The sequence below is a fragment of the Callospermophilus lateralis genome, chromosome 17 (assembly GCF_048772815.1).
Source record: "Callospermophilus lateralis isolate mCalLat2 chromosome 17, mCalLat2.hap1, whole genome shotgun sequence".
Classification (NCBI taxonomy): domain Eukaryota; kingdom Metazoa; phylum Chordata; class Mammalia; order Rodentia; family Sciuridae; genus Callospermophilus; species Callospermophilus lateralis.
The window spans coordinates 71,630,164-72,197,562 of NC_135321.1; the positions used below are offsets into that span (position 1 = coordinate 71,630,164).

General features: G+C 40.3%; 11 protein-coding genes, 2 non-coding genes and 1 pseudogene across 19 annotated transcripts; 2 read left to right on the forward strand and 12 right to left on the reverse strand.

Moving 5' to 3' along the window:
- Nucleotides 1-233: 233 nt before the first annotated feature.
- On the forward strand, nucleotides 234-15,221 carry LOC143382713 (uncharacterized). Its single transcript, XM_076836921.2, has 5 exons — nucleotides 234-333; nucleotides 536-621; nucleotides 5,766-5,892; nucleotides 6,139-6,330; nucleotides 13,715-15,221. Exons 1-5 carry the CDS (start codon nucleotides 234-236, stop codon nucleotides 14,818-14,820), a joined length of 1,611 nt encoding a protein of 536 aa, XP_076693036.2. The 3' UTR covers nucleotides 14,821-15,221.
- A 16,867-nt stretch (nucleotides 15,222-32,088) lies between these two features.
- On the reverse strand, nucleotides 32,089-47,753 carry Znf484 (zinc finger protein 484). Its single transcript, XM_076837360.2, has 5 exons — nucleotides 47,686-47,753; nucleotides 47,287-47,331; nucleotides 40,007-40,133; nucleotides 39,645-39,737; nucleotides 32,089-35,965 (listed from the first exon to the last, which is right to left on the reverse strand). Exons 2-5 carry the CDS (start codon nucleotides 47,299-47,301, stop codon nucleotides 33,648-33,650), a joined length of 2,553 nt encoding a protein of 850 aa, XP_076693475.2. The 5' UTR covers nucleotides 47,302-47,331; nucleotides 47,686-47,753; the 3' UTR covers nucleotides 32,089-33,647.
- Nucleotides 47,754-77,549: 29,796 nt separating this feature from the next.
- Iars1 (isoleucyl-tRNA synthetase 1) lies at nucleotides 77,550-136,790 on the reverse strand. Its single transcript, XM_076837346.2, has 35 exons — nucleotides 136,692-136,790; nucleotides 132,484-132,604; nucleotides 131,102-131,227; nucleotides 130,105-130,261; nucleotides 129,733-129,852; nucleotides 126,881-126,963; nucleotides 124,074-124,191; nucleotides 121,064-121,211; nucleotides 118,767-118,854; nucleotides 118,464-118,524; nucleotides 117,333-117,428; nucleotides 114,329-114,451; nucleotides 113,397-113,488; nucleotides 111,948-112,046; nucleotides 110,072-110,198; nucleotides 108,711-108,784; nucleotides 107,273-107,467; nucleotides 105,547-105,633; nucleotides 104,143-104,226; nucleotides 103,059-103,203; nucleotides 101,743-101,863; nucleotides 99,783-99,874; nucleotides 98,625-98,702; nucleotides 97,614-97,735; nucleotides 97,083-97,185; nucleotides 96,645-96,728; nucleotides 96,233-96,407; nucleotides 93,927-94,039; nucleotides 91,675-91,770; nucleotides 90,609-90,785; nucleotides 90,045-90,150; nucleotides 84,701-84,826; nucleotides 84,168-84,311; nucleotides 82,740-82,892; nucleotides 77,550-78,234 (listed from the first exon to the last, which is right to left on the reverse strand). The coding sequence occupies exons 3-35, from the start codon at nucleotides 131,218-131,220 to the stop codon at nucleotides 78,152-78,154; spliced, it is 3,789 nt and encodes a 1,262-aa protein (XP_076693461.2). The 5' UTR covers nucleotides 131,221-131,227; nucleotides 132,484-132,604; nucleotides 136,692-136,790; the 3' UTR covers nucleotides 77,550-78,151.
- LOC143383026 (small nucleolar RNA SNORA84) lies at nucleotides 133,966-134,098 on the reverse strand. Its single transcript, XR_013089077.1, has one exon. It is a non-coding gene; the product is annotated as a small nucleolar RNA SNORA84 (small nucleolar RNA).
- Nucleotides 136,791-138,540: 1,750 nt separating the features above from the next.
- Nol8 (nucleolar protein 8) lies at nucleotides 138,541-166,451 on the reverse strand. 3 transcript variants are annotated; one of them, XM_076837347.2, is made up of 17 exons: nucleotides 166,301-166,451; nucleotides 165,095-165,260; nucleotides 164,533-164,595; nucleotides 163,101-163,179; nucleotides 160,366-160,501; nucleotides 159,594-159,664; nucleotides 156,959-158,765; nucleotides 155,541-155,654; nucleotides 154,932-155,054; nucleotides 154,577-154,667; nucleotides 151,611-151,749; nucleotides 150,879-150,956; nucleotides 148,440-148,711; nucleotides 147,283-147,412; nucleotides 146,427-146,497; nucleotides 140,695-140,774; nucleotides 138,541-139,769 (listed from the first exon to the last, which is right to left on the reverse strand). In XM_076837347.2, the coding sequence occupies exons 2-17, from the start codon at nucleotides 165,231-165,233 to the stop codon at nucleotides 139,719-139,721; spliced, it is 3,444 nt and encodes a 1,147-aa protein (XP_076693462.2). In that variant the 5' UTR covers nucleotides 165,234-165,260; nucleotides 166,301-166,451; the 3' UTR covers nucleotides 138,541-139,718. The 3 variants fall into 3 exon arrangements, with proteins under 3 accessions (XP_076693462.2, XP_076693463.2, XP_076693464.2); XM_076837349.2 differs by lacking the exons at nucleotides 138,541-139,769; nucleotides 140,695-140,774; nucleotides 146,427-146,497; nucleotides 147,283-147,412; nucleotides 148,440-148,711 and adding an exon at nucleotides 148,947-149,043; XM_076837348.2 differs by lacking the exons at nucleotides 160,366-160,501; nucleotides 163,101-163,179; nucleotides 164,533-164,595; nucleotides 165,095-165,260; nucleotides 166,301-166,451 and having other exon boundaries at nucleotides 156,959-158,816; nucleotides 159,601-159,662.
- Nucleotides 166,452-166,960: 509 nt separating this feature from the next.
- On the forward strand, nucleotides 166,961-394,082 carry Cenpp (centromere protein P). The gene is made up of 8 exons (XM_076837371.1): nucleotides 166,961-167,067; nucleotides 171,751-171,932; nucleotides 174,119-174,207; nucleotides 180,858-180,946; nucleotides 214,306-214,402; nucleotides 392,423-392,502; nucleotides 393,389-393,480; nucleotides 393,801-394,082. The coding sequence occupies exons 1-8, from the start codon at nucleotides 166,961-166,963 to the stop codon at nucleotides 393,926-393,928; spliced, it is 864 nt and encodes a 287-aa protein (XP_076693486.1). The 3' UTR covers nucleotides 393,929-394,082.
- Nucleotides 211,218-211,493, reverse strand: LOC143383010 (large ribosomal subunit protein eL43 pseudogene; annotated as a pseudogene).
- Nucleotides 221,815-236,209, reverse strand: Ogn (osteoglycin). 2 transcript variants are annotated; one of them, XM_076837370.2, is made up of 7 exons: nucleotides 236,080-236,209; nucleotides 234,857-235,050; nucleotides 232,806-232,893; nucleotides 227,591-227,749; nucleotides 224,810-225,012; nucleotides 223,087-223,182; nucleotides 221,815-222,313 (listed from the first exon to the last, which is right to left on the reverse strand). In XM_076837370.2, the coding sequence occupies exons 2-7, from the start codon at nucleotides 235,028-235,030 to the stop codon at nucleotides 222,143-222,145; spliced, it is 891 nt and encodes a 296-aa protein (XP_076693485.1). In that variant the 5' UTR covers nucleotides 235,031-235,050; nucleotides 236,080-236,209; the 3' UTR covers nucleotides 221,815-222,142. The 2 variants fall into 2 exon arrangements, with proteins under 2 accessions (XP_076693485.1, XP_076693483.1); XM_076837368.1 differs by having other exon boundaries at nucleotides 234,857-235,109; nucleotides 236,080-236,208.
- On the reverse strand, nucleotides 245,417-248,002 carry Omd (osteomodulin). The gene is made up of 2 exons (XM_076837366.2): nucleotides 247,048-248,002; nucleotides 245,417-246,544 (listed from the first exon to the last, which is right to left on the reverse strand). The coding sequence occupies exons 1-2, from the start codon at nucleotides 247,985-247,987 to the stop codon at nucleotides 246,210-246,212; spliced, it is 1,275 nt and encodes a 424-aa protein (XP_076693481.2). The 5' UTR covers nucleotides 247,988-248,002; the 3' UTR covers nucleotides 245,417-246,209.
- On the reverse strand, nucleotides 273,840-298,469 carry Aspn (asporin). The gene is made up of 8 exons (XM_076837367.2): nucleotides 298,211-298,469; nucleotides 291,017-291,295; nucleotides 287,959-288,071; nucleotides 283,984-284,197; nucleotides 282,624-282,734; nucleotides 278,510-278,603; nucleotides 277,488-277,626; nucleotides 273,840-275,086 (listed from the first exon to the last, which is right to left on the reverse strand). The coding sequence occupies exons 2-8, from the start codon at nucleotides 291,264-291,266 to the stop codon at nucleotides 274,889-274,891; spliced, it is 1,119 nt and encodes a 372-aa protein (XP_076693482.1). The 5' UTR covers nucleotides 291,267-291,295; nucleotides 298,211-298,469; the 3' UTR covers nucleotides 273,840-274,888.
- Nucleotides 294,137-294,240, reverse strand: LOC143383030 (U6 spliceosomal RNA). Its single transcript, XR_013089081.1, has one exon. It is a non-coding gene; the product is annotated as a U6 spliceosomal RNA (small nuclear RNA).
- Ecm2 (extracellular matrix protein 2) lies at nucleotides 312,153-345,083 on the reverse strand. Of its 3 annotated transcripts, none has more exons than XM_076837359.1 (11): nucleotides 344,966-345,083; nucleotides 344,326-344,375; nucleotides 334,281-334,592; nucleotides 329,804-329,992; nucleotides 327,125-327,607; nucleotides 324,798-324,913; nucleotides 322,925-323,060; nucleotides 318,693-318,850; nucleotides 315,817-315,956; nucleotides 314,236-314,562; nucleotides 312,153-312,418 (listed from the first exon to the last, which is right to left on the reverse strand). In XM_076837359.1, exons 3-11 carry the CDS (start codon nucleotides 334,567-334,569, stop codon nucleotides 312,250-312,252), a joined length of 2,007 nt encoding a protein of 668 aa, XP_076693474.1. In that variant the 5' UTR covers nucleotides 334,570-334,592; nucleotides 344,326-344,375; nucleotides 344,966-345,083; the 3' UTR covers nucleotides 312,153-312,249. The 3 variants fall into 3 exon arrangements, with proteins under 3 accessions (XP_076693474.1, XP_076693472.1, XP_076693473.1); XM_076837357.1 differs by having other exon boundaries at nucleotides 327,125-327,673; XM_076837358.1 differs by lacking the exon at nucleotides 344,966-345,083 and having other exon boundaries at nucleotides 327,125-327,673; nucleotides 344,326-344,412.
- Nucleotides 394,083-395,301: 1,219 nt separating the features above from the next.
- On the reverse strand, nucleotides 395,302-449,970 carry Ippk (inositol-pentakisphosphate 2-kinase). The gene is made up of 13 exons (XM_076837364.1): nucleotides 449,751-449,970; nucleotides 438,432-438,479; nucleotides 436,937-437,032; nucleotides 433,677-433,743; nucleotides 432,200-432,321; nucleotides 430,988-431,077; nucleotides 422,214-422,272; nucleotides 419,983-420,055; nucleotides 416,669-416,942; nucleotides 414,368-414,518; nucleotides 413,549-413,651; nucleotides 401,008-401,087; nucleotides 395,302-396,749 (listed from the first exon to the last, which is right to left on the reverse strand). Exons 1-13 carry the CDS (start codon nucleotides 449,829-449,831, stop codon nucleotides 396,524-396,526), a joined length of 1,470 nt encoding a protein of 489 aa, XP_076693479.1. The 5' UTR covers nucleotides 449,832-449,970; the 3' UTR covers nucleotides 395,302-396,523.
- A 33,918-nt stretch (nucleotides 449,971-483,888) lies between these two features.
- Bicd2 (BICD cargo adaptor 2) lies at nucleotides 483,889-531,498 on the reverse strand. 2 transcript variants are annotated; one of them, XM_076837351.1, is made up of 8 exons: nucleotides 531,148-531,498; nucleotides 499,946-500,158; nucleotides 494,689-494,841; nucleotides 492,422-492,880; nucleotides 490,664-491,704; nucleotides 489,954-490,105; nucleotides 487,765-487,975; nucleotides 483,889-485,986 (listed from the first exon to the last, which is right to left on the reverse strand). In XM_076837351.1, the coding sequence occupies exons 1-8, from the start codon at nucleotides 531,385-531,387 to the stop codon at nucleotides 485,981-485,983; spliced, it is 2,475 nt and encodes an 824-aa protein (XP_076693466.1). In that variant the 5' UTR covers nucleotides 531,388-531,498; the 3' UTR covers nucleotides 483,889-485,980. The 2 variants fall into 2 exon arrangements, with proteins under 2 accessions (XP_076693466.1, XP_076693465.1); XM_076837350.1 differs by lacking the exon at nucleotides 483,889-485,986 and having other exon boundaries at nucleotides 485,996-487,975.
- Nucleotides 531,499-567,399: the final 35,901 nt, after the last annotated feature.

Sequence of the window (567,399 nt, forward strand, 5' to 3'; positions counted from 1 at the left end):
GGGCGGCGTGGGTTAGGAGCCCGGGCCCCGCCCTGCACTGTTTCCCTCCAGGTGCCGGGCGCTGACCAGACCTGGCAGAGCTGAAAGCAGGGCCCAGGGTTCCCCTCAGCGAGACTGGCGCTGGGGGTCTGCACTGCTAACTGACGGGGCCGGGCCAGTGCAGGGAGCGCTAGCTCTGCGAGGGGCGGGGCGGGGCGGGGCGGGGCGAAGCGAAGGCGAGCACGTGGGCGTGCATGGGGCGGGGCTTAGACGGGGACGCGGGTGTGCAGAGCCGCAGTAGCCGTGAGGTGGGGCGTGGAGTGGGCGTGCAGTGGGGCGGGGCTGCGCGGCGTGGTGGGTGTGCGTGGAGGCGGGGCGGGGCCTGGAGCGGGGGCCTGGAGCGGGGCCTGCCCTCGCCGTGACTTCTGGACTCCCGTGGCGTGCGACGCTGGCGTTGGCGGGCAGGTCGCACCGTGCGACCCTGTGGGAGCCTTGGGCGTCGGGGTGGGTGCTGGAGCTGAGGTGATTTCCGATCTGGTGGGTTTGGACTCCCAAGAAAAACCTGACGTCTCAGGGATTCTTTCTCCGTTCGGGTTCCGCTCCGCGCGGCGCCGAGGAGGAATAATGGCTGCCACCTACCAGGTAGCTTGGCCTTTTCTGGCTTTCTTTATTAGTAGCTGTCGATTTTTCTGTTTTGGTTTGCTTGCTTGCTTAAAAGTCTTGCCCGATTTACCCTGGAGTTAAGTGGGAGCGAGTGACCCGATCTCTAGTGTTTACTGTTAAGAACGATGTTCGGGAGGGTGAAGGCCCAGGCCATCCCACCCGACCCCAGCGTTCCACCACAATTTGACCAGTGTTTGGGATTTAGCCTCTCGTCTTTTCAATGTATTGTTTTTTATTATAAAATTATATTGTCTTTTTCGAGAATTTGGAAAATACACAACATAACAAAGAAGAATGTTAAAATTCCAGTCTCCAAATGATCACTATTAATATTTTGATGTAGTTTTATTTCATTCTAGTGTGTATACTATTTTTACGATTTTATAATCAACAGTATTGTTTAAATTTACATTGTAACTTTGTCTTTAAATACTTAATGACATTAACATTTTCATAGTCACATAATATTTCTTTGTGCAATGATTTTTTTTTTTTTTTTTTTTTTTTGCTTTCATTATAAAACATATGGAGAATTTACTAAGAAATACAGAGTAGGGCTGGGACTGTAGCTCAGTGGTAGAGCACCTCTTGCACTCCTGAGCCCCTGGGTTCGATCCTCAGCACCACATAAAAATCAAAAAATAAATAAATAAATAAAATAAAAAATAAAAAAAAAATACAGAGCACACTCTGGTAACCATTGGCCCTGGCAATGCAGAAGACTGCAAACACTTCAGTAACAACCCCAATCAAAACCCTTCTTCCCTCTGACACGTTTTATGATAATCAGTTTTTTCATTATAGTTTTACCTACCAAGTTTGCATCAATAAATGATAACATGCATTTTTACTTTCTGTTAACTTTATGATTTGCCTCAGTAAATGATACCATTTATTCTTTTTTGTTAACTTTATGTAACTGTTTATCCTTTCATATTATGCTATTTTAAACACTATAATTAAATCTGGTTTTTTTTTTTTTCATTTTGTTGAATAGCATACCCTTACATGAAATCAGTTAATTTATATGACCTTTACATTGTTGATGATTACTTGCCCCCCCCTCCTAATTTTGGTCTATTCCATATAATGCTGCTAGAACATTTTTTGCACATAACTAACAATGAACAGGAATTCACATTTCTCTAGGATTATACATTTGGGATGGAATTGCTGGGTAATAGAATATGCCTGCCTATTTCAGCTTTTTTTTTTTAATTGCCAAGTACTTCAAATAGTTGTGCCACTTTGCAGCTTTCCCAGCAGTAAAGAGTTTCCTTGACTCTTAATTCCTTGTTTCTACATCAGTATTTATTATTATTCCTTCATCTTGGTTTCCTTTAAGTTTTTATTGAATACTAACAAAAGGAGAAAAAAAGTGCAAATATATAAATGTGTGGTGAATTTTCACTAACCTGATTCCTGGTAACATCACTCAGATCAAGAAAGAGAAAATTACTGCATGGTGCAATGAGACAGATATTATTACCCTCTTTACATGTATGATTATACTACAGATGTGACTGCATCACAGCCAGAGGAATGAAAAGTCGTGCTCCGTTTGTGTACAGTTTGTTAAAATAATTCAGCTGTCATGTATTACTAATTGGAACAAATTTTAAAATTAAAAAAAAAAAGGGAAAATTACCAAATTTCATTTCTACTTCTACTTTCCCACCACTTTTCCCTGCCCCCCCCCCAAGGGTAACTTGTTCTGACTTCTACCATTAAATTGGTTTCTGAACTTCATATAAATAGAATCAAGTAGTGTATGCCCTTTTGTGTCTGGTTCCTTTATCTCTATATTTTGTTTCAGCATCATTCGTGTTGCTGTATTTATTTGAAATCCACATATCTTCCTTGCTGTGTGCTATTATTTGAAAATATCATGCTCTGTTCATTTTGTTTGTTTGTTTTTTGTTTGCAGCGCTAGAGATTGAACCCAGGGCCTCACCATGCTAGGTGAGGGTTCAGCAGGTATGGGCTGTCCAGTTCTGATGTTGGCAGTCATTTGGATTTCCATTCTTTGGTTATTGTAAGCATCTTTTTAGAGATTGGAAAATATACAAACTAACAAAGGTTGTTAAAATCCCAGTCTGTAAGCAACTACTGTTAATATTTTGAACAATGTTTCATTTGATCAATCTTATACATTTTAGAATCAGTGTGTCAATTTCTATTTAAAAATCCTGCAGCCAGGCACAGTAGCAAGGCCTGCAATCTCAGCAACTGGGGAGGCTAAGGCAGGAGAATCACAAATCAAAGACAGCCTGGGCAACTTGGTGAGATCCTATCTAAAAAAATTAAGAAAAGGGCTGAGATATAGCTCAGTGGTAGAGCATCCCTCCCCAAAAAAAACCTTCCAGGGATTCTGTTTGGGTTATGGGGGAAACCTTACTCATGGTACTGTGGCACAGCCAAGTGGTTAATTCAACCACTGTCACAGAGGTTGAATTAACACATTATCACAGCTTCTGATTTGAGATTATGGAAGAAGAAATTAATGAAGCAATCAGAGTAAAGCCCCTCTCCCCTAGAATATATGTCCAGTAGCCAAAGGGGAGGGGACAATAATTTTTTTTAAATGATAGATGTATGAACTAAACCTGGATATGGGGAGAGAAAGTAGAGAACTAAAACAGAAGTTCACAAACAGAAGCCCAGTGGAAACTAAGCACACTAAAAGAATTTATACAACAAAAAAGATGAAAATATGTAGCTTTTGCACTTTCACAACAAAGTTAACTTTTAATATTTATCACAATGCACAGAGAAAATTGGCAAATCTGTGTGACTGAAAATCAATATTGGAGCTCAAACTATAGTCATACTTGGAATTGCTTCAAAATTAAACAAGGTACTCCCTATAATTGTAAGGGAGTCACTAAATACAAAATAGAAAACAAACAGGCATGCCTCACTTAACCATAGATGTATTTATTTTATAAATTCCTCACAGTCTTAGCACCCATTGCCCCAAAACATACCATAACAGGCATGAGTGCTCCAACCCAGTAAGCTGTAAATTAAAATCAAGTCTGGCATTTACATTATTAGTCTTAGCAAAATGGCATCCTGTGGACCTTTACCTCCAGGTAAAATAGTTAATGTGGTTATATTTGTTTCTGATTATTTCTGTAATTACTACAAACATTGGCTTAAAAGACAAAGTTTTTTATCTTCTACTTGTGGAGATCAGAATTCCCATGTGACTTTCAGTGTATCCACAGTCATGCCCTCTGGAGGCTGTATGGGAGGGTCTGTCTCCTTGCCTTTACCATCTTCTAGAGGCCGCTCCTATTCCTTGGCTTACTGCCTCATCCTCCGTCCTCCTGGCCAGCAGCATAGCATCTTGAAGTCTTCCCCTGACTCTGACCATTCTTTCTTTCTCTTGACTAAAAGGCCTAACAATCACATTGTGCCCACCCATATAACCCACATAATCTCCATCCCAACAGCCTTAATTTTATCACGTCTGGAAAAGTCCCTTTACTAAGTAACATTTTCATAGTTTCCAGGGACTAGGGAATGGATGTCTTTAAGGGGCCATTATTCTCTGCCTATCACAGTGACCTGATATAAATTAAAATAGGGCTTTTAAAGATTGAGGCCTAATATCTAAGACCTATTTGGAGGAGAGGTGTTTACCTCCAGTACTCTGCCCTTTAACTGTATAATTTGACTTCTTATTAATCTTGTAAAGTAGAAATGGTGCCTCATGGTGGATCCTACAAACCTAATGCTGTGGTCCCATCCATTTAAGCCCCCAGACCCAATATTATAAAAATTACTTACTCCATTCAGGCAGTGACTGGTAAATATTTCAGTATCACAGATTTGTCCAATAAATTCTGATTGGTGCCTATTTCAGCAGCCACTAAGTCACAGTTTATCTTTACCTCAGAAAGGACATGACACATCTTATCACAGTACCTGGAGTTTATTGCCATGTTTTTAAAAGAAACCCATCATGTGTGTCAGTTTTTCTAGTAATACATCAATACTGTCATATGCCTATTAATGACATTTTCCTCATGGACACATACATTAATTCTTTTGCTTTTCTTCTAAAACGTGCCTTTTAAAGCCTTTTGGGATGACCCAAAGTGGTTTGACTAACTGACATTTGGCTATTTCAGGATTTTAATCTGAGATTCACTTTTACATATTATACTAGGTCTTTGATTCAGTAACCCCAGTGACACTTCCTCTTTGGGGAATGGAAGATCCTTTGTCTTCTCGTTCTTGGTTCACCTCTTTGTGATGATGGAACTAGTATTCCAACAGCTCTCCAAGAAGGGGGTACATATCATTTAGTCTGTACATATATAGAAATGTCTTTATTCAACATGCTCACAAGGTTGATGGTTTGGGCATGGGATATTAGAAGAGTTGCTCCTCTGTCTGCCTTTCTATAGGAGTCTCTTAGGAAGCCCCTTGCCATGCCACCTCTGCATCTATTATTGAACCTGTTTTTCTCCCTGGGGGTTTTAGGTTTTTGTTTTTATACCAGGTATTATTTTTTTAATATTTATTTATTTATTTAGATGTAGTTGCACATGATACCTTTATTTATATGTGGTGCTGAGGATCGAACCCAGGGCCTTGCACTTGCTAGGCGAGTGCTTTACCACCGAGCCACAACCCCAGCCCCTGTACCAGGTATTATAAAAACTTTATTTTTGATGTAATTTTGTAAAGAATCTCAGAATTTGTCCTTTCTAAGGCATCGAGAGAGAAGGGAAAATAAATACTTATTAGGACTTATTTTGCCCCTTTCTAAGGCATCGAGAGAGAAGGGAAAATAAATACTTATTAGGACTTATTTTGCCATGAATTGTGTTGGGTTGCCTGCACATATGCTACTTTTTTTTGTTATATGAGATTCCATAGTTTGATTTTGCACATACTGAGACATGTCTGGATTGTGAAAATACCCATTTGTAAAAAATTGCTTGGAGAAATGGAACATTTGAGGACCTGAAAACCTGCTTCAGTCACTCATTTCCTTAGATTTCCCCATCTCCAGATTTTTGTCACATAATAGTTCCCCATTTCATTCTGCTTGTCTTACTTCTCTGTGCACACCGTTGCCTTCTGCCTCTTCATGTTTGCCGTTTCAGGGGGTGGTGGTGTTCAGTGATGTGACTGTAGACTTCTCCCGTGAGGAGTGGGAATACCTGAACTCTGTGCAAAGAGTTTTATACAGAGATGTGATGCTGGAGAACTACAGCAACCTGGTGTCAGTGGGTAAGGCTATCTGCCCCACAGATTTCAAGATCTGTTAGGAATGTCTGCTTTCTACATTGTGAATTATTTAGCTGCCTTTGAAATAACTCTGAATTTGTGCTTTCCACTCAGAGTTTGAACTTTGTGGAGTGGAAATTTTTCTGGTTTTCTGTGTCCCTTCCTATAATTTCACTTATTTCTTTAACAAATGACTAGAAATGAATTCTGGGACATCCCAGCATAACTGATTTTTTTTCCTGTAAACAGGACTTTCTATTTCTAAACCAGCTGTGATCACCTTATTGGAGCAAGGGCATGAGCCCTGGACAGGTGGTCCAGTGCCAACTAAAGAAAGCCAGTCCTTACATAAGTGGCAGAAATCAAGAAGAGTGTTGAAGAAGAGCAGTACAGGTGGTAATCCAGCTATCTATGAGGAGGGAACACCTTTGAGTCTGGAAGGTGAGCCTTGTAGACCTTGATCTATGGATCACTCTTACTTTTTTAACCAACCAGTCTTCTTTTACTCCCTTGAAAATTATTGCATCTACATTTGTATTTAAGTATTTTCTTAGCTACTGGAGGAATACAAAAAGGTACTCCTCCAAGTCACCAGTAGATAGCGCCTTTTCTCCTAGGACCAAATTTAGAATCACCTCAAGTGCTTCTTAGCTCTTGATTGCTATGGGGCAGATTCCAGAAGAAAGGCCTCAGACATAGTAAGATAGTTCTACATTGATTGGTGCCAGTAGCCCTGGAAGTTCATGCCTGGAACTCTCCTGGACCCTTCTGTGTGTGTGTGTGTGTGTTGAGTTTAATCTGTATAATTTCTCTGTAATAAACTGAATCCATGAATGTAACTGTTGTGAGTCCTGAGTCATTCTAGTGAATCACTTATCTTAAGGTCTTGCAGACCTCCTGAATGTACAGCCCTATTCCTTTTGTGCAAAAAGGAAAAAGTTAACTCATTCTGTGATTACATAATAAGAAATGTAAAATATCTAGCGTATAAATAAATAGCCCTTCTATGGTTGCTGTTATGATGGAAGAATTTCTTACCTCAAGTAGGTTGAATGAGCAAAAGGTGTGGGTAAAGACTTTAACATGGATTCTGAGGTGTGCCTAATCCCAGCTACATGGAAGGCTGAGACAGGGGACCACAGGTTTGAAGCCAATCTGAGCAACATAGCTAAACTCTATCTCAAAAAAAGAATGTTTTAAATGATTAAAAAATAAAATGGACTACGAGAAAACCAGAGAAAAAATACTCTAAGAACTCCAGAAGTCCATATAGTGATTCCTATGAAACTGTTGCTGAGAACTAAAGCAAACATACATAGAATTAAGCCACATCAAGGCCAGCCAAAGAATGGCAGCAAACTGTAATCTGAACAGTTCCAGAAGATAGCATAGAAATGAGACAGTCTGAATTTTGACTAGCCAATGTAGAGGGCTCCCTGAATACCCGAGACTCAATAAAGATGCCAAAATGTTCACTCCCTAGTATAGAATTAAAGTATTCTGTAGAAAAATCTATCCTAACCCTACCCTAATAGAGCTTAATAAAATCCATGAAAGGATCAAACATCCTTAAATCACCTGTCTACTAGAACAGAATACAAAGTCTTTAATAAAAATTAGCAAAATTGGGCTGGCGTTGTAGCTCAGTGAGTGGTACAGTGCTTGCCTCGCATGTGTGAGGCACTAGCATGTGTGAGGCACTAGGTTCGCTCCTCAACACCACATAAAAATAAATAAGATACTGTGTCCATCTACAACTAAAAAAAATTAGCAAAGTTAAACATTTGACAATATAACATTCTCGATTTCTAGCATTCAAATATAAAACACTAGATGTTGGAAAATAGCATAAATAGTCAACAGAAGTGACAGATGGAATTAGCAGACAGAAGGTTAGAACAACTCTTCTACATATGTGTAATAAGTTAATAGATTTAGGGGAAGCCCTCCATATAATGGCAAGAGACTGGAGAGACTACCTGCCAACAGAGCAATAAGAACTTGTTTTATTCTCTTGCATCTCAAAATTTTAAAGTACATGCAACAGTAGTTTTTCAGGAACATGTCTGGATTCCAAGCAATAAAGACAGTGATTCTCGACAGACAGGAAACCAATAAGGCCCTGTGATTGCCCCATCTTGCTTTGTTGAGAGAGTGAGTCTTAGGATGCAGCTCAGAGAAGTCGGAAGAGCCCAACAAATTCCATGAGTAGAGAAGACGGAGCTGAGTCCAGGGTGATCAAGGCAGCACATGTTCAGAGGAGCACAAAAGGATGAGCTGCAGAGTGAGGGAAGACTAAAGATCTGCAGAAGGGCTCCTTTGAGAGTTCAACAGATTACTGGTAAGCAGATGGGGAATTACCTGAGGCTTCCAGAACCATTTGGAACGACTAGAAGGACCTATGCCCAGCACTCACACAGCCAGGAAAATACCTGCTCCCACTATCCAGACAGACTGAAAAGCCTTACAACTCTTCATGCACATTGATGAGACTGCTCCACAGTGTCTTACCTCAACTGTCAGGCCATGGAACTACTCTGGATCTTCCTAACAGTTCCTAAAAGAAAGATCTAAAAGGATCAGATGACAACTTTCAAGTAATTTAATGATCTCAAAGCTTATTTAAAGGAATACAAAATCTAGTACTCAACAAGACAATTCACAATGCCTCATGTTCAATACAAGATTATTGTGCATGCCAAGATAGAAAAAGGATCCATAATGAGGACAATTTTTGTTAAAACCAACCAAGAAATGGTAAATATTAGAAGACATTTTTAAAGTTATAACTATATTCCAAGTGTTAAAAAGTTGAGCCAGACGTAGAACATCCTTTTAAGCACCCATATTGTTTCTAGAGTAGAAAACTAAAAAGCCTGCATTGGGTTGTACAGTGGATTCAATATTTCATGTTCAGAAAAGGTTAGTGAACTGGAAAGCAGCAACTGAAATGCAAAAGAGGAATGAGTGGATGTGACTTTTGGAATAACTTAGGCAACCTAATATACAAGTGTTTGGAGTATACTCCAAAGAGAACTGGCAGCAGAGAAAATATAAGAATGACCAAAAATTTGACAAAACGGATACACAAGCTTCAAAGAACTTCAAATATAAGAAGCACACATATTTAAAGACTGTAAGACATAATCAAATTGCTCAAAGACTGTGTGAGCATCTCAGGTTTCATGATTTTTATGATCTTTAATCACATGGGCAGTTTCAATTATGGAAGCTAGTGTTTCTCAGTTGGTATATACTGTACTACAAGATATGGAAATCTCATCTAAAATCCAATTAGTTGCTGCAAGGTGGTATTCATTGGCTTTTATAATAGGCCCATCTATGTTCCACACAGAGGGGTTAGAGAACTTCCCAGCTTCTAACAAAGTCATTAAACTGGTAATCACTTTTTGTCACAAAGTATTCTATCCTGTCAAATCAACCTGTATGAACTTGGACAGTTCTATTGGTTCCCATTTATCATATGCAATCCGTAGTGTTTAAATATTGAATTTATAGTTTCACAATACTAGGTAGTGCATTCCCAGTCAGATATAATGTCTAGTCATTTAATATATTTAGGTAAAGAAAATGTAAAGTCTGTTCATTCCAATTCTTATCCATGTTTCAGCAGTTCCACCAGTGGCTCCCATATCCTTACACTCTAACTCTGTCCCCCAATAGGGCTTCTCTAGTGGAAGTTTGAATCATTCTGTTTTGTGTTTCCATGTCAAGGAGTCCCAGAAAGTTTCTTCCTCACCTCTTGGTTAATTTGTGTTTGTGCATTATGAGTACATAAAGCCTTTGTATTCCTAGCTGGGGGTTGGGCTGAGGGACCCTGACTCTTTCATCAATCTTTACCCTGTTGAGTCTGATCACACCATAATTTGATATATGTATGCATCACACAATGATTGTGCCTTGCAGCATTTTAAGTTCTTCTTGAATAATAAATAGCTCAAGTTTTGTTTACCACCCATCAGTGTTGAAGGACGAACACAGACTCCTACTGATCCACCTTCCTTCCTGTAGTATTGTACTGAGACATTTGTTTGCTTTTATCAATGTCCACCTTATTCATCCCATTTCTTAAACTATTTAAAGATGAGTGTGGGTGTAACTCAGTGGTAGAGCACTTGCTTAACATGCATAAGGCCCTGGGTTCCATCCCTATGCGCGCGCACATACACATACACATACACACACACACACACACACACACACACAACAACAAAAACAACAACAAAAAAAAACCTTCAAAGATTTCTACCCTGTTTAATGAGTCTCTTGAATCTCCCCTTTATATTTCTGTCTTTCTCCATTCTCTTGCAGCTTACTCTAATTTCCATAACTGTTTCAGCATAATTTTTTCCTTTGGTAGCATCCCTGTGGCTGTAGCTCAGAATAGATGAAATGCAAGCTCAGCCCAGATTCCAGATCACAATAACAGAGGCATTTATTTTGTAGTTCACTTATTTCATTTTAATTTGCTTTTCTTAATGTATCTAGGGAGCCATCTAAGAACACAATATCATTTAAAATATTGTGATTAAATTACACAGCCTTTGGCTGTTAGGGCTGTGAACTACATTTGCAGGCAAGAGAAAAGAGAAGTCTGGTTGCATGTCCTACTGCTTAAAAAGCAGTCCACTTAGGTCAGCAAGTATGTGAAGGCCTTGGCTGCTCTGCCTGTGACCCCAGCCCAGAGTGCAAGACAATTGTCTCTACTATTCAGGTGTATGTTAGAACTGCCAAATGTATTGTTTAAAGGCATGTAGAAAATCTCATCTATGCCATAAAGGTTCTGGTTATAGAATAAAGAGTAAATGTCATGTCATCAAAATTAAGAGAAGCTCAGGTGCCTTTTATAAAAAGCAACATTTTGAAATTTAAAAGCTTAAGTAGACTTGCTTGGTTGACAGAGAAGTTATAAGACAGCTCAAGAGCTTTCAGGTCTAAGACAAAGCTATGTTGCTTAGATGTTAAAATTTTGTAGTGGATTGTGCAATTGCTGGGTTGCCACCTAAAATATTTTAATGTAATCTATTGAAAACGATTTTACCAAAGTGTAAGTATTAAAAAGTATATGGGCAAAAAAAAAAAAAGTAGTGAACCAATTCATCAGGAAGTGGGTCTGTTATTTCTGAAGTTCACTGATAACTTTTTACTTCTAATAACCAGCTGAGCATGAGTAACTAGGATTCCAGTTTTGGATTAACTAGTTACTGAGAATCCAAATTTTGTCAACTGCTCTTTCAACCTTTCTTGTCCCACGCCATGATTTCACCATGTGTCAGTGAGCCAGGATCATTTTAGCAACCCCACCTTTTGATACCAGCTGTAGTTTTTAAGATTACCAAGCCCACTCTTAGATTCAGGAGTTTACTAGATGTATTATCAGATTGCTTGAAGCTGTTTTAACCACATTCATGGTTTATTACACTGGAAGAATAGAGATTCAGATCAGCAAAGAAGGGGAACATAGGAGAGGGTCCAGGAATAATGTGGTATGAGCTATCATTTGTCCTTCTTCAGGGGAATCACATGGATAGCACTTTTTACTTTTTCTGAAACAATATGTGGCAATACACATGGAATACTGTCAACCAAAGCTTTTGTGTCCAAGGTTTTCATTAGATGTTAACAGACTATTTTATGTAACTTAAGCTCTGAGTTATTCCATGCTGCACAGAATAGAAGTTTTCAGGCTGTGCCTAAGCCTTTGTTACTCCATTTTGTAAAGCAATGGTTTGCTATAAGCTGCTCTGTTTTGTGTTTAAGGGCTGAGGCGTAATGATTCCACACCTTGTTTGTACAAATAGATAACCACTATCTACCTGCCATAACCATAGGCATAAGCTGATAAATAAATTGTGCTAGTAAGGATAACCACCTGTACTTGGGTGCAGTGGCACATGCTTATAATCCCAGCAGCTCAGGAGGATGAGGCAGGAGGATCACAAGTTCAAAGCCAGCTTCAGCAAAAGTGAGTGCTAAGCAACTCATTGAGACCTTGTCTCTAAATGAAATACAAAATAGGGCTGGGGATGTAGCTCAATGGTCAATCCCCAGTAACCCCTGCCCCCCAAAAAATGACCACCTCTGAACTTATAAAATTAATCAGAAGCACATGGATACATGTGCATATTAAACTCACATCAGACAAAACATGAGCTTATCAAACACGCCAGACCACCAAATGATGCTACCCACTCACTCAAGACCCATAAAAGAAGGAGCATCCCAAGACAGGACAGAGTGGCTTCCTGACCCCATTCAGCCATAAATAAAATGAAATTATGTCATTTGCAGGAAAATGGGTGGAAATAGAAACCATCATGTTGAGCAAAATAAGTCAAACTCAAAAGGTCAAGGATCATATGTTTTCTCTCATATGCAGAAGCTAAAGAGGAAAAAGGAAAAGAAGGTGGTATAGATCTCCTAAAAATCAAAGGGAGTTCAGTAGAGGAAAGGGACTAGGGGGTTAGAGGGAGGGCAGGAGCGGGAAAATGCCGGGAGTGATACTGGCCAAATCATATTGTTATATTGGGTGCATGTACAAATATGTAACAACAAATTCCAACATTATGTACTTCTGTAATGTACCAGTAAAAAATGTGGAAAACAAGACATAACACCTCCACCTATTAAACTAAGAAAAATAATAAAAGAAAAACCTATAAATCTAAAAAAAGAAAAAGAAATTAAGATTGGAACAAATGAAATTGTGATTGCCCTGTTTATGACTATCAGGTGATCCACAATTTTCAGTGAACTGCCACTGATAAAAGTGGTGTACCTGAGAATTTATTATTCTTCAGTAAAATCTGAAAACATGGAAAGAAACAAACGTGTTTGGTCTGTATTAATGACATACCATGCTCATGACACTAGGTAAATATAATATTGTCAGGGAGGACATATTCAAGCCTTAGAGTTTCTCTACCAAGTGGCAGGCAAGAGTCAAACTTTATTCAGGCTAGGTTAATCCTTTACTGCAGAGGATCTCAGAGTGACTCAGTGATTTGTCTCCAAATTTAAGCTTGTATTTTAGTGCTGGGATATAAAACAACCCAATTTTAATATTCTTACTATACCACATCACCCATTTTATTTTGTCCCACTTATCTGAACTTACAGATTTCTCCCACTATCTGTCACAAACGTAGCCATTGCTCCACAAATAATGTTTCATGGAATTCTTAAAGAAAAAAAGCATTTTCAAGAAATTCATATATTTTTAAGTCCAACCATGGCAGTCTTCCCTAAGTCCATCCATTCCTGCATGACTCATTTGATGGTTTCCCTTAGATTATAATCAGTCTGGATTTCTACCTTTTATCAGCCTAACTTCAGATCATTTCCAATACATTATTTATTAGCATGCTTTCTGTTCTTTCACCTCAGAAATATCCTCTGGTTTTACTTGTTTAATTCATGTCATAGGTATGATATTCCTCTCCTTTTTACAATACACATGTATGGTAATGTATTATAAAAATATATAACCAAGCAAGCCTTTCCTTCAATTTGGATGATCATGTAGGACAATATATATTTTATCAATCCTCCCAAATAATTCAGTCATACAAATGTTTGAGAATCATTGACAATCTCTTATTCATTTCTTTCATCTTCCTATATGGATTTATTCATTCTTTTTTTTTGTTCATTTGTTGAAAGGCACAGCTCTAGTCAGTAGTGCCTTACTATTTACTATTAGTTTATTTGAAAACATTTTTTTGTTTTTATCTTTCCAACCATAGAAGTTTTATTTCTCCCAAGTTAAGAGAGGAGCAAATGTTTTATTTTTATTTCATTTCAGATCAACCATTGAAGTCTGCATCCAAGAATCAACCTTTAAAGGGAAAAATTAGTAATGTAAAATCATTCTCATTAGAGTTCACGGAAGGAATTATAAGGCCGTGCTCAAGTGTCCAAGATATTTGGGAATGTAAAGACCAATTTGAGGGACCATATTCTTATCAAGAAGCACATTTCAGCAAAGTAATAATCACCAGTGAAGATGTACCTGCTTTTGATCAGCAGGTATCTCTTACTCTATACCACAGATCTGGAAATGAAGAGAAACCATATTACTGTAAGGAATGTGGGAAGGCTTTTAGTCGTGGATCACAACTTACTCAACACCAGAGAACTCACAGTGGTGAGAAACCCTATGACTGTAGGGACTGTGGGAAGGCCTTCAGTTGTAGTTCAGCACTTTCAAGACATCAGAAAACTCACACTGGTGAGAAACCCTATGAATGTAAGGAATGTGGTCAGTCCTTTAGTTGTGGCCCATATCTTCTGCGGCATCAGAGGATTCACACTGGTGAGAAACCTTATGAATGTAGACAATGTGGGAAGGCTTTTAGTTGGATGTCATATTTTTCTCAACATCAAAGAATACATACTGGTGAAAAACCCTATGAATGTAAGCAGTGTGGAAAAGCATTTTGTTGGAAGTCCTATCTTACAAAACATCAGAGAATCCATACTGCTGAGAAATTTTATGAGTGTAAGGAATGTGGGAAGGCCTTTAATAAGACCTCAAAACTTGTTCAACATCAGAGAATTCACATTGGAGAGAAGCCCTATGAGTGCAAAGAATGTGGAAAAGCCTTTATTAGGAGCTCAAGCCTCATTCAGCATCAGAGAATTCACACTGGTGAAAAACCCTATGAATGCAAGGAATGTGGAAAGACCTTTAGTTGTAACTCATACCTTTCTCAACATCAGAGATTTCACACTGGTAAGAGACCCTATGAATGTAAAGAATGTGGAAAGACCTTTAGTTACCACTCAAACTTCACCATACATAAGAAAATGCATACAGGTGAGAAACCCTATGAATGTAAGAACTGTGGCAAGGCCTTTACTAGGAGTTGGAACTTTATTCGACACCAGAGAATTCATAATGATGATTAACTCTATGACTGGAAAAAAATACATACAGGATTTTTTGATGGTTCAGATTTTTTAAAACCTGAGAATTAAAATAGTAGACTATCCTATAATGTAATTGTTAGGAAAAGCTACCAATGGCCTACAAAATTTACTAAGCCTCCCAAATCCCACACTTACAACCTTATTGTAAATATCAGAAAAGTTCTTATTTGAAAGTAACTATGTGAATTTATCTCCTTAAATAGACCATAGTTTATTCAGAATCAACTTTGCAACCATTTCAGATTTTACTATAAAAGTATGGATGTGTCTAAATCAATAATTTAACCACAAATTCTTATTAATTTCTTTATTCCACATGTTTGCACTGCCTCCTGTTATTGACACGTTATATTAATATTGACCTGTGTTTCAGGACCTTATTTGCCCTTACAAATACTCAAAGTATTTAAATATATAAATTTGATATTTTATATAACAGATTTATATATGTTTGTTTTAAAAAGATGGACTTACTTTCCCTTTTATGAAAATATCATTTTATGTTATATAAAGAAGCACAAGGGAAAAATCTTTTATTTCTATCAAAAAATCCACTGTCAGTGGGATCCAATGAAATGTGTTTATGAAATATTTACATGCTATAATAACATTTTTTACCTACCATTTCTGTGCCAAAGAAATTTTCCTGTCAGTATATAGATCTCCTATAACTGTTAATGGCTTCACTGGGTTCCCTATGATGCTGTATTTATCAAATACCTTTGATTGTTTGCCTCCAAGTTGGGAAGGTCATGAGCAATGTCCTTTAAAAAATAAAAATTTTTCTAGACATATCTTTATACATTTATCTGTTTTTAGGAAAGTTTTTATTGCAAATAATACATAAATACAATTCTTGTGAAAAAAGATTTAAACATCAGAAATTCCTAAGTTCTTGTTTCATGCCTATCCTGAATCCCTGTACACTTTCCAAATGTAAGCACTGTTATTAATCTTTATGAATCAAAATCTTTTATCTATGTTTTAAAAACTATTAATGTTTTATGATAGTATATTTATGCATTGTGAAATACAGGTGGAATTCTACCTCATTGTGTGAGAATCAGTAAGTTTGTAAACCTAAAGTGCTTATTTGTTTTATAATAAATATTAGGCAAATGTTGGTCATCGAGATAATTATTTGTGGAATAGAATTTGTTGTATACCAGTTTACAGATTTCTATGATGATTGCTGTACTATCGGTGTTATAAAAATTGGGGAGACTTTCACCAGCAACTTTTCTTTATTGAATAAAGTTTACCCTGAAGAAATCAAAAGCACAAACTGACCCTAATATATATGAAGCATTTTACTCAGACCATAAGCTGCATAGATATTATGCAAGCCTGAAACGCTACATGGTGTAGCTGAGCACGACTTTCCAAAGAGCAGAAAGAAGATTTAGAAATGTGTCTCTATAATCAGTTCTGGAAAAAAAGAATGGATGTCTAAGCATGCTTTTTGACAAAATTATAACAAAAATCTTGATAACAGTATAGCATGAAACATCCAGAGATCCATTTATGGTCCATCTAAATAACCACTGGTTTGAAACAAATCAAGACTGAAATTACATAATCTTTGGGAATAAAAATGAATGACAAAAGGCCTACTGTGTAGAAAATCCTGGAAGTACAGTAAATGCTACATGTCCTATTAAATAGCTACGCCTAAGTGCCACGCCCACAACATCACCATCCAATCCCGGCGGGGCGCGCCAGCTCACGAGGTCCGCGACCACCGGCCGGCCCCGCCCATAGGACCGAGAGCCTCTGCGCAGAACGGCGCGGTAGCAGCCAATCCGCAGCCGGAAGGCCCGGTCCGGGCAGAAGCGGCCTGGGCGCTAGGGCCGCCGGGAAGAGTAGTCCTGGAGTCGTAGCGCGGTCAGAGCCCGCGCCCGCGGGACGGGTAAGGTAGGTGGATCCAGCTAAATTGACTGCAGCTTGCGGGGCAGTTACGCTTCGCAGGGGTGGATCGTGTGAGTCTGGGGCCGGCGCTAGAGGCTCCGGAGGCTCTTCGGAAACCAAGCCTGGAGCGAGAAAGCGGTAGACGCGCCCCTGGCGGCGGCGGCACTGGGCCGCCTGGAGGCAGCCCAACAGAGCACGGCCTCCGCAGGGGAAGCTGTCCTCGGTCCAGCACGAGTCCCTCGCGGCGGCCCTACCCATCGATTTGGGAAACTTCATTCAACGAATTTTTGTTTGAGTTTCTAGAGAAATATATGCTCATTGAGAAAGTGCATTTAAAGGAAAAAAACAGCATCTCACTGACTTGTAGTGTTTAACTGTTAAAGGAGGCTTAACTTTGGAAATGTGTTTTATATCTTTTTTGTTGTTGTTGTTGACTGTTGATGGACCATTTATTTTATTTATATGTGAGAATCCAGCCCAGTGCCTCACATGTGCTAAACAAGCGCTCTACCACTGAGCTAGGGCCCCAGCCCCATATCATATATTTTTTAGTTTCATGCATTCCTACCCAGATATTTTAGTATTTCCATTCCTCTCTATTATTTGCAGTGCACTGATCCTGTCACTATTTCATAGTTACCTACTGTGCTCCCTTCCTTCTTCACACACACACATACACACACACACGTGTACACTCACTTGCCTGAACCCTTAACTTGCTTGCAGTTCTCTGGCTCTGATTAAATACAGTTCTGATTAAAGTAAAATCCCTGACTACTTGCATCTGTACCCATTCAGTTTAACTGAATTTAGCTGGGAGGGGGGAAAAAAAAAAACATTTGGGGCTGGGGATGTGGCTCAAGCGGTAGCGCTCGCCTGGCATGCGTGCAGCCCGGGTTCGATCCTCAGCACCACATACAAACAAAGATGTTGTGTCCGCCAAGAACTAAAAAATAAATATAATAATAATAATAAAAAAAACACCAAACACACCGACAGTTCTGACTTTAAAGTTTTAATCTTCTTCCTGATAATTTCTTTGTGTGTCACAATAACATTGGCATTTTGGATTTGACCAATAATGTTTCCTTGTGGTTAAATTTACATTATTTTTAGCAGGAATACAAAAATGATGCTGAATTCTTTTTAGTGTATCAGGAGTTAGTTACTGTGGGTTATTCCCATCTGGCTCTCCTCAGCGTTAGCCACTTGGTTAAGGTAGTACCTTTTGTGTATCCACTGTGAAATTGTTGTCCTGTCCTTTGCATTTACATAACTGTCTTTTGGGGAGATGCTTTGAGATGATATACTCTGTTACTTTTCAAATTTCTATGCACAGACTTTAAATTAAATATTGGTTCTTCGAATCTGTTATGGTGCTTGTCAAATGTTGATTTTTCTAATTCCATCATTCTGGAATAATTCCATCATTCCTTTATTTGTTAATCAGAATTCTACAGAAATGAAGAGTTTTCCCCTCTGTTACTCTATACTTATTAGTTTACTTCCTTATGTCTCTGTGAACTCTTGGACACTTTATTAAATATATTATAATCCTGTAATGATTTGGGAGGAGTAATCTACTTATTCCAGGGGATCCCTTCAAGTTCTTCTGTCCTTTAGCCCATTTCCCTATCATTTTTTGAGAACTTCCTCACTTTTTGACATCAAGAAGTTCTAGGCTTATTTGATATTTTCCTCATTTCAACCATATAATAAGTTGCTTCTCTGAGGAGTCTTGGTTCCATTATTGGCCTGTTGTGTTCAAAAGCCATGATTTAAAGTAACTTAATGATCTTGGGAATATCATTGGTTGTTGATTGTCTTCTGGATGGAGTTAGGAAGTAGATGTACATGTGTGCATCCATATACATGCATGTGCACATTCAGCATCTGTACCCATTCCTATATCTAGTTATCTGTGTATTAAAGCCCACATGTGTATTAAAGTTTCCATTGACACTTCCAATTTCAACCCAATATCATATGTCTTATTCTACCATTTGCTTTCCCTTTCCCATATTTACAACTTTTTCTCTGACATATTCCTGGCTTCTATAATATACACTATATTATTTCATCAATCTTAGAATGCACAGAAAATAGTTTCAAAATTGCCATTCTATGCAAAGGAAGAATGTACTGATATTGTTTAACATCGAATTTATTTATTTATTTATACATATTATGGATTGAACCCAGAGACACTTTACCACTAAGCTACGTCCCCAGCCCTTTTTATTTTATTCAACTCCATCCCCAGTCCTATTTATTTATTTATTGAAACAGGGTCTCACCACGTTGCTCAGGGCCTTGCTAAGTTGCTGAGGCTGGTCTTGACTTGCAATCCTCCAGCCTCAGCCTCCTGAGTCATTGGGATTACAGATGTGCACCACTGTGCTCAGCTTTATACTGCTTTTAATCACATTAATAAAAGTGTTTCCATGTTGACAGTTACAAGTAGAAGTACATTGATTGTAATTTTGTGCTATCATATGTCATTTTGACACACATCTCATTTTGACCCTACCAGCAAATTATGGTGGAAAACCTGAAGCCTGTGCCCACACATCCGATTTAAAACCATTACTGAGCATTGGAATAGAACCAGACACAGTGGAATGACATTAACAAGTTGGCAGACTAGGACTCTCTGGGCCCTTGGCTCCATAGAGACATAAAAAATAAAGCAAAACATAATGGGGGACTGGCTAAAATAACTATACAGGAGCTCTGAGATACAGTTAAAAGGCTCATAGCAATCAAGTGAATGCTTTCAATCAAGAAAAAGCCACATTCAATGAATGTAATTCATCACATCAGTAGAATCCCATGATTCTCTCAATAGATGCAGAAAAAGCATTTGACAAAATACAGCATCCATTTATGCTCAAAACACTAGAAAAACTAGGGAACGTAGGAACATACCTCAACATTGTAAAAGCTATCTATGTCAAACCCAAGGCCTACATTATATATATAAGGAGAAAAACTGAAAGCATTCCCTCTAAAAAAACTGGAACAAGACAGGGATGCCCTCTTTCACCACTTCTGTTCATCATAGTCCTTGAAACTGTAGCTGGAGCAATTTTTAAAAAGAGGATACAAAGAGGAAAAAAAGAACTCAAAGTCTCCCTGTTTATCAATGACATGATTCTATATTTAGAAGTAAAAACAAACAAACAAAAAACAACAACAAAAAAAAAACTCCACTAGAAAACTTTTAGAACTCATAAACCAATTCAGAAAGTAGCAGGATATAAAATTAACACCTAAATTAATTGTATTCATATACATAAGGGTCGAATCAATGGAAAGAGAAATTAGGAAAACTGTCCCATTCACAGTAGTCTCAAAAAATAAAAATAAAATATTTGGGAATTGATCTAACAAGAGGTGAAAGACCTCAACAGTGAAAACTACAGAACTCTAAAGAAAGAAATTGAAGAAGACCTGAGAACGGAACAAGCTCCCATGTTCTTGGATGGGCAGAATTAATATTGTCAAAATGGCCATACTCCCAAAAGTGTACACAGATTTAATGCAATTCCTATTAAGCTTCCTGTGACCTTCTTCATAGAAATAGAAAAATCAGCCATAAAATTCATTTGGAAAAATAAGAAGCTAAAGCAATCCTGAGCAAGAAAAGTGAAGCATGAGGCATCACAATACCAGACCTTAAATTACACTACAGGGTTATACTAACAAAAACAGCATGGTATTGGCATCAAAACAGAAATGTAGGCCAATGGTACAGAATAGAAGTAACAGAGAAAAACCCATATAAATATAGTTACCTCATACTAGACAAAGGTGCCATAAACATACATTGGAGAAAAGGGGCTTTTCCACAAATAGTGCTGGGAGAACTGGAAATCTATATGTAGCAAAGTGAAACTAGATCCCTGTCTTTCACTCTGGACAAAACAACTCAAAGTTGGGCTGAGGTTGTGGCTCAGTGGTAGCGTACTCATCTGGCATGTGTGAAGGAGTGGGTTCAATCCTCAGCACCACATAAAAATAAATAAATAAAATAAAGGTATTGTGTTCACCTACAATTAAAAAAATATTAAAAAATAAAAACAACTCAAAAGTGGATCAAGGACCTAAGCATTAGACCAGAGACCCTCATCCAACCAGAAGAAAAAGTAGGTCCAACTCTATCATATCAGCTTAGGAACCAATTTCCTCAACAAGTGCAAGAAGTAAAATCGAGAATTAATAAACGGGATGGTTTCAAGCTAAAAACTTCTTCATAGCAAAGGAAACAATAAATAATTTGAAGAGAGAGCCTACGGAATAGGAGAAAATCTTTGCCTGTACCTCAGAGCATTAATCTCCAGGATATATAAAGAACTCAAAATACGTAATACCAAAAAAACCAATAACCCAATCAATAAATGGGCAAAGGAACTGAACATTTCCCAGAATATGATCAGTCAACAAATACATGAAAAAATGTTCAATATCACTAGCAAGAGCAATGCAAATTAAAACTACACTGAGATTTCATCTCACTCCAGTTAGATGGCAATTATCAAGAATACAAGTAACAATGTTGGCAAGGATGTTGGGGGAAAGGCACACTCACACATTGCTAGTGGGACTGCAAATTGGTGCAACCAATCTGGAAAGCAGTATGGAGATTCCTTAGTAAACTTGGAATGGACTCACCATTTGACCCAGCTATCCCACTCCTTGGTTTATACCCAAAGGAGTTAAAAACTTAAAATCAGCATACCACAGTGGTGGCAGCCACATCAATGTTTATAGAAGCTCAGTTCACAATAGCTAAGCTAGGTGCCCTTCAACAGATAAATGGATTTTTAAAAATGTGTTACATATACACCACAGAATATTACTCGGCATAAAGAAGAATGAGATTGTAGCATTTGCGGGTAAATGGATGTAACTGGAGACAATCATGCTAAGTGAAATAAGTCAAACCCAAAAAAACCAAAGGCCATATTTTCTGAGATGCACATACTGACTCACAATTGGCAGGGGAAGGGGATTAGGGGAGGTTCACTGGATTGAACAGGGTGGGTGGGGGGAAGGTAGGGATAGGAATAAGAAAGACAGTAGAATGAACATAACTTTGGACATCACTTTCCTATGTTCATATATAATGTAACTCCACATCATGTACAATCACAAGAATGGGAAAGTATACTCTATGTATGTATGATATGTCAAAATACATTCTAGAGTCATGTATAACTAAAAATTACAAATAATAATTCTTTTTAAAAAAACTTGAACCAATAAAAAAAAAAAAAAGAAAAAGCCACATTCAAAATGGCAGGAAGCCTTGAGGTGTTTTTACTCTCCCTTAACCCAACACCTCCCTGGTAGGACGAGGTTCACAGTCTGAAGGAAGCAGCAGCCCAGTGCTCAATTTCCTTGATTAAAATGTAAGGAGGAGAAATTACTATATTTTGCAACATTTGAACCTGTCTGGTCACCATTTGACCCAGCTATCCCACTCCTCGGTTTATACCCAAAGGAGTTAAAAACTTAAAATCAGCATACTACAGTGATGGCAGCCACATCAATGTTTATAGCAAAGGACTGGTTTAGGGACTGGTTTCTGTTTTGACTTGAAATTTAGATGGGGAAATGCAGCATAGCTTGCATCTCATCCTGGAGAAAATTTGGAAGCAGCAGACACCTTGTGAAAGCTGCAGGGGAATTATACACCTGCAGATGCTTTGGGTAAGAGATACAGGTGAGAGCATATACTAGAGTTCTGCAGCCTTGGAGAGGAGTTAGAACAATGCTCTTTAGGAAATTAAGATATTTCAAAGTAGACATATATACTCAGGAATAAAGATAAAACATACAAAGGGCTAGGTAAGATGCATGCTCAGAAAAAGATCTGAAAAGATCTTAACCCTTTACCTAAGATTTCCCTAAGTTTGCAAAATAACATAGTCCAAGAAGCTCAAAGAACAAATTCCAAGTAGGATAAAATCAGAGAAATCTACACAGATACATTATAATCAAACTGTCAAAAGGAAAAAAGACAGTCTTAAAAACAGGAAGAAAATGTGGCTTGTCATGGATTAAGGGATTTCTAGTAAGATTATCAATAGATTTCTTAGAAAAACCTAACAGGCCAGAAGGCAGTAAGATGATGTAGTTAAAATGCTGAAAGGAAAAAGAAGATGTCTCTGTTGAGAATCACATATGGAAACGTTGTCATTCACAAAGAAGGGAGAAATTCAGACATTCACAAGTTTAAAAAAAGAAAAAAAGTTGCTGGGCATGGTGGCACACGCCTGCAATCTCAGTGGCTCAGGAGGCTGAGACAGGAGGATCATGAGTTCAAAGCCAGCCCCAGCAAATGTGAGGCACTAAGCAACTCAGTGAGACTCTGTCTCAAAACAAAAAGGACTGGGGATGTGGCTCATGGTTAAACTCCCCTGGTTTCAACCCCCGTACCAAAAAATAAAATAGACTGTTATCAATTCAGGATGTTGTGCTGGGGCTGTAGCTCAGTGGTAGAGCACTTGTCCAGCATATGTGAGGCACTCAGCACCACATTAAATAAATAAAATAAAAGTCCATCAACAATTAAAAAATACATTAAAAATAAATAAATAGGGGCTGTGTTTTTGGCTCAGCAGTAGAGCACTTGCCTAGCGCATGCAAGGCCTTGGGTTTGATCCTCAGCGCCACATAAAAGTAAATAAATAAAATAGAATGAAGGTATTGTGTCCAGCTACAACTAAAAAATAAATATAAAAAATAATAAATTAAAAATAAATAAATGAATGTAGGATGTTTACAATATATTTTCCATGGTGACAACAAAGAAAATATCTAGAATATTCAAAGGGAAAGGAAGTCAACTAGATACAAAAGAAGGCAATGATGGAGGAATGTCAGACCAAAAAGCTATGACACAGAAAATGAATAAATGGCAAAAGTAAGTCTTTCCTCTTAGTAACTACTTAAATGTAAGTGAAACAAACTACCTAATCCAAAGGCACAGATTGCCAGATGGATGAAAAAAACCAGGATTATCTACTGTGTTAGTTACCTTTCATCACTGTGACCAAAATACCTAACAAGAATATCTTAGAGAAGGAAAGATTTATTTTGGCTCATGGTTTCAGAAGATTTTGTCCACGATTGACTGACTGACCTACTTCATTGCTGTGGGCCTGAGTTATGCTGGAGAAAAGATTTTTAAAAAAAATTCTTTAGAACATGCTTCCTGTGAACTATTTCCCCCAACTAGGCCCCACCACCCAATGGTCCATTTAAGCATCAACAGATCAATCCATTAACCAGTGGCTAGAGGCCCCCTCTCTGTACACATTAACTTTGGAGGACATTCCAGATCAAAACCATAATAGTTGTCTACAAGGAAATAACTACAGGGTGTAGCTCAGTGGTAGAGCCCTTGCCTCACACATGTTCAGCACTGGGTTCAATCCTCAGCACCACATAAAACTAAATAAATAAAATTAAGATCTTGTGTCCATCTAAAACTTAAAATATTTTTTAAAAGAAAATAACTACACACATAGATTGAAAGTAAAAAGATGAAGAAATGAAAAAAGATTCCATGCAAATAATAAAGGAGAGCAGAGGGGGCAATACTAAAAATAGGAGAATTAGACTTTACACTGGAACTATTTCAAGAGACAAAGAGTCATTGCATATTGATAAGAAGAGTCAATACATCAGAATATGTAACAACCATGAACATATATACCCCCAAATCAGAGCTCCAAACATATGAAGAAAACACTGACAGAACTGAAGTGAATAAACAGATCTACAGCAATAGTAAGAGGCTTCAATCATGTTTTCAATAACGGATAAAACAACCAGCAAATGATTTAAAAGGAAATAATAGAATTGAACAACACTGCAGACCAATTACATGGAATATTCTACCCAATAACAAATAGAATGTAATTTTTTCTTACCTATACAAATATCCTGGATAAATGTTGATACAAAGATCAACAAAATACTAGCAAAACAAATTTAAAGTGTATTTAAAGGATTATACACTATGGCCAATGAAAATTATTCTCAGAAGGAAAGGATGATACAATGTATGAAAATCAATCAGTGTAATACTCATCATTAACAATAAAGGGGAAAGAACATGTGTTCATTTCAATTGATGTAGAAAAAACCTTTTACAAAATCCAAAACCCTTTAATTAAAAAGACAATTAGTAAACTAGACACAAAGGAACTACTTCAATATAATAAAAACCACATATCAAAACAGACAAGAGCACATTCAGTGGTGGAAGTGTTTCCTCTGTGATTAAAAATGAGACCTGGAAGACGTGGTGGACAAACCTGTAATCCCAGTAGCCCAGGAGACTGAGGACAGAGGATTTCAAGTCCAAAGGCAGCTTCAGTAACCTAGCGAGGCCCTAAGCAATGTAGCAAGACCTTGTCTCCAAAAAATAAAAAGGGCTGGGGATGTGGCTCAGTGGTTCAGCACCCCTGGGTTCACTCCTCAATACCAGGGGGGGGGGAGAGAGAGAGAGAGAGAGAGAGAGAGAGAGAGAGAGAGAGAGGGAGGGAGGGAGGGAGGAAGGGAGGGAGGGAGGAAGAGAAACAAGATATGGATGCCCACTTTTACCTTTCTTCTATTCAACATAGTACTGGAAGTTCAAGCCAGAGAAATCAGACATGAAGAAGAAATAAAAGCATCCAAATTGGAAAGAAGTGGGATTATCTCTGTTCATAGATTTCACAGTCTTGATTGTAGAAAACCCTAAGCATCACACAAACATACATGCATGTGCATGCACACACACACACACACACACACACACACACACATACAGACACTAATACATGGATTCGATAAAATTGTAGGGTACAAAACCAACCCACAAAATTCTGATGTTTCCATATATATTATAAATGAACTATACCAAAATGAAATTAAGATATAAATTACATTTTGAATGTTACATTTTGAAACATACTAAAAAATGTTTAGAAGTAAATTCAACCAAGAGGTAAAAGTCTTATACAATGAAAACTACATAACAGAACTGAAAGAATTTTAAAATGACAAATTAAATGGAAAAACTCCATGTTCTTGCATTGGAAAACTTAATATTGTTAAGATGACAATTCTATCTGAAGTGAACTTCAGACTCATTGCAATTCCTATAAAAATCTCAATGACTTTCCCAATAGAAAAATTCATCCTGAATTTCATATGGAATCTCAAGGGTCTCTAAACAGTCAAAAAATATCTAAAAGGAGAACAAATTTGGCATCTTGTGTACCAATTTCACAATTTACTACGAGGCTGTGGTAGTCAAACAGGGCAGTATTGTTAAGAAGACAGACATATAGACTAATGGATTAGAAAGGAGACTTCGGAAATAAACTCTCATATGTATGGTCAAATGATTTTCAACAAGGACATCAAGACCATTCAGATGAGAAAGGATAGTCTTTTCAAAAATGGTGTCTGGAAAACTGGATGTCCACATGAAAAGAATGAAGTTGGACCCTCATTTTATACTAAAATGAATGCAAAATAGGTTAAAAAAACTAAAGGTAAAGGCAAAAATTCAGAAGGAAACCTATGGGAAAAGTTTCCAACACTAATTTTGATAATGATTTATTGGATATGACATCAAAGAGCAGTTGCCAAAAGAAAGAAATTGAACTTCATCAACATGAAAAACATTTGTGCATCAAGGACACTATCAAAATAGTGGGATGTTAACTGACAGAATGGGAGAAAGAGAATAGACACATGGTTGCCAAGCAGGAATGAGCACATTGTTTGACTCAAACTTTTCACCAGTGTATGCCCAGAAAAATGCCTTAAGCATTGATTTTGGGATTACAAATTTTAGTGAATTTATGAGTGTTCAAATGTGGAACTATTCTGTCATTCTTAAAATTAAAAATAAAATCATAACTAATTTTTATTTTTTAAAATATTTTTTAGTTGTGGATGGACACAATACTTTGTTTTTACATGATGCTAAGGATCAAACCCAGTGCCTCACATGTGCTAGGCAAGTGCTCTTCCACTGAGCTACAACCCCAGCCCTAATTTTTATTTATATACTGAAAAATTCTACTTGCTAAAATTTTATTTAGGATTTCTGCATCTGTGATCACAAGCAATGAGTCAGTAATTCCTTATTTTTGCACAGTGGTTCCTGTGACATCTTAAGAACAATGGCACGTTGTAAAGCTGCAATGAAGCAATTAGGGGAGACAACGAAACACACTGGAGAAAAAAAAGTCTCTCTCCTTAAATTGAAACGATGTGAAGTCAACAGTTACCTTTAAACATGATCAGTTCAGATGTGGGTCCATCTTTTCATGTTCAGTTTTAAGAATCAACTTTATTGGGATATAATTTACATTCAGTCCACTTAATGTTCAACTCATTGCATTCTGACATTTGTGTACTCACAACCACCAAAAAACACTCCACATTTTTATCATCCCAAGAAGAGTCCCTCCTTTCCTGAGTCCCAGGCAACTACCAATCTTTTTTATTATTTTGCATTTCTAGAATTTCATGTAAATGCAATCATACAATACTCTTGTGTCTGTTTTTCCTTAATCAAAATAACTTTGTAATCCATCCACATTGTTACATTTATCAGTAATCTGTTCCTTTTTATTGCCTTGTAGTATAGTTTTATATTTATGAATATACCACACTTTTCCCTTGATGGACACGTAAATCATTTCCACTTTTAGTCTATCATGAATAGTTATCAACATTCATGTTCAAGTATTGGATGGACATAAGTTTTTATTTCTATTGTGTTACATTCCAAAGTAGAATCTCTGGGTTTTGTGGTAGCTTCACATCTGAAAATTTTAAGAATATGACAAACTATTTTCAAGTATTTCTGCCATTTACGACTGCCATGTTCTCAACACTTTCCAGTGTCGGGCAGTGCCAATCATTTTAAAGGGTGTGGAAAGGTGTTTCACCATGGTAATAATTTGTGTTTCTCCTCTGGCTGATGTTGAAATTCTTTCTTGGCCATTTTATAACTTATTTTGCAAATTATTTCTGTTCGGGTATATTGCTATTTTTATTGGGCTGCTGTATAATGGGTTTAATTTTTTATTATTTGCAGGAGACAAATCTCTTGTCAGATACCTATTGCAAATATTTCTTCCCATTCTGTGCTTCTCCTTTTCATTTTCCTAATGGTGTTTAAAAGGGCAAGAGCTTTTATATTTGAAAAGTTCAACTTATTCTTTTATAATTCATTCCTTTTGTGTCCTAAGAAATCTCTTCCTATATACCTGGTACAGATTAAATGGTAGTTCTGAAATATTCTGAAGTTATTTTATTGATTTTTTTCAGTTTTTCATTTCTTCAACTTTAATAAATTATGTCTTGCTAGAAAACTTCATTTATTCTAGGTAGTATTCTCTTCTGATCCTGTTTTTCCAAGATCTGATTCCTTTTACTCATTAAGGTCATCAATAATTTTGCAGTTTATCTTATTCAAGATTATGTGGAGAATCTAGTTTAAATAAACAATTTTTAAAAATATTTTATAATATATAGGAGAAAATGAACTATTTTATATATTTGATGTCTGAAAAAATTTAGGTATACTTTGAGTGTAAGATAAACCTAAAATACAATGGTTTATGTAAAATATATTATTTATTTTTTAAAGAGAGATGGGGGAGGGAGGGAGGGGGAGAGAGAGAATATTTTTTAATATTTATTTTTCAGTTTTCGGTGGACACAACATCTTTTATTTTATGTGGTGCTGAGGATCGAACCCAGCACCCTGCGCATGCCAGGCAAGCACGTTATCATTTAAGCCACATCCCTAGCCCAAAATATATTTATTTTTATAACATAATTAAAGTCTGGACTGGCAGTCAGTTGCTGCTAGTGTTGAACAGATAATACATGACCCAGTGTTGCTGTGATTCTTTTGGTCTTTACCAGTGGTTGAAAGAAGGTAGTCCATACAGCAGGAACCATGTAACTAACCATCAGGAAGAACAGTAGAACTGATGGCAGCAGTTACATTTGTCCCTTTTCTTGGGAAAGCAAAGGTTTTCCCAGGACACACCCACTAGTGTTTTGCTTCTCTTGGTTTGAGGCAAGTCACTCAGCTGCTCCCAGCCTCAAAAGATGATAAAGAAGTCAGTAGAGATAGGAGCACTAAAATTGCATGTTGGCTTAGCAAACAGTGTCTGACACTGTGAAAGTGTCCATTCATGTCCAAGAAAACAATCATTTTTTTCAAAAGACATAAAAGGTACACAAATTATACAGAACACTTCATAATCTGACTTAAATTAGTAAACATGAATTCTATTTCTCGTGTTTTTTGCTTCTACAGGAAGACTTTGCTTCTGTAGGAACTCGTTGACTTTCCCCTGGAGGATTTCCCATTGTTGTCTATTCCCCAAGCTGCTCTCCAGCATGACTACTCTGATATGTAAGGAAGGGGGACTTGTGAATGCAACCCAATTCATAGTCAGTACAGACAGACAGCCACTCTCCCCTATGAACTATCCAATTTATAATTAAGTGCTGGTTGGAGTGCACATCTCCTATACTTACTGAATTTACAGTATGAGGTTCCTCTCTGAAACATTAAAATGCACGTTTATTAAAAACTATAAATTGTAAAACTTTTTAAAATAGTTTTGCTGTCACCATAGACGAGCTCCAATGCATGCTGGTGTGAAGAGGCCTGGTCACCACAGGACCTCCAGGGGAGGCCAGCCCTGTGTGCTTGCGGTCTGCACTCACCTCAGTTCTACTTCAGAGCCAGCTGTCCTGTCCACTCACGGGTTTCCATCATTCCCTCCACAGGGATGCAAGGAGCCCCACAAAATAAAGCCTTCCTTTTTTCTGGAGACTAATACTGTGTTGACAAAAGGCAAAGTAGCTTTTTTTTTTTTTTTTTTGTCCTGCCCAATCCCCAAGTTGGGGGTGTAGAATTTTATATTTTGAACTATGCCTGAGCATAAAAAAGGTTGAGAATCGCAATCTCAGTAATCCTATTAAATTAATTCTTGAAATTCTTATTTTAAAATCCCAGGTCTCTAGGGCCAGTCTTCATTAACCTCATTTTCAAATAATGATGCAAAGGAAAATTATAGTATTAAAGAAGACATCTGAGGGTTGAAGCAGTGGCTCAGCGGTAGAGCGCTCCCCTAGCACTTGAGAGGTGCTGGGTTCCATCCTCAGCACCACAGAAAAATAAAAACAAATAAAAATAAAGGTATTGTGTCCAACTACAACTAAAAATATTTTAAAAAGAAGACATCTGAGAAGTTTCAGTTAATCTCCTACTGTTGAAGTTTGGAAGCTATTATAATAAAACTGATAACCACCACAGGTAATATTCTCTTCTATGTCACAACTTTAAAAAGTCCTTAACAAGAAAAAAGGAACATTGTAAACTAGAATATTTTCATTTTTAAGTAAGTAATTTTAGTAATTTAAAAATATATTTAGCCAGGCATGATAGCTAAGAGACCCTGTCTCAAGAAATTAAAAAAAGGGTCCAGATGTAACTCAGTGGAAAAGTGGTCCTGGTTTCAATCCCTTTTAGAAAAAGGATTGATTATCTATCTATCTATCTATTTATTTATTTATTTATTTATTTATTTATTTATTTATTTATTTCTTGACTCCAAACTCCTTACATAGAAGTAGCCAACTGAAATTTCCTGCCAATGGCAGAGTAAGTGGTACATACCACTGTTCCCCCCACCCTACCCCCTTTTTTTTTTTTGGTACCAGGAATTGAGCTCAGGGGCACTTGACCACTGAGCCACATCCCCAGCCCTATTTTGTATTTTATTTAGAAACAGGGTCTCACTGAATTGCTTAGCGCTCCACCATTGCTGAGGCTGGCTTTGAACTCATGATCCTCCTGCTTAACTCCTTATGGGTGTGTGCCGTAGAGCCCAGCTCACTACTCCCTTTTGAGAACTAAAAATACATGGAAGAAAATATTAAACATATTTAATTTCTGAAGGCATAGTAGAGCACAAAAAGTGAGAAATTGCAAAAATAAAATTAGAGGTAAGACTACTATCTGGAATTTGGGATTGTTTATTATGGAAAGGTTTTAGCCAATTATTTTAGTAAATACTGGGCAAGAGAGGCTGGAGAGACTTTTGACAAATTCATGGAAACAAAGACAAATACTTGAATTCAGATCCTTCCAAGGAAGAAGGTCCTAATAAACTTCCCACAGTTTTAAGTCCTAAAAAGTATATCCTAGAAATAAGAAAGAAAACAAAACACAAACTGTTAGAGAGACTAAGGCCAGTTTTAAATTATCTCAACACATGATTGGATGAAGGTAGATAGCAATTGCTAATATCCCTAGTTCAGTTACCCTGCTAGAAGCAAAAGACAGATTTCTTCTGGAAGAAGATATCACCCAGACCATCTTATCTCTATAATTTTAGTATACAGAGTCTGACAACTGATTTTAAAAAATCCCCAGATAGCCAGGCTTGATGGCACACAAATGTAATCCCAGTGACTCAGGAGGCTGAGGCAGGAGGATCACAAGTTTGAGGTCAGGGTCAGCAACTTAGTGAGGCCCTAATCAACTTAATGAGACCCTGTCTCAAAATAAAAAGAGCTGGGGATGTGGCTTAGTGGTTAAGTTCCCCTGGGAGTTCAATTCCCAGAACCCAAAAAATAAAAAATAAAAATAAACTCACCAGCTATATGTAGAAGACAAGACATCACCAAAACCCAAGAAAAATAACAAAAATAGGTCAATAGGGGATTTAGATAATGGGGCTACCCCTAGAAGAAGCAAAGAAATGAAGCAGATGCATAATTTGAACAGATAACAGCTAGGAATTCCCAAAGTGCACATACGTATGCACGTACATACTCACATGCACACATGAGCATGCGCACACACACACCCCATTTACCCACATATTTTAAAAATCACTGCAAAAACCAAGCAGGATAAATATATAGGAGATCACATCTAGAGATAATGTACAACTATTAAAAATAAAAGATAAAATTTAAAGGAAACAGAGAAAAAAGCAGACCAGGTACTTCAAAAGTGATTAAATTGACCACTTACTTTTCAATGGAAGACAGAACATAATTAAGTATTCCAAAATATGAATAGACAGCAAGTGCCAACTTAGAAGTCCATACCCTCTAAAAGTCCTTCAGAAATAAAGGCAAGGGTTGGGCATACGGCCCAGTGCTTAGCATCCACAAGACCCTAGGTTCAATCCTCAGCACCAAAGCAATTTTTTAAAAAAGCCAAAATAATGATATTTGCAACAAATAAAAACAGAATTTGTTATTTGCAAATTCACACTAAAAGAAACACTAAAGAGTGTTCAGAAACAAGAAAAAAACTGACTCCGGGGGAGAATAAAAGAATAAAAAGAAAAAAGTAATGAAAAGGGTAAGCATGTGGGTTAACTTAAATGCATATGGGTTCTGAAACAAGAATGGCTGACTACGGCAACTACACACAGATCTCAGATACACCACATGGGGACGTGTAGGTGAAGAAGGGAACACCTGGAGGTCATGTTCTAACTCCTCCCCTTAAGGAGTGGTAGTGGCACTCATTTACTCTGGCCTTTAATACAGGAGTTACTACATTGTATTAATATCTGGCATAGGACATTTTAAATCAAAAAGCATCATTAGAGATAAAAAGGGACATTACTTAATGTTAAAGTTTCAATTAACTAAGAAAACCATAACAATTCTAAATTTCAATGCATGTAAAACACTTCAAAATATAAAGTAAAAATCAGTAGCTCTAAAAGAGAGACAAATTCATAATTATTCTGGAAGATCATGATGCACTTCTTTCATTGTCTGATAAAATAAGATTAATTTGTAGAGAATGGGAAAGAATAGGAGTACTTTTCCAAATGTTTAACTATATTTTATCTAGTACATAATGAATATGTAGAGAATACACTATCAAAATCAGAGAGAAAGTATTCTAGGTTTTGAAACAGATTTTTTCCTTAATTTGTCTCTTTTTCAAACAGGAATCAGTAAGAAAGTGCAGTTTTCTATGAACAAAGTTGAGTCTCCAAAGTGCTGTTATCTAAGTCTGGGTCCCTGTGCTGCTCCAGGACCCTGGCCCCAGCTGTGAAACAGTCATAGGACTGCTGCTTGCATCACTGACTGCTTCAGAGATACAGACTGGGAGCCTGTTCTAGGCCTCCTGGAAGCTACTAACAAGGCACACGCAATAACTGCTATAAACGACAACTTGTAGTGATTTCCAAAAGGGAGGTGAGAGTTGAGTCCTTTCTTTGTATCTTTAGAATCAATTTTCACAAAAGCTTCTAATTTCCATTGCAGACCTGAATTGGTTAATTTCCATCCTGATTTTGGTGTCCTTTGGGGACTAAGACAATGAAAATTTTCTCACCATTCTACTCCTTATGAAATATTTTTTGAACAATATTAAAGTTTTGCTTCTCAGGGCATGAGAAATTCAACAGCTCTAAGTTTAGACAGCTATTTATCAAAAAAAGTGAAATGAGAAAGATTGTAAGCCACCTTTTCTTTTTTTTTTTTTCCTTTGTTTTTGCGGACACAGGGTCTTGCTATGTTGCCCAGGCTGGACCCAAACTCCTGGGCTCAAGCGATCTTCCCACCTGATCCTCCTTCTTCAGCCTCCCTAGCTGGGATTAGAGGCATGCACCATGCCTCTGGCTTCATCTTCACTGTGATTTGCAGGGGCCTGACAATCTGTCCAGTAACCAAGCCTGGTCACTGTACATTGTGTAAACACTTCTTCCAAAGTATCTTCCTGGACGTGTCGTGGACATCCATTATGTGAAGCAGATATCCATAATTCTGACTAGACAGAGGCAGTGGGTGGGTCTTGGTCACCTCCTGCTTCTTGGTCAAGCTGTGGTCTCTTGTTCATTCGTACCCTCACACCATGATTGTGGCACTGGGCACTCCACCTCCCCAGCGTCAGACTTCTGAGGTACACCGTGTTGACTTGTGAGCTGCACCTTCCAGTGAAAGGCCTTCCCAAAGTCACTGCGTTTATAGGGCTTCTGTTTACTATGAATTTTCTGGTGTTTAAGAAGATTTGATCTGATGGTGAAGGCCTTTCCACATTCAGCACATACATACGGTTTTTCTCCTGTATGGGTTCGATGATGCTCATGGAGTTGTGACTTCTTAATGAAAGACTTCCCACAGTCACTGCACCCATAGGGCTTCTCTCCTGTGTGAATTCTCCTGTGTCTATTTAAGTGTGATTTCTGGATGAAGGACTTCCCACATTCAGTACAAACATAGGGTTTCTCTCCGGTGTGAATTCTCTGGTGCATAATTAGTGTTGACTTTCTGGCAAAGGCTTTCCCACATTCGCTGCACTCGTAATGTCTTTCTCCAGTGTGGGACTGCTGATGTATGTGGAGGCCTGACTTTCGAGTGAAGGCTTTTCCACAGTCACTACATTTATAGGGTTTCTCTCCAGTGTGAATCTTCTGGTGTGTGAAGAGATTGGACCTGTCAGTGAAGGCCTTTCCGCATTCAGCACACCTGTAGGGCTTCTCTCCTGTGTGAATCTGCTGATGCACGTGGAGCTGTGATTTCTTGGTGAAGGATTTCCCACAATCGCTGCATTCATAGGGTTTCTCTCCAGTGTGGATTCTTTCATGTGTGATAAAATGGGATTTGTGGAAGAAGGCCTTCCCACACTCGTTGCACACATAGGGCTTTTCTCCTCTGTGAATCCTCTGGTGCATACTTAGTGTGGACTTCTGAATGAAGGCTTTCCCACACTCACGACACTGGTAATGTCTCTCGCCAGTATGGCATTTCTGATGGATTCTGAGCCGTGACTTCCAGGTGAATGATTTTCCACAGTCATTGCATTTATAAGGTTTTTCTCCAGTGTGAATTTTTTGGTGTTTAATGAGATTGGACCTGTCAGTAAAGGCTTTCCCACATTCAGTACATATGTAGGGTCTCTCCCCAGTATGAATTTTCTGGTGTATAATGAGATTTGTCTTGTGAGTGAAGACCTTTCCACACTGTGAACATATAAAAGGATTTTCTCCTGTGTGAGTTCGCTGATGCACATGGAGCTGTGATTTTTTTATAAAGGATTTCCCACAGTCACTGCATTCATAGGGCTTCTCTCCAGTATGAATTCTTTCATGTGTGATAAAATGGGATTTCCGGATAAAGGCTTTCCCACACTCAGCACATACATAGGGTTTTTCTCCTGTGTGAATTTTCTGATGCATACTTAGTGTGGATTTCCTTGTGAAGGCTTTTCCACAGTCAGTACATTCAAAGTGTTTCCCTCCAGTATGATTCTTTTTAATTATGCTGAGGTTTGAATTCTGTGAGAAGCTTTTCACACATTCACTGAATTCATAGGGTTTTTCTCCAGGAATGTCTTTCTGGCATCTGAACTGATCAGACTTCTGGATAAAGGCTCTTCTGTATTCACTGAATTTATAGTAACTTTCCTCATTACGAGTTTTCTGGTGACTTGACTTCCCAAATTCCATACACCCATAGGGCTCCTCTCCTGCAGAAACTCTGCAAGGAGCAGCAAGCGGGGGCTTCTGGGTGAAGACTGTCTCACATTTACTACACTCGTGCTGTTTTTCTTCAGCATAAATCCTCTGATGTGCAAAGAGGTGGGAATTGTCAGTGAAAACTTTTACATAGTCAGAAAACAAAGGGAGATTTTCCATAGCATGACTTTTCGGATGTGGAGTGAGAGCTTGCTTATGACTCCCACGTTCCCGACAATGCTTACCTCCACAAGCACTCCCTTCCGTATGAGAATCCATGTGAGTAACAGCATCCTCACGGCTGATGACCTCATCATGATTTTCTGTTGCATTGTTTCTATTATGATTATAGAAGCTTGCAACGAGCTTCAGACTCTTTCCAAAGGCAACACCACGATGGAATCCTTTTCGTGAAGGAATCAGATGTGTGTTTATGTGCCCAATTTTCTCAGCGTCCTGGTATCCACAGCTCCTCGAATCAGCTAGTGCTGCCCTGTCCCTGAAGACAACGTGACGTAAAGGTGTGGCCTGGTTTCCTTCACATCTCCCCCTTTGCTTCCACAATTCTTCTAAAAGGGAATAGGGGTTATCTCCTGTGAAGAGATCAACTCTCTCACACTGGAAAGAAAATTCCTCAGACAGTCTCTGTTGTGAAGTCTCAAAACCAATATCGCCATCTGAAGAGAAAGAGAAAATTAAACTGACACAGAGAACAACTGATACCTTGAGTTAATTCAGGATGAACACAGAGAAATGGGACATGCGCTCTATAAACATAATAAATACACATAATATGTAAAGATACATAAATATATAGGTACAATACTCTCTATGTAATATAAATACAATAACATACAGTAATAAAATTAAGACATTACATTTACCTTGATAAGCAAAAGCATTTGGAGGTGCTGTTCTAAGTTCTATATAAACTTTATTACAACCCTTTGGTTTTATTACAATACCTTTGGCATTGTTATCCCCATTTTATAGACAAGGAAAGTGAGCCACAGAAAAGCTTAATAACTGCCCAAATCAAATGATTCATAATTGGGAAGGAAGAGATTCAAATCAGGGCTGGGGATGTGGCTCAACTGGTAGCGCGCTTGCCTCGCATGCGTGCGGCTCGGGTTCGATCCTCAGCACCACATACCAACAAAGATGTTGTGTCCGCCGAGAACTAAAAAATAAATATTAAAAAAATTCAAAAAAAAAAAAAAAAGAGATTAAAATCAAGCAAAGGTAGAAGCGAGGAAGGCGCCAGACGAACAAAATGTAAACCTTGTGGCTTAAAAGAAGTTTCTTGGTTTTGTTTTCTTTTTGATGCTGGGTATAAAACTAGGACCGTATACATGCTAAGACCATGAAGGGTCCTCTGCTCTAAGAGCTAATCTCTAACCTCCCCACAACTCTGGGGAGGCTCTGTTTTCAGTTAACTTAAAAGTAAACAAATGAATATTCTCGGTCACTCATATTTATACTTAAATTTACTTAGATGTGCAGATTAACATATGAATACTGCACCAAAGCTGACACTTTATAAAGATTCCACCCATTATCTTCTCTTTCTAATTACTATCTCTGGCCCTATGCATTGATTCTAGAAGAAAAAATTTAAAATTCTTTTGAAATAGAGCAAAACAACCTTTTCTGCCTAGAGATTAAATTCAATTTTACTAAGTATTTTCTATATAAACAATTTTTTTTAGAAGTATAGTGGCAAAAGGCTTGGTTATCATATCATTTAATGTAGCTTTTCTCTGAATTTCTGTGGACTGGAGAATTAGAGGAGGGAGAAAGCAGGTAGGTATGTTGTATGAGATCTGATTCAAGGAGCAAGAGAAATCTGCACAAAAAATATGAGTGTGTGCATAATTTGAAAAGGCAGAGAAATAAGAAAACAATGCAGGGGAACATTAAAGAAAATGTTAAAATGGAACAGACATGGTTTTAGAAACTACACAGAGACAAATGTGCATTACGAAATGAGGCCATGTTATTTCTTTCACTTACAAACCCATTAAGAAAAGAATGTGTCATAATTTAGATAATAATGAGTGACTTCAGTTTTGCTCCATATAACTAGGAAAAGATAAATAAAATGTATAGTGACTTAAATAATAAATCTGTCAGTCACATCTAAAGTGAAGTAGGAAAAAAAATGAAATCAACATATTCAAATAAGGTTAGAATAATCCAGGCATGAGAAAACATAAGTATGGCTTTAGGTGATACCAGTAGGAAGTAAGAAGAGGGCATCTAAATGATCTTTTCTAAGAGGAAAATTAGCAGAAAAGCAGAAGGAATTGTTTGAGAAGACAGATCAGAGGAAAAAACAAAAACCCACGTAGAATAGGGGAAGATTTTGAGGTCAGCCACTTGCTTTTAGTCTGCTGCACCAGGACTTGTCTGCCTTTCTTCAGGCAGCCAAGGAGGGACCCACCCTCGTACACAAAAGTCATCTGTATTCCTGGGCACTGCATAAATGGGGCCAAGGCCTGGCTAAGACACACAGTGGTCACAGAGTAACAGTCATTCCTGTGAGCAGAGCATCAGTCCCAGCTGGAACCCGGACACACGATTCAATGTAAAACACACAAATAGTTCAAGCCGAGACACATGACCAAGGGCAGATTTAAGGAAGGGCCTAACTCTTTACACCTGTTCCTAAATAACAGCTGCAACCTCCACCTCAGGTTGGTTATGTACACGGCAGAGGCAAAGTGCAGACAGTGGAGCCGTTGGGAAGAGGAGAAAGGCCCTTGGTGGTGGTCACTGTCTGAACTGCCTGCTTACTGCCTCAGTGTTAAGGCACCTGCAGCGGGGAACTGGCCCAGCCCAGGTCTGGTTCAGATGTCAAGAGTGATGGTGGGACACAAAAGCTAAGTGGGTAGGAAAAGGCTTGTTCATGCAAAGAGGCTCTGGGGAGAGCTCCAAGCAGGTCCAATGTGGCCTGGGGCTTTCTGCTGGTTGGGAGTAGGGCTGGCTGCCTGGCCCTATATGTTCCCAAAGAAAGGAAAACCTGAACTTGCTTATCAGTTTGTCCAGATGTGGGGCAGATGGGGAAGAGATAGAGGGAAGACTTGGAAGATGTCAGTAGTCAAGCATCAAAAACAGAGTCTATGACAAGATACAGCTGAATGTTCCACACATTCTGTTATTAAAGAAACACAAAACAATAATTAGAAGTTGAAATCCAAATTACTGGAGATGCATGTAATACTAAATATAGGCAGAGATATGGGGAAACTAATTGTAGGAGTCAATCCAGAAAAAAGTGCAATTACACTAAGTCATATTAAATATTAGTATAGTCAATGTCAAAGCAATCCTACCACTCCTGAGAAATTCTCATTTCCAATATGAATAGTGCTTGAAGAAATTTATTACAATACTGTTTGCAGTAGTGAGGAGCCTGGACAAGTAAAATGTGGTATATTTATCTGTACTAAGCGTGCTATGCAGCAGTTGGAAGCAATTAACCTGGAAAACATCGAAACATGCCAATTTAAAGAAACAGAGACAGAAGGAAAGGGGGCGGGGAAAGAAACTGACCATTTCTATAAACTAAAAATACCAACAATTTAGATTTTACAAAACCCCCACAAATTCTAGGACAGATAGCACACATATTAAAGCTGTTGCCCCTGGGAAGGAACAATGAGTATGGAGAATGGGGATTAAAAGGAATAAGTAAGAGCCTTGAAACACATTGATGAGGACACTGACCACAAACTAAGGTTATAATTAACTCAATCTCCTGAACATGAGGTACAAAAGCTTCTGGTAAAATATCCAAATCAGAAAGATCAAGTCAGTGTTGTGTTGCACTAGCCAGGTAGGAAGAAAGTGGCCAGGATGCCCTCGAGGTCAGCAGTGAAGAAGAGCACAGGTCATCAAATAAGCCATCCAGGTGACAATGCTGGGACACAAAGGAAAAGACACCGGAGAACAGGAGTGTGACCCATGGTGACTTTTTAAAAGAAGGCAGATCTATGGGAGTTTAAATGCCTAAGAAAAGGAACTAAGCCCTGGCTGGAAGTAGAAGGAGCAGAAGTTCTCTATGGAGCGAGAACAAAGGGCAAGAGGGCATGATCCTAGATGACGCGGGTGAGATCCCACCCAAGGCACTGCCAACCAGCACAGGCCCTCCTTAGAGGTCGGGGCACTGGTGTGAGAAGAGGCCGTGAGGGGGACAGCATTTCCATTTCCAAGGGGATGACGTCAGCTCCATCAAGCCGTTCTGAAAACTCAAAAGGTAAGCAGAAAAGTCACACTAATGGCACGTCACAGAAGCTCTCCCAGCACGACTGCAGGTGGGCTGAACCATGGTCCATGCTCCTGGCTCCCACTCACCTGCACAGTGCTGACCGGAGGCCTCCTCATCCCACACGCGTGGTTCTGCTTGCTCCAGGTTGAAGATGACTTCTGGTTTGGGAACTGGACAGCCTGTCAACAGGAAATGATACAGAATGTGTTTCAGAGGCCACATGATAAAGTACACCATGTGATTTCCAAAAATGTCCACTGGGAACAGAGGTATATTCACAGTACCCAAAAGAGATTCTTAAGAACGTGGGACAAAACAAAGACAGAACCATTACATATTTCAGATGCCCTGCAGTCTTTGGGAGTTGCAGAGACTTCAGAAATTCCTCTAGGAAAGAAAAAGAGTACCCTGGGTGCAGCCTGCTCTGCACGCGCAGGGCTGTGCTCACCCACTGACATCAGGTTGAAATAGTTCTCCAGCATCACATCCCTGTACAGGCTTCTCTGGGCAAGGTCCAGGTGCTGCCACTCCTCCCCGCTGAACTCCACGGTTACATCCTTGAAAGACACTGGTCCCTGTAAGAACCAATTCCTATTCAATGTGAAGGGTCAAGACTGCATCATGGGAACAAGATATTTAGGACCTTATTTTTAATTTTATTTATTAGGTTATAATATATAAGTTCCCACTAAACACCTATATTTTATTTTGTTGTTTTGACTAAAAAAAGAAATCTTTTAAAAAGTATCCTGCTGGTTCTTTTGCAGTATTGATAATAATAATCATTTTTTTTTTTTTTAGTTGTAGATAGACACAATACCTTTACCTTATTTATTTATTTTTATGTGGTGTTGAGGATTGAACCAGTGCCTCATGCATGCTACACAAGCACTCTATTACTGAGCCACAACCCCAGCCCAATAATCTTTTTTAAAAAACCTGTATGCTGGTTACATAGAAATAAGCTATGAAAATTCATCAATCTTCAAACTTCTCTATGTATGCCATATTCCAATAATAGTTCACTTAAAGAAGAAAAGATACTTTGCCACACACTTTGCATTCAATGATCCACTAAGCCAGTTTTTTCTTTAAAAAAGAGAATTAAAATAAGGCTCTTCTTTCAAAATAGCGTGGTACTGGCATCGGGATAAACATATAGACCACTAGAATACAACTCAGAGTCCATAAGTAAACCCTTAAAATTATTGTTAATTACTATTGCTAAGAGTGTCAAAACAAATTGCTTTTGAGACATGGACTTGCTTTGTTGCCTAGGCTGGTCTCAAACCCATAGCCTCAAGCAAGCCTCGTGCCTCAGCCTCCCACATAGCTGGGACTAAGAAGCACACACCACGGTGCCTGGCCAAGGGTCAATTTATAAAGAAAAGAACAGACTCTTCAACAAATGGTACTGGGACCAGTGGAGATCCATGTTATAAAGTTGAACCCTCCTTCACACCACAGTAAAATGTTACCTCAAAATGGATCGAAAGCCTAAATGTTTTTACATTTAGAAAAAAAGCTTACATTTTAGCTAAAGGGGGTAAATCTTTATGACATTGAATGTGGCAATGGTTTCTTAATATGAGACCCAAAGCACAAGCACCCAAAGGAAAAAACAGATAAAATTAAAACTTGTGTGTCAAGTGACACAGTCAAGTGAACAAAAGACTCACAGACTGGGGAAATTTTTTTTCAAATCATATATTATTTGATAGAGATTTGTATCTAAAATATACAAAGAATATTTGTAACCTAATAAAAGACAACCCAATTAAAAAATGAGCAAATGATCCAGTGATACATTTTTCCAGTGAAGACATACAAACAGCCAATGAGCACATGAAAAAGGTCCTTGGCATTATCAGTCATCAAGGAAACAGAATCAAAATTACAGAGACATCTCTGTGAAATCACTAAGATAACTGTAATGAAAATAGTTCAATATCACTAGTTATTAGAAGTGCAGTCACTAGAGTGTGTATAATAAAAAAGATAATGACAAGTGTTGGTAAGGAAAAGAAGCTAGCTCCCTCCTGCAGTGCAGGTGGGAGTAAAAACTGGTGTGGTCACTTTGTAACACAGTCTGACAATTCCTCAAAATATTAAACAGAGTTACAATACAACCCAGAAATTCTACTTGTAAATATGTACCCAACAGAAACAAGGACATTTATCTATACAAAGCTTGCATATGAATGTTCACAGTAGCATTGGTCCTGATAGCCAAAAGTGGAAACAACACAAATGTCTTCCAAACAATAAACAGATAACAAAATCGTGGTCTATCCATATAATATAAAAACATTCAGTCATGGGCTGAGTTTGTGGCTCAGTGGCAGAGTGCTTGCCTAACGTGTGAGGCACTGGGTTCAATTCTCAGTACCACAGATAAATAAATGAATAAAATAAAGGTTCAATCTAAAAAAATTTTTTTTAAATTCAGTCATAAAACATACTAAAGAATTGACACATATTACAATGTGGATGAATCGTGAAAATATTATGTTAAATAGAAGAAGCCAGTCACAAAAAATGATATGTTATATGATTTCATTTATATGAAATTCTGGAATAGACAAAAATAATCTATTGAGATAGTGAGTAGACTAGTGGTTGACTTCAGCTAGGGGAAATGGAGGAATATGAGGGTAACAGCTAAAAACTGTGAGATTTTGGGGGTGAGTAAAGAAAATGTTCTAAAGTTGATTCTAAAGAAGGTTATACAACTCAGTATGTGCAGCCCATGTATGAAACAAATTAGAATAATAGAAGTCATGAGCTAAACTAGGGTGTGAGATACTGCCCAGATCTCAAGTTGGCCTCTGAATAGCACAAAAGACAGACTGACCAGATATGAACAAGGACTTTGAAAACAAAATTGGCATCAGAACTATAGCCCATGGAAATAGACTAGGACATACCCTTTGAACCTAAACAAGCTGACTATCTAGCTAAAACAGAAAATTTAAAGACAAAGCCATGTCTCATAAATAATAATCAGAATGTCCTGAATAAATTCAAAATTATTCATATATCAAAACCAAAACATCTCAGATCAAATGAGAAATGACTACCAACAGATTCTAACACTTAGATGAATGAGATGTTGGGATTACTTAGCTAAGGATTTAAAGTACTCCAACCAACAGTTGCAAATACTCTTAAAACAAATGGAAATATAGAAACTCTCAGCAAAGAAATGGAAGATACTAAAAAGAACCAGAGGCTGAGAAGTGTAGCTCAGTGACACAGTGCTTAGATAGCACATGTGAGGCCCTGGGTTGACTGATCCCTAGCAACACACACACACACACACACACACACACACACACACACACAGAAAGAAAAGAAAATTTTAAAACTGATATTTAAGACTTCAATTATTTCAACAGCAGAATGAACATACAAAGGAAAGAATCAACTGTCCTGAAGATAGATCAATAGAAGTTAACTAGTCTGAACAAAAGAAATAAAATATATGGAAAAATCAAACATATCTTAAGGGACCCATACAATAATACAGCAGATCTAATGTTCATTTCATCAGAGTCCTAGAAGGAAGGAAAAAGAATGGGATGATGAAGTGAAAAAATATTTGAAGAAATAATAGTTGAAAACTTTCCAGATTAAAAAAAAAAAAGGTATAAATCTACAGATTCCAGTAGCTGAGCAAGTCTCAAACAGGAAGGGATCAAATAAATCCATGCCTAGACACATTACAATGAAATGTATGAAAATCATATTCAAGAAATGAATCTGAAAGCAGCCAGAGGGTAATTTATGTTATCTGTAGGGAAATAGCAGTTTGAATGAAAGAGGGTTTTTCATAGACTACAGAATCAAAAGGAAGTGGCATAATAGTTTCCAGATGCTAAAGGGAAGAATTGTTGATGTAGAACTCAATATCCAGTGAAAATAAAATAGGCACTGTTTATGTTCTCTAGAGGGAAGAATGTCACAAAGAGAGAGGAAAGGTGGCCATGTGACAATAGAAGCAGTAGGAGAACACAAAGAAAACAAGGATTTCCAGCAACCACTGGAAGAAAAAGAGAGAGCATAGCCCTACGGATACCTTGACTTTGGACTTCCAGCCTTCAAAATTATAAAAGAATAAATCCCTGCTGTTTTAAGCCACCTTGTTTATGAAGTTTGTTATGATGGCCCTAGGGCACTAATACAAATATATAACATACAAATATTAAATGAAAGCAGAAATGGCTATATCCATATTAAATAAAATAGACTTCGGAGGAAAGAAAATTATCAGGGACGTTATATAATACCTTAGCTCAGGCTGCTATAACAAAATACTACAGACTGGAAGGATTAAATAACAAATATTTATCTCTCATAGTTCTAGAAGCTAGAAGTCCAAGATTAAGGTGCTCAAAGATTCTGTGACTGGGGAGAACCCACTTCCTGGTTTGCAGATGGCCTCCTTCTTATTGTATATTCTCATGGCAAAGGGAAAATGAGCTCTGGTCTCTTTCTCTTCTTTCAAGGGTACTGATTCCACATAGGGTTCTACTCTTATAAGCTTATCTAAATCTAATTACCTCCCAAGGCTGTACATCCTGAGACTATTATATTGGGGGTTAGGGTTCCAACCTATGAGTGCTTGCAGGACACAAACATTCAGACCATACCACAGTGATAAATAGGTCAATTCAGTAAGAAGACAAAACAATCTTAAATATGTATGCACAAACAATAAAGCTGCAAAACTCAGGGAGCAACAACTGGTGGTACTGTGGTACTAAAAGGAGAAAGAGGCTAACCCATAGTTGCAGTTGTAGACTCACCCCTTTCTCAATATTTGTCGGAAAAACTAAACAAATCTTAATGAATTTACAGAAACTGCAGTCATACAGAGTATATTCTCCATACACAGTGAATTCAAACTAGAAATCAGTAGCAGAAATAACACAGGAAAATCTCCAAACATTTGGAAACTAAATAACACATATCTAAATAATGCATGAGTCAAAGAGGAAGTCTTGGGCAAATACAAAAATTACACCAAAGTGAATAAAAATTTAAAGTATTCAAATTTGTGGGATACAAGTAAAGCATTGGTGAGAAGAAAATCCATAGTGACAAGGCTTACACGAGAAACTTCTCAAATCAATACTGAGATGCCACCTAAAGAAACTAGAGAAAAAAATCAAAACCCAAAGCAAATCGGGGTTGAGGGGTGGCGGATAATACAGATAAAAGCAGGAATCAATAAGATTGAAAAGATAAAAATATAATGAAAATCAATAAAATTTTTAAAGATTCTATGAAAAGATCATTTATTGGTATTTATAAAGGAAATATTACTGCTATGGACTGAGCTGTATCCTCCAAAGTTTCATGTTGACAGCCTAAGCTAGCATGACTGGGCTTTTTTTTTAATATTTATTTTTTAGGTGTAGATGGACACAACACAATGCCTTTATTTTTAGGTGGTGCTGAGGATTGAACCCAGGTCCTGCCCGTGCTAAGCGAGTGCTCTGCCGCTGAGCCACAATCCCAGCCCCATGACTGGGCTTTTAAGAGGTAATTAAGATTAGATGAGGTCACACAGGTGGGGTGGGATCCTGCCCTGGGAAGACAGGTGGTATTAGGCAAAGAGCCCTGAACTTATCTCCCACAGATGTCACCAGGAGAGCCCAGCAAGACTCTGCCAGGAGTCTTCCTCCCACTGAACTTCAGCCTCCTAGTTTTAACTCAGATATAAACTGGAGTCTTGGGACACATAACCACCATCAGATCCACCCCCAAACCCAACAAAAGTGGGGCCCCAGCTCTCAGCAACATGGATGTGGCAGTTTCCTTTTCTTCTTGGCCAACACTCTTATCTACCTCTTCGACCCCAGCTGAGATGACAGTGCCACCTCTAGCTCTATGCCCCCTGACACAACTGTCACCATGCCAGGATGGGCTGATGCTAGAGATCCAAGTGGTGAAAATTCTGGCAGTGGCAAAGATGAAGAGATACTGATGCGAAGGGCAAGCTGGGCTCAGTAAGGTTATTCTTGTCTATGAAAAAAAAAAAAGTAAAATCCAACAACCAAACAAAAAAAGTAAAAACCAACCTGATGGCTTTAAAGAAGAGTTCTCTTTCTCTCTACAGGCAGGCATGCACTGAGGAAGGCCATGTGTACACAGTCAGAAGCCAACCATCTTCAAGTTAAGAAGAACACCCTCCCCAGAACTTGACCTTGCTGACACCTGAACTCCCACTTCCAACCTCCAAAACTGTGAGAAAACAAAAGTTCTGGTTTTTGATCCACCCAGTCTGTGGTATAATATTAAGGCAGCCAGAGTAGACTAACACAACTACAAACAACTTTACACACACAAATGTGACAACTTAGATGAAAGGAATCAATGACTAAAAAAATACAAACCTCAATAATAAACAAATAATAATGAAACTGAGTTTGCAATTTTAAAATTTCCATAAAAGAAATCTGTAGGCCTAGATGATTTCTCTGGAGACTTCTACCAAATACTTAGAGAATGAACATCAATTCCACACAATGTGTTGCAGAAAACAGAAGAGAAGGGAATTATTTACCGATTAATTCTAGGAGGTAATGCCTAATATAAAAACTGGACACACAGTAGAGAAAAGGTACACACAAATTATACACAATCTCTGGCAGAACAATCAATATAGAGGAACACATTCCAATTCATTTCAGAGGCCAATATTACTCTAATATCAAAACTGGTAGAGGGAGTGGGGAAGAGAAAGGCAGAGAGAAGTAAAAGCAATCTCATACAGATGATGCAAAGAGCTTTAACAAAATATTGATTAAATGCAACATATAAAAAGAAATATATATCATGACAAAATAGGATTTATTCCAAAAATGATAGGTTGGTTCAAAATTACAAAACTGATCAATGTAGTCTACCATATCAACAGTTTAAAGAAGTAAAATTACATGATTGTGTCAACTGATGTAGAAAAAGCATTTTGCATAATTCAACACCTATTCATGATAAAAACTTAAGTCTGCTTCAGAGGGTGGTCCTTGGGCAAGCAGCCCTGACATTCTTTGGGACTGTGAGTAATGCAAACTGTTGTATTCCATCTCAGAACCAGAATCTGAACTGATGTGCAAGTCAAGCATGGGAAGCACTGCTCAACCAGACAACAGGGAAAACCTGCCAGGGCACTGTGAACAGGGTCACCACTGGAGACACTGCTCAGCCACCATTCACCTGAAAATCCATCAAAAACTTTCACAAACATCAAGTGATTTATCACTGATAAATCACCTGTTAAGGGCTGGGGTTGTGGTTCAGTGGTAGAGCGCTCGCCTCGCATGTGCAGGACCCTGGGTTCAATCCTCAGCACCACATAAAAATAAGTAAGTGAAATAAAGGTATTGTGTCCAACTACAACTAAAAAATAAATATTTAAAATAAATAAATAAATAAATCACCTGTTAATAATGCAAACCATGCATCCATTTCCATTATCTTTATGTCTGTCAGGACGATCAGAAACAATTTTATAGTTCAAGTTCAAAACTGTGTGAGAACACTTAAAGCAATATTCCAAACTTGACTTAGAACTGGTAGTCTACTCTTCATTTTCTCTTGGCTTGGGTTCTATCTATCCATACCTGTCCATCTTCCACACAGTGTGTTAGATGACTTTTAAAATTCACTAGGAGAATTTTTTAAAGAAACAAATAAGTAGATGAACAGACAAGAACTCACCAGGGACTTGCTCATCTTGGGCTCTTCTAGAGAAGGGGCAGAGATCTGAGAAAACAGATGGGCAGAGGTATAGATGAGAGCAGGAAGCATGCCAATGTCACACATGGACACATGTGTCATTTAGCATTTATGCCTCTACAACCCAAAATTTACTTCTAGGATTACATGATTAAAAAAAAAAAAACACCCAGTATTGCACAAAGGCTTAAAGGTGGGAATTTCACCACAACATGGCCAATAACAAAGAAAAGCTACAAAACCCTAACAATAACTGTAGATTAATTAAACACTTTATAGGACATAATGTTACATAAAATTGAAATACAATAGAATAGTATGTTAAAATGCTGAGTAAATATAAAAAGATGTACCAAATAGGCTGGGCATGGTGGCACACACCTGTAATCCCAGCAGCTCAGGAGGCTGAGGCAGGAGGATTGCGAGTTCAAAGCCAGCCTCAGCAAAGGTGAAGCAACTCAGGAAGAACCTGTCTCTAAATAAAGTACAAAACAGGGCTGGGGATGTGGCTCAGTGATCAAGTGCCTGAGTTCAATCCCCAGTACCTCCCCCACTAAAAAAGACATACCAAATAGTACGATTCCACTTTCATTGTACTATGATATGTTTACTCAAGTGTATGTACACATTCATACATATATGCATGCACAAATGTATTTATGTACATAGGCTATTATATGGAAACAAATATACTAACATGTTAACATATAATATCTGGGTGATGGTAAATGTATAGGTGATTTTAACTTTTTATTGTCAGTAAACAACAAAATAGCTGTTTTAAAGAATAAATATTTTATAGTTCAAGTTCAAAACTGTGTGAGAATATATAAAGCGATATTCCAAACTTAACTTAGAACTGGTAGTCTACTCTTCATTTTCTCTTGGCTTAGATTCTATCTATCCATACCTGTCCATCTTCCATACAGTGTGTTAGATGACTCCTAAATTTGATAATTTTACTCTGAGCTTTTGTTAATTACCCCAAGAAGTGAGAATATCCACAAGAAATACCAGAAAGGGAGCTTCTTAACTTTTTTACTGCTTTCCCTTACATATAGTTCTTCAAAGAGAGCTTTCAGTAGAAACTTTGTTTTGGCTACAGCACAGTAAGGGGATCAAGTTCTAGTTAATAATGAGCCATAAGACCTGAGCCAAGTCACCAACTGACTGTGGCCATTGTTCCCCAACTGTTTTTATGAGTTTTCCAACATAAAGAAAAGTTGAATGATTAGATTACAAGGATATACCCTCCACCTTGTTTCAATAATTAGCAGTTTGCCAAATTTATTTCATCTTTCCATACATACACATATTCATATACACATATATGTATATTTAAATACACGTGTGAAGGATGGCAGAGTAAGAATTCCAAAACATGCTATTTTGATATAAAGATTGTTGTGAGCTAAGAACACCTGAAAATTTGCAGACGCAAGAAGAGCACTCAAGTTCGCCACTTCTCTTCTTTAAAACAGAAGATGAACGCCCATGTGGAAGATGCCCACACTGAAACAGAGAGGAGAAGCGCTGTTGATGGGAAGCCGTGGCCAAGGGAATTCTGTACAGACCTTGTTACAATCACTCTTCCTTTAGCCTCCCCATAGCATTCAGTCCCTTTTCCCCCACTGCCTCTCTATCCACCTAACATAAAAGCATGAGGTTTTGTCCCTTCATTGGGTCTTCATTTCTTTACGAGGTTCCCAGGTCACATGTGATTTATACGAAATTGGTATGCTTTTCTATTAATCTGTTTAAGTTCGATTTAATTTTCAGGCCCAACCTCTACCCTCCCCCCACCAAAAAAAAAAAAAAAAAAAAAAAAAGCCCTAAGAGAGAAGAGGTAAAATTGTGCTTTATTTCTATACTTTGCTTTTGTTGAACAATTTGAAAGTTGCAAATGTGACATTTCAGGTCTAAACACATCACATAAATCTTAAAAATCATTATCATGCCCTCAGAAAAGTAATAGTAATTCTGTAATATCATGCTAATATGGGCTCATATTCAAAATTTCCCGTGCTGGGTTGTGGCTCAGCTGTAGTGCACTCGCCTAGCATGTGTGAGGCACTGGGTTCGATCCTCAGCACCACATAAAGTAAAATAAAGACATTGTGTCCACCTGTAACTAAAAATAAATAAATACTTTTTAAGATTTCCCAATTATCCCCTAACACATGCTTTTATCCATTCTTTGGGAGCAGGCTCCAAAGAGTGGGGCTGGGGATGTGGCTCAGTGGTAGATCTCTTATAGCATGTATGGGGCCCTGGGCTCTATCCCCACTATCACCAAAAAAAAAAAAAAAAAAAGCCATCCATTGGCTACTGTATCCCCTTTACCCTAGTTCCATTCTTTCAATATTTTCCCCTGACTTTGCTAATTTTTACATAAATATTAGGTATATAGCTTGATGCATTTTCTATATTTCCCACACCTGTGCATCTACCACTCAGATCAAGATATAGAACATTTCTGGAACCTTTGGAAAACGTTGGGTATCAAATTATTATTTTTGAAATCTATAAATAGAGGAAGAAAAAGACATTTCTGCTGCCTTTCCTAAACAGCTTAAATTTTGGGTAACTCCACACTGATGAAGGAATTCCTCTCTATATATTTATGCCAGTTAAGAACTAAAAGCAATGTCAGAAATGGAATCTGTCCATTTTGCACCCCTGATGCAATAGCGGATCTAGGAAATGATCATCAATGGCTGCTCACATCATAAAAAGTGATGAGCAGACACGTCTCACGATGGAGACACACAATACTAACTGGAAGCCACCTTGCCAAAAAGGTAACAAAAAGGGAACCTAATCCAATCAAACCTCTAAATCTACTATTAAATAAACTTAAATTTGGCCTGAAGCTGCCCCCCTGAAGCTGGCCTGAAGGAAGTTAGGTCGTAGTTTCTACACAGAAGACTACGACCTAACTTAGTGTGCAAACAAACCAAAGCCTAACTTTAAGAGTGTAAGAGACAGGCAGGGGGCGCACCTGTAATCCCAGCGACTGGGAAGGCAGAGGCTGGAGGATCACAGGTTCAAGGCCAGCCTGGGCAACTTAACAAAACTGTCTCAAAATAAAAAATAAAAAGGACTGGGGACAGGGGCTGGGGATATACAGCACTCAGTTGGTAGAGTGCTTACCTCGCAAGCACAAGGCCCTGGGTTCTATCCCCAGCACCACAAAAAGAAAAGAAAAACTGGGACTGGGAATGTAACCCAGTGATAGAGCGCCCTGGATTCAACCCCCAGTACTGGGAGGGGTAAAAAAAAAAAAGAGTATACCTGCCAAGTTTCAATCACAAGCAGCCAACATATCACATCATACCAAATAAGACAGACATCTAGCTGTAACCAGTCAGGTGATGGCTCAACTTTGGTTCCGTGTCCTACCAGCCAATAAAAGCTCAGATCTCCCACTGCTGGGCAGAGCTTTCTGAATTCCTTCTGGTTCTGAGTGCTGCCTGATTCATGAATCATTCCTTGCCCAAATAAGCTCTGCTAAATTTAATTTGTCTATAACTTTTCTTTAACACTACCTACCAACACAAATAAAACGATACTTTAAAACACACTGTGATTTTTTTAAAAAAATGTTATAACAGTACTATTTTTTAAAGCAGTTATCTTTAGATTTACACACCAAAATATGTGTAGATGAGAGGACACAATGCTGAGATTTGATTCAAAATAATCCCGCACAGAAAGAAAAACATGAGGGAAGGGAGGGTACAGATGACATGGTCAGGTATGAGCTGGTGATCGTGGAAGCTGGTTGAAGGGTACAGATGGGTTTACTCTACAACTCACTTCACTTTTGTATCTTTGAAATTCTCATGATAAAAAGTTTAAAAAGTCACTTTTTAGATGATAAGGGGAATTTGACTATGGATGATTGTGGGAGACCAACCTTACACGTGACTGGTTACATTCCCTGGCTGGGTGCTGAGGCGCTCAATTGCAGAAATGTGGCAGAGCTCTCCCCACCCTTCTTGGGTCTGAGGCTCGGTGTCTCGTGCATGGGTGTGTCTTGCTACAGCCCCGTGGGTAAAGCTATGCTCACCTGTTCCTTTGTAATATAACCCCTTGCCCTGTTTAGGATAGAATCTTCCATGGAAGTGCCTTGTGTGTGTGTCCCCTTCTCTTACTGTGCCCTTGGGTGTGGCCTACCCAGGTGTCAGTCAACCTGCTGACAGTGGACATCATGAAGATAGACTCAGCCCCCTGAAACCTGACTCCTTGCCTCATCTGAATAGCTTCTCCTCAATAAAAGGGGTCACCGCATGCTCTTGATCTCTGTCTTCCTGCGGACCCTTAAGGTCAGAGGAGCCGTCACAGTGACCCCAGAGAAAAAGGGATTTGTGTCTCTTGTGTGGTTATCTTGCACAGCCCAGTTAGCCCAGTTTATCTGGAGTGACCCCTGAGCCTTTTAGTCACAAGAACTGAAGCCCGGCAATTGTGTCCACCCAAAACTAAAAAATAAATACAATTTTTTAAAAAATTAAAAGTTGATCCTTTTTATCAGGATCTGGTTCTGTAGGAGTGACAACTGCTGTTGTTGGGGAGGGGAATAGAGAAGCCCAGAAGAAGGAATTTTCTTAGAGCTTGGTTTATTAAAATAAGGCAAGATCCATTTGCTAATATGAACAGTGCATACCTTGAGGTTGTTCCTTGCTATGAGAATACTTATATGAAATAAGTATTAAAACCCATCTAAGAGTTTTATGCTTAGTTCATAATACCTGAAACATACCCAGCCAATGTGTGCCACATAAACACCCATTAACATTAGCTAATGCTATTATTATGAATTCAGTAATTTACACAAAATGCAGTCAGACATCATCTGACCTCACAGGCCCTTCAGATTATCACCATCCTTGGCACTTAACTCCTCACCCCCCTCATTGATCTGCACCAATTGTCAATTGCTGCACAGTGACCCTCAGAAGTCACACAGGCCTTAGAACTAGAATCCCTTACCCTACTCCCTCCCCACAGGCTCAAAATCATTCATTCTGTAGTCCCTGGTCACAGAGCCTCCAATACCTCTACCCTGATGGTCTTGTCCTGGCTCTCTATCAATCAACCCCATGTCCCCATTTCTGGCCTCCATGCCTATATGACTTTCTACCCACCATGCAACTTCTGAGCCATTCCAAGAGTCCCAATCCCAGCCACATCTGTACCTGCAATGGGTCCTCACAGTATAATAGACACACACCTCCTGCCATTAACACAACTAGGCTTGTACCATTAGTCTTTGGGGGTGGCAGGGGGACCCAGGGATGGCGCCAACCGCACTTCTCCTCCGGTACTAACTTCCCCATCCCCCAAGATAGCGGCAGGAAGAGCCACCTGCGGGGGGTTTCTGTTCTCAGGACTAAAAGGCTCAGGGGTCACTCCAGTTAAACTGGGCTAACTGGGCTGCACACAAGAGACACAAATACTTTTTTCTTTGGGGCCACTGTGACGGCTCCTCTTAAGGGTCCTCAGGAAGAGAGAGATCAAGAGCATGTGCTGACCCCTTTTATTGAGGAGAAGCTATTCAGATGAGGCAAGGGGTCAGGTTTCAGGGGGCTGAGTCTATCTTCATGATGTCCACTGTCAGCAGGTTGACTGACACCTGGGTAGGCCACACCCAAGGGCACAGTAAGAGAAGGGGACACACACACAAGGCACTTCCATGGAAGATTCTATCCTAAACAGGGCAAGGGGTTATATTACAAAGGAACAGGTGAGCATAGCTTCACCCATGGGGCTGTAGCAAGACACACCCATGCACGAGACACCGAGCCTCGGACCCAAGAAGGGTGGGAAGAGCTCTGCCACATTTCTGCAATTGAGCGCCTCAGCACCCAGCCAGGGAGTGTACTCAGTCACGTGTAAGGTTGGTCTCCCACAGCCGCCCAATGGTGAGCCCTGCTGACTCTCATGATCCTTACCCACCAATCAGAAAGCGCCCCGTGCCAACTGTTAAACCGCCCCCTCCCTCTATAAATATGCAAAGCTATTCCTCAATAAAAGGGTACTTCTCCTATGACAAGTCTTGTCTGGTTGTTCTTTCATAAACCCTCTGAGCCACATCCCCAGCACCTACCCCTGCTTTTTTTCCTGTATTTTTCATTTTGAAACAGAGTCTTGCTAAATTGCTTAGGGCATCACTAAGTTGCTGAGGCTGGCTTTGAACTTGCAATCCTCCTACCTCAGACTCGCAAGCCGCTGTGATTACAGGGGGGCACCACCACTCCTGGTCCATTAGTCAGTCTTTCCCACACATTTACATACACACACACACACACACACACACACACAGAGGAACCAAATAAATGAACAAATCTGGGAAAACTCCTAAATGCTAAAGATACATCACATATGAAAGAACAGATTATTTAAACAGAAAGAATAAAGAAAATCAAAAGACTCTTAATCTTCAGTAATGAGTGCTAAATGATTTGGGAAATAGTACATAAAAATCCACTCTTCTGCTAAGGCCAGAGAGGTACATTTTCAGAAATGAAAACATTGGCTGAATATCTCCATCTTTATCTGGAGGAAAATACTGAAGGGAATATTACAAATAAAAGTAAAACAAATCAGGAGGGAGAAATCTCAAACAGGAAAATATAATTCAGCAACAATTTTTACACAAGATATATAATTATAAAAAAGGACAATGCAATGATGTGATAAGGAGGCAACCAAAGAGAAAATTAATAATATCCTACAACAAAACATTCCTAATTACCTGAGGAAGAAATAGAAGTTACATGGGGTGTAAGTGGAAACAATGAAATTTCATCAATCCAACAAGATTATTAAGATGAAAAGAAAAAGCACAAAATAAGAATAGAATTAAAATAGCCAGGTGTGGTGGTGCACATCTGTAATCCCAGCAGCTTGGGAGGTTGAGACAGGAGGATCTTGAGTTCAAAGTCAGCCTCAGCAATAGCAAGGTACTTAGCAACTCAGTGAGACCCTGTCTCTAAATAAAAAAAAAAAAAACACGGCTGGGGATGTGGCTCAATGGTCCAGTGCCCTTGAGTTCAATCCCCAGTGCCAAAAAAAGAAGTAGTAGTTAAAATAAAGAGTAACCCTGAAAAAAGAGTAACCATAAGTTGGAAAGCATAAAATCAAGTAAATCATTACTACACTAAACTGAAGAGGCAAAATTATCTGCCAAGACACAGAGACTAAAGGCTAGATTTTAAAAAAATAAAATCTATTATTTACAAGCAGATCACCTAAAACTAATAGGCAAATGTAAGTATAAAACAAAGCTCTAAACAAAGATATACCTTCTGAATGCAATGAAAGTGAAAGCAGTGGCTACAATGTAAATATCAAAATAGAATTCAAGGTTAAGTGCTTTTCTGTTTTGAAAAAAATAACTCTATATTAATAGCATCCAATAAATGAAAAATGATAGTTAATGCATTAACCATTAGGTTTATGTATATATGCCCCTCCCCCAGATGCAACACAAATAAAATTAGGGAAAAAGCACACAGTACTACAAAATGATCTATCAAAGTAAGAGGTTTTTATTGTATTTTTATTCCCTCCTGAATATTCTGAATCAAGTAGACCAAAATCAGGAAGATTTGAACAATTCAACAAGACAAATTTAATAAACATAAAAGAATTTTGCCCAATACACAGAAAATTTTAATAAATTTTAAGAAGTTGAAATTTGACAGTATACAGTTCCTGAAAATACAATAAAATAAAAATAAGCAATAAAAACATCGTAATAGCTTAAGGATGAAGAAACTCTCCTAAATAGCTCAGGATAAAAGTGGAATATCAAATTGAATTTATACATTTCACAGAAATGTAGTTGCCGGGTGCAGAGGAGCATGCCTGTAATTCCAGCGGCTTGGGAGGCTGAGGCAGGAGGATCCCAAGTGCAAAGCCAGCACCTAAGCAAATCAGTGAGACCCTGTCTCTAAATAAAATACAAAACAGGGCTGAGATGTGGCTCAGTGGTTGAGAGCCCCTGAGTTCAATCCCCGATACCAAAAAAAAATTTAAAAATAAAAAATAAGCCCTTGTGATGCCTGATTTTTGAAAAGAGAAGATGATATATAAACGTATTCACGGGAATGACAGGAAACGAAAGGGCACAAAACAAGGTAACTGCAAACTTACACGCAATCCCGTGGCAATGCAGTTTTCGAATCCCTAGCAAAATAAAGACGATATGATAAGGAGACGCCCAGGTAAACACGCCGGTGTCGACAGAGATCAGTCGGGGCCGCCGTCACCGACCCCCAGACCCGCGCGCCAGCGCCCGGCTGTCCTCCTTCGGGTCCGCCCCCACGGCCCCCGCAGCCCGCTCCCCTCGTTCACACCCACCATCCGACACTACCCGACCCGTTATCCAATCCGCTCCCCATCCCCATCGCTGACCGACCCCTCATCGCGGATGCCAGAGACCCTTCTTCACCCGGACCACGGACGCTCCATACCTGCACTCACCTGTCGCTCACCCGCACTCTCTTTAGCCTTGGGCGGCGACTACAGTCGCAGGAATTAAAACGCAACCCACTCCCTTTCATTCCCCCCGCCCTGCCCTTGCAGGACTCCAGGGGCGTGGCCTGCGTGTGCGCATGCTCAGCAGAGGCTTCACGGACCGAGGTTGCCCTTAACCAACATGGCATTCTGCTAAACTAGTTCCCATTCCGGTGTGATGAAGGAGGGGCTTAACGCCAATATGGCGGCGCCCATGCTTACACTAGGGCCTGTGGGCGGCCATGTTGGCGCGATGTAGTGACCATGGGGCTGAACTGCCTTCAGAAAAAAATTGAGGTACACCCTCCTCTTCAGTTAGAGCACAATCAGAACTGTCGCAAGTCACTCAATGTATGCAAAAAGTCAAGAAAGAAGTATCTGAAGAAGCAAAATTTAAAAGCATCAGAACCTGACTCAGATATGGCAGAAATGTTAAGATTTCTCAGATCAACAATAAATAACAATAAACAATATGCTTAGGATTCTAGTGGGAGAACTGTACAACATGCAAGAACAAATGGATAAAGTAAGCAGAGGGATGGAAATTCTAAGAATCAAAATGAAATACTAGAAATAAACACAGTAATAGAAATAAAAAATCTCTATCAGGGGTTTATCAATAGACTGGACTCAACTGAGGAAAAAAACCAGTGACTCAAAATATACCACCAGAAAGTTCTGAAAACTAAAATCAAAAATTTAAAACAATCAGAATTTCCAAGAACTGTGAAACAATTACAAAATATGTAAAGGAGCATAATGGGAATACCAGAAGGAGAAGAGAGAGAGAAGGGAACAGAAGAAATATTATCTAGTGAATCACCCTCCCAAATATTTTTTTAATCTCATAAAATAGAAAAAGCATTACTGAAGGGATAAATGAAGATGAAATAAAATATTTTGCTTTTTCTCATGCTTATTTGATGTGACATAAAACTTTTCTTTTAAGATCAGGGGTCACACGGGATGCTCACTCTTACCACTTCTATTCAGCATTGTACTGGGAAGTCCTACCAAGTCAAACAGACAAGAAAAAGAAATACAAAGCATCCAAGTGTAAAAGAAGAAGTGAAATTTTCACTTCTTCCTGACAATATGATCGTATTTATACAAAAACCTAAACACTGAGACTGGGGCTGTAGCTCAATGGTAAAGTGCTTGCCTCACATGTGTGAGGCATTGGGTTCCATCCTCAGAACCACATAAAAATAAATAAGTATACTGTGTGTTCATCTACAACTAAATAAATATTTTTTAAAAAAAGACACTTTCCCAAAAGTCCAAGATAAGATATTGTCAACTTTGATTCCTTTTAAAGTCTCTTTCCTTGGCTTGCAGATAGCTGTCTTCTTGCTTTGTCCTTCTGTGGTTTTCCTTTTATGTGTGAAAATCCCTGGTGTCTCACTTGTGTCTAAATTTCTTCTCATAAGGGCACCAGATTGGATTTTTAACTTGTTCATTTTTTGGAGGGCCCTATCTCCAAATACAATCACATTCTGAAGCACTGGATTTGGGATTTCAACTTGTGAAGTTCGGGAGAATGTAACTGAGTTCATAACACTCTGTCCTCTGGACCCCAATATTTGTGTTCTTCTTACGCACGTTCACCCACATATCAACAACCCAAAAATCTTAACCCATTGTAGCATCGCCTCTAAGTTTAATATCTAATTTAAATATCATCTAAATGAAATGTGAATAAAACTTGAGGTATGATTCATCCTGAGACAAAATTCCTCTCCAGCTGCTAAACCATGAAACCAGGAAAATTATCTAGTTCCCAAATACAGTGGTGGAAAAAGCACACAATAGACATTCTTATTGCAAAAAAAAAAAAAAAAAAAAAAGGGATCTGAAGAAAGACTGAAAGCTAGCAGGATAAATTTCATTAGATTTTCAGGCACTAGAATAATCCTCTTTGGTTCAACAATCTCCTGGAGACACAAGAGAGGTCAGGTGGGCATCCTGACTTTCAGGGACTAATGGGGCAGCAGTATTACCCTCACTGCCCTAGACAGGAGTCCCACCTCCTTAGCTCTGAGTAGCAGAGTCCCCTCTGCAGCCTTGGGCAGTAGCCCTGCCCCTGTGGCACTGAATGGCAACCTGTTGTGCTGAAGCCTGGAAGATAAACCAACCCCATAAAACCATTAAGGTGAAAGCCTCATCTTTGGGATCTTTATTCTCCTTTCTCCAAGGATTACACATGTTCACAGTTTGACCATTCTATTGGCCCATCCTGTGGAAGCCTAGAGGTCCAAAAGCTTTCTTTCATTTTAACCCATCTCTGTTCCATTTTCCATTCAGGTATAATCCCATCTCTATTCCCATCTTCTCCTGAGATGGCATCATAGATGGATAAGTCACACCCATAATCTCTTTGTGGAGTCATTATCCACCAATTGGTATTTTCTCCAAAGTTATTCTTGCCAGGCATGTTGGTCACAGCAACAAAAAGCTGACTAACACAAAGATAGACATAAATTCTCAGCACAGTATTAGTAAACCGTAAACCGTATTTGGCAATATATAAATAGAATTGTATACTGCAATCAAGGAATGCCATATTGATTTCACCTCCAAATCAACTAATATAATGCACTATATCAGTACAATAAAAAACAACCACATGATCATCTCTTAATGAATTAAAAGCATTTGAGAAAATCCAATACCCTTAAGTGATGAAAACATCAATAAGTTAGGAATAGAAAGGAAATTCTTTTTTAAATTTTTATTTGTTTTAATTAGTTATACATGACAGTAGAATGCACAAAAATACTTTGATATATCATACATAGATGGGATATAATTTTTCATTTTTCTGATTATACATATTATAGAATCACATTGGTCATATAGTCCTATACATACATAAAGTAATAATCTCTGTTTCATTCTATTATCTTAGAAAGAAAATTCTTCAACCTGAGAAAGGGTGTCCTTGGAAGAGTTCACAGTTAATATCATACTTAAAGGTGAAAGACTGATGCTTTCAATGTAAGATAAGGAATACGATGAGAGGGTCCACTCCCTCCAGCTCTAATCTGCCTCACACTGGGAGTTCTAGCTAGGAAAGTTGGTCAAAGACAAGAAGCAACAGGCATCCAAATTAGAGAAAGAAGCAAAACTATTTCTATTTGTAGATGAATGAATGATCTATGTAAAATCAATGTTAAGAAATCTGCTAACCCTAACCCTGTACACTTGGGAAAATGAGAAAATTACCCCATTTGATTCAAATGTATGATATATCAAGATCATTGTATTGTCATGAGCAACTAATAAAAAAAAAGAAAAAGAAATCTGCTAAGTGGGCTGAGGTTGCAGCTCAGTGGTAAAGTACTTGCCTAGCACATGTGAGGCCCTGGGTTCAATCCTCAGCACCACATATAAATAAATAAATAAATGTAAAAAAAAGAAATCTGCTAAAAACTTACAAAATAAAGGAGTTTTAAAAAATCACAGTATACAAGATCAATAGTCTAAAAATCAAATATGTAAAATGTTTTCATACATTTTACTCTATTTTGGCCAGTATGTGGGGAAATAGCTAGCGTAAGTTCACAGGCCTGTCATAAACATTTACACAATATAATTTAGACTATAAAACTGCAGACTTTCTGACTCAGCATCTCCAGCTCTTGGATTTTTTTTTCCTAAGGAAATAATTAAAACACTATGTAAAGATATAGACACAAGGATAGTCATCTAACTTTTTTTTCAATGAACTATAAACGTGTCACAGGATGCAAGAAAAACACCTTCAAAACAACCCCAGATTTCAGGTAGAAGGGGCCATGGAGAGAACTTGAGACCTGGACCTGCTGCCAGGAGGACTAGGCAAGTTATCTATAAAAGGAAAACAAGAGTCTCACTGCAGTTGGAGCAGCCTTGGCCACTAGTACAGGCTACTCACGTGAGCCTCTGGCAGCCTCCGCAAAACCTTGGCAGCATCCCTCTGTAAAGGTGTCCCTATCACAGGTGAGCTGGCAAGGACTTCACGGTCAGGCCTCTGGATGGGAGACATTTGGAGGTTTGCTCTGTACTGCCTGCCAGAGGCTGTATGTCCTGAACCGACTTTGTCTCAATTCTGAACTGAGAAAAGGAAGAACAGACTGGTGACCAGTGAGGCCCAGACTCAGCACTAGGGGGATCATGGATGCCCCACTGCCAAGATCAGCAGGTCCTCCTGTCTTAAATCTGAGCCCATTCTTGCCTAGGACTCTTTTATGCTTCAGAATTTATCCTATTATACATACACATATCCTCCTTTGGTCTGAATGTTTGTGTCCCCCACATTTATATGTTGAAACCTGATCATCAATATGATGGTGTTGGGTGGTGATGAAGTTATGAAGGCAGAGCCCTCATCAGTGGATTCTCTCCTTAGAAATGAGGCCCCAGACTTCCTCACCCTTTCTACCATGTGGGGACATAGCAAGGAGGCATCATGGATGAACAGATGACACGGACCCTCACTAGACACCCAAGTCTGTTAGCACCTTGATCTTGGACTTCAGCATCCAGAACTGTGAGAAATAAGTTTTAATTGTTTATAAGTTACTTAGTTTAAAACATTCTTTTTATAGCATCTGAAATGGTGTGTGTGTGTGTGTCTCGTGTGTGCGTGCGCGCAAACACACACACACATTTTAACTAAAATTTAAACACATTGAATTCCTTAAGCAGATAGAAATGGGGTGGAAGGCAATGCCATGCCATGTTTTGTATGCTATTTTATAATTTTCTACAAGGTCACTTAATGAAGTTGGAATAATATTAAATGAGAAATAGCTTCTAAAATACTAAGTTTCAAATTTCATGTAAAAATATATAGTTAAAAATATATTATAGTTATATATTTTTACACTACTGCATCTATATATTAATGCATAGATTAAGTAAATTGAAGTTTTGTAACATACATGCTCATTACATGTGAAGTAATCAGATACTATTAATCCTTTTCTATTTCATTTTATTTATTTTCTTTTTTATTCCTTTATTTATTTTGTTTTATTTCTAATCAACCCTCCAAGTTGGCTTTGAAACCAATAGAGAGCTGAAGTTTGAAAGCACTGTTCCAGAGAGTATAAAGAGACTGGGGATTTTTAGTTGTTTGTGATTTGTTTTTCATAGCAAATATGTGATGCAAACATGTCCTTTCTTCTTTTTACAATGTTACTCCCAATTGTTTTGTTCAATTATATTTAAATGATGAACCTGGAGTAGAAGTCCACCAGACCTTTCTCACATTTTGCCACATCTGATGAACCCACCCACGCACCCAGGCCTGCATGGGGGCTGCCAGGAGAGGTGCTGCCTGGTCAGGTCTCACTGCTTCCTGCAACTCCAGCACCTGCCTGTGGCCAGGTCCCTCCCACAGTTCCACACTGCTGTTCAAAAGAACGTAATGTTTCCATGTCTAGGAAGATGGAGTAGATGCCTATTATTCTCTGTGTCTCCCACCAAGCACTGGACATTAATCTGTAAAACAAATACAAAGATTTAAAGGTGAAGAGAAGAAGGCAGAACATCAAACGACCTTGCAGTCCGAGGAGTGACATGGCAGTGATTTTCTTGGGATTTCCCCCGACCCCATATAATTCTAGACTTGGGGCTAGAGAAACCAGCATCTCAGGAATGTCAACTAGCACAGACAAAAACAAACACCTTCTTAAAGAGGCTGCTCTTGCCAAAGGCCCCTTGGGAGAGGGACAGCTTAGCAAGATAGAGAGCTGTTGAATAATGACTCATCTGCTCTAGCCAAATACCACAGAAGAAGAAACCAACTCCACTCCACCCCTCAGCAAGGCAGGGGAGGAGCTGAGACTTCTGACCTCACATGGTGCTGTAATGTGGTGCCCAAACACCCCTCCCCAGCCACCAGTCTACTGTTAGAGCAGAAAGCTGGGACCTTAAATCCAGCTGGCCTCCCATTGGATGACCATGTGGGAGACCATGTGGGGAGCCTGGACCCCACCTGGCACAACCTGTGGTGTAGATCCTTCTCCTGCTGGAGCAGTGTTGGGTAAAAACAGCTAAAATAGAATTTTAAAATAAGATCCAAGTGTCATAATGTTGCAGAGCCAGGGCCTTCCTGAAGCTGAGGCAGTAGGAAGACCCCTACCTACTTCAAACCTGGACTCTTGAGATCAAGTCAGGAAGATTTCAGACATGTCACTCAGAGTAACAGGCATGAGTTTATTGAAGGGATAGGAAAAGAGAGAGTGGGTCCTCTTAGAAAAGAGAGGGACAGTGTGCTTCTTCTGCACCTTGGTTTTATTGGAGATCCCAGAGAAGTTTCCAGAGAGTCCCAGTCAGATCCACCTCTTGACTTTTGACTGAGAGCAGGATGACATCAACCATGACAACTTCTAGGTCACTCTGGCCCATGCTGACCAGTTCTAATTGAAATCTTAACGATGAATTCTTACAGATTTTATGGTCAGGAGACATTATCCTTATTTCCCTGAGTTCCAGAATCTGGTCTGTGAAAAGGGTCACAAAAGTTTCCCCTTCAGAGTAACTTGGGTTTCTCTTATCCACATTATTTTGAGCCTGCATTTCTCCTACAGACAACAGATAGTTTGCTGAGGAATGTGACATAATTTGTCAACATAAGACAGGCAGGGCTACAGGTAAAGTGCTTCTTGGAAAAGAAAGCATGTGGGGGCCAGCATAGTGGGTTCATTTTATAGAATTTATTCCCTTCACCTCATGTTCTCAACACTCACATCCACCTGTCCCATATCAATAACATACTACAAAAATGTAGGTTTTTACAAAAACAACACTCATCAGACAAAGAACCAGGAAAATATCAAACTGAAAGAAAACAAAAGCAAACAAACTATTATGCCAACACAGATAACAGAGATGTTAAAATTATTTAACAAAGAATGAAAAGTCGCCATGATCTAAAATTCAAGATGTAGCCAGCCACAGTTAAAGTGACTGTGTGGTACTGGAACAAGATAGAAATATAGTCAACATAACAGAATGCACAGTTCAAAAACAGGCCTACACAGATTCACACTAACTTTTGATGAAGGCACAAAAGCAACTCAATGAAGAAAGAGACCTTTTCATCAAATGATGCCAGCATGATATTATGCACTAAAAGATTAACTCAGCAGCTCTGGGGAGTTTAAACTCTGTGTCTTCCATAGAAATTACTACCCCTCGACTGGCTCTTGAAAGACACCATTAAGCCCTTGGCTTATCATGCTTATTAAGAGTATCTGCTAACAATGTGATTTACCATGGGACCTTGGGCACATGCATCAATTTGACCTCTGGAGGGGCTGGAAACTGACCACCCAAGATAAGCCACACAATGACCGATTCCTCCTCCATAAAAATCCTGGACACAAACCTTGGGTGAGCACCTCTGTTTCACAGCATTTTGTCCAAGTTGTCACACACTCTTACTGGCAGAATGAGGTACTCTCTGACAACCCAGTGGGAGAAGAAAATTGGGCTCTGTTGTCATCCTTTACCTTTGCTGATTTTTAGCTATAGCCTTTAATGGTAATAAACTGTAATAAATCACTCTGTCAAGTTCTTTTGAGTTCTCCCAGTGAAATAATAAAATTGAAGGTGGTCTTAAAAAAATCGGATATAATTGGCCTCAGATGTGGAATTTGCTAGAAGGGCCATGGCTTAGTGAAACATGCAAGAGCACAGTTTGGGGGAAAGGATGAAAGGGTGACAGTTGATACGTCTTTGATTCCTGGGTAGCTACCGGGTTTCCTTTGGAGGGAAGAGGGGACTGTGTTACAACTAGTTAATACAGGTAAAAGTAACCAATTCCTGAAGAGATGGCTTATTAGTTACACAGTGAAATGTAAAATAACAAGAAACTTCTAAACGTACAATCTCTTGTTTATTGTCTGAAATAGCTAAAATGAAATAAAAGAGTATATCAGAGAAAATCCTGAGGTCTGTCAAGCTCAGGTTTCAGCCCATCTGATGTATAGCCATTAGCATCAGGGCCAAAGCCAAAGGGAAAAAAACCATAAGGCTGAAATAACAGAAAATTAGAATGTCTCATAAGAGCTGGGAAAAAAACAAAGAATTCAGAAATTTGTCCCATGGTTGATAAGAAATGATATGAATAAAACTCATATTGATTGGAGACAAAACAAAGATCTGAATGCAGCACTGTGGAGGGTGGGAAGAGTAACAGTGGTCCAGCGAACCAATCAGGATAACAATTAATGAAAGGATGAGGTTCCTTGGCCCAACCACCACACAGGAACCCAAGGCCTGCTGGGAGCCACAGCCAATTAATATGATGCATGGCATTTTTGATTGAAAGGTGATGCCAGCTAGCCATTGAGATGATATGATTATGTTAAAAATTACATTCATATGGATACCGGACTCCTGCTGCGGGACTCCTGGAGAGTTCCCATTGGTTGGGAAAGTGCAGTAGGAGGGAATTCCGGGGGAGGCGCTTGCGCTGGAGTTCCGGGAAGGAACCGGCAGAACGCGGCGTGGGTGGATCGGGAAGCTTCCCGGGCAAGGACGTGGTGTTGGCGGTTTTTTCAAATAAAGTTTGTTCCTGTTTGAGTGGCTCGTGATCTTGTGCCCAGCCAGACAGCGGCAAAGGCCACTAGCACGTGCATGAGAAAATGGCCAGGGAACAAAGAAGCTGAGCACTTCTTGACATGGGACCTTGTGGTGATGACCTAACAAGGGTTAGATTGACAGGATAAGGATAAAAGTTATTTAAGAAGTGAAAGGTTAGAACAGGCCTTGTGCAGAGTGGCTGTCTCGTTTACTTCAACGTTTTAATGGTGTGATATTGTGATATGATGAGAGTTTGGTTTTCAACCCAGGTTCCTGACCCAGAACTCCTAAATCTCATGGAATTTCCTGGGTGATAGAGGAACATCTTTTTGTTCTAATGAGGTCACCCTTGATAGGTTTCTGTACAGCTTCAGGATGGGGGATGGTCATCAGAAAGACCAAGTCATGATTAAAATTTTGGGACTTTGACCCCCACCTCTCATCCTCCAGGAAGGGGAATGGGGCAAGAAATGGAGGTAGTGATTGACATGCCTACATCTTGATGCCTCCATAAAAATCCCCGAAAGACGGGAGTTCAGCTGCCAGGACCAGGGGCACACTTCAACTTCACCGGAACAGAAACTTCTGTACTCAGGACCCTTTCAGACTTTGAACTGCATTCCTCTTTATCTGGCTGTTCATCTGTATTCTTTATATTAAATAAACCAGCAAATATAAGTGCTCCTGAGTTCTGTGAACTGCCATAGCAAATGACTGAACCTGTAGAGGGAGTTCTGTGAGGCTCCAATTAGCCAAGAACAGAAGTGTGAGTACCCAGGTGATCCAGGAGGGGGCACAGTCTGGTGGCTCTGAGCCCTTACTTTACCTAGGTAGTAATGCACTTCCACCTACAGGTAGTTAGTGTCATAAATGAACTGTAGGACACCTGGTAGGATTACAGTGACAATGTTTCTGATACTAGTGATAAGGACAACCCAAATGCTGGTACCAACAAATTCTTTTGTACAACAGCACTGTGTGACCCACGAAAGACAGATGGCTCATGGAGCACTTACAGGGGTTTATGGAGAAAGCTCATGAGTGCCACCTAGTGGCCACTTCTGGGATTTTTGAAACAGAAAAATTCTCCAGAAGCTTTGGTAGAATACATGACCCTTGGGAGATCATTAACAGCTTGCTGTTTAGTATTAATTAAGATGGCCCCTAAAACTGAAGGACATAAAATATTCTTGAAATCTGAACTAGTCATGATGTTTTGAAGAAAAACAGTTATCAGAGAAAAACTCTAGTAAGGAAAACAGTGCTCAGAAGTTCCATAGTAAAATGGAAATGTTCATATAGGAACATTATACTGGGGGAAGGCAAGGAGTTGCCATTATTTCACCTTTTGTCCTCTCAGGCCAGCTTGGGAACAACTACTTGGTAGTCCAAAACCAGGGCACCGGGGTGACTCCCCACTTGTGTGAGCCCAGATGCATGAATAGTGTAGGCAAGATGAACAGACTCTATCTCTAATACATTAGAATGTGGGGCACTTCCTGAAATACAGGAGAACTAAGTCAATACTTCACAGCCCAATAAAGGAGGGAAGATTCGGGTAATAGATTCTCTCAATACGTTATCCAAGAAACTGCATTTATTTAGGGAGTTAATTGAGCATTTGGGGGCTAACAGTAGGTCAGTTTGGGGTTGGATAATCTGTCCCTCCTCTCCCTTCCTCCTCTCCCTGTTCTCTTTCTCCTCTTTTCCCTCCTTCTTCCACAGGAGCTGTGATTCCAAAGTGGCTGTCTAACCCAATTTGCATCTTTTTGTTTCTGCCATGTATTGACACCCTCACCTCTTGTCTACACTACAAATTTGAGAATGATAAAATTTCTCTACTTCCAACTTCACTCCTGTCACCTTCTACTATGTGCTTTCCATAGTCCTCCAAAAACTACTTGATGCATACCCTTGGTAATGTGGAGAAGTTATTAGCAACCACATTTGGGATTTGGAGATGAGCATTTGAAATTAAACTCGTGAGTTCTACCAGCAGATTGGCATTTTGCCGTCTAGATATTTCATCCTTCAGAATTTTCTTTATGCCATGTCAGCAACTGGAAATTGCTGCTGATGCCTGCTACCTGGACTTAGGATGTTTAATGTTTTTCATTTCTCGACTTGGCAGATAATTTTAATGGCATATTCTTTTTATTCTTTTAGGTCCTGCCACTTGGCAGATTGGTAGACCTATTTAAACATAGCTCACTGGTGAAATGCTTGCATTGCATACAGGAGGTCCTGGGTTTAATCCTCAGCACCAAAAGCCAAAAACAAAAAACACTGTTTTTTGTTTTTTGTTTTTTGTTTTGGTACCAGGGGCACTCAATCACTGAGCCACATCCCAGACCTATTTTTGTATTTTATTTAGAGACAGGGTCTCATTGAGTTGCTTAAAGTGCCGCAATTTTACTGAGACTGGTTTTGAACTCCCAATCCTCCTGCCTCAGCCTCTGGAGCCACTGGGATTATAGATGAGCCTGGACATTCTTCCTGTTTGAAAACTGGGCAGTTGGCATGTGTAAATTGCCTAACATGAGTATACTCTTCTTGGTACTCTTTCTTTTTGAGCTTACAGAATTCCATTTCCAGGTTCTTGGCATGCATTTTCTTTGAAGCAATTACAAATAGCATTCAGATTTAGTGTTGATTTCCATGTGTATGCTGTTAGTATATAGATATGAAATTGACTTTTTCTGAGGTGATCTTGTATTCTAAGAACATGTTGTGCTTGGTTATTAGTTCTAGGATTTTTTTAGTTGTAGATGGACACAATATCTTTGTTTTATTTATTTATTTATTTAATGTGGTGCTTCACACATGTGAGGCAAGTGCTCAGCCATTGAACTACAACCCCAGCCTAGTTCTAGGTATTTTGGTAGATTCCTCAGAACTTAGAAATATGCAGTCATATCATCTGGAAATAGGGATAATTTTCTTTCTTTTTATCTTTCTTTCTTATGTATATGCTTTTTTTCCCTTTTCTTCTTATTTCACAGGCTTGAATTTCCAGTTATACATGGTATTGATGTAAAAATAGACATCATTTTGTATTTTTTAGTTCTATAATTTAAATTTGGCTCCTTTTTCATAACTTTGATTTCTTTGCTTAATTTTTTTGTCTCGTTTTCTCAAGATAAGCAAAGCCACATGTTTCTTAAGCACTACTGATTTTTGGAGAATTCATTGTGCCCAGAAATTCTAAAAAGTTAATATTTTCAAAACTATTCAAATTTTAAATTCATTGAACATCTGAAAACTCATACTAGTAGTGAACATTGAACAGATTTTTTTTCCAAAATGTATGCCTTATATAACAACAAAATATTTATAATAAACACCTTGACAAATGTGAAAAAAAATTTGAATTATTTGTTGAAGCAACTTTTCAATATCTGCCTTAGAATTTTTACCAGATAATTCCAACACCTTAGTCAATTCGGTGTCAGTTGATTTACTTTTCTCATGTAAGTTGTTCTTTTCTTGGCTTGAACAGTGATTTTCCATCGTTAGGCGACTCTGGGTCTATTCAGGCCTTTCAGCAGACAAGCACCCTGTTCGTTTAGCCTGCGGGTCCTGGCCTACTTTTGTGGCCAGCAGTTCACTAACAATTTTATTTTCAGAGCCTTTGTGGTTTCATTTTGGTCTGTTTAATTGGTGTCACTGGGGCTTCCATTGATTCCTGAAAAGACAAAACGACTCTTCCCACGGAAGGACACTGGGGAAAGGGTTTTTCTTGGTCTTTGAGGACAAAGGCTTTGTGTCCCTGCTTGTGCTAGGATCCCTTCTATCTGTGGAGACAGAGATCAGCACAATTGTTTGTTATGGTGAAACCCACCCCCTGCCACCCAGCCACCCCTGGTGAGAGGAGGGATGTCCTGGCAATAAAGACAAAAAGACTGCCCTGACTGGGTGCCCCTGAGAGGATGAGCCTATCAGTGAGTGACCTTGTAATGCCAGGTCTCTGGTCAGGAGAGGGGACTCTCAGGCCCAGTGGGAAAGGAACACTTCCCCTTGCTGCCTGCAGCTGGCTGGGCTCCCCTGTCTGGCTATGGCTGGTGATTGTTCTGTGCGGGGCGTGAGCCTACATGTGTTGGATGGGGCAGGCAATTTGGGATCTAAGCCATCTTCTGTTGGATGGGAAGATTAAGGACACCTTACTACTATGCTGTTATTCTAGTCTTGGCTCCTGAACCAGTTCACCTTGCTTTGACTGCCTCCCAGAATCCTCCTCTGGTTGCCTTTGGTTATTTTCATGGTTTATAGTTGTTGCTTTTATTGTCATTTCTCCTTCTAATTTGGTCCTGAGGTCTCTCTCTGGAGAGTGGCTATAAGCTCTAGTCTTGCTCTGAAGTGACTCGAGTGGAGGTGGTCATGGATGTAGATGGTGCGCCCTTCACCGGACACTTTTTATCTTGGCTGATGGCTGCAGCCTGAGCGTCAGAACTTGACCAGGTGGCCCTTTGCCAGAAACTTGTATATATGGCAGACACCATTGTGGCTCTTGTCTGGCCTGGGTCCAATTTATTTCACCAAGATAGTCCCTCTCGAGGAGGACAGTTAGGGTTGAGTGTTAGAGGAGACACAGAGAGGCAGCACAACATGACACTGGAACAACAGAAGTGTCTAATGATTCAGATCTATGAGAGAGGAGAGCAGGGGGCTTTGTAGGGTCTACAGGAAGCAGGGAGCCATCTGAAAACACACCTTCCACCAGTGGGTGGGGAGCAAGAGAGAAGGAGGCCTTTGAGCCAAAGCCTTTACTGGGGTCCAGATCGAGACCCAAGCTGGTTTCCCATGGAAAGTTTTAATTGCTGGGTTTAAAGCAAACAGGAATGAAATCATGCTGTGATTGAGATGTGGTCACTGGGGCAGATCTGGGCAGTCGATGTGCAGTTAGGGGGTCAGTGGGGCCAGTCAAGTAGGTGGAATCTAGCTGTCCCATAGGAAGGGGTCACCAGGAGGGGATATGAGGCTGGTATCTGGATTGACCACGGTGAAGAACTGGGCAAAGATGGAGGACTGAAAGCTGCCCTATGAGTTAACTAAGCTCTGTTTCTGCTACAAGAGCTAAACTTATATTCAAAATGGATGCTGAACCACTTACAGCCAGAGGAGTTGGAAGTTATGCTCCATTTGTGTACAATGTGTCAAACTGCATTCTCCTGTCATATATAACTAGTTAAAACAAATAAAAAATATTGGCAAGTATAAAAAACAATGGATGCTGAGGCAACATAATATTACTGCAAGAAAACAAGGTCTAGGCCATCTTGTCTTGACTAGAAGCCTGTATTTACCTGTTGAAGAAACTGCCAAGCTGTTTTTTAAATGAATGGGACCATTTCACATTCCCAACAGCACTGTGAGAGAGGCCCATTTGTTCTCATGTTCTTACCAAAACATGATATGGTCAGACATGAACTTTTTAACCATTTTAGTGGCTGTGTAATCTCACTGTAACCTTATTTAATTTCCGTTCCTCAGTGACTCATGATGCTGATCACTGTTCACATGCTTATTACCACTTGTACCTTTGGTAAAATGTTCAAATAATTAGCAAAATTAAAAAAAATTGGGGTGTTCTTAGCACTGAGTTGTAAGAGCTCTATATATTCTTTCTCAGATTCATTATTGGTATATAAGAAAGCTACTGATTTCTGTATTTGATTTTGTAAACTGCTACTTTGCAAAATTTGATTATTAGTTCTAGCAGTCTTTTGTTAGAGCTTTTTGGATCTTCTAGATAAAGGATCATAGCACCTGCAAAACAGTGATAATTTGACTTCTTCTTTTCCCCTTTTCTTGCCTAACTACTCTGGCTAGAATTTTTAAAAATATTTTTAAAATTATACTTGGGCACAATGTCTTTATTTTACTTATTTTTATGTGGTGCTGAGGATCGAACCCAGGGTCTCACACATGCAAGGCAGGTGCTCTACCACTGAGCCATAACCCCAGCTCTCTGGCTAGAATTTTTAGCATTATATTAAATAGGAATGGTAAGATTGGACATTCTTGTCTTGTCCCAGATATTAAAGGAAATGCTTTCAATTTCCCCCCATTTACCATGAGGTTGGTTTTGGGGTTTCCATATATAGTTTTTATGATGTTGAAGTAGGTTCCTTATATGCTTAGTTCTTTCAGTGTTCTTATAAAGAATGGGTACTAAATTTTGACAAAGACCTTTTCTGAATCTATTGAGTTAACTAAGTGATTTCTGTCTGTGATTCTACTTATGTTACCTGTTTTTTCCCCATATTTGTTGTACTCCTGTATTGGGTTTTATGTATCTCTTGGGAGGGAAATTTCTTGGGCTCTTATGTGTGGGCCTTTTTGGGTACAGTCTTACATTTTCAAAAAGTGAACAGAGAATGCAGAAGAGATGTAGCAGGTGCTGGTTCCAGAAAGGAAGACACAGGAGAAACAAAGGAATGGGAGAGAGGAAGACAGAGCATCAAATTTGGCTATTAGTATAAGAAATGAGAAAAAGAGAAATAAGAGAAACAAAATGAAAACACTATAAAACAAACCCCAAACATACAAATCAAAAAATGCAAACCCTCAAAAAGACAAGGCAAGGAAAATTAACTACATTAAAAATGCTGAAGGGACTGGGGTTGTGGCTCAGTGGTAGAGTGCTTGCCTCCCATGTGTGAGGCCCTGGGATCAATCCTCAGCACCACATAAAAATAAATAAATAAAGATATCGTGTCCATCTACAACTAAAAAAATATTTTAAAAAAGGAAAAAAATACTGAAAATGAAGGAAAAAAGAAACAAATATGCACATGTATATATGCTCCTGAACCAATCAGCACAGCAAGTACAGCAGCTGCTATGATAAACAGCATAGTTGTTCCTCAAAACACTAAAAATGGAATCACCTTATGATCCAGATAGCTCAGTTCGGGTATATATCCAAAAGATGAAAAGCAGGATCTTGAAGGGATGTTTGCACATCCATGCTCACTGCAATGTTACTCACAATAGCCCCAGAGGTGTAAGTACCCAAATATCCATTATCAAATGGATGAAGAAAATGTGGTATATACTATGGTATATAATTCAGCCTTTATTAAAAAGGATGGAAATCCAGTCGTGTGCTACATCATGAATGAACCATGAGGACATTATGCTAATAAGCCAGTCAAGAGAAGACAAATACTGTATGATTCCACTTATGTGAAATATCTATAGTATTCAACTCATGGAAACAGAAAGTAGAATGGTACCTATTAAGGGCTGCAAGGAGAGGAAACAGGTAGTTGTTGTTCAGTGAAAAGAGAGATTCATTTTGAAATATTTCAATAGATGTAGTACCACAATGATTACCATAGCTTTGTAAGGTGTATTGAAATCAGAAAGTGTGAGTCCTCCAGCTTTATTATTTTTTTTCATGACTATTGTGACTAGGCAGAGTTCCTTGAAATTCCATAAGAATTTTAGGATTATTTTATTCTGTAAAAAATTTTTGATAGGGATTGCATTTAATCTGTAAATCACATGGCAAAGTATGGATAAAATATCCATGAAATTTGCAAACAATGCATGCATGAACAAAATAAAAATACTATCCACAAACATGAGGTACCTTTTCATTTATTTTTCTAATTTACGAACTTTCAGCAATTCTTTGTAGTTTTTACTGTAGAAAGTCTTCTGTTTTCTTGATTGTTATTCCTAACTACTTTATTTTTTCAATGCTATTGTAAATAGAATTATATTCTTTCTTTAAAAATTCTTTTAAAAAATATATCTTTGTTTATTTTTATGTGGTACTGAGGATCGAACTCAGGGCCTCACATGTGCTAGGTGAGTGCTCTTCCACTGAGCTATAACCTCAGTTCCTAGATTTATGTTCTTAATTATTTTTTGGGTTTTTCATTGTATAGAAATGCAAATAATTTTTTAATGTTGATTTTTTTAAATGTTGATTTTGAATCCTTCAACTTTTCTGAATTTATTAGTTTTAACAGGTTTTTTTGAGGAGGGGCATTGTTTCTTTGGGGGTTTCTATGTACAAGATTATATCAAAAACAGCTGCAAGTGGACATGCTGATGTACACCTGTAATTCCAGGTACTCAGGAGACTGAGGCAAGAGGATCACAAGTTCAAGGACAGTCTGGGCAACTCAATTGAGACACTCTCTCAAAATAAAAATAAAAAGGGATGGGGATGCAGTTCAGTGGCAGAACAGGTGCCTCGCCATGTGTGAGGCCCTGGGTTCTACCCCCACCAAAAAATAAAAATACAAAGATAACTTTATTTCTTCCTTTCCTATCTGGATATCTTGTTTCTTCTTGTATAATTGCTCTGGCTAGAACTTTTTCCTTTTGTGAATGGGGAAAAGTGACAAAGTTTGCTTTTTGTTGTTCCTATTTTAGAGGAAAAAATTTCAGTTTTCACTGTTGATTTCAGCTGTGGGCTTTTTATATATGGCCTTTATCATGTCCAGGGATTTTCCTTGTGTTCCCAATTTATTGTTTGCATCATGAAAGGCTGGATTTTGTGAAATGTTTTCTGCAGCTATTGAGATGGTTATGTGGTTCCCCCACTTCCTGTTCAGGTAGCGTGGTGTATCATAGGATTGATTTTCATGTGCTGAAACATTTTTGCTTTCCAGAAGTAAATCCCACTTAGTCATGGTATATACCATGGGTGCTAGTCTGTTTTCTATATTGTCTTTTGAGTATCAGGTTAAAGTTACTTAAGCTCTGTCCCCTCTACTACCCCTCCTTCACTCCTCTCATTCAATAATTTCAAATGACATGTCTTCAGTTTACTGTGTCTTCTCCTTGACCAAGTCTATTGCTGAACTCTTGTTGCTTTTCAATTCTGTTACTGTATTCTTCATTTCTAAAACATTTGGTTCCTTTTTATAGTTTCTCTTTGCTGATACATTCATTTTGTTCATGCATGCATTGTTTGCAAATTTCATTTATTTGTGTACTTTAGCTCATTAAGCATCTTTAACATGGTTATTTTGAAATCCTTGTCAGATAATACACAGATGTCCATTTCTTTAGGGTTGGCTTCTGGAGATTTATTTTGCTCCTTGGTTGAGCCATGTTTTTCTATTTCATGTATGCCTTGTGCTCTTTTGCGGAGATCTGGGCTTGTGAAAAAACTGCCACCCACTTAATAAACGCTGTTATGAATGGGGGGGGGGGGCGGGGGGGAAACAACAAGCCTGCCACTTCTCCCAGTCTTTACAGATTGGCTTAGTATAGGGTGATATCTTCACAGCTAGTCCAGCTAGATTTTTAGGGCCTCTCAAACATTTCTAGAACTGTATCTGTAAGAGTCATGACTGTGGGAATATATAGGATAGAGTTTCTCTGGTGACCAAACTCCTGGAGAATAGACATCTTGTTTCTCACAGCTGGAACATTTTGCAGTGTTCCCCAGGAACTCTTAAGATAACCAATGCATTCTTGGCAGGAGCACATAACGTAAGTAAAAACATCTTACATTATGACCTAATGTAACCTAATGGTATAAATAAAGCTGACAGTTAAGATGAGCAGCCATTTTTGCCTCTGCACCTTGCTTTTGTCTCCTTTTGATTTGTCTACTGTACCCTCTAGACTTGAGTGTATAAATTTCCAGATTTGCCATTTTAAGTCACATCTTGCTCCCCCTCGTGTCTGTCGTGGTCCTGCAGTCTCTCTGGTGCTGCAACATGACTGCAGAGGATATCCCAGGCAGCCAAAATAGCACAGTGTTCCTGTCAGCGCTGCCAAGCCACCCTGTCCAAAATCAGTCCTTTGGGCAGACTCACTATAAACCAGAACATTGTTCATAATGCTACTTTACCCTTTCCCTCCTGAAAGGGAAAACCTCTTGACCAATTTCTAGAATTCTCAAAGGCAATTTGGTCCGTCTATCTTGAAGTCAGTATCTCCATGGGAGAATCAGTCTGGAGCTTCCTATTCTGCCCTCTTGCTGACGTCACTCTTTACACACATTGATTTTTGAGTATTCTTATTTCTGCATTATAAGATGCTCCAGGCTCATCTTGTATATATCCCAACTCCAGCTTCAGGATTAACTAAGTACTCTGTTTCCTTTAATAGAGAATGGTATTAGCAATAGCTTTCTGAAAGTACATGGGAGATAATAACCTACAGAGACCTAACCCATGTCTGAAAGGCATTATTCTACCTTTATACTCATTTGCTATTGTGGTGAGGTAGACTTTTATCTGACAAACTTTCCCTAAGAATTTGATGGTTCTCTTTTTTCTATGTTGCTGTTAAGAATACCAAATCGTTACTGAGTATTCTTTTAAATATATCCTGTTTTTTTCTTTCCTTCTTTATGTTCCAAGATTTCAGTTGTAAGCCTTGGAATATATTTTTATGCACAGTGTGCTAAGCACTTGAAGATATCACTCGGTTGCCTTTTACGTCTAGTGAAATTTACATTTACGAGTTCCTGTCTTTTCTTTGTTCTTTCTGGAGTTCCTGTCAATTGGGTCTTGGACCTCCTGGACTGAATAATTTGTTTCTCTTCTCTCCCACCTTCCATCTTCAATCATTCCAGCATTAGGAAAATTTTCTTAATATCACTTTCCAATGATTCTGCTAGTTTTAAAATTTCTGCTATTATGTTTTAAGTCAACAGGAGTGTTTTCTCCTCTGAGATTTCCATGATTTGTATTGTTTTTTTTTTTTAATTTTATATATGTGAACTCTTAACTTTCATATCTAAAAGTTGGCAGGCGGTAGTTCTCATTGCTTTCCATTTGACCTTTCTTCCATGTTAGAGGCTTTCATTATAAAATCTGGTAATTTTGGAGGGAGTCTCATAAATAAATAAGAATTAGGGCTTCTATTGTTTGGATCTTAATGGCATCCAAAGAGCCGCCATGTGTTAAAGGCTTAGCTCCCAGCTTGGCACTATTGGGAGGTGGTGGAATGTTAAGAGGTGAGGCCTGGTGGGCAGTCTTCTTGTCATTGGGGGTGGGCCCTTGGAGGGGGACTGTGGGACCCCCAACCTCTTCCTTTTTTGTCTTCCAGGCATGAGGTGACAAAAAAAAAAAAAAAAAAAAAAAAGGAAAAGGATTTGCTCCACCATGCATTTCCTGCCATGATGTGCTGCTTTGCCACAGGCCCAAAAGCAACCGGGCCAATCAAGAAGGGATGGAAACTGACAAAGTTGTGAGCCTTTTCTCCTTATAAGTTGATTAGTCAAGTATGTGTTATAATAACAGAAAGCTAACACAGCATCTACAACACTGAAGTAAGACAGTAACTATCAATTCTGAACTTAATTATAGGCTGGTCAGTGACCCATTAGCTAATCCCTGGTGTTAGAATTTTTACAATTTTCTCCTTTTAGTGGGCAGTATATATATAAAGCCACATAAATCTTGTTTCCATTGCAGTAGTGTATAAAAAGCAAAGTGGCCTTATGTTATGTTAGGAAGGCATGTCTTTGCCCCGGGATTTGGGTCATAATGGATAGTCCTGGGTTAGGGTACAGGGCAGGGGTATGATCACATCAGAAAACTATCAAGGCAGAGGCAGTATCAACTGACCTAGAGACTGAGACTAATAGTAAGGATAGTCAATTGTGTAGTTGATTAAAAAAAGCCCATAACAACTCTGGATTCTAAAGCTTGGGTGAACTTATTTGGTTGACATTCCCCTGTGTAGAGTCACACACTGATACCATTCTGGCCCTGGGGATAGGACATACTTGGTTCTTTTCCTAAATTCTGCCCTGAGCATCTCTTTGGTTAATTTTAACTTGGCTCTTTTGCAAGATGTTTCTGTGTTAGAGCCAGTTGACATGGTCCCAAAAGCTCTGAAACAGTGAGCCAAAATAAATTCTCCCCCTTCAGTTATTTGTCGGGTAATTGTCATAACCACGAATATAACTGCTTTCAGTAAGGTCTGAATCCTTCTAGGGAATTATCTAACCTAGAACTGGTTTGGGGAATCTTCTCAACTTGTAAATGCCCTTGTTTTCAACTCACTAATTTCCACCATCCAGGTTCACTTTCTGTTGGGGTTTGGCCCTGGAATGTCTCCTAAGGTCTCAAGACACCAGTGCAGCAATGTTCAGAGGGGGCTTTTGGGAAGTGACTGAACCATGAGGGCTCTTCTGATCTGTCAGTGGACTAATCCATTGATAGGTGAATGGATTACATGGGGGGCACTGTTGGAGGAATTAGGTCACTGGGGGCATGTCTAGAAGGGTGCTTCTTATCTCTGGCCCTTCTTCTCTTTCTCCTTTCCAGCTGCTATGAGCAGAGTAGCTTTCCTCCGCTCTGGAACACCCTTCTGTCATGTTCCTGCCACACTGAAACCTCTGAAAATGAGCCATAATAAACTTCCTCCTTTAGGTTATGTCAGGTATTTTGGTCAAAGTGATGAAGAGCTAATATACTCTATTACCCTCTCATGCCAACTGTGGGGTGTAGAGAGTTGTCTAGCCACTCTTCCCTATTTTCATGCCTTGCCTTTATCCTTAGTCCTAGAGGAAATTGGTACTGAGGATTCTGAGCTGTAAATACATTTCTTAGTCCCTCTGTGGCCTATTTAAAACTGGGTTTTGTTGGGTCTACAAGTTAGTTAATGCCCGTCTATCTGCTTTCCAGATCCCCAAATTCTGGCAGTTGTTTCCTTTGATTTCTCCAACTTTGTGGGTGTGTGTGAGTGCATTTGTTGTGGCAATCATCAGGATGTGTCATTCAGGCTGTCCTTCAAAAGAATCTGATGTGGAAGTGAGCTGGCTGGCAGCTTCTGGCTGCTGTACTTTGAGATCCATCAAGGCATTTGTGCCAAGGCAACGATCCCTGTGGGCTACTCCTAGATACTAACTCAGCAAGGCATGGGGCACAAAGGCAGGCCATTTCCACCAAACTCCAAACTCTGATGACAGGAATACTTACCTGGAGACTCTCCACCGGCCTGACTACATTGTCTCAGAGCTGGACTGCTTTTTTTGTACTCGTCCTCCCTTTTCTCTTTTTACAAGAATCAGACCTATGCTGTAGTACGAAGGTCTCTATACCCATGCTTGCTCTCGTTTCCTGTCATCCTTTATTTATATTTCTTCTAATACACGTTTGTGCATCTAATTTTATCTTGGTATCTGCTTCTTTAAGGACTCAAACTGTCAACCAAGGTTTTGGGAAGAGGTGATATTAGGTTTATAATTCACTGTCTTAATACAGAAATCACAATTAGGTTTTTATATGTTTAAAAGATTACAAGTCCAGTTTCATTGAATCATAGAATCACTTCTAACAAACATATCTGAGAGGTTTTGATTTACTGTTTTAATTTACTGAAACTTAAAATATGTCAACAAATTACCTAGGAAAATCCAGGTAGCAGAAATATATAACATGTTCATTTCTTTAAGAGGTCTCAAATTAGTTTTAAAAGGCCAAAATGATATACATATAAGTATATATACTGTGCCATTTAAATCACTTCTACTTTCTATAACTGAAGAACTCAAGTAGAGAAATAAACTATAAACTTTGTGGTGCTGAGGTAATATCATAACCTTTCCCCAACGTGACTGCATAGGTGTTTAAGGTTAAGTGTGAATATTATGTGAGGTCTCAATTTAATTAATTAATCCTATTTGAATTTTAGGCCCAAAGTGGCCTATAAGACATGCACCTGAAGGAAGTATCTTCAACAGGTCCATGTGTTCACAGGTGTAGGCGATGGGTGTAAGTCAGGGAAAGGCTTACTGAACTACACTGATAACTCAACATTAGAAGTCTGCAGTTGTTGGCAACACAGAAACATACACAGTCTTCATATTCAAATTCTTCATGGGGATGTCTTCTGTAATTTCTAGAATGGAAAGAAAAAATTTAAAAAACCAATATTCTATCTAGTGTGAGTAAGTAACATTTTTTAAAAAATGTTAACTGGCTATGTAGTAAGAAATCTGGCCTCATCCTAAGTAAGATCTGACCTTTGTCCCTGCTTCTAAAGTGATCCTCTAAATCCTTGGAATTTCCTGGTAGGAATGTCTTTTCACTCATGGTGGGCACGTGATCACACACAATAGTTGGTGACCACACACACAATAGTTGATGCTAATGAGATGACTCATGGTAGAGTTGGCACACTAGAAAGACCTACTGAATGATTCAGGGTGGGGACTGAGTCACACAGTATCAGTTGATATAGAAACCAGTCAGCCATGGGAGCAATGAATTAAATCATGCCTATATAATGAAACCTCAATAAAAACTTTCTGACACCAAGGCTCTTGTGAGCTACCCTGGTTGGTAATACTCTGTACTGTCACATTTGAAGGAGGTAACATTGATGCTATTCTGGCCCTGGGGATAGGACAATGGAAATACTTGGTTCTTTTCCTAAATTCTGCCCTGAGCATCTCTTTGGTTAATTTTAACTTGGCTCTTCTGCAAGATGTTTCTGTGTTAGAGCCAGTTGACATGGTCCCAAAAGCTCCCCTCTGCATGAGGAAAAGAGGACCCGGAGCCTCTCATTTGAAACCCTGTAAGATTCTATCCATTAATCTCTTTCCTTAGCTGGTTATAATTTGTATCCTTCAACTATAATAGACAATCCATGGGTGTAATACCTTTCTCTGAGTCCTTTTAGCAAATTATTGAACCTGAGGGTGATTTGGGATGATCCCTGCCCCTGGAAGTTGTAGTTGGTACCAGAAGTGATGGTGGTCTTACGTAGATTCTTTACTTTGAGTTCACAGTTGAACCTTATCTCCTTGCAGTTGGAATGAGAAGTTTTGGGCAGACTACTGGAAACATCCAAAGGACCATTTCCTCACTTTACAATGTGACTTACTCTGGGTACTGCCCAAGATGCTTTTCCCCCTCATAAGCATATATTTTACCAATAGAAAAAGTCTAGAAGCAGTGTCAACCCACTAGTCCAGAAATGCTTTCTAAAATAAAACTCTCTATAACTGGAAGAATATCTATTCCAGGTATGGGTGAGCAGGGGTACACAACAGGCCTAAGACATGTTGCTATTATAAAGAAAGAAGTCACCAAAGGCTGAAGCACTCATGTCAAAGAACACACAGGATTCAGTATGGCCAATGATGAAACCTTTACACATCTAAAAGTATAATAAAGATGCAGTGTATTAAAACATACTAACTATAGGGGGAAAAGAAAGGAAAAAGAAATTTATAAGTTATTTGCCCACTGTGGGACATTTTGTCTCTGAGACAAAATGAGATCTGAATTTAAAAAGGAAAAGAACCAGCTTTCTCAAAAATAGCTGATGTCCTAGCAGACAATTCTGGATGTGAAAAAACCCTCTAAGCTATCTCCTAATGGTAATGACAGGATCTGGAGATGTTTAGAGTCTAGGGTTAAACACAAAAAAATGCTGAAGAGTTTCTAAATTATAAGCATTTTGTGGTCTAATTTACTAGGTTATTAATACTTTATGAAAAAAATTTTAAAAGGCAAATTATAATGAAAATGAGACTACAGATACTGAACTGAAAAAGGTACTGCACTGTAAGAAGTCCCAGCTTTGTGATAAGCTTGGGTAAGTCACCCTTATGCTCTTAGCTACTTAACTTTTGCCTAGCTAACCTCAGAGAAAAGGAATGGAGTAAGACAGTATAGGTAAGATCGCTGGTTGTATGAATCACAGTGTATTATAAATATTTAATTCAGAGACATTTTTCTATCCTTGACCAATTCCAATCATTTAGATTCTTCTACTTTCTATACTTAAGAACTCAAGTACAGAAATAAACTTTGTGGGGCTGAGAAGCATGTGGTGACCAATGGATTCAAGGGCTAAGGAAAAGGAAGAAAGAATGTGCTTATCATGATAGGAAGTTACATGTCCTACAGATGATTCTTACCACCACACCACAGTGAAAGAACCATGTATGTAGGAAGGAAAGTAAAAACAGCCTCCTGATAGAGGGAAAGACTCAAAGACATAACTGGAAACTCAGAAAAGGCCCAGAACATGAAGGATCTTGTGTGCCAAGCTGAAGTTCTTGGAGTATTAAGCAATGGGGACCTTGGGGACTCTGAGTGGGGACAGCACCATGGCAGGAATGTTCATGAAGACAATTTTGATGGAAGAATAGACTGTAGACAGGTGATTTCAATGGATGATAACACCCTAAACAAAATGAGAGGATGAAAAACAAGGGAAAGTCACTGAAAGTAAATCTAAGGTAGAGTTGGCTGCTTTTCATTAAAGGGAGGGAGAGAGGAACTCAAGAGAAAATAAGGATTTGTACTTAATTTAAGATTTTTTGGTGGTTTCTAATGGCTTAATGCTTTTTGTACTAAAGTCTGTGAAAGAGAAATTAGAAAAATCTCTTAGTCTACACAAACTAGGAAGTCTAAAACAGCCCTCCTCAAGAAACTGGGACTTCAAAAAGGAACAGATAGCAAAGGGATAAATATGAATAAGATCTTTCACCAAAGGTGGGAGGGGAGAATGCACTGTTTAATAATAGCCTCCCCCTACTTATCCACATTCTAACTTCCCAGAAGCTGTGAATGTAACCTTATTTGTAAAAAGAGGAAATAGAATGTGATCAGGAAGCGATGGGGCTGCAAGGAAATGATTCTTTCCTAAGCTTTAGGAGAGTGTAGCTTCACTGATATCTTGATTTCAGGCTTCAGAACCGTGAAGAATAAATTTCTGTTGTCTTAAGCCACCCAGTGAGTGACAATTCACTGTGATGGCCCCAGGAAACCAGAACAGAAAGCAGGAGTCATTCAGCCCTACAGGGACATGCAGACTCTCTCCAGGAATTTCTAGCCTTGGGCATGATGGACTCAACTTTCTAAATATTCTTTGTGGCCCAAACAACTGAGCTGAAAGACAGTGTGGGTGAACAGTGTCCCCAAGGAACTAGAGAAGTGTTCCTTAATTTTAAATGATCCTTAAAATTGGGCTTCAATACAAACAGTATAGAATAAGCAAAACAAATAAGTGACATAAACAGAAAGACGGAAATTAATAAAGAATGTTTAAAAAGGAAATGCTAGAAATCAAATCAGCACTATAACAGAAACAATAACTTCTATCAAAAAATCTAAACACTTAGGCATATCTTAGTAGAACTGCAGAAAATCAAAGACAATGGTAAAGGGGCTGGGGATGTGGCTCAAGCAGTAGCGCCCTCGCCTGGCATGCGTGCGGCCCAGGTTCGATCCTCAGCACCACATACAAACAAAGATGTTGTGCCCGCTGATAACTGAAAAAAAATAAACATTAAAACAAAAACAAAAACAAACAAACAAACAAAAAACACACACACACACAAAACAAAGACAATGGTAAAAATCTTGAACGAATCCACAAGAAAAAAACACCTTATTATGGAGAAGCAAGAATAAATCAGCCAAAATAAACTGGACTACGGGATACAAGGATGAAGAGAGGGAAAATACAAACACATAGGAGAGAGGCAGGGTGGTGTGTCTTGAAAATGTCTCATCAAAGTTCCAGGAAGAGACGATATTAGAGAACGGATAAGAGGTTACTTTGGAACACACAATGCCTGGCAACTTTGCACAAGTGCTAAAAAGACATAAATCCTGATTGAAAAGCCCCTCAGTCCTGCCTTATGCTTTGTAAGCAAAAGGATGGAAGGGCAGGAGATTTTGAGTTGGGATGGTGAGAAGGATGGCCATGAACAGAAAAAACAGATCCCAGGAAGGGAAGTTGTTTGGGAAATGACTCCAGAGGCACCAAAAGTGAAGTGCTGGGTGAATAAGCAGGATTCCAAGACAAAACTCCAGGGAAGGCTATGATGTCAACAGAGAAGTTGACAAAAGTGCCACCAAAACTGAAATCACAAAAGAGGTGATATGAAGGGGGAAAATGAGGGGAGAAAACATGTTGCTGTTAGACATCAGCTTGTGGAAGTCGATGTCCTGATTTTGTTTTCTGAATTAATGGATGTCACCTACATATAACATGTCTTCATGTTATATGGCCCAGTAACAAAATGGGAGTAAGCTTCATAAGTTGAAAAGAGAGGTAACCAACAGTAATGTCAGTTATAAGTTTCCTTTAGGCTAGTATCTTACAATGTGATAATTTTGATTCTTGAGGAAAAGAACAAATTTTAGGTCAGCAAATATGCTCATTTACCAAGAAGCCCTATATTTGTAAATTATTTTCAAAGCAAAAAGTAATTACCCTTTCAATTATTATTTCTAAAAAATTATACTGTAGTTAATTTCTAAAGAAATAGTGCAAAAAAATAAAAAAGGTACCATCTCTTATACCCATAATCTATAAATGGTTCATGGCATTAATAGCAACTTTCAATGAAGAAAAAAATTCATGGTCCATAATCCCCTTACCTTGTGTTTGAGTCTCATTCAGAAACAACTTTAGCTTCCTGCTTCGAAGGCCAAACACCTTGGCTGCCTCATATAGGAGACCTTGGTGGGTGAGTCCATTCTGCCCAAGTGGGTTTTCAAGCAGGAGGGTGCCCACTGTTCCCATTAAACACTCTGCAGAAGGAAAACAACCTGGATTAATGCCTGAGAGCTCACCTTCTAACACAGGCAGTGACTATGGACAGCTCTAATGGGTGGCACTGATGGCTCCCAGGGCATCTAATAGCTAGACATACGGTCTGTAGAAACAGTCCTAGACAGTCTCCAAAGGTAAAGAAAAATGGACTTATATAAAAGCCAGCAGCTTGGGGAAGGACAGTCAGTAATACATAGTCAAGTGAAAAACTAAGATTTCCATAAAAATGCATATAGTGACTGGGGCCGGGGCTGTGGCTCAGTGGTAGAGAATTTGCTTGGCAAAAGTCAGACATCACATATTAAAAAAAAAAAAAAAAAAGAAAGAAAGAAAGAAAGAAAGAAAGAAAGAAAGAAAGAAAGAAAAAGGTATTGTGTCCACCTACAACTAAAACAACAACAACAAAAAAATGCTTATAACGAGGATCCTAGCATACCAGTACTGTGGGCCAGACTCCACGTGTCTTGGCCAAACAGACTCCATTTTCTGTAAGAAGAGCACCCTCCCACACCCCGCAAAGCCCACACCCATGTCTCCCATATTCTTCTTCTCATGCTTAGTACATCCTGTTTGGCAGCATATAATGTAAAAGAAAAAGGAAAAAAATGTTTCTCAAGATACTATCTTTCATTCCTGTGCAATGTACCCTGACTTGGGTTATTCTGACCTACTCTGCTTGTGGTTTGGGGCTATAAATGACATGTGTTAACCCTGGTGGGGGGGTCAAAGTGTGCAGAAGCAAATTAATCACCACCATTTGGTCACCAGCAAATGAAGTTCCTCGTCCTGTTTCAGGACTAATCCGGTGATTTATTTAAAATATGCCACGATACTAAGCTAAAATAGGTATCAATCTATAGATTCTTGATTAAGGCATTGTGGCATACAAGTTTTCAGAACATTTACTAAGGGAAAAAAGGGTAAAATAAAAATGAACAACAACAATGACAATGAAAATGATAAAAGAAAAAATTTTAAAATGAAACATTCTGGGATTTAAACAATTGTTTCATTATTTGTCATTTTTACCTAACCTATTTATGTTGCTTCCTGACCACACTAGATAGATAAAGGCTTTCTCCATAAACACACTTTGAAAAGAAAAAAAACCTGTGGTGCTCTCCAAATAGCTAGGGAGTCTACACTTTAAAATCACTGTTATGTGTTGACAAATACATGAGTCATAGATTTGAGCCCTAAGGGAATCTTAATACCTAACACCCCACAGCCTGCTTACCCCAGGAGACATGTACCTTGTGGCTCTGCGTTCAGTAGCTGCAGGTTGATATATTCACAGAGAAGAGTACTAGGGCTGTTGACAGGAGAGGGAACTGATCCCGTAGTCACACAAAGTGTTTTTCCACTAAGACTCATCAAGTCAGTTTGGTTTTGTATTTCTAAAAATATAAAAAACCCTGAAGTCATTCACCTTTTCCTACTTCACTATGAAAAGCTTACATTTGAAAAATGATAATTATAATCGGCAAAAAAGTTGTAATTTTTAAAAACTGTATCATAGCACATAGAATTAGTAAGACTCGGATACCATGCTTAATAAGTTACAACTCCCCAGGGGGCATCTCTGAATCCTGAAATCTGTCACATGGGGAGCTGGGTAGGATTAGGACCTTGGCCTCCTGATAGGCCCAGGGTTTTCAGTGGAATCCCAATGAGGGGGCACAGAGAGACATTGCAGCCTGGCACTGCTGAAGAGCTGCCAACTCCAAGTCAAGAAAAGCACCAGGGTTTGGTAGAGTCAAAGCACAGACATTCTCTTTCCACATACCTGTTTTACCATGGAAGATAGACAGCTCTGTATTTTTAAAACCAAAAATGCTAGTAACAACATTCTTCAGCTTTAAAAGGTCCAACCTATTGTCCCCTTTTGGATTTTCCAGAAGCAAAACTCCACCTAAAAATCCACAAAAATAAGATCTTCAAAAAAGACAGACTTAAAAACAAATGTTTTATTTAGAGGAAAAGTCAAGGTATACAAGGGGGTTTAAAGCCCTAATATTTTATTTTCTTTTTCTGAATTATATACTATTTCTATCTACTTAATACAAGTTTTGACAATCCTCAAGTAGATATGATCAAGGATGAGACTCTATAGTTCTCATCTTTTTCTAGATTCAAATCTTTGTATTTATAACCCCCATTTTTCATTTGTTGCCATTTGTAAATGCACAAGGTACAGAGTGGTTAAAAATACGATCTGACCATTATCTTAAAAAATACCCTTCAGCAGCCCTGATGTTGATGTATCCTAGACCTAGATTCAATTACAGATATTTACTTTATTGATTTATTAAAACATTTTCCTTTAAGGTAATTATAGTCACATGAAGTTATAGGAAATAATAGAGATACCACGGGTCCTAGTTCCCTTCAAAGGTAACATCTTTACAAAATAATACAATATCACAACCAGGGTATCGACAACAATGTACTCGGCTAATCCTATTCAGATTTCCTCAGTTTTACTTTTACTTATTGGGGTGTGTGTTTAGTTCTCTTCAGTTTTAATACTGGTGTAGATCCTGTATCCATCATCACCATTAAGATACAGAACAGTTCTGTCATCACAAGAATCCTGTTTCCTTCTGATAAGCACCCTAATGCTTTTACAACTCCTAGCAAATAATAGTCTTTATTCCTGTGGCATCATTTCAAGAGTGCAATCACACACGGTGGAATTTTGGGGACTTTTTTTTCAGCCAGCATCATCTCTAAAGGATTAAAATAAGTGGCAGTGCTAATCAATGGTTGTTCATTCTTATTGCTAAGCAGTGTTCTGAGGTATGAATGTATCACACTTTGCTATTTTACCTGCTGAAGAGCATTCTGGTTTTGGCTACTATGTGTTTGGTTATATCCACAAACAGGTGACCTGGTGAACATGTTTTCAGTTCACTGGGATAAATACCTAGCAGTGCAACTGTTGACTCATCATGGAAAGCACAGGCTTGGTTTCTTTAAGACACTGACAAACCCTTTCCCAGAGTGACTGTGCCATTTTACATTTCCCCAGTGTTGTATGAGATCTAGCTCCTCTGCATTTATTTGAGTCACTCTGATAGGTGTGCAGCAAAACCTCACTGTGGTTTTAATTTGTATTTCCCTAATGGCTAACAATGTTAATATTTTCATCATTAGCATATTCTCTTACAAGAATGTTTATACTTTTTTTCTAATTGGATTGTATTTTTACTGTTGAGTGCTGATAGATCTCTACATTTTAGATGTTTTTTGTTGGATATGTTGTTTATAACCTCCCAGTCTGTCGCTTGTTTTTCATTCATTTTATGTATCTTTTGCAAGGTAAATCGTTTTAATATTGATAAAGTTCAATTTACCAATTTTCCCTTTTATGGACAGTGTTCTTGGTGTCCAGTCTTCATATGAATTATTTATTCCAATTATCCCCTAACACATGGACTTGGATTTTTTATGCAGTATGTACGGAGGTCGACCAGATGTCCAGAGCCTAAAGAATGGGATAAAATCTTTACCACCTACTGTGGGAGACCAACCTTGCAGGTGACTGAGTCATACTCCCCGGCTGGGTGCTGAGGTGCTCAGTCACAGAAATGTGGCATAGCTTTCCCCACCTTTCTTGGGGAGTTACATTCACCTCTTCCTTTGTAATATAACCCCTTGCCCTGTTTAGGATAGAATCTTCCATGGAAGTGACTTGTATGTGTCCCCTTCTCTTACTGTGTCCTTGGGTGTGGCCTACCCAGATGTCAGTCAACCTGTTGACAGTGGACATCAGGAAGATAGACTCAGCCCCCTGAAACCTGACCCCTTGCCTCATTTGAATAGCTTCTCCTCAATAAAAGGTGTCGGCGTATGCTCTTGCTCTCTCTCTTCCTGCGGACGCTTAAGGTCAGAGGAGCCGTCACAGTGATCCCAGAGAAAAAGGTATTTGTGTCTCTTGTGTGGTTATCTTGCACAGCCCAGTTATCCCAGTTTACCTGGAGTGATTCCCGAGCCTTTTAGTTGCGAGAACAGAAACCCAGCAACCTATACTTCAGATGACCCAGCTATCCCACTCCTAGGTTTATACCCGAAGGACTTAAATCAGCATACTATAGTGACACTGCCACATCAATGTTTATAGCAGCTCAATTCACAATAGCTAAGTTATGGAACCAACCAATAAATGGGGTGGGTTCAAACTAAAAAGATTCTTCTCAGCAAAAGAAACAATCAGTGGAATGAATAGAGAGCCTACAGAATGGGAACAAATTTTTACCACATGCACATCGGAAAAGGCACTAATCTCTAAGATATATAAAGAACTCAAAAATCTTAACACCAAAAAACCCCCAAATAACCCAATCAATAAATGGCCAAGAAACTGAACAGAAGATGATACACAATCAATCAACAAATATATGAAAAAATATTCAACTTCTCTAGCAATTTGAGCAATGCAAATCAAAATTTCATCCGTCTCCAGTCAAAATGGCAGCTATTAAGAATACAAAGAGGGGCTGGGACTGTGGCTGAGCCATAGAGTTCTTGCCTAGCCGTGCAAGGCACTGGGTTCAATCCTCAGCACCACATAAAAATAATAATAATAATAAGTAAATAAAACCAAATGCTGAATGTTTTCTCTAATGTAAGGAGGCTGATTCATAATAGGGATGGATGAGCAGCATGTGAGAAATAGATGGACTTCAAATAGGGCAAAGGGAAGAAAAGGGATATGGGGTAGTAAAGACGGTAAAATGTGATGGACATCACTGCCCTAAGTACGTGTATGAAAACATGAGTGGTGTGACTCTACTCTGTGTACAACCAAAGATATGAAAAATGCTCTATTTGTGTAACATGAATTGAATTGCATTCTGCTGTCATATATAACAAATTGGAATAAATAAAATAAAATTTAAAAATTAAAAAAAAAAATATATTAAAAAAAAAATAAAGAAAGAAAGAAAGAAAAAGAACTCCAGTAGCACAGGGCACACTGGTGAATGCCTATAATCCCAGGAATTTGGGAGACTAAGGCAGGAGGATTGCAAGTTCAAAGTCAGCCTCAGCAATTCAGGAAGGTCCTAAGCAAGTTAGCAAGACCCTCCCTCAAAATAAAGGGGCTGGGGATGTGACTCGTGGCTCAGTGGTTAAATGTCCCTTGATTCAATCCCTGGTATCTCCCCTGTCCTCTCAAAAAACATACTCAATCAGCTATTCATGTAAGAATGGTCTGCTGGCACCATATTTGTTTAGTTTTCTCTCATTTTCCCATCATCCTATAGGTTGCCTGATATAGCATTCTAGACAGGTAATATATATCTTTCAAGAGCTGAAAAATGTCTTTTACTTTCTGGCCTGTTTTCTGATCAATGTAAGTAAGGTATTTTATCTCTCTCACTACTTTCAACACATTTTGTCAACTTTTCAGAAGTTGGATTATGATGTGTATTGATACGTACTCTTTGGGGTTTATCCTGTTTGTGTTTCACTCAGTGTGTTAGTCTGTTCAGACTCTAACAAAATGCCACAGGCTAGGTAAAACTAGATAAATTCATTTCTCATATTTCTGAAGACTGAGCGGTTCAAGATCAAGACACCCACAGATTTGGTGTCTAGTAAGGGACCATGTCCAAGTTCACGGATGGCACTTTTTTAGTGTGTCCTAACACTGTAGAAGGGGTGACTAGATCTCTGGGGTCCCTTTTATACATTTTAGCAACTTTAGGAGGTTTTCAGCTATTATTTCTGAGTACTCTTTTAGTCCCATCCTCTCTCTCTTCTGACTCCAGTAACAAGAATGTTAATCTTTTGATATTCATTTTTTCCCAACTCTGTTGTTCAGAATGGATAATTTATTGTTCCATCTTCTAGTTCATTGATTCTTTCCTTTCTCTTCTGTTTTTGCTGCTGAGTCTATCCATTGAGGTTTTTTTTAAAGCTATATTTTTCCTCCTTTTTTTTTTCTTTTTTAGTACTGGAGGTTGAACACAGGATCTCGTGTCTGCATGGTATGTAGGTGCTCAACCACTAAGCCACATGCCCAGCCCATTTAAATTTTTTCTGTTCGTTTTGAGAAAGAGTTTTGCTAAGTTGCCCAGGCTGCCTTAAATTTTTAATCCTCCTGCTCAGCCTCCCAAGTAGCTGGGATTATAGACACGCACTCCCACATGAAGGTTAGTTGTATTTTTTCAGTTCTAAAATTTCCATTGGATTCTTCTTTATACCTTTTATTTTTTTGCTGAGGCCTTGCATTTTTCATTTGTTTCTATTATATTTATTATTAATCCCTGAAACATTATTATGGTTGCTTTAAATTCTGTGACAATTTTAACATTTCAGTCATGTCAGTAAGTATTTGCATCTTTTCTTATTCAATTCTTGGTATGATCAGTGATTTTCCAATGAAACCTGGACATTTGAGTAAGATCTCTATTTTAGTTGACTTTGATGTCACACTGGCAGGTAAAAGAGACACTGCCTTGTTACTTCCAGGTGGGAGAAGGAGTCCAGGTTCACTATCAGGCCCTACTTAAACCAAGCTTGTTGTTACTGTGGGGTGGCAGGGGAGAGAGATCTCATTCTCCTCTAGAGCCCCAGTTAAATGGTGGTGCCTCTTTACCGTTCCTCCACACTTATCTAGCTTATGTAAGGCCCTGGGTTCAATCCCCAGAACCTCAAAATAAAAGAAAAATCCTACCCCTTTGTTTAGAGAAAGCAAGGTTGTGTTTTTGTTTTTTTTTTTTTTTGGTCTGTACTTGTTGGTATTTCTAGGTTGCCAACTTCTTAAGCCCTACGTTTGAGATATATGAGGCAAAAAAAGAAAATCCAGGGAACTCACCACTATAATGTTGCTTGGTTTCAACATTCCTAGCTGGTCTGCTTTCTTCCCTCTACCTTTGACAGTCTTATGTTTGCTTTGGTATATAATGGACTGGGTATTTTGATGTATTTAATGGGAGGAATTGGGAAAAACACGTCCATCTTCCTGTAAGTGCAAGTCCATCGTTTACTTTAATGGATTCACTTTGATGTCAATTAAAAACAAAAAGTTATCTGATTTTACCAATTCCCTTCTGATAGCCTAAAGATTCCCAAAGGTTTAAATAATGCCAGCCATACAAACCATGGAATTAATTTCCTCTTACCTTGTTCACTGCCATTTGCACAAATGTTAAGGTTGACATATGCACAAGCAGGACCAGGCAGGGATGCTCCTTTAGTCAGTGTGATCTCCAATTCAGACCCCTTTAACTGAGCAAATGAGAACATATGATTAACTGCAGCCTTTAGACTGCAGTATGTCACACCATCACTGAATTCTTAACAAGAACACTAAATCTTGAAAAAAAAGTATTCCCATTCTCTTATTCTGTTCTTTAAAAAATAAGTCAATTGTCATTTACTTCTAATGATTATCACCAGCATTTATAATACCAACTTTTCTAGTGTTAGACAAAACAGATCCACATAGCCATTTCATTTCCTGGCAGATCTCACACACCCTCCTGGCTACCTCCTCCAAGAGAACTTGTACGAGAACAGTTCTGCTTCCCTCCCCTTCATTTCTTCTGGATTCCTCTCTGACCCTACTCACTACCATTCAGAGTAATACTTCTACTGGGGGCCAGAATATCCAGATTTAACTAAATAAACTTAAAGTAAAACCAAATCTGAAATCTTTCAGTAGTTCAACAGAATTCTGAACTCACCTGTGTTTTTTCCTGAATAAGGATTTTATCTGATGTAGGAACTGGGTATGGTTTCAAGGGAGCTTTTATGGTGGCAAATATGAATTCTGTGTGGCTTTCAATAACGTTATTCAGGTACCTTTCTTCAGATGTTGCATTATAATAGACTGTTATTTCATCAGTTGGAACCAGGTTACACTGAAAGTATATACAGAAAAATTTAAAAAGGAAGCACATTTTGCTAATCTAAACTCAACAACACTGCATTGGATCACCAAGCAAGGGCTGCCTCCTTGGGAAGAGCTACACTGTAAGAACACGATTGGCTTTGTGGTCCTCTGCTTATTCTTTGGGAAGATAGGATGGGTGTCTTCCTAGTACAATCAGCCCCTCATGAATACTGAAACAAAGGAACAACTGAGAACTCACTCAAAAAGCTCTGAACTGGGAGAGTGTGCACAAACACTCCTGTGATCTGCTGGATGACTCCTCTGAGACCCACAGGTCCCAGATATCTGGTCTGGGGAGGAAGATACATAGGAGAAGTCCTAAATGTCGACATCTCCTTGAGGTAAGAGTTTTCCCATTCTCTCACTGGGTTTGGTGGCCCCTCTGCTCTGCAGGCAATGGGCTCTGTGCCTTCCTCAGTTCCCAAATGAGGAAAAACCATTCCACTCTGTCCAGGCCCCAAATCTCTTCCCTGCACAAGAAGCCCTCCACACTGACTGCAGTCTGCCTTCCTCAGAGACACTGTCATCTCTAGTTACTTTCTGCACCAGCCAGAGAGCTATCGTTCCAGGTGATTTTGTGGAAGCACGATGAAATTGAAAAAGAATGGTAAGGGGCATAGATTGGCTAAAAACTATTGGTCAAAGAAATAAAAAGAACCATATCCAGCTTGAGAGTGTGTAAACAGGTAGAAAAAGAGGCCTATTTTCCCTGTAGAGTACAATCTTAACAGACAACGGATTAATGAATCATTACCATTAATCCATCAGCTTAATTTACATTACATGCCTTGCGGGTCCTTGTCAACAACCAACATAAAACAAATACAGGCAGCTTCTCCTTGATCTGACAAACTGACCTTCTTTCGAAGTTTCTGGATGCGATTGATAACTTCCCGAGCCATTCCCTCATCCACCATTGATTGGTCAGGGGTGACATCCAAGAGCACCAAAGCCTGCAGAAGGAGCAGTGCACAACGTGACAATCAAGAAGAACCTCTCTTTCAAACTCAGCAAAATGTTACTCAAAACTAATTCTTGGTTATAGTTGAGAGGTAGAGTGCTTGCCTATATGAATAAGGACCTGGGCTTGATCCCCAGCAACATCGAAAAAAATAAATGTAAAAACTGAATTCTCAGGAGTATAAGATGCAATACCATTTATTCATTTTACTGAGCAAAGGAAATAAAACTGATCCAGTACCTTCACCATTCAGGTACTTCTTTGTAAATAGCTATCCTTCACGACAGGAGAAAGATGTGGCATTTACTTCTTTGTAGGGTGCTGCTCACAGGAGATGACATGAGACCCTCTTTCACAAGTTCCTCATGGTCATCTAATAATGAGTATCAAGTCTACTAATAATTAAGATAAACAAACATGACACCGCCCCCCAGAAAAGTAAACTTTCTATACCACAAATGAATGGACTGAGGCCTCAAAGCAGCCAACTCCAGGCAATTTTCTTGATCTGTGACCACTGATGATTCTTTAGTTTGTCAGTATGATTCAAAACGTGAATTCTAGAATGGATTTCAATACTTTTTATATGACTTGATTTAAGCTGCCATCTTATTCCTAACCTTAGTTCCTATCACAACTGTTCTGAAGGTTTTGGTTATATGCAGTAATAATGACACTACTACTTTGATTACATAACACATTATAGGGTGAAATATACTCTACAAAAGTCCTTGTAAATCGGGAATCATCCATTTCCCTTGGAGTAAACTCAATCAGAGAAATTCACAAACCACCTTAATATACAAAAAGACCAGAGGTATAGGTGGAAATGGATATAGCCCACTACAATATGGGAGCCACATCAAGAAATTAAGGCACCACAGATGACACTTCTTTAAGTAGGAAAAACTTTCCAGGCCCGTGATGTACTCTTACCAGGAAGGGCTGCCTACTCTCACTGCTTAGAAACTGCTTCTCTGCCTTCCTTCTGGCCATGTCATCTCTGACTCCTTGCTACTGTCACGTGGAGACTGGAAGATGTGAAATCACATCTCTGTGTAAAGGCTTGAGGAGGCTGGTCTTCTTTTGATGGAAATGCCACCTCCTCCTGTACCTGGCAGTAGGCATAGCTGGACTCCAGCAATACCCCCCATCCCCACCCCCAAGGGAGATATTCCTGCTTGGAGAAGTGGAGTCAAGACTGGGGAGAGAGACTCTGTTCAATCTTAACAAAAGGACTGACCCTGAATCCGAAATAGCCTATACATTCTCTTCATGGAGAGGTTCCTGAAGACCTCCACCCTCACCACTATAGGGCCTCTCCGAACTTATTTCCACCTGAGAACTTCTCCAGGCAGATATCAAGACTTGGCTTGAGAGCACTGTTAAAAAAAAATAAACCAAACTCAGAAAGCCAAGGGTCATATATTTTTCTCTCATATTGGAAACTAGAGATGATTAAAAAAAAAAAAAAAAAGAAAGAAAGAAAGAGCCCGAGGGGTGATGGTGGGGAGGGGGCTCAAGAAAACTGAAGGGAGGGCTGGGGATGTGGCTCAAGCGGTAGCACACTAGCCTGGCATGTGTGCACCTGGGTTCGATCCTCAGCACCACATACAAAGATGTTGTGTCCGCCGAAAAACTAAAAAATAAATATTAAAATTCTCTCTCAAAAAAAAAAAAAAAAAAAAAAGAATATTGAAGGGAGACCAGTAGAGTAAGGGGAGGGAGTGAGGAGGGGAAGGGAGGGATGGGGAATGAAAATGACCAAATTATGTTATATGTATGTACAAATGCCACAATGAATCCTACTCTTATGTGTATCACTATAATCTGTTTTAAAAGCAAAAAGATTTGGCTTCCTTTCTTGTGTCATGACTGACTTGTTTCTCACGGAGTTTATTTTTCTACAATCCAACATTTAAAAGAATTTCTCACAAGTAGTAACTATAAAACACTGATTTATGCATTCATTAAACAAACATATATGCCAAGGGTCTACCATAGAGAAGTTTAATAGAGCCAATCTAAAGTAAATAACTGGTTTATTTTACCTTGAGATAAACTGTCAACATAGTCAGGAAAGGAATAAGTAAAATTTTTCATGTTCTTATCTCTTTGTAAAGAACCTTGTAGGAAACAGAAAAATACCTGAGCATCTGAGTGAGCTTCAAACTGTGCAGTCCCACCTGTGGCCTGCTCAAAGGTGTACATGAGACGGACGTCCTCTTCATGCAATTCATGGCCTTCCACGACAATGCTCCCTGAGGGAGAAGACGACTCCATCAGTTCCTCCTCTTTAAGCTGCCTGATTACTAGTGCACTGTGCCCATTTTGATGAAAATTTCACAGCAGCAGGGCTGCAGATGTTAGAAGATGTTACTACCCTGGATTCCTACCATTGCTGCAGCCATGAATGTGACATCTGTAGAATATTCTATGTTGCCCTGAGGACAGTTAAGTTAGCACCAATGTCCATTTTAATAAGCTTCCAGGTCAAAAGCTAAAGGGGTGCACCATGAGACGACAGGTTCTCATCTAAACAAGGAGCAGATGGTGAAATGAGTCTTTAGAGTCCACTCACGAGTGGCTAGAAGGATGTGGTGTGGGTGAAATGAGATGGACGGTGTGAAGAACTGTGTAGCAGGTCTGTTCAGGGCCAGCAGATGCTAATGGTGGTCCCACCTTCAAGGAAGCCCCCTGCACTCTCTTGTCATGTTCCTGGGCTTCAAGCTCTAGGCTGCCAGTTCTACTTTAGGTCCCTGTGTTTTGAAAACTCTTCTGCTTTCCATCAGTACAGAACATTCATCCAAAAACTACAGTTCAGAAATGATAGGCTTTCAGTTTCAAGTAAGGTTTACTTTAGGAATTTCTGATGTGTTGGTTACTTGGTCAAATGACTTAGACTGGGGACTTAGAAGGCTGATGAAATGGCATCTTCCAATTAAATATTCTGAGCTGAATTAGGAATGAGTGACTCAAGTTTTAGCTGCTAACCTCTTATGTTTTATTAATTATAAAAATTTGAGGAATCTTAGAGACATGTCCCAAAATTTCCATACCTACTCATCTTATTCCTGAGTCCTTAAGTCTCTACTCCAAATACCTTTAGGCTTATGATTTTCAATTTTAGTTAGACCTAATAACAAACAACTTGTGTCCCAGGGCAGCTGAAGGATGTCAAACAGCCATATTCAGACAGAGTACAATTATCATGGCAAGGTTTCAAATTCCTGGGCACCTTGAGACACTATTTAGTGGGATGGGGAGAGTGGGCTGAGGTTCCTTCCCCAGCCTCATAAGTTGACTGGGCCTCCTGGCTACATATTCTCACATTACCCCATATTCTTCCTTCACAGCACTTTATATTCAGCTCTACACTGGGCTTTAAAATATATTTGTTGAATGAACAAATCCAACTTTGACAAATAAGAGATCCAGATGTAGATATCTTAGCAGAAGAGTGGGTAGAACAGTGGTGAGCTCTATCCATTTCTCCTTAACAAGAAGCTCCAAACCTCACTGCTAATTCCCTTTCCTCTGAAACCACTGCAATCTCTTCTTTTGACTCTTTTCCAGTCTTCGTTCTGACACGGCCAAAAGTTATCCTTTTTCTCTCCACAAGCAACTTCCAGATGCTCTTAGGGAACACCATTCCCCAGTCATGAAGCTCCAGTAAACTGTTTTCTCTCACAAGGAAGGATGGTTTTCAAGGCCACAGAGGGATTTGTAGAGTTCCCTGGTAACCTAATCCATTTGATCCAGTAACTTCAATCTAGTTATCTCACCTAAAGACATCAATTCTATAAAATAAACACATGCAAAAGTATTCACTTCAACAATATTCATACTATGAATAGACTGAAATGTGATGGTGAGTGGCCCAAAGCATCAAAACCAAAGAATGGTAACATGAAGTATGCACATGAAGGAAAATTATACAGCTACTAAAATAGCATTTCCATATACAAATACAATATGTTGATAATATAAATTGAAAAGACAAAGTTAAGAATGTAGGAATTTTTTGGAGTTCTTTGGACAGAACTGCCAAAGTACATGAAGTATTGAAATACATAAAAGTGAAAGATGATCTCCATTAAGGCTGTGATTCTATGACTATATGTAACTGGTGTAAAGAAGCCAGAATTTTAGCAGTGCACAAGCACTTATGAGGCTACATAATAAGCTACAGCGAGTAGTTACCTGTCTATTAGTTACAGGGATGAGTGGTGGGCTAGGGGTTATTTTTATTGTCTTTCCAAATCTTGGGAATTATTTATATAATTATAAAATTATTTACATAATTTATAATAATTTTTCTTAAAAACTTGAAAAAGTTTTTATTTAAGAGGTTGACAAAGTCAAAGGTCAAAGTCCGACAGAAGCCTGAATATGAAATATGCCCTGGCCTGAAGACATGAAGGAAACGCAGCCCCACCTGAGCGGACACCCACCACTCTTCTGGAACTGCTCCAGCTCCTCACTGTTCAGCTGCTTGATGGCCATCATCACGGCTTTAAAGGCTCCCTTCAGACGCTTCCCCAGGACCATGTGATCCGGTTCTGCCCTTAGCCGAACGCCATACTTGTTTTTATCTGTAGACAGTGTAACTTTTCGAACATTCAGTTCCTATATGTGGTACCCAGAAAAAAAAAAAAAATGAGAAATGAAAACAAGTTTACATGAAATAGGATATGTAAACAAAAGTCCATAGCAAGATGATTCTATGCAAACTGTAAAATTTCATAAATCTTTATATTTGCTATGATTTACTAAAAAAAAAAAAAAAATTATCTTCTCAAAATAACAAAAAACCCAAAACCAAAAAACTATTTGGATCCCAAACAGATGACTCATCTGTCTTACCTCAAGGATATACTTCTCCAAAGACTTGATATCATTAAGAGCTTCTGGATCCTGATGAATAACCACAATTTCTTTCAAAGGATACTAAGAGGAAACAGGAGAAAAATGTTTGTTAAGTAGCCAGTCCTCTAAATGGAAGAAACTGGAATGTTAAATGTTTATCTGAATTGTAAGCTCCAGACCAGTTAGGTTGAACTACATCCATTCACACCCTAAAAGCAGAAAAGGGGGGAAAATTCTGCCATTGCTAAATACTGTCTATATTAAGAACCCAGTGCGTGAGGCACTGGGCACCACATAAAAACAAAATAAAGATATTGTGTCCACCTAGAACTAAAAAATAACTATTAAAAAAAAAAAAAAAGAAAGAAAAAGAAAAAGAAAGCAATTCCCACATAAAATGTTAAAAAAAAAAAAAAAAAAAAAAAAAAATCAAACCTTTATTGGAATAGTTTTGCGGTCTCGGATCACTCGTCCAAGCTCAATCACAGACTGCATTCTAGATACTGCACTCTCAGTTTTCTTGTCAATTAATTCCTCACTGTTTGACAGAAGCAGAAAAAAGACAGAAATTAAAAAGGACAAATCCAAAATAGGCATACTTAAGTGAGAAAGAGGGTCAGGCTAGAGAAGGGATAGTCTCTTTTGGCAAGGCACCTGGAACTGCATTAGGGGGCACACAATGAACTCCTCAGGTATCCTTAGACATGTATCCACATACCACCTGCCACAGTTCTACAGAGGGGTTCTACATACAGCATCCCTCTCCTACTGCTTACGGAAATGGGCCCCATTCTCCAGCTTGAGGAGCAACTTACATTAGCTTGGGTGGGAAGAGAGGCACAGAGGGGCTGGGGTGGGGAACTGCCTACTCTTTTCCATTCCTTCCCTGGGAGCTTGGGCTGCCACATGCTCTGGCAACTCCCCTTCGTATGGCCTAGGAAAGATTTATTTGCATTTGATTCCTACCGAACACGGGGCAACATGAGGTAGTGAATGCTGAGGGTGTCCTTGTCCTGGACAGAAGCTGGGTCAATCAGCACCTTTAGATTCTGGTACATCAATTCAGTGAGAAATGGTGTATATGGGGCCTGTATGAGGACACAGAACATCATGTCATTCATATACATAACAATAGCTGATCTCACAGTGAGAAACAGTAATTAAACATTTTAGAGAATGACAAGGTACTATGCAGATTTGGGCATAAGGTTATTAAACACACTCTGTGAAACAGAAAGGACCTTGTATCTATGAAGCCCAGCAGTAGGGCTACAGTCAGCAGAACTTAAAATATCCCTAAATTTCTGCAATATGTCAAACAAACAAACAAAAATCAAATCAGGAGCCTGTGACCATGAATCAGTCAAGTCAATATGCACAGAGGACTGAAACCTCATCCATAATTAGGGAAACATCACATGCTGTGCAGTATCCTGGTGAATAAAGTCAGACATGGAAAGCACTAGGCATGCAGGACTTTGCACAAAGTAGATCCTCCTACAGTGAATGTTACAGAATGAATGGGGAGATTGTAATATTATACTGGAGTAGGAGAACGGGATATAGGCAATTAAAACTGAAGGCTTCTTACTATATAATATTCAATTAATATTTGAACTGGAAGTAACACACATTCCAGTTACCTGCACATTTTTCTCTCAATGGTAAGTTAAAAATGTTGTTTGTGATGTATTTGTTCAGGTAGATGAATTCAGGAACCTCCTGGTTATAATTATGGCAATCCATATTAAGACATGACCTTCAATTATAGATCTTGGTCTAGATGCAAGATTTCTGACCTGTACCGCACTGCCAATGACTATAAGAATCTAGTATTTCTTAGCACTTATTTAAAATATATGAATAAGGAACTAGAGATAAGCTCTTTCAAGACTTTTATACCAAACATATACAAGCTAAAGAAGGGCACCACATGCAACCCACAGGCCAGTTTTAGGAACTGGCCAAATATCTCACCATTAGTCTGCACAGAGAAAGCAGGACACTAAATAAGGTCTCTAGGGCCATGACACAATCCTCCATACCATTTTCACCCTAGTGAATAAAAAAGAAACATTAAACTGCTTAAAAAAAAAAAGTTTATCAATAAACTATTTATTAAAAGAGGCAACCTGAAGACAGCAAAGAGCAAATAGCAGAGAGGACACGAGGTAGAAGAAGGAGAAACGGTGACAACCACCGGCCACAGAGGGTCATCCATCATGGTAAAAAAATTAAGATAATAATAAAAGAGCCGGGTAGGACGGCAACTCAGGAGGCTGAAGCAGGAGGATCACAAGTTTGAGGCCAGCCACAGCAACTTAGCGAGACACTGTCTCCAAATAAAAAATTAAAAAGGCTGTGGTGTAGCTCAGTGGTAAAGCTCCTAAGCTCCCTCTGGGTTCAATCCCCATATGAAAAGAAAAAGATGAAAGAAAATCCAACTATATTTTAGTTTCTCAGACATAACTATTATAAACACTTTAGTATATATTCTTATAGATATGTGTAAATACATATAATTATAAACCCATATGAATTTTTCTCTAATATATTTTAGCCAGAATGAAATTAGTTATGTTGTAGGCTTTTACTATGAATATATTTTAAAATAGGACTGATGGGTTGGAGGAGCATTCACCTGGCCTGCAGCAAGGACACTATCACTTCCAGCATTGTCCTACTGTGACTTTTGCAAATGGTCTGCATCCTGAGACTAGTGCTTATGCTATACTCATTCCAAACCAACAACTATTTAAGAGTTTTATCAAAACAAATACTCGATAAATAACCGTCCTCCAGGGTTATAACAAGGAGGTGCCCCTCCTAAGACCACAGTTATATCTGACAGTACTTGCAGAACTCTAAGGTCTGCACAGTTCCATCCTGTATGGCCTGGCCACTTTCTCTTCAATATGACATGTCCACACCTATATTGTGAAAACATGTACAATGACTTTTAGAACTGTTACCCTGTTACCAAATGGCAATCAATACAATTAGTATGCAAGGTAAAAGGAAAAGAAAGTTTCCAAAACAGAAGCTTTTGGACAATGTTCATTTTCCCTTTGACTGTCCTCATTTTTCCAACGCTCAAACTTTGACATACTTTTTGCTTTTCCCACCAGCACCTACCTTTAATCTTCTGCGGTTCATTCTGACATACCAATTGGTTAGAACATCTACAAACTTGACCAGGCGAGGCACCACAGTGTAAAGCCTATAAGCTAAAAGTAAGAAAATCAGCCAGGTGGCCTTTACCAGCCTCATGAGATGAGGTCTGTACACAATAAAGCACCAGTAGCCCCTCTATATAGGGACTTCATTCACTATAGAGACAGTAAGAATCAGACCAAAGTAATCACAAGTGGCTCATTTATTGAGAATAAATAAGAGTCAAAGTGTTCAGGAATGCACCCTGAGCCACATGCAAACCCACACTGGTCAGTAGGAAATACTGAACTCCAGTCTGTGTGTGTTGCACAGTCCGAGGCACACACAATTCTGGGAAGCATGGTGTGCATGGAGTTGGACAATGTAACAGCACCAACGCAGTCCAGCTTCTTTCCAGTGTACAACTTCATACCTCAATTAAAAACCCGATAAACAGAAAGCTCTAAAGGTCTATGCCTCTTACCTCCAGAAGACATTTCACAATGCCTGGAAGACACTTTGGTTGTTTTAATTTGTGGGGTAGGGGTACTACTGGCATCTAGAGGGGGGATCTAGAGATGCTGCCAAAATGATATAGAGGACAGCATAGCACACACCAAAACAAATAATCTAGCCCATACTATTGACAGTGCCACTGTTGAGAAATTCTGACAAAGGCTAAGATTAAAACAGAACAGACTTTCTAGAGATTCAGATAGTCAAGGAAAGAAAGCCAAAGGTGTAGTGGAAAAAGAGACCTCTTGGGCACAGAGGAGGCAGGCCAGCAAAGTTGGGATCTCAACTGAACAGTCTGGGTCATGAGTTGGTCTCTATGTGGATACCTAGATTCTGGCACAAGACCTCTAGTTGTTAGGCAGAGTGAGCTCTGGCCAGGGTATAAGCTCTCCAGACCAACTTCATGGGAAGTCATGGCAGCTGGTGCGAAAAGGTGGCACAGGCCTCACTCACAATCCCCACATTGTCTACCCACTTGTTGACAGCTGTATGTGAGCAAGCTCTCAGCACTGCCCTTTCCTGGCAGGAGTCAGACTCTCACTCATTTCCAACTCCATTCATGTCAATTTGCCCAGCAGCTACACAGTCCTTTTGTGCCAAATTTAACAGTACTGACTAAACCAGGGAAAGCCCAGTGCAGATGACCAGGCTAATGTTGACCCTGGTCTACTCTGTCCAGCTGTACCTGCCCAACAGGGTGCAGAGAAGGCAGGTCAACCTCTCTGGTCTCTCTTGCCCCCACTGTGACCTGGGGCATCTGCCTGCCCACTTTCCAGACTGAGATGCAACAGTCAACAGTTTCTAGAATTTTTCACTGGATCTATGATTTTACCACTCTCAAACCCTGAGGAAGTCAATATAACACACTTTCCCAACCTCTCTCTAAAACTAAACTCACTGGTGTTTATTTAGGAAAACAGACCTAAAATTAAAAAAAAAAAAAATGCATTATAATAAGTATTACTTATCGAATATCTATTTCTGCCAGTCAACTTATGTGAATCATCTCTATTTAAGCCTTATTATAATTCTATCAGATAAGGAAATCTAGGCCGAGAGACTTGAGGCAAGCCCCTGGAGAGGTAGCAAGTGGTAGAGCTGGGGTCTGAACCCATAGCTATCCAGCTCCAAAGCCTATTACACTGTGGAGGAGTGAGGCCACCTGGACACCCCTCAGACAGAATTCTTAAGGGCTTGGAAACAAATACCTTTCTATAATCAACAAGCCGTAACAAAATTATATTTGGGGATTAGAAGAAATACTTATTTGCTGTCTGTTCATTCTGTTATCTCTCAAAATTTCCTCCATTTTCTTTTTCAAAGAAAAGCGATTAAATAATGAAATGACACACATAAACATATAAATACTACACAAACACACATAAACAGTCCTTAATCATAAGAGGACAGACCAGGAGAGACTCACCTGCCATTTCGGTCTCAAAGAAGCCCACAAGCGACTGCATGAAGGACAGAATCCACCGGTCTGTGATATTGGGGCTTTCTCTAACAGTGCTCTCATTGTAGAGGAATTCCATTTCTTCTTCCTGAGGACAATTAATGAGACATTCACATTAACAGAAGGGAAGTAACTTACTAGAGAAAAATAAACTCAAAAATCACTAAAACAGAAAGAGCAGCAAAAAAACCAAAACAACTCAAATTATTAACAGGCAATCTAATTTTCTGACATTCAGCAATATTATCCAGATATACACTAACTTGGGACATTAAGTCTTCAATTCCTTCTTACTATTATTTTTTGGTACTGGGTACTGACCTTAGGGGTGATTGATCACTGAGAAACAACCTCATCCCTTTTAATATTTTGAGATAGGGCCTTGATAAATTGTCAGGATTATGGGTGTGTGTGATGGTCCCTGACATTAATTGTTTTCTGAGCGAAGTAAAGAGAATTTAGGGAAAAAACTACTGCTCTACACTGAAGAGTGATTCTGAATTGAGAGATATTTGCAAGTCTTATATATGGTTTAAATACTTTAAAATCCAAGGAAGCAGCTGGGTGGGGTGGTGCATGCCTGTAATCTCAGCACATTGGGAGGCCGAGGCAGGAGGATCACAAGTTCAAAGCCAGCCTCAGCAACTTAGTGAGATCCTAAGAAACTCAGTGAGACCTTATCTCTTAAAAAAATATAAAAAAGGGCTGGGTATGTACCTCAGTGCTTAAGTGAACTCGAGTTCAAGTCTCAGTACCATAAATAAATATTTATCTATCAATCAATGGAAGGAAAAAAGGACAATAAAACTTTCTGGGACAGAATACAGGATTGTCTACAAACAACAACAAAAAAAAGTACTAGGAACTATTTGAATTCTTAGGCTGATGACCTTACCCAGAATACTCTATTCCTCTCTGCTTTTTGCTTTGTTCAAATCTTCCTTGATTCTAAAAGCCCATTTCACCTGTCCCTGCTCCACAAACTGAATTCCCTGCCCACTTTGGTTCAGGCAGCAACAGCACCAGGGTAACAAGAGCAGAGATAATGTGACCTCACTAAACATGATGTCCCTGGCACTGAGAATCTGCTGATAAAACAAACATACCCTACCCTTCTACAGGTGAGGCCCTTGACCCACAGAAGACCCTGGACAACTATTGCACCTTCATGCATGGCCTCCTCATGGCTCTTGGTTGTCCCCAACATCAGAGAGTACAACAAAGTGGCCACACAGAGCCCCACCTTGTGGCTTAGCACATGCGCGGCCTACTGTGGCCTGTACCTTCTGGAGCTTCAAGATGTTCTGGATGAAAAAGCGGTACGCGTTGTACCACGGGAGCAGCACATCCTTAAGAACGTCCCGCACGCCCTCCTCCTTAAAGCGGAGGTTTTCTGCTCTCACCACAGGGGAATTAATCAGATATAATCTGGAAAAGGCAGAAAATTCACATGAGAAAGTTACATATGATCAATTTAAAAGTCAAAAAGCCTTTGTTTTTTTTACAACTCACAGCAAATTACAAAGGGTTACCCGTTTGTGACCCCATACCAAAATATGGCACTGCATTCAGAATAAGAGGAAGGTTGCCTGATCCTCATCAAGAGCCACTTCTTGTCTCCCATGGACACTGCCCACACCTCCAATGCATGTGGACACAGGAGTTCAGAGAGAGTAGCCTTTACAAAGTGCAGAGTGTGGCATTTGGGTGGCAGAGATTAGGAATATCAATCACCCTACAGGATAGCCCACACTACAGTTACCTACCCTAAATAGTGAATGTACCAAGGGCAAGTCTGACAGATAAATGAGTTGAAGGATAGCACTTCTCACTGCTCCAGGGCCTGGGTCTTCTCTATGACATGGGGATGCCGAATGAGACCTTCAGGTCCCTTTCAACTTGAATACCATGTGATTTCATGATTATGAACATTTCAAATAGTGGCTCAAATTTCTCTAAAACTTCTTCAATATTAATTTATTTGCTCTTACTCATATGGTTTTATAAGTGTGAAATTAAAATAAATGGTAAAAAATAAATTCTAATACAACAAGACACGGAAACTAGAAAGAATGTGAGTCATAGGCAACCTGCAACTAGTCTCGGGGAGGCCCTGGATAGCTCATAAAATCCAAAGCAGGTCCTTTTCCTCAAAAAAAAAATCTCTAGGTTTGAAAATGATTTTATTATATAGAAAACTGTTTTTAGGCCTTAAAATCAACAACCACACCAATGTAACTTTCCATATAACAAATCCATGTTAAAAAGCATAATTACAAACTAAAAACTTAAGAACTGTAATTAATAGGATGAGAGATGCCAACATAAAAATGACACACACACTCAAGATGAAGCACTGCTTTGTACCTGAGCGCATCAGCACCATACTTCTCGATAATTGAAACAGGATCAGGATAATTCTTTTTTCTTTTGCTCATTTTCTGGCCATCACTTGTAAAGCAAAAAGTAGATGCCAATTAAACAAGTAAACAACACAGATATAGATTATCTGCAACTAGGAATACACAAATGCAAATGGAAGGAGTAAATAATTTAGATGCAAGCCAGCATCAAAACATACCTACGGTTGTAAACAATTTCTGAATACCACGGGGAGCCATCAGGCTGACTAAAGAAGGAAGATATCTTTGCATTTATCCCAGGGAAATAAAGAATTATAGTTGCATAAAAAAAATACTACAAGAATGTTCACAACAGCTTTATTCACACCAGCCAATAGTGAAACACCCAGATGTCTTTCAAGGGGTGGAAGGTTAAATAAACTATGGTACACTATTCATCAATGGAAACGAATGAACTTTTGATATATACCTCTATCAGAATCATATACTATCTAGACTAGTGGTTGCCAGGGATTGGGAATGAGGGTGGAAGGTTGGGGAGTGAGTGTAATTATAAAGGGCAATAGGAGAAAATCTTGTGGTGTTGAAATCATTCATTATTGTGACTGTGTTTGTGGACAGAGAAACCTACATATGTGAGAAAGTTGTATTCTAGTAAATACACATAAGCAAATGAGTATATCTAAAACAGGAGAAATGTGAATAATATCAGTGGACTACGTACGTCACCTTCCTGGTTGTGATATTTATTATTAGACTATGATTTCCAAATGTAACCACTGGGGGAAAACTATGTAAAGTATGCAAGAGAGCATACTTTTTGACATCTTCATGCATGCAAACTTATAATGTCAATAACATTTTCAATGAGGGAGGAAAGAAAAGCAGGTCTGAGGCTGCAGCTCAAAAGAACATATACTTAATATGTGAAGCCCTGAGTTCAGGATTCAAGACATGAATTTAGCACTCATTTGCTAAGCCCTTCAGCAAGTTACTTTTCTGTGCTGTAAATTTCTTCATCACTGAAAGGAGATAATTACAGCAGCCATGTGAAATAGTTCTGAAAATTGACAGCGTGAGGACATATTGATGTACACAGGGTAAGGACACAGACTAGATGTTAGATCTTCCTCCTCACAGCCATGCCTCTATATTATTTTATTTATTTTTATTCTTAACGAGTAGAGGTAATGGAAACAAAGGAAAAATAAGAGTGTCCTATAATAGTCAAAAACCAGAAATAATACTCATGGGAGGCAGAGTGGAGCCTGGTGTGGCTCTCACTAGCTTGGGTCTTAGAACTTGTGGGTTCTAGAGCCCCAGAGAGCTTCCTTGTAAGTTAAACAGAGGTTAACAAAACCCCACATTTTAGGACTGAACTAGTCACTACATAGAAGAGTGCACCTGCCTTGCCAGGACAAGACCGTTCACAATCACATTCTTGAAAGGTGGTTGTCCAAAGAGGGCTGTGGCCAGCACCAGGAGGGTGTAAAACCTGCAGGAAAAAACCCAGCAAAATCCCAACAATTTGGTAAGAACAGAGAAGGAATCCAAGCACAGGAAAAAATACATTTACTCAATGGACTGAATTTCTATTTTTTATACAGTATACTTCTTGATAATCATACAAACCAAAGGTTCTTAATTCTAGTTACACATCATAACCATGAAGGAAGGGTTGAAAAATAAACAGATGCATGGAACCCACCAGAGATCAATCAAATTAGAGCCTCTGGCTTGCAAAGAAATAAAAGCCTCAATCAATGTCCTGGTCCTCCCTCTGCTACCCCACCTCCCCAAAAGGGAGCCAGTATAACCAGCTATAAAGGCAGCACAGGGTTCCCTCAGCACCACCTGAAACACCTGGTGAAACAAGAAAAGATCATATAGGACAAATAATGTGATGACAAAAAAAAAAAAAAGTAGCACTCATACAAAGGTAAAAAGGCAGACTTCAGAATCTAGAAAATGCTTCTATTTTGTCAGATGTTAGGCATCCCATTAATGCAGAGCTTCCTAGCCTGTTCCTTGTGAGAACTCTCACATTCCTGCCACTGCCCTGGGTGATGCTTACATGCCACCCTGACTTGTTCCTACTATCCCAGGGGTGATACTCTCCTATCATCCTGACCTAACCCTGTACTCTAGAAACATCAGGGAACATAACTAATGAGGACAGCAGACCCCCATTCTAGTATAAATACCAACCCAGACAGCCCTTTCAGTTCCAAAAAAAAAAAAAAAAAAAAAGAAAAAGGCTAGGAGGACTGCTGGTACCCAGGAGGCAGCCATGATCTGTGGAAAGGGACAGTGGGCACATGGGGTCCACACAAAGACTTAAACAGCTGCCAGACTTCACTACTTTTGAGAGAAACAAGCTCACTGAGAAGTCATCTGGCCCTCCCCACAATAGGAATTTGTTTCTGATAGCTGTTCCTATAGATAAATTGATTAGAATATTAAAATGACACATTGAATACACTAAGGTTTGAATTCAACTATTAACACAAACTGAAAGAGCAGAAAATGACACCAAAAATTCCTTAAATACATCCCTGTAGAAACATTATTAATGAAACTACAATTAGCACATGGGCCAGCAAATCCTATCCAAAAAAGAAGGCAACTCACTTTTTTCCAATTAAGGGGATGAGTGTATTGCTTAATAGGGCACAAGACAAAACCCAATTCCCAAATCCTCCTCCCTTGTGTATTTTAAAAATTTGGATTTTCTTTAAAATGTTAATTGATAAGGCTAGAATTTTTACCCATGCACATGACTACCTCCCCAATATTGAGCACTCAACCTATGATCTTGTAAATACTCATTAAGCATTTGAGTAAATAATACGAAAAAGTTAAGAAAACATATTGTTTTGTATGACTTAAACTTCCAACTTAACATATAGATAAATGCAAAAATGTTAGTGAAATAATTCAAATTACAATACCATAGTTCTATTTCAGTGAAAGAATATCCTAGTTGAAAAGCATTTTAGTATTCATAGAGGGTAGAAAGGACAGAAAGCAGGAACACAGGCTGTCTTGTTTGCCACGGCCCTAGTCAGCACCCAAGGACACATGGTAGGTACTCAATAAAATCAAGAAAACACTTAAAGCAAGAAAGGGCATACCATCCTCTGGTTTGGTCTATGCCTTCGGCAATGAAGTCTGCAGGAAAAGCATCTTCAAACTCCCTCTTGTTTTCAAATGGATAATGAACCTGAGCATAGGGCATGCTGCCACTTTCGAACCAGCAGTCAAATACCTCAGACACGCGCCTCAGTGATCCTTTTCCACAGCGTGATGGAATGGTCAGGTAGTCAATGCTAGTACACAGAAAAGCAGTACTTCTCATTTTATGCACAACAGAACTTGCAGTTTAACTGCCAATAAGAAACACAGAGCCCCAATACGATATTATTCACAGGTTGTACAACAAGGCATGTACAATGGTGGTCCCATGCAATTGTAAGGGAGCTGAAGAATTCCTCTGACTTAGTGACATGTAACGGTCCTGACGCTGAGTAAATGGATTATTCATGTGTTTGTGGTGATAGTGGTGCGAACAAACCAGTGTGCTACAAGATGTATAAAAGTAATAAAAGTATAGCACATATAGTTAAGTACAGCACATAACATGATAACAAATGATGTAACTGGTTTATGCATTTACTTATTTTTTTGTGTGTGTGGTAACGGGGATTGAGTCCAGGAGCACTCTGCCACTGAGCTGCATCTCCAGCCAGTTTTCGTTTTGAGACAGGGTCTTGTTAAATTGCCCAGACTGGCCTTGAATTTCTGATCTTCTTGCCTCAGCCTCAAGTCACTAGGATTTCAGGTGGGCCACCACCTTGCTTGGCCTTCTTATTGTTACTTTAGAGTGTACTTCTACTCATGAAAAAAAAAAAGTTAATAAAGCCTGTAATCCCAGTTACTTAGGAGGCTGAGGCAGAATGACCAAAATTTGAAATTTCAAAGTCAGTCTGGACAACTTAGTGAGACCCTGTCACAAAAACGAAACTTTAAAAAAGAGCTGGTGATATACCTCAGTGATAGGGGTAGTTACCTAGCACATGTGAAGCCCTGGGCTTAATTCCCAGTACGGCAGGAAAAAAACCAAAACGAAACTGTCAAAACAGTATGGCTATTATACTAACCCACCTACATCTTGTGTTTACCATGTTTCTTGGTTGCATCAAGAGGCCATGTCAAGCGAGTCATCTATGCCATCTTGGTTTGTGCAAGGACACTCCAAAATGGGTGTTCATACAAAAAAGAATCGTCTAAGGATGCATTTCTCAGAACATATCCCATAGTTAAGTGAAGCATAAATGAAAATGCATTTGTAAACAGAAATGTCAGCCATTCTCAAAGACTTTTGAGAGTACCACACATTATTGTCACCTGGAGTTTCAACTGGGGAGGGAGGACATATTACCTTAATCCTATGCAAGTCATCAATAGTGATTCACAAACTGTGCTTGCCATGTGCAGCTATATAATTTGTTAGGTATCCTGTCTCAGTAGGAGGTGACAGGACTGAAGTGAATTAATCATTGAGAAACTGACCTCTCTCTGTGGAGATCCGAGATTTTTGCTCCTGACAGTTCTTCAAGTTCTGCCACTGATCCAACGCAAACTACCTGTTAAAAATAAAGTTAAAAGAAAGAAAGAGCTCCTTAGAGCCAGAGAGATCAAACTGCATTAATTTACGTGATATTCCTGTTCTGAGAAAACTCTGATTTTTCTTAAAAGCTCATTAATATACCAATCTGGGCTGAAGGACAGCTATCTTCAACATGGCTAACTGTTCAACAACACCACACACTGGTCTCTGACAAGGCAAGAACGAACTTGTCCACTTTGTTATCTACCCAATGTCAGAGGGCTCTTACATGGGGATTTTAAACACCGACAGCCATCATCTTAATGGGTAGTTCTGGAGGGTTTACTATGTGCAAATCTCTGCCAAAATCATGGTGAAATGCATAAGAGAAATGCCTTGGACTATTGTTCTAAGGCATCTGTGTTTCTTCCTGGTACCTAGAACTTTAATCTGGAATCTTCCCAAGACAAAGCTAGAACTAAGTTAGTGTTCTTAGATCAGATCAAAATACTCAGCCTAACTCACAAGATGTTAGGATTTATCTAAGTAAGGAAGTGAGAGATGGGGCTTGCTGGTATACTCAGAATTAGGGGAATCATTTGACCAGGGCTGTGCCAGCAGGAGCTGCTGTGGGTTCTCATCTAGCAAGGGAAAGGTTTCTGCTACCTACAGGTACCCACAGTCTCTTTCTCCGTCTTTCCTGTCCAGTTCCCAAAAGTCTTCTGATTCAGTTACTTCTCAGCTGCCTCTTAGGTCCCTAAAGGAAAATGACAAGTCCCCAGGGTGCCATTGCTTATCTTTGGTGTAAAGCTCTCAGTAATGGCAGAAGACCCTCTCATGGAAATATGTCTGTGTATCTGCGTATGTACACACATGGACACACACACACACACACACACACACACACACAAATTTTTGTAAGTTTACTAATGCAATTTTAGAAGTTTGCCAAAGTCATCAACACAATGTTAATTTTTTTTTTCAAGTTCTGCTTTTTCATTATCTATGTTAGCTTAACCTTAAGTTAATGCTATAACTTAATGCACAGATGAAGAGATCTGTGTAACACAAGAATAAAGCACTTAATATGTGGATTTCCCTGAGAAAAACGCAGAATGTATTTTTCACTTTTTATAGAAGAAAATTTAGAAATTCAAATACTAAAAATAATTATTTTATGTTATGATTCTAGGAAAGAATAGAGAAAAAAAGAGATGAAATAAGAAAGGGGCAAAGAGAGAAAAACATGACTTTCCACCACATTCACCCTACATGAGCAAAGTGCCCCAGCACAGTCCACACAGGACACATGGCCCCACCTCACCTCCTCAAAGTCTTCACTGACCCACAGTGGGATGGGGGTGCCCCAGTATCTGTTTCTGGAAATTGCCCAGTCACGTGCATCTTTCAGCCAATTTCCAAACCGCTTTTCTCGCACAAACTCTGGGACCCTGCCATAGTACATTAGATAATTATTTAAGAACAAAATTCCATTGAAATAAAAATTGTAAATTATATTCATATAAGCTTTTGTGAATCAAATGATATGAAATACTGAGCTCTCTGCTAGGAACATGTTTTCTTTTTATTTTTTTTCCCCGAGTACTGGGATTGGACACAGGCGTGCTCTACCTCTGTGCTACATCCCTAACCCTTTTTATTTTTTGAGACAGGGTCTCCCTGAATTGCGAAGGCTGGCCTTCAACTTGAGATACCAGAAGCATATTTTATAATGGATAGCACCAGCATACGTGATTGCCTTTGCTTCCACCGACTTGACCCAAAGTCATTCCCCACATCCTCCTTGTCAACTGGGGACCACCATAGACCTCTCTTGACTAGCCACCCTGACTGTAGCAGCCTCATTCCAATCAATTCTAGTCTTCATGTCATCTGATGACATCAGCTTTACTAAAAAGTATTAGCATAAGATCCCAACGAGCTGGGTAATTGGAAGTTTCTCTGTGGCCCTCTCTGGTCTCCTCCCTGGTCATCCCTGACACTGCATTTTAGCCTTCAGCAATGAGGTTAAGTTCCTCGGCATGTGACTCCCCATCTTTCTTCTGCCATTCAATCTTCCTTCCCTCTGCCATCCCTACTACTCCCAGAACTTCTACTATTTTGACTGAAAAAGAGCTCCTTATTCCTTAAGGTTCAGCTTTGCAGGAATTCCTCTAAGCACAAGGCTGAGTCAGGGTACTGCCAGGTTTCTAAATACGTCTTCTTTTGGGCACTGCATTTTTATCCTGCTTTCTACAGATCAGTTTATATGTCTATACTCCTTTGAGATTACCTTATTCCACACTACTACCTTATACATTAGGGGAACTAATGAGCTTGCTAGCTTTAGATGAAAAAGCTGCTTTTTGAGAAGTCACACTTTGCTATAATGTATTAGAAAGCCATAGTTTAAAACCATTTTTCTTTATTGTCCTGAGATCTCATTTTCCCCAAATCAAATACAATTCTTTGGTTGGGTTAAGTCCCTGTGGGAAGTAAGAATTGAAATCCAAACACTCAGCGAAAAACATTCTTTTGAAATGCAGATTTGAACTTTGTTTCATTTGACAAATTCACACTTTGCTTCATTTTACAAACACAGCTGGAGATGACATTGTCATCTATTTGCCAAACTTCAGCTGCAGAGAGAAAAGTTTCTGAGCTTGGAGTTTATCTATACCAGGAACTCAACACGCACCAAAAATGGTTATGTACAAATGGTGTTTGTGGATACACCACAAAATGTTTATCCTGAAAATTTTTATTTGACGTTAGTAATGCCAGAATTTTTCCTCCAAAGTCACTTTACTATGGAAAACACATAAGGGGTCGTTTCTCATTTCCATTGGGTTTTAAAGGAAAAAAAAAAGGCTCCTTTACATGTTGTATCATAAGGATATTACTCTTGTAATATTAAATTATTTTATGTTCCTTTACATACAGAATAGAGACAGCTATTACAATGAACAATAAAAGATCGTTAGGGGCTGGTAAGAGTGCTTGCACAGTGTGTGTGATGCACTGGGTTCGATCCTCAGTACCACATAAAAATACATATATAAAATAAAGGTATCATGTCCAACTTAAAAAAAAAGATGACTATAAAAATTATAGTCATAATAAAAATTGTGACTTGGGAGAGTGTAAACCATACTAACTAAAGCAAAGGACAGTATGAAGAAACACATCTCACTGCTCACCAGTAACACAGGTCGTTGTTCTTCAGTAGCTGCTCCACCATGTGCTCCACTCGCACAAACCAGCTGGGCACTGCTTTGTAAATGAGCGGAGTGTCTGATCTGGGAGGCAAACACAGATGGAGCCAGTCAGGAGAGATGCAGGCACCCAAGGAAAACTGACTTTCAGTCTTTTATTAATATGCCACTATCTACCGGGACTTCTGCTTAGATGTACACATACATACACGTTATACTGTATTGTATTTTTAAATTTTAATTATTTTATTCTATACTATTTTATTTTTTAGTACTGGGGATTTAATTCAGGGATGCTTTATCACTGAACTACATGCTCAGAACTTTTTATTTTTTAATTTTGAGACAGGCTCTCTATAAGTTGCTGAATGAAGCTGGCCTCAAACATGTGATCTTCTAGTCTCAGCCTCCGAAGCTACTGGGATTACAGGGTGTGCCACTGAGCCTGGTTAAAATTCATTTTTATTATAGATGCAAACGTCTTAAGTCTTAAAAATTGGTCATCTTACTGGGGGCAGTGGCATATGCCTGTAATCCCAGCAGCTTGGGAGCTAAGGCAGGAGGATCAGAGTTCAAAGCCAGCCTCAGCAATGGCGAGACACTAAGCAACTCAGTGAGACCCTATCTCTAAATAAAATATAAGAGGACTGGGAATGTGGCTCAGTGGTCGAGTGCCCCTGAGTTCAATGTCTGGTAACAAACAAACAAACAAAAAAACCCAACATCATCTCCACGATACTACGAAGGGCAAAACCCAATAAAAGAACGAGACCAGAGGTGGATGCAGTGCTGCACACCCTTGGAAGGCTGAAGCAGGATTGTAAATCTGAGGACAGTCTTACTGAGAGACCCCAAGGCAACTTAGTGAAAGATCTTGTCTTAAAATAAAAAACAAAAAAGACTAGGTACACAGCTCAATGGTAAAGCACATCTGTGTTCACTAACCAGCACAAAATAAGTTAAGTAAATAAATAAATAAATACCAACACTAAAAAGAAAAACAAGCGTTCTACTGATGACAGTTTTCTAAGATGTGATGTGAATGTCAGCAGAGAGACAAAATATGGGGACTGAATTTTAGGCCGCTGAACACTAGGTTTTGATCCACATATTTATAGCATGATCCTGTATTAAGACTTGATATCATAACATTATATCTCTCAATAAGTTCCATTATAAAATTTCAAAGATGTTTGGCATCCTTAAAAAAGAAAAAAAAATGTGGCCACAACATAAAATAGTGTGTCCCCCAACCCCATAACTCCCAAGGAAAGAGATAACTTTTTTGCATTCTCCTAAAAATAAGAGGGCAGTTTCCAAACACTAACTACAGGGTACCCCTGAGAAGGATCCTATGAATATGAAGGTACAGGCACACAAACGGCGTAACCAGAGTGTGGAGCTCCAGCTGCAATAGTCTTGGCCTCCTCTCACCTCCAGCAGAAAGGATAGCTGTGTGTGAAGGTGCTGGCCACAAGAAGTCTGCCCTGTTCCTTCAAGGTCCTGATGATGTTTTTGTCGGCATCCTGTTAAAAAATAAAAATTTAGTCATTAAAACATCCTATCAGGGCTGGGGATGTGGATCAGCAGTAGAGCGCTTGCTTACCACGTGTGAGGCCCTGGGTTCAATCCTCAGAACCACAAAAAATTAATAAAATAAAGATATTGTGTACAACTACAACTAAAAAATAAATATATAAAAAACCCTATCATACTTAGCAGCAACATAATTATATTAGTAAAATCGAACACTGTGTTGTGACTTAAAGGCATCAAAAAATGTGTCATTAAAAAAACAGTGTTCATTTTTAGTCACATAAATAAATACATTCCATGACTTTTTTTTAAAAGGGTGCGGTGACACTGGGGATTAAACCCAGGGACACTTGACTACTGAGCTACAGTCTCAGCCCTTTATTTTTTAGAGACAAAGTCTGGCTACACTGGCCCCAAACATGTTACTCTCCACCTCACCCTCCCTTGTTGCAGGGATCACAGGGCAAACCATCACACCTGGCTCCATAACATTTAAGGAAGTTTTCAATCGGAAACCATTACCCCAAGGTCACAAAACTGCTTCATGAGACACACAGTCCTGTTTTTGACTCCTGCTCCTGAAACTAGAGCATGCTTCCTTTCCTTTAAAGACATCATACCCACCTAGTACAGCTGGTAGTATCTGCCTCTGTTTGATTTGATGCTGAAACAACAAAAACCCCCACCAAGTTCCTAGATGAAATACAACATAAGCTATAAATGAGAGTGATAAGTTGCATTGATTTCCTTACTGAGGAGGAAAAAGGGGGAACTGATTGATGAAATATATATATAAGCGCGACATCCTTCTGGTCTTATGGACTACAAACCTTCACATACTGTCCCACGAAATGTGTCACTTCTTCTGTGAAGCAGCCTGAAGCATCCACAGGACAAATAGGGAGTGAGTCTTTCTGAATAATGTTGAAGTCCATGCAGACCCGATAGTCATCCTGGGAAAAGGGAACGGAGGAGCAAGAGGGAAGAATAAAACAGTTGAATGTGTGAGGAAGGAGGAAAGCATGAAATGACAGATTTACAAACTTTTGAGTATTCTGATATATACACATAATCAGCTTCATCCTTTTAACTAAAGGTGATTCAAGGACCATTTAGGCTGATTAGATCACCCAGCTTAGTCTTTCCAACAATTATTTCACAGACCTGCCATATATAGCAGGGTATTCACTGAGATGACAGAGGACATACATGAATGTTTTAAAACTAAGTCAAATTTGATTTATAACAGGGCTGGGGATGCGGCTCAAGTGGTAGCGTGCTCGCCTAGCATGCGTGAGGCACTGGGTTCGATTCTCAGCACCACATTAAAAAAAATAATGATATTGTGTCCACCTAAAACTAAAAAATAAATATTTAAAAAAAAATTTTGATTTATAACAGCAGCATATATACAAATCTAAAAACAAAGGCATATATAGGTATAAAGCACAATCTACCGCACCACAAGATGCTTGATATACATCTGGGCATGCATCCTATCAAAGGATGCCAATAATAATTTAAAACCAAGGTATTCACTTTATAAATATATCAGGGGGGCTGGGGAGGTAGCTCAAACAGGTAACGCGCTTGCCTGGCATGCGCGGGGCGCTGGGTTCGATCCTCAGCACCACATAAAAATAAAATAAAGATGTTGTTTCCACCGAAAACAAACAAACAAACAAACAAATAAACAAATCACGGTGCCTCAGGAATAGCCTTGAAGAGTATTAACCATTAGACCTGCATGTCAGCAATGCTGAGCACTTCATCACACTAGCTCATTTAGCCCTCATGATGCTGCTGCAAGGAAGGCAGAAGGTGTACTAGGGTTTCACAAGTGCTTTCCTTGCACACAATAGTGATGACCTACATGTTACACATAAGGGGGCTGACACACAAAGAAGTCAGGGGCAGGGGCTAGCCTTGTGGCTCAGTGGTAAAATGTTTGTCTAGCATGTGTGAGGCACTGGGTTCGATTCTCAGCACCACATAAAAACAAATAAGTAATTAAAGGTCCGTCAACAACTAAAAAAAAAAACCCACAAAAACCCAAAACAAGAAGTCAGCTGCAAAGTGGCAATAGTAAGAGTCAAATCCAAACAGCCCACTTCAGAGTCTACAGTGTCCACTAACATGCTATGCTGCTTAAATATGAAGTTACAGAGGCTGTTAGACTGAAACTACTCTGGTTTGACTATAAGACAAGCTAGAAAGGTAACATGCTTCTCCCTGGAACTGTGTTCACTTCTCACTGTGCTGTATTACTTGGGTGGTGGGATGTGTGGGCAGACAGGAAATGCCCAAGACACAAAAACTAGAAATATTAAGTGCAGTGCAAACATCCTTCAGCCACTGCGATAAGGAAAGAGCAGCCCCCTGAATGGAGGTGGAACAGATGATGTTCAACACAGTGACGTACTGTACTGCCAGTCAAAGACAAGGTAAGTTGAAGCCTCTTAGAAAATGTTTTCCAAGTGGGCTTAAAAAGTATAGTTTGCAGAACTGCATGGTATAACTATACTTAGATATGTGACGTATAACTCTAGTTAGTAACAACTATTCACATTTAACATGGACAATCTGAACTATGATTCAAAAACATGAAGCTATCTTTATTTTTTGGTGCTGTGACTCAGCTACAGAAGTTGTATTTTTATTATGTACTATCAGTGGAGTAATCATTACCAGTGGACACTAAAAATTTTTTGACCTCATGTGACCAGTTCCTACAACACTAATTGGTATCATTAAGACTACTCACATCAAGTATGAATAATTATTAAGCCTATTAAGGGAATGTTGATTTTATTGTATATAAATAACAATGGCATGGTGACTACATTAAAAAGAAACGTCCTTATCAGTCACAGATGCACCTGGAATTATTTAAAGAAAGACATGAGGTTGAGGATTTGCTTCAAAATCCTCTAACCAAAATAAAAGAGGTACAAGGGAAAGAAGGGAGAACTTACATAAATTATTATAACAAAGTCCAGAGTCTATAGGTGCCCCGTGGGCACTACCCTTGCAGTAGTGACCACAGGGACTCTCACTCTTTATTAGGCACTGTGCTAAATTCCAGGAACATGATGACATTTAATCCTTCAGTTACCCCAATAGGCAACTACCATCACCTCATCCTACAGAGGAGAAAAGGAAATTCAGACAGGCTACAACACCTGCCCAGGATCTTCCCATCAGCAGCAGGACCACGATTCAAGGTTTATTCTAAAGCAACGTGCCTTTACAAATCTCTGTTATTTGTTTATATCTTTATATATAAATTACATTAAAGGAAATGTGTTGTTAGAAAAATTTTTATTCTAGGAAAAACATAAAAGGGAGCACCCTTCTATAGGGTTTAGGAAGATAAGGACAGATTTTTCCTCCTGATCTTAGAGTATTTGGTTAAGAACAAGTAGAGGAAATGGAAGAGATCTTTATTTTGATGGTCCAAGTGTCTGCACATCTCTAAGTGCTGTTAAAACTTACAGAGCTTGTCAAAACTTCAACTGCACACCCACAAGACAGACATTTACTACATGTAAACCATGAAAGAATAAATAAAGACACAATAGGAATGGTGGCCTTTTGGAGCTTAAATGACTGGCCACAGACCAGGATTTTACCCATCATTTCCAGAAACCAGTTTACAACGAGTGGAAACTGCAGATGCAAGTTTAACATGCCATCTTGGGAGAAGTGAGCCAAAGAAGAGGCTGACTCCATAGTCCACACGAGAAGAGCCTGATGACACATAAGACTCAGCATCCTATGAAAAGCAGCTATTGACATTTACTTCTAGTAATTTTGCAAGATTTTGCTACTCACAGCACCAAAGTAAGGGGCCTGATGTACAACCCCTGTGCCTTCTTCCTCCTTCACATAGTGGTCAACAAGCACAGTGAAAGCGCCATTCTCTTTACACTGCAAAAAAGAAAGGTTGGCAGGCATCAGGGATGGAGAGAAAAATACTTCTGCATCAACAATGCTAAGAGCCTGAAAAACCCTTTAGCATGTGAAATAATTTTCGGAAATAGAAAAGATAGGATTATTCAGGTTGGGAAGAAACCTGATGATTAAAGACATCATTTCTCTGGATAGTTGCTCACCATTTATTAATGATGGAATTATCTGAAGACTTACAGATAAAAATTTCTAATTTTTGTGACCACATAACTGGGCTTCTTCATTATTTTCCCTTGCCTGAGCATGAACTAGCATATGGTCTCACTTTTAGTTTATTTCCAGTCATTGCATGTGCTTTGCTTTCCTCTTCCTTTCAACCCAGCTCAAGCAATTCAGTCATAGAAGGAAATTTCAAAGAATATGGATAGGGGAATCAAGAGGCATAAGTTCCCTAATACAGTATAAACGATACATAGATACATATACAAATCTAACAAAGCATAAGGTGACTCCTTCTATAATGTGAGAGCATTTTTTAAAAATTCCCACATAAACCGGGCATGGTGGCACAAACCTGCAATCCCAGGGACTCAGGATGTTGAGGCAGGAAGATCAGAAGTTTGAGGCCAGCCTCAGCAACTTACATAGTGAGGCCCTAAGCAACTTAGTGAGACCCTGTCTCAAAATAACAAGGGCTGGGGATGGATGTGGCTCACTGGTGGTAGAGTGTCCCTGTGTTCAATAGCCAGTACCAAAAAACAAAACACCCTAAAAAACCCCAACCCCTGCCCCTGCTTTTTGTGGTTCTGAGGATTAAATCCAGGGCCTGTGCATGCCAAGTGACTACAATTGAGCTGCATCCCAGACATTCCCACATGAATTTAATGATTTAAACCAGAAGGCAACAATTTAATTTTGTTAATGCTAATTCAGATTGTGGGTTCAGGCACACTCACATGGACAATCCAACAATAACAACTGAATCCACTCATCACTGCAGTAATCAAAGAAATGGATGTGGGGAGTCCGTGCCATGGTGTTCCCTATACTTACCTTCACAAAATAGTCGAACAGAGGCTTGTACTTCTTGCCTTTGAGAGAGACACCAGGAAATCTGGAAAAAGGAGAAATGCATATTCACTGTTAAGTTAAAGAAATGAGGCTGCAAGTCACACCAAGTCACCACTTTCACTGGTTTCCTGACCCTTAGTCATGAGAGCAAAACATGTGCCCTGGACTTACTAGTACTTAGGACTCAACTTGAAAAGTACAGTGGTGGGTAATAAAGTTCGTCTCTTTAAAACTAAAGTCAGACACACATATATATACCCACATATCAACTATCTGAATAATTACCTTTCAAGGACCTCATAGTCACTCTCCATTTTATAGAGGGCTGATAATCTGGCTTCCATTAAAATGAGTAATTTTCCTCTGGCAACATCTATGAGAATGAGAAAAGGTAGACCTCAGTGAGATTCAGACAGACTGGCTCTGGAGACATGCATCAGGCCTATTTCTTTGCTGAAGAGCTCCTGTGCCACCAGCACCAGAGTGCTCAAGACTTGGAGGGAGCACTGCACAGAACACTGCAGCACCCTGCTTTCCAGACCTGTGTCAGACAGACCCTAAAGGCATGTAGGCAGCTGGCTGTTATTTTACTTCTCACCCATATCCATTTGAAGAAAGCTGGTCTTATTTTCTCTTTCTACAGGTTAATACATGTGAATGTTTAAAAAATCAGAACATTAAAAAAAATCAAATGGCTCACAAAGTAAGTCCCATACAATCTTACTGCCTCTCAGATATCCTCATTCAGGTGTCTCTCCATCCAGATTTTTTAATGCACATTCTACCTAAGAAATGTATATGTAAATGTGAAAGGTTCTTCTTTAGAAAAAAAATTATTTTTTAGTTGTAGTTAAACATGATACCTTTATTCTATTTATTTATTTTTATGTGGTGCTGAGGATCAAACCCAGGGCCTTGCATGTGCTAGGCGAGCACTCTACTGCTAAGCCACAACCTCAGACCCTCTTATTATTTTTTCAAATATTATGAGGCAATACTCTATACAGTTTTGCAACTTGTTTTCACATAATATTTTGTGAACATTTCTCCATATATTACCATACATACATCATTCTAATTCTTTTTATTCTTTCTGTTTTTGCAGTGCTGGGATCAAACACAGGGCCTGTGTGCAGGAAGCCATCCATGAAATACATAAGGATCTTCTCTTGGCATGGAAGCCAGGAAGGGATAGGCATGGCATTGGGAATTTCCTGTGGTTATCCTGCGGTGACAGACTGCCCAATGCATGTTACCCTCTGCTCTGCTAGAAATGTTCCTCATAGTAGCATCTGAGATGGGTGTAACCCATTAGGAACTGAACAGACCACATTTCAAGAATGAGTAGTACTCTATTGTATATAAATAACTGTATTTTGTTAATCAATTCATCTGTTGATAAGACACTTGGGATGCCTTCAACTTTTGGCTACTGTGAAAATGGGCACATCAATATTTGTTCAAGTCCCATTTCTCAATTCTTTGAGGTAAATTCAAAAAAGTGAAAATTTTGAGCCAAGCATGGTGATGCATGCCTACAATCCCAGTGACCCCCGAGAGACGAAGACAAGTGGATCACAAGTTTTAGGCCAGACTCAGCAGCTTAGTGAGGCCCGAAGCAACTTAGCAAGACTCCATGTCTCAAAAGAAAAAGGGCTAAGGATGTAAGTCAGTGATAGAGCATCCCTGGGTTCAATCCCTACTATCAGTACCCTGGCAAAGGTTTTCTTTTTTTTTCTTTTTTGCAGTTTTAGGGATAGGACCCAATGGTGTTCTATCACAGAGCTACATCCTAGCCACTTACTCCCTTTTTATACTGAGAAAGAGTCTTTCACTAAGTTGCTGAGGCTGGCATTGAACTTGCAATTCTCCTGCCTCACTCTCCCAAGTAGCTGTGATTATTAGTGTGTATCACTACATCTGGCTGGCAGTGGGTTTTTCTCTTCTTTGTTTCATTTCCCTTCTGTAAGCTATCCAAATATGAAGGTACACTTACTAAGTACATTCTTTTTTCATTTAAGTCTCTATGGAAGGACCTAGTTGAGCCTGTGATAACTCTCTACCAGGGAATATTTGAAAGGCACAAAATTCTCAAGTTTTGGTACTGATTTCTAAAAGTGAATGTGATGTCATGTTTTTGAATCTTAGAGTCTTAATCTGTCTTAAGGGCATGAAGTATAAAAGCAGCTTACAAACTAAAAATTATGACAAGACTTTTCTTTCTACTTTTTAATATTTCAGAATTATTTTAATCTTTTAGTGTTACTTTTCAATCAGAAATGAAAGAATCTTAAAGTCTACCTACCTTTCTGACTAAATAAAATTCTTTGATTGCTTTGGTACTGGGGATTGAACCCTGGGATGCTTTACCACTGAGCGAAGTGCCAGCCCTTTTCCTTTTTTTCTTTCCCCCTGAATTTTGAGATAGGATCTTACTAAGTTCTTAGGGCCTTGCTAAATTGCTGAAGCTGACTCTGAACTTGCAATCCCAAACTGCTGAGACTACAGGTGTGTACCACCATGCCTGGGTAAATAAAATTACCTTATCTATATTTGTCACAACTAACCAGGCACCCACTTACCTTTAATCTTCACATATTGCATATCTGGATTAACACAGAGGGCAAGATTACTAGGTAGAGTCCAAGGAGTAGTTGTCCAAGCAACTAAGGAGATACTTTCATCTTCCTCCAAAGGGAAAGTTACAAATATTGAGGGATCTTGAACATCCTAAAACAAATTGAGGTAAAGTACTATTTTACAAACCCTCAATAATAGTCATAAAATAAAAGGAAACAAATCCTAAATAGGACTAAAATAAATGAATTTTCAGAATAAAATGAGCTCTCAAAAAAACCATTTACTAGCAGGGCAGAGGCAAAGGCAGAGGCAGAGGCAAAGGCAAAGGCAGGAGGATCATGAGTTCAAAGCCAGTCTCAGCAATAATACCCTGTCTGATAAAATATACAACAGGGCTAGGGATGAGGCTCAGTGGTCGAGTGCCCCTGAGTTCAATTCCTGGAACACACCCCGCAAAAACAAAAACAAAACAAAACAAAAACCTGTTTACTAAGTGATGTGCTGGTACATGCCTATAATCCCAGTGACCTGAGAGGCAGAGGCAGGAGGACTGAAAGTTTGAGGCCATCCTAGCAACTTGCCCAGGCCCTAAGTAACTTAGTGAGACCCTGTCTCAAAATTTAAAAATGGGCTGGGGATTTTGCTTAGAGGTAAACTATCTGTGGGTTAAGTTCCCAGCACCAAACAAAACAAAGCAACCATGCATCACATTTATCAAAAGGAAGTTCAAAGCAAGAAATTTCACATAAAATTTTTAATACTTAGCTGGGTATGGTGGTGCTCAGGAGGCTGAGACAGGATGATCATAAATTCAAGACCAGTCTCAGCAATTTAGCAAGACCCTAATCAACTTAGTGAGACTATCTCAAAATAAAAACTAAAAAATAGACAGGCATGGTGGCGTACACCTGCAATCCCAGTGGCTTGGGAGACTGAAGCAGGACAATAGATGGCAAGTTTAAACCCAGTCTCGGCAACAGTAAGGTGCTAAGCAATTCAGTAAGACCCTGTCTCTATGAAAAGGAATAAAAGAATGGAGGCTTCACTGCTAGAATAATCTATTTTATAATAAGCCTATGAAGAGTTAAGTCAACAAAACAACTGTTTTAGAAAATAGTTATCTTGGGGCAGGGGTTGTGGCCCTGTGGTAGAGCACTTGACTAGCACATGTGAGGCACTGGGTTTGATCCTCAACAGCACATAAGAATAAGTAAATAAAATAAAGGTATTTTGTCCACTACAATTAAAAAAAAACATTAAAAAAATACATAAGTTGGGTACAGTGGGGCATGCCGGCAAACTCAGCAAGATCTAAATAGAAAATTATCCTGGAACTATTATGAAATAATTAGAAATGTGCACACTACCTGGGCGCAGTGGGGCACACCTATAATCCCAGCTACTTGGGAGGCTGAGGCAGGAGGATTTTGAGTTCAAAGCCAACCTCAGCAACAGTAAGGCGCTAAGCAATTTAGTGAAACCCTGTCTCTAAATAAAATACAAAACAGGGCAGGGGGATGTGGTTTAGTGGTTGAGTGTCCCCGAGATCAATCCCTAGTATCCCCCCAAAAAAGAAATGTGAAAATTAAGTTATACATACATACATAAGTATATATATGAAATATATGCTACGTATATCAGCAAATAATACACTTGAAAAGAGAATGCTAAAGATGATTGTTAAATGACTGTTTAGGTGTGATAATGAATGTAATACGTATATATGGATAGTGCAGGACTAGCCACATTCAATGGTTGCTAGGGTGCCAGAAGGGCTCATGGGAGTTAATCACTATTTATATCCCATTTCTATTTACTTTTTCATGTGCTTGAAATTCTCCATGTTAATGTGCATTTTTATTTGTTTTTTTTTTTGCAGTGCTAGCGAGGGAACCTAGAGCCTCACATGTTAGGCAAGTGCTCTAACAGGTATATTCCCAGGCCCAAGTGTCTTTATTTAAGTATTGCTTGATATTGGTGATTGAACTCTGGGTCACTCACCTGAATAACACGCCCAGTCCCTTACATTTTTCATTCTGAGACAGAGTCTTGCTAAATTGCTGAGGCTGGGCTTGAACTTGCAATCCTCCTGCCTTAGCCTCTGAGTTGCTCAGATTATAGGTGTGTGTGACCACGCCCAGCCCATCTTTGAAAAGCAAAATATATTAAGATATGGCAAAGCTCAGGCTTAGTATTCAGGTAGTATATTTTTCTTTATACTTTCATGTGCTTGAAATATTTTATTAAACAAACAACACAACATGAGCACAATCACAAGAAGACAAAAAGGAATCATCACATTCATCTCATAAGGATTTGCAAAGATCAAAGGGAATATGTGAAAGCATCCTCTAAGAGGACAAGGCCTTATAAAATTTGAATTTTATTAATATAATTTCCAAACCTGGCTCCTGAAACAAGACTTCCAAACAAGTTAATATCCATTAAAAATAGAGGATTAGATAAACTTGCAAAAATGAAAACACTTCCTATGTTTCAGAAGATTCCCTGCCATTTACCATCTGTCTAGATGAGGTAAAGAAAATCAGAATGTCTCAACACCTCTGTCACACTAATGACAGGTAGAGACTCCATTTCATCAAAGAACAGGTCATAATACAATTCACCATCCCAAATTTTCTTCCCAACATCTAATGATGTAACAGGTCCCAAATACAGCACAAAGTCACCCAAAATGGTAACCATTAATTTTGAGTGGTGGGAAGTATGTCAGAGCTGGAATTATAAATGAAGAGAAGCAAAAAATATGTTCAAAGCATGCAAAATCTATAAGACACCTCATAAATTCAATGTAAACTAAACCAAAGGCTCATTTTAATCGTAAAAGAGGCTTCATTCAGCGACTGGTAACATCATCAATAATCAGTAGTGACCAATGCCAAGACTGCCATTCCATGTTGGGGCTATCTGGGAGTACTTAATGATGTTTACAACCATTCAACCTCCAGGTACATTACTTGGCAGTGAAAGATATCTCACCATTTCACATACCTTATAATTCTGGTGGGATTCGAAGTTGGAGAGTGGAGTGTTACATGCAGTGGAGAAGGGCATGACTTTCACCCCTCTGTATACAAGGCCTTTGTCATAGAGTTGTTTAAAGACCCACCTGGCAAGTAAAGAGTTGGGAGTTTCATAATTACATATACAAAAATCTATTTCCTCAAACGCAAATATTTATGAACATTTTCAGTTTCTGTCTGCCAAAGTAGTGAAAAAATGTCTCATTTGTGGACTAAGTAGTAAATTACATCAGATCTTATAATTAATTACAAGACATTAAATAAACATTAAAAATGCTACTCTCTATTGACATTTTTATGTTCATGACATAATGTGAAGACCATTCAGCACAATGAAGGGCCGATGATATAAATCTGTACCTATCAGCATACATACTAACATTTTAAAAAATGTTAAAAAAACCAACAAGATAATAATTATGGTTGGCATTTCAGAGCTGATCCTTTAGTTTTCTGGTCTACTATTTAAATCTCGTAATAGTTTAACAAATGCAATTAAAAAAAATATAAACTACTGGGATTAGGATCAGCTATTTCTTGTACATTTAAAAAAATTTTTTAATATTATTTTTTAGTTGTAATTGGACACAGTATCTTTATTTTTATGTGGTGCTGAGGATGAAACCCAGGGCCTTGCACGTGCTAACTGAGTGCTCTACCACTGAGCCACAACCCCAGCCCCTTCTTGTACATTTTTAAAATATTTTTTTAAGTTGCTGATAGACCTTTATTTTTAAAATTTATTTATTTAGATGTGGTGCTGAAAATCGAACCCAGTGTCTCACACATGTGAGGCAAGTGGCACTACCACTGAGCCACAGCCCCAACACATATTTTTTGTATATTTAATCAAAACTTTTACTGAGCTTTTAAATTTGTGCTGTGTTAAGCTAAGTACACCAGGCACTAATTGTAATGGTGACCCCAAGAGTTCTTCTCCCAGCTGGATAATAAAGGCACTGTTGGAAATCCTTGCTTAATTATGCCTTTAAAAAAAAATGATATTCTAGTGGCTATGAATCTGGCACAGTAAATGAATTAAACTCATTTGTTACAATAACATTTTAATGAAGAAAAGGTTTTTTAAAATGTTATTCCTGAGCTTTTAAAGCTTAAAAAAAGGTAAACTTTTAAAAATTTTTAAAAAGTTTAGATTTGATGAAATAACCATAATATTAGCTGTGCAAGCTCACACAAATCACAATTACTTGCCTCTACCTCAAATAGGGGTCCTGAGTCTATCCATGGAACTCTCTGGGTCATATGGGAAAATTCATAGGGAATTACTTTATATAATCAAAAGAACAACTGAATCTAACTTACTACCACTATTAATGTTATTATCAAAGTTATCTCCTACCATTTCTAAATTCACCATTAGCTTACATGTCTTATTTATATACAAACAAATTCCCTAGGAATATTTTTTTTAATTTTTTTAAGTATTCATATTTTAGTTGTAGTTGAACACAATACCTTTATTTTATTTATTTATTTATTTTTTATGTGGTGCTGAGGATAGAACCCAGGGCCTCGCACGTGCTAGGCGAGCATTTTACCACTCGGAAGTCCCTCCTTAGGAGTATTAACATTTTAAAATTTAAAATCTATTTTCCTCTTGGTCCAACCATTTATGTAAATTAAGAAAGAAGAGTAAGAAGAAAAGGAGTGGGTTTTAGAGCTATAGTAATTAATATGAGTATTATCCACATGTTGTTTTTAATTTAAACTAAAAAAATTTAAACATTTCAATTTGGCAAACTTAAAAATTCAGTTCATGGCACTTCTTTTTGAGATGCTTGACCAACAACTGGTTGTCAGTTGCTCTAGGGAAATCCAGCTGCTCAATGAACAGGAAGGTTCCTGTTCAAAGTCTAGCATTCCAGAGAATCTAAATGGCTTCCTTCTCTTGGATACGTACGTCTAGCGATATGTCCACAGGTGCATATCAGAGTCAAAGGGATTGAAGAACTGTGGTAAAGCACCTAGCTCCTCAAAGGCAAAGTACGTATGCCAAGCAGGTACAACAGATCCAGACTAAGAGAAATGTGAGTGGATAAGAAGGCAATAAAAGCTACAAGCAGCTACAAAGCAATTCAAAGAAACTGTGGTCTACAAAACAGCTCTGCAACTCACCTGTACTTTCATGTACAATTTAATAAAAAGTAGGACTTCCTCAAGGCTGGATTATGTACCTTGGACATTTATAACCATGCTAAGCGTACCTGTTTGCCTTGGAATGATCTCATATTATCGTAGGAAGCCCAAGGCAAACCACCTATCAAGATTGGCATGGCTAATGATGGTCAAAAAAAAAATTTCACTTGGAACCACTATGGAACAGTGACTTCACTACAGTTTCTTTCAGCACTAAATTCAGGTACACATTCTCTTAGACTTCAAAAAAAATAAAAAATAAAAAATAAAAAAACCCCACTTTTGATATGTAATTTTTCCTATATTTGGTATAAACTAATTTGAAAAAAAAAATAAAATATAAATGTGAGGTCATTTACATTCTTTATTCTACTTAATGATGCAGAATTACTAATGTATTTATTACAATTTGCTATTCAACCCACTTGGACTATTATATGTAAAAGAATACATGCAAATACTGGTAAACTTTTCAAATACAAATGTTCTGAATTCAAAAACATTATTTATTCCCAAATATACAGAATTATGGATGTGAAGACAAACTAATTCACACTAGCATACCTTCCCACTGACCAAGAGAATATTCATTGTATTTACAATTTTAAATAAACCTACCAGACAGATTCCATGAACTGTGGATACAGAGTTTTGTAGTCATTGTCAAAGTCAATCCATCGGCCAAGTCTGGTAATAGTAGACTAAAATGTATGGATATTAGAGCAGTATTAGACAATGATATTTGATATTGTACACCAATGTGTTGTTTACTTTTATTGTATCCATATATGATAATTTTTGGAAATCCAAACAATAAATGGTTCAAATAAATCTATATTTCAAATAACATACTATGTGAAGTTAAGAATTGTACTATATACTGATGCTAAAATATCCATTTATAAAAGTCGACCAAAACTGCCATTTGGCAATAACCAGAAATATAATTGTTGCTAGTAAATAATCAACACATGCTTAAATTAATAAGTGAAAGTATCCCAAGAAAAAGACTATTTGGCTGGGCGCCGTGGTGCATGCCTGTAATCCCGATGGTTCTGGACAGTGAGTTCAAAGCCAGCCTCAGCAACTTAGTGAGGCCTTAAATAACTCAGCATGATCCTATCTCCAAATAAAATACAAAAAAACAGCTGGGGATAGTTAAGCACCCCTGAGTTCAATGCTGGGTACAAAAAAAAACAAAAAACAAAAAACAAAAAAGAATATTTGAAAAGATCCTCCCAACAAAAGAAAATCTGAAACTTTACAAAGGAGACAACCAACAGATGACACCTTAAATGAACAAAATTATCATCATTAATGAGACATAGCAACAACACAGGCTTCCTGCCATGACGTGCTGAGGAGGACATGACATCACCTCTGAAGCATTCCTGTTCAAAACCTATAACCTAAATTAAATTTGTGAGGATAAAAGTAATATGAACTAGGTATGGTGGTGCACACCTGTAATCCCAACTTATTAGGGACAGAGGCAGGAGGACTGAAAGTTTTAAATCAGCCTCAGCAACTTAGTGAGACTGTGTCATAAAATACAAAATAAGTAAGTGCTGGGGACGTAGCACAGTGGTAAACCATCTCTGGGTTCAATCCCTACTAACACCTCCCATACCCCAGAAGCACCAATGTCACGAAAGACAAAGATTGAATGACTGTTTGATATTGAAAGAGCCTGAGCTGGTAGTGGTGGTGTATGCCTGTAATCCCAGCAGTTTAGGAGAATGAGACAGGAGGATAGCAAGTTCAAAGCCAGTTCAAAGCCAGCCCAAAGCCAGCCCAAAGCCAGCCTCAGCAAAATGGAGGCACTAAGCAACTCAGTGAGACCCGATCTCTAAATAAAATACAAAATAGGGCTGGGGATGTGGCCCAGTAGTGGAATGCCCCCGAGTTTAATCCCCTGTAACCACCCCCAAACAAAAGTGGGACTGACAAGACACGACAACCAAATGCAATTTGTGATTCTGGATTGGATATTAGTTCAGAAGTAAAAATTGGTAGGACAACTGGTGAAATTCAAACAAGATCCATAGTATTTTGAGCTGGGATTGTGGCTCAGTGGTAGAGCACTTGCCTGGCATGTTTGAGGCACTGGGTTTCTCAGCACCACATATAAGTAAATGAATAAAATGAAGTCCAATCAACAACATATATATATTATATTTGTTATAAATATATATATTCATAATTTATATATATTTTAAATTTATGTATATAACATATATACATAAATTTAATATATATATAAATTATAAATATAAATTATCTCATTAATGATGATAACTTTGTTCATTTAAGGTATTATCTGTTGGTTGATAATATTTTATCAATGTTAGTTTACTGCTTTTGAAATTACATTATAATTATAGAAGACAGGAGCAATTGGGAAAGTAGATGAAGGGTTTATAGGAATGCTTCAAACATTTTTTAACATGTCTGAAATGACATCATGGGCTGAGAAGGAAGGTAGAGGGCATGTTTAGAATGTGAGAGGTGAGAGGATCTGGGTGGATCCCTAGCACCACAAAAAACAACTTTCAGAATGAAAAGTCTAAAAATTAAGAAATGCCTATATCTATATTAGGATTTGGCACCTGATGTGATCATGGCTGGAAGAGTCATACCACTAGCCAAACAGGGAATTCTGAAGAATAGCAAGTTTGAGAGGTTGAAGTGAAGATGGAGAATAAGAAAAAAACAAAGCCAGACATGCTTTAAAGTTATACAAACATACTAAGCCAATCTGAGAGGCAGGGATAAAAGGGGAATCTATGTTCTGAAGTTCAGAAGAAGAGGAGGGCAGGAGCTCTGCAGCTTGGAGATTTGATCACTAAAAAGAAGAGTGCAACATGGGAGTCAAATTAACATAACAAGCATGAGCCCAAACTTGATTTTTTTTTTTTTGTTCCAGAGACTGAACCCAGGGGTGCTAAACCACATTCCCAATCCTTCTTTGTATTTTATTTAGAATCTGAGTTGCTTAGCACCTCACTAAGTTATTGAGGCTGGCTTTGAACTCATAATCCTCCTGCCTTAGCCATCCAAGCTGCTGGGATTGTAGGCATGTGCCACTGTGCCAGGCCCAAACTTGAATTTTTAAAAATATCTGAATTATTACAATGAAGCATTCAAGTATGCCTGTTTGCTGAAACAGCATGATTCTAGTCATATACTGTGGGGTAGGCAGGAGACTAAATATAGAAGACCAACCAAGCTCACAAAAATCAGAAAAGAGAGGCTTCAGTTTAAGTTAACAGGATTGGGGTGGAAGGTAAAGACCCTTTCTTAGTTATACACACACAAAGAAGAGGATCAACCCCTTTTGTGTCACATCTTCATATGCACCACCATACTTTTGAGAACATCTCATAAAAAGAACAAAGGACGATAGGCCATTTCAACTTTCACTTAAAACTAAACTTTCTGTTCATTCTACCGAAAATAACCTAACATACCTTCCACTCAGCAGAATATCTCATCACAATTGTGCGGCACTGATTGTTATACTCTGCAATCCCCATTTTGGCCACATCCTCTGGCCCTCTGATTCCCAGTGTCTTATCAATTTCATATTCCTGAAAATTTGTGGGAAGACTGTTAATATCCTTGACTTAAGAAACAAATACAAGTAAGCAACTCAAGAAAATAAAACAGCTTGAAAAATAACAAATAGTCCTCAATCTAAAGAGAAAATGAACTATAAATAATTTTATGGAAATGAAGAACAAAAAGTCAGACATATAGTTAAAATTTACTATATTTCAATGACATGATGAAATGTAATGCTTAAAAAAATCAAATTTATAAGGCTGGAGACTCAAACATACCACAGGTAAGCCATGACAATCCCATCCAAATCTTCTGTCAACGTGAAACCCGCTCTGGTGAGCATATCTCGTAACTATATCTTTAATTGTCCCTGCAAGTATGTGTCCATAATGAGGCAGTCCAGTTGCAAAAGGAGGCCCATCATAGAAGGTAAATCTAACAGAGGTAATAAAAACACATTAATTAGTCATTTTAGAACTGACAGCAAGAATTTAAGACATTTTTAAAAAAATTTCAATATTTATTTTTCGGCGGACACAACATCTTTCTTTGTATGTGGTGCTGAGGATTGAACATGGGCCGCATGCATGCCAGGCGAGAGTGCTACCGCTTTGAGCCACATCCCCAGCACATTTTTTTTTTTTTTAATACCCAACTCCTACTGGAGTGTTTAGGAAGAAAAAAAAGTAGCAAGATCAGGAATTTCAGACATAATTGATTAGATATTTACTAGAGGCCTAGGCTTCAGAAAGGCTACTGGTTATGAGAGTTGGGAAAACTGCCATTTGATTTTCCGTTTTTCATTTATTGGTCTAATGACTTAAGACAAGTTAATAGCTCTGATCCTGAGTTAGCTTATCAGTAAAACAGGGCAACAGACACTGATCTCAAAGCTTTTGAGCACAGAAGGCACACAATGGAATCAGTGATTAAAGAACTGGTTTTTTTAGGTAAATGGAAACCAGAGGCAGGAAGTAGTGTAAAAGCCTTCTATATAGGACTTAGGTATAAGTGCTAAGAGAGGGTGGGGATGATGAAAAAAGTGGAATGGTAGAGAGTGGTATATTCATTCTATTTAGATGGTTTCTTAAAGAAATTTAATCTACCTTAACCTAGAACTCATCGGTTTAACAATTACCTACCACTGAGTATGCAGCATGTAAAAAGCGGGTACAATGTGGAGATACAAAGATGAATAAAGGGTTTCTGCTTTAGTGGAACTCATTCTAAGAAACACTGGCTAGGACTTCACCTTTACCAAAGAAATTCACATACCTTGGCCTATGTTTTGACTGCTTTAAGCATTCCTGAAAACAATTGAATTTGGACCAGAATTGCAAAATTTTTTCTTCTTCAGCAGGAAAACTGATGTTTTCTGGAACTTGTTGAACCATTCTGTTGCTGCAAAAGAAATCAAATTCATTACTGTCAAAAGAGAAATCTAGGAATAGCAGGGTAATATATTATTAAATGAGTGAACATATCACTACATAACTATGTGATAAAATTATACCTTTATTGCGGTACCTTCACATAACATAAAGTCCAGTCTTTTAAAATGGACAATACAGAAGGTTTCAGTATATTCAAAAGGTTATGTATCATTACCACTATTTCATTTCAATAGTGATATTTATTATCACTATAATAAATTAGCATTCACATTCACTTCTTTGGTTCCTGAAAAGCTTTAATCAGCTTTCTTAAGTTGCCTATTTTGACATTTCATAAATGGAAGCATTTCTATGAGTCATCTATATGTGTCTGCGTTTCATTTCATTAGCACGTTTTCAAGATTCATTTGTGTTGTAACATGTATTCATACTGCATTACTTTTTATGGCTGAGTATGTTCTTCTACATTAATACATGAAACTGTGTTTTTCCATTCATTAGTGCATAGACTCTTGGGTTGTTTCCACTTTGGGCTATTGTGAATAAGGTTGATATGAATGTTCAGGTACAAGTTTGCATGTGGGTATACATTTTTATTTTTCTTTAGGAGTAGAATTTCTGGGTCATATGTTAACTCCGTATTTTAGCTTTATGACAAACTACCAAAATACTTAAGAAAGTGATTGCAATGGGCTGGGGTGTAGCCCAATGGTAGAGTGCTAGTCTAGATGCAAGAACCCTGGGTTTAATACACAGTACCAACATCAAAACAACACACACAAAACCAAAGTGACTGCACCACTTTACATTCCCCCAGCAGAGAACGAGGATGCCAATTTCTCCAAATCTTCCCCAACACTCCTTATTGTTCACCTTTGGATTACAGCTATCTGAGAGGGTATGAAGTGGTATCTGATTGTGGTTTTGAATCACATTTCCGTAATGACTAATGATGTTGAGTATCATTCCATGTATTTATTGGTCTTTTGTGTCCTCTGTGGGTAAACATTCATGCTATGCCCATTCTTTAGTTGAGTTTTCTTTTCACGGTTGAGTTTTAAGAATATATATTCTGGATACAAGTCCTTCATCAGATATAGGATTTGAAAAATTTTCTCCTGTGGGTTGTCTTTATTTTATTTTATATATTTTTTGGGGTATTAGGAATTGAAATCAGGGGCACTCGACCACTGAGTCACATCCCCAACACTATTTTTTTTTGTATTTTATTTAGAGACAGGGTCTCATACAGTTGCTTAGCACCTTGCTTTTGCTGAGGGTGGCTTTGAAAACTTGCAATCCTCCTGCCTCAGCCTCCAGAGACACTGGGATTATAGAGCGCCACCGCACCTGGCTTTGTCTTTAATTTTCTTGATGGTATTATCTGAAATAAAACAAACCAAAACAAAACATTTTTATGTGTTTTTTGTTTGAATTCTGGTGTTATAAACAATAAACCATTACCTAATTAGTTCCTAGTAAGAAATGTCTTATTAAAGTACCCTGTGAAAGTTTTGCTAACAACTTCAGACACTTGATCCACCTGTGACTTCACTATCTAGTAAGCATCAAGCCCCTTCCCTCTCAAAGGCTATTTACTTAAAATTCTTTTTTCAAATATTTATTTTTTAGTTGTAGTTGGACACAATATCTTTATTTTATTTATTTATTTTTATGTGTTACTGAGGATAGAACCCCCCACCTTGCATGTGCTAGGCAAGTGCTCTACTGCTGAGCCACAACTCCAACCTCTTTACTTAAAATTCTAATAAAGTTAGTAACCAGATTTCTAAGCCAAGGTCAGATTGCTAATAATGAGAGAATAGAGAAAATGGAAAGCCTTAAGTACTCAAGAATCACATCAGAAGTAATTGACTCTAGAAGAAAAGACCTATATATTCCTCAACCAATTCTGAAAGCACTGTGGTCTAAGTATAGCAATCAACTCAGGCCAACAGAAAAGTATTTGGCAAATAGTCTTCCTTTTTTGTTCTCATTCATTTTCACATGCAAGAGTGCCTGTGTTCTATATAGGGAAAAAATCAGACAAAAATAGATGGGCTGTTTAAACTATCTGAAATAGCCATTTCTAGTCAGGGTGCACGGTTAAACAATATTAAATAGAAGCTGTAAGGTACTTTAGATTTTCAACTCTTACTACAATCTCCAACCTTTCAAGGCCGTAAAGAAGTACTGGTTTCTGCATACTGATGAAGCATTCTAGTAGTTCAGTGGCTACTTAATCAGAGGCCAAATGAATCTTATGGGACTGTATAAGGTTAATGCCTGTCTAAGAAATTTCTTAAGGACTTTCTAAAGGCTCCAAAAAGAGGGGTTGGAGCCGTGGCTTCAATGCCTAGCAAGAAAACACCTTTAGATATCAACACAATTATTTCTGTCACTTAGAGTCTGTTCCTACCATAGCCTTGTCCAGGGGAGCTTATTAGAAATGTGGACTCATCAGTCCCAGCCAGAAGAGAAGTTGTTAGAACATGCATTTTAATAGGCTCCCTAAGGAATCAGCATGCACATCAAAGTTTAACCATCACCACACTCCCACTGTTCTAACAATTATTCAGGATTATCTGTTTGAGACTTTTCTTTTTTGAGAAAAGAAGACTTAAGTTTTCTGAGAAGAGGGCTTATAGCTTTTACTGAATTTTTAAGGATGCTCTGCTGACCCAAAAGATTTAAAATCACAGTATTATTATGCCAAACACCAAGACCCAGAGTAAGAGAATTGAACCATGTACCAATGACCGGGCTATGGAAGCTGCTGAGGACAAACAGCTCCCATGCATAAATCACAGGATTGCTCTGGCCCACTGTATCCACTAGAGAACTGTACCAGCACAACAGCCTCCAGCAACCACAGGGCGGTGGGTGTGGGGTGAAGAGCAGGTTAACCTTGCCAGGTTGCAACCAGGGATGCCATCTCCTCTTCCTGTAATTAGGTCCTTTATTCTTCCCTATTCCACAATTCCCTGCTTCAGATACCTTAGCTTCAACCTTTTGTTCAGCAAATTCATTTTGTATAAAATCTCAGATTTTACTTGCCCAAACTGACTTCTTTTAAAACTGTCTTTGTGGTTTCACTATTCTTTACCTTTCATAAGGATGGCATTTCTGAATTACCTGTAATAGTACCAAAAGGACTACCAGATCCAACTAATCACCAAGACATGTGGATTCTACCTGAAAGTCTATTTCTGAGGCTCTTTTTCATTCCTAGGACTTCCTACTCTGTTACATTAAGTCAAATATAACCCCCAGTGGGTTATCTCAAGTTTTTTACTCAATTTAGTTATATCCTACTAACATATATCCCACAGACTACTTGTGAAAAACATCTGTATACAAAGATACTTACATGTGAATGTTGATAACAAGATGAGATCCTTCTTGCCAGACCCAGGAAGTTAGGAAGAGAGAAGGTTAATGCTTGTCTAAGAAATTTCTCAAGGACTTTCTAAAGGCTCCAAAAGAGGGGTTGGAGCCCTGGCTTTAATACCTAGCACTCAGCTAAATAAAGGCTCAGAAAATATTTCTTCTCATTCTACATGTATCCCATTTTTGTAAGCCTGGCACATATCTTTAATGCCCTTTAAGACTGCAATAATTCAGACAAGATGCTCTTGAGAGAACATCTGCTCAGGACCGGACATCTCCACCAATGAGCTAATGCAAATTTCTGCCTAAGGTCTCCAAGACCAGTGAACTCCGTATCCAAGTAACTTTCTCATTTTTTGATTTTAAAATATTTCTCTTGCTAGGACTTCCTGGAATATGCTCATAGTTTACTATGGCATGCATATTCCCATTGTGATGCTCTGCTACTCCCAAATAAATACCACTGTTCTTTGAACACTCTCCCTCTTGTTGACATTTAGGTTGAAACATGGAAACATCATTTCTATACGCAAACAATTTAAATATTTAAGATGAATAAAGTAAATTATGGTATATCAATAAAAAGAATACCACCATCCATTAAAAATAATGAACTGGCATATAAAAAATTCAGTTGGGGGGTGGTGGCTGGGGGCACAGCTCAATGGTAGAGCACTTGCTTAGCATATGCAAGGCCCTTGGAGGAATTCCCACCATAAGAACAAAATAAAACAAAATAGTTGTCTCTTAGTATCCCTGGGAATCTGGTTCTAGAACCCTCTGGGACGCCAAAATCCAGATACTCAAATCCTGTTTATAAAATGGCATAGTATTTTCATATAACTTATATACATTCTCCCATATAATTTAAATCATCTCTAGGTTACTGAAAATACCTAATATGATTTAAATGCTACTAAATGATTTAGTTGTTATACAGTATTGTTTAATGAATAATGACCACCAATTACACCCTGTATTTGCTCAATGCAGATGCAACTATCACAGGCCTATCTACGTATCACATGATCAGAGGTTGGTTGAATGAAGATACAGAACCCATGGATATGGAAGGCCAACTGTATATATATATTACTTATACATACTGAGAAAGAAAAGAGCAAGTGTCAGATATAGAAACTTACACTATACGTTATATATCATTTTCAAAATATACTTACTCATTTCACTACCTCATTAAAAATAGCAACCATGCATTCATAAGGCTGGAAACTAAGTGCCACCTCCCACCTATTCCTCACATACACATTCTAGCTGCAGTGACAAAAGTGCCTCCCCATCTTCTGAATGAATATGATTGGTACTTTCAAATCCTACACTACTCTAGGTATGATCCTCTGCCTATTTTCAAGGCCCATGCCCTATAGCAGCTCTTGAGAAGCGACCTCCTTCTCTCAATTCCAAATCGCAGTGAAAAGATATCTATCTTCTCTGTGCTCCCAAAAAGGCGTGCACTTGGCTACTGCATTATTACTGAGTAGAGGGCAGGGACATCGCGCATGCCCGCCTTGGGACCCAGGTCCCCAATGCTAAATGCACATCAACGGAAAACAGGGACAAGAAGCTGCACTCTGGGACTCGAAATAACGCCTTGATTTGTCCTTACACTGGCAATAAACTCACTCGCCTTAACTCCCGCATGCCACGTCACCCTGAATTCTCAAACCACAGTGTTCAAGGACCACTGTGGCCAAAGGGGGAGCTGCAGAACTTCCGCGAATCCTAAATCAGGGTCCAAGAAGTCGGACCTGAATTTGTGTGTGGCTCAAAGTCCCGCGGTGCTCCTTTAGAACGAATCCCATCTTCCTCCTTGCAAACAGATACACATGCAACCAACTCGCAGCAGATCCTGAAGAAAACGCCCCTTAGGAGAATTTTATATACGTGTGTGTGTGTGTGTGTGTGTAGCCAGAGACACACACACACACAGTCCTAGTCTCGGGGGTTTACCGTACACGTGACTCTCGCCTCTGAGGGCAGGATGCCGCGACCCCGAGGGGCGCCACGAGCAGCAGCGGACGGAAGTGAAGGACCCTGCATACCAGAAGGGCCTGGCTTACCTGGGGAGTCCCGGGGGCCCGCAAGCCTAGGAGGCAGCCGGCACCCACGCGGCGGCGGCCCGAGGTGATGCAACACCCCGAAAGCACGCGGGGCAAGGAAGAGGCTGCCCCGGCTCCAGCCAATCAGAACGCGCTAGCACCCTCCAACAACCCGAGAGGTGATTGGCCTCAAGGGGCACGATTCCGGCCACGCCCACGGGCCGAAATTTGTACCGCAGTGCGCTTGGTGAACGCAGCTCTGCGAAGGGAGGAGCCCGGCGCTCGGAGGCGGAGGCGGAGGCCTGGGCGAGGCTGGCAGGAAGCCTTCCGTGCTAGGCTCAGGTTGCAGCCCACCGTCCCTGGGCCTGTCTTGCGTGTCATCTAACCAGACAAATAATTTAAGGCCTGCATCTCACTTCATGTAAATTACTGTTAAAATTTACATCCTAAAAACACTGAGACTTCGGAGCAGTGGCTTGCTAAGTACTGTGGGGCCTGTGCCGTAATACAGAGGCCGCTTTCCCTATGGTAAATGGCAAGGGAACAGATGAAAAGGCTTCATGACCATCTTTATATGATTTACTGCACTTAAAAAAAATGTTTCCTGTAATAAGACGAATCATTGGCTTATTTATCATTGCTCTGCGCCTGCCTGGCACCTCCTAGTTCTGCTGGTAATGGGGATACAGCTTAGTGGTATAGGTGGTTGTCTAGCATGCAAGGAGGCTGGGATTTCCATCCCCAGTACACAAAAAACAAAAACAAAAGGGATTCTGGAGGTTGGCACCACAGCCTATGAAGGAACTTTTGGTCTTGACAAATTGAGAGTAGTTGTGTAGATAATTGCTTATTTTAACTATTTCATTAAAAAAAAGAAAAAGAAACTGTTCTAGAATAGGTAGAAAGCGCTTGCTTAAGTTTTAACTGAGAACATTTTGATAAGTCTGTTTAGTATTTACTCAACAGTTACCATGGTCTAGGTCCTATTAGCCATCACAGATTAGAGTAAAAGGCTTAATTTCCTCCCAAAGGAGTTACTTGAATCACTTGAATGTATTTAATAGTTGCATATCTTTGTTAAATGGAAGTGTTTAGAATGTGTTCAAAGTTTTTCCATTTCTTAAGTTACCACCTGTTCAGTTGATTTCTGCCACTAGTCCAGAAAACAATTTGGAGCAGGACAGAGGGCTCCTGGACAGGTGTGCCTGGGGGAAAAACCTACAGGTCAGGTATATTCCCAGTCTGATTGTTTAAAAAGTGGACTGAGACACATTTCTAAAGTAGTGTTGGAAGGTATGGGAAGACTTCTCTAGGAAAAAGTTAATCAAAACAAAAATTAAGAAATTAGAGTCTGCGGAAGCTTGCGGACAAGCACTGAACAGACAGGCCACCTGAGAAGTAGATCCCTCTCCCCAGTTGAACCATTTGTATGACACCATGTGGAGCAGAGACAAACAGTCCCTTGAATCCGCACTAAATCACATTTGTGAACAAAGTAAATTACTGTTATTGGAATGGCTTGCTATGAAGCAACAGATAAGAAAGTATGTGATTTACTTTAAAAGAAGGTGAAAGATTTACCCTGTTGAGTGGTTGTTCCCATTTTCCTTAATGTCTGAAGTCTTTAGGGAGGCTGAGGCAGGAGGATTGCCAAGTTTGAGGCCAGGCTTAGCAACCTAGAGCCTGACTCAAAATTTAAAAGATGGGCTGGGGACATAGCTCAGTGGTAAAGAACCTCTTGGTTAAATCCCTAGTAAAAAACACACACACACAAACAAACCTGAAATCTTAGATCCATATGAATCCAGAATGATTCTTTAAGCTACTTAATATATGTATCATATTTATTTAAAAAACAAACACACTAAACATCTACTATGTGCCAGATATACTATGTACCAGACACAGATCTATGTGGTGGGAATACAATGGTTAACAAACCTGATGAAATTCCAACCCTTACAGTTTGTATTTAAGCAAGATATAAATCCAAAAATTATGACATATATACACACACACACACACACACACACATACATATATGTACACACGCATATATATGTACACACACATATATACACCTTGGAACTGTCTATGGAACACAATTTTGATAATAATCCCTTGGAACTGTCTATGGAACACAATTTTGTACAGACCCATTTTGATAGAAGGCATATCTGTCTTGAATCCTAGCCAGGTTTGGGTACTTAGTGAGATATTAAACCTGCTTCTGGACTTGGGAATCTGACTCCAGCTCTTGTCTAAAATCTTTCAAGATACCTGGTATTTTTCATAAGCTTCTGGTCTAACTAGAATTCTGGGATAGATGGATTTGTCTCTATAAATTGCTCCCTAATTTCTCAAAGCCAGAGACAGGAAAACTGTTTTCTGTCTTCCTTTCCTGGTCTTCACAGAACTCTCATTTCAGTTAGCTCATTATCAGGAAATGAGTATAGGACTGATATGTCAAATAAAAAGTACAAAATGAAGGTGGATATATGTGGTACAATCAGAAACAAATATTTCAAATAGTCTATAACTAACATAAAGATTAACTTGGGAAATACAAGTACAATAAATCATTTATTTAAAAAGGCTTCATGCAAATTTTGCATGAGAAAATGCACACTACTTACTGAGGACGGAGGGCAAAGAGGTTATATACAAGAAGTACTTTAATGGACTTCATTTCTTGAAAGTTCCCTTTAATTTTTTTTTTTTCTTTTTTTGAGATAGGATCTCACTGTGTTGCCAAGGCTGGTCTCAAATTGCTAGGCTCAAATGACCTTCCCACCTCAGCCTCCCGAGTGCTGGGACTTCAGTTGTACATCATCGTGTCCAGCTCAGTTTAATTTTTTGAAGTAATCACCTAAGAAGAAATATGGAGGAATTCCACAGAAAAAGGTGGCAACCAGAATAATAATCAACAAGCCAGATTTTGAATTTTCTTCCACTTTGAAATTTCTTCTTTGATGTCTAAAACTATTTTCTGGGTCAATTTCCTTCAGTATTGTTCACGTTCAGTAACAAAACCAATGCCAACATTTACTATTTTGATTTCATTTTCCTTTTGGCTTCTTTATGTTTCTTTCGACAATCCTAGAAAAATAATAAAACCAGAAGCCTTATTTAACAATAAAAACAAATCGTTCTCATGGTGTTTAATAATTATACAGTAAACTTTAGCTTACTCTGGAAACCTATTTTGGAAGTGCTCACTGGAATAAATAAGGACTATTTAAACTCTTAGCTGTAGAAGATCCATGAACTATAATTCAGACTTTAAAAACCTGATTTCCTAGCAGGGTGTGGTGGCAGTCAACCAGTAATCCCAGCTGCTCGGGAAGCGGAGACAGGATGACTGTGAGTTCAAAGCCAGCCTCAGCAATGGCAAGTTGCTAAGCAACTCAGTGAGACCCTATCTCTAAATAAAATACAAAAACAGGGCTGGGGATGTGGCTCAGTGGTCAAGTGCCCCAAAGTTCAATCCTTGGTACCAAAAACAAAAGAAAACAAAAAAAATTTTGATTTCCTGTTACTTAATGAAAATGAACCTGGATGAACTCTGGTACCCAACACTTAAATAGCCAGTCTTTCTGCCTGTACCAGCTGTGGGAAGCATGAACCTCTAAATTCCCTTCAATGAGATAATTCTAAGAGTTTAAATCCTTTTCTCAGTTGTTTGTTTCTAAATTTTCATATCATATTCCTAATATTCTCACACTAGGGGAATCTTAACACAAAGAACAGTTATCTATGTTCAGAGACAATGATATAGAGAGGGCTGGGGATATGGCTCAAGCGGTAGCGCGCTCGCCTGGCATGCGTGCGGCCCGGGTTCGATCCTCAGCACCACATACAAACAAAGATGTTGTGTCAGCCAAAAACTGAAAAATAAATATTGAAATTCTCTCTCTCTCTCCCTCAAAAAAAAAAAAAAAAAAAAAAGGTATTGTGTCCCCCTAAAACTAAAAAAAATAAATATTAAAAAAAAAAAAAATGATATGGAGAAACAATTACTCACCATACGTAAGCTATTTGTTCGGGCCTCCCAAGAATTCGTGCTAACATTACTTCCCACGCCACACCAAAACATGTCAGAACCTATTAATGGAAAAACCAAGAAACACAGGGCAGCAAATTACTACTGAAATGGACAATATTCTGAAGCTGGCATTACTAAGGTATCCAATTCTAGTTAAGATCTTTTTAAAAATTTTCTATAAAATTTTCAAAAATATATTTTTCTTTCAAAATTAAACATGTAGCATTGCTAGAATAGTGCTGTTGGGAGTTGCCCCGGCTCCAAAGACTAACTTCTCCATACCTCAAGAAGAGCCATCCAATGGTGAGCCCTGCTGGCTCACCTGATTCTTACCCACCAATCAGACTAGCCCTGCTGGCTCAGGCCCAGCAAGGTGCTTCCTTGGGTTGCCGCCCACCATGGAAAACACCCCCTGGGTGCCTGCTTCAAGTGTGGCAAGGAGGAACATTGGGCCAGGGCATGCCCCACACCAGGCACTCTGGATACTCCATGCCTTAAATGTCAACAACAAGGTCATTGGGGCTCTGACTGTCCTAGACCCCATAGGAGGCCTATGGCCAGGGAACCCTCCACCCTTCTGGGCATAGCAATCAATTGACAGGGCCTAGGGTCCTTGTCCCCGGCTGTAACGATCAATAGACAGGAACCCAGGGTGCGGATTCAGGTGGATGGACGCAAGGTTGACTTTCTCCTTGACACCAGGCTAACTTCTCAGTCCTGACAGAATTCTGGGGCAACAGTGCCGTCCACCTCTCCTATTGTCAGGGTAGGAGGAAAGACCATCTATCCAAGAAAGATTCTTCTATTACTCTGTTCCATAGACAACTTCCCATTCTCTCAGACATTCCTAGTTATGCCCCAATGTCCAGTTCCTTTGCTCAGCCGAGATATTCTCTCTAAATTCAATACAACAATCAACATCCGGGCTGCTGGCATCAGTCAGGCCCCAGAATCGGCCTGTTCATCTTTTCTGGCCCTTTTGGCAGAAGACTGGCCATTCTGCTCCACTTGTGAGGCTGACATGAAATACCATACTAACCTGGTGACCCGACTGTATGGGATACCCACACCCCCTCCACCATTTCCTGCCTACCAGTTAACATTCATCTCAAAGATTCTAACACCTTCCCCAATCAGGCTCAATACCCCCGTCCACAAAAGCTCTTCTGGGCCTAAACCTATTATTCAGGACTTTCTAAGCAAGGAGTACCTCCATCCTGCTCATTACCCTTAGAATACTCCCAAACTATCGGTGGAAAAGTCCAACAGGTCCTACCTACGACTCATCAACACCTCCGTTAGGCCCATACATCCTTTGGTTCCCAACCCATACACCCTGCTGTCTCAGATCCCCCACACTGCCACCCACTTCTTGGTCATAGATTTAAAGGATATCTTTTTGCCTTTAATCTGGACTGTCCCTCCTCAGGGATCTTGAGATAATCCACACCTCTTTGGACAAACCTTGGCCTCTGACCTCCAATCTTTTCACCCCCAGTGCCCCAAATCCACCCTCTTGCAATATGTTGATTATCGTCCAGCAAATCTCTTTGCCCACCTGTGGGGAGGAAAGCACCCCACTATAGCCTTTAAGGCTATGGTGGCCCTCAGGGACTCCTTCCTTGGGCAGATTCGAAAGTCCTAGTCCTCTTACCTTTAAGACTCGGCTGCTAGAGAGACGCTTACCGACTCCTTCCTCTCCCCTCTTTCCAGCTTGGGAGTATCCGGCCTCTCCAGGAGAGGTCCCAAAAAGCCTTGGCCAAGGTCTCCCATGGCTCAGGCTCCATCCAGGACAAGAGCTTCGACTGTCAGGATTCAGTGACAACCAATATCTGCAGCTCGAACCTGCCACTTAGGCACTCCTGATTTTTTGGCTCTAGTGGGGACGCCCCTTTTGCTAATAAATCAGTTTCCTCCTTCTCTGCATCTTGTTCCCTCCTCTTTACATGGGTAATGTGTCCTCTCTGCCGGTCGACTCTCCCCTACAATGCCTCTTGGATCAAATATAGCACCCAGGCCTGGCCCACTTATCCCTTAGACAACCAAAGCAGATGGCCCCTTTTTGGGTCCCTGGATCCCTCCATTCTAAGGGATCTCTACAATTACCGTGAGCGTTCAAGAAAAATGGTTAGAGATCACTTATGTCCAGGCTTTCTTCTTGCTCTGATCCAATCCTGCTCTCTGCATCTCTTGCAAACCTCTACAAATTCTTCTAGCCTGTCCAAAGGGCGCTCAACAGATGACACAGTTCTCCTTCTTAATTTCCTGGCCTTAAAGGGATATCGGGCTTCTCCACAAAAGGCCCAAATAGCATCTTTCAAGGGAAAAAGGCCATTACAGTAGAAAACAGCTTATTGTGTCTATACCTACACCAAAGACCAAAGGTGACATACTCTCCTTCTTGGGTTTGGTTGGGTATAATCTGGCCAAGGGCCTCCAAGATGAACCCCTGCCCTCAGTGGTAGGAAAGCCCCTTACAATCCTCAAAAAGGCCCTCTTCCGGGCACCAGCCCTGCATCTCCCTAACCTCTCCTGACCTTTCACCCTCTATGTAAAAACAGGGACAAAGTCTGGGCATTCTGGGTCAGGATGGCCCCACAACTGCACCAGTGGCCTACCTATCCAACCCCACCATCAGGGGCTGGCCCCCATGCCTCAGAGCCCTAGCAGCAGCCCATGACCTCCAGAAAGAAGCACATAAGCTTACCTTTGGCTCCCCGCTAACCATCTCATAAAGGATTTCCTCACTTACAAGGGGCTACAGTGACTTCCTCCTTCCAGAGTTCTATCCCTCCTTGTCTCATTCCTTGAAACCCTGCCTCCCTCCTCCCATCTTCTCCCTCACAAGATCCTGTCCACAAATGCCTGGAGGTATTAGACACGATTTTACCCTGCCCTACCACCATTTCTGAGGGACCCCTGCCCTCTTCGGACCTCGTCTGGTTCAGAGTCTCACTACTTTCCTTCACTCCTTTTTCACCTTTCCCCATGCGATAAGACCCTCCTACAACAGATCACTTCCACTTGTCTTATCTGCCAGAGAACCAATACCAATACTCCATTAAAACCTAAACCTTTCCCTTCTCATCAGGCCCGTGGTCATACCCTGGCTGCAGACTGGCAGATTGATTTCACCAATATGCCACGAGTAAAAAACATAAAATATCTTCTTGTATTAGTACATACTTTTTTGGGATGGATTGAAGCCTTTCCCACTTCTAACAAGCAGGCCTCTACAGTAGTTGGTCTGTTGCTTACTCACAGAATTCCTCATTTCGGGATGCCCACTTCTATCCAATCAGACAATGGCCCAGAATTCACCTCGCAGATAACTCAGGGACTGGCTCACGTGCTATCACTCCCTTGGCATTTTCATTGTCCTTACTGCCGCCAGGCTTCCGGAAAGGTTGAAAGGACCAATCGGTCCCTTAAAGAGACCCTCACCAAGCTCACCATGAAATTAAGCCTGGACTGGGTAAAGGTGCTCCCTTTGGCTTTACTGTGCTTTAGAGCCTTGCCAAAGGAGCCTTCTAATCTCTCACTTTTCGAAATCATATATGACCTTCCTCTTGTTCCTCCCGGATTGCCTATAGGACCAGTACCCATCTCCGAAACCTATGCCCTGCCCCTCCTCTTCCATCTACACTCTGAACTCTGATGCTCTCAAGACTGGCTCCTTCCTGACCTCAGTCTCTTTTAAAATCCTACGTCCTTAACACCTGGTCAACTTGTTTACTATTGCCCTCCAGGAGAAAAGCCCCCGCCTAAAACCAAAATGGGAGAGTCCTGCTCAGGTGATTATGTGCAGTCCCTTAGCAGCCACACTCAAACTACCTAATAACCAACTTACCCTGTGGATTCACATTTCCAGGCTTAAGCCCGGCACTCCTACACCTTCATCAGAGGAGCCAATTGTCACCTGTCATTAAGTACTCTTGTCAATGCTCTGCCTCATTTCTGGCCCCTCTTGGGTCCTCTCTTCGCCCTATGTCTGAAGATTCAAGGCAAGTGACCCTAAGGACCCCCTCCAGCCAGACCCCCGCTCCCACTTGCTTGAATCTGGCTGGTAGTGGGACCGTTGTGTGTTGTCCTTCTGACAAACCACTTAGGTGTCCAGAGCATGGTGACCCCCTGAATAAGTGTGATCATAAGAGAGCACTTTACCAGTTGCCTTCTGGGCCTAAGGAGGAACATGTGTTTTTGTTTACCCTCCCAGTTTTGTAAGAATTTCAAGTATCAGTATTTAAAGTTGAGGTGTTTCACATAAAACCTGGAGAGATCTGACTGCTCTCAAAGGGAAATATGGTAACAATGGGCCACCGTCCTCCCTTAGCAAAGAGAGAAGCAAGCTGGTACACCCTAGTAGGAGAAAGCTTGAAGAGCAGCCTTAATAGAGAGGGGAGGGAGCTAGATTGACTAGGAATGAAGAGTGGAAGAGAGGGTGTTAGGTGCAGGACAGGCTGGTCTGCGGGGCATGCCAAACAAAGTTAGCTGCAGGATGACCTGGCTTCAGGTCTGGTTCTTTATCACCTGTTTGCTTTAAGCCCAAACGCCCAAGCTCCTGCTCAAGGTTGAACACTTAACCCCCCTGGTGCCAACAAGGCAGCTTGCAGACCCAGAGACCCCATTAGATTTGGGCTATAAAAACTCCCTGTGCCTGTTCCTTCCCCCATCATAAAGTTCATTCAGACTCAGGTTGGTAAAATTTCTAATCAAGCTTTTAACCAGCTTCTCCTCAGGAATTACCAACTCCTGGCTACTGATGGTACCTCCAATCGAGACCTATGCCGAATGGGCTGATGTCATCATGGATCTGTGGTGGCAAGGAACCTTTGTTGATACCTGTCTTCTCTGCCCTCCTGCGGGGGCTCCTTACTTCCCTCCTCTCTTTCTCCCACACTGCCCCCATTTCAGCAGGAAATAGCCAGAATGAGTCGACGCCCACTCTCATTTAATAACAAAGAGGGGGGAATGTTGGGAGTTGCCCTGGCTCCAAAGACTAACTTCTCCATCCCCCAAGAAGAGCCACCCAATGGTGAGCCCTGCTGGCTCAAATGATCCTGCCATCCAATGGTGAGCCCTGCTGGCTCACCTGATCCTTACCCACCAATCAGACTAGCCCTACTGGCTCACCTGATCCTTACCCACAAATCAGATTAGCCCTACTGGCTCACCTGATCCTTACCCACCAATCAGACTAGCCCTGTTGGCTCACATGATCCTTACACACCAATCAAAAAAGCACCCCATGCCAACTGTCAGACCACCTCCGGCTCTATAAGTATGCAGAGCTGTTCCTCAATAAACAGGCATTTTCTCTGATGGCAAGCCTTGAATGTTCTTTCAAGTACTGTTCACATGACTTTTACTGTAAACATAACTTTGTTGCTGTTTGGGCTTAGGCTTTAAGAAGTAAGGAGTTCGCCGCTTTTGAGTTTTTATGTGGACTTTTAGAGTACTAAAACCTCGATTTTGTTTGTTTGTTTGTTTTTGTGTCGACAGACTAGCAAGTTCCTATAACAAAACAAGCCCTTGTGGATGACAACGAATGAGCAAGGAACGTGGACACCGAGGAGTACTCAGTTCTGAGAGCTTTGCATGTCAACTTGCATTAGTCTACTACAGAAGGCCAGAATCTCTAGATGCCAGTTATCATACAAGAGTGTGTGATCAGAGCTATACTATACCACTTAACAGAAAAAAGGACTTACCATGAAGTCTTTCATCATTCCTAGAGAAAAAGAAAAATCTAGTGGTCCCTTTTTCAGGTTCTGATGCTTCTCTGAAAAGGGGAGGGAGACAAAGACAGGTGTTGGTTAGTTTACTTTGAATATTTAAGAGGAAATATTTACATTGAAAATATAAACCACTTCTTAAAAATAGCTGCTTTGTTTTGCTCATTTTGCCTTGAGATAAAATGACCCTGCCCCTTCTCCATTCAAAATTCTCCTCTAACTAAAGCTTTGATAATGAGGACTTACATACAAATTCCACCTTTCCCACTCTGGTTGTTATTGATGCTGTCACTCCTACCATCGCAACACTGTTTGCCAGTGTTCCCTTTGGGAAGGCACCCAGACAACCTCAGGATCCAGTGTTCAGACCAGTAACTTTACCATCAGGCTCAATTCCTTGGGCGTGTGTATGCGTGTACATGTGTATATGTATTATGTATGTATATTTTATATATGCATGTATATGCACATGTATATACACACACATGTGTGTGTTTGTGTGTCTATATATATTTTTTAAGTTATTAGTTCAACCTGCCCATTAATGGTCATCTGTTTTTTTTTTTGTTGTTTGTTTTTTTTTCTGTTTTGTGGTGCGCTCATTTACTGAGCTATAGCTTGGGCATATTTTATCTCCCTCCCAATTCTATGGAAATCTCAAGAAAAAGGAATCACACTCCCCACTATAAAAAGGAAAATCAAAGAAGCTGAGAAAAGAAAATAAAGTTGTCCTATAAAGAGAAGTCTAGATACTTAACAAAATACTTCTAGTATGTCTAACTCAGATTTTCACAAATCACAAAGTATACCCGTATACAAACAAAACGCTTACCCAGGGCTGGACTTTCTGTGATCCGTTTCTTCAGTAACATCTTCTTCTTCTGAACTGCTGCTGTCTTGGAAACGAGGGTTTCCCTTCCAGATAGTCTTCCCAGATTTCACTGCTTCAACTTTATAGGTCTCTATATGGTTATGAAAATAAAAGGTGATGGCACAAATGAGCAACTAAGATACATAAAAGGAGTGGGGTATAGCCGAGTGGTAGAGTGTGCCTGGGTTCAAGCCCCAGTATCTATCTATCTCTCTTATAAAAATATATATTTAACATTTGCATCAACTCTACTCAACACTCAACAGTTTAGGGCTAACCATAATGCTCAAATGAACAAGACAAGAACATAAAATAAGTGGAGCACATCATGTCTTATTTATAATTTTTGAAATACTTTTGGAGTATCACAGAGCTGACATTTGACATATATTTGCTCAACATATGTATACTATTTTATGTGCCAATCTTTAAAGTAGAATCACTGCAGTTAGCTGTGCCTGTATTCTTCTGGATAGGTCTTGCTTTTTTATAGTGAATATTCTGAAAACTTCAACACGATCATCTTAAAATTAGGAAAAGAACAGTCTCCTAAAGAACAGTTTATTTTCACCTGGGCTTTTAGAGATAAATCTCCCGAAGGAGGGCGGGGAAAAAAAAAAGAGAAAAACAACAACTAAAAACTGGTGTTTATACTTCTTTTAGGTTCTGAAAATTGCCAAAGATAAACTTAGAAATAATTGGCATACTGATATATTGATGACATAGCTTATTTGTATTAAACCAAGGTTACCTATTTCTTTCTCCTGTCATATGCAATATTAATTCTCCATGACTCATGCATTTCCAACTGCATTTGAGACACGGAGTTAATTAAATGATTTACTTTACTTCTTGACAACTTCATGTGTAGAAGAAGGGATGTGGTACATTATTCCCTGGCTTCATATGACATATTGCTTCCCTTCATATTACAGCTGGCTACAAGTCTGCTCGCTTAAATGCAAAAATAGTTTCTTTCACATCTCAGAAGCATCACAATTACGGTCATGCAGCACTGAATCTCAGATAATTGTAAATCCATTAAACTTAAGGGAGACTCAATCAATTAAGTTTAATCTGCTTGAAATGAAAAAGTGAGGGGGGAAAACAGAAAATACCTTCCTTTACATCTTTAACGTCTGAATCAAAAAAGGAGAACATGAACCCGCTGGGCTGTTCAGTCCCACTTGTCAGAGCTGTAGCATTATCAATTTCCTCGGTTTTATCTCCACCACAGTCCTGGTTCCAGGCTGTCCCTTCATCCTTTTCACTGGTATCTTTTGTATTTTGGAATATTTCTTTCAAATTCGTAGCAATGTTGTAATACATTTCCTTAGACACCTCAGGTAGCTTCTCAGCTTCCTCCCTCTTCTTTTTCCGCTTTGCTTTACTGCAATGACATATACAGGTACATATGTTACAAAGAAACAAGTTTTGGAAAGTTTCTAATAATCAGAAAAGGTAAACTCCTAGGATAACTTTAATTTCATCCTTTTAACAACTAAAAATATCCAAAGTATCTTGACCAATAAGCACAAAAAATGCAAATATTTAGCATGAATCATATTCTCCTCTTATCCTCTAAACCACGTTTCCAAAATTATACTTAAACTGTTACCTGGAAATAGAGAAATCACATAGCCTCAGTGGTCCTGTTTCCATATCTTTGAAATGAACCCGTTACATCAAATGACTTCTCAGATCATTTTAAGTTCCAAAATTCTGAGTTTTAAGAAAGTGATGGGTCATCAATTAATTATCATTCAGTTTTAGAAGTGAAACATAAATGTGCTAAGTCTAGTCTCTTGAAATCAGATTTTTATGTTGTCATAAATTTGTTCTGCAGTTAGGGATGAATATGCTTTTCTCTTTGATCTTATATAGAAAGTTTCATGGTCATTTTCAATATTGAGTTTTCAGCTAATGAAAAGATTAAAATCCTTTTTCCTAGTATAGTCCACTCCATGTATAAGACCAGGCAAGAAGTTCTTAATGTATTACTTAAAATTAAACAGGATGTCCTAAATAATCATTTTAATGGTGAAGGTCATCTCAAAGAAAGAAACTGTTTATACTTCATAAAATAAACCACTTGGCTAGGTTTTAAGATGGATGTATCTCCTATGAAACTGAGCTCCATAAAAGAGCATCACATGGATAGCTTCAGGCCATTTTGACTGAACCATCACGTGGTGGCTTTAAAACTGGTCTCAAATTCCTTGATATTTTTTTCAAGAGGTAGAAGGCAATTTCCTCATTCCTTGGGCATGGACTGGACTTAGTGATCTGTTCACAAAGAAAAGAAGGCAGATGTGGTATGGTACTATGTGACTTCTGAGACAAGGATATAGCAAAAGCCTAAAGGATCTTAAAGAAACCATTAGTAGGAACCATATGGCCTTGAGGAGGTTGCAGGTAAGGAATTGCAGAAAAGCATGATAAATGATATTGAAAATCGGAGGAAAGTGGATCCCTATTACACGATGGTCAAAAGTTCAGCAACATAACCTGTATTACTATAGAAAATAGAAAATGTACCTAATTAACCAGATGATCTAGCTAAGGAGACACCCAGAAAAGCTGAAGGCTTTTTTTTTTTTTTTTTGAGGGGGTCTTCTTGATGCTTAGAATAAAATGTGAGAGAAGTAAACCTAAAGGGAATATATTTTTCTTTCATAGGCACCAAGATCTCATGATTTTAAAGATTCCTCATCTCCAGAAGGCAAATGACATAAAATTTAATAAGTGGTTTCTAACCAAAAATCAAATCTATGCCACCCAGGAAAACATGATCTAAAGCAGGAGTAGCAAACTATGGCCCTGGGTCAAATCTAGGCTGCTGCCACTTCATATTAATATTTTTTACAGTTTGAAATAACCAGGGAGATAAGGGTGATTTTATGACATGTAAGTTATATAAAAGGCAAATTCTAGTGTCTGTTAATGGTTTTATTGGAAAGCATCTCCCTGCTTTTCTGATACAAAGGTAAAGGGCAGTTATCCTAACAGAGGCTTGCAAAATCTAACATATCTACTATCTGACTCTTCAAGGAAAAATTTATAGACCACCCTTTAAAAATGAAAGTCAGGCTGGTATAGCTTAGTTTGTAGAATGCTTGCCTCGCATGCACAAGGCCCTGTGCTCAATCCCCAGCACCACACACACACACACACACACTCACACACCAAAAAAAAAAAAAAAAGAAAGAAAGAAGAAGTGTGCTGGGTGGGGTGGCACAAGCCTGTAATCCCAGCATCTTGGGAGGCTAAGACAGGAGGATTGCACGTTCAAGGCCAGTCTTAACAATTTAGGGAGGCCATAAGCAACTTGGCAAGACACTGTCTCAAAATAAAAAGGTCTGGGGATGTGGCTCAGGGGTTAAAAGCCCTTGGGTTCAATCTCTAGTACCAGAAATAAATAGATAAATCTTTTGTTAATGCTTTAGACAGAGCTAAAAAAATTCAACTGCTCAAACAACAGGGTGTTTATGGAGATTGAAAGCATTGCAGCTAAGCAGTTTCAGAAGCTACCTAAGGTAAAAAGTAGCTTAATTTACCTTTCTTTTGGTTTATCATCTTTTTTTCTTTCATAAGTGGCATGATCATGCCTCGTTGGATCATAACGAATGATGTCCCTATGTTAAAAAAAAAAAAGCACGTAAGAGAGAAATCAATCAGAACACTAATAATAAAATTAATAGCAAATTATAATTCAACATGAAGCATACCAATGTTAGGCCAAAATGAAGCTAATAGTATGAAAGAAGACAAATTAGGACCTTGTTAGAAACAATATTTTGAAATTACGAAATTTTGAGTTTCTCTGGATCTTGTTTTAATCTTAAAAATTATTTTAAACATCCTAAAATAAATACAGATAAAATGACATACATAATATGTGGAATTTGCATTAAATACTTCAGTGAGTATGGCAGATTAAATAAATGTATAGAAGAGAAAACTGGTTATGTTTTGGTGACTGTCAAAGTTGGATGATGGAATTACATGGGTTTGATTACACCAGTCTGTCTAAATTACATGTTTGAAGTGAATCACTGGGTCAAAATAAGAATATTTCTAAGAATCTGATACAAATTGTCAACAGATCCTCACAAGAAATTAAAAATTAGCCATCTGGGTTGGGGATGGTAGTTTCGTGGTAAAGGGATTGCCTAGTGATCTCAAGCACTACCCAAAAATTAATAGAAAGACGTAACTTTAAATTGTGGTCAAGAAGGCATTTATGGCAAAGGAAAATACAGTGGAATAGGCTAGAACATAAAGCATACTTAAATTTCTTAGCAGCTACTGATCCTTTGCTTGTAGGATTATTCAAGCTGATGTGCAAAACACTTTGTGCAACATTTAAGGCTTTCTTTTTCTCTGCAGCAAGCTCTTCTTCCTCAGCAGTTTTCTTTTCATTTACCTCTTTAAGGAAAAAAAATAATTATTATATCTTGATAAACAGCTTGAGAAATCTCAATCATCAAAAGCTTTACCAATCACCATAATATGTCTGAAGCACACTGAGATAAAAAGTTGACATATTCTGCTAACCTTTCTACCTACAAGACCCTCATGGTACAACAAACCCAGAAGTTGCATCACCAGCAAACAAAATGTTCTATTTTTATTTGTGATTATAAAAATGAAATCTGGACTTCAGTGGCAATTCTAAATTTTTAATTTTTTGCAGTGCTGGAGATTGAATTTATGGTTTTATGCACATTAAACAGTGCTCCACCACTGAGCTATGGTATCCCTGGTCCTTTTTTTTTTTTTTTTTAATCCCTGGTCCTTTTTAATCTTATTCTGAGACAGGATCTAATTTGCTGATGCTGGCCTCATACATGTGATTCTCTGACTTCAGCTTGCTAAAGAACTGGTATTATAGGAACATACCACTGTGCCCAGAAGAAGTCTGAAATTTTCAAGGTAAAGATCAAAAAATGTAATATGGAGTAACTAAGAACAGAGTAGGGACGAAGAACATGAGAAGAAGATTAACATTAAACAGGGATGAGAGGTGGGAGGGAAAGGGAGAGAGAAGGGAAATTGCATGTAAATGGAAGGAGACCCTCAGGGGTATACAAAATTACATACAAGAGGAAGTGAGGGGAAAGGAGGAAAAATATAAGGGGGAGAAATGAATTACAGTAGAGGGGGTAGAGAGAGAAGAGGGGAGGGGAGGGGGGAGGGGGGATAGTAGAGGATAGGAAAGGCAGCAGAATACAACAGACACCAGAATGGCAATATGTAAATCAATGGTTGTGCAACTGATGTGATTCTGCAATCTGTATATGGGGTAAAAATGGGAGCTCATATCCCACTTGAATCAAAGTGTGAAATATGATATATCAAGAACTATGTAATGTTTTGAACAACCTACAATAAAAATTAATTTAAAAAAAAAAAAAAAAAAAGAAAAAGGAGCCTAAAGAAACAAGGCAACTAAATGTAATGTGGGGTTCAGGATGGACTCCGGAGACAGCAAAGATCACTAGGTTAAAAAAAAGAAGTCTGAATGATACTTAAACTTTAGTTAATAATAATGTATAGTATCCTAATATCAATGCACTAATGTATGAATAATATTGATCTATTAATTATAGCAAATATGCCATACTAATGCAAGATGTTAATTGTAAGGGGAAGACTCAGAGTATGTGAGAATTTTCTGCATTACCACCTTAATTTTTCTGTAAACCTAAAACTGTTCTATAAAATAAGGTAAGTTGATTTAAAAAAAAAATGTAACATGGTAAGATACTAACACAAAAGTGATTATAGATCCTTTGATTTCTTTTAACATTCTAAAAATGTAATCTTGATTATATTTAGGTCTAAAAGTTGTAAGAACAGTAAAAGATAGTTATTTTAATGACTGTTAGTGTGACAGATTAAAATGGACAGTTATTCAGTCTTTGATTCAGTAAAAAGTATAGCAGGAAGAAAGCTCTATTTCTCATACACATGAGGCATCACTGAACACTGTCAGCTGCTACCCTCAACTACCAGAAACGGACACAGAGAACAGAGTCAAATACCGGGTTTGGATAACAGAAACATGAAAGAAGTCTAAGCCTTTAAGACCCTACATAGAAAATATGCTTCATTGGCCACAAAGGTAAAAAAATTTCAAAAAGGATGATCAACATTAACAAGGGGAGCAGGCCAGCTGAGGAGGGTGCTACCTGGAAAAGTGTCACTGGACAGGAAGTTGTTCCACAAAAGTGGAAGAACTCAAGAAAGTAACCTCTACTATCACAGCTATGTAATTTCTGAACATAGGCTCTTCTCAAGATTCTATTCATTCTTGTGCTTTCAATATAGGATTGTACAAAGATCCGAAAGCCAAATGTTGGTTTGGAAGCAAGTTGGTGTGAACCCTGAAGAACTTATTCATAAGCCCCATTGAACTTTGGTTTCCCAAAATGTATAGTGTTGATAATAATCACTTTAAAGCACTGATAGGATCAAATAATAGACTATTTGAGAAATGGGGTGACAGGAAGTACCAATTGTGAGAGTAAGATGCACATTAGGTTAGTTAACTCAGGAAGCAGAATAGAACAAGACAAGGAAGATAAGGACAGAGGTTCTGAGGCTGAGGTCATTCACAGTGGTCGTGTAGATCAAGTCTTCAAAAGGATGAGAATAGATAGTCTTCTAGATAATGTGTGGAAACACTGCTATGAAAAATGGCAAAGGAAGTAGGATCAGTATGCTTCTAAAAGCCCTGTTCCTCTTAGATTTATCCATGTAAAGATGAATTTAGCATTTATTTTTAGATTTATCCAAGTAAGGATAAATTCCATTGAATGGCATTCCATGATACTATGCTTTTTAAAAAACACATACCTGGTATGCACACCAGAGGAAGACAAAGACTATTTATTAGAAAGAGTCAAGTTGGACTTAATTGTCTTCCAAGGCCAACCCCAAACCTGAGGTACTACAAATACAATTGCCAAGGAGGGGCCTTGGCCACCTTCTTTCATGCCAGGAATAGAATGTAGGAATATGTTATCTTTGGTGAATGCTTTCTATTCCTGTCCTATTTGTCAGCTTCAAGGAATAAAATTTTACAGAATAAAAATGTACAAAAAAACTTAAGAAATATTAAGTTTTGACAAAACATTTAATTAGAAACTCAATTCAATGTCTTGGTGTGTAGAGTTTCTTCAGGTTAAACAAAGGAGGTATACTGGATGACTTCTCTACATCAGGACTATTGGGACAATGAAGCATTTACCTTCCTGTTCCTCTTCACTGTCACTCTCCAGAAATCGAGAGTCCAAGCGAAACCTGTCATCATTGCCAAAGTGCGATTGTAAATCCAGGAGCTAAACAGACAAGAAAACACAATTGATAACCATGTTCCCAAGACATTGCTTCTAAACAAGACTCTCCAGGTGCATTTCCCCACACTCTGAAATTCACATTGTTAACATTTGCACAATCTCACCTGCCCAATCAGAGAATTAGAAAGGATTTGCTTCCTATTTCCCAATGATGAAATATGTGTCAAAGTCTGCTACATTTATCTGAAGGATAATACTGAAAACCAAGATATGCTACACATTTTTCTGTTTTTAGTGTTCACTAACCTTCTGTCCAGCTTTGCCTTCAAATTGAGGTTTAATTTTGAACCTGTCAATGTCATCCTCTGAATCAAGTTCCTCATCATCACTGCTGCCAAACAGTTGCCCGGAGGCTTTACCCACAGATTCCTGTTATATAGAGAAAACAGAAATGTTTAGTAACTGAGGTAATCAGCTTCTCCTTTACAATGTAATCTTCTGCCAACATTAAAAAACAAACAAACAATGAAAACAACCCAGATGCATCTACCAGGATGCATCAGACAGAAACTCCTGATTCAGAAATCTTTAACTGAACTCCAGTATCATTAATCCCAAGGCTCTCCGATACTACCTGGATTTGGGGGGCAGTTACTGCATGCAAGAACATCTTCTGTAGTCTTTCACTGATAGTGATGTGACTTTGCAGATGATGTGGAGAACACAGAGAGTTTCATGTGTGAGAAAATCATTATGACCCCACTCATCTGAGTGTGTGGCCGCCTGGGCAGGCCTGAGTTTCACTGCAGCTCCCAGGACTTTGTGATGAACTGGTAGTTGTGTGGAAGACTTGGAATGCAATAGATGGATCTGCCAAGCAGATGAACGTCCACAAGGACGTATGGAACATCTTACTTTCACCAGCTCCTCTCCTGGACGGCTTTGCTCCCGAGTGTTTGTCTCTTCTGTTTCATCTTCACTGTCAGAACCAAAGATGATGTGTGTTGGCTTATCCTCTGGACGACCATCCTGGGGAGGCCATCAGAAGCATCACATTTTAAGACAACACAAACTCAAACTGACCAAGTCCTAATCCATCATCTCTTTCTCCTGCCACATCTCCTTCCTGTCCTTTTCTTTATCTAGTGAAGACCACTCTCATCTGCTATTTGCCTGAGATAGAAACTTAGAACTTCTTTCTCTCCATATCCAATGACCACCAACTCCTATCAACTAGACCTTCTTGGAATTGTTAAATCTATGCCCACCATCGGTGCCCTGGTTCTGGTCCCCAACCTTCCAAAGGATTTCCTTATCTCCAGAATTGACCCATTCTATTTGTTTTTGTCATGTCCTGAAGGATCTCTGCCAAACAGAGGTTCACAAACTTTTTCTGTAAAGGGCCAGAAAGTAGATATTTTAGAATCTTCAGGCCACATATAGTCTCTGTCCTATATTCAATAACCACTCTTAGCTTAAAGGCTATACATAACAGGACCATGGCCTGGATGGCTTGAGAGCCATAGTTTGCCAAATCTTTTCCAAATATACAACTGATCTTCAATTCCCTGCTAAAATTCTTTAGCCTTAAGAGTGAAGTTCAACCTCTGCAGTCTCTATATTTCTTGCCACCTCTATATATCTGTAAATCATAGTCTGAGTGAAAATACTCACTGTTGTAAAATGTGCTTCCTTTTCCTGGAACATTTTTCCTCTCCCTTCCTGGTCTTTTACCTCTGCCTAATTCCCTCTTAACTGTTCACATTTCTCAAAGGTTCATTACAATAAACCTTAGCAAGTCTTGGAAAGCTACAAATCACTTTGTAATCACTATGTGAAATTTAAAAATAAAGAAAATTTTAGGAATTTTTGTTGTTGTTGCTGGCGATTGAATCCAGGGCCCCATGCTAGGAAAGCACTGAGCTGTATCCCCCGCCCTGAAGAAAATTTCAAATAAATCTAAAATGTTTTAGGTAAACACTAGTATTTAATTTCAATACCTTAGGAATACGCTAAATTTTCAGGGTGAAACAAGTTTCTAACTTAAGGACAAAAAACATGAAAAATGGTGAATGCCAAGAAGACAAAGAGCTCTTAGGAGGCACACCTACCTGCATAGGAAGGAAAAGCTGAACTTCCAGAGTGTTCTTATTAAATGCATAGATTGGAAATACACTCACCTGGGGCTGGGATTGGGGCTCAGTGGTAGAGCATTTGCCTTGCATGTGTGAGGCACTGGGTTTGATTCCCAGCACCACATTAAAAACAAATAAAGGTATTGTGTCTATCTACATCTAAAAAAACATAAAAAGAAAAAAAGATAACACACTCACCAAATTGGCTAGGGCATCGTGGACCAGTTTCTTCTTCACTTCTTTTGCTTTCTGCCTTGCTTCCAAGGCTGCCAAACGTCTCTGATTGTCTTCAGCATACTTATTCTTACCAGTCACATTTGCTGAACTACTAACAGAAAGTGAGAAATCTGCTGTGCTTTCCTGAGCATCTTTTCTGGGAGAGACGGTTGGCAATTTATCAAGAGAAGTGAGGCTGCTTGAATCAGACCCCTCTTCCTCAGAAGCTTCGTCTGTCTTTTTGGTACCATGGCAACTGTCTTTGTCAATGCCTGTTTTGTGTGTCTTTGCACTAAGACTTAAGGATTTCTTACCTTTCAATGGCATCAGACTAGAAATAGAATCTCTACCTCCCTTTTTTGAACTGTTAGGGGAAAATACCTTGTGATATTGGGTCTCAAAACTGAACTGTCTTTTTTGAGGTGGAGTGTGACTTGGGCTATTTATTGTCTTTGCACATTGCTGTGAAGTCAGTTTGCTTGATGAACCATTAACACGTAGGGACTCATTTTCAATGGAAATGCTACTGGAATCCTCCAGTTTCAAGGAACTCTGATCTTCATTTATATTGTTAGAGTCCACACTCTCTTTCAAGGTTTTTTTCACTGATTCCTTTCCATAGAGACAGCCTACACCCCTAAATGCCTGGAATTTGGGCTTTAAGTTGTTTTCCTTTGGTTTCTGTATGTCACAGGTTTTTTCTTCCTCTAAAAGGGAAGCCACAATTTCCTCAGGATGAATGCACTGTTGGCCTCGGCCAAGGGCACGGGGTGTCTTGGGGTTCTTGGAAGCTCTGTCAAACTTGGTTTCTGGGCCATCGCTCTCAGAATCTTCTGGTACCACCAGATTACTGCCAGCCAATTGTTCCAAATCAGCTAAAGTGAGATTCACACGGGGACAGTTTTTCATAATGGTGTTATACTCCTCATCTCCTTCACTGTCTTCATCATCACTGCTGCTGGAGTCAGATGAAGATTTATGACTTAGAGGCTTCACTCCATTACTGACAGATGACTCTTTCTTGTTTTCTCTTTTTTGTATTTTATTACAATGATTGAAAATCTCTTTCTTTTTCAAAGTTTTGTTGTGCAAAGGTTTTTCTGTTTGTGAAATCTCTGCACTATTTTTGACCTTATTAATGTTTTGTTTCATTGCAATGATTTCATCTGTATCTCCTGAATCATATTCATGGTCACTTCCCATAATACTGTCACTAACACAGTGAGAGATGTTTTTAACTCGAAGCCGTGCTAAAGAATAAAATTTGTGAACATCTGATTTGAAATCATCTCTTACAACTTCAAAAAGATCATTTTCAGATTCATTTATTGAGGACCATTTACTTCTCTGTAAGTTTTCCTCTTTTGCAATCAGCATTCTTAATTCATCCTCAGAATCAATATCATCATCAGACATGCTATTTCTCTTCCTGGCAGTTTCCAAACCAAAAGTCTGAAAAGGTACATTTTGAAGTTTTTGAGAACCAGAATTAGGTACAGGGGATGATTTGGGAATAAAAGAAGCACAAGGCATTTTCTGGGTTGATGTGCTATTATTCTCTGTTTTGCGATTGGTCCTTGGACTCACAGTGGAATCCTTGCCCTTTTGCACTTTTATAGTCTTCTTGGGAGGGCCATGAAAGTCAGAGAACTCTCCTCGCCGTTTCTTACTCATAGGGTCATTACCTTCTTCCAATTCCCAAGTGAGGCTAGTTATAGGAGTGGTATTTGTAAAATCTTCTCCTATCTTCTTTAGGTTGTGGCAGTATTTTGACGGATCATATTTCATGATGTTACCCAGAGTCAAGGAACAAGTCAAAAGCACTAGGTATTAGGGACACCTATGTGAAACAAAAAGAATATTGTTTAATCTCAAGCACATCGTTTATTTTATCTTACTCTCAGTTTCTTATCTAACAAAACAGGGACTCCACAGTAAATTTTCATGATCTATGAAATGAAGCCTTCTAAAACATTTCCAGAGTTAAAACCAAGTACCACCATTATCAGTTGGCAAATTACTTGAACTTTATAGATACTACGGCAAATCCAGACAATACATACATACCTTCTACAAAGAATCCCATGACATCAGTCAGTTCTTCAAGGTCTCCACGTGATCAAACTGAATAGGCACAGAACTTGCCTACTGTTTTTCCCACTAACCATTCTCCTGCCAGTATACATTTTTCTTTTTCTCTTTCTTTTTTTTGGTAGTACTGAGGATTGAACCCAGAGGTACTCTACCACTAGGCTACATCCCCATCTCTTTTTCACTTTTCATTTTGAGACAGGGTCTCAATAAGTTGCCAAGACTTTTTCTCTTACTGTTTTATAACTCCTTTTGCAATGATCGTGAACCCATATGCAATAAAATGTATACTCTGATAAATGAAACTTCTCTTTAGGCATTCATCATTCATATTACTTAATTATATAAAATCTCATGACATTCTCTTATTATTATCTAATTATCTTGTCTTCAAAATGGGAACATACAAACTATTAAATAAACACTGAAGATTTACTAATAGAGGCAGTAATAATGTAAATGTGTTTTGCAAGTATTCATCACTCCAATAAATAACAGTCATTCTGAGAAGCAAATCACAAAGGATATTTTACGTTTATGTTGATTCTTCAGGTGAAGAACAGGTAAGACTCTTCCAAACTTACTTACAACCCAATTCTAAAAAAAAAAAAAAATAAGTGTTATGTGTCACAAATTAAAAATTAATAAAGAAACAATAAATAAATATAATTTTTAACAAGTTGAACTCATAGTGAATCATTATTATTGTTGGGTTTAGTTTTCTAATAATGAAATAAGAATTCTCAAAGAGAAAATCTACAAAAGAAAAAAAAAGAAAGAAAGAAATTTTGGAGCAGATATCAAATCCAAACACACGATGGAGAATATTATATAAAAAATACTAGGGCTGGGGTTGTGGCTCAGCAGTAGAGTGCTCGCTTAGCCCATGCAAGGCCCTGAGTTGGATCCTCAGCACCACATAAACATAAATAAATAAAAATAAAGGTATTGTGTCCAACTATAACTGGAAAATAGGTATTTAAAAAAATAAAAAATAAAAAAATAAAGGAAAAACATTAGCTACTAAAAAGCCAAACATGGAAGCTGCCTATACTTCTTACTACCTGTCCTTTAGGAGACAGCTTTTATCTGTTTCTGCTTTTTATTTCTATAAAATGATGGGGAATTATGCTAACTTAAGAGTCATATATGCATCTTAAGAATTAGAACACGTGATCTATGTTAACTGCTTTATAGCAAGGGGGAAAATGCTATTGGCTTAAGATATGACATACAAAAATAACATGGTCTCAGATGTTCAGTTCCTGAGTTGGCTCAGGCTATCAGAAGAGACTCACTTTGTGCCCTGGTACTTCTGTTCCCGGCACAGCTTTCATTTGGAAATCTATCCCTCCCATCTTTTCCGACACATTGGTATTGCCTGTTGTTGATTTTTCTTTTTTTGATTTCACTTCTTCTCTCTCTTGGGCCAATCTGGGTCAAAGGGAAAATATAAATAAAACAGGTAAAATAATCACTCATTTGAAATGGTTATTTTCCTTCAGGTGAACTCAAATGAGCATTCTAAACATCTTCATGGCATAAAAAACCAAAATAAAACAAAAAACTTTTTGTTGATAGTATAATGACCTTTATTATTTTCTAAACATAGATTTTCATTATAGAAAAAATGAAAAACATGGAAAAATGAAGAAAACCAAATATGTTCCTCTTCTCATATCCTATGGTTTAAATTTTATCTGTTTTGTTCTAAATATAAATACATACATTTAAAAGTGTAATATAGATAATCCTATAGGTATTGTTGGGTAATCTTTTTTCTATCATTATACATTTTTTTAAAACACCACTGTTATTGCCCTACTACACACATTGCATAAATTTTTTTTATTTACAAGTCCCCTGCTGTAGGCAACTGAGCAGTGGAGGGCTGAGCATGGAGTCTTCTTTCCTCCTGACCACCCTCTCTAGTCAGCCTCCCAGCATCTGCCATTCACTCCAACGCCTATGCTCCAATCCAGCAGATATCTCAGTTCCCCTTCATGCAAGACCAAGACGTGGATCACAACCTTGCTCAATTTTCCCCTTTCAACTTATAAATTCTGGACACTTTCCATATCCTCCCTCTCTCCACTCTCCCCTGTGAGGAAGAGGTGTTTTTAGAGCCCAATTTGTTAAGTCTTGCTGGTTTCTATCTTCCTAATGAAGAGAATGCCATCCTGACCTTCCAATTCAAGTTACATTCACCTCACTCAGGTGTGGACAACTGCTCTGATCAATGTTCAGTGGCCTCTTTGTCTCTAGTCTATCTCTTTATGTTTTACCACCCAGATGTGTTCCTTGGGCCTATCTGTACATATAGTTCAGGGCAGCAGCACCATGTGCTCTCCCTGCTCAGCACAGAGTTCCAGGCCTACGTGGTAGTACCTAAGTGATACAGAATGAATGAAAAGTACATGACTACCCTGTTCATAGTCAGAGGCCCCCAGATGAAGAACAAAATCTAATACTTACCTTTCTGTAAGAACAGTCCCTCAAAACATGCCTCCAGTAAGCTGTTTGCTGCTTGTTTTAGACTGTATCTTTTCTTGGTCTAGAAAAATCTTATTAACTCTCCTAGTCACTCCATTAGTATATTCTTAAAAATGTTTCCTATTGAAGAGTTCCCAAGCTAATAGTCTTTTCTTCCTGAAAAATCACCTTTATACTTTTAAAAATGCCAATGGTTGTTAAACTGTCTTATTCTTAAATTACCTGCATAAATACTCTTATTTGGGTATCTCCTATTACTTTTATATTTTAGTATGATGCTAGCATTAGTAGTGAAAACCCATGTCTATTAAAATTTAAATGTACATAACACTAAGACTCAGCAACTCTACTTTTTGACATAAATCCCAGAGAAACACTTGTGCACATGCAGGAGACATCCTCAAGGAGTACCTATAATCATGAAAAGGTGCAAACACTCTGTTTTGGTTAGTCAGTTTTTTCATTGCTATGACTGAAAGACTTGATAAGAACAATTAGAGGTGGAAAAGTTTATTTTGGAGCTCATGGTTTCAAAGTCTCACTCCATTGAAGGCTGGCTCCATTGTTTGGGGGCTCAGGGTAAGGCAGAATATCATGGTGGAAGATTGTGGTTGAGGAAAGCAGTTGGGAACATGGTATCACGAAGCAGAGAGAGAGAGAATTCTCCTTGCCAGGGACATCTCCAGTGAGCTACCTTCTCCAGCCATACCTTACCTGCCTTCAGTTACCATTCAGTTTATCCCTATTAAGGGATTAACTCACTGGGTGAGGGCTTTTATAACCCTATCATTTCACCTCTAAACCTGAGCACTGTCTCACATGTGACACCTCATATCTAAACTATAACACACTCTAAATGTTCATCAGTGGGAAGGACCAACTACACTGCAGCACAGCCATGTTCTAACAGGTGTTAGGAAAAAAGGGGAGGCTACATTGCCACAGAAGGTTATGTTAAAAGAGAAAATAAGTGTGTGTGTACATATACACTTTTTTTTGTACCAGGGATTGAACCCAGGGGCACCTAACCATTGAACCACACTCCAGTCCTTTTTATTTTTTGAAACGGGGTCTCACTAAGTTCCTTAGGGCCTCACTAAGTTGCTAAAGTTGGCTTTGAACTTTTGATTCTCCCAAGCCACAGGGATTACAGGCATGTGCCACAGCACTTAGATACATAAATATCTTAATATATACACATGTAAATGCATGGAATTCTTTTTTAATGGGGTCTGGGCTAAGGAGAGTCAGAGTTGAGAGGAATTTCAGATATATTGTTTTTACTAATATATATTTACTAATATAAATTTACTAGTACTATATTGCTTGATAATTTCAAATAAATTAAGTGAATATATAAAACCAAGAAATGAGATTGGGTTTAGGGATGGGGATGTAGCTCTGTGATGGTGCTTGCCTAAGATGGGCAAGATGCCTAAGATGGATTCAATCCCCATACTGCAAAAACTAAAAAAAAAAAATAAAGAAAAATTTAAAAAATAAAGAAATGGGGTTTAAATTTATATGGAAAAAATCTTACCTGTGCAAAAAGCTTTCTTTTGCTAGCTGAATTTGTAGTGTTCCACCTTTCCATTTTGTTTTATTTAAAACAGACATACCTAAAAGGTAAAGAATTACTACCCGAGTACATAGCAATTCAAAAATATAATTCAGTATATGCTTTCTTTTTAGTAATTTAGTACCAAGAAAAGTAGACTTGTTAAAAGAAACACACAAACACACACCCAAAAAAAAAAAAAAAAGAAAATGTGACTTAGAGATAGGAAGCCTAGGCTTCCATCTATCCTGACCACTTACCAGAAATTTCCTTTTACTTCCTATCTCATCGTTACCAAGAGACTAGAATAAGGAAACATGTAAACTGTAAAGCAAAATTTGTTTGAAATTAGTTTATAAACTAATGTCAGGAACCTCTAGTGAATAACTGACATTTACTATTTCCTTGTTATTTTCTAACTATGAAAGTGGTAAGTGGTCAGGGTGAAAAGAGGACATGTGAGAATCCTGGGAGTACCTTTTACTTATTACCTCATATCAATTATCAACGTGTAACCCACAAATAACTGCAAGTGTCTGAACTGTTAGTACTGTTATACCCCAGTAGCCAGTTTTTCTAAACATCTGCTACCAGCTTTTAACAACCATCAACAGAATTTTATATGTTAGGCACCATACTAAGCATAAATTTAATTTAACCATCACAGGAATATTATAAGGCATTATATTTTTCATTAACTAGAAAAGCAAACTGGGGCTTAGAAGTTCAAATAATCTGCCACAGATCAAATTAGCAGAGCTAATGTGTTCTTAAACACAAGTTTTCCTATCTGTCACACAACTTCCTCCCTGAATAATAATATTTTGGCAAACAAAACTATAAGACTGATAGCCTTCTTCCTCTATCATATGTTCCTTTTACTCACTTTTCAGTGTCTTTGACTTTTTGATCCCTAAGTAACTAGAATACTTACTGTATCAGCAGTATTATGGATTCTTGCCCTCTCCTTCCTCTTTGACGGTCAGTATTCACCCTCAGTATTCAGTTTACTAAATCATATCAAGAGATACCATAGTATCTTACAACTGTATATTCTAATGCCCCCTCCTCAGAATATTTAATGACAAAGATTAGCTATCCAAGAAATGAATAGAGAAGTGTTGACAGAGATTTCTAGCAGGCAGTTTCTATGAAATTTTGGCCCCTGTCAAAATTATTTGAGAATACCAGTTTTTGAGCAAACTCATTAGCATTGTGCTACTATAGGTCTGCTGCCATAAATGGAATTGACCTAAATCAGCAGAAATGTAGAATACCAGAATCCTCTTAATCATAGTTGTTCTTTTGTATGACTTAGAAGTGTCTGTTGAGGTTTAGATTTAGAACCAAAGTTACTTCAAATTACACAGTGATGCCAACAAGCAGAGAATATAAAAAATAATGACAATCTTACATTTTTTCAGATCTGCTTCTGTTACTTTGATGTTAATATATGCAAAGATTTTCTGTGGGTTTCCTAAGAAAATAAAAATAAGTTTATTTTAAATATTATCCAGAGAATAATGTAAAAATTAACTTTCTAAGTTTAAAAGATCAGTTTTTAGAAACTTACTTTTTCAAAGACAAATGTTGTTTTTCATTGGATACAAAGATTGAACTTTTCTAAGCATCATCATCAAAATATTCCAAAACAAAATGAATAAGGAAAAGAAAATTAAGTGACCAGATAAGGAAACATCTGGATCATATGTTAGTGATACGCTACATAACAGAACATTTAACAGATTTAGAATGTTAATTCTCAAAACTGGATGTTAAGACCTTTCTGATATCATGTTTTAGAATTTTTCTGATTTCAGCAATTGTGAACAAGTTTCATATCACATATAATACCTCCAGGGCATCATATATCATTTTCAGTGTTCAGAGCTAATATTTACTGCTGGGGTTGCTTTATCTTGTAATATTTAACCCATGTCTGCCTGTAACCATCCAGTGAAGTATTATAAATTTACCTTGGTCATCTTTCCGTGTGATGATCTCCACATCAGAAACTTCTCCAAATCTGCTGAACTGATTTTGTAGATCAGTCTCAGAAATGGCCTGGCCAAGGCCACCCACAAAAAGGCGCTTGGTTTCTTTGTTGGCTTTCATGAAGGTTGGGCATACACTTGGTATGTTCTAGTGGGAAAAGTAATTTTCTGTATATGGAGGAGTTCTTTCCCATAGTTCTCCTCAAACATAACTCCTTCTCCCCTGAGCCTACATGCCAAATTGGTCTTCTGGACGCATGCTTCACTTCCTAGTGTATCTCCCTGGAGATTCTGCTCAAGGACTACATACCAATTCTTCCTGAATGCACTTTGGAACAGCACATGCACACTTACACAATCACAGGAACACACATAATATTCCTTTTAAATGACCACAACTATTATATACTGTCTCTTTTCATTTACTTATTTACTTATTTTTTGGTGTTCTTTTTTCCTTCCTTCATACATTCTTTTTGTCACTTTAACCAAGGCTGACAAATGTAGGATGCGGCAGTTCATATGCTAAGGGAGACAAATGTAGGATGCGGCAGTTCATATGCTAAGGGAGAAAGTCACATCTCCATCCTGAAGCTCCACACCCACAAGAGAAGTAAACCAATACTGCAATTACAATATTATGCACAATAAAAGTGCTGCAAAGTGCTGTTCAGGCACGAAGACTTGTTTTTTTACTATGTGTCTATATGGTGCATAGCAGTTTACATGTATTCCATTTCTCACACGAGCAGAATCCAGTTTCCCAATGCTATAAAGAAAATCAGTGATGAAGCCAGAATTATAATGCAGGTCTAATTTCCGATCCCGGAATTGTTAACACTATACTAGCGAAAGTTGTTGGATTACAGGGGATTCAGGAAAACTTTTCTAGAGGTGCTTGAGGTTTGACATCCATCATCAGATCCCTCATCTCCTTTAGCTCTCTTCGGGCGCTAAGCTCTCATCCTGCTCTTCTTCAAGAGCCCCGCATGGGAGATCACAGAAGAGCTCCTGGAGCCCAAGGCATGACACCGAGTCTGGGTGACAGCTCCGACTGAAACTCTTCCTAGCAGCCTCTACCCCAACCTCCCCACCCCAACCTTCTTCCTCCCAGAAGACCAAAAAAAGAGAAAGTAGAGCTCAGATCCAGGAGCACTATCACTTCCCAAGCCCAAGCCCAGAGCTCACCACGTCGTCTCCTAGAGCCAGCGCCGCGCGTCTGCCCACTTCTAATCACATGGCCCACCGAGTGCAATTCCTCTTCCTTCCTACTCGATTTCCAACTCAGTCTCCTAAGGTTCCGTTTCCGCACTTAGTTCCGGAGCACTCTTTATTTTGTTTCCCGTCGTTCAGGTGGCTGTGATGCATCCACCACCCTCCCCTCAACTTCCGCAAAAAAAAAAAAAAAAAAAAAAGCCCGTTGCAAAATTCCCTAAAGAGCCTACTTGATCAGTGACTCCCGCACTGAGCAGGCCGGAGTGAGGGAGCGGAAGAAAATGAACGAGCGCCCCCTTTCACCAGGTCCCGGAACCGCCTCTCCAGTAACCTAGACGTCCGGGTTGTTCCAAGGCTGCTGGCGGGGGTGGGCAGCCGGACGCTTGGCGGATTGGAAGGAACCAACTCGCAAGAGGTCGGGACTGTTTAAAGACAGCCGTGGGAAGGTGGGGAGGGTCCTCAAGACCTGGAGTCTCGTCTGAGCGCGGGGGTGGACTCTCCGGCCCGCGCGGTTACGCGTCACCCTGCCGCCTCCCCTACCCCGCGAGCTCCGCAGTGGTGCGTGCCGGTAGCGCGCGCCGCTTGAAGCTCGGGGCGAGGCGGCCGAGACCCGGCTCGGCAGTTCGGTGCGCCATGGACGCCCAGCGCGCTGAGGTGCGCGCCTTGGAGGCGGAGATTGCGGCGCTGCAGCGAGCGTGCAGCGAGCTGCCGGCGCCCTGGGAAGGGACGGTCAGAGACCGGTACGTGGCTCCTGTCGTCTCCCTGGGACTCCCGGGCACTGCCTCAAGGCGAGGCAGAGGACCACACAGAGCGCTCCGGGCCGCGGTTCCCCGAGGCCCTGACCTGCGGGTTGTAGCTTGGGACACCCCCAAACGTAGACTGGAACCGTCGCCGATTTTTGTAATGACGGTGGCCTCGTCTGGGGTACCGCTTACGGGGTTCTCTCTGTGATACGCGCCTTTCAGCGCATCCACTGATAGTGGTGAGAAAGTCGTTTCTTGCAAGGTCCCAAGTCTTGTTTATTTCTTTTAACTAGAAAATCTTGCCTTCGGCAGGCAGCAGTTTCAAAGTGGGATTTACTCAATTTGTTTTCGGGACATTTGTTTGTATAGGTCACCTAGCCACGGGGATACCTTTTTTTTATTATTATGAAAATGACATAAAATTTTCTTTGAAGCATGGTTTAGGGGAAAAGCTGATACAAGGAAAAGTAGCTAATATCGACAGTAGGGAGAATCTGACAGCCCTCTGACATAGATGCTATCCTTAACTCAGTTTTAAAGTTAGAGAACCTGAGAATCAGAACTAGCTTGCCAAAGGCCCTAGACAAAGGAGGTGTTAGAACTGAATTGGACCCTAAAATACTATCTCCAAAGTCTAGGAGTCTTCTTGATTGAAGAAGAGAAAAGATCTCTAACAATTATCAGTTATGTATCATCTCATTACTTGAAATCAAACTATCTTCGTTTTTAAAAACAAGACTAATTTGGTATAGGTGCAGAGAGGGGGGTTTCCCCCCTCCCCCTGATCTAAATGGACAAAAGTGCTAGAAAATGTGAAGGAGGATGAGGGGGTCTAAAGAAAATGTTTGGGCTGGGGATGTAGCTTATTGGTAGAATGCTTGCTTAGCATGCAATGAGGTCCTCAGTTCCATTCTTGGAACTGGGGGAAGTTTGCACGATGTTCTATGCAGTCATAAAAGTAGAGAAAGCTGTTACTGGTAAAAGGGAGAAAGAAGCCGGGTGCAGTGGCGCAAGCCTGTAATCCCAGCGGCTTGGAAGGCTGAGGCAGGATTGCGAGTTCAAAGCTAGCCTCAGCAAAAGTGAGGTGCTAAGCAATTTAGTGAGTCCCTGTCTCTACAAAATAGGGCTAGGGATGTGGCTCAGTGGTCGAGTGCCCCTAATCCCTGGTACCAAAAAACAAACAAAAATGAAGGAAACAGGTGAACAGGGTATGTATATGCTTCTCACAAGAGTAAATGAAATGTCCTTGCTACTCCAGGTGTAAACCATAGATTGGAAGCATTAGTATCACCTGGGAGTTTGAGAACTACCTACTAAATCATAACCTACATTTTAATGAGACATCCTCCTCTTAACTCCCCAATAAGCAAACACTTTTTAAAGTTTGAGAAACACTGTATCATATTATGGGGAGGATGATTTCTCCACTGACCACAAGATGTCATTATTAGTCCAGAATACCATAGTAGATTATTTGTTATGTGGGACTCCTCATTGATCACACTGGAAAAGTCACAAGAGTTCCAGACTCTAGAAGACATTAAATGTCAGTCCAAAGTATTTAGGTTTAATGGGAAATTTTTTTCTCACTATGGTGGAGATGGAAGATTGGGACCTGTGTGAAAGCTACTTTTTAAGTGATTTTAAATGGTTGGATGGGTTGGTGGTACAAAAGTTGGAGTTAAATTATTCAGTTATAGCATACTGCGGTGATGCAGCCACATCAATGTTTATAGCAGCTCAACTCACAAAAGCCAAGCTATGGAAATAACCTGTCTGTCCTAAAGCAGATGAATGGATAAAGAAAATATGGTATAATATACACAATGGAATATTACTCAAACATAAAGAAGAATGAAATAATGGCATTTGCTGGTAAATGGATGAAACTGGAGAATATTATACTAAGTGAAAATAAGCCAATCCCCCCAAACCAAAGACCAAATGTTCTCACTGATTTGTGGATGCTAACCCCAAAACAAGGGAAATTGGGGTGGGGAATAATAGATATCCATTGGATTAGAAAAAAAGGGAAATGAGGGGCTGGGGATGTGGCTCAAGTGGTAGCGTGCTCGCCTGGCATGCGCGAGGCGCTGGGTTCGATCCTCAGCACCACAAACAAATAAAATAAAGATGTGTCCACCAAAATCTAAAAAAATAAATATTAAAAATTTCTCTCTCTCTCAAACAAAAAAAAAAGGGGAAATGAAGGAATGGGAGGGGGAAGGGAATAGGAAAGACAGTAGAATTAATTGGACATAACTTTTCTAGCCTTGTTTTTGAATACATGACTAGGGTAAATCATGTACAACCACAAGAGTGGGATCCTAAATAGAATGTTAACACTCTATGTATAAATTTGCCAAAATACATTCTATTGTCATGTATAACTAAAAAGAACAAATAAAATAAATAAATTATTCATTTATATCCATATATCCACATTCTGGAGCCAAATTGCCTGCCTTCAAATTCTGGCTGTTAATGGCTGAATGATCTTGATTGGAACCGCTTCCTTGTTAAAATGGTACCCAAGTTTTCACCTTGTTGTGAGGACTGAATTAACATATTTATTTAGAACAGTACTCAATTCCTAATAATAGCTAACACTAATTAGTAGATCATTGACTTTTAAGCTCAAATCAAGTATAGATTTGGTTTAAAAGAGGGTTTCTTGTGAACCTCTAGTGTTGACAAAAGCATTTTATGCTAATAAGAAATTTGCAAATAATAAAACTACAGAGCCAATAAAATTCAAGCTAAAAATAATTCAGCTGGGAGTGGTGGCACATGGATGTAATTCCAGTGGCTAAGGAGGCTGAGGCAGGAGGATCCTCTGTTCAGAGCCAGCCTCAGCAAAAGTGAGGTGCTAAGCAACTAAGTGAGACCCTGTCTCTAAATAAAATACAAAATAGGGATGGGGATATGGCTCAGTGGTTGAGTGTCCTGAGTTCAATCCCTGTGACCCTCCAAAAAAAGAACATAATTCAAACTAATATTATTAGTTGAAACAAACCAATGATACTTTGCTTATATAACTAGTTTCTATCAATGAGAATATATAGCTCCTCTTTTGTGTATATGATAAGAAATATATATACAAATACACATGTCATACAATTTACTATTTTAATCATTTTAAGCATATTGGTCAGTAGCATTAAACATGTTCATATTGTTGTGCAACATTACCACTGTCAGTCTTCAGAACTTTTTCATCATTCCAGTCTGTAACTCTATACCCATTAAATAATTAACTGTTATCCCTCTTTCCCATTGCCAACTGCAAGTTCTTTTTTGAATTCTGTCTATCTATCCTTTAATGTGATTGCTTTGCTCTCTTGAACGTTCTGTGACAGTTGGTGTTCACTTAGCAGAAACTCATCATTTATGTTTGAAGATTGCCTCTGTTTTTTTTCCATTGGTTTTTTTATATTCAAAGTAATTTTTTTTTGGTCATCAATCCTGATAGAAAATGTGGAAGAATATGTGGTAATCTTTCAGATGTTACAAAATGTACTTATTGATATTTAAAATTAGCAGTAAAACAATATAAAACTTTTTTTATAGACCTTATACAAGTCTTTGATTCTCAGTGTGAATAAAGTTAGATTGTTTCCTATAGACATGGTAGAAGGCCATAAAAGCATTGATTAATGTAGTGGAATTAGAAATAGTAAAGGAAGAAGAGGTTGGAGAGGGAGCAGAAAGGATGATAAGGCCAATGAAACATAAACTTCTAAAATATGGAGCCTTATGCATCAGGGGGAATTTGGAAGAAAAGCTTATTCAAGGGGGGAAAATGTGGAATAAGTAAGTAGGTCTACATTGCAGGAAGAAAAGATCTATGGCAAAGGTGTATTTTAGGAGTTGCTGGCAGAGAGGAGCTGAGGTTAATCATTGAGTGTTTCTCTGGAATGAGAAGAATATATAATATTTAAGAAACTAGAGGTAAGAGTATTAGGGTTTTCCTTTAATGTTGGTAACAAAAAGCAGAGATAGCAGAAGATCCAAGATATAAATGAATGTCAGGATAATCAGGCCCCAGAATCCAAAAAAGAGATGTTTTGGAATGGCAGAAGTCTATAGTGTAGAATATAGCTGAGTGTTTAGGGGGGAAAAAAGGATGAAAAGAAGTATAATCTAATGCAATTATTAACTCATTCTATTTTTCAAGGAAAATTAAAGTTACATGTTCTCAGAATGTCTGGTTATAGTATTATTTGAAGAGATAATGACATTTCTTCTTTGGAGTCTTTACTCCCCTCTGTATTCTTAGATTTCCTGAGATATCTCTTAGTATAAAATGTTTTGTGATATTTGCTTTTTTTTTTTTAAAATAGCTATTTAATTTTGTTTTTATGAGATGTCTTGGGTATTAGTTTTTTAGGTTGGAAATTCCCAGATGAGAACTGACTTTTCAATTTTGCAAAGTACTTCTGTTTTAGTTTATTTTAAGGTGTTTCTACTATGTACAAATATCCTAGTATAATTTGGTTGTTTTTGTTTTTTGTTGAAACTAGAGATTACAGTATTAATGGCCATATTAGTTTTGATAATGCTTTAGTTTTAATGGGAAGTGATTAAGAGAAACAAAATGGGAATGGTTTAAAGAAAATTGGGGTATTAAATGAACCAATTGTTAGTAGTTGTAATGACTTTCTGATATTTACTTTTTAGAAAATCATTTCAAGAAACATACCAATCAGATACTAAGAAATGTGAATCTTCAAAAGATCTAAAAAGTCAGCTTGGACATTTAAAATCAGAGCTTTCATTTCTAAGTACACTTACTGGCTTCAATATAAGAAATTATGCCAAGCAGACAGAGGACCTAACAACGACTGAGATGACAGAAAAAGGTGAGCACTATTTTTAGTCTAGAAGTGGTTTTGAAGCTTACCATATTATGATTGGTTATCATAATGTTGAAAAATTCTACAGATTCACTATTTGAAAATCTAGTTATGATAAATCGGTTTATAGTCTTTTGAACATTCCATTGTGCCCAATACTATTTAAAAGTTGTCTAAGGTAAATATTAAATAATGGAATACAGTCTTTATCATTAAATAACCTTAATAGTTAAGTAATAGTGATATGTGATTAGGGATTGTTAGAACAGCACTATTAATATATGAACATAATAATTCATTACTGATGTGAAACCTGGCTGATCTATAATGGTTTGCTGCTGTCATTGCCTATGGCCAAATAAATGTTCAGCACCTGAACCTTTTGCCAGAAAGAAGGTATCTGTTCCTAATGACAGAGTTTTATTGCTGAAGATCTATAGTGTACTAACAGCTAAGAGGAAGCTAATTCAGCCTTGCAACTGGAAGTCAAGAACTTTAGTTGGACAAGAATAACATATCCCAAAGCAGAAATCATTTTTGAAAGTGCTTCCTGACTTTTCCACTGAAACAACTTTTAGGACAGGGAAGAGAATCTTGGGCAGCTCACTGCAGGGAGTTTCTGAACTACATATAGAAATGGAGTGATGTAATTTAGATACTGAATTACTTGAAAAGAAGAGATGGTGCCGCAGTCTCTGGCTGGGCACAAATCACGAGTCTCCACACAGCTTGTAGATTCAAACAGCAATTCTTTATTCCCGAACTCACACCGGCCGTCTACAAACACGTTCTGGGGGAATCCACGTTCTCTGCCCAAATCCACTTCTGCCCAAATCCACTACTCTGCCCAAATCCACACTCTGACCAAATCCACTACTTTGCCCAAATCCACTCCACATGGGCTTCTGTCTCCCAAAATATACTGTCTGACCCTAAGAACTCAAGAGGAACTCAGCAGCAGGATACGCCCTATTCTAAAGGGGGAACACCCTAATATCCTATTATGCTAAACTGCCCTATTCTAAAGGGGGAACACCCTAATCTCCTATTATGCTAAACTGCCCTATTCTAAAGGGGGAACACCCTAAACTCGGATCCTGCCCTGGTCCTTGAGCAAGGTCACCTTTCAGAAGTCCTTCCACTAGACAGCATGGGAGTAAGCTGGCAAGGAGATTGTCATACCTACTTGGCTGATGGCTCCCAGCAAGATGGAATACAGGAAATATAGAGGATGAGGACAGTCAGGTGTAATGATGCATGCCTGTAATCCCAGCTACTCGGGAGGCTGAGGCAGGAGCCTCCTGAGTTCAAAGCCAGCCTCAGCAAAAGTGAGGTGCTAAGCAACGCAGTGAGATCCTATCTCTAAATAAAATACAGAATAGGGCTGGGAATGTGGCTCAGTGTTCGAGTGCCCCTGAATTCTCTCCAGTACCTCCCCCACCAAAAAAAAAAAAAAATGGAGGATGAGGACAGGTCACATGTAAAACTTTCACCAGTATAAAGTCTTGACATAAATTCTAAAGCATGAGTTTTTTTGTTTTTTGTTTGTTTGTTTGTTTTTGAGAGAGAGAGAATTTTAATATTTATTTTTTTAGTTTTGGGCAGATACAACATCTTTGTTTGTATGTGGTGCTGAGGATCGAACTTGGGCCATACGCATGCCAGGTGAGCGTGCCACCGCTTGATCCACATCCCCAGCCCACGAGTTGTTTTTTTTTTTAAAAAATAATTTTTTTTAGGGAAGCACTCTACCACTGAGCCACAACCCCAGTCCCTAGGCAAGGTTTTAAGAAAGCTGTGGCCTTGCCACGTGCAATGGTGCACACCTATATTCCCAGCTACTCAGGAGGCTGAAGCTGCAGTCATGTTAAGCTGAATCCATTTAGACAGGAACTAGGTAATGTTAAAAAAAAATGAAAAATATGATTGAAACTTATCTAGGGCTATACCACTATGTTTCTGTCTTTTACTTAACCTTTGGTATAATTGAGAACTACAGTGTATAAATTGTCATTGATCCTGTTTTGTAAGGATAATCAGTTTGGTGAACATTGTTCAGATTTTTTAATGCAATTATCAACATATACTTTCATACATCTACTCATATGTATCATAGATAATCACATATATGTGATAGGTATGTGATGAAAATTGTTTTTGTCAAATAAAATATTTGTTTTTCTAATTTACAGGTATAAAGAAAGCTCTACAGAGACACAGATTATCAGGAAATTGCCACATGGTTACATTTCAACTTGAATTTCAAATTCTAGAAATTCAGGTAAATTAAGGAGCCTATTGTGATAACAGAGTTATTTCTTTATAACAGAAGCAATTCACACACCCCAGCCTCCAGCAGTGACTGCAATGAGGAGTCACATTTGTACAATTGTTACTAAGGCAACAGGTGCTTTATCATAGGGTAGGTAGCAAAACGCTTCTGGGCTCCTTGTATAAGCCCTGAGGTTGTAAGAGTAGTCATACACCAGCCACGTATTATCAGTTACCTATTGCTGAGTAACAGATTTCTCCAATATCTAACATATGGAAACAGCCAAAAAAAAAAAAAAAAACAATAACCAAAAAACTATTTTTCTCATCTTCTTTGATTCAGGAATTTGGGAGTAGCCTAGTTGGATGATCCACAAATTGTGCTGGATTGCTAAGCCAACACAGGGAAGCAGATATGTTTTGCTAAGATTTAGAAAATAATGAAAAAATAACAGTAGCATAGTCTTCTGGACAGGGTCAGGTAGAACAGACTCAGACACTTTCTAAGGCTGGCTCTAAGAAAAGCGGGATCCAAGCATGATTTTGAGAACTGTCTGAGGCTCAGCACTGCTTTGGTGGTAGAAATATTTCAATCAGTTGTTTTCACCAGCTGGGCTCAAGGGAATGTGTGCAAAGAGGAAGAATAGAACAAGGAAGGCAGGCAGGCTACCTACCTCATCAGATCAATACACTGGGTATAGTGTAATTGTCACAGTCAAGTCCTTGGGACAAGTGACCTTTATGTACCCACAGTAAGATGCCAGGATTCCTTATTCTTGTTGTTGGTGTTCCCAGCCACGAAGAGCCCCAAGTTGTACTGTGTGTGTGTTTGTTTGTTTTATATGATGGGAGTCAGTCAGGGAGTTAGGACCCTGCCTTCTTAGGTATCAGACAACCATTTCCTTACTAAGTCAAAGGACAGGGTCCAGGTATCTGGGCTTGGAAGTTTTGCTTCTCTTTGCAGTCAGAGTATCCAATTTCTATCATTGGCCTGGGCAGGCTGAAGACAGGATGGGGATCTAGGCTCCTCATTTGATGACAGAGCTTCCATTTGCACTCACCTACTTATCACCCTGAATTATGTGACACATAATTCAGCATTTTCTTATATCATGCATGGATGGTGAGTGGCCTTCAGTGGCCTACAGTGTTCCCAATTATCAGGCCTTGGGGCTTTCCAGGGTCACCAAGGTGATATCATTGTTTTGCATGACTATAGAGATTATCTGTTGAAGGCTGAAATGGAGTATGAACCCAAATGATTGGCATCAATTGGGTTGTACTGCTTGTTAAGACCCCAGTCTTTTCCTTTAGGTGACCTGGGGACTCCTGAATGTTTTTGCATTGTTGATGGTTTTATAGTCTGACCAATTGCATTCCCCCCCCCACCCAGTGCTGGGACTTGAACCTAGGACTTTGCACATGGTAGGCAAAGAACTACTGCTGAAATACATCCCTACCCCTTTTAGGGTTTTTGCTTTGTTTTTAATTTTGAGGCAGGATATCACTGAATTCCCCAGGCTGCTCTAGGACTTGGAATCCTCCTGCCTCAGCCTCCTAAGTAGCTAGGCTTATAGGCATGCACTACCATACTCAGCTCAATTGCATCTTCTTTTTTTGTGGCTAATGAAATTCTGACCTTAGAGTGGCAATACACCAGTTGTTCTTCTGCATGCTGTTATCCATGAATGGGCTAGACCCAGAACCTACAGCAGATTGGTGGAGTTATAAACCTGATATCCAGTTCCCTCTCTGATAACTGCTATATTCTAATATATATATTCCACGAGAACAACTCAGGGACATTCTAGCAGCTTTGGGAGTCTTGCAGGCTTTTTCTGATATAGGTGTTCATTTGTTTCACAGTTGCTTCTTGGATTATCTGGAGAGAAATAAGACTGTGGGCAAAATTAGTCTTGTCCTAGGACGGTGTGTCCACAAATCCAACTGAAAAGATCAAGACTGTTCTGTAAAGTTGAGGTAAACAAGCTGCTCTATGAGGTTGTACATTCCCAGATAGATGGTGGCCAAAGATTTGTTGGCATTCTCATTAATAGGGCTGTGGCCTGAGAGTTGACATAGATTGTAATATTTTAACTTTTTTTTTTTTTTTTTAAAGAGAGAGAGAGAATTTTTAAAATTTATTTTTTAGTTTTCGGTGGACACAACATCTTTGTTTGTGGTGCTGAGGATCGAACCCGGGCCGCATGCATGCCAGGCGAGCACACTACCGCTTGAGCCACATCCCCAGCCCTTAACTTTGTTTACTTTTTATTTTTTTATTATTATTTTTTGTTTGTTGTTTGGTTTTTTTGGTACGGGGGATTGAACCCAAGGACACTCTACAATTGAGCTAAATCCCCAGCCCTTTTTATTTTTTGAGACAGGGCTTTGTTAAATTGCTGAGGGTCTCCTTAAGTTGCTGAGGCTAGCCTTGAAGTTGCAATACTCCTGTCTTAAGCTTCCTGAGCTGTTGGGATTACAGGTGTGCACCACTGTACCTTGTTTAATTTCAATTTCTTTAAATTTCTTACTTTTGTTACATTAAGACAATGAAAAGTTGGGACAAGGAAGAAGAATAAATTTTGGGGACAACTAGCAGTTTCTGACCTATATTCTTTAAAGGATACGGGGGGGGGGGGGGCCGGGGAAATCTGAGAGGAAGTGTTGATACTATTTGAAAGAATTTGCTGAATCTATAAAGAAACATGAATTCTTGTTCACATTTTAAAGTATGGGGTTTTGGGACTGCTTGATTTTTTTTTTACTACTAGAAAAAGCATATTCTCCTTGGCTGTATTAAGAGCACTCATTTCTCTCTGAACCTTCTTAATTTTATGATTTTTCTTGAAGATTTGACTGGTAAGATGTTGGAAGCAGTTACAGACAGCTGTGGAATCAGCAGGGCTTTAGGAATCAGTTGTGTAGGAGTCACCAAGAGTCCTTGTTTAGAAAGGAAAGGAACAAAAGGCTTTCTTGTTTGTTGCTCAGAATGCTAATGTGGTGATGATTTTTTTTTTTTGTTTGTTTGTTGGTTGGTTGGTTGGTTGGTGGTACTGGGAATTGAACCCATCAGTGCTCTCCTACTAAGCTATATCCTTATTTTGGGACAGAGTCTCACTAAGTTGAGTAGGCTGTCCTTGAACTTGCAATACTTCTGTTTCAGCCTCCCAAGAAGCTGGGATTATAGGTGTGTACCACTGTGCCTGACCAAGAATTGTTAAAATTTTTACTATTTAATGGTAAACGCTACCGTATGCTAGGCCTATTCCTGTTCCTTTTAGAAATATATCTCTAGTAGAATTGCTCAAAGAAAATGCACGTGTAGTGGGCTGGGTCAGCAGTAGCACACTTGCCTGGCATGTGTGAGGCTCTGGGCTTGATTCTCAGCACCACATATAAATAAATAAATAAAATAAAGGTCTATCAACAAAAAAAAAAGAAAAGAAAAGAAAATGTATGTGTAATTTCTAATAATAGTGTTGATTTGCCTTCTAAAATGATTTTGCCATTTATTGAGCACATTTTTACTGTTAAGACTGACCAAAATAAATAAATAAATAAACCTTGTGTTCTCATTTTTTAAAATCAAACGTTCCACTAGAGGGAGATGTTTAGCTCTCAGAACATTAAAGAGTAAATAATAACTCTTTTTTCATAATATTATAAATATTTTTCCAGAATAGAAATCTTATTAATATACAATTCCCATAAAAACCTAAAATCATATAAATTGAATATGTTAGAACCAAAAGCAACCTCATAGATTTTCTGGGTCAACCTCCTTACTTTATAGGGAAATCTATGCAGAGTATAGATTGTCTGTTGGCAAAGCTATTATTGTCAAAGGTAGTTGGAATATAGAACTCTGTTCCTCAGATTTACTGTCTGGTGTTATCAGGGCTATAATTTTTATGAGGAGTTGGAAGATCATGAGAATTAACATGCCTCCCACAGACCAAGTAGCATAATAAGTGAAATGTTAGGAGTTTGTACAAAAAGTAGCAAATTATGTATGTGTGCATAACTTGTCTCCCTGAAACCCAACAAAATGAACAAAATGATTTAAAAAGGGACGTTTTTAAGCAAATAGAATATATTCTCATTATCATAGACTCTAAAGAAAATCTGTTTCTTGTTATGATATTTGAACCTAAACACTGAAATCTCAATACAGAGTGCTTTTGAGAGGCATGGGTATTTTGCAAAAGTTTGTGAGACCATTTTCTTTAAGATCTCTACCCACAATTCTTAAGTTGTGGAGAAGAATGAGAAATGTGGACTTAAATGGTAGAAAAACAAGTAGAAAAGAACCCAGTAGAAAAAACAAGCTGCTGAGATTCACGTAGGAGGTTTGAAGTTTATATGTTTATAAGGTCCTGGCCCTTGTTTACCAACTGGGGAGAAAACCTGGTTGGCAGTAGTACCCCAGGCAGGAAAATGATGGAAAAACAATATTTTGAAGTTAGCTTTCCAGTGGTTGAACAGAGTCTGCAAACTACCAAAGGAGGAAAATAAATAGAAGGCCAGTAATCCCAGACTTTGTGTTGACAGGATGACTTTCTTGTCCTAACGGGCAAAAGGCCAAAATCTACCATGCACCCTGCATACTTGAAGTAAGACATGCCTCTGAGATTTTTGACTTCCTTGCTTTCTTTTATTTATTTATTTATTTATTTATTTATTTGGTAACAGCTCTACTGAGATATGATTTCATATCATATAATTTTAAAGTGTACAATTCAGTAGTGTTTATTACACCAGAGTTGTACAACCACTCCTACAATTAATTTTAGGAAATTTTCGTCTGTTTGAAAAGAAGCTCCATATTCTTTAACTACCATCTTTCAATATCCCTGGATTCTTTCAGCCCTAAGCAGTTGCTAATCTGTTTTTTCCTCTATGGATTTCTTTATATTTTGGACATTTCACATAAATGGTCATGTGTCTGATTTCTTTCATTTAGCATGTTTTCAAGATTCATTCATGTTGTAGCACATGTAAGAACCCTTTTTGGGTTGAATAATATTCCTTTGGGTGGATATACCATACTTTATCTATTCCTTCAGTTGATAGAAATGGTTATTTTCATTTTTTTGGTTATGAATAACATTGTTATAAACACTCATGTATTTGTGAACATGTTTTTTTGCTTTATATATAAGAGTGAAATTACTACATCAAATGGCACTAATGATGTTGAGCATCTTTCAATGCTTATAGGCCACTTGTATATCATCTTTGAAAAAATGTCTTTGCAGATCCTTTGAATAATTTTTAATTTTTTTTAAATGAGTGGTGAGAAAGCCTCAGGAATTTGTTTTGATTAGGTATGATGGTCGATGCCACAGACAGCTGCTCCCAGCGATTCCCACTATACCCTCAAGCAGATGAAAAACTATATGAAGATTAGATATCATCAATATCTATTCTCTGACAGCTCAGAATATTAAGGAGACATGTCAGAGTTTCCTAAAACGCACTCTAGATTTACTTTCATTAACAACAAATAGGAGCCACAGACATCAAAGTACAAGATGATATGGTGTTCTTTCATTGTCCTATTGGACAAAGCAACCTAAAATAAAATCAGGGCAAAATAATGCCAGGAAAAGAAAGGAAATTAATAAGAAAATGGAAACATTTACTTGAGTTTGCATATCAAAATAACAATTTGTGTAACAGTCTTCATCATTAGGTATAGAATTGTTTCTGGCTTTTTGTAGCATTAGTAGGAGTATCTTTGTTCATAAATCTGTTTTCATTTCTTATTACCATAGTATAGACTCTTAGAATTCAAATTAAGAGACAATGAATATTTCAGGTTATTCATTGTCAAAATGATTTCTAGAAGGGTTATACCAATTTATATTCCCACTGCCAACTTTGAGTGTATGTTTACCAGCAATAATATTTTTTAGTCTTTGCTGATTCGTTAAAATGTTTGTTTTTAATTTACATTTATCTTACTGTTGAGGTAAAACACTTTTCTATAGGTTAATTTTTTTTTTCACTGCTGAACTTTTAGTTCATGTCCTATGCCTTTTTCTTTTCAGTTTTGTCTCTTTGTCATATTTATTGTGAATGTTTTCCTCAGTTTAATACTTCTTTTTTATTTTATTTTTACTTAGATTCTGGGTTTTTATGTAATTCTATTTGCTTTTTTTCCTCCCTATTGTTTGCTTAGGAAGTTTTTCCTGACTCAGTAATTTGTTAAATGTTCACATTTCCTCCCAGTATTTTGTGATTTTTTTTTTTTTTTAAAGAGAGAGGAGAGAGAGAGAGAGAGCAAGAGAGAATTTTTTTAATATTTTATTTTTTAGTTTTCAGCAGACACAACATCTTTGTTTGTATGTGGTGCTGAGGATCGAACCCGGGCCGCACGCATGCCAGGCGAGCGCGCTACCGCTTGAGCCACATCCCCAGCCCAGTATTTTGTGATTTTAATGTTGAATTTAAGGAAATAATTCATTTGGAGTTCATTTTAGTTTTTGGTATGGAGTGGGATCTGATCTTATTGTTTCAATGAATAATCGGTACTTTTTCATTATGCTTTCCTATTATTTGAAGATACTTCATTTTGCATAACTTAAAAGTATTTTAATCTTAATAAGAAAATGGATAAATGATGTATACATTTTCTTTTTTTTTTAATTTTAGACTAAGGAGAATTTATCTTCTGTCATTACTGAGCTCAACATAATAATGGAACCCACAGAATATTTAGAATTAAGTGAATTTGTATCTAGGTAAGCTATTTTATGGACTTATTTTATGAGCTATTTTTACTCTGCAGTTTTAAACTTATACTTTTCTTAGTAAATGTATCTTCTCCAAAAGCATAACACCATTACTAGGGCATATACTCAAACACTTATTACCTCTATGAATCTCTATTTATTGTATGTACACTATGCTGGGCATTAAAATAAAAATAGACATAATCCTTGATCTTCATGGAATTTGCAACCATAAGATGTTCTATATTAACTGAATAATTGTAGAAATAAATGTGAAATTATGTCTATGTGGCATGCTAGAAAGAGAGCTGCATAGACTGTTGAAGTACATTAGGACTTTGACTTGTCAGGGAAAACGTGGAATGATTTCCCGAAGCTTGAGTTGACAACTGAAAAATGAATGGGCCTTAACTAACCAAGAGGTCCTAGAGAGATGGGTAGAAGGAAAACCAGGAATGTGTTGTGTCATGTAGAGCTCACATGACCTTTTTTCCAGACCATGCTTCAAAAGTAGCATCTGCTCTTGTGCAAATTATAAAAGGAAGAATACTAGAATATCTGTCACCCTGTAGTAATGGGTATGTTGTGGTTACTTAATAAATATTTGACTTCAGACTTTTGGGTAATTCTTCTAAACTGTGATCTCACTTTGTGGAGTGTGACTGGTATTTTAGAAAAAGTGCTGAACACAGGTCAGAAGACCTGGACTTTAGTCCAGACTTTGTATGTGATATTGTATAAGTTGCTTCTCCTTTTTGGAGTTTGTTTCTTCTTTGTCACCCTGTTATGCAGTTTAATTATTTATTTTTTTGTGTGTCATCATACATGTACTTAGAGTAATAATATCCATCCCATTCCACCATCTTTTTTCCTGCATGCCCCCTCCCTTCAAATAGTGTATTCTTTTTTGTTTGTTTTTTGTGGTACAAGGGATTGAGCCTAGGGATGCTGTGGCAATGAGCTGAATTCTCAGTCCTTTTTATATTTTGAGACAGAGTCTTGCTAGGTGTCTCAGGCTGGCCTTGAATTTGTAATCATCCTGCCTCGGTTTCTTCAGTTGTTGGGATTACAGGTGTTAATTACTTTTTAAATTTTTTTAAATTAGAGCATGGTAGCTATACATAGTAGTTGGGTTCATCTTAACAAATTTGTGCATTCATAGAATTCAATTTTAGTTAATGTTCCCCCACCATTCCTTCCCTCATTCTCCTTTCTCTACAGATCTTCCTTTCACTCAATTTAGAAAAAAAAATTTTTTTTATTTGTCAATGGACTTTATTTTGTTTATTTATATGTGGTGCTGAGAATCAAGTCCAGTGCCTTACCCATGCTAGGCAAGCACTCTACCACTGAGCCACAATTCCAGCCCATCACTCAATTGTTTTTAAATACTGTATTTTTAAAGATGAATTTACTTTTAGTTTTCCATTATAGACTTGTAGTTTTCAGACAAAAGATCAATATCTTTAATTTTTTGGAAAATTCTTAGTCATTATTTCATTAACTCTTGCCTCTACCCTGATTATCCTTTATCACAATCTGCCTTCACATCAAACACTAAGCATTTCTTGTATAAAACAACAATATGAGCCAGGTGTGGTAGCACCTGGCCTGTAATCCCAGCTATTTTGTTAAGGCAGGTAGATCATAAGTGTGAGGCCAGCATGGGCAACTTAGTGAGACCCTGATTGAAATAAAAAGAGCTGCAAAGGTAGCTCAGTGGGGGTAGAGCACTTGCCTTATTTGCATTATGTGTTTGGAGATTGCCTTCAAGTCTTTCCCTTAATTTTGCTTTTCCACAGTTTGTGTTGTCTAGAACGTTTTTGTTTAAAGAGTCTGGACTATGTGTCTTCAAATGTTAGTTTTGAGGTCTTTATTCTTCTGCAACTCTTAATTATATATATGCTAGGATATTTGGTATATTGTCTCATAGTGTTTGGATGCTGTGTTCTATTTCTTTTTCTCTTTGTGTTTCAGTTTGGGTAATCTGTTTTTTTTTTGAAATGAGGTTCACTGTGTTGGGCTCTGCTCCAACTCATGATCCTCTAGCCTCAGCCTTCTGAGCAGCTGGGTTTATAGACATGTGCCATGGTGCCCCCAGTTTAGATAACTTCCGTGAGCATACTGTACTTTTCTCCATAAAGTACAGTATGTCAGTCCCTTGAAGGAATTCTTCATCTCTTGCAATTTTTTTATTGCTTATGTTTTCATTTGATTCTTAATTTTATTTCTTTCTCTTTGTTGAAATTCTCCATTTGTACCGGGTGTGGTGGTATACGCCTGTAATCTCAGCAGCTCTTGAGGCTGAGGCCAGTGGATAGCAAATTCAAAGCCAGCCTCAGCAATTTAATGCGGCCTCAAGCAACTTAGTAAGAACCTGTCTCAAAATAAAAAAAATGCTGAGGATGTGGCCTAGTAACTGTTAAGCATCCCGGGTTCAACTTCAAGTACCCCCTCCCCCCAAAAAAAATCTGTTTGTGAATGACATCTATGTTTTCCACTAGATCCTTTAACATATGAATCATAGTTATTTTTAAGTCCCTGTCTAACAATACCAGTCTTTGAGTCATCTGAGTCTGGTTTTGCTGATTAGTTTACAATGGGTTGGATCTTTCTTGAATTTTTGTGTCTCACTTTTTTTTAGTTTGGCACAATACCTTTATTTTGTTTTTATTTATTTTTATGTAGTGCTGAGGATTGAATCCAGGGCCTCGCATGTGCTAGCAAGCACTGCACCGCTGAGCCACAACCCCAGCCCACGATTTTTGATTGAATGGCAAACATTGTGGAAAAACAGACTTAAGCAAATAGTATTCTTCATGCCCTTTATCAGTAGTTGATCTTGATTTAGAAATTTTTCTTCCTTTTTTTTTTTTTTTTTTTGGCTGTACTTGGGATTGAACCCAGGGGTACTTTTGAGAAAAATTGCTAAATTCCCAGACTGGCTTCGAATTTTCAATCCTCTTGCCTTAGCCTTCCAAGTCACTAGGATTACAGGCATGTGCCACCACACCCAGCTGGATTTGGAATTCTTGTTGCTTTCATTCCCTTCAGGCACTATATCTTCTAATTCTTTCAGCAGTGGTCTGCGGTTACCTATGCTTAGAACAGTGCCTTAGAAGCTGGAGGGTTTTCCTCAGTGTTTCAGTTCTGCTCCCAGCCATCAGTCGTCTCTGCACATCAGCACCTGGAAGGACAATCTTTCCCCAGCAGTGGATTGTTGGTGTTTGTTACTTAGTGCTAGGCTTGTGGTTGGAATAAGAGGTGTTCTACCTTTCTATGGTCCATCCTCAGTATTGGATAGGTCCTGGGAGCTTATGCCTCAGTGGTAGGGCGTTGTCAGCATTCCTGCTCTTCCTCTCCAGTGCAGCCAGACTCGCCCTTTGTCTGTCTGTTTGGTCTTGAGTGGGAGGGAGTTTCTTTTCCCTCCTCCAGTGGTAGCAGACCTTTGCTTGGAGTTCATGTAGGATCCTGGGCCCAGTGGGTGTCTTGTACCTCCTGTGGAACAGAGGGTTTTCCACTCTTCCCTCCTTCAGAAGCAGTGAATTTTTGTCTTAGCAGGGATGTTCTTCTATTGCTTTGTTGTGTCCTTTGCAGTGGCTTAAGGTTTTTGCTCTGAAGTAGAGTTCAGACTTCTTTGTACCCCATCAGCAGCTGATCACTTTTTTTGTTCCTGTGCCACTGAGCAGAATTCTCTCTGAATTCCTGCCATGATCCCAGTCTTCCTTTGTGTTTGGGTTTCTCATCTGTTTCAGGTTGATACCATTCGACATTTGCCCTTTAAGAATTTCTCAATTTTAGCTGATTTCTTAATTACTCATTTGTATGATGGCTCTTTCCTCCAGGCTTAACCAAAGGTGAACTATTCATGTGTCCTGACTCTTCATTGAGGAAGAAATGTTTTAATTTATTTAGTTGCCTTGTGACTTCCAAGTTCATGATGGCTCAAAAAAGGATCTGATCCTATAGGTTTTTCAGATTTTGTTCTTAGGCTAAGAATGACCTTGTGGCATTTAACATCTTAAGTTGAAAGCAGAACTCTTATTTTTCTCTTGATTCTTACTCTGGAAGTTGAAATGGATGCTCATCCTTCTTTTCTCTTGCATTTCCTTATTTTTCTTTTTTTTTTTTAATATTTATTTATTTTTTAGTTTTTGGCAGACACAACATCTTTGTTTGTATGTGGTGCTGAGGATCGAACCCGGGCCACATGCATGCCAGGCGAGCGCACTACCGCTTAAGCCACATCCCGTCCCTCATCTCCTTATTTTTCTCCCTTATGTTTTCCTCTTTATGCCTTTGTGTTTATTCCTCAAATCTATACTTCAGTAATTTTTCTTCATTTTGTGACTAAACCCCATTCATTGAATTTTCAATTTCATTGGCAGTATCTCCCATTTGTATATGTTTCCATACATAGATTCATGAAACTACCATCATATCAAATCAACAATTCATCATGCCCTCTGTAGATGTGACCCCTGTTAGAAATAGTGAGGTGCCACAGAATTGAGCATGTGCTTAGAAGTGGGTTGGAAAGGCAGAACTTGACTTCTGCCAGAAGGGCACATTTCCAAACCTGGCTAGCAAGCACATCTTGGCAGCAGGCAGTCCACCTGCTTTTGTCCCTGACTGCAGCACTGCCTTTTGCCCTGATAGGAGTTAGCTAATTTTAAAATTGGTGTGGGAAAAGGGAAGGGCTAAAATCAAAACGGCTACGATTGGATCCAATTAAGGTTAAAGACTATATTCTGAAGATGAACCACTGAACTTTCTATTTCTCACACCCCACTCCTGTGCTCTGGCAACTATCATTCTGTTCCCATTTGCAGAGTTTTACCTTGTCCATATAATATGAAACCACACAGAATGTATGCTTTTGAAACTTGCTTATTTTATTCAGGATAATGCCTTAGAAATTCCATTGTATGGGTATAATACAATAGTTTATTTATTCTTTTTACCCATCCAAAAACATTTGTATTATTTCCCATTTTTTTGCTATTATGAAATAGGACTATTCAGATCAGTCCTTTTGTTTGTGCCAGCCAGTAGCCAGTCTGGTTTTGGGTGGTGGTCTGTCAGATAGCTAAGTTCTCAAAGTTTATGATGTATTATTTAGGTCACATACATGTATGTGCAATGTAGAGGTAAGCCAGTGGTTCATATATATCTTTATGAGATTTCTCTTTATGTTCTTTATTTCTTCAATTCACCAACATCTTTTCAGGCCCTTTATGACTTCCCTTTTTAATCCTTTAGCCAGCAACCTGGGGTTAAGCTTTTCTTCTATGCACTTTCTTTGTTAATTTCCATGTCCAGGGCTATCTGGTCAGGGGAGAGAAGAAAAAAAAAATACAGTGTGAGGATTCATTTCACAGAGGACTGCAGATGACAGGCTTTTCCTTCAGAGTTTCAGTTGTCTGCATAGGTACCATAAAGGTGTGCTGCCATGACCACCGTTTGAGTGACGGTGAGAGGTAGGTTCAGTTTCGAACTTACTCTCCTACCCAGTCTGTCTGCTATTGTCTACGGTGGGCTTTCAACTATTCCTTTATTCTGCTCCCAAGGCTCAGGATTTTCCCAGCACTTCAGCTAGGAAAATTTTTAATATAAATAATTTCTATCATTTCTTTCCCTGTTAGCTTTTTATTTTTAAATACAATTATAACTTAAATTGTTCTATTAGTTTACATTCTTGAGGCACTGATCTTTCTATTTGTTGTGTTTGCTAATTCTTGTTTATTAATTTCTCATTTCCTCATAAGTTTCTTATATATATATGTATGTATGTATATATATTTTAAAATTATGCACTCATTTTAGTGGTGTTTATTTTCTCTGGGGAAATTCTATGGGTCCTGTGTTGTTGAAGTATCTGTCCAGAATGATTTTGCCCCAGTAGAATTATTGCTCAGGGACCAGTTTTTTTTTTTCCCTGCCGTCTTGAAATTTGTTTCACCGTGAAGGTGTTATAAATTCATATATCATGCTTGTGTGATATTCTGGCTCATATTTTTTTACTTTCTGACAGAAATCTTAACCACTTGTGGCACAGGCATAACAAACCTTCATGTTCATTCCTGTGGTAAAGAGTAGGTTTTTTTCTAGTGTACCTTCCACTGCAGCTGTGGCCTAAGGAGCATTGCAGCTCTTTGGAGTACTCGTTTCCAGCTCTCCTCCTCACACAGTCTTCTCTCCCATTCTGCACAGGTGATAAAACCCAGTTCTCTGGCATTAGAGGGAAAATAGCTTCCTCCATTCTTCTATATTCATATATATATATAAACATTTTTCCATATGTTCGTTGACCATTTGTATTTCTTCTGTGAAGTGTCTGTTCAGTTCCTTTGCCCCTTTATTGATTGGATTATTATATATTATTTTTGGGGTTGTTTTTTGTGTTCTTTATATATACTGGAGATTAATGCTCTGTCTGAGGTGAAGGTGGCAAAGATTTTTCTCCCATTCTATAGGCTTTCTCATGTTATTGTTTCCTTTGCTATGAAGAAGAATTTTAGTTTGATATCATCCCATTTACTGGTTCTTGATTTTACTTCTTGTGCTTTAGGAGTCTTGTTGAAGAAGTCAGTTCTTAAGCTGACATGATGAAGATTTAGGCCTACTTTTTCTTCCTTTTTAAATTTTTTTGGTACTGAGGATTGAACCCAGGGGTGCTCAACTACTGAGCCACATTCCCAGCCCTTTTTTAATATTTTATATAAGACAGGGTCTTGCTGAATTGTTAAGTGCCTTGCTAAGTTGCTGAGGCTAGCTTTGAACTCCCAATATTCCTGCCTCAGCCTCTTGAGCTGCTGGGATTACAGGTGTGCGTCACCGTATCTGGCTATTTTTTCTAGTAGATGTAGGGTCCCTAGACCAATGTCTAGGTCTTTGATCCACTTAGAGTTGAGTTGTGGTGTTTTTTTGTATTTTGTGGTGCTGGGGATTGAACCCAGGGTCTTGTGCATGCGAGGCATGCACTCTACCAACTGAGCCCCCAGCCCTAGAATTGAGGGGTTTTTTTTTGTTTTTTTGTTTTTTTTTAAAGAAAGAGTGAGAGAGAGTGAGAAAGAGGGAGAGAGAGAGAGAATTTTTTTTAATATTTATTTTTTAGTATTTGGCGAACACAACATCTTTGTCTGTATGTGGTGCTGAGGATCGAACCCGGGCCGCACACATGCCAGGCGAGCGCGCTACCGCTTGAGCCACATCTCCAGCCCCTAGAATTGAGTTTTGTACAGGATGAGAGATGGGGTCTAATTCCTTTTGAGATACACACACACACACACACACACACACACACGTATATTGTATATATATAAATTCATACTGAAAATCTGTGTGTATTCATTTATACATATATGAACAAATGTGTGTGTTTTTATATATATATATATATATATATATATATATTTTTTTTTTTTTTTTTTTCCCCCAGTGTTGGGGATTGAACCCATAGTCTTGCACATACTAGGCAAGTGTTCCGTCACTGAGCTATATCCCCAGTCCTGTGTTTCTTTATTTAATTTTCTTCTCAGTACTTGGGATTATTTGTATCCTGTATAAAATTTGCCCTTCCTTCCTCAAGGGTAGGGATCATGCCTTTTGTTGTCATTCACTGTGATGCCTTCAGTGCCCGTAAATAGGAAGATTTCAGGAAAAGATAGTTTACTGTATTTGTAGATTAATGGTCTTATTTGACCTCTTTATTTTTTGTCATTTAAAAAACTTTATTTCGATATTATATACATACAGAATAACAGATCCTGAGTACATGGCTCAATGAATTGCCCCAATGCAGGATACATTTGTGAAACCAGCACCCAGAGCCCCTCATACCGCTCTAGGCGCTGCTCACCCCCACTAAGTTCAGCTACTTCCTGAGGTCTAGCACCAAAGATACATTTTGCCAGGTTTTGAACTTCATGTGAATGTAGTCTTGCATTTGTATTCTTATCATCTTGTTTAACTTAGTATGTCCACCTATATTGTCATATGAAGTTGGAAGTTTTCATTCTTATTATTGTTCCACAGTGTGAACATACAGTTTAGATATGTGAACATACATATTTAAATAAAATACCGTACACATTTTTGAATTTCTGAAATATTTTACCTAAAATATGTTCCTTCCACTCTGGATAGACTCATGTGTAGTTTTCAATTTTCCGCTTACCTAGTCACTTTTCAAATAATTAATTGGCATTTTTGGTGATACTCTTTACGTTTTGACATATGTATGGATTTGTGTACCAATTACCACAATCAAGATATTGAACTCTTCTATGAACACACAAAAAGCCTTTTTGCTATCCTTTTATTGTCACATTATCTAGGATTCCTTTTTGTTTTGAGTCAGGGTCTCACTATGCTGCATAGGCTAGCCTGGAGCTCCTGGGCTCAAGTAATCCTTCTGCCTCAGCCTCCGAAATAGCTAGACTACAGATGTGCTCCACTGTGGTGGACTCCCTCCACGACCCTGAACACACCCTGGAAAACCTGCTCTGATCTTTTCATTTTAAAGTAGTATTCCACTGTTCATATATATCAGTTTGTCCATGCATCCATTGAAAAACATTTGCATTTTTTTTCATATTTTGGTGAATATAACGTGTTATAGTTTATGTGTGTATATATACATATGTTTATATATACTATAAACATATGTATATATAAGTATAAAATCACAGTATATAATATAGAATATTATCTCTATAAATATATGTACGTATGTTTGTATAGTAATCCCTCCTTATTTACAATGTCTTTTTCTGCAGTTTCAATTATCTGTGGTCAACCATGGTCTAAAACTGTTAATGTTTGTCTTGAATCTTTCAAGAGAGACATTACATTTACTTAACTTTTATTATGGTATATTGTGATAATTGTTGTGTTTTGCTGTTATTGTTGTTGATCTCTTATTGTGCTAAATTTATAAGTTTAACTTTATCATGGTTATATATACATAGGAAAAAATGTAGCTGGACATGGTAGCACATGCTTGTTATCCCAGGTACTCAGGAGGCTGAGGCAGGAGGATACCAAGTTTGAGGCCAGCCTGGGTAACTTAGTGAGACCCTGTAACAAATATAAAAATTTAAATAAAGGGCTTGGGATGTAGCTCAGTGCTTTCTAGCATGTACAAGGTAATGGGTTCAATTACCAGTACTGCAAAAAACCAAAACCAAACAAACAAAAAACATATGTAGGACTTGGTCCTATTTGCAGTTTCAGGCACCTACTTGAGGTCTTAGAATGTATTCTACTTGGATATGGGGGGACTATTGTATATATGAATATATATGCCGCTATGAACATCCCACTCTGATGTGAAGGGCTGTGTGTGTGTGTGTGTGTGTGTGTGTGTGTGTGTGTACACGTGTATTGCTACTACAAACATTTACACAGGTTTTTATTTGAATGTACATTTTCTTTTCTCTAGGATAAATAACCACAAGTGGAATTGCTGAGTTATATGATAACAATCTGTTTAAATTTATAATAGACTGCTTAACTGTTTTTTACAGAGTGACCATACTATTTTGCATTCCCACCAACAATGTATGAATGACTGATAACATTTTAGTGAATTAACTTTGGATAATCACCTAATTATACACTGAATTTTCCTAGAAATTTATTTTTAGAAAATGTTAGAATTTTTATACTAAAATTCTGTTTGTGTTTTGCTTTATGCTTAAGATGGAGACATTTGGAATTATTTTAGTTTTCTGACTACTTCAGTTAAAATTGAAGTATGTTACTGCCAATATTTTGTGAAAGAAATCCATGACATCTGTTTTACATTTAGTGAAATTTGGCCTTTGCTTAGGAAAAAATAGATAAATTACAATTACTCTTATAGTTCTAAGAGCCAACACACACATACGGTTTCTTTCTATAATGGAAAACTGTATGTTGCTGTAATAACAGTATTATGAAGATACAAATGAGGTATGAAAGAATTGTGAATTACTCTACTTTTAAAGTTCTTTAAAAAATTAGTCTGTTCCTCTTTCTGTTTGTGTGCATGTGGGGAAAAGAAATTTGGTCATTATTGCTTTTAAGATTATTTTCTTGGCTTACTACTCATCACATGATGAGGAACTTAACTTTCTGCTCATTTGTTTGATGGAAAATGAAATACCATGTCACTTTGGCCTCGATGCACTATTGGAGAAACTTCTGCTTTTTTAAAGGCCTATATTCTTTGCCAAGAAATTTGTTTTCTCAGACATTGACAATATATTTTTAATACACATGAGACTAAACTTAAACACTTAATATTCAGTGTTCCATATAAAGTATATGCTTATGTATCTGTGTTAATTCAGCTATTCTGATTTCCTCCATTGTCTCTGTGTTCCCTTTGTGTTTTGTTCCTCTGTTCCTTTCTTGTCTTCTTTTGGAATACTTAATTTTACCCCCTTTTTCTTATTTTTGCAGTCCTGGAGATCCAACCTAGGGCCTCATAAATGTTAAGCATGCCCTACCACTGAACTACATCCCCAACCCCGTTTTCTTTTTATTGTGGTAAAATACTCACAAAATTTACCATTTAACCATATTTAAGTGTGCAGTAGTACAAAGCAATCACAATATTGTACAACCGTCTCCACTGTCCATTTGTATAACTCTTTTTCCTGTAAGACTGTAACTCTGAAGTCATTAAACAGTAACTCCCCTTCTTTCCTCCCCCTAACCCTGGCAACCACCATTCAAATTTTTGTGTTTGATTTTTGACTACACTAGTAGGTAATTGCTAATAATCTACCTGATAGAAATGGAATCAAAGTGTTTGCCTTATTTTGACTGGCTTTCTTCACTTAGCATAATATTTTTATTTAAATTTATTGTAAACTAAATCATAAAAACATAATTTGTACATATTAGTGGGGTAATGTGTTTTGATACATGTATACATTTATGTATTTATAGTGAAAACTTCCAAAATCCTTTCTCCTAGTTTTTTGAAATATCGTTTTAAAATTCAAAAAATTGTTATCTATAGTTATTCCCACTTAGTAAAATATTGTTAGGGTGTATCTATGGTCTATGTCAGCATTTCTTTCTATTTTAAAGTAGAATGGTACCATATTTCACTGCATAATTGTTGCACCCTGTTTTTTCAGTCCCCAAATTGGTTTATAACTTTTCATTGAGATTCTTGCATGTGTTCTGTTCATCACACCACTTAAAAGGTGAGCAAACAGAGCAGCAGTGTATTCACTAGTGGCATGTGGATGTGCATTTGTCTTGCATACTGTATAGTTGCAAGCCTAGAATTCTCAGTATACCTACTTTGTCAGTGGGTTTTAGAAAATGACATATATGGTTCTTTTAGAGCACTACAGTATTAGTGGTAAACATATTTTATGTGAGTGGTGCTGAGGAGGCATGTCAGACAAAGAAACCAATGATAGAGGCATAGAATCTTCAAACAGAGATTACATTTTCTAAGTCCATAGTTTGCAACCCTGTAGTAAATTTTCTCATGGGTAATAATCCATAAATCAATAACAACTAATATGTTAACTTTCTATTTTTCAAACTGGAAAAATGTTTATTAAATGATCATGAAGAAATGATTTGTGTCAATTTGGACTATTCTGTTTTAATGTATATTCACAAATATCTGTGTATTCTAGTTTTGCACCAAAGTCAGTTTAGCAACAGTGATTTATTTATTTATTTATTTATTTGAGAGCAAAGTAACAGGATTTATTAGAGTAATAGTCAGAAATCAGAGGGATCCAAGAGAGGGATATCTGGTAATAAATGATTTTTGAGTAATAATGGCATAATTTCTTAAAGCTTCACATAATGGTCACATCCCACCCCCGCCACACACAAAAAATTGCCATAAAATCTGCAACAATTATGCAGTGAAATGTGGTATTCCATTGTATATCTACATCACATCTTGCCCATCTCTGCATCCATCATCAGTAGAATTGTTTCCTTGTTCTAACTATTGTGAATACTGCTGCTATGAATATGACTGTTCAAATATCTCTTTGAGATCTTGCTTTCACATCTGTTAGGTATGTACCCATAAGTGGAATCACTGGATTAAATGGTAATTCCATTTTTATTTTTTTCAAGAATTATCATTGTTTCCCCACAGCTGTTGCCTGTTGGTTAGAGGGTTGTGTTTCTGGTAAGGTTAAATCTAGTTGGTTTATTGTGTTAAGTCTTCTATTTTATTCTGTCTGGTTGTTCTATCCGTTATTGGGAGTGGGATAATGAAGTCTATAATTGTTAATTGCAGAACTATTTCTCCTTTCACATTTGCCAAGTTTTGCTTCACATATCTTGGTGCCAGATATTTGAAAGTATTATATTTTTTATTGTATTTTTATTAATAAACAGTGTACTTTTTTGTGTCTCAACCTTTTTTTAATTTAAAGTCTTTTTTGAATGATATTAGCATAGCCATCCCTGACCTTTTGCATTAACGTTATTCACTAAACAGTACAGTGTAGCAGCTATTCACACAGCAATTATATTGTTTTGGTAATTATTTGCATGAAATATCATTTTCCGTTAATTCATTTTCAGTTTATTTGCTCTTTAGAACTAGATTGAGACTTCTTGTGTACAACGTAATTAAAAAGTCCCTTTTGCTAATCCCTGTCTTCCTTGAGGAGTTTAGTCCATGTAATCTTTTTTACATATATTTATTTATTTATTATTTGTTTTACTTAGTTGTGCATGACAGCAGAATGCATTTCAATTCATCATACACAAATGGAGTGCAACATTTCAATTCTCTGGTTGTACACAGTGTAGAGACACAGCATTCGTGCAATCATACATGTACCTAGGGTAATGATGCTCATCTCATTTCACCATCTTTCCTACCCTTATAACCCCTCCACAACTTCCCTTTGCCCAATTCAAAGATCCTCCATTCTTCCCATGCCACTTGCCACCCATCATAGATCAGCATCCACTGATGAGAGAAACATTTGGCCTTTAGTTTTTTGGGGATTGGCTTACTTTGCTTAGCATAATATTCTTCAACTCCATTCATTTAGCTGCATATGCCATGATTTTATTCTCTTTTAATTCTGAATACTATATAATTGTCCATATATACCACAGTTTCTTTATCCATTCATCTATTGAAGGGCATCTAGGTTGGTTCCACAGTTTAGCTATTGTGAATTCAGCTGCTATAAACATTGGTGTGGTTATGTCACTATAGTATGCTCATTTTAAGTCTTTGGGGGTATAGACTGAGGAGTGGGACAGCTGGGTTAAATGGTGGTTCCATTAGAAGATTTCTGAGGAATCTCCACACTGCTTTCCAAAATGGTTGCACCAATTTACAGTCCCACCAGCAAGCAATGTATGATTGTATGTTTTTCCCCACATCTTGTCCTAACACTTTTTATTGCTTGTACTCTTGATAACTACAATTCTGATTGGGGTGAGATGAAATCTTAGAGTAGTTTTGATTTGCATTTCTCTAATCACTAGAGATGTTGAATACTTTTTCATATATTTGTTGATTGCATGTATATCTTCTTCTGAGAAGTGTCTGTTCAGCTCCTTAGCTCATTTATTGATGGGGTTGTTTGTTTTTTTGGTGTTAAGTTTTTTGAGTTCTTTATATATCCTGGAGATTAGTGCTCTCTGCTGTGTGTGTGGTAAAAATTTGCTCCCATACTGTATGTAGGCTGCCTCTCCACCTCATTGATTATTTCTTTTTGCTGAGAAGAAGCTTTTTAATTTGAATTCATCCCATGTATTTATTCTTGATTTTATTTATTGTGCTTTAGGAGTCTTGTTAAGTTGGGGCCTAATCTAACATGATGAAGATTTGGGACTACTTTTTCTTCTATTAAGTGTAAGGTCTCTGGTCTGATTCCCAAGTCCTTGATCCACTTTGTGTTGAGTTTTGTGCATGGTGAGAGATAGGGGCTTAATTTCATTTTGCTGCATATGGACTTCCAGTTTTCCCAGTACCATTTATTGAAGAGCCTGTCATTTAGTTTTATTTATTTATTTTTGAGATGTGGGTCTCATTGAGTTGGCCTCAAACTTGTGATCTTCCTGCCTCTGCCTCCCAAGTAGCTGGGATTATAAGTTCATGCCACCATGCCTGACAAATCTATTTACTTTTAAAATAATTACTAAAAAAAGGAGACATCTATCATGTTGCTATTTGTTATCTATACCTTATAGGTTTTTTAACAATAATTTTTAATTTAATTTTTTATTTTTAGTTATACATGACAGTAGAATGTATTTTGGCAGAATATACATACATAGAGTATAACTTATTCTATTTAGGTTCCCACTCTTGGGGTCGTATATGATGTGGCATTACTCTGTTCATGTGTACAAATACAAGGCTAGGAAAGTTATGACCATTTTTTCCCCCCTTCTTCATTTGGTTTTAGTTGATTTTATAAAAAGATTTAAATTCATTTTTCATTTCCTTTTGTGTAAATCTTGTAGTTTTTCTTTGTGGTTATCATGGGAATCTCATTTAACATTCTAAAGTTATAGTGTTATAATATGAAATTATGCCAGTTTAACTAGTAACAGAAAAACTGAGTTTCTTTACAGCTCCTTCTCCAGTCCTTTTAGTCATTAATGTTACAAAATCATGTACTATATACATTAGGTGCCCCAAAACATTAATGAATGATTCTTTCAAATACATTAATCTCTTAAGTTAGATAGAAAACAATGTGTAGAGTCAGAAACAGTTAAAATAATACAATTAGTCTGTTATATCATTGGGTTCCTTATCTGTAGATTCGACTTACTTTGAGGTTCAAAATATTTTTAAAAAATTGAATCTGTACAGAATATGTAAAGACATTTTCCTTAAACATTATTCCCTAAGTAGTACAATATAGCAGCTATTTTCATAGCACTTACATTTTATTATAAGTAATCCACAGATGGTTTAAATTATATGGAAGGATGTGTGTGGGTTATACTGCAAATACTAGACTATTTTATTTAAGGAACTTCAGCATCCATAGATTTTGGAATCCATGGGGGTTCTATAACTGATCCTTTGGGACAGTGGTACTTTCAGACTAATAGCTATTTTTTTAAAGTATTAGTCTTGTAAATTATTTAGAAAACAAGTGGAATTACAAACCAATTTTACAATAATAAAGTGGGGCCTTGCATGTGCTGGGTTCAATCCTCAGCACCATATAAAAATAAATAAAATAAAGGTATTGTGTTCAACTACAACTAAAAAATAAATATTAAAAAAAATCAACTCATATAATTCCCCGTATGTTTACCTTTGAGTCCTTATTTCTTCATATGGCTTGAAGTTCTATCTAGTATCTTTTCATTTCATTCTGAAAGTCTCTCAAGCATTATCATGCCAGACAAGTCTAATTGTAATGAACTCCCTCAAATTTTATTTACCTGAGAATGCCTTAATTTTTTCTCACCTTTGAAAGAGTTTTCAGGCTATAATAAGATACTTAGTTTATAGTTTTTGTTTTTTCTTTAGCATTATGAATATATTGCCTACTGCCTTATAGTCACCAAAGTTTCTGATGAGGACTCTGCTAATAATATTATTAAAATTGCCTTATATATTCTTCTTTCTTACAGCTTTGAAGGTTTGCTCTTAGTCTTTGGCTTTGATAGTTCGGTTATAATGTGTCCTGGTGTGGATCTCTTTGATTGTACCTTGGAGTTCTTTCGGCTTCCTGGATATTTTCTGTGTGTATCTGTCATCAAACTTGAGGCATTTTCAAATGCATTAATTATTCCTTCAAATATTTTTCCTGCCCCTTTATTCTCTTCTCCTGGGACTCCTGTCATGTGCAAGTTAGTCCTTTTGGTGGTGGTGCCCAGCTCTCTTTGGCTGTGTTCACTTTTCTTTTAAATCTTTTTCCTTTCTGTGGCTCAGATAATTTCCATTGTGCTGTCTTTAAGTTCACCAATTCTTTCTTATGCCTGTTCAGTTCTACCTTTAAATCCCTCTAGAGAATTTTCCATTTCAGTTATTGTACTTTTGAGTGCTATAATTCTTTTTGGTTTCTTTTTAGATATTTATTGATGTTACCTTTTAATTAATCTTTCATTTTCTTGACTTTCTCCATGTTTTCCTTTAGTTCTTTGAGCATCTTTAAATCAGTTCTTTTAGTTTGTCATAGTAGATCTGCTGTTTTCTTTTTAGGGTTGGTGTATATTGATCAATTTATTTTTCCCTTTAAATGGACCATATTTTTCTCTTTTTTTGTATTCTGTTTTATTTATTTAAAAAGTGCCCACTCTTAACATTAGATTTTTCCCCTTCCCCAGGGGTGGCTTGGTTTTGATTATTTACTTAAGTGCATTTTTGAAGGCTGTCTCCTGCAAAGGACTATTTTGAGGTATAAATTTAAGGTCTTCTCAGATGTTTTCTGAGCCTGCATCTTTCTTGGGCATACAAAGTTACTTTCTGATTTTCTCTAGTGCTAGGTAAGCACCTGTACTGCCGAACTATATCCACAGCCCTTAGAGTGTTTTCATACTTGCTCTCATTTTGTATTTGTATGTTCCTTCTTCCACAGTGAGAAACTTGGCTACCAGCAATATCAATATTTTAGTCATTTCCTTAATCCTATATTTTTTGTAGTGAAGATCTGCTTGTAATGGATTACTTTAGCCTGTTTTTATTTTAAGTTTTAAAAGTCTTAGTTCATCTTTGTTTTTGAAAGATATATCATATCCTTTGGGTATAGAAAAAATTTTTTTTTCCCCTCCTGAGTACTTTAAAGATATTCATCTGTTGTCTTTTGGCTTTAAGAGTTAGTCTGATGTGTTTCTTCTCTTTGTTCTCCTGTATGGATGAAACTGATTTATCACTTCTTTAAGGATGGTAGTTATATAACTTTCTCCATTTGGCAAAAATCAGTGAATTTTACTGTATCTAAATTTAAAATAAATACATGTGTTTAAAAGAATATTATGTACTTTTGTACTGTATTAGTCTCTTAGAATACAATGATAAATAAGATAGTTTCTGATTTACAAATTAATAAAGGAGTAAAACCAGTAATGTGTGGTAATTGATTATGGGAATAGCATCAATAGCTGTAAGGGCACACAGAGTCCATTCAAGGGAAAGTGAGGATGGTACTAGCCCCAGGTCACCTCAAGAATGCCTTGCATGTGGTTAGTATTCAAACTGTGACTGAATAACTTAGCCAGCAAACCCTTGGCAGGACAGTCTGTCTGAGAACAGATTGCATAGACAAGTGAGTGAGATGGCCTTCCACAGTTATTTCTGTGCTTACTAGGTAGCAATGAATAAAAGAAAAACCCCTGTCTTCATAGACTTACGATGTTTATTTTCTAATAGTGGAGATAAGCAATATATGAAAACATGTAAAATAAATAATACATTAAATGTTGATAAATATGGAAAAAAATAAAGTGGGAAAATGGGTGATAAGTATGCACAGATGAAGCAGAGGTGTCCATATTTAGATAGTACAGTGAGGGAGCCTTGTGAAGAACACAGTGCATGGGTTGGTGCACTATGAAAATGTATCAAATACTGCCTTGTACTATAATCATTAACTGTATATTCTCCTAGTGCAGATTATAAATTTGTGGTTATAAGGACAATGTTCATGTAACATTTAATAGTTCATACATATGTTCATATAACATTTTATTGTTTATTTGGTGTTTGGGTTTTTTGTTTTGTTTTGTTTTGTTTTTTGGTATTAGGGATTGAACCCATCAGGCACTTAACCACTAAGCCACATAAAACTAACCTTTTTAATATTTTATTTAGAGAAAGGGTCTTACTGACTTGCTTAGGGCCTCACTAAGTTGCTGAGACTGGTTTTGAACTTGTGATCCTCCTGCCTCAGCCTCCTGAGCCACTGGGATTACAGGCATGCACTACTACCCAGCTAGGATTTTTTTCCTTAATCTAATGACCAACACTACTTAGGAACACTATTTTAATCTCTGGAGCTTTTTATCTGCAAAACTAAGAACTGGATAAAATTATTTTGCAGTTTCTGCCTCATTCCAAAATTTTATATTTATGAATTAAAAAATATATCTGAGAAATAATGAAACATACTGCAGTTGGAATGATAGAAATGTCAGAAGAATGTTCTTTGTTTTATATCTATTACATGGAGTGACTGACAACATTTGGGGTATGCTTCTTAGCAAAGCCTCATCGACAAAATACTGTTTACCTGGGCCAACTAAAAGATGGAGTTACTTCATTTTACAGATTGCTTATTGTTTGATATTACTGTGGTACACATTCTTAAACTCCTCCAGTAAGTATGTATGCCCACTGCTATTTACAAAATACTCAGCTGATTCAGTTATAAAGATTCCTCAAGATTAAATTTTGTGTGCCACACACTTTCTTCAGTTTTTTTTTCAATATATACATATTTTTTTAGTTGTAGATGGACACAATACCTTTATTTTATTTTTATGTAGTGCTGAGGATTGAACCCAGTGCCTTCCACTTTCGAGGTGAGCATTCTACCACTGAACTACAATTCTAGCCTATCTTCGGTATTTGTTTTTTAAAAGTGTTTTTTTTTTTCTTTTAAACACAGAAAAGCATGAAAAGTTATAACTGGAAGGGGTTTGGGACAAAACTTCTCAGATTTGTCATTGTACAGGTAAACTGAATGAGTTTTTATATACTCATGCTCATTTTTTCAAACCTCTAAGGATAGGGTCCAAGAGAATCACAGTCCATTTTATGCTTGTACTGGCTTCCCCAAGAATGCTCATGAAGTTATTGTTCTAACCTCTAATAAAGTTACCAAGATTAGCTTCAAAGTAACTTTGAAGGGCCATTTGCTAAATGATCAGGAGCTACACTAAGTGAATTACCTTCATAGACATTAACTGCAGCTGCTGTGAAGACCAATTTTGTGAGGTGTCTCTAAGAAGCAACCTAATGAGTTCATCATCTGTTGTAGAACTGTGTGAGGGACCAAATATGGAGATTGGCCCCACTAGTTTATATATTCAGGGATAGTCCTTTCACTATTTATAGGAACCAACAGTTTAAATTAGACATACAATATCTATGTTTATATTTACTGCATGACCAATATTTAAGTCAAGAATAGTGAATAGGAGGAGCCTTTAGTAGATTTTATTATTATTTAAATATGTTGAGGCCCACAAAAAAGATTGCCATTTGTGTTAGTTGACTCTCCCTATCTATAACAAAATACCTGAGAAGGTGAACTTAAAGGAGGAAAGATTTATTTTGGCCCATGATATCAGAAGTGTCTTCCTGGCCCCATCTCTATGGACTTGTAGTGAGGTAGAACAGCATGGAGGGGAGTGTGTAGTGGAGCAAAACTGGTCACCTAATGATGCCAGGAAGCAGGGTAAGAGAGGAAAGGGACAAGATATACCCTTCAAGGACACCCACTTCCTCCAACTAAGCCCATCTCCTAAAGTTTCCACCACCTCCCAACAGTACCACTCATCTGGGGAACCTCACCTTCAACACGTGAGACTTTGGGGAACATTTCAGATCCAAACTTACCACTGAAAATTTTTTAACAGGAAAGGGGGGCACACCACACTGGGTGGGGCTGTGGATTGAGGATCCCTGGGGGGTCAATCAGTAGGCAGATGGGAAAAGGGAATCTGTGGGCAGGTGTCTTTCTCTTGGTTTCTGCCGCAGTCTGGCTGGGCACAATTCAGGATAAATACCTGGTCCTTGTTCATTTTTTGATAATGGAGTACCCTCTATTGTGGTTTGAGAATGGCATTCATTAGCCCAATGTCTCCCTCTACAGCATCGTGGGCAAATACCCAGTATTCTACTCCTTTGATACCTAGTTTTGTTAAACCCTCCTCCTATGGGGAAATTCCTTTTAAAATGTCCTGTTTGTTCACAATTGTAGCATGTTCTTGGCCTGGCATCTAAAGACTGTTTTACTGCAGCTGCCACGATTTGCCCTTGTTCATTAATGTCTCTGGCATCTAAAGCCTGTTTTATTGCAGCTGCCACAACTTGCCCTTGTTCATTAATGTCTCTGGCATCTAAAGCCTGTTTTACTGCAGCTGCCACGACTTGCCCTTGTTCATTAATGTCTCTACATAATTTAATATATGTGTTTAAATCTTCATGTTTCCATGGTCTAATGACTTCTTTGCACCAACGATTCGCTTGCTCATAAGCCAGTTGTTTTATTAATGGCATTGCTTGTTCTGTATTCCCAAAAACTCTAGTAGCTGTTTGAATAAGCCTATCTACAAATTCAGCGTAAGATTCATTAGCTCCTTGTATTACCTTAGATAATTGACCTTGTAAACCTCCATGCCCTTGTAATGTCTTCCATGCTCTAACCGCATCTGCAGCAATTTGTGCGTATACACCAGGATCATATACAATTTGTTGCTACTGATCCTCATAAGGTCCCTTTCCTAACAACATATCTGGATTTCTCTGAGGATAACCAGCTGCTGCATTTTGCCTAGCTGTCTCCTTGCAAAATTCCTCATTGGCAACCTTCCATAACAGGTATTGTCCTCCATTTAGCACAGCTTTACACATATTAGCCCAATCTGTTGGCGTCATGTTCAAGTTGGTAATGGATTCGACCAAGCTTACAGTGAAGGGTGCTTGAGGACCATAGGTTGTTACAGCCTCTTTTAGCTGCTTCACTTTTTTGAAATTTAAAGCATGGTGAATTCGCTGCCCTCCTGCCTCAAATACAGGGCATGTTAATATTTGAGATCCTGTCTCAGGATCCCATCTATCAACTGCGGGGGTTGGGGGCCTCCCAGCATATGGAGGTGGCCTTATTGGTTGGTCACTTATGTCCTCTGGTGATAGAAAGGTGTTAGTAGCAGTCTCCTGTAGAGGTGGTGCTGTTGGTTGGACACTTAAGCCCTCTGGTGATAGAAAGGTGTTAGTAGCAGTCTCCTGTTGTAACTTTCCCCCTGATGGCTTTTTCTGCTTTACACTTTCTTTCTCTGTCTGACTAGCTTGAGCGGCCTTCTCTTTCACTTGAATCTTTTCCTCTGTCTGACTAACTTGAGAGACCTTCTCTTTTACTTGAATCAATATGTCTTCTCCTTCCTCTACCATTGTCTGAACTGAAGGCTTTGGACTAAGCAAACAAGATATGAACGTCCACGATGGCAATGTGCCAACTGGCAGAGTCCCTGGGCTTTTCTTTTCTATTCTTTTTAAATCTTCACCATGATGGTTCCATTGTGATATATTCAACAACTCCTCCTTAAAAAGCCATGGGCTACATTTTTGTATTGTATCAACGTATGCCCTGACTGCTCTTGATTTTGCTGGGATGCCTCCTTCCTCTAACAATTAACACTCTTTCGGTTTGTTTTTTACTAATTTCTGATCCCATATTTCTACTATAATACAACCCAACAAGATGACGCCAAACAAAACCGAGACAGAATAAAAATGGAACAACAAAAAATCTTTATAGCCTTTCTATCCTCCTGAAATGTGCATCCGTTCTTTCTCCCTATCTGTTCCTCAGACGTAAATAGTTTTTCCTCAGATGTGAGCAGTTTTTCTTCCGTCTCACTCATCTCCAGGGACAGGCAACTTAAAACAAAAATGAAACAACACAAAAGAAGAATCTTAAAATGGCTACCCATCCTCTCACCCTGCCATCAGGGGCGAGCAGTTTACCTTACCACTTACCCTCAGTCGTTCCCCATGCGGCCCACCAAATGCCGCAGTCTGGCTGGGCACAATTCAGGAGCCACTTGTCAAAAGAAACGAACTTTATTTTTAGAACCACACACGCCAAACAAAACAGCTCCTCAGGAAAAACCTTCAGAGCCCAACTGCCACCACCAGCTTCCCACAAGCCTCTCCACCTCCCACAATCCTCCTGCTCTTGAGGCCAATTGGCTGGGTCGCATGGGCGGAGCCAAAAAAGTCCCCCAATGAGCAGCTCTGTGGTCTGAAAGGGCGGGGAAACAGCCCAATGAGCATCACCGCAGAGGAGCCAATCAGCTAGAAGTTGCTGGGGCCGCTGTGAGCCAATCATCAGCTCGCAGTCTGAAAGTTTGCTGGGGCCCTGTCGGCTGTTACTCTCAACAGGTTTCCATGGGAAAGAGACCTGTAAATCAGGTGATTGTCCCTGGACTCTGGATTGTTTGATTTATGTTTGAGAAGCATGTTCCAGGGCAGGATTTTCAACTGTTTCTCAGGATTGGCTAACCTTTAGAAAGGTATTTACTCCAGGGTCAGCAAGACTCCAGAATACAGTAAAAAAACAAGGTTAATATGGAACCCTGCCTCCCAAAGCCTTTTTTTAAATCCAAGTTGGTAGAAATGGAAGAGAAAATACCTTAAAAAATTCTCTCCTCCATAAAAGCCATGGGGAAACTGGCAAAAGCTGTCAGAATCAATGTTTTCAGAACACTTGAAATTAACCAAACACTTGTAGTGAAGGCTAAAACGGAATGTTTACTTTTTTATTGATTATTGAAGGAGTGCCCTAACAAACACACTTAGAGGTCCTTGGTAAAGACCAAGAGACAATGGTTGTAGATATTCAAGTAAATCTCTGAATACAGTAGTACTCCCCTTTTCTACAGAGGATATTTTCCATGATACTCTGTGGATGCCTCAAATCATGGTTGTACCTAACCCAGTATATAAAATCATCCCTTAGTGCCATACAGCTTAATTCTAAGATCTCACACAGGTGTTAAAGTCCCTTATATAAAATGGTATAGTATTTTCATATACCCTACACAATTCTCCCATATACTTTAAATCATCTTTACATTACATATAATACCTAAAATAATGTGATGCTTTGTAAATAGTTGTTCTGTATTATTTAAGGAATAATGATAAGAAAAGTCTGTATGTGGTCAGAATATATGCAGTTTTTTCAGATATTTTTGGTGCACCATCAAGTAAATCTGTGGATGTTGACTCCACTGATGTGGAATGTTTACTATACTATGTATTTTCCTATGATAAAGTTTAATTTATAAATTAGTCATAAGATATTAATAACTGTAACACAGTAAAACAATTGTAACAATCTAGTATAGCAACCATTTTGTGAATGTATTCTCTAAAATATTGGTTAATTTTTCTTTTACCACTGTGGACTTTCCTTGTTGTTGTGGTTTTATGCACAACAGCTAAAGTAGCATGAATTTCTTTTTCTTTTAAAATTTCATGGATAGAAGATTTATTATTATACATCTTAGCAACTTCAACACCCAATTTATTTTCTTTCCTCATTAAGTTGAGAAGTTTCACCTTTTCTCTCATAGAAAGCGTGTTATGGTTTCTTGTTGGCATAGCTGTTTTGCCAGCATCACTGTTGCACTTTGGAGTTAGTAAGGGTTACTTAACACTGGCATTGTGGTATTGGATAATATGATAATTGAAATGGCTACTATGTGACTATGGGTGGGTTGTGTATATATCACTTGACAAAAGGGTGATTTATATCCTGAGCAGGGTGGAGCAGACCATTGCAAGATTTTAAGGGAACATAATTTAAAACTTACTAATTATTTATTTCTGGAATTTTCCACTTGATATTTTTGGGCCACAGTTGACTTTGGGTAGCTATAACTACTAGAAGAGAAACTAAGGATAAGAAGGACCTCTATGTTAGCTGATTACTTAATTTGCAACACACAACAAAAAATACAGACTTTATAGATTAGCTTAGAAAAGCCATTAAACAAACAAAAATAACAAAAAATGCAATAACATTCTCTGGGGAGGTGGGAATACAGTTTTCAGAATTGCTACACTGTAAAAATGTAAATTTTCAACAAAAGTTACAGGCAAAAAAAAATTTTAACAAAGGATGGCACACAGGAGGAAAAACATCAATAGATGCTGCCTTGAGGAAGCCGATGTTCAGATTTCAATCAGCTCAAAGAGCTAAGAAAACCATATGAATGATGTCTGTGGCAACAAATTACCTTAGTCTTCTTTGCGTGAAAATATGTTTATTTGCATCACCTATGGAAAGTTTCCCTGGAAATGAGAATTCTAGTTTGATAGTTCTTTTATTTTGGCTCCTGAAATGTGTGCCATTTGCTTCTGGCTTCCATAGTTCTTGATGAGAAATCCACAAGTAAGTCATTGTTCCCTTTTTTTGGAATTCCTCATTTCTCTCTGCTTACTCTCAAGAACTTTTCTTTGCCCTCAGTTTTCAGATATTCAGCCATGATTTGTCAGGGCTTAGAAATCTTTGATTTTATTCTGTTGGGGGGGGGGGCGGTAAAACTTGGGAAGTATTCAGCCCTTCTTTCTTTCTTTCTTTCTTTCTTTCTTTCTTTTTTGGTTCCAGGGATTAAACCCAGAGGCACTTAACCACTGAGCTACATCCCCAGCCCTTAGTCCTTATTTCTTAAAATATATTTTCAGCCTTAAGCCTTTTCTCTCCTTTTGAGACTTCTATGACAAGAAGCTTAAAATTTTTATTATTATCCAACAACTCTCTGAAGATATCTTCACTTTTTCCTACAGTCTTTCTCCCTTGGTATTGAATAGTTTCTATATTCAATATAAATCTTCCAACTATGAACATACAAAAATGTATTTCCTTTTATTTAGACCCACTTTATTTCAACAGTGTTCTTATTTTTCAGTGCATGTTATCTTTTGTACCTTCTTGGGAAATTTATTCTTGTATATTTTATTCCTTTTAATGATAGTATAAATGGCATTTTATTTTCACATTGTTAATTGCATAGGAATGTAAATGATTATTGATGCTTGGTCTTATATTCTGCAACTTTTAAATATGTTTTTATTTTATTTTTTATTTATTCTTTGTTACTGGGGGTTGAACCCAGGGACACTTAACTACCTAGCCACATCCCTAGCCCTTTTTTATTGATGAGATGGGGCTTGCTAAATTGCTTAGGCTGCCTTTGAACTTGTAATCCTCCTGTATCAGCCTCCCGAGCTGCTGGGATTATAGGTGTATGCCACCATGCCCAGTTATTTATTTATTTATTTATTTATTTTTAATTAATTAATTTATTTTTTAAAAATTTTTAAAAAATATTTATTTATTTTTTTTAGTTTTTCAGTGGACACAACATCTTTGTGTTTGTATGTGGTGCTGAGGATCGAACCCGGGCCGCACACATGCCAGGCGAGCGCGCTACCGCTTGAGCCACATCCCCAGCCCCAGTTTTTTATTTTTAATTGTACACTTTTTTATGAGGTACATCAGATTAGGGTAACTGGCATTTCTGTCATTTCAGAAATTTATTATTCTTTTTTATTAGGAACATTGAAAATTTTTTTGCTAGCTATTTTTAAACAATTTTAAAAAAACTTTTATTTATTTATTTATTTTTATGTGGTGCTGAGGCTCAAACCCTGTGCTAGGCGAGTGCTCTACCGATGAGCTATAACCCCAGCCCCTAAACAATTGTTTTTTTATCAATCATAATTATCCTACTGTGCTATCGAACATTAGAAGTTATTTCTCCTGGGAAATGGGGATGTGGCTCAGTGGTAGAGGGCTTGTCTAGCATGTACAAGACCCAGAACCATTAAAAAAAAAAAAGTTATTTCTCCTATTAAACTTTGCCTCTGTGCCCTAATAATCATCCTCTCTGTAACCCTCTCTTCCATATCCTTCTCAGGCTTTGGTAACCAATATTTTATTCTGTTTCTATGAGATCAATTTTTTAGCTTCAACGTGTGAGAACATGCAGTGTCTCTTTCTGTACCTGCCTTTTTTTCTCTTATCATAATGTGATTCAGTTCCAGACATACTGTTACAGATAACAGAATGAATAAAAATAGAATTTTCATAACTAATATTTCATTTTTGTGTGTGTGTGTGTGTACATACAACACACCACATTTTAAAGAAAATTCATTCATCCATTGATGAATTTCTCTGGATCTTGGCTATTTTGAATAGTGCGGCAATGACAAGCATGGTGGTACACGTTTGCAATCCCAATGGCTCAAGAGGCTGAGGCAGGAGGATCACATGTTCAAAGCCAGCTTTAGCAACTTAGCAAGGGTGTAAGTGAAATAAACGTATGAATAAAAAAGGGGCTGGGATATTGCTCAGTGACTAAATGCCTTGGGTTTAATCCCTAGTACAAAAAAAAAAGTGCAGCAATAAAGATGCAAGTATGGATTCTTTGACATATGATTTTATTTCTTTTGGGCATATGCCCATGTTGGAAAAACAAATTGCCTATTTTCCTTTGGTTTCTCACCATAATTAACACAGAAGACTTCTATAACTTCAGAAGATGTGGGATTTCTCAGTACAAGCAAACAAGCATTACAGCAACAGACAGCTGGATATCCTCAAATTTAATTCTGGTACTATTTGGAAATAGCATCAGATCCCACAGGTTAAGGGCTCAGTCCCCAAGACTGCTTCCCACTTTATATGCCAGTTCCAAAACCTAGGTTGTTTCACCTGTGCCTTTGACCTATTGGCTGTAAATCAAGGTTTTCACAAGCCTCCTCCTTGGGTTCAGTTAATTTGCTTGAGGCACTTACAGACCTCAAGAGAAATATGTACTTATTTACTGACTTTATTACAAAGACTTTTACAAAAGATACACTTGAGGGGATTCACAGGGCAGGGTACTAGAGAAGGGGCTTGGAGCTTCTGTGTCCTCTTCTCGGTGCGCCACTCTCCAGGCACCTACACATTTTTAGCTGTCTGAAAACTCTCTAGAACCCTATCATTTTGGATTTTATAGTGGAGAATTAATTTCATAGGCTTGATTGACTAAATAATTGGCCATTGGTAATCAACTCAACTTTCAGCTACTCTCTTCTTCCTGGAGGTTGAAGGTAGAGCTGCAAGTCCCACCCTCTAACCCTGTCTTGGTCTGCTCTAGCCCTGAAGCTTCTAAGGGGCTAACAGCCATCAGTCAACTCCTGAGTATAGAAAAAGGAACCATCACTTTGGGAATCCCAAGGATTTCAGGAGTTGTAGGTTAGGAAATGAAGATGAAAACTAAATACATATTTTATAGTATCACAGCCTAGCAGTGGGATAGCAGTATGTTGGACCACATACTATTTTTTTTAAAGTTTAATTGTATGTATTCCTGGTATACAGTGTGATATATCAATACATATATACAATGTATACTGATTGTTCCCATCACCTTATCAATATGTTTGAAGACTTCAAGCTTCTCTCTACTAGCTCTTCATGAAACATAATTAATAAAAGCTTGCTGTTTTTGAGGATGTTGATATTTTGCAGTCCTAGAGGCCAGAAGCCTGCTCCAGGTCTCTTTCCGTTTGTGATGGCAGTTGGCAATTTGGGCATTCCTTTGCTTATAGATGCAATACTCTGTTTTCATACAGTGTTCTTCCGGTGTCTATTTGCTATTATTTTGTTGAGGATTTTTAATATATGTACAGTGTCTGACTTACCGATGTTTCAGCTTAACAATTTTTCAACTTAACAATACTGTTAAAAAAAATACTGTGAAAGTGTACTCATACAACTGTTCTGTTTTTCAGCATTCAATAACTTACATGAGATTTTCAACACTTCATTATAATATAGGCATTGTGTTAAATGATCTTGCCCACCTGTAGGCTGATGTAAATCAGGTAAATCTCTATGCTTATTGTAGATATATTCAAATTTTCTTTTTCAAGAAAAAACTATATTCAAATTTTTCTTTCAGTTTTGCTCATTTCTATATTATTGAAAATGTGTCTATTTCAGCCAACTTATCTAATTTGTTGATGTGCAATTGTTCATAGCATTCTCTTATTATCCCTTTTATTTCTGTAAGATCAGTAGTAATACCCCAGTTTTATTTCCGATTTTGGTAACTTGAGTCTTCTTTTTTCTTAGCCTTGCCAAAAAGTTTGTCAAGTTTGTTATTTTTTTATTTTATTTTATTTTCTAAGAATCCACTTTCGTTTGGGTTTGGTTTATTCTTCTATTAATATTTCCTTGGTATCTGTTGTAATCTTTATTACTTTCTTCCCTCTGCTAGCTTTGGTTTTAGTTGGCTCTTCTTTTTCTGGTTCCTTAAGGTGTAACATTAGGCTATTCATATAAGATCTTTTTTAAAATTTTTTTTTTAGTTGTTGATAGATTTTTATTTTACTTATTTATATATGGTGCTGAGAATTGAACCCAGTGCCTCACACATGCTAGGCAAGTGCGCTACCGCTGAGCCATAGCCCCAGCCCATAAGATCTTTTTAATGTTGATGTTACAGTTATAAATTTCCCTTTTTACACTGATTTTGTGCCGCATAAGTTTTACTATGTTATATTTTTATTTCAACTTATGTCCAAGTATTTTCTGATTCTTTCTTACGATTCTTCTTGATTAGCTATTTAAGAGTATTTTGTATAGTTTACACATTCTTGTGAATTTTCTAAATCTATTAAGTTTTCTTATTGATTTCTACTTTTATTCTATTGTTCCTAGAAATATATTATTTCCATATTTTGTTACTTGTTTAAACTTGTTTTGTGACCTAACATATGGTCTTTCCTGAAGAAGGTATCAATAGAGAACAATATATATTCTACTGTTGTTGAGTATAATGTTTTGATATGCCTTTTGGGTCAAGTGGTTAACAGTGTTGTTCAAATCTTTGGTTTCCTTATTGATTTTCTATTCTAACTGCTCTGTCCATTATTGAAAGTGGGTAGTTGAAGTGTCCAACTGTTATTTTTGAACTATTTCTATCTTTAACTCTGTCAAATTATAGTTCACATATTTGGGAGGTCTGTTGTTGGATGAGAGTATGTTTATAATTGTTATATCTTCTTGATAGCTGGACCCTTTTATCAATATCTAATGTAATTCTTTGCCTCATATATTAATTTTTATTTAAGGTCTGTTTTTTCATCTGATGATAGGGATAGCATCTTCATATCTCTTTTAGTTCCTATTTTGTTTACTAAAAAAAAAACTCAGACTCAATTTCTCCTACTATACACTCACCTTATATATTCATAACACTTATCACTTCTGATAACAAATGCTGCGGTTTGACTATAGTTTGTTCCCCCAGAGTTCCTGTGTTAGAATAATAAATCACTTGTCAGCTATAAAATGATTTCTTGTATGACAAGTCATTTTTCTCCTGCCCTTCTCAGAATTATCTTTTTCTTTGGCTTTCAACAGATTGAGTATAATGTGTCTTGGTGTAGATCTCCTTGAGTTTATTCTCCCTGAAGTTTTTGAGCTCCTGGGTGTAAATATTAACTTTTGGGGCTTAATTGATGGTCTTTGACTATTATTTCTTTTTGTTGTTGTTGTTCTGATCAGTTATACATGACAGCAGAATGCTCTTCAATTATTATGCACAAAAGTAGGGTCACACCATTCGTGTGATCATACATGTACCTAGGGTAATGATGCACGCCTTATTCCACCATCTTTCCTATCCCCATGCCCCCTTCCCACTCCTCCCTCCCCTTTGGCCAATCCAAAGTTCCTCTATTCATCCCATGCTCCCCACTGCCCCATTATGGATTAGCATCCACTTATCAGAGAAAACATTCAGCCTTCGCTTTTTTGGGATTGGCTTAGTTCACTTAGCATGATATTCTCTAACTCCATCCATTTACCTGCAAATGCCATAATTCTTTATTCTCTCTTATTACTGAGTAATATTCCATTGTGTATATATACCACAGTTTCTTTATCCATTCATCTATTGAAGGGCATCTAGGTTGGTTCCACAGTTTGGCTATTATGAATTGAATGCTGTAAATATTGATGTGGCTGCATCACTGTAGTATGCTGTTTTTAAGTCCTTTGGGTATAGACCAAGGAGTTGGATAGCTGGATCAAATGGTGATTCCATTAGAAGTTTTCTGAGGCATCTCCATACTGCTTTCCAGATTGGTTGCACCAATTTGCAGTCCCACCAGCAGTGTATGAGTGTACCTTTCCCCCCACATCCTCACCAACACTTATTGTTGCTTGTATTCTTTTTTAATGTATATCCTTTGTGTATTTTACTACATTTCACCTTTAAAACAAATTTTGTACAATATGTCAACATATCTCTGAGTCATTGAACAAAACAAAACAAAAAAAAGCTAAGTATATAACTAAGCTGTAAGACTTAGTTTCATGCCATTATCATCTGACTAATGGGGGAAAAACACCTGAATTACAATAACCCATCTCAGCAAAATTTTCCAATTCAAATGAGAACGGCTTCAATTTACAAATCTCTTTTGAAAGGGCAATATTAATGCAATTCACATCAGAACATCCAGTGAATACAATTTACAACAAGCCACAATTTTGCTATATGGTAGAACTTTCTACTGGTCTTTCAGTTCCTTCAGCCTTCTGGTTGCAGACTTGACTGTGACAGCAGAAGTGATGTTGTAGGTCCAAGCACCACCAACCACCGTTTTTATGCAGAAACCACAGTGCCAGATCCCCTCAACCCATCTCTTCATCTTGGTTTTGCCACAGAAGGAACAAGTATACTTGGCATGCCGACTGATTTCAATTTTTTTCACCATTTTCCGGAGGGAGGCACCATAGCGGGTCCCATATTTACCGATTCCGAATTTCTTAGTGTGTTTAGCCATGTCGTGGTGACTTAGGCCTGAGACCAAAGAGCTCTTGCTTGTATTCTTGATGACTGTCCTTCTGACTGGGAGGAGATGAAATCTTAAGAGTAGTTTTGATTTGCATTTCTCTAATTACTAGAGATGTTGAACACTTTTTCATATACTTGTTGATCTATTGTATATCTTCTTCTGAGAAGTGTCTGTTCAAGTCCTTTGCTCATTTGATTGGGTTGTTTTTTTGGTGTTAAGTTTTTTGAGTTCTTTATATATCCTGGAGATTAGTGCTCTATCTGATGTATGTGTGGTAAAAACTTGCTCCCATACCGTAGGCTGTCTCTTCACCTCATTGATAATTTCTTTTTGCTGAGAAGAAGCTTTTTAATTTGAATTCATCCCATTTATTGATTCTTGATTTTTATTTCTTGTGCTTTAGGAGTCTTGTAAGTCAGGACCTAATCTGACATGATAAAGATTTGGACCTACTTTTTCTTCTATTAGGCATAGAAGGTCCTTGATCCACTTTGAGTTGAGTTTCGTGCATGGTGAGAGAGAGAGGTTTAGTTTCATTTTGCTGCATATGGACTTCCAGTTTTCCCAGCACCATTTGTTGAAGAGGCTATCTTTTGTCCAGTGTGTGTTTTTGGCACCTTTGTCTAGTTGACCATTATTTCTTGAGATTGCTTTTAGATCTTTTCTTTCTTAGCTCTCCTTCTGTGAACTCCGTTATATATATTTTGGTATTCTTTTTGGTGCCCCCAAAATCTCTTAGACTTGTTTATTTATTCTTTTTTTTTTCTTTTCTTGAGCTGGATAACTTGAGCTATGGTAATTTTAACCTCTTTTTTTTTTTTTTTTGTATCAGGAATTAAACCAAGGGGTGTTTAACCACTGAGCCACATCCATAGCCCTTTTTATTCTTTTTTTGAGTTTTGAGACTAGGTCTCCCTAAGTTGCTGAGAACTGCAATTCTCCTGCCTCAGCCTTTTAAGTGAGGAAAATGGCAGAGCACCCCCTCTGTACAGCATGTCACAAGTATACTTTGGGCTACAGGAATGGCACCCTTTCTTTGCTCATATTTGCTGGGTGTCAGATTTCTTGGGTGTCAGGTGGGGGCTGACTGACTCAGTTTCCTTCACAGTCTCCTCAGCTCAGTACCCAATTGGGAGGGGAAGGAACTGCTCAACATGCTTTTGCTTATTGCTGACAGAGCCAGTTGACAGGCTTCATGCCCCACTCAGTGTTTGATTGGGAGCCAAAGGAATGCAGTATTAGGGTTCCATTCTGCAGTGTCCCCCTCTGCTGGCTAAAGGGAGTGGTCTTTCCCTAACTTCTTGTGGTTGTAGTTTTATCTGCACCCTTTGGTAGTTCTGGGTTATAGGCAGCTCAAGTATCCAAACTGGTATATATAGGAGGCAAAAATGAACTCCAAGGAATTCATCATCAGGTCTTTCTTAGATTCCAGAATACTACCAATTCTGCTTTTTTTTCTGCCAAAATTTCAGATCTTCTGATGTTTGCTTTCTCTGTGTGTCCAGTATTTTCAGTTATAGTTAATGGGAGCTTTTCAGTTGATGTGCTTACTCCATTATAGCTTGAACAGGAACTCGATTCCAAAAACCATTTATTTAGTGAATGAATAAATTGAACTAACAGATTTTGGCCCCAGCTTGCTCATAGTTTATGTGGCTGACAGTGTTACAATAGATAAATTATTAGGTGAATTAAGACAGATTTCTATGGGAGCTCATAGGGAAAGAAATGAAATTATTTATAGCTATTAGGGAATAGGATATGTGTTGCAGGAATTATGCAGTATAGTTTAGTTGTGACACTTACGGTTATGGGCAAGGTCCCCCACAAGACTGCCTCCTTTTAGACCCCAGCTCCAAGTTTTAGGGCCCACCTGCATTAATAACTGATAGGCTATGAATTCAGGAGTTCCTGTTAGGCCCCTGGGTTCAATAGTTGCTAAAACCATGAGGAGCTTACTGAAAACACTATGCTCATAATTACCATTTTATTATTAAGGTTAAAATTTAGAAACAACCAAATGGAACCAGCACATACATAGCTGGTGGCTGTGAGAGGAAGGGCAAGGGGCTGGGGATAGATATCTTTCTTGTAGAATCTAGCATATTACCCTCCCAGCAAATCAAAATGTTCCCCAGTCAGGAGGTTCCACTGAGCTCCTAGGTTCAGAGTTTTTATTTGAGTTTACATAGGCATGATTGATTAAATTATTGACCATGTGATTGAGCTCACTCGTCAGTACTCTTTCTTCCTGGAGGTCTCGCTAGTCCAAGTCCATCCCTTTACTAATGTGGCTAAACTGTGCCCTAAACTGGCACATAAATATTTTTTTTTCGTACTGGGGATTGAACCCAGGGTCACTTTACTACTGAGCTACATCTGCAGCCCTTTTTATATTTTGAGACAAAGTCTCCCTAAGTTGCGAAGACTGTCCTCAAGCTTGCAATCCTCCTTCCTCAGCCTCCTGAGTTGTTGGGATTAGAAGTATGCACCACTGCACCCAGCCCAACGTAAATTCTTAACTATTCCTTATTGTACCATATTCATCGAATAAGATTTCTTGGATAATGTGGCATTTGAAAGATTGATAGGACTTAAACATTTGGAAAGGGCATTTCAGGCTGAGATAGTAACAATCATAGAGTGAAAAACATGCAGAAGTTGAAGGTTTAGTATGTAGAAGTATATCCAGTACTTTTTTAGTGTTAGCATAGAACATATAAAGGAAGAATAAGAAGTAAAGCTAGATTTGGTCTATCATTTAATAGTATTTATTAATCATACTCTCTTATTTCTACAGAGCTGAAGAAAAAAGAGATTTATTCATGTTCTTCCGAAGCCTACATTTTTTTGTGGAATGGTACAAGTGTCGTAAGCACACATTTAAACATTTCAAGGTAAAGTTTAAAGTCTTTGAATTTAAACATATATGGAAAATGAAACTGGTTGTAAATTTGGAGATTCAGTCATAGCATAGTTTTCTCAAAGTTTTCAAAGAAGAGAAAATATTTCCATTGACTTCAGGAATTTGCAGTTCTTTGTAATAAATTGAGAAGAAGCTTCAGTATAAACTAGTGACTAATTTATATTGTGGGATGTTTTGAAAGAAATAGAGTAAAATTTTAATGTATTTTAAGATGTACATTTTGAAAAATCAGTCTTTCAAGGGTTCTTGAAATAAAATAATAAATTCTATTAAAAAATACAGTCAGAGCAAGCTTGTCATGAAGTACTATAATCTTAACTTCCTGATCCAGACTGTATTTTGAACCTCTTAATTCTTGCACATTTTTAGTTTAAATTTTGAAGTCTGTTTTGTGAAGTAATGCGTCTTTGGGCTGGTGGAGAGACTTTAAAGCACTTGTTTTTATTTGTTTTGTGGGTGTAACCAGAATTGTTTGGCTGTCCGGTAATCCTTCAGGTCTTTCTTAGCTTGATGGTATCACATTATTGACAGCAGTGAATCATACAAAAACCACCTGTGAAAGAGTCAACATAAAATTTTAAGGTTCATGTTCCTTAAAAAGCCTAATGGTCATGATTGTTGTTTTTAAGATTGATACTAACTCCTCTTTATTTTGGGCTCTATTCCTTTTTTACTATTATTGTAAGAGTTATTCTCTTTGGCATAGCTAATAAAATTTGTCAGGCAGAGGATTTTCTTCAGAATGAAACATGGTTATTTCCCATACTATGGTTCCTTGAGGTGTTTTCATGATTTTGTTATATTTTCTTATATGTAGTCTTGTTCCAGGACAATTTAAGTATTTGTGTTTCACAACTGGTAAAATATAATGACTGGGAGATTTGCTGGCAGTTGCGGTAGTGAATGAGTCACCCAGTACTGCTGTTTCATTATGCATTTGAGTGGCTGATGGTAACTGAGCTGTGGTCCCCATTTCCTAAGCTGTTTTGACTCTAGCTGCTCTCCAGGCAAGTGAAGAAGTATGATTGGTATGTTGTTTCTATGGAGGATAGAGCACTCCATGAGCTGGCTTTTGCTGGTGATAATATAACTAGGATTGAAAAAAGCATTGATTTTTTTTTTTTCTACAGCCATCACCATTAATCTTCTCTGTATATTTTGCATTATCCAAAACTGAAACTCTGTACCCATCAGTTCCCATTCCCTCCTTGCCCCAGCCCCTGGTAACCAGTTTTATGTTTTCTGGTTCTGTGAATTTGAGTATTCCAGGTATCTCATACAAGAGGAGTTGACTTTTTGTCTGGATTAGTTCACATCATCGTTTATCAATGTTGCAGCATGTTTCAGGTTTCCTTTTTAAGGCTTAATATTTTCTTGTGTGGATGTATCACGTTTTGTTTATCCATTTGTCTGTGGATGGGCACTTGGGTTGTTTCCATGTTTTGGCTGTTAGAATAATGTGGCTCTGAACATAGATGTACCAATATCTCTTCACATGTCCCTGCCTAGAATTCTTTTAAGTATTTATCTGGACATGGAATTGCTGAATCATAGGATAGTTCTAAGTTGAATTTTTGGAAGAATCACAAACTGGTTTCCACAGCAGCTGTGCCATTTTACATCCTATTAACCAATATAAGGGTTCCAGTTTCTCCAAAACCTCTCCAACACTTGTTATTTTCTGTTTTTTTTGTTTTGTTTTGTTTTGTTTTGTTTTGTTAATAGTCTAATAGGTATGTAGTGATATCTCATTGTGGTTTTGATTTGCCTCTTCCTAGTAGATTAGCAATGCTAATGTCTTTTTTTGTGCTTCTTGGCCATTAGTATATTTAATGGGTAAGTTCTTTTTCCATTTTTGAATTAGGATTCTTTTTTGTTGTTGTTGAATTGTAAAGTTTCATATATATATATATATATATATATATATATATATATGGTAGAAATTGGTTTCTCATATATGTATATATATATATATATGTAGTTTCTTTCTCTGGATGAAGACAGTGTCTTTTTATTTTTTAAAAAATTTGTTTTAATTAGTTATACATAACAATAGAATGCGTTCATACACTTTGATATATCATACATAGGTGAAGTATAATTTCTCATTTTTCTGATTGTACATGTTGTAGAATCACATCAGTCATGCAGTCATACATATACATAAGGTAATAATGTCTGTACCATTCTACTATTCTTCCTATCCATGTATCCCCTTCCTCCCCTTCTTTCACTCCCCTCTACCTAATCTAAGTTAATTCTGTTCTTCTCTATCTAGTACCCCCCCCCCCCATTTATTGTGAATTAGCATCTGCATGTCAGAGAAAACATTTGGCCTTTGGTCTTTTGGGATTGGTTTATTTCACTTAGCATGATATTCTCCAACTCCATCCTTTACCAGCAAATGCCATAATTTCATTCTTCTTTATGACTCAGTAATAGTATTCCATTGAATATATATACCACATGTTCCTTATCCATTCTTCTATTGAAGGACATTTAAGTTGGCTCCATAGTTTAGGTATTATGAATTGAGCTGGTATAAACATTGATGTGGCTGCGTCACTGTAGTATGCTGATTTTTAAGTCCTTTGGGTATAGACCAAGGAGCGTTAATGCACAGAAATTTTTAATTTTCGTAAAAAACTGTTTCTCACATGTTTCTTTATGGCCTGTGTGTTTTGTGTCCTATTCAATAAACTATTACTATATTAACTGTCATAAAGATTTATTTCTGTTTTCTTTTCAAAATTTAATAATTTAGCTCTGAAGGCTATGTATTTGATTTTTTTGTTTGTTTGTTTTTTGATTTTTTTTTTTGTTGTTGTTGTTGTTGTTTGTATATTTGTTTGTGGTACCAGGAATTGAACCTAGGGGCACTTAACCACTGAGACACATCTCTGCTCTTTTTATTTATTTATTTATTTATTGAACTGTCCATACTTCAATTCTTTTTCTATTTTTAGTTGTAGACAGATACAACTGCCTGCCTCCCTCCCTCCCTCCCTCCTTCCCTCCCTCCTTCCTTCCTTCCTTCCGCTTGAACCCAGTGCCTTATACAAGCTAGGCAAGTGCTCTACCACTGAGCTACAACCCCAGCCCCTCTTTTTATTTTTTCTTTTGAGGCAAGGTCTTACTAAGTTGCTTAGGGCCTCACTAAGTTGCTGAGGCTGGCTTTGAACTTGTATTTCTCCTAAAATCTTTGCCACTTCCACCTCAGATACAGCAATAATCTTCAGGATATATAAAAAACTCAAAAAAAAGTTAACACCAGAAAAACAAATAACCCAATCAATAAATGGGCAAAGGAACTGAATAGATACTTCACAGCAAAAGAAATACAATCGGTCAACAAATATATATTAAAAAAAATGTTCAAATCTCTAACAAGTAGACAAATGCAAATCAAAACTACACTGAGATTTCATCTTACTCCAGTCACAGTGGCAATTATCAAGAATACAAGTAACAGTAAATGTTGGTGAGGATGTAGGGGAAAAGGTACACTCATATATTGCTGGTGGGACTGCAAACTGGTGCAACCACTCGGGAAAGAAGCATGGAGATTCCTCAGAAAACTTGGAATGAAACCACAGTTTGACCCAGTTATCCCAAAGGAATTAAAATCAGCATACTGCATGGCACAGCCACATTAATGTTTTTAGCAGCTCAATTCACAATAGCTAAGCCAGGGAACCAATCTAGGTACCTGTCAACAGATAAATGGATAAAGAGAATGTGGTACGTATACACAATGGAACGTTACTTAGCCATAACGAAGAATGAAATTATGGCCTCTACAGTTAAATGGATGGAACTGGAGACTTATCATGCTAGGTGAAATAAACCAATCTTAAAAAAACCAAAGGCTGAATGTTCTCTCTGATATTGTGGATGGTAACACACAATAAGGGTTGGGGGGAGAATAGAGGTACTTTGGTTTAGACAAAAGGGAATAAAGGGAAGGGAGAAGGTATGGGAATAGGAAAGACAGTGGATGAATTGGACATAAGTTTCTTATGTTAGTATATGAATACATGACCATTGTAACTCCCCATCATGTACAACCACAGAAAGGGAAGTTATACATTTATGTATAATATGTCAAAATATTCTACTGTTATGTATAACTAAAAAGAACACAAAAAAATTAAAAAAAAAAAAAAAAAAAAAAAGCAGCAGAGCCAAGAGTTGATTCCAAGTAGTTTCCTGGCTCTGAAGTTCATGACATCCTTGGGAAAAGAACAAATCTGAAATTTGTCTGCCCAGTGTTTACCAGTCATTCTATTTTGATGTTTTATATCACTATATAACAAAATGATCTGTGTAACGAACATGTAATTCTTTTCATTGCATCTGAAGACTTAATCTTTATCATCCCACATGATTTTGCACAATGCCTGCTTTTGTAACGATTTTTTGTATTGGCAATGTTTATAGCAGCACTACTCACAATAGCTAACCTACTAGGTTAGTTTCCCTTCAACAGATGAAGAAAATGTGGTGTGTATACACAGTGGAATATTACTCAACCTTAAAAATGATTTTTATTGGTAAATGGATGGACCTGTAAACTATCATGCTAAGTGAAATAAGCCAATCCCAAGATCCAGAGATCATGTGTTCTCTCTGATATGTGTATATAACAACACAATAAGTGGAGGAGGGGAAGAATAAAATTCAGTGAATTAGACAAAGGAGAATGAAGGCAAGGGAGTGGGGATGGGAAAAGAAAAGACAGTGGAATGAATTGGACATAACTTTCCTATGTTCACATATGAATACACCTCTAGGGAAACTCCACATCATGTACAATCACAAGAATGGTATCCTAATTAGAATAAGTTATACTCCACGTAGGTATAATCTGTCAAAATATACTCTACTGTCATATATATTTAAAAAGTACAAATTAAGTAAATAAATAAATAGAATGAACTTGAGATCCTCCTGCCTCAGCCTCCAGAACCGCTAGTATTACAAGCAAGTTGTCACTGCACTAAGTTTGGATTAAGTTTTGTTTGTGGTGTAAGGTAAGGCATTCTTTTGCATGTGAGTAGGCAGTTCTCCCAGCAGCTTATGTTGAAGAGACTGTCCTTTCTCCATTGAGTGGTCTTGATACCCCTTTTGAAAATCATTTGACCATATGTCAAGTATTTGTTTCTGGACTCATTAGTCTATTTTATTGGTTATATATCTGTATTTATGACAGTATCACATTATTTTGATGACTGTAGCTTATAGTAAATTTTGAAATTAAGGAAGTGTGAGAATTCCTTTTTTTCTTTTCAATATTCTTTTGTTTACTTTCGGTCTGTTGAGCTCCCATATGAATTTTAGAGTGAATTTTTCTATTTCTGAAAAAAAATAATTGTGGCCTTCATAGGAATTGCTTTGAATCTGGAGATTGTATTTGTAAGAAGTAAATCATTTTTAATTTTAAGCCTCTTTTCTTATTATCAAGAATGAAACACCTACATAATATAATGGAATCTCATTTTTACTTTATTATTTCTGCTTTTACCTTCTCGGTGGTATAATTTGTATTTTTATTTTAAGGATGTGTAGATGAAGATACAATGTTATATCTTCTTATCTAGAAGTCCCCAAATTATTTCTTTAAGAAAATTCATTAATTCAGATTAACTACAGACTTAATTTTCTTTAATGTGTGATTTATTTCATGGTGGTTTTCTCAGTATGTTTTATTATGAAAAGAATATAGAAAAAAATCATTCTTGGGGCTGGGGATGTGGCTCAAGCGGTAGCGCGCTCGCCTGGCATGCGTGTGGCCCGGGTTCGATCCTCAGCACCACATACAAAGATGTTGTGTCCACCGATAACTAAAAAATAAATAATAAAATTCTCTCTCTCTCTCTCTCTCTCTCTCTCTCTTTAAAAAAAAGAAAAGGAAAAAAAATCATTCTTTTGAAAACTAGAAACTTAACACCTCCCTAGATTCAGCCTTTTCACCAAGCCCTTGTTTATTAGGTGTGTATTCCTGGATACAGTTATAGTTTATTTTCATAGATTTATTCATGATTATGATAGTTTAAAGATGGCTATTTTCCAAATAAAATAGAACCCTTCTGTTTGGGTGGATTTTACAATATTTATTGTATGTTTAATTCCAATGTGCTTGATATTGTGCTAGGCTTCTTAGAAGATAAAGTGGTGTCCAGGCTTTTCAGTGAGCATTCAGTCACAGAGAAATGGGGTAAACACACAAAATACCTATGCTCATCAATTACCACAATCAATGAATAAGTTAATAAGCATTATTAGATTAGCAATTGTGGCCTTAAGACATCACAGATGCTTAAATGAAAAAGTTTTATTTTGGCATCTACCTAGACAAATGTGGGAAGGGTCATTCTAGGTAGGGGAAAAAACAAGTAAATGGTTAAAAATGGGAATAAGTAGGGGTTGGTGTTGTGGCTCAGTGGTAGAGCACTCGCCTAGCACTTGTGAGGTGCTGGATTCGATCCTCAGCACCACATAAAAATAAATAAATAAAATCTATTGTGTCCAACTACAACTAAAAAAATATATTTTAAAGAAAAGAAAATATTTTAAAAAAAATTTTTTAATGGAAATAAGTAAGTGTTCCGGGAATAGTATAATATAAAGACATACCCAATTCCAATGTATAATTTATAATGGAAATGTCATTGGTACTTTTACGTATACAGATCAGACTCATATTTCTAAAACATGAGAATGTTGCTGAGAAGCTTTGCTACGAATTTTCAGTTTGTTTGGGTGAATATGTGTATGTATGGGCTGCTGCACATGGTGTTCAGTGACCCCATAGAAGACACTTTGTTTTCATTTCTCATCTTTGAACAAATTTATTTATGAGATCCTCATTCCTATAATGTAAAAATAAAATATTTTGCTATTATCTCATATTTGAAAATCTGTACAGTGGAGGAATCTTATTCTCTGAGAAATGGGATAGACTTGATTTTTCTTAGAAGCTTACTGGTTTTAACTTGCTTGACTTTTTAAATGTTTTATGGTAGGCTTGGAATGTTAATATTTATATAAAAGAAAAATGTTTACTATTTAAGATTTTAATTGTATAACCACAAAGCAGAACACTCTGAACCTTTCTATATTAGGTCTTTATCAGAGAATAAAATTCTACTTTTGGAAAATTTTGCTGAAGCATGAGACTATCTCCTTTTTCTTAGACTAAGTGAAAATATAGCTAAAATAGCTGCCTTGACAGGAAGAAATCAAAGTTCCTACTTCATAATAAATAATGATGAATCATAAAAGAAAAAACATTGGAGATCACTGGGAACATTTAGCTTTTTGAAGTTTTTGGGAAATCTGCCTTAATTGTTTTTGAGATACAGTAAAGGACAGGAAAGACAGTTGAAAGTTTCTTGGACTTCTTCTCTTCCTTTATTAGTAAGGGGAGTAATAACATCCAAATGGTATTTATATAAAAACATGCCTTTTAAATGGTAGTCTAGTATAAACAAGAGGGGTTTTCTAGTGCTGTTTAAATATTTTCACATTACATTACTTTGAACTTAGAGATTCAGTTATGTAAGATTGTTCAACATCTTTGTTTAAAACATAAAATTCCATCTCAGTGGGATAAAAAGTTAATATTAAACCAGTATTTATGATTCTTTAGATAATGTTTAGACAGATTATATGTATGTGTACTTTAGCTTACAAGCTGTATTGATAGTGATTAAAAGTATGACCCTATAGGTAGTCTTTTTAAGCAAATAAAACTGTTTGGATGCTTTCCCAGGATGATTGGGTTGCCCTCCAGGCGAATCTCTTCGATCCGATCCCGAATGTAACGAGTGTCATTAGCCTTGCAGAATGTATCATCTGTAATTGAAGTTATGTTGTTAAACTGAAAAACAAAAGGAAATAAAAATTGATCATAAATCTGAAATCAACCATCTGTTGCTATGTAGTAGGATCCCATGGAATATTTTTTCAAAAAAGTGTTAAATATCATATACTGTGTATCTCATGATAATAAAACTGTGCAGTCTGAGCACCTCTTTTTAAGTGTACAATGATATTTTGGAAGAATGACTATCAATTATTAAGAGTAATTTTTGTGTAGCACAAAGTTCTGAATGTAAATAGGCTTATATTAAATGGAGAAAGTATCCTATTCTAGAGTGTCACTTCTAAAAATGTACTGTGTCCTTAGGTATTCTCTAAGGAAGTAACGCAAGTTGGAATTCTTAGGATTCTGAAAAAACAATTTCAGTTTTTTGTTTTCATTCCTCCTTCACTTTTGCATTCCCTACTTGATGTTGTACTTAGAAATGTTTACCTGTTTAGAGAAAGAGACATGAATTAGAGGTCCCAGTGCCCCCTCACTGTAAGTCCATGTGTTAAGGTTAGCTAAGAGATGCCAAGTGTACATTGGACACAAATTTCACTTAAGAGCATCTTTACACCTGTAGTGGGTGTAACCAGTGGCTGGTCTGGTTCTAATCTCAGCTTCTGGGCAGGAGGGTTCATTTGACTAAATATTAATACTTTTGATGAACATTGAGCTATTGCACTGCCGTAGTCATCTAACCGTAATTTACAAGTGACTTTCCCAGTGAATTTTAAGAATGACCCATAGGTACTCAAAGCCAGAGATTGTGAAAAGAACAATTATACCTGAAGATGAATTATACGTAGACTTTCTGGTAAGTTAGGAGGCACAGATTCCAGGGAATTATGGTCCAGGTAGAGGAAGGAGAGATTATTCAATTTCTGAAAGGAAAATTTAGTTGGAGTGTTATTGAGGTTTATGTGTTCCTTCACTGGATTCAAGCAATTTCTATAAAAGAATATTGGTATGAACACATATCAATAGTACATATGCTTGGTATGATAGTTTTCTTGTTTTGGTCATCACTGTCTGGCTTCACAACTAGTGTATTTTGGTCCTTTATGGCCTTTATGATGACCAGCAAAGCTCTGCTTCTTACCTCAAGTTTCTGTGCATTCATCTCATCTCTGAATACCAAGCTTTGATGCCATGATCTTTCTGGGCCCTTTGAATTTGTCCTGGAAACAGCTTAATGAGTTCACTAACTGTGGGAAATTGCTTTTTGGATCCTGATGCTGTCCTAACCTCTCTTGATCTTCTGAAGCTTCCCATTTCAACTCCACCAACTTGTAGTGAAGCAGTCACACCTAACAGATGTATGTTGAGCAACATGTTTCCTGAAGCAATTTATGAAACACTTAACTTGCTATGGCTTTTTCCATAAGGAATCATGTTGGGTTACTCTTCATGAACACTAACTCATTAAAGTGTATAATTATATACTATAGTTTTCCTAGATATTGCTCTTTTACCTTAACTTTGATATGCATTCTGTATCAGATCTTGCTAATTCTTTTCTGTACTATTAAATTCCTTTGTAAAAGTATCCTGCTTTTCCAACATATGGGTAACAAGCACCTATCTTCCCAGTGGGTCTCATTTATGTGAATTATAGTAACCTTATTTTACTAGTGTCTGTTATAATCCTAGGGCATTTAGCAAAGCTACAAAAAGGCCAAATTTATCATTTTCATTCAAGTTGTCATGAATCCTCTCTATATGTGTAAAACCACAAGTACTTGAAACATTCCTTACCCCCTGCCCCCATAAGGAGTCTCACTGTCTTGCCCAGGCTGGCCTTAAACTCCTGGGCTCAAATGATTCTCCTGCTGCAGCATTCCAAATAATATCGACTATAGGGATGTGATACTGTGCCCAGCTCAACATTTTTTTGTTTTTTAATGAAATGTTGATTATCTTGGTAAGTCTTTAGTACGCCAATTATTCAAAGATGGCCTACTTAAATTTATATCTTGAAATTACAAGTTTTAAGAAGTGAGTATGCTTTTAAAAAGTCTGCTAAAAGCCTCTTAACTTCTGAGTTCCTTATCAGAAACATATCAGGAACTCTGATCTAACTTTAAAATCTCTCTTAAAATTGAAAAAGGAGATCTTAAATATAAACAAAAAGGGAAGAGAAGTGAAATATTTTAACATTTTTCAAGAGACTATATATTTATGGACACATTATACATTGTATAATGTATAATGGCTCTTTGTTATGAAAGAAATATCTTCATTTATTTCATCAAAATAGTTTTAAATGATCATCCAAACAAAATCTGCATGAGGTGTCACACCCCTGTCATCTCAGCAACTCTGGAGTCTGAGGTAGGAGGATCATTTGAACCCAGGAGTTCAAGGCTGGCAAGATAGCAAGAGCATTTAAAAAAAAGAAGAAGAAGAAAGAAAAAATCAGTAATCAAAACAGAATTACTGACCAAAGTTTCTCTCTCTTTTGATATATTATCGCTGATACTGTGTTCAGCCATATGATGAAATACTTACTTTGAATGTATTTGCTTTGATCCCTCTGCTCTTGATTTTGTTGTATTTTGCATTAAATAAAGTAAGCTTTGGAGGAAGAACTGGAAGTTTCAGTAGTTGATTTTCAGCAAGCGAAAGCTCTTCTAACAGAGAAAGTTTTGAAAAAGTACCATCTTCTATGTCTTCTATCAAGTTTCCCGTAAAATCAAGTCTTCTTAAGTTAGCTTGAGGGGAAAAAAAAGAAAATCCTGTTGCCTGAAGAAAGCATTTGTTTAATGGATCACATCTTTTCTTTAGTGCCTATTAGAGTGTCTACTCAGGAAAGTTTACTGTTGTTATCATTTGTGTGGATCGTGCTAAGAATTGAACTTCAGATCTTGCACATGCTAGTCAATCTCTACTATGTGATACATCTCAAGCTGCATCAGTAGAATTTTGTTGAACACTGAATGTCTTTTTGTGTCTAACGATAATGCTTTGTCTAACTGCAGTCCAAGAATCTCAGGTTTGGAAGAGATTTTAAGTAGTCTTTCCATAGTTCTCTATTTGAATTTCTCAGGATGCATAGGCAGATTGAAATAAATTCTTATTGCAAATCATGGGAAGTAAGCATAAAATTAGATTGACTGGAATCATGTAATTAGTGCTTTTGAAAACAATTTTTGGCCAGCACATTGCATTGTAATTGTGGATATGTTACCTTAATCTCTCTAAGCCTTATTACTTAAGTGTTCCCTGATTTGCAACAGTCATGCAGATTGAGAGATTGAGAAATTTGGTGTGCGTATGTATGTGCATATCACTTTTTCCAAGATGATTGAGAAATACAGTTGGTACTCATTCACAGTAGTTTTTCTCCTCCCCCTTTGGTACTAGGAATGGAACCCAGGGGTCTTCTACCACTGAGCCATATCCCCAGCCCTTATATTTTATTTAGAGACAGGGTCTAATGAGTTGCTTAAGGCCTCACTAAGTTGCTAAGACTGCTTTTGAACTCACAATCCTCCTGTTTCAGCCTCCCAAGCTTCTGGGATTACAGGTGTGCACATTCCCAGCTCTTTTTAAGTTTTCAAATTTTGAGACAAGGTCTTGCCAACTAGCTGAAGCTGGCTTTAGACTTGTGTTCTTCCTACCTTGACTTTCCAAGTAGCTGGAATTACAAGTATGTACCACTGTGCCAGGCCATAATAGTCATCTCTAAAATGTTGCTACAAATATTAAATTAATGAAAACTGAACCATTGCTCCTAGGGGAATTACAAGGTTAGGTTCCCATGAGCCTTTAATCAATTATTTTTGTCAACCAGTTGCTGCTGTTATGTGTTTTTATTTAAAGATAATTTGTTTAATGTACAATGTTGGCTCATTAACATTGCACTATTACCTTATGCCTAAATGTAGTTTATCGGGCACATGTATTTTCTCTGTAAAGCATATCATAGCCTTCCTGCACTTAGAAATGCTATGGATTACTGCAGCACTAGTCTTGGGCTCTTTTCAACAGTAAAATTATCAATAAAAAGGATAAAACTACAGAAAACATGTCACTAAATAGACTGAATAAGCATTTATTTACAGTATGAGAGCTGAAATCAGAAGAGAGTTTTGCTTTGTTCAGCCTCAGCTGGGGATGCTCATTTTAAATAACTCAATTTTTTTTTTGCTGCTCCATTCACATCTGCTAATGATCACGAAAGTATCATGTGTTTTGATTTGGAGGTTACAAAAAGACATTAGCAAGTAGGTTAATTTGCAAATAAGGGATCCCAAATCATGAGGATGAAATGTACTTCATTCCACAGTTGGGAGATGCTACTGGCAGCATGAATGCAGTTATAGTTAATACAGTAAATGTATAATGAGGTCAGTGCACATTCCTATGTGTGTGTGATTTTTTTTAAGTATATATATATATATATATTTTTTTTTTTAATTATAGATGGACACAATACCTTTTATTTTATTTATTTATTTTTATGTGGTACTGAGGATTGAACCCAGGGTCTTGCATGTGCTAGGCAAGCACTCTACCACTGAGCTACAGAGTCTAAGAAACTGACAAGAAATCAATGATCCAGAACTGAGGTTTTATACTGAAGAGGTAGAGCCTTCTGCTATACAAATGATAACACCCTTGTTGGGTTAAGGTTTAATAGGAATCCAAGAGTTTAACATCATTAATGACCTGGGAAAGTTAAATGCCACTATTTGCAACAAAGAAGTTTGGTTCTTTTTAATGATGATGCCTGGCCTCTGCCACATCCTGGATTAGAACCTTTGGGAAATACAGCTTTGTATTAGTATTTTAAAAATATTTGCCCCGATATTTTTAATATATAGCCAGATTTGTAAAACATGAGTTAAAATGAAGAAAAGCAGTTCCTGTGCTTTCACAGAAAAGGTGGAATATAAAACATTATGGTTAGAGAAGTATTGTAGTTATGTTGGTGGTGCTTACTATCTGAAGCAATGGATCCATCCTTCCTTCCTTTTTCTTTTTATAAGTTCTGGAGATTGAACCCAGGGCTTGCTGCATGCTAGGCAAGCTCTCTGCCACTGAGCTATACTCTCAGTCTACAAAGTGGATCTTGAGTTATGAGGGTTGAAAAATTACTGCTGTTTGTTTGTTAGGCTGTCAACACAGACATCAATCACCAGTAAAGAAAGATGACAGAGAAAGTCAGAGTGGAAAGAATATTTACCAACAAACCAGTCATTTTTGTGACAACTCCATATGTGGCAGGCTATAAGTATGTACAAACTTCTTTATAGGAGTTAGTACTACTATCATATTTAAACTTACGCATGTCTGCGAAATCTTTAGCAGTCAGCTTTTTAATTTTATTGAATCGTGCATAAAGATAGGCTGATTCCTTTGGCAAGGGTGGTACAGCATCGATGTCAACTTCTTCACAGTACACAGAGCCACTTAAACAAACACATAAGAGGCACGTGGGCATTTCTAAATTGGGAAACAAAGTCATGAAAGTATAAAAAGCAGTTTGAAAATATTTAGCCTCTAGTGCTAAAATTGTTGGTATTAAAAATGTTACTACTATTTTGAAAAGGTATTTGACAGAATCATAGATGATAGTAGTAAGCATATTTATTTAGTAATGGTAGCCAGTGACCTACATTGTGCTTGATAATTAGAATTTTTAAGGTCTAAAAAAATTTTAAATCTATAAATTTATTTCAGATTTGTGACAGTGACTAAAGTCTTTAGAAATCACTAGTTGAATGAGCAAAATATTAATTTGAAAATTAGAAGTCATCACAGGCATTGTTCAGATCCTAGGTCTAAATTCTACTTGATTTGCCTCGGGGTAACTTGGGAAGTTATTTGAGCCCCAACTCATTGATTGCATTTATTTATCCCACCTTTTTCTTTTAACCTGGAGCAGTTCCTTAGTCTTTGTTTTTTATATCATTTTTGAAAAGTGAAAACCCTCTATCCCCTGCTGTCCCCTGACATTAATTTTGCAGAATTTCTTTGTATTAGGGTTTGTCTGAGAATTTCATTTTTTGGCTGGAATACCTTGAAAATGGTGTTGTGTCCTCAGTGTTGTGTATCACGAGAACTTGGTATCTGTCTCATTCCTAATAATGTTTTTGGTCATTTGGCTAAAATAGGTCTGCCATGTTTCTCACTCTGTAAGGTTACTATTTTTCACCTTGTAATTAATAATATCTTTTGGAAAAGTACTTTGAGACAAAAACAAAAACAAATTGATGTGTTGTTAAACTTTTATCCACTGTTTTAGGATGCATCAATAATTCTTAACTGAATGATTTTTTTTTTTTTTTTGAACCAGGGATTGAACTCGGGAACTCAACCACTGATCCGCATCCCCAAACCTATTTTGTATTTTATTTAGTGACAGGGTCTCACCGAGTTGCTTATGCCTCACCATTGCTGAGGCTGGCTTTGAACTCACGATCCCCTTGTCTCAGCCTCCTGAGCCACTGGGATTTCAGGCATGTGCCACTGTTCCAGGCCCGACTCATTCCTTATTAGGATAGTTGCCAAGTAGCGAGTGTCTAATTCCATCATTCCTTATGTTTTTGTTAGTTGGTGTTCTGCTGTAAAGTGGACCATTCTTTTCCTATTTATTTTTTTTATCAATATGAATTCATGGATTTTCTATTCATGAGTCATAATCAATTACCATCATGTTTGTTTTAATAATCAAATTGTCATGGATTAGCCGGCTTTTTTTTTTTAAAAAGCTTTTTCTCCCACAATTTTTTATGGCTAATTGAGTAAATTCATATATTTAAATTGTACAATTTGTATTGACATATGTATGTACCCACAAGACTTTCACTCTAATTGAGACAATTGATATATCCATCCCCACCCCAAAATTTTTTCATGCCCTTTAATAATACCTTTCTCCCACTCTTGTTGCCAAGCAACCACTGATCTGCTTTCATTACTTTGAACTTAGGAGAATTTTATAAGAAAAGAATAATTCACTATATATTCTTTTGTCTGGCTTCTTTCACTCCACATAGTTATTTTGAGATTCAACCATTGTTGAGTGTATCAGTGATTCATTCCTCTTTATTACTTATTATTTCATTGTCTAAGTGTATACAATTAATACAACAGCTCTTATAGACATTTGGGTCAGGTTTGGGCCATTTCTAAGAAAGCTTCTGTGAACACTTATACACAGATTTTTGTAGACTTAATGCTTTCATTTCTCAAGTACATACCAAGAAATGGAATGACTGGATTGTATTATGAGTGTAAGTTTTATCTTTTGAAGAAAGTCTCCAACTATTTTCTAAGGGACTATGCCATTTTTAACATTTCCACCACAATGTATGAGAACTCTAGTTGCTGTATATCCTTATCAACATTTGGTATGGTCAGTCTTTTTAATTTTAGCCTTCAAGTAGAGTGTGTTGTGGTATGTCATTATGTAATTTGCATTTCCCTAATCACAAGTAATATTGAACATTTTTTATGTACTTATTTGACATCCACAAATTTTCCTTGGTAAAGTATCTATTCATATGTTTTGCCTATTTTTTAACTGGATTTTTGTACAATTATTGACTTGTAGGATTATGTATTCTAGATATAAGTCATTTGTCAGATTTATGTTTTATAAATGTTTACCCAAGTTGTAACTTGTCTTTTTATTTTTTGTCAGTGTCTTTTGAAATACAGATATTTTAAATTTTAATGAATGATTCCTTTATATACATGTTTTTTGTTGTGGTGCTATTGTTTTTATGAACTATTTGGTAGTCCCCGTGTTAGTTTTCTGTCACGGTGGCAAAACATTTGAGAGAATCAACTTGAAGAAAGCTTTATTTTTGGCTCACAGTTTCAGAGGTTTCAGTCCATGGTGGGTTGTTGGCACAATTCCTTTTGGGTCTATGACAAGGCAGAACATCATGGCAGGGAGAATGTGGTGGAGCAGAGCTGCTCACCTCATAGTCTCCAGGAAGCAGAGAGAGAAAGAGGATGGGCCCAGGGTCCCAATATACCCTCAAAGGGCACACCCCTAAATCCCTCCCATTAGGCCCCACTGCCTAAAGTTTCCATTCCTCCTAATAGTGCCATCAGCTTGGGAAGCTATCTTTAACACATGAATTTTGGGGGCACATTTTTAGATTCAAACTATAACAATCACTAAGATTTTAATCCCCCCCCCCCCCAGTTGTATAGTTTAAGCTCTTTACATTTAGGCACTGGTCCATTTTGAGTTAACTTTTATGGTAAATATGGTAATAAAAAAGGTTAATATCTTTTTTTCTCTGTTATGGCTGTTGGTATTTCAACATGATTTTGGGGAAAGATTAACCTTTCCCCCACTGATTTGTGTTGGCACATTTTCAAAAACTGGTTCACCATATTGTATAAACCCTTAGATTTTTATTTTGTTCCATTGATGTTTTTAAAATTTTATTTTTACACCAATACCACAATATCTTGATTCTTGTACTTTTATAAGTCTTGCTATGATGTCGTATAAATTCTCCAACGTTATTCTTCTTCAGCATTGTTTTGAGTATTATAGGTGCTTTCTATATCCATATAAATTTTATTTTTTATTTTTTGTACTAGGTATGGAACCCAGGGGCACTCATATACTGAGCTACATCCCCAACCCTTTTTATTTTTATTTTGAGACAGGATCTTGCTAAGTTGCCAAGGCTGACTTCAAACTTGTTATCCTCCTGTCTTAACTGCCTAAGTTGCTGGGATTAAAGGCATATGCCACTACAACTGCCTTTTTCCATACAAATTTAGACATGGCTTTTAATTTAAAATAAAATCTTGAAAAAGCCTGTTAGAATTTTGATTGAGATTGTGTTGAGTTGCATTTATGTTTAGGGAAAATTGATATCTTGATGTTATAAAGTGTTCCAGACTTTGAACACAATATATTTTTCCATATATTTAAATCTTCTTTAATTTCTCTCAATAGTATTGTCTGACTTTCAGTGTATAGGACTTATATATATTTTCTACATATTTACTTGTGTATTTCATACATTTTGATGAATTTTTTAAAAATATTATACACATCTATTATTCTTTGAGAACGTCTTTATTTTTTGGCCTAGAAAGATGACCCAGACAAATCTTGCATTTTCTCTACCTCAATCCTAAAGTGAGTTCTCTCTTCAAAAAGTACTGGTTCTTTTTAGTGCAGAATGGTATTAGAAACCAAGATCTCGGTTCTGGGTATGCCCATTGCTGTTGGAATCTCATCATTCCCAGCTTGCAAAAGTTTAATGGAATCAAATGTAATGATCTTTTCTGTTAATATATCTGGACTTTGAGGTGTTCGCCACACAGGGTGCCTTCTAGTGCATGTATTTTCATCATAAACATTTGGATCCCTAATCTACTTGGAGTATGGTTTTTGTTTTTTGTTTTTATCTAAAGTATGAATCTAATTATATCCCTTTTCAAATGGATGTGTAGTTTTACCAGCCCCAGTTTTTTTTAATATTTATTTTTTAGTTGTAGTTGGACATAATACCTTTATTTTATTTATTTTTTATGAGGTGCTGAGGATCGAACCCAGGGCCTCACTCCTGCTAGGCGAGTGCTCTACCACTGAGCCACAATCCCAGCCCCAGCCCCAGCCCCAGTTTTTTAAAAGTAGCATTTTTGTGTCAGTGATTTAAGTTGGTACTGTGTGCCACATTTCTATCTATTCATGCACTAGGATTCACAATTTTTAAATTATAATATGTTTTAATGTGTGGTAGGTCTCATTCTGCATATACCAGACATTGTTCAGTGCTTCCCCCTGTGTTTGTGCATGTTTTTCCAGCTTTTATAAGTTTTTAGTAATTTTAGAGAACTTAGAACTGCCATTTTTATGATATTGAGGCATCCTATCTAAGAACAAGGAATGACCATTTGTCCAAGTCTGCTTTTCCTAAGGTACTTTAAGATGTATTTTCTGCTTGGTTCATTTTAAATTTATTGTAGCATTATAGAAATTAATGTGTATTTTTCATGATTTTGTATGAAATGTTCTATTTTAGAGCAGGGATAAACGGAATACATAGGAACTATTAAATGGAACTTATTTTACTATAAGTTCTCTATTAGTTTAATGGAAATGGACATTTTAGTTAATTATAAAAAGAGCCATTTCTCTTCGGTGAGTTTCTTGAAGGCAAGAATTACATTTTATTTACCTTACCCTGAGGCTGTGCGTTATATTCAGGAAATGATCAATCTTTAAGTATTTCTGGAATTGATTTCATTTGGGTATAAACATACATTTGTAGATGGTAAGCTTGGACTAAGCTTTGGTTGTTCTTGAATGCTTCTGTTCCATATTCTCATAAATAGTGTGCAGTGACAAATGATTGCACTCCCAATATATTTGCTTGTCTTTACCATTGGAGCTAAAATTTCAGTTTACATTTACTGTTATCTTGAGGTAATTTTTTATTACTATAAGATAAAGTTCTTGCAGTTATTTTTAAAGGTTCTTTTAGAAAAAATTAGACTATAGAGTATTTGTACTTACCATCATTTTCTTTCTTGGGGGGTAATAATGTTACAGCTTCGTCTTTTTGTACCTGAAGACTTTTCTCATCAGGTATTATCATATTTTCCTATTGGAGAAATAATAGTTTGTTATCAGGTGTGATGAGGTCTAAATTTGACTGTCAACCCAGGTGTCACAGAGAGTGTTTATCTTCTCATAATCACAATTTCTTTTGTGTTCTGTTAGCATTTTTTTACATAATTTCATTTCATAATTTATTATATTATAATATAAATGTGTTTTTACCCTAGATTGTGAGCTCCTGGAGTAAAAGAACCAGATTATTTTTTTAATTTTGTATTTGCAATGGCTGAACTCACTACTTAGTAAATGTTGAATACATTGAAATTTCTAGTGGAAACTTGGAGAGAATTCTCCAAATGGGAATGACAGTTTTTTTGAGGTGAAACTATTTCATGTGGTTCTTGTCTTAGTTCCTCTTATCAGATTCTACCATTTTGAGCAAGAGGTGCACCAGAGCTCCCTGAAGCCACATGAGTGAAGTATTGTGTAAGCTTCATCTGTCTCTTTTAGGGTTGAACCTTTAATTACCTACATGTCTCCTTGAAGCCCTGACCTTCAGAGCCCCTTTATTCTGGCCTTCTGTGGTACTCAAACCACTGGCCTAAGCTGTCAACTCTGGGGAACTGGAGTCCCTAACATTGACCTTCCCCTCTATTCCCAGAGAGTATGTTTTCAGCCATTGAAGTGTAGCATATTATGTGGGGTCCTATTCTTTCTACTCATTGTAAGTGTGCTTCACTTTATCTCAGTCATCACTCCTGGCCTTGCCTTCCTTGGTCTTCTTTCATCTGTGCTGGCTGCCTCCCCTACCCCCTGTCCCATTGAATTTTCTTCGATTCCACAAAATTTAGTCTACATGTTTAGACTGAAAAACTGCTAAAACCCTGTAACAAGAAGAAGCAGAGAGAAAGTTATCTCTGAACTTTTTAAGAATCAGGGAATTTGAAAGTGTTCTTATAATTGATTGATGGATTCAAATTATCCAAGTGAGCCAATTGCTTATATTTAGCTTATATTATGATGGGGTGCCGCTTCTTTTTTAATTTGTAACTATGACTGGAAATACCAATATTTTCTGTCATAATCATGTACAAAAATAATACCAGTATATCAACTAACTGCATTAGAAGAAAGAAACAATGGTATTAACATTTGCTTATTCTGTGCAAAAAGAAAAGTAATTTAACTAGTCAGTCTTAAAATCTTCACCCTCTGGTTTATAGCAGAGAAGAACTTATCCAGCAACCAATTTTATTATATTTTTGGCTACATTTCTGGTTTTCCATTGTATGTGTGTATGTGTGTATGACGCATATGACGCATACAGTGGGCAACAAATAGTTATGTGCTATGTAACTTTTTCCTTAACCAATATTCATTTCTGTGTGCCAAGAAAACCACAAATAATTACATTGCTTGAAGGTGAGATGTGAATGATGTGTTATAGAAACTCTCCTTGTAGAATGTTAACTCAATAACAGTTACAGATCCTTGTAAACTGATATAGAGTCTAAACTGCTAAAACTGATTTAAAAGAAAGCCTCTATGAATTTGTTTTTCAATTTTTGGTACTTTGTGTAGTTGACATAACCAGTGCTCTTCTGGTCATTTCCTTGAACCATTTTTTCCCAAAATAATAAACTAAGCTAAGAATTCATCTTTATTCTCATTAATTTTTTTAGGCAGTAAAATATGCAAATATAGGGCATTGCATAACATAATATATAAATTGCAACTGGTCAAAGATCATCTTTAAAGTTTAGTTTCCCTTAAATTTTATTTTTTTGTTTACTATAGCAACTATTTGGTTACCATAAGTACTATTTATTAATTTGGAAGTCATGCATGTTCTAAAAGTATAATCTCAGGGGACAATTATTATGAATTACTTTTAACCATTTAAAATGCTTTTCATTTCCCCTTTATCAGATAAATTGAAGAAAAACAAAATGTACATTTAAATGGGTACTATTTTAGAAGGTAAATTTAGAATAGAAATAAAATACCTTAATATTTTTTCCATCCAGGTATTTATCCTCATAATCTTGGCTAAATATGGTTTCTTCCAAGTTATCTGTTCCATACTCATGGGTGATGCCTGAGTCCTGCTGAGCTGGTGGTGCTGGCTCCGTCAGAGGCATGAACAGTAACAGGAGCAGTGTAGACTGTACAGTCTTCATTTCAGCAGAAATCAAGGTGACTGGAAGTTAATAAACCAGTGAGTGGCCTGCAGACTGTGGGACAAAACTCTGCTTTTCCCTGGAAATAAAAATGCAGACCATCGAAGCAATATTTAAAAGCTTAGAGGATGTTTTGGCAGAGTGTACGCAGTAGGGGCCAGAGAACAAGTATTTAACCCTTAGTGATCTTTAATTAGATACTAGCAGTTTGCATGTATCAGTAAACATTCTGAAAAATAGTTTTAGAACGTTTTATTTATTGTCTATCAAAGATTTAAGAGAGGTTGATAATTTAAGTTTCTTAATAATTAAATGCCTTCAATAGAGGTACTTGTATACAATGAAATATTTTTAGGATACCTGTAGTAGAAATAGTTAAATGAAGACCCAAGATCTGTCTCATGTGAGTTAAAAATATCATATTTCAACTTTGCTGCTTTATAAGAACTCTTGATTCTGCTTTTTGAAACAAGTTCCTAGAAAAAATTTAAAACTTAAATCTTAATTTCATATCATGCAGTCATTAATACTTACAGAATATAGAGTTTTGTAAATTTAATAGATTATCACTATTTTTGATTAATAATAAGGTCTTTTCAGTTTAAACTATGAAAACTGCAACAATAGTAATGTAGACTAGAGGAAATGCAGAGTTTAATCAAGGAACTTTGAGGAACATACTGGAAAGGATTCTTTTAGATTCACCAGTGTATTTTATCTGGTGGGCAGATATTTCAGATTATTTCTTAAGTAACTTCAGAGTCATACAGAGTTGCTGATGCTACATTCTAGATGCCAATTTCTCAAAAATCCAGTGATTGAAAATTAAGAATAAAATGGGTTTGTGAGTTTTGTAACACCCAGTTCTTATCTGCCTCAATATTAAGTTATGTAATGTAATGATAGATGAAAATAATTGTTAAAAATTAATTGTTCAAGGTAACTGAACTTAAACACATTAGAAATGTCCTTTACATTTATTAAGACTATTAAATACATCACACTTTAGCAAATAATATTTAAAATAATATGTGGGGGAAAAAGCCTACCGTTATAGCCGTTTTGAAGTTTTTTGTGGTTTTCCTCAATAGGTGTTCATGCCTGTGCATTAGCCCCAAGTGGGAGGGTGAGTGAGGAAAGCGGTGGATAGATTTCAAACTGCGAATAAAATTTCAGGGCCCAGCAGCTTTAAGAGAGCAGTTTCCATGTGGTAAAGATCTTTGCCAACATTCCTCCTCTAGGGTGAAATGCAGGGTGTTGTACTAGAGAACTGTGCTGGAGATGTTGGAAATCGCTGCTATCTGGCTGCTTTGACTGAATACAGACCCATGTTCTTTTTATCTTGTGTAATAATCACTAATCTTTTAGTGACTATGAGTTTATAAAATGACATAGTTACAAAAATCACAATTTTCATTTTGCTGCTTTCCCATGAGATAAAATACCTGCTTTTTGAATGAAATAGAACACTAAAACCAAAATGTGGTCTGTGCTTCTAATTTTATATGGACTAAAGGTCTTGTCCAAAGTTTTTAATTAATTTTATAGTCAGAAATATCCAATGAAATATTTAGTTTTATCCTAATTTATTATAATTTGATCTTTTGGTGGTTTTGTTCCTTTATTTTAGTTACGTGTAATAAAAACCAATGTATGAGAATTAGTTGTTTAAAAATAAAATTGATCTATAATTTTGGGGTTGGTAATAAAAATATTTTTGTTTGCTGAATGAATGGAACTGCATAAACTTATTTTAATATTAAATTGATTTTAAAAAGTTAAAGTGGTAGTATAGGTACCATGTAAGTAACTTTGAAGATTCACTTTTTAAAACCTAGGCACTTTTATTTGTATTACTCTTTAGTGCTTTTGGCAATCAAAGTAATATTTCTTTTTTCTCTAAGGCAAAAACTTAACAAATATGAATATTTTGTTAAAATGGAACCTGAAAGAATACCAGTTTTCTTTTCTAATGAAAATTGGTTTTAGCAAGTTTCAAATCAAAGTTTAGATAAACTAAAACTTTTAACACTCAAGTTTTTATTTGAATGTGAATTACTTTAATTTTAATTATGATATGCTCTGATTTTGGTTGAGATAAATTATTGATTTTATGGCTTTAAAGGTAGAGTAAACTTTTCTGAATTTTCTTTTTTATCACATTTGTTTATTTGTTCATTTATTTTGGTGATGGGGATTGTCAACCACCGAGTCACATCCCCAGCCCTATTTTGTATTTTATTTAGAGACAGGGTCTCACTGAGTTGCTTAGCACCTTGTTGTTGCTGAGGCTGACTTCAAACTCAATATCTTCATGTCTCAGCCTCTCAAGCCAATGGGATTATAGGTGTGTGTCACCACTCCCACCTTAAGTTTATTTTTTAAAACAGTAGAGAGTCTTAAAAATATGTAATCATAAAACAGTAGATATTGATTGGTATTGTGTGGTAGGTTAATGGAGCTGAAATGTAAGCTGGATGTGTCCAGGTTTGGAAAACCTTGAAGTCATGGTTTCATTAATGCTACAATTTGGTACTTTGGATTATAGAAAATTATTTTGTGTATTGTAATGTCTTTCCTTGAAAAGTTATGACCAGTAAGCATAATTTTATGAGCATTCATTTATTTAATAAAAGTTTATTAAGCACCAGATCTGTGCCAGAACTACAAACTAACTTAGACAAATAGAATTCAGTTTTCCCCCTCAAGGATTTCTTGTAGTCTAAATCAACAGAAAGGCAGCTAATAAGCAATTAGAATGCAAGTTGGGTTTGCTGCACAGAAATGTACACAGGGCTGGCTGATACTGGAAGAGGCCACAACCTTTATTGGTTGAGGTCAAGGAGGTGCACCCACGCTGACTTCTATAGAGATTTGAAAAGAGGAGGGTTGCATGGCATTGAGGTGTTCCAGGAAAGAGGCACAGCTTATTGTGGAAGGGATGGATAGATAATTTTTAAAAACTTGTACTTGGTTGAATTTGGCTGGAGCTTAGAGTGAGGGAAAAAGAGAAAAGATGAGACAGAATGGACTATTTTAAGAGATTTGATTAGACAAGGAACCAGAATCAGATTAAAAAGAGTCTTTTATACCCTACTATTATGGTTTGGATGTGAGGTGTCCCCAGAAGCTCACAAGTGAGACAATGAAAGAAGGTTCAGAGAAGAAATGATTGGTGGAGAGTCTTAACACAATCAGTGAATTAATCACCTGATGGGATTAATTGGGTGGTGGCTGAAAGCAGGTGGGGTGTGGCTAGAGGAGGTGGGGCTTTGGGCCATAGGTTTCGGGTATGTGTTTGTATCTGGAAAGTGGAGATCTCTCTTTCTGTCTCTCTGCCCCCACCCTGCACAGTCCCATGCTTTCTGATTACCATGTGAGCTGCTTCCCTCTACCACAGTCTTCTGCCATGTTTTTCTCACCTTGAGCCCTACGGCATGGAGCTATGGACTAAGACCTCTGAAACTGGAACCCCCAGATAAACTTTTCCTCCCCTACTGTTGTTGTGGTCAGGTCCTTTAGTCATAGCAGTGAAAAAGCTGACTAAAACTCCTAAGATATTTAGACTTTGGTCTGTATCAGTGAGCGACTACTGAGAAATTCTTAAGCCATTAAGTAATTATGACCCTATTTGCATTTTATAAATTTCCCTCTCATGGTGTGTTTCTGATTGTTATGATGGTTGTCTAGTACTGTTTAAGAAATTATCACAAATTAATGACTTTAAATAACATACACTTACTATTTCACAGCTACTGTGGGTCAGAAGTTTGACATGGCTTTGTTTGATTGCCTGCTTCAGAATCTCATCTGAAAGCTGCATTTGAAATGCAGCCAGAACTGGAGCCTCATTTTGAGGGTCCAATGGGGAAGAGTTGTTGGCAGCATTCAGATCCTTGCAGAATTTGGGACTATAGGCCTTAGTTTTTTGCTGTTAGCTGAAGGCCTCCTTCCTTGCAGTGTGACTTCCTTTATAGGGCAGCTTGCGACATGCAGCCTGCTTTACACTGGAGAGGGAGGTTATGTTTAGCAAGGGGAGCAACATGGTCTTTTGTGGCCTTCAAATAAACATGATCACATGTGCACTCTCAGCTTTGCCACATTTTGTTGACTAAAAGTAAGTCTCAGAGTGCTCACATAAACCAAAGGGGCAATGATTATACAAGCTAGCGACTGGAAATATCCAGAATTACACTAGAAAATAAACTAATGTTCCTGCCTAAAGTTAGCCAAATGATAAATTGAGGCCATACCCTCCAAGACCACCCTCACCTTTGATAGCAAATCCAAGTTCAAATGACTCCCCAAACCACCCTCATAATCAATAATTGTCTAGAAGTGCTTCAAGAAGTAAGTGAAGGCTCTACTACTCAAGATTACGGCTTATGTAGGGAAAGATAAGCAGAAAAATCAGCCAAAGGAAGAGATGCATAGGGCAGAATCTAGAGGGGTTCCAAATATGAAGCTTCCATTGTTCTCAGGATATGTTGCCCTGTAAGCATTGATGGTGACAGTATGTACACACAAAGAATTGATTGCCAGGGAAGATCATCCAAGCCTTGGTGTCCAGAGTTTTTATTGGGGCTTCATTAATGACTGGTTGATTGTTCATGTGATTGAATTCAACCTCCACATCTACTGATACTACATTATGCAAAGCCCCCATCTAAATTTCATGGTTGATATTTCTGATTACCTCAACCTGAAACTATTGAATTTGACTGGTCCTATATAAACTAAGATAGTCAAGGCAAGGTCCAGACCTCTCTTCAGGCTCACACTCGCTCTCGCTCTCTCTCTCTCTCTCTTAATTGCTATACTGGGGATTGAACCTAGTGGTGATCTACCTGTGAGCTATATCTCCAACCCTTCTTATCTAATTTTTCCCCCCAAATAGGGTATTGCTAAGTTGCTTAGGCTGTCCTTGATTTTACAATCCTCCTGCCTCAGCCTCCCAAGTAGTTAATATGACACCTGGCCAAAGCCAAACATTTTATATACATTTCCTAATATTAAAATGCTTAAAACTAAAATAGGTTGTTTTCTGTTCAAGAAGGAAATGTTTTGTTTTAGTCAAAAGACTAGGCACAAGATAAAAACTGCTACTGTTCAAGAGTAGACATTGTATCCAAAATGAAGGATTTTTATCTTTTGGATTCTTTTAGGTGACCCTGTTGCATTATCCTTGTATCTTCTAGGAGATTTATTTCTTTGATAGTGTCCCATTAGCCTGTGGTTCTTCCTCCCAATTGCTTATGAGAGAGAGAGAGAATATGGAACTGAGTTTTGAAAACAAGGGTTTTCTGGGAATGAGGTATCTTGGTTCTACTGAGAGATCCCTTTTAGCTACCAAATGAACTTTCAATAAAAGCTACAAACCATAAGAGTCTTTTCTCCATTTTCATTTCCTTCATCTTCTAACTTTAGAAATCAGAACACTTAAGTTCTAGTTTTGATCTGCATTTACCTGAGCTGATCTTGGACACATTCTTTAATTTCTTTAGGCCTCATTCTTTGTTATTTTGTGTTTGTATTTTGTTTTTGATACTCAGGATAGAACTTAGAGGTGTACTATGACTATGCTACATCCTTAGCCCTTTTTTATTTTTAGAAAAGATCTCAACTAAGTTGCCAAGGCTGGCCTGGAACTTGAAATCTTCCTGCCTCAGCTCCCTGAGTCATTAGAATTACAGGGGTGCACCACTGTGCCTGGCTTTTTATCTGAATGACTATAATCTACATACCATAGAGTTTCTCATCCTCTATACTATTGACTTTCGGACCTTAGAATTCTCTTGTGGGAGTTTTTTGGTTTTATTTTTTGTGGTTCTTGGGATTGAACCCAGGGTTTGGGCATGCTGGGCAAACACTCTCCCATGAGCTCCACCCTGATAATCCTTTGTTTTGGGGCCTTTGTATGTACTGCAGGATGTTTACCAGTACCACTTCCAGTTGTAGAAATGTCAGGGGTGGTGGAATTGACCCTGTTGAGAACTACTGAGTTTACATATTTATACCTTTTAAAGCCAACATTTGAAGGTATTATGGCAAGCCTATGGTTTAAATCTCCTGCTCATGCCTGAACACTGTTTGTTCACAGGAGTACAATGAGTATTTTCCTAAGTATTTAAAGGAAGGGGAATTATGACTCAACGTAAGGAAGAGTTTATGGTAAAAATTTGTCTTTATTTGTGAATTTATATTTTTCTCAGTAGTGCATAAATCTCTATGATGAATTCACAACCTAAACAGGTAAATTGATAAAAGATGTCCACAATATGATACTTATAACTAAGCATATTTAGCTTATAACTAGGCATAGTTGTATATATTGAGGAAATTGGAGCATAAAAGGAACTTCAGATTTTTAGATCTTAGGATTAATCTTGTTTCCAGCTGCTCTTATACTTTATTTCCAAGATTTACAAAAAATTAATTTGGAATCAGGAAACCAAGGTTTAAGTTCCAGATGTCCTTGGAGTCATATGAATGCTTTATAACAGAAAGAGTATATAGAAGAGACAAGGTTTATTTCTTCTATTTTTTTTTCCACAGGGAGCTGCTTAAGTATGTTATGTGATATGCATACATCTGTATTTTAGTTTAGTAGCCCCAATGTTGAAGAATAAAGTGAAAACATATGTGTAGTGTTTCAGATAGTATTTAAATACAAGCTAAGCATTTTCAACCAGTATTGTTTTGAACTAATTTATGAAGCATCTTGAATTTTTATTTTCTTTCTAAAAGCTAAGTATATGTTCAGTTTTACTGTTTGTGTGTGTGTGTGTGTGTGTGTGTGTGTGTGTGTTGCTAGGGATTGAACCCAGGGCCTCACACAAGCTAGGCAAGCACTCTACCACTGAGCTACATCCCCAGGCCTTTAAATGTATGTTCACTGTGTGTTTCTTGATTAAATTTGGATTTATGTTATGATTTGGATTTTTTGTTAATAGTTTTAAATGGTTTTTAAATGTATTAGTCTATTAGCTAATACAACTACTTTGTTGTGTAATGGAAATAATGAGAAAAATTGTAGGTGTATTTTCATGTTTTTCTTTCTTATTATAAATATCAAATCAACTAGTATGGTTTACTGCTGCAGTACAGGGACTCTGCAATCTTTATGGCCTAGTTAAAGAAAATACTTTATTCTTCAGTTTCTCCTGGGGAACCTAAAAATGATTATGCTGTTTTGTTTGTTTTATGTTTAATGAGAAATACTTGGGATAGGTTTGAGTTGCCAAAGAATAAATGGTGGTTACTCTACCTCCTCATTGGGCTTTTAGCTGGAGGATGTTTGTTGATGCACTTCTTATACATATTTGTAGAGAGGAACCAGAGCAGAGTGGAGTTGAGTTGTTCTGCCTGATAGGAAGAATTTGGGTGGAAGAGCAAACTTGTGAGGGTGATGGAGAGAATACTGCCATCCTCATCCTGTTGAGCCATTTTTTGAAAGATGTGAACTATCTTTCACAAGTTAGTTGCTTTGGAAAGCTAAACTATCCACAGTGACTATGCATTTGTTTTTTTGTGGAGTACATACCCTGGTAAAATCATTAGTAACGTCTCTCTTGTCCATCAATCTTGTGTATGAGAGAATGTTGGAAGAACCTGAAAAGAGGTGCTGACTCCTTTCTGTGCACACTCCAGTACAGGAAAGCCAACACGAGCACTCCAGAGTGTCTAGCACCGAGACCCATGGGCTGCAGGCCAGACCTCCTGAGCAAGAGGTGTTTATTGGATACCTGCAACTGGCATGCACTTTCTATCTTTGTATCAACTATATAAGAGCCATCTTCCTTTAATCACTAGGAAAGAGGACTGGGGATGTGACTCAGTGCTAGAGTGCTTGTCTGGCATGTGTGAGGCTCTGGGTTCAATCCCCAACAGCACACACACACAGAAAAGAAAAGAAAAGAAAAGAAAAACTAGAAAGGGGAGGCTTAGGAAAACCAAATAACCTACTCAAAGTTACCTGGCTTAAAAGTGTTAAATCAGGCTTTATACCCAAATATGTGATATCAAAGTCCTTGTTTTGAATTGCTAAATTGTGTAGTTTTATTTTTGATAAGGATGTTCTTTGAGAATTTAAATTATTTTTTATAAGTTCAGAAAGATAAAAATAGAAGCTCCAGAATTCTGAAAATTGGAAGATTTTTTACTTTTTAAACTTTGTAAGAGTTCAAAAAAGTAATTACTACTTCTTTATGTTAATCTCAGCCAAGAGCTTTTTTCTCCCCTTCTGTTGGTCAGTTCCTGTCACACATCAAGATAACACTTCTTTCTGTAGCCTTCAGCAACTTCAGCAGGTCCTCACAAGGGGTAATGGTGGTGGTATCTGTGCTCACACGATTTTTCACAGTTGCTGCCTTTTCAGCATTTTCTTCCTTTCTTCTTTGTGTTAGGAGGAGCTATTTGGTCTTATTTTCTTTATTTTTTGGTACCAGGGACTGAACCCAGGGGTACTTAATTGCTGAGCCACACCCCAAGCCCTTTTAATAGGGTCTCACTGAGTTGCTTAGGGCCTCAATAAGTTGCTGAGGCTGGCTTTGAACTTGCAATCCTCCTGCCTCAGCCTCCTGAGCTAATGGGATTACAGACATGTACCAGTGTGCTCGGCCAAAATATCTGCTTTCCTGAGCTAATTCACATTCAATGCAATTCACCCTTTAAAAGTATATGATTCAGTAGAGCTTAGTATTTTCAGGCTTTTGTATAGCCATCAGCATAATCATTTTTAGGTTTTTTTTCATCACCCCTAAAAGAAACCCTGCAATCCATTAGGAGTCACTCCCCATTTTTTCCCTATTTCCCTACCCTGCTGCCTTAGATAGCCAATAAATTTTGTCTCTATAAATTTCCATGTTCTGCACATTATTTACAAATGAAATCATTCGGTATGTGTTCTATAGCTGACTTTTACCATGCATAATGTTTATAAAGGTTTATTCAAGTTGTAGCATGTGTTAGTGCTTCATTCCTTCTTATGACTGAATAACATTCCACTATATAGATAAACCACATTTTGCTTATCTGTTCATAAGCACTTGGGTGGTTTCCTTTTTGACTCTTATGGACAATGCTGCTAGGACATTCATGTACACATTTTTGCATGATCATTGTGTTCAATTTTCTTGGATTCATAAATGGAAGTGGAATTACTGACTTATGTATAACGTTAGCTTTTGAACAACTGCCAGATTGCCTTCTGAAGCAGCTGCACCATTTGACGCTCTTCTCAGAAGTGTGCAAGGGCACCAATTTCTCTGTCTCCTTTCTAACAACTCTTATTTGGTTTTTGATTCCAGCCATCCTAATGAGCATGAAGTGGTATCTCACTGTGATTTTGAAATGCATTTATCTGATGGATCCTTATTAATTTTAAATTGCTCTAGGTTAGAAATAGTCTTACCTTTTTTGTCCCTATTAAATACTCATGGTGTTTTCCACCTATTAATTCATAATAAATGTTTGGATTTATGACACGGTTTTTAAATTTTTCAAGAAAGAGAGGTGGGGCTCGGGCTGTAGCTTGGCAGCAGGGTGCTTACCTAGTATGGGTGAGGCACTGGATTTTATCCTCAGCACCACATAAAAATAAGCAAATAAAATAAAGGCATTCTGTCTGATTATTGCATATTGTCCAAATTGTTATTATGTATTTGGGATTCCTCGTATAATATGTTAGCCTTGGATTGGTATGCATTTCTCTTTTTTTGATTCTTTAATTTTTTAGTTTATTTATTCTAATTAGATATATATGACAGCAGAGTGCATTTTGATTCATTGTACACAATTGCAACACAACTTTTCATTTCTCTGGTTGTACACCATATAACATTGCACCACATGTGCAGTCATACATGTACCTAGGGTAATGATGTTCATCTCACTCCACCATCTTTCCTGCCCCCCTGCCCCCTCCCCTTTGCTCAATCAAAGTACCTCCATTTTTTGCATCTCCCCCTTCCCCCATTATGGATCAGCATCTACTTATCAGAGGAACATTCAGCCTTTGGTTTTTGGGGATTGGCTTACTCCACTTAGCATGATATTCTCCAATACCATCCACTTACCTGCAAATGCCATAATTTTATTCTCTCTTAATGCTGCATTTCTTACCTGAGGAAATCTATGAAATGTTTGCCTGGTAAATCAAGAGACTTGATCACAGCAGTTAGAATCTTTGTTATAAGGTACACTTAAAATACTTCAAAATGATAGATTAAAGAATATGAGTGATTTTTAAGATTTTAGAGAAGATGTTAAAACTTGTCTATTATAGAATTATAAAGGATCTATATTCACCTTTAGCACCATGTCAATAAACACTTTAGCACAAAGTAAGTATGCACTGTACTGTGTTAGGAAAACAGAAGGGCTTTTTATTATATAAAATGACTTATTTTGGCAACATTAATTTAACTTGGTGAACAAAGCAGTTATTTATCAGCATATCTTTATATAACTAAAAGAAAGAGAGAGAGAGAAAATGGAACACAATAAAGATTTTGGACTATTGCTAAATTTTCCTAAAAGACAAATTGCTCTGAAATAATCTGGTGGTTTTTAGTTACCTCTTTGATGCTTTAAGAGAAAAGTGTGAACATGTGATTTCATAAATCTGTGTGCTTTGGATTCTTAGTAAGATGGCCTCTTGAAAATAAAACATATTCTGTGCTCCTAATAGTAATCCTAGGGTACCATAATGAATGAGTAACAACTACAAGCTTGAAGTCTGAAGACAGAGTGGAAGAAGACAGTGTATTGCTTAAATAAATGCTTGCTTTTTACACTGATGTGCCCTACTGTTATCAGATGTCCTCAGAGTGATGGAATGGACTTGACTCTGGTCTCCTGGCTAATGCTATTTTCTTAATCATTCTGTGGAAATTACTGTTATGAGAATCGGCATGTTCACTTTTTTTTCTAGCTTGATGATGTTTAAAAATTTGAAAAAAGTAAAAGAAGCCATTGAAGTTTAGTTTTTTATTCTCACTATTTCTAATTGATATTTCTAAAGATCTATGTCATTTGAGTAAGTTCTAATGCTATACAGTGATGCGGTTGATTGTTAAATGCAAGTCTGGTTTTATACTAATAGATAATTCTGGATATATTATTTTGCACAATTATGTGTTCAGTTAGTTATAAATTTTATGAAGTCATAAACATATACCTATATAATTTCTTGCCATTCTTGAGTTTCATAGTAGTGAGGGTTGAAGTGTTCTTCTGTCCCTTCTGTTTCTTGGCCTTCAGGAGTGTTATCATGATCATCCCCATCATCTTCATCATCATCTTGAAATCTCCCAAAAACTTGGGTCTTCAGTTGGATTGTTTGACCATTTGTGCTTCTTTGTTCACCATAATAAATACTATGTATATGAGGGAAGCAGGAGAAGATATATGAATTTATGGGTTCTTTCAGCTTATTTTGGTCCACACGAAGGTATGTTAAATGGTGAAGATGTAGTGAGTCAATAGAAGGACACATCATTGTCACATTGATATCTGAAAAATACGAATTAAAAATTAAAACCAGTTTATATTCATAATTCTATGCAGGGTTTTATGTTACATGAAATAGTTTTATTAAATATTTATAAGTGGTTTTAGGTTCAATTATTATTTGATGCTAAGGAAAATGAAAGTATAAATGAATTTTTGTTTCCAAAGTTAATATAAATTTACTGACTTCTGATTACTTAATAAATTCTTAATAGAAACAAATAAAATAAAAATCATTCATAGTCCAACTACTCAGGGGACTTATATTTATATTTCTTTATATACTCTATTAGTACAATTTCATAATATTCAAGATAATAAAATTTTAATAGGAAAGACATACACTTAATGGAAAACCTTTTTCTGGGGTCAGTTTTTATATTTTCCTTAGCCAATTTCAGAGCAGCACTTTCTCATAATTTATAAAGTGTAGATTATTGACAATTTATTCCTTTAAGAGGCAAAATACATTTCTTGTTCATTAAAATATATAAAATTTTACATACTTTCTATTTCATTATTTTCTAGGTATAGGTGTTCCAAATTTCTTGGAATGTAAAATGCTTGCTTCAATTTGTTGTGTCCGATGTTGAGCTCTATAAGGTTGGAAAGATTAAAGATGTTATATGGGATGTCTTGCAGTTTGTTGTGTGACATTCTTAGAGCATGAAGTTTTGGAAGTTCATCAAAGTATTTGTCTGGTATAGAAGAAATTGAATTATTTTCTAAAGATAGATACATAAGTGAGGAAGGTAATCCAGGAGGCATTGATTCTAATCTGTTATGACATAGGTTGAGCTGCATTAATTTTTCCATCTTGGCAAGGTTTTTTTCTTTTAACGTAGAGTCATGAAGGTGATTATAACAGAGATCGAGCATAGTCAAGTTTACCAGCCCATCCATGGCACTTGTGTGTAATGTGGAGATTTCATTGTAACCAAGGAGGAGTCTTTCCAGAGATTTAGGAAGAGGAAATGGAAATTCTTCTAAATTGTTATGCTCTAGGTGAAGTTGTAGTAGATTTGAAAATTTTGCAAACACACCATAATCAATCTTTTGAGATTTAATTTTGTTGTGGCTGAGGTTAATTTCTTTAAGATGAGTTGCGTTGATGAATGAATTTGCAGTCACAGCCTCAATTTCATTGAACTGAAGGTAGAGTTGCTGGATATGCATTGGAATATTTGGGATAGTCTTGAGTTTGCGATTGTCACAGTACATCGATGTTGGAAAGTTAGTTGGACAGAAGCATTCACTGGCACAACCTAAACTATGCTGATAAAAAGGAACTCCATATTCTACATGTTGACGAAATTGGATTTCTGGTTCATAATCCTCATTTGGTTCTTGGTCATAATCTTCGTCCCATTGATAAGTTTCATATTGGCAGGATACTTTGTCTCCAAAAAAGAAGAAAAGGACATATACTAGACTTAAAAAGCCCATGTTCTTTTTTTTTTTTTTTTTTTTTTTCCTATTGCAAGGAGAAAAGGAAATATATTGTGGGAAAAAAATGAATGAAACTCAGAATAATTCTCATTTAAATTGACAATTATATACAATATATTATGTTGTAGATAAGATAATATCCAGAAGAATGGGCAATACTGAAACCAAAAGTAATGATTATATACCAATGAAGCAGAATTTAAAAAACAAAAAATCACCTTGCACTGGACCAGAATCAAAGGTCTAGTGTTGTATGCTTTTTACTAAGAAACCATTCTTTTTCATGAGAACCTCAGTTATCTTGCTTACTCCCCTAGTATTAGCTACCTGACATGACTCAACTACAGTCAGGTGCTCCCTCCACTGTAAATGTTGGGTGTTTTTACCAGCCATTCCATCCTTTAGTGATGGTTACTCCCTATGAGAGGAGAGACCTATGTTTCTGTTAGAGTGCTTTTGCTAATTAGATTCCTAGTGTAAAGCTAAAATCCTCACAACTTCTATTACTGGTACCCTTTAATCCCCTTTGAAAGAATACGAAATGTGCCCTTTTATGTGATAACATGTGATACTTAGAAAAACCTAATTTGTTTCCTCTTGATGCTTTCCAAGTCTATTTTGCACCTTCAAATTGTCCTCATGAAACAGTTTCCAGAGTCTAATTTCTCTGTTTGAGTAACAACTTCAAATATAATATCTATATCCTGCCAAGTTTAGTTTCTAGTAAATTAGTCTTTATGTTTTCTTCCTAACTTCCTTATTTCCACTAATATTTTTAGTTAATTTCTAGATATACATATATTCAAAACACAACTTTCCCTGTCTCCTAGGAGTTTAAAGTCTAGTGGAGAATCAGGGAAGCAGAGAGTGCAGTGCAGCACAGCAGAAGGACATTATGTGGAGTAGGATTGTAAGGGGAAAGATTTCTTATACAGTTAACACTTGTATCGTTGAAACTTATAGAGAAGAGTATTATATCTTAAGACTGAAAATTTGCATTTCAGTCTTGTTACTGAACATATGTGTCTCATGGTGCCAGCTACTTGGGAGACTAAGGAGGCTTACTTGATCCTAGGAATTCAAGACCAGCTTGGGTAACACAGTGAGACTGTCTCAAATAAATAAACTGAAAGTTACAAAATTATGGTTGAAATTATACTTAGCCTGCTTATTTCACCTGGTAGTTGTTGGTATCATATGAGATACACATTTAAAAGTACTTTGCAAATTGAAAACTGCTATACACAGGTAGAATGAATATATTGTTTAGGAAAAACTTAGATTTTACCTCTTTTTTTTTTTCCTTTTCCTGAGACTTTTTTTTTTTTTTTTTTTTTTTGCTATCCTTCTCATCTAGGGTTTCATGAGAGAACAAATGTTTGTAATGAAATTACTTATCTCCTCTTCATCTAGAACGGTACTATCCTTTATCAGTATAATTGAGAAGATGCTACTTGAATCATTTTCTCTTCACAGAATACCATTTGAGAAAATCTTGAGTTCTTGTCCGAAATTTTAAAAATGCATACAATGTAAATATTGTATGTGTTTAGGATTTGAAACACTTATTCAAATAGAGTCAGAGGCCCTTGATCCTTTTTCCTTCCATGACCTTGTCCTCCATTCTTCCCATGTACCCACATCCTAGGTTTGTCATTATCAGTATAGTAACCCCCTCATACTCTCAATTTTGCACATCTCACACTCTGACCACTATCTTCATATGGTAATTCCAAATGCAATAATTCTCCAGTTTCAGTGAAATGTAAAATATATTAATCCTACTGTCTTTTCATTGCATTTCGTCCTTCACTCCCAATATCATGAAGATATACCACTCTGGTGTTTATCCTGAAGAATTAAAGTCATCCTACTGTAGTGACACATGCATACCCATGTTAACAGCAGTACAATTCACAATAGCCAAACTATGGAACCAGCCTAGATGTCCATCAACAGATGAATGGATAAAGAAAATGTATTACATATACACAGTGGAGTTTTATTCAGTCATAAAGAAGATTAAAATTATAGTAGAGGATAGGAAAGGTAGCAGAATACAACAGTTACTATTATGGTATTATGTAAAAATGTGGATGTGTAACCGATGTGATTCTGCAATCTTTGTAATATTTTGAATAACCAATAAAAAAAAGAAGATTAAAATTATTTTATTTGCAGGAAAATAGATGGAACTTGAGAATATTATGTTAAGTGAAATAAGCCAAACTCAAAGTCAAGGGTCATATATTTTCTCTCTTAAGTGGAAGCTAGAGAGGAAAAAGGAAAAGAGGGAGGAGAGGCTCATGAAAATTGCAGAGTGACCAGTAGAGTAGAGGAAAGGGACCAGCGGAAGGGAAGAGGAGGAGGAAAAGTGGAAATACTGGGAAATAATATTGGCCAAATTATATTATGTGCATATTCAAATATGAAACAACAAATCCCACCATATGTACAGTTTTAATGCAGCAATCAATATGGAGAAAAAAATAAGAAGTACAGGTTTTAAAAAGAAAAACAGGACCAAACTAACTGGTCTTACTCTCAATTCTCAACTACAACCTTAATCTTTCATGGCTGTTTTACCTTAGTTAATCTCCTTTCCTTCTCAACTACTATTGTTTTTCCATCCTCTTTCAAGTTTCTAAAACCTTATTCCCCTTTATTGTTTCGGATGATGACCTTACTACCCTTTTGTAATCAAGAAAACCAAATCAAATAATTATTTATTCCAATGTATTTTCTTATATTTATCCTACAAGAAAATGCAAAACAATGGTCATCCCTTTACCAGTACATGATTTTGTAAATACTTGAAGTTTCTTTTTGCAGATCTAGATACATTACATTTGTTGTTCATTCTGCATCCTTGAAGGAATGTTAGGGTTCTCATAGAATGAGGTGAGGATGATTATTTCCAGTTGGAAGAGCTGAGTAACAGCATAGAAGGAACAAAGTATGAGTTATTTGAGAAATGGTGGTTAACTGCTAAAGGAGCAGAATAAGACTACTATAGCCAGAATCTGAATAGAATACATTCTGACGTAAAGGATTTTCACTCTAGGGCTGGGACTGTGGCTCAGCAGTAGAGTGCTTGTTTTGCACGTGTGGGGCACTGGGTTCTATCCTCAGGACCACATAAAAATAAATAAACAAAATAAAGGTACATCTACAACTAAAAAAATATACATTAAAAAAAGAATTTTCCCTCTAGAAATGAATGCTTAATTTAGTGAATTAATGAATTTGAGCTGTAGTTCTTCATTCTCTAGTGTCATTGGGTGAAGTAGGAGAGAGTCTCCAGAGGAGGTGTAGTGTCGGATAGGTTATAATTTCATCCCACAGGGCAGTGTTCAGAGCAAGCCAGCTCTCTGTGCCAGGCTGGAAGCTTCCATGCCTCTGCTTCATGGAACTTTTTTTTACCTGCTGTAGTTATTCTGCTAGCTATTGTATGGGATGTGTTTAGTAATAATATACAAATATCAGTGGTTAGTTTGATTGAGTTCCTTTAGTTTACATATGTCTTGAATTATTTCTAAATGTAAAGCACTGTGCTAAATTGGTGAGGAACACAGAAATGAAGAGGACATGAAGCCATAGTCCCTTCTATAAAGAGAAATGTTTTAATGGAAGAGAGACACACCACAAAATGAACCTTAACCTAACACAGAGGATTGTGTAGTTTATAGCAGGCACAGACAATGCTGTGTGGCCCAGGAGCTTGACCCTGTTGAGGGCAGTGGAGAAGTCTTTTTTAGATATCATTTAACCTAGACTTTGGGAAATTGGCAGAAACTGGTATAGAAAATCCTATACATCTTATTATGGATTATATTTTATAGGAAATTCTATAGGGTTTTTATTATCACTCATTATACTATAGCATATAAGTTTTAGTGCCACTAAAGCCATCAGAGTTGGGTCTATAAAACTGCTACCTTCCCAGAAGATGAAGGTGGAAGCTGAGAGGTAGAGATGAGCCATACCACTGGACCAGGCCACACAGGAGTCTGTCTGCAGCCAACTTTCACACAGGATTTTTTTTTTTTTTTTTTAAACCAGGGATTGAACCCAAGGCTGGCCACATCCCAAGCCACTTTTATTTTTTATTTAGAGGCAGGGTCTCACTAAGTTGCTTATAGCCTCACTAAATTTCTGAGGCTGGCTTTGAACCTGCAATCCTCCCACCTCAGCCTCCCAAGCTGCTGAGATTACTGGCATGCAGCACCACACCTGGAAATGTTAAAAGAATATTGCTCACTAACATTTAGTCTGAATTTTATCTTTGTGTTAATAATTTTAGATATCATAATTTAGCAAACTTACATTTGAGAATTAGAGTCTGTTGTTTAACAATTATGAAAAATTTGGGGGGGAAAAGGATATGTGAATGATATCTTTGACCCTACACTTAATTATATACCTTTGACTAAAATCCAAAACTCATTACTGTTACCTCTCCGAAAATAAAGGGCATTCTTCATGCTGTCAACTTTTATTCTTTGAGGGCACCTAAGAAGAAATACTTCCCTGAAAAGCAATTTCTCTTCTAAACCCGAACTCATTTTAAACATTCCCTCTGTATTTGTAACCCTCTAGTGCCACTTGTCCTGCCCTCTTTTAATCAAGTGTAGTTTCCTATCTGAAATTAGCCTCTTTCTATCCATACACTCATCAGCTCTGATTCCTTTTCCTTGTTCCCTGTGATAATTTTTCCTGTTGTAATGATCTTATTTTATTTATCCAACTAATCTCAACCATTTGCTAAGAATATTTTTGCTACTTTCACTTTCTTATTCTACAGTCTATGCCTTGTTCCTTATAGGAAAACTCACAGCAAAACATTAGCACACACATCAGTCATCTCATTTCCTGGCCCTAATTTTTATTGTTGTTGTACTGGAGATTGAACCCAGAGCCTCACACATCCTAGGCAAGTGCTCTACTACTGGGCTATACCCCTCACCCTGCAAGCTCTAATTTTTAACAAAATCAATTATGATTATAAGTGATCAAAGTTTTTTTTGAATGGATGATTGAATTAATAAGTTATAGATTTCATCTTGTTAGCAATGCTTCTTTTTACTAATGTTGATTATCTCTAGGCATTTATTTCACGATTGTGATTTCTTCAGATGAACATTAAGAACTTGGCTATTGTCTTTTCTATGAATATCTTGTCTTAACAATACTCACTCTCTTATTACACTGTCCAGTAGAAAAATAATAAAAGGAAAACTTAAAACAAAACATAAACATAAATATATATATATATATATATATCAGTTTCTTTAACATTATCCATTAATGTGAGTTTTCATATCATATATTACAATAAAAGCTTCTATATCATAAATTTCTCTTATGTGGAGAAAAGCACTCATGCCTTCATCAAGAATCTGATTGAAATTCTTTATAAAAATGAGGTATATTTACTTAGCTCTGGAAAGTTTTAAAAGAGTCATGGCATTTTATTATTTTAAGGATTCATTTGCATGCTATACTAGCATTGTAAGAAACAATATTCAAGTTTTGTCCAAAACAATTTTAAATTTCTAAAATTCTTTTGCTATTTAAAAATTTAAAACTCAACTATTTTTAGCCATGATGCATTTAATTATTGATTACCATGAACTCAAGTAACTGTAGTAGATCCTTCAATAGATTGAATAAGGCAATTGTGCCTTCCCTTTCAGAAAAGGGTAAATGAAAACAAAACATTTTATGTTGGGAATTTGATTAATAGAAAAACTTTGAGAAAATCTTGAATGTAATTATCCATCATCACTACAGCTAGACTCACTAGCACTATTCATGGATCAAAAACATTAGATATTTTTGTCATTTAAAGTTGAGAGACGAAAAAATAAAGACCCGAGAGAGAGAGAGAGAGAGAGAGAGAGAGAGAGAGAGAGAGAGAGATGATCTGATAATCTTTTCTTTCTTAAAATTTAAAAAAGTCTAAACAAAATTGTTGGGTAATCTTATATTAGAAATTTAAACTCACTCTACTTATTTGTTTCTCTGAATTTGCTTAATCAAAATTTAAATTTTGTACTATTACCAGATTTTGCTTCCCAAAATTGTGCTTTTATGGTAGTTGCAGTCTATTTAACATTAAACAAATCTAAAGTACTTTTTAATTTCAACAGTAGGAATACGTTCTTTAAAAATTGAAAATTATTTTATCATCATACCTGTTAAATTTGCTTTAGTTTTCAAGGGTTGATGAATTTGCAAATCCTTTAAATGAATCAGAAATTCCTAAATTCTTTAACTGAGTCTCTTTAAAAATCCACAGTTACTCTGTGTCCAGACAGGGTTGTCCCTTGAATTACTATAGCAATTTAAGCAAATACAATCTGGTTGGAAAACACTTGGGTTGAATTAAAATTATGTATTTCTTTTCATTACACAAAACTTTGAGGATTCAAATTAAGATGTTTGTGTTCTTGGTCAGATTTATGTGGCTTACTTCTTTCTTTTCCCCTTAATTTTGGTTTGAGGTGTGGCAAGAATTTCCTCTAATATGAAAGGAAAACAGAACTAAATGAAACAGCATGTACTGATTACTGTTTTTATTTTCATTTTCATGCCAGAGAATTCTTCAAATTAAGGTCCCCTGTGACAAGGAGGCCAGTATCTCGGAAATTTAAGGTGGAACTCAGAATTTTAGTCCCTGGGTTGTCTAACATCTCATGCTCACATCATTGCTTCCCTTTGTTAAAGGAATCAGAATAAAAATATTTCATATCAAATTTATTCTTTTGTTTTGTTTTTGGTATTAGAGATTACACCCAGAGGTGCTTAAGCACTGAACCTTTTTAAAAACAACAACCAAAAAAAAAAAAAAAAAACAGGTTCTCACTAGGTTGTTTAGGTCTCATTAAATTGCTGAACTGGGCTTTGAACTTACATTCCTCCTGCCTCAGCCTCCTAAATCACTGGGATTATAGGGGTGAGCCATGTGACTGGCTCAAATATATTTTTTTAAATGCAGTAGATTTTCATTGGTTTCACAAATTAAAGATGTAACTTTTCCATACAAAAATTGATACCTTCTTTTCTGTTAGTTATCCCTTCTCTCATCTTGCTCCTGAATATACTCATTAGAATGCCTAATGACCTTTAAAATAAAAATGAATCCTTTACTGTGGTAGTCTTTGCCTTGCACTTTGAGGGTATGTCTGATTTCTTCTGGTACTGAATAAGGTGAAATGAAAAGATTCTGTGGCCTGATAACTATTGCCTTTATTTTGCAGATTTAGAAAATGTCCCCATTTCACTGAGCTCTCCCTGGTAAAGAGTAACAGCTAAGAAGCCTGCTTAGATGCTAAATTTTTGTGCTAATGTTTTCATATTGAAACAGAGTTAACTTGTATCTCTTGGCAATGGGACCTGTGTTCTTTTGGGGAGGGAGGATTCTTTCAAGCTTGAGCAAATAAGGTAAAGTAAACCTTGTAGTTCGTTTTTGGTTCCTAAAACCATGTTTTCTATTAAGATTTTACATAGAACTCACAGATTTATTTTGTTATGTTTCAGATTTAAGAAACATATACAGCGTTTCAATATTGTAAAAATCTAGCCTATTATTTGAGACATTGGTATGTAAAACGTGGCAAAACATTTGGGCCAAGATTCCATTTTGTTACTGATCTTTTCCATATGTTTCCTATTAGTATCTTTGTTCTTAAACCTCAGGCTTCCACACAAGGAAAAAAGAGCAGATCTGTGTAGTTTTTTAAAAAGTTTTAATGTTTCCACAGTTCTTTGGAAGATTAACTTAAAATTAACCACTTTATTTTTATATAATTCTTCATCAACTAGATGATTTGAACTTATAGTAGTGATTATGTTGTTCATGTTCCCAGCAAATGTGGAAAAATATTTAATGAATACATAGCTAGAGTACATAAAATCAAAACTGTCTAAAATTTTAAACTAGGTTGGCAGAAGATTAGAATTTAGAAGATCTAAATTGGCAGTGGTTGGAAATAGAGGGAGATGATGGTTAGAGTCAGACCTTCCAGGAAAGTCGGAGCTGTGAATGATACTTGGTGACCAGTGATTTAGTTCATTGGTTTTAATTGTGATAATTGGGAAGTCAGCTGAATTGGTGAATAGTCTAAATTATATGTTATAATTGCAATTTGATTGAAGTACATATAGTATCTCAAAGTGAATAACATATTCAGCTAGAAAAGTGAGACCTGCATTTGTTTATTTATTCAGCTCTTTTTTAAAATTGAACCCCTACTGTGTGTAAGGCAGTTTTAGATGCTGGGGACTTAGCAGTGATATCATAAAGGAGGAAATCAGAAAATAAGCTTTTATCAAGTGGTGTAGAGTACAATCAAGGAGAATAAAGCAAGGAGAGGGATAAAAACAGATGAGACGGAGGAGTATGTGGATATACCCATATACTGGGCACTTGTGAACTGGAATGGAGTGTTTAAGTTATTTATTATAAGGAAGATGGTAGGAGCCAGGCTTCTCACTGTTGAAGTGGGAGGTAATAGATAAGCAAGGGCAGGAAGTAAGAATGATCCACATCATGGTGGATTAGAGTTGGATGCAGTAATATAACTCATATTTAGCTAAATATACACACAGATGGTTACGTATTGAGATATTTATAGATACATGTACTTACATGAGTTAGTAGACACATGTTTATCTCCTTGCTGAAGCTGAAAGGGTCTAGAATAAAAGAGAGCCCAAGAGCAATGAGCACACCTAGTAACTAGATCTTGGCTTTTTTCTTTGTCAGTATGTTAGTCAAGCAGTCTACTACTAAGTCACATCCCAAGCCCAAGATCTTGCTTTCTAATACCATTCTCCAATAAAAGGAACCAGGGCTACTCCTTTGGGAAATGGCTGATTCCAGGAGGACTGAGGGAAAGAACAAGATGGGCCTGGAGCTTTGGATAGCACTAGCAGGAAGTATTCAATAAAGAAAGGGGTCTGGAAAGTCTCTATACTTGTTGCTCAGTTTTGCTGTGGACCTAAAACTACTCTAAAATATAATTTATAAATTTAAAAAGTAGGAGGCAGACACTATTTTAGAAAGTTTAAATATTTAGGTCTTCATATTGTAAGGGAGCAAGCCAAGAGGACAAAAGTAAAACTGACACACTTCACAAGTTTTCTTTCCTTCATTATTCACTTTTTCTATAAATGGTGCCTCCCCATCCCAGCCCCACCTTTTTTAGGTAAGTCAGAAGTTTAGGAGTCCTCTCAATCAGTGCTTCCTAAAGTGTAGTAAGAGAGCCATCAGGATCAGAATTACCAGGGATTCTTTTTAAAATTTTAGGTTCTAGCATCTTTACACCTGGAGAGGTCAGTGTGGCTAATTTAACAAATATATACAAAGTATACATATACACTGAGTTATACCCTGTCCCTGTTGTGAGTCCTTTGCATGTCCATATAATTTGGAGGGTTGGTGTGTCCATTTCTACTGATCAAGTGTGGGTATTTCAGCAGTGCTTATTTTATTATTGGCACATAGTATGGACTTAGTAAATACTGGGTACTCCTCTTCTTCTTATCATCATCATTAAGATTTCCTACTATTGTGAAGTGACTTAGATACTTTATAAATATACGAAGCATAATTTTTTGTCTCCATTTTCAAATATTTCATCCCTTCATTTTACCAAGTATTTTTTAGCAGTCCAACCATGTGTTAGAGTTTTTGCTTGTAGTTATTTGTCATTGTCCGAATCTTAAAATATGATTAGTGTTTTAAGATTATTTTAAAATATATCTGACTTTGTTGTTTTTATTTCAGACTTCTAAAGCATATTAGAATAAGACTGCCCTCCCATGGTAAAAATTAAGTAATTCGCCCTGTAAATTTAATGGGCTAATTTTTTTAGTGGGGGAGCCAGGGAGGAGGGCACGTTGAAATGTATCTTTTAACAAATATGTCAGAAATAAGAGATAAATTATTCTGCAGTTTCTAAATGGACAAAGCTGGTTGGACCCCTGTAGCTATAGAGTCAGAGTAGGCAACAAGCCCAGGTGGTCTGGTCACTTATCAGTGGTCTGTGGTCACCTTTCTTTTTTATTTTTTTAATATGTATTTTCTAGTTATTGATGGACCTTTATTTTATTCATTTATTTATGTGTGGTGCTAAGAATCAAACCCAGTGCCAGGCAAGTGTGCTACTACTGAGGCACAACCCCAGCCCCCTGAGGTCACCTTTCTATCTGTGGAGTTGTTTTTCATCTTAGGAGACAGATGTAAATTTTGCTACTCCATATCTAAAATTGTATCGCACCTTTGGCTTTTTGTCCCACCTTTTCTTTGGCTTCCTATCATTTTAGGGGATGCCTTTTCATGTCTAATCCTCTTCTTCAATTCCATGTAAAAGTACTTGGAGTCTCCCTTGAGATTTATTAGTTTCAGTATTAATGTATTAATCTCCATATGAAGACATAGAGATTGAGTTTAATATTATTAGACTCAGTCTCAATGGATTAGTCTCCATATTTTCTGTGGAATTATATAATATTGCTACAAGTACCCTTTAGATGAAAGGAACTCTTTGACTTATTCATAGTAGTAAATTGATGGGAAATATGGGTGGGAGCAGAGGATATATATATAGATCTAGGAAATAGAATTTCTATTACTTATATTTATTCAAACTAATAATTGTTAAATAAATTGATTAAGGAGAAATTTGTGAGATGAGAGAAATTTTTATATTGTTGGCAGTTTTTTGCAGTATGTCTGGAGTAAGTGAACAGCTGTGGTGGGCCTTGGGCAAGGGAAAATGTAAGGGGAAAAAAAGGGGCTTTTGATGCTATGAAGTGGGAAGATGGGTTTTCAGATATTACCGTTTCTCAGAGCTTAAGTTATGGGTCATTAATCCTTTTAGATCATATGGAAGAGAAGTTAATATGTTCATTTTTGAATAATTTTAAATTTAGTTTTAAAACCAGGTTGAATAAGCTAACTCAGCTCCTACTACATTAAGAAATGTTTTAGTGGCTTTTGGAGAACTTTTATAGTTGTGTAATTCACTAAGTGCGGTTTGAGGACTGATAACTTCATGTCATTGCCTCTGACTCCTATAGAAAATGAGAATATCATCTTCTTTCCTAGTACAAACAAATTAAGAGTTACAACATTTTGCTCTGGTTCATCAGTATCTCAAATGACTCCCAGAACCTGTAGCAAGTGCTTGAAGTGTCCTCTGGGAGGGTTAGTGGGGAGCCTACTCTCATTAGACCTGCAGGAAGAAGCTTCCTGAGCTTGAAAGCACCCCCACTGGTAGATGCAGCAGTCTCCACAGGCACAGCCCATCAAGCAGTATTGATGATGAAGAACTTTCTGAGTTACATTTCCTGTGTAAGGAAGAAATTCCTTGGGCTGGGAATGTGGCTCAAGCAGTAGCGCGCTCGCCTGGCATGCGTGCGGCCCGGGTTCGATCCTCAGCACCACATACAAACAAAGATGTTGTGTCCGCTAAAAAATAAATGTTGAAATTCCTTCTCTCTCTCTCCCTCTCTCACTCTCTCTTTAAAAAAAAAAAAAAAGAAAGAAAGAAATTCCTTGTCCCCTTGCCTTGGTTGGTTGTAAGTCAGAACCCCAGATGAGAATAGTAGAGCTCAGTGTCTGGACAGCAATGTTCTTGCTTTGCTCGTGTCAGTGATTGGAACAAATATTTACAGCATAAGTGTGATCACATCGATATACAAGTACATCAAGAAAAGTAAATCATGCTAGTAGTCATAACAGTGGTGGCCCTTTGATGTGCTAGGAGTGTTCTTATCTTAACCTGGATACTAGTTACATGCTGTGCTTAGTTGTAAACAAAATTATCAAGCTGTATGCTTATAAAACTTTTACAACTTTATTAAAATTTCTTTTTAAGGGGGCTGGGGTTGTGGCTCAGTGGTAGAGCCTGGCTTGTGTGAGGCCCTGGGTTCAATCCTCAGCACAACATATAAGTAAATAAATTAAATAAAGGTCCATTGACAACTAAAAAAAAATTTTTTTAAATTCTTTTTAAGTCAAAATTGAGCCAGGCCCCGTGTTGCCCACTTGTAATCCCAGTGACTATGGAGGCCAAAGCAGGAGGACCACAAGTTTGAAGCCAGCCTTAGCAATTTAGTGAGGCCCTCAGCAACTTAGTGAGACCTTGTCTAAAAAATAAAACTGGCTGGGGATGTAGCTTATCAGTAAAATGCCCCTGGGTTCAGTTACCAGTACCAAAAATAATAATAATTTAAAATGTCAGTATTAGATCTGGAAGATGGTAGAGTAGAGAAGGTTGCTTTCCAGGCTGCTTCATGGTGTGAAGAAAGAGGGTAGACAGCTTCTCAGTAAAGTGGTTAGGGGGGGAAAAAAGGACTGTGGGGGTCGGGGGATGGGGGGAGCTTTATTGGGAATTAATACTGGACAGTCAAAACAGATAGGGGACTCAGGAGGTTGGATATAATAGAATAAGGTAAAAATTACACCCCTGCCTGCCTTCACAGCAGTCCCTTTGCAATCAAAGCCATATAAAGCAAACCGCATTTTTGGGAGGCCTGTGGCATGTCTTGTTATGGAAAAATCAGAGATTAAGGACACTGCCAGACGGATTCAGAGGTGTTCTGCATAGTACTCTCATGTGGTAGAAATGTCCTGTCTTTCCCAGCTGCCCGAGGAGAGCTAAGGAAAGAGCCATCTTGAAGCCCACCCCCGCTGGGGCCCGTGGCTGTGGCTTGAGGGTCCTGGCAAGCCCAAGCCAGTCTAAAAATCAAGTCTGACAAATCCACACAGCATGTCATAGAGCATGCCCAAGAAGTCAGGGGAAACTCAGAGGCAGAGAGCGTTTTACACCAGGGAATATGAGTGGTGGAAATCCACATAGATCCCCTTTTCCCTTTGAGTTTAGTGGCTCCCAGTACCAACTGGGAGGGTCATGCCCTGCCAGGAAGTCAAAAGGGCCAGAGTTAGAGTAACTGAGTTTGAGGCTGAAATCCTGAGTCCACAAAAGGCAGGGTCTGCAGGTGATGGAGGGGGAAAATGATTGGCAAGAACTAAAATTAAGAATCAATAAATGTCATTGTATCAAACTAAAAAGCTTCTTCACAGCAAAGGAAATCAGAGCATGAAGAGAATCTACAGAATAGGAGAAAATCTTTGCCACCTGTACCTCTGATAGACCATTAATCTCACTCCATTTTATCTCATTCCAGTGAGAATGGCAATTATCAATAATACAAGTAACAATAAATGTTGATGAGGATGTGGGGAAAGGACACACTCATACATTGCTGGTACGACTGCAAATTGGTGCAACTACTCTGGAAAGCAGTATGGAGATTCCTCAAAAATCTAGGAATGGAAGCACCATTTGACTCAGTTATACCATTCCTTAGTATATATCCAAAGGACTTAAAATCAGCATACTACAGTGACACAGCCACATCAATATTTATAGCAGCGTAGTGCTAATCCCAGGAAACCAAAGGTTGAATGTTCTCTCTGATACGCAAATGCTCTCACACAAGGAGGGAAGGCGGAAGAATAGAAGTACTTTGGATTAGACAAAGGGGAATAAAAGGAAGGGAATTGAGATCTGAATAGGAAAGACAGTGGTATGAATCTAATATAAGTTTTCTGTATACACATATGAATAAACCACAATGAATCTCCACATCATGTTCAACCACAAGATTGGGATCCTAAATAGAATAAGATATATTTCATGTTTATATAAATGTGTCAAAATATACTCTACTGTCATGTATATGTAAAGAGAACAAATAAAAAATTTTTTAAATGTCAATATTGATTCAACTACTGACTTATTGGGAATGTAGAAGACATCATTATGTTAAAGGATATTACCACTATACAATCAGCAAAATCTAAACTAAGGAAGATACCATTGGATAACTGCGTAGTTTCTCCATCAAATAAATTGTAAGAAAGAGACAAAGGGGAAATTTATAGTTTAAAAGACTTCTTATCAATTTAGGGTATCTGTGTAGGCCTTATGTGGATACTGCCTCAAACAAACCTGTTTAAAAAATTGTGGAAAAGTTGGAAAGTTGAACAATTACTGGGTTTGATGGTATTAAGTAATTATAATCAATATGTTTGTGTGATAATTTATTATGTTTAAAAAGTGGAGGAAGATATTCTTTTTATTAGGCCAAATAGCCCCTTTGCCATAATCTGATGATGACATCACAAAATTTATAGGCCAATAAATATATGAATAGTAAATAAAACATTATATATTAAAATCTAGTATACATAAAATGGATACATTTTTTTAAAAAAATGGATACATTATGATCAAGAATTTTTCCAAGAATTCTAGTTGGTTTGGAAAATGACCGATATGATTCACAATATTTTTTTTTAAGAGAGAGAGATTTTTTAATATTTATTTTTTAGTTTTCAGTGGTGACAACGTCTTTGTTTTATTTTTATGTGGTGCTGAGGATTGAACCCAGCGCCCCACGCATGCCAGGCGAGCGAGATATCGCTTGAGCCACATTGCCAGCCCATGATTCACAATATTAACAAAATAAAGAAGTATAATATCATCTCAATAATTAAAGAAAACCATTTTATATAAAATCCAGTTTACCATTGTGAGGATGAAAACTTTCAGCAAAGTGGAATAGGAAGAGATTTTAAATTGATAAAGGGTATCTATTGGCAAAAAAAAAATTACAGGTAACGTAACATGAGGAGCCAGGCAGGCTAAATGTGATTTCAGTGAGGAAATAGCAAAATTTGTCCACCCCTGATGTTCAGTACCTGCAAGGGTGTCCACTTTAACCACTCATACTCAAATTTGTACTGGATGTCCTAATAGTAGGATACAAGATAAGAAATAAAAATAGGAGAAAAGGAATAAAAATTATTTTTAATTGCACTTGACATGATTGTATTTTTAAAAATCCAAGGAATCTATAGGTACACTATTAGAATTAATAAGCAAATTGATCAAGATTGCTGGTTATGTCAGTATGAAACAATCAATTTAGACTATATATTAGCAACACATAATCAGCATAAAAAACTGTCATGTGTGATAACATCTGATCTATCCATAACCAAGGAACAACTTTCAAAAATGTATAAAACTTTTATGTGGATACTAAAAAAAAAAAAAATGTGAGGAAGGAAATTAAAGAACACTTATTGTTTGAAAGATTCAATATTACTAAGATGCCAGTCCTCTCCAAAATGATCTACAGGTTTATGGTAGTTCCAGTAAAAATTTCAACAGGGTTTTTGTATAATTTTACAAGCTAATTCTAAAATTAATGTGGAAATGCCAAGGACCTAGAATAACTAAGACAATTCTGAGTAAGACCAGCAGAATTGGAGGACTTATATTACTGAATTTCAAGCACATGGAACAAAAATTCAGACTTTAGAAATAGACATAGAGCCCAGAAATAAATTAGATATATGAAATCACTTATGATAAAGACACCACTGAAATTCAGTGAGTTAAAGATATCTTTCCAATAAATGATATGGAACAAATGGATTTTGCTAAGGGAGAAAAGTGAATTTTTATGCATATCTTATACCAAACACAAAAATCAATTCAAGATGGGTCATCAACCTTCAATGTGAAAGATAATAAAACATGCTTCCAGGAGAAAATAGGGGTAAGTAGCTTCATATACTTGGGGTAAGCAAATATTTCTTAAGGAAGAAGTTAAAAACACCAATCATGAAGTCAAAACTTGATAAATTGGACATCATTAAAAATAAGAACTTTTGTTAATTAAAAAAAAAATCACCAATTTTTCAGAGTTAAAAAAAAAGTCACAGCCTGGGCTGGGGATATGGCTCAAGCAGTGGCGCACTCATCTGGCATGGGTGGGGCGCTGGGTTCGATCCACAACACCACATAAAAATAAAATAAAGAAATTGTTTCCACCTAAAAAGTAAAAAATAAATATTAAAAAAAAGTCACAGCCTGAGGAGAGATACAGTGTGCATAGTAATCAGAGACTCATATAAGAATGTATAACTAACACTTTAAATCAGTTAAAAAAATAAACAACACTAAATTGGGTAAAAGACTTGGAATTTTATAAAAGCAGCCACCCAGTTGGCCAGTATGCATGTGAAATGATGCTTAATGTCCTTAGTTATTAGAAACATGCAAATTAAAACCACAAGGTGGTTGTGTTGCTTTCCCACCAAAAAGGCTGTGCTTAAAAGACTAACAGCTGGCCATGGTGGGACACTCCTGTAACCCCAGTGACTCAGGAGGCCGAGACAGGAGGATCATGTGTTCAAAGTCAGCCTCAGCAACTTAGCAAGGCCCTAAGCAACTTAGCAATATCCTATCTCAAAATATAAAAAGGGCTGGGAATGTGGCTCAATGGTTAAGCACCCCTATATTTAATTTCTGGTACAAAAAAAAAATAAAAAAGGACTAACAGCATCAATTGTGGATCAGGTTGTGGAACAAAAGAAGCTCTTAAACATTGTCAGTGAGAATATCAGTTGGTACAATCGTGGAAAACTATTGATAGTGTCCACCACATCTGTAAATGGTCCTATCCTATGTCTGCCGCAGTCCAGCTGCAGCAGAATATCCGGGGGGTGACGAATGACTTGTGTATCTTGATGCAGCAGGAATGGAAGCCGTTTATTGTAGGACAACCGAGGTATTTATGCATTTTACACAGCTTATCTAATTAGCATAAAATAGATACAGCAGTCAACCAATAAGGAATCTCCACACTTAATAGCTCGCTTTTGTTACTTCACAAACCACTCCCTCTGGCATTTTGCCAGGCGCCATCCAGACTTGTTTACAGACTCTAACATATGTCAACTGTTCTGCTCTCAGGTATGTATCCCATGGAAATGAATGCATATGCCCTTAAAAAGTTGTGCATAAACATGCTTATAGCAACTTATTTATATATAATAGCTCCAAACTAAACAGCTCAAGAGACTTTCAACATTAGAATGAAAAAAAAAATACACTGGGATATATGCAGTTGAATAATTTTTGTTTGTTTTGTTTTGATACTGGGTATTTAACCTAGGGGAGCTTTATGAATAAGCCACATCACCAACCTTTTTTTATTTTTCATTTTGAGATAGGGTCTCACTAACTTGCTTAGGGCCTTATTAAATTACTGAGGCTGGCCTCAAACCTACAATCCTCCCATCTCAACCTCTAAAGTTGCTGGGATTACAGGCATGCACCACTGCACCCTACTGTGAAATGTTCTTTAGTAATAAAAAGTAATTTGCTGATATGTGTGATAACATAGATGCATCTCGTAGCTATCATGTTGAGGGTGTTAACAAGTTTGGCCTCAAGCTGCTTCCATACATTTTCTAGTTTGGCTTAATAAAGGCTTATCCACACCTAGTGAACTATAACCTAATATTTTAGGTAAGCAGACTGTGACCTACTCTCCTAACAAGTAGCTGAGTTTCAGTCAATCATAAGCAACCAACTGCTCAAATCATGTTAAGACAAGACAGATGCAAGCTATAACTAAACTGACTATTCTATCTCACTTCCATTTTTTGTACTTTTCTATGCTTAAGTTTTTTCTGGCTCTGCATATGATCTGCCTTTTGGTTGGTAGACTCTTCTAAGCCATTCTCTTCTAAACCGGTTTGTGTCTATACTGCTACCTTACTTTAGAATCGGATAAAGCCAGTTAACATCTGCAAAACTAGATTTGTTTGTAATTTTCTCCCTTTTTGGTACCAAGGATTAAACACAGAGAAGCTTTACCACTGAGCCATATTCCCAGCACTTTTTCTTTTTTTCTTTCTTTCTTCCTTTTTTTTAAATTTAAAATCAGGGTTTTGCTAAGTTGCTTAGGGCCACTGCACCTTGCATCTCGTCTTTTTTCTTTTTTACAGTACTGGGGATTAAACCCAGGGATGTTTTACCACTGAACTACATCCATAGACTCATTTAAAAATTATTATTAAATTTTGAGACAGAGTGTCAGTAAGCCCAGGCTGGCCTTGAACTTACAATCCTCCTGCCTTAGCCTTCCAAGTTACTGAGATTACAGGCATGGGCCTCCAGGCCCAGCTGTAATTTTCTCTTTTAACAAGCAAAAGAAATTAGTAACTGAATATTTATGTGTATGAGTCTGTTTAATTCAAGTTCAAGAACAGGTAAAATTAATAGATGGCAGTGTACACTATGAAATTAGTGCCCTTAGGGCTAGGTATGGACTGAGAAGGAGTGTGGAAGAACCTTGTAGGTGATAGATGTGTTTGGTATCTTGATCTTGATCTTGATCTGCTTTGAATAATGGTACTGGGACAACTGGATATCCTTGTAACACCATATACAAAATTTACCTACAAATGAAACAAAGACCTAACCAAAAGAACTGAAACTATTGAATGTTTAAAAGAAATCCTAGATATAAATATACATGAGCTTTGATTAGGTGACTGTTTCTTAGATGTGACACAAAGATGCAACAAAAGAAAAAAATAGATAAATTGGACATCACCAATATTGAAAGCTTTTAAGGACACTGTCAAGAAAGTGAAAAAACAAGTCACCAAATGGGAGAAGAATTTTGCAAATCACTTATCTTCTAAGGGAATTGTGTCTAGAATTTCTACAACTCAATAATTTAAAAAATAAAACTAATTTAAAGATGGAGGTAGTCTCTAAATTGACATCTCCACAAAGAAATGGCCAAACACTTGAAGGAAAGCATCAGAAAAATACAAATCAAAACCACAGTGAGGGGCTGGGTTTGGGGTTGTGGCTCAGTAGTAGAGCACTTGCCTAGCATATGCAAGGCCCTGGGATCAATCCTCTGCACCACATAAAAATAAATAAAATAAAGATATTGTATCCAAATACATGAAAAAAAAAATAGGACTTTTGAAACCAGGTGGTGGTTGTCAAAGATTACTGGAATCTCCCCTTGGTTGCAGCCTCACCATGGCCCAGCAGCTGTCCTGGGAGCAGGGCATCATGATGGGCCAAGAGCAGTGCAGAGATCATGGCCGAGTTCTTATTCTGTGCCAGTGTGGCATATATCCCTCTGAAACCTTTACTTGACTGCAGAAGTATGAACTCACCTTGCTGATAACTACCAACCCTGAGCTCATAAAGTGTAGCAGTGTGGTGAACAGCTCTACAAGAATTCAGTTCAGTCATCAAAGGGTGGCAATTTGATATTGAGTGCAACAAAACTGCAAAAGATGACAGGTTCATTTGATCTATTGATTTATAAAGACAAAGATTTGATTGTTGTAGAGCGCCATGACAGTGAATGGGAAAGCATTGTCTGAAATTGGGATCCCTGATGACTGCATGGCTTTGGCATGCTTGGTGCCTTGGAAAGTTTCTATGCAAAGGTGCAGGATGCCTGGTTGCTATGGTAATGCCCTCCATGGGAAGGGGAGGCTCTGTGCTAGAGTCTTATCAGCCTCAATCTTGCTCTCAGGCACACACCTCCTGGGAATGAAGGAATTCTCTTATTAAAACAACTACAGTGTTTCACCAGCTCTGCACCTCCTGAACCTGCTCATATAACGGTAGCTTTAAACAATGGACTTTCTTGAGAGCTGCACAATGCTCCTACCATTGCATATTGCAACTGTAGAATGTAACTGAGGAATAAGCTGCATAATGTTGCTCACTCTGTAACTTTCATGAATACAAAGAATAATGCTTGTCTAGTCTTTAATCTGATTAATGAGGCATATATAATAAACATTGCTGGCTTAATTATTTAGACTTGCTTCTCCATCAGAGAGCAGCACTCCAAACAATCCCAGCTGTTAATTTCGCAATCTGAGTATGTGAGTCTTATTTCTTCCAATCTCCCATCACCCCTCACCAGAATCTGCTAGTTTGGCTGCTCTGGTCACGGCAGGTTGTACCTGGAAAATGGGAAGAATTGGGACCACAGTTCATTATTATTTCTGAGGAAGTCCATCTTGACTCATTTACTACCACAATCCACATAGTAAACAGCATGGTGGACTACAAACTCAATGACTGATGGTGAGATGAGGAAGATAATGTATTATAATTCTCAAGTGTGGTTTTCCTGAAACCACTGTCAACTGCAGTTAATGTGTTGTATTTCATTGGTTACTTTTAGCTGGGAAGCCAGTACTATCCTGGATGAACTTGCCTCAGGGTTAAGGTAATGAGTAAACTGCACGTTTTTCCAGAGTAGCCCAAGATTTTGTCAGCATTGCAACATGAATTCCTTTGAACATGATAGTGGTAGGTGGAAAATCTTGTACAACACAATTAATTAATTTTCTAAGTTGTTTTGGTCATGTAACTTGACTCAATATAGATAGATATTTGAATATAAAATAATATAGCAAAAGACCTCTGAACATTCAGAATGTTTAGATCCTGAAAGTAAAGAAAAAGTGCTTTCTTTGACATTTATTATATTGTATAGTTTCCATATGGAAAAAAATATTCATTATTTGGCTTAACATACAGAACTTGAACCCATGAAGCAATGTATAATTATACTGCTTAATTCTTGTAATATAGAAATGTGAAAATGGTTTGTGAATCAAGCTTTAAATGACAACAATGAATAAAGTTAAATCTGTATGTTAAAACAAACAATAGTGAGGTACCATTTCATACTACCCAGGATGGCAGTAATCAGAAAAATGATCAGCACCAAAGCCCCGCCCCCACAAAAAAGGACAAGGACAATAAGAAGTATTGTCGAGAATGTGGAGAAATTAGAATCCATATAAATTCTGATGGGAATGTAAAATGGCACAGCTTCAAAAAGAGCGTAGTTACCATTTGACCCCAGAGTCCCATCCCTAGGTTTATACTCAAGAGAAATGAAAACATATGTCCACTCAGAAATTTGTTGTGTTTATAGTAACTTTATTTGTAATAGCCCAAAACTAGAGATAACCCAACCCTCCACCAATGAATGAATTAATAAATAAATGTAGTATGTCCTTGGTAATAAAAAACAATGAAGTACTGACTTGCTACCTCATGGATAAACTTGGAAAATATTAGGCTAAGCAGAAAAAGCCACTCACAAAAGACCCCCTGCTATGTTTCCATTTATATAAAATATATGAGTAGGGAAATCCATAGAAAAAGTAGGCTTGCCAAGGAGTAAGTGGGAGGAACTTGGATATGTGGATTATTTTTGTGATGAAAATGTAAAATAGATTATAGTGATGGTTGCATACCTGTACTAAAGAAATTTTGTACACTTTAATAAATTATACAGTACTGAATTTCTACTCAATAAAACTTACTTAAAATAATAGGAATGGGAATATAAAATAATTATCATTGCTAATTATCATATTGTTTTACCTGCTTTTGCTTTTGCTCCTGTTATAAATATTTCTCAGTAAACAGGGAAAAGAAAAATCTCTGTCACACTACAAGTCTTCATGTCACGTCTTTTGGCTACTGCAGCAGCAAAAATGGTGTGTGTTTTTACTCCTTGGCCTGAATTGTCCCTGTGTTTCTCCATCAGACTCTTTGCAGCCTCTTCTGTGTATGGGTTCATTTCAAAGCAATTTTTAAAATTTTACCGGCAGAGCTATTACTGCTGGAAATTTTTCCTGGTTACCTCTGTTCAGAGGTAATTGGATGGGAGAATGTGTTCCAGAGCTCCCCAGAGTCTGTGATGGAGAATGTAAAAGATGCCTTCAGTGATCGTGTAAAAGTGCATTGGGGAGAAAAAAGGCTGGCTGCCCTACATCCACATCATGTGGAGTAAAAGCAGCACATCTTCAAATAGGAAGTGTGGACTGTGACAGGGCTGCGGGGGTTGGGGGATGGGAGCTGCTAGAGTGGAAGAAGATGCGAAGGATAAAAACACGATTCGATTTTAGGATGAGAACACATTTCATTTCAATGATATCATTCAGAAATGTGGAGCCATGGCGATGTACAAGTATTAGGGAAAGGGAGACAGATGACCAAGACAGTCTTTGCAACCAGCACGTCTAAAATACTTGGGAAAATGTGAAAGAGAGAACCAGCATACAAATGGCTATAATAAGTTATATCATGACAACAAAGGAGAAGCACAGTCAAAATACTGGGAAGACCTGGGAGATGAGGCAGTCTACATCAGTTTATGTGAGAATCAAGAAGATGAGCTGAGATGAATAGTTTTGACACAGACATTTGAAGTTAAAATGTTGACAGATGCAGAGGATAATATGAACAAAGACACAGGAGCCAGAAAATGTAGAGTGCATTTGAGAAATAGGAAGTAATCTGGAGCCGAACTGTGAAATAAAAACCCCAAATGTCATTATTTGATAGTCTTAAAAGGTAGTCTTAAAGTTATGATGTGTTCTTAATTCAGTCACCAATAAAAAACTATTATAAGATTTTGATGAAGGGAATGACATAATTAATCCAGGTGGCAGTTTGTTAGAATTGGATAAGCAAGATGAGGCCAGGGAACTATTTTGATATTCCAGCTGGAAGATTGTGATATAGTGACTGAGGATAAAAGGAGTCTATGTTTATTGGAAGGCAGGGAAGGATTTGGTGCCTACTTGGCTGTTGCAAGAGTGTTATGAATAAGTGACTCCTTAGAAGTTTAGAACCTGAATAACTGGGAGGAAAGACAAAGTTGAAATGGATCATGAGAGTTTGAAGGAAATTGTTCAAGAGGTTGATTTTTATGGCACTGAATATTTGGGTTTGCTTTTCAAGGTTTGTTCCTCATGAAAGAGGTCAGCATGTGAGATGTGAATTTTGGATTTTGGTAGTGGCTAAACACAAAAGCAAATGAAATTGTTAGAGGGCAGAGAGAAAAGAGTGTGCGTGTGTGTGTGTGTGTGTGTGTGTGTGTGTGCGCGCGTGCGCGCGCGTATTATATGAATCAAGGCTGCTGGGTATCAATCCAATATCTGCCCAAATTATTTAAATCTTTGTTCCTCAGTTCCCACACCTAAAAAACCAGATATAACTAAAGGTACCTGCTTTATAGGGTTATTGTGAAGATTAAATTAATAAATATAAGTAAAGCATTTAGTAGGATATGTCAAAATATTCTTTAAACATCAGCTATCCTGGATTAATATTATTTATATGACACAATTTGAGGAAAATAAATTTAGAAGGGTTAGTTCAGTTGCAATAGGTTAAGGTCCATGTGAATAGAAAGGTAATGAAGATTGAGTAAGAATGATTTGAAAAAGTGATGGGAACACCAGGCAGAGTGCCATGTACTTGTAGTCCCATCTACTCAGGAGTCCAAGGTAAAAGGATCACTTGAGCCCAATAGTTTAATTCCAGTCTGGGCAGCATAGCAAGACTCTTGTCTTGTCTTGTCTTGTCTTGTCTTGTCCTTTCCTGTCCTTTCCTGTCCTTTCCTTCCTTTCCTTCCTTTCCTTCCTTTCCTTCCTTTCCTTCCTTTCCTTCCTTTCCTTCCTTTCCTTCCTTTCCTTCCTTTCCTTCCTTTCCTTCCTTTCCTTCCTTTCCTTCCTTTCCTTCCTTTCCTTCCTTTCCTTCCTTCCTTCCTTCCTTCCTTCCTTCCTTCATAAGCAAAAGGGAATTGTGAATGAAAGACAAATAGTGTAGTAGCTTCAAGGGAAACAAATATTAAGGGTTTGTTCTTTTTTTAAGCTTTTGTCTGTAGGTGGTTTTCTTAAGGTATTATGTTTGTTTCATGAATGTTGATGACTAATAGATGATGACCAATAGTTGGGAGGAAATATAGATTTGTGGTCATTGAGATTCTTTGTTGCCTTGAAGGCTTTAATAAACCCAGTAAGTTGTGATAACTCATTTTTTTCAATCTTGAATGGATTTCAACTGGGTAATATTTTGTATTTACCATAAAATGTGTTTATAGCAGAAATTTTTAATGAAGTTTTGGTTGTTTATGATTTTTATTAATGATTTGTTTTTTGCAAACTTAAAATCAAAAATGGATAACAGCTGTGGATGGAAAACACAAACATTAACTGTGGGATGTTAATTGCGGGGATTTCTGGAATCATTTCCATTATTGTTCTGTCTTTTCTTTTTAGAAAAAATATTAACTGCTCTAAGCTGTTTGTTTTGATTATTTTAGCTTCAGCATTAATCTTAGTATTTTAATAATTTCAAGAAATGGATTTTTCCAATCTCATCTAACATTTTTTTTATATGTGTTCTTATCATGGCCCTGACATCATGATTTATTTTATTTTTGTTATGTTGTAGAAAAAATATTAAAACAACTCAAACTTTATACTGTATTTTAATTTTAGAATAATTATCCTTGCAGTGTTTTATTTTTAAGGACTTAATGATCTTTAATTTTTTTGTCTGTCCATAGTTGTCTGGTATTTGCTCATGTTTTATGAACTTTTGGTTTACAAAGCATTTCACATTCATTTTTATCACACAAGCCTCATAACAACTTCATAGATCCGTGTTGTTGCCTCTGTCCTCTAAAGATAAGAAAGCAGGATCCAAGGGGTCCAAGAGGTGATGACTTGCCCTGGACTGGAAATGGAACTGGATTTCCAGCTCAAGAGCCCTGCATTCCTCTCTGTGTACTGGTAATTGACTCTTATTATTTCACTTTACTTTATGTATATATTTATTTGTTGGAGTGCTGGTGATTGAACCCAGGGCCTCACACACGCTGGGCAAGCACTCTCCTACTAAACTACATCTCCAGCCCAATCTTTATTATTTTTAATCACACTGTGATCTTCCCTCTACAGTTTTCACCAAAGTAGCAATTTTGTTACAGATTTGCAAATTTATGTCTTAAAATCTAGATACCCTTCAGTAGATTAATGGATAAAAAAAATATGGCATATATACACAATGGAATATTACTCAGCAATAAGAGAGAATAAAATCATGGCATTTGCAGGTAAATGGATGGAGTTAGAGAAGATAATGCTAAGTGAAGTTAGCCAATCCCCAAAAGCCAAATGCCTAATGTTTTCTCTGATATAAGGAGGCTGATTCATAGTGGGGTAGGGATTGGGAGGAATAGACGAACTCTAGATAGGGCAGAGGGGTGGGAAAGAAAAGGAGGGGGCAAGATTGATCACTGGAACAACCTGAAAAAAAAATTAAGTAAATTTCCTGTTAAAGTAACTGTTCTCAATCAATTGAGATTTTGTTCCATCTCCTGTCCTCCTCAGGAACGTTTGGCAAAATCTGGAGAAATTGTTGATTATCACAACAGAAATGGACAGAAGATGCAGGTGTTGCTAGCATCTGGTGGTAGAGACCAGAGAACTGCAGAAATTTATTCTAAGTGTAGAGCCATCTGGCCCAAAATCTCAATAGTGCCAAAATTGACCAACTGCTGTCAAGAATGAGACCTTAGTGTGTAGCTCAGAGCTAGAGTGCTTGCCTAATATGCACTAAACCCTGGGTTCCAACCCTAGTACCACAAAAGATAGGAGATTTTATATTCCCATTCTTAACCTTGATTTCAGCCCTCTACCCCTTTTGTATGTTATTTTCTCCCCTACAAAAAATAATAAATTAAATCTAGTTTTTGAGGTAGTTTAACATAAAGGTGCAATTGTCTTTAATAGTGCAAGACTTACATGATTTTTTTTAGTACTGTTACTGAGAATAAACATTAGCTGGGCATGGTGGCACACACCTGTAATCCCAGGGACTCAGGAAGCTGAGGCAAGAGGATTATAAGTTCAAGGCCAGCCTTCAATTTAATGAGAACCTCTCTCAAAATAAAAAATAAAAGGAACTAGAGATGTAGCTCAGTTCCACAGAGAGGGAGGGAGGGAAGGAGGGAAAATTAATGCTGCTCTAAAAATGTTATCCATAAATTCGATTTTTCTGAAAAGAACTGTGTTCCTGGGTGGAAAAGGAATTAGACCAGAGCACAAATATTTTATTTTGAACCAATATTTTTAATGATGTTTTTCTTACTTTCTAATTTCACTTAACTTATGCTGAATGCCAATTTAAAAAAAAATCAAAGTATTCTTAACTTTTGTACAGAGTCTTCAGTTTTTTTTATTCTTTGCCTATTCCATTAGACCACGTGTGCTTCTCAGAGTTGTCCAGTCTACTATGTATTTGAAGAGTCAAATTAGTGTAGAATTGACAGTGTTCAGAGTCTTCTAAACAAGGTCTTTCCAAGGGACATCCTAAAAATATTCCTTACAGTTAAGGTGACAATGTTATATAACCTAACAATTGACATGTTATTAAAAGCTTATAATAACTGAATAAAAAATGTGAGTTACAGATTTTATATAAACACTCATGATGCATTTTTACAGAGATTTTATAGTCAGGTAATAATTAAAAAAAAGAAAATAATGTGCTACAGTCAAAAAACCAGCTTTTACGAATAGCATCTGTTGATTGGTAATGAATACTTACTAGAAGTTTTATTATAAGAAGTTAGTTTTAAAAATAAAAAACATGCTCTAACACATGAGGATTTCAATGTGGTTATATCAAACCATACTTGAACATGACTAGAAATATTACAGTACTACCCAAGTTAATAAAGAATAAGAATAGTATAGTGTACTCTTTATATAGCTGTCAGTTTTGTGTTTCTGAAAACAAATGAAAAAGCACAAATGTTGCTAAGTCAAGCATTCCATTTACAGTACGGTTGTTTTTGAAATGCACTTGATAACTGAAGGTTAAATATTGAATGTCTATTTTTTTTTGGTTACTTAGAAAGGAATGTTCAAGCAAGAAATTTATGTAAAATCATTTGTATGCAAAATGAAACTGCAATACATGCTTATTTCTGTTAATCCTTATGTATCAAAAGTTTGGCAAAATTCTGTTGAAATTTTTTGTCACTTACCATATGAGATAGATTTTTGTGTATGTGTATAATACCACCATTATTAATAGAGTTCAAGTATTCCAAATGTAAGAATTTTTGAATTTAATATCCAGCATACATTAGTAATTACTTTCTGAAGTTTCCAAGCTGAACACTCATTCTGCTCAAAACACAACGAAATGTTGCAGGTTGTATTTCCCAGTACTTTACTGGATTGTGGAATAAACTTATTGCACTGTATAAAGATTTCTTCATCTTTGGCATTGTTGGACAGAAGTCATTCACTCCCACTTTTGTAATTGAATTAGAATGAAGGAAGATTATCTGTTGTAGTAGGAAAAAAGAATGGATTAAAATACACAGTAAATGTACAAAGAAGATCTGTTTATAGTCAGCATTTATGACATTATTCAGCAGTTTATTTTTCATTGACTTGAATGTATTTTCACTTAAAAGAGATACACTTATTTATGCATGTTAAATACTGTTTTAACAACTCCAAGTTCATATTTGGGAGAGGGCCTGTATGGCATAAAACTGGTGCCCATTGGTGCCACGGCTCAGAGCATACTGCCTGATCAGCTGGGTCCCCTAGCTCCTCCCACCCCTGATGTGTGTAAATAGTTTTTTCAGTGCCATATTTACATTAATTTGTTTTGAAAGTATTAGAAATGAGCAAAGGAATGAAATTCAGTGATCTAGGAATTCAACTCACAACATGAACATGAAGAAACACTGGCTGGCATTTTCTATTGTGGAAAGAAGCTGTAATTTGTTTTATAGAAAGATGTGTCTGTCAACATCTTAAATACATATTTGTAATACTATATTAGTAGTTGAATCTTTATTTTGCAGCAGTGGACAAATCACAATTTTATAAGCCACATATGTGTTTTTTTAAATTATTACTCATAAAGAACGATGAACTTTCATCCCATTAACTGCTTTTCTGTTTCTTCTTCAGGCTTTTATTTAGATTTGGGAAGTAAAAGCAAACTGCTTGCCTGATAGCGTTTTGGCATATTAAAAAGTAGGAGCCTCTTGCTGGCAAAGCTGGGTTATTGGCTTTGACTCTTGTTACCCCTAAATTTTGCTTTTATTTAAGATGGATCTGTGATTATGAAAACTCCAGGCATTGATAAAATATTTCTTTGGCATTTAACTCTCCTCTGTCCTATATTAATATTAAGATTTTGTGACAGAGGCTTTGTGTGATCCCTCTGCATGTCCCCTGCTGCTCAGTGTCAGAGGTCAACATCCTTTATCACAGCTCTGACCTCACTGTGATTAACAACAGGCTGTGTGTGGGATGTGTTTACTTTGTGGATGTTCATTGAATTGTAACATGTGACATGTATTCTCTGTTTGTGCCACAATTTTGTTCATTTAAAAAATGCTAATAAGCCAGGCATGATGGCACAAGCCTTTGATCCCAATAGCTTGGGGGCTGAAGCAGGAGGATATGAGTTCAAAGCCAGTCTCATCAATTTAGCAAGGACCTAAGCAACTTAGTGAGACCCTGTCTCAAAAATAAAATATAAAAAGGAGTGAGGATGTGGTTCAGTGGTTAAGTGCCCCTGGGTTCAGTCCCCAGTACCAAAAAAAAAAAAAAAAAAAAAAAATCTAGTAGGAGTGCAGGTAGATATGAGAGAGACAAGAAGTTGGGATCTGAGTGGCACAGAATAGCAGATGTGAGATCAAGGAGGACTGGCTTGAGGTAGCCAGATTGTGGTCACTGCTAGCCGTTGTACAGCTGCAGCTTTCAGAAACATCAGGGCAGGTATTGCCCCAAGATCCACACCTGCACATAGCACATCCTTAGATGGATGTGTTTCCAAGGAATACAGAAGCAAAACTTGTTTAAAGAGGGATCAGAACAAAATCTAGAAGAAGTTGAGTGCTCAATGCCCCATTTTGTTCTCATTGTTGTTCTCAGGGTCTTTTTCTTCTTAGAAGAGAAAGGCTTTGCACATGAGAAAAATGGATTAAAGTGAAATAATATTAAGTAGGGATTCTTAATCTGAGGCCGTAGAGAAAAACCATTGAGATTGTGAAAGTCCTAGAATTATGTGCAAAATATTTTCTTCACTTTCTGTGACAATTGCCAGCAAATTAAGAGCTGCTCAATGAGAAAGGAATGCTTTCTAATAATGAAAAGCAACAAGTGATAAAATGTGAATTTTTTTTAGTGGCACTGAAAATCAAATCAGGACCTTTTATTCTAGGCAAACACACTACCACTGAGCTCATCTCCACCCCAAAGTGAACTCTCGATACTCCAAAGAGTGACTTTCAGTCAATTATATATTTGGGTTTGAATATTTAAAAAAGCATATCTACTTCTAATCTAATACCACATTGATGGTGAAAATACCTGGATCCTAATCCTCTTGCTGTGCCTTGTGAAATGTTTCAAGAACAAAAGCATATAGTATCCTTCTTGGTGTCCTTAGCTGTCCTACCTCAGAAACTTCAGAAACTTGAAGTTAGCTGGATCCGCAGCTTTGCAACAATGACCTTAGCAGTATCAGTAGGAGAAACTGAAAGTGGTTATGGGACCTGATCTTCTCAGGTGACAGCTTTGTAGTCCAACCTGGTAGAACACCTCATGCAACCTGGAGAGTACTTGTGTCTGAGTTACCTGTGCTACTTGCTTGGTTTTTGCTTGAGTGTTTTATAAAAATTAAAGAGCTCATGACTGCCAAACACAAGTAGAATGTTTTACCTGGAGGTATTTCAACTCCTGTAATCCTGAAGGGATCTTTTTTAGTTTATTGTTTTCCAAGTGTATTTCTCTCACACGTGGTATGTTAGCAAAACTTCCATTTTCAATTTCTGTGATTCTGTTGTTTCCTAGGCCCAGCCTAAAAATGATATGAAATGCATTAACTCATGCAGATGGCTAGGTTTGATAGAGTTCGCTGAAAATACCACAATACTAGTTAGAATATAAGTCTGACCTATTTTTTTTTAAATATTTATTTTTTAGTTTTCGGCGGACACAACATCTTTATTTGTATGTGGTGCTGAGGATTGAACCCGGGCCGCATGCATGCCAGGCGAGCGCACTACCGCTTGAGCCACATCCCCAGCCCAAACCTTTTTTTTTATATGATCACAGAAAAGTGTTTTTTGGCCTTATTTACTAACCTATTTCAGTATGGAACAACTATTTCCTCCCACTTTTAGAAAATTATCTGTGCTAAATCTAGCAAATGGAAAATTCGCAGAGTTCCTTTGTCTTCTTTCCACTGCTTTACCTCTGATATTAGTATAGACAGTAAAAACAATGTTTCTTTCTAGTATTCCCTTCACACTTTTCAGTAGCAATAGCAATGATCTCAACTAGTTTCCCTGTACACATTCTCTCACTCTCTCTTTTATTTAAAATAAATAAGTGACAGCTAAATGCATTACAATTCTTAATACATATATACAGCACAATTTTCTTATCTCTGGTTGTATATAAAGTATTTTGACACCAATTTTTGTCTTCAAACTGGATAAAGATGTCTATCACATTCCAAATTTTTACATACCTGTTGGCTTTTGTGAGTGTGTGTGTGTGTGTGTGTGTGTGCGCGCGCGTGTGCTGGGGATCGAGCCCAGGGCATTGTGCAAGCAAAGCAAGCACTTTCCCAAATGAGCTATATCCCTAGCCCCCCTGTACATGTTCTCCAAGAAGCTTCATTACTATCTTAGTCGTAGGGTCTACCATTTGTAAGTTAAGATTTTGGAAACTTTTACCTTTGCAGTTCTTTGTATCGTTTAAAATCCTCGAGTTCCACAGTTGCAATTTTATTATAATCTAAATGGAGTTCCAATAAAGTAGATGGTAGGTCTAATAAAAAGAGAAAGATGTTTGTTAGATTAAGTAAGACCAGCCCCAACTATTTACTTGTCAAGTATCAGATTATGGATTCAGGCAATTGTTTAAGTACTTACTTTAAATTTTTTTTATCATGGAAAATTTCATCTATACACAAAAATGGAAACTATTATTATTAATTATCCTGCTGTTGTCCAGCTTCAACAGTTATTTCCATTTTTTCTGATCTTGTTATATTTACCCCCATTTATTTACTGATTTATCTAATTGTTTTTTATTTGTTTAGTCACTTCTTTGATTGCTATAGTATTTAAACTCAATTCTCATACAGTGTAATTTCACCTACGAACACTTCACTTAATGTTGAACTGAAAAGCTTGTCTTTCTTTTAACCTCGTTGATAACACATCTGATAAAATTAACAATTCTTTACTGTCATCTAATGGTCACCCTCCATCCCAGGTGTCTCAAATATATCATTTTACAATTGGTTTGTTTTATGTCTTTTAAGATCTCCTATAATATACTCCTTCCTTTTTCTTCCTATTCTGTTGATTTCAAATATTGACTTGAGACATTCTTTTTATAAATTGTCTACAGCTTCCAGATGTTATTTATCAGAATCCTAACCCCTTGTTTCTTATGACCTGGCCCTCAGATCCAAAGATGCAGAGTCAGGGAGATCACCTTTCAATGGATGGTTTTGGCATTTATTCATTCATAGGAGGAATTGTAAAATGGTGACTTTCTGTTTTCTTTCTTTGCTTGGGGTTGGGTTGGGGTTTCTCCTTGCTGTCAGGCTGGCCACAAACTCCAGAGCCCAGCATCCTCCCACCTCAGCTTCCTAAGTAGCTGGATTGCAGGTATACACCACTGTGACTTTTTAATTTTATCATTCTTCATGGACTTGTAAGTTGGAATTGCTCTCTAAATAAATTCCCTTATCAATTATTAAATTACTTGTCCTACAGTTTTAATACAAAAAGTAGCTGAAGGGATTAATTCTCTCAAGTAATGAAGTAGTACAAAGAAAGTGACCAATTAAGTTTTTTAAAATATTTTTTTAGTTGTCGATGGACCTTTGTTTATTTGTTTATTTACATGTGGTGCTGAGAATTCAATCAAGCATCTTGCACATGCTAGGCAAGTGCTCTACCACTGAGCCACAACCCCAGCCCAGGTTTTTTTTTTTAAACATAATTATACAAATATTTACTCTGAGACAATTCATTGCATTATTTTTTTTCTTTATAAATTAGGAAGTGTGTCTGCTGTGCCACCACATGGCAGACACCCCGTGAATGTTCTTTCTCCTGAACACGTCAGGTATATCCTGACAAGGCTGGATGAAGCTTGAACAAAAGAGACTGGCCAGAAATTCAGTCAAGCCTTGTTTTGTTTTCTATATAATAAATTATTTGTCAACCAAAGGTTCTAGGTAGGTAGATGGGAATAGCTTTTTTTTTTTCCTTCAACTTTTGCTGAAACATTTCCTTCCTACATTAACGATGAAGACTGATGAAAGTCATTGAAATGTCCATACACACACACACACATATATAACTAAATACATATATATATATAAAACAATATATATATATATATATATATATAACATTATATAAAACATAATAATATGTTTTTCACTCTGAAACAGCTATCTTTCGGTATCTATTAGTAAAAGCGGCAACTTTATCATAACCCCTCTCTACTACCAAAAAAGGGATTTTATATATATATCAGTAGTCTTCGTGGCTTAATTAATTTTTATTTCAGGATTTATTTTGAACTTTCAAAGTTAGTAGAGAGCAAGAAAATAATTCTTCTAAATTTAGATTGTTTCTAATTCCTTGAATTCTAAATAACTGAGTTTAATTATATTTTATGGGATGACTATATGTTCCTTCCAGTATGTAAGATAAATGTTCTGTGCTCAAAGACCTTGTGTTCTCACTGAAAAATGGATGGTGTAATGTGCCAACTCTTCTAGAGTAGATTGTAGGATGTCTGAGAAAAGCAAAATCTTTGAAAGAGGGTTTGAAGAATTTGAGGAAGGTGAGTGACCACAGAGAAAAGTGGAACACAGCCTCTAAAACAGGTGTGAGCAGAGGTGTGAATCTGGCAGAAGCTCAGTGAATGTGGACAGGGAAGCCTGAATAGGCTTCTACAGGAATGTCTGTTCCCACCCTGTTCCCACACAGGTGCTACAACCACTGCCACCACACCGCCTACACACATTGTAAGCAATGCAATTATGCAGAATTTCCCAAGTGAATAAGAAGGAAGACTCTCCTATTAACTCTTCCTAGTAGGGACTCCTGAGAGGTCTATCACTTCATCCTGTCACAAGGGATAGTATGGATGGAATTATGATATGCAGAAAGTCAGCCATCACATTTTAGTGAATAAACTACAAAAGCAGAATATAGTTTAACTGGTTTCTGAATGTCAGACCTTGAAGGAGTAGTTATGTAGGTTGAGAGATTGCAGTTTAATTTTCTAACATTCCTTAAGCTTTCAGAGACTGTTGAGAATTTCATGAGAAGTTAACCCTGAGATGCAGTTTGAAATTTGAGAATTATAACTGGGGTGTTTTACAGTATAAGAAAGCCCCCCAGTGTGAATGTACAAGTGGCCCTGCCTGGTTACGTGTGTCAGATCTGTGAACAACCAGGGCACCTTGCCAAGTGCCACAGCCTGGCACAGCAGCTCCTTCCTCCTGCCCTTCAGTCTTGCCTCCTCTTACCTCCCTCTGCCTTCATTCCCTTCCTTGTCCTGACTTTCCTTTTTTTCCCTGTCAGCTTCCATCATAAAAAAGGATTTTTATATATTTTACCTATTGCATAGGTATTTTAAAACTGAAAAGCTTAAGGTTAACATTTTAGATTTCTTGTAAAAAAACAGCCACCTCCTTTAAGGCTAAATGAAAGTGGTTTTTATTGGTATAGTCTGGATTTAACTGTTTTTTTTTTTTTTTTTTCTGATAGAAAAATTGTCTTTCACCTAAGTGAAACCTAGGTGAAAGATTAGTTGATTGATAATAACAATTACTAATTATTGTTATTATAATAATTACTAATAATTGTTATTAATAATAAGTTCACTGTATCTCAAGTTCTCTGTTTATATTTGTTTTGTTTATCTCTGGATCAGGTTGGTAGTAGAGAGGGGTTACGATAAAGTTGCTGCTTTTACTAGTGGATACTGAGAGATGTGTTTGAGAGTGAAAAACATATTATTACTCACATGGGTTATTTCTGACCTAGATAATCGTCAAAGCACAGAGCCCTTTTCTGGGTCAAGGAAAGCAAAATTTTGAGTATGAGTTCCCATAAAGGTAATTCTGTCCAGCTAGTCATCAGGGAGCATGGAGATGACATTGTAGAAAACTGGTCATCTAACAAAGCTAAGGAGACATTGAAATGCCAGTTTCTAATTCTCTTAAAGCTAGCATCAAGAGTGCAGGGTTCCTTCAGGTAAGTTTGTTGCTAGGAGAGGAAGTCTTCTAGGCCAGACACTTTCCCGAAACCATTCTCTGTTAGTGCATTTCTCTTCATAGCACTCCTAGAAGGGAGCTGTTGGAGAACCAGTGTACATCCACTCTCACCAGAGCCAGGCACCTCCATAAGGCCTCAAGGACTTTACCTCAAGTGTGGCAGCTCAGCTGGGGGTACGGTCTGGCCAACTATCTGTACTTTTTCTCTATAGAATTTTCTGCCTCTGATGTCAGACATAGGTGAATAAATGTCAAAAAAGAGAAGGAAAATAAAAAGTTCATTGCTTCTTAATATTTATTTTTACTGGGGAAAATATTGCAGTTTAATATTGTCAAAAAAATAATCACTATATAAGGCTCCCTATGTGTATGTGAAACAAAGTTAAATTCATACTACTCTGGCCAGATACATTGATACAAGGATTTCTAATTGTAGTGTAGTTTTGACAATGTATACTGTTCAGTTTACAATACTACATTTAATGGTCATTAAAAGAGGACAATTTTAAAAATATTGTCTTAAAGCAAATACATACCTTTAGGAATTGAGGTTAGTTTTGCTTCAGCAATTCTGATATGGAATACTGTCACCCCTTCAAATGCCCCTGGCTCTATCCCATTATTATCGAGAGGGTTTGCACTCATTTCTGTGGAGGAAATGACATGATTTAGCACACATAGTTTGTTATGCAAACGAAATTCACAATGCAGAGAGAGACACACTCCAAGAATATTTTAAGAAGTGTGGATTTCATCATTCCTATTGATTTACTCTCATTTCAGTTGGTTTCAGGAAAGTTTCCTTTGTACTTTGTAAACTGGAATATATAATAGGATCACTTTTTTGCTTTAAATTAATAAATTACATTATCATTCTCCTCCAATAGTAAGCATGATAAAAGTTTTGTTGTAATAATATTGCTTCAGAAAAAAAAAGATCATTCTTCATGTAATTGGAAGCATTTGTGTTTTCTTTTTTTTTTTTTAATTCCCATTTTATTTTTTTAGATGTTGATGAACCTTTGTTTTATTCATTTATTTATATGCGGTGCTGAGAATCGAACCCAGTGCCTCACACATGCTAGGCAAGTGCTCTGCCACTAACCTACAACCTCAGCCCCAGCATTTGTGTTTTCTGTTTTGTCTTCCAAACTGTTTTTAATCACAAGTTAATTAGAAATTATGTGATTAGCAGAAAGATAACTTCAAGAAATTGCTAATAAGAGGCTGTTTGGTCAGTGCAGGTACTTGGTTAAATTAGTGAATAAATGAATGAGAATCTTGGTTAGGAATTTTGAATGGATATTGCAGAGGAATGGCATGGTTATTTGATGGGTGTTACAAGTAAAATATACTGGAGTTTAAAACACAACAAAAATTGCTTAGATCAATACTCCTAACACAGATAACAAAAAGGTTTATATTTCAAATGATACATGAATTAGCTTTGTACATTATATTTTAGTAGTTTATGTGATAAATTAAAAATATCACGTTTATATTAAATAAGAATAGCGTAGATTTTATTACTTAGGGTCCAGTTCATAAAACAGAGCCCACACTAGGAATTTCAAAGGAGATTCTTGAGAAAGAGATTATGTACTACAAAAGCCATATTTTCTTAATTATTAGAAACTGTTAGAAAACCCAGTGGTACATCAACTCCCAAGAAACTTTTGTTTCTTTTTTATTTAATTAGAATTGGGGTCTTGCTGTTTTCCCAGACTCTTGAGTTTGCTAGGACTGCAAGGCCTGAGATGCCACCCTAAGCTTTATTTCATATTCTCATTGGTTTATGAACAGTTTATCTTAGAAATACTAAAATAATGACAATAAATTTCAGTATTTGCATGTTAATGATGATTTCAAGATGGCCCATTTATTGGAATAACTTACCCAACACGTGTAAAGCACTCATTCCTTTGAAGGTGTCCTTTTGTATTTTCTTAACTTTATTATCATGAATTCTGAGCTCTGCTAGTGACTTGGGAAGATTAAGTGGTATTTCACTTAGTTGATTGTGGGATAAATACAGCCTTCGCAGCTTTTTTGTGGTTAGAAAGGTTTTTGGGTGAATCTTTGTTAACTTGTTGTTGTTCAGAATCAGAGCCTAGATAAGCATAGTAAGAAAGTGGATTTGATTTACTGATATTCAATAATGATTCATCTTTAAAATCAATATGATTTAGGTCATTTATGTACTTGAACAACTATGTAAAAATTTTCCTGGTCCAATCCAGGCTTTAAAAACATTGTTTACTACGGAGTAGGAACAATGCAAAGCTTTATTGATTAACATTATGCCTTTTGATACACACTTATCTTTTTTATCTTTGAGTAGGTGATACAGTCATGGTTGAGGCTTCAACCTCTACCCAACCCTTTGTAGAAGTGACCAACAATATTATTTTTATCTTAAATGATATCTGTTTACTCTACAAAATACTTTTGCATGATTTAATCGACCTTGAAAGCCTCACTTTTTTCATGTGTGCTAATGTTTACCATTTCTCCCAGAGCAGAGACCTGTAAGGAAAACCCCTCCTACAAAATTCCCTCAGTATTCTGGCATATTTTCAGACCTTGAGGTAGCAGTGGATCCTGAGAAATGGCGCACCCCTGTCTCAATTATATGGATATTTCTCAGGGCTACAAGGCAGCATCCTTGAGGTGAATCTAACCCCAGAGAGTAAAGAGCTTAATACCAGGGTGACTGTGCTCTTTGTGGCCAAGTCCTTTTTGTGACCAGCTACCTTGGTGTGCTAGAACCATCAAATTGGCATGTAGGAATTTCAGAACCCAACCTGGGAAAATCCTGGGCAAACTGGGACATATTGGTCTTCTGATAACCATTTTCTTTTCTTTCTTTTTTTCCTTAGTGTTCTTTTAGTTGTAGATGGACACAATATCTTTTTTTATTTATTCTTTATGTGGTGCTGAGGATTGAACCCAGTGCCTTACACTTGCAAGGCAAGCGCTCTGCCACTAAGCTATAGTCCCAGCCTCTTGATAACAATTTTTATTACAAAATGACATAGCTTAGTCATTTTCTTTGCCAGCTGTAAAGATATAGTTTTCAGTGTGTGCCAAGGATGCTGGCAGATTGCTTAGAATCTTCAGAACCTTTTTGTCCCTCTTATTGTAGACCCTTTGATTTTCTCAAGAAATAAGTTGAGGATAATTCCTTTCAGGGATTTTGATCACAATTCCATTCTAAAGCAGTCTTCTTTTTGTTTCCAGACTGATTGAACAGGCCTGACTGGTACTACTCACATCGTCGTTTTTCATAGCAGAAATATATGCACTTAGGTTGCCCAGTAAACACCCTTTACCATCATGCTCACCATTTCACTCAGCCCTTTGCATCTCTTTTCTCACCTTCTAGACATACCACTACTGTTAAAAGGTTGCACTTGGAAAGGTTAAGCCTAGGAGAAGAGGGGAGATTGCATCTTACTGCCAACTGTCAAGATATGCACCTTTATGAGTATGTGAGGCCAGCTAGGAGAGTGTTCTTTTCCTTTAGTTTTTTGAGGTGGGGAGTTTAGCAAGTTGGTGCATCACAAAGATGGTTTGTGAACCTCACTTGACCCCATAAGGTTTAAGTTTAGCAGAAAGAGTTGCTCTCCTTTGAGTAATGCAGAACATGTCTGTGATCATCCTGCAAGTAAGGGTCAGAGCTGCCCTCCCCCGAGCTGGTGTGTGCCTCAGTGAGATTCAGACCAGTACATGAGCTTTTGTCTGTTTGCTTGTTTTTTTTCCTATGGTGAAGACATGGAGTTGCTGGAGCTTTGTAAAAGGAAGGATGAGTGATAAAGCTCAAATGGAAGTTTTATGCAGCGTTGTCAAATGCTAACCCAGCATGATAGGCTGGCAGAGTGACTCTAGATCAGTGTACTGCCAATGTTGGTTTTCACACGAGGAACTGGCTGTTGTGGAGCCTTAAAGTTATCATTAATAAGCAGTGTGATTATGTATAAGGACAGAAGAAAAGTGTATTGTGCAGAAGTAAAACAACAAGAAGTCATGGTGATGTGTCTTTAATAACAGCAAGAAGTGAGCTGGGAGGCCTGAATGTCATAGATCACATTCACTCTCTAGATATGTCACCCTTTGTGTGAGAGTCACAATGCTAAACAAGCAACTAAAACGTAAAAGATTTGTAAACTGTCTAAAATATTTTTATTATCTTTAAGTGTGCAATATACCTATAACTCAAGTATAAAACATGTACTTTTAAAAGTACTTTACATCCTGGTGCAGTCGTGTAGCCTGTAGTCCTAACTACTTGAGAAGATGAGGTGAGAGGATCATTTGAGCCCAGGAGTTTAAAGCCAGCTTGGGCAACAGAGCAAGACCCCATCTCATAAAACAAAACAAAACAGCTTTACATGAGTATGTTGGGTCAGACTACTCATGTTGGCCTAGTAGTAACATTGGCTAAAAGATGGGGGTGGGGACCCTACCATTGCTAAGCACCTTACATGTATTTGCTGATTTAACTTTATAACCACTTTGTGAAATTCATGCTATTATTACATTCTCTTACAGCTGAGGAAGGTGAGGCCATTTCCCCGTTAGAGCACAGATTTGGGCTCAGCTCTACTGACTCCAGAATGTTCACCCTTAAACAAAATTGCCATATAGAAGTTGATTAAGAAAATGCTAAAGAGACCTAAGAATGTTCCTGACACATTTTAGATTATCATTTCCCAATGAATAACAGGAGTACATGTGGAATAAATACCTGGAAGACTCCTAAAAATGCAACAAAATAATGATATGACAAATTGAAAACTCACATAGCTCTGGTATTAAATATGTCATTAGTATTCTTGTGGTTGTCTAAGCTGAATGTGGGCTGAAGTAGTGGAAGCAGTCATAAGCTGTTCTTTTTTATTTTTTTTTACACAATATCTTTATTAATTAATTTTTTAGGTGGTACTGAGGATCGAATTCAGTACCTCACAAATACAAGGCAAGCGCTCTACCACTGAGCTACAGCCCCAGCCCCATAAGCTATTCTTGCTTTTATTTTTACATAAATATATAAATAAGTGTGCGCACACACACACATACAATTTTTATTTCCAACTTCTGATGCTAGAAAAATGGTCTTTCTATTATTCAAAAGTTTCTGTGGTCTGAAGTTAGTGGGGTGGGCTGAGTGGATCTTTGGTGGAATCTTTTGTGCTGTTGCTGATTGTCTTAATATTTAAGTGAGGCCTCAGTTCTAAAAAAAAAAAAAAAAAAGTTTTCCACTTGCTTTTTAAAAAATACATACATTGAAGCTGTATTTTGGAATGGTGACTTTCCATATCTGAGCTATTTGCATAATTCAAAAGGGAAAGGAGTAGTGAAAGCAGTGGGTACCCATCAGAGTGACCCTTCTGCAGGAGGCCAACCCAGGCGCCAACAGGAGCGTTACCTTGCTGCTCATGATCGATACAAGGTTTGAGTGTTAGTCACTTAGATATGTACTATGTGCTGATATTAGAAATTTGTGGTGTCTGGAGTCAACAGGTTTGGGTAAAGATTGCTTATGCTCTAGGCTGTGGTCGTTGTAAATAATTGTGTTCTTGTTCATTTTAATATATAGTCATTATTGTTACCTGAATGGATTAGAAACACATTTAAGGACCATCAACTCTCAGCTCACTACCTTTTACCTGGCTATTATTCAGTAAACATCAGTTGAATTAAATCATTAATTGGCTTAAATCTATAATTTCTTGTTGACTATAACTTTTCTGAATACAGAAATTTTGTCATATTCACCTAAAAAACATGTTTACACTTATACAATATAATTATTTTGTTAATGATAGAGATTTTCACTTAAAATATTTGAAAATATTAGCAAGTACTTACATAAAGTGAAGTGAGACCTTTAAAGTCATTTTCTTTGATTTCCTTAATTTTATTGTTTTGAAGGTCGACCATTCGAGTATCAAATGGAATGTTGTTTGGGACTGAGGTTAAACCTGAGAAATAAGCAAATGTGTTACAACTACTAGAAAATCGTACCAAAGACAAGATCTCTAAATGGTAGAAGTATATGGTTATATTATTTATTAGTCATGCTGAAGACTAGATCGATTGCTGATATCATAGAGATGTACATTTTTTAAAATGCATGGATATCATTAAGTACCAGGACTCAGTAGTTGTAATATGACAAAAACATAGGTTTTTTTGTTTTTGTTTTAATACTCAGAGCCATTTCACATGGCTCATTTATCTGCACAGGGTTTTTATCTTGGGTCTGGCAGGCTTCAATGTGAAATAATTGGGTGTAAGATGGACTAGCAGGCAGCTGAGGCGTAGCTTATGAAGACTAGCTTTCGTCTAGATTTTTGGCTGGGATAGTGAGAAATTGAAGCATGTAGGTCTTTTTCATTTTTAGGAAGGCTCAAAATATAGAAAGTAGTGCTTAGAAAATAGATTATTGTCATGTACATAATCATAAATTTCACCACCCATTTTCTGTAATCAACTCTTTTAGTCATAAATTATTAAACTAATTCTTATTTATTCCTACATAACTCTTCATTAGCAACTAAGTGTGATATTTACCTTTACTTATATCATCATGCATAACATTAGTTCAGGAGCAAAGGTATTTGATTCACTTCTCTTTTTCACTTTTGTGCCAGAAGTACACAGGTCTACCTTTTAGTTGTTGTTCCTCTTTGCAGGTGCAATGATAGCTGTCTTTATCATCTTAGAATAAGGTACAGCTGCATGCTTCCTCTTTGTGTAGATAGGCAAATACTAATTAAATGATTAATAGACTTAAACTTTTTTCCCTCTTCTTGGGTTGAGAAAAATGAGAAAAACTCAGAAACTGTTTGTAATGCAGTTCTTCCTTAGTTTCTTTGCTTTCTATAGATGGCCAACCTTTAGTCTTTGGACTGAAGGTGCCTATCTCCTGCTTATTATTGGACATTCCATGCAACAAAATGATTGATGAGCCTAAGGCCTCGTTGGGGTTTTTTTTTCCCAATATTTGATTATGAAAGGTTTTAATAGATGTAAGAATTTTATAGTGAAAATCCACATTTTATTTATCTACTTTGTACCATCAGCATTTTATTATACTGAACTTATTGTCCCTCAGTTCATCTTTTTATAAATTTTAAAGTGAGTTGTAAATATTTACACTTTTGACTTAAAACAAAAACAAAGAAAAAAACTCTGCCTTTACCCTAAAAAGCAATTATGTATGACAGCCCCAATCTGAATTGAATATCCAAATATTTTGAATATCTACCTTCTGCTTTGTAGGCCTATGTGTTTTCCCCCTCCATACTTTAAAATGAGCAACTCTTGGACTGGGCTTGTAACTCAGTGGTAGAGCACTTGTCTCACATGCGGGAGGCTCTGGGTTCGAGCTTAGCACCACATAAAAAAATGAACAAGTAAAAATAAAGATGTTTTTTAAAATTAGCAACTCTTAAGAACTTTCACCATAGATAGAAAGAGGAAAGGGGATAACTTGATGAATTAGCAAGGCAGAGTCAGTTTTGTTATAAGAGATCATTTTGGTTTTAGAAAGTGATAGGAAGTCTTGTGGGAAGAGGGAGGTTTTGCTGAAAGTATCCTCCTGATAACAGATTTTTGCCAAACCTGCTCCCATCATGGCCCTGATGGAATTGAAGCTCTGGAAAGTGTTTATTTCCTGAGGGAGGAAAAGTGACAATTTATCAAGACCCTTTCACAGTCATGAGGGAGGTGAGCTGTGTGTATCATCTGCAAAGAGGACTCAGGAAGAGGCCCTAGTGGACCATCGGCTTCTGTGGGAGCTGTGGCCAAACCTTGGCCTTCTCTGTGGGGCGGGTCTCTGTATCCCCTCTTTAGGAAGTAGCTGAGTACAACTCTTTATGTCCTTTCTGATCACATCCTCTCTCTGAGCAAGATGAGTATGCTCTTGAGTGCTTCTTCATTAGAAGTGTTAAAAAAGATACCCAATAGAGAATTAGAAAATTTGAGAGAGAATTTAGTTCAATCACTTCTTTTCTAGGCAGTTCTAGACCCAAAACATTCAAAATGAATAGAATATTATCTTTAAAACATCTAGATTATAAACCAGCATGGTGGCCCATGTCTATAATCCCAACGACTTGGGAGGCTAAGGCAGGAAGATGACAATTTCAATGCCAGCCTCAGCAACTTAGTGAGGCCCTAAGCAAATTAGCAAGACCCTGTCTCAAAACATAAAATAAAAAGGACTAGGGATGTGGCTTCAGTGGTTGAGTGCCCCAGGTTCAATCCCTGGCACCAAAAAAAAATAAATAAAATAAATAAAATAAAACATCTAGATTGCAGATTTCACATTCTGTATAACCTGTTTTATTGTTCTGGGCAAGCATCTTACTTTGTGATCATAGAATTTTTCTAGAAAGGACATTCTCAACTTGCTGATACAATGATATGAACCACAGTGAAGAAAATTGAAATAGTGCTTTAATTTGGGAAAAGAAAGAAATGTTCTGTATTGTAAGATCCCTGTTATTTCTCTCTATTATTCTGGATCTTTAAAATAACTGTGGATGTACCTTGCAATTTATTGTACTCTCTACCTAAACATTTATTTATTTGTTTGTTTTGAGGTGCTGGGGATCAAACCTAGGCCCTTGAGCATACATGCCCTACTGAACCCCAAGCTCCTTATTTTTCTTATAAAGAGAGGCTCTCCCTATGTTGCTCAGGCTGGCCTGGAACTCGCAGTCCTCCTTCCTCAGCCTCTCAAGCAGCTGAGATGACAGGCATGTGCTGCCATATCCCACTTCCACCTAAAGATTTAAATTAAAAAAAAAAATGTGTAGTCAGTGGGATGATTTTTCAGATTTCAGCAATGACCGTTCCTATCCTTTTAATTTTATCAAAATAGCGTTATTCTTCAAAACAGTGGATCTGTGGCGCTTACCTAGATCAGAACAGTGCACAACTCGGGAATAGCATTGGCATCCAAATGGACATGTTGGAAACAAATCAAATGGGAAAAAGGGGTGTGTTGGCTCTTTTGTTGGAAAAAGAGAGTTGTCATCATCGTCGTCATCGTCATCTGCATCTTCCATATCCTTCAGCATCATATTCTTCAGTGTCATGTGTGAAGGACTAAAGAAGGGTTTGGCAGAGCACACAGCCAAGAGCAATAGAAGCACATATTCCTTCATGCTCTCTTAGGTGCAAGACTGATCTAGGACTAAGTAGAAATTGAGCATTAAGTAAGTTAGAATTTAAACAGACATAACTTCTGCATCTATGCATTTCTGGGTCCTGGCAAAAATACAATAAAATGGCATTCTTCTGCTTTGGTAGATAGTATGAGGGTAAATTTATAAAAACTCTTTGGAAAGCAACTTAGCAATAAGCTTTGGGAGCTTTAAAAAAATCTTTATTTGCTGTTTACAAATTCTGCTTTTTGGAATCTAATCTCAGGAAATAGTTAAGTTCAAAAAAGATGTTCATCACAGAATAATTTATAATATAAAAAATTAAAAGACAATCCTAGTGGTTAACATAGTGAGAACAATAAAATTAAATAGGATAGGGTTTATTTATTCCATGAAATATTTTGGAACCTACGAGATGTTTATAAAGACATTTTAAAATGAGGTTATAAAAGCAATTATAAAAACTCCATACCTACTATACTTATAAATGCAAAGGCAGGAGAAAAAAAAAACCTACATGCATATACCTGATTAAAAATAAGCTCTGGTAGTAGAATCACAAACAACTTTTGTCTTCTCCCCCTTTCACTTTAATTTTTATAATAAGCAATAAGTAATGCTTATATAATTAGAAAATGAATGAATATTTTTAAAAACATATCTATGACCCTGTCAAAGAAACATCATCAGCGTCCCTTAGACAACATCTGGAAATTTTCCTAAACCATTTTCTCTTCACTCTCTCCAACCTTCCGCTCATCTTTGGTCACTTTTTCCACAATGTCATTGGTATATTCTTACTTCTAATCTGTTCCATTGTCTAATACCTGATCCAATCCAAGTGATTCCCAGACTCTTTTTTATTCATTTTTCCACTGAGTTTTGTTTTTTGGTGGGTGCTGCATTGGTTTTAGTTATGATTTTTTTTTAAAGCTCACACAAAACTGGAACATATTAATGAGAACCCTCAGAGCGTAGATTCATTGCCATGTGCCAGCTGATATTTCCACAGGGATGTTTACATGTAGTTTCTTAACTACTTCAGTGAAACTGGCACATTCTTAGAAATTTCTATAAAATTAAAAACATTATGAAATCATCCCAAATAAGTGTATCCCAGAGAAGCCCATTCATGAGACCCAGTCCTGCAGGCGGGCATTTACTGGCCTCCCTAGCAGAGGCTCCACAGACTGTTTCTCAGCCTAAGTCATTTAAAAGTCCTCTGGCCCTCAGTCGCCTGAGTGCCAACAGTGAATGAATAAGAGAGACTTCATTCAGGGCTAGCCTTGCCTCAGGAAGACCTCCTCCCCTAGTCCCTGAGTCCTCTCAGCTGTTACTATTTCCCAGAACACAGAAATCAGCTTTAATATCACTGCATGGGCTTGGGTTTCCCTGAACTCAATAAGCAATTAACTCCCTGGCTTAATTAAACTACACATTTGCACATGGTGTGTCTTTTTTAATCACCAGAAGAGGGTTAGAAAATCCTACTATGAGTTATTAACCTGAAAATTATTTTATATGCTCCAAAAATCTAAATGGTGATGTGAACATTTGCCCACTGGGTAGCTGTGTCACACTGACCAAGTGTGTATGCAATCTCGGTGATAATCTACACTTGAATATACTAGGAAAGAGATTACAGCAAAGTTAAGAAAGTCAAAAAACTTTCTATAGTTTAGTGTTGCCATTGATGCTGTGGGTCCCACCTGCTGGTAAATCCTGACAAAGGTCTAGGGAAGGTCATCTGGTCTTCATTTTCAGAATCACTTTTTCCTGACTCTGTTTCTCAGCTCTCTGCCTAATTTTGACCCATTATGTTTTTTAGACTTCAGCTTTTTTTGAAGTTCCTGGCTCCTTAGTGTTTAGTTCCTGGCTTCACCTGGACCTCCAAAATACTCAATTCCCTGGAAATTCAACTCTAGGTCATTAGCTGAATCAAAACTTGTCCTTGATTCCAGTGCATTCTTTAGTATAGCTAAGTTTTAGCTCCATCTTCCAGGTTCAAAGCTCTTCTTGACCATGGTGATGAGAAACTTTCAATGTCATGTGAAATCCTGTCTCTGGCTTAGTTTGAGGTTGCTAGAATTAATTATTCACTGGGCATTTCTTATACACACACTGTGCCCTAGGAATTATGTCACGATGCTGAATGGGTGGGCTGGAGTACTTCTCTCTCCTCTCTGTATTCTCTTTCATATTTCCCTTATTAAAGCACAACCACTACTCCTAATCAACTACTCTGAAGAAAGTATGTGATTGTTAAAGTTAATCCTTGAAGTTGGACATAGTTGCACATGCCTATAATCCCAGTGACTCAGGAGGCTGAGGCAGGAGGATCGAAAGTTAGAAGCCAGTCTCAGCAATTTAGTGAGGCCCTAAGCAACATAGTGAGACCCTGTCTCAAAATAAGAAATAAAAGGGGCTGGGGGTATGGTTAAGCGCTCCTGTGTCCAATCCCTGGTACCAAAAAAAAAAAAAAAAAGATTGATACTTTAATGTTAGGTGCATTGATAGAAAATTTAAAAACACCTAAACTAATAGACTAGTAAAAGACAATGTTGGCTATGTACACTTGCTCTGGAGTGGGGATCTCAAACATTTGAATAGGAATGTGTGTCTCTAGCTTTCTGAAAGTGATATTCTTAGGTGTCTCTCTGCTCTCATAATTTTCAGTTGCTGTTTGAGATCAATAAAACTGAGGACATTTGTGAAAACATACATGCATATGAAAAAAGAGCATACAATACCTAGTTTTGAAATAGTGCACAATAACTGGTAAGAGTAAGGGTGGTCAGATTGTGAGTGAAGCATTATTTTCTCATGCATGATTTTTTTTTTTTTAAATTATAGGGTCTTTATTATTACAAAAAAGTCAGGAACACTTCATGAATTTGCGTGTCATCCTTGCACAGGGGCCATGCTAATCTCTGTATCGTTCCAATTTTAGTATATGTGCTGCTGAAGCAAACACTCATGCATGATTTTTAAAATTATGTTGCATTAAAATTTTTCAAAATACTGATTTGCCAACAAAGTTGGCTTTGCTTTGATCTTATCTATGTACCTTTGCCTTTTCCTGCCCCGTCTCCAGCGACTGATATCACAGGTGGTACAGTTAAGGATTTCCTGGATACTCTTCTGATTTATTTCCCCCAAAAGTCAAACAAAAACACCTAACTGGGAAATTGTTTTGAAGTTCATAATTTCTTGATTCCTAACCTCATTTTCTGGTTTGTAAGAAATAAAGTTTTGGTTTTGTTTCTTTGGGGCATTGGATATTGAATCCCAGGACACTTAACCACTAAACTCTATCCCCAGCCATTTTTATTTTTCATTTTGAGACAGGGTCTCACTTAAGGCTGGCCTTGGAATTGCAATCCTTTTGCCTCAGCCTCCCAAGTCATTGGGATTACAGGGTGTGCTACTGCGCCTGACTTAGGAAATGAGGATTTTTAATGAAGTTATTTGTTTATTTTTCATTTGGTTGGTTGTTTCAACATGTTTTCTCCTAGAAACTTTGAGCTATAAGGATTTAAATTCCCAGTCTACACAAGGAAAAAAATATATCTTTTAACACATAATATAACTGAAATAGAAAACTAAGGACACTACAGAACTGGAAAAATATATATATAACATATAATAAGAGAAATGTGTTGGAGTTCCAGAGCAGATGCCAAGAACATGTCTTGGTTTTCCTTGTGGCCTGGCAGCAGGAGTTAAGGGCTGGCCTTGCTCCTGTGCAGGCCACATGCTGGTCTGCCAGATTCCTTCAGCCTTGTAGTCTCCATGAGCTCAGGAGAGGCTCCCTCAGTGCCAGCCAGAGGTTCAGGCTGAGGGGCAGGATAAGGGGTGAGAAGCAGAATTTGGAGTAGAAAGGATAATAAGAGGCTGGCTACACAGGGCCGAGAAAGGGGGAGCACAACAGTGACAGGCTTGCTGCTATTCCATATCCCGCTGCGACTGTGCCGAGCAGCCCATCCTGGGTCAGCAGAGTGTCAGGCAGGGTTCCTCCGATTCTCTGCCTTCTTTTTTAGACTGGTGTATCTCATGAAAGCCTTTATTCAAATCACAGATGAAGTGAAAACATGCAATTGAGACTGCTGCCTGCAAGTAAAGGGGGAATGTTGCAATTGTGTGAGTAATGTGGTAGCTGGGCTCTTCACGGGTGACAGATGGAGGCCTGTGGATGCAGGACCTGTCGTCTAGTTGAAGTTCCCTCTTGGTGGTGAAGGTTCCAGAACATTCTGAACCACTGTGCTTGAATATCTCCGCTGAAAGGACTCAAAGGGAAGCCACCACCTCAAGGCATCATCATCCACTGCTACCCATTGATGGCTTTAGAAAACTCGTTATATTGACACCCAAAACACCTGGCAAATTATTTTCTCTGTGCTAGCTCTATGTTCTCTTGGCCCTATAAGAATAATTTTGTGTTCTCTTATCCTGGTTGCTCGCAAAGAAAAGTCAGGCCAGCCTTGATTCCTTGAGGAATTCACTTTTTATACTCTCTGCCTCATGTGTTGGGCCTCTGCCTGAGGCTCCATTGGCCCAAATGTAGGTCCTAGGCTTTCCCGTGTTCTGCTGCACAGTTGCTAACCCATAGATAAATAGTAGAATATCTAGGAGGGAATATTTGATAGCTGTGCTTTCTCATTCAGGAAGAATATAGAGAATATCATGTCTTACTTAAAATGATATGCTTTTTAATTTTATTTAAAATTTTGAGTTTCTTAATATGCCTCAAACTGAGTTTTATTAGTTTTGGCATCATGTAGTCTGTGCTATTTTTGAAACTTTAAAAAATATTTATATCTTATTCTCAGGAAGACTCAATATTTCCCTGACTTTAACCAGTTTTGCCAGTGTGTTCTACTCCTGGACAGCTTTGGATTTTGGACTCAGGTTTCTCTTAATCAGAAGACTGTTTAAAATATTATTCCAGTGCTCCTGCAGTTACTAATAAACCATAGCCATTTAGACATGAGAGAGGCCTCTAAGACATTCCTACAGGGACCTCTTTTTATAAAGAAAGAAGCTGAGGCTTGGGAGTCCAAAACTCCCGGGAGGTGGCAGAGCTGAGGCAGCATCCTCTTTCCTCACTTCTGCGCTTTCCACCATGTTCAGCCTCTCAGTGGATTTTCATCTTATTATTTGTGCACAGTAAACAGACTTTCCTCTGGAAAATACACTTTGACCAGGTCCTCAAAAGGCTTCATAACAGAACTAGAAATGTAGCTGAGAAATGCGACAGTGTCCTTTATACCGCTCCAGATTTGGAATGGAAAATGTGTCTAAGTGAAATGGTATTTCCTCTGAGACGCTGTGTTTAATAAACAAGTCACCGTGCTTTTAAATCCCATGTTTATAGATCCACTTTGCAGTTTCCCTTCTTGGCTTCCACATTCCTATCAGTTCACAGGTACCAGTTATAGGTTTTAGTATATAAATGTGACATGACATAACATGCCCCACATGGCTCACAGAAAGAATCCAAACCATATTCAGGTATAATCAAGACAGCCTTGTAAGCTAACAAGTTAAAACTCCAAGCATGCATTTGGAAATTTATGCACAGTACCATTTGTTTTGGACACTGATGCTTTTAAAACAACATTTTCCACAGGAAACAATTAATTTTACTTTAGAAATATAAATAGCATTCTGATTAAAGACCTTTTGACTGCTTTTCCTTTTATATCAGTTTTTCCTTCATAAATTTTTTAATATCTCTAGCAACCTAGCTGCTATTAAAAAAAAAAAAAAAAAAAAAAAAAACACCTTCCTGCCTCTTCTTTTGCTGACATTTACTACAATGCCTTACTTGCAAAGTTAGCCTATTTTGCTTCAAACTTCAGCTCAGGTATGGGAATATTCTTTTTAAATATAGTGGTTAGTTGTAATAGAAGACTGCATATCCTTCTCCTTTCTACTATGGCACAGTATTGCTGAATGCCAAAAGCAAACAGAAAACATGAAGATGCTTTTACATGGGTGTGGACTTGTGATTTATTTTTCTTTTTTAACAACTCAATGATTCTTGGTGGGATTACAAAAAAGAAAAAGGGGGGGGAGGCTTTATTTTTAGGGAGATATAAACCCTTCAGGTTCTTTATGACTCAGTCCCTAAAGCATGTGGCCACTGTTCCTTGGCTGCCACACCTCTGAACAGATGAACATGAAAGAATGCTCTGCTGTTTAGATTACCAGGGAGCAGAATATTGAACACATTGCCTAATATTTTAAATCTAAGATTTCATCAAAAATTTGGGAAAGGATAAAGGGAATCTTTGAATGTATTAAATTCTAACTATAGATTTTATTAAAAGCAGTCCCTAATTTTTCATATGGAATATAGAAATAGTTAAACTATTGCTGGTATTTTTTGAAATTATGTGGATTTACTGTTCAGTACCATTTCATTGCATAAAAAATAAGAAAGACATTTAAAATATCGAAGAAAATGTGGACATTCAAATGTGTAAGTAAAAATGATATTTGAATAATTCACACATTTTAAAAACATTAGAAAATGTCATTTTTACACTTTGAAATAAATATTTGCTATTTTATCCCCAAACTTCATTATCATCAATGACTAAAGTAATGTTATTTTCCTAAAAGAACATATGTCTATTGAAGTAATTTTTAAAATCAGTCATGTTGGTTTTTATTATAAAGCTTACTGACAAGTTTTCTCTTAGCTATTATAAAAGAGATTATATTTAAAATAAATTTATTATGCAAAAGGCATAAAACTATAGTAATTTTAAGTACAAATTTAGGTTTGTATTTAAATGCTGATTTTTAAGAAACTATAAAAATAAGCTTTAAACTTGACCAAATTATTTACAAATGTTTATTAGTAACATTAATGTCTCCCAGTATTGACTATAAAATAATTATATACTGGCACATGTAAGATAGACATGAAAACATACCTTGTCAGAAGAGAGTAGTGGTCTTGAAAGTAGAATTTATCCACCCTGCACTACTTATCTATAATGTAAATGTTCTCAGGCACTGTTTAAGAAGAAAATATGAGAATGTGTTACATTTAAAAGAAAAAAAAAAAAACTCACTAACACAGCTGCACCCTGGTGTGGCTGCACCCTGGGTGATACTGGAATAAACTGCTTCCACAGATTAGTCCATGTTAGTACTGAGGAGCGAGATTAAAACTTGTTACTGCTCATATGTTTTCCATCACTGTTTGTATCGTAGCCAAAACTTCTAGCTAAACTCTAGACGTCTACTGGAAGAAAAAAAAGAGAGTTTAATAATGCATGGCAGCCGGCCATTGAAATTACAGTCAGAGTCACTCAAATACCTGATTTGAAAAAAACACTTTATGAAATTCTTAAATGAGTGATTACTTATAAACTGCAATTTCAAAAATCATTCACCCTGTATAAACTATTAAGATATTTGTCAATTTTAGTAAAGAACACCAACATTACTGAATTGTAAACCCAAATTCCAGTGGACCTGAGAAGGGAGTCCAGGCTTTTGTTTTCTCCTAATGACTGAAGCTATTACATTAAACAAATTTCTCAAGTCTTTTTTTTAAAAAAAAAAAAGCTCTTATTCCAGCCATAGGCATGTCAAAGGAACTACAGACAAGGCCCTGCAAGCTGCTTCCCAGCCCTAGCACATAGTATGGTGCAAACAGATATGAGTGACCAGGTAACTCCTGTGGATTTTTGCAGGTTCCCCTTTGCAGTAAGGAGAACTTGGCTATGTCCTCACTAGGAATTTGGAGACCTGAAAGCAGGGAAGATGCTATACTCTGAGAAGAAAATCATTGTTTGTGTCCTCCTTTTCCACTTACCCTGAGAAATTGCCCACTTCCCATCCACTAAGACAGTCCTTTGAGATAAGACATTTTTCTAACTCTAGGGACAAAGACTCACCCTGCATAGTGGTCCCCAGTGGATCACCTGGTTGTTGTGTGAATTCAGGGCCAGTCTGTTTGCAGCTTTTCCAACCAATCATCAGAATCTGATACTTCCTGTCATAAAGAATCTTGATTATCTGTTGTTCCCACTTATGCCTCACATGTGCATATGTTCATATTCCCTTCACTTAAATAAAATAGTCATCCTTGGACCTTGAGTCTGACCATCACAGCCAGCTCAACAGTCCCACACCACCAGTCCTCAGCATAGTTCAGGTGGTACTCGGAGCTCCCAGCACCTGAGGAAATGGCAGCCATCTTGTTTGAGTTAGAATGCTCATATTCTCATTTTTTCAGTTATCTTTTAGTTGTAAATATATCTGTTAACTTGATGAATTGGGAACATCATGAAAGTTTGAACTGAATTATATTAATTCTTGTGTCCAGGGCATCCAGCATCTGCCTGGATTCCATAGAGCACAGTCATGAACAGGAAGCTCTTGGGTAAAATTCAGTTTGTCCTGCATAATGCTTTGTTTTTAAACTTTTTATTGAAGTATATATACAATGAGATAAACATATCATAATGGTACATTTCATTTCAGTCTCACAAACTGATCCATCTTGATCAAGTGATTCCAGCATTTCTTCAATTCATCTTCATGCTCATCCTCCTCAAGGAACCCTGTTGCCAGGCATAGTGACACCTGCCTCTGATCCCAGTGGCTCAAGGGGGCTGAGGCAGGAGGATTGCAAATTCAAGACCAGCCTTGGCAATTTGGTGAAACCCTGTCTCAAAAATTAAAAAAGGGGCTGGGGTTGGGGATCAGTGGTAGAGCACTCACCTAGCACATGTGAGGCCCTGGGTTCGATCCTCAGCACCACATAAAAATAAATAAAATAAAGGTATTGTCCAACTACAACTAAAAAATATTTTTAAAAAAGAATAAAAATTAAAAAGGGCTGGGGGTGTAACTTGGAGATGAAGTGCCTTGGGTTCAATCCCTAGTTCCACCAAAAAAAAAAAAAAAAAAAAAGCTCCTGGCTAACTTCAGCACCATAGGTTCTTTCCTGAACTTTATGTAAATGGAATCACAGAACCATACTCTGTGTTCTTGCATTTTTCATTCATTTTGAGAGCCTTCCGTGTCACTATGGTTAGAAGTCATTCATTTATTTTCATTACTACATAGTATTTTATTTTATGTGGCATAGGAATATGCCACAAGTTATTCATATATTCAGCTGAGCTAATTACCTATCAAAGAACTGCTATGAACACTCTTAATCTATCATTTGCGGGTCATGTGTGTATTTTTATTAGGTGGGAATTGCTATACTTAAAAATTATGATTTCAACTTCTCTGGAGAAATCAAGTTTTGCCAATATGTGGTTCCTATTTTTATATAGTAACAATTGTCTGGAGCTCAGACTACTCTGCTCAGGGGACATGTATTTTTACTTCTTTGCACACACTATGTCCACATCACCCACCCAAGTTCCCTCCCCTCACTCTTGAGAGATGGAGGCAGTTCCTGTAACATGTTTCTACAAGTGTATTAGGGCTGCTTTCTCTTCTTCCCACCATGAGCCTTAAGCTAGTCTTCCTCTGCTGTCTTGCTTTGGATCTCAGATTAGAGGTTGGGGGGAAGAAATAGGCCTTGGAGTCAGGGGCTGGTATGCTTGGCTCATTCCTCTGTTCACTCTGCAGATGGTGTGGTAGCCGATGTGGTAGCCGTGTGGCCCAGGGTGCAGCCTTCCCTGTCGTGGGGCTGTGCTGTGGAAAGCCATACTTCCCCTTTGCCAGATGTGGAGTAGCAGACAAGAACTGAGGAGAAGCTGTTCCTGCCACCTTTTCCCAGGTCATTATTCCAAACATAGCAGTGTACCTCCTCTTCCCTAAGCATTTTGAGAGGAAGATCTCCGGTCTTTGGCTCCTCAGGAGGTCCTATGGAGGGGACCGCTTTTCTATATGTTTGATATTTTTTCCTCATGTGGCTTTGGCCTAAATATTGAAGAACTAATTGTATGGCAATATTTTTAATTAGTACACAGTATTTTGATTATAGGTGCTGTGCATGACAGAAAACAAAAACCAAAGTCTTGAGTAATCTGTGTATTATATTGCAAACAAGAAGATAAATTGGAAAAGTAATAGCCTCTATACCGACACTTTATGAACAGAAATATTGATTGCCCTAAAAGGAACTTAAATGCAAATTTATTTTTTGACCCTATATATTGCAACATGGTGAAGATAAAAATAAATTAATGTCAAGGTCACATATGATTTCTGAAACCCTGTCCACCCCTTCTCTGGTCTAGACATGAACCGGAGTGTTCACAATCCAAATACATATCACAAATACAAATTTCTAAGGAAGGACCTTAGAAATTGTGTCATGCAAATAAAAAATTTAATGGATAGGGCTGGGGTTGTGGCTATCCATTAGTGGCTCAGTGGTAGAGTGCTCGCCTAAAATGCTTGATGCACTGAGTTCGATCCTCAGCACCACATAAATGTAAAATAAAGATGTTGTATCCACTTAAAACTAAAAAAATAAATATTAAAAAAATTAATTGATGAGGCAGGTACTCTAGGAGCTGTGTGGTAGAGGTGAACTGTGAATGCACACAATGCCTACCAGCCATTTGTGTTTTCTGATGTTTATTAGCCAGTATGTTGTGTGCCCTCACCTTCTCATGGAATTGGAATGGTTTACATAATGTTTTCTTGTAGTAGTAGCTGCTGCAAGGAAGACCATCCATTCATCCATTCATCCAACAAATGGTTTGAGTATGGTGAAGGAACTTGCATACATCCTAATACTTCAGTACTTCAGTAGGAATAACCTCAGAACAAGGACATTGTTTTCCACAACCGTTTTCATAGAGTAGGATGAAAGTTTGAGGAAACTCACTGTTGGATGAAGGCTGCAAGGAGGTGTTAACGTAGAAATGCCACTTTAAAAATGTTTGTGTAAATTTGCATAGCACAGGATTTTGCACAAAAAAAAACTCCTGTGAAGAAATGGATGGTTAAGATTTCATGGGTTATTTTCATATTCAAGTGTCCCTCGTGGTATACTAGGCACTTGGGTTTATAATAAATTTACTTTATCCTGTAGATCATGAAGCATAGGCAATATTCAGCCTGTAGCTGTGTTTGGAGCATATGACATTTTTAAAAGCCAGGGAATTTTATACTAAAGTCCAAATGTATAGCAAATCTTGAAAAATGCTGACAGAACAAGCCCTGAAATCCTGTATGGCAGTAGTTCTCTGAGCATGTGGGAAGCATCTCCCTGGTTCTCTGCTTCCCTGAGCTTTCACGTACTCAAGTCTGCAAGGTGAAAGGGTGGAGCTCTCTCTTGTCATCTTACTTGAGGTGTCCAGTTATAAAAATCAATTATTGCAACAAAGTGTCATTTAGTGAGAATTTATTTGAGTTCATAAATGACAAAGGACTTCCACATTTTAATTTATTATATTGTATGGATGTCAGATATTTTTAAAGAATGTCTTAGAAGTCAATTTGCTTTGAGGAATTGGTATAAGTAATGGTTTAAATAAACTTTCCCGTCTTTGATCTGAGAGTACCTGAGAGTAGTAACCATATCTAGCTTCCAGATCTGTGTTTCTAAATACTCCTCCTCACTGAATGGAATTAGGGCTCCTTAGAGAAGTGGCCAAAAACAGGTCTATAAACCTTGGTTACATCTTGAACCTCATTCATGATAGCATAGAACATTATTGGGACAAGTGAGATCTGAGCAGGTATTATATGCTAGATAATATTGAATCAGTGTAAAATTTCTTGGATTTGATAATTTGAGAGAATTAATAATTTTCTCATGGTTGTTTGAGAAAAATATCCTTATTCTTAGGTGATTCATATTGACATATTGGAGTGAAGTATTAAGATTTCTGCAACATACATTCAAATGGTCTAGACTTGTCACCTGGTGATGGACGGGTGGATGAACAGGTATAGTTATGCATACAAATATACAAGTGGGTGGATGGATAGGTATGATTTAGATGCAAGTATGTAAAAGGATGGATAGGTGAACAAATGTATACAGAAGGAAAGAAAGATTAAATGAATTGACGGTATTATCGATGAATATAGGAGAAGGGTATTTAGATGCTCATTATATTCTTTAAACTTTTCTGTAACCTTGAAAATATTACTGAACAAGTAGAATAAATGCTTAAAAAATAGAGAAAATAAGGCACTTTGCCTTAATTTTAATCCTTTGGTTTATCTTTACTCTGGTAAAATATTGTTTTAATTTATGTGTGTGTGTGTGTGTGTCTGTGTATCTGTGTATATGTGTGTCTGTGTGTTGCTGGGGATTGAACAGAGGGCCTTGTGCATGCAAGGCAAGCATTCTACCAACTGAGTTATACACCCCGCCCACTCGGGTAAAATATTGTAAAATTTATTTTAAGTTAATTAAGGTATTAACTAGACAGGGATTCTTACGTTGAGTACAGGAATCCCTAGAGGATTTATGGAAAGATTTTATAAATCTTTTGGTACATGCAGAGTGTTTTCATGTGTATATTTTTTTGCAGAGAGAGTCCATCATAGCTTTCATCATAGTCTCAAAAGGGCCCCATCCTTCAAATAGTTAAGAACTACTGCCCTAGAATAGACTTACAATTTATAATGCATTCTTTATTCTGAGTTTCACAATATTGGTTGAATTAGCCCTGAAACGGTTCCCATATAAATTTTGGTGATTGTGAATATAATTCCAAGTTTATGCAAAATAAATCTTAAGCAGAATCCATCTTACAAAATGATTTGCTTATATCAGCTGATAGTTTAATGTAAGTTTATTTGACCACAGAGATTCTGTTACTTAGAAACAAACCAGGACATTTTAATAACATGATGTATTCCTTTTCTTTTCCAAACTAATACAGCATTTAGTGTAGTCACACGTTATTTTTAATACAATTCTGCTTTCCCTGGTGTGGAATTCACATTCTTCACATTTTATGCAAAGGAAAAAGTAACTAAGTTTTAACTATCAGTTTTCATGTAGAAAAGGAAATGTAACTTCGTAGAAGAAATAGTTGTGCTTTTGTTAAGTTAGAAACATTCACTCCTTTGCAAATAATAGCATGTGATAGACTGAATTCTGGCAGAGATTTTAAGTCCCTTATGTTTCTGTTTAAGTCAAAGCAAAGACATGTAACATGTGAAATCCTAATTTGAGATATGAAGAATCATAACTTGTATAATGCAGGACTGCTGTTTGTAGTAGATTTTCCTTTCTCTGAAAATCTTTTACAAGTGCCTCTGGTTCTACTGGATGAGATTTAATTGGAGTGGATGGTCAGAGGGCCAGTAGTGAAATGGGAAAGGAACAAACTTGCCAGGAACCCCCTGCCCAAAGTCTGCTGCACAAACTTTGGGTTTATCAGTGCAGACTTGTGATGGAGGCTAGCAAGAGACACTTGGAGATTCACTCAGGTTATTTCTCAATAAGCTTGTCCTGTAGGAATCTACCTTCAGGACAAGCTTATTGATCAAATATTTTTCTTGTTTGACTGGCTATTTTAAATACTATATAGTTTTTCTCCTTTTGGGATGTTATTGGTAACCACCATGAATTATACTCACAGGTAAAACTTAATTTTCTTTGCTAGGGGATATTTTTAAACCTATGATGAGAAATAGTTTAGATTCTGAATTCCAGCCTCCTTACCCACTGGGCTCTCTCAGCCTAGACATCCTGCTCAGGGATGTTTGACACTGGAGTTTGCTCTGTGCTGTGCCATGGACATGAGCATACTGTGACCCAGTAGGAAGGTGGTCATAAATGAATCTTGTAAATCTCGGTCCTTCTTCTCAGGAGAGCGGTGGTTTATTTAGCTGCTGGCATGGCCACAGGTTCCCTGTTGGAACATTCCCAGCTGTGAAGCCTGAGGTGTTTATGTTCTGACCCTGTACACAGCACTATGCTGAGAACTCTGCTAGTGTCCTAGGCTCCCTCCTTCATCTACTGTTTCACATGGATCTAAGAAACCATAATTTTAAGTAACATCAGTCTAGGTGTGGTGTCGCATGGCTGCAGTCCCAGATACTTGGGAGGCTGAGGTGGGAAGGATCACTTGAGCCCAGGAGTTTTGAGACCAGTCTGGGCAACATAGTTAGACCCTGTCTCAAAAATAAATAAATAAGTAAATAATGCTAAGAGGCCTGACAGCCTTGAACAAGTCACAGAACTCCCAGGGTACCATTTTCCTGAGATCTGTCAATGCAGGCCATAACATTCATTTATATTTAATGTCTGCCTTTTGCCCAGCACTTTTTCAGGAAATCATCTCATTAATTATCCCATCAGCTGTGAGATACTGATGTTTTCCCAATTCTGTGAACATGGACACTGATACCCAGACTAAGCCACTTGGCCAGGTCCATGGCTAATACTTGTTTTTGCTTTTGTTTAACTAAAAGAGATGAATCTCTACAGTTTACAGTCATCTAGAGTTTAAGGGCCCCCGATGATCATCTGGTATTAGGTTAGAGCTGTACAGAATCTTCTGGGGTTGGTATTTATAATATTTTTTAATTTTAGGTAGATCAAGGATCTTGGTTCAGTCATCTGTGAGTTTATAAATACTTCTATGAGGAAAGTTTCTTCTCTTTCTCTAATTAAGAGAGAGAGATGGAATTGATATCTTATAGGTTTTATCCCTCTCTTGAGGTTTCACTTAAACAGCAGAATTTGAGTATTCTATTATGTCACCGTCTCGGGAACATAGTAATTCATGGTATGTTTAAATGATGGCTTTGGAAGGACATAGTCAATGTTGCTATTATGCACAACAGCCAGATCGATTACTAAGTATTACCAGTTGTTGAAGCATGAGTTAATTGTTCAAAAACTATAATCTGACTGGGCGTGGTGTCACACGCTGTAATCTCAGAGACATAGAAGACTGAGGCAAGAGAATTGCAGGTTTGAGGCCAACATTAGCAACTTAGTGAGACCCTCAGCAACTTAGCAAGACCCTGTCTCAAAATAAAAAATAAAAAGGACTGGGCATGTGGATCAGTGTAAAGTACCTCTGGGTTCATCCCCAGAATACAAAAAAGTACACTCTGCTTTCACATGTCCATTTCAAGAAATATGAATAGGAGAAATTATTCATAATTAATTTTATGGCCCTGTATAAATCTTTTTCCATTTAGCTTCTCATTTTTCCTTTGAAAATCCTGAAGGTTTGCAAATTTATTTCTGTTTTGTTTAGGATTACTGTTAATATCAACTTTGGACAACTCATGAGTTGATCCAGTTTACCCTGGGGAACAGGGAGATGGAACTCTTGACCCAACAGTCATTTTAGCAAAGAATACAAGGGTCCAAGAAATCACTTTTCTCTTTTCTCCTAAGCTTTATGATCTTTTTGGAGAAGCAGCTACTTTACAACACCCACATATACAAAGAAATAATCAATATCTAACTAGTACTACTAGGTAATCAATACAGACCTAATTAATATGCACAGATCTGTCCCAGGTGGTGAAGCACTGAGGACTGATAGGCAAGTGCTTGTGGAAACTTTCTGAGGAGCTGGACTTTAGGCACAACTCTTCCATTGTCCAGTAGGAAGGGAGCCTGGTAGGGACTCTGGGAGATCAGAGGCTTAAATCATGAAGACTGCCGTGAAGTTTGCTTCCCCCCACCCCAAATGAGTGTCACCTGCCCTTTTGTTCCCAGACCCCTCCAGGCATGTGTCCTAACCTGGCTTTGGGCTACATCCTGTGCCTTCCTGTCATTACCATCCTCCCTATCCTCTGGTGTAAACCCCACCATGACGCTCCAGCTTCAGTCGCTGTTTTCTTACAAATGGCTCTTTTTCACAATTTCCCAACAGTAGCATAAGACTTGGTTCAGCTGTCCTCTCTGGTAACTTCTCTGTGTGTCCCCTTATTTGTTCAGACAGCTACTTATTTGAATTCCTTTTGGAGTCCTTCTTGCATCTGTGCTGTGTAGGTTCCCACTCACTCTTGTTTCTGGCTTTTTTTTTTTTTTTTTGTATTGGGGACAGAACTCTGGGGCACTTTACACTGAGCTATTTTGAGACAGGGTCTCACTAAGTTGCTGAGACTGACCTTCAACCTGTGATTCCCCTGTCTCAGCCTCCCAAGTTGCTGCGTGTTCTGGATTTTTGCCGTTGTTGGTCATCTTTTTCCCTTTCTTACACCGCCGCTTTCATAGGAGCCTTCCCCCTTCAGGGTGTTTTGGTGGCATGCTACACTTCTGCCTGGACTTGGTAGACCTCCCCTTGCTACTCATTCCTGCTGCAGTGAGGCCAGCTTCCTGTTGATCAGTGAGCCCAGATCTAAGACATGCTTGAGTTATGCTCCTTCATCCCCTGCCCTCCAGCCCAGCTCAGACCTGTTGACCTTTTCTTCTCTGAACTGCATGTGTATATTGTAAGAGTTAGTGTTAATTATATCCCATGTTATATCACAGGCATCCTTTCTTATCCCTAAGTTTCTCAATTCAGTGAAAACATTTTTGCCTATAGCACTGTGCTTACAGAGTGTGCTTCCAGTACATTTTTTTTCTTTAGCCATGTTCTTAAATTTTGTGGCTTAAATTTTCATATACTTACCAAATCTAAAGTAATCTTAAAACAAGTATTGTCATATTTATTAACACTTCAAATGGATTCAAAGGTTTACAGAACATGTTATTAAAAAGTTACTAGAGTGGAGCCCAGGATATAGCTCAGTGGTACGGTGCTTGCCTGTCACACACAGGGCCCTGGGTTTGATCCCAGCACTGGGGGTTGGAGGGAGTTACTGGAATAACTATGTATGAATGGGAATAATTTTGCTGCCCTGATAATAGGTGGAGGTACCCATGCTGTGCTCTTGCGATTTTTCAATTCTATAATATTGTGGGCATTTCCCCCCAACTTAATAAAAGCACTCATCTTAACTAGTAATTTAACTCTGATTTAATGAGAAAGACCTCTAAGATGTATATGGTGCCATCTGACAATACCAGCCCAAGGAGAGGTGGTTTTGACTATCTTTCACCTCTGTGTTGGGAGTCACTCAGGGAGTCACTCAGGGAGACAGCATGGTCCAATAGGAAAAGAGCATGCTTCAGAGTCAGAAAATGAAGGTGGAGTCCAGATATGATCACATACTCCCCTGTTACTGTCTTTTGTTACCTGTACATTCTGAGTCCAATGTTGTCACCTGTCTGCTTCACAGTAGGTCTGTGAGCTCTGTGGCATTGTGCCTCTCCCTTCAAAAGGAGCACTCAGGACTTATGGGCAACAAGCTGCTCAGGGCTAACTCTGCTCCCCTGTGCTTATTCAAGTTCCAAAGGAACAATAGGCAGCCGCTGCCTAAGACCAGGGCTTTCCAGTCTGGTTGTCTGGGAGTGTAGGTAGAGCTGGGGAAAGGGGAAGGAAGATGGCTATATGCTCTTCATAGATTGTAAAAGCTGGTATGTCATTTAGATAGTACCTAGTCCGTTGATTTTTTAAGAAGAAAAAAAGGGTGACGGGGTGTGCACCCTTTCTGATGAGAGCAAAACTGCCTGATTTGGAAGACATGTACTTACTTCCTTGTCAGAAACACAGAGCCCCAAGTGTGCTAAACACTGATCTGTTCCAAATATGTTATTTTTATAATTGAATCAGATGAATCCCAGAGTGGTAAAATGACTGCATAATTTGTCACTGAAGAATATACATGGGCTCCCAGGTTTCCTGGTTCCTGATATAATTATTTCTTCATGATACCTGGCTATATATGTCCTGTACTGTAGCATACCTTATTGCTTTCAAAAGTATTCATATATATAATGAGTCACACCTCAAAATTTAAAATACAGCCGGACTGGCGCACACCTGTAATCCCAGCAGCTTGGGCAGCTAAGGCAGGAGGGGTGCAAGTTTGATCAAAGCCAGCCTCAGCAAAAGCAAGACGCTAATAGGCAACTCAATGAGATCCTGTCTCTAAGTAAAATACAAAAATATGGCTGGGGATGTGGCTTAGTGGTCGAGTGCCCCAAATTCAATCCCCAGTACCTCAAATTAATTTTTAAAAATACAGTTAGCATCCTCTGTATATTTAAATGAAGATTATATTTTTAGACCACGGCTAAGCCAGGACTTCCTTGGTGTACATATGTATTAGTAATTACAGTACATTTATGAGGCCAAATCAAACATCTGTTTGTTATCATCTTATATCATGGAGAATGTTTGCTGTAAGAACATTTATCACTGTTTTTTATTGGACTTAAAACATTCCATTCAGAACATGATGAAATTTCAAGACTGAACAAGTTCCATGTTGGATATGTTTTTAAAACTATAAAAACAGTTGAAAAAAAATGAATCTTCCAACTGAAGAGCAAAGTTCCAATCAGGTATTCTAATTTTAGGCTCTTACTAGGAATTCTGTTACCTTTGTAAGGCTGGGAAGAGATGTGCAAAACAGGCTACAGTGTGCCTGCTCCTCAGATATCAGCCTTGCCTGTTGTCTCTGTAGGCCATTGGGTGTGGCCACATCCTCCCTGGGAATCTCCAAGCCCAGGCAGAGGAGGCCTAGCCTAGTGTCCTATATGCATTGCCTCCTGAATGACTGACTCAGCATTTTCCTGCTTTCTTGATTTCTTGCTTATTGCCCTAGCAGAGAGGAGAGACCTTTGTTCTGTCACGCTCTAGAGAACAGCATCTGAAATGCTGCTGAATGAGGTCAGAATAAGAAATGAATGGAGGAATGTTTGGTATTCTATCTGTGTCAACTCAGTTGACTTACCTTATTCAGTTTGAGGCCCTTTTATGGCTTAGATGTCCTTCAGCCACTTATGTCAATATGTTTATAGTCAAGCAGAAAATATTGCACAAAATTCTTATTGAATGGATACGTAAGCTTATCTTCTATCTTAAATTATGCTCAGCCAGTTTAAATTAGTGATGCTCCTACATTCCTAAACTGATTATGAATCCAAGCTTTTTGTTTCCAGAAGATTCTATTTCTGTTCTCAATCACCTGCAGTTAGTCTTTTACCCTTTAGCCTAATAGTTATATTCATATATTATTCTATTCATGTTGAAATTTCAGAATCCTAGATATCAAAGAAAGATGCTTAGAAACAAAAGTTTAGAAATAACATTAACTCAGATGGAGGAAATCAAACCTTCATGCCTTGAAAGTTAACCATGAGGGAGGAGTAGGGAGGATAGGAAGGGCAGCAGAATAGAATAGACATATGATTGATGTATATACATTCCATGTATGTATTATATATCAAAATGCATTCTACTGTCATGTATGACTAAAAATAAATAAATAAAAAACTAAAAAAGAAAGTTAACCCATGAAATTTCCAAACTGGTTGAATATGCTGGTTACTTTCAGTTTTGCATGAAATATTGATGATAATAACTACAGTCAGTTTTCCAAAATGCTTTAGATTTTTCTCTGGTTCTCATAATAGCCCTGTGAAGTCATGATGGAGGTTCCTGGGGTGATGGAAAAACTATTAAAAGATTAAACCAGTGCAGTGTTACTTGTTTATAATCCCAGCTACTTGGGAGACAAAGGCAGGAGGTTTTGCAAGTTCAAGGCCAGCCTGGGCAACTTAGATCTTGTCTTAAAATATTAAAAATAAAGTGGGCTAGGATGTAGCTCAGTGGTAAAGCAACTCTGAGTTCAATCCCTCAAACTAACAAAAAGAGAGAGAGAGAGAGATTAAATAACAAAGAGAGGAAGAAAGAGATTAAAAAACTGAAATCTTAAAAATTAGAGGAAGCTGCTCAAGGGGGGCCAAGTCTAAAATTTAAGTTTTGAGTCTGGTGTCTGGCTTCAAGACACAACACTGAGAGAGTAACAATAGAAGTGAAGTTAACATAGTTTCTGTGTTATTTTAGCAATGCAAAGATAAAAGGTCACTGTGGAATGAAAACTTTAATATGTGGTTTGGGTAGGGTATGGTAAATGAAAACACTACTTAAGTTGGGTTTAGTTGAACTGAATAAAGGATACATTTCAGTAGATTAGAGCAAAAGTGATAGGTGCTAACTGATTAGTGGAGCAAAGGTTTTTGAAAGTACATGTGGGTTGGGGTTGTGGCTCAGTGATAGAGCTCTCGCCTAGCATGCACAAGGCACCGAGTTCAATCCTCAGCACAACATAAATGTAAAATAAACATATTGTATACACCTAAAGCTTAAGAATAAATATTTAAAAAAAGAAAGTACATGTATTAGATTTACATTTAATAAGAGTATAGTCAAAAATAATTTATATTTTTAACAAACTCTACTGCTTTCCATAATCTTTTGATCTTGAGTGAAGAATAATGAAGATGATCTGAAAGTACTATTTTTTTATCTTTAAAAAATAAATTTAGACTTACAAAACTTTCAGAGATAGTATAGAGTTCATATGTACCCTTCAACTAGCTTTCCTTAATGCTAACTATGTACATAACCACAGTGCAGTTATCTAAACCAGGAAGTTACCATTACAATAGTGTTTTAAATTCACACATATAATTAATAGACAAACTAAAGCTAACCCAATAGTGAGATATATTTTTACCAGTAATTATAGCATGGGATCTTACAGAAATTAACAAATCATTATTTTAACAGAATAATAATTCATAAATTCTGTTTTTTCTTTTTTTCCTGGGAGTGTGTTTCTTGGTCTTAAATCATAACATGCATAATTTTTAAAGGGACTTGAGGAGTTCTCAGCTAACAGCAGGAGTTAGATCAACCATTGTTGGATCCTTATTTGTTCCAGACTCTCCTGGTCTAGCTAGGCATATATAACGTTATATTTTAGCGAGGTGGCTTTTTTTCTAGAGGTGGGAAACTGAGGGTTTTCACCTTCCATAAAGCTAGAAGACTACACCCTTTGCATTATGTATATTTGGTTGTTCATCTGTGGGTTGGCAAATCAATTGACAGCATAATGATATTGAGTATAACATGAGGTTTATATTTCTTATTAATGACAAATGCTACTACAACAAATACATGAGTAAAATTTATAAATGTCACAAGAAATCTTGGAATTACTTAATGTTTTGTGGTTTGAGAACAACACTTGAATATGATCTTATGCATGAAAATGCATAGGGTGATATTTCTCTAACTTTAATGTAGTTGTTTTCAAGATGAAGATGTTCCAGAGTTGAGTCACTGTCCTCTTCAACGTTGCAAATTTGTTCCGGAAGAATATTCCTAAGGAAAAATAGATGTGCAAATCATAAATGGTCCAAGTAATAATCTGCCTTCATGATTTAGGAGTTGAAATTTTACATTTGTTTAAAAAAAATGCTTTTGTTCTTAAAATAAAGTTGGATCCTTTTCTCATATCATAAACCAGAATATATTCCAACTATATTAAAGATTGAAATGTGAAAAATGAAGCTATAAATACATTTGAATGGAGCATGATAACACCCTGCAAGTGGGGGAAATCTTCCTATCTGTGATTTGAAAACCAGAAGCACTGTGTTAAGATTTGAAGTGCTCTGTCCCCCCAAGGATTCATTTCCTGGAGGATTGGTCTCCTGGGTAGCAATTTGAAAAGCTGGTAGGATCATTGGGAGCATTGCCCTTGCAAGGAATTAATGCAGTTCTTTTGAGGGACATTAATTCCCATATAATTGGGTTTTTAAAAGTCCTAGACTGGGCTGGGGTTGTGGCTCAGTGGCACAGTGCTTGCCTTGCATGTGTGAGGCACTGGGTTCCATTCTCAGCACCACATATAAATAAATAAAGGTCCGTCAACAACTAAAAAAAAAAAAAAGTCTAAGACTGGCCCTTCTCCAGTAGAGACTGGCTTACCATATGGACCTCATGCATGTGTTCATTCTCCAGGGAAAGAGGGCATCCCAAAACAAAATATTAAAGTAGAATACCATAGGCATTAACTTATTCTGAATGGCATTGTAAAGGAAAGAATTGAGTGTTTGTCCAACCTTTCAGAGTAGCAAAACAGCCCTAGTTGATGAGCAAAATTTCTTTAAAGAGGGATTCCAGCTAATAAGCATGGAAAGAATGGTAAAAATAGAAATTCATAGTTTCATTACCTCTAATGAAATAATAGATTCAAGCAATAACCTTCTTTGAATGAAACCACTGGTTCAATGATGAGAGGAAAGTTTGTGCTAAGAGTCCCCAGGCTGTGACCACATAAATCCACTGATAAATTTTAGAATCACTAACAGTGAGACAAATACATTATGTCTCCTGATGCACAACCTCTAAATTCATTTGGCCCCCAAAATTTGAAGCTGAATTTTAACAAAGCCTTCCTCACCCACCACTTCCTCCAGTACTTCTAAAAATTCTTAAACCTTTCTTTTACTTTGTTTTTTAGGCATTTAGTTTGGAATTTTAGAAATAGGGAAGGGGAAAGGGGCATAATTCTGAGAGAGCTTAGGTTTCCCTCTTCCTCATTGCCAATGATAAAGATCACATTCACAAAATGTCCAGCTTAATTCTTAAGTTAGTTGTGCTATCTAGGGACAGGTAATTTCTGAAAATTTGCAAAAAAAAAATATCCCTAAAAGCGAACAAAATTTAGTCTCAATAAATTCATTCAGAATTTTTCCTTCAGAAAAAAATTTTTTGCCTTCAGAAAAATCTAGATAGAATGTATTTTAATTTTAGCATATATTTGTTTGTGCTGTGCAGATAAGTTTCTTTCAAATTTCATATGTAGTAGCATAGTCTGTTTATTACTTCACAACCTTATTTGAACCTGTCCTCAATGTTCTAAAGTATTGTGTAATAATATTCAGTAATACTATAAAAATTTGCAAACATGGAAAAAAGAAAAAACATAATGAATTCTTATGTACCTATCACCTTGCTTCAAGAGTTATTAGCATTGCCAATTTTTTTTTAACCCAACCCCATTTAATCCATTCCATCCACCCCTTTTTTTTCTTTTTTTAGGTAAATACCAAAGTTCATGTCATGGCTGTTTAATGATATAAATATTTTGTCAACCACAATTTTAATTGATACTTGGAAAGGCCAAAATTTACCGAATCTTATTGTTGTTCAGTCTCAGAAAATGAAGTGCTTTCATCTCTTGCACCCCAGGTGGTATAGATTTTAAGTCATTGTGATCCAGAAATAACTCTCTCAGAGAATGATATGCCCCATAGAATGAGACTCGGTCCAAACCATCATCAGTGAGTCTGTTAAATGACAGGTACAAGTATTCCAGGCCTGGTTCCATGTGACCAAACACATAGCCAGGTATCCGTTCAATCTGGTTCCCTATGAGCACAAGGTGCAGCAGAGACTTGGGCAGGTAGGAAGGCACGTGGTAGAGCTTGTTGTAGGACAGGTCGATGGATTCTAGGTTCCTGTGGCAAAGAAGAAGTGAACAGGGTAGGAAATGTCAGAGTAGTGACTAGCAACTCTGAATTTTGATAGGGCCAAATGTGATGCTAGCTGTTTTCTTATAAGCACCAGTCTGCAGTGATGATCTTAAACATAAGCGTAACTGTGTGCTGGTATGGGTCCGTCTGTTTGCAAGGCTCATCTTCTTCCCATCACCCACACTGCCTTCTAGCTACAGATTTGCCTCCCTAAGGCATACCAGAAATTCACATCTTTGGGTTAATGGGGAGGCCCAAAGATGTCCCTGCAATATTTCTAAGGTTGAACTGTTGAATCAGAAATGAAACCCAGGGCTGGGATTTTGGCTCAGAGGAAGAGCACTTGCCTCACATGTACTGGGTTTGATCCTCAGTGCCACATAAAAATAAAATAAAGATATTGTATCCACCTATAATAAAAAATAAATATTAAAAAAAGAAATTAATTAGAAAAAAAAGAGAGAGATGAAATCCAGGAGCCCTGGGCAAGAAAGTTTTTTGCTTGGGTTTTTTGTTTGTTTTTTACTTATTTTGTATTTCTCCCCACATTTTCATTTCACATTTGATTTCATCAAATGTGCCACACCTAGAACTTGGGATAAGACTGAGGAATCTAGAAGTTGTTGCTCATTAGAGCACCTGGGGAATGTGTTGAATTCCTGGCTTGTTCCAGGAGCCTCCCCTGAGTCTTTTGGGGTTTCTGCCCATCTCTTTTCACTTAAGGAAGACTCCTCTACACACAGGGGCCTCAGGTACCCTCCAATTACCAGCAAAGGCTTCTTTTCATTTCTTTCCATTCCACCTCTGAACAACCTTTGTTTCAGAGGCTGTGCTACTTGTGGTATATTGTTCCAGGACATACCTAGCCTATCCAGATCATCTGTGACATGCTGCCAAGGCTCACCCCAGCTGCCTCCTACTTGCTTCACTGAGGGCTGCAGTGAACCTACTGATTCCTGACCAGGAAGATGGATTCTACTCTCTGCTTCCATTGTTAGGCCAAGAAAGTTTGGATAAAAGAAGGCAGTGAGGTACAGGAGGACCTCCTGACAACCTGTGTGGAAGGCAGAGCTAGGGTGGCATTTGTGTGCTAGCAACTCAGCATTTGGCATGCATTAGTGTGTTCAGTAGGCAGTAGTGATCCTAATACTAGTCATGTCATGAACAACTCTACAGAGTAATCAAACCTGAGGTAGGGTGAGAGCTCACTAAGAAAGTGAAGAGGTAGAATATACTTACTCTTGATTGATCCAGGCTAAAGGAGCAATCCTGTTTTCTTCTATGTTATTATAACGTAGTACAATCACATTAATCTTTCTGGTTTGATTAAAACAAATTTCAGTTATCTCTTCAATTTGGTTATGTTCCAAGTATAATTCCTGTAATTAAAAGAAAAGACTTATTTTTCTTTCATTTGTGTTAGTTGATAAATATTTTCACTTTCAGAGACTAAAATTCTAATGAAGATTTCTTATTTAGTGTTATCTAAAGAGTTTTATTGCTCTTTCAAGTGAGTTCATACTTATAAGTTGTCATATTTTATAACTGGTAAAATAAAAAGTATTGTCTATCCTGATTATGGAATTAAATGAATTTCATTTATTTTTTTAGCCATACTATGTTATAAAATATAGCATGCCACATTCTTATATAAAACTTTCTAATTTATAAAACTGATTCACAATATCTTATTTGTACTTCCAAACTCCAGAAAGTAGGTGAAATTATTTATCTCCACTCACTAGTTAGGAACTTGAGCCTAGAGAGACAGCAATGCTTGCTCAAGGTCCAGAGCTGGTGCCCAAGAGGGGCTCGTCCTCCAGAACAGCTTCCCATGACCCCACGTGGTAATTAATTTTTTTAGGCTCATGTTTTTAGACTTATTTGAATTTAATTTAATTAAAAGTTAATTTTAATTAGTTAAGAGCCTTAATTTAGAACCAGCCAAGTTTGCTAGAGTTTGTTAGTACTATTAGTTTGATAGAGTTTGCTAGAACAATTTGTAAATTTTTTTCTTTTCTTTTTCTTTTTTTTTTTTTTTTTTTTTTTGTGTGTGTGTGTGGTGCTTGGAATTGAACCCATGGCCTTGTGCATATCCTCAGACCCCAATTAGTAAATTTTTAATAGCTAGCTGTCTTCAAGATAAATTAGTTGGCATTGAAGGAATTTTTAGCTAAAGGATATGAATTGTAAAATTATTGTTTTCAACAGAATTCAGAAGAATTGGCATTATGTATTCATTGTAACTTTTTCATCATGGTAACTTTTCTGTTGTCATTTAATTCAGGTATTATTAAAGTAACTTGCAGCTTTTCACTTTTACCTTCATATGTATTAAGAGTGAACTAGATCATTGGTCCCCAAACTTGTCTGTACATTAGGATCACCTCATGAGTTTTTTAAAGTTTACAATTCAGGGTTCAGGTTGTAGTTCAGTGGTAGAGCACTTGCCTTGCATATGTGAGGCACTAGTTTGGTCCTCAGCACCACATAAAAATAAATAAATAAAGATATTGTGTCTATCTACAACTAAAAAAATATTTTAAAAAAGTTTACATTCTAACCTAAATATACCTCAGTCAGGAACTAAGTCGTGGCATACCCATTCCTGTGCTGACAACTGCAGCTATAGGAAAGAATGATGTGAGACAGACTTCAGGGGTGGAATTGGGGGAGGCTGGCATGCAGCAGTGACTTAGGAAGGATTTATGGTGTTTGCTTTGCACTTGTATGCTTGCATGCCCAGCACTCCCAGGTAGGTTTCTTTGGAGAGAGAAGCCAGAATGAGATCAGGTATGGGAATGGGCACATTGTTCTTACATATCATCCAAGTTGTATGTGTTTTACCAATTGCATGGATTATCTATATAAAATTTTGATACTTAAGAAAATTCTATCAGGGTGTGTTGGCACCTGCTTATAATCTCAATTAATTTGGGAGGCTGAAGTTGGAGGGTCCCAAGTTTGAGTCCAGCCTTGGCAACTTAATGAGACCCTGTCTCAAAATTTTTAAAAGTGCCAGGATGTAGTTCAGAGGTAGAGTACTTGCTTGGCAAGTGCAAGACCCTGGATTCAATCCCCAGTAGTCCTTTCAAAGAAAAAAAAAAAATTCTAAATTTCTACCCTGTTCTGTAAAGGATCTGACTTAGGATGTCTGAAATAGGTCCAGGAGTCTATACATCTTAAGAACCAAGGTAATTCTGATGTAAAGCTAAGTGTCAGTAAATTCCAGTGTTACGTAACTACTAATTTCCAAACATCTCTTAGTTTGGAAATATGAGAAAGAGGGAAGGAGGTAGCCATGAAGTGACAATAGATGACCTTTTTCTGGCTCAATAGAGCCACTGCCAGGGTGAGCTGTATCCTGGGTTCTGATGGAATGATCATACAGTGTGGTGGAAACGAAGCTCAGATAAGGAACCTGACTTCTGGCTGGGTCTGTCAGTGTTTACACTCCGGGTCCCAGTGTTCCTAATATAAGAAATGAGGGGTGTTGACACTAACTGGCCATAGATGACCTAAGCCGCCCCCCCGCCCCCTGCTCCCCCGGCCACAATACCAGCAGCAAGGAAACTGCACCTCTGGAAACTGCTGGGGAAGTGCTGCAGGGGTGAAATGAGAATGGGGCTCTGGGCCTGAAGATGATCACAAGACCATTTTGATAGGGATCCATCAAAAATTTTAAGCTATAGAGTTGCTGGAATGATCAAAGCCTTTGTGGTTGCTATTCAGTCTGAGTATCTGTGATTCTATCTGCTGCTTGTGAGTGGAGACAGGAGGTCTATGAGTTTTGAGTTTCATCTGTGTTGAGATTCATGGTTCTGGTTTGGGATAGTTTAAGCTGTTTTGGGACTCAGAGTACCTTTTGGAAGTTGGGGTTTCTGTTCATATTCTCAGTTCCCCTTCCTCATTCCCTCCAAGAGCTGTCAGCAGCATCATTTTTCACTTTTTTCAGGACATAGAAACTCAGGTTATAGTGAATTCTGTATACAGCACCAAAACTCTGCTGAGTTTAATGGATATCACCATAGTCTTTTAAGATTTATTGTTTGTTTTGTTTTATATTGTATTTAAAGTATAATACATTTAAAACATTAGAAGAAGAATAGTGGTACCTCAATAGAAGCAGGAAGACCCTGTGGTATAATTCTAAATTTATTTTTTCCCAGACGCAGATAAGATAGGCTCTTCAAAGATTTAAAAGCTAAAGGATCGACATTGATTTCACTGAGATTGTTTCCTTCCAATTCTAAGGTGACCAGCTGATTTAAGTCTATAAAAAAATAAAGTTATCAGGATATTACAATAATTTTTAAAACCATGCAGTTTGGTCTAGAATTATAAGCTCAGGAGAGTGCTTGTCTAGCCTGCATAAGGCCCTGGGTTCCATCTCTAACACCACCCCACCCCCCAAAAAAAGGAAAAAGAAATACCAGTATTATACCATGCATGTGAAAAATTTAGTTTATTCAGAGTGTGTAGTTTCTTTATCTTTGCCCCCCCCCACCCCGCCTTTCCAAAGTACTTCACATATCTCAAATGCACCATTCAAGCAGGGCAAAAGGCATGGTCCAGAAAAGAAATGACTCTAGTGCTATACATTACAAATATGTATAAGGAACACAGAAGCAAAAGGGGGTAGGAGGAGGAAGAAGGCAGGGAGAGGATCAGAGTTGTCTACAGAGGCTGCACTGATCAAGCAGGAATTTGAAATTCAGGTGGGCAAGGAGTAGAAGTCATGTAAGATCATTGGAAGCATTTGCAGAGACATGTAGGTATGAATTGGCAGCATGATAGTAAAGGGTTGATGAAGGATTCCTTTTTCCAGGAAAAAGAAAGCAACCTTCTTTCCCTGGAAAACCCTCAAAATCTCTGAGCAAGGGAGTTAGAAATAAAGCAGAGCAGTGAATTCCCATCATAGTTATTCACTTATTGGCGCAGAGTGCAGCCAAATGGAAGTTTTGAAAGAAAGATGATGAAAAAATTCTCCTCGCATCCAGATTGAGCTACCAAGAAAGGACTTTATACAAACAAGTCTTTTCTACACTGTTTCTAGTGGCCTCAGGAGTGGTACCATCCAGGTCAATTGGACATGTGGCACTGGATCATACCACTCAACAGTGACATACCCAGAGGAATCTGAGTCAGAGATTCAGGGCATGGTCAGGATTCCCAGAATAGGGATGTTTTCCTGTTTAACTCTTGTCATGGGTCTTGCACCAAATGTCCTGTGCAATCCATTCCTACGTTTAGGTAGCAGCAAGAGTAGGGACAGTGAATGCTGGAAGAGAAAGAAGTATAGATTTGAGTGGGATGGAAGTGGTAAGATTTGGGGTTAAAAAGATTTAGATAAAAGTGGGAGAAGCTTGTACACTGAAACACACTCAGGCGAAGGGCCCAGTGGTGAGCTGGGGGTGGGGGCTTCACCCTGCAGTGGGCTATGGGCAATGCGGTAAAGTCGGTCCTTTGGGAGAAGTACTCTGGAACAGGCCTTTGTTCCCTGGGTGCAAGTCTGGCTCCCATTCTCTAGGCTCAGGAGAAAGGCCTGGTAGGCATGGCAAAAGCCATGTGGTAAACTGGTGGTGGAGCTCAAGATCAGTTGAAGGGCTGTATGACAGGAAGTAGAGAGACCAGCCAAGAATCTGCAGTAGGTGGATATATTTCCTCATATTTTCCTATTTCCAAAACTAAAGGTACCAATAAGCCAACATTTCTCTTGTACATAGGTGAGATATTTTAAACGGTGAAAGTTTTCCGTTAAAAAGTAGGTAACAAGGGGACTGGTAGTCATGCGTGACCTCCTGAGAGAAACAGGCAAATGCACAACACTGTGTGTGTGTGTGTGTATAGCAACAAGATGGAGTTAGAGGACATTTCTGGTTGATGTTGAAAAGGGATTTGTGAGCAGGAACTAGGCAGAGGTAAGAAGACCTTTCGTTTTGGGTGAGGTGCCATGACCTGTTGTGGACATGGTGACATGTCAGTGTTAATGGTGGCCTACAGGAAACCTGAGTGATGTGCTTTGTTCGTTCTGGTTACTAGTCAAGACAGGAATGTTTCTGAAGCATGCCTGGTTTCCCACTGCCCCTCCTCTTCCTTTCATTGTTCTCCCTGGATTGTTGACCTTCTCTTTCTCCTCAGTGTGTGCACACATCTGCGGTGATCTCCCCACACCTCACGTGGTAGGCACATTCATCCTCGTGTGTTCACCTGCCCTGCACCCTTATCATATGCCTGCCTCAGTTGTCACAGCACCTAGAATCAGCCTGTCTCTTCATGTCTTTTATGTGCTGTCTTCTATTCCTGGACTGCTCTCCTCCCCACTTCTCTGTAACTATAATCCGCCATAAGTGGGGAGATGCCAGAGAGGGATGCTGGGAGAGCAACAGCCACCTCAGACCAAGAAAAGGGCCCTCACACAGGCAGCTGCATCTTGGAACTGGGTAGAGCTGTGCTTGGGCCCACCTGCCCATTGTCAGCCCGCCCTACCGTCCAGAGCAGCAGGCCTCACAGGGGCAAGGGAGGACCTGGATCCAGGGATCCAGTACCACAGTAGGTTTAAGATACAGCCCACCCAGGAAATACAAGAAGGTTTTCTGGTCAAGAGCAATGCAGAAAGCTTCCTTTCTTGCCACCTGTGTGGGATCAATGCCATCTCCATGCTTCAAGTATGAGATAGGGTAGGCAGCCAGTTCTCCCTGGACTACACATCAACACTGGGAATATAGAAGCTTTAGTGTGCGAGGGAGAAAAGTTCACTGAGAAGCAGTTCCAGGGATATAGGAGAGTGCCTTCAAAATAAGGACTTAAGTTTTATCTTGTCGTGTTTCAGTACTGCTAGAAATGTGAACCCACGTGGCGTTCCTAAGTAGCCTGTCATATTCTTGGTCTAAATTTCATGTTCCCTTCAGTCTAACGAGCAGTTAGAAATTAAATTTTCCAATGTCTTCTCCATATGACAAAGCCCATCAAAATTTGTGCTTATTAATGTTTTTCATGTGTACCCTGAAATCCATCTGGAAATTGAGCATTTCCATAACTTCATTATCCTCAGATTTGGCAAGTCTCATGATTAGTTTTCTCATCACCAGAAGTGTTTTGTTTCTATAAAATTTGGGGGGAGCTGAAGGAAATAGAAGGATGGTCTTATTCCTTTAAATGCTTGACTTATCAACATTTACATTTAAATATGTTTTAAATGAAGTTAGCAGCAAGTGTTGAGTACTTCAAGAGTTAGGCTAAATGGGAAATTAAAAGAAAACTTAAGCAGTCTTTGTCTTAAGGAAGCATGCCGTCTAACCAAAGGTGTCAGAGTATGTGAAAAGTAGAGTATAACCAAGCCTCTTCTGTACAGCCCCAACGTGCCAACTTTGGCTACCTCACCAAGTCCAGAAAAAGCAGCAGAGCATCACAGCTGGTTCAAATGCACCTCACCAAAGTCCATCCATCAGAAAGCTGGGCCTCTGTGCCGCCTGGTTCCACATACCATGGAGTGAGGACATGGCAGGACCCAAGTGCTGGCCCACGCACCCTCAGAAACAAAGCCAGGGTTGCTGCAGGAGGTGCACTGCCTTCATTCCTGCAGCACTTCAGCCTCATACTATGTCCACTTACTCCTGCTTCATACATAATTCTTGTGTGATTGGACTCCAGTTTCAACACCAAACAGAGCACCAAAATATGCGGTATTGTGGGAGGTATTAGTGCAGCCCTTCAGATAGTAGGGATTTGTCAGAGAGTTACTGTATTATGAATGATGAGAACCTGGGATCAGTGAGAGAACTTTTTTTTTTTTTTTTGGTACAGGGGATCTAAGCTGGGGCTCTGTACACCGAGCTCCAGCTCACTTCCTTTTATTTTCCCCCAGACAGTGTCACTAAATTGCTAAGACTGGCCTCAACCTTGTGATCCTCATGCCTAAGCCTCCCGAGTCACTAGGATTACATCCATGTGCCACTGTGTCTGGCTACTTTTATTTATTTATTTTTTTAAGACAACAGACAGTTTAAAATATACTTTAAGATTAAGTTTACCAGAGGCTGGAGTTGTTGCTCAGTGGTAGAATACTTGCCTCATATGTGTGAGGCACTAGGTTTCATCCTTAGCACTATATAAATAAATAAAAATAAGTAAACAGTATTGTGTCCATATACAACTAAAAATATTTTAAAAATAAAAAGGCTAAGTTTTACCAATCAAAAGTAGTGGCCACTGATGGTCAACTGAAATGATAAAGTGACCTAATTTTTTTTCTAGTTATATACTTGACAATACTATAAATCAGATTTCTATACAACAATGGAAGAAAGGTTCTAAGGAAACATGTGAAAAAACAAATGTTAAATACCTGATAAACTTTCTTCATCAATAGCCTGAAGATTGTTCTCATTGATTTTAAGTTCTTCTAATGTAGATGGTAGTTCTGAAGGAATTCGTACCAAATTATTTCCATCCATATTCAGACGTGTTAACTTCTTCAAAAGCTACAAAAGCAGATCTCAAAATTACCATTTTATCTCGTCAAATTTATACAGTAATGTATCTCACATAATGGTGAGATACATTACTGTATCTTCATTTTAAAGTAGGGACTAAGTTTTACAATTCTGCACTTCCTTAGGCTTAAACAGTGATGTCCAGGCCACACCCCATTCCCCTGGCAAGTAATAGCATCGATTATCAAGCATTTGCAGCAGGCTGCATTTGATGACTCGTATTCTACTCACACATATTACAGCTTTAGAAAGCTACTATATCTAAAGGGTCAGTTATGTTTTGTTGAGGTCTGAGGTGTTCACCTTCACAGCAAGAGACAGAAATTTTTTTAAGTCATGCAATACTGCGAATCTTTTGTGGATACCAACAGGACAGTGATTCTTATCTTTTTAACATATTTATAAAATTCATTTTCCAAACTATGGTAATATTTATGTTAGAAAAGGGGTCATAAAATAGCACTAATTACTGTGAAAAGTTTTCAAAACAAAGCACAACAAATGTCACAAGCTATTCATGTATGGTACCCAAACAATTGACCTCTGAAAAAGCATGTTTCCACATTTGTAGTTGCGTACCTCTTGGACAAACCTCGCCTGCAACCTCCAAAAGCAGAGTACTGAAATTGGGTAAATTTTAGTGAAGCCACATGGAATAATTCTCTTCTCCATTGATCATATTCAAATTGCAGCAGTTTTGGAACAGCACAGAAAATCTCAAAGCAAGAAATCTTGCTTTGATCAAGAAATCTCTTGATCAAGCATAGGAAATGTGTGGGGCAGGGGGGACGCAGCTCAATGATAGAGTGCTTGCCTAGTATGTGTAAGGCCCTGGGTTCAAACCCCAGCATCACAGGGCAGGGGGTATGAAGAAAATGAGCAAAGGGGAGAGAGAGACAGAGAAAGAGAATTAGTTTTTATTTATACACAAAATCCTTTTCCTCTCTTGCTTCTATTTTTTGTTTTCCTGAAATTCCTTGATCCTCTCTTCTCCTTTTTTAAAAAACAAATTTTACTCAAATCTGTTCCATTTAAATATTTGCTGTACTATTTCCTATCATTCCTTTTTCCCTCTTCTTTTCCAACCTATCCCATGCTAATTTGTTCTAAACCCATTTATTTTTCCAGAACCCACTCTGCCAAAGTATCCTCCATCAGATTTTGCCCACGCACAAAAATAAGAAAGCAATAGCTTGCTGACCTGAAAATGTTAATAGAGTTTCCAGATGAGCACTCATTTGTTCCTAGACAATACTTTATATACTAAGGGATCGGATTTCAACATGTTTTCAGCTATTTGGGGAGAAACTAGTTCATAAATTCAAAATATTAGTTATGTCACTGATGTTATTGCTGGTGTTCTTAGGGTAAGACTATGAATATATAAACCAACAAACTGTATTCAACAGAAAACTTAAATGCAATTTAGGGACATCAGAGAGGAAGTTTTTTTAAAAATCTTTTTTTTTTTTAAATATTTTAGTTGCAGATGGACACAATACCTTTATTTTAATTATTTTTATGTGGTGTTGAGGATTGAACTCAGTGCCTCACTTGTGCTAGGCAAATGCTCCACTACTGAGCCACAACCCTAGCCCAGGAAACTTTTTTTAATGTAGAAGAAAACTACCAATTAAAACTTTGCTTTTTCTCCCTTCCCCACTCCACCAACAGCCAGTGCAAGTCCACATAGATTGTTATTCACAAATTGGAGCATGTGATTACCTTGAATGCTTTTGGGCCTATTCCTGAAGAGGTTATATTATTTTTGCTTAGATCAAGCCTTTCCAAATTCGGTAATCCATTAAATGCTTCATCCGGGATGGAGGTGATGGAATTCCCTAGGACACACAGCAGCTGTGTTAGGCCCATGTGCACATACATACATGTTAACATGTGTAAGGGGTGTATTCATGCATGCATGTACATGGTTATTGATTATCTGAAGGAGAAAGCAATGTGCAGAACAAGGACAGAAAATATATAAAGAAATGCATGTTCACAATAATAACTGCAATTCAACATAATCAGAATTTTCTCTCAAAAGTTCATAATGGTCAGTACTTCATGTTTCACATGACTCTGATTAAGACATCCAGAATGCAGTCTGCTGTATCATTGGTAGCATTCTGCATCTACAACTAAAGTATGTTTCTGCAAGGTTATATAGAAACTGATTTTTCTTTTTCATATTTTTTCATTTCTGTTTTGGAAATGGACTGGCAACATGTTACTATTTTTATCCAAGAAATCACAGGCAAGTCACTAACTTCCTGTAAGCATGTTTCCTTCTTTGTATAAGAAGCCTGGGAAGGAGGCTGGAGCTTCCTGGGGCTAGAGCTCAGTGTCACAGTGCTTGCCTAGCACATGTAAGTCACTGGATTCTATCCTTAACACCACATTAAAAACAAACAAATAAAATAAAGGCATTCTGTCCATCTACAAATACAAAAAAACTTAAGAAAAAAAAAAGCCTGGGAAGATCATCTCTCAGACCACACCCCTCAACCTAATGCTATCCTGTTTTCATTCTGCTTCAGTTTGATAAGTTTTTTGTTGATAAGTTTTGTTTTGACATTTAGTTAAGTATGGTAGTTGATTATTTTAAGCACAAAAAGTGACCCTTCAGAAATAACACATTCTATAAAAACCATGTGATGACCTGCTTGTAAAACCTAGATAGGATGGTCCAGCATGGGTTGTTCATCCTTCCCAAGACTTTGAACTTTCACAAATTTGGTTTTCTTAGGGCAGTCCATACTTGGCATGTAGCCTGCAGGAGGAGGGGCCTTAGTGGGCATGAGAGGAATTTTTGAGGTGGTCATATGAAAGTGGGATGAAAGCCTGTGTCAGGGAGGCTATGGAAGCTATCTGCAACAGGACTCTGCCAGTGTCAAAGGTGTTAGCAGAGTCCTATTGCAGATAGTCATCCCTGCACAAACGTTACACCCATTAGATCCCCTCACTCCTGCTTCCTCAGGACCACCCCTAGTGTGTCCCATCAGCCAGTCTCTCACAACTGGTTTTGCTGTTCTTCCACTCTGAACTGTCTGGTGGCCCTCTGGGCAAGATCTGTATACCACATTCCCACTGAAATGGCTAAAGTGAGTGGAAACAACTGACACTAGTGCTGGCAGGTGGTGGAGCCTCGGGAACTCTCCAACACTTCTGGGGCAAGTGGTGTGGCCAGTTGGAGTTGGGCAGTTTCTTACTAAGTTAAATGTGAATTTGCCACATTGCTCAGCACTTCAGCTCCTGGACATACCCCAGAGAAATAAAGACTCAAGTCCATTCAATCATCTGTATGTGGATGTTTAGAGCAACTTTGTATATAAGCACTCCACTAGAAACACCAGCTGTTCCCCAGCTGGCCACTGGTTCATCCATACAATGAAACATTGCTCAGCAATAAAGAAGGACTGGCTAGGCACAGTGGGGCACTGTGAGTTGGAAGGCTGAGGCAGGAGAATTGCAAGTTTGAAGCCAGTCTCTGGAATTTATCGAGACTTTGTCTCAAAAAGGGATGGGGATGTAGCTCAGTGGTAGAACAACCTAGGTTCAATTCCCAATAACAAGAAAAAGAAAAGAAAAAGCCCAACTGAAAACTGTGCAATTTCATTTATGTGACATTCTCTAAAAGCCAAAGATATGGGGACAGAAAACAGATCAGTTTTTTTTAATGAGATAGAGACACGAAGAATTTTGAGGAGTGACGGAAATATTCTATATCTTGATTATGGTGGTATTTATATAACTGTATATATTTGTTGAAACTATAGAACTAGACACTAAAATAAGTTTTACCATACATAAATTATACCTCATGAAAAGTGACTTTTTTAAAAAAAAGATCCATGGAAAAACATCATTTGGTTTGAAGTTTGCTTTCCACCTAACTGAGCTGTTCTATGGTGAGCATCTGTCTTCTGCGCAGAACACATGTGTGATGAAATTAGTCTCTATGATGAAATTAAAATGTAAAACATGCGTTGAGCAGTGAGAGTCATCATTTACATCTAAAGCACAAAATAAAACAAGTCAACATCTCTTACCAAGGAGCTCCAGACTTGTTATCTCTGGTGCTGTGAGTGGTGGGATGTGGCTGAGGGCTGTATGGACACAGCTGATGGTCCTGTAGGACAGGGAGCAGCTGCTGGGCAGGCGAGGCTTGCCTCTACGGGGAGCAGCAGTGGCAAACCGGGAGGGCAGGCGGAACACATCTCCTCTCACAGCATCTTCCTCTTCTTCCTCCTCTCCTTCCTCTTCATTCTCCTCTTCCTCCTCCTCCTCCCCCCTTCCATGGTAGAGCCACAGGTGTGCTGGCCTCCCCTCCCCAGGGCTTGGCTTCCTCCGTCTCCTGCTTTCCTCCTCACTGTGAAGCTTGCCCTGGTCTCGGGGTCCAGCAGTCTCTTCCTGGTGCCCATTCTCTTTAACTTCTTCATCCTCCTCAGATTCAAGTGCTTCTTTTCTGAATACTTGGTCCATTTCCACCTGAGGAGGTGGCTTATGAAGTATATTGGTATGTTCTCTTTGTTCTGAAGAATCACCAGGAAATTCATTTCTATCATTTAATGCTTTACCACTGAGTAGGGAATAGGAGACTAATGACCACGCAAGAGCAGGTAGCAGGGGCAAGTTGAGGATGTTAATAAAAGGAAAAAATCATAATGAAAATGAGGTTAGTAAATATTATTCCCTCCAATATTGAGTGCTACTTTGAAATTTTTTCTTGAAAAATTTTAACCATAACTTTATTTCTGTTTTGGAAGATATATACATTTTTTTTTGGGGGGGGGGGTTAGGGATGGGTCTTAGTACTAGTTTCTACATTAGATAACTTAACACTTATTTTGGCTAGAATTTAACATTATCTGGTGACTGAAGAGGGAATAATATTGCCACATGATGCAAAGTGGAAAGTAATGCTGTTGTGATATTGTGATATGATCAGATGTGATTCCTTTATAATAGATACTGTTCCATTAATTGGAGCTATTGATAATGTAAGAATTTATAGCCTGCTATCAGATATTTATTTTAAAAGGTGAAACTTACATGTTTTACTTGCTTATAGTTTTTATTTATAGATTTATTATTATTTTCATCCAATTTTCTTTTAGCTCCGTGGGCCTGATGGGATGCTCTGAAATTCAGAATTATACACAGAAAATTCTCTTTTGGGGGGCTAGGGAGAGCTTGCCTAGCATGTGCAAGACCCAGGGCTCAAGCCCCAATACTGCAAATTAAAGAAAGAAAAAGTTCTCTCTGTCTTTTCTGGACTCTATATAAATCAGTTTTATCATCAAGGGTGTCCTGGCCCTAAGTGGTATTGTTTTAATTTAGACATCTGCACAGGAGTGCTGCTCATCATTCCATGACGGTGAGAGAAGGATCATAGAAAACATATCTACACTTGTATTTAGTTTTATATCTTTGACAGGAAGTGAAGAAGACGTGATGTAGGTTTTAGATTCAGTCTTACCCTTAAGTAAAGAGTTCTAAGGAAAAGTGAGTTCACAGTGCCTAGGTTTTCATCCATCAAAACTTATAAATTAATCATCTCTCTTCTTTCACATAATACTATATACAAACTACCCCTAAAAAGAACTCAGAAAATATAATCACTTGGAAAAATTACTTGTGGTATTAATTCAGCATATATTATAAAGTCAGTTATTTTTTCACATCTCTAACAAAGCATGTAGAAGGAGAATAGGAAACAGTAAGGGAAGTGAAAGCTATCATATTGAAGCATTTAAAATCTTTCCTGTATATCCAAGTTTATTTTTCCAAAATAACTACAACATTTCAAAAGTACTCCATGTCCTTTGAAAAATGTCTGAGAATTTCTGGATCTTGCCCTATAGACCTTGTATTTCACTCCAAGGAATCGTTTTCATTAAACACTTTTATTTTCTAACATTTTTCACAAAGCATGTAAGTAATTGGCAGGGTGAAGCAAAATACAATTCCTAAATATTCTAAAGTTCATGTTGGCAAGACTTTTATAGATACTTACTTTGTGAATAACTGTGTGCTTCTGTAGGAGCACTCTGTCGGGGTTATAGAAAAGAGAAAATGTCTCTATCTCTCCCTCTCAAAGTATTTAAAAAGTGCTTGTTTCTTTTTACAAGTCATTGACTTGGCTTTTCTCACAAGAGGACTGGACCTTCCTCCAAAGGACCTCTACTTGGTTAGGTACCAGCCTCACTGGAGAGGGGTCAGTGAGGATCTAAGAAAACTGCTCCACACAAAACCTGTATTTCCCTGGAGATTACTCAGGCCATGAAGCAGGTTCCTGTGCTGCCCTGGAGTGTTTGGGAATAGCCAGGAGACTTGAAGCTTTGTTCTCATGACTTCAGTATCTTCATTTGATATGATAACTGTACCCATGGTGAGTTGGATTAAGTGAGATAATGCCTGTACAGATCAGACCAAAGTGCTTAATTCATAATAACTCATGGTCTACTGTAAAAATTCTGTCACTGTATGTTTAAAGCTAGAAGTCACATGTGGAATGTAGTCTGGTCCTACTCTAATAGAGTCACAGTCATGATGTTCTATACCCTGCCTACACACTTCCTAAGATTCTGTGTTTATCAGCACTGTGCCTTATTTTAAGTAGGCTGATAGCTAGTTCATCATCACTTACAGCTTAAAGTAGTGACAAAATAAAAGCAAGTAGAAGTTAAAGACACACGTGATGTTTTGTTTTGGCTAAATCTCTATACCAGTATCAGTGCAGACGGGGCAGCATTCCCCTTCAGGTACAACAGTGTGGGGGCACATCTGGGGGTGGCACATGGTTTCATCACAGAGCACTTTTCCATCTGAGCAGAGGCAGGTGGTGCAGGGCTCAGGAGACCATACAGCTTTGTTGTACATAGTCATGCCCTTTACCAAGCAGTGTCCCTTTTTTCCTAGAAGAGAATAATAACACATTTAAATTTCTTATGTAGTTAACCAGCATTTGTGAATGGACGAGGGCACGATGTGAAGTCAAACTGATATAACGGGCCAAGAGCAGAATCTGTGTGCACACGGTAAACATTTGTACACAGGGTAAAAAGGGCCTCTGAAATGTTTTTCACTGGCTCTCTTTTCAGCTGCTTTCACTAAGCCTCTGAAAATGATTTCCCCATGGGAACTTGACTATGAACCACACATTCAGCCTGTCTTTCAGCTAAGTTACACAACAGAAGGAACAACCTCTAAATCTCAGTTAACTGTTTCTTGTTCAATTTGACAACAAGCAGGCTTCCCAGATTGCCACAGTGATAAGAAAGAGGTTGAAAATCACACTTGAGTTCCAAGTGTCTAATCGTACTGGCCAAAGCAAATTGTGTGGCTATATCTAACTTCACAGGGGGAAGCAGTGCAGTTCTATGGCATCCCCAGAGAGCTGGAACAGTACCAGTAACCACCCACATCCCATGTTTGTGGATATAAACACGGGAAAGGTGAAACAGACAGCCTGTTTCTGTGGACATCTCAGTAAGATATTGCAGCTATCTCTTTTCCAGTTCTTATATTATTCAAATAAAATTTGCATACCATAATAGTTGTCCTTTTAAAGTGCACAGTGCAGTGGTTTTTAGTATATTCACTTCTGTACCTATGCTTGTCTGTACCTATGCTTATCTGCAACCCCGTATCAGCTAGCTGTAATAGAGAATATTAAGGAATATTTTCTTTCCACCCCAGGTATCATTGCTTATGCCTCTCCTCCATCTGAGCCACTGTCCTCAAATTCTACCCCTAGATGAGCTCTCACTGGTCTCCTCTTTACCCAACCCCTGCCACTGTCTCAGCCCATTCAGGACCTATCTAGCTCTTATTTTGATACTTGCAAATAAACTAATCTCATCCATCTATTCACTCTGGAAAAAAATAAACATGATTTTCCCCCCTAATTTTATAAGCACTATAGCTAAACCCTTTCAAAACTCATAACAGTTTGTTTTACAGAAATGAAAAAGCTGATCTTCAAATTTTTATTGAATTATAAAGGATCTAAAATAGCCAAAATAATTTTAAGAAAAAGCTAGAGGCCTCACACTTCCATATTTTAAGAAACTACAAAATGTTTACTACAAAGCTATAGTGACCAGCTTATGCTAGTGTGAATATTGAAAGACCACACATCTATGGCCAATTAATTTTCAAGAAGGATAGAAAAACCACTTAATGAAGAAAGGAAAGTCTCTTCACCAAGTGGTGCTGGGACAACTGTATTTCCATATGTAAAAGAATGAGGTTGAACTTCTACCTTGCACCAAATACAAAATATAATTCAAAATGGATCAAAAACCTAAATATATAAAAGCTAAGACTATAAAGTTCTTTGAAGAAGATATAGAGGTAAATCTTCATGACCTCATGTTTGGCAACAGATTCTTAGATATGAAATCAAAAACACAAGCAATGAAAGAAAACAAAAGATACTGTCAAGAAATTAAAAGGCAGCATACATAGGGAGAGAAAATGATTGCAAGTCATATAAGGTCTGTTATCTAAACATATGGTTACAGAAGTCTTTAGAGAAAAGGACAACACAATTTAAAAATGGGCAAAGAGCGCTTGCCCAGCATGCATGGGGCACTGGGTTCAATCCTCAGCACAACATAAAAATTAACAAATAAAATAAAGGCATTCTGTTCATCTACAATGACAAAAAAAAAAAATTAAAAATGGGCAAAGAGCTTGAATAGACATTTCTCCAAAGAAGATAAACAATGGACTCTAAGTCATAAAGTCTAATGCCCAACATTATTTGTCAATAGAGATGTGCAAATCAAAATCACAATGAGTTTCTACTTCATACTCACTAGAATGATAAGAGTTTTAAAATTTTTAAAATATTTTTTTGTTGTAGATGGACACAGTACCTTTATTTATTTATTTATTTTTGTGTGGTGCTGAGGATCACACCCAGTGCCTCACACATGCCAGGCAAGCACTCTACCACTGAGCTACAACCCCAGCCATAAAACAATATATTAAATTTAGCATTACCTTATGGCCCAGAACTTTCACTTCTAGGAATATACTTAAAAGAATTGAAAACAGATGTTCAAATAAAATTCAACAAATGTCCATTGCTACACTACTCACATTAGCCAAAGGGTAGAAGCAACCCAAATGTCTATGAAGAGATGAATGGATAAATAAAAAATGTAATTTTCCATAAATGGAATATTATTTTCAGGTATAAAAAGGAATGAAGTTCTGATACATAGTAAACATGGCTGAGCCTAAAAATGTCACGTATTGTATGATTCCATTTATGTGAAATTTTCAGAATAGGCAGATTCATAGAGACAGATAACAGATGAGGGGTTGCCAAGTGTTGTAGGTAGAAAGGAATGAGGATTTTTTGTGTCCCAGGTTTTTTTTTTTATATATATTTTTTCCTTTAGTTATTGATAGATCTTTATTTTTTATTTATTTAAACATGGTGCTGAGAATTGAACCCAGTGCCTCACACATAGGGCAAGTACACTACCGCTGAGCCACAATCCCAGCCCTCCGGGTTTTCTTTTGAGGTGATGAAAATGTTCAGGAACTAGATAGTGGTCATTGTGAATGTGCTATAAATACGACTGAATTTACTTTAAAATGGTAAAGTTTATGTTATTTGTAGTAATACAGTAAAAAAAAAAAAAGAAATATTTGGGCTGGGGCTGTAGCTCAGTGGCAGAGTGCTTGCCTAGCATGTGTGAGGCACTGGGTTTAATCCTTAGCATCATATAAAAATAAACAAGTAAAGGTATTCTGTCCATCCAGAGCTATAAAAAATTTTTTAAAAAAGAAATATTTTAAGATCACTGTGAAAACATTTTTTTGACAATTTAGAATGTTTAATATACATCTTCTGTACTTTTTAAGCATATCATCCTATATTACATATATTAAAAATCTTTTTCAGATGGGCATACAGTTATGAGGATTATGTGCCTATAATCCCAGCTACTGAGAGGCTGAGGCAAGGTGGTTGCTGGAACCCACAAGTTAGAGATCAGACTGAGCAACACAGCAAGACCCTATCTCAAAAATAAATAAATATGAAAATAAATTTTTAAACAGATGTGAGATCACATTATGTGTACTACTTTTAGATCTTTTAATTTTTTTATTATTAAAGCCTGGATATCTTTTTCCTTAACTAAGAAAATTTACTTTATCTTTCTTTAGTGGTTATGGATACACTTCTATAACAATGACTGTTTTAGTTGATTTCTTTGCCTCTCATTTCCCACTTATGGTGTAATTGTGGCCTAAATCACCAGTTTTTGTAATAATGGTATGTTTTTTTCTGTTAACTCAATGGAAATAATAATTTAGAAGCATTTGGTCTTATTGAGATAATGTATGAATTACTGGCCATAGAAAATTATATGATGTTGTTTTCTTTTGTCTTTTCAAAGTTCTGTTTAATGGTGACATACCTATAATTACTTTTTTCTTATAAACTTAGAAAAATGTGGTTCATTAAATACTAGTTTTTAAAAATACCTAATTGAAACCTTTAGCAGAATTTCCAGTCTTTTCAACCTTTAAAAAGGTAGTAATTTAGTCTTTTTTTAATATTTATGTTTTTAGTTGTAGTTGGACACAATACCCTTATTTTATTTATTTATTTTTATGTGGTGCTGAGGACCGAACCCAGGGTCTCGCTCGTGCTAGGTGAGCGCTCTACTGCTGGCCACAACCCCAGCCCGTAATTTAGTCTTTTTATAAAATAAATTCAGTGGCTTTCACTCCATTTCTGAAAAAAATTTGGATTGAAATATTTAATAACTGTGTGTTCATAAAATCATTTGAATAATTTATTTCTATTCTATATAATCTGTAGTTACAAATGAAGAAGCCCCTTAAATATTTTTTAATTTAGCTGTATTATGATTATAACTATTTAAAATGCATAAAATGCATTCAAACTGGAAAGAAATAACCCAAAATGATAGCTTTGATTTTATTAGCATAGTGATAGGATAATATTTTTTATTTTTCCAATAATTTTGTGTAATTATGTTTCTTAAATTAATTTTTTTACATTATTCTAAAATGTACATTTTTAGATTAAACCAAAAGTTAGGAAGTGTGTTAACTTGGATTTTTCTTTTAAAATTTAATTTCATGGAGGTTCTCTTTCTCTCTCTCTCTTGCCTCTCCCAATCTTCTTTCTCTCTCATACTATTCTCTTACCTGGTAAAACATCATAGCTTGATTCTACTCCAGGAAAACTTGAAATTGATTCAAACTTTTCCTCTGTGCTGTAATCAAAGTGAACTGTGGGAAATGTTCTTGCTACTGGTGCAACAGTTGTTTGTGGAATTCCAGCGTGTCTGTTTGACCTGTGGTTGAGTGAGGAACTTTTCCTCAGTCTTCGATAATACATCTTCCTCCTTTGCTTTCTAGGAGTGTCTTCATTTTGTCCAAAGTCAGGTTGGAAAATGATAAGCAGAACAAAACAGGACCAAACTGCAAACTTCATGTTTGCTTTAGTGAATCTGGTTTCTAGAATGAAACAAAATTTCCAAGTTAGCGCTGACTGAATTTTTATCCTGAAAATTGGCTTGGTATTGCTAGTAATTCCTCAGTAGGAAGGCTTTGAGAAATAATGTTGATGTGATGCATGGGTTATATCCTATGGTATTACTGCCAAATCAAAATTTGGACTTTTTCTATAAGAACCAAAGAACGTTTCACATCTTTATCTCTAGACCAGGTTTGAGCAAACTTGGACCATAAAAGGCCAAATAGTAAATATTTCAGGCATTATAACTGTGTTCTCTGTTGTGACTATTCAGCTGTGCCACTGTAGCATAAAGTCCGCCACAGATGATATGCAAATGAATGAGTATGTCTTTGTTCCAATAAAATGCTCATTACTGTCAAAGACAGACTTGGCACCTGGGCTGCAGTCAGCTGACTCCTCTCTGGGCCTCACTATGCTCTGGGTTTTTGGCAATTACTTGAGAGATTTCTCTTCACCTGTCTGCTAAGGCATTCTGTGACTAAAATCACCTACAACCCATTTCACCTGTCTTTCTGGTTTTTTGTTTTGTTTTATTTTGTTTTTTGGTTTGGTTTTTGATTTTTGGTACTGGGGATTGAACTCAGGTGTATTCAACCACTGAGCCATATCCCCAGCCCTATTTTTGTATTTTATTTAGAGGCAGGGTCTCACTGAGTTGCTTAGTCCCTTGCCTTTGCTGAGGCTGGCTTTGAACTCACAATCCTCCTGCCTCAGCCTCCCGAGCTGCTGAGATTACAGGTGTGTACCTCTACACCCAGCTCCTGTCTTTCTATTTTGATATCCTATTCTCTAGCTTTCTAATTTATTGGGGAATGACCTGATTGTACCACATAAAAGTAACAGTGACATGACATCAGTGATAAACAAAAGAAAGAGAGTAACTCTTAATTGGCAGGTCTAATGGCCAGTGCAGGGCCAAGCATGTTGTGAAACTAAAAAAGGACTTTGAGAAAATAAGTATTTAGGCACAGTTTAGCCATCAGCATTGGGTCAGATGACTGGTGCATTCCAGTGAAGTTGGGTAGTATGGACAGGTAAAGAGAAATTTCCACAAGTAATTGCCAGGACTGCAGTCAGGGCTCCCCTGAACTTCAATTAGTTCTGCCAGCGAAGCTGGTGCAACTTCCACTGCCTCTCCAAAGTCAGCTGAGACACCTTTTTTAAATGCACACCCCCCACCCCCACCCCCACCCCCACCCCCACCCCCATGCACCACTTGCTGCCCCATCCTGACAGCCCTTCTGCAGTCCTCAGCTCTGGTTCCCTCAAGGCACACCCTGAGATGGAGAGCTGCTGCACAAAGTTCAACATCCATTCCTGATAAAATCTCAGCATTAGGAATGAAAGGGAAAAGTCATCCCTGTGATAATTGTCATTCTTAAAAAACTTACAGCTAACCTCATACTTAGTAGTAAAAATTCAATCTTTTCTACTTAAGATCAGGCACAATGCAAGGACATCAGTTCACAGCACTTCTTTCTGCTCAACATTTTACTGCATTTTCTAGCCAGTATAATAATACAAGTTCAAGAAATAAAATATGTGTCCATATTGTACATAAATACCATTTTATAATCTCTGAACAGATAGTTTTTATTGTTGTTCTTGGGGAGGCTTCATTTTGTTTTGTTTTTGGTACTGAGAATTGAACCCAGGGGCAGCACCACTGAGCTACATTCCCAGTCCTTTTTACTTCATTAGTTTGAGACAAGGTCTCCCTAACTTGCTGAGGCTGGCCTCAAACTTATGATCCTCCTGCCTCAGCAGGAATTACAGGTGTGTGCCCCTTCACCCAGCAGAAAATACATTTTTAATGTGGAACAGGGCATATTTACTAACAGACCCAAATATATTCTGTCTTCCTATAACATTTAAGAAGACTAGGATTTTAATTCTTATAAACCTGCCCTTTTTAGAAAATGCATCCAGAATGAAAAAAAAAAAAAAAGAAAAGAAAAGAAAAGAAAAAGAAAAGAAATAAAACTGGCTTTATTTACAAATGTCTTAGTCATTTATATACAAAATCTCATGGAATTCACCAAAAAAGCTCCTACAACTAATAAGAGAATTTAGCAAGGTGTTAGGATGTAAGATCAATCTACAAAAATTAAGGACATTTCTATGTACTAACTATAATCAGAAATAGAAGTAAAAAATACAGTAGCATTTATTATAGCATAAAAATATGAAATACTAAAGAATACTTCTGACAAAAGATTGGCAGTGTTCATCTTGGAACTTATAAAAGTGTTGCTTAAAAAACAATGAAGACCTCTGTAAGTAGAAATACATACCATGTATGTGGATCAGATGACTCAATGTTGTTAAATTCTCAATTCTTCCCCATATTAATCTATAGATTTATCACAAAACCAATTCTAGCAGGCTGTTTTGGTTAAAAATTGACAAGTTAGTTCTAATTTTATCTGGAAACTGTAGAAGGTATAGACTACCCTGTAGTGAAAACATGTCTGTGTTTGCCTCAAGACAGGGGTGAGGGTTTATCTATGACACAGGTGGCAATCACCAAAGATATGAGGGAGCTTTTGAAGGTGGTGGTGTTCATTTTCTGGATTGTGGTAGTAGTTTTACAGGTACCTTTATGTATGCTTTAATTTTCAGTTGTCTTCACTATTGTACTTGGACAGGGCTATCACTTTATGTTATGAGGAAGTAACACATTTAAGTTGTGTATTAACAAAAGCCACAGTCTACACTAGTCCCAGGTACTTACAATGTTGTATGATCTACACTTTCATCAGGGAGGGGAAATCATGTCATGCAGGACCTTAGGAAGTAGGCCATAGAGCTGATAGTAGTTGCAGCTAGGGCTGAGAAATTACAGCCCAGAAGACACATTGGGCCTGCTAACTGGTTTGTGTAAAACCTTCAAGCTAAAATGTTTTTGTTGTTTTTAAATAGTTAAATATATATATATATAGCTGGGATGTTTCTCAGTGGTAGAATACTTATCAAACATATACAAGTTCTTGGATATGATTCCCTGCTCTGCTAAAAAAAACATTTTATGATAGATGAAATCATATGAAATAAAAATTTCAGGGCTGGGGTTGTGGCTCAGAGGTAGACCGCTCGCCTAGCATGTCTAAGGCACTGGGTTCGATCCTCAGCACCACATAAAAATAAAATAAAGATATTGTGTGCACCTATAACTAAAAAATAAAAATAAATTTCAGTGTACATAAAGTATATACACTGGAACACACCATGCTCATTTGTTTCTGTATTGTTTATGGTTAGGTGCTACAACAGCAGGGCTCAGTAGATGCAATCAAGACTCATAATCTGGCCTACAAAATCTAAAGTCATTTACAGCGATTGGTTGCCAGCTCATAGTTTAGAGCAGTGCTTCTCAGTTGTGGAGGGATTTTGTCCTCTGGGGATATTTGGCAATTTCTGGAGACATTTTTAGTAGTCATAGTTGGGAAGGGCAATGTAGGTGTCCAGTGGGAAGAGGCCAGGAATGCTGTTAAACATCAGCCTGCTGCAACAGAAAATCAGCTAGCCCAAATATCAATTGTGCTGAGGTCCATGAAACCTGATTTAGAGAAATAAAGAGTTATTCTAGGCTTTTAATCAAGACAATCATATGTTGCTATAGGCAAAACATAATGAATTATAATTGGATAGAGTCTTTCTTTGGTTAGTTATCAAAAGAAACAGTGGAAAATAATCATCATTTCCTATGGTAACCTCCTTCCCAAAGTTTTCTCCCAAGTCCAAGACTTTGTTTTCATTTGATCTATTTCCAAGTCTTGAACTGCATGTCAGAGAGGAAAAATCCAGACTCATTATCCTCCATATTGAATTTTTAAATTCTTAATGGCAGATGGCACTACTGCTGGTGTCATTGTCCACATTATGCATGCAATTTCTGCAATCAGAATTCTGATCCTTGATTTCTGAACCTCCCTGGAGTTTGTTGTGTTTCTCTTATGTCTAGGTGATTCTATTGGTTCCTAGCATGCTGTATGGAACTTGCTTTGATTGAACTTCTGGCATCATCTACTTTTCTGTAGTGGGGAACTCTAATTCCTTGGGCCTCACCTTGTGTTCACACAGCATTGGCAGAAAGTTCCTCCTTAGCTTAAGATACAATTTGTTGTCCACATGATAGCCCATGTGAGATTTAAAAGCCAGATGCAATGGCACACTCCTCCCTGAATCCCAGCGGCTCGGGAGACTGAGGCAGGAGGATCATGAGCTCAAAGGCAGCCTCAGCAAAAGTGAGGCCCTAAGCAACTCAGTGAGACCCTGCCTGTAAATAAAATACAAAATAGGGCCAGGATGTGGCTTAGTAGTTGAGTGTCCCTGAGTTCAATTCCCAGTACCCCCCCAAAAAAGAGATTTAAAGATAAAACCATGTTACAGTTTTTTTCCTGAGTTCTTAATATTTTTCATCAGTGATTTTTAAAATGTGTTTAAATTTAGAAAAACAATACATATTTTTTAAAACCAAAATGATACAGAAGTCTATAAGGCAGAAAAGACAAGTTGCCTTAACCATAATTCATAGTTTAGTACAAGGGTAGTCAAATGTTTTCATTAAGGGCCAGAGAGTAAATATTTTGGGGTTTGCAGGCCAGTGTTCTCTGTCACAGCTACTCAGCTTTGTTACTGTAGCCACAAAGTAACCCTTGAAAATAAGGAAATGGGTAGGCATAACTGTGTTCTGATGGCACTTTGTTTAAAAACAGGATTTGGTCTGTGGGCTACAATTTCCAACCCCAAGTTTAGTATGTCTTTCATGACCCCTTCTAATGAACATATACATTTGAGCATAAATGGCATTGTTGCATGTATCATGTATCACCTGGAAGTATTCTTAATTTTATTTTTAAATTTTTAATTTACAAATAATAGTAGAGTCTCTGTTGTTTTTAAACTATTATTTTGCGTTGACTTTTTGATGTAGTTTAGCATTTATGAATCACTTTGGTCAAGCTTATTAATAAATCTTGGAGCCCTGTTATAGGTAGCTACAAGTGCAGAATCGTTATCTTTCTGGTACTTTTATCATTACATCAATATTCTTCACATCTCTAGTATTGCTTTTTACCAAAATAGCTACTTTGTCTAATGTTGGTATAGTTGCTTTCTTTTGGTTAATATCTGCTTTATATAAATGTATACATACATAATGTGTGTGTATCTTTTTTTGTATCATTTTTCTTTCAGCCTTTCTATTTTTTTTTTTTTTTTTAATTTTTATGTTGCTGGGCCAGGGCCTCCTGTGTGCTAGGTGTTCTAGCATGGAGCTACATCCCCAGCCCTATTATATTTTTGATATGCTTTTTATTAGTAGCATTTTTAATGAAGTCTGGTAGTCTTTGTATCTTGATTGGAACATATAACCTGTTTATATTTAATGTAATAGTTGATACGTTTGAGTTTAAACCTACTTTTTGACGATTCGCTTTCTATTTTTTTCCTGTTTATTCTATATTCCTTTTTCCGTTTTATTGCTCTCTTTTTAACTGACTTCACTTTGTCATTCCATGATATACTTTCTACTATTCCGTTTTTTTGTAGAAATCACCACATACATCCTTGACTTATCAATGTCTAATATAAATTAGTACCTTGTCCTTTTCCTGGACAATGCAAAAACTAGGACAAACTTGACTCCAGTTGGCCCATCCTGGCACATATGCCACTCTTAGTTTTTTAATTCTAGATAGATCTTAAACCCTCAAAAGATTATTATCATCGTTATGTACTCAAAGTTCATCTAGATCTTTTTCAACCTTGCCACTATTATTTGGAGCTAGTAACTCTCTTTTTTTTTTCCCCCTGAGGAGCTGCTGCCTTTTGTTGTCACAGGCTATTTAACAGATGCCACTAGCACCTCCCCACCAGTTGAGACAACCAAATCTGTTTCCAGACATTACCAAGTATGGCCTGCCCTGCAGTTGAGACCACTTACGCAGATTTACCTAACATATTTATCCTATTCAGTTCTTCTCACTCCTTCCTTATCTCCAATCTTTTTGAGGATTATTTTTCTTCTGGTTAAGGAATATCTTTTAGTATTTACTTCTGTGCAGAGCTGTTGAGGATCAGTTCTCTTTTTGTTTTTCTGAAAATGTTTAGATACCACCTTCATTTTGAAAGTATATATTTTCTGGATATAGAATTTTAGGTTGAAAAGTGTTTCTAGAGCATTTTGAAGATACTCTTCCTATATCTTTATTGTTTCTGTTGATTCTGTTGAGAAGACATATCTCAAACTAATTATTTCTTCTTTAAAAGAAACTTTTTCCCCCCTGACTGCTAAGATGTTCTCTTTGTCTTTGGTTTTCAGCTGTTTTGCTCCGATGTACATAGGTGTGGTTCTCATATCTGGGATTCATAGGACTTTCTGAATTTGTGTCCTAATGTTCATCAAATTTAGGACCATCTCAGCCCTTATGTCTTTGCACACAGGTCTATCATGCTTCTCTCATCTCCTTGTCATGACTGCACTTACTGGTGTGACAGCCTCCTCATTATATCTTCAATGTCACTTTGCCTCCTAATACTTTTTGTTCGGATGCTTCACGATGTACTTCAATCATTCTCTTCACTCATCTTTTGGTTCATTAATACTCTCTTCAGCTGTAGTTTATGTACTGTTAACTCCAGCTATTGACTTCTATTGTTTCTTTTTATTGTTTCCAATTCTATTGAAATTTTTACTCTTGTCTTTTACTTTTTTAATATATTTATTGTGTTTGCTATAAAGTCTGTGTTTGAAGAATAGTTTTCTGGACTCTCTATTAATCATCTATTATTTCTTTAGGCTTGTAGTCATGTTGTTCTTTTTCTTCATTTGCCTAAAGACCTTTGATTTGCTGCCAGACATAGTAGGAAAATTACTGAAAAATAGGATTTATGTATTTTCTATCCAAAGATTTACATTTTTGGTATGAGGTTGAGGGCACTACCAATCATACACTGAATTATTTGAAGCTGACCTTCTATTTAATAATTACATTTTGGTTCCCATTTGAAACTGCCAATTTCACCAGCACTACTGTTCTCACCACCCCCACTTTTTGGCCCTTTTCCTTGTTTTTATCTCTCTCCTGCCTCATCAGACTGTTCTAAAGGTCTGCTAACATTCTCAGCCACCTCTTCTGGAATCCACAGATTGCTCCAGAAGAAAAGCTGTTCCAAACCTCCCTGGATTTTAGGCCTAATCCAAACACAGGTCCTGTTGTTTTTCTCATCTTCCTACCTAGTTATTGTCAGCAGAACAATGAGTCTGACTTGCCTTGTCAGAGCAGCTCCTTAAGGTTCATTTTGCTTATTGCAGAAATATGTATCCTCTTAGAAAAAGTTACAGGTTGCAAAAGTTTGTGATTCTTATGTGTCTAAAAATACTTTCTATGTGATTGAAAATAGAATTATGGTTTCAAAATTATTTTAATCATTTTTCCATAGTACTTTGCAGATTATCAGCCCATTATTTTCTTATTTAGTGTTGATGAGACATTTGACTTGAAATCTGATTCACATCCCTTTGTAGAAATTTCTCTTCCTATGATTTTTTTTTTTAATTTTTCAATGTATCTTTGATATTCAGAAATTTTCCTATGATATGCCTAGAAATAGTTTATTGTTGTTGTTCAGTGTTTCCTTCTTGGGATTAAAAAAAAAAAAAAAAAAAACTAAAAACTTCTCCCTTCAAGCTCTCTTTACTATCCGCTCTGTCCTATTCTGTCCTATGCCTTTTCAAGACTACATTTTCACTCCTTTTTTGGGCAGGGGGTGGGGGTGGTTACTGGGGATTGACCTTAGGGGCACTTGACCACTGAGGGACATCCCAACCCTATTTTGCATTTTATTTAGAGACAGGGTCTCGCTGAGTTGCTTAGTACCTCACCATTGCCAAGGCTGGCTTTGAACGCTCCATCGTCCTGCCTCAGCCTCCTGAGCTGCTGGGATTACAGGCGTGGGGCAGCTACATTTTCCCTCTTTAAACTCAATTCCATCTTCCCTCTATGAAGGACTCCTTAGTTTCTGTCCCACCAGGAATCCACTTATTTCCCAGTATAGCTATTTATATTCATGCACTTACTTGTTTGTAACATATCTTCTGTTATTTCTATGGACTTGGTAAGAGAAAAAGGGGCACAGTGTCTTTTGGTTTGCCCTCTTGAATCTCAGTCATTCTAAACTTCTTCTGCCAAAGTCACCCTCTAAGTCAGGTTTCACCTGTGTGGACTTGCCACTCCATCATCTTGGCTCAGCAGCCAGCAGTCTCTGAGGCAGCCCCTGTCCACTTTAGCAGTAAGCTTCATACATCATGTATGTATGTTAATTACTGCAGTGTCAAATCCATTGCTGTAGGTCATTGAAATGACATACTTGAATAGCTTTTTATGATCTACTTTAGTTTCAGAAAAATTAACATGGGCTATATAAAGAAGCCTATTGGTACCTGAAATTGTAAAAGTTAATTCGTAGAGCAAGGTAGCATGTTGAAAAGGAGTAGCATTAGCAGCAGGGGAAAGCAATATAAAAATTTGAGCTGTGGGGCAGAGCAGAGCTAGAATTTGCGGAGGCAAGCGAACTCTGATGGACACACAGCATTAATGCTCTGCAAGGTATAAACTGTGCACACTGACATTTTCTTGGTTTGACAGTCATATGTGCAGACCCACTATCCTGTGAAAGGTGAGGGTCTTGAGAAGGCGGGCCCTGACCTCAGAGCTCGAGGACAAACTCCCAGGAAGGTCTCCGGCATCTGGTTGTCCCAGCCTCCTAGAAGCACCCATTTGCCAGGGCATGGCCTACATGAGTGTGCAGGAGGGTGTGCCTGCGGTGACCCTAGTATTCACATCCCGGTAACTTCGCTCATTCTCTCTTTGTCCCTCAAGTCGACTCATTTTTCTTATCCAGAAATGTAATAGAAATGTACAGAAGTAAATTGACAGATATGTATCTTAATTTTGACAAAATTAGTGTCTCATTAAAATTTTAAATGAATTTTATGAAATGACCTCTTAAAAGTAATTTTATAATTGATGTTTAGGTCCTTGTTATTTTCAGTGGCCTATAGAATTTTGCTTTACATTTAATGTTTGCCTCAAAAAGCAACATTACAGTGGAGTGAATATGTTTCCAGAGCTAAAATTTTATGACACTCTAATCACAATATCATTTTTATCAGTAAAGTTTTTTTCTTTTTAGCACTTTTGTGTTTATCCCAACATTAAATAGCATCTGTAAACTTAATTAACTTATAATTTTTCTCCAAAGTTTTTCATTAATTCTTAAGTAAAATTCTAAAACATTTAGAATTTTTACCTTCTGTTTGAAGTCATCAGCTATTATTTCTCCTTCTCATCACCCAACAGTTTTAAAATGAAAAACATCTTTTATTAATTCTTTGTTTTTTAGGACTTAAAAGTCAAGAAAGAATGAACTCTTCAAATAAATTTATACTTCTAGTCACATAATTCTACCTGAATATATGAAAATAATTTAATTCTTATTCTATAAAGTTTGAAATACTTGGGAAGTAGTCATCCTGGGTTGGGGGGAAGAAACAAGTAAACATAATAATGCACACTTCGAACTTTTAAAATCTATTAGTAAAGAGCTAATTTTCTCAAGAATTAAACATATTTGCACATAAAATACCCAGCTATCAAAATCATTCCACATGCTTTAGCAGAAACTTAAAATTTAAAGCTTTTTTACCTGGAAATCTAAACTAAGTAGACTTTTCTTGGTGTCATTTAAGTCTCCAGCTGAAAATGAAACAAAATGAGAGCTTTCTTTAAAAACAAGAAAGAAGGGAATGTTGAAAATGTTAGTGACTTCTTAGTAAAATCTAAAATAACTCCTTCCCTTGGGAATAAATGCCTTTCAGTTCTTTGTGCAGAAAATCAGCCAAGAAAGTAACCAGGGAAATGGTTACCAAGGGAAATATTTTTTTAAAAAACTCAGGAAAAGTGGAAAACATCAGCGGGGTTTAGGGGGAGTGTTTCCTTTGCAGGCTGACAAGGCAGAGCTGAAAACACAAAAAGGAACTTAAGAAATTTGTGGTTTCATAGGCTGTCTGCATAAAAAGTTTTGAAGTTCATGCCCACCAGCATATCACTTGAGCTTTATCAGTCTGTAGGGATGGTGCTCTTGTCTGACTAAAGGCTGCATGTGTCTGGGATCCCTTTTAAATTTAAATCTCTCATCCTCTCTCTGCCAGCCCACTCTAGTCTCACACAATGTTGTAAACAAAACAATAACTGGCTACATCTAAATGCCATTGGAAATTATGTAACTCCTAACTACTAAGTAATAAAAAGAAACAGTGGGAAGAAGCTGTAAGGCTCCTAATTACCTGTTATTCTGGCAAATTAGTTAGTTGTCTACTTTGGCCTCAGTTTCTTCGTTTGCACATGAGCAAGTTAGAGACAGGTCAGCACTCCACGCCCAAGACTGCTGCCTGCAGGGCTCGGAGGGAGTTACTTAATGCTTCTGACTAAAGGTTCTTCCTCTGTACAGCTGGGATGCGGATATCCTTTTAATTTTTTGTGTGAAAATGAAAGGAATAACATAAGGAAAGTGACTAATTCAGGGCCTGTCATAAACTAGGTAATTACATAAGAACTATCAGGGACACAAATTATTTGACAGAGAAGGGCTGAATTTCTATTTTCACCAAATCTTAAAATGACCTGAACAGACTGAATTAAGATATGGGCTAAGTACATTGATTACCCAAATTCTTGTAAATAATGAAAACTCTTTCATTTTTAAAAATGTAAATCTTCACTGCAGAATAAAAAGTAGTGTTCTTAGAAGACAAGTAATTTTAATAAACTCTTTAAATAAAGACTGAAGGCAGCTAGGTGTGGTGGTGCATACTTGTAATTACAGCAACTTGGGAAGCTGAGGCAGGAGGATTGAGGCCAGCCTCAGCAACTTAGCAAGACCCTGTCTCAAAATAAAAAGGGCTGGTAGAGCACACCTCAGTTCAGTACCACAATTACCACCACAACAGAAATGACCAAAGGTAGGAAGGCTTCATCTGAACAAAGGCACCACAGCACAAAATATGTGAGAGAGGACAGCTCTGTAGGTCTTCCAGGTTTAGGAGGGTCCTGGGGGCAGTGACATTGACTGGGAAGGTATACACAAGAGGTACAGGGAAGAGGAACCGACTTCTCCCGATGTTCCAAGTATTCCACATTTGTCTGCACATGAGAACCATGTGCTGGTCCACTTGGCTGGAGTGGCTGGACAGTGAGGTGGGTGCCGAGAGGAACAGGGAGCCCCCATGTTCAGAGCCCAAACTAGCTATGAATACAACCCAACTCCAAGCACAATCTTGACAAGCTTGGTCTACATGTTCAGAGATTTTGGTCAGTGTTTTATTAATCTTCAATTTTTATTCATAAGTAGATAGTTGGGATTACCAAGCATTTGGAAAGAGTCTAACATTAGTGATGGGAACCCCTTCCCCTGCAATATACATTTACACATCTGATGAGGACTTTGGAGATTAAAAATTTGATAACAGGGGCTGGGGTTGTAGTTCCGTGGTAGAGTGCTTGTCTTGCATGTGGAAGGCACTGGGTTTAATCCTCGGCACCATATAAAAATAAAATAAAAGTATTTTGTCCATCTATAACTAAAAAAAAGTATATATTTTTTTAAAAAAAACTTGGTAACACACAAGAAGCTCAATAGTCATGTTAGGAGATAAAGGTAAGGAAGCCTCCTACAAAATAGGACCAAAGGCAGAAAGGTAGATGGGATATAGAAAAGATGCAATTAAAGGACAAGTCAAGGAAGTTCACCATCTAGTTAGGAATTCCAGGAAAGTAAAATGGAGGGAGTTGTGTGATCAATGGAAAAACATTTCAAGAACATGTTCCAGAACTGAAGGGAAGGGATATCTATTATGGAAGGACCTGGCAAGCGTTCATCATAATAGATGAAGTTTGACCCTCATCAAGGCACATAATTTTCAAATTTAAGAGTGCTGGAGACCAAGAGAAAATCTTACATACTTGAAAGACAAAAAGTAAATCATAGGATACTGGATTACATTGACATCAGACTGCCGAGAACAACTCTAAAATTAGGCAGATAGTGGATAAATGCCTTTAAAATTCTAAAAAAGTTCTTCTCAAAGAGTTGTTTCCAGACCAAAAGAAAAAGACATCTGAGCTCACAAATGGGCAAAAAGCCATAAACCATCAGTTCAGAGAAGAGGAAGTAGCAGTGATCAATAGAATTGCTTCTCAACCTCAGTAATACTCAAAAAATGGTAAATTAAAACATTGTTTTGTTACTACCAAAGAGGAACATTGATGACAAACTTTGGGGGTAGAGTTTGTGCATCTGTATTTTTAAAAAAATTTTTTAGTTATAGATGGCACAATATCTTTATTTTGTTTACTTATTCTTATGTGGTGCTGAGGATGGAATCCAGTGCCTCATATGTGCGAGGCAAATACTCTGCCACTGAACCACAACTCCAGCCCCATGTACTTGTATTTTTGAAAATTATCCAAATAATTTCAGTCTACAGTAGGGCTGAGGACCCCTGCAAATAAAAAATTATGACCTGATTTTAAATACACATATTGGGTTTGTGTGATTTTTTTTTTGTTGTTGTTGATGTTTGGGTTTTTTTTGGAGGGGGTGTGTGTGGATGACAATGACATGCAGTATTGGCCAGTATGGGGGCAAGAGGAAACTCTCCTACTTGAGAACAGCTTAACAATAGCTGTGCTATCTGTTCCCACATAGATACACAATTTCTATGCAAAAGAAACCTCCAGGAAAGTATTCTGAAGCACTATAGCCATAGATTTTTTTTTTAAATAAAAGAATTAACCCTGTTGTATATTGATAGCTTTATGGCAGACCAAGAGGAAAAAAGCAATTTTAAAAATTGTACATTCATTATGTTTTTGCTTTCTTTTCTTTTTTTCTTTTTTTTTTTTTTTTTTTTGTTGGGGTGGGATACCCGGATACCCAGAGTTGAGCTCAGGGGCACTCGACCACCGAGCTACATCCCCAGTCCTATTTTTTTTTTTTTTTTTTTTTTGTATTTATTTAGAGACAGGGTCTCACTGAGTTGTTTAGTGCCTCACTTTTTGCTAAAGCTGGCTTTGAACTCTGGATCATCCTGTCTCAGCCTCCCGAGTCTCTGGGATTGCAGACATGCATCACCACACCTGGCTCTTGCCGCTGTCTTCTTCTTTTTTTTTTTTTAATCTTTATGTGGTGCTGAGGATTGAACCCAGGGTTTTGCATGTGCTAGGCAAGCGCTCTCCCGCTGAGCCACAGCCCCATCCCCTCTTGCCTTCTTTTGATATATGTAATTTAGCATCTTACTAGAGAAGAGGTTGGAAGGATTAAATAAAACCCTTGATAGTAGTTATTTTTGAGTGATGGAATTATGATGGGTATTTTACTAGGTAATTGGGGGGGGGGCAGCAATGTTTCAGGCTTTTTATAACCAGATGAGAAAAGAATAATATTTTAAAAGAATATAAACAATCAGCAAAAAAGTAGTTCTTAAAAGAGTGAGCATAGAGGAGTAATGGTAACTACCATGCTGAGATTGACATGGTTGCAGAAAAACAAATTTTACAATTTCTGAAGTCACTGCTCTAAAAGTTTGTGGTTTAATGGACTGTTACATGACTCCTTTTGCAGAAACTATTTTAACCACAGGAGTGCATGGAAACTGCTGGTATTACGTTTTCTTTGCCCCCTTTATTATTGCAGACATAATTATGTCCTGAAACTTGGCTCTGCAGGAACATGATGTTGATCACCAGAAGAATGTGAGCAGAGCCAGCAGCACCCACACCACAGGGTGGTCTGCCTGTGAGGATTCAGACTGGGGATATTTCCTTTAGGTGCCATTTTAAAAAGGTGATCTTTTCAGTGTTTTCACCCTATGGTGTAGAATGCCAATGAGTTTGTTTTTATTTTAAGGGTGAAGTTGTTGCAACATGACAACTTTATAGATATTAATCCCCCAGAAAAAGCTAAATTTTGGAGCTGTTAGATAGGACCACTGAGTCAGGAGCCTTATCTTGCCCCAGAGGTATTTTAAGACTATCCCGGCCTTTCTTGTGGCATAGTTCAAAGCCTTTTAAAGAATTCACAGGGAAATGTCACAGTTGTTTGTTTCCTTTTGTTAAACTTGCCCTCACAGTGGAATAGTTAAGTGAGTGATAATGTAGAAATACGTCATGATTTATCTAACCATTCTCCTATTGATGGATATTTGATTTATTTCCCCTTTTCCCCTGAAATAGAATGTGCTTTTTGAGTTTTGGTACATGTTTCTAGTTGCTCTCCAAAACGATTTTGATATGCCCTCACCAGAAATATATCAAATGCCCATTTTCCTGCCACTGTTTTTTAAAATGATTTCTACATTTTTAATGGTAATGTATATAAGCATAAATTTTTAAAGTGCATAGTTTTCTATATTCTGAACTAGTAAATTGGGCGATTCTACCCAGCCCCCTTGCATTGAAGAAACTAAAACTGCTAGATCACATACAAAAACATCTTAAAATCATCTGTGAGATGAGAAGATGATGTAGAATCTCTGGTTCCAGATCTAGGAGATAACTGTGAGAAGACTTTGGCACTGGGAATGTTTACTAGAATATTAAAGAGCAAAAATATAAATGGAATTTTATAAAACAAATATGCAATACACAAGATCAGCAAAACCAAAAGTTTATTTTTAATATTTTTTTTAGTTGCAGATACACACATTACCTTTATTTTATTTATTTATTTTTATGTGGTGCCAAGGATCAAACCCAGTGCCTCACACATGCCAGGCACACTGAGCCACAACCCCAGCCCCTAAATCCTTTTTTTTCTTTTTTTTTAAGTCCATCACCTCAAATACTTAAATTTATTTCTCCTGTCCAACTGAAACATTATACCCTTTGACTAATATCTCCCCAGCCTCTGATAACCACCATTCTGCTTGCTGTTTGAGTTCAGTGGTTCTAGAGTCTGATCATGCAGTATTTGCCTTTTATTTATTTTTGCAGCAAGGGGAATCTAATCAAGGGCCTTGTACTTGCCCAGAAAGCACTCTACCATTTAGCTATATCCCCAGCCTTGTATTTATCTTTTCTGTGCCTGGCTTATTTGATTTAGCATAATGACTTCCAGTTCAATCCATGTTGTTGCAAAGGATAGGGTTTTGTCCTTTTTTATGGCTATATTAATAGTATTACATTACTAATGTAATGTAATACTTTTTAGCCATAAATAGTACTTACCATATTATCCATTCTTTAGTTAGTGGACACTTCAGTTACTTCCATTTCTTGGCTCTTGTGAATAGTGCAGCAATAAATGTGGAAGTGCAGATATCTCTTTGACCTACTAATTGTTATTTCCTTTGGATATATATTCAGTAGTGGGTTTGCTGGATCATATGGTAGTAATGTTTTTACTCTGTGGGGGAATTTCCATATTGCTTTCCATAATGATTCTCTTAATTTACATTCCTATCAAAAGTATGCACGTGTTTTCCTTTCTTCATATCCTTGACAACTTCTGTTATCTTTTGAGTCTTTGATAATAACCATTCTATTCTAAATTCTAAGTGAGGTGTATCTCAATGTGGTTTTAGTGTGCATTTTCCTAATGAATAGAGATGTTGAGCATTTTTTCATATACCTCTTAACTACTGTTATGGTTTGGATGTAAGATATTCCCCCAAAAGCTTATGTGTAAGATAATGCAAGAAGGTTCAGAAGAGAAATGATTGGGTTGTAAGAGTCTTAACCCAATCAGTGAATTAATCCCCTGAGAAGGATTAATTGACTGGAACTGAAGTGGTAGGGTATGGCTGGAGGAACTGGGAATTGTGGCTTTGGGTAGATATTTGTATCTGGCAAGTGGAGATCTCTCTCTCTCTCTACTTTCTGATCGTCATGGGAGCTGCTTTCCTCTGCCACATTTCTCCACCATTATGTCCTGCATCACCTTGAGCCCTGAGGAATGGAACCAGCCTCTTGTGGACTGAGACCTCTGAAACCATGAGCCCTCAAATAAACTTTTCCTCTCCTATAATTGTACTGGTCGGGTCTTCTAGTCACAGTAGTGAAATAGCTGACTATAACAACCATTGTATGTCTTCTTTGTGAAATATCTGTTCTGATTACTTTCCCATTTTTAAAAATCAGGTTATTTGTTTTCTTGCTATTGAGTCCTTTGTGTTCCTTATATATCATGGATAGTAGTCTCTTATCAGATGTATAGTTGGCAAATATTTTCTCTTATTCTGTACATTGCCTCTTTACTCTTTTGATTGCTTCCTTTGCAGTGCAGAAACCTTTTAGTTTGTCTGTTTTGCCTTTGCTGCTTGGACCTTGGGAGTCATATCAAAAAAATAATTGCCTAGACCAATGTCATAGAGTTTTCCCCTGTTTTGTTTTAGTAGTTTCAGAGTTTAGGGTCTTATGTTGAAGTCTTCATTTCACTCTATTTTTTGTACATGGCATTAGATGTGATCTAATTTCATTCTTCTGCATGTGGATATACGATTTTTCCAATTTAGGAGAGTATCCTTTCTCTGTGTTCTTGGTAACTTTGTAAAAAATCAACTGGAAACATAGATTTATTTCTAGGTTTTTCTATTTTGTTTCATTGGTCTCTGTTTATAAGCCAGTAGTATTCTCTTTTTGTTCCTCTAGCTTTGTAGTATAATTTAAGTCAGGTAATGTGATGCCTCCAACTTTGTTCTTTTTACTCAAAGACTGTTTTGGCTATTTGGAGTCTTTTGTGTTTTCATATGTATTGGGGGATTGAATTCTGTTTATTTGAAGAGTATCATTTGATTGCATCAAATCTGTAGATTACTTTAGATAGTGTGGATCCTTTACCAATATTTTAATCCATGAACATGGTATGTCCTTCCACTAATTTGTGTTCAACAGTACTTTTTAAGTTTCAATGTATAGATCTTTTACCTCCTTGGTTAAATTTATTCTTTTGGTTTTGGGAGATATTTTTAGCTCTTGTAAATGAAAATATTTTCTTATTTTTTTTCCAGATAGTTTGCTGTTAATATATAGACACTACTTAGTTTCCTGTATTGATTTTGTATCCTACAATTTCACTGAATTCATTTATTAGCTCTAAGAGGTTTGTTTTTGTTTTTTGTATCTTTAGGATGTTCTGCATATAAGATTGGCTCATCTGCAAACAGGAACAATGTCACTTCATTTTCAATTTGAATGCCTTCTATTTTTTTCTCTTGCCTGGTTGCTTTGGCTAGGACTTCAAATGCTGTGTAGAATGGAAGTGGCATCCTTGTCTTGTTCCTGATCTTAATGAAAAAGTTTTCAGCTTTTCATTATTGAGTAGGATGTCAACTGTGGGACTTGTCACAAATGACCTATTCTGTGTTGAGATACATTCCTTTCTACACCTAATTGGTTTAGAGTTTCTATCATGAAAGGATGTTGGATTTTTGTTACATGCTTTTTCTGCGTCACAAAAGTTTATTTTTAAAAAATAAAACTAATGTTTAGTATGACTGATACACAAAGGGAGAAAGCACATTGTTAATGTGAGAATTAGAAAAATTGCTATAGCTACAGATTCTGAAAACTTTTAGAAAAGAGGATATTATAAGCAACTTTATGCCAATAAATGGCATATTTAGATGATTTGAATAATCCCTAGAAAAATAAAACTTGACAAAATTATCCCAAGAAGGAACAAAATCTGAATCATCTATAGTTATTTAAGGAAAACGAATTATAAATTTAGTCATTACCAGAAAGAATACCACAGGCTATATTCTTCATGGTTAAATTCTTCCAGAATAACTATACTACAAATTATCAGGGACATTATCACAAAGGAAAATTATGTAAGTCAATTTCACTAACAAACAGATTAAAAAAATAAAATATTGGGGCTGGGGTTGTAGCTCAGTAGTGGAGCATTTGCTTAGCATGTGTGGGGGACTGGGTTTAATCCTCAGCACCACATAAAAATAAATAAAATAAAGGTATTGTGTCCATCTACAAGTAAAAAAAATTAAAAAAAAATATTAGCTCACCAAATCCCACAATATATAAATAGGTTAATATATCATAACTACACTGGGTTTATTCAGATAAAATTCTAAATACTACATGATCAAATAAAAGTACTTAATAAAATTTAACATCCACTAATGTTGAAAGAAGAAGAAAAAAGCATATAATTGCCATAGTAGGTATTAATAGAAGGAAACTTTAGTCTCACAAAGTATTCTTGAGTATCTTCAAAAGTCACAAGATATGTTCTAGCTCTATGTCCAAAAGGAGTAAAAACACACACACACACACACTAAAACTTATATATGAATAGTCATAGCTGCAGTATTCATAGCAGCCAAAATGTGGACACAACATGAATGTTCATCAACTGATAGATAAATGTGGCATCTCCAAATAATAAAATAGTACTCAGCAGTTAAAAAAAAATCAATCGATGGGGGCAAGAATGATAGTAGAATGAACTGGACATTATTACCCTATGTGCATATATGATTACACAACCTGTGTAACTCTACATCATGTACAACCAGAAGAATGAGAAGTTATACTCCATTTATATGTGATATGTCAAATTGCATTCTACTGTCATGTATAACTAATTAGAACAAATTTTTAAAAAAATTTTTTAAATCACATGTGGTAGCACAGACCTGTAATCCCAGCACTTGGGAAGCTGAGGCAGGAGGATTGCAAGTTCAAGGCCAGCCTCAGCAACTTAGTGAGACCCTGTCTCAAAAATAAAAAATAGGGCTGGGGATAGCCCAGTGGTTAACTGCTCCTGGGTTCTATCCCCAGTACAAAAGAATCAGTAATACATGCTATAATATGGATGAATTTTAAAAAACATGTTACATGAGGGGCTGGGATTGTGGCTCAGAGGTAGAGCGCTCGCCTAGCATGTGCAGGGCCCTGGGTTCAATTCTCAGCACCACATAAAACTAAATGAATGGAATAAAGGTATTGTGTCCAGCTACAACTAAAAAAATAAATATTAAAAAAAAAACATGCTACATGAGAGAAGCTAAACACAAAAGACCACCTATTGGATGATTCCAGGTATATGAAAAATCCAGAATAGGCAAATACATATAGAGAGGCACATGAGTGGTCACCTGAAGTGAGTGGGTGATGGGGTGAGAGGGTGGGGAGTGACTGTTAATGAGTACAGGATTTCTTTCTGGGGCAAGTAAAATGTTCTAAAAATAGGTGGCAGAGGCTGAGGGTGTAACTCGGTGTTAGAGTTCTTATCTAACAAATATGAGGTCCTGGTTTCAATTTCTAGCATTTAAAAATAAACAAGTAAAAGATGGTGCTGCTGGCTCCCAACCATGAATAATTACACTAAGACCCATTGAGTTGTATACCTTAAATAGTGTAGGATTTTTTGGTACATCAATTGTATCTCAATATTTGGGTGAAATATTAAATTTTTTCCCTTTCCAGGTGTAAGTCCTGGCCACTACAGTAAAGCAAGAAAAACAAGAAGATGGAATAAAAGGAAATAAAGCAAAGAAAGTTATTATTATTTTGAAATTATGTGACTATGATGTACAAAATCCAAAAGAATTCAGTTAAATTGTTTTTTAAATCTTTAGAATTTTTCAGATATATAATTAACATATAAAAGTAAATTGCAGCTGGGAAAGGTGCCACATGCCTATAATCCTAGCAGTTTGGAGGCTGAAGCAGGAGGATCCCGAGTTCAAAACCAGCCTCAGCAGCAGTGAGGCGCCAAGCAACTCAGGGAGACCCTATCTCTAAATAAAATACAAAATAGGGCTAGGGATGTGGCTCAGTGGTCATGTGCCCACGAGTTCAATTCCTGATAACCACCCCAAAAAAGTAAATTACATTTTCATATAGTGAAAGAATGAAATCAATGAAAAGACATATTTTAAAGTACCAAGTATTTTTAAAAAATATATGAAATACTTAGGAATAAATATAACAAAATTGCAGAAGTATCATTGGATAAATTTATAAAGTTTTGAGGGAAATCAAAGAAATCTGGAAGGTGGGGAAGAAGAGAAAGAGACTATAATCGGGATGAAAACTTCATTGTTGCTAAGTTATCATTCATCCTTCAACTGATCTTTTGAGTTGATATAATCTGAATCAAAAGTCTTAAGAGTGTGTGTGTGTGTGTGTGTGTGTGTTGTGGAACTTGACAAATTCTAAAATGTATCTGGAAAGGTAAAGACCAAAGAAAGGCCAAGGTATGCTGAAGAACAAGACTGTATGACTTTCCCAAATGTCAACTCATTATAAAAAAGCTGTGCTGCGTTAGACAGTTCCTTAACCACAGAAGGATAAGCAGTACAGCCACTGGCTTTGTGAGAAAAGAGGCTCTGCTCATGGTGGGGACCTCTTGCCTCATGTGGATTGTTTAAAAAAAACTAAAGAGGGAGACACAGCTGACTGCAGATAGGAAAACAGGCTATCAGCTTGATCTATTGTGCTCCAGAGACTAGTACTAGAGTCAAAAGAGACTGATTTGGGCATAATGAAAAAATAAAGCCCAGCACAATGTTGCATGCCTGTAATAGCAGCTCCTTGGGATGGTGAGGCAGGAGAATTCCAACATCAAGGCCAGCCTTGATGTTGCCAGGTGCTACCCTGTTCTGTGATCTAGGTTCCTCCAAGCTCCTCCTTCAACTGCATGTGAGCAGTTATTCCTCGTGGCAAAGTTACTCACACAAGCAGCATCTGCCTTCCAGATGTCGGAGCCAGGGAAGAGGCCTGGCTATGTAAGCCCTAGAAACATTTGAGCAGGGAATTCTGGGATGCTAGACCCACCATGTGATCTAGAAGTGTTCACTGTGGTGAGCATGTAGATGCCTGGTTTAGTGGAGAGGGCATAGTCAGAGACCCCTCCTGTCCAGGTCTAAGTGTGATACTGGGATTGGAATACAAGGGTAATTATAAGTGGAACCTGTAGCTTTCAGTCAAGAAAATATTCTGGGGCTGGGGATAAGGCTCAAGCAGTATCGCGCTCGCCTGGCATGCGTGCGGCCCCGGGTTCAATCCTCAGCACCACATACTAACAAAGATGTTGTGTCTGCCGAAAAACTAAAAAATAAATAAAATTCTCTCTCTCTCTCTCTCTCTCTCTCTCTCTCTCTCTCTCTCTCTCTCTCTCAAAAAAGAAGAAGAAAAGAAAGAAAAAGAAAATATTCTGAGAAACATATAATACTGTTGTATGATAAGGAGTTTGATAAAATAGCCTCACCTAAATGTGATATATATCACAGTCCCCCAAAATGATGCCCCAGGTTTTTAAATGTACTTTGCTCTTGAGATAATAGAAAATATACTGTAAGCATAACACAAATCACAATATTTTTAAATAATCTAGTTTGGAGGGGGAAGAAAGAAGTAGATAAACCTGTGAGAAGCTGGTAAATTCTAATATGATTAAAGTAGGCATCATTGTGAACTTGTTTGTTGCAGCAAAAGGTCACACATATATGTAGAAAGGCGAATGATTCAGTGATAAGTCCTTCGCCCTTGGGTTGTGTGGTTTGCTGATCTGGTCTTCAGCATAAATACACACCTCCCCAGTGTTCTTCCTTTGGATTTATAACCCAAACATGAATGCCTAGTCTTGAGCTGAACTAACTAACCCGTCTGAAGAGAGTAATATCAGAGTCCAGGAACCAAGTGAAGGACAGTGACCATCCAGGTAGGGTCACAGTGTAGCCTGACAGCATCCTTGAATCAGAAGCATGGTAGTTTGCATAATCTTTTTTGTTTGTTTGTTTGTTTCTCAGACTATTAACATGCTCAAACTTCTCTGCCAGCCAACATTAATTTTCCTACATCTTGTTTGCCTATTCTCAAAATGCCAAAATATTCCTTCTTTCCATTCTCTACTCAATTTCTTGAAAAAATAACCTACGGGAAATGCGTAAGCATATTCACTCCCATTTACTCTTTATTCTCCTGCAGTGCTGCTACTGCATTTATTGCTCTGGGGAAATTGCTCTCTTGAAAGTCTGATTGGCTCCAAACCTATTGAATCAGACTTCTTTTTTCTTGTCCTTTCCTTATTGGCTACCCTATTCTTGGAGGTCAGTGTGCTCTTTCTTCCATGACTCTTTCTGAATATGTCATACTGATCCTCTCGCCAGTGTCCATACCTTAAACATCGATGTTCCTTAGATCCCATATTGGCCTCTTGCTCACTTGTTCTCTCTCATAGTCTGTTTCATTTATTAAACATAATGGAGTACCTCCATTAATCACACTGCATTAACATGCTAATGAGTTGTATCAGTCACATGGCTCTAACATACCCTAATGGTTACATATCCATTTTAAGTTCTAAGCTATTTTCTGAGCTTATATCAAAATTGCTGACTTTCAGTTGGTCACCTTGGCTTGGATTTCTCCCAGGCTCCGCATCACCATATCCAGAAGAGAAAGACCTACTATCTTCCCTGCTGTCCCTCCAAACTTGTTATTCCTTATTGTAGGTACTTCATGGAACTACAGACATGCAAGATTTATGTAACCACAGGTTTTATTGGTTGGAGGGGTTTTTAAATTTATCTTCATCATTCTTGTTAACAGCTGGTTATTTAAGCTTAGGCTTGGAAGGATATAGTGAGTTTATATTACATCTCTACAGCCAGGAAATTGTTTTGCTTATCCTAAACAACCTGTTTTAAAGCTTGTACTGTTCTGACAAGAGTTCAGGAAGAGTTTAAGTTACAGGAGAAACTTATACAAAGAAAAGTATATTTGGTGTTTATAGTTTAATTTCCTTTCTCAAAAACCATATTGTTCCTTTTTTGCTATACGAATGCACATTTGAAACTAAAAATGTAATTTTTTTTTTTTTTTTTTTTTTTGGTACTGGGGATTGAACCCAAGGGCACTTTACTGCTGAACTATGTCACAGTCCTTTTTTATTTTTATTAGGTTCTTGCTCAGTTGCTGTGAGTCTCACTAAATTGCTGAGGTTGGCTTTGAATTTACAATCCTCCTGTCTCAGCTCCCTGAGTCCCTAGGATTTCAGGCATGCACCACCATGCCAGGTTTTATTCAGCATTTAAATAGCTTTGTAGATTTTAAAGTAACCTAGGAACAGACAGTCTGCTCATTGGCAGCATCAGGTACTGACCTAGTCCCCCTCAACATTATACATGACGATCGATGGAGGGAGCCAGCATGCCTGAGTACCTCCTGGCTGCCAGATGCCTGGCTCTTTGCTGGGCACTGTACACATGTACTCTCAAATTCTTAAACCTAATGACATGCATTATTATTCTCCAATTTATGAATGAGGAAAACTAAAAACATCACAGACGCTAAATGAGGAAATTAAACTTTGGTGAGTTAAACTACCTAACTTACTGATCAATTAGAAAACTGCAAATGAACCCAAGCTGGTCTGATTTCCTTTTCTTGCACTCAAGGTGGAATCACCAGTCAGCACTTCTTTCTCCAGCAGACTGACTAGCACATTAACAGGCACCTATTCTCATGTGTATCAAGGCCTCTCCCTCCCTCAAATCCATAAGATTCAGTTGAAAATCAGATTGCTTTGTACCTGGAGAGAAATTTAGTGACTGATTGCTGCCGACAGAGTAGGTCAGGCCTCAGCTGGGTCACGTGCCTCAGCAAAGCCAGGATGAGTCACGTTCTCCTTCTGGGACTCAGTCTTCTGATCTGTCATGTAATACTATTAGAGAGATTTCCTAGGTTGTGCCTCTTTTGCATTCCAGGGTGTGGTATTCTTGCTTTAGAAAGTGGGCAGCTGTAGACATGGCCTCTAGAATTGTTCTTTTCCCTGTAATTTTTCTTCTGCAACTCCTGAAGCCCATGTTTAGCGTGAGGTTGGTGAGAGGATTGCACATATGGTAGTTTTAACATTTGCTGGGAATAGGGATTCTTTTCCACTGATACACTGTCTGAAAGAGATGGCTATAAACCAGGACAACCACAATATTTACAAAGGTATTTAATGAAAAAAAAAAAAAAAGACTTTGGCAACTAACATAACCCATCACTCATGAGGGGATAAAAAGACATTCACTTGAGGTTTAATAAATCAAAACAGTGTGTTTGTCCACAGCCTCATTTTTTCCCCATTATTGGTGGGTGACATCATCATTTTCATTTCCCTTAGTATCTTTTTGTGTCCAGGAAAAGGAAAAACTAATGTTGACTGCATTTATTATGCTGTATTTAAAGAGAATTTTTGTTTTAATTCTGCCATGTGTTTGAAGGAGGTCTTTTCTTTCCTTTGCTTTTGCTTTTCTTTTTGTGCTGAAGATCAATCCAGGGCATTGTGCCTGCCAAGCACATGCACTACCACTGATCTACACCCTCATCCTCAGGAGGTTTTCAATTAATTTCTTTTCTCATTTTCCCCAAAGAAACTCCAATCTTTTTTTTTTTTTTTTTTTTTTTTTTGAGAGAGAGAATTTTAATATTTATTTTTTAGTTTTCAGCAGACACAACATCTTTGTTTGTATGTGGTGCTGAGGATTGAACCCGGGCGAGCACGCTACCGCTTGAGCCACATCCCCAGCCCAGAAACTCCAATCTTTAAAAACAAAAACAAAACAAAAAAATAAAAACACTAAAATTTGTCCTTGTTAAAGCAGAAGGAAAAAATTGGAAATGGTTAGAAAATATAGAGATGAGAACAAAAAGGCATAATCACAACACTGTTGAGATAAGTAATAGTATTTTATAATATAATGTTCTGCTGTGCATACCTCTGGTAGAGTGAAGAATTTAGGCATGCCTACTTATAGGTTCAACCTCTGTCATGCCACACAGGGAAAAATTAACATTAAAAACAATTAAGTATCATTCTTTTAAAACCTCAAGTCCCCTCTTTCTGAGCACATTCTCTTTTCAGTCCCTTCATTAAATGTCATCTCTTCCAAGAAGTGATCTCCAGCCCCACAGTGCTCTCTGCACGCCAGGCACACTACTTTGCCAGTGCTCCTTTCACCCTGCTTTATATTATGAATGGTAATTTTCCTTGTTTTCCCCAAATAGTACATAAATTCCTTGAAAGTCACACATATTCCTATCAGTGATTAAGTCATTCATCAAACTTTTATTACATCTCGAGCTGATTGCTGAAATCTGTAACAATAACAGATTTAAGAAACTACAGTTGATTATAGTCACTACTCTCCGCTAGGGTATCAAACAAATCACTGCCTCTGAATTGAATAGTGTGATCGTGCTGGGTGTGCAGCACAGTGGGAGCATGAATGCTCAGTATTTCCACGGTCCTTAACCGCTGAGTCACCACCCAGCCCTTATTATTTTTTGAGACAGAGTCCTAAGATGCTAAGGCTGGCCCCGAACTTATGATCCTCCAGCCTCAGCTTCTTAAGTTGCTAGGATTATAGTCGTGTGCCACCATGCCCAGCTAACACTCCATTCTTTTTTTTTCTTTAATTTTTTTTATACTTTTAGATGGATACAGTGCCTTTATTTTATTTGTTTATTTTTATGTGGTGCTGAAGATCAAACCCAGTGCCTCGTGCATGCTAGGCAAGCGCTCTCCACTGAGCTACAGCCCCAGCCCAAACACTCCATTCTTTAGGTGTTTTCAGCTCCCCTGTCTTATGTCTCACTCCTTAGTCCTTTTTACTGGTTGTTCCTCCTCCCGCAGGGAATGAACATGATCATGAGAGAGGAGGTTCAAAAAGAAATTGTCTGTATCATGCAAGGAAGGATTTGGAAATGATATAGATTTACCCAAAGGCTGTGAGTGGGGGAAAAAAAAGTAACTGAGTCTACATTTTGGAAAGATCTCACTAATTGTAGTATGGCTTAAGAAGTCTATTAGAGGCAGTGCACTTTTAAGGCTACTGTGGTTATCCAAAAAAGGGAGAAGACTTCTTTACTCAGGTAGGGGCATTCAATATATAATTTGGAGGTAACATCAGCAGGACCTAAGATGTAGTTGGATATAGGGAAGGGGATGGAAGAGGAATCAAATATATGAAGCCAGGGTTCCTGGCATATTCAGCTGCATTGTTGCCATTTCCTGAGGTGATCACAGATTTACAGAGAAAGAGAACATAATCAGTTCTGCAAAACAAAAGAGAAACCTGGGGAAAATATATAAGATTTCTCAGAATGTGTATAGATATTACTGAAGCCACAAAATTGCATGAGATCATAGACCATTATATATAATAAAACTGTTTGTCAAGGTTTTAAAAAATTAGAGAAACTAAAGAAAATTTTAAAACTCCCTCCTATCATGAAATATGAAATGATAAACTGTTTATGTCATTTCACTAACTTCTATAAAATGTCAAGCCTTTATGTTTCTAGGAATCTATCCTACAAAAATTTTTGTACAGAGAAATTTTTTTAAAATCTCATACATGGGTATTTATTGTAGTACATAAAATAGTAAAAAATTGAAAATAGTCTAAATGATTATCAATAGAGATTTGGTTAAATTATATTAGAGGATTCTGGGGAAATGGCACAGTAGGAAGCATCAAGAATCTGTCTCCCTGCATAGACAGTAGTTGCACAGATACAGTCAGTTTGATGTAACTATTTTGGAATTCTGGAGTCTCTTGCAGGCTTGCAGCATTCAGAAGAAGGCTTAGATAGTAAATTGTAGTTGATTTGGTCAATTTCAGCTCTGAGCATAGTAGCAGCTATGGGGAAGGGGTTCCCCAACCTAGTCCCATGGCAGACATCTGTGCTTAATGAACCTGGGGGATCAACATTCTCCTCCTTGTATCAGGAATTGGTGCTCTGACTGCTGCTTCTGATCACGGAGGAGCAGACAAAGAGGCAGCTTTTGTGGCTGCCCCTCCTCCCTTGTTACAAGCCACCCACTTCCTACTAGAGCAACTTCCAGGGAACATAAAGGACTAGCACCCTTCCCCCCACCTTTTTTTTTCTTGTCCCCCTTTAAGATCCAGACACGGAAGACCTGGACATTAAAAAGTAACTGCTGGAGCTGGGGCTCACGCGTAGAGCGCTTGACTAGCATGTGTGAGGCACTGGGTTCAATTCTTAGTACCACATAAAAAATAAATAGATAAATAAAGGTATATAAAAATTGAAAAGTAACTGTATATACAGGGAAAATTAGAAATTGACCAGGCATACCCCAGAAAAAGTACCAGTTCAGACCTGAGAAGATATAATTTTATACCCGAGTCTGATCTTTGTCACAAAAACACTCTATAACCACCAAAATAACAAAATAATTAAAAAACAAACCCTATAGAAGGGAGAGAATCTGACTTCTTGTGTTATTACATTATTAGATTCATATGTCCAGTTTTCAACAATAAAATTGTAAGGCATATAAAGAAATGGAAAAGTATGGCCTATTCCAAGAGGGAAAATAAATCAATAGAAACAGTTCATGAAAAAGACCTCATGGCATATTATTAGAAAAAGACTCAAAAACTGTATTAAGACTGTTCAAAGAACCCAAGTAAAATGTGGGAAAAAAAATGATGAATGAGCAAAATGGAAGTATTAATAAAGAGATTGAAAACTCAAGAAACTGAAAGAAATTCCAGAGAGGAAACATACAACAGAAATGAAAAATTCTCTAGAGAGACTCAAAAGCAGATTCGAAGAAAATAGAAGAAATAATCAGCAAACTTATTTAAGACGATAGAAAACACTGTCTGAGGAGCAGAGGTAAAAAGGACTGTTAAAAACTAAGTGCTGAAAGAAAAAAATGCCAAGGACCCCATATCCAACAAAACTATCTTTCAAATATTATAGAGAAATTAAGATGTTCCTGAGTAAACAAATTCCTGCTACACTTGCCCTGAAAGACAGGCTTGAGGAGTCCTACAGGTGAATGAAAGGACCCTAGATAGTAGCAGAAAGCTATATGAAGAAATAAAGATTTCAACAAGGTGAATACGTGGTAAGTTATTAAAGTTTATATTGTGCTTGTGACTCCACTTTTTGTTTTCAAAATTGATGAGGAGGCTGAAGGATCTCAAGTTCAGAGTCAGCCTCAGTATCAGCAAGGTGCTAAGCAACTCAGAGAGAACTTGTCTTTAAATAAAATGCAAAAGAGGGCTGGAGATGTGGCTCAGTGGTCAATTGCCCCTGAGTTCAATCCCCACTAACTGCCCCCCACCCCCCCAAAAAAGATTGAAGAGACTAATGCATTTTTTAAAACCAATTTTTAGTACAGAAGTTACTATTGTTATAATTTTAGCTTATAACTCCACATATTGTTTCTATATAATTTAAGAGCTTGATGCATTTCAAAGAATTATTTGTGTTTTGGGGTTTACCACATATAAAGATGTAATTTTGTGATATCAACAACCAAAGGGACAGAGCTGTCAAAGGGGCAGATTTTTGGTTGTTATTAAAATTGGGCTAATGTAAATTAAAATTAGAATGTTATTGTAATCCCCTTGGTAACCACAAAGAATACCTATAGAAATACCAAAATGGAAATAAGAAAGAAGTGTAATGTTTTACTAACAAAACAGACTTCCAAAAAGTTAATGAAATACAAAAGAAAACAATAATGCAAGAGGGCAAAGAAATAAAGGGAAAATATATACACACACACACACACACATATATATAATATGGCATGTATAGTGGCACATGCCTGTAACCCCATCTACTTCAGAGGCTTAGGCAGGAAGATGGTAAGTTTGAGGCTAGTCTGAGTAACATAGTGAGACCCTATTTCACGTACCCTCCAGTATCGAAAAGTATTCAGTAATAGCCTTTGCTGCAACTTTTTTCCTGATAATCCTTCTTCTTCTGAACTTTCTTTTTCTTTCTGACTAGAGTTCCTGGGCTCTTATCAACACATGCCCTAACTGCTCTTGGTTCCACTGGGGTGCCTTCTTCCCTTAGTAATTTACTTAACATCCCTTCCATATTTTCGTCACAAAGACAATACAACATTTCAAGACAAAACAAGACACAAACATACTGTATCAATCTTCTCCATTTTCTCAAAATGGCCATTTTTCCTCTCGTCCTATCTGCCTAGGGACGAGCAGATTTGCTCCCGCCCTATCTAGGAACGGGCAGCTTTTTTTTTTTTTTTCCGTCACTTACCCCCAAGTGTCCCGGGGCTCCCCGTAACGGGCCACCATCTGCCGCAGTCCGGCTGCAGCAAAATAACCGGGAGTGACGAGCAACTTGTGTAGATTGATACATCAGGAGTGGGAGCCGTTTATTGTAGGACGGGAGGGTATATATACATTCCACACAGCTTATCTTAATTAGCATAAACTAGATACAGCAGTCAACCAATAAGGAATCTCCACACTTAATGGCTCGCTGGCTTTACTTCACAAACCACTCCCTCTGGCAAAATGCCAGGCGCCATCTTGACTTGTTTACAGACTCTAACAATTACTAGAATCAGTAATGAAAGTGGAGACATTACTATCAATCTGTAATTATGAAGAGGACTGCAGAGTACTGTGATCAGTTGTACACAAAGAAATTAAATGGCTCAGGTGAAATGGACAAATTCCTAGAAATACAAAGCCTACCAAGAATAAATCATAAAGAAGCAAACCTATTACTAGTAAAGAAATTAAATCAATTATCAAAAATCTCCCTGTAGTAAAGTTTCCAACCTATAGCTTCCCTGGTGAACAAATTGAAGGTGAGAGAACACTTCCTAACTCATTCTATGAGGCTAGCATTAATTACCCTAATACCAGTGCTAGACAAAGATATTAAAAAAATACAGATCAATATTCTCTATGAAAATTGATGGAAAAATCCTCAGCAAACCAAATTCAGCATCATATTTAGAAGATTACACACTATACCCAAGTGGGATTTAATTCTGTAATACAGGATAGTTTAGCATATAAAACTTCATCAGTTAATTTTAGAATTAATCAGTGAGATCAGCAAAATAGAGGAATATCAAGTCAATGTACAAAAATTAGCTGCATTTCTGTATGCTCACAACTACTTGCCTACCATGTGTGAAGCACAGGGTTTGATTCTCAGCACCACATATAAATAAATAAAGATCAAAATAGTACGATCTTTTTAAAAAATCCATCAATCCATCAATAATATACAGCATTAACACAAGAATGGGGATATATCACCAGATTATCTGAATAGACACAGAAAAGACATTGACAATATTTAACGCCCTTTTGTGATTTAAAACAAAAGACAACAAAACCTCAAATTTGTAATAGAAGGAAACTACCCCCACATCTTAAAATCCTTAAAGGAAGAATCCACAGAAGAAGTCAGACTCAATGATGAAAGACTGGAGGCAAGGATACCAGCTTTGATGCTTCTATTCAACACAATACTGGATATCCTAGCCAAAGAAATTAAGCAAGAAAAAGAAATAAGGGGCTGGAGTTGTAGCTCAGTGGTAGAGCACTTGCCTATGGGACACTGGGTTCAATCCTCAGCACCACATATAAATAAGTAAATAAAGGTATTTTGTCCATATACAACTAAAAATTTTTTACAATATGCAAATTAGAAAGGAATTAAAATTATCTGATTGTAGATGATTTAATCTTTATGTAGAGCACCATAAAGACTCCATTTAAAACAAAATTTTAGAATTAGTGAGATCAGCAAAATAGAAGAATATCAAGTCAGTGTACAAAAATTAGCTGCATTTCTGTATGCTCACAACTAACAAAATAAGGAAATTTCAAAAATAGCATAAAAAATAAAATACTTAGAAATTATTTAACCAAGGAGGTGAAAAATTTTTACAATGGAAACTACAAGACATTGCTGAAAGAAATTAAAGAGGATATAAATAAATGAAAACACATCCCTAGCTCATGGGTTGAAAAATTTGTGAAGATTTCGGTACCACCCAAAGGGATCTACAGATTCAACACAATCCCTGTTTAAATCCCAATAATGTGTTTTATAGAAATAGGAAAGCCTTTTCTAAAATTCATATGGAATCTCAAGGAACATTGGATACCTAAAATGATTGTGGGAAAAAAGAACAAAGCTGTAGGAATCATACTCCTTGATTTCGCAACTTACCATCAAGCTACAAATATCAAACCAGTGAAGTACTACCATTAAGTACAGACATTAAGTACAAAAATTCCTGTCAGATAAATAGAAATGGAGCTTGCTGCCAGTAAATATTTATTTTAGAATGAGAAGATAATCTTCATCTGAGACTAAGGCATGGATTAATTTAGACTTTGATGAGTAAGCATGACAAAATAAGTTATCCACTAAATGAACAGAAATACAGTAAGTAAGTTTTGAACTAATAATAAAAATACACTTTTTTAAAAGCTAATCAAAAAGCAAAGAGGAAAAAGAATTTTGAAAAGAATTATGAAAGTCAGTTGTGGTAGGATTTCCAACTATGGCAGAATTAAGAGGGCAGTGAGTCATCCTCCCAAGAAAGCAACTATAAAAGTGGAAAAATTATTCTAAAAACAATAACTGCTTGAGGGCAAGAGATTGACCAAAGGCAAAGAACAAATAATTTGGAGGCTGATTCTGCCCTCTTCTTTATTAACTATATTAATCACAATGTCCTAGATAGCCTTTGGTGAGGGGGAGTCTCATTCCTATCCCATATTCCACATTGACACTAAAGGAATTGAAATGGCCATTGTGCTTATTGAAACTCTTTGGTGGAAAGTCATGGTAATCTTCTTCAAGTAAGCCCCCAAGTATACAAGAGAATATTTTAGAGGAACACTGAAGGATTTCCTCGCTTTAAAGGGCAGGACAAATCATGGAAACTGCCAAGGTCCCAGGACCAGTAATGAGGCCTCTTCATGTCTACACAGGCTCTTTCTTGTTCTGGGGTCTTATTGCCTATCCTTCCCACTTTCTGCAATACTGTTTCATCCTCTTTCACAAAGTGTTGTCTTCTGTAGAACAGCTGTCACTGTTGACAGGCATGTGGCCAAAGGGTCAATCTGTGCATCCTCAAGTCTTTTTATCCTCAGTTCAAACAGCTCCCCGGATGGGTGGTCTGGCTCTCACTTTAAGGTTTCTCCAAGAGAATCTGCTTGGGCCAGCTTGGGTCATCCTTGGTCCTGTCAACTGTGATCTGTGTGGTCAAGGTCAAATGGAAGTTGTACAGGCGTGGCTGGGTGGTGGTAATAATAGGGTAGTCTGTGAATGAACTTCCATGTAGACTATCCCGTGATAAAGCCTTGGTAACAGAGGAAAGTTATTAATGTTTATTTGACTTTCTTTAGTCAATATGTCTTTATCTTTACTTCCTGAAGAGAAGATCTTTATATTGGAGTACTTTGTTGCATAATATAGTAAAAACTTTGCATCTATTAATCTGTCAGTATTTATTGATTTGATTATTTTTTTGGCTTGGTTCATTTACAGTATTTGTAACTAATTACAGGAATCTTATACAGTTTTTTCTTTAGCACAATCTCATGAGAATTGTCCTGTAATTGTATACTAAGTTCAAAAACAGTAGTTGCTTGATTTCATTTTCAGCATTTTTTTCTGATTTAGGAGGTGATGGTTTTTTCTTTTTTTCTTTCTTTAATATAGAGTAGTTTAAAAGTGTTAGTTATAACATACACTGTCCTCAGTGGGTAAGAATTGTTTTGCTTTGAAATCAGCTAATTTCAAGCAGGCTTTAGTGAGACAAACAATATTTTCACTATGAAATCACCAGCACACTAGCTGGAGGAGCTGTGCCTTCATCTGTTCATGATGGTATGCCATTTAGTGTCTTTAATTCAGAACAGCAGAAGAAAATTGTAAATGTTTACATGCTGAAAATAGCTTCTAGATGTCTTAGGAGGGGAGCATGAGTGATGGCGAGCACTCAGCAGCAGCCAAGCTCTCTTTTCTCAGATGGACTTGATGGTGTACTTCGTTCAGTGTTCCACCTGTGTAGACACTGTGCTCACTGTCAAGCGTGAACCAAAGGCTGGTCACATCATGTGATTAGGTCCACATCCTCACCTGTCTGAGGGACTGTGCTGGCTCCCATGACCACCCTAGTCCTGGTCTGACCCATCTCATGAGTTACCTTTCAACGATTCTCATCTGCAGTAACACAAGTTCCCTCCAAACAAGTATCTGTCAGTGACTCCCAGCATGTGTCAGCTTTATTCCACTTAATTTTTGCCTCACAAATCAGACAAGGCCCTCGCCTAAGTATGTGTTTCACGTCCCGTTGGCCCAGAGTAGGTGCTTAGTGTTTCTTTATTCCATCGCTTCTTTACTTGTTTTAACCAACTAGATGTCATTCAGCAGGCACTTAGGTGCTAAGAATTACTAGTAGTTACTTCTGTCTCCAGCCAGTTGTCATTCATAAAGCTTTTTGGTTTTGTTTTAAAATTTTAACTGATAGATAAAAACATAAAAGTTGTACAGGTAAGCTCTGGAGCTTTTATATTAAAATGCCTGTAAAAATTTCCTTAATTTTACTTTCTTAAATTTCTCATTCTCTTATATTTCCTAATTTCACTAAATCTCTTTTGATTCCCTTTAGCATTTTTATTTGTAGGTCATGAATATTCATGTATTCAACAAATGTTTGTCAAGCACCTCCTGTGTGCCTAGGTACTATGCTGGCAGTAAATGGTAAGATATTCTGACCAAATTGCAAATTATGCAGGTGCTTCAGTGCTTTAGAATTTAGTTGTACACCGGTAATCAGAAAGAACAGAGATTTCGTAAAGAGATAGCATTTGGGTACAATGACAATTTTTACAGGTAGCACAAAATGGAAACCTGTGAATGGGGACCAGGGTGTGGTATCAGAATAAATGCTAGAAAGTATTATTGGGGGAACTCCGTAGAGGACCTTGAATACCACAGTTTTGAAGTTTAGTCTTTATTTTAGCATCAGATAATCTCAACATTCATTTTTGAGGGGAATAACAAAATGAAAACACTCATACTTTAGGAGGGTAACTTTGGAAACTTAAGAGAATCAAGAGTCTGGTTGTTTTTGATGTTCATTGACAGCCTTTAAACTTCACTCCTCCCATTTTCCCTGTTTCACCTCAAGTGGGCTGAGAGCCAGACACAAAAACACTTGGTGCTGCATGAAAAAAAGCCAGATACAAAAGATCACATTGTATGGTTCTATTTGCATGAATTATCTGTTTGTAAAAACAGAAATCAGATTAGTGAGTGTGTGACCGGTAGGGCAAGGGGCTGGGGGAGAGGACAATTGGGATTAACTGGCCAATGTGCAGGTTTTATTTTAGAGTGATAAAATTTTTTCTAATAGATGTAGTGATCGTACCATGCTGAGAATGCACTAAGTTTTGCCAAATTAGACACCTTCAATCATTAATTTTCTGTTATGTGAATTTTGTAAAAATAAAACAGACTGAGTAGCTTACGTTTAAGAAACCCCTCCCTGTTGTACCTTCTCCCTTTCCATTCTCCAACTCCCGGGGCTCCAAAGAAGGTTTCTTGAGAAGAGAGAACATTGCCTTGTCAGATACCCTCAGTTGTTTGTCCCAGTCCAGAAAGGATGAAATTACAGGATTCACTGTGGAAAGGGAATCCAGGGTGGATTGAGAAAAGTATTGGGTAACCCACATCAAAGAGCAGTTTATGTCCCTCTAGCCTTGCCTCCCTGGAAGAAGTTCCAATGTTGGGGCCCAGAATTAGTGATACAGGAAGGTTTCAGAGCACATCCCCAGAGCTCCTGTGAGGAGGGTGTATATGTGGGTTATGCATACATAAGACACCCTGTATCACCAAGAAATAAAAAGGAACTGTTTTACTTAACATGGAAATATATCATTTTAGATTTTATAAAGGATATTAAAAGGAGAAAGAGGAAACTTACAACTGTTTACAAAGTGTATGTTTTCTCCTTCTTTTGATCACATTAACCTTCTCTTGTGTTGGCTGCACTAACAGTGTGTGAGGCTCCATTTCTTCCACATTCTGCCCACACTTATATTTTTTGCTCACAGCTATTTTTTTTAATATTTATTTTTTAGGGTTTTTTTTCTTTTTTTATTAGTTGCTCAAAACATTACAGTGATCTTGACATCATATTTCACACATTTGATTCAAATGGGGTATGAATTCTTATTTTTCCCACGTGTATCACATTGGTTATACAGCCATGTTTATACATTCTGCCATACTAGTGTCTGTTGTATTCTGCTGCCCTTCCTATCCCCTTCCTATCCCCCCTCCCTTCCCCTCCCCTCCCATCACTTCTCTCTACCCCATCAACTGTAACACATTTCTCTCTTTTTTTTCCCTTCCCCCTCACACCATCTTATATGTAATTTTGTATAGCAATGAGGGTCTCCTTCCATCTTCCATGCGATTCCCCTTCTCTCTCCCATTCCCTCCCACCTCTCCTCCCTGTTTAATCATAATCTTCTTCTCATGCTCTTCCCCCCTGCTCTGTTTTGAGTTGCCCTCCTTATATCAAAGAAGACATTCGGCATTTGTTTTTTAGGGATTGGCTAGCTTCACTTAGCAAAATCTACTGTAATGCTATCCATTTCCCTGCAAATGCCATGATGTTGTCATTTTTTAGTGCTGAGTAATATTCTATTGTGTATAAATGCCACATTTTTTAAATCCATTCATCTATTGAAGGGCATCTAGGTTGGTTCCACAGTCTAGCTATTATGAATTGGCTCTCAGCTATTTTTTCCTCCACATTTTTTTATTGGTACATTGTAGTTGTATATAGTGATGGGATTTGTTGTTACATATCCATACATGCAAGCAGTGTAACAATATAATTTGCCAGTCTCCCACCCCAGCACTTCCCTACTCCCTTCCACCTTCTGGTCCCTTTCCTCTACTGATTCCCCTTTGATTTCCATGAGATCTACCCCCATTTTTCTTTTTGTTTTTCCTCTCTAGCTTTTGTATATGAGAGATACTATAAGACCCTTGGTCATCTGCATTTGATTTATTTTGTTTAACATAATGGTCTTTAGTTCTATCCATTGGCAGGAATGCCAATCACATAATTTCATTCTTCTTTAAAGCTGAATAAAACTCCATTATGTATGTACCACATTTTCTTTATCCATTCATCCACTGATAGATGCCTAGGTAGGTTCCATAGTTTGGTTATTGTGAACATGGGTATGCATGTATTGCTACAGTATGATGACTTTAATTCATTAGGGTAAATACTGTAATTCATGAGTGGTATAGCTGGGTCACTTGTTCCATGTCCAGTCTTTTGAGGAACCTCCATACTGAGTTCCATAGTAGTTGAACTAATTTACAATGCTATCAATAATATAAAAGTGTTACTTCTTCTCCATTTGCTCTGCATCTCTCTAGCTTTTATTAATATTTGTATTCTATTCTCACTAGTGTGAGATGAAATCTGTGTAGTTTTGCATTTCCCTGATTGCTAATAATATTGAAATTTATAAATATTTGTTGGCCATTTGTATTTCTTCTTTTGAAAATTGTTTAATTCATTTGCCCATTTATTAATTGGGTTATTTGATTTTTTTCTTTTTTGATGTAAAGTGTTTTGAGTTCTTTATATATTCTAGATGTTAATCCTTTGTCAGAAGAGTAACTGGAAAAGATTTTCTCCCATTCCTAATTTACATTCCTAAATTCTTCTTTGCTGTGCAGAAGATTTTTTTATGTGATGATGCCATCCCATTTATTATTGGCATTATTTCCTGAGCTTTAGGTCCTATTGAAAAAGTTGTTCTCTGTGCCTATATACTGATGTGTTGGTCCTACATTTTCTTCTTGGAGTTACTTAGTTTCTGTTCTAATTCCTAGGTCTTTGATCCATTTTGAGTTGACTTTTGTACAGGGTGAGAGATAAGGATCTATTTTCATTCTTCTACTTAAGAATAACCAGTTTTCCCAGAACCATTTGTTTAAAAGACTGTCTTTTCTCCAGTGATTGTTTTTGGCATCTTTGTCCAGGATCAGATGAATATATCTGTGGGTTTGTTTCCAAGTCTTCTGTTTTGTGCCATTGGTCTATGTCTGTTTTTATGCCAGTATCATGCAGTTTTTATTACTATAGCTCTGTAGTATAATTTGAAGTCAGGTATTGTGATGCCTCCAGCATTGCTTTTTTTTTTGGCTTAGAATTACTTTTGCTCTTCTGGGTCTTTTATTCTTCCAAATTAATTTTAGGACTCGTTTTTCTAGTTCTGTGAAAAATATGATTGGTATTTTGATGGGGATTGCATTGAATCTGTATATTGCTTTTGGTATTATGGCCATTTTAACAATATTAATTTTGCCTATCCATGAACATGGTAGGTCTTTCCATCTTCTGAGGCCTTCTTCAATTTCTCTCTTCAGTGGTCTATAGTTTTTATTGTTTAGGTCTGTTATGATTTAAATATTAGATGTCCCACAAAAGCTCCTGTGTGAGACAATGCAAAAGGATTTAGAGGTGAAATGATATTAATTTACTTTTTTTGTTGTTGTTGTCCTCTTGATTCAGTCTTGGCAGATGATATTGATCTACAAATATATCCATTTTTTCCTAGATTTTCCAGTTTTTCAAAATAGTCCCTAATGATCCACTAGATTTCTGTGGTGATTTCTTCTTTTTCATCTCTAATTTTATAAATTTCATTTCTCCCTTCCCTTGGTTAGTTTAGCTAAAGACTTATCTATCTTGTTTATCTTTTCAAATAACCAACTCTTGTTTTATTGGTCCTTTATATTGTTTTTTATTCTCAAATTCATTGATTTCAGCTCTGATGTTAATTATTTCCTTCTGCTGGTTTTGAAATTGGTTGTACTTCTTTTTCAAGGGCCCTGAGATGCATCCTTAAGTTTTTTATTTGGGGTCTTTCTGATTTTCTTAGGTAGGCACTCATAGCTACAAGCTTTCCTCTTAGAACTGTATTCATAGTGTCCCAAGAGGTTCTGGTGTGTTGTAACACTACTCTCACTTGAATTTTTCTATTTCTCCCTTGATTTATTCTATTACCCCTTCATCATTTAAAAGAATATTGTTCAATCTCTGTGTGTTTATATAATTTCTGCAGGGTTTGTTCGTGGGTTTGTGTGTGTGTGTGTGTGTGTGTGTGTGCACGCGCACACGCTGGGGATTCAACCCAGGTCCTGTGGATGTAAGGCAAGTACTCTACCATCTGAAGTATATCCACAGCCCTCATATTTATTTTTAATTTCATTCCATTATGATCTGATAAAATGCAAGGAATTATGACCTTTTTGGGGGTATTTGCTAAAAGTTGCTTTGTGGCCTAAAATGTGATCTATTTTGGAGAAAGTTCCATGAGCTGCTGAGAAGAAAGTGTATTCAGCTGTTTGGGGATATAACTGTCATTTCAGTCCATTTGATTTATAATTTTTTAAGGACCAAAGAGTCTTTACTGAGTTTACATCTGGGTGACCCCAATCTAATGGTAAGAGCAGTATTGTTGTACTGGGGTCTATCTGAGGCTTCAATTTGAGTAGTGGCTCTTATGTAATTAATTAAACCCATTTTGGGGATATAAATGTTTATTATTGTTGTATCTTCTTATTAGATTGTTCCCTTTACCAATATAAAGTGACCTTCTTTGTCTCTTCTGATTAATTTTGGTTTGAAATCGGCTTTCTCAGCTATGAGAGCAGCTACTCCAGCTTGTTTTCATGCTCCATTCACATGGTATATCAATTTCCATCCATTCACTTTCATCCTCTGGCTGTCTTTGCCTGTAAGGTGCATCTTTTTCGAACAGTATATAATTGGGTCTTTTTTTTTAATCCATTCTGCTAGCATATGTCTTTTAATTGGAGCACTGAGACTATTTACTTCAGTGTTATTATAGAGGTGTTTATTAATTCCTGCCATTTTGGATTATTGTGTTTAATTTGGCTGTTTCTCGTTTGCTTCACTACTTTTCAAATGAGATTTTTTTTCTTCTGTGAGGTCCAAGGTTTGTTTTTTATTTCTTCTGTGTGCAGTATTTCTTTAAGTTCTGTAGTACCAGTTTAGTAGACATGAATTCTTTTAGTTTATGCTTATCTTGGAAGGTTTTTATTTCATCTTCATTTTTGAACAATAGCTTTGCTGGAGGTAGCAATCTTGGTTGACAGTTATTTTCTTTCAGGGCTTAGAACACATCATTTCAAGCCCTTCTGGCTTGTAGATTTCGTGATAAGAAATTATAAGTTTGTACTGATTGGCTTACCTCTAAATGTGACTTGATGTTTTTCTGTTAAGGCTTTTAAAATTCTGTTCTTGTTCTGTATGTTGGGCATTTTACTTATCATGAATGGGGAGGTTCTTTTTTGATCTTGTCTGTGGGGTTTTCAATGGATTCTGTATCTGAATGTCTCATTGGGGCCTGGTTGTTAAGTTTGTGTTTTTGTGTCTTTGTGCTAAAGTATAGCTGAAGACTGAGTGACATTAATTTGGGTGTGAAGCAAGGTGCTGTGTCTTTTGGTTGAATTTAGTTCAATAGCAGAGTCTGCACTGTGTGAACTTAGTGTCCCTGTAGATTCTTAGCACCTCACAGAAGAGGAGAAAATAAACAACAGCAATAACCAATGCAAACAACATACAGCATTAAAAGAAATGATGGGGTCAGCAATTGCCTTCAGCAAAAACAATAAGTAATCATAAACTAGATCTGGCATTAAAGCAAACAACAGGTGTCAATAATCCATCCACAGTAATAACTGCAACAGCATATTAATGGTAAAGGCAGGAGTTATATAAACCAATTAGTGCTAAACAATGGTAAGATGATAATTAAAAGAAAAAATAATAGGTAGAAAAGAGATTACAATTTCAAAAAATGAACAGAGAATGTAGAAGAGATGTAGCAGGTGATTGTTATAAGGAAGGAATAGAAAAAATAACAAACTAAAGGAGGAGACAACAATTGAATTTAGTTGTTAACAGAAGAAGAAAAGAGAGGAAACAACTTACACCAATACAAAACAAAACCCAAATATATATATAAACCCCAAACTCCAACCCTAAAAAGAAAAGGCAAGGAAAAATAACTACATTTTTTAAAATGCTGTCTTTCCATTTCCTGTTGAGCTCTGTACCCAGAGCAAGAGCACAGACTGGGGGCGGTTAGCCCTTCCTCTTCTTGGGTTGCTCTCCCAACCTACAGTTGGAGTGGCCTCAGACTGAAGCTGGTTGAAGTCAGTCTCAGCTTCCCTTCTCCTCACTGTGAGGTAGGACACAATGGCAAGTCCTGCCAGTTGGAGTTTTGTCCCCACAGACCAACTGGGTGCACTGGAGGGTGGAGCTGCTGCAGAGTTCTGAGTGGAGTCCCGGGGTGGGGCTTGGGTCTGATGAGGCCTCAGGAGAGAGCTTGGGGAGGTGAGAGCAACACGCCCCTAAGGCCTGGTCCTGCTGATCTCTGCTGGGAGTGTGGAGCCTCTCAAGGATTCTGCTTAGGAACCTCCCAAGAATTCTGCTCCTGGGACAGAGGCGCTAGTGCTGCACACATTCAGCTGCCTTGGACCCAGCCTTCGCACACACTTGCTCGAGCCTGTTCGTACCACCTGTTCAGATTCCCAGCCCGCTTTTGCTGCTCAGGTGACCACCAGACTCAAAGCGGGAGTGTGCTGGGCTCCCCTTCACTGTTCCTCTTGAACCCCCTGAGTCACACGCTCTGCACCTGGGCCACTCCTGCTCTGCCAGGTGCGCCCTGGTCTGAGGGCAGCAGCTGCGGAGCCGCCTGGAGATGGCGCTGCCCCAGCTGTGGGTTGCCAGCCGAGGAACAGGGCCCTTTCCAAGCTGCAGTGCTGGATTAGCTCAGGGCAGGCTGCTGTTCTGACCTCAGGTTTTGCCGCACCAATCCTGCCTCCCGCTGGGCCGACCTGTGGCCCCCACTGGCACTGGCGTGGCTCCAGAGCCATCCTCCTCCCTTGTCTGACTGTCCAGGGAAACCCCTCCTGCCCCCACATCTCGGAGAAGCTGTGGTCTGTGACCCCCACCCCAGGCGGAGTGAGGCTGCCAGCCTTCCTCCAGCCCTCCACCTTGAGCCTCCTGCCAGAGCTGTGCTAAGGGCTGTGAGGTGATTGTGCATTTAGGGAGGACGTCAGACCAAGGATCCTACAAATGCTAATTTAAGCCAGTTATGACAGATTATTGCTGAATGCCTAAGTTTCTTCATCTTATAAAGTCTAGTTATAATCTAAATTGAGAATTACCACATGTTCACATTACCTCTTTATCACCTTCTGTCCCATTTTTAATTGTTTTCAATAGGTTTTAAGGAGTATATTCATCTATAAGCACAGACTACACAGTATCATCCTCGCTCTCCCTATCACACCTCCCAAAAGAAAGGCTGATGATCTGACAATATGCAGTTTGGCTCTTCAGGAGAAGCATAGTTCTGTTAAACCTCTCCTTGCTACAAGATGGAATGAGGTAAATGGCTCCACGTGTGGTGACGTGTTAACATGTTAATAAAAGCCAGTCACATAGGAGTGCTTTATGAGAGTATCCCTCTCTCATTCACATACAAAGACTGAGGAACAGAAAAGACCCAGAGAAATTTTTTAAAAGAAAGAAAGAAAAGAGAAGACCCAGAAACATTTGCAGCTGCCCCAAAGTCACCTTCAGGCACTGATTGAGCAAGTTAAGTTCCCTGATGAGGTGTCAGGGGTGAGGTACATGTCAACAAAGGACTTCAGCTTCTCTGATTCTGTTTAACATAGATTTTTTTAAAAATATCTTTATTTTGTTTGTTTATTATTATGTGGTGCTGGGGTTGAACCCAGTGCCTCATGCGTGCTAGGCAGGTGCTCTACCACTGAGCCATGACTCCAGCCCTAACACACAGATTGTTAATGACTTGTTCTATAGTTTTTTTCAAAGTCTGACTTTGGTGTCTCTGTGCATTTTCTTGCTTCATAAGAGGCAGTAAAGCCTATCTGGTCAGTATTCAGTGCTATGGTACTTTATTTAGAACCCTTTTTCTGGACAAATGTGTGAATAAATGATGTGCTTTAAAGGTACTTCACTTTAGGGCTGGGGTTGTGGCTCAGCAGTAGAGCACTCGCCTAGCACGTGCGAGGCCCTGAGTTCGATCCTCAGCACCACATAAAAAATAAATAAATAAAGATATTGTGTCTGACTACAACTAAAAAATAAATATGAAAAACAATATTTTTTAAAAAAGTACTTCACTTTAAAAAACATCATAGAGTTCATGTTTGTTTGAGGCCGAAGTACAACTTTTAGGAAATTGGAGTCTGTCTTTTGGACATTTTGTCTTTAAGAAAAAGCAGACAGCTTCGCCGTCTTGGCCTTCACCCTCTGTTTCCATCCCACTGCTGGCCAGGAAGGCGTGATCACAGTTAGCTGTTATGCAAGTCTCCGGGCCTCAGGGGCCTTTGTCCCTCTCCAGCCCTTAAACACAGCATCTGTGTGTTTCCAAATAAAGCTAAGAACTGTGCAGTCCTTTTCCATTTCTTTGGTCAGCCTTGGCTTCTGAAAATTAGTGTGTTTCTTCAAGTTTATTTAAACCTACAAGCAAGCCAAATTACTTCTTGAAATACATTTTTTATTTTTAACTGACACAAGCTGAATTGTTAATAGAGGAAGATTTCAAAAACAAATAGAAACTCACAAACACCAAAACAAATGTCTACACCTAAAATCTTCATGTAACAAAGATTTCTAGACTGCGGTTCTTAGCCTATTTATTTCAAATGCAATGCAGCTAATTCTAGTTGAGCCAAGTCACATTGGACCATAGTTTCAGGATAGGCAAATATAAAGCACTTGAAATTTTCTACAAATGATCCCAGAGAGAGTCAACATTAAAAAATCTCCTTATTTTCGGATAACTGTAATCCTTTCCAGATATTTTCGGATAACTTTAATCCTTTCCACATACTGAAGTACTAGGAGAACAAAAAGGCACTAAAAACATTTAGAACACTCAGAAAAATAATCAGAATTCCTTGTGTATTGGTATAAAATGTTTGGGGAGAAATCCAAAGCATACTTGTGTGTGTGTGTGTGTGTGTGTGTGTGTGTGTGTGTGTGTTTGTGTATTTTTGCAGTGCTGAGGGATGGACCCAGGGTCCTGGCACAGGCTAGACAAGAGCTCTACCACTGAGCTGCATCTCCAGCACTATTTTACTTTATTTTGAGACAGGGTCTTACTAAGTTGCCCAGACCAGCCTCAAACTTGTGATCCTCCTACCTCAGCATCCCAAGTAGCTGGGATTATAGGTATGCCCTACCAAACCTGCTTTGAAACATATTTACTGAAAAATATGCCTTTTCAATCCTCACCCAAGAAAGACACAGTGATTGCTCCCTGCAGGCACTGAAGCATGCAGAATGGTTACAGATGGCTAGTCTTTAATCCAGAAGTTCATGGGAAACAAAGTACATTATATGTTCTTCGGACCAAATCCTGGAGAATCTACAATGTGTTGTGCATTATGGTCACTGTTGTGTAGGATGGATACGGCAAAGCGCTGATAGATCCACAGACAAGCGGTAAAGTCACCAGGATGGCTACAGTGCTTCCAGAGGAGAAAGCAGCAAGGTGACAGCAAAAGGGATGGCGTCTTCGACTATGTCATGATGTTTTAATTATAAACTTAGTTTATTTATGTACTTATTGTCTGTCTTCTCCACCAAGTTGTGTGCTTCCTGAGGTCAAGGATACTGCCTTTACTTTTTAATTCTTTGTTGAAATATACACATATAAAAAGGGATGTACATCATAAATATATAGTTTGATATTTTTTCACAAAAGGAATTTGTAAAACTACCTACCACTCAGGTCAAGAAACAGAACTTGAGCAGCCCCTAAAAGCCCTCTGCTCCTTCCACTGCGGGGGAGCACTCTGCTGGCTGCTAGGAGAAGGGCCAACAGCCCGCTGTTAACGCTGACATGGATGGAATTGGGCCATGGTCCCCCTTGTGCATGACCACAGATCGTCCATCTCATCGCTGTGTGGTATTCCACTGTGTGATGTACCACAGAGTATTTATCACAGCGTCCTGTGCATTCTCTAGTTCTGGCCATTACAAACAGGGCCAACATGAGCATGTGAGAACATGTGCAGATTTATGTTGGGTGAACCGATGAGTCATGGAGTACATGTATGTTACCAGACAGTTTCCAAGGTAACTATGCCAACTTTCACCACCAGCAGTGTCCAAGTACTCCAGTTGCTCACTCCTGTTTCAACACTGTTGTTGGTGGTTTTTAGCCCACTGGGCGTCTATGTCATGGTGCACCTTTTGGTCTTAGTTTACATTTCCCTGATGTGGCATTTCTTGTGTTTTTCTATGAATACCCAGCGTTTTCAACCTCAGATGTGTTAACATCATGCCTGTGTGTAGTTGGGGCTCTTTCACCACAAGGTCAGAGGGTGGGACAGCATTGGCTGAAGTGGAAAAAGGAACTTGAACGGCTCCTGGTTTGCAGGAGGGCGGGAGCAGTCCAGACAGTCAGAGAAGTGCCGGCCCGTGTCACCATCTCCCTGTGCTGAGCTCCCATCTCCAAGGCACGGAGGCTGGCCAGGGGACCAGGGGCTGGCCAGGGAACTGTGCGCTGTGTGGAAGGCGCTGGTGGGGCCGTGAGGAGACGAGCCTGTCCTGAGCACAGGCCTTTGGGATTTGTGCCAGGAGAAGGGAGATGAGAAAGCTTGCTGGGCAGAGAAAAGCTGGACCATGGCATCTTTACACACCAGGGACGCTGTGAGAGCATCTCAGATGCACGTCATGTTGTGTGGGCCACCAACAGAGCAATCTAAAGTACTTTATGCTAAGAGTTCCTCTAGGGAAACAGAGCCATTTCAGGGCACAAAGGATTTTCTGTCTTGCTATCCTCTCTTACCCTAATTCAGGAGATGTTTCACGTTCAAATATGAATGGTTTATAAGATCCCTTTTGCCAATTCGTGGATGATCTGTAGGAAATAGATGAATGGGAACACAGTGTTTTCTACTCTTCCATTATCTCTTCTGACTTTAAAAGTCAAGCCATAATAAGCTGGTTCCTTCCTCCTGCCCAGGCCAGCAAGGAAGGAGAACAGTGATTAGTATTGGTGGAGCTGTTTCTGTGGTCTGTGGCCAGACTGTGAGGCGAGTGTTATTCTAGGACCCAAATAAAATGCATTTTCTCTTTAAAATCTTTAAGGAAAACAATAGGAGCCCCTCATAAGATAACCGAGGTCACTTACACTAGGAGAGTTCACAGAGGAAAAGGTGTAAAGAAGTAGGAATCCAGGTGCACTTTGCTACCATCCCCAGTAACCTCACCTGTGATGTATCCTGGATAGAGCCCTGGAATAAAAATAAAGGACATTAAATAAAAACTAAGGACATCTGAATACAGAAAGGACTTAGGTGATAATAATGATGCACAACATTAGTTCATTTATTGTAGCTAGCGTGCCACACTCATGTAAGATGTTATGACGTGGGGTTGGGGAGGGGACTCGGCACTGTCTTCATAATTTTTCTGCCGATCTAAAACTGTTCTAAAAAGTTAATGTAAGAGCTAGGGCTGGGGCTTAATGGTAAGTGCTTGCCTCGCACACGTGAGGCACTGGGTTCGATCCTCAGCACCACATAAAAGTGAAATAAAGATTGTGTTTCCACCCACAATTAAAAAATAAATATTAGAAAAAGTCAATGTAAGAAAAAACAATAGCAGGCCCTGGAGGAGCCTGTCAAGGGGGGTCCCTGAGACTTCTGCTCTCTTGTCTCAGGTGAATGCCCCTCTGACCCCCACCCCTCATTTACACCTCAGCTGGTGTATGAGGAACCTATAGTTTTCTTGAAAGGTGGCGAGCAGGGAGCCCACTTAGCCAGCCACTTGCACTGCTGCTCTGGGTGCTGGTACAGACTGTCTGTGAGCCTTGTTGTTCTTATTTTTTAAAACAGGCATAATTTTATGTCCCTGACTCTTAAAGGTGTTCCATGATTCAATGCATAAAAGATCTTTCAGAACTAGAACTGCTATGCAAATAGAATGAATCATGGCTGCTGCTGGCGCTGCTTTACTATGGCTTTTTTCCCCCCTCAAGCGTTGATTCTTTTGCCCAGGGTTAATTTTATTTTTCCATAACCATCAGCTCTTGAGGTAATACAAAATTTTAACCATTTAAAATTCAGTCTATGGGTCTGGGGGTTGTGGCTCAGGGGTAGAGCACTTGCCTAGCATGCACGAGGCACTGGGTTCAATCCTCAGCACCACATAAAAAATAAATAAATAAAATAAAGATATCGTGTCTATCTACGACTAAAAAATCTTAACTCCATCTATGTATGTTGTTTTGGTTTGGTTTAGTTTCAGGATTTTTATTGTTTGTTTTTGGTACCATACCAGAGATTAGACTCAGGGGTGCTTAATCACTGAGCCACATCTCCAGCCCTTTTAATTTTTTTATTTACAGGCAGTGTCTCACTAAGTGGCTTAGGGCCTCACTGAGTTCCTGAGGCTGATTTTGAACTTGTGATCTTCCTGCCTCAGCCTCCTGAGCCACTGGGATTGCCTGGCCTGGCTCTTAAGCTATGTGAGTTATTCATGCCTTGTTTTTCTTTGTCCTAGAGATAGGGAATTGTCCTTTTTCTAAGAAGTATTGACTCCTGGTTCTTTTATTTCCCCCATCTTTAAAAACAAAGTATTGGGCTGCATGTGTGGGGGGGGAGTCTGTAATCTCAGAGTCTCAGGAGGCTGAGGCAGAAGGATCACAAGTTCAACGCTACCCTCAGCAACTTAGTGAGACCCTGTCTCAAAATAAAGAAAAAAAAAAAAAGTGCTGGGAATGTGGCTCAGTGCCGCTGGGTTCAATCCCTGATACTCACCCCCAAAAAGAATCTGAATGTAGGACTCTAAAGTGAGTTTAGACATACATCATGGGCTTTATTCATAAAATATAATTTAAACATAATTTCAACCTTAAATGCCATGTCCAAACTAGCTGTTAAGTTTGGGGGAAAATTAAAAACATGGTTGAACACAAAAGTCCCCAAAAATGACAGATTGAAATATATAGCATTGCCTGTATGCCCTAACATAGCCTTTCTAACATGACAGTAAAGATACGCCCTTGCCCATCTCAGGTCCTTGGGGTTGAACCCAAGGCTGCTCTGCCACTGAGCCACATCCTTAGCTCATATTTATTTATTTTGAGACAGGGTTTCTTGCTAAGTGGCCCAGACTGGCCTCAAACTTACCATCCTCCTGCTCCAGCCTCCTGAGTAGCTGGGATTGCAGACAGGCTCCAGTGTGCAGGCATTTAAAAGACATAAATATGCAGGTAAAGAACAGGCTGGCAGAAGGCAACAACAGAGTGTTGGAAGCTAGGAAGCTGAAACGGTGTTTGCCTGAGACCACAGAGAGCCTGGAAGATGGCTGTGTTCTCTAGAACCCCAGCGTGCTCAGAAAACAGACACCAGGAACCTGAAGGAAGGGCAGAGTGGCAGAGGGTCTGGTTGAAAGTGTGTGAGGCGACAGGCTACCCACGGCTGTCCTCACTGTGATGACCAGCCTATGTGTGGGAAAAATGGAACTGAGAAATTCTGAACTCTGGGCCTACTCTGGTTTTTTCTTTCTTTCTTTCTTTCTTTTTAAAATAACTTTCCTCCTGTAATATGTATATGGGGTAAAAATGGGAGTTCATAATCTGCTTGAATCAAATGTATGAAATATGATATGTCAAGAGCTTTGTAATGTTTTGAACAACTAATAATAATAAAAAAAATTTAAAAATTTAAAAATAAATAAATAAATAAATAGCTTTCCTCTACAGAGAAAACTAAGGACTTATCAATTTTAAAAGTAAGGCCTAGGAAGTTTCCTTTATTAGATCTGGCTCTCTAAGTCAAAACGCTCTTATTCATGCCTGGCACTAGATGGGAAATATATGAACAAAACTTTTTTAAAGCAATTATGTTCCCTAACAAAAATGCTTCTGTTACTACCATCAAAGTCAGTCCCCAGCATAACATGGAATCATGTTACAAAATGAGATTGTACTGAAACTTAACCTATAGATTACAACAGTCTTTGAATTTAGAAATGTTCTATAGTAATATGTTTATGAGCTTGGGTTTTGGAATCTGACTGCCTTCGGTTTGAACCACTCTACTAGTTTTGTAATCTTGAGCAAGTCTCTTAACTTTTCTGAGCCTCAGTTTCATTACAATGGGCATCAGACCAAAAATTTCATACGACAGCTGAGGATTCAATGAGCTCATGCATGGGGCCTGCCAAGGTTACTCAGGGCTCAGAGTGGAGGGGGCTGGGCTGGGAGTGTCTAAGAACCCCTATAGGCACACACACAAAGGGGAGTGGGCCTCGCCCCCAGGCCCAGCAAGGGCAGAGCAATTTCCAGAGAGAAAATTCAATGTTAAGTATCTGGGAGTCGGTGGATGGGAGGGTAGATGGGAGGGGATATTGAGTGGGGAAGTAACTCATCTTGTTTTCTTTGGGGGTACGATGTGTTATGAGATGGAAAAGGCAAGCTAGGGTGTTCTTTCTGAGCAGGGTTTGGGCGGAGGGAGTTGAGAAGATGGGGCACCAGGGGCCTGTCCACAGTGCCAGCTCAGAATGCTCTGTCGTCCCAAGACAGAAACTGCCATGAGTGCCAAAGATCAAAAACAAAAGATAAGTGAAATTTAAATACTGTTATAAAATAAAGGAGGACTTTTTTGAAGAATTTTTGTAGCTTTCTGGGATGAAAATTAAATATGTAAAAACTACATGGAAGCAGAAGGAAATGTGGTTATGGGAATAAAGGAATTTCTGTTGAAATTTCATTCCTGGAGGTTTAAAACCATTTTGTAATCCAAAAGTACGGAAGTGGCACCTGAACTGGGCCCTGATGGTGGCCCTAGAGCAAGGAGACTGAAAAAGAAAAGGCAGTCCCCTAAGGTTGGGGGCTGAGTCCAGCAAGACCGCCGGACCTTCCTCTTCAGAGACAGGCCGGGCCACTGGAGTGATGATGTGCAGGGGGTTGTTTTTAATCTGTTCTTCTGTTTCCCAGGGTCACTTCCCAAAAGAAAACACTATAAAAAATAGGATGTACTTCCTGCCAGACTTTGCTCCCCGCAGGGAACAGGGTCTGAGTCCCCCAAGCCCTAGTCACCTCCAGCCTCCAGGTGGTTGGTCTGTGTCTCAGGGATGTCCAAATTGCCTGGTGTACCACAGGCTCCCCAGGGACTGAGGCCCCTCCCTGATCCCTCAGGGTCAGAGGCCAGAGAGTAGCCAAGAGATCTCTAGTACCAAGCTCTGCTGCCTTAGCCCAAAAGCAGCCACGGGCTGCATGGACCTGAATGAGTGAGTGTGGCCATGCAGCCATGTGTCATTGTGGACACTGATGCTGACTTTCATGTAATTTTCACAGGTCAGAACCTTTGCGTTCTTCCATCCATCTTTAGCTTGGGGACATACAAAAGGAAGAGTGCCTGGACTTTGGCATCTACCTGTTGTTGGCGACTTTCCAAGGGTCGTCCTCCACTGTGGTTCTCTCCTGATGACCCCAGCTGGTTATTCATGCGTACCCTTGCTATTTATTTTTTTTTAATTTCCCAAGTGTTTGCTTTAAATGGCAGTTGGAGTCTATTTCCATTAAGGTAGGTCTCTTTCAACCCCGAGGTTCTCCAGTTCTCCCCAAATCTGTATAAACAAGAAATGTTGGGTGCAGGGAGGAAAGAGGCCTGCTTTGGCGTAATCCAGAGATGAGGCAACAAGTGCTGAGCTTGGGACCACCCCTCGGGCTTGGGCACATGGAGAGTGTTTGGTAAACGCCCTTGAGAGGGTTCTGAGACATCAGCACAGAAAGATGACCACAGGTCACACCCAGGCTGGGCTGGGTCCTCCTGTCTTAAGAGATTTGTGTTTTTGGTCTGGTAACTGTTGGTGCTGCCACGACATACCAACTTTCCCAGGTCTATGACCCACCATGAACTTGGAATAGAGGTTGTTGTGGTAGTTTTACTCAGCAATATTTAACACACATTTTTAAGCTCCCTCTGGACAAGTAACAATTGTAATGGTGCTCCCCAGCTGCTCCCAGTTAGTTCCTGGATGGTTCAAATGGTGCTGATCCTCAGGAGTCCTTGGTAGATGCCCATATTCATCCACTAATGATGTCTGATCTCTGAGCTCTGAGCCCTGTGGGGTCAGCCAGATGAGGCACTGATGCCCCCAAGCCATGAGCAGCTGTGCCTGTTGTTCTTACAGGAGAGACGTGGGGCAGACACGTGTGCCTGGGCCTGTGTGTTGTGTCTTGGGTCTGCAAGACCACATCCAGGAAAGTGTGCATCATATGGCTTACAGGATATAACTCTGCAGCAAAACTTCATCCCGCTCTGTTTACTTCATGGAAAATTTGCTTGAAAAATATGGTTCAAGGGGCTGGGGTTGTGGCTCAGTGGTAGAGTGTTCGCCTAGCATGTGCAACGCCCTGGGTTCAATCCACAGCACCACATATAAATAAATTAAATAAAGGTATTGTGTCCAGCCTCAACTAAAAAAATAAGTGTTAAAAAAGAAAAGAAAAATATGGTTCAAGAGAAAATAGTTAAAGTCTGCTCCATTAACTTGGAAATTTGGTCTTTCCATGCTCTAATCAGGACTCAAGGTGGGGCACCGTCTGGCCAGCCGCAGCATGGGACTGTTAGCGCTTCAGCTGGAGGCACTGTGGAGCAAGTCTTCCCTTCCCATGGCTGTGCCAGCCAGGAGAGTTCCAGAAGGGCTTCTGATGCTGTGATGGTGGCTTCAAATAGGAAGGAGCTCTCCAGCGTTGCCCTGGGAAAGCCAGCCCTTCCCTTGCTAGAGCTCAAGACAGTCTGAAAACCCTGTCTCGGCTTCCTTGGTTCTCATGGCACATTCTGACCAAAAGGACCAAGGCACCTACCCAATCTTGCACCAGGACCTGAGAAGGTTCCCAGTGTTAATTAGCTGCCTTGTGTCTACTGCATCACACCCGTGTTTAGTTTTTTTTAAGATATTGCCTTTCCTTCCCTCAGCAGGGAGCAGGCACTCTTGGGTGACACCAAACTAGCTGATCAAAACAAGGAAATGCCTTGAGTGGAGGCTGCAGCAATTCAGACTTGCAAAGTGTGTGGACTGAGGTTTCCAGATGAGCTCATATGTGCTTGTTTTGAACACTGTGTGCACAGACAGGTGTGGGAATGGCCACTGGCAAACGCGTGCATGTACACACATACCAGCATCTGTCCTACCTCTTTCCACTGAGAGGCTCTAAAAGTAACGAGTCCCCAGGAACAGCAAGCCCTGTCTTGGTCACCAGTACTACTGGCTCCTTGGAGAAACATTTCATTCTACAGCAGGGATGGGAAGAACAAAATGAGCCCCCAACAGCCTGTTGGCCAGAGTCAGGAAGCCTCCAATGTGGGGCACATCAGAAGGTCCCAGGAGCAGCATGTAGAGGCTTATGCAGGACAGACCGAGGAGGTGTGAGCATGACGGTCAACAGTGATCGCAAAAGGTTACAGCCCATGGAGAAAGACCTCACTTGGTTAGTGCTGGTTCACATAAGGAATGTAGAAAGCCACCCTCAACAACCCTCACTGTGGTTGTATAGCCATTGTCCTGGGGCCTGGCCGGGAGCAGGGGTCTTGGGACATCCCTGGCTTCTCTCCTGCCTGAACACATGGCATCAGAGCCAGCCTGTGCCACAGAGGGGCCACCTGCCACCAGACTGTCAAGACATAACGTAGGGCAAGGCCAGCCCATATGGGGCCTGAGGATCAGGAAGGAGCAGGATGCTGCAGGGACATCAGGAAGTGACTCTGTGGCCTGGTTGGTGGTTTTGGTCATAAAGGACCTGTCCTCAAGTGGGGAGACACCTGTGTAGGAGCAAGAGGCAGAGTGAAGGGGCAGCTCAGCATTCTCTTCAGACACAGCTTCTGTAAATTTGGTTGTTTCAAATTAAATTTTAAAAACAGTCAAGTGTGGCTCATCAAAGTGATTTCTCAAAGCTGTGCAGTTGACCTGGGCACCAAGCTCCTTGTTCCTGGCAGAGCAGTCCCTGTGGTCTGAGTGGAACCAGCGACTGTCATCTACATATGGCATCTTATATCACAGGAATGCATGTGCAGGACTTGGACCAGTGTACGGTGCAGAGGAACCACTTTGTAGTCCTTAGTTTCCTTTTTAAAATGAGGGCAGATCCCTGTCCTCAAGTGCTCATAGCATTTCTAAACCTTTTTGAAGCTTGGAGTGCTTCTCTCCAGTCGCAGCAGGCTAGGACAGCCAGGGTCATTTGAGCTACAGGAGCCCTCCTGCAGGGAGCATCAGCACCCATTATGCCCCCTGCTCTCCTCCACCACCCTTTTCCCTTCTCCCTGGATCATCCCAGGTGTCCAGGTACCAGAGCCTGGAGGCCCACTGCTGCCCAGCCTCTCCTGATGGGGCTGCTGGAAGCCATCCGTGCCTGCTGTTCCCACCTGTGCCCTTCCTGACCCACCCCAGTCAGGCAGGCAGACGTCCTCCCGTCACACAGGCACGGCTCTGCTTTCACCAGCCGCCGGGGCTTTCCCTCCTTGGCCATTCCTGCACACTTCCCAGGGTCTCACCTGAAGCCAGGGCCCCATCTCTCACTCACTTCAGCAACAGCACCTGCCTCGCCACCCCAACTAGAGGTCCAAGCCAGGGGCATCCATTCCCTCCCCAGAGTACACAGAGGCCACCCAGTGCCACGAGGGCCACAGTCCCCAGCTTCTTGCATAGCCTTGCTCACCCCACCCCCTCCACCCTCTCCTTGTCCCCTCCAGATGCACAGCAGCCACACTGCAGCTGTGGGACCAGTGTCCCGCCGTTCTCCCACCACCACCCACTGCTTCCGAGGACTCCCCACAGGGCCGTGGCCCCTTTTGAAAATGTCAGTGATCATCAGGTTCACATGTTGCCCCTTCTCTTGGGTCAGTGTGCAAGAGTGAAATGGCTGGGCTGTGTGGTGATGTTTTATGTTACACACTTACTGATTCCCAGTAAGAATGTCCGCTGGATGTGGGTGCGCCATGTCTTCACCGAGACTCGGTGTTGGTCTTTCTGACGTTAGCCGTGCTGGGGGCCTCCAAGTGTTGGTGTGCGTGTCCCTAATTACTAGTAACACGTCTTCTGCTGTCCATGTCTCATCTTTGATTAAGCATCTTAATGTCATTGCCGTTACTTAAAAGTGGGTTGTTTATCTTATTACTGAGGTGTGATTTTTACATACTCTGTTTTTGCCAATATTTTCAGTTAGTTTGAGGCCAGCCTTTTTCTTTTCTTCTAGGAGTGTCTAATTACGAGCCAGGTTAGGAGGCATATGCTTGCAGTCCCATCTACTTGAGAGGCTGATGTGAGGCAATCACGTGAGCCCAGGAGTTTAAGGCCAGCCTGGGCAACATAGTGAGACCCCTTTTTTTTTTGGGGGGGGGGGGTTCTAATTATGATGAAGTCAATTTGTCATTTAGCCAATTTATGCTTCTTTTTATGGTCATTGCTTTTCATTTTGTATCTGACAAATCTTTGGGAAACCCAAGATTACCAAGATTTCCTACTGTGGTTTCTTTCAGAAGTCTTTGTTTAGCTCTAACATTTATATTCATTGGTAAACTTTTATACATGGTGTGAGGTAGGCAGGGGGGTTCATTCTTCCATGAAGGTGTCCACTTGTCCTCGCTCCAGTCCCTGAGAAGTCCAGGCAACTTTTTCACCCACAGGTTAACCTCACTGAACTCGCTTCTGTGGATCCCACAAGCTTCCAAAATAGAAAGTTTTGAAAAACGTGGGTGCAGCCAAGACAGTTAAATGGGGAAGGACAGTCTCAGCAATCTGTGCTGATCAAGAACAATGTGATCACAGGCAGAAGAACACAGCTGGGCTCCCACTTCACACAGAAATCAAAAGTCAACTCAAAATTGGGTCAAAGACTTAATAAGAGCCAAAAATAAAATTCTTAACCGGATATAAATCTTCATGACCATGAATTAGGCAATAGTGTCTTAGCTGTGACACCAAAAGCACACACAAAAATATTAAATGAAATAAAACAAATTGGACTCCTTCAAAATTAAAAACTTTGTGCTTCAAATGATACCATTAAGATCATAAAAAATACACAGAAAGGAGAACATTCTTCAATACCATACATCTGACAGGTGACTTATGCTGCTAATGGAATTATAAAAATAGCACAGCCACAGTGGGAAACAGCTTGGGATTCCACCCTAGATGTGTAACCAAGAGAAAAGAAACCTTATGTTCCCATAATGATTGTAGCATTATTATTCCCAGTGGCCAAAAACTAAAAACAACCCATGTCTGTTAGTTGATAAGCCGATAAACAAGATGTGGCCAGTACCTGTCCAGTGCAGTGCTATTTGGCAATATGAAGGAATGATGTAATCCCTGCTAGTGCGCGGAGGGGCCCTGAAAAGACACTAAGCCCTGGTCACAAAACCCGCACACTGTGCAACTGCACTTGTACGAAATATCTAGAATAGGGAAACCAAGAGAAGGGAAGGACACTGGTGCTGCTGGTATATCACTAAAACCCGCTGAGGTGTGTACTTTAAATGAGTGCACGGTAGGGCGACCATGTGCGCGGTACTGGGACCTAAACCCAGGGGTCCTCTGCTATTGAGCTCCACCCCCAGCCCTTTTTAAAATTGCATTTTGAGACAGGGTCTCACTAAATTGCTGAGGCTGTCCTCGAACCTGCAATAGTGCTTCCTTAGCCTCGTGTGCCAACACACACAGCCTTGACAAGCATTATATCTCAATTTTTAAAAATTCTATTCTTTCAATCAGTCAGACATAATCTTTGGGAAAACAGTAAAGTCTAGGTGAGTGGACACCCATGGACACAAGAAGTGTGCGCACGTTTCAAGAGTTCCATTTGGGTGGAAGGTGGTGTGCTTGTTCCTCTTGGCCCTGCACTAGTAGGGGTGAGACGTCGCCCGGGGCAGCTTTTTGCAGAGCGCCATTAAAAACGGTCCTCACTCTGGACTCGCAGCCCGCAGCCCGCAGCCCGCAGCCCAGCAGCGGCTGCAGCAGCACAGTGGGCGGCAGGTGTGGAATGGGCAGATATCCAATTGCCACATTCCCACTGCCATCATTTTTCTATCATGAATACCAGGAGAGGCCTCCAATGCAAACTGCCCCATATGGCGAGCAGCTGGATAAACACCCATCTGGATTGCGGCCTGAGCACGTTCCTCAGGTGGAGTTTTCCTGAGGGAGGCTGAGGCCCCAGAAGGAAACGCCAGTGCCCGCCAGCCAGCAAGGCCCCCTCCCGACAGTCCCCCTCCACAGCACAGCCTTCCCCAGGCATCTGTGGATGCGAAACACAGCCTCCTGCGGGGCTCCTCCAGGCACCACAGCCTTGAGGTGCGCAGATCACTCCAGCTCTCTGCAAAGAGCCCTGGGTCCAAGGCTGAGTCCTTGGAGAGCTGGCCAGGTGCTTCCCTTCCCTGGCTCCACTGGTGGCTATTTGACGTCTCAGAGGTGCTTTCCAGATCAATTATAGGTTTCCAATTAACCTTGTGTGTACTTTTCTTTGGTGCTAGGGATTTAACCCAGGGGAGCTTAACCACTGAGCCACATCCCCCGCTCCTTTTTTTTTTAATTTTGAGACAGAGTCTTGCTAAGTTGCTGAGGCTGGCTTTGAACTCGAGATCCTCCTGCCTCAGCTTCCCAAGCCACTGGTCACAGGCATGCACCACATGCCTGGCTTGTGTGTATCTTCATGTAAAGTATTCTATATATATTGAACATATCTCCACCTTATCAATAGCTGTCCATCTCACCTCCTTCTTGCCCATTTGATCATCTTTGATCAATGTCAGATATAGTAGTATCTGAAACTCTCCATCACTGTTAATCTTGGCTGATCCTAAGCCAGTGACCTCAAGCCCATCTTGTGTTTAGTGAGATCATTTCTCCCTCAAAGCCACCTGTGCATCTGCTCAGGTGAGCTGGCCTTCACAGCACTGCAGTGACTGTCATGAGGCTGCCATTCTTGGGCTTGGCTCTCTGGCCCTTCTGTCAGCCTTTAATTCCTTCCTTCTGATTCCAGCTGAGCTCTGCAGTTGAGGTGACCAGACAAGGGAGTGAAGCTGGACAGGAGCAGATGATTAACTTACACAGAAGGACACTTTCCACACAATCCTGAGTTCCCCAGGACATGCTGACACCTGGCCTTGCCCCGATTCTTTTGTCTTTATTGTAAAAACTAAAAGGAGTATATTTAGTGAAAACACCTAAACTCTTTTTGCTCCCAAAGAAGAAAAGCCTGGTGGGGAGGCAAAGATTTGCTCCCTCTGGCTTGGAGGCTGCGCCGTGGCCCCATACTGGAGCCAGCCCAAGCCCCTGTCGTCCCCGGAGCCCCACGTGCTGCTGCCAAGCACAGCCTGGAAGCTGAACTGCCACGTCCACACACTCTCCTTTATGTTCCTCAAACAGTTGTTATTAATTTAGAAGAGCTTGAGGTTTAAAAATCAACCAGCACTTTCCACTTAAGTCACTTAGGTATACATTTTCTCCTAACAACTGTTCTGCTGAAATCAGTCATTATCTGTAAGCGGACCCCAGGCCCACCCACTTTAGGGTCTGGATGCGTTCTTGCTCCCTGGCGGCTTAATGCACAGGATGCTGGCAGCAGTTCTTACAGGGAGCTGGCTCCTTTAAAAGTTGTGACGCATCTTTGTCCCCACACAACCTCACTTGAGGGAGCTAAGCTGTTCAATCCAGCAAGTATCTGCCTCCCAGAAAGCTGTGCCAGCCGGGTCCCAGCCTGCCCCCTTTTCTCGTGGGACTGACTGGCAGACCACGCTTCTCAGGTGCGCCTCACTGTCCTTCACAAGGCTTGTGGAGGCCACTGTGGCTTTGGTGTTGGCCAGGGTGGGGCCTGCATCAGACTTGAGCCATCCCCAGGTGGCTGTTTCCGTATCAGGCACGGTGGCAGGACACACAGACAAGAGAACCTTGAAATCTCATGATGAACCAACCTAGAGTCGTTAGCATATGACCCCGAACCCTACAACATGACTCCTAAGAGCAGATGGAAGTCTGTGGGAACTGAGCAGATGGGTTCTTGCTTCCCGGCTGTGAAGATGCCTGTAATGCAAGCTCAACTGTCATGACACAGACGTGGCAGTTCTGGTAGGCAGGAGGCTCCCAGGTCCTGCTATGAATAACGTGTCCAGAGGCGTCGCAGCATGTGGGGGAGCCCTACCTGCCCTGGAGTGGCGAGCCTAGACACGGGGAAAGTACACCCTGTCCCCTGCAGTGGCTGCAGAGTGGGGTGCAGCTCATCATGGAGCCTTCCCCTTGGTGCATTGGGCGTCAGGGGGGATCCCAGGGGCTGTTGGGGGGAGCTGGGAGGATGCACAGTCCAGGAGCATCTGCTGTGGCAGTGTGGCAGTCACCACCCTCAGAGGCTCAGGGTGAAAGGCTTGGTGGCAGATGCCAGAGCTCTGAGAACAGTCTTCACAGCTCAGGGCCGGGTTAGCAGACCTGAGCAAGGGGGGCCTGCAACCTGGGGGGCCTGCCACCAGGGTCGAGTGGGCAGCAGGCGGTAAAATCAGAGTTGTACAGTGGTCATGTGAGATGAGGAAACAGGGGAGGTGACAGGTCACGGGAATGTGGAGGCTGCCTGGCATTGGAGAGACCTCGAAAGGGGTGGGCCTGTGTGACAACAGGTGAGGCAGGATGAAGGAGTGGGGCCGTGCACTCGGCCCTGGCACAGGGCTCTCAACTCCAAGTGGGGTTCTCCCTGACTCCCAACCAGTCCCCAGAACCCCAGCTCAGGGCCTCTTCCTCCTCCCTCACGGATCTGTGTAATCACTTCTCCCACCAGGAGAAGTACCCCGACACTGTGCACCTCTCGGAGGGGTCCTGCTCCAGCTGCATGGAGATCCGAAGCGCCAGGAGGCCAGGGTGAGTGCGGGCCGCTGCGGCCTCGAGTCCCTGTGAAACAGGGGATAGTTTCCCTTCTATTGAGAATCCCTGAGGACCAGAGACTGTCGGGTGGAGGAGAAGTGGGCAGGCCGTCCTGCTCCCTGTGAACATTACCACCACAGGAAACGCAGACAAGTGCCTGCTGGCCTCGGCCTCAGTTCCACTGGGAGGAGGAGGAGGTGTGTGTGGAACCACTGCACAAATGGAAGGATGGAGGCTGGGGTGAGGAAGCCCCTGAGGCCAAATCAGAGAAACCGCTTCAGGGCTCCTCACATGGCCACCTCCCTTCACTGGCCACACTCTGCCCAGAGCCACTGTCCTACCCGTGTTCCTCAGCCTCCTGCCTCTGCCCCTGTGCATCTCCCTGTGCGCGCCTCTTCAAGCCTTCAAACAGGTGGTCTTCTGCAGGCGTCCTTCTGCCTCTGACCCATGACCACAGTGCGTTCATTTTTACTCCTCACCCTCTGGTAGGTCAGTCCACCAAAATGCCTGGCTGCCTCAGCTCTCGAGCGTTTAGGGTCTTCGTCCCTGTCCGTTTCTCCCAGCCCACACTATAGGCTTCTCTTGGGCTCAGATATTGAGGCACGAAATTCTCCAGCCGTGGAGTAGAGGCATACACAGCTTTGTCAGTGCCAGAATATTTCCAAGGAAGATGACCCTCTGCACCGGCACCAGCCATGTGCAAGTTCCTGTCGCTCTGCGTCCTGTCCACATCCAATTCTTGCCAGTGTGGTCCTGGTTCCCCTTGACCACCTTTTCCCTCCTCTGGGGTGGATGTCTTTAGGAGCAAGGTAGCCAGAATAGAGAAAAGGAGCTAAAAACCAGATTTCAAAAGCACTGGCCCAATGTGTTTTACCTCTTTCAGGTTTGAATTGGTGATTGTTTGGAGAATACAGATAGATGAAGAAGGGAAGGTTTCACCAAAGCTGGACCTGCTCACCAAAGTCCCTCAGCGAGGTAGGGCTCTGGGTACGGATGTCCTTTCTAGGAGACTTCTCAAAGCTAGGTGTTGTTCATCTGGCTTAGTGTATTTTGTACATTGAGTAATTACTAATAAGAACATTTAAAAACCAAAAAGCACAAGAGTGATCACTCCCTCACAGCCCTGCCGGCCGAAGGCAGGAGAGAATGTTCTCTGCCTCAAGCCATGGGTGAGATCACATCTCTCTGCTCCGGGTCTAGTGCCTCCAGGTCCATGTGATCCTTCAGGAGGAGGAGGGGTCTCAGGGACGCCAACAGCTCAAGGTTTCTTACCTGGTTTACTTTTTTCTTTCCAGCTCTGGAGCTGGACAAGAACAGAGTCTTAGCAACCGCTCCTCAGAGCTTCCGAACCCTGCTAGAAGTGCTTGGAATTGAAGCCGCTCTAGAAAGCCTGATAAAATTACTTTGTGCAGAGAATGACTAGTTCCCACACGGGGAAGGAACAAGATGGTGCACCGAAAAGCGTGCGACCTATATTGACTCCAAGTGTACTATCTACCTTCCCCTCAGAAACCACACCCTTAGCTGGTTGCATTTGACACCTGCCTACCATCCCAGCTACTTGGGAGGCAGAAGGATCAAGTTTGAGGCCAGCCTCAGCAATGTAGACCCTGTCTCCAAAGAACAAACCAATGCTGGGCACGTCGCTCAATGGTGAAACGATTGCCTGGCATGCATGAAGCCCTGGGTTGAGGCCCCATCACTGCCCAAAACAAGCTGTCTATGCAGTTACGCTACATCAGACTCTCATGGCATGAAAAATACAGCTGTTCATGTATAAAATGTCAAATAGAATTGAACATTTGAGAAGACATACCAAGAGTGGTTCTCCCTCCCTTGACGTGTGTGGACCAGCTTGGGCCCCCACCTCACCCCACATCTGCCCAGACATGGAGCCACGCATGGTCCAGCCCTGAGAAGCCATCCACCTCCTGCCACCTGGGGGCTCTTGGAGGCAGTTGTTGATGGAGCTTCATTTCTTAACATTCCTCAGAAGCCAGAGCAGCCACGCCTGCCCTGCTGGCTGCACAGCAGCACCTCTAAGTCCTGACCCTCTTGGTCTCCCCACAATCTGCACGGCTGTTAACGTCAAAACAGTGCCAGATGACAGCCACCCAGCACTGTTCCCTTCTCACAGGACCTTCACTAGAGAACCCCAGAGGGTCTGAGTGCTACACCATAATCTCAGATGAGAACTAGAGCTGGGAGCCCCTCCATCACCCGTATGTGAGGGTCAGTGAGGGTTTTCACGCCATTGGGGCATCCTGGAGTCTGAGCACAGCAGCAGGGACGTGGCAGTGCTGGAGACCAGCTGCCAGACGGAGGGCCGAGACCTAGGCTGGGGCGCTCCCTCCTCCGAGAATACAGCCTGCTTGTTTTCATTCCGCCCATCCAGCTGGATGAGGCCCCTTGCCAGGCTGTAACACTACTCCCCAGCCCACCTCCCGGAGAGCCTGGGGTTCTGGCAGAGGGATGCTACCTCAAGAGCATGGCGTAGCCCAGGACACAGTGCACCACCTTGTGCAGAAACCTGTCCCAAGTGACGCCGCCCAGGCCCGCAGCAACAAACCATCCTGAATCCAAACAGTGCTAATGGCCACTTCCCACCCTCCACAGCCTCGAGCTGAGCTTTGTGGATGTGACTGGGGTGGACCTCCAAAGCCCCACCCTAGCACACATACCACGCAAGCTGAAGGAAAAGGGGCCAGTGTGTCCAGACACATGACTATCTTTTTATGCCCAAGTATAAAGCAAATGTAAGGACAGAATTCAAGAATCAATTCTAGAAGAGTTGGCTTGATTCAAACAAGTATAATTCTCAAGTTATCACAAAATTTCCCACAAAAATTTTACAATCAGCAAAATATTTTCATTTTTCATGTAGCATTTTCATACAATTCCATGGTTTCACTAATATTATGTTCCAATAAGCCTTCATTAGTCCCTCAAAATTATATAAATAATCAGTCTGTACAACCTGCCATGGGGAAGGGGAGCCAAGAGTCCCAACAATTTTATAGCAGCCGGGCACACTTCTGGTGATCCCAACAAGAACCCTCGGCACCAGCTAGGAGCCATGCATCTTCCAGAAGCAGGGCCCATGGCAGCCCAACAAGAATGGCAAGGCTCTGGGGCCCACACCCAAAAAAGCCCCCAGGCAAACCGAGGGGAGGAGTGCAGCTTGGGAAGTCCCTCGACCACCCGACACGATGGAGTGCTACAAGAACGCTGGGACACCGGGCGTGCCTACCCCAGCCAGCCGCGGCAGCCTAGTGAGTTACAGCTGTGCTCCCAGCTTCCACAGTAGCGATTTCAGGTAGGAAAGAACACTTTATCTCCCCCTAGAGTTAAAATCATAAAGCAAAAACAAAAAGTCAATGCTCTTGTGAGTGGTGTCCATCCTGACCTGAGTCTCACACTCCCTGCTGACCCTTAAGAGCCGTGAGCTTCGGCACCTCCACAGGGACCCTGAGTCTAGACCACTCAGAACCGACGTCCACACTAACTTCTGATCACTCTCTGCAGCAGGGAACCACCCAAAGCCTGTGTTGATGTGTGGCTCAAATTGAAAAAGTGACCAGTAACAACCAGGAAAGTTCCAGTGGTATCTATGTTTTCCAAAAGTCCAAACCATAAGATGCCTGTGACAATTCAAGCTTTCTACGTCAGGATTCTGGTGGTAGGAGATCCAAACCTTGGTCTTATAAGGCTTTTCGCATAGAGAATTAGACATGAGCCCTGGTTGAAGGAAGAACTACCCAGGACGTCTTCCCAGGGCTTAACGGACACTTCCGATTTAAGAATATGAGCAGCCTCCTGGGACACCCCGCTCACATCCTACATTCCTTGTCCTGGAAGATGTTTCTAGTGCTCTTTAATTTTATGTCTTCAAGAGGCAATCTCACCTCAACAGGGTTAAAAGCAAAAACATTCACAGCCAGAAGTCGTCCAACACAATAGAAAATAGCTATCATTCAACTTTCACATTCAAGTTTCAAAGACACTGCAGGGAAAAAAGTTAGACCTTATGGAGAACTAACGTGCAGTCTTCACTTTCCTTCAACCGAGGCGGCACCACAGCGTCATCTTTGGCATGCACAGTCTTTGAGTAATAGTTGACTATCTTGCTGTCCAATTTATACTGATGAGGAATGCTCTCATAGGGCTTGAGGTCAAGGTCCAGCACAGACACGGAGAAGGCGAGCCTGGACCTCGACGAGGGGATGACAGGCCTCTGATCAGAACTGCAAGTAAAAAAGCAATTTCAGAATACACGGACCCTCCAAGTTCTCTTATCCCAGCTCACAAAGAGCACCCAGTCAGTGTTTGTGTGCATCCTGTCTGCACCAACTGTATACACTAGCATGTGAGCTTCCACAAAGCAATTACCTATGGGACACAGGCCAGCACCCTGAGCCACATCAGACAAGACAGATGAAGGACTGGAAGATGGAAAAGCCATTATGTGGAACGCCTGAGTGATATTCCCCAGGCCCCAGTGGCGGGAACAAACGCTGAAAAAGTCACTTTATCACGAGCCAAGCATTACAAAACCTAAGAGTTAAAAAGTAGTTCTGGCCGTTCAACAGCCAGATGGATGAAAGCCGAGAACAGACTCCTCTTTATGCACCTTTCCCACGCCTGGTGAGGAAAGCAGCCTTCTTAATGCTCCTCACAGAGAGAGGTCTGGTTTCATGTTTTACTCTCAAATCAAACCTTCAGTATTTTCTCTTTTAGTTTTGTAGCATTTGTGAACATCAGAATAGTTATGTGCTCATAACAGTGTGAACAATCACTTGTACTTTAGAACACTTTCAGGGCACGGTGGCGCACGCCTGTGATCCCAGGGCTCAGGAGGCTAAGGCAGCAGGATTGAAGCTGAAGACCAGGCACAGCAAATCAGTGAGGCCCTCTCAAATTGTGGATGTAGCTCAGTGACAGAGCACCCCGGGTTTAATCCTCATCACCAAAAGGAAAAATAGCACTTTGAGAACAACTGAATCTGGTCCTGAGATGCCTGTGTATCTATCTATCTGCTTTGCTCAGAAAACTCAACACATAGCATTCAAAAGAGTGGCTGAATGAATTATAAACTGCATTTCGCCCAGAAGAAGTGTTCTGGGGTTCCGATTTTACCATATTTACTGCTCTTCTCAATTTAGAAATCATTAAAAACAGAACACCAGCTGTGAAGCCTCCCTCCTGGGAGACAGCCTGTTCTAAGGATGCTAATAAAGACCTCAGTTCTCAACCCATTTCAGAATTCTGTTCATAGAAAGAAACGGTCACAAATCAGTTGCCAGGACCATTACCTACTCTCTGCTGAATAGCAGAGAACAGTAAATAACTTGTGTACAAGATCTTGGGTCTCCCTCTGGAAGCTGGAAGGGGACAGCTCACCCTGATCAGTCTGCTACAGAGAGCCCCGAAGCCCATGGTCAGCCCAGGACAAGGCCTATGCTTTTTCAAGAACACCTCAATTTCTCAGGTTATAAGCAGCATCCAACAAGACACATAAGACGACAGGAAGGGAATTCTAAGCAATTCCTTCTGACAACCTGGTTGACCACAAGCTCCTTATAAGCGAGGGAAGCAGGTACTAGCCCCTGCCACCAAAACATCTGCCTGCCCCCAGGGTCGGTCCTTGAAGCTAAAACCGGGCAAGAATCTCCCAAGGCACACATGTCCCTCTGCCATGGCCTCAGATACTGGGGCTGGGATTACCAGGCTGCAGGGAGCTGCTGCCCTTGCCTGGACAGTTGGTCTCCAGGGCCCAAAGGCAGTAGGGAAGGTAGCAAGAGGGACAGGCAGAGTAGCCCAAGGCTGAAGCTGCTGCCCGTGCTGTTTGGAACAGGAAATGGAGTAGAGGACCAGAACTTGAGACATAGGAGGCTGTGAGCAGCTCGCCCTGTGATTCCAAAATCACAAAATGCCTGCACAAACAAAGCGGCGGACTTAAGACCTTCTTGTTTATGATGGGGCCAAAACAGAAGTAGAGAAGCCTTTATTTTAGGGGTGTGGTAAGTTTAAATGTAGTCAACCTGTCTGTGAGCTATAAATTAAAATTTAAGGATCTAAATTTAGTCTTAGGTTTGGTATGCATTTCATGGCTGTGAAGATGACTTGGGACATACCCTGGCCACAGTTGGCCATGGCTTCTGAGAGCCACTGAGCACCCAATCCCTGTGCACAAAGCTCTGGGGAGCCCCTCACTCCCACTGCCCTCAGGTGCACAAGTCACACTAGCACCAGTGGGGGCCTGCTCCACTATCCTACCACCACTTCCACTCTGCAAGGTAGGGCTAGGCCACCAGTTCATAGCCCCTTGACAGAGGGTCCCTACTCTGGCCTTGCCCCCAGACTCCAGCAGGTGAAGCAGCTTCCCAGGGCAGAGTCCTCTGCAAATGCAGGTCAGAATTTCCAGTTCTCCTGTCACTCCTCAACTGGATCACAGAATTCCAGGCTTCCACATGCTTAACCTCCTTCAAATCTAAGGTTCATTTCTAACCAGCAAAGTTTTTCCAACACAAAGCTTACCTATGCACAGTTTAATTTTTAAACTAAAATCTTTGTGTATGAAACACTTAAGAAATGCTTTCCAATACCCAACTTTCCTTTGTCCTTAATTTTTTCGCCTCCTACCTTTAAATATTTTTTCATGTTTATCATGCATTTACTTGCATTATGAAATAAATTTGGCAGAGGTCTCAGGATGAAATGTTAAGACAAAAATGGAACAAACAATTATAAATTTAATAAGCAAATGGCCATACCATAATTCAACTATTTCCTTATTTTGCACATTAAGATTGTTTTCAGATTCTCAAATCACAATCCTGCTGCACAGTACACTGCTCAGCTTTGGGGCCTCTGAGACCCCACAGAGCAGAGTTTCTGCAACTGAAATCAATCAGTGTCCTACCCAGTCATGCTACCTCACCCCTCCCCATGACCAATTTCCCTTAACTCCCTGCCAATTCAAAGCAATAGAGAGAAGTCAGTGAGTTGAGGCAGCCCCCGAGTCATATCTAAAAAAGAGAGAGAGAGAGAGAGAGAGAGAGAGATGATCTTCCTTTGGCTCTGTGGAGAAAGGACCAAATAGAGCATTTTGTGAGTGGTGATTCCTGTACCTCTACCCCCAGTATGAGACACCCACATGGCAAGGAACCTTCTGGACATGTACTCTTCTCCCCTCTCAGCAAGTGCTGACTTCTGCTGGGCAGCTGGTACAAACTGGACAGGACCCAGCCCAAAGCTCACACCACATGTCACCACTGGGCGCTACACTCATAGGACACAGGTGCTGGAGGAAGCACGGTGCACATCTGTCCACTAGCAGCCTCTTACAGGCAGGCCTCTGTCAGTCTGTGAACCCACATTTCTTGCAACTTCCCTTCAGCACCTGCATTCACGCACTTTCCATTTCCCACGGCACCCGTGGTCAGGCTGGGTGGCAAGTAATGTCTTTGTGGGTGTCTCTTATCTAATGTTTAATCCATCTGGAGGTTCCTTATAACCAAGCACTGGAGGTATTTTTCTTAGGTAATGAGGGGACTTTTCAACTAAACAGAAGCACCATTTTTGTGCTTCACCTCAGTTGTGCCCTGTGCCTGCTCCTCAGCACATGTCACTCTGGACAGCCTTCAGTGCTGTGCCTGCCAGGGAACAGAATTCCTGGGAACTGTTTAGCTCAAAAGTATCAGAAAGATAGGTGGCTGGCAGCTGGTGATGCAGGTCATCCTGACACAGCAACACCCGTCAGAACAACAGGATACTCCAGATACCACGCGCAGGGTTCAGCATCCTGGAGATCAGTGCTGAAGGTGCCAACTAGTGAGGGTTATCAAGCTCAACCCGAATTCCCGAACACTCATGGGGGGACTATAAGAAGCAGTGCCAGGAGAGACTGTAGACGCTAGTTATTCAGAAGGGGAGGCAGACCGGTGAACATGTGTGTTAAGATGATGGTGACAGTCTTGGAGCTGGCACGGTCCACTGACCTGGTACAGTCTTTGAACAAGGCCCCCAAGGAACCTAGGCCACCTCAGGTATGAGAGCTCAGAAGGGGCTTGAGCTCTCTTTCAAAGCAATTCACCATGTTATCCACACTTCTCCACCCTTAGGGTATTTTCTTAGAAAATAACAATAGCCAGGCATGCTGCTCAGGAGACTGACTGCTCCTGACTGCAAGTTCAAGGCCAGCCAGGCAACACAGCAAGATCCTGTCTCAAATGGAAAATAAAAGGGCTAGGAATGTATCTCAGTGGTGGAACTCCCACTCCCCAGTACGGAAAAACAATGACACTGATAAAATACAATCTAATAGAACAATCATCTCTAGTTACTCTCCAGAAATGTCTGACAGAATTATAAACTTACAGAGAAGCAAGAGTTAGTAAGTCCAATGATATTAAGAATAAGCTGTATGGGGAACCTGCTTGCCCTATTATTCCACAAACCCCTATTAGCCCAAAGGCAGGTGACATGCAACAAGGGCCTCACCTTGTGTCCTGCAGACTTGGGGACAGCGCAATCATGATGGAGCAGTCCTTGGCAGTCATGGCGACTCGGTACTGCTGCACCTGTGGGGGAGGGAAAGGTCAGCACCGGGTCACACTCACAGCCACCAAACTACCCCTCACTGATCAGCCAGGTACAGGAACTGCTTCCTGTGACAGAAGCCAAGGATGAGGTTAGGAGTGTGGTCCACACAGAGCAGAGGTATTGAGGAGTCCCTGCTATGAGAACAGAGTTCTGCTCAGCCCTGCCTGCTGCCCCCTCACATGGGCCCTGCTGCAACCTGAAACATGACTTGTCTTCAGCAAGGGAACTGCGGCTGGTCTTTGAAAGAAAAAGCAGTAAGTCCTCTCCGCTCCTGGCATTTTGGCCACACAGAGCACTGAGCAGGCAGTGCATGCAGAACACTAGGAGCACTACATGCTAACTCTTCACCCTCCACAACCCTGTGGGCACTGCGGGCGTCAACAGAGATGAGAAAAGTGAGGCCCAAGAATGAATGGCAGGGCTGGGTCTGGGCTCAGCGGTAACGCACTTGCCTGGCATGTGTGAGGCACTGGATTTGTTCCTCAGCACCGCGTATAAATAAATAAAATAAAGGTCTATCAACAATTAAAAAAAAAAAAGAATGGCAGGTGACACGAGAGATCAAAGGACAGTCCACAAAACGTCCACAACTGTTCCCTCTGCAATGCAGTTTGAGACTTTTTTTTCCTCCTCCTCCTTTCGACTTTATGTCTCACTTGAAGTTTTTAGTTTGGATGGCTCCTGCTTTAAAAACCACAAACCAAGCCAGGTGACTGTACCAGGTCAGTGGCACACGCCTGTAACCCCAGCAGCTCAGAGGCTGATGCAGGATGGCGAGTTCAAAGCCAGCCTCAGCAACAGCGAGGCACTAAGCAACTCAGTGAGATCCAGTCTTTAAATAAAATACAAAATAGGGCTGGGGATGTGGCTCAGTGGTTGGTGTCAGGTTCAATCTCCAGGCCCCGCTCCACCAAAAAAAAGAAAAACTAGTGACAAAAAGGAACTGGCCTTACAAGTCATCACTGGCCTCAGTGCTGATGACAGATCAGAACCCCTTGAACCTTGCTTCATGCAGCAAGAGGCTCTGCCCTGGCCAACCTCAAAGCTACCCCTCCCCCTGGCAGGTGTGGGGAGGACCAAAGAACAAAAGAGTGTGCTTCAGACCTGCTCCCTCCAGGTGAGGCCCTGGCCCCAGAGGGAACACCAACTCCTGTTCTCACACCCTCTTCAGGTTTTATACACAGCAGACACCAAAAATCCAGTCCAAAAGATCTGAGCCAAATATAAAAAAAAGGTACAAAACGTTTATCATGTCCTTAGTGCAGCTATAAGCCTTTCTAACCAAGATACAAATCCAAAATGCTACAAGATTCTCTAGACTTAAAAACTGAAGAGCTATTACGTGATATGGTCCTAATCCAAAGACCGTGGAAGATGGGGAGAAAACACATGCAGCATAAAACAGTATCAACACAGAATAACTAAAGTGCCAGAGCTCAACAGACCAAGAAAACGGCCCACAAGAGGCCCCAAAGTGATGAATATATAAACATATACGTACATATCTCCTGTCAATACAGCCTTTCTTATATATATCTCATAGACCCTCTATATGTATGAAAATATGATTAATCTCACTACTAGTCAAAGAAAGTAACAATGAAAATCAAATTAATGTAACAATGAAATACTTTCTACTCTTCAGATGGGCAAAGCTGGGCCTCAGGCATGAAATGAAAGGACACATTTTCCCTGTGAGTGAGGCTGGAGCAGGTAACTGGGTTCAACTCTTCTGCTGAGGCCAACTACAAAAGCTCAACAAATTATCAGAAACCTCAGCTTGAAGCAGAGCTGAGGTGGCAGAGGGGACAAAGGCACTTGGGTCTGCTTTCCAGGGGAGGGCTTTCTAATTCTGGAGCTTTGTCTGAGAGATACTTTTCACTACCCTCCAGGACCTTGGGGACAGTAACCACGATGAACCTCATCCTAGAGTTAATGTGCAAAATGCTCCTTTAAGATGAAACTAGGGGCTGGGGTTGCGGCTCAGTGGTAAAGGGCTTGCCTCACATGCATGGGGCACTGGGTTCGATCCTCCGCACCACATAAATAAATAAAACAAAGATGTTGTGTCCATCAAACTGAGCCAAAGTCGACAGGCCCTACTGGGAACTGAAGCTCGACTTCGAAGAGATCAATCATCAAAACTAGATTAAAACGACTCCAGCTTGCTAGAGCTTCTGAGGCCTCTTGGCAGAAGCAAACCTAAATTCACTCTAGAAAAACATGATCCAAGGCTTTAAATTATTTCTAAAATAATTGCAAATATACTTTCTGGCACATAAGAAAAAAATATGCAGGCACAATAAGACAGAACAACACAAATGTAAACTAACAATAAACACACGAGGGGACGGGCAAATGAGAATCTCCACACTTTCCACTCAGTTTTGCTGAGAACTGAAAAATGCTCTTACAAAAAAAAAAAAAAAAAGTAAACGTACAATAGTGGACTCCCACTCCAGGGGCTCCAGTTGTGGCGCCAGACACACATGCTGCTGTGTTCAAAGGATACAGACAAAACAACTTCAGAGGACAACTGGAAACTATAAAAATGAACCACTTAGAAACCCTAGAACAAAATTTCATATTAAAAATTCAACAAGTAGTTTTAACAGCATATTAGAAAAAACTGAAAAGGCTGACATAGTGGTTGATGGGAATAATTTCAACAACTGTTAACAATGAGCATTTCTCCTAACCAGCAATTTCCTTTTGAAAGTGGAGGATTACAGCTATGGTCACGCGGAAGGAACACTGTTCTTAAGGCCGCCCTCCACAGGTGGGGAAAGAGCCAACCCAGCACTTGGCACAGAGGAGCCCACTGACCACCGTGGCTTGAAGGATCTTCCACCGTTTCTTCCAAAGCAACACAATTCCCACATTATTCACTTTTTATAGTTAAAATGCTAACGTTACTGAGCAAGTAAAAACACTACCATAAAACCTAGGGCTGTAAACCTAGTTACCCCTAAAGATATAAGCCGGACAAAGAAGGTAATCTGCAGGCAGGGAACAAAGCAGAGATGACAGTTATCCAAACTAAGTAGATACCTTAAAAAGAAGAAAATGCTAAAGAGAACTTCTAAACTGGAAGACAAATCAAAAGAAAATATCTGGAATGAAACGTGAAATGGAAAATATAGAGGAAAGGGTGCAAGATGGTCTGACACACATACAGTTAGAATTCAGAGGAGAGAAAGTGGGCCAAAAAAAAAAAAATCACGACAAAGGCCACAAGTTTTCCCCCAATGCAGACAGACATTAAACATATCTTAAAAAAAAAAAAAAAAAAAAAATTAGCCCCAAAAAGGAAAAAAAAAAAGCATTTATAATATCATTAAATACAATCAGAATTCATTAAAGGAAACATTAAAAGGTGTTCTTCAGACAAAAACTAAGTGACCCCGTGGAAGCTAAGATGCAGGGCAGAGCGGAGGGCAGCACATGGGTGGATGAGCATGACCGGAGAGCAGCAGCAACCCCGGCTCCTGGAGCGGACGCAGAGGCGCCGGCACAAGCAGAGCAGAAGGCACCCAGGAAGCCTGCACTGTCCACGAGGAGGGTGAAACGACTAAATCCTAAGAGCTGACAGCTTGCTACAACAGCAGGAAAAGCACTAACAGCAAAGTAAAGGGCTCAGTCCCAACTAACAGAGCAGGAAGAAGTTATCCAAACTAAGTAGAAAAAGAATGATCAAGGTAAGAATTCATAAAATCAAAAATATACGGTAGAGTATCAAGGTAAGAGAATTAACAAAATCAAAAATCATCAAAGTATAAAAGGATCAAAAGTTAATTTTTATGAAACTGACAAAACTAAAACTTTTGAGGACTGATGAAGAAGACAGTGTCAGTCTGTCCGGGCTGCCATAACAAAATAAAGTGGCTTATAAACAACAGAAATGTCTCCCCCCCGCCCCCATACTGGAGATTGATCCTGGGTTGATCCAGTACTGAGCTACACAGGGTCTCATTAAATTACAGAGGCTGATCTTGAAGTTGAGACCCTCCTGCCTCAGCCTCCCCAGTTACTAAGATCACAGTTGCATGCCACCACACCCAATAGAAATTTATTTCTTTCAGCTCTGGAAGTTCAGACATTGGCTCAAGGTACCACCAGATTTGGCACTGGCAAGGGCTCATTTCCTCATAATGAGCCGTCTTCTCATTCTATGCCACACAGTGGGAGGGGCTGACTAGCTCTCTAGGCTTCTTATGTGAGGCACTAATCCAAGTCATGAGGGGCTGCAACCTCATGATCTAATCACCTCCCAAAGCCCCACTTCCTGACATCACCACGGTGGGAGTTAAAGTTTCAACATACGCCTTGTGGGGCAAGATCACAAACAGAAAAAAGACACAGCATAAAAATAAATACCAGGCATAGGAATAAAAGAACATTTCTCTGACCAATAAAACATTGAAAGTATTACTCAGAAAACCATATGCCTTATTACTGAAAATGCAGATAAAAGAGACAAATTTTTAGATAAAGGAAACCTACCAAAACATGAAATAGAAAATCTGAAACTGAAGCAGAGTAAGGTGGCACATGCCTGTTAATCCCAGATACCTGGGAGGCTAAGGCAGAAGGACCAAATTCAAGGCCATCCTGGACAACTTAAAAAAATCTCAAAATTTTATGTCTCAAAACCTTAAAAATATTTAAAGGCCTGAGGGTGTAGCTAAGTAGTGGAGCACTTGCCTATCATGCACAAAGCCCTGGGTTTTATCCCCATGTACCATAAAAAATAAAAATGAAAAAAAAAATCTATTAGAACAAACTGATGTATTAACCACATTAAGAAGAAAAAATCATATGATCTTATCAACAGAAACAAGGCATTGATAAAATTCAACATCCACTTGACCAAAAATAAAATTTAACAAATTTGATAACATTGTATTTTTAAAAATATTTTTTAGCTGAAGATGGACACAATACCTTTATTTTATCTATTTATTTTTATGTGGTGCTGAGAATTGAACCCAGTGCCTCACAATGCTAGGCTCTACCACTGAGCCACAACCCCAGCCATCTATTTTAAAACAAAAATCCTACACTAAATAATAGTAAAATTCTCTTTGAAAGTCATAACAAAATCAAAATTCCCACTATCACAAATTAACTATATACCGTGAAGCAAACAAATAAGTGAAAAAAGGATTAGAATGGAAAAAAGTTAGGGGCTGAGGTTGTGGCTTAGTGGTAGAGTGCTCGCCTAGCATGCATGAGGCACTGGGTTCAATCCTCAGCATCACATAAAAAAATAAAATAAAGAAAGAAAACAATTAAATTCAGAGATTATGATTACATACAAGAAAATCCAAAAGCAATTTAGGTTATTAGTGAGCAAAGTTGATGGATACAAGATCAAAAGAAAAATCCAACCAGATGCCAATATACCCTAAACATTTTAAAATGAAGTTATTTTTAAAGATGCCATTTATATCTAAAACTATCAAACATATTTAAATAAACCTAAAAGAAAAATAAGATCCTTCTGAAGAAAACCAAAAAATATATTTTATCACTAATAACACTTAAAAAAATGGAAAACATCCGCATTGAAAGGGTCGGTACTGTACAGACACCAATGGCTGCCATCCTTGAATTACAAACCAACCAGAAGCCCAGTTCATGAACTGAACAAGGTGAACGAAAACTGATATAGACAAGCAAGAGGTCAAGTGTAGCCGAGGCATTTTATAAAGCCAAAACATTCTTGGAGAAGAAATGTAATATTGTGAAATATATATTAGGCCTTTGTTCTCATTTCTGGGCACACAACTCCTAAAACCCTTGGAATCTGTAAAGTGATAAGTGTTTTTTTGGCACCAGATGAGTTGGCTGATGGTTGGTCACTGGAAAGACCACAACAGGACTACAGTTAGGACTTTCACAGCACAAATCTCCATCATCTGGAGAGGGAACAGGGACTGAAGGTTAAACAGATCACCAACGGCCAGTGACATAATCAATCATGTCTGTGTAATAAGGCCTCCATAAAACTGCCAATAGTCAAGGTTCTAAGAGCTTCCTGAAAAGTGGTACCTCACCCTGTGCATCTCAGCACCTATGTCCTTTGTAACATCCTTTATAACAAACCAGTAAACGTTTCTCTGAGTTCTGTGAGCCACTCAAGCAAATTAATCAAACCCAAGGAAGGAAACTGTGGGAGCCCCAATCTATAAGATGGTAGAAGGATTCCTTCCACCATCTATAAGATGGTAGAAGGATTCCTTCCACCAAGATGTACTAGACTACAGTGTCCAGGACAATTCCATACAAAAAGAAAAGACTATGTCATGCCATTCCAAAAACAAATCACAGATGATTGCTCACCAAAATGTGAAAGGCAAGGCATAACTTTTTTTCTTCCTATGCTGGCGATCGAACCCAAGGCCTCTTGCTTGCTAAGGAAATGCTCTATCACCAAGCACACCCTAGTCCCCAGAATAGAGCCTTGAGGTTATTTATTTGGTACTGGGGATTGAACTTGGCCACATTCACACCCCCAGCCCTTTTTATTTTTTATTTTGAGACAGGGTCTCACTAAATTGCCCCAAACTTGTGATGCTCCTGCCTCAGCCTCCCTGAGTAGCTGGGATTACAGGCATACACCAAGTACCTAGCCCCACAATAACATTTTTAAAGAAAGTTATCTTTAGGAGTTTAGGGTAAAAAGACTTGTTAACAGAAAAAAGGCTGGCAAATTAAATTACCTTAAAATTAAGAACTTCTCTTCTTCTAAAGGACTCCATTAAACATGAAAAGATAAGTTAAGAGTGGAAGAGGCTATCTGTAGCACATAGACCTGACAAAGGGTGTCTACCCAGAGTGTACAAGGAACTCCTGCAAATCAATAAGGACAGGACATACAACTCTACAGAGACTTAAATGGTTACTTCACAAGCAAACAAAATCCAGTAATATATGAAAAGGTGTTTAATCTCACCACGAGACATTACTACATACCAGAATGACTAAAATCAGCAAGATGCACAAACAAGTGCCAGAGTGTGATGCACAGGTCACTCCCCACCTGTTGTCGGGAACGCAGCAGGTAAAGCTGTTTGGCAGGATCTACTACAGCTAACATTGCTCTGGCCTAGAAATCCCGCCCCCAAGGATGGAGTCAATAAAGGAGTGCATACATGTCAAGAGATCAGTGTAAGAATGCTTGCTTCCCTCGGCTTTATTCATAGCACCAGCAATACAAACGTCCACAAACAGCATGGGAAAACTGCAGTCTCTCCACTCATGGATCACTATGAAGCAATGAAAACGTGGCCGAGCATGCAATCACCAGGGTGCATCTCAGAAATGGTGTAGAGGGAAAAAGAAAACACTACTACCACAAGACACAGGAGAATACATGTCTGTGTAATGTAATCCATGTAAACTTCAACAGGACAAAGTACACCCATCGGGATACCAATCAGTACAATGCGGTTTAGCCAGGACACCAACAGGGACTCCGGGCAGCTGCCTGTGTTCTATTGTGGCCCCACAAGGGTTTGTTTTGTGACAAATGACTGGACTGTACTTTTTTCTTTCTGAGCACTTTTCTGATTATGCTACTATTTCATGATACAAAATGAAACAGAAGTTTATAAAATTAAAATCAGAAGTTTAAATACCAATAACTTCTTAGTGTTGGTGAAGGTAGAGAAAACAGTGTCCTCAAGTTGCAAGAACGAACCAAATTAATAAAAATCTTTTTGGTGGGATATTGTATTATAGTCTATCAAAATAACGCAACCACTTTAGTTCTAGAATCTGACAAATGTTTATGTGCATAAGGGTGAAAATACAACATAAATACTGACACTAACAGTAACAAATTAAAAACATGTAACAATGGCATAACTGCACAAGAGAAGAGGCAGGGGTCTGGAGGACTTCAGGAGCCCTTCTACAAAACGAGAGACCCTGCTAAGGCTTCTTTTCCCATAGTGCTGGCTTGCAGAGGTAAGAGAAATCCCCAGTTCAACCTCTCTTCTCACTGATGAGATTTTAAAGTCTTATGCTAAGTGAACAAAGTCAGACACAAAGGACCAGCTATTAAATATCCCATTCATATGTATTTTCTAGAATAGACAAATCTCTTACAGAGGACAGAAGGTAGTGTGGTAGTAGCTTAGTGCTAAAAGGAGTGGGCAGACAATGGGATGATATCCAAAGCCATGGGGTTTTTTTTTAAAGTGAGGCACATCTCCTAAAATTAATTGTGGTGAAGGCTGCACATGTGTGAAAACAGTAAAATCACTGCATTGTGGACTTAAAGTGGGTATGTTGTATGGCATATAAATTATATCTTAATAAAGTTGTTATAGAAAAAAGTAGAAAGGTCTAAAAAGGTCAGGCAGTGATGATACTGGTCAAACCATATGGATAAATCTAGACAAATATCTAAATTGGGATTTTAAAAAAATAACAATGGAGCATTCCTGGGCCTAGTCACCAACTCAGGAAGGAGAAAGATAAGGGGAAGAGAGCAGGAGAACAAAGGAAGCCTAGGACATATAAAAAGGGCAGAGCACCTCGCTTCTGGGGATACCAGGATACCAGCTATGGCCCCCTTCTCCCTCCTGGGAGAAGTCTATGTTACCCCTTTTTAAAATAAACCCTGCTTTATATGCTTGCCTCAGCATGCTCCTCTAATGTTCAAACTTCAACGTGAGGAAGCAGAACTCGTCACTGAAAACTGAAGGTATCACGGGGAACCTTCTAGATTCTTCTCTCTCCTCCCCTTTGTTTTTCAATTATAAAATGCTTTTCTATATATGGAAGATGGTGCTGGACACGGGGATATTATGATTTGAATATGAGGTGTCCCCCAAAAGCTCCTGCATTAATGCAGGAATGTTCAGAGGAATTGATCAGCTTTCCTCCACCATGCCCTTCTGACATGATGCTGTGTGCCTCACGTCAGGTCTGGAACTATGGGTTGGCTGACCATGGACTGAAACCTTCGAACCCAGGAGCCAAAAGCAAACATTTCCTCCTCTAAGTTTTTCTGATCAGGTATTTTAGTCACCGTGCTGAAGAGCTAACACAGAGGGCTACAATAAATAAGATACAGCCTGCCAATTAAAATTCAGAGGAGGCCATGGATTGGAACTGAGCTTCTGCGCTAAGCCCAACAAATCAAGTAACATCGAGTTACTCACGCCACCAAGCTGAGACTAAGAGATTTTTCTGATCTTTCAAGAAATCAGGAGAGAGAGGTAATAGCCAAATCTCCAAATGAGCCAGTTTTAGTACACACAATAATGTCATTCCCCTCTTCTGCTTTAAGCATTCAAAGAAAATTAACTTTGAAACAACCAATCCACTTTTGGTTCTATTTATTCTCTCTTCAACCTTTTTCTGCCTATAAAGCCAACCTCAAGCTCAGCTTGATTTTAAAACGGCAAATAAAAGCCAATTCAATCTTTAAAAAAAAAAAAAAAAATAACAATGGCTGGAGGTACAGCTCAGTTCATCCCCAACACCCAAAAGAAAAAAAGGGGAAAAAAAGTATTTTTGGGTTTTTTTTTTTTGTTTATTTTTTATACAAACAAAATACCAGATAATAACTGCACACATGTTAGGAGAGCTGAATGAATTGACGTCTCCCAAGTTCCACACTGATGTGGGGGAAGGGGTGGTAAATAATTGATCAAGCTTAGATGCGGACATTCACAGGACAGAAACCGAAGGGATAACTTCCAAACCAGTAGAGCAAAAAAAAGGAATTAAAAAAAAAAAAGAAACAGTGCAGCACTCTAGAGGCAGAGGCCTCAAATAGCACCTACCACCTATTCCTATGAATACAGTTCTCCTGGGACACAGAAGTGCTCATTTGTGTCCCATCAGTGGCTACTTATCAGCTACAGTGGCAAAGCTGAGCAGCTGTAAACAGAGACATCAAAGCCTGAATCATCTGTGGCTGATCCTTGCTCCAGATACTACGTGACAGCCAGAGATACCAAGGACTGCAGTGTCCTGAGCAATGAAATTATTATTCCTTCTCCAGAAGCATAAGGTTCAATTAGATAAATAACAGAAAGAAAAAAAAAAAAAACTTCTGTGGTATGTTCTCGATCCACTCCCCAGCTTCAGCATCATAACTACCCTCTACAGACTCAGCTGCCAACACCTTAGTCCTTAAAAAAAAAAAACAAGAGGAAACCCTCTCATGTCAACACTGGAAGACAGCAAGCCACACTTCCCAGATTTTCCCAATTGTAGCATCTTGCAAAAACTATAGTCCAATATCATGGCAAGGAGCATGACCTTGATTAAATCCATGACCTCACTCAGGTCTCCCAGGCTGCATATACATGTTTTATCATGTGTAGGTTTGTGCAGCTACCACCACAGTCAAGGTACAGAATAGTCCCATCACCAAAAGAATCCTGAGGTTTGACCTTTTATAATCATATCCTCTCTAACTCCCAGCAACCACTAATCTGTCATTTCAAGGATGTGACACATGTGGAATCCTGCAGTGTGAAGCCTTGGGGAATCCACTCATCACTCAGCAAAGCTCCCTGGCCATCCATCCAGCTGCTATGCAGATGAATAGACTGTTCCTCTTTCCTGCTGAGAAGTTCCAGGGATGATTGTACCACAATCTGTGCACCCAGGACGTTTCCAGTTCTTAGCTATTACAAATGAAACTGCTGAGAACATCCCTGTACAGTTTTGGGGTGAGCATAAGACCTCATCTCTCTGGACAGTGGCCCAGGAGTGCAGGTACTGGGCTGCATGAGGGTTGCAGATTTGGTACCGTTGATCATTTTCCAGAGAGGTGGTGCCATCTTCCAGCCCCTCCAGCACTGCATCCAAGACCCAGTTTCTCTGCACCAGCATTTAGTGTGTCCCGATGGACAGGTTTCAGCCAGATTAGGACAGCTGAGGGATGACTTGCTTTAGTCTCTGACAACAAGACTACATCTGAAGTTGAAAAATTGAAATAAAACTTCAGGTAATACATGTATATAGTTGCTAGGAGATTGGAAAATAGAAATATAAAAGAAAGTTCTGTGTCTTCTATTAGAAGAAAAAAAAAAAAGGCAATGCTATTGTTTTTTTCTAGGCTGATGTACCCAAGCTGTCAATGCTGTATGGCAGCTTTATGCCAACCCTGAGGTTCTCCTCTGGGACCTTCCCCTACCCTTGCAGGAGCTCTGCCTCTGACTCAGCTCACTCCTCTGTGGCCCTGGTAGACATCCTCAGCTTCCTCCTCAGACATTCTACAGCTGTGGCCATAGGCAATGAAGGCATTAGGGCTCTGTCAAGGGTGGGAACCAAGACAATTCCAGGATGGGACAGATTAGGCCCTGGCCCATCACACACCAGCAGGAAGGCAGCACTGCACTTCACTCCCTGAACAGAGGAATTCGTCACCATTTGAGCAACCTAGTAAACCTATGACCCCTCATAGAATAACAACTTTAAAGACAAAAAAAAAAAAAAAAAGGTGACCTTATAAAATATTGAAATATTTTTTAAAGAAATGAATTCTAGAGGCTGGAGATGTGGCTCACGTGGTAGCATGCTCGCCTGGCATGTGTGTGGCCCGGATTCGATCCTCAGCACCACATACAAAACAAAGACATTGTGTCTGCCAAAAACTAAAAAATTAATATTAAAAAATTCTCTCTCTCTCTCTCTCTCTCTCTCTCTCTCTCTCTCTTAAAAAAAAAAAAAAAAAAAAAAAGGAAAGAAATGAATTCTAAAGTACACCTCAGGAAGTGAAGAATACGACCAATGACCATATCCTGAGATGTCGGACTGTGGAGTGTGAGGGAGGCCTGGCCTCTCCTAGTGGCTGAGACTCAAGTCCTGCCTACCCCATGAGGTCATGCCACTTTCAAAATGGATGGAAATGTTAAATTTCAGGTAGATATCAGTGAAAATAAAGAAATGCAATCTTCTTTCTACCTAAGTTCATGGAACCCTGAATTGCCAGAATTTCACAAAAGCAGAGAGTACAATCAGGCCTCTTCTGAAAGAGCCTTTCCTGGGCTGCCTGTGGCCTGTGTAAAAAAAGCAGCCGTGCACAGTCTTGGGTGTGGTGTGGGCCCTGCCCCTGGCCAGGCCTCAAGGAGAAGGATGGTTGGTGTTGAGTCCATTCTAAAGCTGCTGTAAAGTGATTAAAAGTGGCCACCCTGGGCCATGGTCCCAACCAGGTGGCCCCTCAGGACAGCACTCACTAAACCCTCCCTTTCACCTGCATTGGCTGGGGCAGAAACTGAACCAGGAGAAATATTCCTTGGACACTAAATGCACCAGCATTTAGTGGTCACTGGTCTATCTAGGGGAATCTGTGGTCACTGTTTTTTCAGAGTTTTCTGCTGTCGCATCCAGGGGTAGGAGTGGGAAACCCCCAAGTCAGGGCTGAGAGCCTCAGGAACACACAGCACCTCCAGACGGGCCCACTCACCTTCGTTAATGCAAAGGCCACTGTCCCATCATCCTCAGTGGACAGATCAAGCAGCTTCTGGTAAAAGGCTTCATCATAAGGCCCATCTATTTGTAACATTTTTCTGAAGAGAACAGCACCAAAAAAAAAAAAACAAACAGGATGACAAAGCTACCTGGAAATTATTTCTTAGATTGCTACAGCATGTAGCAGAATTTAGCAGTCTCACAATTCATTTTATAGGGCACCCAACGGATCTACTTCTTCCTCATATTAAACCTGGTTCTGAAGCATCGAGGTCTGAAACAACCCAGCAAGACCAAGGCCCAAGGAGCCCTGAGGCTAGGCCCTCTCCAGTTATCCACAGAGGTTCCAAAGGCAGCTAAGGAGGCAGGAGGCAGACCCAACTCCCATCTGACACTGCAGGGCCCCCAGTGCAGGCACAGGGACCCAGTTTCAGCTGACCAGAAAGCTTGGGGACTCAGGGGGGCAGCCGCAGCCAGTGCTCCACACAGCAGCCCATGGAACGATACTGCCCTCTACAGGCTTGGCCCTGACTCAGGATTTTGTGGGTTCACAGATATGCTGTGCTTTCTTTTACTACAAAGAGGAGGTAAAAGAAAAACCACTGATTTAATTCATAAAACCAGTAATCTCATGCCTGGGTTTCTCCTCACAAGGTACTACATTCCCAGCAAGGCTATGGCACTTGAGTTCAAGGGGAAATAGCCAGCAGGCATCATCCTCCAGGAGTTAGGCACCAGGTGGCTTGTTCTATCCTTGAATTGGGGAGACCTTGATCCCTGGCCCACCAGAGCCTCCCCTCATGACCAGCCTCACCTCTGCTCAGGAAACTCCTCCAGATACCGCTCAATCCGATTATACAGAGGGTAGAGGCCCTCGATGTCCAGAAGGTCCAACATCTGCACCTGGAGGGTTTTGTACAGAAGACAGCCCTTCGGTAACCCCGAGCGCTCTGGGGTGTTTTTTCCTACCAAGAACATCAGGGGAAAATGAGAGCAGGTTTATTATCACACTGAAGACTGTGGGAGGGAGACACAGGTTGGTGCAGACTGCAGGGCCCACCCTGGGCTCAACTGTGGAGCACCATTGCAGGCGAGGACTGGGCCCTGGCCTGGCGCTGAGGGCAGACGCCATGACCACCTCAGAGCCATGGGGTCAGAACACGCTAGGACTGTGCTGGCCACACCAAGCCATGCATAAAGGAAAGGACAGGAACCAAGCATCTCACTCTGTGCCTGTGCTCTCGAAACACACTCTCCTCCTCAGAGAATCCACTGACCCCCACACTCACCCCAGAAATCCCTTATGATAGGCCCAACTGCAAAAGATCATGTTGACATTCCCAAATCTGAAAGACCACAAAGGACAACCGAGACCCCGTCTCCAGAGTTAAGAGCCATAAATTCATACTGAGAAGGTGAAGCTTGGCTGCCCTCAGAACAAGCTCAGAACTGGCCGGGCAGGGCCAGGGACAGTAGCCAAAGCCACTGACAAGGACATGATCTCAAAGGGACATTCAAGGAGACAAAAACTCCACTCAATACTGTGTATGATGACACTGCTGCCCAAGCCTGGGACACCCCAAATCCCACCATCTCCCAGAAGGGACCAGCCACAGGTGAAAACAGGGCAGGCAACATCCATGCAGGGAAGAGCCGTGGCAGGCCTGCATCAGGCTGCCCATCAGGGTGCACTCGCCAGGCAGGACACGGGCGTAGCTGCTCACAGGGTCCCCCAGGAGGCGTGTTAAATGCCAGTGAATATCTACCACAACAGCAGGGCAATACAAGTTGAAAAAAATGCACTTGTTGATAGAGATTTATGTTAAATAAGAAAAAAGTTGCAAAAGAACATGTGGAGGGAAATACTGAGCATCAAAGTTTATGCCTGTTTGCACACAAGTGTCCCCAGTCTGGGAGAAACCCAGGCACCAAGGAGCCTCCTCTTAGAAGACCCCAGACCATCCCAGTGGCTGGCAGCCAAAGGTCCTTCCAGACACACTCTACAGCTGTGAGCCCAGAATTTTCACAAAATCTTCTAAAACAATAGGAATTGCTTTTATGACAAAAATATAGCCAATTAAATTCATCTGTGGTAAGAAAAATTTGGAATGGGGGCAGCAAAGAAGGCAAAGCCAAGAGGGTTTCTGTTGGCATAGGAGCCACCTGCCACCTTCAACTCTTAGCAGGTCTCAGTGGTCTCCCACAAGACACGCAGCTCCATCTCACTAGACATCCATCACAACAGGCCACAGAGGCCAGCCTGATTCAGCTTCTTCCTGTCTGAGGAAGGCAACCTGGACCCAGAAGCCATGAGCATGCATCTTCACCCACAGTTCTCAGGTCCAGCCCCGTAGGACTCTTGGCCTCAGTTCTCAAGGAAGAAATAGAGACCCCACCCACAGAGTTACAATGAAGATCAAAGGGATAATGGAGTCAAAAACATGCTGCAGGGGCTGGGGTTGTGGCTCAGTGATAGAGTACTTGGCTAGCATGCGTGAGGCACTGATTTCAATCCCCGACACCACACACACAAAAAAAATTCTGCAAATACAAACATACGGATATATTCCTGGGAAAAACCCGACATCACAAATATGTCCTGCAAATTTTATTTATTTATTTTTTTAGTTATAGGTGGACACAATATCTTTATTTTATTTTAAATATTTATTTTTTAGTTGTAGTTGGACATGATACCTTTATATGTGGTGCTGAGGATCAAACCCAGGGCCCCACATGTGCCAGGCAAGCGCTCTACCACTGAGCTACAGCCCCAGCACCTTTTTTATTTTACTTTTACATGGTGCTGCAGATTGAACCCAGTGCCTCACGCATGCTAGGCGAGCACCCTACCTCCAAGCCACAACCCCAGTCCCATGTTCTGCAATTTTTACAAATCCAGCCACAAGATGAGAAAGGTAGTGTCCACTGGGCGTGAGCAACAGGGCCACTCTGGGGAGCCCTGATCAAAGGGACCACTCCCAAGATGCTTTGTGATGCCTCACAGGGCCACTGACTTGGCTTTGTCGGCTCCACCATGGCTGTCCACTGGGAATGGACAGTCCTAAAACCCCTGTGGACACCCACCACACACCTAGGGAAGGTCAGCTCCTACCTTGGCGCTGAAGGCTCCTGCTGAAAGGGCTGGCCTCACAGACACTCGGGCCCCGGAGCCCAGGCCTCAGTGCACCGACCCGCCCTTTGTCCGAGCTGCTCAGCAGCACCCGAGTGATGACATGTACCAGCTCCCGGATCACAGCTCGCGTGCAGTGGGGCCCACTGGCCAGGCCATTGGAAGGGAAGAAGAAAGGCTTCAGGTGATGTGCGAGCTCCCTCCAGTCAGCCACGGGGCTCCGGGCATCGCCACAGCCATAAATCAGCTCACCATTCTTCAGGCAGGAAAAAGAGAGAGGGAGACATGGATCCCACAAGCTAGTAAAAACCTCGGCTCCTGCAGGGGCAAGGTCAGGCACAAGCAGAAGGCCCCAATATTTTGGATGGGCCCCCTGGGGTTGCTGCACACTCTGGCCTCTCTGGGAAACCTGCCCTCATGTGCTGTGTCATCAACCAAGAGGTGAATCCCACTGAACCTGAAAAGGAAGAGAAGTTCAAAAACTGAATACCAGCACCCTAGCCTACCAGACGACCTCCCCGAGCATGTAGAAGCCACGAGCAGACAGCACGAGGCATCAACTACCCAAAGGCAACAGCCCATTACTCAGGGGCCTGAGCAGAGGCTGAGGCGTTGACAGAGTTGACCCCAGGCAACCCTGGGGCTGGAACTCCAGAGTTGCAGAAGCAAGACCCTAGGTGAGACCTGCACCCTGAGAGTCCTGCCTTCCCGCAGTCCAACAAAGAAGCTTCTTTGGCAACACTGTTCAGAGCTGCTTGATCTGGCCACTGAGGATGATGGGACAGTGGCCTTTGCATTAACGAAGGTGAGTGGGCCCATCTGGAGGTACTGTGTGTTCCTGAGGCTCTCAGCCCTGACTTGGGGGTTTCCCACTCTTATTCCTGGATGCAACAGCAGAAAACTCTGAAAAAACAGTGACCACAGATTCCCCTAGATAGGCCAGTGACCTGACACAGGGGCTTTCACAGGACACAGCTGAGCCACAGCTGACCCCAGGAGCAGGAAGAGGCCCTCTGAACCTTATGCTTCATCTGTGTAAGTATGGTGGGCACTCCTACTCCTGGAGTCCTCTCCTCATGGGGTCTGCTCAGTATAACCAACATGATACAGAGGCAACAGCACCACCCACAGGGCCACATTATAAAAGGTGATGTGACTTCCATCTCAGTCACTCATTCCTCACAAAACAGCAGCCACAGAGCAGCCCCAGGAGGAGCTCCATGCAGAAGGAACTAAGGCCATCAGCACCTACCAAGCTTTCAGATAAGACTCCTGCCAGAACCAGCTACTACCTCAGGCACTGACATCACAAGTAGCTCACAGAGGGCAATCCCCATCTAAGAGATGGGAGCAGGCGCTCCTCTTACTGTATCCCAGGGCTCCTCTCTGGGAGCACCTGTTTGGTATCCACACCCACTTAACCACAGGGACACACTGGGCAGTAGGCAAGGGAAGGCAGACAAAAGTGGAATCATAGGTGGCCAGCTGACATCAGGGGCAGGGCCACTACTAGTGCCCACAGTGAAGCTAGTCACAGGTGGCTGAGGGACTTCTCACAGCAGGGCCTCTCCATTCAGCATTAGGATATCAGATGTGAAGGTCAATGGGAGCTGGGAATCCAGGTGGGCAGCTTTGTACACATGCAAATTCAGCTGCTCAAGGACCTCAGGTGGCATTTGGCAGAGCCAATGCGCTAGGCAGTCCAGGTGGTGCCTCTCTGACAGTGTCCACACCCTGCAGGCCCCAACCAACGCCTTTCATCACTAGTATCCAGTGCAAGGTCACCAGCCAGGACCCAGGCTGCAGCTCCACACCTGGGACATCAGGGCCTTGGGCGTGTCCTCTCTTGCTGGGCAGGTCTAAAGAGCCGCAGGGCAGTACAGGTCTGGGGTCAGAAACAGCTGCTCCAGAGAGCCAGAGAGGCTTGCTGCCAATCACTTGCTGTGCTGCTGTCCTATTATTTCAGAAAGTCACTCCATCTCACTTGCCTCCATCCATCTTTGTAAACTATTCCCTTATCATCTGGATTTTCCCCTGCCGAGTCTTATGAGGCAGTGACACCCTGAGTGAGGGCCTGATGGGGGTCAGAAACACCACTCTCACTAAGGGCTTTAAACAAACACCCCAAAGAAGGAAATTATCTTCAGGACTTAAATATCAAGTTCCTTGAGTCTTTGAGAAGAATTAAAAATAAAACCTGCCTTTGAAATATGTCTTCTTTTCTGGATTAGGGAAGGTGGAGGCAGGGAATAAAGGTGATGATAAAGTCCCAGTAGGCAGGGCAGTGGGACTTCTGTGTTAGACAAGGGAAATGGGTCAAGATCAGGCTGTCCTCCCAGTTCTCAAAGGCACAGGACACACAGCAGCAAGAGGAAGGGCTTCCAGCTCACTGGTGACCTCTCCTAGATGGAAGCCTGGGGGTCGGGAGGCCCACAATCAGCCCTGCCACATGCAGGTCCAGCACCTACGATGGCTGTCTTAGAGGTTCAGCTCCTACAGGTCAAGGCCATGGCAATGGAGACTCCAGGGACACTTTTCCAGCATAGGCACATCCCTCACCTGCTGCCCAGGCCAGCCCTGCCCCCGACCTCAACCCCTCCCTCTCCGTCCCAGCCCTCCTCCTCCTCACCCTGGGCAGCACTGCTCGCAGCAGGCCAGACCACCAGCCCACCTGGCCACAAGGAACTGCAGGCAGCTGTGCTGAATGGCGAATGTTCCCTTGTCCCTAGGCTGTCAGGGCTGGGATGGTCAGAACTACAAGGCCTAGGGAATCTGCTTTTCGACAAGGAGCTCCCCAAATTACAAGGTCCCTAAATTAACCGGGAATAAAGGCACACAAGAGGCAGACACTGTGAAGCTGGCAGTTGGCACTCACCTTACCACAAGTGCCCTGGCAGTCACCAGGACCTGCGCAGTCAGTAGCCCCCGTTCTTGTTGCCTCCTCAGCCACATGAGCCGCCCACAGAGGAGGATAGCTGGGACGGTGCCAGGTATGTCTTTGTCTAGTGTGCGCCCTCTGGCACCTCAGAGGGGATGAAGACACATCCAGTATGGCTTCACTGTCACACACCCAGGGGACACAGACAACCCAGGGTCACCAGAATGCTATGCTATGGACTGGGGCTAGAAAACAGGAAGTGCCTGGGGCTAGAAGATCTGTGTAGGTGGCAGGGGAGCGAGGACTCTGAGGACCTGAGGCAGCCTAGCCCAGATGCTCCCATCTGTCATCACTGAACCTGTTGCCAGAGTGCAGCGGATTCACCTCAAAACCACCCACAAATGGAAGCAGCTCTCACCTTAAATATCTTCAGGTTGTTCTGTGCCTCCTGCAGCAAGCTCTTCAAGGCAAAGTGCATCCTCTGCTTGTTTCTAAAAGGAGCAAATGTTGGCACGCTTTAAAGGCATCAGGAATAACCTTGACCTCCATGTGCACCAGCACCTGACTCCCAGCTTAACTGGGAAACCCAGAGTCTGGGAAAGTCCAATGACATCCTCCCCCACCACAGCACTGAGCATACATGGGAAGAGAGGGCTTGACCCTGGCCCCAGGAGATTTGAGCAACCCCAGCTGAGACAGGGGAGCAGGAGGCCAGGGCCCCACTAGCGTGTATGTCCCCCACTACTGCTCTCCCACTGCAGCTTCCAAAGGTTGGGGCAGGCATTCAGGTAGCCACTTGACAGGTCACTGGGGAGCATGAAGAGAGGGGTAGAAGTCCTGGGACTCCACATACTCTGACCTCCTGGGAGCTGAGGGCTGGGACTTAGCCCACGCTCTGCCCCTCACTTATCCAAAGACCTCAGCCTACCGCCCCACCCCACCACCACTTAACCCCTGGGCCTCTTCTCCAGAGGTGCCCCAGCACTGTCCCTAACCACCCACCTGGGGTGGAGGCAAACTACCCCAGGCAAGGATGCCGAGCCCAGTCAAAAGGTCACCACTCACCCTGGGAGGGCAAGCCAGCAAGATCCAAGCCCCGCACCCGCAGTCAGTCGGTTCTAGAAAGGCTGCATTCTGAACATTCCGGGAAGGCTCCCAAGTTGAGTTTTGACAAGTTATAAATTCTCAACAAAGACCTTTATCAATAACTGCTTCAAAACTCAAGAGCCTTGGCTGGGGAGCACCTTGCCTAGCAAGCGCAAAGCCCTGGGCTCTATCCCCAGCACCATTTAAAACAAAAACCACTTCTCAGCTTTTGGGTGTGGGGAGGATTCCCACATGAAAAATCAGCACATTCCCTGTGCTCTGGCACACTTAACACTTCATTTTGGACTTTTTAACTTTGAAAGTCTTTGTTCTGGAAGGTTTGCAGTAGCACTCAACAAAAAGTACTGCGGCAGTGCCCACAGGCACTGTGTGCTGGGAGCTGGCAGGGGACACAAGATGAGCACTGGGAGGCTGGGAGGCAAAGGAATAACCAACACCGCCCTGTACCGGCCAGGGTCCAAGGAGGGAAGACGAGGTTGGAAAGGGCCTTGGCTTGTCAGAAAGGACAGCAGAGGCTCACAATCACACTCTGCCCTAAGGTCAACTTACTCACGGGACCAGCCCAAGTGGGGCAGGGCTGGGGTGCGCTGTTGTGAGACACAGGTACCATCCAGGCCCTGCCTCAGCTCTCCCTACGCCAGTCTCCTCCTGCCACCCCTCCACCCTAGCGCCTGACTGCTCCCTTGCAGCCCCTGCTGTTGGATGGACCCACCCCAGTCACCAGTCACCACCACCTTCCTGACCTTAAAGGACCAAGACTGGGTCATGTGCTACATGCAAGCTGGTACATGCTGGGTGCCACAGCACAGCTGCAGGGCCAGAGTGCACAGAGGAGGCCTGAGAGTCTGACCACTGTCTGGAGGCCGACTTGCCAGGGCAGAAGCTGCTGCTGCAGCCTCAGCCCTTTTAACATGTGTAGACAAGCAAGAGGCCAAAGGTGTAGATGACTAGACTAGAAGGGTCTAAGGGTGGGGGTCACAATGTGGCATGAGTAGAAGACAAATCTGGTGGGAACTTGAATGAAGGAAAATCAGTAAATCCGTGACTACTTCAAATTGTGAGCAGAAGGACAAAGCCTAAAACCCAAGTCCCTAGGGTTTCTCAGACACTGAGGGCAAGGAAAGCCCTATAAGAGTGGAGACCCCCCGTCCCACCTCACTCCATACACCCCCACTCCTGACAGAACACCCCCCACCATGAACATCTCTCAAAGCTCCCTAAGCACCTCCACCTCAGACTACCTCTCACTGTCAACACCTCACAGAATACACCTCGTACAATACCCCATGCTTCTCATCTCACAAAACAGCCCCCCTCCATTCACACCTCACAGAATATTCCCACCGTCCTCACACAAGACCTGCCAGCTGCTCCTACCTCACAGAATACTCACCACCATTGACACTAGAAGAACCCCCCTCAGTTCCCCTCACAAGATACCCCCACCAATACTCCGCAGAACCCACAGGACCCACCCCACAGGATATCCCCTAGTGGGTCACCAACCCCACCTCTGGAGGGTAAAGAAGAAATGTCTCTTACCCCGAGTAGAGATCAAGGGGACAGTATTTACTTATCTGCTTCCACTTCCCAGTTGCTACCTGTTAAAACAACAATGAGGGGGTCAAATGACTGGGTGTTTGCGACTTCACAGAGCCACCTCAACACAGAGCAGCGTAAGTGAAATGCGACCATCAGGGGGGCTGTAGACTTCTCCCAGAAAAGGCTCCAGGTGCACGACTCTCTGCAGGAGGGAGCCAAGGAAACATTCACCCATCTCTGGGAGTAAGGTGACCACAGCCCAGGCCTTCAGTGAGCAGAGAAGAAAGCAGCAAGCACATGAAAATTACAGGGCTCATTTTTGGTGATGAGATTGATAAATCTTTAAAATTGTAAAGCCCAGTAATGGAAAGGGTGTTGTTAACAAGTAACTCCATATCACCAGTGGGATGAAAAACGGACACAACCTTCTGTGGTGGTAATCAAAATGTAAAATGTGCATGCTGGGCTGGGGATGTGGCTCAAGCGGTAGTGCGCTCGCCTGGCATGCGTGTGGCCCGGGTTCGATCCTCAGCACCACATACAAAACAAAGATGTTGTGTCCACCGATAACTAAAAAAAATAAATAAATATTAAAATTCTCCCCCCCACCCCACTCTCTCTTAAAAAAAAAAAAAAAAACGCGCATGCCCCCAGGCTTGATAAATCTACAAGAAATCCTGAAAAACTGACACAGGACAAAAAATGATAAAATGTTGACTGCAGACTATCAACAACAGCAGAACCCTGAAACCAAAAGCCAAGAGCAAAGAAAGGACTAAAGAACCCACTCAGTGGGTCAGCACACAGCCAGCAATCTGCTGAATGAAGGAATGAATACATGTTATGCACCAGGCCCAGAAAGAAGTAGGGCTCAGTTCAACCGGCAGGATGATGCCTACAGTATGAGGTCATTTCTCTTTAAAAAAAAAAAAAAAGTTTATCTACATATCTATGCATCCAAATATACACTGCAAAAGGCCTTAAAGAATACACAACAAATCCTCAAGGGTTATTTAAATAAAAATAAAAAATTTAAAAAAAAAAAAAGGACTTGGCAGAACATGTACACATGGCATGATCCAATTTCACTATATAAGTGTGTGTGTGCACACACAAACTTTAGAACATGTTGAGAGAAACACATCACTTTCTTTTCCCTTGAATAATATGTTCATTTTGTTGCCACAGGAAAAAGTCTGGAAAGTTGTGTAAACTGACAATATGGGTTACCTGGGAAGGCAGGTGACCAAATCCATATGATGTTCTATTTTATCAGTTACATGACAAGGTATTGCTTCACAATTAAAAAAAAAAAAAACATATTTCTTCAAAACCCATCACATAAGCTAGGCATGGTTTTTGCGGAAGAAAACTAGGAAAAATTGTCAATCAAAAATTTTAGAACTCTGGAAATTGACCAGAGATTTGCAACAATCCAGGAAACATTTATTCAAGAAAATCAGCCAAATCTAAGCAAGAACAGAGTGCTTTTTAGTACTTGAACTGCCTTATTCCCATCTCTCTATCTCTAGCTCCAAGGGAACCATGGAAACCACCTCCCACAATCACAGTGAACACCCACAGTCTGGCAGCCACAGAGCGAGCAGAACAGGGCAGGTGCATCCCCAAAGCCATGTTCGCAGAGAACCGTCACTTTCTAGCCCATCCCTGGATTCTAGGAAGATTCCATTTGAAAGGACCTGATTCAAAGCTCTCTGGTACAGAAGCCCTTTTTCCTAGGAACATTTGTCAAAAATATTTAGAAGCAATTATATAACTTCACAACTTTCTGAGATGGGACAAACCACAGGCTAACTTAAAGCTAAATACGAAAAAGAAAAAGTAAGGTGTGGTGATGCACACCTATAATCCAAATGACTCAGGAAGTTGAGGCAAGAGGATCACAAGTTCAAAGATAGCCTCATTAACTTAGTGAGGCCCTAAGCATCTCAGCAAGACCCTGTCTCTAAGTAAAAATAAAAAAGGGCAGGGGATGTGGCTTAGTGGTTAAGCACCCCTGGGTTCAATCTCTGGTACCAGAAAAGAAGAAAAACCCAAGAAAGAGATGTACAAAGAAGCTTTGAGAAGCTCCAAATATCCCTGGCAATCTAATGAGTCATGAACAGGCTCAAGAGAGACCTGAAAAGGCCCTGAGCTCTTTCCTGAGCTGATGGCTCTGTGAAGTATAGGCTAAGGCAGAGCTGTCCACTGCCTAGCTGAGTGTTTAGTAGGCTTCAACAACAAAAAGCCCCTTGGCAAAGACTGGAAGACTTACTGGATCTAAGGACTGAAGAAGATATCTATCAATTAACTTCCCAGTAAGCTAAGCAAGCAGAGACTTCAAGGACCAAACATGACAAAGAATATAGACTTCACAAAATAAGCACAGAAAAGTCACTAAACAAAACAATATAAGCAGCAATAATTAAAAAAAAAAAAAAATTCTAGAAAGTGGGGGAGAATCCAATTTCCAAAGTGGCCACATTACTTACAATGACTGTTTTCAACAAATAATCACGAAACATGTAATGAATGGTCCATACGCAAAGAAAAAAGCAATTGATAGACTGTCCCTGAGGAAGCCCAGACACTGGGCTTACTAGACAAAGATGTAAATAAACAATTTTAAATACAATTAGAGCTAAAGAAAGCCAGGGACAAAGAACTAAAGAAAACAAGGAAAATAATGTCTTAAATAGAGAATAATCAATAAAGAGCTAAAAATTACAAAAAGGAACTGAATACAACAGAATTTTAATTCTGTTACTAAAAAGTATAAGTAGCTGAGCATGGTAGTCCATACCTGTAATCCCAGTTATTAGGGAAGTTAAGGCAGGAGGATCATACATTTGAGGCCAGCCTTAACAACTCTAAGATCCTACCTCAAAAAAATAAAACAAACAGGACTGGGAATGTACCTCAATGGCAGAACAGTGCAAGACTCTGGATTTGACAACCCTAGAACCACAAACTTAAAAAAATAAATTTTAAAAGAAAAGGAAATCAATAGGAAGAATAAGACATGAACAACAATATAAGTCAAACACACCTAAATACAGAACACACTCTATTCGACATTCTACTCAAGTAAACATGAAACATTCAAGTAAAAGCCTTAAATTAAACCACAAAACAAGCCTTGATAAATTTAAAAAGAGCAAAACCATGCATACAATGTTCTCCAAACACAGTGCAGTAAAATTAGAAATCAATAACAAACATGAGGAAAGGAGATATTTTTAATCACCAATGGATAAAGTGGAACTCAAAAGGGAAATCAGAAAATGAGATAAACAAAATGAAAACACACCATACCAAAACTTAGAGGATGAAGAGAAAGCAGTGCTTACAGGGAAACCGGGAGTTGTAAACTTCTCTACTAAAAAAAAGAAAGGCTCGAAATACTAGCCTAACTTCTTAAGAAACAAAAAAGAACAAGTGAAACACAAGCAGAGGGAAGAAAACAGTAAGATTAAGTGGAGATAAGTGAAACAAAATAGAAGATGAACAAAACCAAAGAAAAGGAACAAAACCAAAAGTTATTTCTATGAAAAATTAAATATGACACAATCCTCTAGTTGGGCCACAAAAAGAGGAATCAAGTTACCAAAGTCATGACTGAAAAAGGGAATACTACTACCAACGCTGCAGAAACAAAAAGTAATTATAAAGGAAAAGTATGATCAATTGTATCCCAACAAATTAGACAAAATGGACAAATTCCTAGCAACACACAATGACCAAAACTGACACAAGAAACAGAACCTCCATAGACAGATAACAAGAGACTGAATCAGTAACAACAACAACAACAAAAAAACTCTTGATAAAGAACCCCAGGACCAGATAGCTTCACAAGGGAGTTCTACCAAACATTTAAAGAATCAACACCACTATTCAAACCCTTCAAGAAAAACTGAAGAGTGTAGAGAAGGAAATACTAACTCATTCTTTGAAGTCAGTTATGACCAAAGACAGACAGAGTCATCACTAGCATAGAAAACCACATACCAGTATCCCTTATGATTCAAAAATTCAACAAAAACTATAGAACTGAATTCAATAGCATATCAAGTGGGAATTACCCCAGAAATACAAAAGTGGTCCAACTTATGAAAATCAATGTTAACACCACATTAATAGGAAGAACAAATACACTTCATGATCTCGTGATTATCTTCAACAGGCACAAAACAAGCATCTCATAAAATTCAATATCTTTTAAGAAGTTCCAAAAAAAAAAAAGAACATCTATGAAAACGCCAACAAACTGTACACATTCAATGAAGAAGACTGAAAGCTTTCTTCCTAAGATCAGAAACACGACAAGCATGACCACATGTCTACTTCTCAATACTTCTATATAACAATACTACAAGTTCTAGCCTATACAATTAGGGAAGAAAAGGAAAGGTTATTCAAGGTCGGAAAGAAAGAAGGAATACCATCTCCATGTATTGATCTGATAATGATCTGATCATATACACAAATGATTCTAAGAATCTACACACACCAAAAAAAAAATAGAACAAATGAAGTTCAGCTAAGTGACAGGATACAAAACCAATAAACAACAAACAATTTAATTTCTTACGTCACACCCATTAGGATGGCTACTATTGAGGCGGGGGGACAGAAAATAACAAGTGTTGACAAAATTATGGGGAAACTGGAATCCTGATGAACCACTGAAGGGAATGTAAAATGGTGCAGCTACAACGGAAAATACTATAGCAGTTCCTCATAATTAAAAGGAGAATCACCATATAATCTAGCAATTCTACTTCTGGTTGTATATACAAACAGAACTGAAAGCAGCCAAACAATGAAAGTGACCCAAGTGCCAACTGATGGACAAATGGATAAGCAAAATATGGTACAAATTATTATTATTCAGCCTTTAAAAAGGATGTAATCTGACACATGCTAAAACATGAATGGACTTTGAGAATATTATGTTAAGGACTATATGCCAGTCACAACAAGACAAATACTATATGATTCCACCTACATGAGGTATCTAGGCTAGTCACATACATAGAGACAGAAAGTAAAGTGGTGTTTACAAAAGGGCTAGGGGAAAGGAAAATGGGAAATTATTGTTTAATGAACACAGGGTTTTAGTGTTGCAATCTGAAAAAAGTTCTGGAAATAAATTGTGGTGATGGTTATACAACAATATGAATATGTTTAATGCCACTGACCCCCACACTTAATGATTAAGATGATAAATTTTATGTTAGAAGTATTTCACCTCACGAATTTTTAAATATATATTTTAAATTGTGAAATCCATCATATTTTTATGCATTAGCAATGAGCAGTCTGAAAATAAAAATTCCCCCTGAATTGGCATCCAAAAGAATAAAAAACTTAGGAATAAATATAACAAAAGTAAAAAATTTACACTACAAAACATCAATGAAAGAAATTAAGGACCTACAAAAATGGAAAGACATCCCAAGGTCACAGAGTATTAAGAGTGTTAAGATGACAATACTTCCCAAACTGATCCACAGATTCAATGGAATAGTTATCAAAATCCCAGAAGGTAGCCGTGCACAGTGGTGCATACCTGTAATCCCAGTGGCTCGGGAGGCTGAGGAAGGAGGATCGCAAGTTCAAAGCCAGCCTCAGCAAAGGCAAGGGACTAAGCAACTCAGCGAGACCCCGTCTCTAAATAAAATACAAATAGGACTGGGGATGTAACTCAGTGGTTAAGTGCCCTGAGTTCAATCCCTGGTACCAAAAAAAAAAAAAAAAAAAAAAAAAAAAAAATCCTAGATGGTTTCCTTCAGAAGTTGACAAGCTAAAGACACCGAAATTTAGGGGCTGGTGTTGTGGCTCAGTGGTAGAGCGGTTGCCTCGCATATGTGAGGCACTGGGTTCGAACCTCAGCACCACATACAAAGAAATAAACAAATGTATTGTGTCTATCTACAACTAAAAAATATATATTAAAAAAAAGACACCAAAATTTAAAACTATTCACAAATGATACTATGTACAGAAAATTCAAAATGATCCACAAAAAAGCTGTAAGAGCTGATAAAAAACTAAGCAAATTTGCAGAGTTGAAGATCAACATACAAAAGTCAGTAATGGCCATGCATGGTGGCATAAACCTGTAATCCCAGTGACTTGGAAGGCTGAGACAGGAGGATCACAAATTCAAGGCCAGCCTTGACAGTTTAGTGACACACTGTCCCCAAAATAAATAACAAGAAGGGTGTTATAGCTCAGTGGCAGAGCAGTACTAGGTTCAATCCCCAATACCAAGAAGAAAATAAAAAAGCCAGTAGTGGTTGTATACACTAGCAATGAACAGTCTGAAAAAGAAATTAAGGAAGCCCATTCCATTTACAATAACATTTACAATATTCCAAGAGAATAAAATACCCAGAAATTTAGACAAAGTACCAAAAACTACAATGTTGAAAGAAATTAAAGAAGATGAAAGAAAAACAACAAACTTGTGTTCATGATTGTGAGCCAATACTGTTAAGACAAAAATCCTATCCAAATGATCTTGTTTTATGCAATTTCTGTCAAATTCCAACAGCATTTTTTTTTCAGAAATGAAAAACCGATTCTCAAATTTTATGTAATAGTAAGAAGGCCCATGTAGCCAAAACAATCTTGAAAAAGAAGCTAGAAGCACCACACTTCTCAATTTCAAATATATTACAAAGCTACAATAACAAAATAGTATAATACTGGCATAATGACAGACATGCAGACCAATGAAAAACAGAGAAGAGAGCCCAGAAATAAACCTTCACCTATATGGCCAAAAGGTCTTCAAAAAGGGTGGCAGGACAATTATTTGGATGAATGGACAGTCTTTTGACAGGTGCTGGGAAAATCAGCTATCTATACGAAAAAGTCTGAAGTTGAACACTTAACCTTAAACCACTCAAAAAATATCAAAGACCAGACTGGGGTTGTGGCTCAATGATAGAGCACCTGCCTAGTACATGTGAGGCACTGGGTTTGTTCCCCAGCGCCACATAAAAGAAATTAAATAAACAAAATAAACGCATAGTGTCCATCTGCATATAAAAAAATATGTTAATTGAGAAATATATATGTATATTTATTCTCAAGGACAGCTGAGAAGGGTGAGGCAAGAGGATCATAAGTTTGAGATCAGCCTCAGCACTTTAGCAAGACCCTAAGCAACTTACTGAGACCCCGTCTCAAAAAATAAAAAGGGATGTGGCTCAGTAGTTAAGCACCCCTGGGTTCAATCCCCTGTACTGAAGACAGCAAGAGAGAGAATGTGTGTGTGTGTGTGTGTGTGTGTGTGAGAGAGAGAGAGAGAGAGAGAGATATCAAAGATTTCAGAGAGAGAGAGAGAGATATCAAAGATTTCATTGTAAGATCCAAGACTGTTAGAAGACGACGATACAGGAGAAAAGCTTCATAACACTGAATTTGGCAATGATTTCTTGGATATGACATCAAACACACAGGTAATGAAAGAAACAACACACTGGACTTCATCAAAATTAAAAACTTCTGTGCATCAGAAAACATTAATCACAGGGAAAAAAGGCAAGTAACAGAAAATTAGAGAAAATATCTGCAAATCAGATATCTCATGAGGTATTAATATCTAGAATACATTAAAAAAACAACAACAAAAACTATTTCAGAAATAGGCCAAGAAATTGAATATACATTTCTCCAAAGAAGACATAAAATGGCTAATAAGCACATGAAAAGATGATCAACACCACTAATATTAAGGAAATGCAAACGGTGATACCAACTCATGCCTACTAGGATAGTTATAACCACAGAAACAGACAATAACAAGTACTGGCAAGGAGAAATCAAAACCCTTGCACATTGCTGGTAGGAATACAAAAGGTCCAGCTGCTATGAAAAATAGTTTGGTGTTTCCTCAAAACGTTAAGCACAGGATTACCTTAACACTCAAAATTCCATTCATAGGAATCTACCAAGAGAATTACAAAACAGGGTCTCAAAGAAATACATGTACTCAAATGTTCATAGCAGCACTATTCATAATAAATAGTCAAAGGTGAAAAATGATCCACATGTTGGAATTCTATTTAGTAGATAGATGAATAAACTAAACATGGTACATTCACAATGGAATACCGTATGGAATATTGTTATAAGGAAGCCAGAAAAGGAAAGTAGTACTGACATGCTTCAACATAACTTCAAAAAATTAATGCAACGTGAAAAAAAATCTAATCACAGAAGGCATATTACTATTATTAGCCCATTGTGAAATTCCAGAATAGAGAAATCCACAGAGACAGAGCAGACTGATGGTTGGTGGAAGCTTGCAAGAGTGGGGGATGGAAAGTGACTGCTAACAGACAGGGTTTCTTCTTGAGATGATGAAAATGTTCTGGAGTTAGAAGTGTCCATTGCACAACCTTGTGAAAGAGTAAAACCCACTAAATTAAATAGTTAAGAGGAATAATAATGGTTGTGAACTATATCTTAAGAAACTTGAACTTGTGAATGAAAAGTCAATAGGAGCTGGGGTTGCAGCTCAGCGATAGAACGCTCGCCTAGCAGGTGCAAGGCCCTGGGTTCAATCCTCAGCACCTCATAAAAATAATAAAATAAAGGCATTGTGTCCAATTACTAAAAAATAAATATTAAAAAGAAAAGTCAACAGGAAATATTCACATTTTCCTTAACTCTTCTGAAACCACAGGGTGGCCTCCTCAGGAGCTCAGACACCCTGCATGCAGCCCTCCTGCAACCTGGTAATCAGTTCTTCTCACCTTGAGGTGCTGGTGCATGCAGTAGCGACACACCTTGTGCTTCATCTCATGGGTAACATCGCTGGAGAAAGGAATAAACCCACATTTTGGCTGTAAAATAAGCAAATAAGGAAGAAAATAATATTTAGGGAGAATTCACACAGCTTTAAACATACAAGTCACTAAGATGATCAAGAGCAATGGGGGTCAGGTGGAAACGGCCCCAGAAGCCGTTTTCACTTTTAGCTTCCAGAGGGATCAACACTTCCCTGTCACATCATACAAATTTCTCTTGGCCTCCAGAGGACCCAAGGCTAGCATTCCCACAGGGAACATTGGCTCTGTACTGGCTGAACAAGAGCACACAGAGCAGCTTTGTGCTTTCTTTATGGAATGCAGATGAGAAGGCGTAGAGATGGACACAAACTCCCAGCTCCAAGGAACATAACCATTGTTCCTGCTGACACCAGTCCATGGCCTAAAGGCGTCCAACTGATAGTTGGTAGCTTCCAGAACATCAGGGAATCCAGCTGCCCTCTAAAAACTGTGTCCTCTGAGCACAAGCAACACAGAAGGCCTGTGCTCAGAGTTGGGTGCTAGAGAATTTGGCTGAGGATCAAGTGCTCATGCCAAGGGCATGACCCAGAGATCACTGCCTCAGAAGTAGGAAGGATGGAGAGAGGTAATAGACACATGTTATAAAAAAACTTCCTGGGAGGCTTAGGCAGCCACTCTCAACATGGACGGTAAAGCAAGGAGGCCCTGGCCCTTCTCCAGCATCTACTGCCCTCCCCCCACTAAAAGTTCAGGATTCCTAATCATGACACACCAGCAACTGTGCCTGTGGGAAAGTCCTTCCTGTGCAGGTGAAGTGATGAAAATGTTCTGGAGTTAGACAGTGTCCAGTCTAAAGGGCATCCCTGAAAATGATGTGTGTAGGATGACCTGACCTGCTTTCCCCTGGTGAACCTCGACGTGGGCTTGCCCCAGTCCAGGGCATTGTCAACACCCAGGAAGGAGCCTAAACCTGGTTTCTGGGAGCTGCAGGAGGGATCCATGACTGGCATTCTCACTGGGGGAAGATGTGGAATGTAGTAAGTGGCTCTGGAAGGACAGAGAAGCAGACCAAGTTCCTGCTGAGGGGCCATACACGTACTTGAGGCAGACACCTCATGGCCTCACAGTCTGAGATCAATATTCCCCTTGCCCAATCAGTCTTCTCCCTGAGTTCACCTTGATCTCTACACACAGAATTGGTCGGTGCTCTGCAAAGCGGTAGGTTTGAAGTCTGGTTAAGTTGGGAAGGCACATAGCGTAACCACTGAGAGTGTCCAGGTCCTTGTCACAACGAGACTCTGGAAGACAGCAAGAGTGACATCTGAAGGTCAGCAGGAGAGATAGTTAACCTCAAGGCACTGAAAAGAATCCTATGGGGGAGGGTCAACCTCACCCAAAACAAGCCCACCATCATGCTGGCTCCAAAGTCACTTAGAGCCCAGCGAGAAGCTCAACTTTACCTGGGTGCTCTGGGATGCATGACAGTAATAAAGTGGTTCATAGCAGGCCTTGGGCCACATGTTTTCAGGTCTGGAGGGGCTCATGCCTCTGAACCTCAGTAAGGGCCTTGGACACTGAGGCTGTGAGCTTTCCCAGTAGCATCACATGGGGCACTAATACATCCTCACGAAGAGAATAGGTGCTACCCATGTGCCGTGTGGAACTTTCTCCAACTTGTCTCTGTACTCTTACCTAGGTTGATTTTGTCTTTATCCTTTCACTGTAATAAACCATAACCATGAATGTAACAGTGAGACCTGGGGTCCTTCTAGCCAATTATCAACCCTAAGAATGGCCTTGAAGGACCCTAAACGTGCAACTGTTAGAAGCAAGGTTCACCTTGGGAGTGGCCCCCTAATTCCATGGCTCCCTAAGCCCAGGAACTCAGAGAGGAAGGAGTCTGAAGCCCCTCTTCCTCTCAAGCCTGGGCCCTTCCCAACACATGGTGCTCCCATTCTGCCTCACAGGACTCTGCTGGAAGCTGGTGTGGATAGAGCCAAAGAGCACCGGGCTCCAGGCCCCTGGGGTAGGCGTCCTTTCTTTCATATAGCAAGCCTCATTCCAAGTGGTTGCTATGAGGGACAGCAGTTCTTACCACTGTGCAATAAAGCTTCAACTATGATTATAACATGAAGTAGGAATGCTGAGCAGCACAAGCAACTGGAGGCAAAACCCTGGAGCCAGCCTCTATCCACCTTGGTGGAGATGAAGACTGGGAACCCAGACACTGTCCTGTGCCAACAACCACCTCAGGCTCCCCTACAGCACAAAGCCTGCTCCTCCCTGCCACAGCCAGACCCCAGGCCCAGAGCACTACTGGCTTCCATTTTCCAAATCAAATCAGGAAGGAATTCTATGGTGGCCAATTCCGTCCTCTCACTGGTTGGCTGTGCTCCAGGAAGAGATATTTCCATGCTTTGCACATGAAGTTTATGTCTTTGACAGTGACTATGGGGGAAAAAAGCTTTTAATTTGGGTCTTGCCCATAAGGCCACCAGCAAGTGCAAGAAAGATAGGCATGGGGCCAGGGTAAGCATGTGTGGAGATGATGAAGTTTCTGGAAAAAGAACTGCTGCCAGGGGATCATGTCAAACACTTCTGAAGTGATATTTTTTAAATCACAAACAATATTCCTAAACTAGGACATCCTTACCTGGTCTTTCAGACTGTATCTTTAAACACAGTTGTTTCACAAACTCTAAAGGCAGCTGAACAACTTCCTGTAAGAATAAACAAAACAGAGCGATTGCACAATGACAAGATAGCTGATGATACAGAATAGCAGTGCATCTAAACAGGGTTAACATACACACAATGTGAAATGAACCATTCTATCACAATAAAAAAAAATTTACAGCTTAAACTCATTATAGGTCTTGGTGATAGAGCTGGTCTATTTCCAGAACCAATCCAGGTTAAACAGAGATGCCAACGTTTCAGTGTACTAAGGGTGGCTGGCTCTCAGAGTGGCCAGTGGCCATTCACACCACCAGTTTCCCACCACAGAGCCCCTCCTGCAGTCCCCAATCCTCACAGCATCTGCAGACACAGAACAGAGCCTGCAGCAGTTCTCAGGCCACAAGGAAGACCCTTGCAGAGCCCTCACACAACCTGAGCATTTCATGCTTCCACCTAAGCAGCAGCGCCAGTCTGATGATCAGTGTCAGGGGAAACACCTGCACACCAGGGGACTCGCAGCCACAGGGGACCCACGGAGCTGCTGCCCAGCACTTCTCTCCACTCAGCTGCTTCTCTGCTGAGTGAAACTAGATCCCAGGTGAAAGGGATTCAGCTGAGGCCTCATTGCTCACCATCTTTCCTTTCCTTTTGTGTTTTCAGGGTGGCTGAATTGTCCCAAAGGGATGCAGGAGACCTACCTATAACAAAAATGCTGGGATCCTGCCCATGAGGAGACCAGCTTCTCCATTCAGGCCTAGCATGCCCTGGCCCAAACATCAGTCCCCCAGCCTGCTGGGCCAGTTTCACCTGTGATTTCATTACCTACACTTGATATAAGCTGACAACAGGTGAGGTACTAAAATACCAAGTACTGAATCAGGTAAGGTAAAACAATGGGAAACACAAAAGTGTGAAAACTCAAAACCTGGGTTATCTCACTAAAGTCCAAGTTCTTATTCTGCTTTAAAGAAATCACAATTACAAAGGCACAGGTGCCTGTCTCTAACCTGTGTAACAATGATGATAAGAACTGCATGATGATCCTCCATCCCAGAAGCACCTTAGTCCCACACCACCAAGCACACCAGGGGAGACACAGCAAACACCCAAGTCTCGGGGCAGACACACAGAGACCTTCCAGGCCACCCTCTGCCTCCTGCCCAAATGAATCCACAGCCACCCAGTGAAGAGCTGACCTGGGTTCCTTCTATTAAATTATTGATTTTATAATGTGGATGTCTATGTTTTAAGTCAAGATAAAATGTCTATAGTAGGCAGCCCCTTTGAAGTTACATGGCATTGCCATCCAACCAACACATGAGCCCAGTGACAAGCACTCCCTGCGTGTGGCACTAGCCTGCAAAGAGCCAAAGTTAACATCCACAGAATGTCCCTCTTGGAGACATGCCACTGACACGGAGTGAGGACCTCCAGATGTGGTACCATCCTTGAAAGGACAAAGGGATACTGCTCAGAAGGACATATCCCAATCTGGCCAACACATCGGCATGCCGAGGATCAAACAGGGAGTCAAGGCCACCCCAGTAGCATCCAACCTCATGTAGATCTGGTCAGAAGAGAGGTGGAGAGGCTGAGGCTGTAGCTCAGTGGCACAGCACTTGCCTAGAACATATTAGGCACAGGGTTCAATCCTTAGTACCACATAAAAATATTCAAAAGCATTCTGTCCATCTACAACTACAAAAGATAAAAAAAGAACAGAGGCAGAACTTGTAAAATTGCAGACCTCTACAGTACTTAAGAGCAGTGGCTGGAGGACTGAGGGGAGTTCCTTAAGCTCTCCAGGTCCCTGAAGATGCCTAGACTCACATCATGCTCCCTCAGCAGGCATAGGGTCAGGGTGTGGCGGTCACTGTCTCTCACAGCCTCGGCACAGGGGCTGTTATGTCTTGTCTCAGGGCAAACAAGATGCAAATGTTCTCTCGAGGGCTTCACTCACCTAACTTGCTGACACATCCACCCTTGCTACTGGGGCCGGTGTGGCCCTGCAGCCCTAATGATGCTGTCACCTGGGGAACACATGTCTGCCTGGAGAAGCTGATCAGGCCCACACTGCAAGCATCCTGCCAGCACCTGCTCACCTGAGGAAAAGCAAGCTGACTCTGGCAGGTGTCTTAATGTGGAGGCAATACATAGCAGGTGACCTTGTGGGCTGAGCTGGCATCACTGCAAATTACTCTACTATGACCTTGCACATCAAAGACAAACAGAACCAAACCCAGAGCCACCGCTGCAGACAACTCTGACCCTGTCCCCTACCTCAAAGGAGTCCCTACCACCACCCCACAGGTCACCATCCCTTGCATTCCCACATCCAATTATCCCAGCCAGTAAACACCATCGCTGCCCATGTCCTCCACCCTCCCAGAAAGAGATCTGAAACCCACAGGACCAGAAACACTCCCACTCAGCACAGGAGCCAGAGTATGGGCAGCAGCACTTCCAGCACTTCTGCAACATTCTCTCCTCAAGGAAAATGGTCGGCACAGACACCATCCAAGGGGCACAGTGTGGAAGAACCTCACGACTCTTCCTAAAGCAGCACCCATGACCTCCAGATGTCCAACAAGACCACAGTGTGGGAAATAGGCCACAGAAGGCAAGCCTCCTGGCAACAGCTAAGGCAGAACTGAGGAAGCTTTCATGGGCCCAGGCCTGAGGCTCTGCTCAGAGGACAGTACAGGTCAGACAGATGGGTCAGGGTGTGTCCTGTCCCCACTGACCTTAGGTAAGGAGCGGGCGGCTCCCGCACACACAGCAGTGCTAAGGGTTCTCACAACTGTTCCTCTAGACCCAGGTTTTAAAATTAAACTGGGCAACTGGAGCCCTTGGTGGGTGTGGAGAGCAGGAACTTGCCTCCAACCTCACACCCATGTGCTCTCCATGAGGACAGGCAGCCCCAGCCAGGGACAGGGAAGGGGCTCCCTTTGCTTCTTAACCTTCTGGAAGTTGTCCCTTTGAGCTTAAGGACAAGCCAACACTCATTCAAAAGCCCTCAACAGGCAGGAGGGCCAGGGGAGGTACCAGGCTTCTCTCTGAACCTCATGGTCCTCAGCATCTGCTGAGCTGCCTCACAGCACAGGAAGGAAAAGCGCCTGGAGACTGACTATATGGGGTTTTCAAAAGCACCAAGTTCCAAAGGAAAAATCAAGATGCTATTATTGTTCACACAGAACCCACCCATGGACTAAGACATGAACAAAAGTCACTTACCCCACAGTGAACATAGTTCTCCCCCAAAAATTCTTTCATGACATTTTTGCCAAAGTCCACTATGTTCTGTAGGTGCTGAAATATCTCTTCTGAGGTCTGTAAGAGACAAGTTTAAGATGGCCTCAAGATGGACCTCTGGGCAGAACCCACCAAAGTAGGGGGGATACCAAAATCCCCAAGACCCTGTCACAATGGCTGCATCCAGGCCACAGTCTTTAGCCACCTGTTGTGCTGCAAAACATGTGGAGAAAACGCCGACTAAAATGTGCTGCCTCAGGTGGCTTTGGGCAGTGCAGTCAATGGACAGGGGACAGACAGAACAGAGGATGGAGCCACCTCTGGGACACATCTACTGAAACAGAATCCTTTGGGTCATTCCTCTTCAGCAGCTGAGGCAAGGAGCCCGGGACGCTGGGGCCCCTCTGGGCGCCTCGGCTACTCATTCCACTCCACTCTCACTGCAGCCCCACCTGCCAATGACACTCCAGTTCCTTCCTCCCCTGTGAGGCACCTGTGTGTGCTGCCACCTCCACCCACCAACGGGCCCCAGCTTTCTATGACCTCTGCCCAGACACTCAACCCACTGCCCTAGTGAGATAGTGACACATCAATCCTACACATTCGACATGGCTAGCGCTACCTCAAAAGCACTCCACCTGCCACACTGTGGGGTACCCACCCTCACAGAAGGATCAGACCCACCCAGGGGGCCTCATGGGTAGAACAAGCCAGATGAGTGTCTCAGCCTCTCCCTCAGAGGATGTGCTGGAAGCAGAGAAAGGGCCATGGACACAGGAACCTCCACTGGGTGGTAAGCACCTGTGAACACCTGAGACTCACATATACCGGGAGTTAGACAGCTGAGCACGGGGCGGCAGAAGTTTTCTGGGGGTCTATGACACTGTATTGGGAAGACTTGGTCAAAAGAAGCTTAATTATCCACCAGACCTTGCCCAGAGCCACTTCAACACAGACTGCCCACCAAGTGTCAGTACTGTGCTCACAGATACAATTAACCACAGATGAGTAAACTGGGACAAGGGTACCAAGGGACTGGGCAATGCAAAGCTGAGACCTGGTCCTAGGTTCCTCACCAAAAAAAGGGCCCTCAAGCAGGACACAGAGGCCAGGCCAGGCCAGGGCAGGTCCTGCTCAGCAATACACAGACCCTGTCATGGTGACACATGGTGAAACATGGGTCAAAGTGCTGGGGCCTGGCAGTTCTCATATCAGGAATGAGCGCCCACCCCTTTCCACATTCCACTGGATGCTTCTGCTGTTTAAAATTTCTGCAAATAGCATTAATGTTTCTGCAGCAAGGAAAAATCCAAGTCCTTTTTTTTTTTTTTTATATCAGGGATTGAACCCAGGGGCACTTATCCTCCTGCCTCAGCCTCCGAAGTGCTGGGATTACAGGCATGCACCACTGCCCCTGGCCCCCAATTCTTCTTAAATAACAGTTGGAATGACAGGGTGGCCCACCCACCAATCTTACCTTCTTCCTATTTGGAGGAAACTTCAGGAAACGCAGCACTACACAACGCTGTTGGAAAATAAAACAGTCTGATTAGTACTCGCCTGACACCCAGGCACAGGAGTCAGCAGCTGAGAAGAAGGGGCCAGAAAGCAAGGAGGTCCCGGGACTGAGGCTGCCAGGAAGGACCCAGAGAAGGGACACTAGAGTGAAGCCACTTCCAGGGCATGTGGGTAGCAGGGAAGCCAGGAAAAACTGCCTTTGACCAAGCCTGTCCATTCCTACTTATTTACCTTATGGAAATAACTAAAGGAGTTCAAGTGATTTTTAGCTACTTTGTATAAAAGCAGTTTATAATTCCAAGTATAAACAATCTAATTGCTCACCAATAGTGGGGACACACCACAAACCATGGAATACCATGCAGTCATTTACAAGAAAATAAGGTGTCAGTATTTAAAGACAGACATGCAGTCATCATATACTGCTACATACAAAGCATCAGCCCACTTTCATAAAAATTCTCTATATATATATATACATATACACCTATCTACTAACAATCCTACCTATATGAATTTTAAAAAACAGGCAAGATCAACCCCTGGTGTCCACTCCTCAGGTGGGTGGAAATGCCCCCAAGGAAGGTTCCAGAAGGGAATGGCAATGAGATTTTGTTACTTTATGACAATTAAATGAAATTCATAACCTCAGCACTTTTCTTACAGGTATGTTACACTCCAATGTTAGGTTTTCAAAATAAAAACTTTGAAGTAACAAATACATATGATCTGTTGGTATGAAAAGGTCTGAAAAAATGTTCAACACAAGTTTAACAGTATCAGGTCATGACCACAATTTTTTTTTTTTATGTTTACTGGAATATTCCAAAATGTTTTAATGTTCATAGTACACAGAATAAGAACACATATTCTACATGGGAAAGAGTGTGCCTGGGGCAGGCTTCACCTGCACAGAGGAGTGGGAGGTGGTGACCGGCAGGAGTCCTGGGTAGCACCCATGAACCTGGCAGGGGCAAGAGTAGGCAGGGCACAATGGAGAAGGCTTAGAGAGCACAGCTTCCTAGAAGATGCCTAAGGAGCAATAAGGCCCAACAGAAAGGAAATCAGCCCTCAGTCCTGGGGAATGCCCACTCAGAAACACTGTTCCTCCTAAAACCCATCTGTCCTGGTTGGGACCTCTTGGTCCACGAGTTCCTCCTCTTCCTTTTATACCTATATCTACATCTATATCTATATCTATATCTATATCTATCTATCTATATAGATAGATAGATATGTATATATATATATATATATACATACACACACACAAACATATATGTAACTTTTTAAATTTATTTATATTTATATATTTTTTAAGCAACAGGTTCTTACTATGTTGCCAAGGCTGGCCTTAAACTCCTGAATTCAAATCCAACCTCAGCCTCCTGAGCAGCTAAGACAATGTGTAGACTATAGGCATAGGGGCTGGCTTCTACAGCACCACCAATCCCCCCACTTTTCTTCTTTTTCGGGCAGACTGGGGATTGGATCCAGGGATGCTCCCTCTGAGCTACATCCCCAGTGCCCCTCCACCTTTTTTTTTTTTTTTGAGACAGGGTCTCTTGCCAAGTTGCTGCCCTCAAACTTGCGATCCTCCTGCCTCAGTCTCCTACATAGCTGAAATTACAGGCATGTGCCACCACACCCAGCTTCCCCAGCACCCCTTAGTGAGCTCTCATTCCCAGTTGGTGCCATATACCTGGCTTGTTGTGAATCCACTGAATAAATGTGCCCTCCTTCAACACCAACTGCAATAGGAGGGCTGAGGTCTATGGCATACATGCTTAAACTGTCAAGGCAGGCATCAACAATCAGTCCTGGAAATCAATTGGCTAACACACTTTCATAGAAAGTGTATCAGAAGTGGATACACAGAAATCTAAACTCTTGACAACTTTTCAGAAACTCACTCTCCTTAACAGTTATTCACTCCTCATCTAGACACAATAGGCTGTTCTGTTCAAGGGCCTGTCTGATCAATCCCTCCCACAATTAGACACCAAATACAATAAGAATGCTGCCACTAACAGTAAGTATTTCACACTACAAACGTGTGTTAATGAGTAAAGTGAGTTAAGTTTCCCAGGGTAAGCCTGATCATGCTGGAAAATGTAATAAGAAAACATACTCATGCCCTGATCAACAGATTAACCCACACTGCCCTGGCCCATCCACAATGCAAGCTCTCCTCTGTGCTTCCAACAGGGCCATCCCTGCCACCCACAGAGTTCTGCATTATCTAGAGGAAAACAGAGTCTCTCTCAACTTTCCAGGGGCCTAATGAGCTAAAAAACAGATTTTTATAGCCAAGCAGTCTTAAGAAAAGCAATGCAAAGCAAGTCATGTGAGCTTTTTCTTCACAGAACTCTCCACTACAGCCTCATAGAAAGGAGTTCAAGGCCCCATGAAATTCCAACTGTGAGGAACACAGGAACCCCCTCACCTGGAGGCATCTGGCCATCTTTTATCTTTATCTTTTTTGTACTGGGGATTAAACCCAAGGGTGCTTTACCACTGAGTCACATCCCCAACCCTTTTCATTTTTTGAGACAGGGCCTCACTAAGTTGTTGAGGCTGGCCTCAAACTTGTCATCCTCCTGCCTCAACTTCATAGTCACTGTGATTACACCCATGCCTCATCATACCTGGCAACACTTGCCTATTAATACAGATTCAGATTTCCAAAGTTTCTGATCAATATGTTCCTGGTAAAGGCAGGAAAAGCTAGTCTTTTCTGTTTATTTACAAATGGAAATTATAAACTTCCTTTGCATTAATACACACACATAAAGTGGCCCAGCTTCAGCCTGGAGGGAAGCCCAAAGATCAAGGCTGGATCCCCAAGATCAAGGTCATGCAGGGTGAAACAGGGCTTGGATGGTGGCCCGAACCCCAAAGGAACCCTACATGTCCTTCCAACTGTCAGGATCCCTGTGGCTGCTGAGTTGCCAGTTTGGGGGTGGGGCGTGTGCACTGGCTGGAGAGCTAGCCCCTGGCAGAGGATGTAGCACAGGCCTTGCCAGCCCTGTGCAGCAAAGAGGCCTGCCAGCACCCCTTCTGGAGCCACCTCAGTGTGTCCTTGGCCACCCCATCCATGCACCATGGCTCTGCCTCCCTGTTAGAGGCCATTCCCTTCCTCTCAAAGAGCCAGAACCGACACCAACAAAGTCTGAATGTAGTGATGTGTCCATTTCAAGGTAACTAAGCTCTCTCCACCTACCCATTTATCATCCAAAAATGTCACCAGAAACCTGACCAACATCCCCAAGGAAACTGCAGAATCAGCTTAAAATGCCAATCTTGATCAATACCAACACTCAAACACACTCAGCTAGCCTATCCCGCACAGCCAGTGCCAACTGACCCTCACAAGAGGCCTGAGCAGGGGGGACCAGCTGGAGGTGGGAGATCCCCTGGCTATGCCAGGTAGAGGCCATTAGGCAGGTGTTGACAGAGCCTGGTGACACTCATGCAGGCTGATGGCAGAAATTAGGTGAAAAAAAAAAAAAAAAAAATCAACCCGATATCAGTTCTCATTAACAGAATGATACCAAGAGGCACCCTCACCTGGAGGAATCCAGAACTGATAATTGACAGATTTCCAACTACCCAAAAAAGGCATAAACCTGGGTAAAGACTGGAAGGAAGTGCACCAAAGTATAATAAAAGCTAGTATCTAGGTGGGAAATGTGGAGTGATTTTTACTTTCTTCCTTCTAATACTATATATTTTCCAAAGAGGGAAGAAATAATGATTAGTAATAAATAAAAATGAAAGGCCACAGAGAGCTCACTCTCCCTCCTCTTTATGGTTACCATAAGGTGAAAACAAATTTCCTCCAACATGTCTTACTGCCATGATAATCAGCTTCACCTCAGGCCAAAAGCAGTGAATTCAGCCAACCATGGACTGAACCTCTGAAACCAGACTCTGTTGTCTATCCCAAAGAATGGAAATCAGGATCTGGAAGAGATATTTGTACTCTCATGTTCATTATAACACCAGTCATAGTGATGAAGACGTGTAAACAAGCTAAACATCCATGGAGGATGAGTGGATAAAAGAAAATGCATACAACAAATATGCACATCATAAAATATTATTCACCCTAAAAAAAAATAGAGAACTTCTGCAGTGTGATACAACATGGATGAAACTTGAGGATACTGTGCTAAGACAAACAGAAGGACAAACACTGCATGATTACTCAGCTATGAAGATCTCTAATATAGTCAAATTCATGGATCTTAGAGTAGAATCACTGGTGGTTACTAGAGAATAGAGAAGTGAGGGGGAAACGTGGCATTACTAATAAATGGAGATAAAGTTTTAGTCAAGCAAGATAAATTTTAGAGATCTGCTATATAAAGCATACCTGTTAATGACATTATATTCTACTCTTAAACATTAAATAGAAGAGTAGATATCATGTTGTTTTCTTACCACAATAAATTATTTTTAAAAAGCCTACAGTGAACCATTACATTAAAATGAACACTTGCCAGTGTGAAGACTGAGAGAATATTTGCCAGTCAGCCTTCTTCACTATGACAAAGTTCCTCAGGAAATCAACTTAAAAAAGAGGAAAAGATTTATTTTGACTCATAGTTTCAGAGGTTTTGGTCTGTGGTAATTCAGTTCAAGGGCATTCAGGTCTGAAAAGGTAGCACATTGTGGAGGCAGCACATGGTAGAATAAAGCTGTTCACTTCATAGCAGTCAGAAAACTACAGAAAGAGTTGGAGGGCCCAATATCCCCTGCATGGGGATACTGTCCCCAACAATCTAGCTTCCTTCTAGTAGACTATAATAGTAGAAGGTTCTAAAGGTTCTACCACCTTGTAATACCACCACAGGCTGGGGTCCAGGCCTTCAACACATAGGTCTTTGGGGAACATTTAAGATCTAAACCATAACAAGGTTTATGGTCCCCCTGTTATGGAGAGACCTTCCATAAAGATGAACAGAAAAAGGCTGTCTCATCACCTACAAGGCACTCTTAAGGTGTGGGATGGGAGTCACCTCTAAGTCAATCATACCAAAGTCCCCTGTCCTTTCTCAAGTTGGTTATTCCATCATAGTGATGAGATAACCTAGGAAGGTGACCTGAAAGACCCTGGGAAGCTGAGATTAGGCTACTTTCAAAGGAAGACAGATAAACACAATAGCATAGGTGTCACCCATCAGAATGTGGCCAGAAACAGCACTCTGCCAGCTTTTCCCAATCGGTGCAGATGACTCCTAGGCAGGAACCATGGTGGACCAAAAGTGCATCTAGTGGGGAGGGCCCCCTACAGCCCTTCTTCATCCTGCCCTGCTCTATTCCATCAGACAACGCCACCCAGGGTCTGCCAATCACCAGGAGCAGAAGATGCCAAGTCACTGACTTCTGAAATACAACCAGAAACACATCCCCAGGGCCCCCAGGACTCAGCAGTCCAAGAAGCAGGGGTGCCAGGGCTGGGCTCCACGAGGTGCTCCCAGTGGTACAATTCAGCCTCAGGGTGAAATCAACCTCAGAGAAAAACCACAAAGCAAACCAACAGAGAATGAAGCTGTGGTAAAGGAAGGTGCCTACAAAGCTGTAATATTAGGAGGGAGCCCACTGTTCTGCAGGCATGCAGGAAAGCCAGGAAGCTAACATAGGAACCTTGTCCAACCTGGGCAAGATACCTCCTTCCCAAGCTCTTTCAGCTCCAGCTTACTCTCAGTCATCCTTAATGGACTGAAGAGGATGCAGGTGTAAACCATGGGGGAGGTACTAACCCACAGAAAAAAAAAAAAAAAAAAAAAGAATGTGCCACACTGATGATATAACTGAGAAAACGGGAAGAACTGAAGGGACAAACTGGGACAGCCTAGTGATACCTAAAGGATGGCAAACCTGAACACGTGTGAAGAGAAGGCACGACTCATGGCAGCACATAATCGAAGAAGCACAGCAAGTATGGGGGCCCTGGGACTGCCTGCCTGAGCTGCACAATAGCCATGAAGCAGGCCCAGTCAAGTGCAGCCTTGCTCTCTAGATGCAGCAAGGCCTCCCTCACCTTCCTGAGTTGCAGCTCTCAAAAGAAAGTCACTGGGGAGCTCCATCTCCAACTGAGTTCTGACCAAAGAGGAGGAAAAAGTGGCTATGTCACCTGGGAAGACGTAAAACCAGACAGATGAACACCTTCACATACTAGTGAGGCACAGCGCTAAAAACCACCAAAGAGAATTAAAAAAAAAATTCTAACCATGCAATGAAAAAAATAAATTAAGGTATAAATAAAGTGGGGTCACATGCAGAGCTCAGCAATAAGCTAGAGTGGGACAAGAAAAGAACAAACCTCACCAAGAAAGAAGCCATATTACTGGGCGCGGTGGCACACACCTGAAATCGCAGTGGCTAGGGAGGCTGAGGCAGGAAGATCCAGAGTTCAAAACCCGCGTCAGCAAAAGCAAAGCCCTACACAACTCAGTGAGACCCTGTCTCTAAATAAAATACAAAATAGTGCTGGGGATATGGCTCAGTCTAGTGCCCCTGACTTCAATCCCCAGTACAAGACAGAAAGAAAGGGAAGGAAAGAAAGAAGGAAGGAAGGGAGGGAGGGAGGGAGACAGAAAGACGAAGAAAGAAAGACAGACAGAAAGAAGTCATATCAGCAACAGCAGCCTATAAGAACGCCAATGAAAACCTTAAATGCAGAGGTTTGTTGTTTTTCTTTTTAAAGACGCTAGTGGCAAGAAAAAGTTAAGACTATTTCAACAAGAGCCCAGAGCTTAGGGATATGCCATATGGTTGCAAAAAAAACAAAGAATATCAACACTTATGGGCTTCCAGCATCTCCAGAAAAAGTGTGATTAACAACATTCCTATAGCACTGAACAACTGCTTTCCACCTAAGCTACGATAAATAATTCTGTAATGGATATCTTTTAGTACAAAAATCTTTATTTTCATTTCTAATTATCTCCTTTTCAAGAATACAAGAATACGTGAACAAAGCTGGGCACTGTGGCGCACACCTATAAACCCAGCAGCTTGGGAAGCTGACGCAGGAGGACCATGAGTTCAAAGCTAGCCTCATCAAGTTAGAGAGGTCCCAGGTAACTTAGCAAGGCCCTGTCTCAAAAATAAATAAATAAATAAATAAATAAATAAATAAAAAGAGCCGGGGATGTGGCTCAGTAGTTAAGCACCTCTTGGCTCAATACCTGGTATTCAAAAGAAAAAAAAAAAAAAAAAAACTTGAACAGAAATTAGATCAAAGACTATAAACCATTTAGAAATCCTTTTTCCTGATTTTTTTTTTTTTTAAATGCTAGGGATTCAAACCCAGTACCTCAAGCAAGCTAAATGTACATTCTACCACTGAGCTACACTCCCAGCCCCTTTTCTTAATTACAATGCATATTCATTGTAGAAAATATAGAAAATATTTTTAAAAATTAATAAGGAGCTGGGAGTAGTGTTATGCATGCCTATAGCTCCAGCCACTCAAAAGAGACTTAGGTAGGACTGCTTGTGTCAAGGCATTCAAGCCCATCATGGGCAACATAGTGAAACCCCACTTAAAAAAAAAAAAAAAAGAAAGGAGGTAAAAATAAATTTTGATATGGTCACAAAGTGATAACTACCTGTAACATTTTGATGTATTTCCTCCCACATATATACTTAAAACCATACCACACTATACATCTTTTGTAACCTTTTTCCTTTTAACATTGTAAACATTTACCCAAATTACATGGAATACAGCGTAATTTACCTAATGCAGTCTCTGTAAAATAGCCATTTAAATTGTTTTATATATATACTTACATATATATATAAAAAACATTTAAACTGTTTAATACATATATATATATATATATATATATATATATATATATATATTGAAAGTAAAAAATCTGAAAACCAGATATCCTAAAACAGAAGATGAGAAACAATGAGATGGCCCCTCATCCCTGACTGCTTGACCTTCACACCTGCAAAGCCCAGACAAACACCACAAGCACCAACCAATTTGCAGAAATGTGAAGCTCTCCTCAGAATCTGAGAAAGGCTACAAAACCGGAATGACTGGAAATGAACAGTTCTCTACACAAGTTTGATAAATGTTCTTTGTTGGCAGGTCAATGAAGAGCAAAATCCTTCAGGTTACCTTTGTCAACAAGAAGGAAAACATGACAGCTTAGTGTCATGACAAGTGCACACTGTCTGCCCCTGCATACCAAGGCCTGAGTGACCCAGAGGCAAGTGCCCTGGATACCTTACAGATGGAAGAATAAACCAGACATAAAATGACCTTCACAGGACAAAACCAATAAGGTCAAAGTGAAGGAGCAAGTGTAGAGACCTGGGGACAAAAGTCCAGCCCAGTAGCATGGAGGATAGTCACAGGTTTTGATGACCTATGATATGGCTGCTAGCTCAAGTGTCATGTACTCAGGCAGCAACAAGGAAAGTATATGTCCAGATGCAACATGCCCTGATCAAGAAGTCCCCTCAGGGTCCATGCCTAGGGCTCCAGACACCAATGGAGGACAGTGTCCAGGGGACTAACAGGAGGCATGCATGTCAGATGGTCCATACCAGATGAGCAGAGGACAGTCAGGTGCTGTATCTGGGAAAGGGATATCTACACAACTGTCCCAAATAAGAAAGAACATGTCCTGACAGGCAACACTGGAACCATCTGGGCCACTGGGCTGCCTCTGAAGGAAGGGGCTATGGGGAAGATGACTACCACCTATCAGGAATGCTGTTACAATTCCTCTCTATGGGCTGGCCTGCATTCACTTTCCTGCCCACCCTGAACATGCCCCACCACCACCAGCAGTCCACACTGAGTTCCTCAATCCCAGGCCCCAAGTCCTGCATACCACAGAAGTCTCCCTCTCATTTGACACTTGCATATGGCAGAAGAAGCATCACTGTATTCCTTCTATTGTTGGCCAATGACAGTGCAGATGTCCCCACCTAGACCCTCAGCTCTTGCAGGTCAGGCCTCAGATGACTGTCTGCACCTGCACTGTGCATCATGCTCTCGTGCTGCAGAGGGAGGATTGATGGGATTTTATAAGGTCAGTGCCCTCTCAGAGACAGTGAACCTCTATCTGAAAAGACTTGGTGAAGGCCTCCATCTCTCTTGGATTGGATGATACTGATCTGGGGAGCTGAGCAGAGAAACAGATGCACCTATGCCCAGATAGGAATAAGAGCAGTGCTTGTGCCTAAGTGCTCACAGGAATGGGAGTCCTCCAGTTCTCACTCTTCTCACTCACCCACCTTCTAACCACTCAAGTACACACTCCTTGGGCACAACAGGCCCTGAAAAGCTGCCTTCCAGGGTTCACTCTTTTCTCAGCCCAAAGCCTAAGCATGCCAGCAGGGATGAGCTGGCAGCCAGGCTCGAGAACCAGGCCAAGCACAAAGGCTTCTCCAGGCTTCTCAACACAGCACAAATTCAGTTTATCTACATTAGATGCAAACATCATCCACCTTAACTTAGTGGGAAACATTTTCTTATGAGATGGTTTGTGTTGATAAGCTTCAATTTCAAGGGAAGAGCTGAAACTCTCTTCACCAAAGAGGAAGACGCATAGAGAGAAAATTTAGATTTAAAATTAAGGGCTAGGAAATAAATAAATAAAATAAAATTAAGGCTAGGGTGTAGCTCAGTGATTAAGCATTTGCCTAGCATGCTCAAAGCCCTGGGTTCCATCCCCAGCACTGTAAAAATGATAATGATAAATAATGATGATGATGATAATTAAATAAAGCATGAAAGCATGGGTCCAGGACAGCCTAATGGCTGAAGGTAAGTTAAAAAGGTAAAAGTAAAAAGAAACACACCATGACGAATGGAGTTGTGCAAAAAGGCAGGAGATGGGCTACCTTGAAAATGCCTCCTTAGGGAAGGGGGGGTGGACATGTGCCTGTTGGGGACAATGGAGAGAGATCCAAGTGTCAGAGGTAATTGCACAGAAGCCTCTGTTCTTCTAACCCTGGGTGTGCTTTTGCTCCAAGTCTAGAACTTGCTCCTTCATCTGCCACTACTTTTGAAACTTAATACATCAGCTTCCATTAGAAGGGGAAGCTTTAGGTTAGCCTTGTCCATTATTAACTGACCTAAAGGTCATAAGTAGAACCTGTGGTCTCAGTTCTTTAATTCCCCAATTATGCTAATGGGTAACAAAATACAAGGATAGAATCATGGGCCAGGTGCCTACTCCAGAACCTGCACCATTCCTGAACAGCTGCTGTAATGGGGCAGGACCTTAACTGCTCTGAGTTTGCTTGCTTCACCTGACCAAGGGGCTGATAGGTATCACTGGCAAGGCATAACTTGTCTGGCTCCCTCTCAATTGATCTTTCCCGAAATGCCAAAAAGCAAATTCTATTCCTAGTTCCACTTTACAAATGCAGGCACTGAGCCTCCCCATACGGTGGCAAAACTGGGAATGGTCCCAGCTCCCTGTGCTTCTAAGTCCCGCTCTAAATCTTTCCTACCTGGCATCTTTCTCCCTCCTACCCACCACGTTCCTGCCGGGTTGTACCAAAGAAGATGTCAAAGAATTCTGGGCCACAAATCCATAGGCTTCTCTTCCTGAGTCCACCTCCTTGAAAGTCTTCACTGCAGTTTCTGAAACTCACTGAATCAGGAAACTTTAAATTCTAAAAGACTCCGGAGGCGAACCTGTAGGCAGTACCCCGTTATTAACAGCAGCAGGGAGAACAGCAGTACCTTCGTTTCATGAGGCTGAATTCCCTCCGTGCCTGGAGCGACAGCATCCTAGGCACTTCCCCCCTGTGCTGCCCAGGCCTGGTCCCGACTTGGCCTACACCCCTCCGCAGCCTGGGAGTCGGGCGAGGCCAGAGGCCAGCACACGGGCAGAGGCTGCACTGCGTGAGGCCTCTCGGCAGCGACCCGGCGTGGTGGGGGAGGGCTCAGAACCCACGCCGGGGACTAGGAGATACTTGGAATATGGGGGACCGAGAAGAGGGGGAAACTGAAAGGGATGGGGGCCCAACGGCGGTAGTGGCACTGGAGGCAGGACCGGGGACCAAGCGGGGACGGGATCCAGAGGGATGAGGGACCGACATGGGGTCTGGGGGATGACTGGAGACCGAACTAGGGAGGGTGCTGGTGGGTATGCGGGAATGAACTGAAGAGTTGCTAGAGGGATGAAGGACCCAAACTGGGGAGATGCTAGCGGATATGGGGATGCCCCCGAAAACCCGGGCCCTCGGGTAAGGGCCTGAACCGCGCCGCCCGACTGCCGCTCACCTGCGCGTGGGCCACCACCAGGCTCTTGTTCCCTTCTCCGTGGTACCTCCATTCATTCTCGTCCATCTTCCCTTCTTCCATGCCCCGGCGCGGCCCTGGAGCCTCGCAGTCCGGGACGTGAGGATGCGAGTTGGGGGCCACCCACCTCGCCCGGCTCCAGTGGCCACAGTCTGGGGAGGAGCGCCTGTCAGCCGCCGCCTGCGGTCGACTCCTCCGCGGCTACTCGTAGGCGCGGGCCGCCGGAAGCCACGCCCCCGGTGACTGCCATGACCAAGCCGGGCAACTTCCGGGATCCCACCCACTTCACCTCTTTGACCGCAGCAGTGAATGAGCCAACGGCCATCTTAGGTATTGGCAGAGTGACTCACTTCCGAAGCGCGGTCTTGGGAACGGAAGGGAGGTTTCCGGCCCGAGCGCCGGATGTGAGGCTAGCTAGAATGACCGGCGGCTGCTCGGCGCCCGGGACCCTTCGGCAGTGTCTTGTCTCAGCGTTTAAAGCGTCTTGGGGCTCCGGACCGCTTGACGGTGGGACCCCAGCAACGTGCTTGGCGTCTCTGAGCCTCATCTTTCGCTTCTGTAGAATGGAATATGACCCATTGCACCCTCACGGGATTACCAGACGCAGAGCATCCGTTGGTCCCGTGAGGTAAAAACATTGTCGTCCTCGCTTTCCACGCGGGAAAACATGGCATGGCAAAGCGAGAGACACCTCCCCCCTTCCTTGGTGGCGCTTTTTGCCCGCGGACCTCCAGGGACAGAGGTGAGGCAGAGGAAAGCGGCCCTAGGCTTATTCCTTAGGGCGGAGGAGAGAATGTCACCGCCTCGTAGAGCCGCTGTGAGGCTCACGTGTCCTCAGTCTCAGGATCATTTGATGCTCCTAGCAGTGATTGACGGGCCAGAGGCTTTTGCTGATATGGGTTATAGTTGAATTAAAACAAGAAGTTTGACCGGCGTGGTCGCCCACGTCTCTAGTTCCATTGACTTGGGAAGGTGGGGCAGGAGGATCCCAAGTTCGAGGACAGCCCACGCAACTTAATGAGACCCTGTCTCAAAAGGGGGAAAATGTAACACGTGGTAAAGCGCCCCTGGGTTAATTCCCCAGTACTCCCCTCAAATGTTTAGCCGTATTTTTTAATTTAAAAACGAACATATTATATGTAATTAGTAGATAAATTTAATATCCCGAAAATAAAGAAGAGTGATGGTGTTTTACATTTTTTGCAACTCTTCTTAAAGCTTGGTGGATAGTAACGGGATTCTCAGATCTGCATTAGGTTTGCTGCAATGTTAAAGGTTGCTTTGGTTGACGTATATGAAGAAAATCGAGCCTAATGCAGATATGTGATTCATAAAGGTAGGACCATCAGACCTAGTCTTGAGAATGGCTTACTGAGAGCCTCTCTGGGAACCTGCAAGGCTTTGGGAATAACAGCGAAATGACTCTAGATCAGGAAAATGATCTCGAAATGACTCTAGAAGATCAGGAAAATGATCTAACAGCTTAAAGCATCTCTTTTTCCTCTAGCTTGGGATAAAGGGGAGGCTGTTTAGAATCCTCTGCAGGAAAGTTTCAGAAATGGTAGTAATAGCCACTCCTGGAGGTAAACAGACCCCAAAGGGGTGGAGGGAACAAGCACAGGACAGTGAGAAGACATTAAAGTTCACCAAGGCCTGACTTCCCACACCTACAAGGCCAGGAGACCCTAAACATGAAAGGAGAGCTGGAGTCAGAATCATACTAAGTATCAATACCACATTAAGTCTTAAAATATTTGCTTGAGGAAACCTCTGTGGTGCTGGAAACATTCTACATCTTTACCACCACCACCACCCCCACCCCCACCACCACCACCACCACCCCCACCCCCACCCCCACCCCCACCCCCACCCCCAAGGAGGAGTGTTTATCACAAAGTATCAGCCATAGAAATGGGGGACATCAGTTTTTTGGTTTGGGTGTTTTTTGTTTGTTTAGTTGGTTTTGTTTTGTTCTGATGCCTTTGCCCCACATCCCCTCCTTTTCATAACACCAACACAGGCTTCGTATGGGAAGCACCGTTCCAATATTCAGTTTATGTACTCTGACTTACCTGGGCTTAATTCCTACTCTCAAGGCTGGGCTTGTGACTTTGACACAGGCAACCAGGAATTACATTCCCTAGAAATTACATAAAGGGGTTGGTTCAGGAGGTACAGGGAGCTGATACACAGGATCCTGTGAAGCTCACTCCTGTGGCTTACACTGACCTGAGGGGGAGAAGCACTTTCAGCTGGCTGACAGAACAGCCTCATTAGCTTATGTTGCCAGTAGTGTCCCAGGCAGCATGGGTGAATCAACAGGAAATAGCAAGTACTTTGTTGACCAGATTGCTTTAAAGCTTCTGAGCCAATGAATTCCATCTTTTGCTTAAGACAGTGTAAGCTGGATTCTTTTTACTCTCAATTTATAAGTCCAAACCAGGAACAAGAGTATACTGGATCACCTCCTCAGGTGGATTTTGGAAGCAAAGACTGAATGTGTATTATTAGATAGGATTCCTACATAAGAAGCGTATGAACTGAATTTTAGGTCCCCCAGAAATTCTTATGCAGAAGGGCAAACAACAATGTGATGGTATTTAGAGGTGGACGTTTTGCAAAGTCATGAAGGTGGAACCCCTGTGATTAGTACCCAGCAAGAAGGCAGCCCTCATCAGAACCCGACCATGCTGGCACTCTGATCTCAGAATTATAGCCATCAGACTGGCACCCTGAGGACAGGAATACAGCTTATATAGACAAAAGGGTGGCTTCTGCAGGCACAGTCAACAGGTCACCACAGACTATCTGCACCATAATGCTAACCATGGTGATCTACACGTTTATGAAGTCCATCTGTACTCAGCTCTCGTGTTTGGGGAAGAGAAATTCCCAGCAAGTTCAAAGGGAAGATGGCAGCCATGTGCCATGTATGCTTCTAAACTGGCTGCAGCTGAAGTGGCAGTTGCCACAGCCATGATGACAGCCACAGAGGCTGGACCAAGGCTTCTGGAGTGACAGCAGCGAGAGAAATGACCTCCAGCGCAGCAGCTGCTGAGCAGTAGGTTGCTGTAGAAACAGTAAAAGCCACGATGGGCACAGGGGCTGCAAAGGTGGCATAAGTGGTGCCCTGATCCCGCCCCTACCCTACCTACACCTTGTCCACAGAACTGGTGAGGCCATGTAGCTATCCCCAGGGGCAACAGTGGGGACTGTCAGTCAAGTGATGCCTGCTCTTATTGGTCCCAGGTTGCTTTGGCCAACTGCAATATTTGGGGTAAAAATGGGAGTTCATAATCCACTTGAATCTAATATATGAAATATGATATGTCAAGAGCTTTATAATATTTTGAACAACCAATAAAAAAAAAGAAAAAAACTATAAAAAAAAAAAAAACCTTTGAAAAAGGAGAAAAGCAGAAAAACACCTTTTGGGTTGGGTCAGGCCCTTTGTATTCTAATCTCATTTCCCCCTTACGAGATTTTTATCCTCTTTAATCTCTCCCTTTCTTCCCCTCACTCCTTACTGGAGGCTTCAATACTGAGCTATATCCCCAGCCCTTTTATTTTGAGAAGGGGTCCCACTAAGTTGCCAAGGCTGGCCTTTAACTTGCAATGCTCCTACCTCAGGCTCTTGGGGTGACAGGCCTGCACCACTACTCCAGCTCTCCTTAATTTTTTTTTTCCTCAATTTAACATTTTTTTTTTAGTTGTTGATGTACCTTTAATTAATTAATTTATTTATATGTGGTGTTGAGAATTGAACACAGTGCCTAGGCAAGCGCTCTACCACTGAGCCACAACCCAGCCCCTCTCTTTAATCTTAAGGAGTCAGGATGAAGGTCTCTATCTTCCGTTAACTATTTACAGCTGACAACAGGCACTGACCCTATGGGTTCCTGGAGGCATTAAAAATCTCCCACTGACTTGTTCTCATGACCTATAGGACCTGATTCTTCCGCTAAAGGGAAACCATGCATAAATATCAGTTTGACCATGAACTGCTATAACCTGGAAGACACAACTTTACCAAAAGGTTAAAAACATGAGAAGCAAGTTTAGTGGTACTCTCCATGCTCTCTCCCTTCGTGGTCCCTGATGTACTTTCTTTGGAGCAGTACCCACCTTGATCTTCCCAACATCCCCCCTCTTTTAGCTGCTTAGTTATATGCTCTGCTCTTTTTCATTTTTCTTACCCAGTAGACCACTTTTTCTCCTGTGCCCAGCTAATCATTTTCCTTGTTTTCCTGCTCTACTGCGTCATGAAGAACAGTTATATACTTCCCCATCTGCCATTCTTTGAGCTGCCATCTGTGAATCATGTGGCTGATTCATTAGTGCTCTTGTGTGCAATCCATTCTTGTCCTCCATATTCAATGTCCATGACATATAGTGATATTTGCATAGACAGACTATACCAAATCTACACATTCTACCTAGCAGCCCATGCTCACAACTCTTTGGCCACAGGCTATGGATACTTTTTGAAACTATCCATGGCTCCCTACAACCTTTCAGATGTCCTTTCACATCCTTTCTTTTACACTTGTCTGAAAACAGTCCTGGGAAACATCTCCATCTGATTCTCCTACTCCTGTCCTTGCATGTCGAACCTGACTTGCTACTGGGTCTCACCACTCTCTCCCTGAGTATTCCCACCCATCTTATCCTCTCTTCCTTCTCCCTCATTAGCTCTCATCTCTTTTTAGGAGCTCTCTTTCAACACTGGCTCCAGTCCTCTCTGCTCCTACATTCTCTGTGGACAACCCACCCACTGAACTCTAGATAGATGCCACCGGTGTGGTTGGAGACTGCTGGGCTTGTCAGCATCTCTCCCTGACACTGGTCACTGGTGCCTTCCTTTAACTGGTGCCTTCCACAATGCTCAGAGTCCCTTTTCAGATCTAGTGTGACTCTCTGTGCTTTACATTAAAACCAATTATCCCATCCTTTGGGGTATTCACTCCCTTTCAACTGCCCTTGCTGTCTTCCCCTAAAAAGACTCAACTATCTATTCTGAAAATCTTCTCAGCTGTTACCTGTCTTTAGATATTTTCTTACCTCAAAATTTCTAGAACAAATAGCCTAAAAGTGTTAACTATCTTTACTATCTGCTCATTTCTCAATCTGGTTTTCATTACAACTTCCACCCTCCAAATTTAGTCAGGAGTCTCTGTGGATGTCTGCTGTGCAACACAAATTTAACACTGAAACTGAAATGGTGAGCAATAGAAATGAGAGGAAGAAAAGGTGATGAAAGAATAGAGGACACAAACAAGGGGTGTGGTGTTTTTTGGGTGGGGAAAGCTACACAGGGAGAGCCAGACAGAACCCTCCATTTATAGTTGACAGAAGCAAAGATTCTGGCAGCCACTTATCCGCAAGACATGCCAATCATCACTGTTGTTGGTCCTCTTGTTCAGGATACTCCCTTAGTAGTTGCTAATGATGTTACCAATCAGCTGAGGGTTTTTTCGTTTGTTTGTTTTGCTCAACTTGGATAGAAATCATCAAAAGGCAAAGTACAGTTCCCTTTAGTGTTATCAGCTCCACCTCTTATTAGTGTTAACAGTGGAGCAGCAATGGCTAAATCAGTGGTTGCTGCAACGACAACCACACAATCAAGGGAGCTGCATAGCTGGCCAATTCCTTCCCTACTTGCTCATCATGCAGAGCTAGTGTGGCCACTTGGCTGTGTGCTGGGGCAGCAGTGGTAGCTGTCAGTTGAATGGCTATGCACATTGGCACCTCCCGGTGATCCCAGGTGGCCTCAGCTATCTACAAAAATTATGTACAAACCAAAGAAATAAAAATTAAAAAAAAAAAAAAAACAGAAAAACCTGTATGCAGCAAAATTATCCTTCAAAAGTAAAGGAGTATCCCATTAGCATGTAGAACTTTTGTTTTTGCATTTAAGTTTTTTTGTGTGTGTGTGTTTGTGTGTGAGTGTGAGAGAGAGAGAGAGGAGAAGGAGATGGGATTCTGGGAAAGTGGTAGATTAGGAAGTAACAGGAATCCATCTTCCCACCTAGACAACAATTGTACTGGCAGAACCTGCTAGAACTCTAGAGGATACTGAAGGTTTGGAAACTCCACAGGCAGGCGTAGATGGTCAATTGCAGTTAATGTTGGTCAATTTTAGGCATTGGCTTAACAGTAACTTCTCATCCTTGACCCCACAACCTCATGGTAGGCAGTCATGCACTTGTTCCAGAAAAGCTGATGTTCCCCCAAATATTCACAAACTTGATTAAAGATATGAATATAAACATTCAAAAACTCAAAGAACTCCAAATAGGATGAAATCAAAGAGATCCACACTGAAACACATTATTAGTAAACTGTCAAAAGCCAAGAGAATTTTTTTTTAAGTGTTGGAGATCAAACTAAAGCCTTGTACTTACTAGGCAATCACTCTACCATTGAACTGTACTATGTGCCTTTATTTTTTTTTTAATTTTTTTTTTTATTCAAAACATTACTATGTGCCTTTAAATTCTCTTTTATGACAGGGTCAGACACCTGGGACATCTGAGTAGAGGTATCCTCCGCTTCTAGAGATATGCTTGGAACCCTGACTGATGACAGCAGCAGCTGTAACAGAGCAGTAGGGGATGAGATAGGTGCCTGATGGCTATTGGCTAAGTTATCTGGGCCACTGACACCTGCTCCCCACCAACTCCTGATGGCTTCAACTGTTTTAAATGAAGAAATGTAAAAGTACCTTTGGCCAGGCACAGTGGCACAAACCTGTTAAGAGGATAGGCAGGAGGATCAAAGTTCAAAGCCAGCCTGAGCAACTTAGCAAGACCCAAGGGCTCAGGATATAGCTCAGTACTAAAGCACCCACCCCTGAGTTCAATCCCCAGTATTGGGGGGAAAAATGTATTGATTATCTGTTGCAAAGAACTTTACATGTTACAGATTACCCACAGAGAATTAAAATGTTAATTCTCTAGAAAAAGTAAGATTCAATATAAAGTTAGCATCCTCCAGTAAACTCAACCCAGCATTTACTCATTGCCCAAGGCAATGTATTCCTTGAGAAGGATTGTATATTCTATTCTGTTTTGTCAGGAAGAAAGTTCTAAAAATCAATAAATTTCCACTTAGGAAACTTAAGAATTTGAAGAGCAAATTAAATCCAAAGTAAACAGGAGAAAATAAATATAATAAAAATTCCAATAGAAATCAATGACATTGGAAATTCCTAGGAGATCAAGAGAAATATCAATGAAATCAAAAGCTGATTCATTGAAAAGATTAATAAAATCAATAATCCTCTAATGAGGCTTAATAAGAAAAAAAGAAGACACAATATTAAAAATATTGTGATAATAGTGAGAGAGGACATATATTAGAAATGAAAGAAGGGACATTAAAAGGTTAATAAGGAAATATTATGAACAATCTTGTGCACACAAACTTGATAATCTCGAATAAATGGAACAATCCCTAAAAAAAAAAAAAACCTGCCAAAATTCACATGGAAAGGAATATATAATTATCAAAGAAAGTGAATTGGTAACTAATAACCTTCTAAAACAGAAAGTGGCAGGCTCAGATGGGTTCACTGTTGAATTGTACCAAACATCTGAGGAAGAGATTATTCCAATCTTACATTCTCTTCCAGAAGATATAAGCAAAGGGAATACCCACCTTTTCAATGAATTCCCACCTTTTCAGTTGGAACAACTGAAACCAATCTATGTAAAACTATTTTTAAAATTTGATACAGAGATTACATTTTCACAAAAATAAACTAAAAATGGATCACAGACCAAAATGTAAAACCAAAACTATAAACACTCATAGAAAGTAACGAGAACCATTGGTAATCTTGAGATTGGCAATAACTTTCAAATAAAATGCCAAAGGCACACCTATGGTAGCAATAATCAAAAAGATAAACTTGATTAAAATTAAAATCTGCTATAAGAGACACTGTCAAGAGAATGAGAAGGCCAGTCAGAGTAGGGAAAAATATTTATCAAAGACATTCTGATAAAGGATTGCATTCCAGAATCTATTAAGAATTCTTATAATTCAACAATAAGAAAACAACCCAATTAAAAAATGGCAAAAGATCTGACAAGACATATCACCAAAGAAAATACATAATTGGCAGACACCAACACCTAGTGCTGTAGAAGAGGTGGAACAACAGGATTTCCCAATCATGGCTGAGATAGTAATGCAAAATGGTCTGGCCAGTTTACAAGTTTTGTACTTCTTAGAAAAGTAAATATAGGGGCTGGGGATTGGCTCAAGCGGTAGCGCGCTTGCCTGGCATGCGTGCGGCCCGGGTTCGATCCTCAGCACCACGTACAAACAAAGATGTGTCCGCCAAGTACTAAAAAAAAATAAATGTTAAAAAATTCTCTCTCTCTCACTCTTTCTTTAAAAGAAAAGTAAATAGTCTCTCTCTCTCTCTCTCTCTATATATATATATATATATATATATCTTTTATTTATTTATTTTTATGTGGTGCTGAGGATTGAACCCAGTGCCTCATGCATGCGAGGCATGCGTTCTACCACTGAGCTACAACCCCAGCCCAAAAATATGGTCTTAATATATGATCAAGCCTTTGTGCTCCTTCGTGTTTACCCGATTGAGATGAAAACCTATGTCCTCTCACATCTATTGACTGCAGCTTTACTCATAACTGACATAACTTGGAAGCAACCTGGTGGTCTTCTTCAATAGCTAAGTGGATAAGCAAACCGGTATGGCCATACAATGCAATATTATTCAGTGCTGTTTAAATAACTGAGCTACCAAGCCATGAAAGCCATTCATATGGTATAAAAAAATGGATAAAGAAAATGTGTTACACGTACACAATGGACTATTACTCAGCCTTAAAGAAGAATGAAATTATGTAGGTAAATGGATGGAACTAGAGAATATCATGCTAAGTAAAATAAGCCAATCCCCCCAAAAAAACAAAGATCAAGTGTTTTCTGATAAGCGGATGCTGATCCCTAGGTGTGGGGGGGTGGGGGGTTAAGGGAAAAATGAAGGAACTTTGGATTATGCAGAGGGGAGTGAGGCGGGGAGCAGTGGGAATGGGAAGGAAGGTAGAATGAAACAGACAAAATTACCCTATGTACATGTATGATTACACTTCTGGTGTGACTCAGTATCATGTATAGCCAGAAGAATGAGAAGTTATGCTCCATTTATATACAATGTGTCAAAATACATTCTCCTGTCATGTATTAGAACAAAAATTTTTAAGTGATGTTTTTTAAAAAAGAAAAAGACATGGAGGAATCTTAAATGCTTATTGCCAAGGGAAAGAAGCCAGATTGAAAAGGTTACATAATGTATAATTCCAACCCTATGACTTGAAAAAGGCAAAATTATGGAGACAGTAAAAAAGATCAGCAGTTGCCAGGGATTGATGGGAGGAAGGAAAGCTTTTCTATATGATACTATAATGGTGGATACATGCCATTATACATTCTTCCAAACCTATAGAATGTACACCACCAAGAATGAACTTACTGCAGTGAGTGGTAATGATGTGTCCATGTAGGTTCATAGTTGTAACAAATGTACCCTTTGGTGGGGTGTGTTGATGGTGGGGGAATTTGTTCCCAGGCAGGGGGTGGGGTGAGAACTTTATGTACTTTCCACTTGTATTTCTGTGAACCTTAAACTTCTCTAAAAATAACATCTATAAATAAACAAAATGAATAAAAAATTTTGGGGTACTAGGGGTTGAATCTGAGGTGCTCTACCACTGAGCTGCATCCCCAGTCCTTTTTATTTTTTTAATCAGGTCTCATCCTTATCATATTTATCTTCATTTATTTATTTTGGTGGTGTTGGGATTAAACCCAGGGCCTTGGGCATGCTAGGCAAGCATTTTATCCCTGAGCTACACCCCAGCCCCACTTTTTTATTTTGAGACAGGGTCTCACTCAGTTGTGATTCCTCTACCCCAGCCTCCCAAGTCACTGGAATGACAGGCATTGCAACACTGCACCCAGCTTGAATAAAATAATCTTTTAATTAGAAAAATATATAAAGAGCTCCTAGAAATCAAATAGACACTGAGCTAAAGAGAAAAATGGTCACAAAGTTGAAGCAAGAAATTCACAAAGGGGGAAGCCAAAATGCCCAACAAAAATGTGAAATGATCTGGTCTGCACTAGTAACCAGGCAAAATGCAAATTAAATCCACCAATTCTAAAAGAGATGCTTATGTATCAGAGAAGTACTATCCCATGCCTGTCCGACTGGCAAAAATTACAGTGTCTTTGACTATGGCCCAGGCTTAAGAGGAAATGGGTAACAGGATCTCTTCAGGTAGGGCTGTTTAAGACATGAAGACTTGATTGGACAATGTAGTAACCTAAGGCTGCCAGGTGCTACGACATCTCTCTCCTGGTATGTGCCCTAACAAGTCTCTTTCCACATGTATAAAGGAAACAAGAACAGGACTCTCTTAATAAATGACTTAAATGTCCATCAAAAGGAGAAATCAATGAATTGCATTACAGTGGATTTGCCAAAAGATCACACAACAGTTAAAATAAATGCACTTGGTCCTTATTTATCAATGGGATGAATCAGAAATATAAAGCTGAGAAAAAAATTTTCAGAAGGGTATGTGTAGTGTGATTTCATTCATATATGGAGTAGACTCCTGCAACTTGACATCTTATCGTGTCTCTGGCACGTAGCCAAAGAATAACAATACGGCCCACTGATAAACCCTGAATTCAGGACCCTGATTTTGTACAAGGGGTGAGACTGGGAGATACATAGGGAACTCAGTGGCATTTGTAACGTTTTACTTCTCATATAACAAAAACGAGTGAGGTGCTAGGAGCAGTGGCACATGCCTGTAATTCCAGCGGCTCAGAAGGCTGAGGCAGGAGGATGGAGAGCTCAAAGCCAGCCTCAGTAACTTTGTGAGACTCTAAGTGACTTAGATCTTGTCCCAAAAAATAAAATGAGCTGGTGACATGGCTCAGTGGTTAAGTGTCCCCTGGGTTCAATCCTTGGTACAAAATAATAATAATAGTAAAATAAATTATCTTGCCTTAGGGGCACATGTTTATGCCCCGATGCTTTGCTGATGCCAGAGTATGGGACAGTGAGTCTATACAATCCTCCAAACCCTGGCTGGAGAGTTGTCAATGGAACTTTCAAAGAAGTCCTTGAGCTCAGTTTCAATAAACAGCAAATGCTAAGGAGGGAGAATTCATGGGGTGAGAGTCCCAACAGGCAAGGCCAGGGAGAGTAGGAGGTGTCTGTTAGGGACTGACTGGACTTTGAAAGAGACCATTACTGGGGAGAAACTAGCACTATAGCACTGCAGGTTGGGGTGGAAGGGGAGCCTGAGACATCATGGCGTTATTTCCCTGGCTTGGATACATCAATTCTAAAAGAGACGCTTATGTCTCTTTTAGAATTGGTGTATCCAATACAGCGGAACCAACCTCATGTGTGCCAGGCAGGGTACCCTTTCCTTTTCATTCCCCACATAGTTCCTGAGAAGGATCAGGAAACACCACAACAATCCTTGGCTTGGAACTGGCCACATGGTACCACTAATGAGCTCAGACTGGGACCCACTGTCAAGGCAGAGAATAGTCACAAGCCAAGGCTTAATAAAATAGAGGGTCCCAGTCCTTGAACATGGCTTGATGGTACAGGAAGAAGGGGTACAGAGCAAAGCTCCAGGGTACTGGAGAAGACAGCAGGAAGCACCAAGAAACCTGGCCAGAAACCTGTGGGAGAGGCAGACAAAGGCAAGCCAGCTGCCTACAGGAGTGGCAAGGGAGGCACCTTCAAGAGCTTTTGGGAGGATAGATTGGAACAATGATGGTGGGTCCCAGTCAGACGCAAACTTCCTTGAGTCACTGGGTTATACAAGTGCTTTGGGTAACAATGACTAAGAGCTAGACGATGGTGCAGGGCAGGCTTGTTTAGTGGGATTCATGGCCATCTTGGTTCCTAAGAGAAACTGCAGGAATGTGTCACCATTCATATGTGCAAGGCAAATGCCAGAACCCTGAAGCTACCCTGGTGTGGTTTCCAGGCAATGGGGCCAGCCTGCCAGAAAGCAGCTGGGAGGTACCCAAAGGTAGAGGAATAAACAGGCAGGCGCCAGCCTACACCAATGTCATGGAAATACCCCACAATATTGCCAGGCAAGAACTGGGGCCAACAACCTGACAATGCTGCCTGGGAACTAGAATTTACCAGATTCAGTCCACTTGGCTCCAGGAAGATGCCCCTGTTTGCAGGACCAAAAGGGAGAAACAACAGTCCCCTGGAATAGAAGCTGGGGGTGGGGCTGCACAGAAGACAGGAATGCAGTGCTTGGCTTAGGGCTGCTCCCAGGGGACCTCCCTGCCCAGTATACTCCCATGAGGATGCCTGGAACCTGGCTCCCTCTTTCTCTTATGAGCCCCTGCTCCAGGGAAAGGATGTCCTCCCCTGGCGCCAGCCAAGTCCCTTATGATAAGCCCTTACATGCATAAATGACTCACAGTTCTCAAGAACGTCAACCTGCTTCACCACCCAGCAGCCAGAAAATTGTATTATAAAAATAATTAGAAAACAGTCAATCCTAGAAGGCTACAGAGTCCCTGACTCACTGACCAAAGAGTTGGTTCCACAGTTTTCTGATGAGAAAAATTGTTCAAGCATAAATACCTCATAATACAGGAGCTAGTGGGGCCATGAAAAAACAGTACATTCTTTTCTCTACTATGAAGTGTCATCTCACCAGGTGCAGTGTTTCTGGGGGACAATTTGGCAACATCTATTAAAATATAATTACACAGAGGCTGGGGATGTAACTCAGTGATGGTATTCACCTTGTATATGCAAGACCCTGGGTTTAATCCCCAGCAACAAAATAAAATTTAAAAGTATACAAAAACCATCTCCTAGGAATTTATTCTAGATATGTCTTTGGATCAAGATAAACCCTACTAGGGTTTCTGTTTTAATTCTTCTGACATTTGGGCTGGAGAATTGTGGAAGGTTGTTGTGGGTTGTGTTCTGGGTTCTGGTGTGATAGTTATGGGGTACCCAGACATCTGATCAAGCATTATTCTGTATGTGCCTGTGAAGGTGTTTCTGGATGAAATTGGTGTTTGAACCAGCAGAATAGCTGTCTTATTCATTTGTGTTGCTGGTGGCTTATAAACAACAGAAATTTACTTCTCATAGTCCTGGAGGCTGAAAGTTCAAGATTAAGGGGCTGTTAGACTGGTAAGGGCCTGTTCCTCATAGACAGCACCTTCCATGTGTCCTCAATTAGCAGACCCGGGTGAACAAGCTCCTTTGATGCTTTCATAAGAGCACTGATCCCATTCATGAGGTTCCTGCCCCGTGACTTAATCACCTTCCCAAGCTCCCAACTCTTAATACCACCATAACCCTGGGGATTAGGATTCAACATATGAATTAGGGGCGGGGCACCACCTTCAGTCCATAGCACTGAGTAAATCCAATGGCCCTCCCTAATTTAGAGGGGCTACAGCCACCAATTTGAAGGCCCAAATGCAACAGAAAGGCTGACCTTCTCCTGAGTAGGGGAATAACCCCTGCCTCCAGCCTTCAAACTGGGACATGCCTTTTTCTTGGCTCTTACTGAGTCTCTACCTGCCAGTCTTTGGACTGGGATACATGGCCAGCTTACCCCAGCTTCTAGGCTGCTGACTCACCCTGCAGATTCTGGAACTTGTCACGCCCTGACTGTGTGATAATAAATCACACAGTCTACTGCTTCTCTTTCTCTAGAGAACCCTGAAAAGTATAAAATGTGAGCAGCATCCTTGATATTTGCCTATTAGCACCCCCACCACAGTTGTGACAACCAAAAATGTCTCTGAACATATGTCCCCAGAGGGAGCCACCACTTACACACATTCCCAGGAAGGAAAGTCCAATTCACTTGTTTCAGGCCCAGGGCAGGGAGGTGATGCATATTATCTTAGAGACGGGATGACTAGGAGCTATGATGGGGGACAGGGGATGGACTTAAGGCTGATGAGAAGAGACCAAGAGAAGAAAAGACCTTTAGGGAGAGGGAGGAGCAAGTGCAAGGCCCCAAGGAAGGCACAAGCCTGAGATCCCTAGAGGTAGACACAGGGGAAGGCAGAACAGAAGGGGAAGTGGGGGTTTTCTCCAAGTTCAACGAGAAGTGGTGGAAGAACTGTAAGATGGGAGATAAGATTTAATGTACATTTTGACATGGCCACACAGTTCCCCAAGGAGGAAGAACCAGCACTAGCCAGGCCCCCTACCAAGAGTAAAATGGCACAAACCCCAATAGGCAGCAGCAGGGCTTAGCAGTGACCACTAGAAACCCCTTAGGTTAGTACCCTGGGCTGGGCCACCCTTGCAAGGAAGGGATTGAATTCTTCTACCCCAGGGTATGGAGACAGGGAACAGATGAGCATCCAAATACAACACAGTAGGATTAGGACTTTCTTACACCAGAGTTGTGGCACCAAGGTTAAGCCCACTGCACCGACAGACACACATGCCAAGGTACACATCAGAGGCGTGCCCTGTAGAGGTTTCTATAGGCAAACTGGAAACTACCTCCAAGCCATCAGCTGGGGACAGGTCATCCTGTGGTGCAGGATGGGGGATATATTTGAAGGAAAGGTGGAGAGATCCGAGGTGGCAAGAAAGACCTCCAGGTGCAAGACAGTGTGTAGAGCACGGCCTCTGATAATAGCATTTTTAGAGTATACACTACACTCTTATGAATCTCAGAGCACTAAAGAGCACAGGCTAAACTCTGAATCATTATGCAGAACAAAAGGAACACAAGCAAAATCCCATTCCCCAACAGAAAACAGATGTGTGGTTACCTGGGACCAGATCCGGTGAGTGAGAATGTACATTTGTAACATTTCCCAGGTGGTGCTGCTGAGCACCCCACTTTGAGAACTACAGCAGTAGTAACAGGTGACTTGCATGGGGCATACCCAGGCAGGTGCTTTTATTTATTTTTTTAGTTGTTTCTGGATTTTTTTTTTATTTATTTGTATCAGGTGCTAAGAATTGAACCCAGTGCCTCACACAAGCTAGGCAAGTGCTCTACTACTGAGCTACAAATCCAACCCCAGGCAGGTGCTTTTTGAAGCTGGTTACCTACACTATTTATTTAGTTCTTATAGAACCTTATGAGGATGGCACCATAGCTGTCCCATTTGTTGGTGAAGAAACTGAGGACGATACATTGAGTCATCTGCTCACATTCTCACAGGTAAGTGATGGTAGAGGTCCTAAGCTAGGCATCCTGGCTTGAAGGGTCTGTCTTCTTACACTGCAGACATACATGGCGTCTCCATTTTCCGAGGATACTGAGGCTCAGAGGAGTTGGAAAGAATTAGAATCTCAGTCTCCTTGCTGAACTGTTGTCTGTTGTCCACTGGGATACAGTTCATGTACCTGATACCCGCAGGATTAGGGCACTTGGAGAAAACTGTTGATGTGAGCTCTGTCCACATGGGCTGCAGAAAGCACCTAAAGAAAGAACACTCTTAGGATGAAACTCACCTATCTAAAACCAGAGAGTTGGTGAGGCCCTTTCAGCCTGTGGCCTGCATTCCCAGGTAAACTGGAGGCTTGCAGGGTTGATGGAGGGGACATAGTGCTTCCACCCCTCCACATCACTTCCCTTTGAAACTACCAGGTAGCAGTCATGGCATTTGGAAAGAAATGATCCCATCCCAGCTCCTTGAGGGGACTCACATTAGCCTCAGCCATGGGCCACTCTCCACATGGCATTCCCTGATCCTGTTAGACAAGGAACCCAAGTCAAGCCAGAACTATGTCCTATGGATGGAGAGAAAGGAGCTGTCTTCTTGGATAATGTGCCATGTGAGGCCAGAGTAGCTCCGGAAGCCAGTTTGTAACTTTTCCATCCTCAGCATGAAGCTATGTGGAGAGGAGGGCAGAGAACTCAGCAGCCATAGGGTCATGTGTTAGCATCCTATTACCATAACAAAATACCTGAGATGATTTTTAAAAGGTTTATTTTAGCTCACAGTTTTGGGGGTTCCAGGCCATGACCAGTTGCTCTCCTTGCTTTGAGCCTGTGGAGAGGCAGCACATGTGGCAAGAGCAAATGGCAAAGAAAAACTGTTCACCTCATCAGTCAGGAAGCAAAGAGAAGGAAGAAAGGGCTAGGGTCACACAATCCCTTTGAGGACACACATCCAGTGACCTAAGGACCTCCCACAGGACCCCAGCTCCATGACTCTACAATTCCACGGGGACCAAGCCTTTAACACCTGGGCCTTTGGGGAACACTTATCCAGACCTCAGCAGGCCATAACCCTGAACAAGCTGCTCTTGGAGATAGACTGCCTTGTGAAGATTCAAATACATACACAGATTTTCTTGACTGAAGCCAGAGTTCAGTTACTCGTAACCAAAAGCACCCTAATGGGCATAAGTGTCTCAACCTTAAGGTGAAAGGAGTGATATCTGGGTGATAGGGACCAGTACTGCAGTTACAACTAGGAAAAGAGGAAGCCTGATCCCCCAGTCTCCTTCTAAAGTACCTCCTGGATCAGAAAAAGGACAATAACCTTGATTTTGAAGAGCATGAGGCTGCAGTTTCAGAGGAAGTTTGTCAACTAGTGCTGCCTTCCTTCTCAGAGCCACTGCTTTGGAGACCAAGGTGGTGGCCACTAAACTGAGGGCAGGAGTCAGAATGTCAGGATTGGCTGCTAGGAGCCAAGGAGATCCTCAAGCCTCAGGTGGACAGTTTCAATGCTTATTTTTTTTTCCACTGCATACTTTTGATGTTCATACATGCTACAGCTTTTTCTGTTTGTTTGTTTCAACCAACTAGTATTCATACCATATTGTGTTTACACATCCATCAGTTGACAGTCAATTGAATTTCTCCATTCATTGGCTATCATGAATAATAATGTCATATACATTCATGTACAAGCCTCTGAATGAATGTCATGTTGATTTCTCTTGAGAAGAATTCTAAGAATAAATTTCCTGGGTCTTATAATGCTTGTCTCTTTCAGAAACTGCCAAACTATTCTGATAAGTTTGTATCATTGGTGCTGTACAATTTTACATTCTGACCAGCAATTTATAAGGATTCTGGTTGCTAGCAGCTTTACCAGCATGATGTATTAGCCATTTATGTTTTCTTTGCTGAAATATCTATTCAAGTATTTAACCCAATTTTAAATTGAGTTGCTTGTGAGACTGAATATACAAAAATGGAACTTTGACCCACTACCTGTAGTGACCTGCCCGGGAAACTATCCCCTTATCTACAGTAACCAGCCCAGGAGAGCAGTCAGCTATAGGTCAAATCTGAAGTGACAACCTCTATGATAATCCAGGAAGCTACCCATTAACTTTTGTAATAATTAGCCTGAGATGGCCAGGACTTGATCAATGACTGACAGCTTCCCTAATTTTTGTCCCAGCTTCCAGTGGAGGACCCACCACAGAAAGCCAGATGCACCTACCTAACCCATCACATGTGGTTCAGCTGCCTCCAGTTTCCTAGGCAACAGCTTCATATCAGGGCTCACGAGAGTCCCTGCGCCCCATGGCTAAGCCCTTTCCACTCTTCTGCCTGCCTTTGAATCTCTGCCAAACAAGTGACAGTAACCAACACCCTTTGCAAAGCAAGTTCTGAGCATTTATTTCAACCTTTGTCTCCTCATTATTGAGTTATAGGATTTCCTTGTACATTTTGAAGGTAAGTCATTTATCAGATATATAATGAGCAAATATTTTTCCCAGTAAGTGGTTCATCTTCATCCTCTCCATGTTTTCTTTGGAATCACAACATGTTTCATTTTAATGAAGCCAATTTAACAGTTTTCCTTTACAGTTTATCTTTTTGATATCACATCTTAAAAAAAAAATATTTGTCTAAATCTAATTGCAAATAATTCTGGTAGGTTTTTCACTTCTGACATGTAGTTCCATTATGGTGAGAGCGCGCATTATATATTTCTGGTCTTTTAAATTTGTGAAGGTAACCCCAGAATGTGGTCTATCTTGATGAATGTTCTATGTGAGCCTGAGAAGAATGCATACTCTATTTTGTTAGATGAAGTATTCTACAGACACTAATTCAATCCAGTAGATTGATAAATTAGTGAAGCTAATCTGTGATGATTAATTTTATGTTAAAGTTGAGTCATAGTGTCCAGATACATGGTCAAACATTATTCTGGGTCTGCCAGTCAGCTTTCTGTCATGGGGACAGAATACCTAAGGAAAGATTTATTTTGGCTCATAGTTTCAGTCCACAGTCACTTGGGTCCACCATTTCTGGGCCTATGGTGAGGCAGTCTATAATGGAGGGAGGACGTGGTAGAGGCCTATCTCCTTAAGTTTCCACACCTTCTAACAGTACCACCAGTTGGGGACCACGCTTTCACCACATGAGCCTTTGGGGGACAAACTGTAACACTGGGTGTAAGGGTATGTTGAATGACATTAGTATTTAAATTGGTGGACTTTTAATAAATACACTGCCCTCCACAGAGTATCTGGGCCTCTTCCAATCAGTTGAAAGCATGAGTAGAACAAAAATTCTGACTTCCTCAGAGCAAGAGGGAATGCAGCAGCACAGACTTGGGACCTGAATAACTCACGGGTCTGAGGCCTGTTGACCCACCGTGCAGATTTTGGAATTGTCGGCCTCCATAATCATGAGCCAATTCCTTAAACACCTTGCCCCCCCACCACCACCACACACGCTGTTATTGGTTCTGTTTCTGTGGAGAACCATGACCAATACAGTGCACTTCCTGGCTGTGTCCACTACAGTTAGAGGGGTGTTAACGTCTCCAACCATAACAGCTGACTCATCTAATTTTCCTTATATTTCTGTTAGTTTTTACCTCACATATTTGGTACTCTGTGCTAGATGCATACAAGTTGGTATGTCTTCTTAGAAAACTGAAACCTGTTTATTCCTGAAATTTTTCTTTGTTCTGTAGTGTATCTGAAATTAATACAGCCACTCTTATTTTCTTTTGCTAGCAAGGTATATCTTTCTGCATCTCCCTCACTTCTATATGTGGTAAAATATATATAACACAAACTTTACCATTCTAACAATTTTTAAGTATATAATTCAGTGCTCTTCAGTACTTTCATAATGTTGTGCAAGTTAACACTACCATCAATTTATAGAACTTTGAGTCATCCTAAACAGAAACTCTGCACCCATTGAACACTAATCCTTTCCTCCCTTCACTGCCACTGGTAATCTCTATTCTACTTCCTTTTTCTAAGGATTTCCCTCCAGTAGTTTCACATATGAATAGAATCATACAATAGTTGACCTGTTTTGTCTTCAAGGTTCACCCATGCTGTATCATGGATCAGAATCTCATGACTTTTAAAGGCTGAATAGTATTTGATTGTATGTATACACCACACTTTTGTTGATTTATTTATTTGTCTGTTAGTGGACAATGGTCTAGAACTATATGCTTGAGTCCTTGCTTTCAACTCCTTGAAGTATACACCCACAAATGAAAATCCTGAAACATATGGTAACTATTTTTACTTTCTGAGGAATTGCCAAATTGTTTTCCAGTGCAGTGCACCATTTAACACTTCCACTACTAATATCCAAAGATTCCAATTTCTCCACGTCCTCATCCCTTGCCATTGCATATTTTGTTTTGTGTTTTAAGTACTAGCTTCCTAATGGTGGTGGGGAGCTTATCCTGTTACTTTTAATCTATTTGTATCCCTACTTTTAAGGTGGGTTACTTATGACAACATATGGTTGGGGATTGTTTATTTTTAATTCACTCTGACAGTCTTTTAATTGGTATATTTAAGCCATTCTCATTTAAAGTATTTACTGCTATAGTTAGATGAAGACCTACTTATTTTAAGTGTTTATTGTCCTCATTCTTTCTTTGTGTGCTTCAGTCATTTCTGCTCTCTGCTTTTGAACATTTTATGAGTTCAATTCCTTTTCTCTATTGGTATACCAATTGTACTTTTTTAAAAATTAATATTTGCCTTGGAATTTTCAACATACGTTTAAAGCTAATCCGAGTCTATTTTTAACTAACATTATCACTTCCCAGGCTGGGCTAGTATTGTACATAACACAATCGTTTCTCACTCCTGTTACTCTTAATGTTGCTATCATTCACCTATCCATGACCTATAATCATCAAAAACATTATTGCTATTATTATTTTGAGCAATCACTAAGAGTAAGAAACGATTTTCACTTTACTTTCATTTATTCCTTAACTAGCTTATTTATTATAAATGCTTCCCTTCGTGTAGAACCACGTTTCAGACTTGTATTATATTTATTTATTTATTTTTGGTACCAAGGACACTTCAACCACAGAGCCATATCCCTAGCCCATTTATTTTTATCTTGAGACAGGGTCTCCATAGGTTTTTACAGCCTCACTAAGTTGCTGAAGCAGGTTTCAAACCTGCAATCCTCCTGCCTCAGCCTCCTAAGCCACTGAGATTACAGGTGTGTGCCACCACGCCTGGCAGACCTATATTATTTCTCTTCTCTCTGAAGAGCTTTCAATATATCCTGCAAGTCATGCCTACGGAGTCAAATTTCCTAAATTTCTTTTTACATGAGAAAGTCTTTCACTTGTGAAGGATAATTTCAATGGAGGTAAAATTCTAGATGGATAGTTTTTCTTCCTTTGAAAACCTTTAAATATTTTGCTCTATTTCTTGCTTGTATGGTTCCTATAGAGAAGTCTGATGTAATTCTCATCTGTGTTCCTCTGTAGATAAGGTGTTTTCCCTCTCTGGCTTGTTTCAAAGTTTTCTCTTTGTCTTTGGTTTTCTGCAGTTTGAAAATTATATGCGTAGGTGTAGATTTTTGTTGTTTGTTTGTTTTGTATTTATCCTCCTTGGTGTCCTCTAAGACCAATTTTTATCATTAATTTTTGCCAATCACTAGTTCTTCTGACTTCCCATTACATGTATGCTACATCTCTTGCAGTTGTCCCAAAGTTCTTGGATATTCTGTTCCGTTTTGTTCATTCCTCTTTTTCAGTTCCAGAAGTTTCTGAAACTTACCTTCAAACTCACTTGACTCTTTGTTTAGCTGTGCCCAGTCCACTAACAAGTCCTTCATTACTGATTTATGTTAGAGTAGTTTTTGTTTGTTTTTTTGTACTAGGGGCACTTACCCACTGAGCCACATCCCCAGTCTTTCTTTAATTTTCAGATAGGGTCTTGCTGAGTTGCTCAGGGCCTCGCTAAGTTACTGAGGCTGGCTTTGAACTTGCGATCCTCCTGCCTCAGCCTTCTAAGTCACTGGGACTACAGGTGTGTGCCACTGTACTGGCTTGTTAGAATGTTTTTGATTTCTATCATTTCCCTGGATTTTTTCTTACAGTTCCCACCTATCTGCTTATATCACCCATTTATTTTTTGCATGTCGTCTATCTCTTTCGTATCTAAGTCTGGCTCCGTCCGATGTTTGCTGCCTCTTCAGACAGTAATTTTTTTGTTGAAAGTTAGATATGATATATGGGGTAAAATGAACAGGTAAATAGGCCATTAGAAAATGAGGTTTTATGTTTTATCTATCTAGAGTTAGGCTGTGATTACCGTTTGGCATAAAATTTTTTTTTTTTTTTTAGAGAGAGAGAATTTTTAATATTTATTTTTTAGTTTTTGGCTGACATAACATCTTTGTTTGTATGTGGTGCTGAGGATCCAACCCAGGCCGCATGCATGCCAGGCGAGTGCGCTACCGCTTGAGCCACATCCCCAGCCCACCGTTTGGCATAGATGTAGGTGGCAGAGACGAAGTTCCCCCTCATGGTATTGCTTCTGCCTCCCATGATGCCTGTGGATTTCCCTAAAGACTTTACCTCAGACATGCTAGAATTTACTGCTGAGCCACACCCCAGCCTCCTAGAGACTTCTTAAATAAGGTCTTAGTCTTGCAGTTCTTCCTGTTCTGATCTCTTTAGTATACATGAGCCTAACTGATGTGGTGATCAAGTGTCAGGGAATGATAATCTATAATTCCATGACTAGGTCAGTCTTTGTGACCTTCAGAAGTGCTTGTTATTTGTCCCTCCTCAGATAACAATAGGGAGACTGATTCATGTTGGAATTTAATCCCTAATGCCATGGTATTAAGAAGTAGGGCCTGTAAGAGGTGTTTAGGCCATGAGAGCTCTGCCCTCAGGAATGGGATTAGTGACTTTATAGAAGGGCAGGAGGTCAACTAGCCAGGCTCCCTTTTTGCCCTTCCCTTCTCTCCCTTTCTCCATGTGAGGACCGAGTATTCTCTCCCTCTGCAGGGCACAGCAACAAGGCACCATATTGGAAGCTGAGACCTCACCAGACACTGGACCTGATGTCTTTATCTTGGACTTTCCAGCCAGAACTTTGGGAAATAAATTTTTGTTCTTCATAAATTACCCAGTATGAAATTTTTTCTTTCTTTTTTTCTTTTCTTTCTTTCTTTCTTTATTTATTTATTTTGCCCAATAAACAGAGACACCTGGCTTCCCAGGGTAGATTTAGCCAAAGCTTGGTCAGATTATGCTCTGAGCCAATGAGGCTTCCACTTTCTACTGATGGATGGAGGCCTGGGCCAGGGCACACCATCTGACCTCAGGTCACTTCCAGGTCTATCTCAGCCTTCACATCCTGTTGGGACTTCTTTCATGTCTGCATACACATGTGTGTTGCTGGCTGGAGTGTGAGATGGCTGGAACCCATCTGGCCTTTGCCATGTATGTGTGTAAATGTTCTGGATCAACCTGTGACATGTGATAAGCTTATCAAGTTCCCTATTGGTGTCTTCACTTCCAAAATTCCACACTAAATCTCGAGCCATTCCTCACTCCAACTAGGACAAAACTTTAGGCCAATAGGACTGCTGGCACCTCTGTTCATCTACCATATAAGATTGGCAGGGTTGGTTTTTCCTAAGGCCATCCTCTCCTGTGTCTTCACATGGTTGATTGTGTGTGTGTGTTCCCTAAACTCTTCTTGTAGGACATCAGTCAAACTAGATTAGGGCCCACCCATATGTCTTGATTTCTACTCAATTACCTCTGTAAAGGACCTATATACAAATACAGTTACATTCTCAAGTTCTGGAGGTTAGGGCTTCAATCTATGAGGAAATGGGGGTTGTGGTACATACAGACTATTTTTTCATAACAGAATTTTAAGGTCCTCTAAGCTTCCTTAGGAACTGCATATGTTCCATCTGGAAACACAGACCCCCTACCTGCAGTATATGGGAAGGGCTGGTATCTGCATTGCTATAGTTTGGATTTGGAATGTATTAAAGGCTTGATCCTCAACCTATGGTGCTCTTGGAAGGTGGTGGAAACCTTAAGGGAGCCAAAATAACCCTTTCTCTTCATAAATTTCCTATCCTGGGTATTTGTTACAGTAACAGAAATCTAATACAGGCACCCTGGACAACCCTGAGCATCATCAAGAAGCCCAAAAATATGCAAAGGGAGGCCTCCAGGCAGTGTTGGTAGGTGGACATGTACTGCACTTAGGGGATCCTGAAAATGTTTAATTTATTTGAAAATCACGAGAAAGACGAATGTAACACTGAACACATAAAAATGAAGTCAAGCCTGAGTTATATTCATCTTCACTTTAATGCAGTCATAAATATTACTTAGTATGTTTATGAAGGAAGGGGCTATAATTTTCTTGTATATCTTTGTCTTTGGTGTGAGCGCAATACTGGTCTTAGATATGAAATGTCCTCCTCTTATTTCTTAGAAGAGTTTGAAAAGAAGTGTTAATTCTTCTTTTAAGGCTTAGTAGAACTCATGAGGTTAGTCATCTGTGGTCCTCAACTTTTCTTTGCTAAAATATATTTTTTTTAATTTTTTAGTTATTTGGTAAATCTTTATTTTATTTATTCATATGTAGTACTGAGAATCGAACCCAGTGTTTCACACAAATCAGACAAGTGCTCTACAGCTGAGCCACAACCCTAGTTCCTGCTAGAAGATTTTAAGACTATTTTTTTTAGAGAAGTTTTAAGTTTCTGGCAGAAAGTACAGAGTTTCCCACAGATACCCCACCTCCACCCACACACAACTTTCAACATCTGCATCAATGACACATTTGTCATAACTTATGCACGTACAGCAATAAACTATTACCAAGGTCCATAGTTTACAGATAGGGTTCACTCCTGGTGCTGTACATTCTTTGGGTTTCGACAAATGTATAATTCCAAGTTTTCACAGTAACAGTATTGGATAGAATGGTTTCACTGCCCTAAAATCCTCTGTGCTCTGCTTATTCCTCCCTCTCTCACTGCTAAGCCCTGGTAACCACTGATCATTTTACTGTTTCCACAGTTTTTGCCTTTTCCACAAGTCCATAAAGGTGGAATCAAACACTGTGTCACCTTTTCAGATGGGCCTATTTATTTATTTGGTACTAGGGACTGAACCCACGAATGCTTACCCACTGAGCTACATCCCCAGCCCTTCTTTTTATATTGAGGCAGGGTCTCACTAAGTTGCTGAGGCTGGTCTCAAACTTGCAATCCTCCTCAGTCTCCCAAATTGCTGGGATTACAGGAGTGCTGGCTCCTGCAATCTGCACCCCCACTAAATGAATGGCTCCATGTCTGGCTCCAGAATGGCTTCCTTTAAATGGCAATATGCACTTAAACTCACTTATTTTTCATCAATGAATAACATTCCATTGTCTTAATGCAACACAATGCATCATCCATTCATCTACCAATGTATTCCATTTTCTTTTGCTGTAACTAATACCGCAGACTGGATAATTTATTAAAAAACAAATTTACTTAGGCATTTTGCATTGCTACCAGCCATGGCTGAGGATCCCCTGCAAATCCTTGACATCATTTGGTGATGTTAGAATTTCAACGTTTGCCTTTCTCATAAGTGTGCAGCAGTATCTCACTGTTTTAGTTACAATTCTCTAATGGCCTAAAATTGAACATATGGCTATTTGCTATCTGTATATTTTCTTTGGTGAAGTGTCTTTTCAGGTCCTTTGCTCCTTTGTAATTGGGTCATCAGTTTCACATTGTTGATTTTTATGAGTTCTTTGTATATTTTAGTTAACAGACCTGCATCAGACACAGCTTATGCTAACACTTTCTCCCAGTCTGTAGCTGTCTTCTCATTTTCTTAACAGTATCTTCACAGAGAAGATGCTTTTAATTTGAAAGAATTTCAGCTTATCAATTCTTTCATGGATTTTTCCTTTTGTGTTTTACTTAAAAAGTCATTGCCATTCCCAGGGTCATGGAAATTTTCTCCTATATTACTCTCTAGGAGTTGCATAGTTACATAGTTTTGCATTTTACATGTAGGTCTGTGATTGATTTTGAGTATAAGTCTTTGTTTACATTCTTTTAAAAATATATTTCGGCATACGGGTATCCGGCTGTTCCAGCACCATTTGTTCTGAAGGCTGTCTTCACCTGTGTCAAGATCGGCTGACTAATGTGGATCTATTTCTGAGTTCTCTACTCTATTCTTTTGCCTCACCACACTGTCATGATGACTGTAGCTTTACTGTTGACCTTTGACATCAGGTACTGTCAGTCTTCTGTTCTCCCTCAATATGGAGTTGGATGTATTCTCCACGTGAACTTTAGAATCAGTTTGTCGATGTTCACAAAATGTCTTGCTATGATTCTGAATGGGATTGCATTCAATCTATAAATCAAGTTGGAAAAAAACATTGTGACAGGGCTAAGTCTTCTTATCCGCATGGAATATCTCTGCATTTATTTAGTTCTTTGATTTCTTTCATTAGTTTTTTGAGTTTTCCTCATAGATCTTGTACATATTTTGTTAGATTTATACCTAAAAAAAGTATTCATTTGTTGGGGGGGGGAATACTAATGTAAACGGCATTGTGTTTTTAACACCAAGTTCCACTGATTTATTAACTGGTATATAAAAAAGCAACTCACTTTTGTATCTTAACCTTGTACCCTGTAATCTTGCTATAATCACTTATTCTATATTTTTACTGATAATCAGATTTTCTACATAATGTCATCTCCAAAGACAGTTTTATTTCTTCCTTCCACCCACTATACCACCCTTCCATCTCTCCCTTTCACTTCCTTTATTTTTTTCTTATTGCCTTGTTACAACTTTTGGTACAATGTTGAAAAGTGAAAAGTGTTAACAGGATACCCCTGTCCTGTTCTATCTTAGCAGGCAAAGTTTGTCTCTCACAATTAATTATGATGTTAGCTATCTGGTTTTTGTAGATGTTCTTTATAAAACTGGAAAAGTTCCCCTCTATTCCTATTTTACCAAGATGGTGTGATTTTTATTGTTTAAATCAAGAATGGGGGTTGGGTTTTGTTAAATGCTTTGTTTGTATTTATTGAATCTATTCATATTTTCTTCTTTAGCTTGTTTATGTGATCAACTGAATTAAGTGACTTTCCACTTCCAAACCAAACTTGAACACCTGGGATGAAAGTTCCTTGGTCATGGTGTATTAATTTTTTTTTGCTGTTGATGATTTTTGGACTCAGTTTGCAAATGTTCTGCTGATAATTTTTGCATATATATTCACAAGAAATACTGATATGTTTTCTTCTCTTTTCAAATTTTTGTCTGGTTTTGGTATTGGGATGATGCTTACCTTTCCTTCTGCTTCTATCTTCTGGATGAGTCTGTAGTGCACTGGGGTAATATCTTCCTTAAAATGTTTGATATAATTTACCAGTGAGGGCTGGGGATGTGGCTCAAGCGGTAGCGCGCTTACCTGGCATGCGTGCGGCCCGGGTTCAATCCTCAGCACCACAAAAAAACAAAGATGTTGTGGCCGCCAAAAACTAAAAAATAAATATTAAAATTCTCTCCCTCTCTCTCTCCTTCTCTCTCTTTAAAAAAAAAAAATTTTACCAGTGAACCCATCTGGGCATAGTTCTTAATGCTTTGAAGGTTATTAACTCTTGATTTAATTTCCTTAATAGATATAGGCTTATGCAGATTGCCAATTTCTTCTTGTGTGAATCTTGGTAGATTATTTCAAGAAATGAGTTCATTTTATTAAGTTATCAAATTTGTGGGCAAAAGTTGTTCATTTTTTTTTAAGAGAGAGAGAATTTTTAAAAAATATTTATTTTTAGTTTTTGGTGGACACAACATCTTTATTGTATTTTTATGTGGTGCTGAGGACCGAACCCAGTGCCTCGCGCTTGCCAGGCAAGCACATTACCACTTGAGCCACATCCCCAGCCCAGTTGTTCATAATAATATATTGTCCTTTTAATGTCCACATAATCTGCAGTAACGTCTCCCTCCTTCATTTCTAATACTGGTACTTTGTATTTTCTTTTGGTCTTAAGTAGTTATTAGACATTTGCCTTTTCTTTTTTTCTTTTTAATCTTTTCAAAGAACTAGCTGGTTAATTTCCTATTTCCAATGACATGCATCCAATACTATAAATTTCCCTCTAAGAACTGCTTTAGCTACATCCCACAAAATTTGATAATCTGCATTTTCATCATTTAGTTCAAAGTATTTAAAAATTTCTCTTGAGATTTCTTTTTTAAGCATATGCTACATTTAAAGATTTCTTTTAGAAAAATATTTATTTTTTAGTTTTTGGTGGACATAAACTCTTTATTTTACATTTATGTGGTGCTGAGGATAAAACCCAGTGCCTCATGCATACTAGGCAAGCACTCTACCACTGAGCCACAACCCCAGCCCCTTAAAGATTCTAACAGACAACTAATAGTTGGGTCTTGTTTTCTAATCCACTCTGATAATCTTATAATTTTATAGAGTATTTAGACCACTGACACTTAATCCATTGATAGCTGGGTTAATTTTTGTTACTGTTTTCTATTTGCTGTACTTGTTATTTATTCCTACTTTTGTTCCCCCTATTTTTAAAATTTTTTTAATATTTATTTTTTTTAGTTTTCTTAGGTACACACAATATCTGTATTTTTATGTGGTGCTAAGGATTGAACCCACTGCCTCACGCATGCCAGACGAGCGTGCTACCACTTGAGCCACATCCCCAACCCTGTTCCCACTATTTTGTTGTTGTTTAACTGAGCATTTTATATGTGTCTTAGTCCATTTGGGCTGCATAATAAAATACATTAAGCTGGGTGGCTTATAAAAAATAGAAATTTAACCAGAGATATGAAAAATTGTGCTCTACATGTGTAATTATGAATAATAATGCATTCTGCTGTCATATATAACAAATCAGAATAATAAATAATTTTTTTTTAAAAAAATAGAAATTTACTTGTCACAGTTATGGAGACTGGGAAATACAAAATCAAGGTGTGGGCAGACTTGGTGTCTTGTGAAATCTCACTATTTGGGTCATGAGCAGCTGTATTTTTACTGTAACTTCACATGGTGGAATGCAAGAGCTAGCTTTCTGGAATCTCTTAGAACGGTGCTTTTCCAATCACGAGAATCATCTCCAAAGGCTCTACTTCATCATATCACCACCTTGGAGATCAGAATTCAACAAACACCCAGATCCTAGCATTCTACCCTGGGTACCCTAAAACTCATGCACATCTCATATGCAAAAAGACATTAAATCAGCCAGATACACTGACACACACCTATAATCTCAGTAACTTGGGAGGCTGGGAAAGGAGGTTCACAAGCTCAAGGCCAGCCTCGACAACCTAGTGAGACCCTGTCTCAAAATAAAAAATAAAAAGGGTTGGGTATACAGCTCAGTGGTAGAGTGCCCCTGGATTCCATCCTCATTACTCCCACCCAAAATACATTCAATCCATCCTAGTAACCTCAAAATTCCTTTTTTTTTTTTTTTTTGAGAGAGAGAAGAGAGAATTTTTTAATGTTTATTTTTCAGTTTTCGGTGGACACAACATCCTTATTTTATTTTTATGTGGTGCTGAGGATCGAACCCAGAGCCCCATGTATGCCAGGCGAGCATGTTACTGCTTGAGTCACATCCCCAGCCCCTCTCAAAATTCTTAAGACATTCTAACATGAACTAAAAAATTTAGAGTCAGAGTCTCCAGTAAATCAAATGTAAGTGAGAATGAGTGTTGGATTCATTCTGAAGCCAACTGCTCTGTCTGAACCAAATTCTTACTCGCAAAGTACAATAGTGAGATGGGTATAGGATAGATATTACTATTCCAAAAATGGAGAAATAGGAAGAAAGAAATGACAGGCTCCAGGGAAGTCTAAAACCCAACAGAAAAATAACACTAAATCTTACAGTTCAAGAACAATCTTCTCTGGCTCAGGGCTCTGCCCTCTAGACCCACTAGGGTGATAGTACCACCTTCAGGACACATGGGGTGGCAGCCTTGCTTCTGAGACAGTTGTGTGCTTACAGTGGTTCTGTGCCTGAGTCATGAACACCGGGTTTCCCTGGAATCAATCCCTGGTGGCCTTACTGGGCTGGGGCCACCGAAGAAGCCCCTCCACTATGGCTCCACCAGCCTTGGGCCTAGTGAAGCCTCTCTGGGGTGACCCTGTATCTGCAGTGATCCTCTGCCTGCTGCATCCTGTGAATTCCGGAAGGCCACTACACCCCCCTAGCTTTGCACTGGGCTGCTGGTGGGAGGGGCAGCTCTAATCTCTAAAATGCTTTTTGGGTCATTCTTCCACTGCCTTGAAAAAACGGTTTATAGATGGTGACTAATCTCTCTCTGTTGATGAATAGTACTTGGCTTCCACTGAGTTAGATGATACATACTCATTATTTCATCCAAGGATTACTTGGCCACACGTTTGTTATCTACCAAATTGGCTTTCTTTCTTCTTTTTTTTCTAATATGGACAGGCTGAGAATTTTCCCAATTTCTAAGTTCCACTTTCCTTTTGATCAATGTCTAATGATCTCTTTTCTGATGTATGGCATTTTAACTATAGGCAGTCCAAAGAAACCAGCCAGCCCTCCAAAATTTTGCTTACAAATAGCTTCTGCTAAATACCCAATCTAATTGCTTTCAAGTTCTACCTTCCATAAAATACTAGGGCATGAACAAAATTCAGCCAGTATTTGCCTTTTTTGAACAAGAATGACCTTTTCTCTAGTTTCCTTCTCCTTCCCCCTTTGGTACTGGGACTTGAATCCTGGGGTGCTTTATCACTGAGCTACCCAGTCTTGAGACACAGTCTTCCTAACTTGCTGAGTCTGGCCTCAAATTTGTAATCCTCCTGCCTCAGCCTCCTGTGTTGCTGGGATTACATGCATGTGTCAATGTATCTGGCTCTTTCTTTCCAGTTTCAAATAACGTGCTCTTCATTTCCATCTGAGACTTCATGTATCCCCCTGGTCTTTAGATTCTGGTGCAGTGGTTTGCCCTATGACTCACTCCTCTGATGGATCTTAGAATGTTCACCTTTTTCCTTGTTGTTGGGAAAGAATGCTGACTTCTGATCTCCTTACGTAACCACATCAGAAACTGGAATTCCTGTGGGAAGACTTCTGACTACTGATTGAATCTCTTGTTTTGTCACAGGTCTACTGTTTATTCCTTGGACAAACTAGCTAAAGGTTTGCAAATGTATCTTTTCAAGGAATCAATTCTTGGTTTGTTGATTTTTTCTCTCTTGATTCTCAATTTCATTATCCTCAATCTAACCTTTACTAACTAGGTTCTTTCCCTTTGCTGTATTGGAATTAAGTGATCTTTGATGTTTAATTGGCATTATAATCTTCGCATCCCTAGTTTTTCTGTAAAATCAGTCTTAACATCCCCTTTTTCTGATCTTAGTAATTTTAGTCCTCCTTTTTCTATTCCCCCCACCCCGCCGCCCCACAGGAGAGAGAGAGGGGGGGGTGTGGTCTTGGTAACCTAATAGTTTGCCATTTTTGTTCACCTTTTCCTAAAAAAAAGTTTGGTTTTGTGGAGGTTTCCCCCATTCTTTGTGCTATTGAAGTCCACTGGAACCTTTACTGTTTTCTTCCGACTGCTTGTTTCCTGCCTAGTTTGTTCCTACTTTTCCAGCTTCTTAAGCCAGGATGTTAGGTTATTAATTCCAGCTCTCTCTTCCTAGGAAGTATGGTAGGCTGCAGTTTGGCTCAATGGTAGAGGGCTTGCCTGGTGTACACAAGGCTCTGGGTTCCATCCCCAGCACTGGAAATACATAGAGTACATGCCCAGGGAAATGTATTGTTTTATTTCCACATGCTTCTGAATTTTCCAAATTTATTCTTATTTCCAATTTTATTTCATTACCATTGGAGAATATAATCCATACAATTTAATCTTCCTAAGTTAATCAAGTCTCTTGTTGTATTTGACGTGTTCTGTCCTGGAAAATGTCACATGTACATTGATGTGGGTAGTGCTGTTGGGTGAAGTGTTCTTTAGAAATCCCTTGGGTTTAGCTGGTTTATAGTCCTGTTTAGACATTCTTCTTTTCTGATCTGTCCTGTGGTTTTATTTAATATTAAGAGTAGAGTATAAAATTTTTAACCATTTATTTCTCCCTTCAATTCTGGCATTTACTTCAAGTATTTCAGGGTATGTTTGGTGCATGTATGTTGTTATATATATATATATATATATATATATATATATATATATATACAGTTGTTAGATCTTTTATAGTTAATGAACTTACCATAGATTGTCCTTAGTTTTTCATAACAAATTTCTATCTTCAATTCTATTTGGTCTGATATTAGAATAGACATTCTTGTACCCTTCTGGTTACTGTTTTCATGAAATATCATTTTACATACTTTTACTTTTGTGGGGTACCAGGGATTGAATCCAAGGGCGCTTAACCACTAAGCCACACCCAGAGCCCATTTTTTGTTTTGTTTTGAGACAGCGTCTGAGTTGCTTAGGGCTTTGCTAAGTTTCTGAGGTTGGCTTTGAACTTGTGATCCTCCTGCCTCAGCCTCTGAGCTGTTGGGATTACAGACATGAGCCACTCACTAGGCTCAACCCATACTTACTTGTGTCTTTGAATATAAAGAGGGCACCTCCAAATCTAGCTGGATCCTGATATGCAGCAGTTTGATAGGTAACTCTATAAAAGTTCCAGTTCAGAATAGGCAAAAATGATCTGCACTGACAAAATCAGGGAACTCCCTGGGGGGAGGAATAGGTGCAGAAAGCACAAGGGCTTCTAGGGCTTCTAGTCTGGATGCTGACTGCAGGCTGTTGGGTATGGTGGTGAATGCCTATAAAAAAAAGCAGCTTAGGAGGCCCAAGCAGGGGGGACATGAGTTTCAAAGCCAGCCTCAGCAACTTATCGAGATCCTGTCTCAAAATAAAATATAAAAAGGGCTGGGGATGGGGGATGTGGCTCAGTAGTTAAGCCACTGGGTTCGATCCCCAGTACCAAAAAAAAAAAAAAAAAAAACCAGTCCACTAGTGAACACTGTTGTTTGCAGACTCGTGTATGTGTGCAGCCCTTCACAGAAACCTTAATTCTTGGTTCCTTTCTTGAGGGTGAGACTAACAAAAGGAAAATTCCTATTGCTCTTTCCTCCCATGTCCCAGGCTTCCTGCATGGAGGAGGCGGGGGGGTGCTTTTCTATGGTGAGGTGCTGCCTCTTCTTGCTTTCTAGGAAGAGGTGCTCCATGTGGGGAGACAATTCACCCCAGGAATTGTGTTTAAGAAGTCTTTTGGGAAAATGAGGTGAACTTGTATACTAGGAACTTCAACAATTAACACGAAGCCCCTTCTGGCTCCATTGTGTGGACATGACTGAAAGGTGAGCCTATGCAGAAGCAAACCCCATGTGGGATATCTGTCCTGGGAGGCTCTGTGAGCAGGAGGCAGCCTAAGGCCTCGTGAGGCCTGGCAGACAGACGCCCTGTTAATTTGTGTGCTGAAGATAAAACACTCCACAAAAAAGCACTCCTGGGGGGCTCAGGGAGTTTCAGAACTGCTGGCCACACTGCTGTACTCACTGCACACAAACACACAAGCTCCTTGTTAGGATGTGTGTACTCCCCTGGATGCCAATTACACTTTGAAAAACAGATGATTTAAAATTAGATTCTTCAAAGGACAGAGGCCCAGCTCCATGGCCTGGTGTCAAAGGGCCTGGTGATGATAATGGTATCAGCCTGAACCATATTACCAACAAGTGTCCACCGAACACCTGCTGCGTGCCAGATATCAAGGGCTTGATGACACATCAGTTACCTCACAGAAAGGAATCACGGCTAAGCAGGCAGCCTCTGGAATGGACTGTTCCCCTCCTCAGCCCTAGGATGCCACCACTGAGGCTGTCACTCCTCCCCTACAATGGGAGACCCAGAATGGGGGAAGCAGGCTCAGTGTCCAGATGCTTGTGTGAATCAAATGCCCCAAGGAGCGAAAGTAGCCAGATGGCAGCAGGTGGCACACACAGGTGGGGGCTGAGGGTTCAGACCAACCCCCTGGAAAGAGGACTGCCCACTGGGCGCTGGTGCCTCAGGCCTCCCTCCCCTTTAAGGTCTTCCTCCAGATCAGCTGAAGGGTCTGTTCAAACTTTTCCTGGGCCCACTGGAACAACAGTCTCTTCTGTTCAACCAGAAAGAATAGTTCACTGAAAACAGGTCATGGCACTGCTACTAAAGAGGGGTCCTAGAGGGAGACGAGGCTGGGATGATCCTCTGCAGAGTGAGGTTCTCAAGAGGAAACCACAGTGTACCCTGGTATCTACGGTCCCTGCAGCTAGGCCACTGTTCCCTTTTCCCACACCCATGGCAATCATTCCAGTGCTCCCAGTTTACCTTTGAACATTCCCCCAGTTAAACAGGCTCTGTGTTGTTAAACAGGTAACCCTCGTTGCCTGAATCTATGCTCTCCTGGTCCAGAGAGCCGGCCAGGCTTCCACATTATCCAACCACTGCTTCCACACGCAGGCTACGCGAAGTCATCATCTGTGCAAATACAGTACATCCTGGTGGCCTTGGCGGATATTTTCAGTGCCGACTGGACCCTGGGGGATATGCCTGACTGTCTCCTCCCCACACCCCTGAGAGGATGGACCCCCATGTTTTTTCCAGTTCCCAGAACCAGGGTTACCCGATAGGCTGGTGGGCTTTGAGGTGCTGACCTTACTGTGTGCTGCAGGAACCAGTCACTCAGAACAGGGGTCAAAGCAACCACAGACAGCGAGCGATGTGCTTCATCTTTTTATTATTCTTTATTTATTGGTCCTACCAACGTGACTCTTTACCCAGGCCCGCTGTTCCTATGCGTGCTGGCTTTGTAGATATTCGTGTCACATGTCTGTGTCCAGAGAGTTTCAATTAATTTCTCCTTCCTATTCCTTTTCCATGCTCTGCCTCATTTTCTCAGAAATTGAAGGCATTTGCTTATTATTGTTTGTTTGTTTGGGTCTGTGTAAAGGTTCCTTGGCAGGAAGACATGCATATGACTTTAAAATAAAGACCAACATTCTGACACTAAGGTAATGCACAGAAAAAATACAGTACTTAGACATCATTGCAAATAAATACCCCATACAGATGAAGTTATCTCAAATGTAACAATATTTCTTATGAATCAACACTGTAACAGAAGGTAAAAATAGGAGTCCCAACAACTAGGAATAAGAAATGCTCATTCCAGGAAACAGAATTCTTTGATTCTTGCAATTTATATTATTACAATTTGTCCCTTTTTTTGGAGGATGGAGGACAGCTTCTCTTCCTCCAATAGTACCAATCTAATCACACCCGTGAACCTCACTCAGCAAACAGAACAGGATGCAGACCTGGTTTGCTAAGGAGCTTTAATGAGTTCTGTTTCCTGAAATTAACAGTGATTAGTTACACCAAGCAAGAGAAGATATAATGTCTTGTTTTCACATTTGCAAAGAATACTATGGCTAACCCTCGTCCCCCACTCACATGCCGACTACGCCGGCTCTCTCAACGCCCTCAGCTCTTCACAAACGTGGTGTTCGTACAGCTTGCTTAGCTTGTCCCATAAAGTCCATTTGGTTCCCAAAACACACTCAAAGTTTTGTGGTTTTGTTTTCTAAGCCCCTGAATTTGCAAGTAAAGAATCACTGACTAACAGAATTTTGTACAATCACTGTTTTCTCTCCCTCAATGAAGATGCCCAGGTACAGGTGTGAGGTGAGTGCCGCTCCCACCTGTTGGTCCACACTGGCCTTCAGCATTCCCAATTAGCTCTTCACTGCACATTGTAGAGAATCAACTTCGCTGGGACACCTCCCTTAACTGATGAAGGCACTACTGGCAATGATTACTAACAAAAAGGCGTTGAAATAGAACACCCAAAAAATCGACAACTGTAGAATTTTCTAAGTGTACCACAATTTGGCACAACAACCAGAGTAACAAAACAATTCCAATTTGGAATTTCACTGGTACAGTTGTATAAAATTCTGTTAATCAGTCATGCTTCACAATGTCCTAAAACCCAGACAATTCTGGAATTTGTAGGTAATACTACTCATTCAATAATTTATCTTTTTTTTCAAGTGCCTATTACTGTTTTAACCAGAGCAAAGGTCAAGTTTTCTTCTTGTTACATTGAACTATTCCTAAGAATAATAATAATACAATATGAAAAACCCCAGAATCGAAATACCCTGGATTTCTTAATGAACATGGCATTTAAATCTGTAATTTCAAACATGAGCCATAACGCCGTAAAACCTAAAAGGCTGAACCACAGCGTGGATACACGAGCTGAGCTCCTTGCTGGGTTGAAGCCTCCTTTTCAGTCTAGAGCTACACACTACGGAGCACACAGCTCTGTCTCGTGCTGACACCAGATCAACACACCAGGAGCTAAGACGGACAGCTACAGGACCACGACCACAGACCACGGCATCTGAGACTGTCTACGCGAGGAATCAAGGAAGCAAGTATAAAATCAAAATATCAAAAGTGCACAGGTTGATCGGATAAAAAAGGAACGTGTATACTAAGGAGGCCCGTGGTGGGCGTTCCCATGAGCTCCGAGAAGCCTGCAGGGGCTGTGGAAGCAGGTTCTTCGGCCGAGCAGAGGACTTTTCAGGCAGTAGCTCGCAGCATTCTCAATATTAAAGCTTTTTTTTTTTTTTTTACTCCCATTAAAACCTCGGGGAATGCTATTTTGAAAAGAATTGCAGTGGCATAGCCAAAACGTTTCTAAGTGGACTTTTAGGTTGCCCTTCCTTCCTCTGCATGGCCATGGGAGGGGAGGGGAAGGGGCTGCGGTGTGACAGGGCCGGGTAGCCACGTCCTCCCCAGCAGCTACTCTACAGCTGAAAATGGGAGAAAACAAGAAAGAGTTAGAAATTGGTCACCTGTTGCTTCCTGTTCACTCGACAACTAAAACTCTGATCGTGCTGGGCATGTGCGAGCCCGTTAGTTGGCGAGGGAGACCTGCGTGTGTGTTAGGGGGACTGGTGGCTCCGAGTGCCCGCAAAGCCCATTACAAGTACAAGAGAAGCTGCGTGCTGGCCTGGCAAGGAGACAGCAAGGAAGAAGGTGGGTGGGCATGCGGGCAGCCATCCCCAGGATGGTCATGCAGGGGACACATGGCTTGTTCTGCACCCCAGCTGTTCTTCACTGTGTGGTGTCCAGAATCCAGAGGAGACCGAGCCACCTTCGGCACCAAAGAGAAGAGTGGGTGGTGGGCAGACGGCTGTGTGAGGACAACATGGCCTCGCACCAGGCAACGCTAGTCCCCTTCCCTTAGGGAAGCAGCAATCGGGAGCAGACAGTAGCCTCAGGTCCAGCTGCCCCCGAAAGGGATCAGGAGAAAAATACTAAGAAGAGTTCTGCTTCAGAACGTGTGAACTCAGATGCCTGATGCCACTGCTCTGGCACGGACAGAGCCTCCCCATATAAGAAAGCCCTTGGCTAGCTTTCCTCTGTCACCATCCCCAAATTGCACTAAATAGAGAACCACACACCTCCTACCTGCCAGCCAGGGAACCAGCCCTGGGACCATGCAAAGCTCTCCCAGAACAAGGCTGGGCTCTGCTACACCTGTATCCTGCAGTACAGCCGAGCCCGCTGGCAGCTCAGACTTCAGGCTGTAGTTCTCAAAGCCCTGCTTCTTCAGGTCGGAAACTCCCTGGGAGGAAGGCCTGAAAATGGGCAGCCCGGGTTATCCAAATACAACAGGACAGGCGTCACACGGAGGACCAAGAACTGACCAGGCACTTGGAACACTTTTCTTATTAAAAAAGGAAACCCTAGGCCTTGGGCCCTGCCAACTGGGACCTCACAGGGCCACCAGACCACCATGTAAATCTCAGAAACCAGGGCTGCTGAGCTCTGCTCTCCTGTGCTACCCACAGTCAGCTGTGTCTGAGACGTGAGTCTTGTCTGCAGAATGCAGGAGCTCAGGGCCACTCTTCTCTTGGTCTGGGGATGAAATTCTGTACTTTTGTCCTGAATGTGATTTGCAGTGAGATCCTGCAAAAGACTACAACATAACTCTTTCCTTAAAACTATGCCAACCACAGAGCCATCCCGAGGCTGGATGCCAGAACCTTCTACGACTGCTTTCAGGTGCTAACATTAGACACATGCGAGGAACATGCAAGTTTCAATTCAGGTTCTGCCCCTCTGTGGGTCCCAAGGGAGCGGGACCGGGACTCTTTCCATTGCGTTTTCCCGATAGTGCCTGGGGCCCCGAAAGACACTTCTTGCACTTGTCTTCAGTAATGGAGCACAGCTCCACCCCCACCTCTGGGATCCCACCAAGACAACAGCTGACACCAGGAGCTCCTGAGGGGGCTGAGGAGGAAGAAGCGACAGAAAGCTCACAGGAGCATCCTGGTGACAGATGTGCCCCACGCTGCTGCTCGGCTAGAATCCTGCCCTCTGTGCATTAGTCACGTTAAGACCGGCCTAGCACCGCTGTCCCGCTGCTGCTGGGTTAGTTGAGGTGAAGCAGACGTTAGCTGCAGCGTGCGGCGCCCCCACAGCCCTAATCACAGTAAATGCTGTGCTTCTCACTGCAGAACACCTGGTTGGAGAGCCCAGTGCCCTCAGCCCTGTCACTGGCACAGGCACAGGTGTGACTTACGCTCGGGGTGACTGGCTTGGCCTTGGGGGTGGCCTTGGAACGGCCCCGTCGGGTCTGCTCGTGGTCCAACTCGAGCAGCTCCAGCCGTTGGGTCAGCGCTAGCTTCTGCTGGATGGCCATGCGCAGCAGGGAGTTAAGTGTCTTCTTCTCATCCTCCGCGGCGGCCAGTTGCCGCTGCATCTCATCCAACTGTGTGATATACTCGTCACATCTATGGGGACCAAGAGCACAGCTAAAGGGCCAGGCAGGGGAGGGCTGTCCCTCACGAGGCCGCTGAGTTGGGGTGGGAGCTGAGGGACGAGACAAGTTCTGATTTCTTCTAGCAAGGGCAGGAGTCCCGACTAGGGTCAGAGAGGTGCTCGGTCCCAGGCAGCTCAGCCCTGTAAAGTTGGTTTAAATTTTGTCTTGCCTTTTTGGGGCAGGGGAAAGGGCTATTTTGCCATTTGTTTAAAAGACATTCCTATAAAAAGGTTATGACCCTGAGCAATTTGGCTCTTCTGACTTTAAGGCCACAAGGTGGTTCAGGTACCTAAGACATCACTGGCTCTCAGGGTCTGAGAATAAAGCCAAGGCAGGACTGGGCTTGTTCCCACAGTAAGCACACTGCTGGTACTTGGCAAGTTCGTGCTGAACAACACCCAGGGCCAGGGAAAGGAACATGTGAATTCTGTACCCAACACCATCCCGGTACCTGGGCCTCCACCTACTGTGACACGTTGGCCCCACCCAGGTGCAGGCTGGGGAGGAAAGAGAAACACCTACTCTATTCTGTTCCTGGCATCCCTCTCCCATGAGGGCCTGGGGGAAGTGCTGAGACATCAGGCAGGTTAAGCCTCAGGGCTACAGGATGGTGGGAGACATGCCATGCACTGAGCACAGCCCCTCCATGCCCGTCCCACATCCCTGCCCTCTGGGTGCCCACCTACTGTGAACCACCCTCTGCCAGCACCCTCTCAGTAACATACCTGCACTGCCTTACTCACAGGTTTAGAACTCTGGGTCCATCTGAAGTCAGGTCTCTATTTATATTTATGGTGGTACTGAGGACGGAACCCAGGGCCTTGTGCATACAAGGCAAGCACCTTACCAACTGAGCTACAGCCCCAGCCCTTGAAGTCAGGTCTTTAAATAAAACAAGTTAAAAAGACTAGGGTCCACATGCCATATGCCAAGGAGTCATTTGACCCTTCCCCAAGAACTTTCCTACATCCCAGGAAGACAAGAAACTTCTAGAGAAACCCTGGAACTCTTCTCATCCCTGTCTACCCTGGCAGGGCCTCCCCATGGAAGCCTGAGAAACTGGGAGTGACTGGCCTGGGATACAAGAAGCAGTTTCTGGCACAGCTCCCATCCTGTCAACCCTCAGCATCTCCACTTTCTCATCCAGCATAGGAAATGGCTGGGTTGACCAGGTTCTGAGGGGTTGGAGGGTGGAGATATCCCCCCAATGCTATCCCAACACCTACCAGCAGGTGGTGCTGTCTGCCTTTGAATGGTAAAAGGCAGGCCACCTGTTTTCCAATCTTGGGATCTGATCTCCTCCAGCCTGGGAGGGGTGTAAACACAGAGTGGCCTTCAGACTATCCCAGGACCCTCATAATAGGCAGTGTGGGGGATCTACAAACTTGAACTCTTTGTTATGAGCCTTACAACACAATTCAGGACTTATCCACTGGACCTGAGTTAGCACTTGTAACTCTTGGATCCCTTTTATCCACAAAGCTCATTCCACTTGGTCCCTTTGCTCCTGAGCTTCCTTATACTCACAGCAAAACTAATTGAACCTACCAGGTTTTCACTAATAGCAAAATTAGAAAGAGCCTACAGAACTGGGCTGCTGGGGCCAGGCCAGGCAGCGACAAGAAGGGGAAGGACTGCACACCCTCAATGAACGTCAGCACATGGTCCCCGCCAGGCATGTTCCCACTTGGGCACCTGCCCACGAGACGCTCGGGAAGCTGAGGCACAGACAGCTGGGGACCTTGATGCTGCAGGTCCTTGTATCTCTCACTCCTCCTTCTCACCAACTTGAGCCATATGCCAGGGATGGACTGGGGCAGTCCTCCCCAAACCCTGAGTTGCACTGGCCCCTGAAGATGCTGGACACGAGCCCTGCCAGGCCAGCAGGGCTGTGGGCCTCAGGCAGGGAGAGGTTGAAAAAAAGGAAGGGTTGTGGGTGCTGCAGTTACCTGGTGGCGAACATGGCACGCAGCGAGGAGAAAGTGGCCGCGTCTTCCTTGAGGGCCTTGAGCTCGTTACGTAGCTTCATCATGGTCTCAGTCACCATGGCCTTCTCATTCTCATACTTGCTCTTCAGGTTGGCAAGGGCCACTTCAGCCGTCTAAGGGACAGACAGGTGCAGGGCGAGTAGGTGAAGGGTGTGAGGCTGTCCTGGAAATGCTTTAGGTTCACAGGGGCACCCTGGGTCTCAGGTGTACTGCATCCACAAAGAACATTACCTGGGAGACACCTCCTTCCATGGACCCCTGGGGACAGGCTCCAGCAGCCATGCCTCATTTCAGTTTTCCTCATTGAGTTCCACTCACTATCCTCACCAGTATAGGAAGACTGTGCACCCCACAATCTGCCTTGGGGATCCCACAAAGTCCACATGGCTCTCTCCAGGGCAATCAGGCTGGGTCCTCACATTTTACTTCCACCTCAGAGCTGGTGGAAGGCGCTCGGCGGTAGTTTTTACTAGCCAAGCTGCTCTGGTTGAAGGGACCCTCAAGTGTGCCCGCCCATTCCACCCTCTAGCTGGGAGCCATTGACAGGCAGAAGGCAGGAGCTTACACTGACACAGAGTCAGTCCTATCTTGTGGGAAGCCCAAGAGGCCCTGCAGCAGGAGGAGGTTGGAGACCAGGGTAAGAAGCGTTCACCAGGCCAGTCCCATCTCACCTGCTTGTTAGCCTTGAGCACAGTGCGCAACGTGGTGATCTGTTCCCTCTTGGTGCTGAGCAGCGACTTCAGCTTGAGGATCTCCTCCATGAGCGCCTCCTTGTCCTTGTCCACAGCAGGGCCCAGCTCCTGAGAGGCAATGCGCTGCCGGGACAGCTCTGTTGTGCGGTCCACGGCAGCCTGCAGGTGCTTGATCTGGTCGCGGATGATAGCAATCAGATTGTAGATGTTCATGGGCTCCCGGCGGGGATCACTCAGGGGTGACGGCAGTGAAGAGCTGGGTGAGGGGCTGCTGTCCCCAGCTGCACTATCTGCTCGGCCCACCTCTGTGGCCAGCAGCCCCTTGGGCAGGAGGATGGGTGAGCGGCGCCCGCGGCCCTCGGGGCTGGTGCGGCCAGGGCTGTTGCGGCCGGCCCCACCCTGGCCCTCGCGGTAGTAGTCCAGCATGACACGGTTGGGAGTCTCATTGTTGCACATGCACACGTGGTGGTAGAGATTGGCCAGCTCCTCACTGAAGGTGACCAGCTCATCCTGGGCCACGCTCAGGCTGCCCTGCGTCTCACCAGCCACATCGCTCACCTTCTTCAGCTCCTTCTCCAGCCGGGCCAGTAGCTCCCGATCCTGGCGGCTGGCCTTCTCCAGCAGGGAGACCTTCTCGGTGAGTGCCTGGCCCTCAGCCTCATAGCGGCCTTTCTCCTCTGCGTGTTGGGCCTCAGCAGCCTCGTGTGTGCTACGCAGTGCCTTGAGCTGCTCACGGAGCTCACCAGCCTCGGCCACGGCCACATGGTATTTGCAGGCCAGGATCTCGGGCCCATTGATGTCTACTTCATAGTAGTCACCATCCTCGTGGCTATCGCGGTCCTTCTCATTATCCAGGGCTGTCTGCCGCTCCTTGCTGGCCTGCAGGCGCCGCAGAGCGCTCACGTTCTCTGTGAGGCGGCTCACCTTCTCATGCTGCTCAGATAGGGCTCCCCGAGCTTGCTCCAGCTGCTTCTGCGTGTCCTGCAGTGTGGTCAGTAGGCCCACCTTCTCCCGTTCCATCTGCAAAGGCACAACAGCAGGAGAACCTGTGAGAGGACTTCCAGGGTGGCCCAGCAATACATCCTGGTCTGTGCCAGGATGGGCCTGGGGGTTCCCTGACCAGGCCTTCAGCAACATGCAGGGTACAAAGTGGACAGAATTTGCACTAGATCCTCAGAATGCTCCCATCCCCAGCAATGGTGGTCATCCCTGAGGGCTCCCTCCACCCCTGCTGAAGGAGAGTAAGCTCAGAATGCAGAGCAACAAGTTGGCAGAACAGGTTGATGGGGACTCTCGCTGCCCTAGCTCTCTGCTCTGAATGACAAGGGCTCTGCCAACTGTCCTGCCCCACACTGTGGAAGGCACCTGATTATCTGCTGCATCAAGAGCAATCTCCCAGGAGATAAGCCCACACATGGCCCTGTTGTCACTGTGGCTTGTGGTCTTTTGGAGTGAGGGGACATGTAATACCTGCCAGCATTATGCACTTCACCGGGACACTATATGGGTACTGAGGAACAATATGAGCAAAAGGTGTCAAACCTCACCTAATAATCAGGAGCCTCCTTCTTTGGGACTCCACTTGGTTCTACTGGAGTTTCAGTCATGCTAATGACACCATTTAAAATCAGTGGGAGTAAATTAACATTAGTGAGGTGCCAGGAGAGCCCAGCTGTGGTGGTGCGTGCAGATCTGCCAGGCCGGGGGGGGGGGGGGGGGGGCGGGCTGCCTGCTCACCTGCACCAGCTGCTGCTTCAGCTTCTGGATCTCAGAGATGTGGAGCTCGCTGAGCAGGTCAGAGACGAGGCTGGGGGAGGGGGGTGCCAGCCCATCCTTCCTGGGTGTGGATGTCTTATTGTCCAGTGATGGCTTGGCCAGGCCACCGTGCTCAAAGCCATTGACTAGGGCCTCGGCATCATTGTTGGGCTCGGCAGCAGTATCATCACTGAACTTGAGGCCATCCAGGGAGACCTGCAGGTGGCTGGTGTAGAAGGAGTCATTGATGCTCATGTAGTGCGACAGCTCCTTGCGCAGACTATTCTTCTGCTCCCGCTCTGTCTTCAGTGTCTCTAGAGCCTCCTCCAGCTGCCGTTCTGAAATCTCCTTGAGCCGGATGGCGTCCTCTAGCTGGCTGTTCAGGTACTCAGTCTCCTCCTCCAGGCGCTTGATCTCATGCTTGAGGCCCTCAAACTCCACCTGAGAAAGAGCATTAATACTCCCCGTCAAGGTGACTTGGAGGCCCTGCTTAGGTCTGACAGATCAGTAGAATGTACCACAAAATGTGAGGTGACCCTGATGGTGAAGCACCATCCTGCAGAGGAGGCAGAGGCCAGTGCCATTTACTCCATCAAGGGATGTAGATGCCAAGAGCATTCCAGGGCATGGGACGCACATGCACAGAAACACCCAGCCCACTAGCAGGAACCATGAGGGTGGGCAACACCAACGCCAGACACGGGCAGCCTGCGCTGTTATGTCCCTGAGAACACGCATCTATGCTGCCAAATTTCTACAAGGTTTCTTAAAAATATCACCAAGTGTGTTGATTAAAATTCTACAAAATTGGGGCTGAGGTTGTGGCTCAGTGGTAGAGCGCTCGCCGAGGATGTGTGAGGCACTGGGTTTGAACCTCAGCACCATATAAGTAAAATTAAAATATTGTGTCCATCTACAATTAAAAAAAATCTATAAAATTACTTAGTTAACATTAATAGCCAACCAAGGATCTTAAGGCACATAAAATATATACTCCTATGTGTGCTATGGCTATTATTTCAAAATGAAGGAACTGAAATTCCCCTGAAGGAGAATGTCTCAGCACCAAGCCCTCAGAACTGAAGGTCCCTGGGAATTAGAGGGTGGGTGGAAAGCACAATCAGTCTCATTGATTTGAAAATGTATTTGCAGTGAACAGGAAAAGAGAAGACATAAACTGATGCTTAATGTGAGGAGTCAGGACATCTAGACAATTTTTTTATCCACTTTTGGGCAATTTTAAAAAACATGCCTTAGTCTATAATATTTTTTTCAAAAACAAACCAAAAAAAAAAAAAAAAACCAATAAAATGAAGAACTGAATGAATCCATGGGTTCTGGACAGGACAGGTGGCATCGTACTCTAGGGTGTGCTCACAAGAGGTGGAGACCTGAACCTCAGTGTCCAAAACTGGTAGGGGAGGAATGCTGGGGAAAGGGGTGACTTCATCAAAGACAGGGTCTCTCCCACTCGCAACTTCCTCCTCAGATGCTATGGGCTGCTTCTACAGACAGTAATGACCAAGGACCAAACGATACCCACTCGTGGACAACTGCTATTACCACATGCAGGCATGAGCTGTCACTGCAGAACAGGGCCTGTGAGCTGTCCTTACAGTTCCTGGGGAGCATAATCTGCTCCCCACTTGCCTTTGTAAACACAGACTGTGGCATAAACACACAAGCTGCTCACCCAGGATATAAATATTGGGCTACTGATAGTAACACCTTCTGCTGAGAGGAGCTGGATGGGAGAGGGGTTCTGAGGAAAGCAGTCCTGAGCAAAGTTTAGAATTTCTTGAGAAAAAGTTCTCTGCAGGGCTGTGGCTCTCAGAGAGGGGGAGGCACATTCAGGCCTTGAGTGGTCCCCAGAGCCCGGGCACCTGTGTCATCATAGAGAGGGCCCTCTTCATCCCTGCCGCAAGTGGAGGCATGGCAATATTTCAGGCATCATGTCAGCACCCGCGAGGGGACAGAGCCTAGAGGGTTCTGGTGCCACCACTCTATCCTCTCTTGTTCTCTTCCCTACACTTCAGCCTGGCCGACGGTCAGCAGACACTGCAGCCACAGGCTTTGTTTTGTGGCCCTGGAGAGTTGAGGCTCTCTTGGCTGCATCCCCTGCCTCCACTGTAGTGTGCTGGTTCTGGGCCTCAGGTGCGTGGAGAGAGAAAGGAGACAGAGGACAGGGGTGAGCGAGAGGGCAGAGACCCAGAGCTGATCTGTGTGCCCACCCACACCCTCTGACTCGCCTGGTTCTGTCTGAGCACAGACACTTGCTTCTGTAGGCTGATGTTCTCTTCCTCCAGCTCGGAGTAGTCCTGCAGCAGGCGGGCCTCCCGAAACTTGTATTCCTTGATGTCATCCCGCAGGCGGCTGCGCTGGATCTCCACATTCTGGTTGATCTGCCAGGGCAGTAAAAATGTGGGCATGAGTGACCTCTGTGGCCAGCCCCACCATTTTTGCCTGTAAGTGGCATAAGAGGAGCTCAGTGTAGGCAGACACACATGGCACACCATAGCACCAGGAGTTAGGATCCAGTCCCTTGGGCACCAGTGTGGCCACCTGACAGGGAGAAGCAGCCCAAGGCAGTATGGTGTGTAGGGAAGAGCACATGGTCCTGAGTCAGATCCCCTCAGCCCTTCAAAGCCAAGGAACCCCTGGCAAGTGACTCAGCCTGCTCTGAGCCTCAGCGCTCCATCTGTAAGATGGGGTCATCCCGTTGGTGGGCTAGTAAATGCTGATGCTATGGCACACATCTGCTCAAACAGTTAACCTATAGAAACAAACACACATCCACACAGAATCCTGAACACAAATGTTCCCAGTCAAAAGGTGGAAGCAATCCAAACATCCATCAACGGGTGAATAAGTAAACAAAATGTGGTCTATCCATATAATGGAATGGTATTCAGCCAAAATAAGGAATGACGTCTTGATGCTTGCTACAACACGAATGAACCCTGAAGACATTCTACTGAGTGAAAGAAGCCAGTCACAAGAGGCCACACGTTGTATGAATCCATTATATGAAATGTCCAGAACAGGCAAATCCATAGACAGAAAGTGAATTAGTGGGTGCCAGGGGGGATGGGACTGATTGTGAATGGGGTTTCTTTTTGAAGCGATAAAATCTTCTGAAGTTGACTTTAAGGGCTGGGGGTGTAGCTCTGTGGTGCAGGGCTTCCCTAGCATGTACAAGGCCCTAGGCTCAATCCCAGCACTACACAAAAAATAAATAAATAAAGGACTACCGAAAGGCCCACATCTGTAAATATTTGCTAAAACTCCTGATCCCATACTGTAAGTAGATAAGTTGCATAGGGTGTGCATAATCTCAACAAAGCCTGTTCTGGGCTCCAAGTCACCTGTGAGGAGTCAGAAAGGGAGAGGCCTGCGCAGGGCTCGGGTAAACATGAGGCAACCCAGACTGCGGGAGTTCTCAACCTGCTAATGCCCACATCACGTGCCTGGAACCACATGCCTCCACCTCAGCCCTAAAGATGCTCGGGGCCAGGTGTTGGTGATGGGGGCTGCCCTGGACGCTGCAGGGTCCGCTCAACAGCTCCCTGAGCTCTGTCCACCAGATGCAGCCCCTCCTGCACTGTATTATCTGAAGGTGACTCCAGACACTGCCAATGTTCCCTGGGTGCAAAATCAACACCCAGACAAGCCTCCATCCCCTCCCTGCATTCTACTCCCTTCCTGTCCCCTGCTCCTAGTGCCCGGGTGGCATCCCCAGGCTAACAATGCCCCTGCTCCAGAGCCCTTAACCAGAAGCCCTGTTCCCACCCTGGACCCAAAGCTCTGTCCTCACTGATGCTTCCCACTCACAGTTTATGTGGGATTTGCTTCTAGTCACTTTATCATGCGTTCATCTGAAGGGCTCACACCTTACTGATGAGACTTCAAGATGCCACGCAGGCACACACAAAACAGCAGCGCTGGGTCAGTATAATGAAACAGGACCACACAAGAGGAAGAGAAAGAAAGAAACAAGGAAGGCCACGGAAGGGGGAGTCAGGATATAAGATCCACTGAGAAATAAATGCTTACCACTCAGAACAAAGATCATATTTAAAATTTATGACAAAGCGACACACAGCCCTCTCATGAGGTAACCCAAGGAGGCACCAGAGCCAACACCAAGAGAAAGGGACAACACACAGAGAGGAAGAGAAGGCCAAGTCTCACAAAACCTCAGGCAGGAGGAGAAGGCGGGTGAGGCAGGTGCTGGGATGGAGGGAGAGAAAACAGCCCCAGCACAGCCACAGGAAGGACCACAGGCCCCTCTCGACAGCCTGGAGGTGCCATGCAACCAAAGCACCAGGCTCTTCATGTTCCAGGGGGGCTCAGGCCCCTCTGCCAGAAGTGCTCCCCAACCCCTGCCCTTTCTCTGCTAATGCTCATGGCATGCAGCAGTGCTCAGACAGGTGGACATGGCTGGCTGCTCAGGTGGAATGGGGGCCGAGAGAAAGGTCCTCAGTCCCATCAACTCCCCAGGTCTGTGCATCAAAACTGGTAGACCTAGGAGATCCTCTAGGTGGTGAGAGAGAAGGGCTGGAGGTGTTTTCAGGGGAGGGGCAGAAAGACGGCGAGCTGCCCAACTGAAGACAGCAGCAGATGGCCAGGCTGGAAGCCTGGTAACACTAGGGACCCCAGACACAGGGAGTACTGCACTGCTGTGGCCCTGTCTGTGCCATCTGTGCAAGTCCTCAGCACTGTCCACCAGCCTGGCCATGGCAGAACACTCTAGAAGCTCTGCCTCTGCACCATCACTAGGCAGGGAATCCAGGGTGTTAGCCATGACAGAGCCTTCTGCTGGTCAAGAGTGTTTGGGCCCATGCAGGCCTATGGGTAGGTGGCCCTGTGGTAAGACACAAGAACACAGAGGCATACACAAGTCACGCACTGGCCTGGCAATACCACATGGCAGTGAGGACACCCAAACACCTGCATTTTCATTCCAGGGCAACCATGCTTCCTTCCATCCCTGACACACCCGCGTGGGCAGCAAGATTCAGCTGGCCTGCTGCCTGGCACCACCACCCAGCACACACCCAACTGCAGAGAGCTCAAGCAGGCTCTGACTGGCCACTGGAGGGTTAGCTTTCCCCAGGTAACACCTTGTGACAGGTGAGCTGGTGTGACATCAGCACAACAGAGATGCTACAGAGCACAGGCTCTGCTCTGTGAAGAACTACACTGGTTGGGTAGGGCAGGGGCACGGACTTAGACCCAACCAGCTGGGTTCCATCCCAGCTTTCCCTTCCTTGGAACCACCCAGCAAGAGCCAGTATGCAGGGGTATTGGCTATCCTCCTTACTGAACCCCCAGAGTCCCCAACCCCACCCACCCAGGACACTATGTCTGCCCTGATGGCACAAGGCAGCCCCGGCAGCTCTCTAGGCCTTAGTGTATGCACGGGGCCCTGCTCTCCCTGCCTGCATGAAGTTCTCTGGCCTCTGCTTCTCCATCTGGGAAATGAGGCCATGTCCCTCTCAATCCTGTCCAGAATATTCCTAAGATGCTCATCCACCTACCAGGGGCCCCGAACCCCCCAGAAAGCTGACAAGATGTCCACCTCAGGTCCCCCACACAGCACAGACATCAGGAGACAGAACCCCAGAGCCACTTCACATGCCTGTTTCCTCATGTGTGACAGGACACTGGTAGGGTCACCAGGATGACCAGGTCTGAAGGATCAGACACAGGTTTAAGCATGTTTGGTATCATGAAGTTTCACATGTTCTCAGAGGGTGCTGGGTGTGGAGGAGGACAGACACCTAACCAGTAGTCACTGGGCAGGGTGCGGGGATCAGAGAAGCTGTCAGGGGCAAGGTAGTGGGTCAAAAAAGGGCAAACTGAGGGCCCGCAAGACCAGTGGGTGGAAGACACAAGTGTGCCCTCTCCAACCCATGAAGGCACAAGCCTCAGGCACTGAGAGAGGACAGTCGTGCCATGGCCACAAAGGAGCTTAGCAGTGGCTCAGACCAGGACACAAAAGCAGCAGAGAGACAGGAGCTGAGAGTGGCTAGGAATGGGGGGAGTCCAGACACGGGGCGGGGGCGGGGGGCCTTCCCAGCCAGGTACACAGGAGGCCAAGCCCAAGAGGACAGAGTGCCACAGGCACAAGGACCAAGGACAGAGGTGGGGACCCAAAGAAATGAGGGCAGGGGTACACAGGGAGACTCAGGATTTCCTTCTGAGCCACGAACAGGAACAGCAGCCCTCTCCCGCCCCTCCCGTCTTTGACTCACTGAACTCATTTCCGGCCCAGCAAGGGTCTCCCAGCCCTCTCTGCTGCCAAGGAAGGCGGTGTGATGTGCTGGACTGTAGAGAGCCCCTGCCCACCCCTGCACTGGCTTTGCAGGACAAGAGGAGCCAGAATAAAAGGGATGGCAGCAGGGGCAGATGTGGCTAGTCTCCCCCTTGGGATGGCCTCATCTCCCACCCTCACCAGAGCAGCACTTACCAGGGAAATTATGTCACCACTGTGGCTAGAATCTGAGGGCTGTCCCCCAGGTCCAGCTCCTCCCCAGGCCCCCAGAGCTCACTGGCCCCAGGGCCAGTGTCCCCAAATTCCTGGATGCTGGGCTGCGAGCTGCCTATGGGGCCCTGGCTGCTGCACACCCTGGTACCCCATGATCTGCTGACCTCTTGGTCTTACAGCTACAGCAGGCCCAGGGTGGGGCTCTCACAGCTAAAATAGGCCCAAAAGTCCTTGAAAGATATGGGGTCAAAGAAGACGGGTGTCCCCTGAAGGGCTTTAGAAACTACATGGGTACACAGGTGGGAAACTGAGGCTGACCCTGAAGACAAGGCTCTGTCCAGGTCTTGAGGCCCAGTGAAGAACACAGCTAGTATCCACCCATCTCCATGGGAACCTGGAGGCTAAAAGCTCAGGCCACAATCAGGACTGCAGCTCATGTGGGAATTTCTGTGTCTGCTGCTGTTCCTGGTGACAGAGTCCCTGGCCTAACCCGGGACGCCCAGGTCTGTCCACACCCTCGCCTTGATCATAGGGACTCACCACTGCCAGGCGTCTCCCAGGTTCTCAGACCCATCTTTATCCCTATGGCCACCAGACCACAAATAGGACCATGGCTCCTCCAGGGTCCTCACTAAGGCCTGCAGCTCTCTCCTTTGACACCACCCTCCTCTGGTGCAGGCCTACCTTCCAGGAATGGTCTCGCCCTGAAGAAATAAAACCTTCCCCAGGTAAGGGAGTGCCCAGTGAGGGGAGCACACTGTGGGCACCAGACCTGGGCTCCACAAAAGGCTGATCACTTCTCTGGTCTGGGCCTTCTCAGGGCACCTGCCTCACCAGCAAGGTGGACACAACCCAGATGCTGAAGTGCTCATGCCTTCACCTCTGAGCTGTGGGGAACAAGACCAGAGGAAAGGGGGGAACCTGGAAGAAGTCACAAAAGCCAGACAGCACCAAGGCACACCTGCCATGCAGTGCCACTATCACAGGTGACAGACAGTACCCCCCAACCAGCAAACCTCCTTCAGCTCCTGGGCCACCGATGTGAGGCGCTCATTCTCTGACTGCGTGTTGGTGAGGACGTTGCGCAGCTGCTTCAGCTCCGTCTGCAGCTCCAGCACCTTCCGCACATAGTACTGCTCCTTGGAGGCCGACTCCTGGATCAGGCTCTCTTCGCGGCTCTCACCATCTGCAGCCACCTTCTTGTGGTTTGTGTGCGCCTGTCCAAATGCCTGTATCAGGAGATAAGACACTCATGACACTGCTGTCCCCGGACCACAGAACCAAGGAGAGGATCTCACTGCAGGAGAGCAGGCCAGGGGTGAGGGCCTCAGTGTGGGAGGTGCTGTGTGGTGCGTGTGCGAGCCCGCTTCACCATAATGAACACCAACAGGGTCTTAGGAGCAGTGTGGACAGTAACAGGGTTCTGGGTTCAGGACATCATGTAGACAAGTGTGGCAGGATCTCCCTCTAAGTGGGACCAAGTGCCAGGCCTCATCCTTGGGGCTGACATGGAAGCTCCTGAGATCCATCAGGAGTCAGACACCATAAGCCTGGCTGATCCAATGGGGAACAACCCCAAGGCTATCCACACAACCCTGACTTCCTCCCCACTCCAAATGGGGAAACCAAGGCTCAGGGAAGTGCACTTCCCACCCCCCACAAGAGGTAAGGAATCTTCCCACCCAGCCACTTAATGCTGACCCATCCCCCTTCACTTGTTCTGAAAGAAACCTGAGCAGTCAGAACCCCAGAAACCAAGGATGGCAATGGGGTAAAAAACAGCCAGAGAGCCCAGCACAGTGTGTGCAGACCCAGAGGTGAAGACACCATTGTGTCCCAGACAGAGAAGCCCTGGGGCTCAGAGAGAAACCCCTAAGTAAGAGCAACCAACAATGGGCCGGCCTAACCCGGGACACCCAAGTCTGTCCACACTCTGAGGTCAGCAGCTGTGCCATGCCCACACCCGTCCTAAGGACCCTGGCCAGCCTAGTCTCCTGTTTTGTGCCCCTGTGAGGGGCCAGACACTCAGCAGGTGTCCTCCCTGCTCCCTCCTCTGTTTACAAGACACCAGGCCCACGGCATGAAACGAAATCAAGAGAAGGGCTACTAAAGAGCAAGAAAATGGATGATTTTTTTTTTGGGGGGGGGGGTCTTAAAAAAGAACAATTTCTTCCTTTACTATTTATCGTTAAGTCTAGGAATTCAGCCCAAGAAAGCAACTGGGAGAATGTACAAAGCTGTGTTACACAAGGATGCTACCAAGCAGGTGACTTCTAACATCCATTAATTGAAACAGAGGGCAACCCACTTCCCTCCCGACAGGGACCAGCGAAAAGGTCTGGTCTGAGCATCAGGTTCCATGGGGCCCAGAGTGGAGCCAAGAGGAGAGGGAAGACAGGCCCACCTCAGGTCATCACAAGGACAGAGGACCCTGCCTGCAAGCACACCCAGGAGCAGCCACGTGCTGTATGTCCCATGTTGCGGGGAGCACTGGAACGGACCAAGAGACACTACAGCCCAGTAAGACAACCAGGGATGGCTCTGGGACTGCATGGGGAGGCCTGGGGCTCACACTGTGACACGCCTACAGCAGATCTATGGATGTTCATGTCATCCATCCTTTCTCAAGGGGACAGGGGCATGATCACCTGCCCTCAGCCCAGCAATGCTCTGTGCTCGTCTTTGTGATTCCTGTTCCGCACTCTCATGCCGGTCCCAAGAAGGGCCCAAGTAACAAAATGCTACATTTGCACAGCACCTGACCCAAGCTGGCTGCCCAGTGCAGGACACGGGAAGGGAAGCTAGACATGGAACTGGCCCCAACCCAGGGCTTCTGGCCTGAGTGACAGTTCCCGCCCCAAGTCCCTCATTAGATAAGGGGTGGCTGTAGGCCACAGGCCAGCACAGGGCAGTGCCAGGCCAGCAGGGTCTGACTTGCATGGATTGGATGCCAGCACCTGTGCAGCTCGGGACACACCCACAAACTTGAAACTGGAACTGCAGACATCTCAGAGGCTTTCTTGGAGTGCGATGGATACACGCTGTGACACACCGGTCAAGTCCAGGCCTGCCGACCTGGACCTTGAATCTCCTCTTCCATCCAAGCTCCCAGCCTGGAGCCTTCGGGTACACCAGATGGCTTTGCATACTCAAAGTAACAGAGCCTCTAATTCAGAGATGATGGCCACAGGGAACAAATCTACTTCCTATGTGAAAAATTTTTTTAAAAAACTGAACAGTGATGGAAATAATATGAATGAATAATAAGTAGTGGTTTTATCAGGTCATTGGCACCAGGTAATGAGTGACAAGATGATAGAAGCTACACAATGGTCCTCACCCCACAGGAGAAACTTCCCGGTCATGGTACAGAAAAGTTGCCTGGGGTGGGGGGAGGAGTGGTGGCCTGTGGAGGGGGAGGGGGAGCTGGACGACAGGAGGCCGGGCAGAGGAGGCAGACCTGTGCACAGAGGAGTCTTCAACAAGGATGGTGGGATGGTCAGCACAGGCTGAGGAAGCCAGGAGAAAGGACACACAGGGGCCAGAGGGAACAATCCCCACCACTCACAAAGTCTGAAAACAAGAGCCAAGTTCCCACCAGAACTGGCCAGAGGGAGCCCTCCAAGGACTGGCAAAAATCAGTCAGGATTAAACGCTGCTCTGGTATGGCACAGCAAAGGATAAAGACAAACACTGGGCCGGCTCATGTATCTGTAGTCCCAGCAACTCAGGAGGCTGAGGCAGGAGGATTGCCAAGTTCAAGGCCAGCCTGGCAACTTATCAAGACCCTGTCTTGAAATAGAAAATAAAAAGGGCTAGGGCTGTAGCTCAGTGGTACAGAGACCCTGGGTTCAAGCCCCAGTAATGTCAATAATAATAATAACAATAATTAAATTAAATAATAAATAAAGACAAACCCTGAAAGAATCATTGTTTCCTAGCCACTACATCATAGAACAAAGCTGAAGAACCAGGTGAGATCCACAGCAAACCAAGCTAGGGAAGAAACATCAATGAATAGCACTGAGTGGTAATGTGGCCATGGAAGGAGTAGCTGGGCCGAGAAGTAGGGTACCAGAACCAAGTCCCCCAAGTCAAGAGCTGGGGAAGGTACATCATGCTAAGCAAGGACAGAAGATTCAACAGAATCAAACAGACCTTCTGAGGAGAAAAATAGGTATTAACAGCGGACCCACTGTGCAGAAGAAGATTAACTCTGAACCCTGCCCAAAACTACCCTAGGAAACTACCCAAAATTAAACCAAACAAAACTGAGTACCAGTCAAGGGTGGGACAACTTCAAGGGGCCTATGGCATGGGTAACTGGAGAAACACAGGAGAAGAAAAGGGGACAAAGAGAAAATATTTGAAGACAAAAATGACTCCCGCCCAACAAATAGCTTATAAATTTTCCAAAATTTAATGAAAATTATAAACCCATAAATATCAGCATCTTGTCAACCCCAAGTACAACATGAAGACAATTATACTGAGGTTTGACATAAAATTGTCCAAAGCCAGTGACGACAAAAATACTAAAATCAGGCAGAGAATACATGCCTTACAAAGGAAAAAAGAAAGGATGATGGCAGATTTCTATGACAAGCCAGAGACAACGGAGCAATATCCTAAAAAGCACAGCAACTGCTAACCAGACCACTACCCCCAGAAGATGTTGCTCAGAAACAAGGTGAGATGAAGATTTCAGACACACAAAAGCCGAAAGAATTTACCAACAACAGACCTGCTTTACAAGGCATGGAAGTAAAATCCCTCACGTGGAAGAAAAATGGTACCAGACAGAAATCTAAACCTACAAGGAAGAATGAAACACACCAGAAATGGCTAACTTTGTTGGTCAAAGTAAAAGACTTGTTCTCATTATTTAAGTCTCTTTAAAAGAAAATTAAATTAAGATTCAATGCAATGCCTATCAAAACTCCAAAGCCACTTTTTTAAGAAGTGGAAAAGCTAAATTTAAAATTCACATGGAATTAGAAAGGTCCTGGAATAGCTAGAAGAATGCTGAAAAAGTAACAAAGATGGAGGGCTCATAATTTCTAATATTAAAACATAAAATGAAGCTATAGTGTTTAAAACAGTGTAGTAATGGAATCGCAATAGACACAGAGACCACTGGAACAGACAGCATCCAAAAATAAACCCTAAACATATGCTCAGTTGATTTTTTGACAAGAGTACAAAAATAATTCAATGATAGAAAAATAGTTTTTTAACAAATGATGCTGGGACATGTGAATATCTACATTAATAAAAGATTTCTATAAAATCCCCAAATATTTAGCAACTAAATAACACACTTCTAAGTAACCCATGTGTCAAATGATAGTATTGGGGCAGGGGACTGGGAATTGAACTCAAGGGCACTGGACCATGGAGCCACATCCCCAGCTCTATTTTGTATTTTATTTAGAGGCATGGTCTCACTGAGTTGCTTAGCGCCCCTGCTGAGGCTGCCTTTTAACTTTCAATCCTCCTGCCTCAAACTCCCAAGCCATGTGCCACAACACTGGCCCAAATGAAAGTATTTTTAACTAAATACAGATGAAATGTAAATAAGAATTTAGGCATGTCAATAAACAAGTACTTAAGATATTTATAAGACTAAATGCCTACTATAGAAAAAAAGACAGGCTGGGGGTTGTGGCTCAGGTAGAGCACTCACCTTGCACATGCGAGTCCCTGGGTTTGATCCTCAACACCACATTAAAAAAAAAAATCAATAAAATAAAGGTATAAAAAATTAAAAAGAAAAAAAAAGACAAGTCCAATGACTTCAGTTTCCATCTTTAAAAAACTAGCCCAGGAACCACAGGCACAGCCTGGCATCTGATGAGTTCTGTGAGGAAAGGTCAGCTGACCCAGTCAGAACTGTACTCTGCAGCTGGTGCTTGTGCATTCACTTCTTCCCTCAGTTGCTCAAAAAACGTACGGCAGCATCAGTGGAATACTAGGACACAACTTTGCCTAAACTCCAGGACCTCTCCTAATCTAGTGTGGGACTACAACTTGTAGGAACACTTAGGAAATCAGTATCTACTAAAGCTAAACATGCACCTGTTCTCTGATCCAGCATTACCACTCCTAGGCATGTACTAGAGAGGAACCCTGAAAAAAACACATTTATAGGAACATTATTTACAAAAGGCCGTATCAGGGGCTGGGGTTGTGGCTCAGTGGTAGAGTGCTTACCTCACACGCGTGAGGCACTGGGTTCAAATCCTCAGCACCACATAAAAATAAATAAATAAAATTAAGATATTGTGTCCATCTACAATTAAAGTAATATTTTTTTTAAAAAGCCTATACCAGCAAGTTTCCAAGTAAACAGAAAAAGGATCAATGAATTGTGATATATTCATGCAATAGAATACTATGCAGAAATGAAAAATGGATATTGCTACAGACAACAGAGATTTATTTCCTATGATATAAAGTGAAAGATAACAGAAAACTATAGTATAAGCTGCATGTACTTTACATACAGATCTGTATAAAGTTTCTATATAAAGTTTCAATAGGTAAAGCTTACTTAGGTTGTTAGAAGTGACCCTTTGGGACAGGGAGGGTCAGTGCCTGGAGGACACTTGAGAGATTTAAGGTCTTAATTCTTTTTTTTTTTTTTTAAGAGAGAGTTTTTAATATTTTTTTTTATTTTTTTTTTTTAGTTTTCGGTGGACACAACATCTTTGTTTATATGTGGTGCTGAGGATCGAACTCGGGCCTCACGCATGCCAGGCTACCTCACGCATGCGCTACCGCTTGAGCCACATCCCCAGCCCCTTAAGGTCTTAATTCTTGATCTGAGGCTTGTTGGGTGAAAATACATGTCTGGGAGCACTGAACGGTTCAGTCACTCATAGGGGCATCCCTGTTCTCTTGCTTGGCAGCTCAATTCTTCACTGGGCAACAGTTTAGCACAGTCCAAGGTTTTGGTGTTGGGTAGAAGAAAACAGCCTGAACCAATCAGACTGCCCCTAAGGCCACCGGTGGGAAACCTGCCCCGCCCCCAACAGCTGGACATGAAAACTACCAGGAAAAGCATTCCCTCCACCACTTAAGTGACAAAATCTCACCACTACAAGCCCAGGACCCTGACACTTCAAGAATTTTGCAGTTGGCAGAAATTGCCAGAGCTTCTCATCCAAAAGTTGCCTTCCCAGAGACAGGTGACAGCTTCACCCAGGATTTCAGAGCCGACTTGAGGTTTCAGAATGCGGCCGCAGGTATGCTTCAGGAGGCTAGTGAAGCGGACCTGGCGGGTTTATCTAAAGACACCAATCTGTGTGCCACCCACATTCACAGCCACTATCATGCCCAAAGACACCCAACTGGTTCGCTGGATACGGGGAGAGAGTTTAAGGGAAAACAGTTTTTATGGAGTTGTATAGTACACTCTATAAAATACTTTGATTTATACTTTGCCCCCCCCTCCACCTTTTTGGTAAGAATCTGCTAATAATATATTGCATTTCCACTTCAGTCATTCCATCTTCCACTCAGGATGAAAGCTAAAAGTGACTGCTCACAGACCTCAGGAGTGACAAGTTGCTAATATGCAGAAAGGATGGTTGATGTTCTTGCTTCTCAGGATGCGTGTTTCTATGTTTTAATGAGTTGTCAGGTAGCTATTAAGGTACTAGAACTGATAAATAAGTATACAGAGTCCTTTTGCAATAAACCTGGTTAAGACTTGATACAAGTGTTTAACAAGTGGGGCTGTTAAGTTTGACCTTACATCCCTGTGACAGAATGTGGGCTTTTCCAAGAGTGAAGATACAAGTCTTAGCCACAGCATAACTAAGAGTTTTTAAAAAAAGATACTTGGCTGCCATAGAATACACTATGTACATCTTAATAGCTATTTTATATATTATAGTGTGAACATTTTTAAATTACATGTTTTATATTCACATAAAATAACAAATAAAATCCCCTTCTGATTTATGCTCTGTATACTTTTCCTCAATAAAAAGTTAAAAAACTAAAAGCCAGAAAACAAACAAATGAAACCCAAAGAAAAGAGCCAGATGCAGTGGCACATACCTGTAATCACAGAGACCTGGGAAGCTAAGACAGGAGGACCACAAGTTCAAGGGCAATTGGGCTGGGAACAAAGCTCAGTGGTAGAGGCGAGAAGTCCTGGGTTCAATCCTAAGGGGTCAGGTGGAAGCTCAAAGCTCTTGCCCTCCTGGACTACAGGGGCGCACTCATCTGGGCTGTGAGGAGGCAGCACCTTGGTGATGGCTCCGAGGGGCTCTATGGAGGGTGCAGCTCTTGACCAGAGCTGCTAGTACACACCCTGCCCACTGTGCTGAAGCTGCCCAGGTTCAGCAAGATCCAACAGGGCTGGAAGAGTCCAGGCATGAGGTCACAGCCAGCCAGGCGCCTTCAGGAAGGAGCCTGCCCACGTTTGCTCCTGGCCAACATGCATGCCCCCTCCCCACCCCCTGGGATGCTGGTCTTTAGTCAGCCACACCCAGATGGACGTGATGCAATCATCTGTGCCTACAGGGAGCCAGGCCAGCCATGGCTAGGGAGGCTGGATCCTCCCTTGAGACACGGCCACAGGACACGCACTGGGCCTGATGGTCTCGGAATAGAGGAGGTGCAGGGGCAAGAGATGGAAGGCAAGCTCCAAGACAGAAAAATAAATCACAGGGGGTCTGGGGGCAGGACTTGAAGATCAACATGGTGGAAGAGGTGGATGAGGGAACATCATAAGCAATCACATGGGAAAAGCACCAGGAGTCCTTCTGAAGGCAGTGGAAGACAGTAGGAAGCCTCGAGGGCTTGGAGGTGGAGGAAAGAGCTTGGGCAGGAAGGAAAGCTACACCAGACCCCAGGGAGGCCAAAGGGGAGAGTCAGGACAGTGGGGAGCAACAAGGGAACAACAGCACCTGACCTCTGCAAACATTGTGTTTCTATGGCCTTCCTACTTCACCTGTGGGGCCAGCCTGTGGGTCCCCAGCACACAAGGCCTGGAGTCTCACTCAAGCTCTGAGTCCCACTGCAAGAGCTCCCAGCGGGTCCAGTCGGGGCCATCCAGGCCGGGGCTATCCCCTCCTTGCTTACCCTAAGGGCTGTCTGAATCACACAAGTACAGGACAGATGACCTCATCTCTCAATGACAGCAGTGTCTGTGACCTGTGGAAACCACGGCGTGATGACAGCGGCTGCTGCACAGCAAGCACAGCCTGTGAGCTAGGCTATGGTCCACGGGCACCGAGCACATGTGCCCACCTTGCATACAGAGAAACTGAGGCACAACAGAGCTTAGGGCCTCGCCAAGGATATCTGGTCTGGCCACAGTACAGAATGACGCAGTGCCACAGTAGGGGCCTGACAGAACAGGGCCTTAGGGTCACATGCATGAGGTGAACCCAGCATCCCCACGCCCAGTCCTGGGCAGGCGGCACGGTCAGCATCCCTGCCACCTCAGCTGGTCCATCACTGAAATAAGCTGCAGCATAGAGATGAGTGGCCATGATGGGCACCAGTTACAGTGTGCCTCAACTTCCCATCTGTAACCTAGATAATAATACCTCCAACCAGTGATCGTTGTGAGGATTTAGTCAGTTAACAACTCACTTACAGAGCCTGTGTGGCCTCCACACCAGCAGCCCCACCAGCCCCACCTGGCCCCCAACAACAGGAGGCTTGAAATACAAGTTCAGGGAGTCACACACTCCCTGCTCTCCTCTGCCTTCCATTTGAACCCCAGAAGGAGTCAACTCCCCAACAGTCAGCACATGTCTGACTCAGGATGTGGCCAAGGTTCTCATCACTGGACCCCAGTGTCAACATGCTGAGAATCCCCCTCCCCAAACGACCCAGGTCAGGGGCAGCAAATGAGAGCCTGGATGGCTCCAGAATGAACTGCCTGATGGCCAGGCCCCAGCCCACACCAGATGCTCTGGTTCCCACTGTCCTGAACAGAGGCTGAGAGCCAGAAACAGAAGCAGAACAAATACAGAAATGGTCAAGGGCTGGTAAGTGCTTCCTGCAGTTTAAAAGCAGGACCTTACTGGTTTCAAGACTCTCACACCAAGATGCCTCCTTCAGTTTTATTTAGGGGACATCATTGACCATCTAATAGCTGTGTTTCCATAGAACAGGTGGCAGCAGTTCTTACCCTCTCATGATTTTGGCATCTGCAATGCTCCAATTGTCTCCTGCGTGCATCTCTACCAACCTGGAACAATTCGTTTGCATGCTACTTTCTATGGTCCATTACATAAAATCTGTAAGCATATGCTGGAAAGGCGGCATCCCGTACTTACCCTGAGCCTGGTGCAGAGGAAATGAAGGCCGCTGATCAGAGTCTGGGGGATAGGGAGGTGCCCCAGATGGAGGAAACAGTATAGGCAAAGCACAGAGGTAGAGCAAGGTGGAGCAAGGAGAGCTGGGTTCACATCAGGGCCTCTCAACCTCCAGACAGGAATCCCCTCCCCTCCTCCTTGGCCACACCAGGCGGACCCCAGCCTGACAACCTGCTGTGCAGGAAGTATCCTTTCCTGAGCATGTCCCAGTTGCCTGCAGTCACATCATTTGGGCTCCTGTCCTGGCTCTGCCACTCACCGGGTGAGCACCCCTTGCTGTGCCCCTCTATAAAGCAGGCTACAAGGCTGTTGGGCATAAGGAAGGTCAGCTCTGTCCCAAGGAAGCATGGGCACTGGCTCCACACTTTGTTACAGTCCACTTGTGAAGACTAACAGGACTTGAAGAGCAGTTCCCAAGTCAGTACCTGCCCCTCTCCACTTGCCACATGGTTGGCCTGTTCCTGCAAGTCCCCTCAAGGCCACATGCCAGAGGTCCTAAACATCCTTGCTGTCCACCTGCACAGAGGAGATGCCCTGCTCTGCAGAGTGAGGGGCTGCCTGGCTGTCTGACAATGCCTACTGAAACAGTTTCTTCGTTTAAAAAAGAAAACCACCCACCCTCTGTCCACTGTTGAGAGCACTGTGGATACTGCACAAAGAGAGTGTGCCTGTCCCAGCCATACAGGCTGACCCTTCAGTCTCCAGACAAACCTGTGCAGAGCTGGAAACAGGTGTACGTCAGACACTAAACACAACCCCATCCCCACAGACACACTGTCCACAGGAAGACCTATGCCAACAGGGCAAGAAACAGGCTTCCAGGCAGGGCTGTCCCAGGAATTCTTTCTTCCTAAACCAGGTTGGTCATCTGATGTAGCAATCACAACATTTGCCAAGGCAGGGAACTGGCCTCAGCATTCTGATGAGGAAAGGCTTGTTCCAGGAAACAGTTTACACAATGACGCTGGGATCCCTCCACTCCTTTGTCAGGGTTGATTCAATACCACTCACCCACAGATGGCAAGTCCAACACTTGTTCCTGAAAGGCCACCATGCCTGAACCCAGGATGGGCCCACCTTCCTGAATGGCTGGGCCTGGGAATCCCAAGAATCCCTGAATGGCACCATCCACCCACCCTAGCACCATCTGCTTGGGTAGGGCCCACGCACCACCTGCTGGTGGACCCACTGCTAGACTCCTGGTCAGGGCAGGGGAAGCAGGGTAAAGATGCAATCCTCACCTATTTCTGATTCCACAGGAAGCCAAATGGCATCAAATCTTATTACATTCAAGATGGGACTCAGGACTATTAAGCTGATAAAAATATAAAAAGAAACAGTGCATTAACACTATTTCTATGAGATAAATAATTTACAGCATTAAGAGATTTAATTCACAATCAAAGGTTGATCAAACCTTTCATGACCCAAAGAGCCTAGTATACTATACAAAAGTGTCAATTAGGCAAAGAGCAAGAAATCTGGGATCCCCACAGTGACAGTGGCAGGCAACTGGGACTGGTACAAACATAGAAGACAACACCAGGACTGAGGACACAACCTTCTTTCCAAGAAAATTTCTTTTTTGGAAGAAAATGATATCAAAAAGGGACACAGAACATCAGAATAATCTAAAAAAGAAACTTCACTTTCATGTATGTGCACCACACAAGAACAAAAGTAAATCTACAACTGTTTTAAAAAAGTAAACATTAGAGGAAATTATGTTAGCCTGCACCCAAACATGAAAACAAAAATGACCTCTTAAATAATGTCTCTATCAGAGACAGCACACAGAACAAAACAACAGGAAACTGAGTAAACAAAAAATAGAAACGTATCATATCAAAACTCAGGGATCACTGCCAAGAAGTCCTGTGCTGAAGGAGTGGCTCTGCACTAAAAATAAATATTAATGATAAAAAGAAACAGTGCATCTATTCAGGGACTTCAGAAACTGAACAAGGTAGCAAGGCCAAGTCTCACCAAAGGACAGGGACACAACCAAACCCAGAAACAAAAGACTACAGCAAAACAACTGTTGGCACATTTTGGCCACTAGTGCATCCAAATCAGTAAATCCGTAAAAAGTACACATCCCTAAACCAGGTAACCGAACACTTACGACTGTGCGGTACCACAGGTATGTGAGGACTGAGCCACCGCATCTCTCTGTTCCACCTCCCATCCCTGGCCAGAGCAAGCAGCAGCAGGCCTGTCTCCCAGGACAGCAGAGCCAAGGCATGAAGTGCATGTCCAAGAGGAAGCCCAGGTGCCAGGCCGCAGGGTAGGACTCAAACCCAGGCCCAGTGTCCCTGTCTCTACCACATCCACTCAAACAATGAATGTTCTCCAGATTTCAACCCGTCTTTCCTTCCAGAAGGTAGGATCGAAGACCAAACCAATGCTGAACATGGAAGCAAACCACTGTAAATCTCATACAGAGAACCAATATTCATCTTATCAGTTACTCCGTGATCAGAAGATAGATCTTGCCCAGGAACCAAAAAACAGTAAGTGAATTCAGTTTTTTTAAAAAACCTGGATTTAGCATCTGCTATGGAACAGAACAGACCAACAAGCATAAGTAAATCATACATCAGAAGGCAAACTACCAACTTTTCTGCCACAGACAAACATTTAAAAACAAATTCCCTCAAATTTGATTGTTAGGTAAGGACTACATAACAAAAAAGAGCAATTACATTTATAACTTTACCTCAAAAAAAAAAAAAAATGAACCCCTAGCCATTAATTTGACTAGAAACATGATTTACTCCCAAGGAAATTACAAATACACTAATGAGGAAGGCTATACTTAATAGCAAGGTAAGATTATTCCTCAATGGAGTTTATTCCCTGTGGACACCAAAGCTGCAGAGCTGGAAGGAAGCTGTTTCAAATCTTTTGGAGATTACTTCAGACTAACAGTGAAATCTACCTAGAAGATTAGTGAGCAAAGGCCTTTCCCCCTTAACTCCATTTAAACATTTTTAAAAAGACATAATCCACATACCATAGTATCCACCCTGAATTAGCACCAATTCATTGGTTTATCATACATTCAGAGTTGCGTGACCATTATATTAATGCTCCCTTGTCACTACCCACCCCCCCAAAACAGCCCTCTCCATTTCAGTCACTCCCTAGCTCCCTTCCCCCTAGACTGTGACGCCACTAAGCTATCTTTTGTCTTGATAAATTTGTCTATACTAGACAGTTCACATAAATGTAATCACACAACCTGTGGCCTTCGGTGACTCCTTTCTTCCACTTGCCATAATGTTTCTGCAGGGTGTGTCAGTATGTCATTCCTTTTTTTCGACTGGATACTAGTCCATGGCATGGACAGACCACATCCCATTAATCCATTTAATCATTTGATGAATGTCTGGGCTGTTTCTATTTTTTAGGCTATAATGAATCGTGGTGCTATGAATTTGCATCTCTAAATTTTTGCACAGATGTATATTTTCAATTCTCTTGGGTATATACGCCTATGAGAAGAACATGGTGTCTCTTCAACTTTTATTTTTTTTAAGGAACCAAATTGTTTCCAAAGTGACTACCCCATTTTACATTCCCACAGTAGTGTAGAGGGTTCCAACTTCTCCACATCCTCACCAGTACTTGCTGTCATCTGTCTTTTGATTAGACCCATCCTAGTGGGTTTGAGGTGTCTTCTCATTTTATAATGAAATTATTAGTAACAATAAAAGCTACCACTCTGTATGTCTCATAAAATATATTATTCTGCCTAATTCCTATCTCAAATTTCTGAGAATTCATGCTTCCATTTTACTGAGGAAGAAACTAAGGCTCTCAGCTGAGGCCATGAAAGGGCAGAGGCTCAGCTGGAATAGAGCTGTCCCTGCCCCCTTCATGCTGGCTCCTTCCACTGCACAAAGGGGTCAGAACTGCTACCTGAGGGCAAAGGGAGCCATACCCTGGCTATATCAAGGGGTCCCACATCAATAAGAACATGACAGCCAGGCACGGTGATGCATATGTGCAATGCCAGCAACTCCAGAGGCTGAAACAGGAAGATCATAAGTTTTGAGTTCAGCCTCGGCTACTTAATGAGACCCTATCTCAAAATAAAACAAAAAGGGCTGGGGAGTCTAACTCAGAGGCAGAGTGCCCCTGGGTTTAATCCCTAGTACTGCCAGAAAAAAACAAACAACCAACAACAACAACAAATGGCAGATGTCCAACAAGAGCACTGGATGAAGGTCCTGACAAGTTCATGTCAGAAGTACTGGAAATGATCCATGAGGAAGACAAATATCACCACAATGAGCTACTGCTACATGAATTGGGATGGTTAGTATTTAACCAATGACAACAAAGGCCAGCAGTAAGGACAGTGAGGACGGAGGCTCCTTCACACTGCCCTGCTATCTGGAGGATGGCCCATCATCCATGCCCAACAGACAGAAGCACTCTCCATCTGCAGGAGTGTACAAACACCAAGCTAGAAACCACCCAAATGCTGTCCCCCTGCGTGGCTGAGGAGGATGTGGACATCTACACAACAAACCTCATACAGCAAGGGGTTCCAACAACCTACACACACGGGTACCACCAATATCACTCTCACAAAGTAATGCTCAGTGAACACGTGTGCTCCAGATATAGTAAGTTGAAAGTGGACAAGATGGATCTGTGGTGTCACAGTCCCAAAAGACCTAGAGTAGCCCTGGGTGGCTGATAACACGATTTCTTGATCTGCTTGTGGCAGTGTAGGTGCACTCACTGTGATAAACCATCAAGCTGTGCCATTATGATCTAGGTCGGTTCTGTATTCACCTTACACTATAATGAAAAGTGAAACCGCTCCTGAATTTAACTTGGAGAATAAAAACTACCCCCCTGGCCTACACTGGTGCCAAGGAGTCTAAAACTGACCTGTTCTCTGGTTAGTGAAATCTATATGTGTATATCGCCTGGCTTTTGTTTCTATAAATCGTACCGCGTCTTTGAGACTGGAGAAAAGCAATCTAGCTGCTTCCCTCCAGTGCAATCAAACTGCATAAAATTCATTTTTCCTTTTTCCATCATTTGCATATTTCTTACGTGGGCGGACCCTGAAACCAGTCTGCTGGGATCCAGGCAGGTTATCCTGGCTGGGCTGCTGGTAACAACAGCTCATTTTACTTTAAGAAACTAGTGTAAAATGATGATTATCAAGGGGCTGGGGATGATATAGCTCAGTTGGTAGAGTGCTTGCCTCTCATGCACAGGCCCTGGGTTCAATCCCCAGCACCACAGAAAAAAAAAAAAAAGAGAAAGAGAGAGATGGTTATCAAAACTATTATGAATAGGGCTTGAAAATAATTATATTTAAATTAAAAAACAGAGAAACAAAATCATCTCTGAAACAGAGTATTGAAATAGAATCAATCCATTTAAAACAAAATCCCAAAGCAATTCAACTATAAGGACACACTATCAGAAATGTTACCCGGATGTACAACTCTAAAGTGAGCAAGAAGCCATAGTTATTCCCACTCCTGGAGAGAAAAAAGAAAGGAACAGAATGGCAAATGGACCCCAGGAAAGAAGCAGGTATCTGCCAACACACTCATGCACTTAAAGTTTATGCATTCAACTATATGTAACTATAGTTTAAAAGGTTAATAAAACTCCAGACTAAATGTACCCCTGGTCTGAATATACTCCAGGGAGTTCAATTACCCATTATTGATGAAACAGTATCATAGACAGGATGAAAGATCCAATTTCCCTAAATGCACTTCATAAAAACCTGATATAAGAACACAGAGCCAGGTCAAGAAATAATGACAAGAAATGGACTGCAGATTTACAAAGGGCCATATGCTCCAAACAGATGCAGATGCACTGAGGAGCTACAAAGCACCAGCTAAACACTCAAAGGGCCTACTCTGCATTGGGCTGGGAGGGCCCTGGGGCCATGAGGGAGGGACTGGGTTGGGGGATGGGTGTGAAAAGAACTAAAACCCCTCCCTATTGCTTAACCCAGTAATGACCCAAGACAAGAAGGCCCAAGGTGTGTGCAGATGCTCCTGGCAGCACCAGACACACAGGGGCCGAGACAGTGCAGTGGTGGGTGGGGGCTACTGAACCCATTTGAAGGGGGCTTCCAGATCCTGGGGCGTCTTCCCTGGGTCTACTTTGTTCAGATACCCCCTCTCCCATTCTGCCCTAATCCCCACCGCCTTGGGCACTTCTGTTGTCAGCTCTGCCTGCTCCAGCTCTGATGGAGCCTGGGGTAGGAAGAAGACCAGGACAAAAGCTATTAACAGGAAAGCAAGAAAGAGCCTGGCCCCAGGAAAGGAGGGCAATAATAACTGGTTTTCACTGTTTGCCCCAATGGAAGCTAATTAGCTTCTCATAAGAGTTAATGCTTAACTCTTTTTTACAGGTGAGAAACTTAACTCCATAAACATTTCCCTAAGGTGGTCTGAAGGCTCAGGAGCTAGAAAAATTGGCACTGCCTAACCCTGCCTGTTCCCCAGAATCACCTGAGGAACTTGAAACTTCTGTTCTCAAGGATGGGAACACCTGTGGCTTGGCCTGGATCCTGGGAAGTCTGGACTTGGGGGGGGAGGCCTACTAATTTGGATCTGGCTGAAGCAGGTTCTGTGGTCTGAAGCCCCACCCCACTTCCCATGGAAATCAATTCACTCCTGAAACACAGCACCTGTTGCCCAGATGCAGGGTAACTGAAGAAAGCATTAGAAGAGGGCCACCTCTCTGCTGGAGACCTGCTGACATGTGAATAAGAAAGAAGAGGGGTTGACAGTGGCTTCCACCAAGAAAGGTGGGAGCACATGCCACATGTCCACACCAAGCCTGGTGCACAGTTCACAGAAGCTGTTACTCAGCAGTGAGAAAACTAGCTCCTGACATGCACAGCTGTGGCAGGTGACAGGAGCTGCACCCCAAGTGGTCCACTGATCACTGCAGCAGGCAGGCAGGCAGGCAGAGGGTTTTACTTAGGAAGCAGCCACCTGAGTAAACACACTGAACACTGTATTTGGAGTGAATTATACCTCAATTTAAAAAATAAGGACTGTGCCAAGGAGAATCATCAGAAACGTCTGCTCCTGGGGGTCAGAGGCCACTTCAAAAATGCCACCTGATCTTAAAACAGGACTCAGCTCCACCTCAGTGAAACACCCCAATAGCAGCAAAACCCTGGAAACCTCTAAGAAAGGATCTGCTAATCTTCCACATGAATAAAGAACCTTCTAGAGGGCTGGAGAAGAGTCCTGCAACTTCCGTGCTGGATCCCAATCAGGCCACATTTCAGAGCCAGGATATCGTCAGGGTCTAAAATGGACTTGGCACCACCCTCCCTGCAAACAGCAGTGGCTGCAGCATCTTGGCCCAGTGTGGGAAGTCAGGCAGCACTGTGGAGAAGCACTTATTTCCCCTGCATTACTGGGGATTGAACTCCAGGCCTCATGCATGTGAGGCAAGCACTCTGCCATTAAGCTGCGTACCCAGTCCTTTTTAAATTTTAATATGAGTCAGAGTCTCAAGGCTGGCCTTCAACTTTCAATTCTCGTTCCTTGGCCTCCAGTATAGCTGAGATTACAGCTGTGTGTCACCATGCCTGGCTGTGGAGAAGCACTTTGTACCAGACCCTGCTACAGTGGGAAACAGATCTGCATGCTGGTGCACCCTTCCAAAGCCCCTGCAGGCTCCAGGAAGAGGTCTCATCCTGCTCCTCCCTCATGGGAGGCCTGTGGGAACACAGCTCTTGAGCAAAGTTCAGAGCCCAGGGTCAGGCCCAAGGTCAGAAAGAAGGCTTCTGGCAGGGAGGTATAGTTCAGGAGCTCCCCCAGAACAAGAGAAGCCCCTCCAGACCAACACTACCCTTGACCAGCACCCAGACAAGCCAGTTCACAGTTGCCAAAGGAGGCTTGGTCAGAAGACAGAGGCAGGGCTTGCCATCCAGACACAGCATGGGCAGGGCAGTGCTTCTTGCATGAGGGGACACTGTACTGACATTGAGTCTGAGAAACTTTTCCTTGGCAGGTGTAGGAATGGAAAGGACAAGCCCATGCCCAGCAGGTGGTGGGCACTCAGAGGAAGTATATGTGGAATGAACGGAGGACAGACATGGGGACACAGCTGGGAGATAGGCAGATGGGGATGGCAAGTCCAAGAGATGACAGATGCTAGAATATAGGGTAAGATTGGGGGTTCAGGGCGCACTGGGGTGCTGGATAAGCTGGCTTTTCAAGTTCCTGTGGATATCTCCTCTTTCCCCTCCAGTCAGTGAGAGAACATAAGCCCAGTAATGACACAGCAGGAGCAGTTCCCAGACTCACACCTTTCCTGGGTCTTCCCTATTCCCACACAGTACCTCCTGGGCTCAGGCTTACTACAAAGAGGGGCACTAAAGTATCCAAAGTAGACAGACAGGACCTGTCCATGGGCCAAATCATATCATGGGCAGAGGAAGGAGCATTTAGATCTCCAGGAGTAAACTGCAGGGGCTGGAGTTCCCAACTCATCTTCCCACAGAATTATTCTAGAAGCATAAACACTCCTGAGATCAATTTATAGGCCCGGGTGTGGCCAGGGCTTTGAAATGTTCAAAGTTCCAGATGATCCTGTGCAGGCAGATCTAGGCAATGGACCTGCTGACTCACCCAAAAGGACCCCAGGAAATCACTGGGGTCTCCTCAGCCAGCTCTTCCCATCTGCCCCATCTGGGTGAGGGGCTTCAGGAAAGGTCATCTGGAGCAATTCCCTCCTCCTTTGTTCAAAGCACACAGCAGAGGGCATAGACTCCAGGGCTCCCAGGAGAGGACAGAGTTCTCATCTGAGCCTCATAGTAGTCCTGCAAAGTAGAACCGGTCACCAACCCCATTTCACAGGTAAGAAAATTAAGACTCAGTGAGATCAGATGATTTGCCTCAGTGGCGCCATAGGGCCTGTCATTCCAAAAAACCATCTTTCTTCTTTGAAACAGGGTGGTTCCAGAGGAGAAGGTGCCCAGAGAAAGGCAGAGGGGTTCTGGGGAGGGGGTGCTGAGGAAGGGCCAAGAGGCGGAGCTGGGCCCTGAGGAATTGAGATAGTCTTGCCTAAAGGGGGGCAGGGAGGAGGCCCAGGCCTCAAGAAGCAGGAGCCTACGAAAACTATGATATCCCTGCAATAGAGGATGGTGGCCTCTTGGGACTCAGGGGCCAGGCCCATAATATCTGCCCACATTCCTCTGCCCAGCAGGCCTTATTTATCTATAAGACCACATGCCATAGACCCATACTGGCCCAGGCTTCTCCAATGATCCATCTGTCCCTCCTGTCCCATAGCAAGAGGCTGAGAGAGCAGCCTGCCCTTCTCACTGCAGGGCTCTCTTTCTGTAGGAGCCTTTACACTGTGGCTGTGGAAGTCATTAGGACAGAGGGCCTGTGAGGCACCCTAACAGGGAATAGCCTGAGGTTGTATTGGTTGTCACTGCTGGGTCACAGCCCCTCCTCTGTGAGGCCCCTGTCAATCCTCAGTGACCATCCTGTCACCAACTGAGAACCCCAGCTGCCCTGGGCAACATCCAAATGCTAAGCTGCTTTTAGAAAACAGGGGATTCATCCCTGGACAGGAGGGATTTAGCCAGAATTGGGTGCCATTTAGAGAAGATTACACCCTAATTGCCCTGGTGTCAGCAGACAGGCTTCTAGCCAGCTGAGCCCTGGGGCTGGCAGAGGTCCCCATGGACTATAGCTCCCCGACCCGAGGACACAGAGCCCAGTCCTGGGGCCTGGAGACCAGTCCTCATCCTCAACAGCAGCTGGCTGCCCCAACACAAACCTCCATTCAACAGTGTATGAAATGGGCAGAAGAGGCGGCCCAGGGCCATGCTGGGCACAGTCCAGTTTACATCTACTCCAAGCCAGGGGAGGGTGGCTCAGTGGGCAAAGCAGCCCACCCCAGGTTGGGGCGGAAACCGCAACAGAGTGCGGTAGCAGCCAGGTTTTCTCCTCAATTCGTCTCTAGCCCTCATCACATTTCTTAACTTCATTAGCCCATTTTAGGGAGGGACATCAGCAAGCCTTCAGGTCAGCAAGTGGCAAGAGAGCCTCAAGCTTAAGCCATCTCCTCACAAGCCTAGAACTGTTCCCACCATGGGACCTGAGACACGAGAGGAGCCCAAAGAGAGGCAGTCCAATAGCCCAGAAGTTCTAGAAGGTGGGAAGGTCTGCTGGCCCACTGCAATCAAGCACCCCTGTCCCAGGGTTGCAGTGTGACAGGCACCATGGGTGCACATCCAATCTCAGTCATCTTGTGGTGGGTCCCTGCCACAAGGGGCTCACACAACAGGACAAGACCCAGGTTCAGACTGAGGGATGCAGAACTTGGTGTGTCTGTCCTAAGAGGCAGGGCAAGCCCAAGTGCCTGGTCTCCTAGCCCCAACTCTATCCCCCTCATACCTTGAGGCCTGTCCCCCATACCTTGACAGGTCACAAGGCGAAACACTTTGGTTTCTTCCCGTGATGACACACTACCCTGCATGGTTATCCTGCACACACTCTTTCAGAGACCACCCTAGGCCATGTCATAGTCTGCCACAGCTTGAATAATTTGTTCCCACCAAACTCATGTTGAGGTTTGACATCTCAAGGCAGCAATGTTAGGGACTCATGGGAAATGTCTGGGTTCTTATGAATGGATGTATGCCTTTCTCGTGGGAGTTCAGCCCCCTTCTCTTTTCTGTATGCACCTGCTTGCCCTTCCTCTTTCCACCATGACTTGAAGCTGCATGAGAACCTCACCAGAAGCCCAGCAGATATAGATGACTTGCCAGCCTTCAGAACCATAAACTAAAATAAACCCCTAACCCTTTTAACATGATCTGATCTCAAGTATTCTGTTGCAACAGCAGAAAACAGATTAAAATACAGTCCAACCACAAATGCAGCAATCCTGGTTCCAGTAGTAGCAGCCACCATGCAAACCTCAGGCAATGATTGTGCCCCAATTCACAGGAGCAGTTTATACTACAACCCCCTCCCCGCTGGCAAGAAGAGTATTGTGTTAGGTTGTGTGTAGTTACTGAAGGGTACAGGCATGCTTAGGTCACTGAACAAAGGTGACTTCTCAGAGATGCAGCATGGGCTGGGGGATAGGCGGTCCTCTGAGTCTCATTTCCTTGTGAGTCCTGAGAACAGGATGGTGTTTCAGACTCTAGCCAGTGCGGATGAGAGAAAGGTACCCCATGGTTGAAACTGAGGCGCAGCCAGTGAGTGGGGAGAGGAACTGTGACTGACAGCAACAATGTGCATGAGCAGGAGGGCTCAGGCCTGGGACAGACACCATGCCACAGGAGACCCAACATGGTCTGGAATGTAGAGCTCCACCCGACTGTCCACAGACCCACATGTGGGTTCACACAGAACTGTCCCAAAGTCAGTGAAGCAAGTATAGAAAAGAGGTGAAAAAAGTCATCTCAGAATGGAACAAGGTCCTAGGATCAGTGGGGGTGGGGGTCCTGGGATGTGGAGCCAGATCCAGGGGACTGCCAGACAGAAAAGAACTCCCAGAGGGCAGTGGTGGCAACAGGAGCCCAGCAAGGGTAGGGCTAACACTAAAATGACAGTGGAAGCATCTGACTCAAAGGCAGGACTATCAATCAGTCATCCTTCGTTAGGGACATTGCACCAACCTCTGCCTATGTGAATACCCAAGCAGAACTCAAACTCAGGCTGACTGGTAGCTGACTATAGAACCCTACCCTAACTGGTACCTTGATCAAAATACACATGACTCAGTCAACAGGCTAGTTTACAGGAGTGAAACCTACTCTGAGCTAAGCCCAAGCAGAAGGAAAATGACATGGAAACTTGTCCTGTGGACAGCCCTAGAAACAAGAGCATAGGAACATAATGGAAGAAGAAAAATACCACATTAACGTTTTATGAAAAAGCTAACCAACTCTACTGGGTGAATTTTTTTTAACCCAATGTACAAATACTACTACTTTCTCTACAGATTAAAAACAAAAAAGAACTACCATCAATTGACAAGGGCAATCCCACCTGTCCAGGGTAAAAGACCTGAGCCTCTGGCAAATACCCATTAGGAAGGCACAGGGAGACCCAGGCCTGGTTCCTAATCACTGTGCTGTACAAAAATCACACAATGAAAGCCACAGGACTTCAGGCAAAGATGAGTTAGGGTATAACTTCATCAGTGACACATAAAGATAGAAACCTAATGAAGACACTCATACACTCTCAAACAGTGGGGTACTGGCAAAATCACTAGCTCAGTGGAAAAGAATAGAACAGGGAGCCGTGATATAGAACCATGCAAATATTGTCCACTCATCTTTGATAAAGGAACAAAAGCAATTTAGTGAAGGAAAGTCCTTTCAACTAATGGTACTTGACCCCTGGACACCCACAAGCAAAATAATCAGTTCAGACATAGCCCTCACACTCATCATTTAAAAAAAAAAAAATTTTTTTTAAATTTTTTGAGGTGGGCCAAAGACCCACATGAACAAGTGAAAAATAGAAAACTATAGGGGAAAAAAAAAAAAAGAAGATGTGACCTTGGGTTTGGTGATAAAGTTCACAATACCAAAAAGCATAATCCATGAAAGCAAAAATAAAAAATAGCATTGAACTAGAAATCTGTCAAAGACACTAAGAGAATGAAAAAACAAGCTAGGAAAAATTATTTGCAAAAATACAACTTATATCCAAAATACATAAAGAACACTTAAAACTCAACAGTAAGAAAAAAAGCAAGCCTAGTTTAAAACAAGCAAAAGTTGGGAATGGATAGCAAAGAAGATAGGATCGAACCCAGGGTCTCGCACGTGCGAAGTGAGTGCTCTACCGCTGAGCCACAACCCCAGCCCCTGCTTTATTCATAAATTGCAGAAAACTGGAAGCAACCAAGATGTCCTTCAACCAGTGACTATATAAACTGTGGTATAGCCATACAATGAAATATTATTATAATCTAAAAAGGAGACAGAGTGAGCTAACAGTCCATTAAAAGACATGGATAAATCTTAAAATGCATAATTACTAAGTACATGGATAAATCTTAAAATGCATAATTACTAAGTGAAAGAAGGCAGATTCCAATTATGTGACATTCTGGAAAAAACAATACTAGAGAGATAGTAAAAAGATTAGTGGTTCACAGAGTTCACACAAGGAGGGTAAAACACAGGAGATTTTTTTTAAGGCAATGAAACAATTCTGTATAATACTAGAATGGTAGATAAATGATATATTATGCATTTGTCAAAACAAGATAACTTCAAAAAACAAAGAGTGAATTTTTGATGTATGTGAATTTTTAAAAGTCATTTAAGAGATCAGGAGTCCCATCATGGAATAAAGAATGTGGTAAAACAATCCAACTATATTACAGATGTATGAAACAACCTCACCTAGAGGGATGGGGGAATAAGGTGGTGACTTAAGTAAAAAGTGGAGCCTAAAAGTGAAGACCAAAGGAATAACACAGAAGCACTGTACTATAGCTGACAACACAGTTCACTGGGGTACGGGTTAACAATTCAGACACCACATGTGAACTGGAATCAAACAATGAAGTGCTGCATGGTGGATGGTGGGAGCCAGGTGTGTCACTGCTGGAGTGGGAGGTTACAGATTAAGCAAAGACAGGTGGTGAGGATGATCTGCAGCAGTGTGAATTCATGGTTAGTTAAATATACATACACATAGCTACATAAATAGTCTTAGATATGTGTATACATATGGGTTAGGAGACATATGCAAATCCCCTTGCTCTATAGCTGAAAGAGTCTAGAACACGTCCCTGTAGCAATGAGCACACCTAGCAATGAGATCTTAGTGTCTAACACCTCTCCCAATTAAAAGAACTAGGGCTTCTTGGGCGGAATGGCTGATCCTAGGATTGCAAAAAAGAAATATATAACATGAGCCTCAAGCATCCTGTAACGTCAGAAAGTTAAAAATGCCTTTAAAAAGAAAAGGGAAAAATAAGTCACAATAATGGAGTATGTCATAGAGACATAAGAGCCACCTAAAAGAACTCTTGATAGCCTAAGCTTGAACAATTTAAGTAACAAAATTAAGTAGTCCTGGACTATTATAAAATAAACTTCCATGAGTCCATATACTCATAAGATAAATAAAGAAAAGGAAGGAAAGAGGGTTAAATCTTCCATGTAAAAAATTTTCAAATAATTTGCACAGTGACTTCCATCCAACGAGTTCAGAATGGAAAGGAGGGAAAATAGTAACTTTAGAATGCAGAAATCTGACAAACTGTTTCAGCCAGGTGATCAACATCAACAACAATCATGACACATCTTGTGACATATGTACCCTTGACATGTGATGAGACAGGCCCTTTACTTCTGATCTCCTTCCCTCAAATCCATAATCTCAATATAATTATGAGAAAAACATCAAAGACCAATTGAGGGACATTCTACAAAATACCCAACCAATCTTCCTTAAAATTGTTAAAGTCATCAAAAATGAGGAAAGTGAGAACCTGTCACAGACAAGAGGACACTAAGGAGACATAATGACTAAATGAAATGTGATATCCTGGATGGGACTATGGGTCAGAAAAAAGGCTGTTAAGTAAAAACTAAGGCAATCTAGAAAAAATATGGATTTTAGTGAAAATGACTTGATACTAGTTCATGAATTGTAACAAACATCACACTAATGTACCATGTTAATAACAGGGTAACCGGATATGGGAGATGTAAGAACTCTGTACTATCTACAATTTTTCTACAAATCGAAAATTGTCCTAAAGTTGTTTATTTCTAAAATAATGACAAAAAGGCAGCAGAGTCTGAACATGTTAAGTGGGTAAACACACACACACACACACACACACACACACATTACAATACACATGATGCTATTTTAATGAGGTGCTGAGGTTTGCACTGGATTATGATATCACAGGTGGGCAGCTCTGTAGCCGCTATGAGGTAGAGGAAGGCAGGTTTTCAAAATGGGATGGGAACTGTATTACCAGATGCGTTGTGTATGTCCTGTATATTCCCATGTAGCTCAGATCCGCTGGCTCTGTGCTCACTAATTTTTTTTTAACATTTTTATTTTCTAGTTGTAGGTGGACACAATATCTTTATTTTATTTTTATGTGGTGCTGAGGATCTAACCCAGTGCCTCATACATGCTAGGTGAGCACTCTTCCTCTGAGCCACAACTAGTGTTTTTAAAAATGGAATCACACATAGGCAAATGCAAAATTCTCATTTTGTTCAAATCATTTCTTCACTTATCAATCACTTTGGATCAAATTCAAATTTTCTCTTTTTTTTTTCCTTTTGGTTGTTGCATTTCTGGGGATCAAACTTAGGGCCTCAAGCATGCTAGGCAAGCACTCTGCTAGAGCTATGTTCCACCCAAATTGGCGTTTCCAAAACCAGCATTAATTTAGAACTGACTGTGCTTCACTAAAGAAATAAACAGTGAGCATGAAAATCTCACCTTGAGGTACTATGATCCCAAGTCACACAAGTCACACAGTGGCCACAACCAGCTCTGCACTTCCTGAGCAGCCCTGTGAGAAGAGTGCCAGTGAAGCACAGGGTATGAGAAGGGCACGGCCTAGGCTGGGCACACCAGGTAGGAAGCAGCAATGCACCCAACAGGGCAGCTACATCCTAGCTGCCACGACTGCCAGTATCACCAGAGAGAGAAGCTGGTCCAACTACAAGGGCATCAGGGATTCACTAGCCCAAAACAAGAAAACTGAGGTCCAGAGCAGGAAGGGACCAGCTTGGGGTCACGAGTCCAAGCCAAGAGCAGCTGAATTGGAGTTGTGCCAGTGAGAGTGAAGGCAGTGAGTCCTCACTCTGACGTTGGGGCAACTGCTCCTCTCTCCTGGTTTAGGTATCCCTGGGCATTTCGGCATATAAGGATACACTCACTAGATGACAGCAACACCCCAGGTGGGCACAGTTATGAGATAAAGGCTAGTGTGAGGAATGAGCTGCAACAGATGACCACAGCACATCAGTACATGAGCCAAGCCCAGTATCAACTAAAGGCAGCACCCTGGCTAATTAAAAAAAAAAAAAAAAAAAAAAAAATACAAGAGTTGATTGCCTGGACAAGGGAGATAAGGTAGGAACTTCTGCATGCTAGGGTTTTCCACAGCACAGGACTGGCAGACCTAGTAGCAAATCCAGGCACTACAGAAAAGGGGTCAGAGAACAGGCTGCATATACTCTATCTTTACCCAAATGCAACATGCAAAACCTGCTTGGCCCCTGATAGGGATAAAGCAACCAAACTGGGGAAAACCAAATGCTGCCTGAACAGTAGGTTTCAGGTTGAAAAACCAACTGTAGTTACAGTTTGAAGAAACAGTCCTTATTTTCTCAATAAAGCAAATGAGGTATTCACAGAAATAGCCAGGCAAGATTAATTGAAGTACAGAAGCAACACCAATCACCGCCACAAACCACAGATGCGGATAGGAGTATGGGAGGCTCACCAGCTCCTTCTATTTTTGCTATGTTTAAAACTTCCAACAGAGAAGGTGGCTTTTAAAAACTAGTACAGTTGGGGCTATGGTTGGGCTCCGTGGTAGAGCAGTTGCCTAGCACATGTGAGGCACTAGGTTCGATCCCCAGCACCACATTAAAAACAAAATAAACAAATAAAATGAAGGTATTGTATCCATCTCTAACTAAAACATATATATACTTAATATATAAAAACTAGGACAGTTCTTTCAGAGGGGAACCATTCAAAATCTGCCTTTAAAATTCTCTTTTTAAAAAAAACTGTCACAGAAGCATCCAGCGTTTCCTGTTATGGTGAATGTGTATCTTATACACTCACAGGAAGAAGAGCTGGCCAGGAGAAATGTCCGGTGCTCCCCACTTAACACGCATATCTGCACAGGTCCTACAGGGTGCCACATTGCTCTGCTCTACATTCTGAGATTCCTAAGACGTACAATTTTTTAAACACAGTTAACTTCTAAAAATGAAGCTGGTCCCCAGTCTTATTAGATGTTCACATCCACCTGAGCAGGGAGGGCCTCGTCTCTCCATCCACCTTCTACAGCTGGCTGGGCATGAGACCTGGGACTGGATCCTGAGGAGGCAGCTGGGCATTCACCTTGCCCCTTCCCGCTCTGGGGGTTGGCTGTCACACTGAACACTGAACAGACAACACAGGGTTTAAGCCAACACTTTGCCTGTCCGAGCCAGCACAGTCCTGGCCAGCCCTGCCCACAGGTGGCACCTCTTGGATTATCTAAGGAGAAACCAAACCCTTCTATACCCTCATGGGCAAAGCCCATCCTCCAGTCCATTGTAATGTAGGTGCAGGTGTGAATGATGGGTGCTGCCCCAAATTGACAAAGACAAAATTCACCTCCACCCTCAAAGGAGGGTCTGAGCTGGCCCAGGGATAAGGGAGGCTCAAGAGGAATCCCACGCAAACCTGGGCCATGGCTCTTATGGAAGCTGGGTGCTCAGACCCAAGGGAAAAACAGTGACAACCCAAGTGTTCATTCAGAGTGCCAGGCTGTGGCATTATTAACCTACTGTGGCCCAGACAAGCACAGTGGCTCATCCAGGGCAGCAAACTTTTTGATCGCCAGGCAGGGTCCAAACTCTACCCTTAGCCTCAGAGTAAGAAAACCATAGGGCTGGACACAACCACATTCAATTAGCTTCCTCTCCTGCCCAGACAATGCCTAGCTCCCCAAGGGCTCCCAGGCTCCCAGCACTGGGTCTGGCCCTCCCTCTGGCCCCACCTGTTAAGCCTCAAAGCATGCTTGGCATCCCTAAAGACAGCCTGCTCCAACACAGCTGTGCCAGCCGCACTTCCAGTGGAAGGTGGCCAAGGCCACGCCTCCACATGCTGGCAGGGCTGGTCTACAGCCGCCATCCACATGCCTGGGGGAGATTCTTTACTGGACGCAGGTGCCTAGAGCCCTGCAGAAAACAGTACCAGAGCCTGATTTGGAAGGCTCAGACATTTTTAAATGTGAAGGTTACTTTAAGATTCCTTCAAGACCTCTGCCCCAGATTCAGCGGCTGAAAAGGAAGCCCAGGCAGTCAGTGACAAGAATGGAAATACTTGGCCATCATCTTTGGAGGTCTGTAGCTACTTCTTCCCAACTGTTAGATCCTGGGAATAGGGTCACTTTCAGTGCCTCAAGGATTCACAGGATACCAGCTTCCACCTCAAGACAGGCTTCTTCATGCAGACAGCTGATCACTGTCATCACAAAAGATCCTCAGGTCTCCCACAGCCTCTCAGTCCCCAAGAGTCCTCTGCTCAAGAAATGAATGCAAGGACAGTCTCAGTAGGTATCAGAGGAGCTGGAGAATCCCCCACTTGCCTTAACCAAAACAAAACTTTTCCTGCTTCAGGAGGTTGGGCTCACTTCCAGTAACTCTCTGTTGAGGACACGAAAGGATGGATGTTGGGTGGAACCTCTGCTAATTCCCCTGTCACCCTTCTACCTCCAGTAGTCCAAACACTGGGAACAGAGGCTCAGGCAAGTCCAGAAGGCGGCAGCCAGAGGAGCTCCCAGAAAGAAATGTCCAAGGTTGAAGGGTGGGCGGAACTTCCAGGAGGAAGGGTGAGCAGGAGCACAGAGAGAAACAGGGTGGTCCCACGAACTGGCAGGGCATGACACACAGGGTGGCCTTCAGGAGGCAACAAAAGAAACCACTCACGACTGACAGGAATAGGGAGGAACTGCAGGTACCAAAATTAGATGGAGGCATAAGTGAGGTCGGGGAGAGGCTGACAAAGCAATTGCTGCATGCCAGGTGCCATGCCCAGTCTGACACGCAATTCCACCCAGCACACCTCAGAGACAAGGGTGGTGACACTCCAGTGCTCAGCACTATTTGAGGTGGTGCAAGACAGTGAGGGCATCCGGACCTACACATGGAGCCCAACCTCAGGTGGAGCCAAGACTGTTCCTATTCCTCTCCCAACACAGTCTCCTCTCTGATGAGAACCACAGAGCACCTGAACTCAGCCCATTCACCTATAGTACCTGCCATGCCCGTCAGCCCAACACATCTCTCTCCTGGAAGCTGCAGCTGAGGATACAGTACAAGATATTCCATGGCCACTCAGGACCACCAACACCACCAACACCATGTGGCTGACCAAAGTCCATCTAATTCTCCTCCACACCATGCTGGGGAAGGCAAGAGGGCATAGTATAATTTAGAGAAGATGTGGCCTTTATTGAGTCAAACTCAAAAAATCATCAGCAAAATGGGCCATGGGTAGCCTCCCTACCTCCAGCCCCAGCCAACATGAGGTCACAGACATCCCCCAGGGAGAAAGGCAGCAGGCCAGCCCTGACTCCATTTACCCACCATAGGTCTCTCCTCCACTTTGGTCATAAATCCACTCACTTGGGACCAGTCAGCCAGCTTCCTTCCCTCAAAGATTGTTTTATCTAGAAATACCAGGGAAGCATAAGTAATTCTATTTGTAGAATAATTTATTAGTAAATACACTCACTTTATTTTAAGAAATAACTAAGATGGTTCACCTGTCTATGGGAGAAAATCCTTCACAAATATTACCTCCTGAAATCCTGACTTTTAAAACAAAACCTGATGTTTCCATACTGACCAAAATCAAACATGTTAGCAAGAACCTGTGCTGGCATGGATGTGCGGAAAAGGCACAATACTCATGGGAGGCAAACTATAAACAAAATTTTGGCAACATCTGCTGAAATTGATGCACACTCCTCTACACTCTAGTAGGACTTTTAAGCAGAAACCCTATTCCAGCTTACAAAAGTGAGAGGAGCAATTTGCCCAGGGCCATGTGGCCAATCTATAGAGGAGACAAGAGATGACATTAAATTAAGCTTCCTAAAGAACAAGACACCTAAAGAGCACCTCAGAAATGGTTTACGCCCTTTTCCCCATTCTGCTAGGGACTTGCCCTCCAGCTACATGCCACAACAGTATGCTATGATTCTTCACTGTGCCAAAAATGATTATGTCCATAATAGCGAAGAGCTAACAAATTGAAGGCCGGGAAATGGGGACGAGTCAAGTCAGCAACAGTTTCTTCTCACAGTGGATACCACTGAAGGAAAGCTGTTATCACACAAGGGGACTGCGGGGGCTGCCTAGCAGGGGTTCACACACAGTGTGTGCGCAGAGGGAAGAGTGCTCTGATAGTGCTGCAGACCTGGCAGGGGGCGGGTAGGCAATGGGTCCACAAAAGATCTTCGGGTCTCCCACAGCCTCACAGCCCCCAAGAGTCCTCTGTTCAAGAAATGAATGCAAGGACATCCTCAGTAGGTGTCAGAGGAGCAGAATCCCCCAGAAATAGGATGAAAGCTTTCAAGCCACATTCTCACAGTCCCCAGCCTTCCTCTGTCATATCCTCCTAACTCAAGATGAGGGACCTTTACATGAGGGACTACATCCCACCCCTTGTGGATCCAATGCCAGTGGGGCCTGGCTTGGAGAAGGTGACAGTACTTCCTGACAAACAACAGGGTCAAGTCCTGAAGATCTCGTCCAAGGACCCAGATCCCTCCTGCCCACAGGGGCAGTAGTTTTCTGGTACTAACCCAGAACTTGCTGTATTTCTGCTTTGATTTAAAGATTAATTCATTTCCTCCTCTCCACTATCACAGACAGGTATCCTATTTATCTCCCCCAGGAAGGCAAAAAAAAAAAAAGCCTTCATAGAGTCCAGATATCTGCCCAATGTTGGCTAGAAGCAGAAGTGCCAGGAGGTGAGCCCTGTGATCAAGAGCCAAGATCAGGATGGGTTCAGATGGGGAAGGGGACACATCAAATAAACTGGTTGCCTGACCACACACCAAGTCTTTCCAAACACACAACCCTCAAAACAACCCCTTCTGAACCAGCAATGCTGCACCCCATTTTGCAGAGGAGGAAGGTCATCAGGGAGTGCCCCTACCCACAATCATCACTAGCACGGTGTAGTTCCCGGGTCCAATGTGGACTGTATCCATCCAAAAAGTTCATTCTCTCTCCTCAACCTCCACTACAGGGCTGAGGAGTCAGAGAGGATGGGAGAGGCACTGGTAATTAAACCATCCCAGGAGAACTGCCCAGGCCCCTCCTTCCGCCCCCTCCTGCAAGCTCTCAGTCAGCCTGGGGGTCTAACCTCCTTTCTCCACAGTGGGAATGACACAGGCCACCTAGATTTCCATCCAGGAGGAACACAGACACCACATTGAGGGGGAGGGAAGGACAGGAAGTGGGCGAGGGAGCCATGCATCCCAGGCAGTGAAAGCTCAATCACGGCGATGAGGACAGAGCGCTGGGCCACAGAACAGGACACCGGGGGACTCCAGCCGGCAGCAATGGCCATGTACAACCAGAGCCCCGACTCCCTCGGGCTCCTTCCCGGCCTCTGGACACTCACAGTAGGAGATGAAATGGACCGAAAGCAACCATGCTAAGAGAGGAGAAATGATTTGCTTGAAGGTGACAGAGCAGCGGCCACCCAGTCCCAGGCTCTGTCTTGCCCAGCGGGTCACCTGCGTCTGTGGCCTTAGCCCTGGACTCAGTCTCTACCCGCCCACCCTCACTCTACACACAGACACACCCAGGGCAGCGACGAGAACCGCAAGCATCACCCCTTACGAAGGTGCCGCCAAGGCCAGCAGAAAAGCAGTCCGGCAGGAGAGGAAGTCTGCAAGGCGCCCCGCAGCTGCAGCCTGCCGAAGCCAAGCCCACTCCCACACCCCGCCCGGAACCACAGCTCTCGGCCCCGCGCCCCCGCGCCCACACCCCTGGCAACCCCCGCTGGGCAGGATGACCTTATCCCCACAGGCCCCAGCCCACCAGGGTCGCGGGACACGGGTCGCCGTAGAGTCAGGCGGTGGCTCACCTCTTTGAGCTGCTCCATCTCGCTGCGGATGGCCTCATAGTCCACCTCGAGCTCCTCAAACTGCAGCTTGAGCTGGTGCTTCTCCTCCAGCACCGCCAACCCGTACTCGGCCGCCTGGATCTTCTCGCGCGTGGTCTCTGCCAGTTCGTGGGACAACCGCTTCACCTCGGCGCGCAGCCACTCGGGCTGCGCCTCCATCACCAGCCGCGCGTACTCCTCCTCCTCCGACGGCGCCGACATGGTGGCGGCGCGCCGAGGCCGGTCCTCCCCGCGGCTCCCGCAACCAGGCCCTCCTCAGCTGCTACCGCCGCCGCCGCCGCCGCCGCCGCCGCCGCCGCCGCTGCCGCCCAGCCCCGACGGCCGTCCGCGCCGCCGCACTGCTCCTCCCCGCCGTCCGCAGAGCACACTGGGGACTGAAGTCCTGCGCCGCGCCGACTACATGACCCGTCGTGCCCCGCGTCCACCCGGTTCCCGGCCCTGATTGGTCCGCGCCCTGCGGGGGCGGACCCTCCGGCGCCGTCGCGAAGCCGACACCTCCCGGGGCATTGTGGGGGTTGCAGTTCGGTCCGCACGCCTACTACAGGGCCCGTCGTGCCCCGCGCCTGCCCAGCCCCCGGCGGTGATTGGCCCGCGCCGCGGAGGTCGCGGACTAGCACCGGCTCCTTCGGACACTCGTGGATTCTTGTGGACCGCGCGGAGTATCCCTAGGCTCGAGTTCCCGGCGGTATAAAGAGCAAGGCAGCTCTCGACGCCCGGAGCGTCAGTGCACAGCTTGTGATCAAAGCCTGGAGACCGTGTGACGGCTCGTCCTGGCGTCTTTGGGTGCAAGTGTGGAAGGCTGCTGGTGACGCCTAAGGGCGCTGGGAGTCCAAGGGAACCTGACCTAATCACTGCTTCCTCTCGTGACCTCCAGTCCTTCAAAGCGTGTTTCATGGGGATGAAGACCTTCTGAGAGCACAGTGCCATAGATGTGTTTAATAGAGTTTCTGCCTGGCACCCATTTTCAGGCATGGCTTAAATTATTTGCTACATCATATGCTTCATCTGTTCCTAGATGAAACTAACCCTCCTTGTGTGTGGTATGGCTATAATTCTTCTCACTGTCCCCAAAACTTTCCCACACACTCCATAGTCGCGCACCCCCACAAAACCCAAACCTAGCGGTCCGCCCCAGTCATGTAAATAGGTTCATTCTCCCATCCCGTTTTCTTTGAACCAGCCAATCCACAACTGCCCCACCACACACACCCCGTAACAGATTTCCGTTTCACTTCCTCATTTTGTCGCACCTGACATATAACACCTGAAGCTAACTACGCTCACCTCCATCCCTCTACTAGAAGTAAAGTGGCCATGTCTACCTTGGTTTATGGTCACTCTTAAGAAACCTCAAAATCAAATTAGAAAGAAATTATAACAATAAAAATCACAGCACACAGGTGCACAGTCCATGCTTCAGTTTCACTAGGGTCCCAGAACCATCCTGTAGAGCTTTTGTTTTTCTAATGCAGGATCCATATGCATTCAGTTCTCAGGTTTCCTTGGTCTTCTTCAATCCCACCCTTGCAAGGATTGCAGAGCAGTGATGTGCATTCTTGACCTATCCTCATGGGTAAATTAGGTCATGCATTTTGGACCATCACTGAGGTGTTGCTAGTTCTCAGTGCACCTTGGAAAGCGCGTGATATGGATCAGCATTCCTGATTGCCGCTGGCTTTTTCCTTTGTGATTAGTGTCACAGGAGAAGATAGACCTTGCAAATATCCTGTCACTCCTCAAACATTTAGTTTAGCATGAATTGATATTTCTTACATGAATAAATCATTACCACACCAGTGGTTTTTCTGATTCCACCCGTCCTTCATTATGAGTTGCCTTTGTAGTGAAAGAAAACTATTCCTTCTCATTCATTCATTAGCAATACGGATCCATGAATTCTTTTTACTCAGTGGGTTACAATACATTACTCGCCTTACTCTGATACTCAAATGTCAGCAGATTTGGCCAGTGGGAGAATTCCTCCAGGTTGGTTCCATACCCTTTCAAAATGTCATAATTTTTTTAAAGCATTTTCTCACTTTCTGGCTTGAGTCATTCCAAGATTGTACTGAGTTCCAGACCTGGAACCAGGCATTTCCCCATGTAGCCTTGATTCTTTTTAGTGGTTTAATGTTTTCAGGAGAGTGTGTCATACTTAGGATTGTCATATTAAATGATATTAAGGAGTTCAGCCGTAGTAGAAGTGGGACATGACTGATGTGCCCAGTTGCTTGGACTGTCCTGGATTCACACTGAAGTTCCTACATCTTAGACCTAGGCAAGCTCTTGTATTAAGTGGGAGAGATTCTAGGGCAAAGGAGGAAAGAGCCTTGTTTGAACAAGTGCACAGCCTTGGCAATGCCTGCCAGACCAAGACTGGCCTACACTGGCCACCTCCCTACCCCTGTGCCACACTTGTCTATGGGACAGGTCTGAGGAGAGAGGGGAAAGGCCATGGAAATCTGGGGCAGACACTGATCAGAGAATTTTAAACTTGGAGACAAGGCAGAAGATCTCACATACATTCGGTTACAGACAGAGCATCTGTCACTAACATTGTGGAATTTCTTTCTTTCTGCAGCACTGAACATCAAGTTTAGGGATGTGAGGGAGAAGCCTAGGATCCACAATGGTGACAAATAAGGGTGGAGGAATCAGGAAATGCTTCTCTGAGGAGGTGATGCCTGAGGGAGGAGAGAGGATGTACAGGAATTGATCAGGTCAAGGCTGCAGAAATAAGGGACCCACAAAAATAAGAAGCAAGTGGCTCCCCCTGCCCCACAGACCTTGGGCCACCCTCTTGTTGAGCTCCTTCTGCGTTTCCAACATGGCCAGGTCCCTGACATGCATCAACTCATTGAGCCCTCACAATGTCACAAATTAGGCCATCTGTTTTACAAAAGAGGAAACTTAGGCTCTCATCTGAATTCCTGGTATCTATCACCCTTGACCTCCCTTCACTCTGCCAGCAAACACTGCCTGCCCTGCTTCAGGGACAAACTTCACATGAGAGCCTCCTGCTAGCCCCAGCTGCCCTCCTTGGCCCCAACTCCATTGCCTCTGCCTGGATCACTATGTCACCTCTGCACTCCCCTCCTAACCTCCCCACCACCTCCACCACCACCACCACCACCGCAGTCTGTCTGTTCTCATATGGCAGCAAAGGGGTCCTGAGGTCATACCTTCTCTACTCAAATCCTTTCAGAGTCAGAGCCAAATCGTCACCTCCCCGGCTCTGCACACCCCAGAATGGCCCTCCCTTTGCACCTCACCTCCCAGATTTGTTTGCTTTCCTCTGTTGGATACTATGTGCTGTTGCACTGTGGACCTCTCCCTAGAATGTTGTAATGCCAGATTCATGGGACCCCAATAGACCTTCAGGAGCCAAATCCGATGCAATCACACAAAAGTCTTTATTGCAAGCTCGAGCCTGGACTCACAGCCATTTCCCATGCAGTGGTCCCAGGGAGTGAGTCCAGGCCCTTTGTTCAGTTTATAAGGTTTTGGGGGGATACTCTATGTGTCACAACATCACACAGCAAATCATTTCACACCACAGGAAAGTCAAACAACAACTCTTAATATTGATTAGCACATTCACCGGCGGGAACAAGTTGGGTAAGGGTGATTGGTTAGTACAAGAGGGGGGTTCCTTTGAACTGACTGGTTTAAGCCATGAGGGGTGTACGTGCTAAACTACATGGTTTCCCAACATGTTATCAACCACCATAAAATACTGGGGGGTCATCTGGCATCCCAGGTATTTTCCCTGTCTCATGCTGATTGATGTTTGCTAGGGGGTTGCTATGGGTCCTCACCTAGCCTAACTGAGTCAAGGACACCTGGCGCTGCAGATCTCTCCTGTTATTTGCAGACATACAACTCAGTAGGATGGGTATGTGCCTAGGAGTACTCTATGGGTTTTTCCAAGGACAAGGGTCATGTCCCCTTCCTTGGACAGGTTTTGCTCTGAGGTAGAGGCTTGCCACAGTCTGGCTGGGCACAAAATAACCGAGCCGCCACAAAGTCTTGTAGGTTCAAGCAGGAACTCTTTATTCCCGAAATCTCACCAGCACTCTACACACACTTCCCAGGTATCCACTCCCTCCACCAGGCTCCGCGCGCCAATTCTCTCAGAACCCGTGAGAACTCAACGGGAACTCCAAAGTAGCAGGCACCCGAGGCAGCAGAATCCTCCCTAATCCCAGAGCCGCCCTATTCCCAGCAGGATCCGCCTTAATCCCCCGGAGCTGTCCTATTCCAGGGTCACCTTTCAACCATTCCCTCTGGCAAAATGCCAGTCATTCCGACTTAACTGTGGCTCTCAACATCTCCCCCATTCTGTTTAATTAAACAACAAGCATGTGGCTTAGGGACCATGCCTGTCTTAGGTTGTCCGACACTACATATGGTCCTTACCCATCATTGAATGAGCTGACCTCGGGGCGTCAGCCTCCTGTCTTAGGTTGGTACCATTGCAATTGGATCTTACCCGTCATTGATTGCCGGTCCAGCATACAGCCATACTTGTGGATAGTCCTTTGCACCGGTGGGGGGGGGGTGAGGTTCTTTGCCTCACCTCTGTTGGCCCCCAAATTTTAGACCATCACAAGCAGAAGGGAGGAGGATGCAAAATGCCACGACACAAAGCCAAATGATGGCTCTTTTTGGAAAAATTGTACCACCGATGACACCATCAGCAAAGATACCCCAGCACTACCACAATTCGCTGCACCAACAGATAGTTCACAATGCATGCAAGTGATACATAGTCCAGGCAAGTTCTGCAAATAGTTCAAAGCAGAGGAATCCATTAATATGTCCATTTCCTCCCAAAGTAAATCGACTCCTTGATTGAGCATCACTTGCTGAGTTATTATTCATTGATGCATCAGTTTATACAGTTTGTTGTGATAACTATCGAGGAAGCTGTAGTTTGGTTTTATCTTTGTCTTCACTGACAAAGATGAAGATAGGAATTCTGGCAATGATGGCTAAGAAAAATTATGTAACATTCCAGCAGCCACTAAAAGAAAGCAATTTCCTAAACAATTTACATTATCCTGAACAGAATTATTAAATATAATGAAAAGGAAAGGTAAAAGTAAACAGACAGATATGTTAACCTCCTTTTTTGTTCACATATTAAAACAATCCTCAACAGCTGTTTACCCAATTTAAATTAAACCATTTAAATCACGTGAATAAAAAAAATTTGGATCCGTTTTTTCATGAGCGCTCCTCATATATGATATATGGACATACGCACATACAGACATACAACACAAAACACAAGTGTGCACACATAACATACAACACGTAAGACAATAGTAAAGGCCTTATAGCTTTACACAGGTGAAATCTTCATTGCAATGTTTAAAAATTCCACAGTCAAAAAATAGAACTGATCAGAAAAACATTAACCTAGGTCTGTATGAGCTCAAAAAACAAAATAGAACTTCATGATGTGGGAAAAGGCAATAATAAAATAGATATTGAAAAAAAGCATCCTGGTTACCACCTGGGTTTGATTCTTCTTATGATATCCCATCCTTCTTCCTGTAACTTGCATAATGGGTCTGAAGGTATTCCCACAAGTAAGCCCCAAGGTTTCTTACATTTGAAATAGGCCTTAATGGTGTTCATTATTCATGAGCCTCCAGGTGTGGGAGAATCACTGTCGCAGATGTAAGAATAGCCAAACTGGAGTTTCTGGATATCAGCTGTTATGGATTTGAGCCAAATCATCTTCTTTTTGGTCTTAGAAATCACTTTAGTTAATCTCTCTGGAATCCAAATCGGCTGCTGTTCTCCCTGTGGAAACACACAAACAGACCCCGAATCCAGACAATCACTGGGTCAGAACCTTTCCATTGTCCTGTTAGAATATCCTTCCAAAGTACCTTGGGCTTATGTACATTTTTTGGACACATATGTCTTTCCATAGCACTAAGCCCTGATGAATCCAAATTTTAAAAGTTTAGAGTAAAAAGGGTTATTTTAAGTTTATCTTTGGGGGATATATACCCCTTTCCAATTCCCTCTTTTTGCTTTAATAAGTACATTTTAATAGTTTGATGAGCTCTTTCAACTATGTCTTGTCCCTGTGGATTGTATGGGATTCCTGTTATATGAGTAATGCCAAATGATGAGGAAAATTGTTTAAAAGAAGTAGAAGTATATCGAGGGGCATTATCTGTTTTTAACTGTTTTGGAACGCCCACAGTGGCAAAATTTTGTAAGCAATGAGCTATAATATCTTTAGTTTTTTCTCCGGCATGAAGGGAGCCAATTTTACAAATTATCTTAGTTCAAAGTCCAATGTAAACACATTATTTTTGATCTTGAAATACTTGAATAATCAAAGTCCTTTATATTTTTTAAAGCAAACTAAACTACTGGATTTAAAGCCTTTTAAATTCAAGTCTTCCAAAAGCATTTTGCCTTAGTTTTTAGAATTACTTTAGTTCTTTTAATTTTTTGATGTGGTTTTAAACCAATTTCCTTCTAATTTAACGTTTTTTAAATTGGCTCTTGTCTATAAATTTTAACACCCTCATCTGAGACTTTTAATTTTTGTACCACCAGAAATTAAAGTTGATGGGCTTTTTGAAAAAACTAATAATCTCCTTGTTCTTCTATTTTATCCAATATTTGACTTTAAACTTCTCTCTTTTACCTTTTTTTATCTTGAATGTCTATCTAATAGTTGTCTTAGCTTTTTGTATTTTTTTATCTGAAATATCTTTATTTGACATTTTTAACCATTTTTATCTTGTTTTTATCTTTTAGGTTTTTTTAAGGTTTGTACATTTACCCTTAGTTGCTTTTTTTTTCTCTTAGTTTTTTTTTTTGTTTGTTTGTTTCCTATTTTGTGAGTTTAAAATTTTTGTCTTCCTACATCTTTTTTATCTTTCTACATCTTTTCTATCTTTTTTTTACCTTTCTGTATTTCTGTCTTTAAAGTTTTTCACTTCAAATTTTTAATCTTCTTTATCCAAATTGTTTTTATCCTATTATCTTCCCATTTTCATGGGTTTTTTTTTAAGTAATGCTTTTAAGATTAACTAGGCTTCGAATGATGCAATCTTTCCTCCGCCATGAAGGCATCTTAACCACCTTTAATTTAACCTTTTAAAGCCTTTTGCAACTTACTTAGACATTTTACAACTTTTTACTTTATCACACAAAGATTATCTCAACTAGAAACATTTCTTTTTCCTTTAACCTTCCATAGTAAAATATATTTTCATCTCTTTTCTAGCCATTAGTCCTTTTTATAAATTCACATTCTGAAACAACCCTTATAAAATTTCTGAATTTAGACAAATTACTCCACTTTAATAAGATGAAATACTTTCATGTTTTTTATGGTACTATAATACTATAATTGAAACCCAACTGAAACTTCTTATACTCTTTGTATATAAATTACACCTGATAGAATCTTAACTCTTAGTAACCTTGTTTCAGCAAAGACACAGACACAAAGCAATATTAAACTTTTTTCCCATTTACCAATTTATGAAAACACACATAATGTTTAAATATATTACCTTATGGAACTTAATAAGTAAAGAGTACTTGATTTTATATTTAGTGGTTGATGTTTTAGCACTTTAGCTTTATAAATTAATCAGATGTCTGTAAAAACCAAGATCTTAAACAAGTGTAGTAAACAGAGCCATCTCTTTTTTGTTGAAGAAAAATCATTCTACAGGATCACATGATGGTCCCATTGTGATATATTCAACAACTCCTCTTTAAAAAGCCATGGGCTACATTTTTGTATTGTATCAACATATGCCCTAACTGTTCTTGGTCTTACTGGGGTGCCTCCTTCCTCTACAATTTCTCTTCCTCAGGGGAGAACAACTTCAAACTTTGAGCCAACCATTTTCCCCAGTTTGCCTGAGAAAGTTCTATGGACAGGCAACTTGAAATAAAAACAAAATAAATCAAAACAAGAACACATTGTTTTTTGAAATGGTCACCCATTCTCTCACTCTTTCTCAGGGGTGAGCAATTTCACTTACTTCCAAGCTTCAGGCTTTCCCTGTACAGGCCACCAAATGCCGCAGTCTGGCTGGGCACAAAATAACTGAGCCATCACAAAGCCTTGTAGGTTCAAACAGCAACTCTTTATTCCCGAACTCTCACCAGCACTCTACACACACTTCCCGGGAATCCACTCCCTCCACCAGGCTCCACGTGCCATTCTCTCGGAACCCCGGGAGAACTCAACGGGAACTCCAAAGTAGCGGTGCCAGAATTCACTCTAATCCCAGAGCCGCCCTATTCCCAGCAGGATCTGCCTTAATCCCCGGAGCCACCCTATTCCCAGAGCAGGGTCACCTTTCAACCATTCCCTCTGGCAAAATGCCAGGCTTCATTCCGACTTAACTGTGGCTCTCAACAGAGGCTGGTTTCTCAAAAATGGAGTCACATCATTTTCTCAATGTCAGCTCTAGGGCAGGGACCCCTTTGAGGCCTAGCATCTCCTGGACCACATTAAGTGTTCCAACCAGAGTCCCAAGGGGTTCGGCCTATGAAGATCAAGCTGTCCTCACATGCACTGCTCCCCAGCCACATTCCCCCTCTGGTGGGAAGGTGGGGAATGCACAGGAGGAGGGAGGCAGCCTCCGTAGAGGTGAAGAAACAGGGAATGAGTTCTGGGCATCTGGGGCTGGTATTAGGAATATGGGCAATGGCCCCATCTAAGGCTGGACCCCTGAGCCAGAGGTCTAGGGGCAAAAAGGTCATCCCCTTGGATGACCCAGATCCACTCTGCTTTTGTGAGCAAAGGCTCCAATATCCCAGGCAAAGATGGAAGATGGCAAAGTCAGGCACACAGAAGCTGGGACCTGATCCACATGGGGCCATGTCAACAGGCTTTTCCCAATTGCTGTTCCATAGAGTGGTGAGAGTGTTGCAGATGTGAGCCCCTCCTGGCTGGCCCAGGATCAAGGCCCCTTCCCCACCAGGTGTTTTCCTGCCCAGGTGTACTTTGGCTCAGTATGACATGGAATCCCTGAGTATCTATATGACATTGGCAGGTCTTTGGCCCAAATATCACTCATTCAAAAACTCCTCCTCTGTGCCAGGCCCTTGGGGTTCAGATGCAGCAATGATGGCAGTGCCAAAGACCCCGACATACTTGTTGAGCATTTATCCTGCTCTAAGCCCTGTGCTGAGCAGTCAGTGAACATTCACTACCTCTCAAGCCGCACAAACAAGGTACAAAGAAGGTACCATTGTTCTTATTTTACAGATTAGGAAACCGAGGCAGGATGAGGTAAATTACTTGTTCAAGGTTACATAACTTATAACTGGAGAAACCTAGGGTCTGCACCCCAGTCTATGTGGCTCCACACTCCAGCTCCCACCCCCTCCCCTAACTCTTTCTGCTGGGAATGAGTCCTGCTCTCGAAGATTCATGTTTCAGAGGGAACAGGTTTTCAATATCTTACTGCTACCATGATACAGATGATGTACACGGGACACTGGGGACTGTGAGGGGCAGTATGGAGTTGGGGAACATTGGCTGAGCCTCAGAGGATGGGTAGGTATTTGCCAGGCATGGAAGATGTGTGTCAGAGAGAAGCCCCCAGAGACACAAAAACGTAGAATTATGGATAATGTGGTCTGACAGTGGGGTGAATTCAGGGCAACTGGGCATGATGCAAGTGTGTACACACACACACACACACACACACACACACAAGCATCAAGAAGTGAGAAGGGAGATCTGTTAGAGTTAGATTGTAAAATTCTGTCATACCAAAATATTTGCATCATCATCAATTTCCAATCTGGGGTGGACCAGAATCACTTGGGATTTGTGACCAGTGGAGCTTTTGGGAAGCGAGAGTTGGTTGCTGAGATAGTTTCAGATAAAAGATGTTTCATAGGCCCTTGGTCCATTTATTGATTGGGTTATTTGGGTTTTTTGTGGGTTTTTTTTTTTTTTTGGTGTTCAGCTTTTTGAGTTCTTTATATACCCTAGTGATTAGTGCTCTATCTGATGTGTGAGGGGTAAAGATTTGCTCCCAAAATGTAGGCTCTCTATTCACCTCACAGATTGTTTCTTTTGCTGAGAAAAAACTTTTTAGTGTGAATTTATCCCATTTATTGATTCTTTATTTTAATTCTTGTGCCACAGGGATCTTACTAAGGATGTTGGGGCCTAATCCCATATGATGGAGCCTAGGGCCTACTTTTTCTTCTATTAGACTCAGGGTCTCTGGTTGTACTCTTAAGTCCTTGATCCATTTTTTTGAGTTGAGTTTTGTGCATGGTGAGAGATAGGGGTTTAATTTCATTTTGTTGCATATGGATTTTCAGTTTTCCCAGCACCATTTGTTGAAGAGGCTATCTTTCTCCAGTGCATGTTCTTGGCACCTTTGTCTAATATGAGATAATTGTAGTTTTGTGGGTTAGTCTCTGTGTCCTCTATTCTGTACCTGAAGAGACACTTCTCAGAAGATAATGTACAATCAATCAACAAATACATGAAAAAATGTTCATCATCACTAGCAATTAGAGAAATGCAAATCAAAACCAGTCTAAGATTTCATCTCACTTCAGTCAGAATGGCAGCTATTATGCATACAAATAACAATAAGTGTTGGCAAGGATGGGGGGGCAGGGGGTGGGGGGAAGTACACTCATACATTGCTGGTGGGACTGCAAATTGGTGCAGCCAAGATGGAAAGCAGTATGGAGATTCCTTGGAAAACTGGGAATGGAACCACCATTTGACACAGCTGTCCCTCGCCTCGGTCTATACCCAAAGGACTTAAAAACAGCATACTACAGGGACACAGCTACATCAATGTTTATAGCAGTACAATTAACAATTGCTAAACTGTGGAACCAACCTAGATGCCCTTCAATAGATGAATGGATAAAAATATGTGGCATATATACACAATGAAATATTATTCAGCAATAAAAGAGAATAAAATCATGGCATTTGAAGGTGAATGGATGGAGTTAGAGAAGATAATGCTAAGTGAAGTTAGCCAATCCCAAAAAATCAAATGCCAAATGTTTTCCTTGATATAAGGAGGCTGATTCATAGTGGGATAGGGAAGGGGAGTATGGGAGGAATAGACAAACTCTAGATAGGGCAGAGGGGTGGGAGGGGAAGGGAGGGGGCAAGGGGTAATTAATGATGGTGGAATGTGATGATCATTATTATCCAAAGTACAGGTATGAAGACACAGATTGATGTGAATATACTATGTATACAACCAGAGATATGAAAAATTGTGCTCTATACATGTAAACGAATTTTAATGCATTCTGCTGTTATATATAAATATTTTTAAAAGAAAAAAATATTTTGGTGGGGGAGATGTTTCATAGGGATCAAGTCCTGGGGAAGGCAAGAGGAAGTCACACAGTGGAGAACAGAAGAGACTGACCTAGGCTGCAGTGTTGGCCAAGCCTCCAGGCCCTGCCCAGAACTCAGATGTGGGAGCAGCAATTGTTCCCTTTTGGTGAAATGCTTTCAGGTTTCAAGCCTGTAGCAGTAGTATCAGAACTTCATTCCATTTTATAGATGTATTCTTCCCCCAACCCCCCATGTGGTACCAGGGCCTTGTACACACCAGGCAAGTGTTTTACCACTGACAGGCATCCCCAGCCCTTTTTAAATGTTATTTGCAACAGGGTCTCACTCAATTATCCAGCGTGGCCTTGAAATTTTGATCCTCCTATCTCACCCTCCTGAGTAGCTAGGATTACAGGCATGCACCACCATGCTCCCTGGATAATATTTCATTGTATGAATAGAGCACATTTTCTTTATTTGTTCCTCTGTTGGTGGACACCAATGGTTCCTACCCCTTTGGGTATTTTGAAGACAACATTGTGGATATGACTAAACTTGTTTCTATTTGCGTCTCAACTTTCAATTCTGTGGGGTATATACTTAGACATGTAACTGCTGGACTATATTATAACTCTGTCTTTAGCTTTTGAGGAACCCCTGTGTTTTTCATAGCAGCTGCACCACGTAACTTTTCCACCAGTAATGCACAGGACTGCCAGTTTCTCCACATTCCCAACAACACTTGTTATTTTCCATTTTTAAAATAAGAGCCATCCTAATGAGTGTGAGGAGCAGTCTCATTGTGGTTTTCCTCTAATGACTAGTATATTGAACATCTTTTCATGTGCTTCCTGGACATTTGTGAATCTTCTTTGGAGAAAACATGGGGGACACTGAATGAAGAGTACATGAGATCTCCCTGTTTCATTTCCTAAAGCAACAAGTGAATTTTTAATGATCTCAGAGTTTTAAAACTTAATCATAATAAAGGGAACAATTTGTATCTTAGTAGATTACTTAATTAGTCATGTGCTAATTAGAGTCAATGTGATTTAGTTTGAGTTTTTCAAAAAGATATTTTATATATATATATATTTCTTTTCTTTTTCTTTTTCTTTTTCTTTTTTTTTTTTTGTATTGGGGATTGAATCCAGGGGAACTTTACCAATGAGCTACATCCCCAGCCCTTTTTATTTTTTATTTTGGGACAGGGTTTCACTAAGTTGCTTAGGGCCTTGCTAAATTGCTGAGGACAGCTTTGAAATTGTGATCCTCCTGTCACAACCTCCCAAGTTGCTGAGGTTACAGGTGTCCACCACCAAGCCTGGCCAGGCTATATCTATTTTATTGCATTTAATAAACTGAGAAAATATGCCATGACTTTTAACCTGATGATCACAGTGCTAACCCAATAGTGTTCATTTCTATCAGAGATTCAAAAAAATGTATTAAAATTATACATATTTATGCATGAAAAAATATACAGAGAAGAGTAAGTCCCTTGCAAGAGGACTTTCCATTTTTAAATAGTATGTGCTGTGTATGATGTGCACTGTTCCCTATCACTGTGTATTTTTTATGGATCCACAGTACTCCATGATGTAGATGTGCCACACTTTAAGCCCACTAATGAATCTTTAGGCTGTTCTTTGTCTTCTGCAAACACACTAATGCATCAAGAAATGTCCATACTACCCTTGAGCCCTGAGCAATTCTCTTGTTCCTGGAAAGAGACCCTTCAATTACTAAAAGTTATTGAATTGATGTAATCACAGCCATTCAATGATAGAGCTGCTGGGTAGGAGTTCTCTTGGGTTCCTTTCCTTATCTTGTTCTTGACTGGTGAGTGGATACTTCTCTCCCTTGGGTATCTTCCTCAGACCCCTGTGCTCAGGTGGCTGGTGGTCCTGTTGCTTGAGCCAGTACAGCTGTGGAGGAGGCATCCAAGTGGGACTATCATCTGACAGATTGTCTGCAAGTATTTCTCCTTGTTCCAGGGCCCTTTTGTCCTGGAAAGCTCTGACATACTCCTTAAATTGATCTACAGATTCAATACGGGCCCTATCAAAATCCAGGGGACTTTTGGGGTTGGTTTGTTTGTTTGCAGAAATCGATCAATGGACTAGTATTAAGAGCCCAAATATTGACCTATACCTTGTGGTAAGCTGATTTGCAACATATGCTCTAGGCACAACAGATAACCACATACAGAAGAATGAAGTAGGAGGGCTGGGGATATAGCTCCATTGGTAGAATGCTTACCTTGCTGCATGAAGGCCCTGGGTTCAATCCCTAATAACACACACACACACACACACACAAAGTAAGAGCTCTGCCTCATACAGATGCAGAAATAACTCAGCATGGATTAAAGACCTAATTAACTGTGTGATACTCTTAGAAAGAACACATGTATAAATTTTTGTGTCGTAGGATTAAGCAAGGTCCTAGGTTTCTTAACTATTATAATAGAACTACAAGGAGAGAGAGAGAGAGAGAGAGAGAGAGAGAGAGAGAATGGACAAGTTGGACTTCATCAAATTTGAAATCTGTTCTTCAAAGGACAATTCTAAACAAAATGGGAGAGAAATCTTTTAAATAATATATCTGATTAGGGTCCAACACTCAGAATCTCCAAACAGAAGTGTCAGCCACAAACTGTGACCTCAGGACCCTGCAGACTCAGGACCCTGCAGAGGGCATCGTAGCCTCGTGCAGCTCTGGGACCTACCTGAGAAGGACTGGGAATGAAGGGTTTTCATATGGATTGAGGAATAGGAGGAGGCAGAGGGGTAAGAGGAAGTGGAAAGAGTGGGGAAGGACGGTCCCCCCGTGAACTTAGATCGTACTCTAGTGATGACACCACCAACAGCAAGCGTATTGGTTTGCTCGGGCTGCTGTGATGAAAATATTACAGACTGAGGGCTTCAAACAGCACACATTTATTTTCTCACAGTGCAGTTCTCACAGAGAAGCAAAATGCCAGCGTGGTCCGGTGCTTGCTGAGGCCTCCCTTCCTGGTCTGCCTTCTGGCTGTGTCCTCACATGATGGAGCCACCTCTCGGGTGTCTCTTTCTCTTCTTACAAGGACACCAATCCTAGATCAGTCCCTTCTTACTTTATGAACCTCATTTAACCTTAACACCTCCTCACAGACCCTGTCTCCACATATAGTCCCAGGAGGGGTTGGGGCTTCTATATATGAATTTTTTTTCGGGGGTGGGGGTTCACAAATCAATCCATAACAATAAGGATAATAGATATCAGATAGTGTGCTGGTAGATATTTAACAATCTGCTTTGCTATTAAAAAATAAAGGCCTCATCTGGGATTGTGGCTCAGAGGTAGAGCGCTTGCCTAACACATGTGAGGTCCTGAATTCAATCCTCAGCACCACATGAAAATAAATAAATAAAGGTATTATGTCCAACTATAACTAAAAAATAAATATCAAAAAAATAATAAAATAAGGGCATGTTGTCCATCTATAACTACTAAAAAAAATTAAAGGCCTAATCTGTATAATTTTGTGATTTTTGAACTCCACCCATGGTGAATTTCAAGCTGTTAATTTCAGCTAAGCCAGCTGAACAGCATTGGGAAGAGAGTCATAGCAGTAATCGCAGGGTGACTCCACATTCAGACACATAGAGGTAAAAAACCTCAAGAGCACAAATGACAGCAAAATATAGCACAATAATTAGAAAGTGATGGGTTTGGGGGCATTTACTGTGCTTTTAATAAAATGTAATCATGAGTGTACACAATTGAACATTCCATGGAGGCCAAGTTAAACAACAGGCTCCAAAGTTTCTACAGATTTAACAAAGGAGGCTCTTACAGCAGGTGAGGTAAATGCATAGTTCATGTCATACAGACCAAATGTTTCATTGCTATTATTACTTTCTCTGTAAGTAGCTACAATGTGTTGAACACCTACTTTGTTCCAGGTTATTTTCAAGCCCCAAGCATTTATCTTTGTTAACCCTTGCCACTTCCTCATGCATGTACTAGTCAGCTTTCTGTTACTGTAACAAATACTTGAGATGATAAGCTTGAAGGCAGTGCTACAAAGCAAAACCACTAACCTCATAGACAGGTAGTGAAAAATGGGGAGAAGAAGGCACTGGGGTTCCACTCTTTCCTTAAAGAACATGCCCTCAATGACCCACTAGGCTCTACCTTTTTTAAAAAAATGTTTTCAGATATTGATGGACCTTTATTTTATTCATATATTTATATGTGTTTCTGAGATTAGAACCCAGTGCTTCGCTCATGCCAGGCAAGTGCTCTACCACTGAGCCACAGCCACAGCCCCTAGGCTCCACCATTTAAAGTTTCTAGTATCTCCCCCAAATGCCACCTGTAGACCAAGACTTTAACAAATGGGCCTTTGGGGAATATTAAAGAGCCAATCTATCGCCAGGTGTTAGCTACTATCCCTACTTTACAGAGGAGGCAACTGAGGTGGAGGGTTAGAGTGATATCCATGGATCTGAATCCACAAGCCCTGCTAGGTGGAGAGGGCTGTCAGCTCTTCAATTTATCATCACTTCCATTGTGACCAAAAGCTCTTCTTTATATCGGACACCCTCCCCATCCTTCTGGATGCCCAGTGAACTTGACACCTCCACTCAGATTTCCTGAGGCCGCGTTGAACACCGCTCAGCCCGTGTGCATACCCCATTCTTCCAAGCTCTTACCCAAACTGCTGCTGTGTCGATCGGTGTCCCTTCTGGGCTCCCAGGTTTTGCAGGCTTTGCCAACGTTGGGGATATTCCACAGCCTGTGAGTTCTGCTGGAAGGTCGAACTGACCTTTCAGTGTTGAGACCAGAAGAAAGATCCTCACCTGGCGGGCTCCTCATTGCTAGGGTCAGGTATAGAACCCAAGTCAATCCATGCAGAGCCGAAAGGGCAGAGTGGTCTGGGAAATGTAGCTTTGAGCCTTCCAGTGCTTGCAACTCAGGGAGTGAGAGAATAAGTGCCTCGGAAGTGGATTGTGAGCGAAAAATTCACAATGCTACCACTTCAACAATAAAAGAGAATTTTTTTTTCAATAAAAATGCTACTTGGAGTTTTGACAGATTCCACAAATCCTTTTCCCCCAAAGCACCTATAAATCTGGAGAAATTCTTCAAAACAGTAAAACAAAACAAAACACTCAACTCTTTTAGTGCTCTGGAAATTTGCCAAAAGCTTACATCAAACTGAAAAGTGTTTATTCTTGAAGTACCACAATTCAGGTACAAACGGCAGAAGGCTGGGATGTTTTTTGCTTCAAAAAAACTGCCATCCATCTCTTTGTCTTTAGATTGAGCAATTTACATCATCTATCTTTAAGTTTGCTATTTGATTATTCTTCCACCTTAGTTCTGGTTTTGATAGCTTTAATAAAGAGGTTCACTTCAGTTATTGTACTTTTCAATTCCAGAATTGGAATTTCCATTTGGTTCTTTTGTCTAACTTCTGTCATTACTGAGGTTCTCTATTTGTTGAATTGTTGCTATTATAATGTATTCTTTTAGCTACTTAAATATGGGTTCCCTTAGCCCTTTTCATTTATTTATAATAGCTGCTTTGATGGCTTTGTCTACTAAAACCAATACCTCGGGGCAATCAGACACAATTCCTATTGAGTCCTTTTTTTGTTTTTTTCCTGAGTATGGCTCTTTGCATGTCTTATAATATTTTGTTGAGAACTTGACATTGAGATAATGCATTGTACTGACTCCAGTTATGCACAGTTCCCCTCTTGTGCATTATTTGTTTTTGCTTTGTCTGTGTCTTTGTGAACTCTGTCTCCCTAACAATGTGTGACTGTTTTGTTCTTATTTTTGTGGCTAAGTCCCGTTTCCTGGGTTTTGTCTTGATGAATTCTTAGTTTAAAATCCAAAGGTTGTTCAGATGAGGCTCAGAGCGAGGCGGTCTTCTGCCCTCTGTGGACCGCATCAGTGTCTGGACAGAGGGACACATTCTAACCACCCGCCACTTTCGGGTCCACTCTGATGTTTATATCAGGAGAGGGAAAAGGAGATGGGGAGAGGGGAAGAGGGAAAGGAGAAGCAAGCTCTCTGGTGTCTGGGTTTATAAGGCACTAATGCTGTCATGAAGGGACCACCCTCATTTCCTCATCTTAGCCTAATCACCTTTCAAAGGCCCACTTCAATCACCAACTTATGTGTGGGTAAAGGGGTTGGAGAAATTTTTCTGGGACACCCGGACATTGGACCCTGATGCACTGTGACTCCAGTGGGTGAGGCCTTTGGTGGCACTAAATTAAACTGAGAGGATACGGGGAAGTGACGGTGGCTGGGCTGATGGGATCATGGTGAAAATCCAGAGGAAAATTGGAATTTGAAAGAACTTCTGTGAAGTGGCTCCATCTATCTCCTTTACCTGAATGTGTTAATGGGATGGCTTCTATGTCCGACTGGGGAACATTTCTCTACCTCGTACTATGGAACAGAAAGCATGTAAGTTTGCCCTTCAGCCAATATGAATTGGATAACTAAATTGGAATTCATAGAATTGCATGAATCCATACAATTGTTAATTTGAAGCAATATAAAATATATAGTGGGCAAACAGAGTATCAATTTTTTTTAAAAAAAGGTTTTTTTTAAAAAAAAATTTTCAGTTGTAGATGGACACAATACCTTTATTTTATTTATTTTTTATGTGGTGTTGAGGCTTGAACCCAGTGCTTCACTCATGCTAGGCAAGTGCTCTACCACTGAGCCACAACCCAGCCCCTGGATTATCACCTTATTAATGATAGGCTAGAACTTGGAACTCAAGGGCCAACAAATTCTCTGTTCAAACCACTGTGTGGCCCACAAAACAGGCTGGCTGACCCGTTCAGGGATCACCTATACAGAGGGGAGTCTATGGCAAGAGCCCAAGAGTGCCACCCAGTGGTGAGCACTGGGATTTCATACCAGGAAATTACCAGAGGTGGCAGTGGATAGATGCTGTGTGAGACTAAATTACCAGATTGCAATTGGGCATTGATTAAAATGGCCACTAACAGTGAATGGTACAGCTGGGTGCGGTGATGCACTCCTGTAATCCCAGCAGCTCGGGAGACTGAGGCAGGAGGATCGCGAGTTCAGAGCCAGCCTCAGCAAAACCGAGGCACTAAGCAACTCAGTGAGACTCTAGGGCTGGGGGTGTGGCTCATTGGTTGAGGGCCCCTGAGTTCAATCTCTAGTACCCCCCAACACACACACAAAAAAAGAGTGAAGGGTACAATTATCTTACAATTTGAAGTACTCATGTCTTGAGTTATGGTAGAGACACACCCAGTAATGAAGGCAATGTTTAAGAGTCCCACAATAGCAAAGTGGAGATGGTCCAAACAGCGACATCCTACTTGGGATGCTAGGAGGTTCTCACTGAATCCATGGGCCTCTTTTCCCTGAGGTCTGACTGGGGAACCACCTGAGGACGTCCCATATCTCTGGCCACAAGGACAGTGCCCTACAAACAGCCCTGAGAGCTGACAAAGAGCGGCTGGTTCTGGACAGCACTTTCAAGGCAAATGGGCCACATCTGACTCAGCATCCACTGCTCGATGAGCAACTAATAGGGAAACTCTGAGTGAGGAAGTTAAGAACAGTCAGTCCAGTGGGACGAGCTGCATGCTGTGTTCCATGCTGTAATAGAAGAACTGAGTGATAAGAAGAGCCTCTGTTTTGGGGTTTTACTGACTCATGGAAAGAAACCAATGGCCTGGCCATGTGGCTAGGCAGATGGTCAATGGCAAACTGGGTTACTAAAGGGATGCCACTGGACATGGCCCCATGGAAATCACTATGGGAACTTAAAGAAGACATTAATGTAGGACCCATCGAAAGAATCCCTTCCAGGGTTGCTAAGTGATTGGATCTGGAAGGTGGATATCCTGGCATATGCACTGGAGGTGCCCACCTGGGTCCAATGAATGATTGGATACATGGGAAGCTGTAGCTCACCAACATATGCCTTTTGCACCCCCTGAAACATAAAACACTAAGAATTGTCCTGTCTGATGACAGCAGAGATATAGAAACTTCAGGTAGCTATGAGGCAGATTCCCCAGGTGAGAAGGACCCCACACATGGTTAGTGAGTAGACTATACGGAAACCCTCCTTGAAATCGGAATTTGAGATGAAACTAGATTCTCCACTTTTGCTGGTGGGTGGGGTCTGCGTAAGTTGCTGTTCTCTGTAGCCCAGAAAACGATTTTAGTGTTAGCAGTTAATCACAACAGGGGGTGCCTGCATGTCAGCTCCAAGGGTGGCAGCCGGCAAAGCCAGATTCTTCTCCACAACCGTCGAGTGACATGCTGCAGCTCTTAATGGTAGACCATGCACTTCAGTGTCTATCACAGCTGACCCCAGAAGCTCACTGCCAATTTTTTTCTGGGTTCTTGTCTCATGAATTCAAAGAATGAAATCCATGGACAATGGAAGGCTAGAATGAAAGGAGCAGGATTTATTAAAAGCAAGAAAAGAAGTAGAGCTCCTGGTAGCCAGGAGGGAACCCAACAGCGGGTTACCATTTAAATGTATGAGTCTAGGGGCTTATAAAGCTTCTGGGTAGGGGTGTTGATCAAAATCCATGCTAAACAAGTATTGGGAGAATGTTAATGCTGTTGGCTAGCCCTTGAGTCTGTATCTTTTACCCAGGCCTGTCCCATCTTCCTATTCCCACCATCCCAGACAAAGGAGTTGGCTGAAGTGTTTGGACTGTTTCTACTGGTTAACCTCTTGAAATAAGTGGCCTTTCCATTAAAAAAAAATTTAAAAATAAGCCTTAATTGAGACTCATTAACTATTCTATCTTACTCATCCTAATAGTGCTCCCAGGAGGCTATAAAAGGGTTCTGGCCGGAGTAGACACTTACTCTAGACTGGGTTTTTTCCTACCCCATGGCAGATGCAAACATTCAAAACATGGTGCAAGTACCAAATTATTGTGTACCGCCAAGTTACATTTCTTCAGACCAAAGAATCCATGGAACAAGGAGGTGTCACATCGAATGGATCGATCATGCTGCACATTGCTCTCGGAGTGGTTTTTGGAGGATTGAAATGAACAGTGGGAATATTTATTATCTCAAATGGGGGTGGGGCATAAAACTCGGAGGGGCTGATTTACACACCTTCCTGAGCCTGTGCTCACACTCAACAGGAGGGGTGTCAAGGGGGCCCTTGCAGGCTAGATTCCTTCTCTCTTCAAGACAATGTATCTGCTCTCTGCTTCTTGGTGGTCGGGACTGAGCAGCTGTCTTCTGACACTCCCTCTGTCTTGATGTTCTGCCCCACCTCAGGCCCAGAGCAATGGAGTCAGCAGACAACGACTGAACCTGTGAAACCAAAAATCATGGAACACCGAAAAAAAGAAATTAAAGAAGACACCAAGGGAGCTGGGGATGTGACTCAAGCGGTAGCGCGCTCGCCTGGCATGCGTGCGGCCCAGGTTCGGTCCTCAGCACCACATACAAAGACATTGTGTCCGCCGATAACTAAAAAATAAATATTACAATTCATTCTCTCTCTCTCTCTCTCTCTCTCTCTCTCTCTCTTTAAAAAAAAAAAAAGAAGACACCAAAAGATGGAAAGACTTCTCCCATTCATGGAAAGGCAGAACGGATATTGCTAAAATGGCTACACTACCAGTAATGACCTACAGAGTCAATGCACTCCCCATCAAAATATTCTTCTTAGATTTAGAAAAAAAAAAAAGCAGTCCTAAAATTCATATGTAAGAATGAAAGAGCCAGAATAACCAAAGCAGTTCTGAGCAAAAAGACTAATGTTGGAGGCATCAGAATATCCAACTCCAAATTATCTTAAAGAGCCATATTAACACAAATAGCTTGGTACTGGCATAAAAACAGACACACAGAGCCACGGAACAGAATATAAGACACAGAGATAAACCCACACAACTACATCATCTGATTCTTGGCAAAGATGCCAGCAACTTATGTTGGAGAAGAGGGAGCCTCTTGAACAAATGGTGCTGGGAAAACTGATATCCATATGCAGAAGCCTCCAAATAGATCCTTCTCTCTCACCCTGCACAAAGTCAACTCAAAATGGATTTTAAAAACCTAGGAATAAAACCAGAAACTTTGCAACTGCCAGAAGAGAACATAAGGGAAACACTTCCAACCTACAGGAGTCGGCAGTGAGTTTCTCACTGCGACTCCTATGCCTCGGGAAATAACACCAAGAATCAAGAAATGGGATGGCACCAAGTCGAAAAGCTTCTGCACAGCAAAAGAAGCAATTAGCAACGTGAAAAGAGAATCTACAGGAATTGGGAAATTCTTTACCAGTTACTCTTCCAACATACGGTTAATATCTAAAATATATAAAGAACTCAAAAAACTCCAACAACAACAAACAGCCCAAAATAACCTATTCAATAAATAGGCAAAAGAACCAAACAGACACTTCTCAAAAGAAGAAGTAAAAAATGGCCAACAATTAAATGAAAAAATGTTCAACATCTCCAACTATCAGTGAAATCCAAATAACAACTACACTTTCATCACACAACTACACTTTCATTTCTCTCGCAGTTAGAATGGTAGTCATCAAGAATACAAATAATAGGGCTGGGATTGTGGCTCAGTGGTAGAGCACTTGCCTAGCATGCATGAGGCCCTGGGATTGATCCTCAGCACCACGTATAAATAAATTAATAAACAAAATAAAAGCCCATCAACAATTTAAAAAATATATACATAAAAGGATACAAATAACAAATGCTGGTGAAGATGTGGGGAAAAGGAACTCTTATATACTGTTGGTGGGATTGTAAATTACTACAGCCACTGTGGAAATCAGTATGGAGGTTCTTCAAAAGACTAGAAATGGAAACACCTAGTGACCCAGCTATACCTGGGTATTTATCCCCCCAAATTAAAGGCAGCATACTGTAGTAATAAATGCATAACTTTGTTTATAGTATTGCAACTCACAATGGCCAAGTTATAAAACCAGCCCAGGTGTCTGTCAATAGATGAGTGGATAAACAAAATGTGATCTATGTACTCCATGGAGTTTTATTCAGTCACAAAGAAGGACGGGCCTAATGTGGTGGTGCATGCCTGTAATCCCAGCAGCTCGAGAAGTTGGGGCAGGAGGATTACAAGTTTGAGGCCAGCCTTGGCAACTTAGTAAGACTTCCAGCAACTTAGTGAGACCTTGTCTCAAAATAAAACACAGAAAGAATTAGGGATGTAGCTCAGGGGTAAAGTGCCCCTGGTTAAGTCCCAGGACCCCCTCCAAAAAATTAATTATGTATTTTCAGGAAAATGGATAGAACCTAAAAAGTATCATGTTAAGTGAAATAAGCCAGACTCAGAAAGTCCAAGGTCATATGTTTTCTCTCATATATGGAGGCTAGAGAGAAAAAAAGAAAAAAAAAAAGAAAAGAATCTCATGAAAATAGAAGGGAGACAGAAAGGACAGAGGAAGGAGACCAGTGTGGGCTGGAGGAAAGGGAGGTAGTGACAGAGGGAAATTGATCAAATTATGTCATGCACAAATATGCCACAATGAAACCCACTATTCTGTATAATGATTGTGTGCCAATAAAATATTTTTTGAAAGAAGAATGACGATATTAATCTGACTCTCCTCTTAATGTCTGTGGAGTCTGTGGTGATAGTCTCTCTTTTATTCCTGATTCTGGAGATCTGTATCCCCCTCCTAGTTAGTCTTGTTTCCCAATTTTACTCATCTGTTCAAAGAAGAGGCTGTTGGTCTTTAATGATTTTGCTCTCAAGTTTTTCTAATTTCAATTTCACTGAATTGTGATGTTTATTATTATTTTCTTCTCTCTGCTTATTTTAGAAACTATTTATTATTTAGTTTCTTTCTTTTTTATTTTATTTTTTCTTGGTACTGGGGATTGAGCCCAGAGGTGCACTATCACTGAGCTACATCCCCAGTCCTTTTGATTTTTTATATTGAGACAGGCTCTTGGTAAGTTGCCATAAACACAGCTTTACCTACACCCACAAGGTTTTGAGACTTTTTTTTTAAGTTAAAAGTATTTTCTAATTTCCCTTGAGGTTTATTCTTTGACCTACGGGTTATTTAGAAATGTGTTGTTTAATTTTCAAATGTTGGGAGATTGTCCTGTTATCTTTCTGTCATTAATTTCTGTTTTTGTTCCACTATGATCTGAAAACACACTCTGTAATTTCAAATCTTGCCAATTTTTTTTTTGTTTTAAACCTTTATTTTATTCATTCGTTTGTTTTTTTACATGATGCTGAGGATCAAACCCAGTATCTCACGTGTGCTAGGCAAGGGGTCTACCACTGAGCTACAGCCCCAGCCCCAGATCTTATACATTTTTTGAGGTTTCTTTTGCCACCCAGGATAAGATTGAGTAATTACTCTTTTTTTGTTTGTTTGTTTTGTTTTAGGGATTGAACTCAGGGACACTTGGCCATAGAGCCACATCCCCAGCCCTATTTTGTATTTTATTTAGAGACAGGGTCTCACTGAGTTGCTTAGTGCCTCACTTTTGCTGAGGCTGGCTTTGAACTTATGATCCTCCTGCCTCAGCCTCCTGAGCTGTTGGGATTACAGGCATGTGCCACCGCACTGGGCATTAATTACTCTTTATGTTATAGTTGTCTTATATCTTACATCTACATACATTCAAAATCCCATCAGAAAAATTGTTTCAATCATTAAATATGTTTTAATGAACTCAATAGAATAGTCTATTATATTCACCGAGAAGATATTGACCATTTTTTTCCTCTTCCTTTAGTCCTGATGTTCCAAAGTTCTTTCATGTTTCATATCCATCTGACGATCTCCCTTTACTGTTAGGGTCTGTAAACAAGTCAAGATGGCGCCTGGCACTTTGCCAGCGGGAGTGGTTTGAGAAGTAACGGCAGCGAGCCATTAACACGATAGAGATTCCTTAATGACTGACTGCTGTGTCTAGATTATGTCAAATAAGTTAAGCTGTGTGTAATCATTAAGATGATTCCTTACTGGTTGACTGCTGTACCTAGTTTATGTTAATTAAGAACAAGCTGTGGGGGCTGGGGATGTGGCTCAAGCGGTAGTGCGCTCGCCTGGCATGCATGCGGCCCGGGTTCGATCCTCAGCACCACATACAAACAAAGATGTTGTGTCCGCCGAAATCTAAAAAATAAATATTAAAAAAAAAAGCTGTGTATTCAGTTATGTATATATACTCCTGCAGTCCTACAATAAACGGCTCCCACTGTATCAATCTTCACAAGTTCCTTGTCACTCGCCCCCCCCCCCTCCAGTTAGTTTGCCCAGCCAGACTGCGGCACTTTACAGCAGGTGCACTGGCTATAAATTCTCTTAAGTTTTCTCTCTGAGAAAATGACTTTATTTACACTCACTCTTGAAGCATAATTTTCTTCTGGTTATAGAATTCATGGGCAAGTATCATTTCTCCCAGCCTTTAAAATCTTGTTTCATACAGCACTCATTCTGTGAGATGCTCCTAAGCAAAAGGGTCACATAAGTTGGAAAACAGCTATCCAGAGCTTTGTCCTCTTAGGGACATGAATATATCAAAGGTTCTGACAAGTTATATAAACCCGGGCTCCCAAGCCTACGTAAATGTTGGCGTGGTACTTATTTATATTTGGCAGAAGGAACCATTTTGGAAAACATATTAACATATTAGAAATGCCACCATGTTCTAATGCTGAGGAACTGTCGGGGGAGGGAGTATTAGACCATGAAATCTGCCAAAACCTCAGACTTATCCCCAGGGTGGACCTTGCCACTCAGCTACGCTGGTTCTTTACACTGGCCTAGTGTGTGTGGTTTTCTGACGTCTAACATTGGTTCCTCAAGGGCCCATCCTGGGAGCTCATGGTGTGTTTAATGCCACAAGGTCCTAAAGTCACAAACTTCCTGTGTGACCCTGGGTATTCCGAGCCTCCCTGCCCTGAGAATGGAAGCCAAGGCTCTGGGGAAAGTGCCCAAGTTTCTGTCTTCAAGCCTGGAGTCCAGGGCAGGTGTGACCTAAGTGCTACGCAAGTGTGGGCTGGCTCTCCCATTCTGTAGTCAGAGAATCTTCACAGGTCTGTGACCGCGTAGTCACAAGACCTCAGACTCAAGAGGGCCCTGCACTTGGCAGAGCGCTCTGCTGTCACCATCCTGTGATTCCTAACACTTTTATCTTTGAATCTGTGTCTTGTAAGTGAAGTCGAAAGGACCATTATCATAAGCTGGGGGTGCTTAGTGGCTCTGCCACTGCAGCCATCCTGCCTCCCTGGGACAATTTCTTGGTGGCTCCCTCCCCCTTTCCCTGGTGCCCCAGGCCCTGCCCAGCCTTCCCTCTCGACCTGGCAACAAACCCTATCCTCTGCCTAATGCAGTAACCACATCCGGGGGGTCAAGTGAGGCTAGTGTGGGTGCTGGAGGCCAGAGTCAAGTGTGCACACCCTGGGCATTTGGGGAAGAGGCAGGCAGCTTTTAGCTCTGAATCCCAGGGGTCACCTGTGAGGGTGATGGCTGTGGGCAGTGGAGAGGCTGGATCAGCTAATCAGAGCCCCCTGGGCTGGCAGGGGGAGCCCAAGAGCCACAAGGTGGTGGCTCCTTGTGAAGGTCTGGATCTTTTTTGAGAGTGTCCCAACGTCTCAGAGCTGGGACATCTCGACCTTCTACCCTTCTTGACTCCAGCTTGTGTATGCCTCTTCTGTCCAGCCTGAGGCAACTCTGCCCAGAAGGAGCTACTAAACACAAATAACACAACTTGGGTGATCTTGCCGACAAGTTCAACACGCTTATGCGTGCATTTAAAACTGGCATCGCTCGATGTAAAGAAGAACAGCAAAAGTCATGCTAATGATTAAAGTTTTTAATTTTAAAAAATTTTGAATGAGGCTAAATAGCAAATATAGGACACCATGAAAAGTTGAGAGAAACCTTGGAATAAAGGAAAAAGTTGATGTGCTTCTCTTTTGCCTTGTAAACATGGGCTTGGCCCACATCTGCCCTTTGTACCAGCCCCTGCAAATCCTGCAACCACCCCTCCGTGCCTGGCAGAGACTAGCCTCTGGAGATAGGTTGTTAAACTCCATTGAACTTGGAGAGCTGGTCTTATTCTAGCCAGGTCTGAGGCCATCCCTGCCCATAACTCGGGGAAGAGGGCACAGCTATCCTGGCCCAGGGCTGCCACTTCACAGGGACAGGGCACAGCTTGCAGAAGGATGCTGGGAGCAGTGTCCCCCAGGATTGACTTGGGAGGGGGCGAGGCTCCAGGAGGATGGTGCCACCAAACTCCAGACATTCAGGCCTGCAGTCCAAGGCGCCAGCGTGAAAGCTGAGTGCTGCCCCGACTCTGTCCTGACCAAGTGCCAAAGAAGGGCTGTTTTTTTGTTTGTTTTCTTTGCTAAAGAGAAACTTAAAAAAAAAAAAAACAAAAAACAAAAAAATGAAACAAAACCCATCTGATCAGTTCCTATTATGGTTAAAAGTCTTCAGGGATTGGGGGGAAGGTCTGTAGAAACAGAGAACTGCTCCATAATGGAAAATTTTAGGTTTATGTGGGAATCGTTTGTTCCTGTAAATGATTATTTACTGCTAAGTTTCATTCTCTTTCCCTCTGTCAACACTGAGTCATTTTTACTTCAGGCTTTGTTTTAAGAACTGTGTCATCAGAAAGCTGCAGTTTCCTCTGATCCACTCACGGGCCCCAAGCGCCTCCCTCCTTCCCCAGGGGAAAACCATGAACATGCATTGGCCCTCTCCACAGCTCATGCTTTCTTAATTTTTCAGCAGATGTACCTGTAAGCTGATTTTTCAGTTCATACGATTGCTTTCAAACGGTATGGAAAGTTATGTTAGTCAACTTTCCATCACAAAATACTTGAGGTAATCAACTTAAGAAGAGGAGAGGTTTATTTTGGCTCTCAGTTTTGTAGGCCTCAGTCCGCGGTCAGTTGGCCCCATTGCCTTTTGGCCTGTGGTGAGGAGAACGTCATGGGAGGAGCATAGGAGACCGCTCCCCTCGTGGCAGAGGCTGGGAAGCAAAGAGAGAAAGAAGGGGGTATGGCCCTGTTGCCCTCTTTAACATGCCCCATGACCTCACTTCCTCCCACTGGGCCCACTTCCTAAAGGTTCTGCCACCCACCACTCGCACCACAGGCTGGCAACCGAACCATTAGCACAAAGGCCTTGGGGGGACACTTATCCAAACCATCCCAAAGTTCTGGAATTCTCTTCATTCATTCAACATTATATTTACAAGTCCATTCATTTTTTGAAATGTGTAGATTTAGTTCATTCATTTTTTCTGTATTATTTTGTACTCCAGTGCATTAATTCCTTCTCCAAGTCACCAACATCCAATGTTTCACAATCGTCAACAAAGGTTCTTGTGCCAGTGGCCTTGTAAGCACGCACTGCTTGTTTCTTCTATTTTCCTATTTACAAGACAGACAATTACAACAAACTGTTTGCTAAAAATTAAAGAAAGCAGAGCTGAGGGTGTGGCTCAGTGGTAGGGCACTCCTCAGTGTTTGTGAGGACCTGGGTTCAATCTCCAGCTTTGCAAAGAGAAAAAAAAAATATTGAAACTATCTTTATGCCCACAAATTTGCAAACCTACATGAAATAGGCAAATGCCCAGAAAAAAATATAACTTACTAAACTGACTCAGGAAGAAATATTCCTCTAACCACGAAAGAAATAAAATCATAAATTTTTTTAAAAATCTTTCAACTCTGAAAACAAATCAAAAAACCAAAACAAAAAAACTAAAGTCCTTGCATGGTTTAACAAGAAAGTGCTTCCAGACTGGGAAGGAACACATGATTCCAATAGTTCATAGGCTCTCCAGGATATGGAAAAGGAAAAGATGCTCCCAATTCATTGTATGATGCTCATGTAAGTTTAATACCTGACAAGGATTATGTGGGAAAAGCAAATTACAGATCAGTCTTTTCATGAACAAGGCTACAGGGCTCCTAAGCAGAACATAAAACCCAATCCAGCCACGCACAAGATGATCTCTTGAGCTTATCTCTACAGGTTTACAACATTAGATCTGTCCCATGACCAGCTTTGTTCCACAAGGGAGCATTCCAGGGAGTTCTGGGTTTATTTATCACTCATCTATGCCAGCACCTCATCATCCATAACACCTTGCAATCTTATGGGGCATGTTCCCCTGTTGTATTTCTTCCTCCCTTCCCTCCCTCCCTCTGTCTCTCTCTTTTTGGTACCAGATATCGAACCCACTTAATGACTGAGCCACATCCCCAGCCCTTTTAAATATTTCATTTAGAGATAGAGTCTCACTGAGTTGTGAAGACCTCACTAAGTGGCTGAGGCTGGCTTTGAACTCGTGATCCTTCTGCCTCAGCTTCCTGAGCCACTGGGATTGCAGGTGTGCACCCCTGCATCTAGCTGTATTTATTTTGTGGGACTTCCATAATCAATTACCACAAACTTAATAGCTTAAATAGCTTAAAACAACAGGAATTCATTCTCTCACAAGCTCAGATATCCAATCAAGACATTGGCCAGCAACAGTCCCTGTGAAGGTGCAAGGGAAGGCTCTGTTCTGGATTTTTCTTCAGCTTCCGGTTCCTTGGTTTGAAGCTTCCCCACTCCAATCTCTGCCTCCGTCTTCACTCTTGATGTATCTCTTCTTTTTCTTAAAAGGAAACCAGTCGTTGGATTAAGGGCTCATTCAAATCCAGGATGATCTCATCGTAAGAGCCTTCATTTAATTACACCTACCAAGACCAAAAAAGTTCATGTCCACCGGTGGGAATGGGACCTAGGTCTTGGAAACATCTTATTTTTTGGTGGTAGTGGGGATTGAACTTAGGGCCTCATGCATGCTAGGCAAGCTCTCCGCCACGGGGCTATATCATATCCTCAGTCCCTGAACATCTTTTGGGGGGACCCAATTTAACCCACAACATCCACATTGATTTTGTTTTCAAAATTGAGTTCGTACCTGGACTTTTACTATTTTAGATGGACTTTCAAATCAATTTTTTCTAGTTGCAAGAAAAATCTCAAATTAGGGCTGGGATTGTGGCTCAGCGTTAGAGCGCTCACCTAGCATGGGCAGGACCCGGGTTCAATCCTCAGCACTACATAAAAATAAAGGCATTGTGTTGTTTCCATCTACACCTAAAAAAAAAAAATGAATATTAAAAAAAAATTTCAAATTAGTCTTCTATTGCTGCTATCCACAAATTACCACGAACTTGTGACTTCAAAAAAGACAAACATCTTCTTAGAGTTCTTTAGCTCAGAAGTCCAATTTGGGTCTTGCCAGGCTAAGATCAAGATGTAGGCGGGGCTGCATTCCTCCTGGAAGCTCTAGGGAGGATCTGTTTCTTGCTTGTTAAGGGTGTTGGCAAAATTCATTTCCTCCTAGGACTGAGATTTCTGTTGTTTGCTACCTGTCAGCTGAGGCTGTGCCCAAAGCCCCACTGGCTGCCACATTTCTTGGAGTCTAGGTCCCCGATGCTCTCCCCTAAGCAGAGGAAGTGCGTGAAATTGAATTTTCTGAGGAAGAGCTAGTCCAGGTCTTGAACATCCTAGTCCAAGAACACGGATGTGTGCCGTCACTCTCACCACCATTTCTGTTATGCCCTGGAAACACCGACGGTTGCAGAGAAGCTGGATTGGAAACATGGCCTGTTTCCCTGTGTCCAGGTCACCAGGTTTGCATGGCCGGCTGTGGGTTGTGGATCAGAGGTGTGTCGCGAGATCACTGAAGCGTGCACAGAGCTGGAAAGGAGGCCAGGGAGGCCTCGGTGCTGCAAGGATGTCATTTCGTAAACTCCTGCAAAGCCGAGAGTGAGGTCCTCACAGAGGTAGCAATGCAGGTGTCAATGAAGTGTCTTTCCCCTGCCATGGACGCAGCATCAGCAGGGTTTAGCATCCTGGCATCCCTGACCCCGGCCTCCATAGCCACCTCCACACCACCCTGCCAGCGCCCTCAGGTCACAGCTCCATGTTCCAGGGGCGGCCACACCTGAAAATGAAAGCTATTGCCATTCTAGGAGGAGCTGGGAGACTGGGGGATGGGGGACAAATTCTGGGGAAGGGTTTTCTGGCCCAGGCATTCCCAGGGGCTGATGGGACCAGCCAGGGATCAGCCAGGTTGCAGTCCTGTGGTCAGCCAGGGAGCCAAGCATTGGCCTTCACAAACCAAGCAGGGAAACCATTCATGGGAACTGTTACAACCTCCTGCAGTTTGGGAGACAGGGGCTTTCTTTATCCATTTTGTTCATGTGTGTATTAGTCAGGGTTCTCTAGAGAAACAGAATCAACAGGAAGTATGATTATAAAAAGGGGATTTACTAGGTTGGCTTATGCGACCAGAAGCTGGATAGTCCACAGTGGCCGTCTGCAAGCTGGAGAGCTGGAGGAACCCTTAGCCGCGCAGTCCAAGAGGCTGAAGCCCCAGAACAAGAGGAATCAACGGTGCCACCTTAGTCTGAGACCAAAGGCTCTTGGAGAATCATTGACAGAATCAGCTTTGGAAGAATGAAGAAGCCAGAATCCGATATCCTCAGATGATCACAGCAGCAATCAAGGACCCATTCAAGAAGAACGCAGCTTGCATCTGCTGCTTCCTTGTTCTTCCAAGCCACCATCCAAGCCACCATCCTATTGGATGGCGCTTCCTACCCTTAGGGAGGGTCTCCACTTCAAGTGGCTATCCCACATGTGAATCATTCCTAGATACACTCTCATCGACACACCTAGAAGTCTCTGAATCATTGGCATCTCTTCATCCAATCAAGTTGACAATTCAAATTAACCATTACAATGTGTATTTAGTATATAAAACATTTTTTTTCTGCTTATTTTTCTGGGTATGTTCTCTTGGTAAATTCTGGGTTCCTGTTGGGCATGGTGGCACATGTCTATAACCCCAAAGACTCTGGAGGATGATGCAGGAGGATAGCAAATTGGACTCCAACCTGAACAATTTAGTAAGGCCCTGTCTCAAAATAATTAAAAAAAAAAAATTTAAGGGCTGGGGATGTAGCTCAGTAGTATAAAACTTTGAGTTCAATCCCTAAGACCAGAAAAAATAAACGAAAGAAAATTCCGGGTTTGTAGTGGTAGAACCATGAGATTGAGGAGTACATGTAAGGCACGTGTGCATATATATGTGTGAGTATTCACATACACACGTGTGCAAGCATGTGTCTTCACATGTTTAATAAAGGAATCCACTGGGATATCTTTAAACCCAATAGATAAAGCTTGGAGTTAGAACGTGTTTGACACAGACATGTGTGTGGACAAGTGAATGAAAGCATTTGGTTAAATGCATGAGAGTCCCATGGTCCAGCTCATCCTGGCCATCAGGATGGGAGTCTCGGTGGCACTCAGGTGGGCTGGCTCCAGAACCTTCCAGAGCTGGAGCTGAGGTCATTGGGACCAGGAACCAGGAAGGGGAATCTGGAGCTGTGGTGTGGGGGAACCCTCACCACTCACCTCACCTGGAACCGCTGTCCTAGAAGTATCCTACATACTGCTGATGGGGATGAGCCAAGCAGGGACTGGGGCGCAGAGACTGCCATCAGGCACTGCCCTCTGCCTGATGTGCGGCCTCAGCTGAGCCACTCCCCTCCTCTGAGCCTTGTTTCTTTACATGTTTTCTAGAACTGATGAGACACATTCCTGAGAGTCTATGACCTCCTTATCTGGTGGCCTGGCACATACAAAGAGTTTAAAGCTGTTCATTCATTATTTATTCAGAATGGAAATATTTAGTAGGCAATTTGTATTTAGTTTTGTGTTAACTACATAACAGTACGTCAGTCCTTCTTTGTGACCAGCTCATACAGAAAACAAATGCTGTCTGAGGCAGGTTTTCATCTCCAGGGAATTGCCAGGTCTGTCTGTGTCCAGGCAGGTGGATTTGGCTTCTAGGAGGGAACTGCCATTTCTGGACAACCGGCCTGGCAGGTCTGACCCACATGTGCCTCATAACTGTGCCCGGATGCTCAAGGGTGTTCCCAGCTCAGCTGACTAACGTGGGAGTTTAGAATAGGTTGGGGCCACCACCTGCTCTTTCTCTTCCAAGTTGGACACAAAAGTGGGTAACAGGGGAGAGCATGGGGCTGAGTTTGCTGGGGTAACGGGAAGTCCCTACTCATGATTCCCCTAGAAAATGTCAAAAGCATGTGGTAACTGCTGAAAAAAGAAAGAAAGAAAGGACAGTCAGTATGTCTGGCTCTCTAGGGACCAGGCATTTTCAGCCTTTGTGTTGCTTGATAGCAAAGGCGAAGCGTCCCACAGGCAGCTTCTGGGATCTTTAAACCCAGTATATAAAACTCAGAGCTGACTTTTTTTTTCCTCCAGATTTTGAATAGTTTGGGGTTGTTTTTTTTTTCCCCACATTTTTTATTTGGTGTATTATCATCCTGTCTGACATTTTTCTGCATGCCACAAGAAGACCCTCATCATTCAAACCTCAAGGAAAAAGACACTTTTTCTTTGCTGGGGCTTTTGAAAACCAAAGTCCACCACAGGATCAGGCCTTCAGGGCTGAGTTCCCAGTGACACGCGGCCAGCACCCCTGGTGGGGGTGGGGCTTCCCTGTAGGGCAGCGCTTGGGGTGGATCCTGGAAATGTGGGAAACCCTCTGAAAATTTTTGGAGTTGTGCAGCAGACTTTGTCAGAGGCGGCTCAGCGTTAATTTTGGGTAAAAAGACCTGTATTTGAACAATTTTAAGGAAGCCATGTAGGGAAAGTGCCTAGAATATAACAAACGCTCTGAAAAACAGAGGAAATTCCCTTCTTCCTTGGTGCTTGTTTCTTATACTCTTTTTCATCACGAGAAGAGGAAAAGAGGGACATTTGCAAACAGTCCCCCATCTGCTCCGCCCCCTTTCCACTCGCCTGCATTTCCAGAAATGGTTTTCACTGAGGGGTAGCCACGGCTTCTACCATTCTGCCTTCTTCCTCTGTTGCTACATAACCCTCCTGTTTTTTTTTTTTGGCAGCCACATAATACTTGGCACCCCAGCTCTTCAGGAGCAGAAGGCTTTTGAGGAGACAAAGGCATTTATCCTGGACCACAAGCCAGTGCTTTTATTTGCAGGGATTTCCCGGGTACAGCAAAGGCCAGATGGGGACATCTAAAGCTAGCCAGAGCTGTCTCTAGGGGAAGGGATGAGAAGAAAGCATTTTCAGGGTGCCAAGCCCCTCCCCTAGGCGTGGCCTCCTCTCCTAACGCTGTGTGTGGAGTTGCCTACTGTGTGAGTCCTTTAGTGACTGGGACAACAGCCTGGGTGGGGTTGGCACTATAATATCAAAGTGCAGGCCACCTGGCCCCACTGCCTGTCCTTCCCCAACACAAAACTCAAGAACAAGTCAGAAATGTGGACCTGCGGCAGGGACCCCAACTCCACAGACCCATGTTCTGGGTGTGTAAAGAACATGGGACCCAGAGGGGCGGAGGTCCCCACGCTGTGGGCGGTGTATGATATCCTGGGCTTGCAGAAAATGTTCCATCTTTAAAATAGCTATGTGAGTGTGTAAAAGTGAGTCATTTTTCACAGTCATCCAGAATAGCAGCTAGGGCTGTACCCATTGGAGAAGGGAGAAAGCACTTAATCACTAGTTTTCACCCTCCTCGCTCCCTTTAAGGGCTGAAGGGGTGGAGGGTGGGGAAACCCCACAAGAGAACCAACCAGGAGCCTAAGAGGACTGGGTGGGAAGTCTTCCTGGCCATAGGAGTAGTTATTAATAGGGAAAGTTTGTAATAGGCTGCAGGGTGAAAAAAAAATACGTAAAACAACATGCAGGTCAGATTCTAGTTAAAAAACAAAAAGCACATGTGAGTGATGGTCGTAAGCTGGGCTCTGCCTCAGAACCATGGGCATTAGCATCCCATGGAATCCTCCAGTAGTCCTAGGAGGCCCCCCCTCCCCAGTGGATGATAAGCTCAGGCTGGGCGCTGAGGCTTGGACCTGGTTTCTCCTGCTTTTAGGGACATCCTTTTCCTTTAAAATGTTTTCTCTTCATTGAATTTATTTTTAATTGCATAAGTACTTTTGCAAGGTCTCTCTCTCTCTCTCCCTCTCTCTCTCTCTCTCTCTCTCTCTCTCTCTCACACACACACACACACTTTGTAGAAGTAAAGACTTCTGAATTGCTGATGTCCTCCATGCCCTATCAGCAATCCTGTGGAGGGTACCACATAGATCTTTGAACATTTCTCTGATGACTTCTGAATGTTCAGTGAGGTGGTGGTGCGCCGATGAAGGGACCACCCCTGGGAAGTTCTGGGATTGGAGACAGACAGCCAGACTGCTCTGGTCACCTAGAGCTGCCACTTTATGACCTCTTTCCATTAGCTGGCAAGCACTGTGGGCGTGGCTTCCTACAGGGACAACTTGCCTTCCCCAGTTAAAACAATTGCACGCCATGGCGGGGACCATCAGGGCTCCTCACACACACTCCACACCCTCCACACGCATCACACACACATACGCACTGGTATACAGCTTCCATACAAAAATCTCCAAAACAGAAGCGCATTTCCCACGACAGCCACCCTGGCCCGGGGAAAGTGTCCACACCCTATGAAAGGGCTTCCCTGCAAAGCAGGAGTATTTACAGATACCTGCAGCCCCGGGACCCTCTGAAGAGTCTGCCAGAGGTGGAGGTAGTGGTGGGGCGGTGGTGTCAAGATAAATAAGTAGTCTTCCCTCCAGGATCCTCCCTGAGCCCAAAAGCCGCGCGAGGACCCTCCCTGCTCCTCCAGACCCCTGGCGCCTGCTCACCGCCAGGCCAGCGCCTGCCTGCTGGTTACCATGGGGACCAGTCTGTGGCATCCCAGGCTGAGTGCCCGCCCCTTCTCACTAACTCTCCACGTGCAGGCTTTGTCAGGGCGCAGTGTGTGTCTGCAGCTGTGGCCAGCAGAAGACAAGGGGGCTGCCAGGGAGGCAGGACCACCCCGCAAGCCTCCAGCCGGCTTCAGTCCTGGGCTGATCAGCACCTGGAAGCTCCCTTCAACCCTTGGCGTCCCTGAAAGACCCCCCTGCATCCTACCCCCTGGTGACCCACTCAGGACTCCACCGGAAGCTGCCCCTGGGCAGGAGCTCTGGCCAGCCTCCAAGTTTCCCCTGCTCAGGCCCGTGGGGAGCCACCCACTCTGCTTGTTTTTCAAAAAAGATTTTCGTCCCCAAGGGAAGGTGGTGAGTCTGCTAGATTTCAGGTGGCTTTGGGATACTGTGGGGGTCATTTTCTCTGCTGCTAATTTTCCAGTGGGTGGAACTGGTGGGACCCTTCCTCAGGACAGGGACAGCTGCTTGGTGTGTGATTTGAAGAGGGGGTTTTAAGCAGCCTGTTGCCTTCTGAGCACGCTCGAGTGAGGCTGGGCTGTTAGGAGACCACCATGACTGTCTTTGCTGTGGTCTGGGGTCCCTAGCTCCGGGACAGAATTATCTGTGCACTTATTGAATTATATGTACTAGGTGGGCTGCTGCGATGAGATTTGATTTATTTCTGGATTTCCCCACCCTCCCTCCACTCTTCCTATTTCCCCCCCCCCAAAATGAATGGGAAGGGAAATTAGTGTGCTTAAAAAAATATACCATTGTCTGTGAGGTTCCCATGGCAACAGTACCCCAAGGCAGATGCCAGGCTTATCTTTCCTTTTTGTTAGTATTACTATTGCTTCTTGACATCTCCCTAGGTGTCACTTCTTACAAGGGAGACAATAAACCAGGGTGAAAAGGGCTCTTTTACATTGCGTGTGAAAGTTCAAGGTTCACTAAGGAAACTGGTTCTTGGGGTGATCGGGTTAGGAATTTTATAGAAAGGCTGTGTGGCAGTGGCCTGTTTTTAGTTTGTGCCTCAATTT

What these genes read in the sequence shown, in the direction of transcription:
- Ecm2 (XM_076837357.1), bottom strand. Translation starts at nt 334,569, where the DNA reads ATGAAGTTTGCAGTTTGGTCCTGTTTTGTTCTGCTTATCATTTTCCAA. An exon ending in GTCTTCCTGCTTCTATTGAG is followed by an intron (nt 315,957 to 318,692) that starts GTACCACTATTC and finishes TTTTAATTACAG; the next exon opens with GAATTATACTTGGAACATAA. An exon ending in TTAGCCTGGATCAATCAAGA is followed by an intron (nt 314,563 to 315,816) that starts GTAAGTATATTC and finishes TCTTTGCCACAG; the next exon opens with GAACCTAGAATCCATCGACC.
- Ippk (XM_076837364.1), bottom strand. Translation starts at nt 449,831, where the DNA reads ATGGAAGAAGGGAAGATGGACGAGAATGAATGGAGGTACCACGGAGAA. An exon ending in TGGTGGTGGCCCACGCGCAG is followed by an intron (nt 438,480 to 449,750) that starts GTGAGCGGCAGT and finishes ATTTTCCAACAG; the next exon opens with CGTTGTGTAGTGCTGCGTTT. An exon ending in AGAACTATGTTCACTGTGGG is followed by an intron (nt 433,744 to 436,936) that starts GTAAGTGACTTT and finishes TTATTCTTACAG; the next exon opens with GAAGTTGTTCAGCTGCCTTT.
- Bicd2 (XM_076837350.1), bottom strand. Translation starts at nt 531,387, where the DNA reads ATGTCGGCGCCGTCGGAGGAGGAGGAGTACGCGCGGCTGGTGATGGAG. An exon ending in CTGTGCTCAGACAGAACCAG is followed by an intron (nt 492,881 to 494,688) that starts GCGAGTCAGAGG and finishes GCTCTTTCTCAG; the next exon opens with GTGGAGTTTGAGGGCCTCAA. An exon ending in CGTGCCATGTTCGCCACCAG is followed by an intron (nt 487,976 to 489,953) that starts GTAACTGCAGCA and finishes TGGTCCCCATAG; the next exon opens with ATGTGACGAGTATATCACAC.
- LOC143382713 (XM_076836921.2), top strand. Translation starts at nt 234, where the DNA reads ATGGGGCGGGGCTTAGACGGGGACGCGGGTGTGCAGAGCCGCAGTAGC. An exon ending in TAATGGCTGCCACCTACCAG is followed by an intron (nt 622 to 5,765) that starts GTAGCTTGGCCT and finishes TTGCCGTTTCAG; the next exon opens with GGGGTGGTGGTGTTCAGTGA. An exon ending in AACACCTTTGAGTCTGGAAG is followed by an intron (nt 6,331 to 13,714) that starts GTGAGCCTTGTA and finishes ATTTCATTTCAG; the next exon opens with ATCAACCATTGAAGTCTGCA.
- Omd (XM_076837366.2), bottom strand. Translation starts at nt 247,987, where the DNA reads ATGGGCTTTTTAAGTCTAGTATATGTCCTTTTCTTCTTTTTTGGAGAC. An exon ending in AGAAAATAATGAAATAGAAA is followed by an intron (nt 246,545 to 247,047) that starts GTATGTAAAATT and finishes CGTATTTTTCAG; the next exon opens with ATATCAATGTGACAATGATG.
- Cenpp (XM_076837371.1), top strand. Translation starts at nt 166,961, where the DNA reads ATGGACGCCCAGCGCGCTGAGGTGCGCGCCTTGGAGGCGGAGATTGCG. An exon ending in TTAAGTGAATTTGTATCTAG is followed by an intron (nt 180,947 to 214,305) that starts GTAAGCTATTTT and finishes TTATTTCTACAG; the next exon opens with AGCTGAAGAAAAAAGAGATT. An exon ending in CGAAGCGCCAGGAGGCCAGG is followed by an intron (nt 392,503 to 393,388) that starts GTGAGTGCGGGC and finishes TACCTCTTTCAG; the next exon opens with GTTTGAATTGGTGATTGTTT.
- Iars1 (XM_076837346.2), bottom strand. Translation starts at nt 131,220, where the DNA reads ATGGTTCAACAAGTTCCAGAAAACATCAGTTTTCCTGCTGAAGAAGAA. An exon ending in AAGCTCACTCAGATGCTCAG is followed by an intron (nt 91,771 to 93,926) that starts GTATTTTTCTGT and finishes CTCCTTCTGCAG; the next exon opens with GCTTTGGTGCTCTTGGATGT. An exon ending in ACTGAACGCAGAGCCACAAG is followed by an intron (nt 82,893 to 84,167) that starts GTACATGTCTCC and finishes TTCCTTCTGCAG; the next exon opens with AGTGTTTAATGGGAACAGTG.
- Nol8 (XM_076837347.2), bottom strand. Translation starts at nt 165,233, where the DNA reads ATGAAAGCCAACAAAGAAACCAAGCGCCTTTTTGTGGGTGGCCTTGGC. An exon ending in CACACGGAAAGATGACCAAG is followed by an intron (nt 164,596 to 165,094) that starts GTAAATTTATAA and finishes TTATTTTCTTAG; the next exon opens with GAAACCCACAGAAAATCTTT. An exon ending in ACGATGCCCTAGCCAATTTG is followed by an intron (nt 155,655 to 156,958) that starts GTGAGTGTGTTA and finishes TGGCCTCCCCAG; the next exon opens with GATGGTCGTCCAGAGGATAA.
- Znf484 (XM_076837360.2), bottom strand. An exon ending in TTTCAACCTGATGTCAGTGG is followed by an intron (nt 39,738 to 40,006) that starts GTGAGCACAGCC and finishes TCCTGTTGACAG; the next exon opens with GCTGTCCAGTTCCCAAACCA. An exon ending in CTCCGGTCAGCACTGTGCAG is followed by an intron (nt 35,966 to 39,644) that starts GTGAGTGGGAGC and finishes CTTTCTCTTCAG; the next exon opens with ATGGCGATATTGGTTTTGAG.
- Ogn (XM_076837370.2), bottom strand. Translation starts at nt 235,030, where the DNA reads ATGAAGACTGTACAGTCTACACTGCTCCTGTTACTGTTCATGCCTCTG. An exon ending in CCCCAAGAAAGAAAATGATG is followed by an intron (nt 227,750 to 232,805) that starts GTAAGTACAAAT and finishes TTCCCAATTTAG; the next exon opens with AAATGCCCACGTGCCTCTTA. An exon ending in TACGTATAATTCATCTTCAG is followed by an intron (nt 222,314 to 223,086) that starts GTATAATTGTTC and finishes TTTGTTTTTCAG; the next exon opens with TTTAACAACATAACTTCAAT.
- Aspn (XM_076837367.2), bottom strand. Translation starts at nt 291,266, where the DNA reads ATGAAGGAATATGTGCTTCTATTGCTCTTGGCTGTGTGCTCTGCCAAA. An exon ending in TGTGCACTGTTCTGATCTAG is followed by an intron (nt 288,072 to 291,016) that starts GTAAGCGCCACA and finishes CTTATTTCTCAG; the next exon opens with GTTTAACCTCAGTCCCAAAC. An exon ending in ACTAACCTCAATTCCTAAAG is followed by an intron (nt 278,604 to 282,623) that starts GTATGTATTTGC and finishes TCTTTTTATTAG; the next exon opens with ACCTACCATCTACTTTATTG.